Source organism: Ptychodera flava, chromosome 10 (genome assembly GCF_041260155.1).
Source record: "Ptychodera flava strain L36383 chromosome 10, AS_Pfla_20210202, whole genome shotgun sequence".
Taxonomy (NCBI): domain Eukaryota; kingdom Metazoa; phylum Hemichordata; class Enteropneusta; family Ptychoderidae; genus Ptychodera; species Ptychodera flava.
The window spans coordinates 3,556,079-4,101,089 of NC_091937.1; the positions used below are offsets into that span (position 1 = coordinate 3,556,079).

At 37.2% G+C, this 545,011-nt stretch overlaps 18 protein-coding genes, 3 long non-coding RNA genes and 3 other non-coding genes across 51 annotated transcripts; 15 read left to right on the forward strand and 9 right to left on the reverse strand.

The window, feature by feature from the left end:
• Window positions 1-10,875: 10,875 nt before the first annotated feature.
• Window positions 10,876-36,559, reverse strand: LOC139141816 (uncharacterized). The gene is made up of 11 exons (XM_070711489.1): window positions 36,152-36,559; window positions 34,417-34,602; window positions 32,663-32,725; window positions 27,184-27,383; window positions 25,974-26,475; window positions 24,013-24,086; window positions 22,280-22,363; window positions 20,522-20,654; window positions 16,724-16,843; window positions 12,995-13,125; window positions 10,876-12,529 (listed from the first exon to the last, which is right to left on the reverse strand). The coding sequence occupies exons 1-11, from the start codon at window positions 36,225-36,227 to the stop codon at window positions 12,437-12,439; spliced, it is 1,662 nt and encodes a 553-aa protein (XP_070567590.1). The 5' UTR covers window positions 36,228-36,559; the 3' UTR covers window positions 10,876-12,436.
• Window positions 36,560-44,795: 8,236 nt separating this feature from the next.
• Window positions 44,796-73,537, reverse strand: LOC139141781 (chloride intracellular channel protein 5-like). The gene is made up of 5 exons (XM_070711435.1): window positions 73,388-73,537; window positions 64,479-64,623; window positions 54,884-55,037; window positions 54,032-54,227; window positions 44,796-50,775 (listed from the first exon to the last, which is right to left on the reverse strand). Exons 1-5 carry the CDS (start codon window positions 73,433-73,435, stop codon window positions 50,638-50,640), a joined length of 681 nt encoding a protein of 226 aa, XP_070567536.1. The 5' UTR covers window positions 73,436-73,537; the 3' UTR covers window positions 44,796-50,637.
• A 4,470-nt stretch (window positions 73,538-78,007) lies between these two features.
• Window positions 78,008-86,614, reverse strand: LOC139141782 (chloride intracellular channel protein 4-like). The gene is made up of 4 exons (XM_070711436.1): window positions 86,443-86,614; window positions 81,455-81,753; window positions 80,532-80,721; window positions 78,008-79,492 (listed from the first exon to the last, which is right to left on the reverse strand). Exons 1-4 carry the CDS (start codon window positions 86,464-86,466, stop codon window positions 79,361-79,363), a joined length of 645 nt encoding a protein of 214 aa, XP_070567537.1. The 5' UTR covers window positions 86,467-86,614; the 3' UTR covers window positions 78,008-79,360.
• A 504-nt stretch (window positions 86,615-87,118) lies between these two features.
• Window positions 87,119-98,463, reverse strand: LOC139141783 (uncharacterized). Its single transcript, XM_070711437.1, has 4 exons — window positions 98,065-98,463; window positions 93,247-93,545; window positions 92,234-92,423; window positions 87,119-89,241 (listed from the first exon to the last, which is right to left on the reverse strand). Exons 1-4 carry the CDS (start codon window positions 98,098-98,100, stop codon window positions 89,089-89,091), a joined length of 678 nt encoding a protein of 225 aa, XP_070567538.1. The 5' UTR covers window positions 98,101-98,463; the 3' UTR covers window positions 87,119-89,088.
• Window positions 98,464-104,110: 5,647 nt separating this feature from the next.
• LOC139141784 (uncharacterized) lies at window positions 104,111-109,047 on the reverse strand. The gene is made up of 4 exons (XM_070711438.1): window positions 108,888-109,047; window positions 106,024-106,319; window positions 105,136-105,325; window positions 104,111-104,672 (listed from the first exon to the last, which is right to left on the reverse strand). The coding sequence occupies exons 1-4, from the start codon at window positions 109,023-109,025 to the stop codon at window positions 104,541-104,543; spliced, it is 756 nt and encodes a 251-aa protein (XP_070567539.1). The 5' UTR covers window positions 109,026-109,047; the 3' UTR covers window positions 104,111-104,540.
• A 9,315-nt stretch (window positions 109,048-118,362) lies between these two features.
• LOC139141825 (uncharacterized) lies at window positions 118,363-130,133 on the reverse strand. The gene is made up of 3 exons (XR_011554257.1): window positions 129,975-130,133; window positions 121,837-121,960; window positions 118,363-119,420 (listed from the first exon to the last, which is right to left on the reverse strand). It is a non-coding gene; the product is annotated as an uncharacterized lncRNA (long non-coding RNA).
• Window positions 122,000-133,672, forward strand: LOC139141818 (tripartite motif-containing protein 3-like). The gene is made up of 4 exons (XM_070711492.1): window positions 122,000-122,157; window positions 124,807-125,943; window positions 126,255-126,563; window positions 129,663-133,672. The coding sequence occupies exons 2-4, from the start codon at window positions 124,833-124,835 to the stop codon at window positions 130,472-130,474; spliced, it is 2,232 nt and encodes a 743-aa protein (XP_070567593.1). The 5' UTR covers window positions 122,000-122,157; window positions 124,807-124,832; the 3' UTR covers window positions 130,475-133,672.
• A 791-nt stretch (window positions 133,673-134,463) lies between these two features.
• On the reverse strand, window positions 134,464-305,487 carry LOC139141817 (uncharacterized). Of its 5 annotated transcripts, none has more exons than XM_070711490.1 (14): window positions 305,297-305,487; window positions 302,801-302,873; window positions 301,636-301,776; window positions 300,747-300,991; window positions 293,410-293,491; window positions 145,878-146,024; window positions 145,302-145,444; window positions 144,751-144,897; window positions 143,499-143,674; window positions 142,715-142,781; window positions 140,610-141,153; window positions 139,273-139,431; window positions 135,673-135,829; window positions 134,464-134,595 (listed from the first exon to the last, which is right to left on the reverse strand). In XM_070711490.1, the coding sequence occupies exons 1-14, from the start codon at window positions 305,447-305,449 to the stop codon at window positions 134,496-134,498; spliced, it is 2,334 nt and encodes a 777-aa protein (XP_070567591.1). In that variant the 5' UTR covers window positions 305,450-305,487; the 3' UTR covers window positions 134,464-134,495. The 5 variants fall into 5 exon arrangements, 2 of the variants coding, with proteins under 2 accessions (XP_070567591.1, XP_070567592.1); XM_070711491.1 differs by lacking the exons at window positions 142,715-142,781; window positions 143,499-143,674; window positions 144,751-144,897; window positions 145,302-145,444; window positions 145,878-146,024 and adding exons at window positions 244,487-244,553; window positions 245,799-245,974; window positions 248,837-248,983; window positions 253,398-253,540; window positions 253,976-254,122; XR_011554254.1 differs by lacking the exons at window positions 134,464-134,595; window positions 135,673-135,829; window positions 139,273-139,431; ... (4 more) ...; window positions 145,302-145,444; window positions 145,878-146,024 and adding exons at window positions 171,163-171,266; window positions 232,973-233,128; window positions 234,170-234,328; ... (4 more) ...; window positions 253,398-253,540; window positions 253,976-254,122.
• Window positions 151,718-166,828, forward strand: LOC139141824 (uncharacterized). Its single transcript, XM_070711511.1, has 5 exons — window positions 151,718-151,915; window positions 152,720-153,854; window positions 155,078-155,386; window positions 156,085-156,399; window positions 165,027-166,828. The coding sequence occupies exons 3-5, from the start codon at window positions 155,122-155,124 to the stop codon at window positions 165,152-165,154; spliced, it is 708 nt and encodes a 235-aa protein (XP_070567612.1). The 5' UTR covers window positions 151,718-151,915; window positions 152,720-153,854; window positions 155,078-155,121; the 3' UTR covers window positions 165,155-166,828.
• LOC139141819 (tripartite motif-containing protein 3-like) lies at window positions 190,880-198,140 on the forward strand. 2 transcript variants are annotated; one of them, XM_070711493.1, is made up of 3 exons: window positions 190,880-192,015; window positions 192,309-192,617; window positions 196,676-198,140. In XM_070711493.1, the coding sequence occupies exons 1-3, from the start codon at window positions 190,902-190,904 to the stop codon at window positions 197,440-197,442; spliced, it is 2,190 nt and encodes a 729-aa protein (XP_070567594.1). In that variant the 5' UTR covers window positions 190,880-190,901; the 3' UTR covers window positions 197,443-198,140. The 2 variants fall into 2 exon arrangements, with proteins under 2 accessions (XP_070567594.1, XP_070567595.1); XM_070711494.1 differs by lacking the exon at window positions 192,309-192,617.
• Window positions 204,088-216,735, forward strand: LOC139141823 (tripartite motif-containing protein 3-like). Its single transcript, XM_070711510.1, has 4 exons — window positions 204,088-204,376; window positions 205,104-206,238; window positions 207,001-207,293; window positions 213,534-216,735. The coding sequence occupies exons 3-4, from the start codon at window positions 207,095-207,097 to the stop codon at window positions 214,013-214,015; spliced, it is 681 nt and encodes a 226-aa protein (XP_070567611.1). The 5' UTR covers window positions 204,088-204,376; window positions 205,104-206,238; window positions 207,001-207,094; the 3' UTR covers window positions 214,016-216,735.
• Window positions 254,856-272,477, forward strand: LOC139141786 (monocarboxylate transporter 3-like). The gene is made up of 5 exons (XM_070711439.1): window positions 254,856-255,082; window positions 262,520-262,758; window positions 263,733-263,876; window positions 264,837-265,811; window positions 271,049-272,477. Exons 2-5 carry the CDS (start codon window positions 262,569-262,571, stop codon window positions 271,210-271,212), a joined length of 1,473 nt encoding a protein of 490 aa, XP_070567540.1. The 5' UTR covers window positions 254,856-255,082; window positions 262,520-262,568; the 3' UTR covers window positions 271,213-272,477.
• Window positions 277,584-292,167, forward strand: LOC139141821 (monocarboxylate transporter 3-like). 14 transcript variants are annotated; one of them, XM_070711508.1, is made up of 7 exons: window positions 277,611-277,731; window positions 278,302-278,434; window positions 279,607-279,819; window positions 282,638-282,858; window positions 284,221-284,364; window positions 285,535-286,530; window positions 290,668-292,167. In XM_070711508.1, the coding sequence occupies exons 4-6, from the start codon at window positions 282,648-282,650 to the stop codon at window positions 285,597-285,599; spliced, it is 420 nt and encodes a 139-aa protein (XP_070567609.1). In that variant the 5' UTR covers window positions 277,611-277,731; window positions 278,302-278,434; window positions 279,607-279,819; window positions 282,638-282,647; the 3' UTR covers window positions 285,600-286,530; window positions 290,668-292,167. The 14 variants fall into 14 exon arrangements, with proteins under 14 accessions (XP_070567603.1, XP_070567604.1, XP_070567599.1 ...); XM_070711507.1 differs by having other exon boundaries at window positions 277,611-277,707; window positions 279,607-279,693; window positions 290,617-292,167; XM_070711506.1 differs by having other exon boundaries at window positions 277,618-277,731; window positions 279,607-279,693; window positions 290,617-292,167.
• Window positions 305,488-305,736: 249 nt separating the features above from the next.
• LOC139141826 (uncharacterized) lies at window positions 305,737-308,910 on the forward strand. Its single transcript, XR_011554258.1, has 3 exons — window positions 305,737-305,873; window positions 308,170-308,285; window positions 308,850-308,910. It is a non-coding gene; the product is annotated as an uncharacterized lncRNA (long non-coding RNA).
• Window positions 308,911-318,253: 9,343 nt separating this feature from the next.
• On the forward strand, window positions 318,254-323,376 carry LOC139141828 (uncharacterized). Its single transcript, XR_011554259.1, has 3 exons — window positions 318,254-318,405; window positions 321,259-321,312; window positions 323,000-323,376. It is a non-coding gene; the product is annotated as an uncharacterized lncRNA (long non-coding RNA).
• A 3,251-nt stretch (window positions 323,377-326,627) lies between these two features.
• Window positions 326,628-351,273, reverse strand: LOC139141827 (mitogen-activated protein kinase kinase kinase 7-like). Of its 2 annotated transcripts, XM_070711513.1 has the most exons (18): window positions 351,103-351,273; window positions 350,822-350,932; window positions 345,355-345,608; window positions 344,645-344,769; window positions 343,588-343,716; window positions 342,753-342,810; window positions 339,220-339,292; window positions 338,797-338,854; window positions 337,567-337,703; window positions 337,097-337,226; window positions 335,859-336,101; window positions 333,981-334,340; window positions 333,478-333,530; window positions 333,122-333,181; window positions 331,438-331,493; window positions 331,134-331,227; window positions 328,815-329,439; window positions 326,628-328,579 (listed from the first exon to the last, which is right to left on the reverse strand). In XM_070711513.1, the coding sequence occupies exons 1-17, from the start codon at window positions 351,169-351,171 to the stop codon at window positions 329,350-329,352; spliced, it is 2,100 nt and encodes a 699-aa protein (XP_070567614.1). In that variant the 5' UTR covers window positions 351,172-351,273; the 3' UTR covers window positions 326,628-328,579; window positions 328,815-329,349. The 2 variants fall into 2 exon arrangements, with proteins under 2 accessions (XP_070567614.1, XP_070567615.1); XM_070711514.1 differs by lacking the exon at window positions 335,859-336,101 and having other exon boundaries at window positions 351,103-351,263.
• A 26-nt stretch (window positions 351,274-351,299) lies between these two features.
• On the forward strand, window positions 351,300-364,612 carry LOC139141787 (intraflagellar transport protein 88 homolog). 6 transcript variants are annotated; one of them, XM_070711440.1, is made up of 22 exons: window positions 351,300-351,464; window positions 351,853-351,978; window positions 353,015-353,077; window positions 353,890-353,943; window positions 354,155-354,214; window positions 354,595-354,728; window positions 355,259-355,349; window positions 355,689-355,793; window positions 356,167-356,269; window positions 356,552-356,666; window positions 357,061-357,292; window positions 357,607-357,677; window positions 357,827-358,013; window positions 358,378-358,534; window positions 358,943-359,059; window positions 359,307-359,566; window positions 360,825-360,993; window positions 361,431-361,496; window positions 361,916-362,022; window positions 362,582-362,645; window positions 363,096-363,230; window positions 363,521-364,612. In XM_070711440.1, the coding sequence occupies exons 2-22, from the start codon at window positions 351,895-351,897 to the stop codon at window positions 363,643-363,645; spliced, it is 2,499 nt and encodes an 832-aa protein (XP_070567541.1). In that variant the 5' UTR covers window positions 351,300-351,464; window positions 351,853-351,894; the 3' UTR covers window positions 363,646-364,612. The 6 variants fall into 6 exon arrangements, with proteins under 6 accessions (XP_070567541.1, XP_070567544.1, XP_070567542.1 ...); XM_070711443.1 differs by having other exon boundaries at window positions 351,307-351,464; window positions 363,102-363,230; XM_070711441.1 differs by having other exon boundaries at window positions 351,307-351,464; window positions 362,582-362,642.
• LOC139141788 (uncharacterized) lies at window positions 364,560-388,973 on the reverse strand. Of its 4 annotated transcripts, none has more exons than XM_070711448.1 (6): window positions 388,966-388,973; window positions 371,130-371,310; window positions 369,980-370,235; window positions 368,631-368,813; window positions 367,881-368,148; window positions 364,560-367,171 (listed from the first exon to the last, which is right to left on the reverse strand). In XM_070711448.1, the coding sequence occupies exons 2-6, from the start codon at window positions 371,289-371,291 to the stop codon at window positions 367,090-367,092; spliced, it is 951 nt and encodes a 316-aa protein (XP_070567549.1). In that variant the 5' UTR covers window positions 371,292-371,310; window positions 388,966-388,973; the 3' UTR covers window positions 364,560-367,089. The 4 variants fall into 4 exon arrangements, with proteins under 4 accessions (XP_070567549.1, XP_070567550.1, XP_070567547.1 ...); XM_070711449.1 differs by lacking the exon at window positions 388,966-388,973 and adding an exon at window positions 373,564-374,006 and having other exon boundaries at window positions 371,130-371,311; XM_070711446.1 differs by lacking the exon at window positions 388,966-388,973 and adding an exon at window positions 372,880-372,979 and having other exon boundaries at window positions 371,130-371,311.
• On the forward strand, window positions 381,773-394,573 carry LOC139141791 (large ribosomal subunit protein uL13-like). The gene is made up of 8 exons (XM_070711451.1): window positions 381,773-381,847; window positions 383,495-383,567; window positions 383,957-384,022; window positions 384,398-384,499; window positions 384,956-385,041; window positions 391,927-391,986; window positions 393,904-394,026; window positions 394,410-394,573. Exons 1-8 carry the CDS (start codon window positions 381,833-381,835, stop codon window positions 394,491-394,493), a joined length of 609 nt encoding a protein of 202 aa, XP_070567552.1. The 5' UTR covers window positions 381,773-381,832; the 3' UTR covers window positions 394,494-394,573.
• Window positions 383,789-383,866, forward strand: LOC139143030 (small nucleolar RNA Z195/SNORD33/SNORD32 family). Its single transcript, XR_011554502.1, has one exon. It is a non-coding gene; the product is annotated as a small nucleolar RNA Z195/SNORD33/SNORD32 family (small nucleolar RNA).
• Window positions 384,134-384,203, forward strand: LOC139143031 (small nucleolar RNA SNORD34). The gene has a single exon (XR_011554503.1). It is a non-coding gene; the product is annotated as a small nucleolar RNA SNORD34 (small nucleolar RNA).
• Window positions 384,627-384,708, forward strand: LOC139143029 (small nucleolar RNA Z195/SNORD33/SNORD32 family). The gene has a single exon (XR_011554501.1). It is a non-coding gene; the product is annotated as a small nucleolar RNA Z195/SNORD33/SNORD32 family (small nucleolar RNA).
• Window positions 394,574-396,129: 1,556 nt separating the features above from the next.
• On the forward strand, window positions 396,130-400,421 carry LOC139141790 (probable inactive peptidyl-prolyl cis-trans isomerase-like 6). The gene is made up of 7 exons (XM_070711450.1): window positions 396,130-396,254; window positions 396,561-396,845; window positions 397,366-397,428; window positions 397,944-398,094; window positions 398,591-398,647; window positions 399,281-399,416; window positions 399,888-400,421. Exons 1-7 carry the CDS (start codon window positions 396,168-396,170, stop codon window positions 399,997-399,999), a joined length of 891 nt encoding a protein of 296 aa, XP_070567551.1. The 5' UTR covers window positions 396,130-396,167; the 3' UTR covers window positions 400,000-400,421.
• A 21,247-nt stretch (window positions 400,422-421,668) lies between these two features.
• LOC139141792 (interleukin-1 receptor-associated kinase 1-binding protein 1-like) lies at window positions 421,669-432,437 on the forward strand. The gene is made up of 3 exons (XM_070711452.1): window positions 421,669-421,983; window positions 428,751-428,947; window positions 431,517-432,437. Exons 1-3 carry the CDS (start codon window positions 421,702-421,704, stop codon window positions 431,809-431,811), a joined length of 774 nt encoding a protein of 257 aa, XP_070567553.1. The 5' UTR covers window positions 421,669-421,701; the 3' UTR covers window positions 431,812-432,437.
• Window positions 432,438-545,011: the final 112,574 nt, after the last annotated feature.

Here is a 545,011-nt window from a genome sequence, read left to right on the forward strand (position 1 = left end):
ATGGACAGGTCACCAGTTATTATGTGACCAAGTGGTTTATAGCAAAAGGGGGATGACAAGCAATTGCAAGTTCTGCTGTTGTTTGGAGGAAAGTTGAAATTTTTCAAGACATTGTTATACTTTAAAAGTTTCCCACCAATGGTTTTTGTGTATGAGTAGGAAACTATAGGTGGTTCTTGAAATTTAAAATATGGAGGTATTTTTTCCACAACTTTCTTATCATGCAATATATTGCTGATGTTTATTTGGTCAATCCCTTTGTTTGCAAATTGTACATGAAAAAATAAACGCTTGTCACTGTTCAAGAGTTCTGTCCTTACTGGCTTAAACAGCCGGTAATTGCTGATATCGATTATAATTTGAACTAAACGATAATCAGGGCTGTTTTGGTTGATGTTCATCGTTTGAACTCTTGACAGTAAAGATCTCAATTTCTGCAAGGAGCAAGCAAACAAAGTAGTTCTTATTTTGTGAACTCCTAACGGTTGATTAAGAATAGACAATAGATCACTGAATTGGGAGGACTGCTGGTTTTACCATGTCTATGCGTAGAAAGACTTCTCTGGGGTATACCAATTAGTTTTGAGCTAAGTGAAACCATTCTATCAAGTGAAGTTTTGTTTTTAACAGACAGATTTTGATACCAGCAATGAATGAAAATGAGATAAGGCTTTCAATGTAAGATTTATAAAAAAGAGATAAAATTTGTCTATCAACCATGAATGAACGCAGTTTCCTTAAAAAGTACAATCTTGCTGCCCCTTCTTCAGTATAGCATCGGTGTTATGATCCCATTTCAATTTGTTGTCAAATATTGAACCAAGGTATGCATACTTCGAAACATTCTCGACTTCTTGATCGTGAACAATGGACGTAGGAGGGTTGCGTTCTCGCCTCCTAAAATCAATTATCATTTCCTTAGTTTTCTTAACATTTAAGTTTAGATACGAATTATCACACCACTCAACAACTCACTAAGAGCGGGACCATGATGACATTCTGATCCATGTAGAAGTGTAAGCAGAGCACTATCGTCAGCAAACTTAACAAGATGGCGTAACCTTCATGTGTACTTCTACAATAAAGGATGTACAACAGAGGAGACAGAACGCAACCCTGAGGAGAACCTGTATTTGTTTGAATGATACTTGACAAAATACCATTGACGAACACCCTTTGTGATCTATTTGTAAGAAAGTCAATAATCCAAAGTACAAGTTGATTGCTAAAATTAAATTTTAAGAGTTTTTCTGCAAGGATGTGGGTTGGATTGTGTTGAAAGCACTGGAGAAATCTGCGAAAAGGATTCTTGCATGAGCACCTGTTTTTTCTAAGTGTTTGTACAGTGTATTGAGAATGAAAAGCTTAGCATCTTCAACACCTTTTCCCGGTCGATATGCAAATTGTAGGGGGTCTAGTTTGTTGCCAACCTTTGTCAGAATAATGGACTTAATTATTTTCTCAAATGTTTTCATTACCAGGGAAGTAAGAGCAACAGGTCGAAAATCATTAGGTTCTTTAGGGCTAGCTTTCTTTGGGACTGGTACTGGTATTCATCATTACCATCCTCTCTCTCTCCCCCTCCTCTTCCTTCTTCTCCTCCTCCTCCACATCCTCCCCTCACTCTTCTTCATCATCATCACCATAACAATGCCCATCATCATCACCATCATCATCATCATCATCATCATCATCATCATCATCATCAGTGATAATAAAAGTAATACCCCGTTTTTTATGAAACAAGGAATTTGTTCAGCGCTCCAATCCTAATTTTTCCCTCCCTTTAAAATGATTTTATGTATTTCAAACTTCAGTTATGTCAAATCTGTCCAGACAAATTGGCATATATATTGATGAAGTAGAATGACTTGCCATGAAATGCAATTATTAGGTATTGGGTGCTTTACTTGTGTTTGATCAAGGAGAGGGGTTGACATACTTTGTGCAACCAATGTAGCTGGGTTTCAGTATTTTTCATGTATCCCGGTTTTTTGAAAACAACCCCCCCCCCCCCCACCGCCGGTGTAAATTATGTCCTGGTTCTCATCACTACAGCGCAAGACATTTTGCAGAGACAGACAATGTGATCAAAAATATTAATTTATCCTTTTCCAACAACATTTCAAACTTCATTTCTGTTTGTCATTAAAATTATTGTGTTGCATTTTAGAGGACTATGTAGTGTTTTTTCTTGAAGTTTGGTCATCGACATACAATCTCATGACCGTGTGTGAGCTTCCAATAAATACCCATACTGTAGATAAGAATTTTTGAAAAACGTTAATATTTCAAAAGATCAAATATGTTTTTAAAAACCTAGTCACCCAACGTGATGGAGGGACTCTGATGAGCATTGTTCTCTCCAAAGCCCCTTTCACCTGTCAAAGTCAAGGCCAATTTTGACCCTACACATAATGAGAGAGCGCACTTCCACGGCTGGGCACTTTTGAACAGGCCATGGAATAAATATTGGGAGGATACCGAAAGTCAGGGAGAAAGTGTGCAGTATTTTCAGATGTTATTTCATGAGAGTGTAGAGTTTCGATATTGTATAGGCGTATGTTGATGCAGTTTTGAAACTTTGGTGAAGGAAAGTGTTATTTGGTTGGTACACCGGGGCTTCTTGACAACACAAGTCGAGAAAAGCCTGATAAATACGTAGATAAGTCTGGATTTGCGGAATTATTGGTTAAGAGAGGTGGCAGTATTGAAAATCTTGGTATTTCAGCCTCGAATCAGCCACAAATCTGTCAGGAAAAACATGACAAAACAAAGCGATTGAACTCCATGTTACTTGCAGAAATGTCTAGTATAATCAATTTTGGGTTAGTAATAATAATTATTATTCTTCGTTTAAATATACGGTTCATGTCAAGGAAAAGTGCGACTGCTTTTTATTAAATAACCTTTGATAAAACATCAAGTCTTGTACAGAGAGGAAATGTTTTGGTGTAGTTCAGAATAGTGGAAACGTTTCGTAAGAGTGTAACTAAGCCAGATATTTTCTTGCCAAAATAGTGTTATTATAGTAGAGTGAGGCTAGACCATTAATAATCAGAGAGACCAAAAAAATAAATTTCTGTACGACCCACAAAACCTTGGGTAACATTTTTACATTGACTTTTAACTTAGTTTTTTCCTTCTTTTCTAGCAGTTAGTAAATCATTGCAAAGGAGATAACATCGCTTCATTGGATTAGATTCAGTCCGACATTTATCTTGACCCAGTCAGTAGGACACCTGGGTTGTACCTTAGGGAGCCGTCATTATTATTTACGGCCTGGGAGAGGGTCGCAGGAATTTCAATTGAAACTCCGAAATTTTGAGTAACCCTCCCTGTCAACCATGATGAATTCAAATAACCCCTCTCTAACACAGTAATTTTGACTGAACCCCCCCCCTCCCGCGAATTAGAAAGTTTCAATATCAATAAACATATTTGTAAAATTTATAAAAATACAGCAATAGCAAAAAACCTTTCAAATCCAGGTTTACCCTGACAGATTATCATGACGGTTGAAGAAAGTGCAACCAACGTAACAAAATGAAATTCAAAGTCACAACAAAATATATTCATAAAAGCTTACACTATACCCAATATTCAACTGTACAGTATTGTTTAATTTGGATGGGTATCACGACAAGGTTTTCACCAGGATATCTTACACGCGAAAATTGGAAGGTAGAGGGGGAGAGTGCACTGAATAAAACTGTTCGGAAATTATATCGAACACTGATATTTTTATTGCATTTTTTTCATGGTCAGTGTTTGAGTCACAATATTCAACAACTAAACGACGACAATACATTTTGTACCTAGTAAAAAACAGTTCTCACTTTACATGAGAATATCCAATGAATAAAAGAATATACATGAATGGCAAATCTGCGATTTTATTGTGTCATTTGCAGTAAAATCTTACATTTCTGCAAACGATATTAACATTATTTACTTGGATTATATATATATATATATATATATATATATATATAATGTGTGTGTGTGTGTGTGTGTGTGTGTGTGTGTGTGTGTGTGTGTGTATACATAAGATAGATGATCGCTACAGAGAGCACATGTAGCGTGAAACTCTGAGTAACGCCTAAGTCCTGCTACTTGTTATCATTTTTTACCGTATATATATACAAATATATATATAAATATAGGCCTATATATATTTATGTGTGTGTGTGTTTTCTGATGATAAAGGTTTAATTTGTATTAACAGGTTAATTTATATTCCGTGCACTAATAATAGTATCTGCAGATATCTTTCCTCCATGACCTCTTTATATTCAACATTCATAAGAATAAAATATAATTTACCAGATAATCATTTGTATGCATAGAATGCATTTTATGCGATTTATACATATAGGGTATACCGGAACTTTGTTTCTGCAATATTGTGTTTGTCAAGGGATTGCTAAAACTTGTGCCAAAGAGGGCAGAGGTAATAAACAAGGCAAAAAAATAATGTTGAGATAAAATTTATTTTTTGGTTTAGAGATACGAGAAATCACTACTCAGCTCTATTTTTGGACTATGGACACATTATTTTCTTGCAATGAAGGATGGGTTTGTGATGGAAGTCCATGTTTTGCATACTTCGTATAGAATTAGAGCTTTCTTTACACATTATCCCCGGCCAAATAATCAGTAGTACCTCATGCTTGATCAGGCAAGTATACTGATTTAGTTATCTGAAGGAAATACTGAAAAATTGCTCATTTAGTAATGATAGTCAATTTCCTTGGTATTCAGCAATATAAATTGTACCATATTTTTATAAAATTGTACCATTTTATATTCTATTGTTTTTCATTCTTTTCTACTATCTTTGTATCATTTCATTACCGCATTAAATGCTTCAGTTCATTACCAAAAATTGAGGAGGTCCCCACTTCCTCTCCACAATTTGAGCAACCCCTTGTAGCTTTCAATTTTTTGAGTGACTCCCCTCGGATTCCTCCGACCACCAAGCCGTAGATAATTACGGCCCCCTTAACGTTATAAGCTTAAGTTGCACAATCCTTGTTTTAAAACGACGCGCACTTTTGTTCTGAAAGGCCTTTCAAGTCCCGTTTTAGACATTTACGCGAGAAGTTTTGCAGATCGCCTTTTTGTGACTTTTTGGTCGACTTTTTGCCTCCGCCAAGCTAAATCGAAGCTGTTTTGACTCTGTCCTGTTACTCTTATGTGTAATTAATATGATTTCACTGATTATTGCCGCAATGTTGATGGATTAATGGAGAAATAAAGAGATATAAACCATTTTAGTGTGGACTATAAACACAAATTTATAGATTTCGATCTGGTTAAGAGGGCTTGCTAATTCAAAGGAACTGAACTGAACTGAAAAACTTTGGCAAAGTTTTTCCGGTCTAAGATCGCAAAAATACGTCATGGTTTACCATCAGTCGTCCCTTCTGACTTTTGCATTTTGAATCACTGTCTTAGCTCTTTTACACCTGTGTCTATTGATTTTGTGTCAAAACTCATTAACACCTTGCCTCCCAAGTCCTGTGGGGCCGACCCATTGCCAACCGGTTTATTGAAATCATGTTGTGAACAGGTGGTCCCGGCTATAACTCAAATAATCAACAAGTCTCTTCTTTCTGGAGAGTTCCCACTGTCTTGTAAATCTGCCACTGTTCGTCCTCTTCTCAAGAAATCGAACTTGGACCCGAATGTTCTGAAAAACTATCGCCCCGTGTCGAATTTGCCTTTCCTTTCAAAGCTTATTGAGCGCATTGTTTTCTGTCAATTGAATACGTATTTATGCCATCACAATTTGTTTGCAAAATGTCAATCAGCATATCGAACAGGCTATAGTACAGAAACTGCTCTTCTGAGAGTCCAGAACGATATTCTACGTGCTCTTGATAGACGCAAAGATGTTATATTAATTTTACTCGATTTATCTGCTGCTTTTGACACGATTGATCACGATATTTTATTACACAGGCTGTGTCATAGATTTGGTATCACGGGGACAGTGCTGAATTGGTTTAAATCCTATCTGCAGGGGCGAACGCAGTCAGTGTGTGTTGGGTCAGTCGTGTCTGAGGCACAATCTCTTGATTGTGGTGTACCCCAAGGTTCTGTTCTCGGACCAATTTTATTCAATCTGTATATACAAAGCACCCTTAGAGGATATCATTTTCAAGCATAAGTTACATTACATGATGTACGCTGATGACACGCAATCGTATATCACTTGCGAAGCAGATCAAGTCCCGACAACTTCAATTGAGTTATGTGTTAATGAAATCAGGGATGGATGCGAGACAATATGCTCGCTCTAAATGATGGTAAAGCCGAGGTCATTCATTTTTCTTCTAAATTTACAGGTGTAGGTCCGGTTCCTCGTTGTGATATTAGAATAGGTGATGTTAGTGTTCACCCATCTGACACTGTTCGCAATCTTGGTGTCACGATGGATTCTAGTGGCAGTATGTCAGCACATGTTGTCAATGTGTGTAAATCGGCCTCTCATGCTCTTTGGAAGATTGGTAAAATCCGTAATATACTCGATCAGCCTTCAACTGAGAAACTCATTCATGCTTTTATCACATCTCGCCTGGATTATTGCAACAGTTTACTTTTTGGGCTCCCTTCATTTGAAATACGCAAACTGCAAACAATTCAAAATTCGGCAGCTCGACTTGTTACCAAGAAGAGAAAATGTGATCACATTACTCCCATTCTTCGTGACCTTCATTGGCTCCCTGTTGAACAACGTATCCAATTTAAAATTCTTTGTATTACTTTCAAAGTTCTCTGTAGTCATGTACCATCTTACCTTCATGAGCTTTTGATTAGACGTAGTACTAGTCATACATTGCGTTCATTTTCAAATGGGGAAATTAAGTTACACCAACCCATCGGCCGCACAGCTTACTATGGTGATAGGGCGTTTTCAATATGTGCGCCTCGTCTGTGGAATTCTTTGCCGTCGCACCTTCGTGCATCTCAGTCACTCGATAATTTTAAAGTCGGGTTAAAAACTTACCTGTTTAAGTCATTTTATACATGAGTTTTATACCCTTTTAAGTAATTTTATACCTGAGTTTTATTTGTTGATCTATTTTAACCATTTCTTTAGTTTTAGTTTTACCAGCTGTTACTTTTATTGAACATTTAAAATTTACTGTTTTTATTTGTCACTTTTTTCTTTGTTTTTAATGTAAAGCGCATTGAGATATTTAAATATGTAATGCGCTATATAAGAAATAAAGATTATGATTATGATTATGATCAACTTATACTGGACACGGACAGGACCAGCAAAGGGCTTTTTAACGGACAAGTCAGATGTAGTTTTTGTTAGTACAGGAAACAGTTCTTTTACAACCGTTTCCTCTAACTCAGTATCGATTTATAGAAACCCTTCATGCCTAAAAATATATTGTTATATTATTCATATATTATTCAAACTGATGAGAATGGGATGAAGTTGTACATTTGTCGTATACAGCTTTTTTTTTATTATTGTCGTCCATTTGGACGAGGCATACATAATTGAATATACCTTAATTGTACGAGAAAACGTACCCTGTAAGAGAAGACATACCTTTGAAAAAGAAAACTATCTTTTGCCGTTCAGTATCATTTTCAACCTTCGATATGTGTTGCACCACCACCTGTTTCGACTAATTTGCATAGTTATTGTTTTACCGTGTATTGACTTGACCCGCCTTGGAGCAGGGTTTGAAACAAATGAATATGCATGGCATTTGTTTTGACGCGTCAAGAATTATTGACAACTAAACAAGCAATAACTCTCACACAGTTGTCAGATATATCGCGAAGTATTGGTGTGATGAACCCCTCCTTTCTACCTACTGGCAGTCGATCTATCAAAGGCCAATTTGGATCAGTTTAATCAAAATAATATATCTATTATTGAAATCGAACAAAGAGTTTCGAAGGATATGATAATATCACCAGAATTTTAAGGAGCTGGAACTTTTGATATCTTGAAATATTGATTTCATTAAAGTAATCATATGTATTAAATATCAATTGGATACACATTTGGGTTCCCTATCTGTACTAGCTTTTTGTATGTCGCCTATAAACACATACAAATCCGACTTTTCCGTACACTTTGCTGCAAAAAGTTTATAGAATGTGTAAAACTCCCAGACGACAAATATACTCCCTTATATGGGTAACGTTGTCTTATTGGCAGGGATTCACTTTTTGACCCGTCTTGGGATTTTATTGTGGTAACACTAGTGATTCGCAGTCGAAAAAACTTCAAACCGTCATTCTCGACATTATTAACTCCTTGGAAGTGCCTCATGGAAACTTTGTTCTAAAAGGCCTGCGTTCCAAGTTAAACAATAATAGATAGATACAGCGAATTCACCATCATGTTTCTTTGGTGTACATCGTAAAAACGTTTTCCCTTCATATTCAGAGCCATGAAAATAGAATTACACGCAAATTGTGTTGTGGAAAAGGCAAAATTACTTTCTCGTTATCTCGTTCTTGTTTGGTAAAGAGAGCACATCGGAGGGGGTGTCGAAAAGTCATCGGGAATTTCACCCCTCCCAGTCAGCTAGGGTCGGGAAGGGTGGCTCTTCCTTCCTTGGAATGTCCGTTCTTTCCTGACTAGCTTGGCATGTGTTTGTGGTTTGTATACGTTTTTAGCACAAATCCACCACTTGTCTAAAAATAATTAAAGCTGACACGAACGATTTGGTTGATTTAGCAGGTAGGGAGTGAAATTCAGACACATATAACCACCATCCTCGATCCTCGTTTCAATTGCATTTGGGATGAAGATTAAAATTGTAAAATCAATAAAATTTACATATCGACTGGTTGTAACTATCCATTTGTGATTCTGAGATTCAAGCATATAAATTTGGAGAACGGCAACCAGCGAAATTAAAAATTTGTTCCCGCTGACAATCGCCGTCCGGATGCCCTGGTTAACGTTATAAGTTGCACAATCCTTGCTTTCGGACGACGCCAACTTTTGTTCTATAAAAAGGCCTTTCATGACCCGTTTTAGACATTTACGCAAGAACTTTTGCATATCGCCTTATTGCGACTTTTGTTGCCGACTTTTGGCCTCCGCAAAGCTAAATCGAAGCTCTTTTGACCCTGTCCTGTTACTCTTGCTTCTAATTAATATGATTTCACTGACTATTGCCATAATCTTGATGGATTAATGGAGAAATAAACAGATACAAACCATTTTCGTGTGGACTATAAACACAAATTTATAGATTTCGTTAAGAGGGCCGGCTAATTCAAAGGAACTGATCAACTTATACTGGACACGGACAGGACCTGCAGAGGGAATTTACGGACCAGTCAAATGTTGTTTGAAATACATGCAGTTCTTTTACTTTTCCTTTCGATAAAGTTTGTGTGCGATGTGTGATAGTGAGTGTCCGAGTTCTTCATCGTGTGGAGGGGTCGCAGTCAGAAAAATTCAACAATAAAGATCAGTTATTGAACCACTCATTTTGAAAGCAGTGATTTGGCCGAGCTGTTTCTGCCCGTGGATACTGCGCTAAATGACAGGCGACCGTGTTGTGAGTTCGAACCCGATTGAAAACTCACCGTTTTCTGTAACTCAATATAATTTTTTTATAAATTTATTGACCCTTCATGCATAATGACAAATTAATCTGTTTTTCATATTTTATTTAATCTGATGAGAATGGGATGGCGTACGTTTGTCCTGTACATCTTTATTTTATTTTTGTCGATGCGTTTTCAAATAAAACAATGAAAAATATTATATTAAATGTGAAACCACAAATACGAAGACATCTAAAACAGTCATTGTATTGACTTTTTGTGAACAAGAAGCAGAAGGAAGGCCAAGAAAATTTGAATACGAAAAGTTCATCAGCATTTTCACAAATATAAGCAGTGAGTGAAGAAAGCTAAAAGCTACATTTCGAAACCATCAGACAAGTAATTTCAGAGAACATCATTGACTAAAAGTGAAAAACTTGGTCCTGAAAATTAACATGTTAATTTCATCCATTACAATGAATGTTTGAAATTTATGAAAATTATAATTATGCAGATTTTGATTATTATGAAAGCCATATCTATAAAACCCAATCAGTTCTGGATAGTCATGTGATCATCTAAACATTCATCGTTCTTAAACTGGTTGCATTTGTTTCACTTTGCTTTGACTTACATTTGTTGTCTACAATTGGATGGATGCAAACCAGAAGACAAACACAGACACACAGACAGAGTGAGTGATGACATCGGACCCTAGTGTGCCTTTGGCACTCGTGGACCAAAATTAGATGTAGCACACTGACTGGCTTAAATGGAATTTTCACCCTTTTGTTAAAAATATGAAGGATGGAAAACCTTTCAATCAAAATTTGTCCATGGAAATGTCTTTCCTAGAATACAATGTGCCCTTTGCCAAATTTTCACCAGATTTCAAGGCTATGAAACAGTAATATAATAAATATACATCAATCACAACATTTTGTTTATTATGATATACCAATACATTGAAATGACAGTGTTCACAGCCAAATGTTAATACATCATTTAGACTTACATGACAATGATTTTGTTCATCCATTATGAGCAAATCCTTTAACAATTTTTAGTTCATACTGAGATGTATTTTCATGCAACTTTGACCCTTTGTGGAGGGACATACGCTGACTGGCACGATACTATGTATAAATCAGTATTTCACAAACAAATACCAAGTAAAATACTGACTTCATGGAATGAAATTGCACTGAATGGACTTTTCTTCAACACCCTTCATGTTTATTGAGAGACAAAGGGACTTGAATAGGAAGCACTGACATTCCATGGGGTGGGGGGTTCAAGTTTCATGAAGGCATTGATGAAAAAGAGGCATTATTGACAGTTTATTCACTTTATTTTTACTGAATCCATCAAGGTCACAAGTATACAAGACTGAGAGGTAGGTATTCATGTATCAGTGTATGTAAACTTATCACAGCTTGTCATTGTCATCTTGCAAATAAGACATTCAATCTTCTTATCAGTCTGTTCAACAGAAAGATATCCACTCTGCCTGAGCTATGTGTTCTCTTGAAACCCTGTACCTTGCGGCTGACCTGCTCCATGGTTTTAGCTCCAATGTATACCTTTGAATGCTGACTGTATGAATCCTAAGGAAGACCTGTGTGATCACTGTGGTTGTCCACTATTTGAATTGAAAATTTGATTTCTACATTGATGTTGAAGGGAGAGATCGCGCCATATGTGGCTGGGCTACTTTCACTTGTTTTGTAGTTTTCTGCAGGACTTTGCAAAATAAACTTTTGGTTACGTCCTTTCATCCATGGGAAGCTGCTTTGCCGAGGTCCCCAGTTTCAATACAGCAGCCATTTTAAAATTTTGGATATTCACAGGGGATGTTGGGATATATTGTGTCTATGGGTTCCATGCCAAAAGTCACAGACAGAATTTCCTCCCTTTAATAATTGATTTTGACTATTGTGATCAGTGTTTCCGGTAAAAATTAACATACTCATATTTTTAATTCTCTATCACTTAATAAATGTATATATATGTACTCTGATAGAGGAGAATTCTGCAAAGTGTAATTTTGGTCCAGAAACACAAACTGTACAAACGATGCAACAAGGAATGGAATTACACTTACTGGAAAATCTGTCAGCATCGGAATGCTGTGGAAAACTGTAAATCTTAAAAAATAATTGGAGGTTTTGTGTACCTAAGGTTTTTGACAAAATGTGTCGTACAACCATTTTTTTTATTTTTCAAAGGGATAGATTTATAAAGATCTATGTAATCATTTTTGTTAATGACATTGATTCCTCGTCACAGTAAGAATAAAGTCTTGCATGAAGTCTGTGTATAACGTAGCAACACCACATCCTTATCTGGTAATAAGTCATAAGTGCTCTATCATTCACATATATCATTCAAAGTGTTTGACACTGTGTTCAAAAAATGTTATAAACACTGCATCACACCTCTTTTTCACTATTCTTGATGTATGAAGTCAAGCAAAAACTCCTTGTAAATAATTCTGTTACTAGCAGTACATTTTGACACAGTTCACTCTCACAGCTACAAATTCACAACTGGTTTCAAACATCAACATTGACAAGACAAGGAATGATATCTCTGTAATGTATTGCATTGTACTTTCTTGACCAAATTGGTTGAATGAACAGTCATGTTGTTTATACAAATTGTTTCTGGCCTTGTTTTACAATAACACGATTAAATACAGCATGACAGGAAGTTGTCATTTCATTAAAAAATTCTTCCCTTAATCTTTCCCAATATGCCGTTAGATTTTTGTAAAGTTTTTAAAAAATTATGTAAAATACTATAAGTTCCATATATGTAGTCTTTGATTTTCATGGATATATGTCTCAGATTGCATTGCTTCAGGGAGATGTCACTTTGGTAACGGATATCATAGGTCAACATGACTTTCACTTTCAACATCCCTAATCCACCAATATTTCACTGGATCTTTCAGTTGTTTCCATGACAATGCTAGCATAAGCTGCAGAGAGATAAGAGATAAATTGTATTTCTGAATAACAGTGCCTTCTCAGAATTTGATTTTCAACGACCAAGAGTGACTTCTGACAATACCACACTGTAAATATTGAATAGATAACAAAACTAAGCTTTCAGCTTTATTAGCAGCAACTTTAGATGTACTTTCTTTTTGTTCTGTGTATGATACATTCTCTTATCCAACCTCCATTATCTTGTTGAAATACCTACATAGGCACAAGTTGGCAACACAACCTGTATGGTCCAAAGTCATGTGCATTGATGTAAATTAAACATTATGATGAAATATCAGGGCACTTATATATATTATTCCACATGACAACAGAATTTCTTAGTAAGTTCTTGGCTTATTAACCAAAACTGTGGTATGTTTCCATAGTTAAGTCTCATGTTATGACACCTGATGACATCTACATGTAGCTTGAAGTGAAGGGTATGTAATACTTACACATATCAACGCCACCAAGCCAACAATGACACCAATATTTACATGCAACATTGTAAGTGCTCCTCCAGCCCACAATGGACCTAAGATAGTGCCAATACTAGCAATACCACGACGAATTCCCTGACTGAATCCTGGAATTAAGAAGTTGGAGGAATATTAACAACTCTACTAAAAAATGACTCAGTGGTTTTTTTATTTAAAAGAGTTCTAAACAAGCGACCTAGCGGCCGATATAGCTCCGCTGTGTTTATGTAGAGAATAACTATTTTTGACATATGTTGATGAAGAAGGTGGAAATCTTTGATAGCTCAATACAGTGGCCAGAAAAGTGGCTAAAATAGCTGCAAAATACACAATTGAAGATTTCATCATACTTTGAATATATCACATCGGATCATCCCTAAGAACATGTCAACCAAAGCTATCTGATGAGTAGTTTTTTGAGAATAAAATTTCTGACCAAAAATGGCAACAATTGCCCCCAAAAATAAAAATTGCAGATTTCATCATAATTTCAAAGATCAAATTTAGTTCATCTATAGAAACCTGTATACCAATTTCAAAGCTGTTAGACCAGTACTTTTTGAGAAACACATTTTTTGACCAAAAATGGAAAAAATTGCCCAAAAATTCAAAATTGCAGATTTCATTATAATTTCAATAAATATCATTTAGTTCATCTGTAGGAACCTGTTTACCAAATTTCAAACCTATCAGATGCGTACTTTTGTAAATACACATTTTTTGACCAAAATGGCAAAAATTGCCCCAAAAATACATAAATAACAGATTTCATCAGAAATTCAATATATATTACTTAGTTCATCTATAGAAACCTGTATACCAAATTTCAAAACTATCAGACCAGTTCTTTTTGAGAAATACATTTTTTGACCAAAAATGGCAAAAATTGCCTTAAAAAATGCAAATTTGCATATTTCTGCACAATTTGAACAAATCTGAAATAGATCATCCCTGGGGACCTATGTACCAAATATCAAAGCTATTTGACCGGTAGTTTTGAAGAAGAAGAAGATTTTTAAAGATTTTTTTACCAAAATGACAAAAATTGCCTTAAAAATACAAAAATGCAAATTTCACCAAATTTGAACAAATCTGACTGAAGTCACCCTAAGTAAACTGCACATTGAATTTCAAAGCAATCGGACGAGCGCTTTCAGAGAAGAAGATTTTTTTACCAAAAACACCAAAAATGCCCCAAAAATACAAATTTCACCACGATTTGAACAAACTTAAGTGAGGTCACCCCAAGTGAACTGCATATAAAATTTCAAAGCAATTGGACTTGCGGTTTCAGAGGAGAAGGCAATTGTTGACGGACGACGACGGACGATCGAGGAAAATCAACCTATTTGATAAGCTCCGCGTCGCTGACAGCGGAGCTAAAAAGCAACACTCCACAATTATCTTTATCGGTGAATGAAACAAGTGAGTAATATTCATTGGATCAAAGTTTACTCAAACCATTTGGTAGATTATTCATAATGACAGTTGGTTAAATCAACTCAGAGACAATGTTTGTACACTAAACATTTGCTTTGAAATATGGACACTGAGAAAACATTGTTGAAAAGATAAATCCAAATCTTGATGTGGACTTTGAGCTGTTGATAATGATATGCTAACTCTATGAATTTTACCACAATGCCATATTTTGAAATTTATAGATGGTTCAAAGTTAGTAACACTTATGACATTATCAGGGGATACATCACTTTTTATTTGAAATCTGGGTTAAACATCTTACAGAAAGTAATCACAAACAATTGTAGTGTATTTTATAGTCTCCTTGCAAGGTGCAGGTGACTATTTGACCCATGCATGGCAGGGCGAGTAGTCTCTTGCTGAAGGAATAGATATTGTAAATTCTTATTTTTAGTCAATCCTATATCTGATACATGTCTCTCAACCTGTGAAGTTTGTCGCCATTTTTTGTTTGATTTAAAATAACAATACTTTGAAAGCAAACATGCAAGAATAGTAGGTAGAATACTGAGTGTTCGGTGGCAGATGCAATTTGTATACACTGCAACAACAGTGCTCGGGTTGCACCAGTGTAAAATGTCATTGCCTTGTATTTGTAAAAATAAAGATAATTTTGGTAGAATGACCATACTAGCAGCCACCAAATATTAAATTTTATCAGGATGGAGATAATTATTTCTCAACTGTGATGAAGAGAATTTACTGAGAATGTAATTTTAAAGATTTGAAATATCACTACAGTAACATACCCTGCCTTGTACATGCAATTACTCACATTGATATAGTTTATATCATGTGCATTAATTGATGTTTTGTTTCCTTAATCTTAAAAAAATAAATTACTTGACTCTGAATATGTTCACAGAGTGTTTGATCTGATACATGCACATTTTCTCATGGAGAATCTTTGAACTCAGGTGAACTTTTAGTTCAAATATGATTTTTATGGCTTGCCACATCATCAGTTCATTTCGATTCAGTATTTTTTACTAGGGAGGTAGATGAAGATTCCCAATCATGTTACCAGGGTTTTCTTTAAGATATTAAAGAGACAAAGTCGGCCATTTTTCATGAATTTTGTTTGATACGAGACACTGTTTATATTGTTTGACATGTTGAAAGATACTGAATGAGTGGGTGACCATGCATATATTCAACCCCAGTTTTAGACACGATCAAGGAAACCATGGTGAAAATGAATTAATGGTCATGACCATTAATTCATTTTCGCAATGGTTTCATTTAATTTGTCTAAAATTGGGGTCGAATATATGCATGGTCACCCATTCACTCATTATCTTTCAAAATGTCAAACAATATAAACAGTGTCTTGTATCAAACAAAATTCATGAAAATGGCTGACTTCGTCCCTTTAATACATAACATTAGAGGAAAACTGAAATGGTACTGAGATTGAAACACCATTCTCTTACAAAAATTGAGAGAAAATACTTTCAACTGAGAACTGTACAGCATGAGTGTTTGATGTGTAAGTGGGTCACAAAGAGAAACACATAGTTTGTGACAGAGTAACAATATGACATATTGGTTATTTGTACAGTGTGTTATAACCATAGCTGGCATTGATCAATGAGCTGAGATGTCTGAATTCAGAAATCTAATAATTTACACCTGGGTTGATTTGCTGCTCTAGTACTATTTGCAGTTAGAGTATGAGTGAACTGGCACAACAATGTAATTTATAACGTATACATGTGCCAGGCTTGTGCAAGTACTAAATTGACTTTGGTGTTGGTTGGATAGAAATTCTACTGTAGGTGGGAAATGCCCTGTCTAGGCTCATGTCTTAACAACAATGAATGTTTGACCTTATTCTGTCAGGTTAAATGTCCCTCTCTGATTTTGTATCAGTCAAGTCATATACAGTAGAAGCAGACTCGCTTTTACTGTCTACATAGGTCATTAATAACATGGCCAGTAAATATAAACATGTCCAATACTTAAATGGTCTTGACCATTTCATGATCCCTGAAAATATACATAAACAGGATTTTCATTGACAGTGTACCTATACTGTTAAAATGGCAAACATGATGATTATACAAACTTGGCCTTCCTGATAATGACAGAGAAGTAAAAAGTAATGGGTTTGATTATAGTACCTTGATTTTTACACTGATTTGATCAGCCAATGGTTACCTGTACACTCTACTTTGTAAAATATCCATAAAAACTAGTGTATGATGTATCTTTAATACTTACCCTGAGTTCTTTCTGTTGTATGTTTTGAAAACATCGATATGACTGGTGCTGCCAGGAATGCTAGACCAAAAACTTGAACCACAAATATAATCAAAAACAAAAGCAAATCTATGGTACTACCTGAAAAAAGAAGAAATTCAGAAATAGGATTTTAGCAAACATGTGACATAAATCATGTGATATCCAACTTTTTCTTGTTGTTGCTTACTGTTCATTTTTATGATAGAAAATATTCATCTAATATAACCTTGTTTTGTCAGGTGACTTATAAGTTTATGCCAGCACTGCTTTAGACAAAAATTTGTGATTTTCAATCATGAATTACTCTTTTCTGTTTTGTATCACAGAACTCACAGAACAGATGTACAGTATGTACATATTTCATATTATTTGTACTCAATACAGCCATGCACAGTGTCCAGTTTTACCTTTATTGCTGGTAATATCAAAGCAAGTTATAACTTTTGTTAATCTGCAAAAATTTCTTGGTTTGTTTGAATCTTTTAATGAAACCTGGAAGAGACAGCGTGATATAATGTATACCAGTTTACTGTGCCTACAAAGTACATTGTAGTTTTGGCTCTAACTATCAAAAAATATTGACAGCTATTACACCCACGTCTTTATTACGGAAACGATCATAATTTTCTTTTAATCTTTCATAACCACGATTTGATCCAAACCCATTGTTATCAATAAGGAGGGTGGACCTGTTTATAGAGAATTGGGGTAAACAGTTTGAAGAGCTCATGAAATGCCCTTTTTATCAGCTTCTATATCTGTTTGAGTTACTTCAACTAAGTTACTTTGATGAGAATACTAACATGGCAGACAAAATCAGAGATGTTGATGACATATTCAGAGAAAGCATTTTTGCTACTGGGTGACAAAGTACAAGAGTTTATCTTAACATTAAATTGAAGGAATAAACTTCAATAAGCTCAACAGACTTGGCAAGCCATGAACTACCGCATACATTCGAGCACACATGTACATTGAAAGATTTTTCCGGTACATCTTTTTTGAATCAGAAATCAATACAAAGCTGTACACTGGTGGACCTGACACTATGATCTGTGAAAAATTTAGCTTTTGGAGATTTCCTATTTAAATTATGTTTAATTTCCCTATCACGAAAATCTACAGTAGTTTTTGCAGCTTTACTTAGTCTATGATTTGCATATTCAGGACATTTTAATTGATACTAAATGACATCTCTATGAAAACATCTTTGACTGGCTGATAGGAGCGAGGTCACAGTTGATGCTGATTTGCAAGCTATGCAACTTTTGACTCTGAATATTGGCACAGACTCCCTCTGTGGAACGGGCGGAACGTTTCTAGGTGGATGTTGCTTACGTATGTTACCACGTACGTTCATTTGATCTAAAATTATTAAAAAATTACACAAATTTTCATAAATATTAGAAAATTGATGAACAAACATTTTGTGGGAAAAATTACAGCAGTCAAAGGGTTAATATACTGCAGAGGATAGTGTATCACTTTCTTTCAAAATGAAAAATTAAAACACAATATTGTAGACCTCAGTTGATATTTTTTCACTTGTTATTCATTTAGAGCAATATTGACGTTAATGTTTCAAATCCTAAGATATCATTCTCTGTTACAAATAGATATGCTACTTCTTATGGCATTAATAAGTACCTACAAAGATATGTAACTATTATGGACCCACAAGTCCAAACAACTTAAAGTGCTGTTCAGCCAGTATTTCTCTCAGCCTACTTGTAACATGCATCTTATGTGGTACAAAAATTATGTTACAGATTTCAAAACAGTGTAATGTATTATTACATATGTACCACAGTTTACTCGCATCGAAGCGCGCGTGTACTACCGGTATTTGCACTGCAGTGCAATACCAAAAACATTATGCCATTCCTTTATGTTAATGAGTATTTACCAATTTTGACCCGGAACTATTTTTGTTTGTAAACACAAAAAATGTCGTCTACAAGATTTCATTTCACTTTGGTTCGATGCTAGTTATAGTAAAATGCATGATATTACCGATAAAAACTACGACAAAGAAAATTGCATGTACTTATTATAGTGTGATGATGATTTTTATTATCCGGAAGAGCAGTTTGTTTGTCAGCGAAGCAAAAACATTGACAACGGGCGACGTCCGTTTCTAGCTCCATGGATACACGGTGGCCGCCGTACCAAGGCGGCCATCATACATTGAAACACACGTAACTGCGGGCGCAGCGGAGCCAATTAAACAGTTAACATTTTCAGAGACGTTATTTGCCAGTATTTTCTTACCGGACATTCCCTGTTTACAATTGCATGCAGTTTATTCTGACCACGCTATTGATAACAGTCTGTGAGCGCTTGTGTGCCATGGTGAACACTGAAATTTGATCGGTCGACAAGTCACGTTTGCCGTATGTTACTCTTAAATTTCCCGTAAAAATATTCGAACTGTATTTGTATCGACCATTCAGAAGAATTTAAAGCTCAAAATATGAAAAAATCAAAAGCGTCCCATGTACAAAGTTCTCTACGTTTGGCTCTCTGTGGCTACGTGTATGTGTGAGCGATCGCAAGCAGAGTAGGAGCGCACCAACGTTCCTCTTACGTCATCCTTGATAAACAAGTAAACATAGTTTAGCCAATCAAAATAGAGGGTGTGGCGGCGTTGACCAATGAAAAGTGAAAGCTGATTCCATGCCTCATTACAGTGATGTCAATGTTATATAACTCCGCAGGGTCACCCTGAAGCTTTGACAGACAAGTAGTACGCACGACTAATCGTCGATTCTCTCGATAAATGATGCAAATAAAAGACAGAACATATGTAATAATAACAGAACCCCATGGCCTGTGAGTGCAAGCGCGCCGTACTAGCGGTATTTGCACTCGTGCTGCGGTGTATTTGGCTGTCCTTTCACTCACTTCGCTCGTGAAAGGGCTGCCGCCGAATACACCGCAGCACTCGTGCAAATACCGCTTGTACTGCACGCTTGTACTCACCGGCCATGGGGTTCTGTCATATTATGTAGCTCGTTGAGCAATATCTGTTACATTACAATATACATGTAACAATGTAAACACTGGACTGATGTGCAGTAAGTGCCATTTAATCTAAGCCAATGCAGTGTCTGTAAAAGTGGAGGGCTTTGTTTATGATTCTCTATACAGAGGAACGGAAGACGACCTATGAAGAAACTTTGGATTATGGACAATACAATCAAATCTTGAGACAACGGCCAAACAGTTTTTATGAATGAAGTCTGTCTGCATAAAATCATCATATAAGAGCATAGAGTTGTATCTGCAAAATTCTGTATTAAACAGGTTTGGCATACATAAAAATAAAAATTTTCACAAATGGTCTAACATGATATGTTCTACTTTACTTAAATTTTACCCGATGTAACCAGGTATGCTCAGTTATTTTAAGAAGAACAGTATTGTATGGAAATATTTTTATGTGTATGGAGGATAAAAATGGAACCACAAGATCTAAGTTTGTTTCTGTTAGTAAAATTCAGGGTACGTGTATGTGACTATTAAAGTAACTACCAAATGTCAAATTTTCCTTGTCTTGTATCAGCATTTAAATACAAATGATAGTGATCAGTCACACACTCAACTAAGTCTCATGTTTGATACACGAAAAATGACATTTGTGCTGATATGACACAAGAAGCTGAGATATTCGGTAATAACCTCAAAGTATTTGAAAGACATCATTTTCTCTAAATTCAACAGAATTTGGCAGAATTATGACATGGGTAACAAGTAAAGATGGCAAGATACACATACCTTGTTTGACCATTGGCATATAAACCAGAGCACCTGTGATGCTTACAAGTTCTATTATGAAACCAAAAGCCAACAGTGTTCTGTCTTCAACTTTTTTGCTTAAAAATTTGATCAGCACAAATGCAAATATAACCTGAAAGTAGAAATATATGGGTGAGTTTTATGTATGCTGATCTGACTGACAAGGATGTGGATAATTACTATTTGTTTAATATCACTATGTAAAATACTGATATTACAACTATGTTCTGACCAGCAGATGGTCTTACGGTCAAACACTTATTTTGACATGGCTCATTCCTCAAATGTCATTCTCTATACCTGTTGATAATGTTCAATTTTTAGAGAATATTCACATGAGAGCTATGGCATATGAAGCATATTAGCTTGATGAACTATGTATCATTGTCTTTAAAGGGAGGTGTTGCACTATTCCGACCGTTGTGTCAAAATTACACTCTATGCCACCTTTAATAATGAAATGCAGTTGTGTTACGTGTGTAATACTAAATTACTGTTTAGATTTTGTGACAAGATGTTTGTTTTTCAAAAACATATGGTACTAGCAGTTTAACTTTCCACAAACTTTTTCAGAAATTCATCATGTTTCTGAGAGGTTCAATTCATAAGCTACCATCAGATATTACACTCCTAAACTTTCATTAAGGGGAGGGGGTTGGTTTCATTAAGGGGAGAGGTCGGAGGTCAAAAGCAATGAGTTTTATTTGTGTTTAAATTCTACAAAGTTCAATTGCAAGCTGCTAGTCTGTAATATTTGTTGACATAGCAGCTTCTTTGAAGATCATGTCTTTAGTTTCACATCATAGAAAACAATAGAGTGTAAATATTTCTTGCACAAACAGGTTACAAGTAATCCGTCTTTGGCACATGCTTCGTTACAGCAGTTTTTGATCTAAGTTAATAAATCATGTAAAGTAAAATTTCTTTCACTGCTCAAAGAAAAGCTAAGATCACACATACATTTTCAAAATTTGTTGAATTTCCATTTTGCTCTACCAGATTGTTAATAGGCTATAGCAATGTAACAACACAGCCATATATACAGAAAAAAGCCAATATTATCAGCGCCATAAAAAGATAAAACCCCAGCAGATATTCTGTTTGTTGGTAGTAAGCTGTAATGAACACAAAATCGCTAGTTTTAGCAGATCTCTGCTGATGAAATGAAATCTTTTGATATCTGAAGATACAATGAGAGCCATCATCATAAGCATACACATTAGTCGAGGAAAAACAAAAAAGTTTGTTTCTCATCCTAGACATATTGCAAAAATGATGTGGTGACGCGGTTTTTTTCTTCTTCTCAATTTTTTTTATTCTTCAACCAACAACTAAATGCAAAAAAGATGAAAACAACATAGGACTGCACACAGAGATAAATGCACAGCAGTGTTGCTTTAGTATTTTTGTATAGCAACAGTTCTGTGGTTTGACTTTTAGTCCAGCAATGCACAGTTTTGAAAGCTTAATATAACAGTTACATATGTGTACAGTTCTGAATGGAATGTTATCAGTTATTTTGTTTACAGTTCTGTTTTATACAACACTGTATTATGCACTATAATCGCGCATTTTTGCGTTGTTTTTAAATTTTATTTCCTCATGAGCAGAAAAAAGGTTGACACGGCGGGTCTGAATTGACACACATGAGAATGTGAAACAAACTTTTTATTTTTCTTGGCCTTACTGAAAATGTTGAAAAATGTGACTCAGTGACTGTAGAACTGGTTTTCTTACCTCAAGACCTGCTCCACAGTAAAGAAGACTGTTTTGAATTTCATTGAAATTAAGATATTGGAGTGTGTATGGTGTCAGTAATGTCTGCAACAGAAAATTAAAATACAAACACATATATAAATATATAAATAAATAAACAAATAAATAAAAACAGGTAAATCGATCAATCAATCAATCAATCAATCAAAGTAAGACTTAAGTGGACACCACGTACCAAGAACAATGTATAAGAAACATTGTACGGAAGCAAAAACAGCATAAAAGGTGTTTATCCATATTTGCATATGCAACACACAAACCATGTTTACAATGTTTGAAGTAAACACAATTCATTCATCAATGTTGTACTTGTTCAAAGTTAGAGTATTCAGCTTTGATATTTGACCTAAATACAATGAGTCATATGTAGATATGCAAATGAACTAATTATGACATGTGAAACTCATCAAACTTTCAGTATGATGAAATGTCACTATGATATAAACATGTCATGTACATTACACTTTCTGCATAAGCAAATGTACGTCAAACATGTTCATGGCCTAATAACAGAAAATCATTAAATGTGTAAATAAGCTTATTATGATATGCCAATTTCCAACATGACTTAAAGTATAAATGCTGTATCATAGAAGTCTGATCAAATTCTTTAGATTCACTTTCACATACAATATTAGCTTGATTACAGAATTTCATTAAATATGCAAATAGGCTATCAATCAGTATTTCATGGTCATAAAACTTTAGGCATGAATAATATGAATAAGTCTATGTATAACCAATGTACATACATTCACTTTCGATACATGACCTTAATACAGAATTTCATTACATATGCAAATGAATTATTATGCTCATCAAACTTTTACTACAACTAACACTGGGTATGCAGAGGTCCAGTCAAAATCAGTGCTCGGCATATTGATTTAGAACCTAATTACAGAAATTCATTAAATATGCAAATGAGCCAATAATTTGACTATCATGCTCATAAAACTTACAACATAAGTAGAGCTAAGTATGATCAATATATAGCAAGGGTTCGGTAAAATCAGTGTACTAATCACTAATACAAAGTCGTATCACAGAAATTCATTAAATAAAATGCAAACGAGCTGAACATCAATAACCCACGTCAACCAAACTTTTAGCACAGTTAGATCATAGAATAGTTTGAGTACCTGCTGAGTTTCATGAAGTTCAGTGGAATAATTCTTGAGATATACCGGTAGCCTAAATAAATTTATTAATTATGCAAAATTTAGTCTGACAGAGATCTTTTTAGATGATGCCATGTACCAAATTGTATGAAATTGAGACAAAGCCCTCTGCAGATAGTTTGATGGAAACCCACAGACACACACCACACACACACAGACACGGGCACAGACAGACATTGTGGCGACCGACATAGGACACTGTTTTGGCCCACAGTATCCAGTAATTGGGTAAAAGCAGATTACTGGTACATGTATGACATGATTCAAAATGTAATCATGGTGTTATCAAATCTGTACTGTGTATACACATTTTCAAAATAACAACCTCAGAAAACGTTTCCACTCCTACTGAATCTGTCAAAAATGTTCTCATTCTGATAAGAAAGCCATGAATGAATGGTGTGATTACTCTAAATTGTCAAATACAAATAGAGACTTCGCTCAACAACACCTACATGCACATACTTCCTTTGATCATATCATTCAGTGATAATAGAATGGTACATAACTTACCTCTAAAGATGTCTGATTGAAAAGGAAGAAAAACTGGGCAGCTAGAATTACAACTACTTCTTCTCTGATGAATTCTAAATGAGAAAAGGTTGATGAAAATATCAATGGTACCAGCACTGAGTAGCAATCAACATACATAAAGAGAATGTACCAGTATGGTGTATTTGACAATCTGATACCTTATGGCTCAATTCACGATACTAATAGAATAATTAACTTATAAAACTGGCTTGTTATCATATTTAAAGCGAAAACTCACTCTGCTGATACAACATGACCATCTCTACAAGTTGGAGCCATGAAGTATTCAGCAAAACAGACTGAACAAGACTGAGATCTACATCTAAATGTGATGACTGACAACAAATACATTACTATGTACATGCAGTGTCTTTCATGAATGTTACATCAGTTTTATGTATTATATCATAAAGACAAAAGTCAGGGCTCGAAATTAGCGGTAGTCCCGCGTCCACAGACTACCAACTTTTCCCTGGGGCTACCAAAGTCCATGAAATGGTAGCCCACACGGACTACCAAAGCCTGGGACATGAAATACTTGGCGTGCGATGTCCGTCACTTTGGGACGAGCTAAATGCAGTCAACATGCAGTTTCATTTGTTTGAAGCAATTATCATTTCATCTGTGAAGAGTTTTTTTTCTGGTAACTATTAAAATTTCCATTGTTATGTTGTTGTTTTCACAAGATGCAGAGCGTTTGATACTATGCTGTTGATCGGCAGCATACAAGATGTACTTGTGTCAAGTTTTGGGGTTGTGATGCTGAAATTTCACAAAACTGTCACTTCTGTATCAAGAGATTGTGTAATCAGTTTGATTTGAAATAGTAATATAAAACACTGTGTCAGTTAAGCTTGGCTGAGTTTCGCTGTCTTTTATCTATGGTTGTCGATCAGTATCAATGTATTACGTTCTGTATAGAGAGACTCGGGTGTAACAAGGCATGCCAGTTCATAAAGATCATGAGAATATTTTTTTTCTGTTTTTCTTTACTCAAGTTACAATTTCTTTGGATGTGTAAGCCGATTTTGAAAGTGATAGAAAGTGTTAAAATGTACATAAATTGGCATAAATTAAGCGTTCGTGACACATAACATGGGGTTTCTCGAGTTGAAGCCCCTAGTTTTACTGCTATTTTGTGTTGCTGAACCGGGGCTTATACTCAGACGAGTACAGTATCCCTAAACTAAAATATTCATGGACTACCAGCCATTGTCACTGGGCTACCAACTTCAGAAAATGGTAGCCCAAGTGGACTACCAGGTTAAAAAGTTAATTTCGAGCCCTGAAAGTTATTGTTTATATGACACTTTAGGTGTACTATGTCATATAGACAATGAGATGTTATTCCCTGATATATTTCTTCATTCAGGGAAGGAAAATACAAGTAACGTAATGACTGTGTCACTACGAGTCGAAGACTCGCGGTGACATGGTCATTACGTCACGAGTATTTTCTGAGCTGAACGAAGAAAAATATTGGGGAATGACATACTTATCACATGCACAAGCAAAGAATTCGTTATATTTTGCAAAGTACAAGAAGTTTTCTATAACGATTCCACGCTTAAACTTTTGAACTACTTTATGAATAATATCAATACGCCATGGGCAAGTTGTCAATCATTTCTAGTCGTCCGTCGCGTGAACGAGGAACACAGCGTTCACTTTCGCGTAATGGAGCAAATGCCAGACATGGATCTTTCAATCTTCACGTACCTTCCGCAAAGTTATACACTCTTTCAAATATAGCATAGGCCTAGAAATTTACCTCAGACAAAGTTACGCTATTTTGCGGGAACAAAAATTTGACTGAATTTCAATGGCGTGAACACTGTATAACATTGCGCCTGACCCTGGTTACAATGCAAGAGTGCAAGGGAGAAACATAATGGAGTTCATATAGCATCTGAGAATTGATAATAAAGTTTGTGGCTTACCTTTTCTTAATGACCATTTACCAGGATACAATTCAGAACCTTCATCCATTGCATACTGCTTAGCTTCTCTCAGTTCTCTACTCTCTATGGCAACATGTCCATCATAACTTATATTGTCATCCTGATTTTCTCCAGTCTCTGGACTTGTAACATGGTTCTCAACACTACCATAGGTGCCTGACCCACTATGTGCCCCGTAATTCCCACCCTCTCTAGAAAACTGTTCTATATCTTTAGTATTGATATTTGTACTGTAATTATCAACACCAGCTGTTGATATTGCTTCTGTACTTGCATATGAATGCATTTTGTTCACTTTGCTATCATTGCTATCTGCTGCATTGACTAGAAGTGGATCACTCTCTCCTGTCACACTATTCCCTTGGTTGGCCTCCTTTGCTTCTTCCGCCAGTATTTTCTCCTGTTCTTCCAGAGGTGGAATGTCGTAGTACATGAATATTACCATTATTTCCATCAAAATCCACATGGCACACATGAAAATCTGAAAAATGTCAAAAAATTATGCAATAAGTCACTTTATCATATGACATTATTTACATGGCAAAGTTATCCTGGACCTTGTTTACAGATATGTCACCATGGCTACAAGTTACTATCTATTGACAGATGATCTAATATCCATGAAATACTGAGATTTATGTTTGCTCACATCTTACGGCTGAGGCATTGTCCGATTGTACTGTCCAGGATAACACCGGACATAAAATCCTGATATTTTGTAAATGACCCTATCACTATACACCTTTTACAATAAAACTTTAACAGCAAAATTGACAATATAGTGATTTCAGACTGAACCATTGGGGTAGAAAAATTGTCTATAATGGTGTGTAAATTTTCCCAAGGTGTGGATAAAACAGTTTTAAGGATAAAAGTCAAATACCATCTAATAACACCCAAAGTTGTGGACTGCGCATTACTATTATTGGTCTCCATGTTTTCTGATACTGAAACTTACTGTACCATTAAATGCCATAAGTTACATGTACAGGTGTTTTTGACCTTAATTCATCTGGCATTTGCAATTTTTATTGAGAGATATTAACTAGTCATTCATCTCTAATGTATATACATATATTTAAGGAAAATCTTGAGTACAGAGTGTCAGTTTTGAAAACAATTATGTAAACAATGCATATTTTAATTGGCCTACAGCTACTGGTACATGTATGTGTAAAGGCAAACTCACCCCTGGAGAGGTTAAATTGTTAACTTCCCATGGTCCAATGTATCCATTTAAATGTTCCAAAAATAGGTTCAGTCCTGGACCTAGAAGTAGACCGATTTGTCTGGATGCCATGGCGATTGAAATAGCAGCAGTTCTCTCTTTTTTAGTTGTAGTGTGAGTGATCTGTGCAAAAATGGCAGCACCAACACCACTGCCAACACCTGATGGAACATGGCATTGGTTAGTAAAGAATGGCGTACAGATATGTGTAAAGAATATTGCAGCTATCCTAAAAACATCTCAAATGATATCATACCAGTACTATATTAATGATACAATACAGCAATCATTTACTTGATTGGTTGGTTGAGATGTGAAATAACAGTGGTATGTTTGTGATATAGCATGGCTGGAACACACACAAGCTCTTAGTAGAAAAAATCCCTCTCTGATGTTTTATGCCAGATTTTCAATGGACTGTTATTGTATAACACCAATAAACCACCTCAGCAATTTTTTAATTTTTTTTTTTTTTTTTAATTTAATTTTTATTTTTTAATTTTATTCATTTCACCAGAAATTATAATACATGCGAATGTAATAAACAAATAAAAAAAAATCTTACAATAAGTAAAAAATCAGGAGATTGATAAAAAAACACCAAAGAAATGGTTTTACTTTTATGGAAAAAAGTCACACACACAAAATCTGGTGAGGACCAAGGATGTAGTTCTTCAAGAACTAATCTAGTCCTTGGCCCAGTCATCAAAGTTCAATCACAATAGACTAAAACAGTAAAAAAACATACTGAAGGTGAATAGGTAAATAAATTAAAAATATAATATAAGATGCAAATAATTTTAAATATAAAGGTAATAAAAGTACAGTCGCTCAGTAAAAAACAGTTTAGTCTCTACCGAGAAGGAAGGCTTTCAGGGCCCGCTTGAAAGAATTTCTTGACCTGCTTAGCTTTATGGAGACCGGAATATCATTCCAGCACTTTGCAACCGAATACGTAATATTATGTTTTGTTCTGTGTAAATTTACCTTTGGATACAAAAAATTTTCATTATTCACAGACCTAGTGAAATATGAGTGAGAAGCACATGAAGCGTACCGATCGATTGAATGTGCATATTGGTAATCATATAAGTCATAAATGAATGTTCATATCTGATATTTGAATAATTTATGAATATCCAGAATACCTAGTTTTTAAATAAAGGTTCACTAGGTTCACAGAACTTTGAAAATGTTAGTAAGCGCACAATCTTCTTTTGAAGTTTTAGAAGTGGGTCAATGAAAGATTTGAAGGCATTACCCCAGATTTCGATACAATAGCTCATATGAGGTAATATTAAAGAATTGTACAACAAAAGCATTACAGATTTCGGTAAAAAATATCTTAAGTATGAAAATATACCAACTTTTGGGCTAATTTTGTTGACAATCTTATTTATATGGTATTTCCATGAGAGGGAAGGATCCAGTGAAACACCAAGATACACAGCATGAGGAACATGTTCAATTTGTACATTACTAATAGACAAATCACCTTCAACGGAAATATGTTTATATGGTGATTTGAAAACCAAATAATTAGTTTTGTCTATATTTATCGTAAGTTTATTGGCTTTACACCAATCAGAAACTTTATTAATTTCGCTGGTTAAGGAATTTAAGTTGAGACGTGAAGAATTAAGTGAATGAAATAAACTTGTGTCATCAGCAAATAATCTAAATTGGAACATAGAAGAAGATTTGTGGATGTCATTAATGTAGATTAGAAAAAGAAGTGGCCCGAGTATTGAGCCTTGAGGAACTCCACATGAAATATGTCGGCTATCTGAGGAGCAACCATTCATATGTACAAACTGACGCCTGTTATGCAAATAGGATTTAAACCAGTCATGCGCAGGTCCACGAATCCCATAATGATGTAATTTGGATAATAAGATCTCATGGTTTATTGTATCAAAGGCCTTTTCAGATCAGTATCAATGAATATTCCAAGTGTAATACAGCCATGGTCGATCTGTTGTGCAATCTCATTTGTAAGGTCAGCTAAGGCAAGTTTGTACTATGTCGTTTTCGAAAACCATACTGACTGTCTACTAGAATATTGTACTTATCCAGAAAGGCACATAATTGTTTATTTACTACACTTTCATATATTTTGCTAATAATAGATAAAGAGAAATAGGTCTATAATTACAAACTTCATGAGCTGACCCTTTCTTAAAGACAGGAATAACCTTTGCAACTTTTAATTTATCGGGAAAACTACCATTAGAAAGAGAACGATTTATCAAATAGGCGAGTGGCTTTGATATATAATCAACAGCATCTTTTACAAGTTTTGGGTGAATTTCATCGTGGCCATACGCTTTTTGAGTATCTAGTTTGAGAATTATTTCCCTGACATCTTGTTCACTGATAGGACAGAAAAAGAAAGAGTTCGATAGACTATGTTCGAGGAAATCATAGAAAACTGACATCGCAGGTTATTTGTGATGACAACTTATTACCAATATCAGCAAAGTAGTTATTGAACGTGTTGGTTATATCCTTACTATGTGTGAGATATTTGTTAGGATCATGGTCTGACTTAATTTTATTAGGATACTTTCCAGAGTTAGATGACCGGTTTAAAAGTTCATTAATAATTTCCCAAGTTTTGTTTGTATTCTGTGCAGAAGCAGTAAGTTTCCTATAGTAGTAAGACCTTTTGGCATGTTTCAATAGTTTGGTTAACATATTACGATATTGTTTATACTTAGAATGCACCTGTGATTTAGGCCCAGCCCGTTTTGATTTCGAAAAAGCCTGTGTTTATGTCTAATGGAAATGGTTAAGCCCTTAGTTAGCCAAGGTTTATTTAATGACTTGGATTTTGAGCGTGTACATTTAACAGGAACATTTTTCATTATTATATCATGGAAAATCTTGTAAAAACATTCATAAGCCTCATTTGCATCAGAAGAATTAAAAACTGGTTCCCAAGAAATGTCGGCTAAGTCAGCCTTAAAAGAGGCTGAGCAGTAAGACGAAAAATCGTACTTAATAGTGGGACCTTTGTTGGTGAAAACGTGACGTAAGTTTCTTATAAATGCAAATGTAGGAAGGTGATCACTCAGATCTGTTTGAAGTGTACCAGCTTCAATGAAATAGTCATTAAAGTTCACAAGACAATGATCGATAATGGTGGAAGAATAATCTGTAATACGAGTTGGGGTATCTATGATTTGTCTGTAGTTATTGCTACTTAGAACTGTTGTATATGCAGTGTTTACACTATTGGAAACAGCTGTGTCGATATTCATATCACCGATAATTATACACCTGTCATGGTTTTCTGCAATGTTACTGAGACACGTATCAAGGCTTTCTAAGAAATCTTGAACAGGTGTATTTGGCTTACGGTAAATGATGCCGAGAGCCACTTTTTTATTTTCCAACAGAGTTTCAATAAATAATATTCGCAGTAGCTGAGAGCGGGTGGGTAATGATGGAATAGGAGAGTGATTCATGCAAATATAAACCCACGCCTCCACCTTTAGCACCTTCACGACTTTTTGAAATAAAATCATACGATGGCAGGTTGTAAATGGAGGTGTCGGAATCGTTATGTAACCACGTCTCACTTACACCTACTACTGAAAATTTGCATTTCAATTGCTGAAGGAGAATTGACAGGTCATCGAATTTGTTCTTGATGGACCTAATGTTCAAGTGAAAAACTGAAAAAGATTGTCGCAAAGAAGCGGGTGAATCGTCATTTCTGAATGAGTCTAGATCATACGACTTACAATTGCTGTAGTGAGAAAATAAATTGGCCATATATTCAGTGTCCATTGTAGATGTCACAGTATCCTAAAGAGAATCTTCAGAAAATCTTTCATTTGATGCATTGGATGTCTTGTTTGGAACGGACTGCGATAGATGTTGAAACCACGTCTTTCCTGGCGTAAATCTTACCGTTATTAGTCCATATATATTTCCATTTCGCTGCTTTCCTTTTGGCATTAGTGTCACGAAAAAGTTGTCGGGACTGTTCTGTAAGCTGCTCGTTTATATACATGCTTTGATTGGCTACCTGCAGACCAGCTATGCCCAAGTCCGACACCTTCTTGTTTTTTAAATTCTTCTTAAATTTGTACAGCTTGTTCCGGACACTTCTTCTCATGAAGCGGACTACTATCCCCGATGTTTGTTGGTTTTGTTTTACTGGGAGTCGATGACTGAAGTCAATATCGTTCTCGCTCATAGGTATTCCTGCGGCTTCTGCTACTTTTATAACGACCAGGTCTGTGTTTTCGTCTTTGGTTTGCGGTATACCATACAACTCTAAATTGTTGCAACGGGTGTAGTGGTGTAAAGACTCAATTTCTCGTTCTGCTGTATTTAGCTTCCCCAATGTTGTTTCAAGCTGACCCCGTAGCTCTTTGTTTTCTAGTTCGAGCGCTTTCATTTGTCTCCGGTAATCCTCAAAGAAAGAGTTCATATAATTCACAGATTTCTGAAGTTCATTCAAAGTAGTGGTGATATTCGGTATCTTATCGACGTTTTCACAGAGTGACGCAAGCCTCTTTTCAATACTTTCAGAAGAAAGGGTTGGTGCAGTTTGATTCTCACCTTCTGCCATCTTGGGTCCACCTGCATTGTCATTCCGCCTGGTGTTTCGAGGGAATCGTTTTCTTTCACATGTTTTGCAGAGAACCAAGTCCCCCTGGCATAATCTCACATTACTCGTTGTTTCACAGTCATTGCATATCGTCTTGAGAAGGGTTTAGTGACCAGAGGTGTATTGAAAACGGAGAAAAACCTGATAAATTTCGGAGACGATGACACCACGTGCTGTTCGTGCCGTGACAATGCAAATATGCTTATGGGTATGCAATGGGTATACAACTTTGTTTTGACAAGTTCACTCCATGTATATGCACCTGCTATGATTTATGCATAAATGTTGTGAACAGATCAAAACCTTGTGATCTACTTCTACTCCCTGGATGAAGTAAATCACTTTCATATACTACATCTATCCTATAAATATTTGAGAATACTACTACATTTCTCCTACACATAATGCATTACTAAGCACATAATATGTAACAAACAATGACTACGATAATTGAGGAACTGAACCAGTATTAATGAAGATTATGCATATTGCTCCATAATAAACAGTTTACTAAATTCACATGAATATGTAGTTTAAGAATAGCCTTGGTATATTGCTGTTTTGTTTTTTGTTTTTTTGAAAATTTTGCCTTCATATACAAAAAATTACATTACCAGTACTATATAATTCTTTCTTGCACAGTTTTATGTGAGCAGAACTGTATGCCGTCATTCATAATTTCTATGTGAACAGTACTGTAGGCTCTCATCTGTAATTCATCTCAATAATTTTGTACTGAACAATAAGAACGCAGACTTCAAAATTACAAATAGTAAATGGGACAAATTTAATGATTTTCTGAAAAAGACAACTTACCAGCCACTAATCTGCTGAGTACAATGAAGTATTTATTTATTCCAACAAAATACATGAAATTTCCTACAGAAAAAATGTGAACAACATAAACATTATTAGCAATATATAAAAATGTGTTGACAAGAAAACATGGATTTAATTCAAATTCAAATGTGTTTGAACTGTCTTGCTTAAATTTCTTGACCATACTTGCTCAAATTACTTTTATGCAGACATGAATTAGTGCTCTGTACAGTGGAAATAGGTCTAACATCATCAAGACCCAATTTTGGTTGAATGAGGAAGAAATTGTAGCTGTGATTTATTGGCCTCTGTTCCACAGCTAGGATAAAAATAACCTTTTTGTTTCAATGTTTTGATCATTGTTTGCACAGCAGGAATTCTACAATCTATTGTCATAGCAGACTTTTCACCAGATGGAAAGGAATGTCTTTTGACAAATTTACAATCGTATAATTTCTGTTTATTACTTCCTATTTGTTTCAAGATTATTTGTCAAAGGCCTAATCAGAAATTTATATTCATGATTTAGACATTGCAAATTAGCTGTCTATGCAAAATCTGCCTTGTACATATATGTATACATTTCATGTGTGTGTGTGTGTGTGTGTAAGTATGTATATATATATATATATATATATATATATATATATATATATATATATTATATTTAGATATTATTCCCTAATATTTTTCTTCGTTCAGCGAAGGAAAATACGAGTGACGTAACGACCGTGTCACCACGAGTCGAAGACAAGTGGTGACACGGTCATTACGTCACGAGTATTTTCCGAGCTGAACGAAGAAAATATTAGGGAATAATATACTTATCACATGCACAAGCCAAGAATTCGTTATTTTTTGCAAAATAAAATAAGTTTTCCATGACGATTCCGCGTTTAAACTTTTGAACTACTTTAGGAATAAACATCAGTACGCCGTGCAGAAGTTGTCAATCATTTCCAGTCGTCCGTCGTGTGCATTTGCGCTCACGTTCGTTCGTGTGTGGAGCAAATGACAGCTCTCGGTCTACATGTAGGCTACCTTCCGCAAAGTTATACTCTATTTCAAAGATAGCATAGTCCTAGAAATTTATCACAGACGAAGATACGCTATTTTTCGGGAACAAATATCGACTGAATCTCGACGGCGCGAACACTGTAAACGTCGCGCCTGACCCTGTTTGCAATGCGTACGGAACCCACGGTATACGCGACCAGCTTCGAGTTCGTTGTTTCTGCAAATTATTCACGTAATTCCTTCGGAATATACAGGCGGTACACTCTTGTGTTTACATTGTTCGGATTAGTAACGTGGTAGTCTGTGAAAATATCGATTGCATTACATGACTTTTGATCGTGGGAGAAACATCGGCCACCATGTTGTTTGTTTACATATTTACGAGCACACCGAAGATCGACAAAAAAAGGTCCGACGCACCAAAATTGATGACATAGACGCGGGTTGTCGTGACGTAGAACGACCAGAGAATAAATCCCGTATTTTTTGTTCGGAGACGACAAACTTGGCTTGTGCATGTGATAAATATATATATATATATATATATATATATAATATATATATATATATATATATATATATAGTTGGGGCTATTCAATGGATAAAAACTCTACAAGGTATCTCTGTCCAAGAACTGCCTTTTCACAACAATTCTGGGGGTATGTGTTTCCAAAATGTCAGAGCTTTTGAATGGATTAAATGAATTAAACTACACTTATCATTTAACAACTTACCAGCTATTTCCCAGACATTTCCAAACAAAATGATGACCTTGACTTTCCCAGTTTTATCATGCCACTTTCCAAATATTGGTCCGGCAAACAATGCAGACAGACTGAAGGCAGACAGTGACATACCAAGGAAGATAGGTTCTGCATCCATTGTTTTGAGATACATATTCAGAGTGGGTAATATCACAGCTGTAGACAGAAAATATTGGAAAAAAAAATTGACAAAAGGAAGGAAAGGAAGAAAAACATATTTCTCTTTCGTAGCCTTTTTAAGTGAACCATATGTAAATCACGCTAACTCTGAATTCTATCTGCATACTGAAAGTAACCGCCTTGGTCAATCTGGAAGAATGAAGTCATGTTTGCAATGAACTAATACAGGTATGGAATAATCAGAAAATGTATGAAAGGTATACAGCTGCAGAAGCTGGAGCATCAATACATCAATTACTGCAATGGGAGGGACTTGAGTGCTATTAAGGTAGTTCATACCTCGAAAATGCAAGATTTAAACATTTACTCAAACTTGACGTAAGCACAGGCAAACTTTCAACCATTCTGTCTAAAAATCAAGTACAAAATCATGAATCGCCATGCAAATGTTTGGTACTAGAGAATCAAATTACCCAATATTTACCAACATATGATATTTACAATGGCTGCAAATCCTGTGTTATCTCTATGGGTAGTCCTGAGACAACAAAATTCCCGATTTCAAGAAAATTAAGCAAACTTCAAACTGAGCCTCCACAAGTATTCGTTGGCCAAAAGAATATTGCAAAGGTTTCAGAGTTCAAATATCTGTCCCTGAGGCACACTCTACCTTAATGCCCAGTAATTCTTTTCCATTTACCACAAACTGAGAATTGCTGTAATTGCCAATGCACTATCTTAACAGCATAAACGGTAGAGTGCAAAATGAGTCAAAATTGAAAGTGTTTCACCACTGTACGTCTTTTTTCAACATTGAAAAGTCATGTATTATTATCATGTTGAGATTGTTTCAGAAAAAATTTGTTCAAAAAGTTTGAAAATCAACCGTTATTCTGCAGTCATTTTCTTTATGATCTGTAAACACACAATTAAGGTTGGCATTTAATGGCTTTCCATTGAAATCCTGAAAGCTTTCGAAAAGTTGATCTAAATTGACAATAAAATAGAGCCAAAATGATGATGAGTTACAATCTAAAGGTGAAGACACCAGAGATATGGAAATGCGCAGCAATGAGGAGAAAATTCATAGTCAGATGTGTTATTAGAAGTGCCTGTCTGGTCGGCAGCAAAGTTTCCTATCGCAACAAGTAACATGCAACACAAAGTTTATGCGAATGTATTCACCTGATCACAGTCACGGATACACTCAAACATTGACTGCCGACAAAAAGGACAAATGTTTCATATATTTTTATATTTTTGAAGATCTCATCAAAACAAACAGTGGAGTTTAGGTTTTGGGTGAATCTTCACCGTGAACATCAACAAACGATAGATCAAACGATAGATCACTTCACATTATTGACTATCTAGTCATACCATAATCGTTGTAGGATTTCACATATCAAACGTAGCACTAGGGCACTGTTAATATTTTACTAATCCGTTCATCGGATCACCCGATTCCAGATGTGTCTTCAGATTCCCACCGTTTGCAGTGCAAAGTCAGCGATGACACGCCCCCGACTCTGGCCGACATCATTATACGCTAAATGTGATTGAACAAAAATGACTCTCTCCTTACCGTATTCAATGCCTCCCATCAGAAAGAAAATGTACGTTGTGATGTTAGTCAGAATTTTCTTCGTTTTGAGCTTCATCTTGGTATCCGAAGTGGTGCGACGTATGACGATGATCGATCGTAGGTCTCTGACTAACCCTGTGTCTGGTGTAGTCACCCGTGACGATGGTGGTGAAAAGTACTAAGCACAAGGACGTACCATGATCAGTTCTATCATAGGAACTGCGTCGTATTTATAAAACAAATCCCTATCAACCGATCGACATCCGGTGCTCTCCTTTAACAGTCAAAACGAGCCTTATACAAAACATTAGTTAGTTCAAAGTGGCTTCAGATTACGGACAACTTTACCTCACCACGCTCGCTGTCAACTTTCCGCTTGTCTCTCACGTTGGGGCAAAGGTGAAAGGTCAGCGAAAATGTTTCACAACATGCATGTCGCCCTCAACGACATAGTGCTAATTTTTTTGTACGATGCTGAAGTTAGACTCGGTTTCGGATTCGGTTTCGGATTCGAGTGACTGAAGAAATTTTATATTTTCAGCCGATTTAGTCATACTGTTGAATACATGTACTTGATTTTCACTTAGAATTTATTTTCGTTACTCTTGCTGGAACTTTTTTCAGCTAAAATAAAATCCAATCAGACTAGACGAAGTGAAAATAAGACACGTGAAACAATGAAAATCTGTATTCGCCTAAAATAAATTCCAGTGAAAATAAAATGGTCCGAAGTACTTTCGTATGCAAAGATAAATACTTGTCGTCAAGAATAAGTTTTTACTGGATTTACCTGTCAGCATATGTAGTATACATTTTAAAGTATAAATTGTGTGCATGTATTCACAAGTAAAAAGATAGAAATAACAGAAAATTTCAAAGTACTTTAATTCGAAATTGAAAGGAAGTGTCGAGCAAGGAAAACAACATTTACAAAAACATTACTTTAATTTGTTTATTTGTCACAATGTGTATCAGGTTGTGTAATGCTAATGTGTTGTTTTACTTTTTTGTTTTGATTGTGTTCTGCTACATAGATTTCATTTTGAATTTAACATACTAAACTCACTGACTAAACTATCAGTTAATATGTTGTATAATAAAGATTGCATTGAATGCATTTCTTTGTATTGTGCGTAGTACTTTTAGCTTGAAATGTCCAAACTGCATAATGCCCATAATTGCTCATAAGTTGTAACTTTTGACTAATTTTTCAGCAGTTTTGTTTGGTGTATTCATGCACTATAGTTAAGCTTGCTCTACTGCCTAAATGTTTTTTTTTTTAAACTGTATAAATTATGATTATGTGCGAAACATTTATATCATGAAATACATGCTACATGTGCAGTAAGGTGATCTAGTTAAAATATCTCCTTGTGTACGACTAGTTATCATATCCTTCGAAAATATAATAACATAAGCTGGAAATATAAAACTATTCTCAGTTATTCGAATCCGAAACTGAATCCGAAACCGAATCCGAAACTGAGTCTAACTTCAGCATCGTTTTTTTTGGTGTGGTCAAAATAACCTGAAAATACCTGCAATAATGTTCAAATGCATATGAAAATGGATAAAGGTGGCATTTCATGAGCTCTAAGGCTAAGTAAAAAAAATATATGGTTCCGGTCATCCGGCCACGACTAATTTTCAATTGGCTGCCGATTTAGTAGCTTTTTCTTGGTGTATAATACCGCGTTGTCTGCTTTCTGCTACAGCAATGAGGCAGAAAACGCCTGAAGTTTTACATCAGTTGCCCTTTAACTGCTCACCGCATTGGCAATTTTTTTCTGAGATTGAATCGGGTACCGGTGTAGCCTACACAATTCAAGCTACAAAGGACAAAACTACAATTTTTAGGGGGGTGTTGAAAGTGTTCCAAAGTATCACCGGCTCTATATTTCAGCTCAGGGAATTAAGAGTGGAGCGCGGTGCAGGCGACACAAAAATATAGTGTCATCGCTAAGATCTTACCACTTTATAGTCTTAAAACCACAGCTTCAGAAAAATGAAAGTCAATAACTTGATATTACAAAATCATAAAAATACCCTCAACATAATTTGTTTTTTGAATCCCCATCCGTAAAGCTTTATTATAACAAACACTTAAAATCATTTTAGCGCACACTTCGGTCAATTATACGAATCACATATTCACGTGTAATTCATGCTTGAACATCTGTAGGCATCGCAAGGGAAGAATACAGGGAAATTTATCTCGCCACATTGATGTTTCTTTTGAAAAAAAAGAAGACCAACAAATTATTGATGATTTATTTTTAATTTATTGAGAAAAGGAAAAGCTGAAAATTCGGGATTAAACAAAAACTTTCTCGTACAACAGAGAATGCATTATACATTTTCATGTAAGTCGCCATCTTCTGAGCCCATTGATTGTGAATCAGATTCTGATCCAGATCTGGATGATGCTCTCATGTCTTCGATAACAGACCAGTCCAGAGGTGTCTGAGTACCCATGTCTCTTATGGAAAGTTCTTCTTGGCAATCCATACACTTGGGTGTTGGTTCATCCAACTTTCTTTTCCTGTCGACGTATCTGCTGATTCTGAATAATTCAAAACATAAAGAATCAGAACTGGTGAATATTAAACAGTAGGCCCTAACTACATTTGTTTATTTGATGTCGAGCTATACACAAAACATAATGCAATTCGTCTCGTAATTTCTGTCAAAATTATCAAGACCCTCTGATGGACACGTCAGTACGTCCTTGTCAGTACAAAAAGTATGTTTATATACGCAAAATATATATTGAATTTTGTACAAAATACCAATACATTGCATATTCAAGTTTATTTGGCTCTTTATCTTACATAATGATTCTACAAACCTTTCCATATCTTTGTCCAGGTTGAAATCCAGAATTACGCTCTTCTTTCTCACGAGGAAAGTTATAAATACGGATATTGTTAACAAACCGAGCATGATGGAGGTATGGCAATGTTGAAGATATTCCAAAACGGAGGAGAGAGAGAATGGCGGAAATATTCGCACGTTGTAGCGATATGTCACGCACATCAGATATAGTTTGGAAGAACTATATGTGAACATTCGACAATGTCAATGACGTCGACAATGTGTTCTTCTCGCGCACTTGACTCAACTCTCGTTGGCCGAAAGTTTCGCTGACTGTGGTGGCGCTTTAACACTCCGATAGTTTCGTGATGTCTTTCCGTAAACAATATTATGCCGTTCGTTATAAACAAAGGCAAAGCAATGTTATACAAAGTTGAAGAAACCGACAAATATAAATCATACCTTCAGTTGAAATGAAAATGTGTTGTATATTTTTCAGTTGCAGAGAAATTGACTGAATGGACATCAATTGGATTAACAGAAATGGGTACGGAAGATTCGGAAATTTAATTTTGTCATTCGGAGTGAGAGGGAGAATCATTGAAAGTTCAAAAATTTCGTGACTAAATTTTCAAGCTTTGTGAGACGCGAAGGTAAAGGATGCATCTTGAACTCTTTCATGTAACTAGGATTATTTTTTTATTTTTTTAAACTTCATGTCATTAAAACAGTTTCATTACTCTTAGAAATACAAATCTCTGTTGATCTTTATTTGTTTATTCACAGTTATTTGTATGTGGCTTTTCACACTTTAACTTACGCTGGACACATTTGCCTTAACGAAAAATATTTTCTTTAAATAAAGAGCGGTATGGGTTTCCATCAAGTGATCTTTTGAATTTCGATAAAGGAAAGGGTTTCGAACACGTACGAATGATAGTCTCACGCAAACAAAGCAAAACAAAGTTACAGTGATATCGTGGCAGTAACTGAAAGACATAAACTCTTTCACTGCATAATAGAAATGCATCCTTAAGTATTTAGTCAACAAACAGAATCCATGCAAAACGCGTCCAACGGTTTTCTTCTAACCTCACATTTAAATGCATGGGACAAGGACACCTTAGATAATTAGTCTGTAAGCCCGTTTTCTTTACATAGCTAATTATTCCAAAAAACTATAACAAAACGAGGGTACCCCTCTCACCAACGTTTTGCCATCGATTAAATAGCTTCGAACTGACTGTAAACTCGAATTTAATCAAATTATTAAAATAGTAAAGAATTTGTGGATTCTATTTCGAGCTGTCTTTTTCCTTTTGAACCTTCGCTCGTTCAATTGTTGTGAACAATAATACTTGTTTTATTGTAGTTTAAATGGGCGGGTTCGAGGCTGTGAGTGGGACGGTCTCCGGACGAGGCCACTTAATAGTTAATCAGTATTGGCTTCGACCTCAGAGCGTTAAGTTAGTTATACAAGACACGTTACAAGAATTCATGGCTACATCGCTTATGTAAACAAACAAACAAAAAAAAAAAAAAAAAAAACAAAAAAAACCACGGCAGACACAGTTCAGTTACACACAGTGAAGTTACTACTGAGTCTAACATCGACCGTCTGTACACGTTACAGGAGAAATAATTTTGACCTGTCTTTGAGAAAATAACACTACAAAGCTAGATCGAATTAAACGTTAAATGTTTATTCGTCAGCAAAGAACTGAACAGAAATCAAAATAGATAATAATTAAAAGTCATCTGTCCGAGCAAATTATGTCGTCCAACGTTTGAATCTTGTAACTATATTTAATCCCACATCAGAATCTGATTCAGAACTTGACGAAGCTTGGTCATCCCCGATGGCTGACCAGTCCGAAGGTGTCTGGGTACAAATGTCTCTGACCGACATGTCTTCTCCGACCCGGCAATTCTTACACTTGTATGTTGTTTCAACCCACTTTTCTCGATTATCTTCTATGAATCGCCTCATTCTGAATAATAGACAACACAATATGTCACAATAGATGATTAATATTGAACATGATAAGTATATCTGTACAACAGTATACACACACTAGTTACAACAAATTATATCGTGAAGTCAACCAGTCCAACTTATCCGGACGCATTGAAAGTTACAATTTTTGCCATGTCAATTTTATTCTTTTTATTGTTGCAAAAAATCACTTCACTGTAACCCTTCAAAACTAGTTTCTTTTAACTTTGTTAATATGAAAATAAATTTACACTTTGATGTATATGGTTTGTCATCTCGAACGAACCGATTCTACTAACCTTTCCACATCCCTGTCCAGTTCGATATCCATAATTACTCTCTTCTTCCTTGTCAGGAAACTGAGAAATACTGTTATCGTCAGGAAACCAAGCATGTCGGAAGTATCTTAGCGGTTTAAAAATGGAGAAAATAACAGAAATATTCGCACTACGTGACGATATGTTTGTACCAAATAATAGCGTTCGGAAACTTAAATGTAAATATTCGACAATGGCAATGACGTCAACAATATTCTCGCGCACCCTACTCAACTCTCACTGGGAAGAAATTGTTATGCACATTTACGACTGAAGGGGCGCTTTTATGGCGAAAGACTCCGGTCGCCGTGATACTAAAAATGATCTTGATTATGAGTAAGTAACATTTCACTTAAATAAAACAAAGTTTTGTCATGAAATATAAAACGAAGTAAAGTTTTCTAATTCAGCCTCACCGACGGTTACCGTCCGTCTCCGATTCTACAGACATGCAAATATTTCACAAAGCATACAGGCTGTCGACGTTGACTGAGTTATGGACAGTAATATCAATTTGTTTTCTTAGACCTAAGTAGCCCGATAAAATGTTTGTACACTGTGATGTAAACATATGACATGATAAATCATTGGATTTTTCGAAGTAAAATTGTCCGCCAACAATAAGAATGTATTTTACATAGATAGGTAGGTAGATAGATGGATAGATAGATAGAAAAATAGATGGATAGATAGATACATAGATACATAGATAGACACATACATACTGCACACATCCATCCATCCATCCATACACACACACACACATACATACATAATTCATACATACATACATACATACATACATACATACATACAGACAGACAGACAAGATTACGTCATAAGATAGTGATTCTTTCTCTTTAAATAAATTATAATTAATGAATGAATGTTTGCTGAGAGTGAAAATTAAAATGTTCGGGACAGTCTCTTGCCTTTACAGGTAACGTTTGGTACAAGTATATGTTTCAGTCTACACTGTTCTGTCATGCCTGTGCCTACAAAGGTGTGTGACCTTTACCATATATTGCCGAACACGATACATTGTTGATCAACAAAAGTATGAACAGACATACCAACTGATAGAATTACTGAACTGATCATGAAATTATGCATGAAATATAAAATCAGCAAATGTCGACTCATCTTCGGAAGTACGTAGGAGAGAAACTGTAGTAGCGATGACACCATAGCCAGACCACTTCGTTGTTTAACATATTGAGAAAGTTACTGAGCACCTTCTTTTAATCAATCTTTGGTCCTGACAGTGACTAACAACGTCATGGATGGTTTCCGAGCAATTTGATTTTTTTTTAAAGTTTTAATATTGAATCACAGAATAGATGAAACATTGACGGCTGACAAGTACACCGTAAACATTGAAAATCATGTCAATATAACTGTCAATACGTACAGCAAAGAAATATTAACAAAGGAAATGAACTACAAACACTGATGAGAATGATTTGATAACAGGAAGTAAGAGAAATAAACGAAAATTATAAAAAGTTCAATATGCATAATTACATTTAAGTTTCACTAGGATTGAAAATCCAGCCACATAATCCCCATCTTGATTCCTCACCTTGTAAAATAAAATATAAAGTATTCATCCGTAGAGACAGACATTTCAGTTGAATTATATAGGATTGAAGAGTGTTTTCAATCCCGTCAAGAACAAGTGAAAATCTATCCTTGTCTGATTCCAACTGGCAGCTTGGTGAAACAACTGCGAGTGACACACAGCGCCACCATAGGTCAAATTATTGTAGTCTATTGTTTCACCATGTGGGGGCAATGTCCTTTTTCACTGAGACTGCCAATCCACGTACTCAACCCTCTACACCATCGATAGTCATTCAGCCACACTTTTTTTTTTCTTTCTCAGCGGAGTACTTGCGTGAGTACAGTACACCTGGTATATCCAGGCAAGTATATTTGATGTAAAGGTCAGATTAGATAAAAACCGACGCACCTTGTGCATTACTTGTCATAGAGTTGAGGATTGTAGATATTTGACATTATACCTGACTTTTATCACTTTTAATACACCCGCCATGAGAATACACAGCATGCTATTCAATTTATCTTCTCGGTGGTGTCATCGTTTTCCTTTAACATCATACTACGCTGTACAATACTATTGGTTATCAAATGATCATGAATACAATTGAGTCTGTGGAACATCCATACGTGAAACTTTGCTACAGACTACTACACATTTATCAGACACACACTCCTGTCACCCTATCAAATTTGTACAGAGACACTAACATACAGCATAACAACTACAGAAATATACTACATGTATTGAACCCCATCGGTGCCGATATACATAAACTGTGAGAGTACTTTCAACCAGTATTTCTGTATCCTTTGGAAATTGGCTGTAGTACACACGCCAAAATGTCAATAACACTGAGCTCTAATTTAATCAAATTATACAAATTTGTCACACAGAGTTAAGAGCTATCAGACACCAGGTTTCTTTTGGCACTGCACATCAAATAAACTTTACCATCATTTAAGGGGGTGCTGCACCCAACACAAGCATATTTGCTCAAAATTCACTTTTTTGCAAATATTCATTCGATTTTAATGATTTGTTAACCCTAGATTAAAATATAGGTTGGGTTTACATTTTAGCTTATATGAAGCAGTCGCAGGTTGAGTGATAAAGAAGTGTTAATTTATGGAAATGTATGCAAATCACCCATTTTCCTGGCTTCTTGCGATTTCAAGATTTCTAAAGAACTTAACTCCACTCTGGCTTGGTCAAAATTTTCTTTAAATGCCATAACAAAACGACTATTTTGTTTGGCAATAAAGTTCTTACATTTTGTATAAGAGACATTTGAATTTTGCTAATCATGATTTTAATCACCTTTTTTGAGTGTCAGTTTTTCAACCCTTGCCATTTTAGAATGATAGACAATGCAAAATAAGTCTTTTTTTCTACATATACTCTTCTTTCAAGTGAAATATTACAATTCAGAAAATAGTAGTTTTTTGACCTAATTCTTATCATTAATACCAAAATTGAGGTTTTTTACCTCAAATATACACCCACTTCATCCTTCGAGTAAACTACTGCTACTATACTAAACTTTAGTGTCTCTGCTTTTTGAAATATATGGTATGACGTTTCTTTGTCATCTTTGATGAGAAATATTGCTTTGAAAAAACTGTTGGCAACATGCAGCTCCGCGTTAATCAAAATATGAAGTCACACCTTGTCACCCATAAGGCAATTTGAAAGCTGTTAGGTCAATATTTTCAAGGAAAAGATACATTGACCAAACACGAGAGAATTAGTCTTAGAAGTCTATTTATGTATGCCAGTTTAATCATCATTATTTGAACTCCGCGATTTCATCTCTGAGAAACTAAAATCACAAATAGTAAGAACACACAAACAACACCACCTACACAAGAAATACTTGCTTTGCCAATGGGCAAAGTAACAGACAAAAGAACAGTCTTATTGGAAACTTATACACACAGAAAAATGACACAAACATTATTTTTCATCGGAAATTACAAATTTTATTCAAATCCATGAAATATCACCTAAACAGATTTACAGATGTGAACATGCTTATCCCCCCAGCTTCCCCAAACAATACTGTAATCCCCACCATTTCCTATGTTCATTTGGACTATTCCAAAGGGAACTGGGGGTAAATTAAACTGTAATACCGGTACTTTAAGTCTTCACACTTTGTAATAGTGAATGAACTAACTCTAAATCACTCGAAATTCGTAAAATAATTTTAATGAATATATATATTAAAATATGACATAAATACAATTTTTTGGCAGATATTGAAAAAAATTGTCTGGATTTTGATCAGATTCAGAGATGAACTCATGACAGTGTATTGTGTATTTGTTTTGTGTTGTATTTGATAAGTATGCAGAAACAATTTTGAGATATACCTCAGTTTTTATCTACATGTAAAGAGACCAATGTTATAAAAACTTCACTGCCACAGAATTTCATACAGGGAAACACTTCTACAGTAACAGATATGTAAACCACATTCTTTGGGTTTTCATCTTTCCTTTCACCCTTTCCTCACTACACTTTGGTATTTTCTGTGGTTTTCTATGGGGTAGATGGACACACAAGGACACAGGGTGTATGGGTTACATATTGAAACCTTCATGACACACCTTTGTGACATTAAACTAAGCAGTAATAACTATCATATTTTGTCTTTATACTTTCCATGTAGCAGTGACTCACGGCTTGAGTGGCAAAAGTTGTTATGGTGTGAGAGTATATCTTGCTTCTAGCAAAATTATGAAAATCTATGCAACTCAAGTAAAAGATTATACATAATGAAAACATTACCTTTCAGCATATATTTTGAAACCACAAAATTAACATTTCAAATAACATGTCCCAAAAGTTGATTCATAACATGATAATTTCAAAGCAGGCAGGCATGTAGGCAGGTTTGCTAACAAAGAAAATATGAAATGAGTTGTTTAAAACAAATATTCCAGAATTTAGTAGCTGCATTTCTACATGTTACATCAAATAAACCTACATGTACTATGTATTGCTTTGCTTCCTGCCATACTTGACAAAGAAAGAAAACCTACTGCAAACTAACTAGCTGCTTGTGTTTAGTGAGAAAATACTTCAAGAAGAAAATTATAAAACAATTTCAGAGACAAACTGGAACCCAAGCTAAACTAACATGGTAACTTCAAGATAAACTTTTACCTAGACAGCGTTCCATCTTTTTTCAATACAGAATGGAAGAGAAAAGCAGCAAATATCTATCAAGATTGGTACTTAATGTGATAACATAGAGAATAAGGTGAATACTGTAGTCTTTAATGACTGCTAGCAATTTGACATCAACTGTCTATTTGTATTACAGACTTTAGTATGATCAAAGTTTTCATCAGTTGTGGATCAATCCACCTGTTGAAACAGATGATAATAAAGCTAATGGGTCAACTCAAATCATCCTTAGATGCTGCATAGAACTAAAGACAACAAGCAGAGTATGCTTATGACAACTTGATACCAATGCAATATTTCTACATGGGAATCCAAAGCTTCTTGACCCAAGGTTTTGAAAGTAACAGAAGTTTTAAATTTCATACCAGTATGCACTTTGATTTCAAAATGCCTATACTGTATTGAAGGAGACATAGAAGGTGTTGATCTGCAACCAAGATAGCAAAATCAATAAATGTCATGAAAAACCTGAAAAAACTGAAAGGCAAAAATACTTCAACTTGGCACCACAGATATGTATGTGTAATTAATATTAACATTTATGACACATTACCCTCAGCACACAAATGAAAATAAAGCCAATAACCAAACTATTATATGTATATCTTTGTATCGTGAAATCTAAACTTGATACATCAGTATATGTATGTTCTTTACTATTCCAGTAAGAGGTATACAAGTGGATCTTTAGTTGTAATAACAGTATTTGGATAGCAATGAGAAATAATTCAACTGTACAGTTAATTAATGTTTGACTGAATTGCTGGATATTGCTGACAAAATATTACTAATAACATCACATTAACAGTCTGGTTCTAAACTCAAAATGAAAATCTAGATCATACAGTAGTCCATGATAGTAACACCTAATAATGACTTGGAAATACCAAACTAGTCTGAAAATTCAAAAATAAATTGTTTATATTATGCAACTATGCATCTAGCACCATTTGGAACCACTATTTCTTAACATGTACAGACCACTTTGGAAAATAAACTTTTGGACAATTGATATGTCTTTGTCTCATACAATATACTTTTTGAAGGCATTTATATCACCAGCTTGGGCTACAATTTGTGCAACTATAAAACAACATATACAGTCACCTTTCATCAGAATTCTCTCTGTATACCCAACTGTACTGTTGAAACGGAAGGGTTTTATCAATATGATTGTGATATCTTTCAGCATAATGGGTGTAAAAGCAACACAGCATGTTTCCTATCACACAAATTACAGTGATATTTATCATTATTAATTGAATATTAACTAACACAGAGCTCAGAATTATCAACAGAGATTTAAAAAAGTCTTGTTTCTGAGTGAAGTCCACAGAAATCACCGGAGTTCATAACTGCTCTTGTGAGAGTCGATGATTCAGAATATCACCAGTACTACCATGGACCTTACACTGTTTTAGCACTACATGTACTGGTACACTGGTGTAACCAAAGGTCTACACCACCCCTTTACTTTACAATGGATGCTACACAGAGTGCATACATAGTGCAACTGGTACACACTGACCCACTAATTACACTGTGATAATACACCCAGCCATGCATTCCCCACCTAACAACTGAAAGGGTCATTGAAGTCATCACCAGGTATTCCGAGGTCTCTAGTGAGGCTAAGGTTGAAAAGTCCACATTTAAAGGAGATAAGTTGTTTAGTCACTTAGATCAGGTACAGATACTGGCAGTATTGCATGTAATTGCTGACTACAAAAGTTTGCGTTGCACTGTAATGGTGCATGACACCATGGAGTACCGGTATACTGGCATGAGTCTTCAAAGTACTGCTCCTCAATGACCCCTAATTTCCAACCAATTTTGGTCTAGACCTATACTTTAAGATAGTGAAGTTGGGCCTCTGTATAGTGAAGAGGGGTGTAAGAATTTATGATGCAAGGTCTACACCCTTATATGAGTTATTAAATGAAATACCGCATACAGGTAGGGTAATAGTTTCTGAGTGCTGTGTTAGTAACAGATATTTCAACTTCTTTGGTTGTAGTATTCAGCCATCTATCTTGACCGAACTCCTTGATTTTGATTGAAGACACAGTAAAGTAATGACTTGGGTGAAAACTTTGGTTTGAAGTGAACAGGTAGTCTGAACTAGACAGCTTAAAATAACTCCTGACAAACATGGTATTTTGAACGTCAAGCAAGTATCCCCAAATGTCTCCACATTTTAAGGTTTATATACAAGTTTCCAATGTTTGGGTTTATTACAGGTTACCAAAGATATATATTTAACAATTGGCTATCTATTTACTTTCAAAAAAGTAGATGAACAGTTTACACATAACTGAAATAAGAAAGGTGACAGATTTTTAAGTCTTAAACAAAAAATGAGATTTTTTGCTTTCAAGTGATTGCCACAATGATAAAGATAACACTTTCTTCTGTAAAAGGAAAATTTGAATATTCAGGCAAGAAAACATTTCATTACAAAATAAATTTTTCAGAATGGCAAACAGAAATTTTGAGAGTCTTTGAAGCAAAATCTTCACATAAAACTAAATTCAATTACTTGGACATTCCGGCTCATGAGAGTTGTCAAAAACAGAATCAAAGTTTGTAATACTCTTTACACGAAAAAAAAGTTTTTGATAGTTTTTGTATTATTTACAAGATTTATACAAATTACTTTCTGGTCAAACATCTTCTTTCCAAACACTTTTGTATCATGAATGTCCACATTACAAATACAAACGAAAACTACATCTCTTCAGGTGTATATTTCCAGTTTCCATCTCTTGAGGGCGCTGTCCATCATGCCAGTTTTTCACTTTGGTATTCAGATACAGACCCATGCAAATAATGGATTTATTTTCATCAAGAATATTTCAGACTCTCAGGAAATTGTGTTAACCATCCTGTCTAAACAATGTATGAATATCTAATGAGCAAGTTGAAATAATATTTTTACAATTAGCTTTCACCAAAATTGATAACAAAATATTCAGAAGGATATGCAGGATGGGAACAGTAGTTACAAAGATTTTACAAAATAAAATAACATAACAAATGATGTGTTACCCCGTAACCTCCATTTCTCTTGCAGATACATAGGCTTATTGTTCCACTTAACTGAAACACAAAAAAGTCTACTGTTTATTCCCAACACTAGGGTCTTGGCCCATCATATACATTCTTACAGGGTGGAAAATATGGAAAATTCCATCCATAAAATTGCCTATTTCTCTAAGTCTTGTTCAAAGACAGCTCATTTATATTGGATGTGTATATTCTAAGACATTTGTTTTCTTGTTTGCTTAATTCTGCTCTGTAGCATCCATAAATGATGGAGAATTGTAGGAAGGAGAGTGGAGGTTTTCCACATGGGTAAACTCTTGGTATGATGGCTGAGCTAGCAGAGTAACCAAAGTAACATAACAAGAACAAGTCATCGTTAATGACACAGTCCCCACTTGTTAATGGGTGCTTTGATTACAGGTCCTCAGGATAGAGTCCTCTTCATTAGGTCTGTGATAAAAATACTTTTGAATAAATTCGCTTGATACATGTCTGAGTTGTAGTTCAGGACATGAAAAAATCGTAATAAAATGGCCACATGGTGGCCATATTGGATTGAATCACAAAACACATCAATGTGCATATGTATGACATAGGTCAATGTCCTTGTACCAACTTTGATTAAAATCAGTTGAAATATGCCTGAGTTATGGCTTTGTACATGAAAAAATCATAACAAAATGGCCGCAGAGCAGCCATATTGGATCGTATCACAAAACAAATTGACGTGCATATGTATGACATAGGTCAATGTCCTTGTACCAATTTTGAATAAAATCGGTTGAGATATGCCTGAGTTATGGCTCTGTACATGAAAAAATCGTGACAAAATGGCCGCACGGCGGCCATATTGGATCGTATCACAAAAAGAATTGACATGCATATGTATGACATTGGTCAATGTCCTTGTACCAACTTTGAATAAAATCAGTTGAAACATGCCTGAATTATGGCTCTGTACATGAAAAAATCGTAATAAAATGGCCGCCTGGCAGCCATATTGGATCGTATCGCAAAACAAATCAACGTGCATCTGTATGACATATGAAGTAATCCTTGTACCAAGTTTGAATGAAATCGCTTCAGGCATCTCTGAGATATATGCGTGAACGGACGGACGGACGCACAGACGGACGCACGCACGCACGCACACACGCACGGACATGACCAAACCTATAAGTCCCCCGGACGGTGTCCGTGGGGACTAATAAAATACCATGTTTATGTATCAGAATGATGATAAAAGAAATATGATTGGATAATTTCAAAATTATGAAATGATTTGATGAGTGTTAAGACCTGTGAATTTGACAAAATATCCTAGCTGGCACCCCTTCAAACCAAACCACTTATTATGGTCTAAACCAGTCAGTATTACTGAAACTGCATTGAGAAATGGAGGTACCAGTACAGATTTCTATACTGCACACATTTGATCAATATAAAAAAAACTAAGAAAGGGAAAAGAAATAGGTAGGATGTATTCATGTTATTTCAGTATATACAAATACATGCCTGTTATTTTGTTGATTGATTTGTGTAGAAATTGTAGAGTGATTTAAACCCTTCCAAGGTGTTTGTTCCAACCATGGATTACCTCCTCATCTGGATACATTGTATCTTTGAACTCTTCTGTTTCATAGGCTGCATTAAGGTATGCCCACAAACCATCGTATTCTTCAGGCAATTCAAAATTCTGAAAGTCACAAAACAGGCACAGATGTTACTTAGCTATACAATATGCAATATTAATATTCTATTTGTGGTTAACACAAAGAAATACAAAAATTGCAATTTTTTATCCTGTGTTTTGTCTCATAAGCTAGCTGATAACTAATTGCTAAAAGAGCTCGCTGAAGAGTTCTATGCTATGGAATAAGACAGATGTAGTTTTGGATACAGCTCTCCAATCCCACGTTGCAGCCATAACATTCACTGACCCCACCCAGGTACACGCAACATATGAATGGCCTATAAATAACCTAATTATTGCCAACCATCAAATAAATAACACAAAAGATAATACCTGAAAAAGTATTAAAATGCCAAAGGATTGCAAATACATTTGAGTACTTAAAAAACAAAAGGCAGATATGTGCGGAACCTAAATCTCTATGGAAACATTGCTGTATGCATTACCAAGTAATCACTTTCCTGTGACCCAATCAGTGAAGACATGAAATTGTGGAAAAGAAGGAATTGGCCAAATATTCACAGTGGTTGAAATGAACGGATTTGGTAGGATAGGGAAATACTGGTATTTGCTCCTTTTCTCTGTATTTCACTATTTCATCAGCAATTTCTACCCATTGCATGTCAATGTATTCAGTTGCTTTACAGTGAGAGACTTTTAGGAGCACCACTGAAATACCATAAGGTAGAATGCATCCAAATGTCTCATAGAGTAAAAATTTACAACACATAATGGGTGTTTGCTGCCAAGAAAATTGGACTTTGAAAAGACTTTACACTGGTACATGGCTATTCTGTCACTGCACAATTAGTTACAATGGCATGGCTTGTCCACGGAATGCAGATAACTACTGTGGAGCGTTGATAAGCAGATATGATACTACTGATACTCAGACAACACTGGAACCTTTTGATAAGGCACAACCAGCACAGTAATTACATACTGTGTTTAATAGTGATTCTCATTTACATTTTACACATTGATTTCTCCAGTGTAGATACTGTGGTTGATTGTGGTTGATTTATTAGGCCAAAGTAATTAAATTCTTTGTTTTGCGTCCCAACCCGCTTAGGTTTTTAAGGTTTTCATAAAAAAACACACACAGTGTATTTGAATATGAAATTTTAGGACATGGCCGCTTAGCTTTTCTGAACTAAAATTTTGTTACAATTTTTTATTTGCTGCAATCAAATTACATTGTGTTAATTTTCTTGTGTGTGTTTTTCAGCCGCTTAGACGCGTACCTTTTCCCATTTAGAGTGGACGCAAAACAAAGAATTTACTTACTTTGGTATTATCGCTATTCCCTGAAGTTAACATGCAATGCCCTGAACATTTATCAGTTGCATTTTAACATTAATTTATCACACTTACTAACTTTGATACCATGGTTTATTTATCATGCTACTCTTTCAACTCATGTGACTCTAAAATGAAATACCAAGAACATTTCTCTTATCACAAATTCACCTCATTTACATGCCTTGCCAGAAACCTGGTGAAATCGTGGAATACTGTAGTCATGTTCGGCCTTAAGGTAGTATGCACCTCGAAAGTGAAAGACTTAAACTTTTGCTCTAACTTTCCTCAAGGAATCTTTCAATCATTCTCTTTCAAAATGAACAAAAAAAATAGGGGGTCATCGTGCAAATTTTGGTACTAGAGAAACAAATTACCCAAGATTTACCGATATTAGAAATTCAAAATGGCCGCCATCCCTGTGTTAACTCTATGGAGAAAAATAAAATTTTTCAAATTTCGAAAAACTAAGCAGGTGAAAATTTTTCTTTCACCAAGAGCTTTAAAATGAACCCCCACATGTGGTATATCAGAAGAGAATCGTAAAAGTTTGAGAGTCCGAATGTCTGTCCCCAAGGTGCGTTCTACCTTAATATGATACAATTACACATTATCCTGTAGCCTATGCTTTAGTCTTGCTTTCCGAGTTGGACGGTTTGATGTCATACACACATTTTACGAATGTGTATGGAACAAGTTGTATATAGGACATGAACTACAAAGTATTGACTTTCTGTAATACCAAATGGTAATATCTGTTTTCTTTTGTTTAAATTTAGATACTCTTCAAATATTCTACACAATACACACCATACTTATGAAGACTTTCATCAACCCACACCATGCAGAAAAGTACAGTTCAAAAGTCTTCTCAAGTAACTCATCATTTGCACTGTAAGCAGCATACCGGTATAATCATATTTTTGAGTATAAGCAAAATAATATTGCATTCAACCAAAGCAATTTGGAGCAAAAAATTATTTGTGTATCACTCTAAACCCTGCATGGTAAGTCAGTAAAAACCCATTTTATTAATTGTTTTGTCTGCTACATGCGTTGTACAAAACTTTAACTTTCTCACATTACACATCTCAAGATGCAATTTTTTAGTGGTATTTATGAACAACATGTATGAACATACATTTGTAATTCCTGTAGGGTAAAGCCAGATAGGACACTGGGTTCATCAAAAATTCATATTGATAAACGACAGCGAGCACTTTGCATCTGTTGCTATAATAACAGGCTACTGTACGGCTGTGGATAACAGCAAATAAATCTCAAAAATTGATAGCTAGCCTGTACCATAGCCATAAGTTTATATACATGTGTGGTGTACAATATTAGGCAAATGAATATCTTCCATTGATAACGACTTGCTCACATTTGATTTGCCTTCTCAAGCAACATTTATTCATTAATATTATTGGATAGCTTTATTGAGGAAAATAAAGCATTATACAGGTTTCCACACTACTTTGTTTGACATTTCCATAATAGTTGCTTACAACTCAAAGTAAATCATAGAAAGTTTCATGGTGACAAATGAATTTTGATGTGAATTGATTGTTTGGAATGAGAGTAAAGCTTGAGGCCTTGGCAATAACCTTGACCAGGAGTATATGTACAAAACGCCCACTTCTTGACCTGTTTGTATGCTCATTTGTTACCTGTGACCTTGAAAATATTATGATGGTACAGGAATATTTCTCTGAATATTGGATGTCAACTGCATTTTTTAGAGTAAGGGTAATTCTCAGGGTGGTATTCCTCTCAATGTTTCTCACCGCCATACAATACTGCCATTGTTTTTCAATGGTCCAGTGTACCTGCGACACAAGACACTCTCTGTACATGCATTCCTTAGAGCCTTGGCAAGTTGTCAATGATCTGAGCAAAATGGAAGGCACAAGAATGTGGAGGTCAAGGTGAATGACCTTAAACAGACTATTTCTCTTACCTTGAAGTGTTTTGATGCTACTCTGATGTGGTGTAACTTTGGTAACATGTTACAATCTAACTGTGTCATAGTATCACCATCCAGGAATTTACCAGGTGAATCCTCACTTTTCAGGAATGCATCCAAGGATGCTACCTCCTTCTGTAGACTGTTCCGAAGTATTTCATCTTTGCTGCTGTCATCATTCTTTATAAACCTGGAATACAGAGACAGAGACATGGTGATACTCATATGTCTGTGGTGTCATGTCAGCAGTTTACCAAAGGAAGATTCAGTGCAGAAAAAACATTGAATAATGTGATAGTTCTTAGCATAACACTGATTTCCAAATCAGAAAGTACATAATGTAATACAATAGTTCTTCATGAACACTGAATTCATGTGACTTATTTGGTACAAGATTCTCTATAATATCTCACTTTTCAAATTGAAACTAGCTAATACCTAATTTGTATGACTTTCATCAAAACAATGTTGTCAAAAAGATTCACAAAACAGAAAAGAACTTATCTCGTAAATATAACCAGTAATATCCTACTTTTTGAATAATTTTGTTAATCCTATAAGTTCAATGCCAATGAAAGGTTTCCTATTCATGACATCTCCAGCAATACTAGAGCTGAAAACAAACTTCATTCCGAATACTTAGTTTTTGGAATTGGAAAATGCACATCCTTTTCAAAAAACTGGTAGGTATTGAACAGATGATGTATTGAATGTTATGAACTAGTTGAGGGTTTGTTTGAACTGCAAGTACTGGTACAATTGAATACTGCACACAGTAGTTGTGAAATGCTACCTCTTGGTACAATAAAGATTAGTATTGACAAACAAAGGTATTCCAGTACATACCTGGAGAATCTTTGGAAAACATCGATTCCCGCCATCATTGCTTTCTTGTTTGTTGATCGAAGACTTGGTTCTGGAATAGTCTGTTCAAGGTAATCTGCCATTTCAGATACGTCTGTCAACACTCTCTCACCATCTACCAACACTGGAATCTTACCTACATGGAGGAGAAGTTCAAATTACTTTGTCAAATAAACTGATTTTACACAAATTTGCTGATTACAACATGATATTTCTCCTTCATCTCGTGTTCAGTAATATCATTTTAGTTCATATATGAAACTTAAATGTAAGAAAATGTGCCAAAATACAGATTAAATTCTTCTGAAAGTGCTCAAATGTCTTGTAATGTATATGTTACACTGGTGGGCTAAATATACAAAAGTAAATATAAGTTTTCTTTGGTGTATATATACACAGTGTTTTCTCTGCATGCTCACCGAAGCGGGCAATTTCTGCCCCATTCATCAAATTTGGGGGCAAACTTGACATTTGAGGGGGCAGTATTTTTAATGCTTACTAATGACATTGGGCCCAAACAACATATCCTATCAAAACATGAACATAAAATGCATGGCACTGGTATCCATGGAGACTGAAGCACAACTATGTCCTTTACTGTGTTTTCTTTTCGATGCGTACAATCCACGTTATCACGTCACGTAAATTGAATGACAGGCGATATTTTGTCTTTTCCGGGGGAATAACGGCAAATTTACAGGTCACTACACAGTGCGCTTGGGTCACCATCATACGGACGTGCGTGCTGTGTTTTGTGCGCGATTTTCGCGCAGTCAGTAACTTTCAAAGGGCAGAAAAAGGCTCGAAATGCGCAATTTGCGCAATCGCGCAGTCGAGGAGAAAACCCTGTATACATACATAAAATGTGAGCTAAAAATACAAATACAACAGCATTGCCATTTGGTGGTGACATAGCACACACAGAAAATATTTTAAGGTGGAAAATTCCTCGGGGACAGATATTCTGACTCAAATTATTACAATACTTTTTTGTTTACCACTTTGTGGGGTCTCATTTTGAAACTCTTGCGGTAAGAAAACTTTTACTCTCTTGGTTACTGTCTTGGTTTTTTTGAAAATTGAAAATTGCGTTTTTGCCAGAGTTAGCACAGGGAGATTGGCCATTTGAATTCCCAGAGTTGGTATATACAGGATAATTTGATTTGCTTCTCTCTCAACATATTTTGCACAGTGACTCCTGATTTTTATTCTTGATTTCCTAGAATGTTTGAGCAAAAATTGAAGCCTTTCAATTTCGCGGCCTGAACTACTATAAAGGGATACAGTCGTCAGAACTGCATCAAAGTATCCAAGGCGCAATGGTGATTGATGATAGTTAAAACATGTCTGTCATAATCTATCATCGTATAATTTAAATGTTGCAGCTATGATGATGAGGTGCATCTAGATATCGTGCACGAAATACATTGTTTGTAAACAAGAAACTCGCACAGGCGCAGTTCCGAGACTATATTCCTTTAACAGGCTTTGAGTCTTTCAGTGAATTTTGGAAAATCTGGGAATTTCTTAGAGTCAGTCAATCATACAAATCAGTACAAGATTGAATGAACCTAGTGATTTGAAGGATGGAATCATGAAATGTTTTTACTCAGACCTGAGAATTTGCCATGTCTCTGGTCAGAATGACTTGAGTATGGAAAATTTACTTGTGAATCATGCACTGTGGAGAACTAGCTGACTACACAGCAGACTTTTGGTGATCTAGAGGTCAGAGTACCATGGCATACTAACTAAATGTGATTGCTCACCCCTGCATTATATGTAAATTATCTTGCATCAAAGAGACCATTTGTGAGTTACAGGATCATTGTACTGGCTACGAGGGTTCATGGATTGTACAGGAATTTCATTTGCAAAGGAACACAGTCAAAAGATTGATTCGATATGGAAAACTTCATCCCTGGATTTATCAATCAGTGGAGTCAAATTCTTGCTCTGATCAATTGGAATAGATTATAAAAGTTGAAAGGAGTTGTTTTATTTTTCATTCTACCGGTACTGGACTTTTTGGTACTGCCTATTACTCACATCATAATGAAAGTTATGTTTTGTTTCACTTTCTTCGGCGTTTAGTCAGCATTGTTTCTGCTTTACTTAGATAACCTAAATATTGCTACGTCAGACTTTGGAATGGATAACACTGGTATGCAGTATTGTAATTATATTTGATATCAAGAGAGACTGAAATTCCATCCTGAGATAACAAATAAGTCTGAATGTCAAAATACCAGCACTGGATCTCGTGTACAACATATTGAGCAGAATTAACCACTAAAATGCACAGAAAATGTTTTGTGCAAATTGTTGTGTTGCCACCATACATTTTGTTCTGTCTATTTAACATTTACTTGCAGACATAAAACCATTCACAAAACCGTGAAGGTGCCAAATTTTAGGGCAATGATCAGTGAACTAGGTAAAATAACATGTACAAAGCTTTTAGCATTGATCAGCAGTTAATTTAACCTGGTTACTGATATTTTGAATTTATACAATTAGTAGACAAAAGGCTGATGTGAATCTCACAATTATCAATAATATACCTGATTATATATTATGCTATTTCAGGGTGTTAGCAGACATAGTTGACCCAATGCAAGCAAAATGGTGAACAATTTACAATCTGTAAATAAACCAGCAAGTTGCTGCTTGCTTTTCATCTAGTGGCAAGATAACATACTGGCGTGGTACAAACCAAGCCAACATTCTGCATTTCATTGCACTGTAAATTTTGTGACTGATTGTACTCTCAATAATAATACTGTATCCTTGAAGGAATTTGTTAAGTCTTCACTAATAAACTTGTTTTTCACCATGGGGAAAATTTCAATCGGGCACGACCACAATCTGGTTATGAATATAGTCCAGTCTATCACATGAGATATTTCATATATAGAGACAAAACTGCTTTTATGATATGGCTCTGGTAATCTAATGAGGAGTTGCAGCATAAAATGATTTAAAAATTTCTGTATCAATACAAATGATGCTTTGGATAATTAACATTGCCTGTTACAGCTTTTCTTTGCTTATTTTAATACCTAAACAGAATTCCCTCCTGAACCAACAGGTGTTTGGGTCTACAGTTAAAAGTTAGACATGAAAATGAGGACACACACAGGTACTAAGGCAATAATATGTATAATCACTATGATGATTTTCATTTAGACCATGTATCAAGAACTTTGTCAAGCACTAGTGGCACTACTGTCATTTTGTCTATTCACCTAATATGCATAATCTTTCTTCTTCAAAATGATAACAGGAATAAGAAGAATTTTAGTATTTCAAAATATACATTTGAGAAAATGAAACCTATTTCAGATTAGAATTGATGTGAAGTAAGTTATTTCTGGCAATGGAACACAATGTAGATGTGCACTTTTATTTTAATTTTGTAATGTAACTTTTTGTGTGTATAATTCTTGCTCTTGTTAAAGGCAGGGGGAGCCTATAAATACCCCCTATCTCCCGGGGATTCATAATCCAACATGAGTGGCACATGGTAACAACGTCAACGAATGCTCCCGAAAATCTGGATCTTTCAACAACCATGGTGTAAATTAAAGCACTGTTCCAACATATTACGTTTTGTGAATACTTGTGGCATCACCCTGTTGGCGAAATTCTCTCATTTTTTCCATTTCAAGTTGATTTTTTATGCCAAAACTGCTTCGATGCTGTGTTCGAAGCGTCCAACGAACAATAGATGAAAGCATTCAAACAGCTGCCAATCACGAGGGGACGCGCAAAGGTGCAAACGATCAAACATTTGTTGTGTACATCGGATCGATTACGATGTCAACAATGAATAAACGATTCTTACTACTGAACGAAAAAACTTGACCAAAGCTTGACCAACGGTTACTGAACACGCGCCTCAATGAATTCAGACACAAACGGACTACTTCATGGTTTCAAGCAGATTGCCTCTCCCTTTTGTTCGTTGATATGTGTACCTGTAGGCCTATGAATGGGTGATGTTTTTGTTGACCTGCAGTACGATATTTTACGATAGATCGCCTTTGGAAGTATGTTGTGGCATAGCCCTGCGTACGATGACGTGTATTCCCGGCGTTATACGGCCTCCCACCACAGCTCTGCTGATTACCATGGACAAAACCGGCAACATGGGGATCCAATTTGGACGGAGCACGAAAAACTACTTTCTAACTGTTTTCCGCCGAAATCAACTCGATTCCGATCTACATGTATGCAGCCTACCCAAACCACTCAACCGCTCACAGACTGCGAAAAAAAATGCTCTCGTGACGTCCAAAACCGTTGTTTGCTCGCGATGCACGGTCAATGGCTCATGCAGTGGACGGGCATTGGATACGTTCATGCCACGATTACATGTATACAGGTGCCCATGAGCTTCATTATTCCTGTCGGGTCGGGGCGATGAAACTAAATCGTGATTGATTCATCTCTGTCGGATTTGACCAAAAAGAGACACTTGACATAGATTATAGCATCAAATGTTGACCGTTCAGACTGAAACATGATAAAGATCTGAAGATCGCCGTGATCGGTGATGTCGTTCTTCTCTATACGTTTTTCTGAGCTAGTTTTTTACTAAATTGTTCTAGTATTAGATGACGTTTTTTTGAAAACTTAATCAACTTTTCTTTCCCAACCAGGGCACAACATTACCTTTTTTACTTTCATGGTAACCTAGGATGAATTTAATCGCAGATTAATAGACTCTTATGTTCTTCCTCGATTGTCTGTGACTGATTTTGCTATCTCCATATCGATATTGCGTTCGCACTCGGGTGTCTTGAAACTTACGTCATTCACTGAAATAGTTTTCGGGCAAACTCAAGAAATTCGACAACTACTAACGAATAGTCGGCAAAATTTACAGAGACAAGCAATAATAATTATGGTCATTTTACCGTCTTTTTTACCATTTTTGCCGTCTTTAGATAAGCGGACTCGTTTGACGGAAGCAGTATATAACGATCTGAGTTCCCATATTTTTTACCCTACCGTGTGAGTGTAGTATTCGAATGAGTGAGATCATAATCTTACGCTGTTCCGAGTGGTCTGGAGATTTTTATAATATACAATAAATTGACCTTATCAAAATTATTGTTTTACATTGCTTGGATATTGATACTTTTTCCGTACATTTTGACTGTTGATTTGAAGTCTTTTGATTCTCCATTGGCAGCAGCACATGTACGGTTACAACCGCCATGTGATGACCAGAGTGTGATTGTAAAGTTGTCGGGAAGTTGTTCAGAAAAAAAATCATTTTGTATTTAGAGGCTTCAGTTCGGGATTTTTCAAGATAAACAAATCATTATACATTTCCTACGTCTTTGAAACGGGGATTACGGTAATGTGATGAATGTGATGAAATTTTGTGAACGTCTTTGCAATGTGTTCCCACGATGAGTGTGAACTGATTCTTCGTTAGTAAAAAACGTCAGAAATGGTCCAGTGACCGTGATAAAATAAACACAGATGCAAACCATTGCGAGGAAGATAGTAAGAAATTCACATTGCAATATTTGCTGTCGTATTTCTCAGCAGGAATAATCAATTTTTACACGTTGTGTATAAGATCAGCAAGCAGGTGTTCGGCGGTCAATTGCTTCTATCATAATGATCTTGATCGCAGCTATTTGGCGAGAAGACAGCGGGTACTTATAATCTCGCAAAATTATTGATATCATGTCTTTGTGTTGAAAATTTTCGATCGGAGGCAGCTCAAATCAACAGCCGTGATATATTCGGAATCGTGTTATGTACCATCGGCGGTAACACATTGGTCGTAATCTTGTCTAATTCTGCCCCGCCGTTTGTACAGTCCAGAAATTTCAAAGCTAGATTTTTTCACCCTGACATATAATACAGCGACCTTGCACACTAATGATCATTCCACTGTTTCTGTTGGGGTTTGTTGGTTTTTTAATTTGCTCCGTGGCCCAGGTAAGATTTTTTCAATACGATACAAAGTTTGAAATTTTTTCAAGGTAAATTTAGTATATTCCCAGTTTGTGGGCTAAAGTTTTCTGGAGTGAAAGTTTGAGTTGACGCTGATAGAGTAGACGTCGAGCCCGGCACAGTTGACTGGGACCCGGTCGGTTTGGGTCGTTTAGTCCAGAAACCTGCAGCAGAGTTCTGTATGATCACCGTTCGGCATTTGGGTGATTTTTTGGTCAAGTAATGCAGTAACAATGTACGCCAGATTTTTTTTGTTTTTTTGTCACAACTGTCATGTGCGTATACGGACGGTTTTCGATTAAAAACGGTAGTAATATCCAGTGCTCGTAAATGCGTGCAAAATTTATTCAGTGACTGTTTACGCAGCAGTCGTAAATACGACTAGGATTTACCACTACGTAACAACTGTAAACACCGCATCAATAGTCCATACGAAAATTTTGTGCTGAATCGAGGGAGATAACAATTGCGGTAGAAAAGGTCAGTCCATCATCCGTCAAAGTTGTTGATCGAAAAATCTTCACTGAGCGCCAACTACATGAGTGGCTGTTATAGTTGTACACGTAGTTCTGTGGGCTTTCCGCTGTCACTTGTTACGAGCTATGTTCAAAGTGCGTCAAGCTACGAATATTTTCATGTACTGAGTTACAGACATCGGTGAAGTACCGGGTACATTGATTTTGTTCAAAACCACTGCCTGTTTGTTCCTCGTGTTGTTTTTTGTGTCCCTAACGTCGACTGGCTCTATGTGCGTACAAACATAGCAGTCGGGATTAAGATTTCCTGGATAAATAGATTTATTCCGCCTCTGACGCAAAGATACACACTGTTTTACATGTGCCACTCCTAGGCCCTGGGATCGATTTCCATACCTTTAAATACACAAAAAATATTGTTTACATGTCAAATATATCCACACCCAAAGAGTTCTGTTAACAATGTTTGAGTTCTTTCAGAATAAACACTTTACATCAGACTGGATAACTGATAAAACAGTGATGGAGAACACACACCAGCACAGCACTGCTACAAATCAACAATTAGCATACTGTCATATACTGCTAGTATGTAAAGGTCACTGGTGTTTCCTCGCTGAAATATAATTGTTGTTGCCTGGTATAAGTTACTAGTAACAGCCAGTTTAGTATTTTATGAGGCAAAATAAAATAAAAGGAATGTTTGTGGCTTTCTGTATGCTCATAAAACAATCAGCAAGTTTAGATAGGGCTGACCAATGACTAATCAAAGACATGATGGGCTCGAAATTAACGGTGGTCTTGCGTCCAAAGACCACCACTTTTTCATTTTGGACCACCAAAATTCAAATGTTGGTGGTCCAAATGGACCACCACTTACGTCAGAAATTTTTGAAGACGACGTACTTGGCCCGCACTACATTGCTTGAACGTGGTTCAATGCAGGACAAAGTAGAACATATGCACCTGCTTGCAAGTGACATTTATCATGATATTGCAACATTTTAGACTTTAGCAGACCGCAGCACTTTATGCAACATTGTATTTCATCATCACAAAACGTCATGTCAATCAGTTCTGTACAGACAATGGCACTACAGATGCAAAAAATTCGAGAATCGATCGAGTCTACGTTGTTGGTAACACAATACAGTTAATGGTCATTACGTCGCATGTTATTTGGAAAATGGTTTACGGGTGACCATTTAGACTCTGTCGGGTTGCATTCTTGAGAGGTCCCGCTGGACTTTGAACAGTATCTGCTTTTTGTTGGCCCTTTGAAAACACTAATTTCGTAGTCAGAAGGTATTTTCTTTGAACATGATCTCATTGGGCTGCTCAACGATCATATACGGGACATGCATCACGGCAGGGCATGGCAAACGTTCAGCTACACCTTGAAGCCCCCAGGTTGTTGTTTTTTGTTAATAGAGCATGCGCACTACAGGAAACCCCCAAGTTCTACAGAAAAGACTGCCCAGCTCACTTCAGATACTGATTCCTACCGTGCGCATTTTGAATACATTTCACGCAAATAAAACTCAGTTGCGTAAAATCGTACGCAAGTTTTGAAATTGTAACGGAAACCCTGCCCAGGCCCATTCGTGTTCAGGCAGTGTTCAAATCGGGTTCTGTTACTGGTTGCTATTGGTTTTTATGAGTGGAAGTATTTTGACTCTCTTTTAGTAGATAATAAAGTTCAGAAAAAATAATATTGTGAATTTCAAGTTCAATGGAGCAAATAGTGGGATTTTTGTCATCATAATTGTTAACAGCCGATACCTGGCGGAATAATTTTGAACATAAGAGTATGTGAACTGACAACTCAAAATCATCTTAAGGTAGCGTGATAGGTTAGTATGAGTATTTTCCTTCAAAACTCCGAAAAACTATCCTTTCCATGCCATTTCTTCCTAAGGACATGGCCTTTGAAGGTGGTCAGTTTTCAGTATAGTATCATCAGATATGCCGAAAAAATTATTCGCTCTTGAAAATTATGCCAACAAAGGAATGCAAACAAACTTCTTGTGTTTTTCCATTTTCTTTTCTTGCCATTTTAGCACGATTCTCTTGGTCTAAATAGTGTAAGTCGACAAGGGATGACAGGTAGTCTACCAAATTTTCACAGGTGAAAGTCGTACAGATGGTCTCCAAACCGTGTCTCAGATTTTTCCAAACACATTTAAGGATTTTAATATTCGTAGTTTAAATAAACTAAGTAATGAACAAAACATGATTCAAAACCATGACTGGTGATTGTCAAAAAACCTAAGTCGTCTTCAAAAATTTTAAGACACAGTTATGCTGACAGTATATTAAACTTTTAGATTGCTTTGTTCAAATGACAATCGGCTATGTGAGGTGATGGTTATAATTTTCATGGTGAAATATCCCAAATTCGGCCTTTTCAGATACCAAAAAAACCAAAATGTAATGGTACAGCATTAAATTCATAGAAAGAGCTTTCTGGTGATATGCACGTTTTACGTATATAACATAGTTTGGGCGAGAAGTTGTCGTTTGAATGTATGTCGTCACAAACCTATCACGCCATCTTAAACAATTGTTATATTACGGACCACTACATTTTTAATTTGGACCACCAAAATATTTGTTAGGTGGTCCACATGGACCACCACATTTGAAATTTAATTTCGAGCCCTGAAAGACATGATGACCTGTGAAATAAGAAATGTTTTTAATGATTTACCAACTGGAACTTAACCTTTTCATTGGCACATCATGGGCCCATCCCATCCCATCCCATCCCATCCCATCCCATCTCATCTCATCGCATCCCATTGCATTGCATCCCATTGCATCCCATTGCATTGCATCCATCCCATCCCATCCCATCCCATCCCATCCCATTGCATTGCATCCCATCTTATCCCGTCCCATCCCATCCCATCCCATTGTTTTACTATACTGCAAGCATCCCTCTGGACAGACACTGTGCTAAATTGATATTGCACGGCCATCTTTGACATCAGCACATTTTGCATGCTAACTGTAACAGCATGATATTTCAAGAACTCATAGATTGACCCAAAGAATTTACATAATTTGTAAGTACAATCGAAAGGTTTAAATCTCATGACAGACAATGATCTTATACTTACCACCAGGCGATATGTCCATGAATCTTTTGGGTTTCTTATTCATGTCAACTGTCGTGATATTGAAACTCACTTTCTTAAGACACAGTATGAGAAAGATTCTTTGACAAAACACACAGTCTCCCAATGACTTGCCATCTCTACCAGCCTGCAATGATTAAAAAAGAAATGTCCATTTTGTTATCAATTATTTTATTTTTTTTATATCCCATTTTGGGCACTGTGTCTTCTCAGCCATATGACAATGACACAAACTGATAAGTGTCCTGATTGATGCAAGAAAATGTTAATATGTATTGATTCAGTACTTCTGTACAGGAAATGTTCGAAATATTATGATGTTATTACGGAAATACCGCAAAGGATGCACAAGGACAATGGTGCAGCATATCATAACCACATTCTTTATAGTATTTTCATAATAACTTTACACATCTTACATCCATGACGACCATGTCAAATGGGCTGGGTATTTACCGTTTTAATGCAAGTTCAACAATGTTTCTTCCAATTTATTGCACAAGTTTGGAACGCTCTCATATATGTACTTCTGGACAGCCTGTTAACTACACATACAGAAGACAAGACATACCAGGTATTCTGGCAATTCTCCAATAGGTCACTTGAAACCGTTCAACAGTGAACACACCAATGCACCCACAGAATGCAAGTGGTTAATAGGGTCTGTTGGGGTATGCCTGGAAATGGTAAATGTTAGAGAATGGGCATTCCGTATGGCTTTTTTGGCACACATACACAATTCTATTGTTGTCAATGTTACTTATCCAAAGCTTAAATATCATGTAAAATTAACTTTATCGAGGATTTGTCAAAGACTACTACCATAACAAATTTAAGCCCTGGATAACATTTGCCTATCAACAATGACAAAGCATTTTTTTGTTGTATGTTTTGTCTCTTAAGCCACATACCAAAATACTTTACTCATACTGTACTTTAGCACAGGCAACAACACATAGACACAAAGTGACTTGTACGGAAACTTACAATAGTGATGAGATGTTAAAGCCAAATACCCTCTGAAAGGACAAGGTCATTTCCTGTCTTTGTTAAATTACCTGTAGTAGGTATGTTTGCTTCACAAAATATCCATAAAGAAGTTTATGGCCAACAGTCTTTACAATATTGCTATATCTCTGGTAAAAATACGTACTGATGACATCTTCTACCCAAAATTTTGATAAACGTACATAAAATAATTTAATTTTCCCAGGCTAGTTGTATGGTATATTGGGATTCAGGGTAGATTAGTGACATGTTTTGGAGTTTGCAAAAATGGTAGCTAACTGCTTGAATTCAACATGGTTTATGATTAGAAATCACACTTAATTTTCTGTGTCTGAACTTGAGTTAAGAATTTGCCACTGTCCATGAGTGGGAAAGTAGGCCACCACAGCAATGATTTTATTAGCTGATGTTCACAGAAATAAAGGAATTACAGAAATTGTATAGATTCAGTTCATCCATTGACTGGTTTCTTTTCTGTGTGAGTCCAAATGAGCAACACTCTCTGACACAGATAGGATGGAGAGATGGCATATGATAATGTGGTGACCTTCCATCTCCCTTTATTGTCACATACAAGATTTCTCAGGCAAATTAACACCCTTTTATTGTCACATACACACCATAATTAAAGGACATATGACATGGATGGTTAAATACAGTACACTGATGTTGTATAACAAGACTGATAACAACGCAAGAAATTAGAGCTCAGTAGGCCAAGACACGAATTGTACTCTTTGAAAATAATGAACCATCATTCATGTGAAGCCCTACACATTATGTATGACTGGTATGTCATCTATGCAAATTGATTTGGCAACCTAAAACTTGCTATATACAGTGCACACTTTGTGATTATAAACAATGGAACGTCTTTCTCCTCAGAAAAGGGATCATGGAAAGTGGAACAGCCTATGTCCTAATTATGAGATGGTGTTCTCTGTAGTGATGTGTACAGATAGCTTAGTCAGCTACAACAGGTGCTATTAATAGTAGCAAGTCAATGCATTCAAAACATAACACTTGTGTAATCACTTGATCTTTCAATTGTACCAGTGTTACTTTTCTTTTGCTCACTGCGAGTTCAAAGAATATCTGATTTGTTCTCTGCTCTTTTTTTCTTTTTAAATGAAACCTGCATAAGTATCCTGACAGTGACGTAAAGCAGCTTAACAGAGTCCCTCATTGTTGACTATAAATAGACAGTATTCAACATACCATTCTTTTGCATAGCTAGTTTTTGTCTTTTTCAATTGGCAAAATTCATACCTTTGCATTATGACAGAACCCAATGGTGAGACAGTGCAAGCGTGCCCACTGTACTTGGGGTATTTGATTGAGGGCTTGACGTATACTCTGTCCAACATGAGCTAGACATTTGTGCAGGGACAGCAGAATATACCGCAAGCTAAAGTGCAAATACCCAGAGTACAGAGCGCTTGCAGTCTTGTCATGAGGTTCTGTTATTATCACTGAAAACACACAAAAAGATGCTAAGAATGCTGTGTTTTGCCATCTGAAGTTTGGCAGAATCATCAAGTTCCCATCTTTGGTTTGATGGCAAATGATGTTATTGAATTCCATTGGCTAATTGTACCACACCCCCGGTTCTGATTGGGTTGTGTGTTGTTTACTTGTTTAGGGGTCAAAGGTTAGTGTACATGCGGAACAGTTTTTGGTGAAGTCTTTTGCTGCAGAAACGATGGGAAAGAACAACGCAAAACAGCCTATCTTTTCATTAAAGTCTCATTAGATAGCAAGCTTTGTTGCTAGCTATCATATGTCTAATCTTCCATGCCAAAAAGTTATTTCTTGCACTTGTAGACAACCAATTTCAGTTTTTCCACAAAATAATAGTTGCTCTTTACGAACAAAAATAGTCACGGTTACTTTTCTCATTATTCTACGTTTTCAGTCAGTGCAAATATCAATAGTATGCATGTGCTCTGGTGAAAGTAAATTGCCTTACATGTGTAGTAATGAGCAACACTACAAAAAGTTACATTGAGCTACTATGATTGTGTGTGTGGACTAGATATACCCCAGCCTCAATGTTATCAGTGCCATACTATTCAAATCATGAAAGTCACAGGTCACAGCTACTGTTGTTGTACTTGTGCATGCACTGAGTCCACACACAGACTTACTTTAAGTAAAATGATGAAGTGTGGACACACCAATTTCAATCTGAAATTCCCCAAAGGGCTTTTGGCGAGGTCCTATGTTGATTTTGTTCGCGCACAAGACTAAAATTTCCTGTTAAAAGTTGGCACAAAAATTAATTTAATCTGTATGAAATTATTCATGTCTGTTCAAAAAGCTCAATTTTACTCTACCATCCTTTGGGTTGCTTCCTCTAGATTTGATATCACTTCCTGATATGAGATTTTCATCTGATTCTCTTGAAATCATATCTTCCTAGCCACGTCCTTTTTGCATCTTTGATGAATATTCATAAATATCTATGCAGTAAACATTTTATTCTGATTTCAATTTTTATTGGCCTGACTTCAAATTGTCACTGTTAATTTTGTGAAGATCATTTTTAAAGCTGTGATACTTGTCTTGCTTAATTGATTACAAAATTTTCCCTCGGATTACATTATTCTATCCACAGTGTGCATTTCATGTAATTGTTGGCCATATTTCAAAGTACATCTAGTGAGACGTCGTATTTGTACAGTCTATTTCTATTACTCATTACATCATAGAAACACAGACTGTAGCCTTACATGCAAAGAAATTTGAAGGACACAACAGCAGATGGCCACTAGAAAACCTGTGTAATAACTGCCATTCTGTTAAAGCTAGAAGCACAATTGCATGCTGGATGGTAAAAATGCACCGTGCCATCGTACTCTTTATAAATTACATGTAAATGTTCTGATACAAGACTTAGATGAGGAAATGTTTGTAGGTCTTTAAACAAACATTATGAATCCAGAAATGTTAGATCTGATATGAGTATATGCTAATCAGTGTCATATTTTGGTACATGGTACAACCTGCATATGTTAAAAAAAATATGCTCTGTGAAACAAAATCAAGGCGCAATTACAAAAATGTGTGTATATTTGCTGCAACTATGGAACAAAATTATTCTTGAATTTTGAAAATCTGGGTAAGGGTTTGGGGCTAGTAGTATGTACTGTAGTATCAAAAAACTTCTATAAGATGATCAACATACATGTAAACAGGAGAATGGTTGATGAGTGAGCTAAACAGTCAGAAATGAAAACAGGGAGCTTCAATTCAAACAACTTTTCACAAAGTTGCATAGTAATGAAGCTTTATGCTTCCTGCTAAGCGCTTTAAAAGGTTGTCTGAAAATTCAATGTTCCATATCTGATGTCAGACATTTGAAAATTGTTAAAAATATACACAATATATAATATACATAATATATTTCACTGGTTCACATGGGAAAAGAGAAATTTCATCCAAATTCAGCTTGGCATCAAGGATATTGATTGATGATATATCAGGTATGATTCCATTTGGTGTTTCCTGTGAATGTTCAACAAAACTGGGAGTAGAATTTCAATCCATTGTCGATAGTAAAACATCATTTGCGTTGGACCTCAGTGCGATGCTAACCAACACTAAACCTAGTTGAATATTAACATTCATTCAATTTTTGTTTACAGACAGTGAGATAGTAATACTTCTTATCACAGCTGTTCATGTGATGTTCCTGGAAGACGTTTTGAGGACTTGCAAAATGAAAGTAATGTACAATCAAAATCACCATGAAAAGTTCACATAAATGGCATTACAATTTAGCAGGTACCACCATTCATGAGAAACAAACAAACAAATTACAGTCATTCAACCAAAGTCCTACATAATATTTCTGGAAACCTTACAAGATTTTCAAACCTGTACATGAGCATTGCCCATGTTATCACCCATCTACAAAAGCAATAAGTTAAAATGTCAGTTTACATCACCAAAGTACAGGTTCTGACCACACACATTTCAGGTAGATACTTTGAGGACAGTATTCACACTCACAACCTTAATTAAAGTCCTTGTGTTATTCATTTGAACCTATTGCCAGTTATAAAATATTTTCCAAACTGTATTTTGTATAACAGTAGTAACAGCGGTGTGACTATTTCACTGTCAAATATCTGTAAATTTAAGTAATTTAATTCTCTTATCCCAAAACTAGCCCCTGGTTGTTACTGTTGATTATGAGAGTAGATATTTTTTAGTTTCCCCCAAAAATTTTGAAGTACAGTACGTGCAGAAGTTTAGAAGCTTCATGTGCTTAACTCTACATCTATACTGTATATGGTAGACCATAGAGAGGGCACACAGTCCATGTAGCCGACAATTAGATGCAAATGATATGCAGTTAAGGTCTCCTCAACTAACTTTCAGCTGGTTGTTCACTTTCTACTATTTTTATAGTATTTTATACAAAGACACAGACTTATTCTACCTGCAACTTAAAACTGATAGTGATTTTGTAGCTCATTCTTTACAATTTTCATACTTTTCGGTAGCCGGTAACAGACCTTCGTGTTCGTGTCGGCTACATGGACGATCTGCCATAGAGAGAGACAAGACAGGTTTCAAATGCATATCTATAATACCCTATCTGTAGATTAAATATTAGGGACCAGACATTAGGGCACGTGAGGGTGCTTTCCATGAAATAGTACATGATAACAGTGACTGGGTCTGAACAATGAGAGCCAAACATGAGTCATTCTGAATTTTGCACTGTAACATGAACCTACTTGACTAAAGCGAACCTAACCTGTGAACTCTTCATACAAAACCAGTTAAAACTGGCTGGGGTTAATTGCAGCGCAAGTTGATCAGAAAGTACACGACATTTCAAGCATAGTTTTCCATTGACAAATGAGGGGAAACCCCTGCTGCAAGCAGCTCTTTGCATATTCTTTGAGTTAGGATATATTTATTCATGTTTAAAGTGACCTGTTCAGAGTTGAACAGGCCAAGTCAACTCTAGGCTGCCCTAGGCCCACTATCTTTCTTAGTATCGAAATGCTACGCACAGCATAGATTATTTGAGGACAAAGTGGACCCTCAGATGGCATATGTCTGCAAGTTGTGTGTACCCAGTAGTAAATCACCTAGATAACCCTGTACATACTGGAATACTGATGAACTCTGACCTCTAGAAACCTAGTACAATTTAATACAAGACATTGTACAAAACAGATATTTGCTCTGTTGCAAAATTAGATGTAATCTCACAGGGCTTGTTTACATGCTTTTAAAGCCTTACTTTGAATGTTAATTTGTTCAATGCCATCCAAGCCAGTTTTTTCATTCACAATGAAAAATGTTCTGCTCTCATACAAGTGACTGTAACAGGGACATGTTGACCAAAATTACAAATCTAACAAACCAAAACTGTTGCTTTGCTAAAACTTCTTTGGAGAAGGGCATTTTGGTAGGGGGAGGAGATTAAATTTCCAGTTATGAATTTGTAACATGGACACAGAGGGAAAGTGTTAAAGTAGTGATGGTTAGATGTACATTATCAATTGCCTACACTTGCCTCATTGGTTCTACAGACCGTGCTACCCTACTTTAATCTTAAAAATAAACTTGTAGGAAGAGAGGCTAGATGGTGGACTTCTCACCAAAAATATGGTAAAATCATTGTGGATAATTCATGAAAATATCCAACTGCATGATATGTCAGCATTCAGTTTCTTAGGGACTTCAGCTGCATTTTATTTTATACAGTCTTCAAAAATCCTAGCTGACCTTGAAACTACTTTCCAAATAAAATACTAAGATAAAAACGCAGAAGAACATCATTTTACCCCTTATCCTGCCAAGTTCATATGTCACAATCAGGTCAAGCTTACAGTAGTGAAGCACAACATGTATCATATGGTGCATTTGAACAAAAAATTGAACGTTTAAAGGTCCCAGAAGACAGAGATACCGTAAACAAGATTTTCATAGACTAAAGTTGCTAGAACATACCAGGCCAAGTGGGTGAAAATAAATAGGGTTTTGGCTCAATACCACTTTTTACGGACTTGGCAGATGGGGAAGTGATACTGTCTGGCAGGAAATGGGTTTTAACATTGTACCATCATTTTACATTTTACTTTGTTCTGCCATGCGTGGATAATGAACCATTTGTTTTGAAGTGAAGGCCTGCAATTTCTCAGTTTCATGCACATCTAAGGTTGCTCAGTTATGTTGAGGAGCTCCTTTCTGTGACTGATTTCAAACTTACAACAATTTGAGAGCTAAGTTTATATTACAACTAAAAGCGCAAGGTGTCATTTGACTGGTCCTTCATTCAAAAGCATTTCCTTCCCTGTGGAAATTATACTTCTCTACACCCAGGGCTATCAATTACAGACTGTTTGTTTCAGACCGCCCTCAGAGCTATGACATAATCTCAAAATTATGCTGTAAACATCTATCACCATTAATGCAGATGCCACATGACATTTTTCTATCATTTGTTTTTCTAATACAATTATAAAACTATACCACATTGATTTGCTACCTGGGTATTTGTATCTTAATACTGTCTATGAACTCTAGTTCTGAGGAACAAAACTGAAAAACAGAAAAATAATTGTGTATTTGGTACCATGAGGTGATTGACTGTAATGGCTGGCTACTGGGCACAGTTGACTGGCTGCTGACCTTACCCTGATCCATGCCCTTACATTTATCACTGACATTTACAGTGATTAATCCCCTTTTGCAGTGGAATTTTATGCTTGCAGAAGCAGTAAAAGTTGACAGTCTATCAAGCCGTACACTGTTAAAGAGTACAGAACCACAAAAGGAAAACCAAACAGTGCGGTGAGGCATGATAAGTAGAACAATGAAAATGATTTACAGTTCACAAAGAATTCTATCTCTGATATGAACAGGCATGTGCAGTGTCTTTTTTTCAAAATTTATTATGTGTAATTATTCATGCAACTGGAGTTTGGAGTTTTCTTAGTTTCCTTCAAAACATCAACTTAAAGCTAAATTACAAAGACCCTACTTCTTTGGTACTGCACAAATATACACTAGAACTTCACATGCTGCTCTTGTTAAAAAGGACCTTGGTTGGGGCCTACTGTCAGAAGATGAACACATCTGGTCTTGAGTATTTCTGGCCAATTATTAATTAACATATTACTGTCGGCAAGCTGAAAAGGTGTTAAGTATGACTGACACTTTACTGTTTACGGCAAAAACTTGAATGGTGTCTATCACTCACACTTCATACGACTTGTTGTGGGTCAAGCCTTCGACTTTCTACTTCAGAACAATATCTTAGGCTTAGCGACTCTTGACAAATACAATTGGGGAATTCATTAGCGCCGGGAATTACAAATGCTATAAGGCGTGCGGTGTCATATTTCAAAGTGCAACAAGTTGCGAGTAGCAACACATGAGCACGCGTGCACGTCGTTTCCGAATGGGGGAATTTGACATCATTTTAAGTTGGTGCGTTCTCTGATGATCTTCGAGGTAAGAAAAACAATGCCTTCGACACTTTAGTGTAAGTTCACATGTCTTGTGTATGAACATCTGAAATGCACACCGACTTGATTTTCAGGCTCAACTGGGGAGACGAAACGGCGGCCATTTTGAAATTTTTTCTTGAGAGTGAACTGAACCCAGTTTGTCTTTATATATTACATCATCTTGTCCGACCAAAGATTTGATAAAACAAAAACATCTTCAGAATGACAATGAAGATAATGACACTTAATATAAAAAAAAATTGCGGGTGCCGTCAGAAAATTGCAAACGTAGTTTAGGACAGAGTGAATCAGATCAAATGGTCACACATCGTTTTTTGGAGGGAACTTTCTCGGCATTCCGCACATTCCATTGTGGGAAAAAGTTACAATACGATGTCTACTTACCCTGACGAAGAGCTCTATAGTATCATTTGAATTATTCATGTCACCCATTTTGCAAAGCTTCGACTTGCTATCCGAGAGAAATTTGCAAGAGTGGGAGGCAGTATTTTGGAGGAATGCACTGAACACCTCACCCAGTCGTATGGGGCATGAACTACGCATGCGCGTTACTAAATTGCGCCATCTATTGGCAGTACGGTGAAGTTCAGTGGAGCGGACTTGCTGATGCTGCGAAGGACTAGGAATATTACAATACATGTAATAAAGCAGACAATGAAAGGAAATAATTAACACAATTATATGGTAAAAGTCTGTCTCAATATGAAAACTTTCGTAAAATTTGTCTGTATGGTTAGATGCTGACTATTTTTATCATACGATTGAAACTGCACGGAACTCCCGGGCGGGGCACCAATATCGTCACTTGCAGCGTTGCTTGGATAGCTTTGCTTGGTACTTTTCGCTTCAGCGAGGTTCGGCCTTCGGCCTCACACTTCGATCCCGGGCCTTCGATCGACTACAAAGCTGCAAGCACCTGCGCTACATCCAATAACGGTTACTATCTGGCAGTGAAAAGGAAAGCGCACAACATTGTCAAATATTCTGATCACCCTCTTCATGGTTACTTCCAGAATTCGAAGCTCCCGTCAGGGAGACGTTTTCGGTTTCCTCGTGCAAAGAAAACCTCTTCAAATAGTCATTTCTTCCATCAGCAATTTCAATTTTAAACTCAAACTCGATGTAGTTGTTTTAAATCTCCAGTTGGTCCTTAGTTGTTTCCGTGTGTGTTTCAATTTTTGTACCTATGTCGCTACCTTGTGTGTGTTTTAAGCATTTCAATGTGTAATAGCGTCCCTTTTTATAGAATGCTCTGCCTAGTTGTACTATTTTAATTTGTATATGATGAGCCTGAAGGCAAATTTCTACATGTATTTGTGGACAATAAAGTAATTGAATTGAATTGAATTGAATTATGACAGACAACTTGCACATTTTATTTTTTTACAAAACTATGCTATTCGTATAAATCAAGTCAAACTCGCATGAGTTCGCGACTTCAGTGGGTCAAGCGCAGTTGCACAGATTGAATACTATGACTTGCCAATCTGCGCATTGTTGCGCTCAGAATCACTTTGGACATTTGAGATGGCACACTCAAGAATTTCACTTCATGTATACACATAAACACTTTTGAACAATGTCCATAACATTGCAAAGCATTCAACTCCCTTACCATTATAAGTTGTTTGTAAAATTAGGGAGGCAAAGGTTTAAAGGTTTACATCCACACTAATCAAAAGCATGCGATTAAATTTAATGAAACTTTCGAAAACTGCCGGGAACTTTTTGACATTATCTGAAATGTGTGTGAATTCCTGACAACAGTGTATGAAGGTGATTTGACAAACAATAGGGCTTAATGTCTATAGAATTAACTACAGGACAAAGCCACTTATCAACATTTTGTTGTAGTTTCCTTTTCGTCTGTGCATATTATTTATCTGTATAATACTATTACTAGCACTCACGGCAGTGCTTTGCATATCTTCCTATGTTAATTAATGTCATTCGTTTCCATTCAACATCCAAAGTCACGTTCACAATGTACCAAGAGATATAGAAACTTCTCGAGGCAGAAATAACACTATATATTCACATCGAAAAAATATATATATATTTGAAGTTCTGCTCTTACTTTTGCTAAGCTTACGCAAACTTACTGACCGTTATCTTTCATAACGAAAGAGAAGGTCAGAGGTCACAATGTGAACCTTTGGAAATTAAGAGAAACATTGTACCTTGAGTAACCGATATTAAGTGCAAAATGAACGCCATTTATCTGAGACCGCTATGAACTTTATTGCAAATTCATTCATTGACTGAATCGTTGACAAGTACATGGGACGTGGTGAGATCTGATGAGTGAGAAGATGGAAAACGAAAATGACAGATCATAATCACTGCATAAACCCTGAACGATTCTTCTACAGGGATTAATATGTACTGTAGAGAGTGTACAATTATGGGACAGACGGCAAAATCTAGGGGTCATCTGAAAGTGGAAAACTGAAAGAGGGTTCATCTTTTTGGATACAAAACAGAGTGTATATTATTTTTAGCATTTTTTAGACTACTGTGGAGTTTAGGGGGTTTTTTAAGGGGTATTGATAGCCAATTTTGACTAAGGTATAAAAATAATTTGCCGGCCCATCCCAGCAATGATAAATGAATGCTCGCTAATATCAAAACACAGACAACACGAGTGCTTATTTTAAAAACGGCACTTCCCAGTGACACTTACAATGTCTTAAAGTTCATCATAGAAGACAGCGTAATAGAGACTTTCATTTTGTATCTTCATCAATTTTCATGTATACTCATTCAAACTCACATCTTTAAAATTAACATCTTCAAATCAAATTCATATCTTAAAAAAAATTCCCAGTTCAAAACAAATTCACATCTTTATTAATAAATGGAATAGATCAACCACGGTCCCTCAACGACGAGCATCGTCTAGTCGCTTAGATTGACCTGAAACTGTTTGCTTTACTTGATAAGATTATATATCGCTAAATTACACAGTAGAAGCATTAGCAAGATAAAGGTCAAATGAGGTCAATATTGCGGTTAATATATTAACAGATTCCGGCCCGTTTTCATGCAAGAATGGAACGCCTCGTGTCATCTTGTCTGTTGGTCTGTGTCTGTTATGCAAACGATCCGTCAAAGTTGTTGATCAGGGTGAATAACGCTGATAAATACACTGTAACTTAATTCAATAGCAGACGATCAAACATTGCAGACATACGTACTGACGATGTATTTTAAGTTGATGTTTGCGTTTTACTTTAGCTTCTTAATCCTTCACAAATAACCAGGTGGTGTCAGAAGAGCAAAAATTGAGTTTATGTCAACAAACATGCTCGTGTAGTTTACTGTCTCGCGCTCGATGCAGCGATGAAACCGCCACCACACGATGAAATCGGTTACACATGCACCTGTTGATCTTTTATCCTATATCTTTTGCTCTGTGTGTAAAATAAACTGTATTGTCCTACTCTTGAAATAACGTCGATATGCCCAATAAATATTGTCTACGCAGCCTGAGTTTTAGTCCATTTTTCAATACATTTCACATTAGGCCTATATGAATATTTTGTTGTGGGAAAATCTTATACATAGGCCTACATAGGCCTAATACTAGGTAGACATATAAAACGCTTATTTTATCGATCATAAATGTTATTTCAGTTACAACTACATGATTTGTCCCATGGTGACCTGTGGTATAAATTAAGGACTCACCTACGATCTTGACGGTTGCTTTCCATATTGTTGTAAGTTTCAAGAAATCTGCATCTTTATTCTCCGAAAGAATATCGGCAACACATATTGAGGAATATCAATTCTACTATCGGTGGTCTTAGTACAGTAATTGGTTAGCTGCTTTCAAGACACTTCTTGTTTTTTAACTCCAGCGTTCAAAAGTGAGTGAATGGATGGATGGATGGATGGATGGATGGATGGATGGATGGAAACACATCGAAAAAGAGTGGTAAAGTAATTACAACGAAATAGACCCAAAATACATCATTAATTGTGACTGAACAAAGTACAAAGAACGTTGCTGTAATTTCCTATTTCAGTTTGTTATTATTATTATACTGCACTTCATCTAAATTAGAAAGTTGGTAAATTTGGAATTCAAATTAAAATGCCGTTAGCGGAGCCTGGCTTCACCTCTGACGTCACATAAAGACATACCACAACGAGGGCTGGCAGAGCCAAAACTTTTAACAGATGATACTCCACGTCACAAGCGAGAAAATTGAATATTACTATTTGTTGGCTAATAATCATGTCATTACAGAAGTGTTCTTTCGAGTTTTTTTCTGACAAGATGTTTTTATGTAGGACTTTTCATCATCTGTGGGTAAACACTCACATACCAGAATCCACAACCGTAAATTGCTAATCTCGTCGGCAGACTTCATGAGCTTCCCCGAATTTTAAACCTGTTTTATTTCGTATGATCAATCACCTATCGCATAGATGATGAGGAATTATCTTTTGGATTATTTAAGAGTTGAACCTTATGGAAAGCACGAAATTATCTGGAAGAAGCTACCGGTATTCCATAAACATGGGAAAATAATGATCTCTGGAATAATATCAATTCGTTGATGTCGCAAAGATGAAAAAAAAACCGATACAAAACAAACATGTGAACAGGCAAAAGATTTTAGAATTAAAAAGGGCAGAGGTATGATTATCCATCGATGTTGTAATATTTGAATATAAGTCATGTGACCAACACGGCCTTACAGTGCTTTGAAGAAAATACTGTCTGAAAGTGACTTCTCTGGTGATATCGAGAACGTTAAGATCTGAAAAGAAAACGTTCTTAAGTTCAACATGTTTTTAAATGCATTCATATGGGAAACGCAAGAACTTGTTTGATTTATGATATAAAAATGATATTTTTACGCAGGAAAAGCCAATACATTGAGAACATTGAACCGCTATCAATAGTTCACTGCTAGAACATACACGTAAATGGTTGTTGATATGCCCATTTCATGATGGCTGTATTCTTATATGCGATGAAGATTCAAGGTATCCATGAATAGGCTCATTTATTCAATGATGTACGTTTCAAAAATACACTCGAATATATATTTTCTTTTCGTGATTCATTTGTGACATTCATATATCTAAATATCAGGATAGCCAAACACAGCAGTGACATCACGACCATGCCACAAGTTACATGGGCGGAAATGGCATATCCGGACAAACCTCCACAATGCAGACAACAATGTGCTAGGTGTAACAGAAAATGACACTCTAAGATTTGTTCCTGGTTTCGATACTTCTTCGGTAAAACCAAATTGATTTATTCATTACTATAATAATCCTCTGCACTGACGTTCTGTAGAGGGCGCACGGTTCATCGTTCGGACAGTGTGTATACGACTCATGTCCGATTTCGATAGAAATGTTCAATCTGTCATAAATATTGTGTTCCAAGACTTTTCAGTTACAGTCATGACGCTTTGTGGTTAACTTTAATGCAGTCATTATAAACAAGTTTAAGCCTGCATGAAATAATTCGTTACACTCTCAAATCGACTTATACTGGCTGAACAAAAATCTGATTAAACTTTTAAGATCTGAAAGACATGATTATAAGCTTGTATAGCTATGTATGCAGTCTTAGCCACAGTTTTAATAAATTTGACGAACTTATTTGATAAGGAACTGGTTAGGTAGGCAAGTTTGAGTACTGAATCTTTGAAAAATATCAGAGAAAAGTCGAACTTATGGGTGTAAATAATACAAAATTAACACCGTCTCTGTGTATTAGCATATAACAAGTCAAAAACGACTAAAATGGGCGTCTTAAGTAGTACATACATTGTGACTAGTACAATTCATTCTGTATGTCGAAGAACTTCAATTTTCTCTCTATTTCAATTTGCAGCTTAGCTGCCACTGGAATGGATAACTTTATACGTCTCTAATGAGTAATTCATTTGCCCTGCTTATAATCAAACTTAAGGCAGATTTTGTGACCAAACTTTGATAAGACCTCGAGAAAAACAAATAGTGTTTCCGGTAACATGCCTTCCAGACTGGTCTGAAACATTCTCATTTTTTAACTTGAGTAGACCATAGAAGCAGTAAAAGATCGTAAATTCGCTTAGTATGGTAAATTTTGATATAAGAGAAAAGTTTGGGGACAGCGAGTTCATGTAGGCCAGGCTACCGGAAACACATTTTTAATTCCCGAAGCGACGGTCACAATATAAGTTGATTTTTAGCATGAATGACATACATCAACTTTGCTCTTGCCTTGCTCACCGATTTCTTTGATTTCCCAACCTACTTAATATTCTGCCGCTTATCATAGTACTTTCTATTTGTAAATCTCGACAATTATCGACGATTATCGACAATTATCGACGATTATCACTGAAAATGTTTGCTCCATCCATAAATGATTTCCTCGTCATCACACTTTGTCTTTTGAAAAGCCTCGGTTTCGAATCCCTCGTCGAGGTATCGTTTCAGAGAGGGAAACTCTTCAGGCATCTCGAATTTCTAGAAAAATGAAATAAATTGAAAAGCAACTCTTAATCATAAAATTGTTCATCCTACGTGAATATTAAAACGTGTTCTCCGCATGGAAATACCGTCAAATTTCTCGTTAACCATCGAGTCACTTCTTAAAATTTGCGCCAATGGTACTGTAGCTACTATGGAATTTATTGGCACGGAAGATACACACAAGAGAATACCAGTTGGAAAGCGTAGGAAGTTTCGTTGTCGATATTCCTATGGTTGATGCATTGTTTTAGCGAATACTCACACTTGTGCCCCCCCCCCCCCCCCCCCATCGTCCGCTCGCACGGCTCGTTAGCAGCTGCCCGGAGCGGAGACCTTGGCAAGCGAAGATGCCCCCCCCCCCCCATCCCCGCCCGCATATACACACACGTACAATCATGCATACTAAATAAGACATGCTAGTCTGTGGACATACAGAGGACACACAGTCATATATTCAAAATAGATGAATCTGCATAATTCCAGGTGTGGTAAACATCCAGACGGAGCAATTTAAGGAAACAAACTAGTTGCTGTGCTGACAAGAAATCTTTATGACTGTCACATTGTAATCTGGGTCACCAGACTATTTCAACTTCCTGGCCAACGGTTCTGAAGAAAATGAGTTTTGATCAAAAATTTGTGAATTTTGACCTCATTTCCATATTTTTTGACATTGCCATAAACAGAAATAAGTCTCGCCGCATACCTATGATACATCTCCACACCAAATATCAAGTTTTAAGTACGATTCTCAAAATATCTCCATCCATCCATCCGTCCATCCACCCGTCGACCATCCGTCAATCCGGACAGACAGACAGAAATACATACAGGCAAAGAAACTGACTGACGACAACCGCAGCACAAATACAATACCACTAGCCTCTATAGACAGAGTCTATCGTAGCTAAAATGGTATTCTTCCCCAGGCAACCTGCTCCGTACCTATATATCAACAGTAATCATGACGAGATGAGAAACATCGGCAACCTATCGTATTTTCCCCTGATCAATACCATCCAATCTATCTCACCTTGTAATGTCTGGCCGCTACTTTGATGTGATATAGTTTTGGCAAGATATTGCAGTCAGGAAGTTTTAACTCATCTCCATCGATAAACATTCCCGGTGAACTGGCCAGGAATGAATCCAGTTTCTGGAGTTCATCCTTCAAGGCCCTTGCAAGTTGCTCCTGTTTATTCGGGTCTCTGTTCTTCAAAAATCTAAAATTAAACAGAAAAAAAGAAACTTCCAAATTTCATCACCAGGTAACTGGCAAGCTTAGTCGTTCATCAGGGGAACCGGTTTGCATCGTGTTTTTGTTTTTCAACTTATGCCAATTGATTTTTAAACTTAGAGTGTCAATTAGTCAACTTTAATCGTGTTTTTTTTCTACCGCGTCTGTCTCATTCATTACTATCATCATGGTAAATGTCAAAACTAGGTAAACAGTCAGTATGCATGTCTGATATTTCACAAACGATACGGGGAAATAAAAAACAATTACTTGCTGAAACGAATAATCCGTACAAGCTTGATATTTTTGAAAGAGGAAATTAAGTTTTATTAGACTTAGTTTGCATCATCGTACTGGCTGCTACTTGAATGACAACCATAAAGGCACAGTCCCTATCTTCGGAAATTATTTTTTCCAATTTACTTTTTTTAAATGACAAAAGCCGTAATTTTTGATAACATTTCATTTCATTCTATGAAACAAATATCATATTCATCTTTCTCGTCTTCCTAAAGAATGTTTAAACACAAAGTATTATACTTTAAGTAGCCCCTGCGGACCATACTGTAACGTGCGATATTCTTGTTGACGAACAAATTCTTGTCCACGGATAAAAATTTATTTGTCAATATAACGATTATACAATTTAGGCCTATATATATACAGGCCGTGTTGACGACGTTTTGAAGCAATATGTCAAAGCAAGTCTAAAAACTCACGCTGTGAATTTTTGGAAAATATCGATTCCTCCCTTTTCGGCTTGCGGCGTGTCGGCCCTCAACTTTGGTTCTGGAAAGGTGATTTCGAGATAGTCGGCAATAGCTGTGGCATCATCTAGTAATCTTTCTCCGTGGATCAAGACTGGAACTTTTCCTGATGGACTCATATCCAAGAACTCCCGGGGCTTAATTTGCATATTTATTGGGATAAGTTGATAGTCAAGTCCTTTAAGTTGTAGAATCATTTGAATACGATGCGAGAAAGGGCAGTCACCCAGCGAATTGCCATCTTTTCCGGCCTGTAAAAGAAATGTCGACATTGAATCAACTGTGAGAGAGAGAGAGAGAGAGAGAGAGAGAGAGAGAGAGAGAGAGAGAGAGAGAGAGAGAGAGAGAGAGAGAGAGAGAGGGGGAGAGAGAGAGAGGGGAGGGGGGCTCGGGAGGGAACACGTGAGAAAGGAAAAGGCTTCGACTAGTTTTTCATGCTCAACTATGCTATAAACCAGACCTCTTTTAAGTATGAAGTAAGCGCCTTGCTATCTCATAGACCAGCTGATTATGACTGCATTAACAAACACTAGGCGGTGGCTATGAACTTTAAACAGCATAACCCAACCCGACAACTTAAAATTTGATAAACCTCAACTCACACAACGCCGCGTACCGGGTTGGTCTGTCGGTGTCGAATCAGACCTCATCTTGTGGTATTTTATTGTCTTTTAATATGCCACCTTCTGTTTAAACCTGTTTCTAGTAAGGTTGATCCCAAAGTTTCAAATAAATGACCACGTTAGGTGGTTTCAAAGGTTAAAGGTTACTGCTGAGTAAGTCACCTTTTGCTACTTTGGTGCAGAAGGTATGTGAGCAACATAAATAAAAGATGAAATACTATAACTTGCCTGGGGTGGGTTGTTCCGTGCCAATTACGAGCGATACAGGAATGACTTAAGCAGGACAAAAAATCGAATTTCGTGCAGTTCAAATACAAAAGCACGTACACAACACTTACAATGCACGGGTATATAGTGCTTTTCCAGTGCGAAAGTTTAACAAACAAATACCAGTACAAAATTTGAGAGACAAAATCAAGAAACACAACCTTGAGTGATAAACAAACACAAACCGATTTGTTCCGTAAATATGTGTAAGCCTTTTCTGAGCTAAAAATAACTTAAACACTATTTGACCTGAAAAGCGGAAAATCTGAACTCGACAAGGGGACACTGTTACCCACCTAATTTCGAATTGAGGTTTTTACTCGGCTGTGCCGTGTACACGTTTCTTAAAATAGGTTTGAGATAGAGTTAACCATCAGACATATGAGAGATAAAGTTATATTTGATGATCAAACATTTCAAACTTTAACAATACATTTGGTTTAAATTGTTGTTATCCCAGACCACGCTCAGACCATCCCTGCAACACGCCATTTTGTTCCGTACAATTGTGACGTGGTCTAACTACCGAGTGAAACATGTGCATGTTTTAGCAGAGATGAGCTCTTGTCCTAGCAAATGCCATTAGAGTTTACGAGTGCAATGTATCAGAGCAATATATCTGTCAACTTAAAAAAATCTTGAAATGCTTTTGGTGTGAAGTTTGCATTGTCACACATATTGAAACTTCCAATAGGAGTGACTGTGCATTTTGCATTATCTTCAACCCAGTATACGAAACAGTGGTCCATTTCAATGAGAAATATAGAATACAGAAGTACCAATCGAGATAGACGCCTGGCCCTGAACACAGGCCCCATGCTTTTCACCTGTATTACTGTTTTGAATTCCGTTTGTGCATAGACTGGCTATTAATCAGTGAATGCTTGGCTGCCTAGTGTGTACGTCATCTTGCAAAGCTTTGTAACTTCCTAATTAACAACACAGTGTCATAACCTACGACCAAAACGTCATCAGCATCACCATGACTACAGACACGAGAGGGAAGGACACATGGTTTTAAAAGTACGTGCAAGTCTCGTAGGGGAAATGTTCAGATCAACCTTTTGTACGGAATCCGAGGAAAGAGGAACTACGGAAATATTCAACATTCAATTGCCAATAAAATGCACTCAATAGTTTTCTTTTGTTCAGTAAGAGTAAATAACGTGACGAAATGGTCGCAAAAACAGAATTTGGTGTAAAAAGAGTTCTGTTCATTCGTTTAAATATAAACTCGACCTCGTCCCAATAGCAAACTGAAGCAAGGGACGTCGGATCCGTGGTTGCAACTTGAAAACAACACGATGGACGGGGAAATTATGGGTAAATCAACTCCATACAGAAATTCGCTGATAGCAACATGGATTTAATTCTCGTTGTATGGTTTGAACCACTTCATATTTAGAAAGGTGATGATCTGATTCTATATGCAACATGTGATAAGATTAACTTACTAAGATTTGCCTACCGTGATTAGATTTAGGGCGCCCACTAACACTCTCTTCAATTGAATAAAGCACGGGAGCTGGTTTTAGTGTTTGAGTTCCTATGCTAAAAGGCTACTTAATAACTTTCCGTTATCTGTGACAGAGTTCAAGTCCAAGGTGCCAATAAACTGTTGATCAGATTGTACTGGTAGAGTAGTTACCAAATCTGATATCTTATGCCAAAGACTGGTGTGTTTACTCAGCAAATAAAATATGACAATGAAATAAGGGGTCAGATTACACTTCACATTCCTCCATACAATTGGTCGTTTGTTGAACACACCTGGGAAAAAAGCCGCGCTGTTTGAATGACTTCTGAGCAAAGGGTATGACCCGAAATTGACACTGATGGTTGAATTTTGAAATGCAAATATTACAAAAAATTTAGCACTAGATTGTGAATACTTCACACCGTTTCCTGGAGTCCCTAAATGGTTAAAATGACGTACAAGAGAGCAACGTCATGAAATTTTTGGAGACAACGCAGTTACACAGATTCAAAGTCTAAAGCTAAACGTTGACTGCGGTACGTTCCGATAGAATTTCTGAAATGTTCGGGTCAAATTTACAGATAAGAGCTGACCTAATTAGGTTCGTAGTCATCAATTTTCGTGATCAAAAAAGGATTATGTGAGGGCGTATTGATATGTGGATTGCGACGCTGTAAATTTCGCATTCTTGATCCAGGATATGGGGCCATTGACCTTTATCCACGTGAAGGAAAATATGCAAAATGATAACAATATGGTACTTCAACTTGTTACAGAAAAAAATATCTTTTGTCTCTAAAATTCTCCATGGTGACCAGAAACGTTTAGTTTATAGTCAATGATAGATATTTCCATTGTTCTTGTCATTTCTAGGTGTGACGTAATCGTTTAGCAAATGAAATGCTTCGTCGAATTTGACTTCATGAATGAGAGTAATTTCATGTGGATAAAGGTAAAGATTTTGACATTATTGCAATATTGAATTATCGATTCATAATCTCTAAGATATATTCAGTAACAAATCATACTGTATGCTGTTTAGCCAGAAACCACAACTATTACTGCACGTATTTTGCGTTTGTATGAAATTACAGTTTAGGTAGTGTGATTGTAGAAAATTTAGGGGAATTAATATTAACATTTGAATTATTTATCATAGATCAAAACCGACGAGGAATGGCTAAAATAAATAAGTAGATAAATATTAAACTAATTATCCAGCAAAGATGGTTTGTTAACATTTTCATGTTTTTTCTCAACGTTTGACCATTTAGTATGCAAAAGAGACACATGGAAATATAATTTTGTTTGGGTTCTTTAGGATGTCGAGTATCGTCATCGTTGACAGCAATGGAGAGACTAGCGGAACTTGAGTGGGAGGTATGTACTGTTGGCTTGTAAACCATCGATCATTAATTAGCAACGGAAGATAGAAAGGTCAACGGACTAATTTCCTTGGATACAATGATTTCTTCCCCTCAACTGAGGAAGGAATTGTCGCTGTCATGTACTGAAAGAGAACTTTGATCCACACCTTTGACGGACAGCTGGTGATTTCAAAAATCTCCACTAATATAGTAGTTTGCAAAGACGTTACCTTTCAAATATCTATAAATATATTGTGTTGTGTTTGCAAGGCTTATTCATCCCTTTAGGATCAAGTCAGAATTAATAAAAGTCTATTGGTGAAAACAGACTTAGCGGTGTCAGTTGACCCTACAGTTTACAATAAGGGTAACAGGAGCGGATTATTGCCATATATGGCAGCATGTGGCAATGTTATTGGCTCTCACAAATTGACTTATCTTTAACGGGGATAGATTAGTTGGAATATTAACAGAACGTTAGTGTAGATATAACGCCGACTCAGTACAAATAGCAAACTGACGGGACACGTATTAAGTGATTACAAACCATCAGCGATAAATGAAGAATAGATTATATCAGACAAGTTCACAGCTATTAACGGATTACTGCCACTGTTTTATCGTAAGATTATAATGTCTAGGTCAACAAAGGAGACGAATTATTCGGTGATATCATGCTGAAACATCGACCCCAAAATACATCACACTGTCTCACTCATAGTCATTTACCGCAGGAATTTTGGACTAAGAAAAAAGTGCCAAGATTATATTTGGACAACACATACCACTGTACCGTCGTTGTAAATTATATCAGGTGTACCAAGGTCCACTGTGTGGGTGCTATTGGGTGGGGCTGACTGTAGACCAATATAGCCACATCGTTTGAACAATATAATCGTGTATGCTTGGCTTTCTTCAAACATATTGCTCTATAATGTAACTTGACCATATGTTTTTAAAAAGTCTACAATTATACAAATATCGCACTCGAAAAAGTGTGTTTCTCCTAATGGGTCATCAGTCAACCTAGAGCCCAGTGACGGCCCTGGTTGACTCTAATTTGACCTATATAAGGTGGATCGAGTAACACGAGGCAATTACAAATTCCTACTCGTCAACGGCTCTACCCAAACAGGTGGTTGACGGTGTTTATTCTTCAATCAATTGATCACGAACAATGACAAAAATTACCGATTAGGTACTTACCTTCACGTAAAGTTCCAACGACATTTTATCTGTTTGTTTTGGCTGTGTAGACGGTAACGATCGCCTTCAGACAATTCTTACACGTGGAACAGGTAAGTGCCGATCCAAACTCAACAGCATACGGGAGTGGAGCTGTAGTCGTGCGGTAATGAGGAACGACTCGACTCCCTAGCTACGTCAGAAAAGGACTTGTTCTATGCAGACAAGTTTGTATCTCTAGATAACCGATCGCCTGAGACGGCGATGACGACTTGCTGTTGAGATGTGTACGGGATAGGGTGGAGAGAAAGTTACGGAATATTTGGAGATGGATTAGAAAGATAGCGATGGTGGAGAATGAGCCACAGTTATGATGACACCCCCCCCCCTCCAAAAAGTCCCAAACTAAACAGCGATTGGACGATAACAATGGTGATGACGACCGAGACGAAACAAATGAAACCCGCCTTCATGTAAAAACCTTTTCGTGTCGTGTTTGGCATTATGGATAATTGATATATTTACCTAGACATATCATGAAAATAAACGGGTGACGACGATAACGACGATGACATGGATGACGTAATCATAGAGTACAACAAGTAAATCACAAAACTTCTACAAACATCACTGGAAGGCTACAAATCATGCTACGATCATAAAACACAAATACAAATAAATTTTCGGCTTATATTTATTTTAATATTTCATAAATTTTCGATTTTGACGTACAAAACAAAGGCGTTACCAGAATTTTATATTCCAAGAATAAAACACGTTTGATCTAAAAAAAGATTAAAAGAAACAAAATGACCTGCAAGTGGCAGATATACTGGCGAAGTCTGTCCGGATCAACAAGCTAATATACAACCATAGTTTTGTTTATGGTGCGATAAAAATGAACATTCCAAACCACCATCGACTATTGCGTCCCGGAGACATTTTCAGGAGAGGTGTTACGTCCTCGTCATCTGAAGTCGTACGATATGACTAAATAGATGCCAATTAAAAATTATACAAAATCATAATTACCTAATTTTAAATATTTAAACTTTACAATTCCGACCTGTTGAAATGTAAGACACATTTCGACGAAGTGTCCGCCAAAAACTTTCATCTTTTAGTACTTTCAAAACGACAGCACGTTGACAGCAATTGCCCCACATTAAATGGTCCTCGTGTTCATTTCATATTCTACTCGGTCTAAATTCAGTGAATATCAGAAAATTAAATGAAACGGGCGGGGTGGATAAGACGTTTCGAAAATACCTAACACTTTACGTCTATCGTTGAATTTGTATCAGATATGGCGCCTCTGTCAGCTTTGAATGAAATTAATTGACGGGAAAATTGACATTTCACATCATAGGATAGTGAACTATGTCCCATTATTGTGCATCGGTGTCTCATGGTGAATCTTTCTGTGCTGCAATATCAGAACGCTAGAGATCATGTACGCAATAATGTAAGATGCCTCTTTGATGGGTGAAAGGTCACCCCCACTTTTTATCTGGGATACTTTCTCAGAGAAATGATGCCACTTTGCTGTCCATTAATTAAAATATGTCGTCATTTCATGCTGAATGACCACTTATACTCAGATTCGTACAACTTGGCGTGGATGAAGACAAGGCTCAATTCGTGTACCAACAAAACAAAAGCACGAAAATCACAAACACACACAAATATACATTGGTCAGCGAACATCAGGCAGTTGAATAAACAAATACCTACTTCTACAGAAACTGTTGGTAACAGGTTACTTTTGTCATATTGATATACAGAGTTCTACTCTTGATAAAGGTTCTGAACTCCGTCATTTTTGAAAAAAAAAGTTGCGTCTGTTTAGAGTTGTGAAGTTTGTACTAGAAGTATTCTGTTTACAGTTATTTATACAATAATCATCATTTCCAAGTGGAATGGGTTGTACTAACTCATGCACTGCAGCGTCAGCTAGAAATGAAACGCGATGCCCAAATGTCTACTAATTTCTGAACGTTCAAACTGTAAAAAGCTATGTCAAGCACTGTCTTCAGTGCATACTACTCCCTTTGAAAGTATTTTATATGCTTCGATCAATTCGAGTGCATATTACAATAATTTGCATAGCCATCATCTCAGGGTTGTATACACGTATACAAAATTTGATCGACGCCTTCGACATTCATTACGTAAACCGCGCCAGCTTCATATTCGAGAAACAAATAACTGAAGTGGTTAAATAATGTATCGTTGTTGTTATAACATACGTTCTAATATTTTGGAACTAAAACTGTGTTGAAACAAGGCATGCCTTGCGCGTGTAGTTGTGATTGTCCAGTCTTCCAATGCGTGTATAACACCGACGAAAGTTATATATGGTATCTGCAATCTGTGAAATACGACTACTTAACTATGGTGGGAAGATTATTAGGTCATCATCATTCATGTTAGGGATGGTTACAACCATCAATGTTCACAACAAAACAAAACAGCTGACACGAGACACAACTGAACGAAAATGGCTCATTGAATCGTTTGCACAATCAATAAGAAATTTCAACGACCCTCAAAAAATCTCTATTCTTCTAATAAATATCGACATTAAATTTGTTCTTCAAGATGGGCGCGAAAAAAATATATATAGTAATTTAAATTGATGCTGCTGTTTTTTCGAAATACTGCCACCTAGCGTCGTCGTTTGACGGGAATTCCGAGATGATCAGCCCAGCCATTGATAATTTCTGATTCTGGGTACTTGGTGATGTTAAACACTTCTGTTTCAAATGCTGTCTCCATGTATTTATTTAACTCTTCGAGTTCCTCCGGAATTTCAAAATCCTGAAAAAAGAAGACAGAAATGAATCAGTGTTTCTTCGTGAACGGATCTGCCCTGAAAAAGAAACAAAGTTGAAGGACTAAATTTTCTTTTTTTATTTTGGTATACACAGATGGATGTTAACGATATTTTATATTATCCGAAGGTAAACAAAACCATGATTTTCAAACTATTTAGTCGAGTCCGTTCAACACAGGGAGGAAAATAATTTTGAACGTTTTCTAAGACAAAATTTGAAGATTTTCCATGGTAACACGTCAAAGTATGCTGATTACTATTGAGTCAATAAAATTATCGCAGACGTTTCATGAACGAAGTAACCCTTTGAGTTCCAGGTGCTGAATTACTGCTGACCCTATGAACTTCCTTATACTCTCGAATAATCCCTTAAAGCACGATAGCGGGCGTCCTTGTCCATTTTCGTAATTCACGAACTATCGCTTGGCCTTACTGTCTATATTTTCTATTGCTATGTGGGCCGATACTGAAAAATTTAAAGATATTTGTTATTATGTTCTATTAAATATATATTTAATATTTTCTTCTGTCCGAAGACCGTTAAAATACAAAATTTTACCATTGCAAACACACTGCACTGTGGACAGTATGCTTCATTATTACTCTTTATATTTTTCAAATTTCTCAAAAGTGTTAGGTGCCCTTCAGCTGAATGTTGCAATATTACAAATTACTCATAAAATAAGTGCATAACTTGAAAAGAAAAGCAGACGAGGTAACTTTTGCGATGTAAATCGACATTATTTCACCATCTAATTATTCCAAATTAGTTCAAATCGTGTTTTTAATTGAATTCAAGTCCGGTCTGCAATTCATTTGTAACACATAACAATACACACCACACACGTGTAGGTTGTGTGGACGAATTCAAAATTCAAAGGATTTCAACATGATTTTGGAACTAGAACAAGGAACTATAATACTCAAAGAACTGATACAATCAGAATTAACGTTAGAAATGACAATCTATTAGCAATGTGTATGCTTTGTCTATTCATACAGTGACCTGTCAGTATTGTGACAATGCGACAAATTCAAATTTTCACTGCCATTATATCAGTAAAACTACCATGCTTTTCGTTTTTGTTACATAACACCTCTCTTTGTTACATAACACCTCTCGACAGTAAACGTTTGAGCAGAGCTGTTAGTGAATATACCGGTATAAAGTGCAGTTTCACATATTGTATTTGTGTTATTATTATGTCCAAAATTTCAACGAATCTGTTAATTATACCGACCATATTTACGAGGTTTCTTGTTGTAACGGAAATTCATATCAAGATTTCTCTATAAATGTTTTTGTAGCTGAAATCACCTTTACTGCATTTGAGTAGATGTCTCTCAGTGAGTATCATACGAACCACGTTCACAAAAATACCTTAAAGAAAATTGTGCCGCTACAGACTTTTACGAAAGCGGTTTTGATCGCATTTTCAGAAATTTTGACATTCCTTTACGATGTAGGACAGTCAGGTTTAGCTCTATCCCCTACAAATGTCTCGTATGTATCGCAGTTAACGCTACTCCGGTGGACGAGGAAAATTTCGGCCGGACCTGTGTCACATTGACAACAAACAGGTTAGAGGAGAATGTCTACGCGAACGGCAACTTTAAAAATAATGCCACCTCATCATTCTTCTAAGGAGAACTATAACAATAGGTTGAAATAAATCACAATAACATTGTAGGTTGTGGTAAATCATGATCGGCTGGCTAACCTCCGATTTGTAGATATTAGGGGGAAACCCATCGGCAGAATATGTATACAATGGAATTATTGTAAGCCTCTTGAAATTATATTTCATTCTTTCTCGAATATCAAATCTAGCGCTCCAAAATATGGAAGTTACATTTTACATCTAAGGGGTCAAAGTTCTGCTTATCAGATGAACTCTGTAAGTTTTGTTGACAAAATACTGCATGAGTTAGCTTTTAAAAACTAAATCATGAAATGATTTGATTAACGATCGCATGTCAAAACCATATGTGGTGAATCATTACATCTTTTTTAAAAGCAGTAAATTTTCTTTTTATACAGGAATTTAAATGGAATCAGGAAATTAATACATCAGGTTGATAAGACCGTTGTTATGAACTTTGTGGAAAAGATCAAGCGCGATACCAGCTGTGTACTTCAATTTTGAAAATCTATGTAAATTCTATAACTAACAAGCTTGGTAAAGACAATGTCAGTATGGCTTACAAGATGAATTTTGTTTATTATATTTATACGGTCGAGTAAACATGTTGAGAAGGACTAGAGAATCAGTTGCACTTGATGATGTTGTGCAGTCACTCAAATTCATGAGCGATGCGTGTCATTGTCTTCCACACAGATATTATGACAATTAAATTCATACATTATATTTTTATTCTGAAAATATGTCTGACTGTCAGTGTTGCAGTGAAGGCAATAAAGGAAGATATTGACATCACTCCCTTCTTTATCCGCTCATATCACATTACTGGGACTGACCCTATACGTCATGCACTCGGTTACATATATTTCATAATAATAGAGCCATGCCTGGTTCACAGACTTCCTTTCACAATATCAACTTACACGGACTAGGTAATTCGTTATTTTTACTTTGTAAAAGTACGAACTGTCTACTGCATACTGACAGAGACACTATGTGTTTACCTCAGAGGACTAGTTTTGCGATATGCTGGAATGCCACACGTGCCCCGGAAGTATGTCATATATATTTCTGAAGCATCATTGATCTTAAAATCAAATATTGATGACATTAATAGGTTACCCATTTCTAGGTACGAATATTATACGTCGAATAAAAAATTGGACATTGACTATTTCTTGCTAAAAACACCATGATTGTGATGAGGGGCGTTTTAACTAGACCATTGTGCACTTTGTACTTCAGACAAACTGCCATTAAAATCATTGTTCAATTGTCACAAGGCACTATGCCTGAACTTGCTATTGTTTACATGTACTGTTATATACTTTACCTTAAAATGTTTTGCGGCGACTTTAAGATGATATAATTTGGGTAAGAGATTGCAGTCTGGTAATTTAAGTGTGTCCCCATCCAGAAATATTCCAGGTGACTTGGCTAAGAAACTATTCAACTTCCTAAGTTCTCCAAGCAAGGCATTCTTCAGTCCCTCCTCTGCTGATGCGTCTCTGTTCTTCAAAACTCTGAAAAAAAGAGGAAAAATCATTTCCGTATTTTGAATATAAAGCCGTGAAGACATCATCTTTGATCAGGCGTGGCAATTAGGCGACTTCACGCATGCGTGTCCGACAGGTATCCCAGAGTTGCAATTAAAGATTCATTATGTAGTCTGCAATGCCTGTAATATAATTAAATCAGGTCTCAGCTGGACATTTTAACAAGACTACAGCAATATAACCTCGGATAAATTGTAGACTCTATTTTGGTAGATCTATTTGTTATAAAAAAACATGCGCGCCCAGATAAATATAATGCAATCAATGAGATCACAGATGGCGATTTGACCTTATTATTCTTACACGTACGTGCTGACTGGCACATTTTTGTGTGCATTACCAGTATGGCTTTACTGTAATGTTAATTCTTGAAGTCTTCAAATTTAGAATTTGAATTCGTAGAGAACACAGGGGAAATCTCAGAAGTATCATGTCACATTCCTGCATGCCTTGTGTTACGTCTTACATCAGATGAAATATATACTGGGGGAACAGTTGCCCACTTTCCTTTTTTTACAAGCAAAACGGGCGAAATGGTTTCTTTCCTTTCCTTAACAAAGTTGTTTTCATGATACTGTCAAGCAACGTTTTACCGATGAATTTTCTGTTTAAGCAGGATATTTTTTTAGAAATTTCACCGACCTTCGGAAAGATTGGAAGAATCCCGATACGATTCTCCACAGACATATTCGAAAAGGAAGTTTTTTAGACTGTCGAAGAAATGCAAGATATAATCAATAGTGAAAATGACACAGTATACTGATCTCAAGAAATCATTTACAAGACTTACGCTGCAAATTTATGGAATAATCTGTCTCCAGCGTTGTCCGCCAAGGCATTGTCTGCTCTTAACTTGGGTTCAGGAAACGTCGTCTCTAAGTACTCTGCAATGGCCGTAGAATCGTCCATTCGACCGCCATCGTGAGTCAGAACAGGAACTTTACCAGCGGGACTGATGTCTAAGAAGTCACGTGGTTTTATTTTCATGTTGACTGGAATTAGTTTATACTGGAGTCCCTTGAGGTATAAAATCATTTGTATGCGATGTGAAAACGGACAGTCGCCAAGCCCCTTGCCGTCTGTGCTAGCCTGAAACAACAAACCAAGAACTGATGAAAATTTCACTGTTCTAAATACATTTCACATGGACGAAAGGCAAAGTGGGATTTAGTAACATTTTTCGTTCGACTATTTTACGACAGGTGTCTCTCGAACAGGTGTTGATGCTGATGGTGAACTATGTGTGACCTTTGACTCTGTAATGGCGAAATAGCATTTATGGACGTGATACTATCGAAGTAAATGTGGCATGCAAGTATTTAGGTATTAAAAGTTTGAGGAATTTGAGATTAGCGCTCGCGCTGCCGTATCAAGGTGATGGTTCAATTTTTGGATGGCTAGATAATCCAATCCACGTAGAGAATCGAGAATGACTCACAAGTTACCTTTCCGTAAAATTAAAGCCATACGATTTGCGATATGACGTGACACTTGAGCTAAAATTAGTTTTTTAATCATTTTAATATAATTTGGTGCGCTAATAATCGGTCATGCGTAGTGAATAATTGAGCTTATTTATACACAACTAGGTTGAAAGAGTTCACAACAGTTCCGATGGGGTGATGTCATGGCTATGTTACGGCCTGACTGGTTCCTGTTGCTTTCTTGTTTGTTGTCCGTGGTATGTTTCCTGTCATCGTACTGTGAGGTTCAGACAAAACCTCACTGTCTACGGTGTTTTGCTTTTCCCATTGTAGGAGTTATTTTTATTTCTTCAGGGTACAATCAATTGTCATTGCATCATGCATGTTGTCGAGGCAGTCGTACTCGTAACGAAGACACCAGATATATTCAGACAAATCGTAGACTCGGGGCAAGCTAACAAAGTCGTTCGTACAAAAAGCTTTAGAAAGTGATTTCTTGCTGGGAGGGCAATTTTCCATATCAGCGGGTTGGGAGCGATAGGGCTAGTATTTTTTCCGTACCAATGGGCAGGCAGGTTTTTCGTCATTAATGAACGGCAATGTTACATTCTACTGCTCAGTGGATGGACAAACTTCAGAAGGCAATGGGCAGACAGGGTGTATGATTGGTTGATCGAAAGTTTTCCAATAAGCAGGGGGAAAGTTTGTAGCGAACAGATAGCAGTGGAAACTTCCTATTAATTGGGAGAGGGAAAGCGGGAGATTTCCTAGCCGAGAGAGGGCGGCGGGAGAGCAAAAAATTCAAGTGTAGCAAGCAAAAAAGTTAGGGAGAGCTGTTATTTCCCTATCCGAATTGCATAGTTATTGAACACGTTATGCTACATTTACATGTAAAAGCACTTTTTGTGACAATTCTGAAAGCTCTGGCTGGCTGCCCCGAGTAGACAAAGCTTTCATTGCTTGGATGACCTACTTTCACTGCAGTGTGACTGTATGAAGTATACCCCATCACTTCAAGTGCACAGAAAATTGGAATCCACGATATATATGTGAACTAAGATGGAAATCGACAACTTTAGACCCACTAATGGTCTGTAATTACAACATCACGTCAGGATATACGTTTGTGAATGTTCATTTCCTGTGGAATTTGACATTCGATCGGAACTGTTTGCTACATCTGTCTCTGAGGGTTCCTCCATCGGAGTGGATCGTGCTCCGACATACGATGCACGTTATCAGCAGAACACAAACTTGACATTCTTGACAGGGTTTGATTTTATTGATGTCCTCGGATTGGCAGTTACAGAGTCGAAATAAATTATCTGGAAATTTGATCAGCTAATTAAGGAGTGTGTGCATCAATTCATGTGATACGCAAAAAAGTCTGAACACGAAGATATATTTCTGCACACAGATTTGCTGTTGAGGGTTAAGAACGGCAGACATCGTGCAAAAGCCTAGCGACTTGCCGCCAGCCAGACATGTAGCACTGGACCCTGGGATAAAATGATCTATGATCATCTCCGACCCCAGCCTACATGATTTACGCAAGACACGTAAGCTTACAGCAGGTAAAACACAAATATCACATGTACCATCGCGTTGTCTGGGAAACCAAACCAATATTTTGACTTCTCCCGTTAGTACAGAGGTTTGACCAACAATTTCTAGCTATGTCGGCCTTTCAGTTGATTATCATAATTGCTTTACATTGCGAAAAGAAACTGTGGTACCCAAGATTTCAAAGATGTAAGAAACAAGATCAAATCACGGATCGTGGTCGAATCCAAATGCTAACGTAATGAGAACTTAAGAACAGTAATAAATACTCCAGATGGGATATGAGGCGTCAAACTACACGTTGACAATTCAAAGAGCAAAGTCGTTATCATGGGTCACTGCCTTCATCAATGTGTAATTATTTGAGAGCTACAGGTCTTCATCGTAGTTTCAAAACTTGTAAGGCGTGGTCGACAAAGGAAACCTTCAACCTTGTGTAAAGATCGAACAGATAAGAAAAACAAAGACATAATTAATTTCTGATAGCTATCAGCGAGACGCTCATCAGTAAACGCCTGCTACGACAAACTATAAGCTTACACCTCCGTTTACGGAACAGCAGTGATTGTGTATTTGGAACTTCAGCAGTTATTGTACAGTTTTCTCGAGTTCCTGGTTATTCACCAAAAAAACTCTAACATGAAGAATGGCCTTGTTCCATTAAGTGTAGGATACGCTATCCGCTAAAGTGCCATACAAGCTTCTTTGATTTTTGCTGAAGTATAACACCCCGTAAAATCCTCCTTCACTATTACACTTACAGTCAGCTGGTGGGGGTTATCAAAGTCTACACATTGCTTTCTGAGTTCAAAAATATAAGCTTAATGTCGCGAGTCCCGCTATTTAAAATGAGTGGAAGTGACGTTCCATTGTTTTGCTAATTTCCGATTTTTGTCATTGAGAGAGACACAGACTTTCGTGCCATGGAAGGAGATATCAACATTGACGGGGTCTAAAGCTGGTGTGCCTTCCTCAATTTGCTCAATGAAGAGAAACGAGATCTCCGCACCCTCGGACACTCCTTTATCGGATATTCGCATTTTTGGTTGAAAACGCGAAGTTCTCTGACCCCATACGTTTGTTCAAAATTACCGCAACTGACCGTAAAGTACCGGACAAAGGGGAAATGCGGTCAAGGTAAAACCACTGAATTCAGTCTCAGGCATGCGCAAGTCCGAGTGACCTTTTGACCCCAACATATTTGTACCTGAGGGGCGTCTTTCAAAGCGAAGCCGCTGTTGTATCAAAAACTGAACGAAAATGTGAAAATGCCAATTTTCTCAATAGCCAACGTTTTCATATTTTAAACCTCATTATTCTCATACGGCGACGAAGTGGCACAATAGCCGTAGAGAAACTAGGCCACAGCTATATATAGTATTCATTCGAAACAATCTAAATTGTTCGGTGTAACGAGCGATACAGTAGCTGCATTAACGTTACATCTGCAATCATGTAACCGCAATCTTTAATGTATATCCTCAAATTCCTTAAACATTATCACACTTGATTCTAATTTTAACCCATGAGTGAACATACAGTTGTAGCTTTTCAATCTTAGTCCGAATTCTTATGCCGTACTGACGACCTAAGCATGTGAATCCACATCATACACCTCATTATGAATTTTCAAAATGGCGACATATGTAGGCCTAGACAGCTATATAAATGTTAGTATCATTTGCCTGAACGAACGTTGTACGGCGCGAAGCGGTAGTCGCAAACGACTGCTTAAAACAAACCAAACATTTAACATACATACATATATATCCGTGGATAACGTCCTGGGAAATTTATGCATCGTTTTCATCGCATAAATTGATCAAATCCACAACATATTATTACAATTAATCACAGGAGAATAACCTGTCAAAAAGAGATTTTTTGCAAAATGTGTCGGTTTCACAGTGATCACTGAGGGTGACAAGTCTAGGTTTGACGAATTCAGCTGATTGATAGCACACCGCACTCACATACAGTGATAAGACACCGATTGCTGTGTTTTTCTTTCTGCGTAATACAGAAGCTCTTCATACGGTGATGTTGAATGATATCAGGGAAAGCATGGTCTGGATTTACGGCTTTCCGAAATGCAAACAGAAAGTGGGACCATCACGTCGCAATCGTTTTGAAAGCTAGCGACATAAACCCAATGGGTAGATTGTTTGGAGTTCCATCTGACTGAGTCGACAACCCAAAGACGTTTAAGTATGCAGGTATTCAAGGTAGAGTGGCGAATTTTATGTCAGGTACTTCTATAAAAGGCGCTGCTAGCCGTGCCATTCAAAACACATCGGTGAATAGGGCACCTATTTAATGGGTGCGGCCAGTCCGATTGAATAAATACAGAACGGTCGAGTCATCTAGCGTGGTTGCCGGTATGTATTCGCACACACTGGTCAGATTTTAGAATATTCTGGTGCGCTGGTCAATTCGAAAAAGTGAGATCGATTTCGTCTATGAGGCTGAACGACCTTCACAACACCGCACCAATAGGCGAGCGAACGCAATAACTTATCGAACACAGGAGAAGAGCAGAGGGGAGTCACCGAAATTCGACGAAAAGCAAAACACTGACGTTATATCTCGAAAAACTGACAATATGGACACGTTGCACATACCTTAACGAACAGCTCTATGTCCATTTGGTCCGACATATTGTATTGCTAAAGTAATCTATAGTTCTCACTGTGGTGGTCGGTAGCGTGTACAACGTCCGTTGGTGTAATGTGTCAATGCAACCAAACGCATCACTTGAGTCGAAGGGACACAGCAGCCTCGTTTTCGACCCCTCCTTATGAATAATTCCTTTCACTTATTTCAAAATGGCGGAGAGGTTTGAATTACGTGTCCGTCATACGAGTTGTGAATGTTGGTTTTGTTTGACTCTTCCGTTTCCCCTTTTCTATGAGTATTAGCATATACATTTGTCGTCAGTTATGCAAATGACGAATTTAGTTGAATAGTTTGAAGAACTGACATTCCATAAATTATTTTGCCGCAGCCTGTCTGTATCGGCCAACCAGTTCAGCTCACAAGTCAATGATTAAAATTAAATAAACAAAGAAAAATCTGTGATTTGCAGTTTAAACCTCACAAATTAAAGGCGGAATTGCATCAGGAATCCCTGGAATTTGAACCGTTTTTGGTTTAAATCGGATGTGAAACCCGAAAGTTTGAGTGAGTCGAGACGAAAATAACTGTTTACATAATTCAATGATGGTCTTCCCGACACATGCGACAATTCGTTTTCGGATTGAAAACAACCTTCAAATAAATGTCTGGTGTCATTCCGCTAGTCATGTTTACCATAAATTTCTTGTTTATAGAAGAACGTGTAATACACGAGTCTACACGTGGCAGATGTAGCATCCATGCCTATGCTACACCAGACACTGTGAAAGGATTCCCCTCTACGGTAGCAGTTGTTGTGGTGCTCCCAATGCTAAAAACGGTTTATTATGCACGGCCTCTTGAGTCATCGGACCAACCTATTTCAGACCTTCATTGAACCATATTGTGATTACAAACCATCGGTAAAAACGATACTGTCAGTGCAACTAAGATGCAATAAATTTATATATCGATGTAAAGGAGGTTTAAAATGTCGCCTACAGTTGCAGACTCACTATTGACGCATTGCTGGAACTTTGTTTAAGAAATCTGTACTTGATTACTATCATTACTAGCACTTGTACCTTAAGCCGAACGTAACGTTAGGAAACCTCCAGGACGAGTGAAGACGGTAAATGTGAACAAGGTGATTTCAAAACAGCAATCGTCAACGCTCTGCTTCTTTGTTTAAACTGACGGTTATTAAGGTTTTCAAGTAATTTTATCGAAGTTTTTCATCGTAAATTATTGCAATTTGACTATGAGGTTGTACTGCTACGTGCTCAAGTCATCCTTCACTGTTAAAATCTTACCGAATCACTTCTATTCTGAAAGAATTCAAATCGTTGTTTAGTCGCTACGATAGTTGGAGACAGAGGCATTCAGGATGAAAAAGTTGAATTCTAGAAAAATGACAAAAATTAGAGATAATAATGACACAGATGTAAATCTACTTCAAACTATTGTAACAAGCGAGAATAATAATGAATTTAAAGGTGAATTAAAGATTCGATTGAACTTCAGTTTCGGGAATAAAGTCGTTTTGTTACAATATCTTTCACGGTAACAGTTGAAACTCATTTAGTTTCGTTTGATGTTGAATGAACTTTGATGTTGAAATATGTAAATGATGTCTGTTTATTCCGTCCCGGGGTAAATATTAATTTTAGCGAACAAAAAATTACTTTTGATTTATGGAAATGGGTTGTCTCTCAACACTTGCATTTAAATTTATGAGCTACGAGTATCTATTGTATTGAGAGTACGGTATTATTCCACTAGCGCATACCATCCATGGATAACTTTACTGAAATTTGTGTGGCTGTGGATAGTTCTGTATATAAAGCTAGTTGTACGTACTTTTTGAGAACTCATTCGATGTTTTGAAATCCCAAGGACGACATAAATTAGAAGACTAAAGGTATGTCAAGTAGCGTCAGCTTGAATGTGTGGACAGAAATACATGCGCACAGACGTCCTGAACAAAATATAACTTGCCTACGTGACGTCAGAGAAGAATATTTATGGTGTAATCATATGTTTGTATGTTTGCCATTGAAATTTAATCAGAAGTCTTCGACGAATCTAAAACGAATGCAGATGATACTCACAAAAGACTGCCAGACATTAGCCGATACTATTGAATTTATCCCCAGTTTGGTTTGTGAGAGTCCCAGACGTCAAACACTCATTATTTGCCAGACTTCTCCATAAAATCGAAACTGTTCTTCTTTGCCCAGAAGAGCGGAAACACGAGAAAAGAACGTTAATTTTAATGATGACTGGATACAGTCAGATAACAGCTTATCGTGCATGTAAATCTCTGAAACCTAAGTGTAGAAGGACATTTGCGTGTGGGTCGATATACGGCGGCCGCCGTGGTATGCATCAGAAAAAGGGGTTTCTAAGGCATACAACGGCGACCGCCGTGTATCGAACCACACGCAACCGTGTGTAGAGGATATTGCTTACGGACTAGGGCACAATCACTATACGACGTAGAGGGCGTTTGTGTATAGGACAGGTACGTCGATCGCGGGAGGGGTCATTTCCAGGTAACCGTATCGTATTGTCCGTCTATACAGGTTGAAGGGCTTGTTGCAAGCAAGCAAAACGACACTTTCTCAGAACACTTCTTCTTGCCGAACTGGTCACATTTGAAGTCGGTTTCACTGTTCGGCAGCATCTTGAGACATGCTTCAAGTGCGTCCATTTGGTAACTTCAGAAATACACGATAGACATATATCTTTACGGAAGTTAATTTATTGACGGCTGAATCTCTTGTATTTCAATATAACTTGCGCTTAACTTACTCAGAGCTGATATTTAATATAATTGTACACAGATAATACAACTTGAGTATTTTTGAAAGTAATGGAAAGAGTCAAATATTTAAACAGTGGAAGGAAGGTTCGGACGAAAAATAAAAAAAAATGTCCGATTGACTCTGAGGGCGGGTACATTGGATCAATTTGGCTAAGAATGATTGCACTATCCAAACCTAGTATATCAGTGAGTCCCTGGACTTTGCAGGAACACACAGTGGAGCGGATAATATTTTAGAAGTTCTTTAAAACTGTAAATGACATCTATCAAGATCGTTCTGCGATCGCTGAGTACAGATATCAGGTACAAGGAAATTCGAAAACGTATTCTGTGAATGGGAACAGATTATTTGACATTGGATCGAGGCCGACAAGTTTCAATCCAATCGAACCTTCAATAAAACGATCACTTGCATCAGTCCAAAACTTAACTCAACGCTGATTACTACCGGTAATTTTCGCACTCAAGTTCCTTGTCAAGCACCTGATCGTAAGCGTATGGATGTCAATGTCAGGGTTGTCCGAGAGAATAATTCATTTTTGCAAGAAATTACTGAGAAGATAACTTTTGCAGACTTGACACCTATATAATAAATTATCAGTTCATTTTGATTTGATTTGATTTGATTCATTTTGTACGCATTGAAGTTACAAGAAAAAGACACAACATTAAATTAGTGCATGGATTACATAGAAAAGCTGGAAGACTCATTTTTTTCTGTGGTCCAAAGTGACAATTAAGGGAATGACAGGTAAGTAACAACCCAAAAACGCAACATGCAGTCACGATACGGAATATGGAACAAACAGCTGAAAGTCGGAAATCTCCATAAATTTTCTTAAATGTTGAATAGGAAAACTTTCTTATTGTTCTATGTAGGGTAGTCATTGTTTATCGTTTGGCCGAGCGAGATGGATAGAAAATTGTTATCTTTACTAGAGCAAAGGCTGCTTAAAATGTTTTGGCTGTAGAGTAGAAATTTTGAGCAACTTAAAGACAAATGGAAAGAAATTCCAGACGTGTACCTATCAGTCGAAAACATAAATTTCACGTCAGTCATTTTACTAGTTTTAATAACATTTACTATGTTATGCTCATAGCCTTGGTTTCGTTCTTTGTCGCCTGTGTATAATATATACAGTAATTAAAAAATAATTGAGTGCTATTTGTAAATTGGAGTTTATCGGAATTAAAACAGTTTGCATATATAATTTGTTTGGCGTTTGTATGCCAGATGTTACATTACCAGAGAATTTTCAATTTCTATTGTCCTGAAAAGGAGCGGCAGAGAAAATTGAGAATTACGTAAAATTATCGAGGCGTAAACTGCAATCACCGTTGACAAATAAAAGGCATGTCTCTAACAGCCGTGGTCAATTCCGACATGTGTCATATGCATGGTCACCTACTGGCAGCATAGCGACGTATCAACATTTTCCTGAACATTCTCAAAGATTTAAATCGTATGTAAGTTGGCATTGTTTGGAGATGGCGTCTGTGAAAGCAATGAGCCGAAGTCTGAAGGATGGCGCCATTTTCTAGGTTTATCGTCGGAATTGATGGTTTATCACATTTAATTTAATTCACCCGATGGCTACGTAATCTGAGAAACATTGCATTGAGAATGTCCGTGAAAACAAAGTCATTTCCGCTGATATTACACAGCTTGCTATGACCTTACAATTTGCCATATATATCAACAATAGGCTGAGCTGGTGGTCAGTTAAGCATCGTGTTTAGTTGGGACAGCGTTGCGTCCAGGAAAAGGCAATCGTTCGAAACATTTCCGATAAGGAAACTAAACAGCAATGACGCGACCTTGGCAATCCCAACGGTTGTGATGTATCGTAATCACACTTTCATTGCTGACGTCATGCAGTGCGTCGTTTTTCAAAGTTAGTTTCTTTGCCCTTTCCCAGCCAGTCTGTGGACTATTCTTGTCACCTACAGTTTACACTGCGAACAGAAAACTTATAGTTTCTGATATTGCCAGTTTGGAGAGAAGTCTTGGGGTCTTGACAATCGATAGCAACTACTAGCACGACGCATACATACTATACGGTTTCCTTGACTGTGGGAGAAAGGACACAAAGTGGATTTGTTACAAAAGTGTCAGACTTGCTCCAAATGGGTTGGCATATAAATATCAAAGCAGAATGAATTGAAGAAATAAACTTCACCGGACTGTCGCGTTAGTAGTATACCAGGCTGTCGCGTGGATATCATGGAGTGAACGCGACAGCCACTGAAACGACAGCAAGGTATAGTAACTAGTTCATTTTAACATGGAGGTACCAAAAAATAACACAACTTTTGAATATAGCTATCTTTAACCATGCGAGCCCTTCTCGATTCTTTAACAAGTGACAATGTGACGTATCTTTTGGAGGTGACCATCATTACTCTCATAGTTAGATTGGAGGGAAGAAACACTTTGCATAGCTGCATGATTTATCTACTGACTCGATGAATAGTTTGATGAGCCAGTTACCGTTGCCAAGTTACAGCTGCCGAGAAAAGCTAAGCGACTGTGGGTCAGTCTAGGTCAAAGTCGAAATCGTAGAAATGTTTATACTCTGTTACCAGCAATCATTGGAAATGAATATTCTCAGTGTCGAACTATATAGCCAAAGTACATTATAAACTCGCAACGTGTACGAGTGAGTCTACCGAAATGTTTCAGACTGACGATAAAATCGAACTCTACAAAGCTTGACAAGCAGTTACCGGGAAACAAACAGGTACGTTCCTTCCGTACACTGAGTGGAGGTACGTTCCTTCCGCATAATTGTGGAGATGCCGTGAGAGAAGCTTGTTGGATTTTAACTCTCTAGTATGGCACAATTGACTAAAAAAATTCTTAGATTTATCGTTTTTCTCTCTCCCTATTCCACGCGGGGCTGGAGATCATATCTTTATCTCTAAGCAAAAGGTAGTTTCTCGATTCGCTCATCCCTTAATAATTGAGTTCGTTTCCGTGAGTCACACGTGTGCCAAAGCCATATAAAATTGTGCTAAAAGTTCACCACTTCTGATTTACCGACGTGAAAATTTAAGTGCATATGTGATATAACAAACAGGGCAAGTTTACCGAATACAATTCCGTGCTGATCTTCTGTCGAGTTGGTAGTCTTTTACAGATATGAGGGATGAAATGATCTGAAATGGTATTTTCGCCTTGGAAGATGTTCTTCAAACTTAAATAAACCACGCATGACATTCATCCATTCACAGGTGCAAAAACATTGTTTAATTTCACAAAATCAAAATAGCTATCATGGCAAGACATTACACACTTTTTGTAGAATAGAGCTGTTGACACAACTTCAACTTGACCTTGATGTAAAGATCTATTGACAGATTCATGATCTCTGACACGTAAACGCCGGGAAGAGTTTGAGAAGAGTGGGTTAGTAAGGCACCTGGAAATATCTGAAACTGTGGTGCATAAGACTTGGCAAACATGTTGAATAGAATTCAAACGTCAGCCTTTAGAACGGCAAGATTTTACACAGATAGATTACATAAAAGAGCGTCAATACAGCTTACATAATCATGTATTTATGCCAGCAAATATGTAGACATGGTTTTTTTAAGTTGATAGAATTTGATGGTGGTGCAGTTACATAATGTGTATTGAAATTAGTATGTATGACATTATTTCATGTGCATGGACCATCCATAAATAACCTCCTCTTCTGGATACTGTGAAGCCTTGAATACGTCAGTATCAAACGCTGTTTCCATGTACTTCGTGAGGGCGCCACAATCAGCCGGCATTTCAAAATTCTGGAGGATAAAATAAATCGATGTGTTATGAATCTTTTACACTGATATTTTGACATATATGCAGACGCGCTCAAAACTACCTTCTACTTCAATTCAACATGTCTGATCGCGGGCGTAGGTTCAGACACAACACTTTGTTCATATTTAGGGTTCGTTGGTTAAGACGCAACACTGCACAACTGATATCAATTCGGCTCTTTGTTTTCATCAATGCTGTATTTTGTTGTATTGTGAATATACACAGTGACCATATATGCCAAGTGGACATTGAGGTCAAAAAGCTTCCAGACGACGCCACTGTTCAGAGTAATGAATGCCGAATATCGATGAGTCTGTCTGAAAACAGAAATATCTGAACGAGATAAAAAAGGTTCATGTAGCTCACTAGTGGAACAAAATTAGGCTATATCATAGTCCAAGCATAATTATGTTCGTATAAAGATGAAAAGCAAAGGACAATAACCTTGTAATGTTTTCCGGCAACTTTGATGTGGTATAGCTTTGGTAGCATACTGCAATCTGGATGTTTCAAAGTGTCACCCTCCACAAACTTTCCAGGCGACTTTGCCAGAATATCGTTTATTTTCTTGAGTTCTTCCACCAGCGGTTTCTTCAAGGTTTCGTCCTGACTGGCATCTTTGTTCTTCACGAAACTACAAAATGAAGACGAACCATAGTTTAATATCTATCCTCTTTTAGTCTGTTTCAAAACATGTTTCATGAAAAACACGTATTTGCTATTTTATACATGTAGGATAGACACATGAGTAGGCCTAAATCTGAATCTCAAAATTTTACACCCTACTGACACTGGAGCTCTGCAAGCGGGTTCCTAATCTTAATGCCAGGCTTCGCAGTTCTTCTAAAGATGACTATTTTGGTCAAAAGATGCACATCCTTTTAGATATTTTGCGATACACAATATGTTTGACTGACACACTGCAGATTTATCACAACTTAAGTTTTCAAAAGAAATTCATATGATTTATTATCGAAGTAGATTGAGCATAAATTTCAATGCCATCGATCGAATCATGAAATGTTACAGAGTACGTTTTGGGGTAAATGGATCGTTGATGTAAGAACAGCAAAGCTGAACTGTTCAGGGCTTCCGTCAATCAAGGGTCTTTTATATCAAGCTTTGACACGCAATGAGAGAGTTTGAAAGACCTATCAGTCCATGAGACTGGTTAAGGAGACTTAAATACGTTTAGATTAATGGCTAAAAATCATACGTCATAAAATTTGAATGTATATCTATAGGCTTTAAAACGATGTAAGTGTTTGGAATTATTAGCGTTTAAACCAATTCTGGCATAAAGGCTCGGAGAAAGCAAATCGTAAAACTTACGGGATAAACTTTGGATAAAGATTAGCGTCGATTTTACACGCTTCATCGGAGGCTTTCATGGATGGTTCTGGATGATCCTTTTCAAGTCGTTCGGCGATGATAGCAGAATCTCCAATGACTTCGCCCCCTTTCTTCAGCACTGGCACAGTACCCTTGGCGTACATGTCCAAGAACCATTTTGGTTTGTCGTAGGTGTTGACTGTTGTAATCTTGAAATCTAACCCTTTCACACGCAAAGTCATATTGGCTCGGTGAGAGAAAGGACAATCGCCAAGGCTATTTCCATCTTTTCCTGCCTGTAGTGAAAATCCAATTCATAAAAGGGGCGATTGAAAGGTATCAACATAACAACAATAAGTGAGCTGTTTCGACCCTTGGAAGCAGTGGCCGACTGGTTTTGTGTGAGGCCTGCAGCTAGGCGATGTTGCCGTGAGTGTGTGGGTTCGAATCCCGTATGGGTTATACTATGTTATAGTAGAAATTTATATTTCACAAGGCGTGCCACCCCCAGGGGGATATTCCAATAGGGGGAGTGTGCCGCAGAATTTGTAAACATACCAATTATGAGTTTACTCCATACATTGACCTGTTGTCAGGGATTTCCTCGACAAACTCTGACCAACATCATAATTAGGGACTTCGACAATGAGCAAAATGTAACCACAATTCAAAAGGTTGATAACCCGGGGTCACATCGGGTCATCGGTTCCCAGACACTTCGCACCAAAACCACTTCGCACCATACCATCTCGTCCCATACCATTTCGCACCTCAACCACTTCGCACCAAAACAACCTCGTACCAAAACCTCTTCGCCCCAAAAATCACGTCGCCCAAAGCCATTGCGACCCGAAAAAAAAAACACGACTTAACTCCCCAATTTATCGGTAACCGTTAAAAGTTGAAAATAACCAACCACTGCCAGTGAAGTTTTAATCACCTTTCTACCATCCCAGGACTGAAATCTTGAAATTGTACACATTTCGAGAAAATGACATCGCATCGTGCAATACCGCGCACGGCACCTGAAATGTACCATTTAGTAGTTTGTGTGTTTCTTTTTTCTAATATATGGTATGGTTTCATGGAAGAATAAATGGTTCGTGGTAGACAAGTTGCAGGTAAAAACAACGTTATGATACATCGTGACATCGATGTTTTAGGACGAGTTGACGGAACTATACGGTAAGCGAAGTGGTTTAGTACGAGGTGGTACTTGGGGCGAAGTGGCGTTGGACGAGGTAGTACTTGGGACGAGGTGGTTTTGGTGCGAAATGGTTTTGGGACGAAGTTGTGTGGGGCGAACTGTTTTGGTGCGAAGTGTCTGGACCCCGGGTCATCAACCTTATACAAGTTCGCAAATTGTGGATGGTGTCATGCATATTACGGCCGCGGTCTTGATATATTCGGAGGATGCATTCCGGGTCATTTACCGTTATTACTGTGCTGTCGACTGTTTAGTTTTTATTCTTTCCGATGAAAAGTCGACACGTGCTTCAGTTTCATTTCGTCAAAGTTACTCCGTTTAGGCGGCACATACAGTGATAATCGTACGCCCCTCCTCCCCGCGTGTCACCAAAATTACCTACGACTTGACGAGTCGCACGAAAACGTTTGCTCCAAAAACAGCGGCGTGTTGCTTGTAACTAGTTGATTGGTAACATAGCAACGGACGCCAACCCAGTTCATAATGAAGGATCTTGGAGGGACTATTTTCAATAAGAGTTCACAGAATCCGATCGTTTTTCAACGACCTTATTGTGGAGTGACTGTCCCTCTTTGTTGAAGGGAAGCACGCTACATACGTATAAAATTTGCCGATCGTCGGATTCAAGTTTACTGTGATGCTGACAATACAGCTGAATATCAGAAGATCGAGACAGGACGCTAGTCCTACAAGTATGTGGAAGAAGGGGGTGCGCTACCAATTATTAACACACACGTTCTTTTAGTTATTTTCAGCGAAGCAATGTACAGAGAAAATTTATTTGCATATGAAATAAAATCCTTACTCATGCAGGGGACGTAACCCCCGGAGTCGGCAAGAAGATTACTTGCTTCATTTTCTGTAATAGATCGCCCCGATGTATCGTTCTAATAGCACCAATACTTGACTTTTCAATGTCAGTCAGAAATTTAGAATATGATCGTTTGTTCAATAAAAGTGAAAGTGGTTTATTGCGAACGTTTCGTTTCCGACGTTGCTTGTTGTTTACAAAAGCTTGTCCTCCATTGCTTAGCCGTAAGCCGTAAATGGCTCTTTGTGCGGTCATGGAGTCATTTTTAGCACTGCTTTGCGGTTAACGGCATGCGCTATTTACATAAATTTGCAACGTTTATCACTCGCCCTGTTACGCGAATGTCGCTCCTCTGCGGAGTGACCGTTGAGGCAGCATCTATGCATCTGAGACGGTCCCTAATAATACAAGGTCGTCAAGAGCCCCGTCTAGAGCTTACAACTGTTCCGGGTCTGGCTGGATTGAAACACAATAAAAGTATTAACGAGAGCGTGGCCTTGAACACGTTACATGCACATGTACTAGATTGTTGCCAATGTTGGCCTTTACTGGTCACTACTATTTCAACGTCGTCGATTTTAGGAGCAGCCTGCTGAAACAAACACATTGTATATTCTTGCAAAATATGATATTTCATGACTGAAGTGATATTTGTATTGTAAGACGTCCACTGATGTGTGATGTACAACTCTCGCTAAATCATTATCAAGCAGACATTGCAGTCATGACGGGTCATTAGGCGTGGCACCTCACTCCGTTGTTGGTGAACACAGTCATGTGTTATGTTCACGTCCATTTACAAACAGTTAACTGTTCGTGTCAAATGTAATTTTTACACCGACATACCTTTACGAAAAGTTCCAGTGCCATGTTTCTGACTCCAGTAGCGGAGAGCTTCCTAACGTGTCCAGCCAGATCGTTGAGGAGTGGTCGTCGAGGGCGTGCTATAGTATACAACACAGTATGGCACACAGCGTCAGTCATACAGTTGTGTTTACGTAACAAATGAGAGACGAACAAGGTCGGATATGCTACAATTGCAAGCACGGAGAGCCTGTGTCACAGGGGAAAAGTAACCGCCTGAACTGGAGATTTGTTCAAGATTATTCGGTGTAAGAAGTAAATGAAATCTATAGATAACTGGGTACTTAACACCAGTAAATAAATAAATAAATAAATAAATAAATAACTAGTAAACTTGCCGGGATTAACCTAACTCTGATTAATAGTCGCGCCAGCGGCTTACTGACTACGCATGCGCTTATTCATAGCGAGCGCAGCGAGAGCGGCCGAAGGCCGATCGTGAAGCGAGCATTAAGACTAATGCGTGTACAAGAAATTTAGAATGGAATCTCTATATACCTACGAGTTTGAAAAGAGAGCACAGTTCGAATACAAGAGAAGTCGGCCAGTTGCGAACTCGGCCAGTTACGAACTCGGCCAGTTGGAGAAGTCGGCCAGTGGGCGAACTCGGCCAGTACAGTATGCACCCAATTAGAATATATGCTCCACTACGGTGTTTTTGGGGTTTTTTTGAAGTTTTACTAAAGTTATATGCGAAAGCGATCTAAATGTCATTCATAAGATGAGCCATAGACTTTTTCCGTTTTTAAAGTCTATGGATGAGCGTAATGTTTGCAAACTTCACAGATCACATTTCAACGCACGTAAAATTAAAGATGGCGGTGTATCGCGATCGTGGTAGCGAGTTTTGCAGCCTTCGTCATACACTTGAAGTTCGTTAAAAAGTCATAGGAGATGGTGAAGCAAATTAGTTAAGAGTCATCAAGCCATGAATTTTACTGAAGAGATGGCATAATGTTTGCCTGAACTTTAACACGGAACGCGCGCAATCTGCAGAAACACTGAGGCAGACCGTACATGTTTTGCAGGGTGGACGTGGGAGCTCTTCGACTTCGAGTTGTTTTCTGAATGTTCGTAGTAGTATTAAACCGACAAAATAACAAAAACTATGGTAGTAAAAAGTTAAAATTGTTTGGCATATTCAACCGTGAAAAGAATGCGTATGCAATCATATTGCTTTGTTGCGAGTGGCCGACTTCTCCTGGCCGACTTCTCCCACTGGCCGAGTTGGTCGGCACCGGCGCTGGCCGAGTTCGCAACTGGCCGACTTCTCCGGTTACCCACGGTTCCATGGAGAGGCGGCCATTTGAATACTTTTAAACGGATTGCGTGAAATTAAAGATATCATCTACCACAAAAACCACTCGACAATGTGTATTGCCGACAAAAGAATCTCTCTGTTCCAAAGAAAGCGTGAAATTTGTTTCAAAATGACTATTTTCGATCACTTTTGAAGGCCCGGATCGGTCATCACTAGGCGCCGCCATTTTGAAACAAGCCTACTCTCGCGAGAACGAACGGTCAACTCACGCGAGAATTAAAAATAGTGTGCTGAGAGCTAGCTACCGACGGGAATATCAAGTACGTGTTTTACATTAGACTGCCTCTGTTCCCGCCCCTGTTTAATATAATAAACTGATCGGAATCATATAATTTACCAGTTTTAAATAATTTTCGTTAGTGAACTTGGCATTTCCGAGTTAAATTGCTATAAATGTTATTCTAGAAAACAATTCACAACAATAGCAACCTCAATGGCATCATGCATCAAACACAGAAATTAGCATGCTTTTGCCTGAAAACATCAATGACGATATACCCTACGCTGCGCTCGCTCTCAGGTCAGACCTGTTACATATTAATATACTATGCGAGTAACCGGAAGTGTACCCTTCTTTCATGGGCGCCGCCATGTTTTTTTTTTGAGTACTCGTAAATAAACAAATACGAAACAAATTACTATTATATAACATGCCTTTTATAAAATATACCTCTTTTATTAGCCAGTAAATGTTATTATGCACCTTGTCGCTGATACAAGTATCGTTGATATAGATAACGGAGAAGAAAGAAAACTGTCGTGCATATGAACGGGGCCATACGCAAAGAATGCTGGGATTGGATCATAGAAGAGCGCCCCTGTGTCAATAATTAGATTAAAAAATTGCAGGTTTTTAGACGGGACGCTATAGTTTTCAGCTTGCAAGTGGAAGGTGAGCAGTGCGGTTACCATTGCAATGATAATTATTGCATAATACGTCCCTTGTATAACGCCATAGGCTGTTATCATTGTAAAAATTGCCATTTTTGTCCAAAATTTTTACACGCTACAGAAAATCTATACCTGCCCTACTGCTGCAGGGTTTGACGTCGTGTAAGTACGTGAACTGCTTTCATCAGAGGGAAACTGGGCATAGTTGTCATATAAACGTTTATGAAGTAACAATTACAGTTTATCATGAATCAATACAAATAACATTGCCAATCTTAACCCTGGCGCGACACCAAGGGCTGAGCCCTATGAGGGACCGTGGCCCTATATAATATTAGTCGCGCCAGCGGCTTACTGACTACGCATGCGCTTATTCATAATATACTATGCGAGTAACCGGAAGTGTACCCTTCTTTCATGGGCGCCGCCATGTTTTTTTTGAGTACTCGTAAATAAACAAAAACGAAACAAATTACTATTATATAACATGCCTTTTATTAAAGATACCTCTTTTATTAGCCAGTAAATGTTATTATGCACCTTGTCGCTGATACAAAATATCGTTAATATAGATAAAGGGAGAAAACTGTCGTGCATGTGAACGGGGGCATACGCAAAGAATGCTGGGATTGAATTATAGAAGAGCGCCCCCTGTGTCAATAATTAGATTCAAAATTTGCCAGTTTTTAGACGGAACGCTATAGTTTTCAGCTTGCAAGTGGAAGGTGGGCAGTGCGGTTACCATTGCAATGATAATAATTGCATAAATGTCCCTTGTTTAACGCAATAGGCTGTTATCATTGTAAAAATTGCCAATTTTTGTCCAAAATTTTTACACGCTACAGAAAATCTATACCTGCCCTGCTGCAGGGTTTGACGTCGTGTACGTACGTGAACTGCTTTCATCAGAGGGAAACTGGGCATACCGGTAGTTGTCATATAATCGTTTATGAAGTAACAATTACAGTTTATCATGAATCAATACAAATAACATTGCCGATCTTTAATAACCCCTGGCGCGACACCAAGGGCTGAGCCCTTTATAATATTAAAGACAAAATGTTTCTTTCCACTATATGAAACGGTTTGGTCATATAAAGCGGATCTTGGCCCTGTATAGATATTGTAAATAAAGTAGCGAACATGGTCTATTTGTAAATCTGGAAAAGTGACACGTTGGGGTACAGCTTTAATAGCTTACCGCTAGAAATGACTTTTAATATCAGAACAGCCAAACCAGATATCGAGCTGCACTTTCAATCTGCTGAAGGACTGAGATGTATCACATTCACTTGCGTTCTATTCCGCTCTGAGTCTATGCGCCCCATAGACGTCATATGCCTGAGAAGAAAATCTTCTCCTCGGGCATATGTACACACGTCTATGGGGCGCATAGACGCAGAGCGGAATAGACCACCAGGTGACTGTGAAAGGTATCAAGTTAACGCACAAAGGCAGTGTTGATGATATGCGATTAGGCCTAATATTGTTACTTTCGCTAAACACTTGATCAGTTTCATCGACAACAGAATCTATAATTACGCATAGAAGTCAAGTTTTTCTTTACTATAAAGATCATTAAACCGTTTTGTAAATCGGACCAACCTAGTACCGTTACCTGTACGGCGATAGAAATGAATAGAATACCTAATTGTCCAAGGAGGTTTCTCATCCCTCCCCCGAATACGCCGTCGATAATACCACTCCGACGGAGTGCGAAACGTAAATGTCTTTGTTCTGTAACGATCCCTGTCCTCTTCAAAATGAAAGTGAAACCCCTTATTTCCCTCTCTGTGCGTTAAAACGAACAAAAATAACTTATCGAATTATCGAATTAATCAAGCATTAGTTTTCCGACGGCCCCGGGCCCTAAATGAAGTAGTTATGCTACGGTAAACACGCCGTGTTCTTCCAAAATTGTACTGCGTTTCCCATGCAGTCAGAATAAGCTTATATTTGATTGACTGAAAAATGTGGGACGATGTGTGCATGGCTTCACCAGTATACAGACATTTCCAATCACAAGTCAAACCTCCGTTTTTTTGCCAAGTGCTAAATCTAGAGATTTAAAAACAATATGTTTCAATCTTTCATCTGGTAACCATGACTTGTTCGAACAAAAGCTCGGAAACAGAAACTAGAGTTCTGTAGTACACACGGAGGTTTGATATCAAATATGACTCATCTGTTTCTCAAATGATTAGTAACGGCATTCCTAGCTTAACTTAAAATAACAATCCGGTGGTTTTGCAGAATTTCACTAAATTTGTCCCTTTTGACCAATCTGGGCGGGTGTAGCATGCTCTAGCAGGGTACGCTTACCCTTTCCGGACACCTGGTACCACCAACTAAAGGAGCCGTCATGCATAATTTACGGCCTGGATGTCGGAAGAATTTCATCGGAAACTCCGAAATTTCGAGCACCCCCCCCCCCCAACGACCATGATGAATTTGAGTAACCCCCCTCTCTAACTCTGCCATTTTGACTGACCCCTTTCCCCTCTTAGAAAAGTTGAATATCAATACATGTATTTGTAAAATTTACAAATACAGCAATAGCAAAGACCTTTCAAATCCTGATGTACCCTGCTAGATTATCATCGATTATCTCATGAAGGTTGAAAAAGGTGAAACCAACAAAGTGAAATTCAAAGTCACAACAAAATAGAGATATAAAAGCTCACGCTATAACCAGTGTATAGTATATTGTGTAATTGTGATGGGTATCATGACAATGTTTTCACTAGGATATCTTACAGGGCAGAATTTGAAAGTAGGGGGGGAGAACACGCGAGAGGTTGAGGGAGAAAGTGTCAGAGGGGGCTGTCCCCCTCGCATCTAAAATTTTGAGAAATTGATGTGCAATGGTGCAATCTGAGAGGGGCTTCAATTTATTTTGCACAAAAAATTGAGTAACCTCCCCTTCTTCCCCTCCACATTTTGAGCAACACCCCTTAAAGTTTTCAATTTTTTGAGTGACCCCCTCACATTCCTCCGACCCCACAGGCCATAAATAATGACGGCTCCCTAAACAGTGGTTCAAGATGACCATATGATCCATTGTTTCTTGGACTTGGTAAATTATTTATTTACCTTGAATGATACTGATTATAGGACCCGTTTTGATGCCATATTTGAATAATTTCATGCACTGCAAACTTTTCGGCTGACAATGGGTTATGTTGAAAAATTCACGGTATTTCAAATGTAAACATTCGCTCACGTATCTTAAACGTGTACCCCGTGTAACATCAACTACATTTTGATTTTTTATGAAAAAAAATCATTGTTTGCCAACGTTCAAAGAAACTCGTTTGTCAATGAATGACCTTAAAGTATAATATTTTCGTATGGAACAAACACGTCTTTTCAAACCATAAGTTTCTCCACACATCAATGTGTAGAGATATTGTAAAATAATGAAGTATCCGGAAGAGATGCGTCAATGTTGATGCTACAAGAAATGAAGCAGTTTCTTCTTCGGTGATTTTTTCAGCAAATCATACATTCGGAGAGTGCCACAACACGACTTAGTTTTGTGTCCTCAATAAGGAAAGGGCCATTAAAATCTTCGGAGGGGAATTTCGTGTCCTCAATAAGGAATGGGCCATTAAAATCTTCGGAGGGGAATTCAGTGTCCTCAATCTCAATGAGGGGTGGGCTATCAAACTCTTTATAGCGAGTTTTGTGTCCTCAATAAGGGATGGGCCATAACAATCTTTAGAGGAGAGTTTGAGGGGGGTTTTGGGTCCTCAATAAGGGATGGGCCATAAAATCTTTGGTAGAGAGTTTTGTGTCCTCAATACAGGCGCAGCCAACGAACAATGCACTTTTAAAAGGGTGCTTGTCATTATAAGATCAATTGTACATGACAAGCAATGTGAAATGACTAATTTTAAGTCTAGAGGGTAATTATTTAGCTGTTCATAATTTGCTCTCCGACTGAAAATTTTTCGACTTACCCTCCCGCACTCAAACTTCATATTTACCCACTCCCTACATATTTTTGCCTGTTTCCCCTCCCAATTATGAATTTTTGAAGCTCCCCTGCCTGTGGGACAAAAAAAAAGCTGTCGATTTCCCTGCCCTGGAAAAATTTCACCTTAAAATTTTATTATTCCTCTGCAGATATGAAGCTCCCCTGTCTTGTGATGAAAAAGTGTAGATTTCCCCTGTCCCCGCTTTAAAAGTAACTTCCCCTCTCCTCATTTTCTCCCCAATCCCAGTCCCAAGCAAATCAATAGATATCTGCCCTGAACGACAAAAAAATCTGCTCTCCAGCCTGCTAACTAGAAATATGTCCCCTGCCTGAGCAAAATTAAAATTTCCTCTGCCTTCAAAAAATTGCTCCTAGAACAGCTTTTTTGATGAATATAGCTCCGTTGCACCTGTCAATACAGGATGGGTCGTACACATATTGGAAGAAGAATTTTGTGTCTAGCTCACTGACAATGCACTGTAAATTAATTTTCCACTGCCTTCCAAAATCACAAAATGTTATTTTACAATATAATATGTTGTAACACACGGGATCGTACAATTTTCAGCTCTTGGAAGGTATTTAGGATGACGGAAACTCATGCAGAGAACCCTATAAAGAGTCTTTGGATTTTAGACGTGGTTTGACCTACAATAGTATCCAAGAGCAAAATTATGCAGTTAAAATTCTAATCAATACCAGTAGAGGAAGTAGTTCCAACTGAAGATAGAAAGTGTCAGCGAGACAAATGAATAAATTTTCACCACATTGTATGAAAGAAAATAATGTTCATTGAAACGTCATCTCACAGTTTATCCAGCTGCATGGTTTCTGGTTTAGGTAGCATTGCATATAATGCTGTGTATTTTGCTCAAAATTACTCTTTTTTCAAAGATTCATCCAATTTTCATTAATTTGTTAACCCAAGATTAAAATGTTGACTGGGCTCACGTTTAACGTGACAAACAGTGATAAGTTGATTGAGAAAGAAGTGTAATTCATGCAAATTTCCCACTTTCCTGGCTTCCTTTCATGCAATATAACAAAACAATTTTGTTTGGCAATAAGTTCTTACATTTTGAGTAAGACTCACTCCAAGGGCCAGTAATGCTGACTTTGATGATTTTTATTCATTATTTTTGTTTTATATGCCAAAAGCAAGTTCTTATTCTACTCCCAAGAGAATGTTGAAACACCCTCTATTTTCTCAACTTAGCGTCTATATGTGTAAAATGCATGGTTATTGTTTACATCTGTTCACTTGTCAACAATAGCAAAAGTTTACAGATTTACAGACTGAGTTGATAAGCTGAATGCTGTGTGTCTCAACAAGCTTTTGGGGTATAGAACAAGAAATTATGGTTGACTTTAAAAACAAAAATAGTGAAAAATCATCGAAAGTTAGCATTACAGGCTCTTTCAGTTTTTTCCATCATGATTTCAATCACTTTTTGAATGCAAGTCTTCCAACACTTGCTATTTAAGAGTGAGAATAAATAATGCAAAACAAATTGCTTTTTTTCTACATATACCACAGTTTCCAATGAGATATTAAATTTCATGAAATCGTACCAGTATGAAGTTTTTGACTTTTTATCATTAATACCAAAATTAAGGTTTTCTACCCCAAATATATACCCCTTCATCCTATGAGTAAACTAATGCTACCATACTAAACTTTAGATTCTCTACTTTTTGAAAATTTATAGTGTGATGCAATTTTCATGTCATCTTTGATAAGAAATATTGATTTGAAAACAGCTGGAGCGTTGGATATAAGTGCAACACAGTTGAAAAATCCTTGGTATGTGCATATTTGTATCTCTGATACGATTTCAATGTTGTTGATAATTGAGTCCTTCTGGTTTGTACACTGCCATATTTACATTTCCTATAACTCTGATATTAATAGTCTCCAATCTCAAATAACAGCTACCTGCTAAGATTACTATTTCCTTTGACCTTGTTCAACCTGAGATAGTATGTATATCTATGGTTATATCTTAGTTATAAAAGACTCTTATACAACACATCCATTCCTTCCACAGGGTACCATGTCTAGGCACAGCCTAATGATATTACACATAGTAAAATGTCTTCAAGTCAATCAGAGAAGTACTGCCAATACTGGTATATGGAGTATTCTGAAATTTAATGAGGCTTGCAGTACAAATTAAGGTACTGTGTCATTTGTTTCCATTGATGTCCTTACCATAAGAGGCAGATAGTCTTTTAGGGATGATTACCAACCTGCTTACATGTACCAAGATATAGTTTATTTTTATATGAAAATAGTTGACATTTGCAGTACATGCATTTGGGGAATTTTATGTCATCTCTCTTAGTTTTGACATTGATCACACCATTGTAATCTTATCGATTGTAAAACTATACCTTTGGACACTAATGCCTTCACTTAAATGATTTTTTGACGAATATATTTTTACATATCAAAAACTGATGCATGAAGAAACAGACATGTGTAAAATAATATGTTGTCCATCTGCCAAGTTCCGCGCTACTTGAACCAATGTATTTGTGAGCTCCCTCATGTATTTTCATCTTCACAATGGCTCAGCTAGTAGTTGATACACAGGCAAAATTTCCTCATCATTTATTTGTTTGCGATGATTTCATCACCAAAATAAAAAATATTACACACTCTGTGTTTTAATTTATTAGTCTCTCTACCAATGAGATAAAAAAACACCCAGACAGCAATTTTTTGTAAAAGTTTCATTGCATTCTCCTTGACATGTGCAATGCTGCCCTCAGCAAAGTTTTAAAGAAATGTTTTTGCTATACCTCACATTCTGTATCTACCGATTCATTTCAGGGCTTGACAAATTTTCCATGATCTCTTGACCAAACAATTCTTATACAAAGCACTTATAATTAATGTTCTCAGATGACATTTGTGATATCACTTGAAAAATACATACACCACTGACCAGGAATTGTAACAATCAGTTTTTTTATTGTGATTTCAGTGACATGGTTACTCTTTCCTACTGCAATAAGCTAACACTTAACAAACCTTGAAAGTTTTATATTCTGTGAACAATATCACTGACCTATGGTTTAGGTTACAGTGAAAGATCTTGATGAGAATTAAGTGTAGGTAAATTGTATGTTTTAGATTTCACTCATACTAGTACTCACATCAACCAGTAACAGTTTCACTGATCTCAGTCAAAAACTTTGCTGAGAGCATGTAATGAATCAAACTTAATAGTACATGTCTAAACAGATTGGTGAATTAAATTTGAGAGACGTTAAACAGTTGTTTTTGTGGTTTTACTGCTTTTTTAAATTTCCAAGGGCAATCTGTAAATCTACTCCTGAAATACTGAATATATGCTACTCCTGAAATGCTGAATGTGGCACAAAAACATCAAATCATAGAGAAGAAAAACTACTGTTATGCAAGCATAGAAACTTCCCTGAGTTTTTTACCTAAATGACGTATATATTTGATGACTGTATCACCCATTATCAAACTCTGAATTCAACTACTCTAAATAACACTATCACATCAAGACCTCATGGAAAATATTTACCTGGAAGGAAAAGATGATCAGACTTTTTGTGCAATAACATCCTTCAGAGAAATAACTGACATTTCAATAACACTTTCTTGTTGAATTTTTACTCAAACTTTTCTAAAAACCAAATTTGCTCAAATCTATTGGAATAGAGTCCATGATATGAATATCTTTGCCTTGATGAAGTTTCATTTGGTCTGGTCAACAGCAACAGTTATCATTGACCCATGACCTCTTGGGTCAAAGGTTTCTTTCAGGATTACAGGGTTCCATTAAATACATCACAGGAGCTACTGCACAAAATGTGATCTGTTATGTTGTATCAACACAGCCATCAGTTTTGGAACTAAACACTTTCCCCTGAAATCAGACATTTCAAATTGTGACATTTTAATGAAAATAAGTTTGACAAACGAAGCACTTTATACAGTCTTTATGCAACAAGCATAATTAATCTTCTGTACATGTAGACAATGGACACTTATATGTTCAAACTAAATAAAATTTCTTTGTACGGGCTTGCTATCTTTCTGATGAAATTACATTTATGTAAAAATAATGGTATTTTCTTATACACTGTATGTATAAATAAGCATAAAACTATGGTGGCGCATACTTCTCTTCTTGAATTTGTTCTCTATCATTTTGTGAATGTCAAGTTTTATCTCCAAGCAGTGTCTCAATGTTTCAATTTGAGTCTCTGCCATTGTTCTATGATGACTTGGTCAAGTCTTAGACTTTGATATTCCAGGTCTGATAGTGTCTTCTCCTTGGAAGATCTGGAAATCAAACACAATGCATGCAACATGAGTAGCAGAAGCATTCAAAGTGACAATTTTGATTAAAATCAAACAAATTTTATGGTCCTGCAGGTACATGATTTAACTGAAAGATTCAGCTGTGTGTATAGGCACCATGGCACCATGGCATGGTGTAGTGGGTCAGAGGTTGCAGAGCAGACTGTAGCACCTACACATAGCTGAATCTTCCAGTCTAATCACCCGTTCATCAAACAATCACCAATCAGTCATTTCAGACAGCTGTCTACTTTGGTTAACCCACTGCGTTAATCATTTAATAACACTCTGAAAACCTACTTACATGTTGATGCAAGACAAAGAATTTAGGCTGTTCACAAAACATGGTTGGGTGGGGGGGGGGGGATGGAGGACTTGCAATTGAAATCTTATTTTTTTTCAGATCCCCTACACAATACCCTCAAAAATTTTCAAGTCCCCCCAAATTATCATATAGCTGCATATCTATTAGGAATGCACACAAAGTAAAAATAATTCTGCACGCAGATGTTCGACACTATGAGGTTATTATGAAAATACCACAAAGGATGCACGAGGACATTGGCGCTCGCGTCGGGCGATGCACGGCGCCAATGTCCGAATGCATCCTTTGTTGTATTTTCATGATAACCTTATTATTATCCATCTTACATTCGTGACTGGGGCATCAAAATGTCAGAGTAATGACCATTTTCATGCAATGTCAACAATTTTTCTTCCGATTTTATCGCACCAGTGTGGAACGCTATCTCGGACGCACTTCTGCAAGTTCTGGAGTCAGTGCACTACACACAGACGTACAGAGCGCGTGCTGGACTTGTTCTGGCACTCGTCCAAGGGGTCCCTTGAAACCGTTCTACAGTGAACGCGCAGATACAGCTGCAGGGAATGGGGCGCCTTGAAACCGTACGTGTTACGGAACGGGCGTTCCGTACGGCTTTTTAGCGAACGCAAAATTCTATTGTTCTCGATGGTATATGTATAATAACGGAATACCTCTTATCAGCAGGTTTTAGAGCCATTATTCTTAGGGCAAGTTCTTAAACTGATTCATTTTCAAATGCATCAATGGACTTTTTGGATTTATAAGTCTGAGCCAACTTTACCCAACTCTGGTTAGGTCAATGGCATCAGCTGAACAAAATGACAATCATGAGTGCAAATTGGCTACATTTTACCAAATTGTCAAAAACTGAGCACAGTGACTTAGCGAAAATATGTTTTTTTTTCAAAAGTACAAGACATATACAACTTGGATGCTACTTATAAATGTTTTACAAAATTGACAATACTGAAAGGTTAAAGTATTCTATCAAATAAATGTATTCTCAGAAATTTTGGGTGTAATGGGTGTGATAAACTACAGCAGAACCAGTATGCCAGCTATCACTGTCACTGCCAGTATGCAGTGACAGTGACACTGCCCTTAGGCAGTAGCACGGCACTAGCTGTATTAACTTTGATAATTTTGACAATATTTTTGTCCAGTTTATACAATTGCATTCTTGTCATACTTCCTGCAATATGTTGAATTGTCCAGTATTCTGAAGCTTGCAAACACAGCATACGTGTACCGTGCATTTGTATCATTGACAAATAACTTTCAGTCTGAACTCCAATTCAATTATCACCAGTATTTAGACAAATAGGCTTAATGTTGACAAACTGAATATTATGTTTTTCAGCATGGCATATCGACGTAGAGAGACACCAAGAAACTCTATTTGATACATTGCATAGAAATATTGAAAAAATTATCAACAGTTGCAACTCCTGCCCCGTTACAAGTCAACTTGTTGTTTTCACTTTTTAGAGTATTTCAAGATTAAAGTCATAAAATGCGACAAAACAGTTCTAGATTTTGTTAAATTATTGCAAACATTAGAACCATTGGACGACATCAAAATGTTGGGAGCCAAAACATTTTCAGGTCTCCCCCATAGGTAGAGCAAAACTTTCAAGTCCCCCGCCTCGACTAACCCCAGAATTTTCAAATACCCACCCTGAATTCCTCCAGCCCCCACCATTTTTTTGAATGCAGCCTTCCTTACCTTAGCCGTTATTGGAATCGTGCCAAACCTATGGAAACATTCAGTGTGTGGGTGCTACCGGTAGATAGCAATTAATGCACCCCTTCTCACTAGACTTCCACTTTGGTGCCGTAGAATAGTTTTCAAATAATTAGTCTATTATTTTGCATTTTGAAATTCAGAATGTCTGCTGGCAAATTTACCATACCATCATGATTGAAAATGGCTTATATAATGATATTCTGTTATTTGTGAAAGTCTTTAAATCAAACATTTGTCTATTTAGTCTTTAAAAAGACAGGCTGATATGAAGTACTGGTATATCTATCATAGACAACTTCAAGATTGCAAATTTCCTTAAATGTTACCTGCTCACCCCTGATTTCCTGTAAGCAGGTCCATGCTTACCATTGATAACAATAGGTTTGGGTCAAACCACTGTGGTAGAAGGGTTAGGTCAGAACACCCAGCAGTTGCCAGCTTGCTTATCTACTGTTGCCAGGGAAGTTGTCATGAAAAGAATATACAATGTAAAGGTCATTTAGGGTCATACAGGTTCTGCTGGTACATTCACGTCTGTGCCAGTCACTGCAGACTTCTGACACTGTGGAAGATTGGGCGGTCACTTGTGCTATTCCAAAACTTGGTCTTATTCATACGTAGGAGTGACTTAAATTGGAAAATACCAGGTAAATTTTGCAATATACATTATGTTCTTTGTACCCAAAGTTTAAGTTTTGGATAATAAGGTTCACTGAAGATAGAGAAAGATATTGTCTTATAAGGGTCACCTATGGGAAGACAGCATATACCGGTATAAACCCAGTTGTACGACATTCTTGCATTCGAGTCATAACTCAATCTTCCACTATAGAATAATGTATACAGAAAAGGCCACATGTGTTTTGCATTTGTCAGAGCTAAATGCCCTACTGAAGAGATCTGAAGAGACATGGGGAGAGAGGTATATAACTCTCTAATGACTATAGTCACACCTAAAGACCAAGCCAAGAAGGCTTAAACATGAAAAGACTTTCAAGAGATCTTTAACTGAACTTTCATCATGAGTGTTTTAAAGCAGAGATATGGGTAGTAAACTATATAGGATACTTTGTTGTAGGTGTGTATGCTGATTTTGCTAGGCATATTAGATACCAGGAAATAGATTGAAAAAATCTCACTAAACTGACCCATAAAGGCACGATATAGAGACATCAAACACAGAGCTTAAATTGAAAAGATTTTTAACATTTCTTGAAAGTGAAGTAACATGATTGGTTTGGCAGGACTTAAAATAGCCTAGATTCTAGTTCGTCCGCTTGCCTCCGTACCTCCGACCCACTCCCGTCTAGTCTCGTGAGCAGTATTTCGAGCTAGAGTTGTAAAAACTGCTCATTTGAATGTCAATGGTCACCAACTGAGACCATGACGTCACTAGCGTCCCTTTCAAAGTCAATCACTGACCAGATATGAACTGAAAATGCTCACGTGTTTCATTATATATTGCAGTTATGTGTAAATTTGAACCTTTGCCACATGTTTGCAACTTAATTGAAAATATTATGATCAACGTAATGAACAATAATTACCGCTGATTAGGTCATGAAGTATACAAATATGTAATTAGCTGAAATAAAAATATCAAAGTTCTTTTACTGCTGTCATGTATCACCACTTTATATAGCAAGTGTAATTACCGTTGGCCAAGTCCTTCAAGCCATATATGCCGAGCTGTGAAAGCTCATTAGACATGCAAATTATAAATTAGCTGACATGAAAATGTGAAATGACTTTTGATATTGTTTTAACCTGGTATAATCATCAATGTATATAGCATGTTTTGCCAACTTTGATCAAGTAAATCCAGTATATATCCCTAATAAGCAAAGGTCATTAAATATGTAAATTAGGAATTGGCTTTAGTAAAAATGCTTAATGATTGTCAACAATGTTGTATCATGGTATCTGCAATATATGTAGCAATAGACATCAAATCAGGTCCAATAATTGTTATCATTCAAGGTAACTAAGAAAGTTACCAGGTCCAAGGAACATATTGAAAATGACAAAGGCAATGGGGTCATCTTGAACACAAAGTAGTGGTGGTACCAGGTGAAAAGCAAGCAAAAATAAAAAGCAAAAAGCAAAAAAAGCAAGTTTTGTCAACTTTGGTCAAGTTGATTCAGCTATGACCCTCTCATGATTCTTCAGCCAATTCCGAATTTGCATATTTAATGAACTTTTCCAATTAGGGATATATAATCTGAATTAACTTGATTGTAGTTGTTGAAACTTGATATATACATCAAAGATACTGTGATATAACATTATTGAAAGTCAAAAGACATTTTTACTTCAGCCAATTCCTAATTTGCATATTAAATGAATTTTCATAATTAGGGATATTTATCTGAATTGACTTGATCAAATTTGATGAAAGTTGCTATGTACATTAAAGACACTATAATACAACATTATTGAAAGTCATCAAGCATTTTCTCTTCACCCAATTCCTAATTTGCATATTTAATGATCTTTCCTAATAAGAGATATATATCTGAATTGACTTGATCAAAGTTGACAAAATTTGCTACACATACAGATACCATGATACAACATTATTGACAATCATTAAGCATTTTTACGTAAACCAATTCCTAATTTACATATTTAATGAACTTTGCTTTTTAGGGATATAAACCGGGATTTACTTGATCAAAGTTGGCAAAACGTGCTATGTACATTAATGATTATACCCGGTACTAGGTTAAAACAATATCGAAAGTCATTTCATATTTTCATGTCAGCTAATTTATAATTTGCATATCTAATGAGCTTTCACAGCTCGGCATATATGGCTTGAAGGACTTGGCCAACGGTAATTACACTTGCTATATAAAGTGGTGATACAATAAGAGCAGTCAAATAACTTTAATATTTTTATTTCAGCTAATTACATATTGTATACTTATGACCTTTTAGAATTAATGGGCGGTGATTATTGTTCATTATGTTGATCATAATAATTTCAATGAAGTTGCAAACATGTGGCAACGGGTCAAATTTACCCACAACTTCAAAATATAATGAAACACGTGAGCATTTACAGTTCATATCTGGTAATCAGATTGATGATGCTAGGGTACAGTGACTGAACTTTTGTATCATAGGTATGCTCAGTTGATAGCCTTGCACAGCTGCTATGTGTTGGTACCTAGGAAACAAGCAGCTGAATGTTGATAGAAAAATATTTTACAGTGGCATGAAAAAATTGTTCAGCAAAATGAACTCTAAGATACTATGGTAACTTCAACATGTTTATGTTTTATTACTTCCAGTGAACTTTGACTGAATAGATCGAGTCATGGCTTCATCATCTGACTTTGGTGAAAAATTGCTGACTGACATTGATGACAAGGTATTGCTGTGTGCCATTTGTATGGAACGTTTAAAGACACCGAAAATACTGCCTTGTCAGCACACATTTTGTGAACATTGTCTCACAGAATGGGTCAAAGCAAACAACGGTCAGCTTATATGTCCAACATGCAAGAATCAATGGCCTTTACCCTCTGGAGGGGTACCAGCCATCACCAGCAATCGATTTTTGAATGACCTTTTGGAGGTTATCGGTGATGTCAGTCCTGGAAGGGTCAATGAGGCAGTCTGTGATGGGTGTAAGATAGAGGCCAAGTACTGGTGTGGTGACTGCGGAGGACAATTTTATTGTGATGCCTGCATAAAAGCTCATAGAGCAATGAGAGTGTGCCAAGATCATGAACCAATGACAATGAAAGAATACAATGAAAAGATGTCAACACAACACTTCAGAATGACCCAGCCTAGATTCTGTGTCAATCACCGTAGTTCTAAATTAGAATTCTACTGTGATACTTGTCAAGTGCCAATATGTCATAAGTGTACAGTCGTTGACCACCCATCACGAAATCATGAGATGTTGTCACTAGAGTCAGCCATGGAGAAGTATATGCCAGAAATGAAAGCATACTCAGAGAAAATTGCTCAGAAAGTCAGCGATTTAAAACTCAGGAAGGACAGAGCACGTGATCTTCGAAAAGACTTGGATGTAAACAGGTCTACAGCTGACCAACAAATTAACACACTGTGTCAAAAATTAATCAATGAAATTAAACAGCAACAAATGAAAATGCTTGGTCAAGTTGATGATATCTACATATCAAAATGTAAACAAAGTGATGCCAATATAGAACTTCTGGAACATAAAATTGCCAGTGCAGAAAGTAATCTTTCATATCTGAACCATCTCTTGACTTTTGGTGGAGCTGTGGACATCATGACGGTACAAAAACAGATGAAAGATCAACAGCAGCACTATGATGATCTGACCAATGTACCTTGCGCTGACATTGACAGTGACCTGGTTTTCAGAGAAAATTCTGAATGTTTACGGATTGATCTTGGTGTTGTCAAAGGAAAGAATCTGACTAAACCAGGTATGCTGTTAACCCTTATTCGACAAAGTTCATATTTCACCATCATGTCACGTGGGCTAAAACTTAAATGAAGCACAACATGTCTATTATGGCAAAAAAGTGAAATTTGAAGACATCTGAAAACAGAGATTTCTTTCAAAGTGTTTTTTTCTTGAATAATAAGAAATTTACGCATAAAATTATTGCCACAGGTGAACAAGGTTATATAAGCATAGTTTTAAATTGTTTAATATGACATACAAGCAGCTAAACTTTAAAGCACATCTACATGATCTGTTGTAAGAATGAATTAATTTGATGTATGTCTGCAGGTAAACCAATACAGTCTGAAGTAGAGAGGAAAGATGGAGATGGGACGCAGACAATGACACACACACAACTCCAGGTGCAGAGGAAAGAGGAAAATATGACAAAGCAGACTAGTAACACTGGGCTTGAAGTGATTGAAGGAAGTAAACTTGGTGATGTTAAAAAGAAACAGACACAGCCTGAGCCTCTGGTAGTGAAAGCCAAACAAGATAAGCCAATAAATGCAGTCCACTTAACAAAAGGAGATACTACAAAGTCTACTAAAACCAAGCAATCAAATCTCAGACCTTGTGCTATGAAACGTTCATCAGGTGAGTGAAGTGTCTTAAACAATTATTCGGTACAAGACCTAAATTTTGATACTTTGACAGGCTTTTTATATGTTGTACTTTGAAAAGGCATGTTGAATGTTCATCTCTGGGATTAATAAAGATAAAATTGAACAGACTGGAAGAAAAATGTTTCTCATCTAAAGGCCAGATCTCTGGGATGAAGTTTGTTCTGGAATTCATAAAGATAAAATTGAACAGACTGACAGAAACTGTCTCTCACTTAAAGGCCAGGTCTCTGGTATAAAGTTTGTTATTGTCTGTTAGAGAGTTATGGGTGTTATAGCTTTTTGTTTTCCATTAAAATTGTAATCTAGTCAGTAAATTTCCTGGCCAGTCAATCTGACGCCTGAACCATGCCTTTAGAGTTATGGAATTAACTTGTTACATTTGTTGTTCTGCTGTGTATATTGGTATTCTAAAATAGAAGTTGACAATACCATCACTAGCTGAAAATCTATTGTGCAGAAGTAGATTAGCTATACAGACTAAACCAAATGGCATAAAACAAGTGTAGGTTTAATTCATTTGAAGTTGATCATGACCAAAGTCAAACTGTGAAGTGGAAACTTGTACAATTAGAAACGTGTAGCAGTAAAAACAATACAAATCCTTGCATTCATATGATACGTCAATCCTAAGACATTGAGTTGGGTAAAGTTTGACATTTTTGTCCATTTTTATATACTACATAACCTCAATCTATGCAAATTTATTAAAATGCAAATCCCTATAAATCATGTGATATTTTTGATATCACACAAACTATGACCCTCAAACTGGACAAAATATTAAAATTTTTTCTCATGCAATTTATAATATATTTTGTTTCCTTCAGTGAGCTCAGTAATCTCAAATGACAATAAAATAAATATTTCTTTGTTTGTCTGAAAATCAAAGAGTTTGAACAAAAAAAAACTTCTTAACACACATTACCTCGTTTGTGAGACCTGTACAATATGCAAAATAAGGTGTTTACTTTGAAACATTTGGGTTAAAATTTGGCTCACTCATGACCCTACTTGGTACACTCAACTGTGAGAATGTCAAAACCAACTTGAAGACCCTACTGGTAACAAAACTATGAATTCTTTTCAGTAGAAATTAACATTGTCACATCCATGATTTGTTCAGTTAAGTCATATGAATATTTTACTGACATGATGATTGAATCACTGGACTCAATGATGTTTTGTGTATGTCTGATACCATTTCTATTGGGATCTATGTACAGTTAATGATTTTCAAGAGTCTGACAGAGGGACCCTAGCTAAATTTGACCCTTTGCATGCTGTAATTTTTCCCACCAAAATTTTAGTGCAACATTTTACCAATTTTTATGAATTTTTCCATATTTTTTATTATTTTGGACCAAATGGATATCACATTTCATTGCCTACAGGTTTTCATCAAAATTTTGGCAAAAATCTGAAAACATTTGGTTGGGGTACATTTTATAACGCTGACAAAAGTTGACCTTGGCACTCAAAGGGTCTATCTAGTCAAATTGAGTTGCACTTTTGGCAAGTAAACAGAGAGTATACCATAATAAATCCTTAGTAAATACTGTGGAGTACATGTACTTTATTTTCATGTGGAATTTATTTTCGCTATTTTTGCGGGGCAAGTTTTCTGTGAAAGTTCATTCCACGCTTAACATGTGGCTTCAAATCCTTTGATCTTGGGCAAGCTGTGATTTGTTTCCAATGAACTCAACGGTAAAATCTCGGGGTTTGTCAAAGTTTTCACAAAAAATTGTACCAAATTATTCACCAAGACAAACCTGCAGCAGAAATTAACACTTTATCAGCCTTGTCATCATTGTGTTTGTACCGACAAACTTGTAACCCCTGCCAACAAATACCACAAATGTTATTCACACCATATGTCTGATACCATTATTATATTTTGAAAAAAACAATGCATCAATCTCACAATTTGTTCGGTTTTACATGCACTATTACTTTGGGGAAGTCTGTTAGCTGTAGCATTGGTTGCCGAGAACAGTGCATACAAAAGAGAAGGTGATCCAAAGATTGATAGGATGCACTATGGCTTTCAAGGGGTTGACCACTGGTATCAGTGGTCATAGACAGCTATGATATGATCAATGTAAGAAAACGAACCTGTCACTTCTTTCAATTAGGCAAAAATAAATTCCAGCGGAAATAAAGTATTTCACAGTAAATCAGCTACATCGACAAACAGCTAACTGTTACAACATTTCAATTTCATACCATTATGACTTTTGACCTTTGACCTTTGCACCCCTGTGGTCAGCTGGTCAAAATTTAGTTTTGCATGTCAAGTTTAAATTCTGGAAAGAATTTAAAGAGGTGCAAAAGGTTTAGCCTTAATTCTACAATATGTCAAATGAGGTCATCCATGGTGCATGTGTTTTACAAAAATCTTTACATGTATATGAAGACCACTGAGCATTTCTATACAAAAACAATACATTTTGAAAAAAGATATTTAATAGAAATGGTAAAGGAACAATAAAATATGAAATAAATATAAAAGACTTCACTCTGATGAACTGTCATTTTGATGCACTTTGATGTTCATCAATATCTATTTCCAATTTCAAGCTACATCAGCAGACAAAGCTTCATGTTGTGTGAAAATTACACTTTACATCACTTATTAGCTTGTTTGACCTTTGACCTCTTTGACCTTGTGGTCAGTTGGATAAATTGGGTGTGTTGGGTCAAGGTCCAAATTCAGGACAAAAAAATTCCAACTGGTTTAGAGTTCCACAAAATATGGAACAAATATATCCCTAATACAAGCTATAGAACTACAGCATTTCTATTGCTAGACCAACAATACATGTTGAAAAGCAAGTTTTATGAAGCAAAATTTACAAGGTTACCATGGTAAAAGGACATTAAAATGTGAAATTACAAAAATGAAAAAAGTTGAGAATTTACTCTGATTAATTGTAATTTTGATGAAGTTTGATTGGTATCGATATCTAGTCTCAATTTCAAGCTGTGTTTGTGAGAACAACTTGTTACACGGCAAATGTATTGAAATTCCATGCTATTGATGTGCTTGTTTTAACCTTTGACCTTTCAGGAGGATGGTCAAAATTCACACTGGAGGGTCAAGGTCCTAGTCCAGGACAGAAGTTCAACAATCCATGTGGTTTAACCTTCCACAATGATAGACTTCTGGTGTGTGACAAGGACAACAACATTGTTCAGATACTGAACCAAGACTACACATGTGAAAAGGTACTTGGAACTTTCAGTGGTCAGTTTGCCAAGCCATTCAAGCCACAGTCTATAGCAGTCTCTCAGGACAACCACTACTTCATACTTGATTATAGTAATTTGCAAATTGTTGTTTGTGATCAAAATAATAAAGTTATCAGCATAATTACTTTACCTGCAGATGTAAATCCTTACTGTATAGCTCTCTTGAAAGGGTTTGTTTTGGTCACTGATGCCAAAGGTCATAGGTTACTCAAGTACACCGTGACTGGTCAATACATTGCAGAAGTTGATGGTCAAGTTGGTGGCAAAAAACGTTTTGACTTGCCCCGCTTTGTCGCTGTCAACAGTATGGATGTCATCATGGTGTCTGACTGTGGCAATCACTGCATCAAGTGTTTTGATTCTGATTTCAATTACCTGTACCAATACGGTGAGGAAGGTCACGGCGATAGTCAGCTGTACTTCCCATACAGCATTGCCGTTGATGGCGCTGACAATGTTTATGTTTGTGATCAAGTCAATGCTAGGATTTCGATTTGGAGTCGAGATGGGACTTGGTTATCTAATCTTTTCACAGATGACGTGAGCTACCCCTTGTACATTGCAGTCAGCCGAGACAGAATCTGTGTTAGAGGGAGATACGACAAACACATCACAGTATTTTCTAAGTAGACAGAAACACCAAGATGATGTGTATGTCTGCATTTCATCAAAATATTGGATTTCTGTCAAAACTTTCGGCGCGAAGTCAATTTCCGATTATCACTCAAGCGTGACGACGAACGAATCGTACCGTTTACATGTTGTTTACATTCCAAAAACCATCTTTTTCTCAAATTTAGAAAGATAGTTTTCGGAAAATATTATTCTATGTTGATGTCGCCTCATGTCTAGAGTAAACATGAACCCAAATGATGTTGTTTTTTGATAATTTTCATTCAGAAAATTTAGGAACTTTGACAAAGGGGCCTCACTAAAGTTGCAATCACGTTTGGTCCAACCAGTGGATGGCATGCAGTGAACACATCAAACGTAAAAACCAAGTTGAAAGGGTCACGTTTGAACATTTGCAAACAAAATCAGAACGATCATCACTGCAATTCTTTGACGGCAGATTTATCTTTTAGGAACAAATTTACCATAAGTGAGTTATTTTGAACAATTTCAAGTCACGAATATTTAATTTTGACAGTGTACAAATAATTTTACGCATCCTCCAACTCCACTAGACTCAGGGCGGATCATGTTTTTCTCGAGGGTCTATGGGCGGATCAACAATTGTGCGTGCGTGCGTGCAGATTGTTTAAAAAATACCTGTACATCCGATGACGTCTCTTTTGATCTGAAACATAAATATTTCCACTCAATAGATGTTGATTCCGTCATTGTAAACGATATAAAATGGGGAAACCATCACCGCTGATCCGCCTCCATCAAGGTTCACGTAGAGTGTGGCATAACAAAAGTTCATGTATTGAGGGCGCTGATCGTGGCCACTAGAACTGAACTACACCTGAGCGATGATGTCAAACTGGTTGTTTTAGAGTATTTCATTTTGCAAGTTTCAGTTAAGAGATTTCCCTTTAAACAATAGCGTAGACTCGGATGTTTGATTCAATTTCTTTCTTGACATATGAAACAAACCCTTATTCACTTTTGGTTTGTAATCAGAAGCTTACTTCGGCCCAAAGCTTACTATAGTTCGGTGAACGTTTCACCAAATTTTCTAGCCCACACCACGGTCCGTGTGTCTAGCCTTTACATATGGGCCTAATACTAATGAAGTAAAGTGCATAGCCATTCATCTGAATGACTCAATACATGGGTTTTTTTTGCGTAACGTCTTGTCAGTAGGTTCCTAGTCTAGAACTAATCTTGTTTTGAAATCTTAAGTCCGAATCCCTCTTCTGAAAGTTGTAAGATTAATTTTTGTTGAAAGCCAGAAAGTGCTCGCTTTTCTGAAAAAGTATTGTCACAATAAATAATCGATAGAAGAGATTCATACACCTATAATACTCTTACCATGCATCAGAGTAGTAAATTAGATAGAGTTTTAGAATTTGGTAAGGTGTACAATTATGGTGCAAATTTACTAAGATATCATGATGCACTCGGCTAGACCTATTACATCTTCATTTGTTTTAATCAGTGTCAATATTTTCCAGTCTTAAGGAGAAGGGCTGTTTAATTTGTTGCCTTTTATAACCGACTGAAGCTTAAACACAGAAAACGAGTTGTTAAATGCGTTATGTCTGTCCGACATGTATACTTTTCTGGGTTACAATGTCACTGGCGATCTGTCACGGTTGCATTAACATGTGTTTTTCTAATTTTGTCTGTCTTCTTGTGTTTTAGTGGCTGTCTTTTTTTATCTTTCACTGTACAGTATGTGGACGATTTGTTAAAATTAATCTACATTAAAGCAACTAGAATAATATTCATGCTCGCATTCATGAGCGTACTGCGCTGCGCGAAGTCTCAGACGCTGAAATCGTGTCAGTATTTTTTTGTGATTACCGCCCTCTAGAGTTAAGTTTTTATAACAACTTTGGTTTTGGATGAAAAGCCCTATATACAGGCTTTTTTATCAATGCCGTATTGATGATCTGCAACAATACATTGTAACGAAGCGTACTTTTCAGTTTTCGAATATTATATGGTCAGAGGGAAAATGTAGGAACAAAATTGTATCATTATGACTAGATTTGATGGACATAATGGGAAATTATAGGGTAACGAGATCAAGAGAGAGAGAGCTTTACAGTTGTTTTTTAGGCTGGATTCTACCTTTGTCATTCTATTTCAGTGTAAGTTAAGAAATTAAAATCCATGTTATGAAATGGTACTTTTTCACTGTCTTGGCATAGAGGTGTTTACTCAATGTTTGTTTACTGTTCTTCATTGCATTTTCCCCAAAAATATGTTTACAATTTATTTTAAAACAATTCTCTGATGTCAAAATGTCTTTTCCTGAACAATTGGAAATAAAAAATCAGTTTAACAAGGCATTTGAAAGAGGTTTTATCATGACCAATATCATATTTTATATTCTCACTGTTCCTTGATTATTGGGAGTTTTTGTGTGTGACATACCAGTATGTGACTTTGCTTTTTACCATAATATTTTTAGAAGTTTGCTGCTTCTTTTGGCTCAAAAATTGATGTAATAAATAAACAAATACTGATTAACAGATAAAATTTAAATTTTTTGACCTATGGACTCCAACTAAAATGTCAATTTTGTGTTCACATTAGGACTTTTAAATATGATGATATACACAGACAGACTATTTATTATGTATTATGACAGCATAAAGATTGTCTCTTAAGGGGAAGGGGTCGTCCCATCTTCAGCTGCATGACTGCCTTGTTGATAAAGATTACGTCTCCCCAGAAATTGGCGATGAATATTGAGCAAATGTGAAGGCATTCAGCAATTGATGAATGTTTGTATATGTATTTTCACATTGACACATCCCAGCCAGTAGTCGATACACAGGCAAACACCATTCATTAGTTTGTGAAAATTTCATCACCAAAATATACAATATCACACACTACTATTTTAATTCATTCTCTCCAACAATAAAATAAAATAAAATACATAAGCTTAGCAATATCTTGTAATAGTTTTCTTGCAATCTCCTTGACACATGTGCAACACTGCCCTCACTGGCCTTACATAACACTTTGTAAATAATGATAATAAAAGTTCTACAATAACTTTTTCTGACATCCATGGCAGTCTTTGAATAATTCACATGCCAGGAGTTTTTGATACGGGACTCTAACTTTCAGTAAGACCTTGACTCCTGTGATCTTGAATACTGCAATTGAACAAATACTAAATAAATAATTCTGTGTGCAACATCCTTGTGTTGTTTTGTTGAGTTTATAATATGCAATCTGACTGATCATGAAGTATGATAAACTTTGGATTTGGGTTTCATTCATTATAACCCGTCACACTATCAAGTACAATCCTTTCATTGATATATCAAAAATCAAAAATCACAAGCCTAGTGCTCATGCATCTTCAGGAATAGTAGGTAAATATTTATGCCTCAACCATGGTTACTCCACCCCACTAACCGTGCCTCAACGGAGTTTCTTTCTCTCTGTTCAATTGGCCTTGTTTCCATTGACCTTTGACATGTTTGATGGAATGTTTGATTTCACAATTCATGGTAGACTGACCCCAAGTTGCCTGGCTTTTCTCGGCAGCTGAGTTACTAGCCAAGGCATTCACCTCACGATCTGTGCAACAGCCTACCATCAGTGTGTCAGCCTGCTGATGTTTAGTCCTTCAATTTATTATACATTTTGATACTTATGTGCCCACAGACTTGGAGCGAGTCTTAATTCATGGGTTTTTCACTAACAAATAAGCCAGCTTTTGGAATTCAAACAATTTCCTATGAAAGTTGATCTTTCAAATTGAGATATTTTGATAAAAGCAAGTCTGACAGACAAAAAGTACCCTGTCTTGATTTGCCTGCCAGTTTGTTCTCACTGGTACATGTAGTAACACTGGGAACATCATTAACATTTCATTGTACATGCTTGCTATCTTTCTGATAGATTACATTTCAATTAGGAACTAATGTTACTTAAGCACACAATAATGCTTCTTGTTCTGTTCTTGACTTTATTCTCTACTTGTGAATGTCAAGTTTTATCTCCAAGCAGTGTCTCAATGCTTCAGTTTGAGTTTCTGCCATTGTTCTATAATGACTTGATCAAGTCTTAGACTTTGATATTCCAGGTCTGATAGTGTCTTCTCCTTGGAAGATCTGGAAATCAAACACAATACATGCAACATGAGTAGCAGAAAGATAAAAGACTTGGTACAAAGTGAACTTTTGATTACAATCAAACAAATCTTCTGGTCAGGTTTATTTTCACCCTGAGGATACACATATACATTGAAATTGTATTTAATATATTGAAAAGAGAGCATATGATGTAATATGAATGCTTTTAAGTTTGATGCAATAATACCATAATGAGGTAGTTGAATGAATATCTAGTAATAGCAATTATCTTTCTCTCTGAGATCAAGTGAAACTTTCAAGACATAAAGTGATGGTGAAAACAAAGCTTTTGTAGTTGTACATCAGGAGGTGAACATCACAACTTCAAAATTACCTGTGCTATCTATCCAAGTGTTAAAGTGCCACCAGTCTCTGCTTCATAGTTTAAATGAATTATTTTTCATTATCTGACAAATACATTTATGAGAGACATATGTAGTAAATATCTTTAGTACATGCCTCTTACTAGTATATTGAAAATTACATGCTCTGTAGGATTAAATGGTAACTTGTTGTTGACATAGTGGGCAACATAGTCATCATTTGACTGAAAGTGAATTTTTAGAATGGCAACTCCTGGATTTGAAAATGATAAAATTACATGTTTCACATTGGAAATCTGGTTCTCTGAAAGTTATGCATGAAAATCAGTAAACCACACAACAGTGCAATGCACCATTTGATGATACAAATCTTTCTATTTTTTAACGAATTTTCATCAAACATTGAAATAAAGCATGTAATTGTCATTTACAAATAAAGCCAAATATTTTGACTGAAAACTACCTAAGAGAGACTCCAAGGTATGTTAGACCAAACAAGGGACTATATGTACCCTTCAGGTAGGAGTCCATTTACCCAACATCAGGAGGGCAAATGGTCACCTACCCCAGGGCACATTCATATAGTCCCATGGTTGATATAACATGGTATGATTTTTACCAATCTTAGGATTTTCTGAACATTCTCTCTGCCACCTTATAAACAACTTCCACCTTTTGGAAAATGCTTTAAACAACAGGACAAACATACTATTATTTTTATTAAATCTTTTACCTCAGCATTGTCTGTTTGGTCTTGAGAAGATGACTCATTTGTATAACATCCATCTTTGTGTCAATTCTTCTAAATTGTGACCAATTCATCACTGCATCTTGAAGTCTGCCAAGTCGCAACAACAACAGTGTGTGGTTGTATATTGCCTCCTGGTTGTCTGCACTATGGAACAACAAACAATTACAATAACTTTATAAATAGATCAAACAATAGAAATAACTTTCAAAATAGATCAAAGTCAGGTGTTGAATTGGTGTTTGTATCATTGAACTATAAAACAAAATGATACAACATTCATATTTTTATCATGTATTAAAGACACATGACATATTCAAACTGTGAGCAGCTCTTCACTTGTATGACTGAACAGACTTCCAAAGTTTGGGATATGATGTAAGTTAACAATGTGTATCTTAAACAACAGTATCAGATTTTCTTTTAATATTGCAGTATTTTATTACAGGATAGAGTATTAATGTTGCAAAATGAAACAAACTGTATCCAAAATTATGTCAAACGAGGGCGATATTGCAATGCATTGATCTTGGACTGGCGAACATTCAGAATTCAGTATTCTCTTACTCAGTAGGAATAAATACAAAGCAGAAAGTTTGTGAATTCAAATTTCGTTTTCTAATGCATAAAACCATTTTTCAACAAAGTAGAGTGACGTAAGGAAGGTCAAGTCACTGCAATACAATTTAGAGGGTTTATTTAACTCTCATCCTACAAATCAAATGGTGTGGTGATGCTGTGTATTTTATTTTCATCTTTAAGTATTCGCACTTCCAGTGCATGTGCATGTTGTGGAAATTCTGACATACATATGATGACAACAATAAGGCCAAAGTAAGTAAATTCTTTGTTTTGCGTCCACTCAAAATCCTAAAAGTACGCGGGTAAGCAGCTAAAAACACACACAGAAAATTTAACACAAAATCTGTTTGCCTTTATTGGACAATTTTTCTCAAACCACATGAATACTCCTGTCACAGTGTGACACACTGTATGATCACTGTATGCATTTTCATAACAAATGGATCAAAATAAACAGTCATTCTTTGACGTTTGCTTTTCTCTTATTAGTTTTAGATTTCTTTCTTGTGCATTCAAAGTGTCCACATGTCAATACCATTGCACAGCAACTTGACAGCCTTGACAGTTTGAGGAATGGGTACACTATAACAGTATACAGTAGCGGTCTCTTGTCCTCAAGTTCTTGTACGGCGTATCTTTCAAGTTTCTTGTAATGTCTATGCTCTGATGGAATGTCATAGTTTTGCTGAAAGGTGTCTGTTTTGAAAGAAAACACCAAACAGAAATGGTAACTTGTAGCCTCTGCATTCAATTTTAGAAAGATGGGGCATCAGAGAGAAGAAGAAATTGGTGATATAATGACAAAAGTATTCCCTGTAGCTTCCTCGGGACCATCCGTAAAACCAGCACCTTTCCATCAAATAAAAGAAAGCATTTCGCAATTGTCAGTCTCCACACACAGACTCATCAGACCCAAATTTAGGTGAAAGCTTCACATCTATATTCCTTGCACTTTCAAAGTACCACACCCCAGATTGATTGAAAAGATGAAGTATCATGGCATAAATGGAAATATTCTACGGTGGGTCAAAGCATGATTGACAAATACAAAACAGCGAGTAGTCATAAATGGAGCATCATCTGAATGGAGAATACGTCACAAGTGGTGTCCCAAAGGGTTCAGTTCTTTGACCACTACTCTTTCTAATCTACATCAATCATACTGGCGGTGAAATTAGTTCTGAACTCAAAAATTTACTGACAATACCAAGACATATCACCCCTTGCTAAATTGTAGTGATCCTGAAATTCTACAAGCTGATTTGGACAAGCTACAAAAAATGAGTGAACACTGGCGGACGCATATTGGCTACAACAACCCCTTCAATAAATACTCAATGAACAATATTTCACTGGGACGTGCAACTGAAAAAATGATCTACTTCATTCTACCTTAAAACCTTCAAGCAAATGTGATAAGTTTGCAAAAAAGCAAACAGAATGTTGATCTTATCAAACGATCATTGTCGATCAAATAAAAAAAAATGTCATTCTTCGTCTTTACAAGCAGCTTGTGAGACCACAGCTCGAGCATGCAGTACAAGCTTGGTCACCATGGCTACAAAAGGACATAAAAATCTTAGCACGGCAAATAATACCTAAACTCCAACACTACAATTGTCAAAATAGACTTAAACAGCTTGGTTTAATAATACTTTAACAAAGAAGAATTCGCGGCGACATGATTCAACGCTAGAATTAGTTATCAAAGGCCATGACCTGTAACCTTTCACTTGAGTTAGCAGCCGACTCGAGAACTTGAGGACACTGTCCCAAACTTCATAAACTAACCGTTCGAGTTAACACGAGAAAGTACTTTTTCAGCAAGAGTTGTGGACACCTGGAATAAATTACCAGCCGATGTCATTAATGCAGAAAGTGTGACCTCCTTCAAGAGCAGCTACGACCGCCAACTACAAGTTTGAACTTTCACAGAGGGATTCTAATATATATTATATAAATATACTTTCCCATACCCAAACTGAACAAAAAAGTACGTAAAGGCCTTTCGTTTACAGGACTGATCACTGGTTTATTTTTTGTTTCAAGTTAAAATGGACGAATTAACCAAATTTTTGGCAAACCTAAAGGCCAATTTACTAGGATAGGCCTCAACACTTCCGATTTTCCGTCTGCCATACTCTGAGTCGTGGTACCCAAGTCCAATCGGCCGACTGAATCTCTCTCTGTTCAAGTCCCGATTGCTCGCAATGACCATGCCTTCAAGTTGCCGTGCGAAGGTTTCCTGTTTTTTAACTTCGATTATTTCCCTGCTTTCATCCATTTTTCATCGTGACGACAAAGCCACAACAGGCAAAGCCACAACAGACAGCGAGAACGTGAGGCCCCGGCGTGAGGCTGAGAGTTTCGACAGGTGTAAATGTGTAGAGAGTACTGTTTTACGTCACCGCATGGTCCATTAGTGAAATCTGACTGCCGTAAAGGAGTGTTTCGTCGCAAAGTTAAAAGCCACGACTTGTTTTTGCGACAAAATAGCGCCACCAATGGCGAAATTTTGAAAGGAAAGTTTGTGTTTTTTTTTTCCGAAAAATCTCCAAAAACCTAGGCGCGCGCGGACGCAAAACAAAGAATTTACTTACTTTGGCCTAAGTTCACTTTTCAGAACAGTTACTGTACTCTAGTGTGTGCAGACTTTGACATTTGCTGCCATTCTTAGTGTAAATTTATTTTTTTCAAGTGAACGTGGCAAGAAAGACTAACACAGCCAGTCAACATTGATGCATGAGAGGACGAGAAACAGACTGGCCCCCGGGTCTCTAGGCTTTTCTTGGTAGCAGTTTCTGGCTATATACCGTCACATTCACCCAATGATCTACAAAACAGTCTGCTAGAGTATTGCTTTAATTTCATAATCACCTCACCACTAAAGTGACAGTCTGCTGAAGTTTATTTCTTCAATTAACTCTGTTTAATACTTATAAGCCTGCAGATTTTAGGCAATGTGGGGTTGAGAAACAAAATGTTTTCTAAGTGTGACCTTACCTTGATTACACTGGACACTCAAAAGCAATGATGTCACAGCTTCTTGAAGTTTTCCCTGACCAATGTGAATCATTGCTTTGTTGTTGTAGGCCATAGATTTGATATTCAGTAAATGTTTGTCATATGGATTGGTATCAGAGTCAGTGATGACATCACCATCTGGAAAATAAAGCCATAAAAACAAACAGCTTACAGATTACTGTGTAAAATTAGATATCACATCTACTGATCTATGATTTTTAATATCTAGCACATGTAATACTGATAATTTGACATGGCTATGATGATTAGACTTAAATTTTGATATTATTAAATTCGTATATGAAAATCAATATTGCTTCTTCAAATCTTGTTCAACTCTAGAAATTGTAGTAAAATTGATGTTTAGAACAAAATAGGTGGAAGTTGTTGTGTATTGCAGACCCTCTGCATCATATGACTGTGCATGTAGGGTGATAGAGAGGTGTTCATATGGCCATCAAGTTTTGCACTAGAAATGTTGTATGGACATTACATGTTTGTTATCATACTTGGTTGAGAATAATATTTGATGCATCTTATGAGTTTATTCACAAGATATGTTCATCACCATCAAAGATAATCCAAATGTTATTGATGATTTATTTTGAGTGTGGAAATAGATGCAATAATTTTTCAAGTAAACAGCTGATGTATTTGTATACTGCTAACTAAAATATTATTTCAACATTTTGGAAAATAGGAGTTTTTATTTAAGATGACATTTTTGGTTCTCACAAGCATCTAGCAGCTTAGTACATAGCTGGTTTTGCATTGCTATGGATTGCCTAATATACTAAAAATACACCATTTGATGTGGTGCACTGTTGGTTGGAAAAGACTCATTTGGATTGTATTATAATGAGGGTACATAAACCAATGTATTTAGGCAGTAATATTTTTATTACATGTCTCTTCAGAGTTAACTCTATATGACATTTTGTTACATGCAGGACATTTTCAAACAATTTTACCATCAACCCGCATCAAACAGATTTTAACGAAAGTCAAATTAGCACTGCGTCCATGGGTATTTTTCACCTAGCGTTAGGCGTCTACTTTGACATCAAAAACATCGAAGGGCTTCATGGGACCGGGTAACTATGGAATCCGGTCAGTGAATCGTTCACACAGCCCACAAACTCCCAGATGTTCCTATTCAAATTAATACTCTGATTTGCACTCACATTAAGGCATGTAATAAAAGTTACATTGAAAAGTGACCTATTGGTGCACTTTCACAGCTGTGGACTATCAACAAGGCACAATTTAATCATAATTGCAATATTTAACCCCCCAGAAAACATTATATTCCATACCTGTATTTAATCTTCTTCGTTTATGATCCTTGCTATCAACTTTCTGTGTCACTTCATCAACACATCCTGGTATGACATCAGACAGTAAATGACATACATCATCTAGGCATCCTACTGCATCATCAAATTCCTCCATCTTCATCAGAGCTTCAGCTTGCATCATTAAAATTGACACAATGTTTGCTAACCTGATATCATTGCGCCCTCGCTCTGTATTCTCCGACATATCCTCCTCACTCCTGAAGCGTTTCCTTGACAACTGACTGGGAATTTGACCTGCATCACTTTCTTGAGTCAATCCATCATTGTCTTGAAATGTATTCTCACTGGAGTTCAACTGTGAATGGATCTCAGAATCTGACAAATCTCCTGAGTGTATCAAATTCAGTTTGTTGTTTTCTCGGTATGTCAGTTTTGGAATAATTTGTTCACACACAATCTCGACATCATCAAAGTTCTGGCTTAACAGCAATGCAGATGTCATTTCACTGTAAATTGTAGCAATGTCTGGCAGACATATTTCACTGGTAAACTCAGGGTAAATCTGTGAAAATAAAATACAATATATTAAGAGAGCTCAATCTTAGGTGTGGTTCAGTGAAATTGAAATTTGATAATAAATTTATCAAAGAGTAATTAGATGCTAAAATGCTTGGCACCTTATCCAAATATTCTGGATAAAATATTTGTCCTGAAAGGAATCACAGGACATTTCATGTTGGACATTTCATGTTGCAATATTTTAGCTGCCTGCTCCCTAAATCACAAATGTGAGAAAAAAGTAGCGTTTGGCAAGATTTCAGCTGGAATCAGTCAAACATGAGAGGCAATATATAATAAATCACAATGTCATTGATTCTGAGCTTGATGCATGGCATCTGGTAATGCATGACATCTCATGACAAACTTTAATATCGTATTATACTCATGGCCTATCTCAGTGATTATCTGTAACCAAATGTATCAGAAGTGTAACCGTTTGAAACGCCATTTTGTATGAGACACATAATGTGTAAATTTTCAACTAATAATTATAATACACAAAATCCAAGTGTTGGGTACACCTAGCTGTTTCAAGACAATTTCACTATTGTCTTAGATCATACTGAAGGTAGCTGGACTTGCATGTATGCAAAGCATAGAGAGACAAGTCATCAAAGATGACAGACTGTCACTGCCTGTTCTACGGTTCTTGATGGGATATACAGGTGGCAAAAGGGAGCAACTGTAAAGTAGACTATGATTGGTTGTTTGCAACTGTAAACTAGACTATGATTGGTTGTTTGCAACTGTAAAGTAGACTATGATTGGTTGTTTATTTAGACCAGAAAGTCTGGACAGTTAATCATTTCATAAGCCTATGGACTTGGGGTAAATCTAGCCTTTGATATATTGTGAGTCTCTTCATTGAATGTGACCCATGCAGTTTGAGGGAGTGTTAGTGGAATAGACAGCACAACTAGACTACAATGCATAAACATGTACATAGTAAATAAAATATCAGAGACAAAACAAGGGACAAGAGATAATAAGTAAAAAAATACAATGACCTTTAACATCAAACATTGTGTAGATAATTTAAATCACTGTTATGCTGTCTATCAAGTTGATAGATCTCAGTTAAAATTATCACCTTTGTGTTCACTAAATTCCTCCATGATGTATGTAGATATACTATTTCTGTATCATGGTAGTACAACCATTGCCAACAACTACAAATGTTACAGTACTCATGGTAGTACAACTATTGCCAACAACTACAAATGATACAGTACTCAGAGTCTAGAGTTGTTACTACAAGGAGAGAAGAAGATAGGGAGTCCCTTACTCATATGTGGCAATTTCAGAAAATTTTAACCATCTTTGATGCCAAAGTAAGGGTGCAAGACCCAGACCTCACATTGTCAACAACTCTTTAATTGAAGATTGCAGCATATGTCAAGCCTTAGCATCCACACAGTTAACTGCTCTTGTGATAATTTGAGTTGTTATCAATTTAGGTGCCGTACTGGTGTTAGGTGTCATGCAATTTTAGTTCCAGACAAACAGATACAGCCTAATCTGTAAGTTCCCCACAGGGTCAAAGGTCAATATCATTTGCATACCTGTATGAAAGTATTCTCCATGATGAGAGCCATCAAATCCAGATATCGTTGAGATGCAATTTCATACCTAAAAGGAAAAGAAAATAATGAATAATCAAATTCAATAGATACATGGTTAGTTTCTCTCAGCTTGCAAATGTCAACTTTTTAGGTTGTGTGAAATGGGCTAATTAAAATTAGACTCATATATCAATATTGAAAGATAAGCAATCATGCCGTCCATTATCTCTACTATTCACAGATAAGACTGACTGAAAGATTTAAAAATAGAAAAATTACATTGGACTGATTGTTATCATCATTATTGGTTTATTGATACAAATATATACTAGCATATGCATCAACCATCATGGTATAATTCTCAGTAATTTAATGTAACAGTATTAAAATGGGGTACATGAATTCTGTCAGGTCATGGTCTAAAATGTGGTCTATCGCTGTTCATTTTTAGATTATTTTATCTCAATTACATTGGTCTTACATTTCTGTCAGAACATGAATTCCTTTAATGCTGCTTGCTGGTGACTTCCTATGCGTCTTTTGCTCATATCAGTTTTTTATGTTGATGATGACATTCATAATAAAATAACATATATTTCCTGTCTCAGTCATTCTCCATTCATATTGCAGTGTGACAATCTTATACAGAAACAATCTAAAGCACAGCATACTGTTTTGAATAAATTACAATATTTCATTCAAAATTAAAAACAAAGTTATGTCAACATTTTTATTCTAAGGATGGGTGTGTTGCAGTTTGCAAGTTGATCACAAAATTCCTTACCATTTTAAATCTAGACATCTTCTAGCCATGACATATAGCTGGGTTGGCCTCTTCAACTGAGCAGCTGATCTGCAAACTTTTACTGTCCTATGATATCCACACATCAAATTGTCCTGCAGTTTTACCACCAGTTTTTGATTCCTGTCATCATTTTGGGTCTTGTTGGTTTCAAGAGTCTGACCAACCCAAAAAATCACAAAAATATCACATTCGGATTAATTCAATCTTTGTTGAGTCTTAAAACAACCACTAGGCAAAATGCTTGTACATTCTATTAGTTATTTAAATATACATGCAACACCACATAAGTAGTATACATAACGTATATCTTTTACACGGAACATATTTATACCTTTAATGTACATCGACATGTACACAGAACAAGAGTATACATAATGCAGATCTTTACAGATGAAGTGTACACTGAATTTGAGCATTTTATTTGTATAGCACAACATATTTGACAATTGTGTATAATTGTTGTACATTGCATTTCACTTAGTGAACTCATAACAGACTGGGACTCTCTTTGATTGTTAAAGCACTACTGGAAAGAAAAGTTGTGTAAGGGAAAGATTTTGTTTTCAAATCTGAACTATTAAAAAAATCCTTCAATGCATGTTACATTCCAACACAAAAACCAGTCACCCTGTTTATTTACAATTGTGAATTTACAGGTGATGAAATTTTGAACCATTAAAAGTGACATGCATATAAGCCGTCATTTCAGATGACTTGCAGTGGTTGTTTCAGAAATAACCCTTTGCGAGCGCTGTAATTTTTCCCACTAAAATTTCAGTGTAACATTTTACCAATTGTTATGAATTTTTCTGTAATTTGTTTGATAATTTTGGACCAAACGGTCATAACCTTTCAATGAGTACAATTGTGGACCAAAATTTTGTAAAAAATCTTATAAAAACTCTAGATTTGAAAAAAAGTTGCTGGCTTTGTTATATTCTATAAAGGCAACAAAAGTTGATGTTGGCACTCAAAGGTTAACAAATATAATAAATAACAGAAGACATGGAAGTATGTAAAATTGACAATTCATGGTTCTTAGATTTTGTATGGGGCAGATGAATACACGTAAAACAAGACACACAGCATACATGGAGACACACAGAAAGACAGACACAAAAAGAGACAGATGACAACTGATTCTGGCAGCTGCCTGTATGCTCTATAATACAAGAAGCGGAATGTATGAGAACTGAAAATGAAAAATAGTTGTGTAAGACAGTATACTTACTATAAGCAGTAGGTTCCATGTTTCTAACTCACCATCATACCATTTGAGAACTCTGTACTGTATGGCTATGTTGTACATGGCTGATAAGTTATTAAAGTTGTCTTGTAAAGCCTTGGAAAATTGATGGATTGCTGTCTGATTTTTGTCCTGTCAAAAATAATTAGAAAATGAACACTTGCATTATTTTAAATCAGAACACTTTATACAATATAATGTTACTTTTTATGTTGTCCATCCTTTCATCTCCATTTCCATGAATCAAAATCCAACTTTGCCATGGAAGATAAATAAGTTATACATGTACTAAAGTTTAGTAGTGAAATGTATAAATCAATAATATATAAATACTTCAAGAAAAAAGTATCACTAATAATACACACTCTTCTTAAAAATGTATCTTACAAATTTGATGAATAGAAACGATTGTCCACTATCAGCACAGTGTTAAAGCAAACATATTCAAGCACAGAATTGCTTGTTCAATGTCTGAAAGCAATGGTGAAACTGTCAATGTCTCCTGTTTGGCTGATTCAAGGTTTTTGTGTTTTTACCTGATGAGCAAGGCAGCATCCCAGTAGAGTCCTAACTATGGATGAATACTGGACAGACACATCAACTGAAGACAGTAATTCAACAATTGTTTGCAAAATGGCTGCTGCTTCATTGTATTGTCCTTCCTGATACTGTAGATATGCTGAAAGAGAAAATATGACTTTTTTATGGCAAAGTGTACAATGATATTTCTGGAATCTTACATTTTTATCTTTGACACTTATAATCCTCAAAGCATTGTTTCAACCTACAGTATCTTCTCACCGAACACAAAACCAACGAAGTACATCCCCACCACTGAAAGACATGTTTCAATAAAAGTAAGCCTTGTTGTGGCCATTGCAACCTCTCCAAATGATAATTCTAAAGATGATGAAGTTTATTTTATTCACATGACTGACACCATTCAACCATTCATCTATGATGATATGACTACTTAAACTTTGTTTTGATATTATTATTCTGTTTGGTCCACTGCTTGTTTATTTGAACATAATGTATTTATTTTTGATAAATATTAAACAAAGCAGTGTCCATCATCTATTTTTATTATGATAAATCATGTTACTACTTACCATACATGTATTGTGCAGCAAACCATGGAGACATATTTTTTTCATTTCTTGAGAAACTTGCACTCAGTCTGAGACATTTTGATGTATCCTCTTGAATGTAATAAATCCACAGTTTGATGAGCTTCAGCAGACCCAAGTGATATGTATCTGTATGAGAAGAAAACGGTATTTATATTTGATATGCACTGGATAATTTTCCAACAATTATAGATGTAACCATCATTGCTACAGCAAATTCTGTACCTTGTAGGGGTTTCTTTTCTCTTGACATTCACTTTTTTATTTCTTTGTACTATTTTTGTACTATTTTTGGTCTGACTGACATTTTATAAAACTAAAAGTATGTAAAAACATGAAACACATTGAAAGGTACAATACTACAAAAGTTATCACAACTTGGCATTCAAAAAACTTGGATGGTGGTCCTTAAAATCATAAACATCTAATTTTGTAATCGTGTGCATAAGGACAAAGAAACAAAGTACCTAAATAGGGAATTCCAGAGAAAAATTTTGCCAAGTGCAATTATGATTACAACATGAAACCGTGAAAATGAAAGCATCCCTAGGGACAAATAAGTTCGCCTAAAATGTGGAAGCATTTTGGGCCGAACCATTTTGATTGATAATACTGACTGATGGACGACTAACACTGGCAGAAATTATCCATATAGAGAGCCCTATTTCATTTTCAGATTAAACTGACAAACATCCTGACAATATAAAACAAATATCTGCTTAAAACTAACATTTGAAAAAGCATCACAAGTGCCAGAAAATAGTTTGCTCCTTATCAAGGTTTATTTCCAAACCCCCTGCATATTAGCTGGTTCATCCCTTACCAAAAAAAAGTACATAACAGTTTGATTGGTTGGCTGTCAGGTCATGGCCACACCCACTTCAGAACAGCAGACATGACCTTAGATAACCCATTTCAAGAAACAATTGGCTTATCACTGTATGTAAAACAAGTCATCGTTGATGACACAGTCCCCACTTGTTAATGGGTACTTTGATTACATGTCCTCAGAGAGGATAGAGTCCTCTTCATTAATTAGGTCTGTGATAAAATACTTTGATACAGATGGCACTCAATGGCCAAGAATGAGTTCCATGGTGATGAAAACATAAAACCAAAGTAGGCCACCATCCTAAAGTTCATAAAATGAGTCTACTAGGAATTAATCAACAGGATGTTGCAAAACATTTTTGCATACAATCCTAACACTTAACAGATTATCACTTATACAGGGATTACCCTGGCTCAAGAACGGCATGAGATAAAATCGCACATGAAAAAAAACAGTGGGAGAATTTCAAAGTCTGTGGGAACCGGACCTAACTTTCCCTGATTTTCTGCTTTTTGGTTAATTTGCATAACAATACACTCAGTGAGACAGTTTTTGGACGACCTCAGTTTTCAGACATTTAATGACATGCTGTTCGTTATATTCACTTCGCTCTGTTCTGATAGCGTTTTACAAGTCATGCTACAGCATATTAAGTCAGGTGACGATGCCGTCCCGTTTTGGATTTTTTTTGGTAAAAGCTATAATTTCGGGCGCTAGTACAAACTTGGTGAAGTTAGCCACACCGTACAATACGAGGTGTAGAACGCAACACACAGGGACAGCCTGTGTCCGATATCTAGAAGCGCTATACACGTTGAAATATAGTTGCGTCGTCCATGGATTAAACTTAACTAATTATCACGAAATATTTCCATATAGTTTTCTAAACACATCGAAATTGAAAATGTGTGGTTCGAAGTTTCAAAATATCAATATTTAACCCCTTGTCACATTCAAAATACGACGTCCGATTACTGCGATAGCAGTCCGATTACACGCACTCAACATGGGTGCAAAAATTTGGCAACTTTGACCCCCTAAATGCCACTTCTGTCGGTGTTAACAGTTTGAGGATAAACACAAAGTTTCGAAGGGCATGGTAATAAGATTTCGCTGTGCTCGTCATTTATGAAACGGCTTTGGGCGAAATTCACTACCTTGTCCGAAAACTGTCAACTGAGTGTAGTTGAAATCGGAGGCGATCGAATCCATACTTTCTAGTGCGGGAGTAACGGAAGTATGTAGTCCAGAATAGTGCATTTTCGTTTTTTCTTCGCACTACCACTCGTACTGGACACGAATACTCCTTCGAAAGCGCCATTTTGAGCGACGACAACACACTGTACATCGGCAATGAACACTTGCTGTATCGACTCAAATGATTTGTCAATGAACGCAAAACTTCCTGTTGGCAACCAATCACAAACGCTGTTGAAACGGGTAACTCTGCAACAGCTTTTTTCTGGCGTAAATATAGCACTCTCTACGGCGACACAATGAGTGGTTCTGTACTGAAAACCTGCCAAATGTTACCGATGAGATCGCGTAAAGGTATCACGTATGCGCCATTTGAATTATCGGCGCGACTTTTTTGCCCAATTGATTTTTCTGAATGCGATTTTTCTGATTTTTGAGCGTATATCGCGTTATCGCGCCCAAAAGTGATCCCTGCTTGTACCATATTTCATAAAGTTTGATGCAGTATTTACAACACTATGAGATCAACATCTGTATCAAGTTTCATCACATTTGATGTTGTATTGATTTGTGGCTATATCACCCTAATTAGGAAAGTTCATTACTTATGCAATTACAAATTAATTAAAATGACACTGATAAATGTCTTTTTCAATGTTAAAGCAATGTGAGCTTAACATCTGTACAAAGTTTCATGAATTTGATGCAGTATTTCTTGACATATCAGCCTATTTACGAAACTTCAACAATTGACATGTTACTGCTACATGACGTGAAACAAATTGAGGAGCATATGTATGAAATAGGTCAATGTCCTTGTACCAACTTTGAATGATACTGGTGGCAATATGTCTGAGTTATGGCTCTGTACATAAGAAAATTGTAACAAATTCACCGCCATGCAGCGATATTTGATCTTACTGTTTAAAAAATCAACAAGTGTATGTACGACATAAGTCAATGTACATGTACCAACTTTGAATCAGATCAGTTGAGACTTGCCAGAGTTATGGCTCTCGACATGAAACAACCATAACGAAATTGCTACCATATGGCCATATTGGACCATCTCGTGAAACTAATCGACGCACATATGTATAACATAAGTCAATGTCCTTGTACCAACTTAGAATAAATTCACTTGATACATGTCTGAGTTACGGTTCCGGACATGAAAAATCGTTAAAAATGGCCACACGGCGGCCATATTGGATTGTATCACAAAACAAATCAATGTGCATATGTATGACATAGGTCGATGTCCCTGTACTAAGTTTAAATAAAATCGGTGAATAAAATCAGTTGAGACGTGCCCAAGTTTTGGCTAAGGACACGAAAAAATTGTAACAAATATGGCTGCCATGCAGCCATATTGGATCATATCATAAAACAAATTGACGTACATATGTATGACATAAGTCAATGTCCTTGTACCAATTTTGAATAAAATCGGTTGAGATATGCCTGACTTATGGCTCTGTACATGAAAAAATCGTTAGAAAATGGCTGCCTGGCGGCCATATTGGATTGTATCACAAAACAAATTGACGTGCATATCTATGACATTGTTCAATGTCCTTGTACCAACTTTGAATAAAATTGGTTGAAACATGTCTGAGTTATGGCTCTGTACATGAAAAAATCGTTAGAAAATGGCCGCCTGGCGGCCATATTGGATCGTATCACAAAACAAATTGACGTGCATATCTATGACATTGGTCAATGTCCTTGTACTAACTTTGAATAAAATCGGTTGAAACGTGTCTGAGTTATGGCTCTGAACATGAAAAAATCATTACAAAATGGCCGCCTGGCGGCCATATTGGATCGTATCACAAAACAAATTGACGTGCATATCTATGACATTGGTCAATGTCCTTGTACCAACTTTGAATAAAATCCGTTGAAACATGTCTGAGTTATGGCTCTGTACATGAAAAAATCGTTAGAAAATGGCCGCCTGGCGGCCATATTGGATCGTATCACAAAACAAATTGACGTGCATATCAATGACATTGGTCAATGTCCTTGTATTAACTTTGAATAAAATCGGTTGAAACGTGTCTGAGTTATGGCTCTGTACATGAAAAAATCGTAATAAAATGGCTGCCTGGCGGCCATATTGGATCGTATCACAAAACAAATTGACGTGCATCTGTATGACATATGAAGTAATTCTTGTACCAAGTTTGAATGAAATCGCTCCTTGTATCTCTGAGATATCTGCGTGAACGGACGGACGCACGCACACACACACGCACGCACGCACGGACGCACACACGCACGGACACGACCAAACCTATAAGTCCCCCCGGACGGTGTCCGTGGGGACTAACAAATGGCTATGGACCCAGCTAAGGAGACCTGTGGGACTCAACTGCCATTTTCCCATGTCAGTGTCACCATGACCTGAACTCGACATCCACGCAGACCTCATGAAATTGATTAACAGAAGAATCTGGTAAGTTGTCAGCTGACCTTCCTTTGACCCCCCTGACCTTTATTACATAGGTTCACGTAGGGTGACCCTTAAAACGAAGGGAGACAGGTATATCAATCATTCACATCGCATATATATAATTCACATGTGAATACATAAGCTAAAAAAGGTGCACACACAGAAATCAGTGTAATAGCTCAACAACACTGTGTGAACCAGTTTCTTGGAGAGTGGTGGATTTGTATCATTGACAAATAACTTTCACTCTCAACTTTAATTCAATTATCACCAATGTTCAGACAAACAGGCTTTGTTGACAAACTGAATATTGTGTTTTTCAGCATGGTGTAGAAACATACCAAGAAACTGTATTTGATACATTGCATAGAAATATTGAAAAAAAATATAAACAGTTGCATGTCCTGTCCTGTTACAAGCTAACTTGTTGTTTTTATGAAAATTTAATGGCATTTATTCATTTTTTGACTTTTTCAAGATTAAAGTCTCAAGTGTGACAAAACAATTCCAGAATATATTTAATTATTACTAACATAAGAACCATTGGGTGACATCAAAATGTTGGGAGCCAAAATATTTTCAGGTCCGCCCTATAGGTAGAGCAAAACTTGCAAGTCCCCCCCCCCCGGTGCCCCCCCCCCCCCCCCCCCCCCCCCCGCCTGGACTACCCCAAGAATTTCAAATCCCCCCTGAATTCCTTCAGCCCCCCTCCCCCTCACCATTTTTTTGAATGCAGCCTTCCTTACTTTGGCTATTATTGGAATTGTGCCAAACCTATGGAAACATTCAATGGGTGGGTGCTTGATAGCAATTTATGCACCCCTTCTCACTAGACTTCCACTTTGGTGCATTGAATAGTTTTCAAATAATTAGAGTCTATTATTTTGCATTTTGAAACTCAAAATGTCAAACTTACCATACCATTATGATTGAAAATGGCTTATATAATGATATTCTGTTATTTGTGAAAGTCTTTATATCAAACATTTGTCTATTTGCTCATTAAAAAGACAGGCTGAAGTACTGGTATATCTATCATAGACAACTTCAAGATTGCAAATTTCCTTAAATGTTACCTGCTCACCCCTGATTTCCTGTAAGCAGGTCCATGCTTACCATTGATAACAATAGGTTTGGGTCAAACCATTGTGGTGTAAGGGTTAAGGATATAGCATACAGTAAGGTTAGAACAGCTGGCAGTTGCCGGCTAGCTTATCTATTGTTGCCAGGGAAGTTTAGTCTGGTTCCCTGACCCATTTTCCCCCGTAGAGGGCGTGGGAAAATATAGGGTCCTATATTTCCCACGCCCTCTTCGAGGAAAATGGGTCACTGGGAACCAGACTAAGGGAAGTTGTCATGAAAAGAATATATAATGTAAAGGTCATTTAGGGTCATACAGGTTCTGGTACATTCACATCTGTGCCAGTCACTGCAGACTTCTGACACTGCATGTGGAAGATTGGGCGGTCACTTGTGCTATTCCAAAACTTGGTCTTATTCATACGTAGGTGTGACTTAATTGGAAAAATTCAGGTAAATTTTACAATTACATTCTGTGTACATTGAATAAGGTTCACTGAAGATAGAGAAAGATATGTCTTATGGGTCACCTATGGCAAGACAGCATATAACCCAGTTGTACCAGTACGATATTCATGCATTCCAGTCAGTCTTCCACTATAGAATAACGTATACAGAAAAGGCCACATGTGTTTTGCATTTGTTAGAGCTACATGCCCTACTGAAGAGATGTTACAGTGGTGTTACATGGGGAGAGAGGTATATAACCTGTGTAATGACTATAGTCACACCTAAAGACCAAGCCAAGAACACTAAAACATGAAAAGACTTTCAACAGATCTTGAACTGAACTTTCATCATGAGTGTTTTAAAGCAGAGATATGGGTAGTAAACTATACAGGATACTTTGTTGTAGGTGTGTATGCTGATTTTGATAGACATATTAGGTACCAGGAAATAGATTGAAAAAATCTCACTAAACTGACCCGTAAATGCACGCTATAGAGACATCAAACACACAGCTTAGAAATTGGAAAGATTTTTAACATTTCTTAAAGTGAAAAACTGTAACATAATTGGTTTGGCAGGACTTAAAAGGGATAATGTTATAAAGCACATGATGCATGGTAAGTTTTGTGTAATTTATGCTCAGCTGATAGGCACAGCTGCTACAGCTGAATGTTGATAGAGAACTTGAATATTTAACAGTGGCATGAAAAAATTGTTCAGAAGAACGAAATCTAAGATACTATGGTAACTGCAACATAGTTTATATAGGATATGAAACAAATTATTTTTATGTTTTATTATTTTCAGTGAACTTTGACTGAATAAAGGCATGGCTTCATCATCTGACTTTGGTGAAAAGTTGCTGACTAACATTGATGACAAGGTATTGCTGTGTGCCATTTGTATGGAGCGTTTCAAGTCACCGAAAATACTGCCTTGTCATCACACATTTTGTGAACATTGTCTCACAGAATGGGTCAAAGCAAACAACGGTCAGCTGATATGTCCAACATGTAAGAATCAATGGCCTTTACCCTCTGGAGGGGTACCAGCTATCACCAGCAATCGATTTTTGAATGACCTTTTGGAGGTTATCGGTGATGTCAATCCTGGAAGGGTCACGTCGTGAGGCAGTCTGTGACGGGTGTAAGAAAGAGGCCAAGTATTGGTGTGGTGACTGCGGAGGACAATTTTATTGTGATGTCTGCATTAAAAGTCATAGAGCAATGAGAGTCTGTCAAGATCATGAACCAATTACAATAGAAGAATACAATGAAAAGATGTCAACACAACACTTCAGAATGACTAAAGCTAGATTCTGTCCTACACACCGCAGTACTAAATTAGAATTCTACTGTGATACTTGTCAAGTGCCAATATGTTATAAATGTACAGTGGTTGACCACCCAGCACCTGATCATAAGATGTTGTCACTGGAATCAGCCATGGAGAAGTATATGCCAGAAATGAAAGCACACTCCCAGAAAATTGCTCAGAAAGTCAGCGATTTAAAATTCAGGAAGGACAGAGCACATGATCTTCGAAAGACTTAGATGCAAACAGGTCTACAGCTGAACAACAAATTAACACACTGTGTCAAAAGTTAATTGATGAAATTAAAAAGCAACAAATGAAAATGCTGGGTCAAGTTGATGATATCTACATATCCAAATGTAAACAAAGTGATGCCAATATAGAACTTCTGGAACATAAAATTGCCAGTGCAGAAAGTATGCTTTCATATCTGAACCATCTCTTGGCTTTTGGTGGAGCTGTGGACATCGTGACGGCACAAAAACAGATGAAAGATCAACAGCAGCACTATGATAATTTGACCAATATACCTTGCACTGACATTGACAGTGACCTGGTATTTACAGAAAATGCTGAGTGTTTACGGATTGATCTCGGTGTTGTCAAAGGAAAGATCTGACTAAACCAAGTATGTTAATTGTTAACCCCTTTCGACAAAGTTCATATTTCACTAACTTTTTTCATAGGTAGTCCCATTGGCTACCGTTTTCTGAAGTTGGTAGCCCAGTGACAAAGTCTGGTAGTCCATGTATGAATGAAAAGTTTTTTGTAAAGGATATTTTATTTATATCTTGACAGTGAAAGATTTATTTTTCATGATTCTACCCAGCAAGTGAATATTCCAGTCATTGACATCAATACCTGCAGATCGTAGCTTTAGGAGAACGGTATAGCATGTGTAGTGGACGCCTCAAAGTTTGACGACCCATTCACACATACACAGAGCTTATATGCAAATTTTGATGTTCGCCATGACATCGTGACTTTTCACTCAGCACGTGTAAACATTAACTTGGCTAAAAATTGGTTCGCTATGAATTTCAGGATGACAACTTGGTACAGTCATGTTCCTAATACTTTCATGGCAATTTTGGCCATATTTCTCCACGATAATACACTATCATTGGATGATCTGGTACACTTCTGAAAGCGTAATTTGTTGATGGCCCGACAGCTTTTTCTTTGCAGTTTGAATAATTTTGTGTTTAATTGTGATTAAATAACTATGAAAATGAATGTTCCTTGGCCATCATTTCATGCATTTCCCAAGCCTGTCATCTAAGTACATCAGTTTAGATAATGATATTTTATCGAAAGTTTGTCACAATAAATTCGACTGCATGCACTGTCGCCTTTTAAGTTGCATAATAAAGTCATAGTCTGGCCTTTCTGTGTCTAGCTGGGTTGACTGTATGAGCGTCGGTCATCTCACAGCGATCAACATCATGTCGCCCACTAAGTAATTTCATGTCCCAGGCTTTGGTAGTCCGTGTGGGCTACCATTTCATGGGTTTTGGTAGCCCCAGGGAAAAGTTGGTAGTCTGTGGGCGCGGGACTACCGCTAATTTCGAGCCCTGTCATGTCACATTGGCTAAAGCTTAAATGAAGCACAACATATCCCATCTGGTATATTTTAACAAAAAGTGAAAATTTGAAGACCTCTGAAAACAGAGATTTCTTTCAAAGGTGTTTTTTTCTTGAATAATAAGAAATTTACACATGAAATTATTGCCACAGGTGAACAAGGATAAGCATAGTTTTAAATTGTTTAATATGACATACAAGCAGCTAAACTTTAAAGCACATCTACATGATCTGTTGTAAGAATGAATTCATTCAATGTGTCTGCAGGTAAACCAATACAGTCTGAAGTAAAGAGGAAAGATGGAGATAGGATGGCGACAATCACACACGCACAACTCCAGGTGCAGAGGAAAGAGGAAAACATGACAGAGCAGAGTAGTAACACTGGACTTGAAGTGATTGAAGGAAGTAAACTTGGTGATGTTGAAAAGAAACAGACACAGCCTGAGCCTCTGGTAGTGAAAGCTAAACAAGATCAGCTGACAAAAGCAGTCCAGTTGACAGAAGGAGATACTACAAAGGCTACTAATACCAAGACATCACATCTCACACCATGTGCCATTCAAGATCCGTCAGGTGAGTGAACTGTCTTAAGTACAATTATAATTTATTCAGTACATTTATTCAGACCTAAATTTTGATACTTTGATTGTACCTTGAAACAATTTGAAAGGGCCTGCTGAATATTCTTCTCTGAGATTTATAAACTAAAAATTGAACAAACTGGAAGAAAAATGTACATTGTCATTGCTTATATATTTTGATGAGTTTGTTTCCATGAAATTACATTTGTTGTTCTGCTGTGTATATGGCATTCTAAAATACAACACCATGATCACTAACTGGAAATGTATTGACGCCACTTGAATTATAATTTTCCGGGTTGAGTTAAAACAAAAAACAAGTGTACATGTATGTTTGTAACTCATTTTAAGTCCATCATCATCAAAGTTAGACTAAAAGTGAAGTGTAAACTTGTGCCTTAAGTAATGCATTAGAAACAGAGAGTAGCAGTAAAAATAACCAAAACTCTAGCATAATACACAGGCTATTGTTCAGAGTAACCATGTTTATGTTATTCACAACCTTGAATATGGTCAATGCTGACACACATAATTGGGTCAAGACATAATATGCACACTTCACCTTTAGCAAAGTGTTCTGTTCAATGTTGGACACTTTATTTAGTTTGACATTTTTGTTTATTTTTACTCCCTACATGACATCTATGCAAATTAATGAAATTCAAAACTTCCTTATAAATGTGTCTGCAGGTAAACCAATACAGTCTGAAGTAGGGAAGAAAGATGGAGATAGGACGGAGACAATCACACATACACAACTCACAGAGCAGAGGAAACTTTCAGAGGAAAACATGACAAAGCAGAGTAGTAACACTGGACTTGAAGTGATTGAAGGAAGTGAACTTGGTGATGTTGAAAAGAAACAGACACAGCTTCAGCCTCTGGTAGTGACAGCCAAACAAGATCAGCCAATAAAAGCAGTCCAGTTAACAGAAGGAGATACTACAAAGTCTACAAAAACTAAGCAATCAAATCTTAGACCATGTGCAATGAAAGATTCATCAGGTGAGTGAAATGTCTTACGTAAACAATTATTTGTTACAAGACCTAAATTTGGATACTTTGACAGGCTTTTTAATATATTGTACTTTGAAAAGGCATGTTGAATGTTCATCTCTGGGATTCATAAAGATAAAATTGAACAGACTGGAAGAAAAATGTTTCTCATCTAAAGGCCAGATCTCTGGGATGAAGTTTGTTCTGGGATTCATAAAGATACCAGATATGAACTGTAAATGCTCACGTGTTTCATTATATATTGAAGTTATGTGTAAATTTGAACCGTTGCCACATGTTTGCAACTTCATTGAAATTATTATGATCAACATAATGAACAATAATCACCGCCGATTAATTCTAAAAGGTCATGAAGTATACAAATATGTAATTAGCTGAAATAAAAATATTAAAGTTATTTGACTGCTCTTATTGTATCACCACTTTCTATAGCAAGTGTAATTACCGTTGGCCAAGTCCTTCAAGCCATATATGCCGAGCTGTGAAAGCTCATTAGATATGCAAATTATAAATTAGCTGACATGAAAATGTGAAATGACTTTCGATATTGTTTTAACCTAATACCTGGTATAATCATCAATGTACATAGGATGTTTTGCCAACTTTGATCAGGTAGATCCCGGTATATATCCCTAATAAGCAAAGTTCATTAAATATGTAAATTAGGAATTGGCTTAAGTAAAAATGCTTAATGATTGTCAATAATGTTGTATCATGGTATCTGTAATATGTGTAGCAAATTTTGTCAACTTTGGTCAAGTCAATTCAAATATATATCTCTAATTAGGAAAGATCATTAAATATGCAAATTAGGAATTGGCTGAAGAGAAAATGCTTAATGACTTTCAATAATGTTGTATTATAGTGTCTTTAATGTACATAGCAAGTTTCATCAATTTTGATCAAGTCAATTCAGATAAATATCCCTAATTATGACAATTCATTTAATATTCAAATTAGGTTTTGGCTGAAGTAAAAATGTCTTTTGACTTTCAATAATGTTATATCACAGTATCTTTGATGTATATAGCAAGTTTCAATCACTAAAATCAAGCAAATTCAGATATATATCCGTATTGGGAAAGTTCATTAAATATGCAAATTCGGAATTGGCTGAAGTAAAAATGCTTAATGACTTTCAAAAATGTTGTATCATAGTGGCTTCAATACATGTAGCAAGTTTCATCAACTTTGGTCCAGTCATTTCAAATATATATCCCTAATTAACAAAGTTCATGAAATATGCAAATTAGGAATTGGCTGAAGTTAAAACGCTTAATGACTTTCAATAATGTTAAATCATAGTATCTTTAACATACATACCAAGTTTGGTTAATTTTGATCAAGTCAAATCAGACATATATCCCTAGTTAGGAAAGTTCATTAAATATGCAAATTAGCATTTATCTTTCATGTCACCCCTTAAAGGCAACATCAAAAGTTCAATATAATAAATCTAACTTAATTGCTTAAGTTTGGCCTCAGACCCCCCCACCCCCCCCCCCTTCTAAACTTAACTGACCTAAAATTGAAAACATTGCAGACTCATACCCTGTACTAATTCTTTCAAACGACGTACAATGTACCATTGAATTATATGAAAATTGAAAACCATTATAAAGTAACACAAATTCGGGTGACTGGTTCGGTTTTAGCGTACGAAAAGCAGCCTTGAAATCGTAAAATTTGCCAAAAAGACGTTAAATCGTTTTTGACTGCCAGAAATTAATTTGGCCAAAAACCCCCACCCCAAACTTAAGCAATTAAGTTTTTTTTCAAACATCGATCTTTTGACGTTGCCCCTTAATGGTTCCCACTGCTGATATATCTTGGTGTGATCAACATTTGTACCAAATCTCATCAAATTGTGTGTAGTCGTTTTTAATGTATATCCGTTTTTTCTAAAATCATTAATTATGCAAATGTGCAAAAAGTATGCAAGCCACACCCACCAAAAACTAATCAGTTCTTGCCATTTACTAACTGAATATATGTACCAGATTTGATTCTGATCTGATGAGCCGTTTTTGAGATATCGGACCAACAGACAGACAGACAGACAGACAGACAGACGGACATTGCTGCGACATATGCTCACATGTGTAAACACGTGAGCAAAAAATTGAACAGACTGAAAGAAACTGTCTCTCACTTAAAGGCCAGGTCTCCGGGATTAAGTTTGTTCTAGTCTGTAAGAGAACTATGGGGTGTCATAGCTTTTTTTTCCATTGAAATTGTAATCCAGTAAGTAAATTTCCTGGCCAGTCGATCTGACGCCTGACACAGGCCTTTAAAGTTATGGATTAAACTCGTTACATTTGTTGTTCTGCTGTGTATATGGTATTCTCAAATAGAAGTTGACAATACCATCACTAGCTGAAAATTTAATATGCAGAAGCAGATTAGCTATACAGATTAAACCAAATGGCATAAAACAAGTGTAGGTTTAACTCATTTTAAGTTGATCATGACCAGTCAGACTGTGAAGTGGACACTTGTACAATTAGAAACGTGTAGCAGTAAAACAATACAAATCCCTGCTTCTGATATGATGCGTCAATCCTAAGACACTGAGTTGGATAAAGTTTGACATTTTTGTCCATTTTTATACACTGCATTACCTCTATCTATGCAAATTTACTAAAATGCAAATCTTCCCTGTAAATCATGTAATATTTTTGATATCACACAAACTATGACCCTCAATATCAGGGCTCGAAATTAACTTTTTTCCCTGGTAGTCCCATTGGGCTACCATTTTCTGAAGTTGGTAGCCCAGTGACAAAGTCTGGTAGCCCATGCATGAATGAAGAGTTTTTTTGTAAAGGATATATTTATATCTAGGCAATGAAAGATTTATTTTGCATGATTCTATCCAGGAAGTGAATTTTCTAGTCATTTGACATCAATGCCTGCAGATCATAGCCTTAGGAGAACGGTATAGCATGTATCACTGTACATGGTATACCGTTCTCCTAAGGCAACGGTGACGCCTCAAAGTTTGACGACCTATTCACACATACGCAGAGCTTGTATGTCAATTTTGATATTTTCCATGACTGTCACAACGACATTTCACTCAGCACGTGTAAAGATAACATTGCTAAAAATAAATTGACTATGAATTTCAGGATGACAACTTGATACAGTCATGTTCCTAATACTTTCGTGGCAGTTTTGGCTATATTTTTCCACCATAGTAAACTATCATGGAATGATCTCGTACACTTCCGAAAGCGCAATTTGTGGATGGCCCGGCAGCTTTTTCTTTGCAGTTTGAATAATTTTGTGTTTAATTGTGATTGATACATTGTGATTAAATAACTATGAAAATGAACTTTTATTGGCCATCATTTCCCGAGCCTGTCATCCAAGTACATCAGTTCAAAAAATGATATTTTATTGAAAGTTTGTCCCAACAAATTCGACTGCACTGTCGCCTTTTAATTTGCATAGCAAAGTCATTGTCTTGCCTTTCTGTGTCCAGCTGGGATGACTGTCTGAGCGTCGGTCATGTCACAGCGATCAAAATCATGTCGTTCACTAAGTAATTTCATGTCCCAAGCTTTGGTAGTCAATGTGGACTAGTTACCATTTCATGGGTTTTGGTAGCCCCAGGGAAAAGTTGGTAGTCTGTGGACGCGGGACTACTGCTAATTTCGAGCCCTGAAACTGGACAAAATAATAACATATTTTTCTCATGCAATTTATATATTTTGTTTCCCTCAGTAAGCTCAGTAAATCTCAAATGACAATAAAATAAATATTTCTTTGTTTGTCTGAAAATCAAAGAGTTTGAACAAAAAAACTTCTTAACACACATTACCTCATTTGTGAGACCTGTACAGTATGCAAAAGTAAGGTTTTTACTTTGAAACTTTGGGGTTAAAATTTGGCTCTACATGACCCCTAATTCGTACACTCAACTGTGAGAATGTCAAAACCAACTTGAAGACCCTACTGGTACCAAAACTATGAATTCTTTTCAGTAGAAATTAACATTGTCACATCCATGATTTGTTCAGTTAAGTCATATGAATATTTTACTGACATGATGATTGAATCACTGGACTCAATGATGTTTTGTGTATGTCTGATACCATTTCTATTGGGATCTATGTACAGTTAATGATTTTCAAGAGTCTGACAGAGGGACTAGCTAAAGTTAACCCTTTGCATGCTGTAATTTTTCCCACCAAAATTTTAGTGCAACATTTTACCAATTTTTATGAATTTTTCCATATTTTTTATTATTTTGGATCAAACTAACATCACATTTCATTGCCTACAGGTTTTCATCAAAATTTTGGCAAAAATCTGAAAACATTTGGCTGGGGTACATTTTATAAAGCTGACAAAAGTTGATCTTGGCACTCAAAGGGTCTATCTAGTCAAATTGAGTTGAACTTTTGGCAAGTAAACAGAAAGTATACCATAATAAATCCTTAGTAGATACTGTGGAGTACTTTATTTTCATGTGGAATTTATTTTTGCTATTTTTGCGGGGGCAAGCTTTCTGTGAAAATTCATCATCCACGCTTAACATGTGGTTTCAAATCCTTTGATCTTGGTGGCAAGGTGTGATTTGTTTCCAATGAATTCAATGGTAAAATCTTGGGGTTTATTAAAGTTTTCACAAAACATTGTACCAACTTGTTCACCAAGACAAACCTGCAGCAGAAATTATCACTTTATCAGCCTTGTCATCATTGTGTTAGTACTGACAAAACTTGTAACCCCTGCCAACAAATACCACAAATGTTATTCACACCATATTTCTGAAACCATTATTATATTTTGAAAAAAACAATGCATCAATCTCACAATTTGTTCGGTTTTACATGCACTATTACTTTGGGGAAGTCTGTTAGCTGTAGCATTGGTTGCCGAGAACAGTGCATACAAAAGAGAAGGTGATCCAAAGATTGATAGGATGCACTATGGCTTTCAAGGGGTTGACCACTGGTATCAGTGGTCATAGACAGCTATGATATGATCAATGTAAGAAAACGAACCTGTCACTTCTTTCAATTAGGCAAAAATAAATTCCAGCGGAAATAAAGTATTTCACAGTAAATCATTAGATGAACATGTTGAACTGCCACTACTCTGCTGATGTTGTGATGTTCATTATTAAAAGCAAGGTTTATTTTAGTCATGACAATGGAAGCTGATAAATTCACACTGTCAGACTATCTTGAATTTTACCAGTTTATTGACCAGCATACCAGAAAAGACTTTTTACAGAATGTTTTGAAATATTGTTCCTATTCCATTTTGTTGTTAGTGAATGCATCATCGCCATGAATCTGTTCATGAAATTCTAGTGTTTACTGTCATAAAGGTTAATAAAAGAATGAGCAAACGATGAATTATGAACTGAAATCTACAAAAGGGTTGCCATGGTAACAGCCTTCACTAAATAAAACAAATGTTTGCATAACACATGTCATGTATTTATGTGAGTATAGTTTGAAAAAACAAATGAAGTCTATAAAACCATTTCTTATGCTTTGTTAAGTTAGTTTTACTAAAGGTTTTTACTGTTGCCATGGTAAAATGACATTAAAATATCAAATCACAAAATAGCATACTTTAAAAAAATGCCCTATTGAATGGTCATTGTGTGGCTGTTTGATTTATATCAATAAATGGTCCAATTTTGAGCTAAATCGACAAACAGGTAACTGTACAACATTTTAATTTCATACCATTTATTTACTTTTGGACCTTTGACCTTTGCACCCCTGTGGTCAGCTGGTCAAAAATTTAGTTTTGCATGTCAATTAAATTCTGGAAAGAATTTAAAGAGGTGTAAAAGGTTTAGCCTTAATTCTACAACATGTCAAATGAGGTCATCCATGGTACATGTGTTTTACAAAAATCTTTACATGTATATGAGGACTGGCATTTCTATACAAAACAATACATTTTGAAAAAGACATTTAATAGAAATGGTAAAGGAGCAATAAAATATGAAATAAATATAAAAGACTTCACTCTGATGAACTGTCATTTTGATGCACTTTGATGTTCATCAATATCTATTTCCAATTTCAAGCTACATCAGCAGACAAAGCTTCATGTTGTGTGAAAATTACACTTTACATCACTTATTAGCTTGTTTGACCTTTGACCTCTTTGACCTTGTGGTCAGTTGGATAAATTGGGTGTGTTGGGTCAAGGTCCAAATTCAGGACAAAAAACTTCCAACTGGTTTAGAGTTCCACAGAATAAGGGGAGAACCATTTGATTTTTGGGGGGGTATGGAGGAAATGGGTATGGGAGCAAATTTTTTTTTCCTGTCACAGTGACAGCAATTTTTTTTTTCTACTGTCAGAGCTGCATCAATTTTTTTTTTCAAATGGAGTAGCAATGCAAATTTTTTTTCCTTTGTCATCAAGTTTGTGATGCGTTGTATATAAGGGAGCCGTCATTATTTACGGCCTGAAACTCAGAAATTTCAAGTGACACCCCCCCCCCCCCCCCGTCAACCATGATGAATTTGAGTAACTCCCCTCTCTAACTCTGAAATTTTGACTGATCCCCCCCACTTAGAAAAGTTAAATACAAATAAATGTATTTGTAAAATTTACAAAATACAGCAATTTAACAGTAAAGACCTTTGAAATCCTGATGTACTCTGCCAGACTATCATCAGTTATCTCATGATGGTTCAAAAAGGTGAACCCATCAAAATGAAATTGCAAGTCACAATAAAATAAAGATATAAAAGCTCACGCAGTATCTAACCATATAGTATATTGTTTAATTTGGATGGGTATTATGACAGGGTTTTCACTAGGATATCTGACCAGGCAGAATTTGAAAGTACAGGGGGAGAACACGTGAGAGGCTTAGGGGGAAAGTGTCACAGGGGCTTTACCCTATCTTTCATGGAAAGTTTAAGATATTGATGTGTGCAATGGTGTAGTCTGGTGCGATCTGAGAGGTGTTTTTTAATTTTTTTTTACTATGAAACTGTTAGAACACCCCAAGGGGGAGAGCACAACGGAGGGGGTTTCCCCCTCTCGTGTTGGAAATTTTGGGGAATTGATGTGTTTAATGGTGCAATCTGAGAGGAGTTTCAGGTTATTTTGCATTTGGTAAAACTGTTTGAAAATGACATTGAACACTGCAATATTTTTACATTTTATGCATGATCAGTGTTTGTGTCACAATATTCAACAACCAAACAATGACAATACATTTGTGAAAAAGAGTTCTGTTTGCCAGAGACTGAAGATAAATAAATATACAGGAACGAAAATTGTGACCTTCTTGTGTCATTTCTCCAGCTGCCAGCTTCTAATGAAAAGCATGAATATGGTATGTTTAACTGTCAAAATGGTCATTGAAGTGAGGTAATGAAAACATGTCTCTGTGATAATAAAGGATGAATTCACAACAGTTCAGTTTTGTCCTAGATCCTGTGAAAATTTTGAGAAATTGATGTGCGCCACGGTGCAGTGTAGTGCAATCCGATAGGTATTTTAAATTTGTCTTTTACCAGTAACACTGTTAGAAGAGCCAAGGGGGGTAGAGCACGAGAGGGGGTGCCCCCCTCTCGCATTGAAAATTTTGAGAAATGGATGTGTGCAATGGTGCAATCTGAGATGTGTTTCAATTTATTTCGCCAAAATAAATTGAGTAACCCGTCCCCTTTCTTCCTCTCCACATTTTGAGTAACGCCCCCTGAAGTTTTCAATTTTTTTAGTGACCCTCTCCCTTGTATTTCATTACATTTGTTGTTCCTCAATTTTTCATTGTCAACTTGTACATCTTCCTAACATATTTATATTGAGAGAATACTATATTGATTTTAACACTAGTTTATTGACTCCTGTCTTGTGTTTTAAAATTTTAACAATTTACAGAATTCAAAAAGTCCCCTTTAGATAGTGCCTATGCCATTGAGATATTGCAACAGAAATCCTGAAATATGATTTCTTGGGTCAGGAAAGGGAAGGAAAACATTGAGTGCACTGAGGTGTAAGTAGACCTATGTAGTGCATGCTTATATCTTAAGTGCTGGGAAAAAAACATAAGAATTGCTTGTGGTAAAAACATTTGCGCCGCCTATGGCGGCGCGCCGGCAAAGAATACATGAGAATAGGGTTTCCAAATTTTGCTAATTTCTGGTGCATTGTGACAATTTTTTTTTCACTTCTGTCTGTTATGACAATTTTTTTTTCTCAGGCCATGGCAGGATCAATTTTTTTTTTCTTCTATCTCACCTGGCGACAATTTTTTTTTTCTCAAAATCCTCCATACCCCCCCAGAAATCAAATGGTTTTCCCCTAAGGAACAATATATCCCTAATACAAGCTATAGAACTACAGCATTTCTATTCCTAGACCAACAATACATGTTGAAAAGCAAGTTTTATGAAACAAAATTTACAAGGTTACCATGGTAAAAGGACATTAAAATGTGAAATTACAAAAATGAAAAAAGTGTAGAATTTTCTCCGTTTAATTGTAATTTTGATGAAGTTTGATTGGTATCGATATCTAGTCTCAATTTCAAGCTGTGTTTGTGAGAAAAACTTGTTACACGGTGAATGTATTGAAATTTCATGCTATATGTGCTTGTTTTAACATTTGACCTTTCAGGTGGATGGTCAAAATTCACACTGGAGGGTCAGGGTCCTTGTCCAGGACAGAAGTTCAACAACCCACATGGTTTAACCTTCCATAATGATAGACTTTTGGTATGTGACAAAGGAAACAACATTGTTTAGATACTGAACCGAGACTACACATGTGAAAAGGTGCTTGGAACTTTCAGTGGTCAGTTTGCCAAGCCATTCCAGCCACAGTCTGTAGCAGTCTCAAAGGACAATCACTTCTTTATACTTGATGACAATAATGTGCAAATAGTTGTTTGTACTGAAGATGATACAGTTATCGAAATAATTACTTTACTTGCAGATGTAAATCCTTACTGCATAGCTCTCTTGAAAGGGTTTGTTTTGGTCACTGATGACCAAGGTCATAGGTTACTCAAGTACACCGTGACTGGTCAGCACATTGCAGAAGTTGATGGTCAAGTTGGTGGCAAAAAACGTTTTGATTCCCCCCGCTTTGTCGCTGTCAACAGTAGGGATGTCATCATGGTGTCTGACTGTGGCAATAGCTGCATCAAGTGTTTTGATTCTGATTTCAATTACCTGTACCAATACGGTGAGTACGGTCACGGCGATAGTCAGCTGTACCACCCATACAGCATTGCCGTTGATGGCGCTGACAATGTTTATGTTTGTGATTTCCACAATGCTAGGATTTCGATTTGGAGTCGAGATGGGACTTGGTTATTTAATCTTTTCACAGATGACGTGAGTCTGCCCTGGTACATTGCAGTCAGCCGAGACAGAATCTGTGTTAGAGGGTTATACGACAAACACATCACAGTATTTTCTAAGTAGACAGAAACACCAAGATGATGTGTATGTCTGCATTTCATCAAAATATTGGATTTCTGTCAAAACTTTCGGCGCGAAGTCAATTTCCAATTATCACTCAAGCGTGACGAAGAACGAATCGTACCGTTTATACGTTGTTTACATTCCAAAAACCATCTTTTTCTCAAATTTAGAGAGATAGTTTTCAGAAAATATTATTCAATGTTGATGTCGCCTCATGTCTAGAGTAAACATGAACCCAAATGAAGTTGCTTTTTGATAATTTTCATTCAGAAAATTTAGGAACTTTGACAAAGGGCCTCACTCAAGTTGCAATCACGTTTGGTCCAACCAGTGGATGGCATGCAGTGAACACATCAAACGTAAAAACCAAGTTGAAAGGGTCACGTTTGAACTTTTGCAAACAAAATCGGAACAATCATCACTGTAATTCTTTGACGGCAGATTTATCTTTTAGGAACAAATTTACCATAAGTGAGTTATTTTGAACAATTTCAAGTCATGAATATTTAATTTTGACAGTGTACAAATAATTTTACGCATCCTCCAACTCCACTAGACTCAGGGCGGATCATGTTTTTCTCGAGGGTCTATGGGCGGATCAACAATTGTGCGTGCGTGCGTGCAAAATAGATTGTTTAAAAAATACCTGTACATCCGATGACGTCTCTTTTGATCTGAGATATCAATATTTCCACTCAATAGATGTTGATTCCGTCATTGTAAACGATATAAAATGGGGAACCAGCATCACCGCCGACCCACCTCCTCCATCAAGGTTCACGTAGCGTGTGGCACACTGAGTGTGGCATAACAAAAGTTCATGTATTGAGGGCGCTCATCGTGGCCACCAGAACTGAACTACATCCACGCGCCCCGCGCCCCGGTCCTTCTACAAAGGAGGAGGGACCATGCTACACCTGAGCGATGGTGTCAATCTGGTTGTTTTAGAGTATTTCATTTTGCAAGTTTCAGTTAAGAGATTACCCTTTGAACAATAATGTAGACTCGGATGTTTGATTCAGTTTCTTTTTTGACATATGAAACAAACCCTTATTTACTTTTGGTTTGTAATCAGAAGCTTACTTCGGCCAATAGCCTACTATAGTTCGGTGAACGTTTCACCAAATTTTCTAGGCTACACCACGGTCCCTCCAGAGGGACCGTGTCTTGCCTTTACATATGGGTTTACATATGGGTTTAATCACAGTCCCTCCACCAAGGGAGGGACCGTGGTTTAATACCAATGAAGTAAAGTGCATGGCTATCCAAAGGGTCCTCAGGCTCCGATGATGATGATGTTGTTGTTTTTATTATTGTTGTTGTTGTTGTTGATAGTATTTGCAGAAAAGAACAAAGTATGCGCTGCGAAATTCAATACAGCCTAACTATACATGTGCGTTGCAGCCTAACTATACTATGCGTTGCAAATTCAATACAGCCTAACTATACATGTGCGTTGCAAATTCAATACAGCCTAACTATACATGTGCGTTGTTGCCTAACTATACATGTGCGTTGCAAATTCAATACAGCCTAATGTTAGGCTGTATTGAATTTGCAACGCACATGTATAGTTAGGCAACAACGCACATGTATAGTTAGGCTGTATTGAATTTGCAACGCACATGTATAGTTAGGCTGTATTGAATTTGCAACGCATAGTATAGTTAGGCTGCAACGCACATGTATAGTTAGGCTGTATTGAATTTCGCAGCGCATACTTTGTTCTTTTCTGCAAATACTATCAACAACAACAACAACAATAATAAAAACAACAACATCATCATCATCGGAGCCTGAGGACCCTTTGGGCTATCCATCAGAATGACTCAATACATGGTTTTTTTTGCGTAACGTCTTGTCAGTAGGTTCCTAGTCTAGAACTAATCTTGTTTCGAATCCCTCTTCTGAAAGTTGAATTTTTGTTGAAAGCCAGAAAGTGCCCGCTTTTCTGAAAAGTTTTGTCACTATAAATAATCGATAGAAGAGATTCATACACCTATAATACTCTTACCATGCATCAGAGTAGTAAATTAGATAGAGTTTTAGAATTTGGTAAGGTGTACAATGGTGCAAATTTACTAATTAAGATATCATGATGCACTCGGCTAGACCCACAGGCTCTTGAGTCAATGCAGGCGAACCGCTAGCCGTCACTGATACAATAAAATTTTATTGTATCAGTGACGGCTAGCGGTTCGCCTGCATTGCCTCTAGAGCCTGTGGCTAGACCTATTACATCTTCATTTGTTTTAATCAGTGTCAATATTTTCCAGTCTTCAGGAGAAGGGCTGTTTGTTGCCTTTTATAAACGACTGAAGCTTAAACACAGAAAACGAGTTGTTAAATGCGTTATGTGTGTCCGACATGTACTTTTCTGGGTTACAATGTCACTGGCGATCTGTCACGGTTGCATTACATGTGTTTTTCTAATTTTGTATTTTTCTAATTTTGTCTGTCTTCTTGTGTTTTAGTGGCTGTCTTTTTTTATCTTTCACTGTACAGTATGTGGACGATTTGTTAAAATTAATCTACAGTAAAGCAACTAGAATAATATTCATGCTCGCATTCATGAGCGTACTGCGCGAAGTCTCAGACACTGAAAGCACTTAAGCACCAGCGTGTCAGTATTTTTTGTGATTACCGCCCTCTAGAGTTAAGTTTTTATAACTACTTTCGTTTTGGATGCAAAGCCCTATAGACAGGCTTTTTTATCAATGCCGTATTGATAATCTGCAATAATACATTGTAACGAAGCGTCTTTTTCAGTTTTCGAATATTACATAGTCAGAGGGAAAATGTAGGAACAAAATTGTATCATTACGACTAGATTTGATGGATATAATGGGAAATTATAGGACAAGGAGATAAAGAGAGAGATAGCTTTTACAGTTGTTTTTTAGGCTGGATTTTACCTTGGTCATTCTATTTCAGTGCAAGTTAAGATATCAAAATCCATGCAGGTTTCAATGTTATAAAATAGTACTTTTTTGCTGTCTTGGCATAGAGGTGTTTACTCAATGTTTGTTTACTGTTCTTCATTGCATTTTCCCAAAAATATATTTACAATTTATTTTAAAACAATTTTCAGATGTCAAAATGTCTTTTGCCTGAATAATTGGAAATGCTGATCAGTTTAACAAGGCATCTGAAATAGGCTTTATCATGACCAATATCATATTTTACATTCTCACTGTTCCTTGATTATTGGGAGTTTTGGTGTGTGACATACTGGTATGTGACTTTGCTTTTTACCATAAAATTTTTAGAAGTTTGCCACTTCTATTGGCCTCAAAAATTGATGTCATAAATATATTAATAAATAAATACTGATTATCAAATAAAATTTAAATTTTTTGACCTATGGACACCAACTAAAATGTCACTTTTGTGTTCACATTAGGACTTTTAAATATGATGATATACATAGACAGACTATTTATGTATCATGACAGTAGAAAGATTCTCTTAAGGGGGTCATCCCATCTTCAGCTGCAGGACTTCCTTGTTGATAAAGATTGCCTCTCCCAAGAAATTGGCGATGAATGTTGAGCAAGTGTGAAGGAATTCAGCAATTGATGAAGGTTTGTACACGTATTTTCACATTGACACATTCCATGACTCAGCCAGTGGTCGATACACAGGCAAACACCATTCATTAGTTTGTGAAAATTTTATCACCACAATATACAATATCACACACTAGTTTTTTTTATTTATTCTCTCCAATAATAAAATAAAATAAAATAAAATAGCAATATTTTGTAATAGCTTTATTGCAATCTCCTTTACACGTGTGCACTGTGACACTGCCCTCACTGGCCTTACATAACACTTTGTATTTGATGACGATAAAAGTTCTATAATAACTTTTCTGATATCCATGGCAATCTTTTTAAATGCCAGGAGTTTTTGATACGCGACTGTTACTTTCAGTAAAACATGACTCCTGTGATCTTGAATACTGCATCGAACAAAGTCTACATGAACAATGAAAGTTTCATATTCGATCATCCTTGTGTTTGTTTTTGAATTTATGCAATCTGACTGAGCATGAAGTATGATACACTTTGGATTTGGATTTCACTCATTACAACCAGTCACACTATACAAGTACAATCCTTTCATTGATCTATCAAAACAAAAATTGAAGCCTTAGTGCTCATGCATCCTCGGGAATAGTATGTAATTTTTATGCCTCAATGGAGTTTCCTTCAGTCTATCTAATAGCCCTTGTTTCCATTGACCTATGACCTGTTTGGTGGAATATTTGATTTCACAATTCCTGGAAGACTGGCCCCTAGTCGCATGACTTTTGTCGGCAGCTGAGTTACTGGCCAAGGCGTTCACCCCACGATCAATGCAACGTTAACCTACCATCAGTGCGACAGTCTGCTGATGTTTAGTCCTTCAATTTATTATATGTTTTGATACTTGTATGCCCACAGACTTGGAGCAAGTCTAGATTCATTGCTTCTTCACTAACAAATAAGCCAGCTTTTGGAATTCAAACATTTCCTATCAAAGTTGACCTTTCAAATTGAGATATATTTTAATAAAAGCAAGTCTGACGGACAAAAAGTACCCTGTCTTGATTTGCCTGCCAGTTTATTCTCACTGGTACATGTAGTAACACTGGGAACATCATTAACATTTCATTGTACATGCTTGCTATCTTTCTGATAGATTACATTTCAATTGGGAACTAATGTCATTTTCCTATACTTAAAGGCACATGAGCTGCAACTTTTGGCATTATTTTCATGATTTTATATTTAGATTAAAATTAGTTCATAGAAATGTTCTTACTCAGAGATGTTTACTCAAGTATAATTATCCACTGAGTGGGACTGCATTGGGAGGTTTCAGTAAGACAAATAATAAACGGGTGCCGCACCCAAATATGGCTGCCTCCATACAACTACATGATAAACAGCGTAAATGGTGCATGTACACATTTGAATCTTTACAAATACAACATGGTGCAACCCACTGAAAGGACAGGAAAGGGATTCACTCCACTTTGACAAAAAATTCTCCATTTTTCACATAACATGGCAAGATTTTGAAAATGGCAGGAAATTTAAAATTAACAAAAATCTGTTCAATTTCTTGCCTATTCTGCCACAAGCAAACGTTGTTGAGGCATAGTTAATGACTATATCATTCAATTTGCAGATTGCAATATCTGAGGAAATTGGAGGTACCTTGAGGTTGGACAAATTTCGCAGAGTTGCAGCTGGAGTGCCTTTAAGCACACAATAATGCTTTTTGTTGTGTTCTTGATTGTATTCTCCATTTGTGAAAGTCATGTTGAATCTCCAAAGAAGTGTCTCAATGCTTCAGTTTCTGCCATTGTTCTATAATGACTTGATCAAGTCTTAGACTTTGATATTCCAGGTCTGATAGTGTCTTCTCCTTGGAAGATCTGGAAATCAAACACAATACATGCAACATGAGTAGCAGAAAGATAATTGGTTCAAAGTGAAATTTTGATTACAATCAAACAAATCTTATGGTCAGGTTTATTTTCACCCTGAGGATACACATATACATTGAAATTGTATTTAAAATATTGAAAAAGAACATATGATGTAATATGAACGCTCTTAATTTTAATGTAATAATACCATGATGACACAGTTGAATGTTTTTCAGTTGAATGAATATTTAGTGGTACTATTATCTTTCTCTCTGAGATCAAGTGAAACTTTCAAGACATAAAGTGATGCATGTTGGAAAGAAAGCTCTTGTGCTTGTACATATGGAGTTGAACATCACAACTTAAAAATAACCTGTCCAAGTGTTTAAGTGCCACCGGTCTCTAAATAAATTATTTATCATTATCTGACAAATACATTTATGAGAGACATATGTTGTAAATATCTTTAGTACATGCCTCTTACTAGTATATTGAAAATTACATGCTCCGTAGAAAATGGTAACTTGTTGTTGACGTCATTGGACACACAGTCATCATTTGACTGAAAATGGCATTCCAGCAAGGCAACTTCTGGATTTGAAAATGATCAAAGTACATGTTTCACATTGGAAGTCTGGATTTTTGAAAATTATGCATAAAAATCAATAAACAACAAAACTGTACAGTGATTTAAATATATCAATGCACCATTTGATGATAAAAATCTTTCTGTTTTTTGATGAATTTTCATCCAACATCTAAATAAAGCATGTGATTGTCATTTGCAAATAAAGCCAAAAATTTAGAGTGAAAACTACTTAAGAGCCTCCTTGGCATGTAGATCAAACAAGGGACTATGTACCTTGGGGCAGGTGACCATTTACCCAACATCAGGAGGGCATATGGTCACCTATCCCAAGGCACATAGATATAGTCCCATGATTGGTATAACATGGTATGATTTTTACAATCTTAGGATCTAGGACTTTCTGAAGAATCTCTCTGCCACCTAATAAACAACTTCCACCTTTTGGAAAATGCTTTAAACAACAGGACAAACATACTATTATTTTTATTAAATCTTTTACCTCAGCATTGTCTGTTTGGTCTTGAGAAGATGACTCATTTGTATAACATCCATCTTTGTGTCAATTCTTCTAAATTGTGACCAATTCATCACTGCATCTTGAAGTCTGCCAAGTCGCAACAACAACAGTGTGTGGTTGTATATTGCCTCCTGGTTGTCTGCACAATGGAAAAACAGACAATAGAAACAACTTTAAAAATAGCTCAAATGATATAAATAGCTAATACAAAATAGATCAAAGTCAGGTGTTGAATTGGTGTTTGTATTATTGAACTATTTTTATATTAAAACAAAATAATACAACATTCATATTTTTAATATAAAAATAGTTCAATAACTATTCAATTCAATATTCAAACTATTCAATAACTATTTTTATATTAAAACAAAATAATACAACATTCATATTTTTATCATGTATTAAAGTCACATGACATATTCAAACGGTAAGCAGCTGTTCACTTGTATGACTGAACAGAGTTCCAAAGTTTTGGATGTGATGTAAGTTAACAATGTGTATCTTAAACAACAGTATCAGATTTTCTTGTAATATTGCTGTATTTTATAACAGGATAGAGTATTAATGTTGCAAAATGAAACAAACTGTAACCAAATTATGTCAAATGAGGGCGATATTGCCATGCATTGATCTTGGACTCAGGCTAACATTCAGAATTCAGTATTCTCTCACTCAGTAGGAATAAATGCAAGCTGAAAGTTTGTGCATTCAAATTTAATTTTTTTAATGCATAAAACCATTTTTCAACAAAGTAGAGTGACTTAAGGAAGGTCAAGTCACTGCGATACAATTTATAGGGATTAACTCTCATCCTACAAATCAAATGGTGTAATGATGCTGTTAATTTTATTTTCATCTTTAAGTATTCGCACTTCTGGTGCATGTGCATGTTGTGGAAATTCTGACGTACATAATGATTACAACAATAAGTTCACTTTTCAGAACAGTTACTGTACTCTAGTGTGTGTGGACTTGACATTTGCTGCCATTCTTAGTGTAAATTTAATTCTTTCAAGTGAACGTGACAAGAAAGACTAACACAGCGAGTCAACATTGATGCATGAGAGGACGAGAAATAGACTGGCCCCAGTCTCTAGGCTTTTCTATATGCCATCACATTGACCCCACGATCTACACAGTAGCCTGTAAGAGTACTATATATAATTTCATAATCACCACACCACTTCAGTGACAGTTTGTTGAAGTTTATTTCTTCAATTAACTCTGTTTTAATACTTATAAGCCTACAGATTTTAGGCAATGTAGGGTTGAGAAACAAAATGTTTTCTTAGTGCGTCCTTACCTTGGTTACACTGGACACTCAAAAGCAATGATGTCACAGCTTCTTGAAGTTTACCCTGACTGATGTGAATCATTGCCTTGTTGTTGTAGGCCATAGATTTGATATTCAGTAAATGTTTGTCACATGGATTAGTATCAGAATCAGTGATGACATCACCATCTGGAAAATAAAGCCATGACAACAAACAGCTTACAGATTGGTGTGTAAAATTAGATATCACATCTACTGATCTATGATTTTTTAATATCTAGCACATGTAATACTGATAATTTGACATGGCTATGATGATTAGACTTAAATTTTGATATTGTTAAATTATTGTATGGATATCAACATTGCTTCTTCAAACCTTGTTGAACTGCAGAAATTGAAGTAAAATTGATGTTTAGAACAAAATAGGTGGAAGTTGTTGTGTATTGCAGACCCTCTGCATCATATGACTGTGCATATAGGGTGATAGATGTTCATTATCATGGCCATGAAGTTTTGCACTAGAAATGTTGTAAGGACATTTCATGTTTGTTATCATACTTGGTTGAAAATAATATTTGATGCATCTTATGAGTTTATTCATAAGATATTTTCATCAACCATCAAAGATAATCCAAATGTTATTGATGATTTATTTTGAGTGTGGAAATAGGTGCAATTTTTTTCAAGTCAACAGCTGATGTATTTGTATACTGCTAACTAAAATATTATTTCAACATTTTGGAAAATAGGAATTATTTATTTAGGATGACATTTTGGGTTCTCACAACAATCTAGCAGCTCAGTACATAGCTGGTTTTGCATTGCTATGGATTGCCTAATATACTAAAAATACACCATTTAATGTGGTGCACTGTTTGTTGGAAAAGACTCATTTGGATTGTATTATATTATTGCCTGAATACACGGGTTTATGTGTGCAAAGAGCAGGTGACAAGTTGCCAGATGCCAGGAGGGCAAATTGTCTCCTGCTGTGAGGCACAGTACAATAAATTACCCAAAATGCTGTTTGATTTGTACCAACAATGTTAGTTTTTTTATCACTTTTTCAGTTCTGCAGAAAAGCAATAATGTGAAGTCTCAAGATAATTGATTTATTATATTTGTTATATTTGTACGTTGAAATATTGAAGTATAAATTTCAAAGAAACCGTTAAATAACCATAAAAGTCACATTCTGCAGATACTACAAATGTCACAGTTTTGGGAAGCAAGTTATTACCAACTGAAGGGGTCATTCTCTGAAAAAAAGCTAGCATTTACATTTCTTTTGTTCTTTCTATTTGGAAAAAAATCAATATCCTTTTGTTTCATACAACAGGTGCAACTAGTCTCCCTACTTTCCATCACATTATTCAGTATGGCTGAGGACACAATCAGTGGAAAATTTACAAAAATGCTATCTCCTCTCTCAATCAAGCACAATTTTCTTAATCCTTTAAAATGGGAATTGAGAAGAAAGGGGTCCTTAAAAGTACGTCCTCAGAATTTTTACAACTAGTCCAGGAATTTATCTACACATGGGAGACATGGTAGACTTCACAGGGGAATCTACGTTGGTACAAATCATAATGTATTATGGGAAATCTCTTGTGCTGTGCGAGGGCACATAAACCCATGTGTTCAGGCAATAATATTTTTATTACATGCCTTTTCACAGTTAATGCTATATAACATTTAGTTACATGCAGGGCATTTTCAAACAATTTTACCATCAAAAAGATTTTAACGAAAGTCAAAATAGCACTGCGTCCATGGGTATTTTTCATCTAGCGTTAGGCTTCTACTTTGACATCAAAAACATCGAAGGGCTTCACAGGACCGGGTAACTATGGAATCCAGTCAGTAAATCGTTCACCAGCCTGCTAACTCCGCAGATGCTCCTATTCAAATCAATACTCTGATTTGCACTCATATCAAGGCATGTAATGAAAGTTGCATTGAAAAGTGATCTATTGGTGCACTTTCACAGCTGTGGATTATCAACAAGGCACAATTTAATCATAATTGTAATATTTCATCCACTAGAAAACATTTTATTCCATACCTGTATTTAATCTTCTTTGTTTATGATCCTTGCTATCAACTTTCTGTGTCACTTCATCAACACATCCTGGTATCACATCAGAGAGTAAATGACACACATCATCTAGGCATCTTACAGCATCATCAAATTTCTCCATCTTCATCAGAGCTTCAGCTTGCATCATCAAAATTGACACAATGTTTGCTAACCTGATATCATAGCGCCCTCGCTCTGTATTCTCAGACACATCCTCCTCACTCCTGAAGCGTTTCCTTGACAACTGACTGGGAATTTGACCTGCATCACTTTCTTGAGTCAATCCATCATTGTCTTGAAATGTATTCTCACTGGAGTTCAACTGTGAATGGATCTCAGAATCTGACAAATCTCCTGAACATATCAAATTCAGTTGTTATCTCTGTATGTCAGTTTGGGAATGATTTGTTCACACACAATCTCGACATCATCAAAGTTCTGGCTTAACAGCAATGCAGATGTCATTTCACTGTAAATTGTGGCAACGTTTGGCAGACGTATTTCACTGGTAAACTCTGGGTAAATCTGTGAAAATAAAAGACAATGTGTTAAGAGAGCTCAATCTTAGGTTTGATTCAGTGAAATTTTTGAGCAATTAGATGCTAAAATGCTTGGCACCTTTATCCAAATATTCTGGAAGAAATTTTTTGTCCTGAAAGGAAATTCATAAAACTTAGGAGTTTTGAGCTGTGACATCACTGTAATCAATCAATTATTGGCTATGTCACACAGTGGCCTAGTTTGTTTACTCATTGCAGTGACCAATGTCGAAACAAATCGTAAAAGTATTCAGTTTGTTTGCACTTTGCATTGACCAATCAGAGGCCATTTCATTAAGTGGTCTGGTTTGTTTGTGCAGTGCATCGACTAATCATAGGCAAGCTTATAGTTTGCTTGCACATTAACTAATCACAGAACTTTTCATGTTGCAATGTTTCAGCTGCCTGCTCCCCAAATCGCAAATAGGAGAAAAAAGAAGTGTTCAGTAAAATTTCAGCTGAAACCGGGCAAACATGAGAAGCCAAATATAATAAATCACAATGTCATCGATTCTGAGCTTGATGCATGGCATCTGGTAATGCATGTACATATATGACAAACTGTTATATCGTATTATACTCATGATCTGTCTCAGTGATTATCTGTGACCCAATGCATCACAAGCATTCTACTCTTTGAAACATCATTTTGTATGAGACACATAATGAGTAAATTTGCAACTAATAATTGTAATACGCAAAAACCAAGTGTTGCGCACACCTAGCTGTTTCAAGACAATTTTACTATTTTCTCAAATCATACTGAAGGTAGCTGGACTTGCATGTATGCAAAGCATAGAGAGACAAGTCATCAAAGATGACACAGTCCCGCCTGTTCTACGGTTCTTGATGGGATATGCAGGTGGCAAAAGAGCAACTATAAAGTACGGTAGACTATGATTGGTTGTTTATTTCGACCAGAAAGTCTGGGACATGGAATCATTTCATAAGCCTATGGACTTGGGGCAAATCTAACCTGTATGATATATTGTGAGTCTCTTCATCGAATGTGAACAATGCAGTTTGAGGGAGTGATGGAATAGACAGCACAACAGACTACAATGCATAAACATGTACAAATAAAATATCAGTGACAAAACAAGAGACAATATTGACCTTGAACATCAAACATTGTGTTGATAATTTAAATCATTGTTATGCTCTCTATCAAGTAGATAGATATCAATTGAGATCACCTTTGTGTCCACTAAATTCCTCCATGATGTATGTAGATAGACTATTTCTGTATCTATTTCTGTATCATGACAGTACCACGATTGTCAATAACTACAAATGTTGTACTCAGAGTCTAGAGTTCTTACTCCAAGGAGAGAAGATAGGGTGTCCCTTACTCATATGTGGCAATTTCAGAAAATTTTAACCATCTTTGATGCCAAAGTAAGGGTGCAAGACCCAGACCTCACATTGTCAACAACTCTTTAATTGAAGATTGCAGCATATGTCAAGCCTTAGCATCCACACAGTTAACTGCTCTTGTGATAATTTGAGTTGTTATCAATTTAGGTGCCGTACTGGTGTTAGGTGTCATGCAATTTTAGTTCCAGACAAACAGATACAGCCTAATCTGTAAGTTCCCCACAGGGTCAAAGGTCAATATCATTTGCATACCTGTATGAAAGTATTCTCCATGATGAGAGCCATCAAATCCAGATATCGTTGAGATGCAATTTCATACCTAAAAGGAAAAGAAAATAATGAATAATCGAACTCAATAGATAGATGGTTAGTTTCTCTTAGCTCGCAAATTTCAACTTTTTAGAATATTTTATCTCAATTACATTGGTCTTACATTTCTATCAGAACTTGAATTCCTTTCATGCTGCTTGATGGTGACTTGCTATGCATCTTTTGCTCATATCAGTTTTTTATGTTGATGATGACATTCATTATAAAATACTAGATCATATTTCCTGTCTCAGGCATTCTCCGTTCATATTGCAGTGTGACAACCTAATATACAGAAACAATCTAAAGCACGGCATACTTTTTGAATAAATTACAATATTTTATGGTATTCTTCAGCATGCTCTGTATTTTTTCAAAGGTCCAATAGCAGTATCTTTCAGCATTTTCTTCATGATTTTACTTCAACTAAAACAAGCTGGTGGGAATGTACTTATTGAAGGGCGTTTATGCAAGTATAATAAACTGTCCGCAGGGACTGCATGTGCAGTTTTGAGCAAGATAAATAATCAGCGTTTGCCAAAACATAAAATGGCGCCCTCATGCAAATAAAAAGAAACAACACTGTACAACATGCATATATGCTTGGAATCTACACAGAAACAACAGAGTAGTACAATATAATGCATAGTGTTGAATGTTTTTCACTGGGACATCATATGCTATGTTTTCTTTGTAATATTACCATTTTTTAAAAATAGCGTCAATGACACTGTAGCTCCCATCCTGGACTATTTAGTGTTTGTTCTCTGGTCAGATATTTGAACATGTGTGAAAGGGATAAAGTGCATGAAGTGAAATACTTAAATGAAATGTACTGGAGACAGTGAAATATGTTTAATGTAATTATTCAGAATATAAAATGGAAAAATACAGAATTAGATATATCGAATACTGTGATACAACCATTAACTCAACAAATCATTTACAATGACATAGTCCCCACTTGTAATAGGAGTATTAGTCTTGATGGGGCAGGAAAATGTGGTCATTAATAGAAGTATCACTGGAGTGTATATGTTGAGATCTATGGGCACATAGGTCTATGTCGTTGTTCCCAATTTGAAACACATGAGGCATGTCTAAGTTATGGTTCTAAATCGGGAAAAAGATCAGACCTCTAGCAGTATTGGCCAGCCAAGAAATACATATGTGCATTATAAATGAGGTACAAGATGTGACATCTTAAGGTCTAATATCCTATCAAAATTGGAGGGTATAGAACTTGTGGTTACTGAAATATGCATATATATGTATAATCAAGGTCAAAGGTCATTGAGGTCACATGACATTTTGAAAAAAAATATATTGCTAATTAATCCCTATATGCCAAAAAATCAGATCTCTAGCTCTATTCGCTTGCCCAGAATTAGATGTGTACATAATTAATGAGGTAAAGCGTGTGTTGTCATAAGGTCTCCCATCCTACTAAATACAAAGGACATAGCACTTGTGGTTACTTATTTATTGACATAAACATATATTTTAGGTAAAAGGTCATCGAGATCACATGACATTTTGTCAAAAAATTTCTCTCCTATAGTTATCCCTATATACCAAAAATCAGACATCCAGCTCTATTGGCTCGCTCAGAATGAGATATGCGCATAATTATTGAGGTACAGTATGTGGCGTCATAAGGTGTCCAATCATACCAAACATGAAGGGTGTAGCACTTGTGGTTACCGAGTTATGGAAAAATATGTATATTTGAGGTCAAAGGTCACCGAGGTCACGTGACATTTTGTCAAAAAAATTGTTTTGCTAAGTTATCCCTATATACCAAAAATCAGACCTCTAGCTCTATTGGCTCGCTCAAAATTAGATATGCGCATAATTAATGAGGTACAATATGTGGCGTCATAAGGTGTCTCATCATACCATGCATGAAGGCTGTAGCACTTGTGGTTACTGAGTTATGGACAAATATGTATATTTGAGGTCAAAGGTCACCGAGGTCACGTGACATTTTGTCAAAAAAATTGTATTGCTAAGTTATCCCTATATACCAAAAATCAGACCTCTAGCTCTATTGGCTCGCTCAAATTAGATATGCGCATAAGTAATGAGGTACAATATGTGGCGTCATGAGGTGTCCCATCATACCATACATGAAAGCTGTAGCACTTGTGGTTACTGAGTTATGGACAAATATGTATATTTGAGGTCAAAGGTCACCGAGGTCACATGACATTTTATCAAAAAATTGTTTTGCTAAGTTATCCCTATATACCAAAAATCAGACCTCTAGCTCTATTGGCTCGCTCAAAATTAGATATGCGCATAATTAATGAGGTACAATATGTGGCGTCATAAGGTGTCCCATCATACCATACATGAAGGGTGTAGCACTTGTGGTTACTGAGTTATGGACAAATATGTATATTTGAGGTCAAAGGTCACCGAGGTCACATGACATTTTGTCAAAAAAAATTGTTTTGCTCAGTTATCCCTATATACCAAAAATCAGACCTCTAGCTCTATTGGCTCGCTCAAAATTAGATATGTGCATAATTAATGAGGTACAATATGTGGCGTCATAAGCTGTCCCATCATACCATACATGAAGGGAGTAGCACTTGTGGTTACTGAGTTATGGACAAATATGTACATTTGAGGTCAAAGGTCACCGAGGTCACGTGACATTTTGTCAAAAAAATTGTTTTGCTAAGTTATCCCTATATACCAAAAATCAGACCTCTAGCTCTATTGGCTCGCTCAAAATTAGATATGCGCATAATTAATGAGGTACAATATGTGGCGTCATAAGGTGTCCCATCATACCATACAGTCTGCACGATGACCGGGCTTTTCCGGTACCATTGCATGACGGGTAATATAGGCAAGAATGGCGTCTTTCAGTGGCGTCATTGAAAGTAAACAAAAGCCAGCAATATCGCCCAAATAAAGACGCGGTTTCTCATAAACTGAGATATATTTTCACCGTTTTTGAGATGGTAAGTGTCGGCCATAGGTCTGAAGAATATTGTCGACAAATGTTTTGGCAATATACATATTTTAAAATATAATTTCATCACTTTTCAATCGGATAGCTAAAATGACTTGATTTTGAACGAACTCAACTTTCAAAATTTGTAATTTTTGGTCTAAAGACACAATCGCAAAACTATGCCGATTAAACGTACCCCATTGTCAATGTAAACGTAAAATAAAGTCATCTGGTTCACTACGCACGCGATCGTCGGCAGAAATGGAGCGAATTCACGTGTGTGAATATACGGCAAAATATGAAAATTTTGTCAATTTTGTGGCATAATCCTGCTGTTGAGGACGACGCTGCTTGAAAAAGGCTACAAGTGTCACTTTTAGCATAGCTTCCACAATACAGTAAACGGGTGCTAAAGTCCCGCCCGCTCGGCTGGTGACCTCACTGCACGCAGAAATGGAAGGTACATTTTCTATGGGGTTGACAGGACCTCTCTTTGAAACTTTGTAATTTTTGGTCTAAAAATCATGTAGACAATTTAGTATGAAAAGTAAGGCCTTTAGGTATTACTAATTGTTTAAAAATGATTAATCATACTGTGGTTCATCAAAATGTGTTCTAAGCACTGTTAACTTTTGAGCGAAACAATGAAAAACCCTAAAATTTTCAAGCCGATTATGTTCCACCTAAGTACCGTCAGACTAATGCAAACCTCTCCAATCGGCAATGGTTTACTCCTGGCAACATACAGCTTCATATTACTCATCGGGGGCTTGCCCCCTCGTCGGTAATTGCTCTGATTGACACGATTTCGAGTAACTTGCAGTGAAAACCATTGATTGACACATGTCAAATCCAAGTCGTAAGGGCGCGAAGCGCGGTACTAGCCATCCCTTACCATTTTCTTGAATGCAGCTTAGCTGATTATTATTGCCCTCAAAGTATGACTCATCAGCTATGCCTTAATAAGGTAAAATAGGCGTAGATAATCAAGAAAACCCAGGCTAACGACGTGGCGGGAAAATCGCATATGTTGTAAACAAATGCTCATGAATATTATCACATGACATCTCAAAGCTGCGCCTATTGGTTAAATGGCTAGACATAATGAGGTCATGCATAATGAGCTGTCGTGTATTACTCGCTTGTGCGTGCTCATTCCACCGGCGAGCCACTCGAAATGCACGAAACTTGCACAATACGGAATAACTCGCCGGCGTATGAGTACATTTTCTGTAGTAGAGGTGCTAATTACAACTGCATTCAGAGGTAACTTTTGGTAGCCCGTATTTGTTGAAAAGATCCAGACAACTAAAATTTCTGTCGATCTCACAACTGGTCTACGTCTGCGATCGCAGGCAGTGTTGCAAGTGTTCGATCAAAGGGTCGACATACTGCTGCCCGTCACTGCCCGACAGGCAATTTACCTTCCAATGTGTGTAATTAGTCGATATCTCTGTACCACAGCCCATTACTCTCTGTAAAACCAAACAAAATAATAGTCCTAGCGGTCGATTTTCCAGCGAGTGTCAACGATCATATCTGTGGTATGCCCATGCAACGATGATCGTATCCCGGTATCCACACACTGCCCGTCAGGAAATTATATTGATGACAGCTTTGAGACAGGATTCAGTCATTGTGAGTAAAAACAGACGCATATAGTTTGTGTAGCTTTCTATAGATGTGGCAGTACTCTTTGGGGACTGGTACACATCAGCAGGGGCTAAACAGCAGCTCTTTGGTGTTTAGACATCGAATCTTGACAGCAGTACGGCATGCAGTCGACGGGTAGTTGGACCGGTCGGGAAGTTCATGTGATCGCTATATTTAGACCTTTCAATCTAGGTTCGTTCCAGCAAAGCCATTTTTGTACCTATCTTAAATTCTTCTCTAGAAAGATAATTAGCTTTAAATTTGATCCGTAACTTTAAGAACCGTGTGAGTTTCTTGTTCTAATGTTTTGATGTTATAGCATCGACAGCGGTCAACTCTCGTCGAAGTGTCAACCATTTATGCGCAGGGTGGGAAATTTAACTGTCATAGAACACATGCATACTGAGGTTCTCAACGTCTTCAAATCATCAAGAAAATAGTTATTTTAATTTAATAAATTACAAATAATATCAAATTATTGTAAAATATCTTCATGTGATAACAAATATCAATTGTTATTTATACCTTAGTGATTGAACCCACCCATTAAAGAAAATGGTTTCTGACATGATGTTACACATGCCAATCACCCTACAATACCCAATCAAATCACTGGTACCGGCCACACCTCAAAAGCCGGGTTATCGTGCAGACTGATACATGAAGGCTGTAAGCATTTGTGGTTACTGAGTTATGGACAAATATGTATATTTGAGGTCAAAATTCACGGAGGTCACATGACATTTTGTCAAAAAAATTGTATTGCTAAGTTATCCCTATATACCAAAAATCAGACCTCTAGCTCTATTGGTTTGCTCAAAATTAGATATGCACATAATTAATGAGGTACAATTTGTGGCATCATAAGCTGTCCCATCATACCATATATGAAGGGTGGTAGCACTTGTGGTTACTGAGTTATGGACAAATATGTATATTTGAGATCAAAGGTCATCGAGGTCACATGACATTTTGTCAAAATATCCGAAATATCTGCGTGAACGGATGGACTCACGCATGGATGAAAGACGGACATGACCCAATCTATAAGCCTAATGGACTTCATCCGTGGGGACTAAAAATTGTGTCACTGCATCCTTTTTGCAATATGAATACGATGAGAAACTAAATTTTTATTTTTTGTGGCCTTATACATGGGAGTCTATGGAGATCTGCCTTATACATGGGAGTCTATGGACGTGTAAACTAAAAATATGCAAATTTCACCACGATTTGCCCAAATTTGGGAAAGGTCACTCCTATGCACTTCCATACCAAGTTTCAAATCAATCGGACTTGTGGTTTCAGAGCAGGAGATTTTTTGACCAAAAATGGGAGAAAATTACAAAAAAATTCATGAAAAATAGCAAGTCCAAGATACTGACCCAAGATGCGCACAATCATTTCATGTCAGCCCAAAGTACTTACATGCTAATTTTCCATGTAATCTGCTCAGTGGTTATTGAGTTTTTTCAATTTTGACTGTTTTTACATTTTTTCACTTAATTTGCATATTTTTGGCAATGACAACTTCATTTGAACAAAATCTCATCTACAGCCCATCATCCATGTACACACCAAATATCAAGATGAAATGTACAGCGGTTTTGGAGTTTTTGATGTTGACATACAGACATACAGACATACAGACATACGGACATACAGACATACAGACATACATACATACAGACATTTTCCTAGCCTATAAGAATAGCTTCCATTGCCATATATACATATGGCTATGGGAGCTAAAAATGGTAGGAAATCAAAATAACAGTTAAAATTTAAATTTACCCCTCCAATTTTTCAGTAGTAAATGACTATATCCTTTAGAAAGCCTTTCTCAGGTCAACAATTTCAAGAGTTACAGCTACAAGGGCTTTAATGTTTCAATCTCCAGGCAAGTTGACATTCAAAATTAAAATCAAAATTATGTCAACATTTTTATTCTAAGGATGGGTGTGTTGTACCGGTAGTGTGCAATGTGATCAGAAAATTCCTTACCATTTTAAATCTAGACATCTTCTAGCCATGACATATAGCTGGGTTGGCCTCTTCAACTGAGCAGCTGATCTGCAAACTTTTACTGTCCTATGATATCCACACATCGAATTGTCAGGCAGTTTTACCACCAGTTTTTGATTCCTGTCATCATTTTGGGTCTTGTTGGTTTCAAGAGTCTGACCAATCCAAAAAGTCACAAAATATCACATTCGGATTAATTCAATCTTTGTTGAGTCTTAAAACAACCACTAGGCAAAATGCTCGTACATTCTATTACTTATTTGAATATGCATGGACCACCACATAAGTGGTATACATAATGTATATCTTTTTATATGGAACATATTTACCTATATGTAATGTACATCGACATGTACACAGAACAAGAGTATACATAATGCCAATCTTTACAGATAAAGTGCGCACTGAACTTGAGCATTTTACTTGTATACAAATGTGTATACTCAACATATTTAACATTTGTGTATAATTGTTATACATTGCATTTCACTTAGTGAACTCATAACAGACTGGGACTCTCTTTGATTGTTAAAGCACTACTGGAAAGAAAAGTTGTGTAAGGGAAAGATTTTGTTTTCAAATCTGAACTATTAAAAAAATCCTTCAATGCATGTTACATTCCAACACAAAAACCAGTCACCCTGTTTATTTACAATTGTGAATTTACAGGTGATGAAATTTTGAACCATTAAAAGTGACATGCATATAAGCCGTCATTTCAGATGACTTGCAGTGGTTGTTTCAGAAATAACCCTTTGCGAGCGCTGTAATTTTTCCCACTAAAATTTCAGTGTAACATTTTACCAATTGTTATGAATTTTTCTGTAATTTGTTTGATAATTTTGGACCAAACGGTCATAACCTTTCAATGAGTAAATTGTGGACCAAAATTTTGTAAAAAATCTTATAAAAACTCTAGATTTGAAAAAAAGTTGCTGGCTTTGTTATATTCTATAAAGGCAACAAAAGTTGATGTTGGCACTCAAAGGTTAACAAATATAATAAATAACAGAAGACATGGAAGTATGTATCACTACGGTATTATGAAATTTCATTATTATCACTTTGTCATCCCATGTTGTCCATGACGCATCTTCGCCAAACTGACAATTCAATGGTTCTGAGATTTTGTATGGGGCAGATGAATACACGTAAAACAAGACACACAGCATACATGGAGACACACAGAAAGACAGACACAAAAAGAGACAGATGACAACTGATTCTGGCAGCTGCCTGTATGCTCTATAATACAAGAAGCGGAATGTATGAGAACTGAAAATGAAAAATAGTTGTGTAAGACAGTATACTTACTATAAGCAGTAGGTTCCATGTTTCTAACTCACCATCATACCATTTGAGAACTCTGTACTGTATGGCTATGTTGTACATGGCTGATAAGTTATTAAAGTTGTCTTGTAAAGCCTTGGAAAATTGATGGATTGCTGTCTGATTTTTGTCCTGTCAAAAATAATTAGAAAATGAACACTTGCATTATTTTAAATCAGAACACTTTATACAATATAATGTTACTTTTTATGTTGTCCATCCTTTCATCTCCATTTCCATGAATCAAAATCCAACTTTGCCATGGAAGATAAATAAGTTATACATATACTACAATTTAGTAGTCAAATGTATAAATCAAAAATATATATTCAAGAAAAAAAGTATCACTAATAATACACACTCTTCTTAAAAATGTATCTTACAAATTTGATGAATAGAAACGATTGTCCACTATCAGCACAGTGTTAAAGCAAACATATTCAAGCACAGAATTGCTTGTTCAATGTCTGAAAGCAATGGTGAAACTGTCAATGTCTCCTGTTTGGCTGATTCAAGGTTTTTGTGTTTTTACCTGATGAGCAAGGCAGCATCCCAGTAGAGTCCTAACTATGGATGAATACTGGACAGACACATCAACTGAAGACAGTAATTCAACAATTGTTTGCAAAATGGCTGTTGCTTCATTGTATTGTCCTTTCTGATACTGTAAATATGCTGAAAGTGCAAATATGACTTTTTTATGGCAAATTGTAAATTGATATTTCTGGAATCTTACATTTTTGTCTTTGACACTTATAATCCTCGAAGCATTGTTTTACAGATTCAAACTTTCAACCAACAGTATCTTCTCACCAACACAAAAACCAATGAGGTACATCCCCACCACTGAAAGTACATGGTTCAATAAAAGTAAGCCTTGTTGTGGCCATTGCAACCTCTCCAAATGATAATTCTAAAGATGATGAAGTTTATTTTATTCACATGACTGACACCATTCAACCATTCATCTATGATGATATGACTACTTAAACTTTGTTTTGATATTATTATTCTGTTTGGTCCACTGCTTGTTTATTTGAACATAATGTATTTATTTTTGATACATATTAAACAAAGCAGAGTGTCCATCATCTATTTTTATTATGATAATAGACATCAAATCAGGTCCAATAATCGTTATCATTCAAGGTAAACTATGAAATTTACCAGGTCCAAGGAACATATAGATGATGACAAAGGCAATGGGGTCATCTTGAAACACGAAATAGTGGTGGTACCAGGTGTCCGAAATGGGTAAGCGTACCCTGCCAGCTAGACACACCCGTCAAGATTGACCCAAAGCGACAAATTCATAATTATTTGGTGAATTCACCAAATTACTTTTGTGATTCAAAATTTGGTATGCTGTCACTCATCATTTGAGAAACAGACAGGTCATATTTTGATACAACATCTCCGTATCTATCGTAATCATGTTACTACTTACCATACATGTATTGTGCAGCAAACCATAGAGACATATTTTTTTCATTTTTTGAGAAACTTGCACTCAGTCTGAGACATCTTGATGTGTCGTCTTGAATGTAATAAATCCACAGTTTGATGAGCTTCAGCAGACCCAAGTGATATGTATCTGTATGAGAAGAAAACGGTATTTATATTTGATATGCACTGGATAATTTTCCAACAATTATAGATGTAACCATCATTGCTACAGCAAATTCTGTACCTTGTAGGGGTTTCTTTTCTCTTGACATTCACTTTTTTATTTCTTTGTACTATTTTTGTACTATTTTTGGTCTGACTGACATTTTATAAAACTAAAAGTATGTAAAAACATGAAACACATTTAAAGGTACAATACTACAGAAATTATCACAACTTGCCATTCAAACAGCTGGGATGGTGGTAAACATACTACTTTTGCAATCATGTGCAAAAGTACAAAGAAACAAAACTGTAAAGCTAAACAGGCAATTCCAGAGAAAAATTTTGCCAAAATGAAAGCATCCTTAGGGACAAATCAGTATGTCTAAAATGTGGAAGCATTTTGGGCCGAACCATTTTGATTGGTAACACTGACTGATGGACGACTAACACTGGCAGAAATTATCCATATACCGGTAGAGAGCTCTATTTCATTTTCAGATTAAACTGAAAAACATCCTGACTATACAAAACAAATATCTGCTTAAAACTAACATTTGAAAAAGCATCACAAGCACCAGGAAATAGTTTGCTCCTTATCAAGATTTATTTCCAAACCCCCTTCATATTAGATGGTTCATCCCTTACCAAACCAAAGTACATAACAGTTTGATTGGTTGGCTGTCAGGTCATGGCCACACCCACTTCAGAACTGCAGATGCGACCTTAAATAACCCATTTCAAGAAACAATTGGCTTATCACTGTAAGTAAACACGAAGGCCATGGACCCAGCTGGGGTGACCCATGGGACTCAACGGCCATTTTCCCAATGGTAGCGTCACTGTGACCTCAACTTGAAATCCACGCAGAGCTTATGAAATTGATTAACAGAAGAATCTGGTAAGTTGTCAGGTGACCTTTCTATGACCCCTGACCTTTTTTACATAGGGTCACGCGGGGTGACCCTAAAACAAAGGGAGAAGGGGATATCTATCATCACATCGTACCGCAGATATAGTTAAGATGTGAATACACGTGTTAAAAAGGTGTGCACACACACAAATCAACAGTGTGACATTAGCTCAAGAACAATGTGACACTGTGAACATGTGAGCTAAAAGGTGCTTGTCACCAGTTTCTTGGAGAGTGGTGCATTTGTATCATTGACAAATAACTTTCAGTCTGAACTCTTATACATTTAACACCAATATTCAGACAAACAGGCTTTGTTGACAAACTGTTGAATATCGTGTTTTTCACCATGCTGTAGAGAGACACCAAAAAACTTGATTTGATACACTGCATAGAAATATTGAAAAAAATTATAAACACTTGCAGGTCTTGTCGTGTTACAAGCCAACTTGTGTTTTGATGAGAATTTACTGGCATTTATTCATTATTTTGAATTTTTCAAGATTATAAAGTCTCAAAGTGCGACAAAACAGTTTCAAAATTTATTTGATTATTACTAACATTAGAACCATTGGACAACTTCAAAATGTTGGAGCCAAATATTTTCAGGTCCCCCTATAGGTAGTGCAAAACTTTCAAGTCCCCGCCTTGAATACCCCATAAATTTTCGAAATCTCCCCCTGAATTCCTCCAGCCCCCACCATGGATTTTTTTGAATGCAGCCTTACTTACTTTGGCCATTATTGGAATTGTGCCAAACCTATGGAAACATTCAGTGGGTGGGTGCTAGACAGCAATTAATGCACCCCTTCTCACTAGACTTCCACTTTGGTGACATAGAATAGTTTTCAAATAATTAGAGTCTATATTTTGCATTTTGAAACTCAGATTGTCTGCCGGCAAACTTACCATACCATCACGATTGAAAATGGCTTATACAATGATATTCTGTTATTTGTGGGAAGTCTTTATATCAAACATTTGTCTACTTGCTCATTAAAGGGACAGGCTGAAGTACTGGTATATCTATCATAGACAACTTCAAGATTGCGAATTTCCTTAAATGTTAAAATGTACCTGCTCACCCCTGATTTCCAGTAAGCAGGTCCATGCTTACCATTGATAACAATAGGTTTGGGTCAAACCACTGTGGTAGAAGGGTTAGGATATAGCATACACTACAGGTCAGAGCACCTAGCCATTGGCGGCTTGCTTATCTATTGTTGCAAGGAAAGTTGTCATGAAAAGAATATACAATGTAAAGGTCATTTAGGGTCATACAGGTTCTGCTGGTACATTCACGTCTGTGGCTGGGTCACTGCAGACTTCTGACACCGTGGAAGACTGGGCGGTCACTTGTGCTATTCCAAAACTTGGTCTTATTCATAGTAGGAGTGACTTAAATTGGAAAATACCAGGTAAATTTTGCAATATACATTATGTTCTTTGTACCCAAAGTTTAAGTTTTGGATAATAAGGTTCACTGAAGATAGAGAAAGATATTGTCTTATAAGGGTCACCTATGGGAAGACAGCATATACCGGTATAAACCCAGTTGTACGACATTCTTGCATTCGAGTCATAACTCAATCTTCCACTATAGAATAATGTATACAGAAAAGGCCACATGTGTTTTGCATTTGTCAGAGCTAAATGCCCTACTGAAGAGATGTTACATGTAAGGTGGTGTTACATGGGGAGAGAGGTTAACCTGTGTAATGACTATAGTCACACGTAAAGACGAAGCCATAGAACACTAAAACATGAAAAGACTTTCAACAGATCTTGAACTGAACTTTCATCAAGAGTGTTTTAAAGCAGAGATCTATGGATAGTAAAGTATACAGGATACTTTGTTGTAGGTGTGTATACCAACTTTGCTAGGCATAGTACCAGGAAATAGATTGAAAAAATCTCACTAAACAGACCAGTAAATGCATGCTATAGAGACATCAAACACAGAGCTTAAATTGAGAAGATTTTTAACATTTCTTGAAAGTGAAGTAACATGATTGGTTTGGCAGGACTTAAAAGGGATAATCTTAAAATGCACATGATGTAGGCAGTCTGATTAAAATCAGATGTCGAGTACGGCAACGTCTTTACTTAGGGGGTCCTGCTACTGAGGCAGTGACAGCAAGAGAATGCCACGCAAGTACAGACGTCGCCGTACTCTGCATCTGATTTTAATCAGATCAATGATGCAGGGTACAGTGACTGAAGTTTTGTATCATAAGTATGCTGAGTTGATAGCCTGGCACAGCTGCTATGTGTTGGTACCTAGGAAAAACGCAGCTGAATGTTGATAGAGAAATTTAGCAGTACAAGTGGCATGAAAAAATTGTTCAGCAAAACAAACTCTTAGATATAATGGTAAATGCAACATAGTTTATATATGATATGAAACAAATTATTTTTATGTTTTATTACTTTCAGTGAACTTTGACTGAATAGAGGCATGGCTTCATCATCAGACTTTGGTGAAAAACTGCTGACAGACATTGATGACAAGGTATTGCTGTGTGCCATTTGTATGGAGCGTTTCAAGTCACCGAAAATACTGCCTTGTCATCACACATTTTGTGAACATTGTCTCACAAAATGGGTCAAAGCAAACAACAGTCAGCTGATATGTCCAACATGCAAGAATCAATGGCCTTTACCCTCTGGAGGGGTACCAGCTATCACCAGCAATCGATTTTTGAATGACCTTTTGGAGGTTATCGGTGATGTCAATCCTGGAAGGGTCAATGAGGCGGTCTGTGATGGGTGTAAGAAAGAGGCAAAGTACTGGTGTGGTGACTGCGGAGGACAATTTTATTGTGATGCCTGCATGAAGGCTCATAGAGCCATGAGAATATGTCAAGATCATGAGCCGATAACAATGGAAGAATACAATGAAAAGATGTCAACACAACACTTCAGAATGACTAAAGCTAGATTCTGTCCTACACACCGTACTACTAAATTAGAATTCTACTGTGATACTTGTCAAGTGCCAATATGTCATAAATGTATAGTGGTTGATCACCCACCTGGATCTGATCATAAGATGTTGTCACTGGAATCAGCCATGGAGAAGTATATGCCAGAAATGAAAGCACACTCCCAGAAAATTGCTCAGAAAGTCAGCGATTTAAAACTCAGGAAGGACAGAGCACATGATCTTAGAAAAGACTTGGATGCAAACAAGTCTACAGCTGACCAACAAATTAACACACTGTGTCAAAAGTTAATTGATGAAATTAAACAGCAACAAATCAAAATGCAGTGTCAAGTTGATGATATCTACATTTCAAAATGTAAACAAAGCGATGCCACAATAGAACTTCTGGAACATAAAATTGCCAGTGCAGAAAGTATGCTTTCATATCTGAACCATCTCTTGACTTTTGGAGGAGCCGTGGACATCATGTCAGTTCAAAAACAGATGAAAGATCAACAGCAGCACTATGATGATCTGACCAATGTACCTTGCACTGACATTGACAGCGACCTGGTTTTCAGAGAAAATTCTGAGTGCTTACGGATTGATCTTGGTGTTGTCAAAGGAAAGAATCTGACTAAACCAGGTATGCTGTTAACCCTTATTCGACAAAGTTCATATTTCACCGTCACGCCACGTTGGCTAAAACTTAAATGAAGCACAACATGTCTATTATGGCAAAAAAGTGAAAATTTGAAGACCTCTGAAAACAGAGATTTCTTTCAAAGGTGTTTTTTTCTTGAGTAATAAGAAATTTACACATAAAATTATTGCCACAGGTGAACAAGGTTAAGCATAGTTTTAAATTGTTTAACTAAACTTTAAAGCACATCTACATGATCAGTTGTAAGAATGAATTAATTCGATGTATGTCTGCAGGTAAACCAATACAGTCTGAAGTAAAGAGGAAAGATGGAGATAGGATGGAGACAATGACACACACACAACTCCAGGTGGAGAGGAAAGAGGAAAATATGATAAAGCAGACTAGTAACACTGGACTTGAAGTGATTGAAGGAAATGAACTTGGTGATGTTGAAAAGAAACAGACAAAGCCTGAGCCTCTGGTAGTGAAAGCCAAACAAGATCAGCTGAGGAAAGCAGTCCAGTTAACAAAAGGAGATACTACAAAGTCTACTAAAACCAAGCAATCAAATCTCAGACCTTGTGCTATGAAACGTTCATCAGGTGAGTGAAGTGTCTTAAACAATTATTCGGTACAAGACCTAAATTTTGATACTTTGACAGGCTTTTTATATGTTGTACTTTGAAAAGGCATGTTGAATGTTCATCTCTGGGATTCATAAAGATAAAATTGAACAGACTGGAAGAAAAATGTTTCTCATCTAAAGGCCAGATCTCTGGGATGAAGTTTGTTCTGGAATTCATAAAGATAAAATTGAACAGACTGAAAGAAACTGTCTCTCACTTAAAGGCCAGGTCTCCGGTATAAAGTTTGTTCTTGTCTGTTAGAGAGTTATGGGGTGTTATAGCTTTTTGTTTTCCATTAAAATTGTAATCTAGTAAGTAAATTTCCTGGCCAGTCAATCTGACGCCTGACACAGGCCTTTAAAGTTATGGAATTAACTTGTTACATTTGTTGTTCTGCTGTGTATATGGTATTCTAAAATAGAAATTGACAATACCATCACTAGCTGAAAAGTTATTGTGCAGAAGCAGATTAGCTATACAGATTAAACCAAATGGCATAAAACAAGTGTAGGTTTAATTCATTTTAAGTTGATCATGACCAAAGTCAGACTGTGAAGTGGAAACTTGTACAATTAGAAACGTGTAGCAGCAAAAACAATCCAAATCCTTACATTCATATGATACGTCAATCCTAAGACACTGAGTTGGATAAAGTTTGACATTTTTGTCCATTTTTATATACTACATTACCTCTATCTATGCAAAGTTACTAAAATGCAAATCTTCCCTATAAATCATGTAATATTTTTGATATCACACAAACTATGACCCTCAAACTGGACAAAATATCAAAATTTTTTCTCATGCAATTTATATATTTTGTTTCCTTCAGTAAGCTCAGTAAATCTCAAATGACAATAAAATAAATATTTCTTTGTTTGTCTGAAAATCAAAGAGTTTGAACAAAAAAACTACTTAACACACATTACCTCATTTGTGAGACCTGTACAGTATGCAAAAGTAAGGTTTTTACTTTGAAACTTTGGGGTTAAAATTTGGCTCTACATGACCCCTACTTGGTACACTCAACGGTGAGAATGTCAAAACCAACTTGAAGACCCTACTGGTAACAAAACTATGAATTCTTTTCAGTAGAAATTAACATTGTCACATCCATGATTTGTTCAGTTAAGTCATATGAATATTTTACTGACATGATGATTGAATCACTGGACTCAATGATGTTTTGTGAATATCTGATCTGATACCATTTAATAATAATAATAATAATATTTGGTTCTTATATAGCGCACATATCCACAAGTAGATGTGATCAAGGCGCTTTACAATTATTATTACCCCTGGTCACTGGACCTAATATGATACCACTCAACTCCCTGGGGAGCAGACAACAGCTCACATGTGCAGCCAATAAGCGCAGCAGAGCTAAACGCACACATAACAACCTCTGTCCTACCAGGTACCCATCACTCCTGGGTGGGGAGAAGCAATGAGGAATAAAGTGCCTTGCCCAAGGACACAACACCACAGCCATGCCGGGGCTCGAACTCACCATCCTTTGATCGTGAGTCCACTGCTCTAGCCACTGGTCCAAAAATATTTCTATTGGGATCTATGTACAGTTAATGATTTTCAAGAGTCTGACAGAGGGACTAGCTAAAGTTAACCCTTTGCATGCTGTAATTTTTCCCACCAAAATTTTAGTGCAACATTTTACCAATTTTTATGAATTTTTCCATATTTTTTATTATTTTGGATCAAACTAACATCACATTTCATTGCCTACAGGTTTTCATCAAAATTTTGGCAAAAATCTGAAAACATTTGGCTGGGGTACATTTTATAAAGCTGACAAAAGTTGATCTTGGCACTCAAAGGGTCTATCTAGTCAAATTGAGTTGAACTTTTGGCAAGTAAACAGAAAGTATACCATAATAAATCCTTAGTAGATACTGTGGAGTACTTTATTTTCATGTGGAATTTATTTTTGCTATTTTTGCGGGGGCAAGCTTTCTGTGAAAATTCATCATCCACGCTTAACAATAGGCTTCAAATCCTTTGATCTTGGTCGCAAGCTGTGATTTGTTTCCAATGAATTCAATGGTAAAATCTTGGGCTTTATTATAGTTTTCACAAAACATTGTACCAAATTGTTCAGCAAGACAAACCTACAGCAGAAATTAACACTTTATCAGCTTTGTCATCATTGTGTTTGTACCGACAAACTTGTAACCCCTGCAAAAAAATACCACAAATGTTATTCACACCATATGTCTGATACCATTATTATATTTTGAAAAAAACAATGCATCAATCTCACAATTTGTTCGGTTTTACATGCACTATTACTTTGGGGAAGTCTGTTAGCTGTAGCATTGGTTGCCGAGAACAGTGCATACAAAAGAGAAGGTGATCCAAAGATTGATAGGATGCACTATGGCTTTCAAGGGGTTGACCACTGGTATCAGTGGTCATAGACAGCTATGATATGATCAATGTAAGAAAACGAACCTGTCACTTCTTTCAATTAGGCAAAAATAAATTCCAGCGGAAATAAAGTATTTCACAGTAAATCATTAGATGAACATGTTGAACTGCCACTACTCTGTTGGTGTTGTGATGCTGATTATTCAAAGAAAGGTTTATTTTATTCATGACAATAAAAGCTGATAAATTCACATTGTCACACTACCATATCTTGAATTTTTACCAGTTTATTGACCAGCATACCAGAAAAGACATTTTTACAGAATGTTTTGAAATATTGTTCCTATCCCATTTTGTTGTTAGCAAATGCATGAATCTGTTCATGAAATCCAGTGTTTGCTGCCATTCATAAAGGTTTATGAAAGAATTTTGACTTGATCACTGCAAACGAGAGAAATATGAGCAAACTATGAATTTTGAATGGAAATCTACAAAAGTGTTGCCATGGTAACAGCCTTCACTAAATTAAACAATTGTTCGCATAACACATGTATTTATGTTAGTATAGTTTAAAAAAACAAATGAAGTCTAAAACCATTTCTTATGCTTTGTAAAGTTAGTTTTACTGAAGATTTTACTGTTGCCATGGTAAAATGACATTAAAATATCAAAATTACAAAAATGCATACTTTTAAAAAATGCCCCATTGAATCGTCATTGTGTGGCTGTTTGATTTTTATCAATAACTTTTCTCAATTTTGAGCTACATCGACGAACAGCTAACTGTTACATTTCAATTTCATACCATTTATTTACTTTGACCTTTGACCTTTGCACCCCTGTGGTCAGCTGGTCAAAATTTAGTTTTGCATGTCAAGTTTAAATTCTGGAAAGAATTTAAAGAGGTGCAAAAGGTTTAGCCTTAATTCTACAATATGTCAAATGAGGTCATCCATGGTGCATGTGTTTTACAAAAATCTTTACATATACCGGTACATGAAGACTGGCATTTCTATACCAAAACACGACATTTTGAAAAAAACATATTTAATAGAAATGGTAAAGGAACAATAAAATATGAAATAAATATAAAAGACTTCACATTGATGAACTGTCATTTTGATGCACTTTGATCTTCATCAATATCTATTTCCAATTTCAAGCTATATCAGCAGACATAGCTTCATGTTGTGTGAAAATTACACTTTAAATCACTTATTTGCTTGTTTGACCTTTGACCTCTTTGACTTGTGGTCAGTTGGATAAATTGGGTTTGTTGGGTCAAGGTCCAAATTCAGGACAAAAAAATTCCAACTGGTTTAGAGTTCCACAAAATATGGAACAAATATATCCCTAATACAAGAACTACGGCATTTCTATTCCTAGACCAACAATACATGTTGAAAAGCAAGTTTTATGAAGCGAAATTTACAAGGTTACCATGGTAAAAAGACATTGAAATGTGAAATTACAAAAATGAAAAAAGTGTAGAATTGTCTCTGTTTAATTGTAATTTTGATTAAGTTTGATTGGTAGCGATATCTAGTCTCAATTTCAAGCTGTGTTTGTGAGAACAACTTGTTACATGGTCAATGTATTGAAATTTCATGCTATTGATGTGCTTGTTTTAACCTTTGACCTTTCAGGTGGATGGTCAAAATTCATACTGGAGGGTCAAGGTCCTAGTCCAGGACAGAAGTTCAAGGATCCATGTGGTTTAACCTTCCACAATGATCGACTTCTGGTGTGTGACAAGAACAACAACATTGTTCAGATACTGAACCAAGACTACACATGTGAAAAGGTGCTAGGAAGTTTCAGCGGTCAGTTTGCCAAGCCATTCAAGCCACAGTCCGTAGCTGTCTCTAAGGACAACCATTACTTCATACTTGATGACAATAATAAACAAATTATTGTTTGTGATCAAAATAATAAAGTTATCAGAATAATTACTTTACCTGCAGATGTAAATCCCTACTGCATAGCTCTCTTGAAAGGGTTTGTTTTGGTCACTGATGTCAAAGGTCATAGGTTACTCAAGTACACCGTGACTGGTCAATACATTGCAGAAGTTGATGGTCAAGTTGGTGGCAAAAAACGTTTTGACTCCCCCCGCTTTGTCGCTGTCAACAGTAGGGATGTCATCATGGTGTCTGACTGTCACAATCACTGCATCAAGTGTTTTGATTCTGATTTCAATTACCTGTACCAATACGGTGAGTACGGTCACGGCGATAGTCAGCTGTACTTCCCAGCCAGCATTGCCGTTGATGGCGCTGACAATGTTTATGTTTGTGACGGCAATGATAGGATTTCGATTTGGAGTCGAGATGGGACTTGGTTATTTAATCTTTTCACATACAGTGAGCAGACCCTGGTACATTGCAGTCAGCCGAGACAGAATCTGTGTTAGAGGGTATAACGACAAACACATCACAGTATTTTCTAAGTAGACAGAAACACCAAGATGATGTGTATGTCTGCATTTCATCAAAATATTGGATTTTTGTCAAAACTTTCGGCGCGAACTCAATTTCCGATTATCACTCAAGCGTGACGACGAACGAATCGTACCGTTTACATGTTGTTTACATTCCAAAAACCATCTTTTTCTCAAATTTAGAAAGATAGTTTTCGGAAAATATTATTCTATGTTGATGTCGCCTCATGTCTAGAGTAAACATGAACCCAAATGATGTTGTTTTTTGATAATTTTCATTCAGAAAATTTAGGAACTTTGACAAAGGGGCCTCACTCAAGTTGCAATCACGTTAGGTCCAGCCAGTGGATGGCGTGCAGTGAAAACGTCAAACGTAACTAAAAACCTAGTTGAAAGGGTCACGTTTGAACTTTTGCAAACAAAATCGGAACGATCATCACTGTAATTCTTTAACGGCAGATTTATCTGTTAGGAACAAATTTACCATAAGTGAGTTATTTTGAACAATTTCAAGTCATGAATATTTAATTTTGACAGTGTACAAATAATTTTACGCATCCTCCAACTCCACTAGACTCAGGGCGGATCATGTTTTTCTCGAGGGTCTATGGGCGGATCAACAATTGTGCGTGCGTGCGTGCAAAATGGATTGTTTAAAAAATACCTGTACATCCGATGACGTCTCTTTTGATCTGAGATATCAATATTTCCACTCAATAGATGTTGATTCCGTCATTGTAAACGATATAAAATGGGAGAACCATCACCACTGATCCGCCTCCATCAAGGTTCACGTGGAGTGTGGCATAACAAAAGTTCATGTATTGAGGGCGCTGATCGTGGCCACTAGAACTGAACTACACCCACGGTCCCTCCACAAAGGAGGAGGGACCGTGCTACACCTGAGCGATGATGTCAATCTGGTACAGGTTGTTTAGAGTATTTCATTTTGCAAGTTTCAGTTACGAGAGTTCCCTTTAAACAATAGCGTAGACTCTGATGTTTGATTCAATTTCTTTCTTGACATATGAAACAAACCCTTATTCACTTTTGGTTTGTAATCAGAAGCTTTGTGAACGTTTCGCCAAATTTTCTAGCCCACGCCACGGTCCCTCCAGAGGGACCGTGTCTAGCCTTTACATATGGGCCTAATACTAATGAAGTAAAGTGCATAGCCATCCATCTGAATGTGTTTTTTTGCGTAACGTCTTGTCAGTAGGTTCCTAGTCTAGAACTAATCTTGTTTAAGTCCGAATCCCTCTTCTGAAAGTTGTAAGATGAATTTTTGTTGAAAGCCAGAAAGTGCCCGCTTTTCTAAAAAAAAATATTGTCACAATAAATAATCGATAGAAGAGATCCATACACCTATAATTTTCTTATTATGCATCAGAATAGTAAATTAGACAGAGTTTTAAAATTTGGTAAGGTGTACAATATATGGTGCAAATTTACTAAGATATCATGATGCACTCGGCAGACTGTTAGGGCGGGTTTTCACGAATTATGAGTAGGCCTAGACCTATTGCATCTTTATTTGTTTTAATCAGTGTCAATATTTTCAAGTCTTAAGAAGAGGGCTGTTTGTTGCCTTTTTAATCGACTGAAGCTGAAATACAGAAAACGATTTGTTGAATGCGTAATGTGTGCCCGACATTTAGCCTACTTTTCTGGGTTAGGCCATGGATGTAAATTCTATTTTTTACATCCATGGTTAGGCTAGGCCTACAATGTCACTGGCGATCTGTCACGGTTGCATTATATGTGTTTTTCTAATTTTGCCTGTCTTCTTGTGTTTTAGTGGCTGTCTTTGTTTGTCTCTCACTGTACAGAATATAGACGATTTGTTAAAATTAATCTGAGTAAAGCAACTAGAATAGTATTCATGCTCGCATTCATGAGCGTACTGCGCGAAGTCTCAGACACCGAAAGGGCGTCAGTATTTTTTGTGATTGGCGCCCTCTAAAGTTAAGTTTTTATAACTACTTTCGTTTTGGATGAAAAGCCTATATACAGGCTTTTTTTATCAATGCCGTATTGATAATCTGCAACAATACATTGTAAAGAAGCTTACTTTTCGGTTTTCGAATATTATATGGTCAGAGGGAAAATGCAGGAACAAAACTGTATCATTATGACTAGATTTGCTGGATATAATGGGAAATTATGGGACAAGGAGATCAAGAGAGAGGCTTTTACAGTTGTTTTTTAGGCTGGATGCATTTCTACCTTTGTCATCCATGCAATTTTATCAAATGGTACCTTTTTGCTGTCTTGGCATAGAGGTGTTTACTCAATGTTTGTTTACTGTTCTTCATTGGATTTTCCCTAAATATATTTACATTTATTTTAAAACAATTCTCAGATGTCAAAACGTCTTTTGCCTTGACAATTGGAAATGCAGATCAGTTTAACAAGGCATTTGAAAGAGGTTTTATCATGACCAATATCATATTTTATATTCTCACTGTTTCTTTATTATAGGGAGTTTTGGTGTGACATACTGGCATGTGACTTTGCTTTTACCATAAAAGTTTTATAAGTTTGACGCTTGTATTGGCCTAAAAAATTGATGTCATAAATCAATAAATCAATAAATAAATACTGATTACCCGATAAATTTAAAGTTTTTGACCTATAGACAGAAACAAAAATGCCACTTTTGTGTTCACATGAGAACTTTTGATTATGATGATAAACATATACAGCTATATGTATATTATGACGGCACAAAGATTGTCTCTTAGAGGAAGGGTTTGTCCAGACTGCGGTTGCACAACTTTCTTGTCAATAATCATCGCCTCAATAAACATTCCAGAAATTGGCAATGAATGTAGTGGTGCAAATGTGAAGGCATTCAGCATTTGATGAATGTTTGTACAAGTATTTTCACAGTAGTCGATACACAGGCAAACATTCATTAGTTTGTGAAAATTTCATCACCAAAATATAAAATATCACACACTATTTTAATTTATTCTCTCCAATAATAAAATAAAATAAAATAAAATACATCAGCATAGCAATATTTTATAAAAGTTTTATTGTAATATCCTTGACATGTGCAACACTGCCCTCACTGGCCTTACAAAACACTTTGTAAATAATGACGATAAAAGTTCTATGATAACTTTTCAGAACCCCCGTACATTATACATTTTCTGAAAGCCTAGATATATGGGAAGATTTTGGTAATCAGTGTCACCATTGTTTACATAACTATCACGTGACAGGTAATTTGCATAACCTTTCAAAAATCGGTTTTCCCTATGTTTTGTCTCAATACCTCAAAATATCTGACTCAAACTTGCTGGAATGCAAGCTGTCTCAACGCTCTTCAAAGTGTGTCTCAGATTTTTTATATCTTGCTTAGTTTTTATTTGAGCACAATTTTAAAGAAATCAACTAGGGTTAAATTCACCGCTCTGGACATTTTTCAGGCATAAAAATTGTTTGAGAAGGTTTAAAAAAATTCTGAGACACACTTTGAAAGATCCTTAGGACAGCTTGCACTCACACAAATTTCAGCCACATATCTCAAAGCATTGTAACAAAACATAGGGAAAACCGATTTTTGAAAGGTTATGCAAATTACCTGTCACATGATAGTTATGTAAACAATGGTGACACTATGGTGACCAAAATGTTCCCCTATATCTAGGCTTTTCGAAAATATATAATTTACGGGGGTTCTGAGCTTATTAACCACTAGAGAATTGTTAGCTTAAAAGGTCAATTTCTTGTCTTGGAACCTTAACAACGTTTCTTACATTCTGCACAAATGCTCTTGTTTCCACTGACCTTTGACCTGTTTGGTGGAATGTTTGATTTTACAATTCATGGATTCTTCACTAACAAGACAGCCCAGCTTTTGGAATTCAAACACTATGAGAGTTGACTTTCAAAATCAGATGTTTTCAGAATACCTTTCAGATTGAGATATCTTAATAAAAGTAAATCTGACAGACAAACGTACCCAGTCTTGGTTTGCAAGTCAATTTGTTCTCACTGGTAAAAGAAGCAACACTGAGGGCCTACATCATTAACATTTCATTGTACATGCTTGCTATCTTTCTGATAAATTACATTTCAATTGGGAACTAATGTTATTTTCCTATACTTAAGCACACTAGTATGCTTCTCCTTCTCTTCTTTAATTTATTCTCTTTTTTTTGTGAATGTCAAGTTTTATCTCCAAGCAGTGTCTCAATGCTTCAGTTTCAGCCATTGTTCTATAATGACTTGATCAGGTCTTAGACTTTGATATTCCAGGTCTGATAGTGTACACGTCTTCTCCTTGGAAAATCTGGAAATCAAAGACAATACATGCAACATGAGTAGCAGAAAGGTTCAAAGTGACATTTCGATTACAATCAAACAAATTTTATGGTTATGCAGGTACATGATTTATTTGACTGAAAGATTCAGTGGTGTGTATGCACCCTGGCACTCAAGTACTCTGATGTTCTTTATACACCCTGTACATGTACATGTATGTAGTGTAGTGGGTCAGAGGTTGCAGAGCAGACTGGAGTGGCTGCACACAGCTGAATTTCCAGTCCAGTTTAATGATTAATCCTTCATCAAACAATCACCAATCAGTCATTTCAGACAGCTGCCTACTTTGGTTAACACACTGCATTAATCATTTAATAATACTATGAAAACTTACATACATGTTGATGCAAAACAAAGAATTTACTTTGGCTTTATTGGAATTTTGCCAGACCTATGGAAAATGTACTCCTTCTCACTAAACTTCCACTTTGGTGCCATAGAATAGTTTTCAAATAATTAGAGTCTTTATAATTTTGCATTTTGAAACCCAGAATGTCTGCAGGCAAACTTACCATACCATCATGATTGAAAATGGCTTATGTAATGATATTCTGATATTATGAAAATATTATATCAAACATTTGTCTACTTGCTCATTAAAAAGACAGGCTGAAGTATATCATAGACAACTTGAAGATTGCAAGTTTCCTTAAATGTTACCAGCATGCTCACCCCTGATTCCCTGTAAACAGGTCCATGCTTACAATGGGTGTTTGTAAATCCAGTAACTAGACATAACGACCAGTAACGACCAGAAACAAGCAGTAACTAACAATAACGACCTAGAACTAGACAGAACGAGCCAATAACGATCCATAACAAGCCAAAACAAAATTGATCTGTCCCTATTAACTACAAGTGCAGTTCCCGCCAAGCCTAGAAATCACACCCTCTACGACATTACCACATACCTCTACAACAGTGTTCGTAGAGTAAGCAATAATGAGCTAGATATAGAAAGAACAAGCCGATAAAGAGCAAAATAAAAATGAGCTGCCCATAAATTGAACTAAAACCACGTAAGAGTAACAGCGTAAGAGTGAAACCAGATAAACACTATTCCAATAACAAGAAAAATTCACATTTTATGTATTGTTGATATAAAAAGACAGAAAAGTCACTTCTCAGTGAGCTTTAAACTCACCATGCGTGGTATCCTTTTTGCATTCATGGAATCACATGGTAAGAAACTGGAGATAAATTATAAGGCAAGGATCCCATATTAAAAATGAAATCAAACACACGGGAGTCTGTTAAGCAAACTATTGATAATTTCCCCAAGAAAACAAGTGATATCCCTACATTTATATATGTTGAGAACTGATATACTGGTTTGTACTTTATTGGAATTGGAAGGTAAGAAGTACAAGTGTGTGCATGAAATTTGATTTTTCTCTTATTTTTACTCAAACTCTTGAATTACTGTATGGCAGTCTATGAGAAAGGCATGAATTCTTTTTGCGATACAATACTGACTATATCTTGGCATTTGTAAATGATTAGAATGTGGTGTTGGAAATGAAGATATGAGATTTAAAATTTGATAAGTGAATTTAAGGCAAAAACTATAACCTCACTTCACATGGTAATCCAGGGATAAACTATAAAATTTTTTCCCGTACAAAACTTGCCATATCCATGCACTTATATGTTTATTATGTTAGTATATGGCCGTAATAAGTTTCCAGACATTGATTGTATTCTCTGTAAAATTACAAGCCAAATATAGATGACAGTGAACGTTACAGCCATTGCCCCTTTCAATTTTGAATAGCCAAATGCACTGCAGGTAGTTGACAGAATTATTATTGTGACATGTGATCTCTATTATGGTGGCATGTGATCTCTTATTATTTGAATTACGTTACATGATGTGATTATTTTTAAAGGATAAAAGTATTCTTTGAAAAGTTCACCGCATGCTTTTTGAGCATGTAAATTGATGTACATCACTATTTTTCATGGAAACACTTTTGAAGGTTCACTATTCACTGTTTTTTTCCTCAGCGTCATGTTGACAAATCAGCCTTCTCACCTTATAATTTCTTTTATGTCCCTTAGCATGATAAACCATTGGAGGAAAAGATCACATTTTTTGGCTCTTTACTGCTCATTTGGCTCGTTCTATCTTGTTCTGGCCCAGCTCCTTACTGCTTGTTTCTGGTCGTTACTGGTCGATATGGCTAGTTACTGGCCGTAATCGGCCATAATTGCTATTCTGCAGCTCGTTACTGGTACAGGCTGCACCATGTCAAAACATGCCGTAGAGGGCGGGATTTCCAGGATTGGCAGGAACTCAGCTTGTAGATTAATTTATGGACAGATCATATTTTTTGGCTGGTTATGGCCGGCTAGCTTATCTATTGTTGCCAGGGAAGTTGTCATGAATATAATATATATGTTGTAAAGGTCAGTTAGGGTCATACTGGTTCTACATTCTACATTCACGTCTAGTGCCAGTCACTGCAGACTACTAACACTGTGCATGATTGGGCAGTCACTTGTGCTTTTCCCAAGCTTGGTCTTTTTTTGATACATTGGAGCTGTTGGGACTTGCATTGGAAGAGTTCAGGTAAATTTTACAACATAAATTACATACTTTGTATCTAAAGTTTAAGTTTTGAATATGGTTCACTTAAGATAGAGAAAAACATTATCTTACAAGGCCACCTGTCAGCAGACAGCATACATATCATTTTCAAACCTTGCTGTGTACAACATTACTTGCATTCCAGGTGTTTACTCAATCCTCCATTATTAGAGTGTAATTATACACAGGAAAGGCCACATGTGTTTTACATTTGTCAGATCTACACACTCACTAAAGACACATAGATATATGTAGTAATTTTGTTTCCACATTTCAGTGCTGTTATATGGGTTGAGAGATATACCTAAATTATCATAGCCAAGCATATATAAATCAAGCAAATATAGAACACAAAAATATGAGAAGATTTTTGATATATCTTGTACTGAACTTTTATCATGATTGTGTTAAAGCACAGATATGAGTAGTATACTATACAGTATACTTTGTTGTAGGTATGTAGACCAATTTTTTACAGGCAGAGAGGTACCAGAAAATATATTGAAAAAAATCTCACTAAGCTGACCAGTAAATGCAATGTTATAGAGATATCAAACACAAAGACGGAGCTGAAATTGAAAAGACTTTTAACATCTCTTGAAAGTGAAGTAGTATAAGGTTGGTTTGGCTGAACTTAAGGGATAATGTTAAAAAGCACACAGTTTGTTTAAAATATGAAACACATCATTTGTACAATTACTATTTGCAGTGAACTGTGACTGAATAAAGGCATGGCTTCATCAGGAGACGTGAGAGGAAAACTGCTGACTGACATTGATGACAAGGTATTGCTGTGTACCATTTGCATGGAGCGTTTCAGTCACCGAAAATACTGCCTTGTCATCACACATTTTGTGAACATTGTCTCACAGAATGGGTCAAAGCAAACAATGGTCAGCTGATATGTCCAACATGCAAGAATCAATGGCCTTTACCCTCTGGAGGGGTACCAGCTATCACCAGCAATCGATTTTTGAATGACCTTTTGGAGGTTATCAGTGATGTCATTCTGGAAGGGTCAATGAAGCAGTCTGTGACGGGTGTAAAGAAAGAGGCCAAGTACTGGTGTGGTGACTGCGGAGGACAATTTTATTGTGATGCCTGCATAAAAACTCATAGAGCAATGAAAGTCTGCCAAGATCATGAACCAATGACAATGAAAGAATACAATGAAAAGATGTCAACACAACACTTCAGAATGACTAAAGCTAGATTCTGTCCTGCACATCGTACTACTAAATTAGAATTCTACTGTGATACTTGTCAAGTGCCAATATGTCATAAATGTATAGTGGTTGACCATCCACCTGGATCTGATCATAAGATGTTGTCACTAGAGTCAGCATTGGAGAAGTATATGCCAGAAATGAAAGCACACTCCCAGAAAATTGCTCAGAAAGTCAGCGATTTAAAACTAAGAAAGGACAGAGCACATGATGTTCGAAAAGACTTGGATGCAAACAGGTCTACAGCTGACCAACAAATTAACACACTGTGTCAAAAGTTAATTGATGAAATAAAACAGCAACAAATAAAAATGCTGGGTCAAGTTGATGATATCTACATATCAAAATGTAAACAAAGTGATGCCAATATAGAACTTCTGGAACATAAACTTGCCAGTGCAGAAAGTATGCTTTCATATCTGAACCATCTCTTGACTTTTGGTGGAGCTGTGGACATCATGACAGCACAAAAACAGATGAAAGATCAACAGCAGCACTATGATGATCTGACCAATGTACCTTGTGGTGACATTGACTGTGACCTGGTTTTCAGAGAAAATCCTGAGTGTTTAAGGATTGATCTTGGTGTTGTCAAAGGAGATAATCTGACCGAACCAGGTATCTTATACCCTGCCAAGTTCATATTTCACCATCTCACATTTGCTGCAACTGTGGTGAAAAACATGTCCCTTATGGTGTGTTTTAACAACAAAATGAATATTTCAAGCCCCCTGAAAACATAGATACTGTAAACATGATTTATACTGACAAGAGCTGCTATATAACAGCTGTGTGTAGACGAAGCTGAAGTTGATGAAAATACGTAATACGGTTTTGGCATTTATATTTTCTAATGGCAGATAGAGAAGTGATATTCAGAAGGTACATATTTTGAAAAAAACAATTTGGAGCACTTGTTCTACCCTTTGTGAAATGTACTAGATTACATAACACTTGGTAATGATTGGGGTAGGTGCCAGCCTTTGAAATTTCCAAGCAATGTAAGGAATGGGACACTGATGTTGGTTCTTGCATACTACTTTGCACTTGAGGTTATACCATTGTTTGTATAACACTCTCCTTAATTGAGCAGTGCTACATCATATAAACAGACATCTATACTTGAATATATCAAATCACTAAATTTCCCACCAATTAATGTTGAAGGAAACTTTAAAACATTAGTGCTTCTTTCCTTTGACAGAATCAGATTCTTTCAAAGGTGTGTTTCTTGAATAATAACAGATTTGTGCATAAAATTATTGCCACAGGTGAACATGGCTCAAAAAGCGTTATATATAAGTTTGATTGTTTAATATGACATGCAAGCAGCTAAACTTTGATCTGTTGTAAGAATGAATTAATTTAATGTGTCTGCAGGTAAACCAATAGAGTCTGAAGTAGACAGGAAAGATGGAGGTAGGATGGAGACAATCGCACACACACAACTCCAGGTGGAGAGGAATCAGGAAACATGATAAATCTGACTAGTAACACTGGACTTGAAGTGATTGAAGGAAGTGAACTTGGTGATGTTGAAAAGGAACAGACACTGTCTGAGCCTCCAGTAAAGAGAGCCAAACAAGATCAGCCGACAAAAGACGTCCAGTTAAGAAAAGTAGATAGTAAAACCAGGCAATCAAATCTTAGACCATGTGCCCTTAAAGATTCAGGTGAGTGAACTATGCAGTTCAATTGAAGACTTACATTTTGATATTGTGGTTTTTTATAGGTTGCACTTTGAAAGGGCCTGCTGAATGCTCATTCTGGGATTCATAAAGATAACATTGAACACACTGAAGAAAAATAGTGTCAATGACATAATGCTCCCATTTTACAGAAATGATAACAACTAGAACACTGTTGACATTGCATTCCTACAGAATGATTACTACGAAAATTCTACTGCAAGTGCAAATCAATCTTTTACCCAAGGAATATAAAACACTTGGTATATATATAGGTTGTTTATATTGACTTGAGTTAACTTTGTTAAAATTGTGATGAAATTTTTGTACTTGTATTTTGTTGGCAATTTATCCTGTTTTTGGTCAAAAAATCTTTCTGAAAGCACTTGTCCCATTACCTTGAAACTTGGTATTCATAATCCAGTGCTTGAAGAATGCAGACGTGCATTGCATGATCAAACTTTATCTCTGACTAACCAGTCAGAGAGACCAACATCTTATTCATCTGAACAGGCCAACATCTTTGCATAAGCCTCAGCAGCATCAAATATGATTTTAACTATATAGTTCCAGTTTATATTGCATGGCTCATGACCAAACTTGAACAGCAGCCAAAGTTTATCGTTTGCGATGTTTAGGTCTCCAGTTATTATGTGCCCTTAAAACCCGGCGTAAAAGGCCCGGGATGGGGATTAACTATGGTGTTAAGAAGATAATGTGATACGTGTTTCAGTCTTTTGTTCTCCTTTGAAATTCGTTATATAAATATATTGCTAAACTGGGCTCTAAGGTTTGTAACAAAAGGAAGCTGACATGCAATCACAAGAAGGGTCATGGAAAAACTCCAGGTCCACATCCTTCAAGACTCTTTGGTAATTAAAAAGTTCCTTCCTATAGTTCTTGTGTATGTGTAGGAAACTGTAGGGCCTCAGGGTCATGAAATTTAGAATATGGTGGAACTATTACTATGATATCTTTGTTGTGTAAAATATTACTGATGTTAATATACTGTCAATACCTTTGCTAGCTGGGTTATTGAACCAATCTTTTTGAGATTGGGGATTTGGCCGAGCGATTTAGTCCATGGCTTCTCTGCTAGGTGACTAGGTAAAGTACGTTGTGAGTTTGAACCCAGTGAAACCTCCATATTTTCTACCCTTGGTTGGTAGCTCTGCTGGTGGACAGAATTGTCCCTGAGGTTATCTTTCGCCCAGTGTAAGCAATGTATTCATTGCTTCGCTTCGATAAAGTTTGTGAATACACCACCACTAAGTTGAGGGAAAAAGAGGAGGGTTTATTGCAAAAAGAAGAACGGAAACACCGACAAAGTATAGAATAAAGCACAAAATGAAACGGCAAATATAAAGCAGTAAAGCAGTAAAGGGCATAGAACTAGTGCCCTCGCAGTAATCTAAGTACTACCAAAACTTTCAATACAAACAGTCAAAATAGAAGTAGCAAACTAACCTACGAAAATTATGAGCAAAATATATGGGAGAGGGCCCCTTCAGTAAAGCAACAGAGCAAAGGTCATTGGTGACCTTGGGGTCAAGGTCTGAATGACCTTGATGATGAATCCATCCTGAGAGGCCGAAATGTGGGAAAGGAGTGGAATTCCCGAGAAATGGGGTCAGGATGGAATCCGAAGGAAGTATGACTGAAGTGACCCCGAAGGAGGGAAGGAATTGAGAATGATGTTAGTAAAGGGGTTCTCACACCCAGGGGATCACCACCGTGGTGATACGGCCTGGGGGGAGGGGGTCCTTGGGGACAGGAAAACTGTAAAAGCCCAGGTGGAAACATGATGAAACGAAGACGAGGTTCTCACACCCAAGGGATCACTGCGGTGGTGATACAGCTTGGGGGAGGGGGTCCCGGGGGACAGGTAAACTGTGCGAGCCCGGGTGGAAACATGGAACGAAGACAGGGTTCTCGCGCCCAAGGGATCACCGGGGTGATGATACGGCTTGGGGGGGGGGGGTCCTGGGGACAGGTAAACTGTGACGAGCCCAGGTGGGAACAATATACATGTAGGAACGCTAGGTGACAGAACACAGACATGAAACACGACAAGACATGTAGTGTGCGAGTCATAATGCAATAAAATGAGGCTGACTTGCAGTGATGAAATAGACAGCCGTTAAAAAGTGAAGGAACTACATTATGTAGTGTTCACACCGTGAGCCCAGAATTAAACAGGGTGGCGCCATGAGAATTAGGAGGCTAGCCGTTGAAAAGCATGACGCAAGGAAGTTTCTGATGTTCTTATGTAAAGTCGGTAGCAGTTGCTGGACCATCTGCCAATGTCTGGATCAGGTGGTCTGGATTTGGATGCTGCGGCTGAAGTGGCTGCCCCAATGCGGAAGGAATGGCCGGCGAAGAAATCCGGTCGAAGGCTGATCCGTGAGGTATGTAAGAGTGCCTTCAACAGCATACTCTGAGTTCCAAAACCGAGTCGGACTTACAAGTCCGAGTACTCGGATTTGCATACTCCGAATAAAACTGCTAGCTTACTCGGACTTGTATACTCCTAGTACATGACCTACTCGGACTTGAATACGTCGAGTTACACTTGCTTATAGAAAAAACAATGCTGGAAAAAACACAGGAAAATATTCGATCTTGTGATAAAAATTTGCAAACAGCGTATACACTGCAGTGCATTTCCAGTCACTCAGAGAAAAGAGTTGTTAAAGGTATTCGGTCAGCTGTTTTTTATAGCCAATCACAGATTTTACGTAGGTGGCCGCTTTTTAAAAGGGCGCCCCCGCATGACTAGCCATGGGATACTTAGCAGCATCGTCTGCATGTCCTTTGACATATTAAATATGGAGGACTGACAGCTACAGGTGTTACGGGATGGTACGCTAAGCCCCGCCCTTTACCATATATGGAATATGCAATTTACAGTGACTGTGTACCTTTAACGCGATCTGTCTGACCTCTGACGCGCCGTAAGTTATTAGAACATGGACGCCATAATTGAATGACCTGTCGACCTGTGACGTCATGGCCGTGGTTTAAGCATGGCGAGGCCATGATAGACTTGTCCAAGCATTTTAGGTATATTTATGTCTTGATAAAATGATTAAACTAATAATTTTTCAAAATAAAATGAGCACAGTGCGCTCATGTGTGGTATGAACCGAGTATGAGTGACCACTTGGTCGTAAATAATGACCTGACTTGACCTGTGATGTCATGCATTAATTTCGCTGGACCGATTGTTCGATATCGAACTGAGTACTGACTGGACTTGCCTGAAATTTATTGGTTTTTACTGTAAATGTTACGTCTAAGTCAAAAACTTTGCCGCCGGCCGTGGCAGTAGCTTTCTTCTGAGGGTAAAATCACGGTCCCGGTCCCTCCTTGTGGAGGGACCGTGGTTAAATACATTGCGCAACTGATTACAAGACATTGTGAAAATGAATTTTTTTTCAAAAGAGCAGATTTTCGACATATCGATCCGCGCTAGCTGTAAACTCTGTGAGTAATAAAATACTTTTTTTGACAGATCGTTTCTTGTCCGGCATGGCAAAATATGCATTTATAGAAACACGTATTACTCGGCATATTCAAGTCCGAGTAAGTAGGCCATGTACTCCGAGTATACAAGTCCGAGTAAGCAGTGTTACTCGGAGTATGCAAGTCCGAGTACTCGACTTGCAAGTCCGACTCGGTTTTGGAACTCGGATTGTATAGTTTGAGATACTCCTACATACCTGGATACATGATAAAGCAGTCCGCAGGAATGCTGTGAACATGTTGCGGTCTAATGGTGCTCTTTCTGGCAGGAGGAATAAAGGTTGGGATGCACTGGGAGACATAGCTTGACGGACAGACATGAAATGGAGTAGTACAGAAACAGGACAGATAACGGTACCCATGGGGAAGAGTTGCAGGTTGAAGCTGCGGCGAAATTGGTCAGTTTTTGATGACTTCATCAGTCGTACTGAAAGACAGGAGACCCGTCCGTCCCCACCGAAGCAGAGGTTACACTGAGGGCCAAACTTATGGGTCTGTGTTCGCGCTGCCCATGCGCCACGTTCGCAAATGCGAATTGAAATCAGCAGTGGCGAAGAAAAATCGATCATAATTCACCACAGTGGCGAAAGTGATTTTTGTTGAAAAAATCCGCAAAATAAGCAAAAACGTGGGTTTTTTAGTCTTTTGTTGATGAGCGCTTCTCTTTCGGCGATTCGCGAAAAAACTATATCTACTTCCGTATTGTTCTCTCCGACGTACGCAATTGCAATCGAGCCAAGTCTCGCGAGAGATTTGACGTCAATTTGTATAGTGTACAGCATGCACATAAATGACTATCGCGAGAATTGAAAATGCAGGCAGACGCAATCGAGCCCTAGTCTCACGATAAATTTGACGTCATTTTGTCTAGTGTACAGCAAGCAAAGCGAACACTCGCGAGAATTGAAACTTTTGCTACAGCAGACATACGCATTTTAATCGTGGTCACAACGTTCGGTGTTGAAATTTATTTGCATCGTGGTCTAGACGTTCCGTGTTGCGCATTTTAATCGAGGTCTTATTTTAATGGTGGTCGATTTGCATCGCAGTCCTCATGGTCCCGTATTGATGTTCATTAAAATCGCCATCCCAACGACGCATTCCGTGTTGTTGTCGATTTGCATCGCGGTCTCGACGTTCCGTGTTGTTGTTCATTAGAGAGGTTATAATCTAATTACGTGTACGTCTGAAGGCACACAGTGGCGTACGCGTATCCATGCTCAGTTGTGATTTTTTTGGTTGATTTTGCAGTATTGTTTTTTCAGAAACATACGAAATTCGTCTAAGTTTTAAGAAACAATTAATTTCTCTATGCGAGGACTATTCAAGCTCGTTGTATCCTCATATTAATTTACCGATTTTCTGTAATACAGTTATTTATGTGGTTTAGGGAAATCTTTGTGACAGCTTCAGGTAAAAAGTTGAATTAGACGACAACATTTCATTTATGTCAGGAAATCATAGCACGTATGTCTTGTACAGGTGAACTCTACGGAATTTTCTGATATCAAAGATGTTTGCTAATTTACAATGATACTCATACTTAACGAGATTTCCTGTCTAAATTCCCGCAAATCACCAAGAAAATCTACTTTGCAGGGGGCTGGATCCACGTGACCGTCATTTGCCTGAGGCCTATTAGAAGGATAATGTAAGTAATACGTGTAGTACCACGGACATGCTCCGTATTCGCAGTTAGAGTATCCATCTACTACCTCCATGGAGTATCCAACGTTGCACTTGCAGTGGAGCGAGACAGGGATCGAGTGGCCGGTCTTGTGTTAGGCTGCGCGCAGGGTCTTGAAGCTGGTTGAGCATTCGGAAGCTGAGATTTTTTGGCTGTCTTTGGACGTCCTTGGGCTGGCATAGTTGTTCGACGGCAGGGATCGTAACTGTATCCGGACATAGAGTAATTGGCCGTGCTGTGGCATGAACCCAGCGGCTGAATGAATGAATGAATGAATGGGAGTGATGAGACAAAGGCTTGATTATGTAGTGTCGTGTGCAAACGTGGCTGATTGGCTGGGAAGGAGGATTGATTACAGTCATGGGTAGAAGAGCCGATTGGCTAAGGGGACGACAGTGAAGATGTAAGGAAGGCAGATAGCTAGGTGTAATCACAAAACACATCTGTGATAAAACACAGATTCCACTTTTTGTTTGATAGTGAGCGTACGAGCGTGAGTGTTTCATAGGTTCTACAGCATGTGGAGGGGTCACAGTCCGAAAAATTGTTACATCTTTGCTTGGTTATTGAACCAATCTTTTGTGAGATTGGGGATTAGGCCAAGCAGTTTAGTCTGTGGCTTCTCTGCTAGGTGACTTAGGTACCGGTACCGTAGGTTGTGAGTTCAAACCCATTGCAACCACCATATTAACAAACCTTACAGGGAAAAAGAACCTTTGCTGACTGCTGATGCATAGAACTAAAGGCATTTCTATTCCTCTACCAACAATATGTGTTGAAAGGCAAGTTTACAAAACAAAATATTCTATGATTACCATTATATAGTAAAAGGACATTAAAATGTGAAACAAAAGAGGTACAGTTCAGAATTTACCTTGTTCAATTGTAATTGTGATGCATTATTGTACCATTTGCTCAAGCTGTGAAATTTTTGACAACAGTCTGTTATGCAAATACACTGAAATTTTACTCATTGACAATTGATGTGCCTGTTTTAATCTTTGACCTTTCAGATGGCTGGTTCAAATATACACTGGAGGGTCAAAATTCAAGTCCAGGACAGAAGTTCAACAATCCACAAGGTATAACCTTCCACAATGATAGACTTCTGGTGTGTGACCAAGGCAACAACATCGTTCAGATACTGAATCAAGACTACACATGTGAAAAGGTGCTGGGAAATTTCAGCGGTCAGTTTGCCAAGCCATTCAGGCCACAGTCTGTAGCGGTCTCTCAAGATAACCACTACTTCATACTTGATGACAGTAATTTGCAAATTATTGTTTGTGATCAAAATGATAAAGTTATCAGAATAATTACTTTACCTACAGATGTAAATCCCTGGTGTATAGCTCTCTTGGAAGGGTTTGTTTTGGTCACTGATGTCAAAGGTCATAGGTTACTCAAATACACCAAGAATGGTCAGTATGTTGCAGAGGTTGGTGGTCGAGGTAATGGCAAACACAATTCATCAACCCCCGCTTTGTTGCTGTAAACAGTAGAAATGTCATTTTGGTGTCTGATTGTTGGAATAGCTGCATCAAGTGTTTTGATACTGAGTTTAATTACCTGTACCAATATGGTCAGCAAGGTTATGGCAAGGGTCGGCTGGACAACCCATTCAGCATTGCTGTTGATGGTGATGATGATGTTTATGTTTGTGATCAACGCAACACAAGGATTTCGATTTGGAGTAAAAATAGAAAGTGGATAGGTCATCTGTTTGAATGTTCCCAGGGCACTCTATCACCTTATATCAAACATGCAGTGAGAAACCCCAAGTACATAGCAGTCAGCCGAAACACAATCTGTGTTATAGACAGACACGACAACTACATCACAGTTTTTTCTAGAGTAGACAGAAGCAAAAGATGACATGTATGTCTGCATTTCATCAAAAATAATGGATTTTTGTCAAAACTTTCAGAGTAAAGTCATTTCCAAATTATCACTTAAAGCATGACAACGAACAAATTGTACCATTTACATTATGTTTACATTCCAAAAACCATCTGTTTTTGAGATTTAGCTTTCGTAAAAGTATTATTCTAGGTTGATGTCACCTCATGTCTATAGTTATGATAAACCCAAATGATATGTGTTTTGATAATATCAGGATCATACCTATCCATAATCCAACAACAATAAGTCAAAAATCGTTATTACATGGTCAATTGCTACAAAGACAGACACAAAACAGCACAGAATAGACAGCAAAGTACCAGTACACAAAACAAAGTCACATCCGCGAGAGAAAGATATTATGCACCTCTGGCAAAAGCAAGAAGTGATGTCAGGTGTTTCAAAAATAGTAAGCACATCCTACGCCTCAATTCCATTCAGAATATTTAGGACCTTTGACAAAGGGGTGCCTTACAAGTTACAATAAAGTTAAGGCCGTCAGACATGTTTATCTATAGACCCACGGTACAACATGATGACATTCAGTGAGGATGATACCAAGTTGAAAGGGTCACTTTTGAACATTTGAAAACAAACATTGAACAATCATTGTACATAATTGGACAGTCACTTTGTCTTTTGGGTACAAATTTCCAATAAGTGAGTTTTAAGTCACAAATATATAATTTTGACTGTACCGTACACTGCAATAATTATGCATCCTACATATTATCATCTCCACTAGACTAGGCAGATCAATAGTTGTGTATGATTTCAAGAAAAAATGATTTTTGACCAAAAATGCGAAAAATTGCCCCACAAATACAAAAAGTTCACCTCAATTTTACAAAAATCTGACAGAGGACAACCCTAGGATCAAGAGTTTCAACTTTGAAAGCAACACAGCAAGTACCGTAGTTTTGGAGAAAATTATTTTTTGACCAAAAATGGGAAAATTTGCCCCAAAATACAAATATGAAAATTTCACAGTTGGAACAAATGTGAGGGGCAAACCCTAGGATCATACATACCAAGAGTCAAAGCAAATGGGAAAGCACTTTCAGAGATTTTTTGACCAAAATGGAAAAATTGCCCCAAAAATACAACTATCAAAATTTCACTACAATTTGAACAAATCTAACTAAAGTTACCATAAAGAACCTGCAGACCAAGTTTCAACCAAATCTGGCCTGTGGTTACAGAGTTTTAGTAATTTGCTGGATTTTCCCTTATTTTTAACCTCATTTGCATAATTTTGACACTGACATGTTCATTTGAACAAATTCACATCTCCACCCCTGGGTGCACCTGTACACCAAATACTAAGATGGTAGGTGCTGCGGTTTGGGAGTTTTTGAAGTGGACGGACATACATCTGCACATACATACATGTATACATACATACATAAGTAAAGACATACAGACGCCACAGACTTACCATATAAGCTCTTTTGGTATATATCAAATGTAAGCTAAAAATACCTTTACATCTGATGATGTCTCTTTCGATTTGAGATATCAATTTTATTCCACTCAATATGTGTTGATTTGGCATAGTGAACGACATACATGAGGAAACCATCAATACTGGTCCGTCTCCATCAAGGTTCATGTAGTGTGTGGTGTCATGAGTTTATGTGTTGAGGGAACTGATCATGACCTCTGGACTGAACGACAACGATGATGAGTGATGTCAGTCCTTGAAGCTTGTTTTAGAGAATTTCAGTTCATAAATTTCAGTTAACATTTCCCTTTAAACAATAGCGTAGATGTTTGATTCAATTTCTCTCTTGATATATGAAACAAACCCTTATTCACTATAGACTATTTTTGTTTACAACTTGAAGCTTCCTTTCGCCTTTAGTCCAGTGAATGTTTCGCTAAATTTCCTAGTGTTTTTATATAGGACTATCACTAATGAAGTAAATGACAAAGCTGTATATCTGAATGACTCGATACATGTGATTTTTTACGTAACTTGTCAGTAACTATCTTCTAATATATAATATTGATTAACGAATAAAATTTAATGTTGACAGCAACCAAAAATATCACTTTTCAGTGTGATGACACTAATATTTCTGCATTATGCCTGCAAAAATATTATCTCTTAAAAGAAGGGTTGTTCTGTCTTCACTCACCCATTTTATGAGTCCCATACCAAAACAACAGGGGGACAACCCCTTCCTTTAATTGAAATGGAAAACTGATTTGCTGGGCCCCTGGGTGCCAGTGCTCTGTGTCTTTACAGTTTTGTCCTGTAATTTGTTTGTTACGAATATAAAAAAATAAATATTCTTATGTCTTAACAATTATTTCAGAATTCTATTTCTGGTGTATAAACTTTATTAATGATTTCATCAAGACCTTGGTATGTTGATGTTCAGTTTGGTTTCACATGCTCATCTAGCATTTGTATAGCAAAGAAGAAAGTTCTGATGAAACTGGAATTTTAATACTAAAGTAGCAAGTGCCTATTGCATTTTGCTGATATACCGGTATACACACAGTAAATGTGTGACGTGATCACCATCCTTGAGTAAACAATACTACCTAAGATACAAAGTAAATCAATTGTTCCAGAAGGAGGAAAATACAAATCAACCTGTCAATGAACACATCTTTAAAATAATTAAAAAATATAGCTCCAAAGCATTGATGAAGAGTTTCAAGAAGTCAGCCACTTTTCACATAGTCATCGAAATGTCATCTAAACAAGTCATTGACAATGACATAGTCCCCACTTGTAATAGGAGTATTAGTCTTGATGGGGCAGGGAAATGTGGTCATTAAGAAGTATCACTGGAGTGTATATGTTGATATCTATGGGTACATAGGTCTATGTCGTTGTTCCCAATTTGAAACACATGAGGCATGTGTAAGTTACGGTTCTAAATCGGGAAAAAAGATCAGACCTCTAGCTGTATTGGCCAGCCATGAAATATGTGCGCATAATAAATGAGGTACAAGATGTGACATCTTAAGGTCTAATATCCAATCAAAATTGGGGGTATAGAACTTGTGGTTACAGAGTTATGCATATATATGTATAATCAAGGTCAAAGGTCATCGAGGTCACATGACATTTTGAAAAAAAAAATTGTATATCTAAATAATCCCTATATGCCAAAAATCAGACCTCTAGCTCTATTCGCTTGCCCAGAATTAGATATGTGCATAATTAATGAGGTAAAGCGTGTATTGTCATAAGGTCTCCCATCCTACTAAATATAAAGGACATAGGACTTGTGGTTACTTATTTATTGACATAAACGTATATTTTAGGTAAAAGGTCATCGAGGTCACATGACATTTTGTCAAAAAAATTCTATCCTATAGTTATCCCTATATACCAAAAATCAGACATCCAGCTCTATTGGCTTGCTCAGAATTAGATATGTGCATAATTAATGAAGTACAGTATGTGGCGTAATAAGATCTCCATCATACCAAATATGAAGGGTGTACCACTTGTGGTTACTGAGTTATGGACAAATATGTATATTTGAGGTCAAAGGTCACCAAGGTCACGTGACATTTTGTCAAAAAAATTGTATTGCTAAGTTATCCCTATATACCAAAAATCTGACCTCTAGCTCTATTGGCTCGCTCAAAATTAGATATGCACGTAATTAATGAGGTACAATATGTGGCGTCATAAGGTGTCCCATCATACCAAATATGAAGGGTGTACCACTTGTGGTTACTGAGTTATGGACAAATATGTATATTTGAGGTCAAAGGTCATTGAGGTCACGTGACATTTTGTCAAAAAACTTGTATTGTGTATTGCTAAGTTATCCCTATATACCAAAAGTCACCTCGAGCTCTATTGGCTCGCTCAAAATTAGATATGCGCATAATTAATAAGGTACAATATGTTGCATCATAAGGTGTCCCATCATACCATATATGAAGGGTGTAGCACTTGTGGTTACTGAGTTATGGACAAATATGTATATTTGAGGTCAAAGGTCATTGAGGTCACTGACATTTTGTCAAAAAATTGTATTGCTAAGTTATCCCTACATACCAAAAATCAGACCACTAGGTGTGTTGGCTTGCCCAAAATTAGATATGTGCATAATTAATGAGGTACAATATGTGGCGTCATAAGGTGTCCCATCATACCATATATGAAGGGTGTAGCACTTGTTGTTACTGAGTTATGGACAAATATGTATATTTGAGGTCAAAGGTCACTGAGGTCACATGACATTTTGTCAAAATATCTGAGATATCTGCGTGAACTGATGGACCAACGGATGGACGAACGGACAGACATGACCCAATCTATAAGCCCCCTGGACTTCATCCATAGGGACTAAAAACTGTCACTGCATCCTTTTTGCAATATGAATACGATGAGAAACTAAATTTTTATTTTGCTTGGCCTTATACATGGGAGTCTATGGAGGTGTAAACTAAAAGTTCTCTAACACGGCCAAATTTGATCGCATTGTGAAACAAATCGACGTACACCTGTATGGGGTAGGGTACTATCCTTGTGCAAAGTTTGAAAGAAATTGACCAGGGCATGTCTGAGATATCTGCGTGAACGGACGGACGCACGCACGCACGCACACACGCACGCACGCACGCACGGACATGACCAAACCTATAAGTCCCCCCGGACGGTGTCCGTGGGGACTAATAATGACACTTTGCTCACATTTGGTTATATGGGGTAAGCAGAGTAGGTGTATACATGATGTGTTAATAGCTTCTATGGACCTTAGCTGGTGATAGTCATAGTCAAGTGCATTTGAACAAATTTTGATGTGCTGCACAGTAAGTGGGGCTACTCACAATACTCTATGATCTGTACGTACACATGGAGATCACTCACTGAAACAAAGCAAATTTCTTCTGTGCACAGAACAACTTGGTCCATATTTCAAAATTCTGACAACATAGTTCTGATAATCATAATTTTCTGATTTCTCACTGTGAATAATGAGAAGCAACCCTTTTTCATCGGAGGAGATAGCAATTTTGTAATTTTATTGACATAGATTTTTGACAGCCATGCACAATATTTACAAGGAAACTAAGGGAATAAGTTGCATCTGTGTTGGCAAAAGAATAGGTATTGATTTTTTTAATGCTTGTAACAAAGGAAATTTGCATGTCTGACAGGTGGTATGAGACCATCTTAGTTGCTGATGACTCTATCTTGACAAATGTACAATTTTTAGCACCTCCAAACATCGATTTCTCATTCAATTTACTCTTGAATTTTAAACATAACCTATAATTTTGGAACATAGTTTTAAAAATAATCCTGAAGATAAAAATTGTTAAGAAGCTGATAAAATTGAAGAAGCCTTTAGCAAAAAATGTCTGAGTGAACAAATCAAGGGGAATTGTGGGTAGCCTTACTTACTGAGCTGTCCATTGAAGTATGAAGTGGTTGGCAACTGTTGCAAACGTTGATCACACACACTTCCACAATACCCAGTGTTGTCCCTAGAAGCCGGGTGCTGGGTAAATAACCAACCTGTTTTGCGGTTTTTCCCGGCTACTTTTAACGTAATTCAATTATTTTTATAGACCTATTAATTTTGGGATCGCATGTGCACTGCTAGGTATGTTAGACGGCACACATACAATTAGCAGTTTCGCCACCCCTTCCCCACTTGGAACTGGACAAACATAAAACAGTTTCTAAATACCCATTTGTGGCTTTTTGAGCCTGATCTTTTACTTGTTAATAGTGTGATGGGCTGATGGACGGGCCTATGGTGTTGGCTTTGATCGAGCAGCGTGATTGGTTTGATTAGTATGAAGGTCATCTTAGGTCATCTTTAATGATGGCGTCAAAAAAAAAATGTGGCGTCGCCCACTGGCACCTTGCCGATGGAATATTTTTTCCTGAAGAAAGCCTGTATAAAGGTATACTTGATTCAAAATATGTATGAAAAACTTCAATTTCGCTGAATTAATGAGAGAAAAGCACCGAAAAGATGTAATGCTGATCTACAATTTGAAGTTCAAGAGACTGGCAAGCTAGTTTTCCGCTGCTGCGCTGGCTGCCAACGTCACTACAAGTATGATAATCTTCTCAACAAATCAAGTTATTCTCAGAGGCATTTCCTAGATTTTAAAACTATGAGCTAGAATTGAAATTTATTTTAGAACCAACTGTTTATTTGAATGGTATTTTATTTCTATTGATTATCTTTACGTACCAGAATCCAAGGTCACAGGCATAAGTGTTGCTGATCGTTAATTACACAGTCACAGGCAGTTGTGTTTACGACCGTTTTACACTGTTCTCTCTGACAGACATACTATATGACGGACATACTATACATACACACATACATATATATACATACATACATACATATTGACGTCACAGACTTCAGCTTATATGATAACGTCACATTGGTATACCAAATGTGAGCTAAAAATTGCAGATTTCACACTAATTTCTATGTTTCTATGTTTCTAATTGTCTATGTTTACAACTACTGTCTTACAAATTTTGACCTAGTGTTATTGGATTATGGATTGGTATGATTGCGATTATTTCAATATCCCTTTTCCTGCCAAGCTCATATTTCACCATCAGATCAAGTTCCTTAAAACTAGTGAAGCCCAATATGTCCCACTTGGCTCATTTTAACAAAAAATTCAAAATCTGAAGGCCCCTGAAATCATATATACTTTAAACGTGATTTGTTATGGACTCAAGCTGTTGGAACAGACCAAGCCAATTGTATGGAAATACTTATTGTTTTGGCTCTGAGTAACCGCTTTTACACTGAGTGGGTTAATGGCGAAGTGATACTGTCTGGCAGGGAAGGGTTAAATCATATTAAGACCTACAAACCTGTATATAAAATATCAAGGTATCCTACGAGTAGTTTTTGAGAATTAAATGTTTGACTAAATATGCCAAAAATTGCCCAAAAATTACAAAATTGCAGATTGCATTAGACTTAGAATACATCACATTTCAAACAACGTTATGAACCTGTATACCAGTATCGAATCTACAGTATCATGTAAATGGCTTGTGGAGAAAGAATTTTGACTAAAACTTTGGAAAATTGCCTTAAATGACAAAATTTTATATGAAAATTCACTACAACTTGTACTTATACTTGACTGAGGGCATCCTGAGGAACATGGATACCAGCTTTCAAAGCAATAACACATTGTTGGTAAATCCCAAAAAATGGACGGTAAACATTTTTGTCATTTCATGATATGCAGGGCAAAGGAGCTTTTTATGGCCACTTATAATTGTAACTCTGAAATTTTTTGTTATATCATTCATTAAATGACCACAGTCCATTGTATTCTTTACTATCGATCATGTAACCTGGACAAGCGATGCACGGCATTGTTGTTACCAAGTGACGGGCAAAACAACATGTGACACCAGATGCTGACAGATTGACTAGCCTTTTTTCACCCTGTAGTCTTGATTTTTCACCCTTGTGTACAACTTTCTCCAATGTCCTAAATAATATCTTTCCAACTTCTGTATTTGATCAATTATTACAGCTATATACATAATATGTATCAGGCATGATGACTGCTGAACATGTCACATGACTCATCATAGCATTGTCGACTGCACTGTAGTATAGTATTCTGCATGTAGAATGCGCACGTTGCCCGTCAGCTGTTCAGCTGGAAATTCGAAATTTGGGCTTGACGTCATTTGATAGTATAGAATTGTTCCTGCAATGTGTGATAAACATGTCAGACTGTATATGTCTTAGTAAGTAAGAATACATGTATGTACCAGTATGTGGGGGCGGAACATGGAAAAAACACAGGAAATATGAGGGGGCCATAGATTTCTTCATAATTTACCAGGTGGGGGGTCCATGGAAAAAATCACCAGTAAAATAGAAAATCTTCCAGCCCCCCCCCTCTCTGAAAGTAAATTCTGAACGCTCCCTAATTTCAATATATCACATTTAGTTCAGCTGTACGAACATGTAACATGTACACCAAATATAAAAGCTATCAGATGAGTAGTTTTTGAGAAACACATTTTTTGACCAAAAATGGCAAAAATAGTGTCAATGACACTGTGCTCCCATTTTACAGAAATAATACGTACTAGTACACACATAGCATTGCATTCTTACAGGTTGATTACTGAGAAAATTCCATTGCAAGTCCAAATTACTTATACCCCAGCAATATGAAATGTTCCATCTCATGACTTTTACACATCTGACAGAAAACAACCCTAGGATCAAGACTATCATGTTTTTAAGCAATCCAAGAAATACTTTCAGAGAAAATAATTTTTTGACAAAAAATGGGAAAAATTGCCCCAAAAATACAAATATGAAAATTTCACCACAATTTGAATGAATCTGACAAAGGCAAACCTGGGATCATACATACAAGTTTTCAAGGCAATGGGATGAGCGCTTTCAGAAAATAAGATTTTTTGACCAAAAACGGGAAAATCACCCCAAAAACAACTTCCAACATTTCACCACAATTTGAAGAAATGTAAATAAAGTCACTATAAAGAGCCTGCATACCAAGTTTCAACCAAATCTGGTCAGTGGTTACAGAGTTTTAGCAATTTGCAGGATTTTTCCTTTTTATTCCCCCACATTTGCATATTTTTGACTTTGGCATATTCATTTGAACAAATTCACATCTCAACCCCTGGGTGCACCTGTCCACCAAATACTAAGATGGTAGGTGCTGCGGTTTAGGAGTTTTTAATGTGGATGGACATACATCCGCACATACATACCATACATACATACATACATACATACATACCGGTGCAGACAGACAGACAGACAGACAGACAGATAGACATGCATACATACATACATTTATTTTTACAGCTTTTAACCTCCAACAGCCGACCAACCTATCAATCAATATCAGCTTGTTCAACTTGATACTACTGCTTATAATAATATAAACAAGAGTTAATTACATTCTAATTAAAGTAAACATGCCTTGCTTATCAAGATTATGTCATAAACAAAACAGCATCAGCTGGTTATATTTATCAGTATTTTCATCCTATTAACCAAGCACATTTTAACTCTCAATTAACATTGCAAGTGAGTTCTGTTGAATAAGTCCAGACTGTACGTACTCAGAGAAAGCACACTGAAGAGACAAATGTTTGCAACTTAAGAAGTTCAGGTCATCAAAAGCATAGGAATCATGTAACTCTTTCATTGCACTGTTTACACAAATTGCATAATTGCTATAAATAGAACATGAGGAATCTTATAACCCAGCTTTACCATAAAAACCCTATCACTTTGACCACTCTTTTAATTGACCACTCTATTTTTTCCTCAAAGACCACAACTGGAAATCAGAACTTTCTCTATCTCTCTTTATATGGCCAACCTATCATGACAAACTATTATGAGCATACAGAGAACAATACATGATGGTACAGAATATGTCAAAGTTGGGATTCAGGAAAATTGCCTTTACATGTATTAATCATCAAAGATGGTAAACATTTCACTATGACCTGTCAAAAATGTTGAACTTTCTAATAATTCTACACTAAATTATTTTGGCTTTGTTGATTTCCTAATTAATTCAATTATTTAAAATCATATTAATTATTTTTTTCTGGGTGAATTGATAGGGTTTATACAGTACAAGAGTTACATACAATGTAAGTCAAATTCAGTGAAATATCAATCACAGTCTAACATTGCATCACACCTCAGTCTGGAACAGCACAATCATAATCTGCTCATTTACACAGGCAGTACTTGACTTTGAATGAATGACCTACTACATTTCACCTATGTACCAAATTTGAAAGCATGGCAAAAAGTACCACAAATTTGCAAATTTTGCCTTTAGTTCACTGAGTCACCTTCAGGTCACTCCTGGGAACCTGCACACCCAATTAGAAAGTAATGGCATACACAGTTTCAAAGAAGATTTTTTTGACCATACATGGCAAAAATTGCCCTAAAATACAAATATGCAAATTTTGCCATAATTTCGATGAATTCTATTTTGAGTTATCACAAGGCACCTGCACGCAACATTTTACAGCGATCCGACCATTGGTTTTTAAAAAGATTTTTTACTAAAATGGCAAAAAAATAGAAATAAAATTCATTAAAAATTGAAAGCATCAAATATTGACATCAAATCTATATGTTTAAATGAGTTTGGCTCATGGTACCTAAAAACCAAATATGACAATGATCAGATGAATAGTTCCTGAGTTATCGATTTTTGACCATTTCTGCCCTTTTTTTCTACCTCATTTGCATATCCATGAGACTAACAAGTTTATTTTGACAACGGCACATCCAGACCATATATGGCATCACTACAACCAAAATCAGCTTAATACGTGCAGCTGTATGAAACCAGTGTTGGAAACTGGGCAAAATATTTGCCAGACATCAGGACTGGTAACTTTTAAAACTTGCCTGTCCTGCCAGAAAGTTGCCTGTCCTGCATTTTTGACAAATCCATTCATTCAAAAAACACAAAACCATTATGTACTTCAAACTGTAAACAACTTTATTTTCAACATGAGTATTAACTGTGATCTTACAAACAAACTGTTCTGAATTCCACTGTTTGAAATGAATTCTAATCCGGACTTGAATACAAAATTTCTACAATAACAATGCTGATAACACTCTGATTAATTAATTAGTTAATTCAAACACACTTTGCCCATATCGCTCAAACAGTTAAAAGGTTTCACGATAGCGGTTTTAACAACGGGGAAACAATTTTTTTTTTAATTTGTCTCCATTTTATGCCACTTTATCGTATAAAACCAAGATGCAATCTGTCATCGAATTGGTACTACAATCAACCAAACTGAAAAGATTGCTGAGCAATACAGAAAACATCATCTGGCAAAGAAAATCAAAAACTGAGAGAGCTGCCATATAAGTAATCAAAGTTGGCGGCATGAATTAATAAACCAATACTCTCCTCAGACCAAACCGATTTCAAAGGCCGTTTACAGCAAATATTGTTAAGGAAACTATGAAACCTGGGAATAGCTAAACAAAGAGAAACAAGATTTAATTTTATTTCTCGAAGCAGCCCTTCACAACATGCTTTTTAAACACCGGAAAGCAGGCACCACTATCGACCCGAAATCTATTACATTATAAAGTCCACGAAAATTGACACAAATCTAAAAGTTCGGAAAATCGATTTAAATGCCTAAAACAAACTAATCGTTGACAGATTAGTACAACATTTACTGTTAACATAACGAGCACTAGCAATGCTCAAAATATGCCCTAAAACAAAAATCCTTATAAGCATCCAGAAACTCCGGTCGATGCTGGGTCATGTTAATTATAATATGACACCAAAACCGGATCGAGTCAGTCAATAGTGGCTAACTCTCTCAATAACGAATCTGGCTTCTCCTCCTCGAGGACGAAGATGACTTCATCACACAACCAAGCGGAGGGGATACAAAACAAGAGAGCGACTGATGAAGGAACCCCATTTTTGGTTCCGAAACACCGTTAAGACGAATCACTCAATCAACAAACCGGTTTACCGGGGACCCAGATCACATGACTAGGGTCAAAGCACTATCGATTCACCGATGTCTCGCCATGTATTCCACACAAAATAAATGCAATGATCCTTTTATTCACCATATCGTAATACTAATTTAAAACAATCTTGGTAGAGCCAATGTGTAGAGTTGCCCTCATTTTCCTTTATATCCTTTATATCTTCTTTCCTTTATATCTTTATATTTATAGCACTGGCTGATATCACGCAGTATGAGCGACTTCCTGTTTACCCGTGTTTACATGTCTCACTTCCATTGCGTTCTGGCATCACACAGTTGCACAGTTTCAGTAGTATAAGCGCGTCGAAGTCGGACGTATTGGTATACTACATTTCGTTTATTATACACAACATCTAGAAGTAGCTGATCGATGACATTACTGGGTATGCCGTATGGGCTACTATCGAGAGCCCGACACACGGACGTGGAAGTACAATTTTCCTCCCGTCCGACTGAAAAGTTAACCCGTCTCGGACGGGAGGACGGGCGGTAGTTTCCAACACTGCTTTGTGAGTTTTTGCGTTGGAGTGCAGACAGACATCCCCACATACATACATACATGCATATATCATACATACATACAGACACCTCACATACAGACTTTTATCAACCATATAACCTCCCAATTGCCATATATGTATGGCAAATGGAAGCTTAAAATTGCTCCCAAAATACAAAATTGCAGATTTCATCATTATTCCAGTACATCATAAATAAGATAACCCCTAGGAAGTATGTACCAAATATCAAAGCTACCAGATAAGCAGTTTTTGAGATACAAATTTTTTTGACGAAAATGGCAAACATGCCCAGAAAATACAAAATTGCAGATCACAGTTTCAGTTAATGCAAAATCCTGCATATTTTACACAAAATTGTTTGAAATACATAAAAATAAATCACATCTGCATAAACTAATATGCATTGAGAAATGCCGCCCCATGACATAGATACACTTGGCGCACACTACATCATCTGAACGTGGGTCAATGCAGGACAAAAAAGACATATGAACCTGCTTGTAAGTAACATTTATTATGATACTGCAACATTTTTTACTTTAATGGACCGCAACTCTTCATGAAACATTGTATCTCATCATCAGAAATCATCATGTCAATCAGTTCTGTACAGACAATGACTCTACAGAGGCAAAAAATTCACACATTGAACAAGTCAACGTTGATGGTAACACAATACAATTGATGGTCATTATGTTGCAATGTGGATCGTGTTTACTTATGACGATTTAGATTCTGTAGGTGGCATTCTTGAAGTTCCGCTGAACTTTGACCATCATCTGCTGTTTGTTGACCCCTTTGAATACACTAGGTCCGTAGTCAGAAATTATTTTCTTTGAACATGAAGTCATTACGCTGTTCAAAGAACATGTATGAATCTTGCATCATGATCATGGCATGGAAAGTGCTTGTGCTATGGCAGATATTGGTCAGCTCAGTGACTTTTATATCAAAGTCCCCCAGCCTGTTGTTTTTAGTCAATGAAGCATGCGCATTAAAGAAAATCCTTCCCCAAGTTCTACATAAAAGACCGTCGAACTCACTTCATATACCGAATCCTAGATACTTAATAATCATAGTAACATAAGCTTTTTTGTTACGTTTTACACAAATAAAAACTCACTTGCGTACAATCATATGCAAGTTTAAAAATTAATCAGAAACACTGGCAGATGTCATCATTATTTCAATATACAATATATAGATCATCTGTAGGAACCTGTATACCAAATATCAAAGCTATCAGACAAGTACTTTTTTGACCAAAAATGGCAAACATTGCCCCACAATTACGAACTTGTAGATATCATCATAATTTATATATATCACATTTTGCTCATCCCTATGAACCATTACACCAAGTATCAAAGCTGTCAGACAAGCGGTTTGATGAAACACATTTTTTGACTAAATATGACAAAAAATACAAATTTCTATATTTCTGCACAATTTGAACGAATCTGATATGTGTCATCCTTAGGGACCTTTATACCAAATATAAATGCTATTTGACCTGGTTTTGAAGATTTTTATAGATTTTTGACCAAAAATGGCAAAAATTGCCTCAAAAGTACATGTACAAATATGCAAATTTTACCATAATTTGAACAAATGTAACTGAGGTCACCCAAAGTAAATGTTATATCAAATTTCAAAGCAATAGGACATGAGGTTTCAGAGAAGATTTTAACCAAAAACAGAAAAAAATGCCCTAAAATTACAAATATGCAATTTTTATCACGAATTAAAGAAACTGAAATGAGGTCACCCCAAGTCAACTGCATATTCAAATTTCAAAGCAATCTCACTAGTGGTTTCAGAGGAGAAGTCAATTCTTGATGGACAACGGATAAGCTCCGCGTCGCTGACTGTGGAGATAAAAAGTGAGTCTGACAGATGAAATATTCAGGTCTTGATTTGCGAGCTGGTTTGTTCTCAATGATACATGTAGTAACACTGGGAATGTCATGAATAATTCATTGTATACGCTCACTATCTTGCTGATAAATTACATTTCACTTTTTCCTATACTTAAACACACAATCATCCTTTTTGTTCTATTCTTAAAGGTAGCTTTCCACCTTTATCGAGGTATTTTATGTCAAAACACGAAAATTTGTTTTTCCCTGAGAATTAATCCAGTAATATTGATCTTCAAGTGTGAAGAATATCTTGGTCTGAAAGTTTTTGTTTCTAGCTAAGGTTTTGCGATAAAAATTTAAAAGAAGAACAGACGCACGTTTTTGCATTTTGAGACTATCATTTAGTCTTGATTGACAAGGGATTAAAGTGGCACTCCCACTTGGTAACATAACGGTCGATATTTGACGTGGCGACTGTGCGTGGATCACGAAATATACTAGCTGTGGAAACGCAGCTATCTGTTGGCAGGGCTGCGTGCGTCTTTGTGTGGGTCAAAGGTCAACCCTGCCACGGATAGCTGCGGGCCAACTGAGAGCGAAAGTGGGTCTATTACGACGACACAACATGTATCGGAACTTTGAACAGTAAAATAAACCAAAGTGAGCGTAATTCAATAAAATGACCTATACCTGCCTAAACTCTGATTATTGCTCATTCCCTAACTCCTTTTGTGATCAAAATTTCTGGTTCGTTTACGTAATTTCGGCTGATTTCCAAGGAGTACTCAAGATTTTCACTCCTGCAGCGAACTTTGACTTCTATTGATATGCTAATAAGGATCTGACCGAACGAGCGACGTCTGTAAGAGATCAGACCTCTAGCAGTATTGGCCAGCCAAGAAATACTATGCGCATAATAAATGAGGTACAATATGTGACATCTTAAGGTCTAATATTCTATCAAAATTGGAGGGTATAGAACTTGTGGTTACTGAGATATGCATATATATGTATAATCAAGGTCAAGGTCATCGAGGTCACATGACATTTTGAAAAAAAAATTATATTGCTAATTAATCCCTATATGCCAAAAATCAGACCTCTAGCTCTATTCGCTTGCCCAGAATTAGATGTGTGCAAAATTAATGAGGTAAAGCGTGTGTGTGTCATAAGGTCTCCCATCCTACTAAATACAAAGGACATAGCACTTGTGGTTACTTATTTATTGACATAAACATATATTTTAGGTAAAAGGTCATCGAGGTCACATGACATTTGGTCAAAAAATTTCTCTCCTATAGTTTTCCCTATATACCAAAAATCAGACATCCAGCTCTATTGGCTTGCTCAGAATTAGATATGTGCATAATCAATGAGGTACAGTATGTGATGTCATAAGGTGTCCAATCATACCAAATATGAAGGGTGTAGCACTTGTGGTTACTGAGTTATGGACAAATATGTATATTTGAGGTCAAAGGTCATCGAGGTCACATGACATTTTGTCAAATATCCGAACGGATGGACTCACGGATGGACGAACAGACGGACATGACCCAATCTATAAGCCCACTGGACTTCATCCTTGGGGACTAAAAATTGTGTCACTGCATCCTTTTTGCAATATGAATACGATGAGAAACTAAATTTTTATTTTTCGTGCCCTTATACATGGGAGTCTATGGACATGTAAACTAAAAATATGCAAATTTCACCACGATTTGCCCAAATTGGGAAAGGTCACTCCTATGCACTTCCATACCAAGTTTTAAATCAATCGGACTTGTGGTTTCAGAGAAGAAGATTTTTTGACCAAAAATGGAGAAATTTACAAAAAAATTTATGAAAAATAGCAAGTCCAAGATACTGACCCAAGATGTGCACAATCATTTCAGGTCAGCCCAAAGTACTTACATGCTAATTTTTCATGAATCTGCTCAGTGGTTATTGAGTTTTTTCAATTTTGACTGTTTTCACATTTTTCACTTAATTTGCATATTTTTGGCAATGACAACTTCATTTGAACAAAATCTCATCTACAGCCATCATCCATGTACTCATCAAATATCAAGATGAAATGTGCAGCGGTTTTCGAGTTTTGATGTTGACGGACAGACATACAGACACACAGACATACAGACATACATACATACAGACAGTTCCCTAGCCTATAAGAATAGCTTCCATTGCCATATATCCATATGGCTATGGGAGCTAAAAATCACTGGCCCTGAAGGATATCAACCCAGGTCCGATCCTTAGGTCAAATCCAAACATGATGCAGGTTTTTTACCCGTGCTCAGTATACATGTAGCGGCCAAGAACATGCAACTGAAAAAAGGAAAAGACACCACAACAACATCCTAACAACAAAGTGTTTTTTGTGCCTATCAAAGGAAAACAATGAAGATGACTATTAAAACCAAAAGTTTGGTCAACTAATCTCAGTGCCAAAAAACACAAAATCAGTTAAAGGTTAAGTATAAACACATAGAATGTTTTTATTTCCTAAAACAGCCATTCACAACAAATATTTCTAACATTGAGAAAACGAGCACAAGCATGGGCTTGCAATATATGCCAACAAGGAAAAGCTAAATCTGGCTCTGACTTTGATACAAGACGATACTATACTTGTCAATCGCGGGTAAATATTCCCGGAGATCATTACCTTACAGATCTAGCCCGTGATCTGGCCAAGCCTGACTTCTGACTCTAACTGAAATTATACGATACTAGACTTGTTAAAAAGGTGAGAAAATATCTTATAACAGAGATTTCATCACCTCACATATCTGACCAAACAATTTTAATTTCAATATTGTGCTGTCTAGTAGCTGTAAATATCTGACATCATATAAAAGTGCAATGTTGCGGTGTCCTTGAAATCCAGTTTATCCTCTGAGTCGACACATGCGATATGGTCGATACGCATCACAATGACTCTTTTAAGACCACAATGAGATCTCAAACCTAACACATGCTTAACAAATGGGGAGCATATTGAATAGCGTTACTACTCTAGCGAGAAAACGTGAGGTAAGATCTTTTGCTTTGATGCAGTACCAATCAGTCTGTTCACATCATATTTGCAAATTTCACATTTTGCAAATTTCTTGAAAGAATAATTTTGTATCTTTGAATAAGTTTGTCAGGTACAGCTTTAACCCCTTGACTACCAAGGTCAATGTATTCCTATATACCAGGCACCTTAAAATATTGATAAAATCTGGGGTGTGGTCATTGCAACAACACTGCATAGAATAAAAATTAAGTAAGTACCAATAAACCATATATTTTCTGAATCAGCATGAGATTTCCCACTGTCTCAAACATACATTTAGTATTTTCAGGTCGCGTGACTGGTCACATGACTCATCATGTGACCAGAGTTGGCAAAGAATATGCTGGGAAAGAATATTTGAAGCATCAGGACGTGTTTTGAATCCATAAAATGACTCAAATTTGAATACAGTTGCAATTTTCATGGCATTGTCTTTACATATATGTAATAATAACTACCCTTTACTTTATTTATAGGTGTACCTGTTTAAGAATTTTCTCACAAAGGCAGAGTAAATAACCACAAACATCAGCATCTGACATAATTCTGTATATTTGAAAATCAACACATTTTATTTTTAAATACCTTCTTTATGTCTTCCTTGCAGAAACATGCATCTAAAATGGTTATGCTTTATCAAAAACTAATTGACAATATTTAAAATACATTTTAGGGAACAACATATTACATGACCAATTACATGACCAGTCATGTGGCCAGTCATATTGACAGTATGGCTACTATAAAATTTCACTGGGTTATAGTAAAAATTATATTTCCTCCAGTTTCATTAACAGAATATTGCTGTTAATAGAACATATTTACATATTAATCATTTGTTTTCAATAAATAAACATTTCATTTCATTAAAAAAAAACAAACATAAACATCTTGCATGTAGATGACATCAACCAGCTTCTGAAAAAAGTAAACAATCAGTATGACGCTTCTGTGATCAGTTTGACCTTTTAGGGTCAAGGTCATGGGTCACGACCTTTGCTTCCGGATTTTGGCCGTACTCGCACTTACAGGGGTGCAATCACATTCAGGCCAGGTCGGAATACATTTATCTTGGTCGCACTGTGTGTCGATGCCGAAATTACGGGATTTTAGGGACAACACGAAGCAAATACGCCTATTTAACTGTGCCGGATATTTCCAGCACTAAAGGTATATGGTAATTCAAAATGACGCGGATATATCCGGCGTTCAAGGTAGTCAAGGGGTTAATAGCAAAACATATTAATATTCTGGTAAACTTGTGTAGGAAAGTTACTGGCCCACGTCTTTAGGAATAGCAGGACATCAGTTACTGGTCTGGCATGAAAACTGCTGGTCTCGGGCCATAGGGTTGGTGTGAATTTCTCACACTGGGGAGGGGTTGACACCAAAACTAATAAGGAATTATGTTTCTAATGCATCAGCTTTTGTGATCGATGACCCCTCTGGATTTTCTGAAGAATCTCTCTGCCACCCTATTAACAACTCACTTGCACCTTTTTGGAAAAATGTTTAAACAACAACACAATCATACCATTTTTATTAAATCTTTTACCTCAGTAGTGTCTGTTTGGTCTTGAGAAGATGACTCATTTGTATAACGTCCATTTTTGTGTCAATTCTTCTAAACTGTGACCAATTCATCACTGCGTCTTGAAGTCTGCCAAGTCGTAACAACAACAGTGTGTGGTTGTAATTGCTTCCTGGTTGTCTGCATGATGGAAAAACAAACGATAAAAATGACTTTAAAAACAGATCAAAGTTAGGAGTTGAATTGGTGTTTGTATTATTGAACTATTTTATATTAAAACAAAATGATACAACATTTTATCATGTATTTAAGTCACATAACAGATTCAAACGATGAGCAGCTGTTCACTTGTATGACTGAACAGAGTTCCAAAGGTTGGGATGTGATGTAAGTTAACAATGACAATATGTACGTAACCAACAGTATCAGATTTTCTTGTAATATTGCAGTATTTATAACAGGATAGAGTATTAATAATGTTGCAGAATGAAACAAACTGTAACCAAAATTATTTCAATGAGGGCAATATTGCCATGCAATGATCTTAGACTGGCTAACATTCAGAATTCAGTATTCTCTTACTCAATAGGAATAAAATGCAAAGCTGAAAGTTTGTGAATTCAAATTTGATTTTCAAATGCATAAAACCATGTTTCAACTAAGTGGAGCGAATTAGGGAAGGTCAAGTCACTGCAATACAATTTAGAGGGTTTATTTAACTCTCATCCTACGAATCAAATGGTGTTTGTGGTGATGCTGTGTATTTTATTTTTATCTTTAAGTATTCACACTGGAGGAGGTGTGCATGTTGTGGAAATTCTGACATGCAAAATGATGACAACAATAAGTTCACTTTTCAGAACAGTTACTGTACTCTAGTGTGTGCAGACTTTGACATTTGCTGCCATTCTTAGTGTAAATTTATTTTTTTCAAGTGAACGTGGCAAGAAAGACTAACACAGCCAGTCAACATTGATGCATGAGAGGACGAGAAACAGACTGGCCCCCGGGTCTCTAGGCTTTTCTTGGTAGCAGTTTCTGGCTATATACCGTCACATTCACCCAATGATCTACAAAACAGCCTGCAGAAGTATATTACTTTAATTTGTGACAGTCTGCTGAAGTTTATTTCTTCAATTAATTCTGTTTAATACTTATAAGCCTGCAGATTTTAGGCAATGTGGGGTTGAGAAACAAAATGTTTTCTAAGTGTGACCTTACCTTGATTACACTGGACACTCAAAAGCAATGATGTCACAGCTTCTTGAAGTTTTCCCTGACCAATGTGAATCATTGCTTTGTTGTTGTAGGCCATAGATTTGATATTCAGTAAATGTTTGTCATATGGATTGGTATCAGAGTCAGTGATGACATCACCATCTGGAAAATAAAGCCATAAAAACAAACAGCTTACAGATTACTGTGTAAAATTAGATATCACATCTACTGACCTATGATTTTTTAATATCTAGCACACTGAATGTAAAACTGATACTTTGACATGGTGACATGGCTATGATGATTACACTTAAATTTTGATATTGTTAAATTCTTATATGAAAATCAATATTGCTTCTTCAAATCTTGTTGAACTATAGAAATTGTAGTATGTTAAAAATACCGTCAATGACGCTGTACCTTCTCTAATGTGTGGCCAGGTCAGGTAATTGGTTGTTGGCATGGAGTTGTTGGTAAATAGTTGATGATGTAGGGGCATGAGGTGGGATATGGACCCAAAGAACCCAAAAGATGATTAAATACATCAATCAAAAAAATTCTAAGCTACAGTATAAACTGCCTAAAGATAGTTCAAAGTGTAAAAAAGTTAAACAATTCAGAAATAAGAATTAACAGTCCAAAATAGTAATGACGCACTTCCTTACTGACCTGAGTGTATGTGAAATACACAACCTGGCATCTGTAAATTAAATGTATACCAAGTGATCATTTCCAGTCACTTTTAACTGTTTTTAATGGATTTTCCAAAAGTCCTGTGGAAATGATGAAAAACGCTTATCTGGTCTTGTGTTTGTATAACCTCATGGCTGATAATTGTCATAGTATTGAAAATAAAAATAGCGTCAATGACACTGTAGCTCCCATCCTGGACTATTTAGTGTTTGTTCTCTGGTCAGATATTTGAACATGTGTGAAAGGGATAAAGTGCATGAAGTGAAAATACTTAAATGAAATGTACTGGAGACAGTGAAATATGTTTAATGTAATTATTCAGAATATAAAATGGAAAAAATACAGAATTAGATATATCGAATACTGTGATACAACCATTAACTCAACAAGTCATTTACAATGACATAGTCCCCACTTGTAATAGGAGTATTAGTCTTGATGGGGCAGGAAAATGTGGTCATTAAGAAGTATCACTGGGGTGTATATGTTGAGATCTATGGGCACATAGGTCTATGTTGTTGTTCCCAATTTGAAACACATGAGGCATGTCTAAGTTATGGTTCTAAATCGGGAAAAAAGATCAGACCTCTAGCAGTATTGGCCAGCCAAGAAATACATATGCGCATTATAAATGAGGTACAAGATGTGACATCTTAAGGTCTAATATCCTATCAAAATTGGAGGGTATAGAACTTGTGGTTACTGAAATATGCATATATATGTATAATCAAAGTCAAAGGTCATCGAGGTCACATGACATTTTGAAAAAAAAAATTATATTGCTAATTAATCCCTATATGCCAAAAAATCAGATCTCTAGCTCTATTCACTTGCCCAGAATTAGATGTGTACATAATTAATGAGGTAAAGCGTGTGTTGTCATAAGGTCTCCCATTCTACTAAATACAAAGGACATAGCACTTGTGGTTACTTATTTATTGACATAAACATATATTTTAGGGAAAAGGTCATCGAGGTCCCATGACATTTGGTCAAAAAATTTCTCTCCTATAGTTATCCCTATATACCAAAAATCAGACATCCAGCTCTTTTGGCTCGCTCAGAATGAGATATGCGCATAATTATTGAGGTACAGTATGTGGCGTCATAAGGTGTCCCATCATACCAAACATGAAGGGTGTAGCACTTGTGGTTACCGAGTTATGGAAAAATATGTATATTTGAGGTCAAAGGTCACCGAGGTCACGTGACATTTTGTCAAAAAAATTGTTTTGCTAAGTTATCCCTATATACCAAAAATCAGACCTCTAGCTCTATTGGCTCGCTCAAAATTAGATATGTGCATAATTAATGAGGTACAATATGTGGCGTCATAAGGTGTCCCATCATACCATACATGAAGGCTGTAGCACTTGTGGTTACTGAGTTATGGACAAATATGTATATTTGAGGTCAAGGTCACCGAGGTCACGTGACATTTTGTCAAAAAAATGTATTGCTAAGTTATCCCTATATACCAAAAATCAGACCTCTAGCTCTATTGGCTCGCTCAAAATTAGATATGCACATAATTAATGAGGTACAATATGTGGCGTCATAAGGTGTCCCATCATACCATACATGAAGGCTGTAGCACTTGTGGTTACTGAGTTATGGACAAATATGTATATTTGAGGTCAAAGGTCACCGAGGTCACGTGACATTTTGTCAAAAAAATGTGGGAAAGGTCACTCCTATGCACTTCCATACCAAGTTTCAAATCAATCGGACTTGTGGTTTCAGAGCAGGAGATTTTTTGACCAAAAATGGGAGAAAATTACAAAAAAATTCATGAAAAATAGCAAGTCCAAGATACTGACCCAAGATGTGCACAATCATTTCATGTCAGCCCAAAGTACTTACATGCTAATTTTTCATGTAATCTGCTCAGTGGTTATTGAGTTTTTTCAATTTTGACTGTTTTTACATTTTTTCACTTAATTTGCATATTTTTGGCAATGACAACTTCATTTGAACAAAATCTCATCTACAGCCCATCATCCATGTACACACCAAATATCAAGATGAAATGTACAGCGGTTTTGGAGTTTTTGATGTTGACGGACAGACATACAGACATACAGACATACAGACATACAGACATACATACATACAGACATTTCCCTAGCCTATAAGAATAGCTTCCATTGCCATATATACATATGGCTATGGGAGCTAAAAAATTGAAAGTGAAGAAATTACTGTTTTTAATAGGCATATTTTCCTTGAAATACATGACCGTGTAAAGAATATATGCTAAAAGTGTTTAAGAGTAAATTTCTTTTCAAAAAATAATTTAATTTGTGACCAAAGGATTTTTATTCTTTGAGTTTACAAATTCAAACATTGCAATTTGTTCAATCATCTTGTGCAGTGCAAAATTTATAAAATGACTGAAAAACAAAAAAAAAATGGCAGAATTACAGTCTTTGTGATGTAAAATTATGGGTTGACATCACGATAACTGTTAATCTGTTTGAAGTACTAATATACTATAATTTAAAAAAGAAAAATTCATGCAGAAACGGTAAAATATATTGTCAGCAATGTAGTGTTAATTTTGACTTTACATCAAAATATGCCTTTGCTGGATACCAAATATATAGAGCGAAATATCAGCCATGTTCAGCAAAATCCACACCACAGCATTGATGGTTTTCTAATTTGATTTGATTTGCTTATGTTATCCTTGTATGACAGTCAGTACAATATGGAACTTGAACACAACACAGTGAATAAGTATGCTGTAAATGAAATGGTGTGGCTGCATCCACATGCAGCAATAGGAGAGCCTTTGTCTCTCACCCCTCATTTCCAACCTGTCCCATCCCTGAAAAAATAGTTTGGTCTTATATTTATAATGTTAATAATTTCTGTATTTGTTAAAATGTGCGCATCTCCAAAACTTTTGATCATAAACATTTTAATTGTTTTTTATAGCTGACCAATCAGTTAACCTGTTTATTTTGAATATTTGCGCATTTTTCCTCAGTATTTGACATTTTCTGAATACCTTCTTATTCAGTTTGTCATTTTCTAAAAGTTTAAATGCTCCATTGTGTGGTCAAGCTTTCCACAAGCATCAAATGTGGTACTTCATATAGGAGGGTCTGCCTCTAGAGGGCGGGCATCATGAACACTCCTGTGTTTGTTGGTTAATTCCTCCACGTAAACTTCTGATTGTACTGTAAACATTGAACATGGCCGACGTCCGATTTTCCTGTCCAAAACTTTCACTCATTTTTGTTCATATGACTCTGAAACTCCAGGAAACGATTGGGAAGAAAGGGTTATCTTGAAATATTGAGGTACTCGCCGATATTTTGCAAAATTAAATGAGAAAAAATGCAAGGAAAATGCCGACAGGCTTACACAATGGCAGTTTTCAGACTCGGAGGCATATGATCATCTCTGCAGATTATGCAACAGGCCCAGATCACGTGAGGCCATGAGGGGATATCCACGCAACTCAGTACCAAACACTAGCGCTCACAGAGTGAGCAAACACAAAGTGAGTACCCCTAACGTCAGCTCAGTAGTCTGTAATAGATTGTAGTCAACTAAGAAACCTTGGAGAAAGACTAACACTGTGGCTATGCCGCTAAGTCCCTTTTGATTTTTGTCATAGCTCAAAATCGTTCTCCCACACCTCAACCTGAGCCATGAACACCCCCACCAGTTTATGATATGACCCATCACAATGGCATGACGTCAACGGATCTTGACAGACCGAAGTCTTGACAGACGGAAGTTCTTGACAGCAGCATATTGGTTTTCAACTCTAATACCTTCTCTGTCTATAAATAGACACGAGAAGTTAAAAATTGATGTTAAGAATAAAATGGGTGGAAGATGTTGTGTTGCAGACCCTCTACATCATGACTGTGCATGTAGGGTGATAGATGTTCATATGGCCACTAGAACTAGAAATGTTGTAAGGACATTTTATGTTTGTTATCTTACTTTACTCGGTTGAAAATAATGTTTGATGTATCTTATGAGTTTGTTCACAAGATATTTTCATCAACCATCACAGATAATCCAAATGTTATTGATGATTCATTAATAAGTGTAGGTAGGTGCAATAGGTGCAATAATTTTTAGCTCACATTTGGTTATACTGATGTTAGGTTATCATATAAGCTGAAGTCGATGGCGTATGTATATATGTATGTATGTACAGTGCTCGAAATTAACTTTTTACCCTGGTAGTCTGCTTGGGCTACCATTTTCTGAAGTTGGTAGCCCAGTGACAGTGGCTGGGTAGTCCATGAATATTTAACTTAGGGATACTTTACTCGTCCTAGTATAAGCCCCCGGTTCAGCAACACAAAATAGCAGTAAAACTAGGGGCTTCAACTCAAGAAATGCCATGTTATGTGTCACGAACGCTTAATTTATGCTAATTTATGTACATTTTAACACTTTCTATTACTTTCGAAATCGGCTTACACATCCAAAGAAATTGTAACTTGAAGTAAAGAAAAACAGAAAAAAAAATATTCTCATGATCTTTATGAACTGGCATGCCTTGTTACACCTGAGTCTCTCTATACAGAACGTAATACATTGATACTGATTGACAACCGTAGATAAGAGACAGCGAAACTCAGCCAAGCTTAACTGACACAGTGTTTTATATTACTATTTCAAATTAAACTGATTACACAATCTCTTGATACAGGAGTGACAGTTTTGTGAAAATTCAGCATCAAAACCTAAAAACTTGACATAAGTACGTCTTGTATGCTGCCGATCAACAGCATAGTGTGAACTGGCATGCAAAGACTGCACACGTACATGGAAAAGCAATTGTTACTCAACGTTCTCGTATAAAACTCTCTGCATCTTGTGAAAACAACAACTAGCTGTGAAAATTGTAATAGTCACCAGAAAAAACTCTTCAAGATGAAAAGGATAATTGCTTTGAACAAATGAAACTGCATGCTGACTGCATTTAGTTCTTCCGAAAGTGACGGACATTGCACGCCAAGTATTTCATGTCCCAGGCCTTGATAGTCTGTGTGGACTACCATGTCCCGGAGTTTGGTAGCCCCAGGGAAAAGTTAGTAGTCTGTGGATGCAGGACTACCGCTAATTTCGAGCCCTGATGTATGTATGTATGTATGTATGTATATATATAGTATGTCCGTCAACTTCAAAAACTCACAAACCGCTGCTCTTTTTAGCGCGGTATTTGGTCTGTTGATGCATCCTGGGTTGTAGATTGGATTTTGTTCAAATGAAGTTTGCAGTGCCCAAATTATGCAAATGACTTAAAAAAAGTGAAAATGGTCAAAAATCAATGACTCAAGAACCACTGGTTTGATCGCTTTGATTCATTAGTATGCAAGTACCTTAGGTTGACCTTATACAGTTTTATGCATATCGTGAAGATATCTTGAATTTTGTATTTTTGCTGAATTTTGTGGTTATTTTCCTCATTTTAAGTAAAAATTATTCTTCCCTGAAACCACCAGCCCAGTTTCTCTCAAATTTGGGTTGGATGTTTGCAAGGGTGTTACCCTTCTAATTTGTTGAAATTACGACAAAATTGGAAAAATTACTATTTTAGGGCAATTTTTATCATTTTTGGTCAAACAATCGTAAAAAATATTTTCTTTTTAAAGCCTCTGGACTGACAGCTTTTATATTTGGTGTACAGATGTCCAGGGATGACAATAGTTAGATATGTGGAAATTGTCCTGAAATATACAAATTTGTATTTTTAAGACAATTTTGTCATTTTTGGTCAAGAAAACTTGTTCTCAAAATTACTTGTCTGGTAGCTTTGTAATTTGGTACAAAAGTCCCAAGGGATGTTACTAGATAAATTTTCTGCTCGAAGTGTTGGGAAACCCCCAAATTTGTATATTTTAGGTAATTTTCTCAGTTTGTGACCTTAAATGACCTACACCAACCCAGGATATGTTGTGAGACAGTTTTGAAGGCTGTGAACATAATTTTGTCATATTTAATATCAATTTGCAGTAAAATTTGATCCAGAAAATAAAGCTGAGGTAAATGTTTTCATTGCAAACCAATTTTTTGCAACTTTTGCATGAAAGACACACAAGAACTGATCAGAAATTTGGATCCAGGATAATTCCATATGTCGTAATCACCTCTAATAATGGAAGGCATTTCACTATCTGTAACTAACTAAAGTGCTGTTTACATTCAAATCATAGCACTCATAGCATTAATTAAAAAATCCCCAAGGTTGTAAATATATTTCCTGCCATCTGGCCTTATGTAAACATGATCAACAAAGGGATGGAACATTTGATATTCAGGAGGGGGTAGGGTCCAGAAGATTGATGAGTTAGCATTACTTTTTACCAGATCCCTTGTCCATTTTTCCCACTCTTTATTTTTTCCCTACTCTTCTAACCTTTTCTTTTTGTCAAGCTTCTCTGGCTAATTTTTTTGTTGACTTTTGCTTTATGTATGTAGGAACTGCTTCTCCCATTGCTATAGAAGTTGATATGCATGTTCCTAAAGATGACCTCCAGTACCTAAGTTGCAGACCTTATTTGCTTTTGTCGTTCTTGTTTTTCTGGTTTAAATATTTCTTGAATGGACCAATTCAAACTGAATGTGAGCACACTGTCCTTGACGGTATTTTTCAAGTATACAGCTGAGGTATTTGTATATTACTAACTAAAATATTATTTCAACATTTTTAAAAATAGGAATTAATTGTTTAGAATGACATATGGGTTCTCACAACCATCTAGCAGCTTAGTGCATAGCTGGTTTTGCGTTGCGATGGCTTACTTATTATATACTAAAAAATACACCATTTGATGATGTGGTGCACTGTTGGTTGGAGACTCTTTTGGAAAGTCACCTATTGGTGCTCTTTCACATCTGTGGATCATCAACAAAGCACACAATTTGATCATAATTGCAATATTTAACCAAACCCCCTGAGAAAATATTATATTTCATACCTGTATTTAATCTTCTTCGTTTATGATCCTTGCTATCAACTTTCTGTGTCACTTCATCAACACATCCTGGTATCACATCAGAGAGTAAATGACACACATCATCTAGGCATCTTACAGCATCATCAAATTTCTCCATCTTCATCAGAGCTTCAGCTTGCATCATCAAAATTGACACAATGTTTGCTAACCTGATATCATAGCGCCCTCGCTCTGTATTCTCAGACACATCCTCCTCACTCCTGAAGCGTTTCCTTGACAACTGACTGGGAATTTGACCTGCATCATTGTCTTGAAATGTATTCTCACTGGAGTTCAACTGTGAATGGATCTCAGAATCTGACAAATCTCCTGAACATATCAAATTCAGTTTGTTGTTTTCTCGGTATGTCAGTTTTGGAATAATTTGTTCACACACAATCTCGACATCATCAAAGTTCTGGCTTAACAGCAATGCAGATGTCATTTCACTGTAAATTGTGGCAACGTTTGGCAGACGTATTTCACTGGTAAACTCTGGGTAAATCTGTGAAAATAAAAGACAATGTGTTAAGAGAGCTCAATCTTAGGTGTGGTTCAGTGAAAGAAAAATTTGATAATACATTTATCAAAGAGTAATTAGATGCTAAAATGCTTGGCATCTTTATCCAAATATTCTGGAAGAAATATTTTGTCCTGAAAGGAAATCACAGGACATTTCATGTTGCAATATATCAGCTGCCTGCTCCCCAATCACAAATGTGAGAAAAAAGTAGTGTTCAGTAAGATTTCAGCTGAAATCGGGCAAACATGAGAAGCAAAATATAATAAATCACAATGTCATCGTTTCTGAGCTTGATGCATGGCATCTGGTAATGCATGACATCTCATGACAAACCGTAATATCGTATTATACTCAGACCTATCTCAGTGATTATCTGTAACCAAATGTATCAGTAGTCTGGTTCCCTGACCCATTTCCCGGTAGAGGGCGTGGGGAAATATAGGGTCAGGTACCGGCTAATGTAAACATGGACGCTATGGGTTAAAATAAAACAAGCTGTGATTGGGTGAAAGTAACACTTGTAACTTTTCTCATCTTTCTTTGGTTTCGCACTTTCAGGCTCACTTGACACCAACTTCTTGTTTGTACCACAAAGCCGTGGAGGTATAAGAAAGACTTTCTACCTCCATGATTTAGCCACTGTGATTTAGCACACCTCTTAATACTTTTAGAACGTCGACATGATGCCTGGCATTTTTCACGAAATCGGACACAATTCTATCCATCGAAATCAATCGTCATTCACAGTTCCAACAAAGTTTGATTTCAATTAGCTGTGATATCGCAGCAGTACTTGTGGCGTGTATCGGGTCATTGGGGTCACGCCACAGTCGGCGATGACCTCAATGACCCTAGCGCGTTCGATACATGCAACAAGTACTGCTGCGATATCACAGTCAGCCTTCGATCATCTCTATTTCCCCGTACTTCTGGATTAATCCTTTCAGTTTATGTTTCCCGTCTCGAATTTTGACCGGCGTTTTCATGGCAGCAGCCATATTTATGGTAGCATGTTCTGTCAGTTGACTAACCTCCGCCATCTTGAACAAAATTCTGTTCAAGATGGCTACCCGGTACCTGACCCTATATTTCCCACGCCCTCTACCGGGGAAATGGTCAGGGAACCAGACTAATGTATCAGAAGTGTAACCGTTTGAAACGCCATTTTGTATGAGACACATAATGTGTAAATTTTCAACTAATAATTATAATACACAAAATCCAAGTGTTGGGTACACCTAGCTGTTTCAAGACAATTTCACTATTGTCTTAGATCATACTGAAGGTAGCTGGACTTGCATGTATGCAAAGCATAGAGAGACAAGTCATCAAAGATGACACAGTCCCCGCCTGTTCTACGGTTCTTGATGGGATATACAGGTGGCAAAAGAGCAACTGTAAAGTAGACTATGATTGGTTGTTTATTTAGACCAGAAAGTCTGGGACATGTAATCATTTCATAAACCTATATGGACTTGCGGTAAATCTAGCCTTTGAGTCTCTTCATTGAATGTGAATAATGCAGTTTGAGGGAGTGTTGATGGAATAGACAGCACAACGGACTGCAATGCATGAACATGTACATAGTAAATAAAATATCAGTGACAAAACAGACAATATTGACCTTGAATATCAAACATTGTGTTGATAATTTAAATTACTGTTATGCTGTATATCAAATAGATAGATATCAATTGAGATCACCTTTGTGTCCACTAAATTCCTCCATGATGTATGTAGATAGACTATTTCTGTATCTATTTCTGTATCATGACAGTACCACGATTGTCAATAACTACAAATGTTGTACTCAGAGTCTAGAGTTCTTACTCCAAGGAGAGAAGATAGGGTGTCCCTTACTCATATGTGGCAATTTCAGAAAATTTTAACCATCTTTGATGCCAAAGTAAGGGTGCAAGACCCAGACCTCACATTGTCAACAACTCTTTAATGAAGATTGCAGCATATGTCAAGCCTACACAGTTTACTGCTCGATATCTTGTGATAATTTGAGTTGTTATCAATTTAGGTGCTGTATTGGTGTTAGGCGTCATGCAATTTTAGTTCCAGACAAACAGAGCCTAATCTGTAAGTCCCCCACAGGGTCAAAAGTCAATATCATTTGCATACCTGTATGAAAGTATTCTCCACGATGAGAGCCATCAAATCCAGATATCGTTGAGATGCGATATCATACCTAAAAGGAAAAGAAAATAATGAATAATCAAATTCAATAGATACATGGTTAGTTTCTCTCAGCTTGCAAATGTCAACTTTTTAGGTTGTGTGAAATGGGCTAATTAAAATTAGACTCATATATCAATATTGAAAGATAAGCAATCATGCCGTCCATTATCTCTACTATTCACAGATAAGACTGACTGAAAGATTTAAAAATAGAAAAATTACATTGGACTGATTGTTATCATCATTATTGGTTTATTGATACAAATATATACTAGCATATGCATCAACCATCATGGTATAATTCTCAGTAATTTAATGTAACAGTATTAAAATGGGGTACATGAATTCTGTCAGGTCATGGTCTAAAATGTGGCCTATTGCTATAATAGAATATTTTATCTCAATTACATTGGTCTTATATTTCTGTCAGAACTTGAATTCCTTTCATGGTGCTCGCTGGTGACTTCCTATGCATCTTTTGCTCATATCAGTTTTTTTATGTTGATGATGACATTCATAATAAAATACTAGATCATATTTCCTGTCTCAGGCATTCTCCATTTCATATTGCAGTGTGACAGCCTTAATATACAGAAACATCTAAAGAACGGCATACTTTTTGAATAAATTACAATATTTTATGGTATTCTTCAGCATGCTCTGTATTTTTTCAGAGGTCCAATAGCGGTATCTTTTAGCATTTTTTGTGATTTACTTCCAAACTAAAACAAGTTCGTGTGAATGTACTCATTGAGGGTGTTTATACAAGCATGATAAACTGTCCATTGGGACTGCATGTGCAATTTTGAGCAAGATAAGTAATAATAAATAAAAAAAAAAACACTGTACAACGTGCATATATGCATTTGAATCTTCACAGAAACGACAGAGTAGTTCAATATAATGCATAGTGTTGAATGTTTTTCACTGGGACATCATATACTATGTTTTCTTTGTAATATTACCAGTTTTTAACAATGGCAGGAAATCAAAATAACAGTTAAAATTTAAATTTACTTCTCCAATTTTTCAGCAGTAAAAGACTATATCCTTTAAATCTGTAGAATTTAAAGAAAACCAGAGAAAATAGAAAGCCTTTTTCAGGTCAACAATTTCAAGAGTTACAGCTACAAGGGCTTTAATGTTTCAATCTCCAGGCAAGTTGACATTCAAAATTAAAAACAAAGTTATGTCAACATTTTTATTCTAAGGATGGGTGTGTTGCAGTTTGCAAGTTGATCACAAAATTCCTTACCATTTTAAATCTAGACATCTTCTAGCCATGACATATAGCTGGGTTGGCCTCTTCAACTGAGCAGCTGATCTGCAAACTTTTACTGTCCTATGATATCCACACATCAAATTGTCCTGCAGTTTTACCACCAGTTTTTGATTCCTGTCATCATTTTGGGTCTTGTTGGTTTCAAGAGTCTGACCAACCCAAAAAATCACAAAAATATCACATTCGGATTAATTCAATCTTTGTTGAGTCTTAAAACAACCACTAGGCAAAATGCTTGTACATTCTATTACTTATTTGAATATGCATGGACCACCACATAAGTGGTATACATAATGTATATCTTTTTATATGGAACATATTTATACCTTTAATGTACATCGACATGTACACAGAACAAGAGTATACATAATGCAGATCTTTACAGATGAAGTGTACACTGAATTTGAGCATTTTATTTGTATAGCACAACATATTTGACAATTGTGTATAATTGTTGTACATTGCATTTCACTTAGTGAACTCATAACAGACTGGGACTCTCTTTGATTGTTAAAGCACTACTGGAAAGAAAAGTTGTGTAAGGGAAAGATTTTGTTTTCAAATCTGAACTATTAAAAAAATCCTTCAATGCATGTTACATTCCAACACAAAAACCAGTCACCCTGTTTATTTACAATTGTGAATTTACAGGTGATGAAATTTTGAACCATTAAAAGTGACATGCATATAAGCCGTCATTTCAGATGACTTGCAGTAGCTGTTTTCAAATTAACCCTTTGCGAGCGCTGTAATTTTTCCCACTAAAATTTCAGTGTAACATTTTACCAATTGTTATGAATTTTTCTGTAATTTGTTTGATAATTTTGGACCAAACGGTCATAACCTTTCAATGAGTACAATTGTGGACCAAAATTTTGTAAAAAATCTTATAAAAACTCTAGATTGAAAAAAAAGTTGCTGGCTTTGTTATATTCTATAAAGGCAACAAAAGTTGATGTTGGCACTCAAAGGTTAACAAATATAATAAATAACAGAAGACATGGAAGTATGTATCACTACGGTATTATGAAATTTCATTACAGTGTTCTCCCCAGGATTTTTTTAGAAGAGGGCGAAGACGTGGTGCGAAGCACCACAAGCGACCGCTTTAGCGGTCGCGGGGGGAGGTCAGGAGGGGGGTGTCCCCCCTCCTGCCCTTGGAGCTTTTGAAAAACAGAGATTAAAATGGTGTTATTTGGTGGCACTTGGGGAGTATTTTTTTCAGATTTTTTTCGTATAAAAAGTTTTTAAAACTCTTAAGGAAAGGAGATCTGAGACAGGGTTTCATAACTTTTATTACAGTTCACTGATTTCAATTATGAAGATTACATTTTTTGAAAACGAAAACATAGCGAGAGACATACATTTATTCATCGATGTCAAAATTATCACGGTGACCATAAAACTCAGGCTTGCGGAGCATTTTTTTTTTCGTATAAAAAACTCAAAGGAAAAGAGATCTGAAACAGTGTTCCATAACTTTTATTACAGTTCACGGATTTCAATGAAGATTACATTTTTTGAAAACGAAAACATAGCGAGTCTAGAGACATACATTTATTCATCGATGTCAAAATTATCACCGTAACACTCACGTGTTCTCATCCTCATACACGTCCGACCGAGCCTAACATTAGGTTGTTTTGCTTTGGGAAGGAATACACAAACGAAATTCTAACCACCTATAAAACTTCAGTGGACTCTGCTGTCCTTGGTTACCCTCAAGCTCCTTGCCATGTTTACTCAGCTAAGCCGGTTACCTAATGCACGGTCCCTATGGAGTGACCGTGGCCGTGGCTAACGTAACGTTGCGGACTGAGCCATGCAGATATGGCTGCCTTCGATGGGCTTATGATCTCGGATGACATCACAAACTCGCGAGATTTGCAAGATCGATGAGAATTACGTTTGCAGTCTGCAGGATCGAGGCTCACGCTCGCATTGTCAACTTTTTTCCCGTACATTTTATTGTTTTATGTTTCAAAAAAGATAAATCTTTTTCATTTCTGGCAAGGGGCGCTCGGAATTTACAAGAGGGCGCCACGCCCCTGTTACCTTATTCAGGGAGAACACTGCATTATTATCACTTTGTCATCCCATGTTGTCCGTGATGCATCTTTGCCAAAATTAAACTGACAAATCAATGGTTCTCATATTTCGTATCATGCAGATGAATACACAGAAAGCAAGACACACAGTGTACAAGGAGACACACAGACAGACAGACACAAAAAGAGACAGATGACAATGATTTTGTAACACACCTCATCCGCAGTCTGTGTTCTAATTCGCCAATTGATAGTCACGTGGGATGCGTTCTTTTTGTGCTGATCCACGTAAACAACGTCATCAGGCATCATTTGTCGGAACTGTTGCCTGCCAGCATCAGTTCCGAAAATGATGCCCGCTGACGTCAAAAAACATTTGCGCATGCGCGAACTGGAATGTAAACAAAGATGTCGTCTGCGGCCGAGCGAAATGATAGTCGAGAAATTTCTCGGTTTATCCTACTTTCTGAAGAAGAACTGAATGCTCTGGTTTCAAACAAGGACTCGAAACGAACGAAGACGATAATCAAAGGTGCATTGAACGTTTTGCAGAAGTATTGCGACCCTGTCGGGAAAAACTTTTTCTTGCTGAACCACTCCAACATATTACATCATAAGCTTACATGCGACAACTTTTGTGTATGGTACGTTCTTATGTATGACTACGGATGAGGTGTGTTACAAAACACATATTGACTGGCCATTAGGGCAACAGCATACGTCTTTAACCCCTCGGGCCTGTGAGTCACCCCCAAAAACAGACTGTTTCCCTCGGCCTACGGCCTCGGGAAACAGTCTGTTTTTGGGGTGACTCACAGTCCCTCGGGGTACAGACGTATGCTGTTGCCCTCATGGCCAGTCAATATGTGTATACTGACAGCTGCCTGTATGCTTTATAATACAAGAAGCGGAATGTATGAGAAACTGAAAATGAAAAATAGTTGTGTAAGACAGTGTACTTACTATAAGCAGTAGGTTCCATGTTTCTAGCTCACCATCATACCATTGGAGAACTCTGTACTGTATGGCTATGTTGTACATGGCTGATAAGTTATTAAAGTCGTCTTGTAAAGCCTTGGAAAATTGATGGATTGCTGTCTGATTTTTGTCCTGTCAAAAATAATTAGAAAATCAACACTTGCATTATTTTAAATCAGAACAACTTACCGTAAAAACCCGATCAATTCGACCAGAAAAAAATAATTACGATTTCAAAATCGTCGATTTAATAGGAAATTAAAACTGTCAAAATAATTTAGTGGTCGAATTAATTGGAACGACGAGGATGAAGTTTACGCGAGACATGTTTGCCATGTTGAGACTGCTTCAAAGCATGGACTGTGAAATTTTGTGAGGTCGACAAATTAGGTAACAAAAAACCTCAAACGCACCTGGGTGTCACATCAAAATCAAAGTGGCCGCGATTACAGACGGAGCGATCTGTGACACTGCCACCGGCCGCTCGACGGACGACGCGTAAGTTGACATCGTGTGCCAGCCCTTGGAAATATATTGTAACTCCCTGACAGGCAGATGAGATAGTCTAATGGCGTTTGATGCATTGAAAGTTTGTAAAAATAATAAAAAATGACATCACCGATCATAAGAAACGTGGTGTTGAAGATAATATTTTTTAAGAGAAGACTATGACGACCATATTCCTGTAAGTATTGTCTAACTTTGGAAAACCAACATCTGAAGATTTACTTCAACCAACACTTTTATATTTATTCTACTCTTATTATAAGATTAGTCGAATTTCTGGAAAGTAGGTTTACATTTTCGATGTCTGTGTGTCGTCTATACCGAAGTCATATCCCAAACAGTATAATCAGATCGCGACAGCGTAAACCTCTCTCTCTCCGGCATTTCGATATTTTATATTGTCGACATTTAAAGTCTGAAGTTTCAGGTCACTGCTCAATGCAAGTAGTTGATGTCAATTTTCCGTATCGGGCATGGTCTCTATCGTCACTCAAATCGTTAGTTTTTTCCTGTTATATTCAATATCAGACTCAAAACACAACGTGAACAATGCTGATAATATATTGCATATTTCGTAATGAAAACCGGTAAAGTTCGTAACTGGTGACATGTCGCGGCCTGGAGAAAGTTCATCACCATCGATCGAATGTCCGTGATGCTTTTGCTGCCAAATAGACATATTGACATAAGACATTGCACAGGGAACTTCGCGGTATGGCATATTATGAATTTTACCGTGAAGAAAATCTGTGACTTTAAACTGGCCGTACAATCAACAGTAAACATGGCGGAGCAATGATACCGACTTCAGAGACTTCGATTTTTTTTCATTGCGATCGCTGGTGAGAGCGAGTCGTCCAGTCGAATTTTTTCCCGATGGCTATTTGGCTTTGAATTTTCAATTGCCTCATGTGCTAAATACAAGACGGGCGTTCTCTGTGAATCAATAAGTCTTTGAATATGAAAAAATCGGACATCTGAACCTCAACTCGCAGCTTGAAAGTTGTTCTCCGAATCAGGACAGGGACATCGGTGAGGCCGGATTTTATGTAGTAGCTATGGAAACCGACGGCTCGTTCGGTGTAAGAAAGCATGCGATGTACGTCTACGTTATTTTTACTGGTTTTGAGAACTTCTAAAATAACTTGTAATCTGTATATCTTCGCACATCGAGCCGATATTGTATACCTATCACCGTCAAAGTTTATGTCTTTCACTGTAGAGTTCTTTTTATCCAAAACACATATCCAGAAGAGTCCCACAGAGCAGTCAAATGAAAGGATAATTGCTTCAAACGAATGAAATTGCACGAAAGAATGAAAATCAACAGCACATCCTGGACGTGATTTAAAACAATAGCGCTTGTGAATAGGACTATTCTATTTGAGTAACGGGGATGGAAAGCACAGAACTGTAAAAGTACTGGAAAAACGTGCCGTTTTTCTCGCAATTTTAGCAACTGTAACGACCCTTTATTCTTTACTAATACCTTTCCATAATTGAATTAAACTAGGTTTAGGGCTTATACACACAGTGTACACTGATGTACAGAAGTACTCTGCTGGGAACGAGCAGGGGTTTACACGCTAATGGGCGCAGTAAAACAATGGTCACGTCCATAGGTTCAAGGACGTTCACGGGGAGACACGGTGGCAAAGAGTGCAGTGTCGTAAAATTGCTTAGACTAGTTTTAAGAACATACAATCTGGTCATCGGTGTACTGCTACCTGTGAATCGAAACGACAAGTGTAGGCCTATAGCTTCGAAATTTTATGGGAGAGACATCACGACTGAGACCGACAGTAGCACAACAAACTATTCCGAATTGTGCGTCCGTGTTTAATACAGACATCTCTGTAGGTGATTCTGGTTTCTCAATCGAATCAAAAGTCCGACATTGACAAAATTGACATAAAATAAGTCCGAAAACTTTTGTTTTATTCAACCAACTGATTCATCTCCTTTGATATCCCCTAAGCTACATGTAAACAGTCCGGAAAGACTGACATCGATGTCTCCCGGGCCCCCATGCATACAGTATGGCCGTACGTGTTCAAATATTTCAGTGTTATACATTTTCTTGTCCTTCTCTTTCTTCTGAGCCAGTGTCATTATTGTGAACACGGCTAATAAATAAATAATATTTCTTCACCTTTTTGCAAAATATCTCGTCAACCGGGCGCATGGGCAACGTCTTTGTACGTTGGCCAAAACTAATGACACTGTAGGTCAGGATATAACATCGGTCAAAGTAAGATTGAATAAGGAAGCCAGACGAAAATGCTTTCGTCGATTGACAAAAATGAGAAGGAACGAGTCAGTAAATATCGAACCATAAAGAGGAGATCGAGACTGCCATCCCCCATGATTAATCAACTGGAAACAAAATATATATTTCGATCGACAGACTTACACAACCAGTGACAGCATTTTATTCAGCTTTAAAATAAGTCACCGCCTTTCCTTTAATAACACCCGTTTGCGTTTCGATCTACTCTGCTCTGTCCCCAATCGGTATGGCCGTCCGGGTTTCGCCTACCGTCAGCGTACTGACTATACATGGTTATTTCTTCAGCTATCTTTTCATCGTTTGGCATAAAATACAGCATCTCTTTTGGTGCACAAGGCAAATGAACGTTTAGAAGGAAAGTCACAGGAGGTTAGGATATTATATAGGTGAAATTAGAATGGAATATTGAAGATGAAAAGACTTTTATCGGTCGACAAAAATTGCCACAAAACCGAGAATTGAGATTGTCTGTGATTTATTAATTGGGTACAAAAATATTCGATTGAGTCATTAAAACAGCCAGAAAGACATTTTCTTCAGCTTGAAAAAATAAGTCGTCGTCTTACTCTTTCCTTGACACTGTCCCCATTTGCGTTTGAAAATATTAGTCTGTTCCCAGTTGGTAAGAACGTACGCACGCTGCGCGGCGGCGGCGGCGGCCGTATTTACCGACATGTAACATCGATTTTTCCTCAGCAATTTTTTCAGCGTTCGCAAAAGATTTCGCAAACTCGTTCTTTTAGTGCACGGGGCACATCTGTCTATGTGTTTTAGGAACAAGCAACATGTGGCTCAGAACATAATATCTGTCAAATTAGGAAGCGATATTGATTCACACACAGAAAGAGTCTGTAAATTTCAATCGACACGGGATGGTAAGAATTCGGAAAAGACAATGAGAAACGGAGAAAGTAGGTAAATTATTCTTACTTTCTTCCATATTAAGGTGAGAAAATAGTTACAAAACCAGAGACTAGAGGGTGTACTTCACACATGCTGAAACTTCACGCATATTTCGAAAGCGGCAACTGAGATCCAGCTCACTAAATCACTGAGGTTTCCTACTCAGCGAAAATAATCATGTGACCCAATGAAAACCAATCTGAAAGCCGTTTACAAAGCCCTTTGTTGTTCTCAATTCTGCCTTTTTGTCTGACCCGTGGTTCATCGTATTCGTAACGGTGGTTTTCGATGTCTTGAAATATCGTTCATTCACCAACTGAAGGAAGTTTTTGAAGGGTATGTAATTCGGTCGAATTAATAGAGATCGAGAAAGTCCCAATTTTAGTCGGTGGTCGATTTGAAAGGGCCCAAATAAAATTATGTTTTGTGAAAAAAATAGGGTGGTCGAATTAATAGGGTGGTCGAATTGATCGGGTTTTTACGGTATACAATATAATGTTACTTTTTATGTTGTCCATTCTTTCATCTCCATTTCCATGAATCAAAATCCAACTTTGCCATGGAAGATAAATAAGGTTATACATGTACTACAATTTAGAAGTGAAATGTATAAATCAATAAAAATATAAATACTTCAAGAATAAAGTATCACTAATAATACACACTCTTCTTAAATATGTATCTTACAAATTTGATGAATAGAAACGATTGTAAAGGATGTCAACTATCAGCACAGTGTTAAAGCAAACATATTAAAACACATAATTGCTTGTCAAATGGTCGAAAGCAATGGTGGAAAATGTCAATGTTTCCTGTTTGGCTGATTCAAGGTTTTTGTGTCTTTACCTGACGAGCAAGGCAGCATCCCAGCAGAGTCCTCACTATGGATGAATACTGGACAGACACATCAAATGAAGACAGTAATTCAACAATTGTTTGCAAAATGGCTGTTGCTTCATTGTATTGTCCTTCCTGATACTGTAGATATGCTGAAAGAGAAAATATGACTTTTTTATGGCAAAGTGTACAATGATATTTCTGGAATCTTACATTTTTATCTTTGACACTTATAATCCTCAAAGCATTGTTTCAACCTACAGTATCTTCTCACCGAACACAAAACCAACGAAGTACATCCCCACCACTGAAAGACATGTTTCAATAAAAGTAAGCCTTGTTGTGGCCATTGCAACCTCTCCAAATGATAATTCTAAAGATGATGAAGTTTATTTTATTCACATGACTGACACCATTCAACCATTCATCTATGATGATATGACTACTTAAACTTTGTTTTGATATTATTATTCTGTTTGGTCCACTGCTTGTTTATTTGAACATAATGTATTTATTTTTGATACATATTAAACAAAGCAGAGTGTCCATCATCTATTTTTATTATGATAAATCATGTTACTACTTACCATACATGTATTGTGCAGCAAACCATAGAGACATATTTTTTTCATTTCTTGAGAAACTTGCACTCAATCTGAGACATCTTGATGTGTCATCTTGAATGAAATAAATCCACAGTTTGATGAGCTTCAGCAGACCCAAGTGATATGTATCTGTAATGAGAAGAAAACAATATTTATATTGGTATACCCTGGACAATTTTCCAACAATTTTTGATGTAACCATCATTGCTACAGCAAATTGTGTACCTTGTAGGGGTTTCTTTTCTCTTGACATTCACTTTTTTGTTTCTTTGTACTATTTTTGTACTATTTATGTACCAATTTTGGCCTGACTGACATTCTGTAAAACTAAAAGTATGTAAAAACATGAAACACATTGAAAGGTACAATACTACAGAAATAATCACAACTTGCCATTCAAACAGCTGGGATGGAGGTCCTTAAAGTCACAAACATCAAATTTTGTAATCATGTAAGGACCAAGAAACAAAGTATAAACTAAACAGGTAATTCCAGAGAAAAATTTTGCAAAGTGCAATTGTGATTACACCATAAAACAAACAAAATGAAAGCATCACTAGGGACAAATCAGTACTGTATGTCCAAAATGTGGAAGCATTTTGGAACCAACCATTTTGATTGATAATACCGACTGATGGACAACTAACACTGGCATAAATTATCCACATAAAGAGCTCTATTTCATTTTCAGATTAAACTGACAAACATCCTGACAATACAAAACAGTATCTGCTTAAAACTAACATTTGAAAAAGCATCACAAGTGCCAGAAAATAGTTTGCTCCTTATCAAGGTTTATTTCCAAACCCCTTCATATTAGATGGTTCATCCCTTACCAAACCAAAGTACATAACAGTTTGATTGGTTGGCTGTCAGGTCATGGCCACACCCACTTCAGAACTGCAGATGCGACCTTAAATAACCCATTTCAAGAAACAATTGGCTTATCACTGTAAGTAAACACGAAGGCCATGGACCCAGCTGGGGTGACCCATGGGACTCAACGGCCATTTTCCCAATGGTAGCGTCACTGTGACCTCAACTTGAAATCCACGCAGAGCTTATGAAATTGATTAACAGAAGAATCTGGTAAGTTGTCAGGTGACCTTTCTTTGACCCTGACCTTTTTTACATAGGGTCACATTCAGTGACCCTAAAATGAAGGCAAAAGGGTATAGCCATCCTTCACATCGCATATATGTTGTTCACATGTGTGAATAAATGTGAGCTTAAAAGGTGCTTGTCACCGGTTCCGTGGAGAGTGGTGGGGGAAGGATAGGCATCAAAATTGCATTCTTTGGCAAAACACACAACTTGTTACAGAATGCCATACAGTGTTGGTTAAGGTGGTTGGAAAGGCTAGAGCGTCAGTTATAAATTTCAACAAAACTATTAAAATATAAAAGTAGTCAACATTCTCTGTGGAATAAAAAAACTAGACTTGTGGGCACAAAGGCATTGCAGAGTTATAGCCTGTTAAAACTTCTGAAAAACTGACCAAATAAGAAGAAGTTGGGGAGTCCTTAGTGTATTAACTATGGTAGAGGTCCCCTAGCTTTTAATAAAATGTTTGAAAAGGGAAAGTCATTATTTGCTGTTTTTCAGGAAAGTTTGACAAGGTGGTGCTGGCATTCAGAGTGAGTGACTGCTATTGTAAATGCATTTTTAGATTCTTTGAGTGTCAAAGAGGTGTCAAAAGTGAGATTAACCAAAAAAAACTGCTCTATGACTTCAAAAGAGGGGTGCAAATATGGCTTGTTTTCAACATTTTTGACAGAATAACAGTTTTCCTACATAATTGTATACCAATTTAATCCAACTTTGAAATGAGATATGGACATGGAATTTTTACAGCCTATTAACAGGGTTACAGATAAGATTTGTACGGCACAATTTTCCTGTATTTGAAGTACTTTTTGAAAAATCACATTTTGAAATTTGAAAGAATTTTTAATAATTTTTTGATATATAAACCCATGTAAAATCATAAAAACAAATTTTATTTACAAATCCTGCCGTACAAATCTTATAATAAATAGTGTCAACATATTTATAACTAATTTGGTAATATTAATACTATCCAATTATTATGAAATTCAAATATGTAAAAAAAATATGAAAAATTAAATTTTAATATTTACAGGTGTCATATTTCAAAATCATGGCTGCAAATATACAATTTTTATATTCTTTGGAGAAAATATTAACTGAGGGAGTTATCCTGAAATTTGAACTAAATATCTTGATTCTAACACTTGAAACTTGACATTAACTCTGAGAAAAGAATTGGTGCAAAAATAGCCTTTCCAACCACCTTAAGCAGGAAGCAGATTTGTTGTTTGCAGGTGTTTGAAGATCGGAAGGCAAACTAATTTGGTGGAGAGTTTTTGTAGAGGAAAGATGGCAGTGAACAGCTTTCATAATGATTATAGGCAGAGCATCTTTGCGGTGGGGAGAGATATGTGAATGGAATATTCTGGTTGTGGGAAGACAGCTTTTATTCTCCCCTGGAAAATCTTGATTTCTTAAAATTTTGTTACAATAGTATATCTATAAGTACATGTACAACTACGTCAGGTTATATAAATTAAGTGAGTTGGCTGTCCCAGATATGTACATGGTGGATCCTTGGTTTTGTGAACTCTGTGTATAGTCTCCCTGTGTTTGTCACATGCAATGTTTATCAATTAATAATGGCTACTATGAACATTTGGCAGTCTACAGCAGAACTCATGGTAGAGATTTGCTGGGTCTCTGTGTTGCAGCTATGACCTTCTGATGTTTACATGGGTGAATTACAGTTAGATAACAATGTCAACTTGAGGCAGCATTGGTTCTGGGCACGGTCCCTCCACAAAACGGTCAAGAAACGCCACCAGTTTCTTTTGTTATAGTCCGGGTTTCGATTGGGCTTTCTGTTGATTTTACTGATGGGGATAATCCCGGATTATCACCGTGCGGCGGGAGGTGTTAACAGTTACATGCATAAAATTATCGTAAGCAGAAACTTAATTCTCCCAGAATGCATTCTGATTATTGTCTGCGCATGCGTCTAAAGGCCAAAGTTTGTTTACATCTGCCTGCCGTGGAGTCACGCAGCGTGAACTGTTCCCTGACCCATTTCCCGGTAGAGGGCGTGGGGAAATATAGTAGCCCTCTACCGGGGAAATGGGTCAGGGAACCAGACTACGTGAACTATGTACAAGTTCGGAGACGATTTCGTCAATTTTGACGACTCCCATGTTGATTGGGACTTCATTTTGGAAGACAAAAATCCTGCGTCGACACGTACTGCTGCAAAACCCAAGCCTTGCGTGGTCTTCCAATGTCCACAGTGTAGCAACCGATACAATCAGTTTGTAAAGTAAAAAGTAAAGTAAGCCTTATTGAAATCGTATCCCAGTTGGGATCTTGATCATAAAGTACAATAAAGGTTTTGCAAAAAACAACAATGAAAGAGTATATATAATCATCGTCGTACACCACGCCCTCTTCGGCGAGTCTTATCACCCAACGCCGAAAAGGCCGTGGTATCACTGGCCACGTTTAGCGTTCACGCATTGCTGCAAGGCTCTATGATAGTCGAGGAAAAACCTACGAGCCAATCAGATTGCCCGTTACAGAGCTGATCTTGGTGCTTACCACCACACAGCGTTCACTGTCGACGAAGAGCGCGCAATGTGTAAATGTTTAATGTTTTTGGACTCAACCGCTCTATTCACACCAAAAAGACGCCATTGATAATTATTTTACAAGGAAAAGATGGGTTTCTTTGCACAAGGACCAGCGGTGGCAAGTCTGTATGCTACCAGGCATGGCAGGCCGTCCGGCCCATCGTGTTTCACGGGCGTCATATCGAAGGGCATCGCATAACTGGAGCAGCTGGCCCACGCCTCGCTATGCACAGTGTCCGACCCAGACGTAGAACAACACCGCTGTGTAAAACCCGTTGGTCAAAACTATTGATCATAATTTACTGTACCAGAAGTTATGTATAAACGTTTATCAAACTTTATGTATCGATCTCTTCATTAAGGTTCACACTGAAAGCTTTCTTATCGTGCTGTGGGTATACATGGAGCATGGAGGTAGGAAGTTCCTGCCTCCATGCATGGAGCTAGAAACGTATGAATGGTATATTGGGCCCTTTCATTCGAGCTGGTGCTCCGCGATACAAATCACAAATGTACGCTAGGCTCCCGATCGTCTCAACACTGCCGAAATCACAAATCTCGGGAAATTGCGTAGTTGTTCAAGTCCGATTATGTTTCATTAATTCATCACAAAAGTTACGCTTACATTTTACAACGGAATCAAACCAAGAGAGGTTTAGTCTGTTCCATGGGTTTTGTTTTTCAGCGGGGTACGAACACGTATAAGCTTATGCGTACACTCGCTCAGTGTGACCTGGTGACAATTTTCGGACAGGGTATAGTGAATTTCGCCCAAAGCCGTTTCACAAATAACGAGCAGTACGAAATCTTATTACCATACCCTTCGAAACTTTATTGTGTTTATCCTAAAACTGTTAACAGGACGGAAGTGGTATTTGGGGGTCAAAGTTGCCAAATTGTTGACTCCATAGTGAGTGCGTAGTAATCGGACGTCGTATTTGGAATGTGATTATAGGGGCTAAATATTGATATTTTGAAACTTCAAACCCTCGATTTTCAATTTCGATGTGTTGAGAAAACTGTTTGTAAAAATTTTGTGATAAATTAGTTACGTTCAACCCATGGACGACGCAACTATATTTCGACGTGTATGGTGCTTACATCGGATATGGGCTGTCTCTGTGTGTTGCTTTAGATCGTACGGTGTGTTAACTTCGCGAAGTTTTATAGCGCCCGAAATACCTTCTACCGAAAAAAACTAACTATTCAAAACGGGACAGCAGCGTCACCTGACTTAATATGCGGTATCATGAATTGTAAAACGCTATCAATACGGAGCACAGTGAGTACAACGAACAGCATGTCTTTGAACCGAGATCGTCCGAAAATAGTCACACTGAGTGTACGGGGACGACCTTGCAGTGGGACCGGGTAGGGTTCGTTGATGACCGTAGTCTGTGTACCTATCGAAGCCATAGTATTCACATGGTGTCGCCGTTGCTCTCGATCATGACAGAAAAACGGTCAAAATTTTGAAAGCTGTCGGATTTAATGCAACATATATCGGAAGAGGTGCAACAGAACCAGAGGATCTCAGGCCCTGAAAGCTCGATTGTGTACACACAGACAATGAGGAGCTTACGACCCGACATGACTTTGTAAAACGTATTCGTGATTGGCTAATTCTGATGATATGTTCTCATGAATAATTAATTAACCCCCATTCATACTTCCGCAGTTTCCCGGCGTAATCTGCCAGAGCTTGATTTTTGCGTAGGTCAGCGGAGCGGAAATTATTGCTCTGGCCTGCGAGAATGATATATACATATATATATAAAATATAAATATCTATACATGAGGTCAAGATATTAAAGGTTCATAAATAGTTTACTTTGTCTTTTTAGTCCCCACGGACACCGTCCGGGGGGGACTTATAGGTTTGGTCATGTCCGTGCGTGCGTGCGTGCGTGCGTGCGTGCGTGCGTGCGTCCGTTCACGCAGATATCTCTGAGATGCCTGGAGCGATTTCATTCAAACTTGGTACAAGGATTACTTCATATGTCATACAGATGCACGTCAATTTGTTTTGTGATACAATCCAATATGGCCGCCAGGCGGCCATTTTATTACGATTTTTTCATGTACAGAGCCATAACTCAGGCATGCTCCAACCGATTTTATTCAAAGTGTGGGTACAAGGACATCGACCAATGTCATAGATATGCACGTCAATTTGTTTTGTGATACGATCCAATATGGCCGCCAGGCGGCCATTTTATTACGATTTTTTCATGTACAGAGCCATAACTCAGGTATGTTCCAACCGATTTTATTCAAAGTTGGTACAAGGACATCGACCAATGTCATAGATATGCACGTCAATTTGTTTTGTGATACAATCCAATATGGCCGCCAGGCGGTCATTTTATTACGATTTTTTCATGTACAGAGCCATTACTCAGGCATGTTTCGACCGATTTTATTCAGAGTTGGTTCAAGGACATTGACCAATGTCATAGATATGCACGTCAATTTGTTTTGTGATACGATCCAATATGGCCGCCAGGCGGCCATTTTATTACGATTTTTTCATGTAAAGAGCCATTACTCAGGCACGTTTCAACCGATTTTATTCAAAGTTGGTACAAGCTTATTGACAAATGTCATAGCTGTGCACGGCAATTTGTTTTGTGATACGATCCAAAATGGCCGCTGTGCGGCCATTTTATTACGATTTTTTCATGTACAGAGCCATAACTCAGGCATATCTCAACCGATTTTATTCAAAGTTGGTACAAGGACATTGACCTATGTCATAGCTATGCACATCAATTTGTTTTGTGATGCGATCCAATATGGCCACTGTGCGACCATTTTGTTACGATTTTTTCATGTCCTGAACCATAACTCAGACATGTATCAAGCCAATTCATTCAAAAGTATTTTTATCACAGACCTAATGAAGAGGACTCTATCCTCTCTGAGGACCTGTAATCAAAATACCGATTAACAAGTGGGGACTGTGTCATCAACGATGACTTGTTCATTTTGTTTTGTCTGAGTTTAAAACATGTATGTATGTATTTTCCCAATTCACATAGTGATGCTTTATCTGTCCTTGAAAAGATGCTTACAAGGTTGTGTGCCTCTGAATGCATTTTTACAAATGTTTAGTTTACTGAAAAAATCATGTCTATTAAATGTCTGTGTATCCTTTGCAATGAAAAAGAAAATGTATCTCATCTTCTACTTGTTTGTTTTGGCAAATTGCGCATGCTCTGTCTATGACATCAAGGTTTCTATATCTACCTGTTTCTATGTGTAGTAAATGTGCACTAATGCGTAACTTTTTGTATATATAAATACCCATCGATGGATTGACCACGGTCTCTCGTGGGTAACATACGAAACCCATACACGACATGATTTGTATCTCACTTGATCCTCAATCAGGAAAATCCATGGCAGAGAGTTTGGCACCCAGGCTTGGGGAGGTCATGTCACCAAAATGTCGCGACGCTTGTAGGGTTTCTTGATTCTCTAAATTTGGCGGTCTGAGAATTCGAAAGGTCGACAAAATCAAAACATTGGGTTCGGCAGTAACTTGTGTCTTTAAGAAAGAACAGATTCCGTCATGAACCTGATTGCCTACTTTTGAGAAGACTGAACGATCGGTAGGGACGCACTTGACACCTCTGAACGATCGATAAAGGAGAAAAAAAGGGGGAAAAAACGTTGCACTATTACCATAACGCCAACTCTCAATGGGTCGACGCACGGTCGACGGGAGCACCTTGCAAAAACAAGGTCATCGTAAGAGTTCCTTGATTTCGTGCATTGAATTTTGTTGAAAACGATTGAAAATTTCAAATCGAACTCTCAAAGTTGGAACTGAGGAATTATCATGTTAAATCGATACCAAAAGGGAGTTTAGGATTTTCCCATGTAATGCACAACTCGTCGATCCCAAGCGACGCCATTTTGTTTTCAGTTGAAAATATAAACGCGGCAAAAAAGACTAGTTTTCTTGTCGAATTAGGTTTCAAAATAACAACACAACACGATTCCCTATTTTTCGAAGTCTTTGCCTTGTTAGGAGGTGCATGACTTACTTTTTAAATTTTAATGAAAGGTGAAAAAACAAACGGGGGAGTAAATTTCACAGTGTTTCCGAAATGCATGGCGTCGGTCAAGATCACAGTTACGAGTGGAGTGATACGTACCGGCCGCCGCCGTACTATGCATATACCCCTTCTTATATGCATAGTACGCGGCGGCCGGTACGTATCACTCCACTCGTAACTGTGGTCAAGATCACCTCATGGCTGAACTCAGCCATAAAATATCATCCAAGATTTCTCGATAGTGACCTAGATCTTTAAGAAACTGTTTTACTCATCTTCTCACCAGTCTTCAAATACATGCGAAACAGTGCAGAAAGGTGAAAATAAAGTAGCATGATTGACTGAAAATCGTAGGATACCGGAGCGGGACCGTGTCACAAGACGCCACTGAAACAAAACGCTAACTTGCCTATGACGTCATTCGCTTCCTGCGTCCACCGCAACGCGGACTGTTGCAACTGTGTAGGTGATTAGCACCTTTGAACAAAAGCGTTTCTTGACCGTTTGTGGAGGGACCGTGTTCTGGGTCACTAGCTCTTTTACATCAGCAGTGTACAAATTTACTTATCAAATTCATGATATTGCCTTGATAATGCGCTTAAGTTGGGGTTGTGATAGAATTGTATTATACATAATGCAACTACTCTGCTTAATCTAATTGTTTACTGTCTAAGATCTTGCCTTGCCTCTTGTGGGCAATAAAGTTGATTAGGTGAGCAGCATCAAGTTTGCATAAAGTTGTTTTGAAATTTTTTTAAGCAGTGTTTGAACTCCACAATATATGACAGGTTTTAGCCAGACATCATCTACCAAACTGGGCCTCTTTGACTTGACAACATGGTGAAGGAAGAACTCAACTTTCACAGTTTTATCACTGTCATATCATGCCTTGTGGTTCAGGCATTGGCCATAGGAAGTATGCTTTCCATGGGTGTTTTCTACATGGAATACAGGGATTACTTCCAGGAAAGTGCCAGCACTACCACCTGGATCAATGCTGTATGTATGGGAGTAACCTTCTTCACAGGTAAGCATTAAAATCTGGACACTCTAGGTGACTGAATATTTGAAACCTGATAGCAAAATCCATGTGAAAATGTTGCTCTACTTGGTGTTTCTGAGTCGTGATAAATTATTTAGCATTTTATGTTTGAAGTGGAACAAAAACACAATCCTAACAGCATCAAGTTTGTCCCACAATCCAGTCCATATTATGCTTTTAACCTTGAAACTTCATCTAGATTGACCAGGGTGCACTACGTCAGAAATTTAACATTCCTACAGCCAAACAATTTTTTGTGGGAAAGGGAGATGTTTAAACTTCCAAACCATAATGTAAGCGATTAAAGTGAGTGTTCTCCTCGTCATGTTTATTAAATAATTCCTCATTTTTGACAAGATGAGGTTCGTCATAAATGTTCCCTTAAACCACATGCATTTTTAGGGTTATGTCGTTATGATTTATTTCTCTGGGTTTGTTCTATCATCTATCATTCACCTTTGGACCCTATAGATTTATTCATGTTGTAAAGCATAGTTTAATCACTGAGTCCCACAGTGGAGGACTGTAGGTTAATAAACCAGACACAAACTGATTATTCCTTTGTTTTGAAAGGAAGTAAAATTGTTGTCATGGTTACAAGCTATGGTAAGGGCTGGTGCACCTCTCAGCCAATTTGGAGTTTAAGTCAAGAGTGCTATATTTGAATCAGGACAATTACATGTTATAATTGGTATAGGCTGGACTTAAGAGAGATTTCAAAACTTTCCTAAAATCAAAGAATGTTACTCGTCTTTAGATTAATATATTGAATATTAAATATGTAACATATTAATAGCCAGAATTCACTGTACAAAAGCTAATTAACTGACAGTTGCAGGTCTGTCAATATTAATGTGTTTCGTAAATAACAGCTCACCGTTCAATAAAAGAAAAATGCTAAGTGACTAGACTGCAAAGTAAATTCATTTTCTCAATATTTTTTGTTTGTTTTTTCATAGGACCGATAGCAAGTGCACTTGTTGATAAATTTGGAGTGAGGACTGTTGTGGTCGCTGGTGGAGTTGTAGTGTTCAGTGGTTCCATTTTAAGTATGTTTGCCACCAGTATCATGATACTATATTTTACCTCTGGCCTACTAACAGGTAATAAACTTTAATATTAACTGGTATTAATATTGATATCTTTGTAGTTACAGATATACCAAGATGAATATAGATACTGTTTAGGACATAAATGCTGCCAAAACTTCCAAGCCTGTGCATTATGGTTCAACTGCATCATCACTTTCAGTACTATTTGCCAATTACTACTTGTTAATTAAGGGAGCTGGTGATGGTGTACGATAGGGGTTAAAGATTAGCAATCCCGAAGGTCATTATTAATGATTGTACAGAAAAGCTTAATCAGTGTCACAGTTAAGAGGGTATTTATCGGCATGATGAGCTTTCTAGTCAAAGAACTGCTGGCTTACGCTACCTTTTATCATTATGCAAATATAGAATAGTGTACTGAGTAGCATCGCAGAGACAGATATTCTGACTCAAATTTTTATAATACTTTTGTAGGCTGCCACTTTTGTAGCCTGCCACTTTTGTAGCCTGCCACTTTTGTAGGGTCATTTTGAAGCTCTTAGAGAAATGGAAGTTTTGTCTTATTTTTGTACAAATTGAAAATTCCATGTTTTTTTTGAAAGGGTTAAACACTGCAATGGCAGCTATTTTGAATTCAAATTTCTGTAAATGTTGGGTACTTTGTTTTGCTACTGCCAAAATTTGCTCTGTGATCCCCCATTTTAATCCTTCATTTTGAAAGAGAACGGTCAAAATTTTTCTGGAGGAAAATTTTCAGCGAAAGTTTAAGTGTGTCAGTTATGAAGTTTGTATTTCCTACAGATGTTGCTTCAGGTGTAAATATAAGAATAGAATTTCATAACACTGAAGGAGCTTCCAATTAAGATATTTTTTAAAAGAGAGGAATTAAATCAGTAAATATAGGATACATGTAGGATAATTGGATTTTATATGTATTTCAGGAAAAACTCATTAAAAATTAACTGACTGCAATATTAATAAAAATTCTGAAATTCAACATTTTTTGTGAAGGTGCAGGAAATGGTCTAGCGTATGGACCAAGTTTGGTTATGCTTGGCCTGAACTTCAAGAAGTACTACACTATTGCCAATGGATTTGCAGCAGCTGGAGTTTCTGTTGGAATGATGGCATTTCCACCGCTGTACCAGATTCTGATTGACAGCTATGGATGGAGAGGAGCCTTCTTGATTATAGCTGGCATGAACTCAAATGTTATTGTCTGTGGTCTCCTGATGAGTGGGAATAAACCAAAAGATCAACGTCACTTGCAAGGCAACCAAACTCTCAAAGAGAATCAAACTCAAGAAGAGCATGGAGAAAATCTTGAAACCTTTTCATTCCTCTTGGACAACTTAGATGTTCCAGAAAATGCTGAAACTGTTCCTTCCATGGAAACCATAAGAGCTTTAAAAAACAAAGATAGTGGTTACACTGCAACACCAGAGGAAACTAAATCTAGATCAGAGAGTAACAAGGAAGGTCAAATGAGTGAAGAAACTGATACTCCTACTTGTAGTTTCCTTGGTTTAAAATTATTCTGCTCTCCATTTTTCCTGTTGATGTGCTGTGCAACATTGATCACTGGCATTTCTTTCACTATTCCTATAGTGTTTTACATAGCCAAGGCTGTGTCAGCTGGACTGACACGACTCAATGCATCATTTCTATTTACAGTAATGGGGATTTGTTCATTGGTTGGCAGACTATTGCATGGCAGTATAGTGGACCTTGTCAAACTTTCACCATTGCTGGTCTGTTTTAGCCACATGTATATTGCTGGAATAGCACTGGCATTGGTCCCTCATGCCAAGACTTATGCAGTCTTTGCCATATTGATTGGAATGTTTGGTTACTCTTTTGGAGTTTATTTTCCACTGTTTACTGTCAGTTTGAAGTATGTGCTTGGCAGTAAGAAGTTTACAAGTGCTGTAGGTTGGGTGTTATTGTCCATAGGTGTTGGAAACCTCATAGGACCACCGTTTGCTGGTAAGTTAAAGCCACACTCTGATCTCCAGATTATATATATATCCACATTGCTGGCTTTAGCCCTTTCACCACCATGGTTTGTCCCAAATCCATTGTTTTCTATGGTAAAGTTGGACCTGTATACAGGGAACTGGGGGTGAAAGGGTTAAGGTAGAATATGCTTCATAGACAGATATTCAGACTCAAATTTCTACAATTCTTTTCTGATCTACCACTTATTGGGGCTCATTTTACAGCTCTTGGAGAAAGAAAACTTTCACCGTCTTAATTTTTTGAAAATTAAACATTTCATTTACCCCATAGTTAACACAGGGATGTGGCCATTTTGAATTTTAAATATCACAATATGTTGGGCACTTTGTTTCGCTATGATGACCCCTAATTTGTATTGTTGATTTGGTAAGAGAATGGTTGAAAGTTTCATTTACGTAAGTTTGAGCAAAAGTTTAAGTTTTTCACTTTCAAAGCACGTACTACCTTTAGGCACTTGTGCTTCTATTTTACCTGCAGAGTTATTGTCCTGTGGAATAATAACACCTCACTTGGTTACACTGAAAATGTGTCTTGTTATAAATTTTAAATAATTTAGCTTTGAATGTCAGTAGGTTCTGCCTGAACAGATATCATTTAAATTCTGCAGAAGAACAATGTGCAACATGACATATGGAAAAATAGCGTCAATGACACTGTAGCTCCCATCCTGGACTATTTAGTGTTTGTTCTCTGGTCAGATATTTGAACATGTGTGAAAGGGATAAAGTGCATGAAGTGAAAATACTTAAATGAAATGTACTGGAGACAGTGAAATATGTTTAATGTAATTATTCAGAATATAAATGGAAAAAATACAGAATTAGATATATCGAATACTGTGATACAACCATTAACTCAACAAGTCATTTACAATGACATAGTCCCCACTTGTAATAGGAGTATTAGTCTTGATGGGGCAGGAAAATGTGGTCATTAAGAAGTATCACTGGGGTGTATATGTTGAGATCTATGGGCACATAGGTCTATGTTGTTGTTCCCAATTTGAAACACATGAGGCATGTCTAAGTTATGGTTCTAAATCGGGAAAAAAGATCAGACCTCTAGCAGTATTGGCCAGCCAAGAAATACATATGCGCATTATAAATGAGGTACAAGATGTGACATCTTAAGGTCTAATATCCTATCAAAATTGGAGGGTATAGAACTTGTGGTTACTGAAATATGCATATATATGTATAATCAAAGTCAAAGGTCATGGAGGTCACATGACATTTTGAAAAAAAAAAATTATATTGCTAATTAATCCCTATATGCCAAAAAATCAGATCTCTAGCTCTATTCGCTTGCCCAGAATTAGATGTGTACATAATTAATGAGGTAAAGCGTGTGTTGTCATAAGGTCTCCCATCCTACTAAATACAAAGGACATAGCACTTGTGGTTACTTATTTATTGACATAAACATATATTTTAGGGAAAAGGTCATCGAGGTCACATGACATTTGGTCAAAAAATTTCTCTCCTATAGTTATCCCTATATACCAAAAATCAGACATCCAGCTCTATTGGCTCGCTCAGAATGAGATATGCGCATAATTATTGAGGTACAGTATGTGGCGTCATAAGGTGTCCAATCATACCAAACATGAAGGGTGTAGCACTTGTGGTTACCGAGTTATGGAAAAATATGTATATTTGAGGTCAAAGGTCACCGAGGTCGCGTGACATTTTGTCAAAAAAATTGTTTTGCTAAGTTATCCCTATATACCAAAAATCAGACCTCTAGCTCTATTGGCTCGCTCAAAATTAGATATGCACATAATTAATGAGGTACAATATGTGGCGTCATAAGGTGTCCCATCATACCATACATGAAGGCTGTAGCACTTGTTGTTACTGAGTTATGGACAAATATGTATATTTGAGGTCAAAGGTCACCGAGGTCACGTGACATTTTGTCAAAAAAATTGTTTTGCTAAGTTATCCCCATATACCAAAAATCAGACCTCTAGCTCTATTGGCTCACTCAAAATTAGATATGCACATAATTAATGAGGTACAATATGTGGCGTCATAAGGTGTCCCATCATACCATACATGAAGGCTGTAGCACTTGTGGTTACTGATTTATGGACAAATATGTATATTTGAGGTCAAAGGTCACCAAGGTCACGTGACATTTTGTCAAAAAAATTGTTTTGCAAAGTTATCCCTATATACCAAAAATCAGACCTCTAGCTCTATTGGCTCGCTCAAAATTAGATATGTGCATAATTAATGAGGTACAATATGTGGCGTCACAAGCTGTCCCATCATACCATATATGAAGGGTGGTAGCACTTGTGGTTACTGAGTTATGGACAAATATGTATATTTGAGATCAAAGGTCATCAAGGTCACATGACATTTTGTCAAAATATCCAAGATATCTGCGTGAACGGATGGACTCACGGATGGACGAACAGACGGACATGACCCAATCTATAAGCTCTGTGCTCTCCCTGGCCTTTCAAAATTGTTAGTAAATTTACGAATTGGGTTCAAAAAATATTAGTAAGCACAAATTATGTAATGCTGAGCCCGCCAATTTTCAACGAGCACTTCTGGTACTCAATGAATAACTTTAAGGGGATAGAAAAGATGACTGATTTCATGAGAGACAGAGGCAAATGAAAAATTCCTTTTTAGTTTTTTGTGACAATTAACACTCACTTTTTGATACGCATTTCAAAAGATCCATCGCATAACACAGTACATCATAGGTCATAAATGCTTGTAACATTGAAATTTCTTCCTTGTCTCAATAAAGTGTGTCATTTTGGTCAACCGGCCCATGAATGTTATTCAATTAATCGATCTTTATTATTATTTTATTTCTCAGTGGTTGATTATTATATATATTAATATATTAAGTGGTCATTAATATTATCAGTGTTTGCACAAGTTTTAGATGCTAGAAAATCTGTCCCCTGTTTTTCATATTTGGAAAGCTCTGTTACCTTGAAAGTATGGATGTCATCCATAGGTACTAGGTGGTGCCTCTATAAGCTGCAGTCATTATGCCATGTTCAGCTCTAAAATTCTTTTAAGACAACCACTGATCAGAACATTTGGCAGTCTGTAACTGCAAATTTACGTCCGCAAACTGAAACTGGTGATCCTGCTAATGTTTTCATTGAGACAGTCACATTTTTAAAACGCTGCAGATGATCATTATTTTTTTTGTCTGGATAAACTTTCGTCGTACGGTGCAACTGTGCACAGCATTGTCTCTGGAGCATTAGAGAAAACTATCAGTATTCAAAACACTTGCTCAGACAGTTTCTTTAAAATATTTGAAGGAAACCTATTAAAATTGGAAATTTCAAAGAAAAATTCAATCTGAATATCATCAAATGACAAATCTATGACAATAAGATTTCTGGCTAAGATTTCCGGCTCGCTTTTGCCTCCATGCATAGACAAACACTTTGCGGTACGTCGTTCAACCATGCGTGGCCCGGACTGCAGTTCGACACTCTTTCAGGCTGACTGTTCTTGATTTCTCTCGGTGGTTTGATTGTTTCCAATTTTTTCATATCAGTTGCCGTTTTTATCCCTAACTTTCTTTCCCAGCTGAGGATACTATCCATCTAAAGCATTTGTAACTGCCCGCTTCCCTCGATCTGCTTCAACCGTCCATTCGGAAAGTTGACAGCGTGTGAGTGTTTGGGTGTCTCGAAACTACCGTAATGCATGGCACACCAGTATGAGAGTACACGACCTGGGGATCTTGAAACCTTTTTGCGCATACTCATGTTAGCACAGGTCAAAGTCCAAAGCTATGCGCCGATGTTAGGGGCAGAGTAGTTTTTGAAAGACGAGATATGGCAGTATTTCCCCGGTATTCATAATCTTAGCCGAAAATCAGGCTTCAAAAATAACAAAATTATTCGTAAATGGCCGATCGGGCATCTATTTTTTTTCGTAAATTTTCATTTTTGTTCGTAATTTACGAACGTTACTAGCGACAGCGAGAGCACAGAAGCTCACTGGACTTCATCCGTGGGGACTAAAAATTGTGTCACTGCATCCTTTTTGCAATATGAATACGATGAGAAACTAAATTTTTATTTTTCGTGGCCTTATACATGGGAGTCTATGGAGATCTGCCTTATACATGGGAGTCTATGGACGTGTAAACTAAAAATATGCAAATTTCACCACGATTTGCCCAAATTTGGGAAAGGTCACTCCTATGCACTTCCATACCAAGTTTCAAATCAATCGGACTTGTGGTTTCAGAGCAGGAGATTTTTTGACCAAAAATGGGGAGAAAATTACAAAAAAAATCATGAAAAATAGCAAGTCCAAGATACTGACCCAAGATGTGCACAATCATTTCATGTCAGCCCAAAGTACTTACATGCTAATTTTTCATGTAATCTGCTCAGTGGTTATTGAGTTTTTTCAATTTTGACTGTTTTTACATTTTTTCACTTAATTTCATATTTTTGGCAATGACAACTTCATTTGAACAAAATCTCATCTACAGCCCATCATCCATGTACACACCAAATATCAAGATGAAATGTACAGCGGTTTTGGAGTTTTTGATGTTGACGGACAGACATACAGACATACAGACATACAGACATACAGACACACAGACATACAGACATACAGACATACATACATACAGACATTTCCCTAGCCTATAAGAATAGCTTCCATTGCCATATATACTTATGGCTATGGGAGCTAAAAATGTTTCACAATTATGGTTCAAATATGGCCACTTAGCCCGTTGTGTTATGAAATTTTCATTTCAAGAGTTACAAAGACTTGCTCTATGAGATTTTTTCAAAGTTGGCACAAGGACAGTATCTTAAGACATACGTTGATGTTGTTATAAAAACCATGGGGGGAATAAAATTCTCTGTGTAGATTTGTCATTAAACGATATCTTAGAGAAAGAAACCAAAACGAAAAAATGAACACTTGACTTTGAGAAAACGGTCACTCCCTGACTTTTACATGTCAATTATTTATTGACTTCACACACATGAAAATTGAAATGAATGTATTTCATAACCATTGTATGAAGATCGATTTTCAACTTTGGCAATATTCATCCACACAATAAGGGGAATACAAATACACTGTGGTGTAAATGATGCAGAAAAACTTGTTTAGCTATTTTGATCTATCAAATCATGCACTCCTCTCATTAATAGTCACATACATGTCCTTTTTTCATTTCAGGCTGGACATATGATGTGCTAGAAAACTATAATGTCTGTTTCTACATAGCTGGTGCTATATACTTTGTCAGTGCAACATGTTTATTGATGTTCTATGGATATGTAAGATGCATTTCTGAGAGAAAAGAATTGCGGAGACATTCTAAAACAGATGAGCAGGGATGAATTCTCCACGCTGTTATTCCTGAAAACAAGACAAAGGACTGTGGAAGACTCAGCTACTTCATTCCATTCAGAATTCAGAGTGACCCCGATAAAACATAAAATAAGAACTTGAAACATCTACAGGCATTGGCTGTCAATGTTCAGTTAAGGTAGTGTGCACCTCGAAAGTGAAAGACTTAAACTTTTCCTCGAAATTTCCTCAAGGAATATCTCAACCACTCTCTTTCAAAAGTAAGGATAAAAATCAGGGGTCGCCATGCAAATTTTGGTAATAGAGGAATGAATTACTGACCAACATCTAACGATATTTGAAACTCAAAATGGCCACTGTCCCTGTGGTAACTTTAAGGAGAAGAATAAAATTTTGGATTTTTGAAAAAAAACTTAGACGGTGAAAAGTTTTCTTCATCAAGCGCTTTAAAATGTGCCTCAACAAGTGGTAGATCAGAAAAAAATTGTACAACTTTGACAGTCCGAATATCTGTCCTGGAGGTGCATTCTACCTTAACATGTACATTGACCAATCTCTGAACACGTCTTAAGATTGGTGGAGACACAACAGTTCAAAAACTGATGATAGCTGTCTGATCATAGTGAGATGTGGCAGGAGTATTGCAGGCGTCAAAATTTTATAACAATCACTTGACTATTGAACACAATGACTTGCTGAGCAGGTGAAGTATTCAATAATGATGTGCCTAAAGCCTGTAATATGGGTTAATTGATATGAAAGTAAATACTTAATTCAAAATCTTTCAGCATGTCGAAAGAACATAATTATGTTTATTTGCTCAGGGACACAGGAAGTCACTTTTCAATTCTGTCATCCTAGACATATTATAGGAAACTACTATCACAACTAAATAGACCTCTACCCTTTTCACTATTTCATCCAAATTATATTTTTCATTATTCCATAGTGGGAACTACTGTCTACAGGATTACTACATTGTGTGTCAACCTCACAGGCTTCATGAGCTATAATCCCATCATGGACAGTACAACAAGATCAAATGTATCCCAAGTTGCTTATTAGCATCCACTAATCTACCTAATCTGTGGGCATGAGTGATGGATTAAGTTGATAAAGTTGATCCAGGGCATACAAGTATTCAAACAATCAACACCACTTGTACTGCTATGCTAACAGTTGACATTATCAACTTCATCCACTCATCATGTCTATTTTATAGACTATTGTATAGCTTGTATAGTAGATTAGCAACTGATAAAAGGCAAGGTGTACGGTTGTTAGAGAATACATAATATATCAATGTTCCACCCTGAGTTATATATCCCAGATATTTCGAAGGGACTAAGCCCTTCTTCTTCATTGGGTCCACTACAGCATGGAGGTAGCAGCTACCTCCATGACTACAGTAACTGATCTAGAACTGCCACTGTCAAGTTTAGAACTCCTTGCATGACAAAAGAGTAATTATGTAACAATTATGTAACAGTTTCTGGTGCATGTCCATGCCCTCTGGTGGGGGTGGCAGCCTATTTTTTTTCTGTTGATTCCGTTGTTTATTGTGTCCAGTTTCCTAATCCAAAATGATTCTTTTGATTGCCAGTAAATTTTGTCTTTTGATGATTTTTTCTACCTTTCACTCGAAATTATTTATTGTATGGTGCTTCTCATGACAGTGTATCCGTACAGGTTCAGTTCCCACCAGAGGGCATGGACATGCACCAGAAACTGTTACATAATTGTTACATAATTACTCTTTTGTAATGCAAGGAGTTCTGAACTTGACAGTGGCAGTTCTAGATCAGTGACTGTAGTGGACCCAATGAAGAAGAAGGGCTTTGTCCCTTCGAAATATCTGGGATTTACAAGCTCAGAGTGGAACATTGATTTACATAATATATGCAATACAGAAAACAATTTAGAAATATCCTTTATCCCTTTTCCTGCCAAGTCCATATTTCACCACCAGGTCAAGATGGTTAAAATAATGAAACACAATGTATTCCATATGATGTATTTTAACATAATACTGTACATTTGAAGGCTGTTGAAAACATAATACTGTAAAGTTTTTTTTTTTTTTTCACAAAAGATGCTATAACATAGCAAGCCAAGTGGGTGAAAATACGTCATGTTTTGGCTCAATACCGCTTTTTACTGACTTGGCTAATGGGAAATGATACAGTTATTACTGTCTGGCAGGAAAAGGGTTATTTGGATGAAATAGTGACAAGGGAGTCAGGCTGGGAAATGGAGGTCAATAGTACAGTGTCTTGATAGCATTTCTGAATTGGTCAAGGATGACATAATTCACAACAGAATGTCAATTGGGTGTTGTGTAATAAACAAAGCTGTTGCAGTACAGTGCTAAGATTACAACAACTTTGCAAAAATTCACACACATACCATGACATCACAGTCCCTCTGTGATGGAAGGACTGTTTGTGCAATACCTATCATTATATTATAGCTTTGTCAATACCAGTGAATTTTGTGACGTCATATCCATACATTATTACTGATAATGTATTCCATTATTCAGCATTGCGGCCCCACAGCGAGCAAGTTTTTTTTTTTTGAAAACGGAAAAAGGACTGCGCATTTAAAAGGAGGGGAAATATCGGATAAACCGTGTAATACACAAAACTATAAATCTTGACAATGGTTCACAATATTGATAATAATGTCTTACTGTACGATTTATTACATTTTTTGAGTCCTCACGCACGCACTTGCCGTCTGTCTGGCTGGCGCTCAGCATGCAGTCCCCGTCCGATACGCTGGTTGTACTACCACGTTTGTTTACAACATGGTTCGCTTCGTTGCCGTATAGGTGAAACAGAACTCAGTACGTTTGCAAACTCCTAGACGATACTGGATTTGACACATGGCATATTATGTATGTCAGTGGCCATGTAAACGATGCAAGCGTGAAAGGCTACTCGAACCAGCCGTAAACGGGCCAACAACGGCAGCTTGCTGTCAATGTCATCAACCTTGACCGGAAGAATCTACGGAAATTACTACGGAGCCATTCAAAGTCTCGGTCCAAGGTCAGCTACTACCAACAATCATGACGACCGTGGACTCTCCGTTGATCTAACATCTCGGCCACCTAATTCTGATGCACTGACTGTAATCCGAGACAACTTTCATTCATCGTTTTTTTCTCCATGTCTGTGGTTTTACCTTGCCTTGTTCTCGATATCGCAACGGTAACGAAACCCTCTAGTATAGTATGTTTGTCAACTGTACCTTTCAAGCACCAGTTTACGTCAAGTTCTGTCGTTCGCCGAAATAAAATAGCTCTTCTCAAGGAGCCATCGAAAATTAAATTTATAGACACAATTATTATTGAAATATAAACATTTGAATAACAATGTTAAACTCTGTTGTTATCGTTTGCAATGAATGCTGTACTACTAGCGACATAATAATGATCGTATTGATCAGCTGATACCATGGCATGCAGCTCGCTGATCATACTGATGTCGATGCATGAACATTCCGTTTTCTTCATCTCTGGCATTTCACCGTGTCGATTTTTTGAATGGCATGATATTTAAAGGTGATGTTTCAAGTTTGATATAGACGGTAGGGACACAGTTACTTTTCATTTCCTTCGAAAATACATCGTTTTTCAATTCAAAATGAACCGTGAAAGTGCTGGTCATTTTTTGTGCTGAACGTGCGTGTTCAGTGCAGTGCACTGTGCAGTGTGGAGTGCATGTAATGTACAGAGTCGGGGCCGATCATGCTGGACGACGCTCACTGGCTTCAAACTCAGATAAAATTTCTTTTTTTATTCGTTTTCTACGACTACAAATTCACTGGCATTGCCAAAACTATAAAATAATAGCAATACCTATCAATATTGAATAGAGAAACTGCCAGTAAATAACTTTAATGTACGATGTGTTTATTTGGTGCAAGTTTACCATTTTTCCCCACTCAGACATATAACAATACTTCATGTACATAATACCAAACTGGGCAGGTTGAAAATCTACCCTATTCTATTGTGACAGTTTGAGTACTCAGTGTACAACTGTGTAATTCAAAAATGATCCAACATTCAATTTTCTTTGTCCAAATAAACATGGTTTCATATAATGTATTTCTAGCCGTTTATATCTCTATTTCCCTCTCTCTCTCTCTCTCTCTCTCTCTCTCTCTCTCTCTCTCTCTCTGTATACATGTAGGTGTAGTTTTGTTATATTTATTCCATGTAGATTCAGTCCAACCTGACAATCGAATACAAAATATCATAACATTGAGACACTTGATGCATTTTTATTGAATAGCAAAATATTCAAGATAGCATGACACATACGTGTATGACATAGATTGTTTTAAATATCTGCCAAAGATCAAAAACCTTCACTCAAACTTTCCTCAATGAAACTTTCAATCATTCGCTTACCAAATCATGAATAAAAATCACGATTCACCGCACACAGTTTGGTGGTGGAGAAACAAATAACCTTACATTTACTGACATTTGACATTGACAAAATGATTGCCATCCCTGTGTTAACCCTATTGGGAAATATATAGTTTTTAATTTTAGAAAAACTGAGATGGTGAACATTTTTCTTACTCCAAGAGCTTTACAATGAGCCTTTACAAGTGTACAACAGAAGAGAAATTGTAAAAGTTTGAGAATTTTGAATATTTGTCCCCAGGGTGCATTGCACCTTAAGTGGTTAACACTCACAAACCAACAAAATATTTTAAAGTTAGTGTACATTACAAAAGCTCATAAACTCTTTGTTGTGATTTCTCAAATTACTCAAAATCAAAGGGTGTTTGATAAACCTTTTACAACAAATGAGAATAGAGTTATATTTCATGTGGGACAGTTTAGTCTAAAAGTGACATCACATTGTCTGACCACTATTTTGTTCAAAGTTAAAATCCTCATCTCAAAAAACCATCAAAATTCAAATTGCTGGTTGATTCAGTGATGAGTGCTGCAACACTTTGGCACAGTTGGCTAACAAATCCATGGTATCAGTATCTGTATCATTGCAATATTTTGTCCCTAAATTTACAGTGAAATATCTTTAACCCTTTTCCTGCCAGACAGTATACTTCCCAATTGGCTAAGTCAGTAAATAAAATGTATACTTCATATTATTTAAAAAGTGAAATATATACTTCATATATACTTAATAAGTGAAATGTATACTTCATATATACTTAATAAGTGAAATGTATACTTCATATATATTTAACAAGTGAAATGTAATAGCAAGAAAGACTTGAAAGATAGTATATTATAAAATAGTCGATTTTTTAAAATTTATATTTACATCTGTGCCATTTTTAATTTTTGTGAAATTACTGAAAACTACAGCTGACATCATGTAACAGTCCTACAAACATCCGAATAAAGTGACTTATATTTATGTTTGATGTGTCATTTCTTCAGGATTACTCGTAATTAACCTGGATAAAATGCCTTTTCAAAAATAATGACACATCCTGTGGATTTGCCTTGAGAGCACAGATTGCATGTGTTTGTCTGGCAGGTTAGTTCAAATCACTTGGTCATCGTCCCACACATTACCATCATCCCACACATGACCATTGGGTATAAAGCTGACCAATTTGCTAGAATGGCATCATTGTTTACTTGATACTGAAATGCAAAAAGTGAAGGACTGGGAGCTGACTGAATTTGAATACCAAGACAATGGAAGGTTAGTGACTTGAGAAGTTTAATACCACATAACAATAATAATGGCTACTCAAGCCCAGGAAGGGGGTGTCACTTCCATTACTTGCCAATGTGTATAATTTATACTATAAAAGTGCCGCCCTTTTGGGTGGGGTTCTTAGTCATGTGGTCTAAAATAGGGTATAATCCTCAGTGCGACGAGGGTCTAAAACGGGTATGATTTCACCACAGTCCCTCCACAGAGGGACTATGATTTCACCAATCCAAATTTAACTTATTAAAGTCAAGCATATGTTCTTTTACCAAATTTTTAGATTTTCCCTATAATTGTTTTAAGTAAAATTTTTAGATTTTTTCTGTTTCAGCAAATCATGACTTAGCATAGGGCAACAGATTTGCAGAAAGGCTTTGCTAATGCCCCAGCTGTAAAAGAGCTTACTTTTACCCCACAATACTTCGTAAATTTTGACTGTATGGCTTTTTACTAAGTAAAAGTTTATAGAGGTCTAAAATGGGGTCCTAAAATGACGAGATTTTGAGTCAAAAATGGGGTATGGGGTTTTTATGCGAGGCCCAATACCCCTACCGTTTCTTCAAACAGCACCACCCCTGACACTCAGCAAAGCTAGCCAAACTATACATTCAACAGCTTGACAAAAACATGGTGAACTGTGCAGTCTCATAAATAAAGCTCCCCAACTTAGTCAAAGTTATAACAAGAGGTCATCATTGTGTTCATTTGGCCTGAAAGACAACTAGTTGCCTGAGAAATGACCATAGGCAGTCACGTTTCTGCTGTCAATGACCAATGACCCTGACGAAGACTGAAGATGGGTTCAAGGTAGCTAACTGTATGTAGTCTGCAGTGAGGGCTTCTTCCATTATTTGCATAGCATTGTCATGTTGTCTTCTTGAAACTTTCACAACAGACTCTGTGCAGCAGGAAGCCGTTTTGAAAAATGTATTCAAAAAGTAGTGTGACCATACTAGATTGGAGATTCAATAGCAAATTTGTTTTGTTCTGAAAAAGAGAACCTTCATAAAATTACTAACTTGCCAGTCTCTCTCAACGTTTGTAATAAATGTATCCTGTGCAGTGTCATTGCTGTGCCTGCAGCTTGTCAATGTCTTCATAGATCTAAAAGCCTGTAAAGCAATGTTTCAGAAATCTACACTGACAGGAAAGAATAATCATGCTTTGGTTGTAATCAGCACCTTAGTTCTTTAAAGACTGAAATTGAGCAAAGATCTGGGTTGCCAACTTGACCTACATATGAGTAAACATGAGTGCTTGTGCCTCACAGGCATTGGATGTTGACATGACAGTGTATTGATGAACACTCACAGACCAATTGACTGTAATCAGATGTCTTCAATTTCTGTACATGTCTATGTATGTTTATACACAGCAAACTTTAAGTTGCTTGCTTTGCAGGTATGTTTATACCTCGCTCACTTTCTCATGATTTCAAGGTTTTAGTTTGATACTTGGTGATTTAATGTGTCTGACAGACAGCTACGACACCATGCTACTTTTCACGTCTGTGGCAGTAGAATTAACTTAAAAGGTAACGTTGTACTAAATTAACACACTTTTTCCAAAGCAATATTTCTTATCAAAGACAACATAAAACCCCCCACATATTAATATTTCAAAAAAAAACAGAGAATCTTAAGTTTAGTATGGTAGCAATATTTTACTCAAAGGATGAAGGGGTACATATTTGGGGTAGGAAACCTCAATTTTTGTATTAATAAAACAAATTCATGAATTCAAAAACTTGATACTACTTTAGAAAATTTATTATCTCATTTAAAACTAGACTACATTTAGAAAAAATGACAATTTTCTTTTGCTTTTGCTTTTTCTCTTCTAATTCTTTAATGGCAGGGGTTGAAAGACTGACATTTAAATAAATGATAAGTCGTCGTTTCGAGTGCGGTACAATTGCTTTTTTGTATCGATAAGCATTGCACCAAAGTGTCCCTTTATTTGCATTCTCACGATTTGGTCGTGCAACGCCCTCTACACTAGATCTCATTTTTTTTAAATAAATGATTAAAGTCATGATAAGAAAAATTGAAATAACTCTTAATCAAAATGTAAGAACTTTATTGCCAAACAAAAGTGGTATTTTGTTATATTGAATTTAAAGAACATAATTTTAAAATTTTAGAAAAGTTGACCCAGCCAGAGTTAATTTTTTTTAAATGCTGAACGAGGGAGAAAAAGAAGCCAGGAAATCAGGTGATTTGAATTAAGTTACACTTCTTGGTCACACAATTTACGACTGCTTGTTACGTCAAAAGGTGAACCCAACCAATATTTTGAACTTGAATTAACAAATTCACAAAAATTGAGTGAATCTTTGCAAAAATGTTATTTTGAAGAAAATATACTGTGTTTTGTGCAATGCCATGACAAGCAGTTCTAATGACGTCTGCAAAGCAGACTCACTCATTTGTCCAGTTCAGCTGCTACCTGTAGTAGACTAGTCTGTTAAGCCTGCTTTTGACTTTTTCTGTGTTTGTATATTCTTATTCTTTTTGTGAATGTTGCCGATTTTTCCCTCGTTGATTTGCTTTACTTTGATTTTGTTATTTGTTTACTTTATCTTTTTGTATAGTTGATTTTGCAGTGCTTGTAAATGGGCTTATGGCCTTTTTGCATTACCGAAATAAAGAAATAAATTGCCTGACATAAAAATCAACACTTTGATACTTCATTCTTGGATTTCAGATGAATGGTTTCAATACAAGTGATTAAGCAATCATCTATCACCAGTAATTGAAGTAATGGATGTGTCCTGATTCTAAACTCTTGAAGGTTTGACTTTAGCCTCTCTCACAGCCCCTCCATGGCTTTACCTCAGACCATACAAGTACCCTCATACAAGGACCCTCAGCGTGTTGGTGAAGCCAAGTTCCGCAACGTGTTAATCTGGCAGGCTTGGTGAGTCTCGCTTGCTAGAAAGACTATTGAAGGTGCATCACCATATGGTTGAGGATAGAGATATGTAGCCAATGAGAGTCTGTTTAATAGAGAGTCTAGTTAAATATAGTTCAGTCTTTGGACTACCTGTAGATTCTTGTTTACATAGGTTATCAAGACCAGATTATCCTCATGATAAAAGTGTTATATGATAATGTGTTGTGTCAAATTTTATGAATTTACCGATTCAGCAACTGTATGTTTATCAGTGATTAGCATACTTTGTGTCATGAACTATTCTAATCAGGATAGAAAAAAGCCACTTTCCTGATTTTTTGGTGTTTCTTTGCTGATCCCACACACTGGCTGTCATTGTTATTGTCAAGGTTTGTATATCTGTGAGAGTACATGTATCTATGCTGTGATATCATCAACACAACATTTGTGTCAATCCTTTAAAAAGCGTTTCTGTCTGTTTGCTGTCAAATTTTATATCGACTTTAGTATAGTTCTGATATGTATACGTTACACTCCTTAGAAGAGATCAAGAGGTGTTTTTCCAATACTGTCCTTTTGGATAGATCAAAGCCATGTGCTTGCAATTACCTAACGGTTGTTACCACCCCTTTGCAAAATTGAAACAGTTACATATACCTACTTGAAGATCATGTAAGGTAAATTACTTATAATGCACCAATTAGTCATGCAAAGATTACAGTGATATCAGTAATTGACATTTCAAGGCTCTTGCTATTTGAATGGAACCTTGTAAGGAAGTTATCATTGTCACACTCGTGCACTCTTAACCCTTTCACCACCATGGTTTGTCCCAAATCCATTATTTTCTATGGTAAAGTTGGACCTGTACACAGGGAACTGGGGGTGAAAGGGTTAAGCAAATGATTTCAGTCAAGGTGTGGGTAGTGTTTACCAACCGTAATATGAGGTTGTAAACACAAAGGTCACATTGAGGTGTTACAGTTGAGCTACATCTTTTAATTCTAAATTTTATGTGTCAATAATGTATTCCTAACACATAATTGCCAATCTGACCAAATTTTCAAACGCTAATACTTGATAATAGTGGGGGTTCTTGATAACTTTTGATAATTTAAAGCAATCTAGGCAATGAATGTGTCACTAATATGCATTGCTATTTTTGTGTTTTCTCACTACCTACCCCTACTAATCAAAGAGCATACTTTCACAACAGTGAATATAATAACATTTCATTCTGTCAGAAAAACACAGTTTGAAGTGTACAATAAATATAGAGAAGCAATACATTTCCTTTAATCACAATTTTTCAAGGCTTTGAAAGTTAGCAATAAACTAAGCCACTGTGTGTCAAAGGGCAAGTAGCTGTAAATTTTGATGGTATTTTTCACCACACTGTTAAGTATTTTGGCATATACAGTATTTAGCTTGTCAACTCAGCTTTTACATGTACAGAATACATTGCATATCCTTGACAAGTGAATTTCACACATACTGCATTGACCGATCAAATAGTGGGCGTTTCAACATGCTACATGTGGGAAGCAGAACAAAAGCTTGCAGTTGACATATAAAAATAAAAAGGTAAAAAACCATCAAAAGTTACAGCTGCTGGCCAAAACAGTAAGTATCTTTGATAGCACTTAAAGGTATACTATCACCTGTTCCAATTTTGCCACAGTTACCATGGAAAGAGAAAATCTAACCAATCAGAGAGTTTACGCGGGTGGCCGCTTTTAAAATAGCACCCTCAAATGGGCATTTTGAATACCAAGGAACGCCCCTTTGACCATATATGGGCATATTAAGATTACAGGTGTCTGTATACCCTTGAGTCATTCTTTGATGTCATCTTTAAACTCTCAACTGTCAGTTTTCTTCTGATATTTTTATTATATTATAACTAAAAGTACCAATCTGATTTTCTAGGAAATAAATCATGTCAGTGGACATATACTAGTAAATACATGTACCGATTTACATTTTGCTGTTTTGTCATTTCTCACAATGGAACTCTTAAGGGGGCAGCATATTTTGCTCAAAATCACTTTTTTTTGCAAATATTCATTCAATTTTAATTAATTTGTTACCCCAAGATTCAAATATTGGTTGGGTTTACTTTTTATCTTGTCAAGCAGTAGTAAGTTGTGTTATAAAGAAGTCTTAATTTATGCAAACATATGCAAATCACCCATTTTCCTGGCTTCTTTTTCCTCCCAATTTCAAGATTTCTAAAGAATTTAACTCCACTCTGGCTTGGTCAAATTTTCTGAAATATTTACATTATCTTCTTTAAATGCTATATAACAAACCAATATTTTGTTTTGCAATAAAGTTCTTACATTTTGAATAAGAGGCATTTTAATTTTGCTAATATTAAAATCACTGTTTTTTTAGTGTCATTCTTTCAACCCATGCCATTAAATGATAGAAAAGTCTGTCATTGTCTTCTACATAAACTCTTGTTTCAAGTGAAATATAATTTACATTTCAGAAAACAGTATCAAGTTTTGACTTAAATTAATTTCTATCACTAATACTAAAATTGAGGTTTTTACCCCAAATATACACCCCCTTCATCCATCAAGTAAACTATTGCTACTGTAGTAAACTTTAGATTCTCTGCTTTTTGAAAATATACCGGTATGGTACGAGGGGGTTTCCTTGTCATCTTTGATGAGAATTATTCCTTTGAAAAAAACTATTGGCAAGGATCTATTTCCAAAAAATCAGATTGGTACTTTTAGTTATTATGTAATGAAAATATCAGAAATGTCAGGGGAACAAATACTATTGAATACCTATTTACAGTATCGCTTTTTTGTCATTTCTCACACTGTAGAGATTTCAATATGATCAGCTATGAAGACAAAATGAAGGAGAAAGAGCTAAGTCTGCACAGCTTTATCATTGCTATAGCCTGCCTTGTAGTTCAACTGCTATCAGTTGGAAGTATGCTTTCAGTCAGTGTGTTTTACATTGAGTTCATGGACTACTTCAGGGACAGTGCAAGCTCTACTGCCTGGATTAACTCTGTTTGCATTGGAACAACCTTCCTGACAGGTACAGTTAAAGGGACATAAGCTGTAACATGTGGCAAATTTTTCAGTATTCTGTTTCTGTATATCAACAACGGTGTCTGACCCTAATCCGTTTGTCATGCTGAAATTTCGAGTATTCTTTTTGTCAACACAGCTTGTATGTGTGTGGTGATCATTGTTTATTGTTTACAAATGAATTCTAGTCCGGACTTGAATACCATGTTCAACAATAACAATGTAGATTATACTCATATAGGTTGTGTTGATATGCTAAATACTTGGCATTAAATTACAGTCTAGGGATTCAATGCAGAAAGTGTAGGGAAACCACAAAACAAAAATTCTGAAAAAATAGCCAAAAGATACAGCTTAGGGAGCTTTAAACTGGTGATGTGAGATATTCATATCAATTGGAGATTTCAAGTTGGTATATTTCAAATTTACTGTAAATCTGTCGTCAAAACTAAGACATTTTATAGACTAGCTCATCTCAGCAAAAATATCTTGCATTGGTTCGCAAATGTATTAAAAATAGGCACATGTTAGCTCTGTTTTTAGTGATGTTTGCAGCTCAACAATTTGCTGGCATATCTTCGTATCTTTTTGTATAACTTTCTTCCTCTTGGTAAATATTAAGTTTTAATTTTTCTTCAGCTTGATAAACAAAACTATTGATTAAAAAACATGAATTTATGTGCTACAACACAATACAAAAATATTTGCCGTCCTAAATACAAGCACTTATTTTTGTTACAAGACACAGTAATTATTTTCTTTTTTTTTGATTAAGTTTTTTTATTTTAATTTTTGTACAAGATAGTGTGATCCCAGCTGTAGTTATTTCAAATGAACCATATTTTTCACTGTAGTTGTGAAGACTTGGATACAGTAACTGTAATCAGTTTTGAGATGCCAAAGCATGAGTAGCTATATTCATGGCTTGAGCAGTTGTTATAATTTCTTTGACAACAGTCGGAGAAGTTATTTTTAAAATACATGATTCAGTGTGACCTGAATTTTTATCACATTTGTTTCTGTATGAAATATTATGACTATAAATATAACACTCTGTGTAGACATATTTTTTGGTTAGAAAATGTCACTTTTTTGTCTATTCGTGTAGGTAGGGCAACATCAGTCACATCATAATTTTGTGGCTATCTTCATTATTGAAAAAACTGAACACACTGGAGGGCAACTGTGTAAGATGACACTAATATTGTACAGATATGACATTAATATTGTACAGGTACATTCCAAATTGCAAATAATTTCGTTTTATGTTCATGACTCTGCAAATATAGTAAATTAATGAATCACCAAACCAACTTCAAAGATAATGAAATATGACAATGACATATTTCTTATGTTACTTTTCAAACAGGACCAATAGCAAGTACACTTGTGAACAGATTTGGCGTGAGATCTGTTGTTATTGTTGGAGCCCTGTTTATAACCACTGGTTTTATCCTCAGTATTTTTGCCAAGACACTTACAATGCTGTATTTTTCCTATGGATTGCTTACAGGTATGCATTGTGTTTTTATGACCAGGTTTTGCCAATGCATCTTCTTACACACCACCATTAACTAAGAAAGTAGTGGTATGGCAGTATGAAATAAAGAAAAACTGACATAAATTGAAAATTTAATTTCAAGAGTGTTTCAAAGTGTTTGTATTCAGTGAAAAGAACTTCATTTTGATGTCATCATATTGAATATTTAAAACCAGCATACTAATGACATGATAATGGGTACATTAAAAATCTAGATATCACTTATTACATCTACCGTATACATGTAGTAGAGTTTTTCAATTCATTTTCAGAACAAGCATCATAGTCAATTATGTGACTTATTCAACAAGTTAACAAGATAACATACGTATACAGAAACTTCATTATCAACCAACAGAACAGTGTGTTGTTCTCCTTACTCCCCATTAACTTAAAGCTTATGACAATATTTTCATCGCTCTTTTCTTCTGATCATTAATTTTGCAATATTTTGGTGTACTACATCCAGCTGGCAAAATATCTAGTATTCAGCTTGACTGTGAAAATTGTACATAACCATTGACAGTGGAATTCAAACTTAATTCATTTTTGACATACCTCATGTCACTCACCAACATGGTATGTGTTGACAAGCCAAATTCTGGGTATTTCAACATATTCTGTATTGAACAGCCCCAGAAACAAGTGATTACATAAAATGCTGAAAAATTTATTAAAAGGTACAGTTAGCAAGGTGTTAAGTTGTACACTATAAAGAGTTTAATGCATCAGATCTGAGAAGACATACCCCAGTAATGTTCAAAACCTACAACCTGAAGACAAATATCTGAGCACATTTATCTACAAAAGCTGTTCAGCAGAAAGTCAAAAGCCGGTCGAGATGAGATTAATGCAGTACATTTAATATCAACTTGATAGAAAGACAACAGTGTGCATTAAAACGTCCTGTTTACTTCAAGCCTTTTTAGCTTATTTAGTTAGGGTCAAAAATTCAAGATGCAGCTAATTCAAAAACCTTCCCTGCTTAAACAATGATCAAAGTGTGTTAGCTAAATTAAAAACACACTCATTCAAATAAATTTCCATTTACCTTAAAAACATATTGCTATGAATTCAAAGTGTATTACAGGATTTTCTTTGACTGCTGACAAACCTGAATTTCTGATTTTCATTGTGATGAAGGTATTGGAAATGGATTCAGTTTTGGACCAAGTATTATCTATGTGGGATTGAGCTTCAAGAAGTAGTACTCTATTGCCAATGGGTTTGTTGCATGTGGAGTGGCCATCTCTCTGATGGCATTTCCACCGCTGTACCAGATTCTGATTGACAGCTATGGATGGAGAGGAGCCTTCTTGATCATAGCTGGTATGAACTCAAATATTATTGTTTGTGGTCTCCTGATGCGAGATGGCAGACCACGCTTTCACCGAGACAAAGAGCAAAACAATCAAGACCAGAGGCTAAATAAAAGCCAAGAATTGCCGGAGCAATATGATGAGCGATGTGAAACTTCTTTTGCCTTACTGAACCAAGATACGGTGTCAGAAATTAAGGAGTCCACATCAGACACACACACAGATGTTGATACAAGTAAAGATTTCAGTTTGACTGAGAATACCAGTAGCAGAGCGGCTGAAAGGAACACAACCTCACAAACAATGTGGTTGCATCGACTTACAAGAAACTGTTGGGTTCACACCCTTGGAAACTTAGGTTTTCATTTATTTCATTCTTCATTCTTTGTGCTGATGTGGATTTTAAGTTTTTTCCTGGGAATTGCTTACTTCACCGCCATGGTATTTCTCATGGCAAAGGTTGTATCCGCTGGAGTGACAAGATTGGATGCATCGTTCTTAATGATAATAAGTGGAATATGCTCATTGGTTGGAAGACTATTACATGGTAGTATGGTGGACCTTGCTAAAGTATCACCACTGTTGGTCTATGGCTCCCATGTATTTATTGGAGGGCTAACCCTGATATTGATTCCACTCGGCAGAAGTTATGCAGTTTTTGCAGTGTTAATTGGAATATTTGGTTACAGCTACGGAGTCTATTATCCAGTTTCAATTGTTTGTTTAAAGCACAAGCTGGGTGTACAGAATTTATCCAGTGCCTTGGGATGGATATTCTTCATTACTGGCATTGGTACTCTTATTGGACCTCCTGTTGCTGGTAAGTTGAAATTTTGCACATCCTTCATTCTAGGAAACTTTAACCCTTTCACTGTTGTAATTTGGCCCAAGCCCATCGCTATCTGGAGTGAATGTGGACCATTTTACCCTGAATTAGGGGTGAGCAGGTTACTCTTTCATGATCAAGGGTAATCAGGGGCCACTGTCCAAATATAGCTGAAGCACTCACATGTACTGCCATCATTCTCTCTTGATTTTTTGATTTTTAGTCCCCGCGGACGAAGTCCGGCGGGGACTTATAGATTGGGTCCCGTCCGTGTGCGTCCGTCCGTCCGTCCGTCCGTCCGTCCGTCATCAACAGTTTCTCAGACACTGCTGAACCAATTTTGTTCAAACTTGGCACAAAGGCATAGCACTATGACCTACAGATGCACATCGATTTATTTTGCAATACGATCCAATATGGCCGCCAGACGGCCATTTTATTACGATTTTTTCATGTACAGAGCCATAACTCAGGCATGTTTCAACTGAGTGTATTCAAAGTTGGTACAAGGACAATGACCAATGTCATTTATATGTATGTCGATTTTTTTTTGATACGATCCAATATGGCCGCCAGGCGGCCATTTTGTTTTGATTTTTTCATGTACAGAGCCATAACTCAGGCATATCTCAACCGATTTTATTCAAAGTTGGTACAAGGACATTGACCTATGTCATATATATGCACTTCGATTTGTTTTGTGATACGATCCAATATGGCCGCCAGGCGGCCATTTTGTTTCGATTTTCCATGTACAGAGCCATAAGTCAGGCATATCTCAACCAATTTTATTCAAAGTTCGTACAAGGACATTGACCTATGTCATATATATGCGTCAATTTGTTTTGTGATACGATCCAATATGGCTGCCAGGCGGCCATTTTGTTTCAATTTTTTCATGTACAGAGCCATAACTCAGGCATATCTCAACCGATTTTATTCAAAGTTGGTACAAGGACATTGACCTATGTCATATATATGCACATTGATTTGTTTTGTGATGCGATCCAATATGGCTGCTGTGCAGCCATTTTGTTATGATTTTTTCGTGTACAGAGCCATAATTCAGGCATATCTCAACCGATTTTATTCAAAGTTGGTACAAGGACATTGACCTATGTCATACATATGCACATTGATTTGTTTTGTGATACGATCCAATATGGCCGCCTTGTGGCCATTTTTTTTACGATTTTCCATGTCCTGAACCATAACTCAGACATGTATCAAGCAAATTTATTTAAAGTTGGTACAAGGACTGTTGACTTATACCGTAGTATACATATGTACTTCAATATAAATATGTACTTTGATTTGTTTCTCGATATGGTCCGATATGGCCACATGGTGGCAATTTTGTTATGTTTTTTTTTATGTCGAGAGCCATGACTCTGGCAAGTCTCAACTGATTTTATTCAAAGTTTGTAACTGGACATTGACTTATGTCATACATATACATGTTGATTTTTTAAACAGTAAGATCAAATATTGCTGCGTGGCGGCGATCTTGTTACGATTTTCTCATATACTGAGCCATAACTCAGACATATTTCCACCAGTATCATTCAAAGTTGGTACAAGGACATTGACATATTTCATACATGCTCGTCAATTTGTTTCATGTCATGTAGCAGTATCATGTCAATTATTGAACTTTCATAATTAGGCTGATATGTCAAGAAATACTGCATCAAATTTCATGAAACTTTGTACACATGTTAAGCTCACATTGCTTTAACAGTGAAAAAGACATTTATCAGTGTCATTTTAATTAATTTGTAATTGCATATGTAATGAACTTTCCTAATTAGAGTGATATATCCACAAATACAACGTCAAATTTGATGAAACTTGATACAGATGTTGATCTCATAGTGTTGTAAATACTGCATTAAACTTTATGAAATATGGTACCGGTGATAATCTATTAGTGTTAGGATAGTATGAAAAAATGTTTTGCAACATCCTGTCAACTAATTCCCAGTTGACTCATTGAATGACCTTTAGGATAGTGGCCTACATTTGTTTTATGTTTTCATCACCATGGAACTCATTCTTGGCCATTGAGTGCCATCTGTATCAAAGTATTTTTATCACAGGACCTGTAATCAAAGTACCCATTAGCAAGCGGGGACTGTGTCATCAACGATGACTTGTACCACAAATAACAAGAGAAGAAAAATTGACTTTCCTCCATACTCCATACATTAAAAAGTGAATCCACTTAAGCTGTAGATAGCTAAGACTGTGGAATTTTGAGATTCAAAATGTGAATCCCAAGGTAATTTGTGCATTACTGTGATTTCTCCTAACTATTTTTCCAGATTTGAAAACTCTGCAAATATTCTCTCACTTTTACTTTCACACTGGTATACACATGTATTTCAGCATGTATGTCTATGAGAGCCAACCCATTCTATAAGTCAATTAATAAATGAATCAATGCTTAGACCAGACAAACAAATTTCCCCAACAATTGTTGTAGGTTTAACATCACACTCAACCTCAATACCCTTTCCTGATTTAAAACCCTTAAAGGCAGGGGAATTGATCCCAGGGATCAAGTTTGTTCTAGTCTGTAAGAGGATTATGAAGGTGTCATAGCCTTTTGTTTTCCATTGAAATTGTAATCTAGTAAGTAAATTTCCTGGCAAGACAATCTGATGCCTGAGCCATGCCTTTAAAGGTATCTCTTAACCCTTTGAGCACCAAAGTAAATTTTTGTTGCCTATATATTTTATAAAGGCAACAAAAATTTATATAATATATATCCTTGTAAATTTTTTTGAGATTTTAGCTAAATTTGATAAAAAAGTGAAGCCCATGAAATGTAATATACATTTGGTAAAAAATTATCAAAAAACTTTCAGAAAAATCCATAACATTTAGTAAAATGTTGCACTAAAATTTTGGTGCTGGGAAAAATTACAGCACTCAAAGGGTTAACACTCATGTTTCTTGTTCTCACTGCCTTTCATCCTGCGATAGAGAATCAAAGATGTAAATCTGACACATGACCGACCACCCTTGCTCTTAAAGGTAGAATGTGCCTCGGGGACAGATATGCAGATTCTAAAACTTTGACAATACCTTTTATGTCTCCTACTTGTGGGGGCTCGTTTTGAAGCTAATGAAGTAAACAAAGTTTTCATGGGTTTAGTTTCATAAAAATCAAAAATTAGATTTTTCCCATATAGTTAATATATGGATGGCAACCATTTTGAATTTCAAGTATTGGTAAATATTGGGTAATTTGTTTCTCTTATTTTCGTGAGCCACAGTATGATTTCTGCTCCGTGGACCCACACGAAACTCAAAGCTGTTGCGACAATGGCGTCACTACAACCAAAGTTTGCATTGTGACCCAATTTTTATTCGTAATTTCGAAAGGAAATAGTTCAAAGTTCTCCAAGTTTGAGCAGAAGTTTCACCCTTTCAATTTCGCAGTACATACAGTGCCATACTACCTTAGCCCCAATAGCTGCGAATGTGTAATAAACCCATCTCAAAATATCCTCAGCTCTCCAAGAGTTTTGAATAAGGCCAATTAAAGACTGATAGAGTGTAACACTGCCATAAGTGTCGAAAGTGGCATGTACATTCAAACATTTTAAACATCATTTTAGATTTCCCGTCATTTTTAAAAACTAATCATGTGCCAGAGAAAGTAAAGATTACAACAACAAAATGTTGGCCATCGTGTGTTGTACATTCAAATAAGTGGTATCCAGTTTGTTTCCTTTATGATCACAATGGGTATATGCAGGAAATACTGCATTTCTTGTACTTCTCTGTGGGGGCGCCATTTTGTGAGTGGCGGCACCTGTTTATTATTTAGCCTGTTAAAACATGTAGGCATGGCCCAAATCAGCGAGCAGCTATATTTCTATACATATTCTTAAGTTAGCACATATACACAAACCATGGTTTGAAAATAAAATCATGAAAACAATGCATAAAATTCACAGCTATTGGGGCTTCAAAGATGCTCTTGTGTAGACTTTCTTGAACTAATATTATGATCAGTAAATTTATCCTCTTGAACATATCATCTTATATTTATACACTTTTTTCTTTCAGGCCAGCTGTATGATTCCTTCCACAACTATAATCTGTGTTTTTACATGTCAGGTACAGTATACCTTTGTGTTGCTGTGGCCATACTTTTCTATTATGCATACGAAAAAATCACATTGAAGACCAAACGGCAGGCAGAAAAACAGGACACAGATGAGCGAGAGTGACATTTCTAAGAGTAGGACAAAACTCACAGGAATTGCGTCGTGCAAGAGCAAAGGCTGGGGACCAGGACAACTTGCTGTAAAAGGAGAATCAATCATGGTGAATGATTAAACTTGAAAAGAAAGGACAGGGTAACTAGCACTTTTTGCGTGGACTTTCCACTTGATATATACTGCAATGCCACACGTCTGACTGTGGCCATCGTATTCAGTTTGGTTTGCTGTAAACAGACAGGTATGCCATAGTTGAATATTTTAAGTATGAAATGAGAGCTACGATATCAAGATCATCTGTCAGGAAGAATTTTGTAGGCTGTTACCAATGCTGTAATGCAAATTACTAAACAATTGCCATTGTAGTATATCAAATTATTATTGACAGGAATGGTGGTGTAGGTCTTTCAGTGGAGTTTCAGCAGGGTTATCAGTAATATTTCATAGTGAAAAAATGTCAAAAGTTGTAAGCGATGAATATGGTTTGACACTCCTATGGTTGGATAAAGTTTAACCAAAGTCAATCGAACCCGATAAGAAAATGAACTATACAAGTGGGTGGGTTTTGAAGTGTTAGAATAGAACAATTTAAAACATCAATGCCATAGACCATCCTATACAGTATTTTACAGCAGAGATGCATCACAGTGTGTTCTGTTGTGTGTATCACTGACCTATTTGAAAACACAAACAGAAGTTTAGTGATAAAATATGAATTTTCATCAGCTACCCCTCTGTCTTGCTTGCACATTATCACCTATTTGCACAGTCTGGTTCAATACTTTATGACCTCTCTTGTCAGTCATAAATCATGATTGCTGATAGTGTTTTCCTCATACAGACTGCTGACTGCTTGTAAATGATAGATTATTGTTTCAGGAGCATTATATACCAAAGTATACACGTATGTGTATTTCTCTTTGTTTTAAATTTGGTATTTGGTCCAAGAACAAAATTATGGCTTTGTTTCGTATCCTAAGTTACTTGCAAATTGATGCTGTGATGTTTTCATCCAATAATTGACATGGAAATAAATAATATGGGAATGTCTTTATTTTTTTGACCATCAGTGGTAAATTCTGTTAGAAAATGACTATGATAAGTTTACAGTTCAGAACTGTCCAACTACAGTACCATGAACATGTGATCCTACAATTATTGCTGAGCATAGCACACCCTGATCATTTGTTATACGTTTTCTGCGCAAATGTGATAAGAAAGCTCTCAAAGCTAATGAAGGTCAATGCTCATAATTTTAGAAATCAAAATCTGTTTTGGTTTTTTTTTTTGGCAACTTTGTTTGTTACTTTATAATTGCAATTTAATGTTATGGCAATGTACTGCTTGAATTATGTAAAGTTTGTTTCATGTTGAATTAAAAATATTTTAGAATGGATGGTACACAGTCACAGTGTAATAACTGATCAAACACGATAGATTACCAAACACTTCACACACTACTATCAACAAAAGTCAAGTGGTTATACAGTCTAGTTTGCTAGGACTGTACCGGGACACTTTCTTAATCATACACACTGTCCCTCCACTCAGGTTGTCATACACAAGTGCATAAAAATCCACCAGTCCATTAGAACACAAGAACACAGGAATTGCAAATCTGATGGTCAGAGAAAAAAAACTTTCGTGGCTCTGGAATGGCAACCTCTTGATCTGCCTGTCTATAATAGTGTAAAAGTGGCCAAAAGTTTCTGATTTGACTATCCTCTAAACTTTGCATTCTTTCCAACCTTCAATTCTGTGATATACTGTAGATGGTAATCAAACATACTCTGAAACACAAACCTCGTGGTATTTCCTCAAAGTCAAAAACACAATTAATGTGAACAAACTGCCTTCTGGTTCATGGGGTACATGTATTGCATGGCACAATAAACTGCAAGGTAGTACAAGCACTTTTCTGTAGAGGGCGCTATTCTCTATTGGCTTGTCTGAGGCCTAGTGGATTAAATAAAGAAGTATGTATCTCAGATATAATTACATTTCTTACGCTACTTGAATTTAAAAGTATGGGATACATGAAATGTCAAATACAGAAATCATTAAAAAAATGAGTCAACTTTTCAGGTAAGACCAAATATAAAATTTTAAAGATGGAAAAGACTTTACAATTGTGAAAGGTGAGATAAAATATTATCAACCTCAACCGGAACACTGAGCATATGCACACTAGATCAGCAGTATTGCTAAGATTGCCAATGTTGACAAAGAGATGTATGGGAGAATTATTTTATATTACTAAAGACCAGAGATCAAGGAACGGGTGAAAATATAAATGGTTAACATGCACTATTCTTGAAAGTTCAAGTGTACTTGGTTGTACCTGCCTGGCACTCCTTGGGAAGACTATGAAGTCTGAGATGTTTAGTCATAACCCTGACATTCATCGTTCTAGCCGGCAAAATGCAATACTCTTCAAATCCTTTGTGTTGTGAAGACCACCACCAGTTACAAAAAATGTAAACAACCATATCACCAAAATCATTATGCTATCTGTTTTTCATCCAAAACCAGTGATACCTATTGGTATATCACAGTACCTGTATATTAAAATTCACCATTAGTGCCCTGAACTTCCACTTTTTCACACTGATTTCTGAATTAATAATAGTCGACATACCTTGGTCAGACTCATTTTCTGTCGCCAACAGAATTGGTTGACTTCCATTCAAGGGTACCATCACTCCTATTGGGTCTTGTATCTAGAGACAGAATGACAGAGTCAGTGAAACTACACCAACTGTGATGTGTTGCCTTACACTTGAACGTATACAGTGACTGTAAATATCATAATTTTTTTCGGTATTTTTGTATAATGTATCAACAACAGTTGTTTAGCCTACATATCTAACATTTTGAAACATTAGGACTTTGGACTATCAATGCAATCTGTTAGTTTATGATGTGAATTGTTAGTATTGACCACTGAATTGATATCTATATCTCAAGGCCATGGGGATTAGAATATCACTGTCCTCATATAAGTGTATAATGAGCATTTTTCATTAGCACCCTCAAACAACAGAGCAAAAATGCAGCAACAACATGCTGGCTTACACCAGCTGGTAGCCTTGCTGTCTCTTTGAAGGTGCCACTGAGTTTAAAAAGGCTGATGTAATCCAGTAAGGACTGTGAGAGAGTCATCACTGGTATCAACACTAACAATGTTTGGGACACATATAAAATAAATGTGAGACTTGAGTGGACACCGTGGGTCACCAGTATGTATTAGGGAGATGGTGCAGTGGCAAAGAATGTGAAATTTTCAGAAGAGTTACTTTCAGAATGTGCTTAGGAATACAATTCAGAATAACATTCAGACACTCACTATGTGAGATAATATTCTGTATATTCCAGAAGAGTCCTTTCAGAATGTGCTTTGGAATACAATTCAGAATAATATTAAGACACTCACTATGTGAGATAATATTCTGTATAGAAGTAACAAGTCATTGACATTGACATAGTCCCCACTTGTAATAGGAGTATTAGTCTTGATGGGGCAGGGAAATGAGGTCATTAAGAAGTATCACTGAAGTGTATATGTTTAGATCTATGAAGTTATGCATATATATGCATATTCAAGGTCAAAGGTCATCAAGGTCACGTGACATTTTGAAAAAAAACCCATTGTATTGCTAATTAATCCATATATGCCAAAATTCAGACCTCTAGCTCTATTGGCTTGCCCACAATTATATATGGGCATAATTAACGAGGTAAAGCATGTGTTGTCATAAGGTCTCCCATCCTACTAAATATAAAGGACATAGCACTTGTGGTTACTTATTTATTGACATAATCGTGTATTTTACGTAAAAGGTTATCAAGGTCACATGACATTTTGTCGAAAAATTTCTATCCTATAGTCTGTCCCTATACACTAAAAATAGTGACAATAATCACTGTTCGCTCCCATACAGTTATCAAAACAAACCAACAATTGTATGAAACATGGACATACACATACAGACAGACTGACATTCACAGACTGGCACAGAGTGATGACATTGCCCCCAAGTGTGCCTTGGCCCATGAAGAGTGATAAAGATATAACAAAAAGCTGAATGTAATGATAAAATAGTTAAGTATAGGCCTACAGACACTGAGGGTGAATATGTTACAGCAATTTGATTAGTTTCTTTTCGTTTTCTACTTCTGTGATAATTTTTAAGACAATCAAACTGCAAGGCAGTTTTAATATGTATTGACAAACATGTTATCTTTTACAAGCACACAGTAAACTGTTCATGATTTTTCATTTACAATATTTGACATAGACTGAAATACATAACATGCAACCAGTATTTACATTTTGCCCATGCACCAGATACATGGAGAGATTTCAACATATAATCATCAACTCAGAAACCCTAAAGGGAAAAGTAAACATTGTTTTCTTCCAGAACAGCTGGTACATCCACATCTGGAGCAACATACAAACTTAACCAATTACACAAGGATGATGACACAAGAGATAAAGTTAAGAAATTTAACTGTGGTGAACTTGACTATTCCTTTCAAATCCTTACCTAACTTGATTGACATCTTAAACTAAAATACACTGCATGGTTAATTGCACACAGAAATACATCAGGGTGTACCATTTGATAAAAGGGAGTTGTCTGGAAGATTGATGAGGAACATTATCTTTTTTATCCGATACATTGTACATTCTTTTTTCCCACTATCCCACCTTTTCTTTTTGACAAACCTTCTGTGGCTGATTTTTTTATTGACATTTGTTTGGATTTTTTTTCAAAATCTGCCAGGACTCTTTAACATTGAAAAAACTTTGAATATATTTGTTGGAAACCAAACCTGCTGAAATCACCTTAGCTATGTTTTCTCATATTTTTTACCGCATTTCAACACCAAATACAGTTTACCATTTCAAATGCTTACTGAATCACCGCATTATCTTGAACATAGGGCCAATGTCCCTGAAGCTACTATAGACATGGATACAAAATTAAGTATTTCCTGACTGTATGAAATCATCTCACTAAGGTCATCCTAGGGACCTGTTAGCCAAATATTAAAGCTGTCTGACCAGCGGTTTGAAAAAAACAAGCGACCCAATAGTCGACGTCGACAGAGCTCTGCTGTGTTATGTAGAGAGCAACTTTTCGTGACATGTATTGATGAAGAAGGTTGAGATCTTTGATAGCTCATTGCAGGATGCCTGACCTAAAATGGCAAAATTAGCTGCAAAAATACAAAATTGATGATTTCATCATAATTATGTATAAAAATGTATACCGAATATCAAAGCTATCACATGACTAACTTTTGAGAAACAAATATTTTGACCAAAAACGGCAAAAATTGACTCAAAAATACAAAAATTGAAGATTTCATCAAATTTCACTATATCACACTAAGAGAACCCCTAGGAACCTGTATACCAAATATCAAAGGCATCAGACAAGAAGTTTTTTGAGAAACACATTTTTTGACCAAAAACGGCAAAATTGCACCAAAAATACAAAATTGCAGATTTCATCATATATTCTATATATCATATTAAGTTTATCTGTAGGAACCTGTATACCAAATATCAAGCTGTCAGACGAGCGGTTTTGATGAAATAAATTTTTGACCAAAAATGACAAAAAATTCCTTAAAAATACAGATTTGCATATTTCATCACAATTTGAAGAAATCCAAATTGGGTTATCCCTAGGGATCTGTATACCAATATCAAAGCTGTCTGACCAGCGGTTATGAAGAAAAAGATTTTTTACCAAAAACGCCTTTTTTGGCACTAATTTGCATATTTTTGGCAATGACAACTTCATTTGAACAAAATCTCATCTACAGCCCATCATCCATGTACACACCAAATATCAAGATGAAATGTGCAGCGGTTTTGGAGTTTTTGATGTTGACGGACAGACATACAGACATACAGACATACAGACACACAGACATACAGACATACAGACATACAGACATACATACATACAGACATTTCCCTAGCCTATAAGAATAGCTTCCATTGCCATATATACATATGGCTATGGGAGCTAAAAATCATACATTTACCTCTATTGGCTTGCTCAAAATTAGATATGCACATAATTAATGAGGTACAATATGTGGCGTCATAAGGTGTCCCATCATACCAAATATGAAGGGTGTAGCACTTGTGGTTCCTGAGTTATGGACAAATATGTATATTTGAGGTCAAAGGTCATTGAGGTCACGTGACATTTTTTCAAAAAATTGTATTGCTAAGTTATCCCTACATACCAAAAATCAGACCTCTTGCTCTATTAGCTCGCTCAAAATTAGATATGTGCATAATTAATGAGGTACAATATGTGGCCTCATAAGGTGTCCCATCATACCAAATATGAAGGGTGTAGCACTTGTGGTTACTGAGTTTTGGACAAATATGTATATTTGAGGTCAAAGGTCACCGAGGTCACGTGACATTTTGTCAAAATAATTGTATTGCTAAGTTATCCCTATATACCAAAAATCAGACCTCTAGCTCTATTGGCTCGCTCAAAATTAGATATGTGCATAATTAATGAGGTACAATATGTGGCGTCATAAGGTGTCCCATCATACCAAATATGAAGGGTGTACCACTTGTGGTTACTGAGTTATGGACAAATATGTATATTTGAGGTCAAAGGTCACCGAGGTCACATGACATTTTGTCAAAATAATTGTATTGCTAAGTTATTCCTATATACCAAAAATCAGACCTCTAGCTCTATTGGCTCGCTCAAAATTAGATATGTGCATAATTAATGAGGTACAATATGTGGCGTCATAAGGTGTCCTATCATACCAAATATGAAGGGTGTAGCACTTGTGGTTACTGAGTTATGGACAAATATGTATATTTGAGGTCAAAGGTCACCGAGGTCACGTGACATTTTGTCAAAAAAATTGTATTGCTAAGTTATCCATATATACCAAAAATCAGACCTCTAGCTCTATTGGCTTGCTCAAAATTAGATATGCACATAATTAATGAGGTACAATATGTGGCATCATAGGGTGTCCCATCATACCATATATGAAAGGTTTAGCACTTGTGGTTACCGAGTTATGGACAAATATGTATATTTGAGGTCAAACGTCACGTGACATTTTGTGAAAGCGTCTGAGATATCTGCGTGAACGGATGGACTCACATGGATGGACTGACGGACTGACATGACCCAATCTATGAGCCCCCTGGACTTTATCTGTGGGACTAAAAACTGTGTCACTGCATCCTTTTTGCAATATGAATACGATGAGAAACTAAATTTTTATTTTTCTTGGCCTTATACATGGGAGTCTATGGACTGCCTTATACATGGGAGTCTATGGACTGTCTTATACATGGGAGTCTATGGACTGCCTTATACATGGGAGTCTATGGACTGCCTTATACATGGGAGTCTATGGACTTCCTTATACATGGGAGTCTATGGACTGCCTTATACATGGGAGTCTATGGACTGCCCTTAACATGGGAGTCTATGATTGCCTTATACATGGGAGTCTATGGATTGCCTTATACATGGGAGTCTATGGACTTCCTTATACATGGGAGTCTACGGACTGCCTTATACATGGGAGTCTATGGACTGCCTTAAACATGGGAGTCTATGGATTGCCTTATACATGGGAGTCTATGGATTGCCTTATACATGGGAGTCTATGGATTGCCTTATACGGGAGTCTATGGAGGCGAAAACTAAAAAGTCCTCTAACACGGCCAAATTTGATCGCATTGTGAAACAAATCAACGTGCATATGTATGAGGTAGAGTACTATCCTTTTACCAAGTTTGAACGAAATCGCTCCAGGCGTCTCTGAGATATCTGCGTGAACGAAAAAAGTCATAAAATATGCAAATGAGCAATTAATTAATAAGCCACACCCACCAAAATCTAATCAGATCTAAGTCTCATCATGATAATACCAAATACCAAATTGCATGACATTGGACCTAAGGGTTCTTAAGTTATGAGTGGAACAAAATCTGTCTACGGACGGACGGACAGACGGACGGACAGACGGACGGACGGACGGACGGATGGACGGACGACACACACACAGACATTGTGGCGACATAGGACACCTTTGGTGCTTCGCACCATGGTGTCCAATAAAAGTTGACGAGCTTATTACTGGGTATGGCAACATACTTTGAAAGTAGAACACAAAACTCCAGGTGATACATGAAAGAAAGAGAAATGTTTAAACTTACCAGAAGAAAGTTTGAGTAAAAACTGAAAATTTTCTGTATTGAGGTATGCATTTGGTGATACAGTGATATTTATTGCAGAATTAACCCCTACAGTAGTATCATGGCTAAATACAACTAGAACACTTTCCGAGCACTACAACATCACTTCACAACAACTAAAGTTTCATTGTTTTTGCGCAAGTAGCTTGGGATGTTGTAATATATTCCTGCTTGATTAGCCAACTATATTTCAAAGTCACTGTTTCCCTATTTAAGTCCTGCAAACCAGGGATTAAAGTATTTTGTATCTTTTGTATTTTCACATTATTTGTATAGCAACTAAAAACTTCAAATGACTCATTCTTTCCTCTGTATCTGCTTTCACTAGATGATGCTTCCTAAACCAATGAAAACATGCACCCTTTCTCGTTAAAAAACTGATGATGTAATCTTTTGATTAATCAACGAATGTTTGATGATTCAAGATATTAAAACATGTATTCCTGATGGTGAGATAGTTTCATTGGCTAAATGCTGCTACGGTGAATTCTCTTTTTATGTTGCATACAATACAATGACTATGCAAGGATAGATAGATAGTAAATGCAATTTCCGATCAATTCAGAATTCATTTGTGTGTGTAGTTCTATCTGCATACCGGTACGTCACAAGTTTAAAGATTGTTCCGACTGTAATCTCAATACACCAATGTTATCACACTTTCAATTGGTGGAGCCACTATTTCCAATGCAGGAACTGTGTGTAAAATTTTTATCGTGTCTCCAGCAGAGCTTTTGTGAACCATCAAAATTAAAAAATTAATTGTATTCAAAATACTCTGACTGAACATCAGTGTTCTGAAATGTCATCAGAGAAAATACTAAATCTGAGTATCTTGTGAGTGTCTTAATTTGTCTGTGAATGATATCAGTTGTGACATCACAACATCATATCAGCAGTCTGCATGGAACTATTACTCACAAATACCATTAGTAGCTGGAATGCAAATGTACTTATCATGTTTGACTGGTTTCTAACACTGTCAATGCCCTGTGCACTGCTTTAAGCACTGCGCTGCCAACATGTAAAGTATCCCTCACATCAGTATTTACAGCAAATAAACTGGATTATTGTATACATATTGCTGTAACCTATAGTGTTCTATTTTCCTGCAACATTTCTGTATACACTGTCCTTATACAGAACACAAGTTTGTTTCTCCATACACTTGACAAGCAAATACTAATGCAGTACGTGAACATAACAGATCTGCATAACATGTACATTCTTATACATACAATACTTATCCAGACCATTTTGGAAAAGTTTAAATGTGGCTCTACTGTAAATAGAAGTAACTCCTGTCACTAGAAACTCAAGAATCAAATGATATCTGACAAACATTTAACAATGGAAGGAGTACAGTATAATAACAGAATAACAAGACATGGCTGTGTACATGTTAGAGGAGTTAGTGACTTGCCACATCAACTTTTACAGTGCCCAGGCCCCTATTGATCAAGCCATTGCCATATTTTGTGAAAACTTGTATAACATGGAAACCATAGGTCAATTGAAAGATACTGAGCTTATGTGATTTAGTGGTTTCATTAAAATATTTTTCAACATCTATCTGTTTTCCATTGAAATTGTAATCTTGTAAGTAAATTTCCTGGCATGACAATCTGACATCTAACATAGACCTTTAATAATACTTATATTTCATTAAGATAATATGCATCATCACATCACATTACCTTGCTTTGATTGCCATGGCAACCAAGGTCATTCATTGACCTTTCAATATTAGACAACAACTTCACACTGTCTTCAATTCTGCTGTTCAACATCCAGTGTAAACTCGATATTGCAAATAATCCAAAGCATATTTCCAAACAGAATGGATTATTTGAAGCCAACCATTGTACAATACTTGAGATGTCGTCTTGCCAAGAAGTGCATATGTCATCATCTTTTTTCTGTTTTCCACACAGGGTCATGACTGAAGGGAAGAAAATTGAAAAAAATTGAAATATTTTATTGACAATAAAGTTGTTGCAAGGCCTCTCCTATGCAATGAAAGGCATCACAGACCAAACCACTGCTCTCTGAGAAATCTAATTTCGGATTAGGTTTTGATGGTTATTCGAAAAAACAGCTGCATTATATTTAAGATGCAAGATCATGCAGCTGGTTGCTATGGTTGCAGGCTGATGACAGTTAAAAAGCCAGTTCATCAAAATCACACACATGACACAAGTAACAGATGCATGGCCACTTGTACCATAGATGAGAGTGAAGGGAAGATCTTCTTACAAATCCATGTCTACAAAAGCAATTTTTACAGTGATTCTGTTTTTGAAAGAACAATTCTGTTGTAATGTGTATGCCAAAAATTTCTAATTGCATCATCTTACTTAGCTACGATGTGTATAAATATCAAGCCTTGTGTATTTAAATAGTACCAAATTGTGCAATTCCCTGATGTTTGACCAATAGAAGTTACTGCACTGTTAAAGCAGTTCAATATTTGGATGGTAAAAATATTCACATTATGACATGAATCATCAAGTCATTCTCTCCAGGGCATAGCTGTCTTTGTAACTAACTTATCCATATGGTCATTGCATTTCATGTCAGACCTACCTCTCAAAAAGCTTCTGTCTATGTGTTGCTCAAGTAGCTCTGCAGCATTGATTTGTTGGCACTGTGCAAGCAGTAAGCACACAGCATAGTTGTAGTTTATTACCAATTCATTGTGCACAGTGTGAACATTGATGGGTAACCCTGTGATTGGTTGAAAAGAGAAAGATATTTTGACATCAGTCATCAAGGAACACCAAAGAATATGTTTTAGTTTATTGTTCTGAATACGACCAAGCAGTTTACAAACTTGCCAGAGATCCGGATTACAGTTTTCAAAATAATATTTATGAAATGGACCAAAATCCAGGATAGGTATATCTTTAATTCAACTACCATACAATCACATAATCTTCAATTGCTGTAGTTTAAATCAACATTGAGACGTTGCTTGATTCCTAACCATACCAGTTTGGCTTCAAAGGAACTATAAATGGAGTGAAGCAGGGTCAAGACTTATCCCCAACATTCAGCATTTTTGTTGATCATTTGAGTTATAGATGAATTAACTCAAATGTTAATGTCAGTTATTACATTAATGGTACTTTGGAAACAATGTATAAAGAATTAGATGATGATATCTGTTTGACATGGCCCTGTGGTCAGGGGGACCATAGAAACTGGTTGACATTCTCTGGCCTTTGATCTTTAACAATTGTGCTGTTCATGCAGTTGTCATCAAAATCTTTGACAATATTCAAACTTTATAACATCAGAATATTTGGAAACAAAGTTGATGGAATCAGCCCAACTCTGAATGAGCTCCTAATCCAACACAGGAAATATATTTGCATTAACTGGCTATATAATTTGATTGCACTAAACAGATTATTATTAGTGATAGAAGCCCAAGATTGCCGCAATGGATGTACATGGGTTTATTTATCAGAATTGAAGTCTGGTTACAATCAGAACCCAATGACAGAGGATGGCAATGACTCATCTGCCTTCATGTGCCTCTATAACAGTGTAAGTTCTATCAATTGAAATGCATGCCCTAGAGAAGCAATGAACACCTGCCAAAGTACACTCTGAAATGACAAGAGGTGAAATACGGGACAGCAGAATCATTTTGAATACATTGTAGAGTACTAGAATGTTTGGAATGTAGACAAGTAAAACAAACATCGCACATATCAACATATATTCCCATATAAAAGTAACTCACCTATGACTTTGTTGACCAGATTTCTCAGCTCCCCAATATGTTTGAACTTCACTTTGCCCAAGCTTTGCATATCCTGATCCCGTTTGAAAATTGCAAGAGAACCATGGTTAGGATCTGAAAAACCTCACATGTTGATATCAGCATTTAATTTTTTGTGCTTCCCCTGTTTTTGTACTACAGTGAAAATAAATACCCAAACAAATCAAATAAACTATTACTTCTGTCTCTGATCAATGCAGATAGCCAGGGAAAGAGGTTGCATATATTGTGAAAGTATTTTAGTGTGTACACCTTCAAGGTACCAATCTAAATATTGTGTCAGGAAGACATTATGTACTTGTTTAAGTGATCGTTATTCCCTTCAGAAATGCTTTTGTGATTCAAGATAGCATTTGGGACCAGGAAGACTTCCTTGAGGACCCACGATCATCTAGAGTCAAGCATTTTTCTAATGGAGAATGTGGTCTAATTTTGATTACAGATACCAAAATTAATACTAACCTTAAACCACATCAAACTGGGATTTGATGTGATTCCTGAGAGGGATGAGCCCCCCCCCCCCCCCCCCCCCCCCCCCAAAAAAGACGAAATTTATTTCAGGTCGGGGAGAAAGGTGAAAAGGTAAAAACCATTTGATTTCTTTGATTCTATTTGCGAAATATGGTAATGATTGTCATTTTTTTATCATTATTCGTTATATAAATTATCCTTTTTACCTCCCAAGTGGTATCAAAGTTCTTCATCTACAGATTTCCATAAAACATCAGCGTTCTTAATTTAAAGCATAACATTATGAGTGTTTTATCCAGGATGGCATCAACAAGGGGGATTTTCCCCCTTTACCAGAAAATTTCGCGGGGCATTTCACCAGTTCAAGTGTTCTACTTGTACCTCTACGGTGTGCTGGCACAATTTCATGGAAGGTGGGGAGTGGCCCTTGACAAATTAAGTGGGGGTACCAACATTTCAAAAGCGGGGGAATCCCCTATCCCCCTGTCCAGAGGTAACACTGTATAATATCATCTACATATAAAATTTATAACATTAATAATAGTGAATTATTATAGTTTACCTCCTAAAAGCATAGAGGCTCTAAAGACTTGTTTTCTTTGTTCAAATTATCGTCAACATTACCACATTTTATCATTTTTCATTATGAATTATCATATTTAGGCCTAATCTCTCAGGAAAATGGCTTTTATGATATGAACACAAATTGCCCTGGAATATGCTGACAATTCTCCTGAAAATATTAGAAATTCAAGTGACTGTAAGCTGTAAAAAGTAAATTTTAGCTCATTTTTCAGGGTTTCCGGCCTTCGGCTGGGAGGGGGAACACCCCCTCCCAGACCCTCCCGACAACGACTGCTTTGTGGTCATGGCAGCTGCAAGCCGCCTACTTTTCCATTCTAGCCGCCCTACTTCAAAAGTTAATGAAACCCCTGAATGATAGATCCTGAAAAAACATTTCAGAGTTTAATTTATGATGAAATAGCATTGACAAAACCAATGTTTAAAGGGAGGTAGTCATCAGAACTGTGCGTGAGCGACTATATTGTTTACAAACAATGTATTTCACGCATGATATCTAGATGCATCAAGTCGACATAGCTGCAACATTTAAGTTTCACGATATCCATTGTTAACAAACATGTTTTAACTTTCATCAATCACCAATTACCCTAGATACCGTGTTTACATCAGTCTTAGGGTCCCTGACATCCTTTGAGCAGAGTTCTGATGACTGCCTCCCTTTAACTTACACAGTCCCTCTATCCACGTGGATAGAGGGACTGTGCTTTGACTTACATAAAGGGGTTCACCTATGTGACTTCCTGATCATGTAAATAGTGGAAATTAAAAACGCATGAAAGGATTAAAAAGCTGCTTTTAAAAGCGATGTGTTACTATGTAAATGCTTCAACATATTAAAATGGGTCATACTTTGCATGCAAGTTATTTGGAGGTACAGTTGTGAACAAGTGTTATGTATACATGTATATGCATAGAACGAACTGTATGTTACAAATCTGTTAACAAAGAGAAAAACATGCATTGTCTCTGGATACTGAAAAATAATATGATACCGGAGTGATATAAAGGAATAAAAAGAGAATAAAAAATTGCTGTCACAGCAACGGAGAAAATATTTGCTGCCATGGCATACCCATTTGCTCTGCCCCTCCCCGAGCTGCGAATCCGTAGCCTCTGCCACTCGGGTAGCTTGATCATCGGAGTGGTAGGCAGAACACGTCAAGGAGTGGCAGGGCTCGTTTTTCGCAGCAACCCCTCCCCGAAATCAAATGGTTCTCCCCTCAGGCTAAAGTGAAGGAAGTCTATTCACAAATGCTTCGATCGTCGTTTCGCGGAACTCCTATGATGATGCAACAAGTTGTACTACATGTACTTGCAAGTTGCTGTATCATAACTTAGGGTCACTTTTCGCGAAGCGACGATCGGGGCGCCTGTGGCTCGAACAAGTTCAAAGGTATTCACCTGTATAACTTCGCAGACAACACGACTGTTTTCTCTCACAAAGTCATCCATGGCAAACTTCTCCGACGTTGTTGTCGCCAAAATTGTTTTCGCTTTCCTGAACTGCCTGTGAAGAATATATTGAATGCTTTGATTCATTGAAATTTCGGTCATTGCTGCAACAGTTGCTGTTTCGCTTGTTGTTCGAACGCTCCGCCAGTCTGCAGTAGGTCAAAGGTCAAGGGTCGTATGAAACTGTTGCTGTACTGTGGGATTTTGCGGTATTCCATGATCTTTATGAAATTTCAACATTTCTTAAGAGCAAATGCTAAAATTGTTGGGCCTAGAGTTGAAAATTTTTCCTCTGGAAACGGCGAAAATTACCAAGAATAAATCTGTTCCCGCCTTAGGAGGTCAATTTGAAAACGAGGCTGGAGGGAATCCCCAAAACATACATACAGCTGCATGCTGTTTGATATTCCCGTTCTTCAATCCTTGCATGTCGATGCCGATCTTTTGATGGAAAGTACTCACTCTTGTCACACAGGGAATACATACAACTTACGCACAAAAACTTTATTGGCCTGCAAATGAAAAGGTAATGAATTGGTACTTTGTTTCGAGAAGTAGCTCTGCGTAGCATAGCTGCAGTACAGTAGCTCGAGGTTTTGCCTGGGTATTTGGGTCGGACGGCAAAACCATTGCCGTCCGACCCAAATACCCAGGCAAAACCTCGAGCTACTGTTCTGCAGCTAGGCTGTGTGTTACCGGCGTTATACGGCCTCCCACTACATAACGCCGGTAACACACAGCCCTGCCATGCAGAGCTAAGGCGTTTTTGGACCGGGTAGTTTGTAAAAGTGTAGTTTATGCTGTGAGTTTATGCTACGTTCCGACGTACTGAACAGTAGCCTTACCATAAGGTGATACGACCATGGATGTCTATTTTTTACATCCATGATAAGACCATGGAGGTACCTACTACCTCCATGATAAGACTAAGTAACAGAACGTCGGATCGTAACATTAACTCATTGCTTAAACTGCACTTTTACAAACTACCCAGTCCACATAACGCCTATGGTCTTAGTTCTGTACCTCGAGGTTTTGCCAGGGTATTTGGGTAACTGTTGCAACTGGACCCAGCGTCAGCTGGACCCCGGTCAACTGCACCCCTTACCCAAGTTAACTGGACTCTAAAATATTTTTTGCCGAAGCACCATGGCCTTAATCAATTTAATTCAAAGGTACATGTATTTTTTACGTTATGATCCATTAGCAGTAAAATTCTGGAGTTGAGAATTTTTCCTCTGGAAAAGGCGAAAATTACTAAGAATAAATCTGTTCCCGCCTTAGGAGGTCAATTTTAAAATGAGGCTGGAGGGAATCCAGAACGTGGGATCGTAACATAAACTCATTGCATAAACTGCACTTTTACAAACTACCCAGTCCACATAACGCCTATGGTCTTAGTTCTGTACCTCGAGGTTTTGCCAGGGTATTTGGGTAACTGTTGCAACTGGACCCAGCGTCAGCTGGACCCCGGTCAACTGCACCCCTTACCCAAGTTAACTGGACTCTAAAATATTTTTTGCCGAAGCACCATGGCCTTAATCAATTTAATTCAAAGGTACATGTATTTTTTACGTTATGATCCATTAGCAGTAACATTCTGGGATGTGATGAACACAAATAAAAAACAAATCCCTTAGATCTCTTGATTTTCATCGCACAGGCGAATGAAAAGTCAGTGAAACTTGCAAAAGTAAATCCTAAAGTATGGATAGCTTGCGCTTTGTACCCAAACTAGTGTGATATATGTATTACCGGGGGTATACCGGTATATAGGTTCTGATTCAGAAACCAAGCAGTGCAGTTACAGACAATTGTGTTGTAGACTAATACATGTACTACAAATGTGGGTCCACACACATATTATAAGAAGAAATGGAATAAATCTCAACACAAGTGGGTATTAATGATCAAAAGATGATGTGAACAGATAAAATGTTCAGAAGGTAGAGTTGTTCAGGGTACGGTTCAGGTAGATTAACGGTGCTCGGGTCGAGTTAACTTAGGGTCCAGTTGACTGGGGTCCAGTCGGTTTGCCATGGGGTCCAGTCGTCCAGAAACCTTGGGTCGGACAGCAAAACCAGACGTCCGAGCCAATACAATGCAAAACCTTGAGCTACAATTCTGCCACTACATTTACCCTAGCCCTGCGTACAGTGCTGTGTGTTCCTAGCGGAGTGTCATAATACTCCATTTTCAGCTTCATTAGACTTGAATTCAGTCGCCGTTAAGTATGAAAGAGGTTATACATGCACAGGTACACAGAAGAATTAATTGCTGATAGCGGTGTTTTGGTAGGAACTGATATACATGTATGATTTAATACAATATAAAGATGGCCAATAAATTTAAAATGCAATGATTCATAATGTATTTATGAAACATACCTTGATTGCTTCCTGTGCCAAGCAAACAAAGTGATAACCAATACTAAATAATACCTCATATAGTGTTGTCTTCTGCAATGGAGAGAAAAGTGATGAATGATAATGTTCTTGATTGTTAAGTGAGGAATGGATAAATACATATTCACTACTTATAGCCCTTAGCCATGTACAGGATACATTTATTTCTCTTTTGGCCAGTGAGTTATCCCCAAACAGTAACAAAACAGACTGTTTCACATTGACACACTGTTCCTCAGCCCCATGAAAATATAATTACCTATAAGCCTATAACCTCCATGGCCATTTAACACTCAACCTATCATGATTATTACGGCAGAATAAAATAAAAAGCTTTCCACATGAAATAAATGATCAGACCAATATCAACTGGTTATTGTGCGCTTCAGACATGTCTCAAAATTCTTTTTTTTGCAGTGTACTTTGTAACAAAGATAATTCAACAGATATTTCTGGTTGCACTTATTGGACGAATGAAATGAGCAGGTTAGGTTTTACATCAGCTGAAAGTCGATCAAACCCTTGACCCTCGGGTGAGATCTTGCTCTAGGGTTTATGGCTTATCAAGCATTCACCAATTTTTGTCTACTATTGAATCACTAAAATCATGATATTTTTATAAGTTTATCACAACTGTGACTGATTTGTCTCTTCCCAGATCCGGAAAAGACAAATATTCAGTGTTGTATGTTCAGAGGTTTTATAACTTGTAAAAAACCAGACAATAGTGTCTACTTCATGATGTATGCCTTCATCATTGAGTCACAAATTCCCAGGTGAAAATGAAATGGGTGCTTAGCCCATGAAGTGTCTCAAGTTAATGTCATTCTCTTGTAAAAGAAACCCACAATTTGAACAGAAGTAACTATTGCACAAGGCTCTTTATGGAAAAGAAACATTGAAGAAGTTGCCACCATGAACACAGCTAGTGTCTTGACCGTTAAGCTAATCAAAATTACTTGTTGAGATGACAAGACACTGTTACTGTTTTAGCTATATTTACAGAAGTGGGTGAAAAGGTTTTCCAGTTTTTATTCAACTTCCACCAAGCCTTATCTGTTTGTAAATTTTCATGTTTTAATTTCTGCCATTGCCAGATGAATCAATGCTGTTCATGGTGAGATCTTCAAAGCTGGTACTGCAGTCATAAAATGTCTCTTCGGGAACGTTTCCACTCTGAAAACACTTTGGTTTGCTTGCTTCAAGCTCTGACTGGCAGATCTACAACTGTTGAACTGAGAAATGAGAGCACAGTAACTGGAACATTGCACAGTGTTGATGCTTATATGAACATAAGGATGTCCGGCGTAGAGTTTGTTGACCCTCAGGACAATGTTACAAATCTAGATGACTTCTTTGTCCAAGGCAAGATGATACGGTTTGTGCAGATACCGGATGATATCAATATCACTGATGCCATAAAGAGACAGATCTGGGGTTGGCAAGATGTACGATCTGTTAAAGGAAGAAAAGTTAAACCCAAAAAGAAGTAGTTTGAAGTGTTATGCTCCGTGCGTATTGAACAACTATAGAATTCATAAGGTCTTGAATGAGAAATTATTCATGAAACCGTATCTTGCCATGAGTGAGCACAAACTAGTTTTCACAACTGTGGAGAGTTAAACCATTGCCTTTCTTTGCTGATGATGAAGTGGTGATAAAATGTTCCTGATAATGTTACAAAAAATTGACATATTAAACCAATACCAGCACCACATAAATTGCTGGAAAAATCTTAGTAAATATAATTTTGAAGAAGGAAACATACAAGTTGCATTTGTGTAGTTGGCACTTTTAAACAAGTGAATGCCCACAAATATTCAATATTCCAAAATCCAGACTGAGAAATAAGAATACATAATGAGAAGTAGTTAACTGCAATGTTCCGAGTATTTATATCACTTAACTTCCTCAAGGCTTAATTGGACATACAGATAATTTCAGGTAAAATTTGACTGCTAAAATAAATCAATATTTTATGTTGAAGTCATGTCAAGTGTTCACTACAAATATTACCCTATATTTATCTAGCTATCTGTCTACTTTTTAGCTACTATAGACTATAGTCTATAGAAGCTATTGGGATGGGTATCCGTCCGGCGTCCGGCGTCAGTCTGTATGTATGTATGTATGTATGTATGTATGTCCGTTTGTGAGGCGTCCGTCCACTCAAATATCTTGAGAACCGCAGTACTTACTGATTTGATATTTGTTATGTAGATGAAAATATGATTTTGAGAAACTATTTTTTTTAATTTTTTGATATTGTTGAAAATAGGCAAATTAATGCCAAAAAAGGTGTTTTGGTAAAAATCTTCTTCTTCATAACCGCTGGTCAGACAGCTTTGTTATTTGGTATACAGGTCCCTAGGGATAACCACAACTTAGATTTGTTCAAATTGTGATGAAATATGCAAATGTGTATTTTTAAGGAATTTTTTTGTCATTTTTGGTCAAAATTTGACTTACATTGTATGTAATTCTTGTACTGTATAAACCCTATCAATTCACCCAGAAAAAATAATTAATAAGATTTTAAATAATTGAATTAATTAGGAAATCATCAAAGCCAAAATAATTTTAGTGTAGAATTATCAGAAAGTTCAACTTTTTTGACAGTTCATAGTGAAATGCTTACCATCTTGGAGGATTAAAACATGTAAAGGCAACTTTCCTGAATCCCAACTTTGATATTCTGAACCACTATTTATGTTATCTAAAAGAAATTGCTCATAATAGTTTGTCATAATAGGGTGGTCAAATAAATAGAGATAGAGAAAGTTTTAATTTCCATTTATGGTTGACTTGGTAAGGATAAAATAAGATTACTTTTTGAGGAAAAAAATAGAGTGGTCAATTAAAAGAGTGGTCAAAGTGATAGGTTTTTATGGTAAAGCTGGGCTGTAAGATGCTATTTATAGCAATTATGCAATCTGTGTAAACAGTGCAATGAAAGTGTAACATGATTCCTTATAATGCTTTTGATGACCTTGAACTTCTTAAGTTTCAAACATTTGTCTTCAGTGTGCTTTCTCTGAGTACCTACAGTCTCAACTTATTCAACAGAACTTACTGGTTTACAAGTCCCTAGGATGACCTTAGTGAGATAATTTCATACAGTCAGGAAATACTTAATTTTGTATCCATGTCTATAGTAGCTTCAGGGACATTGGCCCTATGTTTAATTGAACCAATCATAGACTCTGAAGTGGTTCATTTGGCCTAATATTGTGAGACTGTGAAGTGGTTCAATTGGCCAAATATTGTGATATTGACTGTGAAGTTGTTCAATTGACCAAATATTGTGATATTGACTGTGAAGTGGTTCAATAGGCCAAATATTGTGATTGGTTCAATTGGCCAAATATAGTGATATTGACATGTAGAAGCCATAGTTTTATTGCAAATTAATATTGATAGTGAGGTTTGTCCGTGAAGGACATGCTTACCAATGGCAAAAGTGCCCGCAACAAACTGGTAAAATCTTTATCACATAACTTTATTCTTGATATTGACAGAGTTTTGGAATATGAAGAATAGTACTTGCATTGTGGTTAATCATGAAAACAATGATATGAATCAAAATGAATATTCAATCTCATGTTAAATCAAAATATTGCTAAAGTGTTCCTGTAATGTTTATGTAATCATAAATGAATCACATGGTTGTCTCCAACAATATCATGAAGCATGAATTTAGATAGATAGATTTAATTAACTGTTCTGTTTATATACCTGGTACTCTGATAATGTATTGTTGATAACTCTTGAAGTGAATAAAGTTCCCCATGAAGATATTCATACCTCTTGCACTTTGTATGCATTAATTATCTTGTATGTTTTTTGTGTAAATATAGAAGTACATGTACTGCCTCTGTTGATCTGTTTGTTTGTTTGTTTGTTTTTTGTTTGTTTGTTTGTTTGTTTGTTTATATAGAGAGTCATCATGTCTACAATCCTTATTCAACCACAGTCCCTTTACCCACCCAGGGACTGATTCAACCAACATCTTGAAGCTGGAACAATTTCTTAGTAGGGAGCCATCCTGTCCCATCATTCCTTGCTACCAAAAAAAACCATAAGTGTACACAACTCATATAACATACCAAGTTGCTCAGTCATTTGGCTTGTATTATTTATTTGTGTACAATGTAGAAACGCATCTACCTCCGTCAATAAGCTGTGATAAAGAACTTTTCACTCGGGCTCCTAGTTCAAAAGTTAGACCAGATTTGATCCAATTCCGATGACTTAAGTCCCAACTGCATGGATTGAAGTAATAAATATCAGCGAAAGGTGACACCAACAACAATGATCCCATTAATTTAGCTCAGTCCCTGCACCACCAGCTCCTAACCTGTACACCCCAACAAGATGACTATGTTGTTTTAATACCGTAATTTTTGTAATTTACACGAAATATGACTAATTAAGTTCATGATCTTTACGAGATAGCACTTTACTGCAAGTCTAATCATCTAATAGTTACTATTAACTTTGGTAGAAACATACATGCCTGTCTGCAGTCATAACTGTTAAATCACAGACAGTAGAGTTCTACATGTCTGAGTTTTAATGTCTGCAGTAGTGGATGGGGGCATGGATCAATAGTATACTAGGAATACAAAGTATAACGTTTATGTAACATAGTAACAAAAGTGTCATTAAAAGGTTAATAACCCATTAGGTACAGTGTTGTTTTGTTTATCTTCGTTTCAAAGCATCTACCAGCTGCGCTGCGAGTTTAATTCATCGAGGACATACGCACCTGCAAATGCAAAAAGCAATTTGGGAGGCCAACCAGTATTTGTATTTAACCATGTGTTTACCAGGTCTCTATGACCAGTTTTACCTTTTAAAGAGACAACTAGACTTGGTTCAAGTCGGTGAATTTGAAAAAATAAAATTATTTACAATCGTTTCTCTTGTGTCTCTCCTATTTCGTACAAACCTATTCGGAATTTGGTAGCCCAGGCCAGGTTTTCCCATTGAATGCGTTACCTTTGAGTCTGCGCAGTACAGTGAGTTAGTTTCTGCCAGATTCACGGGTGAAACTCCCCGGTATAGCGTTCACCCAAATCATCGCGTCCGCTCCACTCACGCACACGTTTCACATGAAAGCAAAATACAAATCAATGCGTTCACTCCACTCAAACATTCAAAATCACAAACTTGAACCAAGGCTAAGTGACAACGAGCACTTAGCAGAATCAAGCATTGATTTCAAATGACATGTATACATATTTTGTTGATCGAATATCATTGCTGCTATAGATTTCATCCACAGTCATGGTCTTGCTGTAGGACGAGTTGCAAACGGTTGGATTCACCAATCTGTGTAATACCACTTCCTCATCATTTGGTGTATAATGTTTCAGTGAACGTTCCTCGTGGTGATTTAACATTTTGCGATGTCGACAGTTGAATCCATACCCCTTTGTTATTGTTTTTCGATCTTGCATTGTTTCTCTAGTAATGTCTCTAAGTTACACATTCACCAAGGTACCTTGTCGGAGTCAGGGAAGTTAGTTTTCTCTCACACCGTCCACAACACGAAAGTAAAACACATATTTGCTCAAACTTTCCGCAATGAAATTTTCAACCATTCTCTCACCAAATCACGAAATAAAAATCAGGGATCGCCGAACAGATTAGTACAAAACACAAAATACCTACATATACCGATATTTGAAATTTATAATGGCCACAATCCCTGTCTTTACTCTGTGTGAAAAAAAAATCGAAAAACGAAGGCGGTGAAAATTTCTCTTACTTCGAAAGATTTAAAATGAGTCACCACAAGTGGTAGATCAGAAAAGAATTGTGGAAATTTTAGAGTCTGGATATCTGTTTAGAGTCTGGATATCTGTTTCCGAGACGAAAGGGTATTCAGCTTGACTTATCAATTTTAAACTTTACATATAAGTTTTGCACATTTCAAGCTATTCATCAAACATTCCCGGTACTGAAGCTTTTGTCTTCTCAAGATTCTATCAAAAATTTTGGAATTTCATCAAAAAAACGCCCGAGCATGTGATACGCGAAGCGGGGATGTGCTTCAATAGACTTCCTATATCGTATCTCTGTTGGAATTTGAATGATGATAATATCGTCTTTCCTACTTTCCTATTTCCAATATGCCAGATGACGTACATGGAGAACCACAATGTTATCTTTGTTGTCGTCTCACTGTTTTATCTATGCTCCAGTTTGCGCATGTGTGATCATAGACCATCAAACGACCTTCAAATCAGTGTTGTAAAATGTAATTTCAACATTATAAAGTTCTCAAATTATTACTTCTTCAGGTGAATAATTATAAAAGAGCAACATCGAGTGTAAGTTTAATCAATATTCAAGTTAGGAACGATAATTAACAATAGACTGTGTTATAAACAGCCTATTGTAGCACTATATTGTGCAATCTTGTGTCACTAGGATATATTTCAACTGGTTCTGACTTGCCTAGTACTCCAGACCATTGATCCGTAATTTACGATAAGTTTTTAGTCAAGAACCCAAATGGAAGCGTTAAGTATACCTCTGGCTACTTTCTGGTCAGTTCCCCGAAAAACCTGCAGTTCTTTGCTACAAACCGTATCAAAACTACGCATGAGAAATAACATCCTCGCGAATACCAGCATTTTTCTATTCTGGTTCGATTATGGAAGTAAAGTTCACGTACGGCATGGTACAAGTCCCATTAATTCAACATCTGGAGAGTTAATAATTTCAGGATATTGAATATTTGCTGTGGGTGTACTGCCAAATTATCAAATTTTGAAGTAGAAGTGCATAATTTTGACGAACCATTTCACCTTAATTCGAGATTTCAGTGGCAAGATCGACATATCTGACGTCATAATTTCAACGAGTATGTGATACTATCCACACTCGTAGGTGCATTGAGAAGGTAACGACCGCAGGTACTTAGGGCCCGGGGTATACTTTTAGTGCAAATATTGTAAGATTGAGAAGATAAAGACTAGAGCCCAAGGTACTAGTTTACTTTAGTGCAAACATGTATAAGACTCGGCGGTCACCATTAGAATATATTCGGTCAAGGACCATGCGATTATGCAAAAGAGACTTTTTGTGCTCACTGAGACGCCGCAATTTCAATTCGAGGACATTTTCACTTTTTTTTTTAGTTTCTTCTTGTTCTTCTCCCAAAAGTGATTTGAAATACTGTTAAATTTGCCAACTCTGCCTGTACATGTATAGACTGCATTGTTAGCAATTAACAAGTAAATTCAGGTCCGGACAAGAATATAAATGTAATCACTAGATAGGTTTAGTTACGTGTAATTGCGTTCCATCAATGCGCGTGACGTCATCGGTAACATTTTCTGGGTTTTCGAAAGATGTTCTGTGATTTTAGGCGGGCAACTTCCTAAGGTGTCACGTTAAATTGGCAAACATCCTTTATATAGGAGTATTTCTTACAGTTTGTATCAGTACAAGAAGTACTCGCTATGAAACGTTGTAAGTCTCACTCACAGTCCCTCCACACGTGAGAGGAGGGGCCCGTATCTCACTCCACTTCATATATATCTTCATATATATCTGCATCAAAGAAATCGGCAGATTTAATTCAGAGTGGTATGAGCTCTACCAACAGCCGTCAAGTAAGGATTTCAGTTCATAGAAGGCCAGTCGTTTGTTATAATTGTTGGCTAGTTTCGCAAGTTTGCAGCAAAATTATCGGGAACGCACGACTGAACCGAAAATTCACACGTTAGACGATACGCCATAAGCTGCCGTGGAGCTAAACCTCTATAGAACTGTGCATTGTACAGGTTTAATCGTTGTGCTGAAATGCTTTACATTGTTTCAACATGGCTTTCAGAGTTGAACCAAAATAATTGCAATCGACGTACCAAACAAAAATATATATCATTAAAAGTTACAGCGACAGATCCTTTCAATTGTTTGATATAGTAGAAAGAATGCCAGTTGTTTGTTATAATTGTTGGCCGACAATTGAACGAATATTTTGACAATATTAAAGGTATACTGTCACCTGTTCCAATTTTGCCACAGTTACCATGGAAAGAGAAAATCTAACCAATCACAGATTTTAAGCGGGTGGCTGCATTTTAAAAACAGTGCCCTCACATTGGCATTTTGAATACCAAGGAACACCCCTTGACCATATATGGGCATATTTAGGTTACAGGTGACTGTATACCTTAACTTCTTTTTATGTTGAAAATAAAAAACGTCATTGTAACTCGTGTATTGTTCTTGAGTTTTGCACAAGTATGTAATTTTGACTTAATCAAAATATCTTTTTATCGTGCGGTTAAAGAACCGTAAAGAACTGTTTAACACCATGTTCATTGTTGCCAAACGGCGAGTAGACACGAAGAGTGAGATATATAAATATTAGTATAAATGGCAGTGTTTTTCAGTTTGCCAGTAAAGTTATGATATGTTTTACGCAAAAATGGCGTGTCTTTTACTCACTTTTTAGGGCTTCGATACTTAAAAGTTGAATCATAGTGAATTATGAAAATTTTCGATTCAATTGTTCGGTGTAACTCCAAGATTTTTTCATGTTTTTTTCATAGCTGGTTCCGCGCCTCGAATTAAAGATCTATAAAATGTACTGTAACCATTCCATTTGGAAATCAAGAATTAAAATTAGGGGTCACCGTACAAAGTAGGTACCAGAGAAACAAATTCTCTAATATTTACCCTTTCTCTAAATTAAAATGACTGCCGTACCTGTGTCGACTCTATAGAGAAAAAATTATTAAATTTTCAATTTTCACAGAATAAGCCGTCGAAAACATCACTTACTCCATTAGCTTCAAAGCCTCTACAAGTGGTAGACACAATATATGTCCCCGAGGCGACTCGGAGTTCTGCCCTTTCATAAGCATGAGTACATTCAATAAACCTGATGCAGTGGGTCCTAGTTTATAAATTTATTCTGGATTTACTTTATTACCTTCATTAGCGATAACATTGCCATCAAGATACAATTTATGCAAATGTTCTTAAAGCCAATGTTGATCATAAATAAAAACTGAAGAGTGACCAGAAAAATAATCTATTTTTAGAAGTCTGTGCATGCTTAGTGTTAGGTAGTTTATCTGACACAAGGTTAATACAACAGGCGGTCATCAGCACCAATGACATTAATAAAACAACACGACCACAACTATTATAAATCGATTTGCATACAATGCGGACACGGACAATATTGGCGGCACACGCACAATTATGTGAAGTCTGGATGAAAACAAGAATATATTTGAATAATATCGAGAATAATGAAGGTAGTCAACACTTAATGAAGGAGCACGAGAATTTCACGTGATTGGTTTGTAACGTGTCATAGTGACTTTTAATATTAATTATGACATGTAAACTGAAGACCAAGAGCTGCATTGTTTATGATTGGATGTATTGTTTTGTCTTTACTATCTTGTGATTCTTAAAGAATACGGATTGAGGAATACAAAGGACAGTTCAGGAGGGTAGAACGACCACCGAATAACCCAAGACATTTAGACAATGGGAGAAGCGTTTCTTTGGCATTGGTACTTTACTTGTCTAAAGTCTATGTAGTACAAACGAAGTCTAAACGTCCCGTGTAGTCAATACTTTGAAGATTCCTTGCACCATTTAGCAGGCCAGGATGATTTAACAAGTAAATCATCCAACAAGCACGAAAAAACGAATAGCAATATTAGTTGCTGTATCATTTGCGCATTAACCCCCATTCAAGGTGAAATTTATCTAAACCGATTATATGCTGACATCATCTGGCATACATGTTTAATAAGTTTGGTTACTATATATCGGTGCATTTTTATGAGTAAAACAAGCTTCGTGTCAGGAGACTTTCGTACGTTGTACGTTTCGGACATTGGCAGTCAACTACTGGTTGTTAGGACCTTACTGCATAGACTTTGTCAGAGGAAATGTGAAATAAACATATGCCTATACTTTGTTCAAGTTGGTGATTGTGTGAAATAAAATCAGTTCAACAAATCTTTACTTTTATATTTGAAATGTTTTGTCTGCAGATACTCCGCAATAGGATCCCACACCATCGTATTCACGCTTGTGTAAGGTGAACACTGTGGGTAGCTGATGTGAGCTTGCATGGAGTGAAAGAAGCAAGTTTCTCCGAGAATCGCGATAACTCCACTGCATTGTGGTTAGAAATAATAGTCGCGATTACTAGTACTATATCGCATTCTGTAAATTAGTTTTCATTCACAGACTAGACCGAGTCTAATCCAAGCCATAAAGCGTCATCGATCTGTGCATCCCTTTCCTGAAAAATATCAGTAAACCGCCAGTAAATAAAATGACAAATCCTTTTTACATGCCAAAACGGATAAAATGTTATTCTACGTCATATATTTCAGATAGTTATCTATTCCATCGGCCGTTTTACCTGTCCCTTTACACTACGTCAAAGCAACTATTGTTGCCGAAACCCCTGGGTCGCTGTTAACGAGTTTATTTGTCTATGCCAATCAGATAGCGGCGTTGTAATTTCCGTAGGTGCCTCCACCATCAGTATCATCAGAAATCGGAACACAGATAGGAAGCCAGAAAACGTATATAAGCACAACGTCAGAGACACATTTCAAGCTTTCCTTGGAAGCAGAATTGTGAATCCCTTGAGAGGTAAGTCAGCTGTTACTTAAACTCAACTTAGTCTTGTAGAGAACCACCCTTCGCTGCAGGGTAGTTCATGTACCAAAACCTGGCAGTTCAACAGTAGACCAATACACTGTATGTCAACTGATTCGCACTGAGGTCACGTATTTCATCATCAGTAGAGCACTTTCGCTACTTACATCATCAATGTGTTTTGATGGTAAACTAAATATTGTACCCTATTGTACCATATTGTGTCTACAAGACATTTAATGACAAAAAAATTTCATTTACAGAAATTTGTTTCCATCCGTGCTATTTTTGCTGTTCACATACCATACTACGATCACAGAAGTTGTGCCAAATTCAAGTTTGATCAACTATGCAGAGTTGATGCGATTTGCGTGACATCAAAATTAATAGGCACGGCACCGTTAGATTTTGCGTGTAACTTTGAATGCCACGTTGCATGCATTGAATACATAGAATTTAAAATGCAGAATCGACGACTGGAAAACACATGCCATGCATCCTTTCCTACCTGAGCAGACGGTCAACACAAGGAAATAGTACTGAAATTACAAATTTCCCTGACTTGGTGTGTACATTCATAGACATGTCAGCTGTTAGGTTTTGCCAGACCTGCTTTCCTCGGCAGTTTATGTGCTACATCTTCAAACACAAATGCAGTCATACTGGAGAGTTTAAAGACAGCAAAGTGCTCGTGTGTTGTCGACTTCAAATACGTGATTTACTTCTAACGCAAAGCTGAGTGGTTAGCTGTTACTATCAACATTTAACACTTTTGGCACGATTTCATAAGTAAGACCGATGTGACATGATGGTATTTGCTGTTGCTATGGGGTGGCCACCATGTTTTTATAAGTTTAAATGAGGGGAAGGATCAGCCAGGTTTTGTTTTTTCCATAGGGACAACCAAGTTTTTGATGTCCTTAAAAAAATCCACAGCACCCCCGTAGAAACTGACCAGTCCATTACGTCGCGAACTTTTTGCTGGTTTCATAATGGTGTCGACGGTTTATTCATTTGGCGATTCTTGCAAATTGCCCGTACTGTTTTCAATGCTTTGCGACTAAAGGGGGGACTCTAAGAACAGATCGCAGAAAGCAGAGTTGGCCTTCTAGATCAACCAAATCAATAACTAAAGGGGTTGTTCAAGGTAGATACGTTTGGACGGCTCCAGTGTCGCACATCCACTCACCATTCAGCCATTTGTCGTAAAATTAGTGATGTACAGGGGTGAAAAGAAACATAAATACAGTGATTGTAGACAAACTTTACAATGTCGGCTACAAGATACCCCTTTATGTACGCGTAATGCATTCAACGTGCCTCCTCTCTATTACCATCGATCAACATGTGGCCATCTGCTTCCATATTGTAATTCTTTACTTTTACGGAAGACTCCACTGTCTATGCTTTTATATCAATAACGTGGGTAGATAAGTAATGTAAACTCTTGAATGGCTGTGATGTAATGGTGCGTAATGTAAACAATTTCGTCATCAAAATCCGAATCAAACTAAGGTGAAGTGAATCGTTTCTAAAACAGATTCGTTCTCCATTCACGGAGTGTACGAGACAACCTTCCGCTGTCCATATTTCTCACTTTAAATCAGATATTGACGACGTAATAAGGCTGTGTATATTCCTTACATTAAGTGTTGGCCGTGGAAGCTATTAAGCTCAAAGCTATAATTCTGTAGAAACGTTTATCGTCATATATTCTCTTTGTAGAATTGACAAGTGTTACCTTCATCACAAATGTCAAATTGACGGAACATACTAGTATATTATGGTATTAACAATTTAATGTTGCTTCAAATTTCGTTTGCGAAATGCTAATCACTTGTTTCTTTAACTAATGGGATACTGCTACCACTACCAGAGGAATCCATCGTGTTTCACAAAATAAAGCAAGTATATATATCTTACAATGGCAACTTAATCGGCAAAAAGGTGACGGCCCGGTAACTCGCTGTGATGTATAGATTGGTGATGTCACCATACAGCCTTCAAACACAGTTCGTAATCTTGGTGTTACCATGGAGATAGTCTGTTGTATGTCGGCCCACGTTGTTAATATTTGTTAGTCAGCCTCCCATGCGTTCTGGAAGATAGGGAAAATTCGAAACATCTTGGATCAGAGCAATACGGTCCACGCTTTCTTTACGTCTCGTTACTAGTAAGATTATTGTAATAGTTTGCTTTTTAGCCTGCCTACTTATGAAATTCAAAAGCTTCCAACAATTCAGTATTCTGCCGCTCGTTTTGTTACTAGAACAAGAAAAACCGATCATATCACACCTTGTCTCATAGATTACATTGGCTTCCAGTGAAGCAAAGGAAAGAATTCAAAATGTTTAGCATCACTTTAAAGATTGTATAGCTCCAAAGTAGTTGGGTGAATTGCTCACAGTCCGTGACATTCGGCGCACACTTCGCTCTCATTCCAATGTTGTAAATTTATATCAGCCAATTGGAAATACGTGTATTACGGTGATAGGGCTTCCGCAATTTTTGCACCTCGCTTATGGAATTCTCTGCCATTACATATTCGAGCGGTTCAATCATTGGATGTTTTTAAAAGTAAACTGAAAACTCACCTTTTCACGTCTTTTTATTCGTAATTTTCGTAGTTTTTACGATGACGTTTTATAACATGTTGCTTATTTCCTTTGCTTTTTTACTGTAAGTAAAACAATTTTATGTTTCATCCTTCTCTTTGTTGATTTTAAGTGTAAAGCGCATTGCGATTATTTTTAATGTAATGCGCTGTATCAGAAATAAAGATTAAAGATTCAAAATGACGTCCCTCTAAGACACTGATATCAAATCAATCTTGTGGTTTGATTACAGGTTCTCGCTGACGTCACTTTTTGTTGCAGACATCAGTCAATTTGAAGAATAAAGGTATGTATGGCCCATTTGTTCTGTTTGTATACAAAAGAAACCCGCCGCAAGTTTAAGTGTGTTTGGTCGACATGGCGAGTTTTCAAAGAGGTTCCATTTTTGTGACTGATCTTGGACACATTTGGGGCGGTGAACTATAGTCTTTTAGGGAACGAGCACAATCAATGGCAGGGGAGAGGCAAGAAGAGAAGACATACTGTCATTTTTTTTCAATGCCCCGCATTATAGAGGGGGAGATATCGATGCCCGCACAAGGTGAGCCAACATTTTTAGAGCCCCTCTCTGTTCAGATCCAATAGTTGTAACTTTGGTAATTTTTTTATTTTGTTTCTGCGTATCATCTTCAGTGTCTGGTTCATGGAGAAATTCGTAATATTTAGCTCATAAATATACCTTATATGAGTATAATCTGCATTGTTATTGATTAAATTTTGTATTCAGGTCCGGACTAGAATACAATTATCAACAATAACAATGGTCATTTCACATATACAGGCTGTGTTGGCAAGCAAGACACCGGGCATTGGTCATGATGATCGGATTATAGTGAAATTCTGTAGTTGATACATTGAAACAGAGTAGTGAAAAATTAGTCCACAGTCAGCTAATGTCCCTTTAAGTAATGTAAAATGACGACGCTTTTCCCCTCATCACGTGAAATTCAGTTAATGACCGAGAAACAAAGATATAACCCACAGAAAAAATGATTGGCAAAATTGCTCAGAATATTAAATTATTTTATCTCCAGAACTTTACAGAATATTTTTATCTTAACTATTTATCATTGCATAAGGTATATGATATAAAACCTTTACGGCCTTGATACGGGTTTTGCGGACCTCTGTCGCGTACTAACAGCGATATGGGCCCTCGCACGCTCAGGCCTATCCGCCGTACAACCTCCGTCCGCAAACATGTGTCAGGGCCGTAAAGGCATGGCAGCGTACAGCTGGCCAATGGGAAAGTAAGGCACTACTTCTGCTAGCTAACTATTACATGATGCTCTGACAAAGGCAGTCGGTATGCTTTGTCTATCTCAATCTTGGCAATGACTGAAAGGAGAGATTTGACTTTCAAGAGCTCGTCAGATTTTATGGAGGAGTTATGTAAAGTGGATCCAAGGCATCGGTCGGTTGGCTGGGAAGCATACTGTAATTGAACATGAAAGTGCGTGGCTGGAAGGGTAAAGGTTTTTGTTTAGTGTCGTACTGCATGTAAAATGATTTATTTGCGCTCACAGGCAATGAATCCTGTGCAGATACGGGCCAATTCGGCAATATTTCTGAGTTGATTTTTCATATTGTAAATTGTATATACTTGTATATTTTTGCATAGATCATGAACTAAATTAGGGTTTCCAGAGGGTTGTTTACGTAAGCAGATTATAATCATAATCGTAATTTATAACTAATCATAATAATAACACTAAAAGGGTTTCCAGAAGGTATTTACACAAAATCCACATTGTTTGTAAATAACAGTAACATTCACATTAGTAATTTATCAATGTTCAAAATCGATGTTTGCTCATAACACTAACAGGAAAAATCAACATAAATGATGCCTAATTGGCCTGCAGATAGCTTGACAATGGGAAATCCTGGAAAATTTATGCCAAGACGCAGATATTGTACTGCAATTGTATTTAAAGTATAGTAAAATGACATTTTCTCCCTTCTTTGTACAGATGAGGGCAGTCATTTTGGCACTTTTAGTAGCGTGTTTGGTTGGCGCTGCAATTGGACAATTCGGCTGTGCAGAGCAGTGTACTTACTGTGAAGACGCAGGCGCATTGTCACCTGAAACAATCACCCAATGCGCGGAATTGTGTGCCATTGGAACAGAAGAACTGTGTAGTGGGTACATTCAAGAAGTGCTTAATGGCTGAAGTGTGACACCGAAAAGAAGCGTACGCCAAGGTCTGCATCATGATCGCCAAAACATCGAACCGTTCGAATTATGAACTTTCATTCTCAGACAGACTTTATGTAGATGTAACTTATATATTGTTCTGTCTTTCATAATTTCGTAAATTGCTTTAATAGAACACAGTCTTCCAACGCATATTGGTTCTGTTGTTATTTTATATCCACACATATAAATAACCAAACCTTTTCTGTTTTAGGCTGCATTCGCTAACATTGAGGGTGGGAAGGGGTGAATGGCAATTGAAATATGATTTGTTTTTGATTCCCCAGCCCTCAATACCCTCAAAACATTCAAAAGCCCACCCCTCCATATGATCAAAAAATGTCCAAATCCCTACATTGTTAGTCAAACATTTATTATTCCATGAATAGTAAACAAAAATTTAGATATCTTTTTCGGTATTCTTTCTTTTACAGCGTATTAACTATGATCTCTTGTTTGACACCCTATAGCCTAATGTTGAAAGATTGATCGAGAATTAAGCTTATCAACACAGCACATATATGAGTACAGTATTGTATCATTGACAAGTGAATTTCAGTCGGGAATCTACTCAATCATAAATACTATATACATACGCTTTGCTGACAAGTATAATATTGTGTGTTTCAGCATACTGTAGGAGATAGCAAGAAACCAAAGTCGATAGATTGAATGGAAGTATTGAAATACAACTTCTGCCCCCTGTTACAAGGTCTACTTGTTGCTTTTCTTATGCAAATTCAATGGCATTCATACTAATTTTAGACTTGTTCAAGCTATACAGTCATGAAATGCTAAAAATGATTATAGAATAATTTGTTTAGATAATTAAAGCTATAGCCATTGGATGACATTAAAACATTTATTGAATTACCTCCCAAAGTCTGGAATCTGAAAACTTAAAAAATATATAAGGAATCAAAAAGTTCTTAGATCCGCCATGCCTAGTGCAAACTTCATATAATCCTCTCTACTACCCCTGGAATTTTCCTCCAATCCACCTCCCCAGTATTTGTGAATGCAGTCTTGTAATGATGTGAATGTTGCCTTATGATATGAATGTTGCCTTATGATAACATACTGTCCTACGAAAGTCATGCACATTGAATAATTGAATAATAACAAAATAATCCTACACTTGTGATCAAATAATGACATAAAATGACCAAATATGCAAATTATGGCATAATAATAATGACATGAGCTTAAAATATTGAGATAATGCTAATTTTGGCAGTTCTCATCCCGTACTACAAGTTGGGGACCCACTATGCAAGCCTAGTATGGTTAATCTAAGTTGTGACCCTATTCGCCGCTAAGTTGCTGATACAAATACCTCATTTGTTAACTTAAATCGCTCATTTCCTAGACAACAATGTTTCTTCAGAACTTATTCTTTGTCTACAGTACAGTGCTAGACTGAAATAACATTTCCAGAAGCATTTGGTACTTGTAACAGTTTCTACAAATCGGAAAGCCTAATCACAAGAAACCATAAAGAGCATTGCTTCTCAGTTGCCGAGAAGAATGCTAGTTTAAGCAATAATGCTACCTCTCAGGGTCCATAATGGACAAAAGCAAACACTGCATAACAATGTCAGAGGCGAAGCCAAGTACATCGTGGAGTGCAAAGTTTTGGCTATGTTGTGAACTTGATGGTAGAAAACATCTGGAGCCACATTGCTGGATAAATACATCTTGGAGATGATGTCACAAAATTTACTGGTAGTGACAAAGCTATAATATTACAAGGAATATCAGACAAAGCTAAGAGGGTTGACATTATATAATGGAGAACTATACACAGTAAACCCACACTATTTTTTGTTTCTCAATTACCGGTAGTTTTTGCTGAGTCATCATTGTAAGAATTTGATTTAATAAAGAAGACAAAATAAAAAAAAAATGCTGCCTCAGCATACATCAAGAAAAGTAAATGTACTAGTATGTCCAATTATTACATGATAATTTTTTCTTTTCTTAATTGAATCTTACTGGTAAATGATTCAGCAAAAACTAAACAAAACCTGAAATAGATGAACAGGTGTTACAGAAAGACCATACTGTGATCACAGGCTGGGTTGGGAGCATTCCATTGTAGTATAGGAAGAGAAAATAACACTAAAACAGAACATGTTTGTTGGCCGAAAATCTACCCAGCGACAGTCAGGGTAAATTCAGGGAAAAGCCATGAAGAACCTCAGATGTGAACAAAATTCTCTAACTTACGAATTGTAAAAAATATAAAAGTATTTCTGATGTTTTTTTTGAATCTTTTAGATCTTTCTATCTGACAGGGCTGATCTAGCAACATACCAGCTGTGGAATACATCCCTTTTTTATGCAAAGGAATAATAGATGAAATGGCATCATCCTCGTGATTCACAATTTCAAATTTGTGAAAAACTATTTTTTATTTTCTCCATCTTAAACTTTATTTTCACTTTCTGGAAACCATCCCAGCTGACTGAATTTCTCCTTGGACCATTTTGTCATGTTAATCATTTCTGTATATTGAAGTTAGGAATCTGAAGGAACTGCTGAAACTGCAACTGAAAGCTGCAATTCCTGGCTGCTAACGATGCATTTTATGCCATTATGGGCCGGTGTCTTACAATCAAAAACATATCAATATCCAGGTCGAGCATTTCCAAAACATAGTGACCCCTATCACCAAAATCAAAAATAGGGTGATACCCTCCCCCTTCAGAGAAAAAAAAACTGACTAGTCCCTTGAACAGAAATATGTTCAATTAACAGGATGGCTACAATCTACATTGTCTCTCAATACAATCTTTGAATCTTTCTCAATTTTTCTACTGTGGACAGGGCTTTCATTAAATTTTTGATCAATAGGCGAAAAGGAAATATCAACAGGCTGGTGTTGCGATGACCTACAGTTACTTTGTCTGATGACCAAAGGTCATGCAGGAATAAGAGGTCATGAGGGGTCACATCCCTCTTGAAAGGGCTCCTTGAGATTTTTAGAGGCTATTTTGAGCCCTTCTGTACACTTTTTGAAACTTTTAAGGAATTCCTAAGTAAGTCTTTGTTAGATTTTAGAGTAATTTTGAAGCTTTCTGATTGGTGGCAAGTTTTAGAAGCTACCTTAACTGTAAAAGTAGTATGATCAAAAAACTCCATAGTTGAAATAACTCTGTTTGTAAAATCAGTGCAGTTGCTCTTGCTGTGTGATTGCAATACAGATTACATTGATTTTAATATTCAGCCAGCCACACATTACACACACTGGACCCAGACGAAAAGATATATACTCAGACAAAGAGAAGGACATTCCATTATCTCCAATTCCATCACACAAATATGGCAAACAACATCTGAACATATGAGCAAGAGAGAATACTCTACAATTCCTAGACGATAACACACTGCATATTCAGAACTTTATGAAGTACAAATCTTTTATTATTATTTATTTTAAACATCAAACAAACATGCATGACATGTTCATATTCAATAAACTGTAACTACATCACTAAAGTGCTTTGTACCGGCCAAAAAGACATTTTTATTGAAAATATTGCAATGGGAACAAGTTATTTTATAACTCTGCATTGGAAAACTTTAACCCATTGAGTGCTGTAATTTTTCCCAACAAAATTTTGTGCAATACTGTTCCAATTTTTCCAAATTTTCTGTGATTTTTGTGATAATTTTGGACCAATCAACACAATTTTTCATTGGCTATAGGTTTTGATCAAAATTTTGGGAAAAATTTTAAAGAAAGATGTCCGGAGCTGAAATTGAAATTTATATCTGGATTATATTTAATAATGGGGACAAAACTTGCCTTTGGCACACAGAGGGTTAACCCTTTTCCTGCCATACAGTATCACTTGAATACTTCCCCATCAGCAAAGTCAGTAATAAGTGGTATTGAGCCACAGCCAAGATTATTTTCACCCACTTGGCTTCATCTCTTACAGCAGTGTTTGTTCGTAAAAATCATGTACATGGTACCTATGTTTTCTGGGGTCTTGAAATGTTCAATTGTTTCTCAAAATGCACCATATGAGAGACAGGTTGTAATGCACCGGTTTTCACCAACTTGACCTGATGGTGAAATATGAACATGGCAGGATAGGGGTTTAGAAATTGCAAAATAGTATGAAACTCTACATTTTCTACAATACTCTCACTTTTATTACATTGCTTTGACTTTCCTTTCACAATCTAATGCATATATTTTAGTAATTCTTTCAATGTAAAAGAGCAAGTATTTAATGTCATAATCTTGACAGAGTTGCACAAAATATGCCTTTTTTTAAATGTACAATGAATATTATGTCTGAAAGGGCTGTATCATAATGTAACAGAGTATTTTATTTGGCTTATATAAAAACATAGTTCAAGTAGTAAGTTTAGTGTTACCACAATCATCCTGGCATGAACCAAGATATTACATGGACGTTCCTTACATCCTTGCATGCGCCAAGACAATTGATAATCTAAAAGTGAACATGTTGCTTGACGCTAAGTAAGGGACACTTCCACCTTCTACTTTCTTTTTGACCACTATGGTTTGGCCTTTTTGACCACTATGGTTTGGCCCTTTTTGATCACTATGGTTTGGCCCTTTTTGATCACTATGGTTTGGCCCTTTTTGACCACTATGGTTTGGCCCAAACCCATTGTTATCAATAGTGAGAGTGGGCCTCTTTACAGGGAATCAGGATGAACATGTTAAGTATCAACTACTTGGATAAATCCAAATAGAAAATCATGAGTTGGTTGTAACAAAGATTCAATTTCCTTCCCAATACAACTTGTTTTGAATGCTTTAATTTTAGATAATCTTGACTTTGACATTGAGTCCTGGTACTCTCATTTTCTTTCACTTCATTAAGCTGATTTCTGAAATTCAATTATCCTCTTATGTTGTTTATGGAACACCTTATACATTGCAAATTCATCTACATGTACATACAAACTATTAAATCTGATGATGCTTCAGTACATGGGATTAATACCCACAAACCACCATCCCTTATCATCAAAATACTAGTACTTAAGAAGGCATTTGGCTGCAGTCACATATTTTCTGAAATAAACATTATAATAGCGATGATCGCGATTTCCGGTTTTTTACTAAATATAGCTGCACGTGTGCGACTTTCGGACAAATATGCTGAAATTCGGACAAAATTTGTTGTTGTATGCGCGGCTGTTGTTGCAGCTTGTAGTCTCAGTCATCAATTCATACGAATAAGTGTGACGCTAAATAGCCATTCTAACACTCCCAGGTTTTATTTTTGTCGTCTATGCGGAAAATGCGGACAAATATTTATTTATGCATATTAATGAGAGAGAACAGTGACGTCATTTGCGATCAGCGCTATTCCAGGAAAGGTTAGAAATGGCATCACTGCACAAACTTCTAGGGTACACAATGTTTACAACAAAAAGGGTTATCCTGAAGTCATGCAGTGAACTGAGATGTTGTAAGTAAACTCATATGAGAGTGAAATTTTGCTTTTGTCAAAATTAAATAAAAGCATGAAACAGTTTTCCCAAATAATGGTCAAACTTGACTGTGGCCGGACACAGGATGATGGTAGTAGTAATTCTACGACACAGCATAAGTAGAGACTCTCTTACTCTCTGAGATGGAGACCATTGGCGTCATGATGTGATCAGGCAAGTTCCTCATTTGTGAATTTCCATAAAAATGGTGATATCAAAAGCCATGATTTAAAATTATGTCCCTGTATTACATATCATTAGTGTATATAAGGTAGAATGCACTGCAGATCATATACTCGGATCTCAAAATTTTACAGTATCTTTAATTTACCTATCATGTGGCGTATTTTGAAGCCCCTGGAGTAAATAAGGTTTACAACAGCTCGGTTTTGTGAAAATTGGAAATGTCATTTTGCTCCATAGAGTTACCAAAGGATGACAACCATTTCATGCATCGGTAATGGGAAATATGTTTCCCTTGTACCAAATTCTGCACAGTGACCTCTAACTTTTCTTCTTTATTTTGAAAGGGAATGGTTTCCTACTGAAAGTTTGTGCAAATGCTCCTGCAAACTACCATAATGTCTTTGTGGTAAACTGAAACATACATAACAGAAACAAAGTTGACACGACCACGTTTCATCATCTCTTGGACACAGAACCTTGTCTTCGTTGTTGTCTTGTCAGATCCAACTGTGCCTTCATTTCTTTATGAATTTGCAGAAGACTTTCCTGATGATGTAGACAAAGACAAATATACGATAGTGATGAATATTTGAATCATTTTCAAAATACCTTTTTGGATATTGTAAACAGAAATTGATAAATAATTGAAACTTGAATTTTGTGACTATGACACTGCATAAAATTAGGCCAGAATAAATCAATTCTTTGGTTTGCGCCTACTCAAAATTCTGGAAGGTTGTTGAAGAAGCAGTTAAAAAAGCAGAGTCAAAATGCTGAACACAAAATATGCCATTTTGAGAGAGTTTTCTCATACATTTTGCTTATTCCTGTAACTATATGTCATGAGATATATTCTCTTACTTGTTGATTGGTTCAATTATATTGTTACTTGTTGATTGGTTCAGTTATATTGTGTTACTTGTTGATTTGTTCAATTGTAACTATGCTCATTGTTACAATACCCACATGACCTTAAAAGCCAAGTGAGAAAAATTGAACTCACTTTGATGATGTAGGTATCATTGATATCAGGATTTGATGATGTAGGCATCATTGATATCAGGATTTGATGATGTAGGTATCATTGATATCAGGATTTGATGATGTAGGTATCATTGATATCAGGATTTGATGATGTAGGTATCATTGATATCAGGATTTGATGATGTAGGTATCATTGATATCAGGATTTGATGATGTAGGTATCATTGATATCAGGATTTGATGATGTAGGTATCATTGATATCAGGATTTGATGATGTAGGTATCATTGATATCAGGATTTGATGATGTAGGTATCATTGATATCAGGATTTGATGATGTAGGTATCATTGATATCAGGATTTGATGATGTAGTATCATTGATATCAGGATTTGATGATGTAGGTATCATTGATATCGGGATTTGATGATGTAGGTATCATTGATATCGGGATTTGATGATGTAGGTATCATTGATATCGGGATTTGATGATGTAGGTATCATTGATATCAGGATTTGATGATGTAGGTATCATTGATATCAGGATTTGATGATGTAGGTATCATTGATATCAGGATTTGATGATGTAGGTATCATTGATATCAGGATTTGATGATGTAGGTATCATTGATATCAGGATTTGATGATGTAGGTATTATTGATATCAGGATTTGATGATGTAGGTATCATTGATATCAGAATTTGATGATGTAGGTATTATTGATATCAGGATTTGATGATGTAGGTATCATTGATATCAGGGTTTTGCAGACATTTCTGATCAATACTTAATGCAGCTGATCAAAAACCTTGAAAACTCAACTACCTTAAAATTTTGATCTTTTCTTTTCTGTCCGTAAAAATACAATTTCTTGCCCTACTTCAAAAATTCTTTGAAATGTCTATAACGTGTCAATTGTCAGTATAGCCTGTGTGTTCTGCCAGTGTAATTGATGACAACTTAATTTTAGTCCACATTAGACTTCATTATAAACACTAACACTGCATGTTCAACACAAGGCATTGTATTTTCAAGGCAAACAATGTGTGTTTCCTCATACTTTCATATGAAGAAACAGAAATGTACTTGTTTGCTTGGGTAAAAATATTGAAAGTTTCATAACAAGTTACAGCTATAATCAATTTCAGAGGAAAGACCACAGTCTTGCTTTTTTTCCAAATAAAAAAAATTACAGCCTTGAACGAGATAAATATTACATCTTGAATTTTTTTTTCTGCAAAGGATGTCTTTCTTACCCTTTCTTCCATTAGAAATGTATACTCTTCAAGAATTTTTGAACTGTTTTGTTGATCTTTCCAGTCCTGATCCAGCTCATTTGCCAATTCTCTCCTGAAATTACACCGGTGAAAATCATTCTGAATAATAAAATTCAGCGTTACTTCCAACAGCAAATAAATCACATATTTCATCCACTGTTGGTTGGATCCATGGAATTCTCTCAAAGCAAATAAGACTGTACACAGCTTGACACGCCAGGAAATCACCAAGGAATTATTTAAATTTTACGATAACAAAAGGTTATGATACCAAGTAACTTACTTTCTCTTGTGCAGTAAAGCCAACTCTGTTTGAACTCTGAGATATTCCTGCGCAGTCTTCAATGGCCAATCATTATGAAATTGTAAATAAGAAAGCAATAAGAACAAGTTACAAAGAGATGAAACATAAACTGTGACAATATAAATTATTGCCCAAAAGGGACTATGTGGGCAGGTGACCATTTGCCTGACCTCAGGAGGACAAATGGTCTCATACCTTGAGTGTACATAGTCCCCCTTGTTTGGGCTATGTTTTTATTACGTGCTTCTCTTAAATAGTTTTCACTTTTTTTTTATTTGCAAATGACAATCATATGCTTTATTCCCACATTAGTTGAAAATCCGCAAAAAACAGCAATTTACATCATCAAACGGCTAATTATTGTGTGGTTAATTGAATTTTCTGTGCATAATTTGTAAAAAAAAAACCGATTTTCTATGCAAAAGTATACCATAATTTGACCATTTTTAAATCCCTAAGTGGTCAAGTTGAAAATAGTTCTGGGTCACTTCCAGTCAACTGATGACTTTGCAGCCCACTATTATCAGCAAGTCACCATTGAATCCCATGGGAAGCACAACATTCGATATGTGATATGTGTCAAAAAGCCTACAGAGGGCAGTACCATGCCGAAGAATTTGCATGCTTAACCCTCTCAGCCCTATGTAGAGGTGTGATTTGGTTATGTTACCAGGTGTCAGGTCTGAAAGGGTTAAAGCTCCATTAGCTGTAACTTTTCATGAATTTTTGAGTTTTCCTTCTCTTTGTACACATTTTCTTGTTTCTACTCATAACAAGGTCACCATGTTGAAACACTTAGTCTTCAACTTATCAACAAAACACGTACATGTATTTAACCCTTTGAGCGCTGCAATTTTTCCCACCAAAACTATAGTGTGCAACATTTTATCAATTTTGTAAATTTTTCTGTAATTTATTTGACAATTTTGGACCAAATGAACATCACATTTTATTGGCTTCGGATTTTTATCAAAATTTTAACAAAAATCAGACAAAAATTGACTGGTGCATATTTTGATTTTGGCAACAAATATTAACTTTGGCTATCAAAGGGTTAATATCCACTCTTATCGACTGAAATTCAGTCAAGACTAATGTGCATATTCATATTGTTCACCATGTTATACCTTGGCAAGCTAATGTGTTTTTATTTAAACAAACTGTAAAGAGAAGAATATGCAAATGTAGTTGTGTGTTTGGAACAAAACTAATGAACACATTATCAAAGTTACAACTGTTGTCATACATATACGATGTTAATCTATCCTGTTGCCAATTTATCTTCCCATATTCACCATACAAAAATACATTGTAGCAAAAGAATGGAAAATTTGAACTTGACTGTCTGTCTGTCACACGATAGCATTCTTCTCACTGACTTCATCAGTTACATAAATAAATAGTTGAGAACTGGGGATATTATTTTAGGGATTAAAGTACTTTTTTTCAAATTGCATCCAAAGCAATATACAAAGTACCTATGTAATATATACATGTACAATCAATGCATAGGTTATTGTAACGCCTTACATCCTGTTTGACTGCCAATCTTCACGTAATGTCATAGGTTACAGGGCCGGGGGTTCAGGGTTCAAAGGAGTCATGCCTTGTACGTATGGTTAGTGAACAATAAATAAAAATATAGACTAGTGATGTTCCATACCTTACAGTGCATATCAAAGACTGCCATTGACTCTGGTGAAGACATACATGGAGGCAATGGCTGAAACAAGAAGATATCAAGCTGAGTAAATAATAACATTCCTTGGCAAGTAGAGTACAGTATGTTTGAGAACAAACTTGCCTGTGTGTGAAGTCAGAGGTATATATACATGTACATGTATGTGTGGATACCTTCCCCTCTCTCTCCCTCTCTCTCTCTCTCTCTCTCTCTCTCAGACATCCAGTGGCTTTTAAAATCACTGAATTCTGTTCACAAAAATTTCACAATTTCTCTCTCTTAATATTTACTTGTTTTTGTCAGGATTCCATCTTGAGAAATATAAAGCACATACAAACCTGTAAATGATGATCCAGGGTAAGATATGCCATTGGAATATACTCCTCAGCCGCTATACAACACAGAAATTCAACATTTATTCAACAGTGTTGCTTTGTGTATAACTGCATTTTAAAATTATGATAGTTTCACAGCTGTAATGTTTACGGACTACATTACAAACTGAGCCATTTTTTGACCACACACAGTCATCAAAATTACTTCACATACAAAAACAAAGATGTCAAGACTGAGAAGCTGCCATATTGTCAACATTCAAACTGCATTTGTTCCTCAGACTGTTTTGAATGATAGTGTCACACCATCAAAGCTAATTATGCTGCATTTAAAAGACACAAGTTTGCAATTATCCCTCAGGGTTTGCAAAACGACAAAAGCAGCGTATCAACCAGTGTTTTTTTTTTCGTCAAAAGAAGAGTAGGTCAATGGACAACATACGCCATTTCCTTTTTTGCTAAGTTCCACGTTTCTGAGAGCAACAGAGAAAGGAATGATTACTTACTCTGGGCAGGTGGTTCCCAGGACAAACTGCGGACTGGTTTAATTGTATTTGCAGCTGCCTGTTGTTCAACTAGACTCCCTGGTGCAGTCATGGCATGGGTGAGTGATAAACCTGGTGCACTAGCGTTAGACTCTAAACTCTCTGTACTGCTATGTGACTGTAACATTGATTGGTCAGTTTTGGGACGACCCATGTGATTCACTGAAGTTGTTGCTACAGTGGTTATACTGTCACCTGTGGTTGTTGTTGTTGTCGTTGCAGTGGTAGATGTTTCGGTAGAAGCTGTCGTGGCATTCATGTATGCCTGTGGTGGAATGTTTCCATGGGAATTGCTTCTACGGTGAGTTTGCACATTGCTACCTATATTCAACACAAAAATACTCAGTTTTCATATGCACAGTATATTCAATTCTAACATCAAAATATTGGTAATTTAATTCTGTCAAACCTAAAGTAGGTTGCGGGTTCAGCAAAATCATGTACTTCTGTGTGGACAATACTTTTCTATTGTGCGGTGATTTACTAAAGATTTTCCATTTAAAACAATTGTAATGAAACTTTTATATGGTTAAAGTTTTGACTGTCAAACACAGAGAGGGATATGACGAGTGTAAGATAGATACAGACTGAATTTGTTGATGAACAAGTATTAATCTGAAGAATAGTTTTGTGAATTCCCTAAAAGGTCGAAGTGAATGGAAATTTTGTTATTCTTTTGGAAGCTGTGTTTGTGCTATCAATAGTGTACTTTCACTGATTTCATACAAACACATCGAGAAATGCTTCACAAATTTCCAACAATAAGAGGACTTTTTGAAGTAGTGTCCTTCTATGACATGACAGATACCGTACAGTGGCAAAAGTTGCCATATCTGAAAGAGGGTTGGATGGCTCTTGCAATAATTCAGTTAGTTGTAACATTGAAACAATCTACATTGAAAATACAAAAGACAGTTGTTTTGCTGGTACTTTTCACAACAAACACAAATAACAATGCCTTCAAACTCTTTCTTACAAGGGACTGTTGATGATAAAAGCTGAAAAGTGAAAAACACAAATTCTTTGTTCAGGGGAAAGGGAATCATGTCATTTTTATCTTTTGTGTCAAACAGAAAGGAGAACACATTGTCTAATGAAATCAGTTCACTGGTATGATATGTTTTATTTGGAAGGGGTGGGAAAGTAACAGAATGGCATGAAACAACAAGATATTAAATTTGGTATGGTATATGTAAGCTTTTATAATCAACAACCCCTTAACATAAACAACATCTACTGGAAAAGAAAAGACACTTTGGGTATAACCTGGAAAAACAAAAATCTGTTGGGGTAAATTTATTTGGACTTGACAGATGAGGATGCATGAAAGGATGTAAAGAACAGACAAACACAAAGACTGCATGTGTGATAGAGATGGAAGTCAAAGTACATCAAGCAGCACAGGGATTCTTTGAAAATGTAAATTTGAATTTTTTTCCTCATGAAGCATTTTTCATTAAATGTTTACTAGTTTATGTCAACAGGTCAGTTTCTTGATTGATTATATTTCAATCATTATGACTCATCTACATTTACTACTGTAGGTATAGCATTTGTCAGTGACTGGTATACGAAGTGACCGGTATACCTTTCAAATACCCATTCCTTGTGGTCTACAATGGTGTGAATTTATACCAGAATTACAACATAAGGTGTGCTGAACCTAGTTGAGTGATTCTTCAGTAATTTATGTGACACTGGACGTACATAATTTTGAATTCTGTCGCTACCTGAGATGTATCTTTTACTGTGCACGTAAGTAGATTAAGGAGGTGCTGAATAAAAGGTGCATGGTATGAGTGGAAACACAGATATGTGAAGACAGTTAAAGACAGTCACCTGAGTACCAGTTTTGTGAAGAGATTGGCATGAATGAAAAACTAGCTGGGTTAGTGTAGCTGCTAGGGTGACTGTTTTCATGAATATTAATGTATGGGATAGACTGGGCATGTGTAAGACCAGGCCTCTGATGTTTCTTTTGACGATAGCTGCTTGGCAATGTACTACTGTAGCCATGCGGGAATGCTCGCCGAGGGACATTACCATGTGATCGACATCGCCGATGAGTTTGAATAGCCGGCCCTGTCACACAAGCAAAGTTAAGTTCTGAGATGCAGTGCTATTGCCATGGATACTCTAAAAAGGTGAGTAATGGCACAGATGTTAAGAAATAGCTGAAAGAAACATCAAGACATTTACATCAATGCTTACTTGGTATACAGATCCCTTTTTCACAAGTAGAGATTGAAAGTTTCACAAAAATCACAACTTTGGGACAAACACTTCAAACTGCGTAAGGACAACACACTGGCAGAAAGAGGAATGTCCATATCTGACAAAGCACTCAATGGCGATATAAAGTTATTGAGTGAGTCAATTTGGAAGACAGTGGACTGACCTCAAACACTTAATATTTTCACATTAGGTAATTTTTATGATCCACTTGTATGTATTCTCATTTAACAAATTCCAGTGTTGGTATATATTTATGAATCAAAGCAGAGCACTATGGCTTCATATTGTGTTGCAAGAAATAAGTTGCAATGCAATTTGGAAATATCTTTCACGTGAAAAGACAAGTTATGTAAGTTGCACTTTGATGATTGTTGTAAGCAAGACAGAGTAGTGAATGCAGTTATGTCATGTTGAGACATGACTGAAAAGATGTTGATGTGCGATGGATTTCTGATGAATACGCTCATGGCACAATACAGCATTAGTAGAGATGTACGGTTTAAGAAGTTGGAAAGAAATAAGTTCTACAATTTTTTTGAAAAACAGATCTCATGTACACACATGTGAATTCACACAGATTGTTTTCCTATCATTTTGTGTGATATTTTTTGAAAAACAGATAATTCATATTTTCCTATAACTTTGTAACTCTACAGAGTCAGGAAGTATTATATCAGATAAGAATATTTGATGTTGAAACACAAGTACTTTTGATCCACTATTGTACATCTATAGGCTATGATACAGTAACCATAGCAATCAGCTGTTGAATAACGTTTAAGGATGGATAGGGTGTGTCACCAATCAAGACTTGGTGCTTGGCTAGCTACGATGGCACTTACTTGTTTGTTGTGACTGTGATTGTGACATGAATTCTAGGAGATCAGCTGAGTGTCTCTTTGGATCATGTTTACCTTTACCAGACTCTCTGCCACTGTCACGTCGGATGATGCCAGCTGGTTGAGTTTGATACTGTGTCAAAACAAAGAACAATAACACATTTCTAAATATCATTATCACCTAAATTATCATATTTTTAAGTAAAACTGGGAGATTCATGAGATACTGTGATTTGCTTAATAATTCAACTGTTGCACTGGACATAACAAAAGTAAAGGTGTCCTCTTGTAATATTGTATCGCATTGAATAAATATAAACAACAGTGGGTGATTAATTTGATTAGATTTCTTGAATTGCTGGTCTATTTCACATCACTTGACTTTGTCATTGTCAGTGATTCAATGTTTATCAAATCTGTAAATTAATCATGCAGCTTGGTTTCCGAGGCAAAACATTCTGCAAAATGCTTACCTTGGATGGTGCAATTTGAGTTGGTTGCTTTTTAATCACTGTGTCTGATAGAGTACTTGCTCTTGACTCAGCAGTACTGTGGTTTGGTGGTGATGTCAAATCTATTAAATTACTCTCTGTTTCAGTTCCATATTCACCTGAAAATAAAATAAAATAATATGCATGAAGAAAATGGCAAGGAATTTCATCATCATGCAACATGCTGCTCTACCTACTTTGTTGACCACTCCAAATTTCATTTCACCATATCACCTTCTTAACCCTTTGAGCCCAAAAGTAAATTTTTGTCACCTTTACAAAATATACCCCCCTCAAATTTTTTCAGATTTTTGCCAAAATTTTGAAAAAAAACTTTAGTTAATTAAATGTGATGTCCATTTGCTCCAAAATTATCAAAACAAATACAGAAAAAATTCATAAAAATTGGTAAAATGTTGCGCTAAAATTTTGGTGGGAAAAATTACAGCACTCAAAGGATTAATCTCCTTCTCTGGACTCTTCAGCCTGTTTTTTGCTACATTTTTGATTCTCAGTAATACATTAACGGGTATTAAATTGTCTAAGCACAGCAGCACTCAAAGGAGTAATTTAGCATAGCTTGCTGGCGATGTCATCTTGCAAAACCAAGATATGCTTGGTTAAATAAACTACATGAATAGTGACAGAGGAGCTTTTGAATAGTCTATCCCCTTGCGTGTACATTGTCACCATAACACGCTGGGAACAATAAAAATTTACCACAATAATGACCCACATAACGAAATCTGAAGAACTTAGTATGATTACGATTAATCACAGCTTACTGATTCTGAGAGCAAATAAACAACATGAAGTGATAGAACAACATGCTATACTGTCACAGAGAATGTACATCATCAATAAGAAAGAACACTGGATATCTGATGTCTGCAATGACTAGTATTGATTTTGAAAGATGAATTGAATGCAGTAACACTGCTTTATGGTACATGAAATTATTTCACTGAGCATAAAAATCTTTATTGTCTGTTGACATAAAGATAAATATCTGTGCTAAAATATTCCACATCACAACATCATGAAGAAAACTTGGCAAAGTTACTCGGAAATTTCTTGACAGAACTTTTTAAACTTTTCTTTCAATCAAGACAAGTAAAACACTTCTTTGTAACTGTGATTTCAAATGCAATGTAAATCCAGATAAGTGATTTAAAAATTCACAAATTTTAGAGACATGACTGTTCTACATACTTTCTTCATTTTCTTTTTCGTGTGGATACACCAATGGTTCATCAGCACCATGGAAGAACTGCAAATAAAAATGGAAAAAAAGGAGATATACTTGATTCACTACCATAATAAAACTTATGCATAATGAAGAAGTGTACATAGAAGAACAACATCATAACAATATAGCAAAACATTCTATGAGAAATTGATTGCAGTTTGAAGCAGGAAGTTCTCAATGTGGTTTAGAAGCTGTCAATGTTGTCAGAAGACTCAGGGAATAATTGGTAATATTAGAATTTCTTTGCGTAGGACATTATACAATCATGCTATAACGATAGCTCTGCCATAAAATGCCAAATTGAAGCCAAATCCTCAATGGACCACTTTTCTGATCTGATTTTAGATCATTTTACATTCGACAGAATTTGTGACAATGATTTCTACCTGCATGAGATTTGACATAACCCTAAGTACTTCTTCCATTGATGGCCTTTGACCTGCTTCTTTGGCCCAGCATCTAAAAGCAATGAAGATAATCTCAAATTTTACAATGTCCAGTAGATAGATGTTACTGATATTCCATCACACTGTCTTTGGTGATGTTTGTTTCATGGTTTCAACATTTCAGGTGATAATGGGATACATATTTCATATAGTGTTGCATTCAGATAAAACCAGACACTCATATGAACTGAAAATGCTCACGTGTTTCATACAGTTATGTGTAAATTTGAACCTTTGCCACATGTTTGCAACTTCATTGAAAGTATTATGATCAACATAATGAACAATAATCACCGCTGATTAATTCTCAAAGGTCATGAAGTATACAAATATGTAATTAGCTGAAATAAAAATATTAAAGTTCTTTGACTGCTGTCATTTATATAGCAAGTGTAATTAGCGTTGGCCAAGTCCTTCAAGCCATATATGCCGAGCTGTGAAAGCTCATTAGATATGCAAATTGTAAATTAGCTGACATGAAATGTGAAATGACTTTCGATATTGTTTTAACCAGGTATAATCATCAATGTTGTCATGTTTTGCCAACTTTGATCAAGTAAATCCCAGTATATATCCCTAATAAGCAAAGTTCATTAAATATGTAAATTAGGAATTGACTTAAGTAAAAATGCTTAATGATTGTCAATAATGTTGTATCATGGTATCTGCAATATATGTAGCAAGTTTTGTCAACTTTGGTCACGTCAATTCAGATATATATCTCTAATTAGGAAAGTTCATTAAACATGCAAATTAGGAATTTGCTGAAGAGAAAATGATTAATGACTTTCAATAATATTGTATTACAGTGTCTGAAATGTACATAGCAAGTTACATCAATTTTGATCAAGTCAATTCAGATGAATATCCCTAAGTATGAAAATTCATTTAATATGCAAATTAGGAATTGGCTGAAGTAAAAATAGCGTCAATGACACTGTAGCTCCCATCCTGGCTATTTAGTGTTTGTTCTCTGGTCAGATATTTGAACATGTGTGAAAGGGATAAAGTGCATGAAGTGAAAATACTTAAATGAAATGTACTGGAGACAGTGAAATATGTTTAATGTAATTATTCAGAATATAAAATGGAAAAAATACAGAATTAGATATATCGAATACTGTGATACAACCATTAACTCAACAAGTCATTTACAATGACATAGTCCCCACTGTAATAGGAGTACTAGTCTTGATGGGGCAGGAAAATGTGGTCATTAAGAAGTATCATTGGAGTGTATATGTTGAGATCTATGGGCACATAGGTCTATGTCGTTGTTCCCAATTTGAAACACATGAGGCATGTCTAAGTTACGGTTCTAAATGGGAAAAAAAGATCAGACCTCTAGCAGTATTGGCCAGCCAAGAAATACATATGCGCATTATAAATGAGGTACAAGATGTGACATCTTAAGGTCTAACATCCTATCAAAATTGGAGGGTATAGAACTTGTGGTTACTGAAATATGCATATATATGTATAATCAAGGTCAAAGGTCATCAAGGTCACATGACATTTTCAAAAAAAAAATTATATTCCTAATTAATCCCTATATGCCAAAAAATCAGATCTCTAGCTCTATTCGCTTGCCCAGAATTAGATGTGTACATAATTAATGAGGTAAAGCGTGTGTTGTCATAAGGTCTTCCATCCTACTAAATACAAAGGACATAGCACTTGTGGTTACTTATTTATTGACATAAACATATATTTTAGGTAAAAGGTCATCGAGGTCACATGACATTTGGTCAAAAAATTTCTCTCCTATAGTTATCCCTATAAACCAAAAATCAGACATCCAGCTCTATTGCTGCGCTTAATTATTGAGGTACAGTATGTGGCGTCATAACGTGTCCCATCATACCAAACATGAAGGGTGTAGCACTTGTGGTTACCGAGTTATGGAAAAATATGTATATTGGAGGTCAAAGGTCACCGAGGTCACGTGACATTTTGTCAAAAAAATTGTATTGCTAAGTTATCCCTATATACCAAAAATCAGACCTCTAGCTCTATTGGCTCGCTCAAAATTTGATATGCGCATAATTAATGAGGTACAATATGTGGCGTCATAAGGTGTTTCATCATACCATACATGAAGGCTGTAGCACTTGTGGTTACTGAGTTATGGACAAATATGTATATTTGAGGTCAAAGGTCACCGAGGTCATGTGACATTTTGTCAAAAAAATTGTATTGCTAAGTTATCCCTATATACCAAAAATCAGACCTCTAGCTCTATTGGCTCGCTCAAAATTAGATATGCGCATAATTGATGAGGTGCAATATGTGCGTCATAAGCTGTCCCATCATACCATACATGAAGGCTGTAGCACTTGTGGTTACGAGTTATGGACAAATATGTATATTTGAGGTCAAAGGTCACGAGGTCACGTGACATTTTGTCAAAAAAATTGTATTGCTAAGTTATCCCTATATACCAAAAATCAGACCTCTAGCTCTATTTGCTGGCTCAGAATTAGATATGCACATAATTAATAAGGTACAGGATGTGATGTCATAAGGTCTCCCATCATACCAAATATGAAGGGTGTAGCACTTGTGGTTACTGAGTTATGGACATATACTCATATTTAAGGTCAAAGGTCATCGAGATCACATGACATTTTGTCAAAAAATTGTATTGCTAAGTTATCCCTATATACTTATTTTCACTTTGTTTAGTGTGATTAGATATTATTTTAGCTGAAAAAAGGGTCCAGGGAAAGTAAGGAAAATCCAGTATTCCACAGTGTAACAAGTTAATTGGCTGAAAATATATAATTTCTTGCAGTCTCTAGAATCCGAAACCGAATCCGAAACCGAATCCGAAACCGAGTCTAATTTCAGCATCGTCTAGCCAGAGTGTAACGTGGGGATAGCGCCCTCAAACCACAGATACCGGCTTCCCATAGACTACCATGTATCAGAAAAATTAAAACTGTGATAACTTCATTAATATGCAAGCCACGCCCACCAAAACCATTTCAGTTCTAGCCATTTGAATTCTGAAGATGTCTACCAAATTTGACTGAAATACGTTCAGCCGTTTTTGAGAAAATGGACCAACAGACAGACAGACAGACACACAGACGGACAGACAGACAGACATCGCTGCGACATATGGCCACGTGTGTAAACACGTGAGCAAAGCAGACACTCATATTCACAGTAACTTACACAATAATGGACTGGTGAAATGTAGGTTAACTGTGAACTACTTGAGAACAACTCCTTGCTAAATGTACAAACCCTGTCTTCAGCACTTGTCTTATTTTTACTATAGATGTAAAAGGACAGTAAATATGATCTGTAGTCAGTCTATACAAATTTCAAAGCTTACAAAGCACATTTGCTATTTTTTTCACAAATCTCAAATAATGGTTATGTACAATAAACTGTCAAAAATACTGAAACAAAGTTGGGTTCTTGATTGTCTTACTGTATTTCAGTGAAAATATACCAGCACATACCTTGTCATTAATATTTCTAGTGGCTTGGGAATATTCTTTATCAGTGGAGGTCTTGTACCTTGAAAGACAGAGAAGCAGCAAGCAAAGAAACATTACACACCCTGTATATGACAAAATGTTTTGCAGTACATGGTATGTTTCATGAAGGATGAACAGCTGTGTCTTGCCAGAATGAAGTGTTTCAAACATGCAGTGTTTGAAAAGAGACTATCTGGTACACATCAATGAAAAGCTTTCTTGGGTAAGAACTAAGCAGAGTATCTGTAGCCACATTTGGGTACAATTCAACAGTACATAATCATTCCGATATGTTGCCGTTGAAAACTGTCTAAGATTCTTTATCATTTAAGGTAGCATGTGCTTGGAAAGTGAAAGACTTCAATTCTACTCAAATTTTCCTTAATGAACTTGAACCTTTCACTCACCAAATCAACAATATGAATCTGGGGTCACTGGCCAAAGTTTGGTACTGGAGAAAAACATCCAAAATTTACCAATACATTTATTTGAAACTCAAAATAGCTGCTGTCCATGTGTAAAGTCTATGAAGAAATATTAAATTTTGAATTTTTTGTGAATCTATGACGGGGAAAATTTTCCTAACTCCAAGACCTTTAAAGTGAGCCCCCGAGAAGGCTTCATGTAGTTCAGAATAGAATTTTTAAAGTTTGAGTCTCAATATCTGTCCCCTAGGCACTACCTTTATAACATATTTTACGGTGGGACACCGAGCAGATGAGTTGGAATAGACAAGGCAGAATGGTTTGAAAACGTTTGCATTTCTCTCCAGTCAAGGTAATGGTATCAGAATAAGCCCCAGTCCTCAATGACTTACCATTGTGTACTGCCCACATGATTCTGAATGCTGGACCCCCTATCTCATCAAATGGTTTCCTCCTTGAAATGACTTCCCACAGAATAATTCCCCAGCTAAAGACATCACATTTCTCACTGTAGTAACTACCTGAAAGGTTCAAAATACAGAAATCAAACTTTCTGTAACAGAAAAGGTAGTAGATAGCTTTGTTGTTAATGATTACATTCAGCCATTATCCTGTGCACTATTCATATAAGTCAAACCTGTGTACAGTGGTCACACGGGGACCAAGAAAAAGTAACCACTATGTGGAGATGTTTTTCTAAAGAGGGTGTAGGGGCCTTACTTTCAGTTAAGTGTTATGCTGAGTGGTGAATTTAGGAACAGATAATAGTAAAAATAAAATTCAGTATTATAAATCTCAGGCTACGTGCATTTAATTTTTGAAACAATTGTGATGCAGTTATAAAATTGGTCAAAACAGACTTGTTTTTGCTGTAAGTCCAAACGTTTTTTGACAGAGGTCATTTAGGGTCAAATATGCTTACCAAAAGTTTTTGTACAGAATTGGAGAAATTATGTGAGGCCACTGACCACATCAAAAAGGTTGCTGTTCTATGGAGGACTTTAATGTGTAAAATGTTACAGGACTGCCACAAGGTGACCACTATCAAAGGTGACTGCTCTGTAGGAGTGACAACTACACTTTGTGGTATTAACAACACTGAGACGGCAGTTCTGCATAAATATCTTAACAATAATTGATTGATATTAAAAAGAGAACAAATGAAAGAAGCAGCAGCAACACTACAAAATAACAACAGAGTTTAGATATTGTATTATATTTTCTACACCAGATTACATATCATGATCACAGTCTACTCATGTGATATGATATTTACTTATTCTCAAAACTAATGACTTCCTGTTGCTTGGCAAACCACATCCTTTGATGTAATAATGCTATTGAAAATTGACTGGTGGTACCATGGTCCTTGTATCATTTCTCTTTTTACCAATTTAATATTATACCAGAGGGAATAATATTGATACAGCTATTGGCATCTATTCTCACCTTCAAACACCTCAGGTGCCATCCAAGCAGCACTGCCTTTGTTATTTGTCATGTATGTCTGTATATCACAAGCTGTACCAAAATCACAGATCTTCAAAATTGTTCCTCCTGCTACAAGTAGTAAACTGTAAAGTGAAATGTTTAAACACAGACATGACTCTTAATGTTCCCTGAACCACATAAACTTCTGTGTACTACAACAGTCCTCCATCATGGAAAGACCATGGGCATACCAACAAGTTTGTATAATCTCTATACTTCTTTAATCGTAGATTCTAAAATGACATTTGCTAAATTCCAAAGTAAGTCCCTAATTTGACCATCTATCCCAAAACAAATCAGGCTACAACTGGTACATCTATCAAACGGCAGTCTATGAATTTTATATTCAATGAACCAAGTGAAACTTAGAAAAAATATTTCAGGGTGCTGAAATTTGAGATTCACTGATTGAAAAGCTTGTTTCAACAACATCCTTTCTAATAGTTTTGAGCAACACTTGGAGGTAGTATATCGGGAGAACCATCAGGATCACAGGTCTTCCATTTTGATATCACTAAATCAGTAAAGAATACTTCTGGGTTATATCTCAAATTTGTGGGATGAAAGGGGAGCATTGTATCAACAACATGGCAAAGACAGTGCATGTACTAATCTAATGAGATATTGGTGGTGAACTGATTGAAATTCGAAGATAGAATTCAACTTACTTGGCTGGTTTGAGATCTCTGTGTATAAGTGCCTTTGGTTTCATACCATGTAGGTAAGTGACACCCTTTGCACATTGTAAGGCCCAACTCATTGCATGAGCAGCTGTGTATTCTGGTATAGGTGGATTGTTGTGTAGTACATTATATAGAGATCCTCCATCAGCATATTCCATTACCAAACACACTGGTTTCTCAGTGCATGCTCCGTAAACTTTGACAATATTTGGGTGATTGACTCTTGACAATTGCCGAACCTAATAAGACAACATGGGAGTGTTAGACAATTCTTCTATCAAGCATAGATATAATTACTTGATGATGTGTGTTTCTATAGTTTAAAAAAGATATCTTCTGCGTTTTCAACTGAAGAGTTGCAGTGTGTTTTTCCATTTCAAAGAATTTTCTGTTATACAACTAACATCTAACATGCCTTAACACAATACAATACATGTATCTGGAAGCAATAAGTCTTCTGTGCAGTGGCACAAACTTTTGGAATAGGATTTCGTATCTCATGCTTGAAGATAACCAAATAACACAGAAAATGTAGTCATTGTTATTGCACTTCACAAATAAAATAATAAGACTGATCTACAGAATAATATTATTTAATCTGCAATGACTGACCCACTGAGGGAGAAAGGTTTAGTCCCTTTGAAATACTTGGTATATTACAAGCTTGAAATATTTGGGATATTACAAGCTTAGAGTGGAAATTTCATTTACATCATGGTCCGTCTGCAACCGGTCACGTATCGAAACCTGGCTCTTTTGTTATAGGGCTAGTTTAATCCAGTTGTTTGTTGATTTTGCTAATGGATATAATCCGTGCATATCTCCGTATGAAGCAGAGTGTTAACAGTTATGTATGTGAAAATTGCCTAAAATTCACATGTGTTGTCAACATTTTCCCCCAAATGCTTTTTGATCACTCTGTGGGCATACATCGTCAAAAGATGAAAATAACAGACAGATTGATTGGAAGGAATTGTGACAAACACGGCACACATTGCTGAAATAGGATGCTGTTAACACCCTCCACCCAGCAAAATGTGATCTACTGCAATCATGTAGGTGATTTGCACCTTGATTGCAATGCCTGGCCATTAGTGGAGGGACCATGTTTACATGTATACTCTATTTACAAAATTGCAACTTAGAATATTGCTAAATCATCTGATGTTATCTTTTTAAGGTAAGTGGATTTTATCTCATTATATACCTGGCCACTAAATATGGCAGTATACCAGTTGATAGTAATTTTCTCTGATGTTGATAGCCTGACAATTCGTAAATCATTTACTGAGTTGACTATCTACTGTAAAAGGTTAAAAGTAGAAAACTACTTATTTCAGGGATTGGCTCCTCTCTACTATCACTATCTTTGCACCTTTACTATATTTTATATTCCTTCAAAGCATAGACCCTCGAGAAAAAATGGGTAATTTCTGATTGCAGGGAATTTTGGACGGTCGTAGCTGCAATATCGCTGTGGTACTTGTGGCACAAACGTAAGGTTGACCTCATCCTCATCCTTGGCCTCAGGTGACCTTTCTAGCTGATGCTGAAAATGACGCTACTCAGCGTCAGCTTCAGCGTCGTATCCGAAGATTACCAAAGTGACGCTGCCCAAGGACGGATAAGTGATAAAATTCGCCCACAACTTAAGAAAATAACAACTCCTTTCTTCACATTTTCTTTTGAATCGTAAAACTGATTCGCACGTTACATTTTATCATTAGAATATCTCATAAAGACTACTTTTTTTGTAGCGTTCGTAATTTTCAGTCCATGGATCCGTGGATGTGTTTGTTGGTGTCCTGTCTACTCTTGCGTTAACATTTTTCCAAAATTGGCGCAAAAACGGCATACATGGTCCAAAATGTGTAAAAACCACAACCATGAGAGGCAATATGAAAACCCTAATTATTTAGAGTACATATGAAATAGTTAGCTTGTATAACTATGACAGGAGGCCTGAAAAGTAACATATTAAAGGCCAGGGACTTGATACCCGGGATCAAGTTAATCCCGTTCACCTTTGACATTCACGGGCGGGATCGAATGTTTATGTCTTTGTAAATTACGGTCACCATTAGTGTGCACAGGAGGTTGTACACAGGCCAATGTGTTGACATGCAAACAACAGATTATACGTGACTGAATATAACGGCGAGACCAGTACACTGAGCAGACTGAGAAACATTTCATGAAGCGGCCCGCGATGCTTGTAGCAATAACAGGGGTACTTCAACAGTAATGACAAAGGTACAGCACGACGCCGCTGCAACTGATGGCTTTATTACGTTCCGAATTAGGCCTACCCGGGCTGCAACTGTACAATCGCTGCAGCTAAATAAAATGATAGTACAGACGTCGTGCCATTGCCAAGATACTCTGCTATTACCGATCGTTTCGTCTACAGAACTACTAAAAGCCCTCTCACTCAAAAAAATAATTACGGTTTGGAAACGTTGAATTAATCTGAAATTAACACCGTGGTGCATTAATCTATAAAAGATTATTAACAGAAAAAATAAAATGTAACATCACCGATCATAAGAAACGTGGTGTTGAAGAACATATTTCTTTGAAGAGAAGACTGTAGCCACTATTTTCTGTAAGTATAATATGACTTTAGCAAACTTGCGAATCAAGCATCTGAAGAGTATCTTCAACACTTTTGGTTTTGTTCTACTCTTGTTATAAAATAAGTAAAATTTCGGGAAAGTATCTGTACATTTTCGATATCTGTGCAGCGCAAATGTGTAAACCGACACAGCATCCATCCATCCTATAGACCATGATCAGTTCGCGAGTGCATAAACCACACCTCTCTCTCTCTCTCTCTCTCTCTCTCTCTCTCTCTCTCTCTCTCTCTCGTCTAGCCATTTGATGTTTTATTTTGCCGACATTTATTTAACGCTTCACGATCACCGCTCAATGTTAATGTCGATTTCGATTTACGAAGTTTAGGCCTACCGGATAAACTTCGGAACTGGAGACATGTCACGACATGGAGCTAGTTATCACCATCGAAAGTCTGTAAACGTTTCTGCTCCCGAATGGACGTATTTAAATGCACAGGTGACTTCGTGCGTAAAATATTGAATTGCAATATGAATTTCACAGTTGAGAAAGTCTATGACTTTCAAACTAGACGTACAAACAACAATAAACATGGCGGATCAATGATATCGACGCATATTTTCCTCGCGACCGCTGGTGAGAGCGACTCGCAGAAATTTTCCAACCTGGTAAGTATGCTGGGTATATACATGTAAACTAATAACAAAAGTTTAGCATTTTCTGTAAATCGATAAGCCTTTCGAACACGAAAGATTAGGATATCTGAACCTCAACAGTAGCTACGCAGCTCGAAAGTTATCCTACGACAGGACAGGAACATTGGTCAAAGCCGGATTTCGCATGGTAGCTATAGCAACACGCTGTTCATTCTTAGAAAGCATGCAATGTACTGCGTACTGCTGATACTCCCATGGTCCGTGGACTGTGGCCGTCCCTACACACCGTCAGTTGCCTAACATTCACAGGATTCAATCACGTGTGTCTTCAAATTTTGATACATGAATCCTACCAATCATCAACCACGGAACACATAAAAAAACAATGGTCGCGGGTACGGGTTCAAGGACGTTCACGAAGAGACACCATCATTGTCGCAGAATTGTTTTGACTAGTTTTAGGAGAATATGGGCGATCTGTGTACGGTCGCACATCAAACCGACAAGTGTACGCTTTTAATAGTTAAAAATATGATGTCCGAAATTTTTTTATTCAACTATATACAGAGTCATCGCCTTTGTTATCGCCTAAACATCCCGGGTTTTTTTCGGAGAGACTGCAACATGAATATCCCCTAATGCATAGAGTACGGCTGTTCATCCAATATATTTATTCACTGTTTCGCAAAACATCTCGTCAGATATGTGCTTTGGCGAACGGACCAAGTTTTGTACGTTGGTCAAAAATAAATGACAATATGTTTGGATATTACATCTGTCATATTAGGACAGAGTATTGAAGATGAAATTACTTTCATCGATCGACAAAGAAGAGAAAGAATGAGTCAGTGAATATCGATTCATAGACGGGGGATCGAGACAGTCCACTGTCTATAGTTTACTCAATTGTGAACAAAAGTATTTCGATGAATTGACTAATGCAAACAGAAAGGAAATTATATTCAACTTGAAAAAAATCACCGCTTTTCCTTGACATCGGATTCCATGGCAATGGAGCAACACACGATGTCGTTCAGGTCCTCAAAAATCTTTTAATACGGCAAGACGATAATAATAATACTTTTCACCGTACGACAGCAAAATCTAAAAGAACTTGAATCTGAACTTTACATGACAGTTCGATTGGAAATAGCGGCGTGTCGTGGTACGGCGTCTACGCAAGAACGCGCTATGGCTTGAGTGGCATACTAGCGGGCACAGGCGCTCGAGCCGGGTAGTCTGCTAAATAGATCGCTTTTCGGCTCGGTCTGTCGATCCCGTAGTCGACATGCCCGCACTGCAACCTAAATGAATGTTTAGGTTGCAGTCGTGGGCATATCGACTACGGGATCGATAGATCGAGCCAAATATCGATCTATTAGCAGACTCCCAAGCTACATAGCGCCTGTGCTTGCGGGTCTGCACTGCGGTCGCTCCATCTAATTACAATGCTGTGCCGTATCTAACATGTTGACATCGCAAACGTTTACCGCTTCACACCTGTATCGCGTCCTTTTTTGAGTGACAGCTTGCAGACCTTTGTTACGGCCGCTTGCCATGCTAGTTGAAGACAAAGAGAAATACCTTCATCGATCAAAATCAGCTTTATTTATGCTCAAATCATAAAATTTTATCGATACATTAAATCACTAGACATTCATAGTTAGGTATAGGTGCATGGACGCCTAAATTTCTTCGCCTGTGACCATTTTGGCATGGTTTTTACGGAGCGATCGAGCGTGACGCCACCCAAGCCACGCTTTGCATGAACTAACTCCAACGGGGGCAGCTAGCTATTTATACCCGGCCCTGCCCTTTAAACATACCGGTACAGCATTCAAATTCTAAGGACTGAGAATGTTGTGTTGTAACTACATCGTAAGAAACAGTTACTAAGAGGAGAGGCTACTAAATATTATGAAATACAAACTCTACTGTGTTTTGATTAACATTTGAAGTGATGTGAAACTTGGAGCACATTTTTACAATCGTTTTTAACACTTATCATTCCATCAGACGCAGTCGAGAATAATCGGATCTTATGACGATGAAGCTGACGCTGTAGTGTCATCCTCATCCTCATTTACGCGTGACCCTGAGCTGAGGATGACACCAACTTTACGCTCGTGCCCCAAGTACCGCTGTGATATCACAGTTGGGACGGACGGGGTGATTTCTCATTGTACCACACAAGAATATTATTTACATTGTGTGCAACTTACTTCAACTAGAAAGGCTTTGATCTCTGCCTCTGTCTCTATCATTTTCACTGCGACGGTCAGGTCTTTCCATTTTGCCTGACTGACAACTCCGAAACTTCCTCTTCCGACAACCTGCTCTCAGAAAGCACGGAAAACAGAGAAATATTCATAAGTCTAGCATAATTTCGTATATACCACAGTAGCGACTGGTGTTTAATAGACGACAATCAATCATGTATACAAACGATGATGTTGACGAAATTTTGCACGATCGTGCCGTCTAAAATGGGGTCAAACATTACCTTCTCGAAGAGTAAGTCTGAATACTGTACTTCTTCAACAAATTGGGTCGCTGCGCCTGCGGTGGACATTTTCGAATGATGTATTTAAACGTCCCCAGGGAAGACTATTCTTGTCATCTTCGCCGTGTGATCACTTCCTGAATGTTGTTGTAGCTGTGTTTCGTATTTCTTTCCTCTAAACCGGAAATCGTAAACCTAAGGTGTATGATGGGTAAAAATTCCTTACAAGCGGCACTGTACAGTTCATCAGCGCAGTCCAGGCAACATGCACTAAAGCTGTGTTTACTGGTTGGAGAAATAGAGGGCATCTGTGTAAATCTAACCCTTTTTACAACTAATTAGCGAGACAGTTCGGAAATAGTGTAAGTCTATGGATGAGACAATTCAGTTTCCAACCATTCTATGAATGTTTTAACCGTTGCCTACTTGGTTGATAAGGACGCTGATACTGACAGCCGCTGCCGTTGATATGAAGATAACCGTGCCCCGAAAGACGTATTTTAATCATTTCTGTTTCACACACATGACAAGATCCTGCTTAATAACCTAGGGACAATGTACTTCTACTTTTGATTAACGTTTTATCCTCTAAATGTGCTAAACATTGAAAAAAGTTTGTACGACGATATAGAAGATTGATTTTATGCTATCCCTTTATCTACCTGTTTGAGACTTCACTTTTCCATCATTTTTCGACATAAGATTTATCATTTGTATGATAATGATGATGGCACATCTCTTTGCTTGCAGTATTTTATCTAAATTTTGGTTTCCCAACAACAAACTGGTAAAATGCAGAACGTTCATCTGGCACCAGAAGACAATGATGATCTGTATTCTGGTTACAATGATTACAATCCATCATTTGATACAGAGGTAAGACACCACAGTTATTTCAGTTTTGAAATTTACAAAAGTATAAATACAGATTGAAAAGCATTCAGCACTATCAGTAATACCATAATGATAATTTCTAAGAAGCTATTTGTAGAGGTTTATATAATAATACATGTAATTTATTTGTCCATACCATTGCATGTGAAATGACAGATTATCTTTATGTACCGTATTAGCGAGAACAATTTAGCAAAATGTGCGTGAACACAGTCCCCCTTCAGCGGACTTTTGTGTGAAGTTTGAATTCATGGTGAACCGTTCGTGTTTGTTTGAGAGTTTTAGCCAAACTGTTTAATGGTTACAGAGTTATGTTTTTGCCAGATAGAATCACTAACTGTAAAGGCATGTAGTTGCATGACATGGGAATTTCAAGTTTCTTTGAATTTGAAAAAAAATTTACCTTTTGCGTACACATTCAGTTTGCAATATATATCAACTCATATCCTGCCTAATTCAGCTGGTACTGATGTTAGATTTTTAGTCATTTTAATATTTATTTATTTATTTATTTATTTATTATTGCATCTGATCTATATTAATATGACCAGCATTAAAAATCAGCAACTCTTATATCAGTCTAAAAGGCACTTTGGCTACATGTGATAACAGTAAAACTAATGCCTATGACGTCAATCCAAAGCACCAAACTTTGCAGAGTGGATAAGCAGTCATAACATTTCCAATAACATTGCATAAATATCATGCTGTCCTTGCTCATGACTTGGATTTATTGCTACTTGTCCCATCAAATGTGTGGAAGCTCTTTCTGTAGGCTGCAGAAAGGTTCTTCACTGACTCAATCAAGCTTTGAACACAAAATGATGTTATTTGTAGTTGCAATCATTTCATGTTCATTACTATGCAGCAGCATAGACATCCTTTTCCTACCATATCTGGTTATAGAGATGTTATCAACTAAGCTGACCAGTCTGTTTCAAGAATTTACTCTTGTCCTCTAAGTATTCATTTTTTCTGGTATTTGATCAATTTCTTCTTTCTTTTCTTACACTTTTAGACATTAGAACAGGATGAAGCTTTCCAGCAAGCAGTAAAAACCAGCTATGGCAGACGGCCACCAGTAAGTTGTTATACATAACTACATGTATTTATCCAACCGTTACAGGCCAGGGCAATGAAAAGTGGCTACATGTGTCTGAAATATGTAAAGAAGGAATTTGTAATAGCCCTCAGTCAATGTTTATCATATAGTACTGAATTTCTATCAGTACAAATCAGAAGAACAGACAGTGTAGTTTTTATAAGGCCATATATGATACCTTGTGTGTGACAATATTGAAGTTTGAATCTGGCAAATTTGAAATTGAAATTCATCAGTGATGTTTTGCATGCAGTTGGACAGGTTTTAAGATAAGTGCAGTGTACTTTTCTGCCAGTAGGTATGTATTGGATGTTAGTGTTTATCACCAACAGTTCTAGTGATGAGAAAAAGCACGATTTCTGCATCATACAGGAGACAATAAAAATTATACTGTGTTTGTATCTTTTATTTACTTTTTATTTACCTTTTATTTATGTACTTTTCTTCTTCTTCATATTGCCTTTGAAACTGACAAAGTTTGTATGTATGTGGTACCACAGTCTGAACACAGTGAAAATAAATAGATTTCTTAAAATTTCATGTTGTATCATCAATTACCATGTGATGCAGCTTACCTATATTGAGCCCTTTACATATTACATTCAGAGTATTCATGTTGTCAACTAAACTTTAATAGCATGTCTTTTCAGGTGCTTTGTATGACAAATGATAAAAATTGTAATATTCAAACTATTTAACATAAGATGTACGATATTACAATATGAAATTTATAGTTAAAGTATTAATGATATAATGAGTTTCTGAAAATTTAATTCTTGACATTTTTACAGATGACAGGAAGGGCTCCAACTACTGCTGCCAAAGGCAGACTAACAACAGCCATGGTAAGTTAGTAATTATTAGTCTGAAGTAGCTTGTTGACATTTTATCTGAAACATAGAAAATGACTGTATCAAGCTGTTTCTATCGTATATCATCAGATTATAAATCCGTTTAGAACAGATGTGATAAAGTTGAAAATGGAGATGATAGTTTCTATAGAAATTACAAGACTATAGAGTGCTATAACAGTATGAATTCTTTCGTTTTTGATAGCGTGGAAGAGCTGGCATGCCATCATCTATGGGTAGACCAACTACTGGGGCTGTAGCAGCAGTAAGATATTTCAAATAAATATTGATAAGACTCTTAAGAGTTCATGTGAAATTTTGAAACTATCAGTGAAGCTGTTCGGAGGACATTATATAAATGTTTACCAAAGACATGGATAACATTTATTGTGACATGAGTGACTGATTTGTCTGTGTGTGTATTATGGGATTTGGTTGACAGTGAACAATTTTGAAGACTTTGTACATGAAAAATATGATACTATCTACGGAAAACTTAATTGATCAAATTAGCATAATAGCTTGATGAAAGTGTTATCTATTAGGTTGCAGATTTCATTACATTCACGACAAATCTTAACCGTCTCCAAACGAAGCCTTTCACATTGTTACTTGAACAAAAGATCATTCATTCATGATTGACAGGATGGTGGTGTGGCTCGTCCAATGACAGCAGTTAGAGCGGCAGGATATTCATCAGCTGGTAACAGAGGTGCCTCATTTGATCCATTGAATCAACGTGGTCCAGCGCCACCACTTGAAACAAAAAATGAAGACACGTAAGTACTCACTGTCATCCTTATTGGTCAATGACCTTGCAAATTTATCGATGTATTGTTTGTGTTTATTAAATTGGGTGGGCTCAAATATATGATTAAAAAAAACAGAGTCACCACTGTGTTTTCTTATGAGATCCATTAATGACAATGACAGCAAAAAATTCACCTCAGTTGCATGACATGTAGCAACTGATTTACATTTATTTTGAAGATGGCAGGTGTAAACATTGCAAATGTATGATTCGTTTTATCAATAGGTGCTATGCCATATCAATATGCAGAAATAAAGTAGATTTGTACTCATGTGTGTGCTAACAGGATATGGGTGCCAAATGGCGGAAATTTACTGAAGTACATGTAATTGCGGCCTCTTTGTACATGTAATCAGTGAGTATTGGAGATGGTATTGGAGATGGTATGCATATAGGGTGGTATGAATGAATGAGAGTATAGAAGCACACATTTGACTAAATTCCCACACAGTTGTAATATGAGGTGTTAACAATCCATGGTGCGTTGTTTAATTTCAGACCTGAAGAGAAGATCAAACAATTGGAAAAGAAGGTCAATGAGTTGATTGAGGAAAGTTGTTTTGCAGCTAGTAGACAAGAGCTGAACTTGGTAAGTCATTGAATTTCAGCATACCAGTACTTCATGGTATGGATGATTTAGCAAATAGCACCCAAGTATTGGTGTATTATCCCATTTGTGTAGCAACTAATGTAACTGATGTTCATTGCAATTGATGGTTGTATATGCAATTATCAATCTACTTATTATGTACCGGTACATTGCCTTGTTATGAAACAAATCGAGATATTTCTATGTTATTGCATCCAGTGAGGGACAAAATGCTCTGGAAATTTGCAATGCCATAAGTTTCCATCATAATTTATGAACTGATAGAGTTCTATCTGCAGTAACACTTTGTAATGTAGAAATATTATTTTATCTTGCCAGGCACTTGAGAAAGCCAAAGAAGCTGGTCGTAAGGAAAGAGTACTTGTGAGACAAAGAGAGCAGATGGCTGTCAATGATCAGATTAACCTTGATCTAACTTATTCTGTAAGTACAGGTGAAAACTCTTCAGAAGTTTTGGAACAAAAATTGTTGTTAAGAATGACCTATCTGTTAAACCGGTGAGAAACTCAAATGCTGCATGGTCCAGGATTAACAATTATTATTGCTCTTGATCAGACAATATATCATTAGTATAGCTGAACAAACCTTGATATGTTAAGGGATGTTGTACAACTACTGTACTGAGCAAACGTCCATATAACTTATTAGAATGTTAGTCCTAAATTCATTCTCCCAAGACAGATCACAAACGTGATGGCCTTTAAGTGTTCATGTCACACTGATTTCGCTAACATCTACAAATCTTTAAAAAGTTTGTTGTGAAACTTACACCACATGTTTTTATCCCCTACACTAGGTGTTGTTTAATCTTGCAAACATGTATGAAGCTAATGAAATGTTCTCAGAAGCTCTGAATACCTACCAAGTTATTGTGAAAAATAAAATGTTCTCCAATGCAGGTAGGTTTGTCTACAGCATACATTTTACACCACCATTTACAACCTCTATATTCAATACTTGGATTCATTTATCAATGTGTATAACAGTAGTCAGATGACAGTTTTATTGAATTTTGAAAGATTATTGATGTGTGCACAACCGTAGAATAACTGCAAACAAGGAAAAATATAGAAATTGTTATTTCCTTTGCACAATTTGCATATTTGAAGTTATACAGTCCTGTGTTAAACAACTCCGAAGTGAACCCAAGGTAATTAACAATGTCTTTCTGCCTTTTTCAGGTCGTCTCAAAGTCAATATGGGTAACATTTACTTCAAGCAAAGGAACTATCCCAAAGCTATCAAGTTCTACAGAATGGCATTGGATCAAGTTCCAAACACACACAAAGATATGAGGTAGGATGACAGTACTTCATCAAGCAGCCTTGTCCTATTATTTTGTTTATCTTTCCATCGAAGACAATTGAGCTACTATATTGTAGGTGTATAAGGTATTTGACAGGAAGATCTGTATCTTGACGTAGTCTCTTTTGTAAAGAGGATGCAAGGAGAATAATACCCCTGAGTGACAGGTCTTACAGTGGTATGAGACATGTACTCAAAAAATATATATACAAAAATATTTTGATAGGGAAACTTTTGATACCAGGTTACTGGTTAATATACTTAGAAACAACACAATCATAAATTGTCTTGAAAATTATCTTCATGTATTAAAAATGATTGCCAGTAATGCAACATAAACTTGGGCTGATCTTCTGTTGTCTCTCTTTTGCAATTTCCTCTGCAGGATCAAAATCATGCAGAATATTGGGATTGTGTTTGTTAAGATGGGACAGTACACTGATGCCATCACTTCCTTCAGTCACATCATGAGTGAGAAACCAGATTACCAGACTGCATTCAATCTATTGTTGTGTTACTTTGGTACTGGAGATCGGGATAAAATGAAAAGAAGTTTTCAACAATTACTGCAAGTTGATTTGCATATTGATGATGAAGACAAGTACCTTCCACATCCAGTAAGTTCTCATAAATTGAAAAGTTTTACCCAGAAATTGCTGTCAATTGTGTTTTGTATTTTAAATGTGAATAACTCCATTATTAAAATTTATAACTGATCACCTATGGTACCATGTATCTTCAATTTATAAGTCAAACTCTTAAAATTCTTTCCAAAGTAAGGATATATATTTGTTTGATAAATGTTCTATCAAATGAATTCAAAACCTTACTGTCATCTCTCCCAAAAATTGTTAATTATGCCTCTTTGAGGAGGTTTTGTAAGTCCTCCATTCTAATGCTGTGAAATGTCACATTTGGTTCAACTCTGCAGGATGACCAGCATGCCAATTTGGTGTTGGAAGCCATCAAAAATGATACTCTCAGAGTCAAGGAGAAAGAAACGTAAGTATCCCAGTGATAAATCCATCTATATAACATTTTCTGGCACTTCTATTTCTGCTTTCCAGGAGATAATTATACCTGCCGAACATTAAAGTCATAACCCTTCACACATACACATCTTATAACCAGTATTTTATTTGTGTCAACAGAAAGAGTAACATGGAACGCTATGTGATGGCAGGAGCTAAGATAATAGCCCCGGCTATTGAACCTTCATTTGCTGCAGGCTATGATTGGTGTGTTGATTGTGTCAAATCATCCATGTACAATGAGTTAGCAAATGATCTGGAAATCAACAAGGCTGTCATGTACTTGAAACAGAAAGATACAACACAGGTAATAATACCAACCTTTTCATGTAAATCATCTGGTATATTAAAAGTCAAAGTAAGATCAAGTATATTGCCATTTTCAATAAGGATCAAAGTATTGTCTATGTTTATTTTTTGATTTTATTTCAACAAAATAATGTTGGAAATACTGCCAAATTTATTGATAAAGCATTTCTTTATAGAAAATATAGTTTGTATAAATGCGCTTAGCATATTAGCTTTTTTCAATATTGTCTTACCTTTTCTGATGTGGATTGTATTTCCTTTGTTTCTTTTTCTGTTTTCAAAGTGACATAAAAATCCATAAATAAGATGTGTAGCTATGTTTTTCCTGTAGGAATGATATTGATGTATTTTACTCATTTCAGGCTATAGAGACTCTGAAAGGCTTTGAGAAGAAGGAATCTAAATGTGCCAGTGCTGCAGCAACTAATTTATCATTCCTGTATTTTCTACAAAATGAATACCAATCAGCTGACAAGTATGCTGAGATGGCAATGCAGGCTGATAGATACAACCCCTTTGGTGAGTTCAATGCTGTGCCCAGCATTTCTGTGACAATATTCGCTGTCACTAAAATGCCGATATAAGTACATTTGTGAGAGTCCATTTCATAGTCAAGCTATGATTTCTGAGAGTCATGTAAAAATTTATCCTCAGACATTTCCTGGCGTGTTGACTTGGGTTCACAAAAGTTGTGGATCAATGACTGATGGTTTTATCAGCAAATTGTGCATTTAGAAGCTTTGTAAACTGTGTGAAGTGTTTGTTGTAATTAAATATTGGAACAAATGTATCCTTTTTTCAAGGCAAACTTTTGCCTTTTTGGAAAAAATGAGTTGAACCTCGAAAAGTTGGCTGACATATCAAACATTAGATAGGAATAACTGTCTTGAATAGCAAAAGTGAAATGTACTGTATCTTGTATTTCAGGTATGGTCAACAAAGGTAACTGTCTGTATGTCCAGGGAGATTATGAGAAGGCTAGGGAGTTCTATCAAGAAGCCTACAGAACAGATTCATCTTGTACTGAGGCTCTGTACAATTTAGGTGAGTGTAGACATACCTTTATCCACAACGGTTTGTCCCAATGCTATTGTTTTTCTATGGTTAAGATGGATCTCTATATGGGAAAATGGGTATCAGAAGGTTGATGTAGGTTGTTATGATTAGACCACTCAGTATTCAATCAGTGTAGGAAATTTTCCAAGCTGGTTGATGGATATACCGGTATACATTAAATTTAGTAAAGACATTGTGAGCACCATGAGATTAAAGACAACAATTTCCTGTACAGGATTGACGTTCAAGAAACTTGGCCAGTATGACGACACATTGGACTGTTTCTTGAAACTGCACGCCATACTGCGCAACAGTCCCCAGGTACTGTATCAGATAGCCAACTGTTATGAAATGATGGAAGACACAACTCAGGCAGCAGAGTGGTATCTACAACTGATTGGAGTGGTCACTACAGATCCTGGTATCTTATCCAGACTTGGTGAAATGTATGATAATGAAGGTGATAAGTCTCAGGCATTCCAATATCACTATGAAGTAAGTCTTAGCTGTATTATGTATAGTAAGCTTATTAATGCTTTGCCTTCCACATGTTGGTAGAATCATATTGTTTTCAGTTGTTACAGTCAAGAGTTTATTACATGCCTCAATGTGATTGCAAATCAGTGCATTGCTTAGAATAGGAACATCTGGGGAGTTAGCGGGCCAGTGACCGATGTACCGACTGGTTTCCATGGTTACCCTGTCCAGTGAAGCCCTTGGACGTTTTCGATGTCAAAGTAGACACTTAACACTATATACAAAATATCCATGTTTACACTGCTATTTTGACTTTCATAAAAATCTGTTTGATGCTGGTCGATAATGGTAAAATTGTTTGGAAATGCCCTGCATGTAACTAAATGTCATATAGCATTAACTGTAAAGAGGCATGTAATAAAGATATTATTGCCTGAATACATGGGTTTATGTGCCCTCGCAGCAGGAGACAATTTGCCCTCCAGGCGTCAAGCAAATTGTCACCTGCTCTCGGACACATAAACCCATGTATTAAGGCAATAATATACATTATTCTATGCATGGTGTGGAATCTGTCCTATTGACTTAGAGATGATATTAAAATAGTGTCAGTGACATATAATTATACACATGCTTTTGTAACTTCTGGAATTTCAATCTGTAATAAGTTTTGATATCAGAGTACACAGAATTTCATAACATTAATGTACACTCCAGTAACATTTGATATTATTAGATATTATTTGAATTTATTGCTGTCTGACATGAAAAACCAAGAAGGCCTGGTATGATCATATCATTTTTACAAAAACATATCTCACAATAATTAAGTGACAACATGAATGAAGGCAGTCCAAAAACAATGATGTTATGTTAATTAAATAATCCTGATTACATTCATTCATTCATTGCATTGAGTTGAATTTTCATGTACAACATTCATGTAGCACTATCCTTTCTAATTTGCTCACATCACAAAAAGGATATTTAAAAAATACTAAGATTTCTGTCAGAGTGCATTGTTCTCTTTACTATCATCCAAGTGACACATACCTCTGTTTTAAGCTGTACTGTGACATGAATCCCAGTATTATACCTAGTATGTGAATAACCGTATATATGATAGTGATCATAATAAGACATCACTCTCTGTGATAAATGAGTCTTAATAAACATACTTTGTCATAAAGGGGCAATCCTCACCCTTTGAAATAAATTTCATGTACATGTATGATGGTAACACTGTTACTGATTTGTACACACTGTATTATTTCAGTCTTACAGATATTTTCCATCCAACATTGACATCATTGAATGGCTTGGAGCATACTACATTGATTCACAGTTCTGTGAGAAGGCTATCCATTACTTTGAAAGAGCGGCTGTAATTCAACCAAACCAAGTGAAATGGCAGCTGATGATAGCCAGCTGTCACAGACGTAGTGGTAAGTCTTTGCATAATCAATGAATCAGATAATCAACAATCAAGGAATTCAGAGTGTCAATGCTGGCATATTCAGTGGAAGTCAACCAAATATAATGTTTTGCTGAAATTTGAAAATTACCTGGACTAGCATAGTTCCGTAATTCTCTGGGCAACTGAGTTAATTAATGGCTGATGAAGCCCACTACACCACTAGTAACCATCCATAATCTACCAATCCTGGTTCCTCATGATTTTAGAAAAATTTGAAGCTTGAAGCAAACCAGTCATTGTTTAGCAGATCTCAAGATTAAGTGATAACACAAGACTGGCATGTTCATGCGTAGTAAACATATTCTTGTGAGGAAACCATTTTGTTCTTAATGACAAATACCCATTGCAAGGCAAGTAATGTTACATGATTCTCAAGATATTGTACTGATTATTTTACCTATGTAGGAAACTATCAACAAGCACTAGAGACCTACAAAGCCATTCACAAGAGATTCCCTGAAAACATAGAATGTAAGTATAAGAACTCAATGATAAATGTGAATTTACTTCGGTAAATGCTCAGAATTAGAAGTACACAAATTTTTTTTTCAAAGTGCATGCAATTCAACTCTTATACTATTTGTAAATGCCAAAATCACCAATTGTATTTGATTTTATAAATCTTTCAGTATCTTAAAATTACCAACAATCTAACATGTTCAGTGTTAACAATAATGTACTGAGGGTGATGCAAAAATGTTTTAGTTTCAATGATTTCAATTACACAGGCCATGAATTGTTATTTTCATGGTAAACATGGCTTTCAAAACTTACCAGCAAAGTTTATGAATATTTCTTGGTTTGTTTTGTTGAAGCTTAGTTTACATTTTCCAATATCTTCAGAGTAATTCTTTCCAGATGTCACAATTTAATTGTTCAATGTCTACCAGGTTTGAAATTCTTGGTGCGTCTGTGTACTGATATGGGATTGAAGGAAGTACAGGAGTATGCAACTAAACTGAAAAAAGCTGAGAAAGCCAAGGAACAGAGAGAACAGGTAAGACAGTCTCTGTCAGCAAACTATTGCCTTTAAATATCAGTCTCCTAATTCTACTTTGCCGTGCCAAGCTTAAGAATTCTTTGCCAAATTTTCTTTTCTTTACCAAATAATGCCCCACTCCATGACAGTGTGTTAATCTTACTACTCTACCGGTACATTCTCCTTCATCTTTATGGCAGGAAAACATATTGGTTTTCAACTTTCCCATAACTTTCAAAACTACCAGTGAAATTGTCGGCAGAAAGGCAAATTGACAAAATTAATAAAAGATGTATTACAGTGAAACTTTTCAAAACCAAACCCTGTCCAAACTTGAAACCTATCTAAACTGAACCCTTTCCAAGTCCCATTCCAATAGAACTCTATGTTAAAAGGACCTCTATAAACCAAACACCTTTCCAAACCGAACAGTTTGCTCAGTCCGTGAATAGTTCAGTTCAGTCAGGTTTTACTATATTTGACTGGATGTTCAATCAAACTGGTTATAAATTGCTAGATATTCTATGAAACTTTGCATTTACCACATCATCACTCTGTGTTGTGCCATTTGTTTCAGAGAGCAACCAGTGGAACTCGGCGTGGGAGTGGACGTGGGCCCCGTGGTGGCAGTGCAGGTAGTGGTATGTGTGCAGTGCTTGATACTAACTATCCTACACATTCCCTCCTCCTTATCTTTTTGTTTTGTTTTGTTTTTGTGCTTTGCTTCATGCTTTACAGATTGAAAATTAATCCCAGGAATGTGTTAGGTTTTGTGTGGAAATGTATAGAAATCTTTCAAATAAAATTGTAATGTATGTCATCTTGCACACTCAATAAAAGTCATTGTGATTGGCATCTGAAGATCAATAACCATACATCGATATTCATACAATGCAATAAGAATGCAGTTTGTAGTATCTGGTTTGTTGCTTTCATTTTTCATCGGCATCGGCTTGTGTTTGAAGACTGCTGTCAGTGCAGTGTACAAATGTGCTTTTAGGGAGGTAATCTTCCACTTCAATACACACATTAGTGAAACACTTGTATGTGCAACATTTCTACTGCATCTTTTAATTTTCTGCTTTTGCTAGATTCAGGTCGCGCAGGTAGTGGTGGTAGCGGAGGAAGTCGTTCCAGTGCTAGGGGAAGTCGATCAACCAGTGGTCGTAGACGAGGACTACCAGAAACTGATGACCCATATGAAGCAGATGAACCACAGGAAATTGGTACAAAATTTTTTTTTTCATCAAAACCTACCAATATATCTGTACTTCTTGCTTTTTTGAAATGAGCCAAACATTTTCTAGGAGCTTACAATTGGCGTCCTGTATGTTCACCAGGATTTAGTGTGAAATTTGTTGAGTGACTTATTATGTAACTTTTCATACTCTCTGTAGCCATGCTCTGTATTACCCAGATATCAAGGTTTGGTTTTCACATTACGAATAAAAACGCCAGTCTGCCCAGCACAGTTTACATGTATTCTGATCTTAATTCATTCTTAATTCCTTTTCAGATGCATCATATGTTGATCCACTTGGACCTAGTGTAGAACGACCCAAAACAGCAGCAAGATCAAGAGATAAAACTGAGGATGAATTTGCTGACGAAGAACTCGGAGAAGACTTGTTGCCAGAGTAACCAAGCTCTGAAGATGATACTTAAATGATTATTTACAGAAACTTAATATCTTTTGTCTTTAAGTCATAACCATAATTAGCTTAATGTTAACAAGAGTAAGAACTGTAGTATATGCATAATACAACAGAACAGAAAAATGAAAGTATAATCTGAAACAAATGAATGCAACCAACAACAGCTATTTTGTGAAATGTTTGAAGTTACTGAGATCTACTCATATTTGATTTACATTGTTGAAAACTTAATATGTTTTGAGTCTTTTCAAATTCATAAGTTCAAAGTCAAATGTTTGGATTATGTTTAACTTTTCATGTCCACAACAGAGAGATAGACAAGGCTTTCATGATATTGCCAAACCGGGTCAAAGTTCACATAGGGTATCACCAAAGTCTGGAACACAATCTGACGACACAGCCATCATAGCATGACACTTTTGTCTGTGTCAATGAATTATACCCAGGCAGTCACATTTGTGAAGGTTTAAAACTCTAAGAAAGCAAGAGTGATGTTAATCAAGGTCTTTTCGACAACTCTTCATAATTCTTCTGAGCTGCACAGTGCTGTGTTGGCTGTACTTACGAACAATGAAAGATTTCAGAAAACGAGAAGAAAACGAGAAGATATTTATTTTGAACACAACCGGTTTTTCAGAAGAATTGGAACACTTGAAACTACTTAAAAATTCTCTGGAATTCACAAACTGCCCCAGCTCCAATTGCAGTGTTGTTGTTTTGGCTTTGTAACATTTGTCTATTTGAAGTTGCTCATATTCATGCGACCTATCTTTCAATGCCTTGTTAAAAGCAGACATATCTGGTTTCATGTTCAGGCTACTCTGACTCTTGATAACTGTCCACCCCTCCATTTTAATGGACTGGACCACATAACAGTGACATGATTTAAAACAACGCAAGGAAAGCAATGTACATTTATTTGTCAGTGTAAATAAAATAATCTTTGCAAGAAATAGTGATTGTGATAGTTTTTGATTTTATTAACAAACTACATATATGTAAAAAGCTTACAAATATATACACATTAAAACTTCAAAATTTATTATGGATATTGAACTTCTTAATCGATTGACATCCAGATCCAATAGATGATCACACAAAAATGTATACAGAGAAAATTTGTGTCATTATCTGAATTATCTTTACATCATAAAGTTTGAATAAATCCTTGGTTTTTCAAGACTATGAACAGACCAATGAAGTGACATGTTGATATTAATGTTTCTGAAAATTTAGAAATAATAGTATCAATATTCAAAAAAACCCTGAACATACAAAACAATAAACCTACCCTATCATCAGACTGCAACACACGTGGTTTGAAAGTTTGCTCGACGAAAGTTTAAGCATGGTCTCTCTGAGGGGCCGCGATTTTAGCAAAACTTTAAATCTTTCAATTTCAAGACAACCAAAGCAATAGTTGTACCTTTCAGCATTATTTTTGTGATTCTACTTCTAAATAAAACAAGTTCGTGGGAATGTACTCACTGAGGGGTGTTTATACAAGTGTAATAAACTGATCACTGGGATTGCATGTGCAAATTGAGCAAGATGAATATTAGAAACATTTGCCCAAATGTAAAATGATGCCCTCATGCGAATAAAGCAAAAACACAGTACGCAGTGCATATATGCATTGGAATCTTCACAGAAACAACAGAGTAGTCCAATGTAATGGACACAGTGCTGAATGTTTTAAAATTGGGACATCATATGCTTTGTTATCTTTGTAATATTACCAGTTTTTAATAATGGCGGGAAATCAAATTAGCGGTTAAAATTTAAATTTATGTGTCCAATTTTTCAGTTGTAAAAACTATATCCTTTTAAGTTTGTAGAATTTAAAGAAAATTAGAAAGAATAGAAAGCCTTTTTCAGGTAAACAAATTTCAAGAGTTACAGCTGCAGGAGCTATATGAAGAGATCCCCAAAGTACAATTTTTCTTCATGATAGTTGTTTATTGTTCACATCCACATGTGGACTCAAATTTACAGTTGTATCTATCAAAATTTCATAATAAATTAGATATACTGTTTGCTTTGGAATTATTTTCTCAGTTTAAGTACCTGGTTCTTTTCTTAAATGATTTCTTGGCTGTACATTACTATGACAACAAATGCAAGTTTATGTTTATCAGTCACATTTGACAATCAATGTTTTTCTATTGTTTTGATAAGTAGTAAATGGTTTGGGAACCGCAGAGGATTGCATTCACACTGAGGAACGCCAATGACATGACTTTGAAACCTCTGTAAAATTTACAGGAATACCAGCTTTCACATAAACACTTCATCAGTTACAAAATAAAAGTGTAAGTATGTTAACATTTATACCAGGGAACTGGTTGCACTGGAGATGCACTATGGACAATTTGACAACCAGTTCTCTCAGCTACTGGTTTGATTCTATGACCCAGAAGAACAACAGTATGGTGTATACTATTATTAAGGTAGAACAACATGCCTAGGGGACAGATATTCAGACTCTAATTTCCACAATTCTTTTCTGATCTACCACTTGTGGCGGCTCATTTTAAAGCTCTTTGAGAAGAAGCCTTTGAAAATCCAAATTTTTATTTTTACCCTATGGAGGTAACAGTGGGATGGCGTCCATTTAGAGTTTCAAATATCCCAAAAGTTGTTTTCCTAGTTCAAAACTTTGCACAGTGACCCCATATTTTTTTATTGATGATTTGGTAAGAGAATGGTTTAAAGTTTCATTTAGGAAAGTTTGAGCAAAAATTTAAGTCTTTCACTTTCGAGGTGCATACTAGATCATCATGCAAGGTGAGCTGTTCCATGTCACATGGGCAAGCTATCTGAATCCTGTCTGATACCATGTGTTGTAAAGAGTTGCATGTTTTTCAGATGACCAAAACACAAATAGTGGATGAACGATAGAGGCTTCTTGGTATTCTAGTAAATACCATCGTCATATGTTATGAAAAATACAATTACACTGCTATCTGTTGACTGGTACAACAAATCATAAGTTGTGTTGTGATTGCCTGTTTGAAATAGATATGGAAACACCTATGCATATCGAAAATGAGCAATCAGGGAGCTTTTCCCTGAACACTCCATTCATGTAACGAAACTCATTACACAAAATTTTCTACTTGATGATTGCGGTTGTAAATGTAATCACACATTTGGTAATTGTAAGAGTACATATATTAATGTGCCTGCAATTAGCCATCCTAAACTGAATTAGTTAGATTGCAGTCAATTCTGTTAGCTTTTAGGGTTGCATCACAAATTCACAGTTGGTTTTCCTGTCTCAAAAAGCCAATCACAAAGCTACTTCTAGTTTGGCTGTCATATGGCTCAGCATGACCCCAGTAGTCTTCAGTCAGTGATACAGGAGATATTGTCTAAAATCAAAAAGCTTGGAAAGAGAAAACTGGTGACAGGGAAGTCTGTCCCTTCATCATGAAGCAAACGCTAAAAGTCCAGCATCGACCAACTTTTGAATCTTCTGTTTCATCTCTGAATCAGCTGTCCTAATTATCCTGAAACAAAATAGACAGATTTAAGGTTGATTAAAATCACCTCTGAAACTGGCTATATAGTTTTGGAGATTTTAATACACAACTGGAAATATTTGAAATCACTTTAGGAAGTTCATGATAACAGCCTGTTTTCATGACAGTGTGGAAAGAGTGAAATGGCATGTAACGATGGAAATAATTTGCATTTCTACAAATTTGAAAATTTCAATGATACCGCTTGTTTGTACTATCAGGCTCATTTCCAAAATTTCTGATTTCTTAAGCGAAAGTGAGATAGAATTTTATTTTCAAGCATATACTACAAAACTTGAAAGAGTACATAAAACCCACTTTAGATGTTCTCAACACGTGGATTTGAGGTAAAGTATCGATAATCTGAAGCAAATATGAGTAATAGTAATACTAATAGTACTTGACTTGTAATGACAGTTGCTGTGTTTTTGTTCAGAGTTAAGGATCCAGCCGTGTTGCTTGGGTTTGCATTGTACAGCAAAGTAATCATGTGAAGGGATGCAGAAAGTTGATGGAGTTCAGAAATTAATTACCTTTATTCCACTTCAGAGTTTAATAGGGAAAACACTGGATTAATTCAACAAGTGCTCTCTAATTTTAATTATAAGGCTGTACTAGACTCTATTCTCAGTGGTAAATTGCCCTCTCCAGTTAGGTAAAACGGTATAAAATTTCATATTGTAAATTATGAATGTACCTCTGTGCATCATCTGGCCGTGTTCTCAGCAGTTCAATTAAATTTTGTATCTTAGGGTCTTGTAATGCTGCTTGAATGTCAGGTTTACTCAATATATCTTGCATTTGTTTCATATCATCCGCACTGGGTTCTGGATGATCTCTTTGTTCTTTGATATCAGCTCCTGCCCCTTCACGTGTTCTGATGTCACCTGGACGGACTTGATCACCGGAAGGTTGCTGTGATGGTTTTACTAAATCTTCATATGCTAACTTTGTGAAATGTTCTCCTAAAAAACATTGTCAACAGAAAGATTGCCGATTATGTTTACATACTTGTTTTGTTAAGTGGCAAATACATGTACCTTTACAGAGAAAAATAGTCATGCAAGTACCACACTGCAACAAGGTTTATATGCAACATGCCTGTGTTGTTGACATTTATGGTTTCAACAACTATGAAAAAATAGTACTAGAAGTGAGTTTTGTAACATTCTGTTAGGGTTATCTTGTGTTACAAGCATATTTGCTTGTTTGACAGAATTAAGTTTGGAATTAAAATCTCTACTTAATGTTTAGGCAAGGCAATGACAGGTATATGGTACTTTTACATTAGTCACACAAGGCTAATAGACTGTGATACCACAACATGAGAGGTCAAATGTCACTTCAAATTACTGAAAATTATGTCAGACCTAAATAGAATACTATGGTAATAATTTTAAATGGTAATGAGTATGGAAAATAATGAAGGGTGTTGAGAGTGACTCACCCAATATCCCGGAGAAATCAGTTAAAAATTTCTGCACTTCTGTATTGCTTTCATACTCTCTGGAAGCAAGCTGTGGATTGGCTTGAAACTTTGCAAGAGCTTCTGAAAACTTTGGATCAGCAAGTTTTCTCATCAAATCTGGTCTTTTCTCTATCGTTGATAGTAATTCATCGGTTATCCAACCTAGAATAGTAAAATGGTATCATGATATTCATTTATGATTAACATTGTTGATTAATGTCTGAAATATAACCATGATATCACCATAAAATAGTGATGGTGAACTTTTGACCTTTAGCAACTATTATAATATGCTTAGCTTGAATCCGGCAATCTGATTGGCTGGAGCTGGGGTTTATATTCTCAACAAGAAGACCTGCACGCCGTGTAACATTTTTGAGCTCGCGCAAATTTCGAACGCCCACTTGAGAGCTCAACGTGCCATAATGTCGAACAAGTCTATGGCTTCAGGTTGATTTGATCGTTAAATTTTAGTCTAATGCAGCTTGACGAACCAACAAATGAAGAGTTTCTGTAAGGAGCGGAGGCTTTGTAACAACAACATGATTTTTTAAAGTTTTTTGAGCGTTTTTAAGTAAAATTCTTCAAGTTCGATGTCTAATCGCAATATGGATGTGTTGCGTAACGTATTTTATGAATTCAACTGTGCACGCGCGCGCGTTCTGAAACGTTCTTTTTAGAGTTTGTATGAGGCTGGGCGCTTCTGAACTCTCGTTCCGACTTCGGCCCTAAATAACGAAATTGCTTACTTGTTTTTAACTTTAGCATATTAAATGAGGTTATAAACGGTACGCTCGGGTATTTGGTTGCGGATATAAGACCTCTGGGGTGAAAATTAGCATATTTGGGTGAAATAATCACGAGCGAAGCGAGGTGATTATTTCCCGCCAAATATGCTAATTTTCACCCCAGAGGTCTTATATCCGCAACCAAATACCCTCGCTTGCCGTTTATAACCTCTAACTAAACTCTGTGTAAGAAGTGACAGGTGTGAAATTACGCTTGTACAGCAAACTTCACCATTGGTATGAATGGGTTAACTTTTGTCATTGAATGATGCTGGCCTATCATCTTATAAAATGGTTTTGCAAAAGTGCTTTTCTTCTTGATTCATTACTATATACATGTATCAAGGAACTACATCTTGTGTGAAATGATTCATATCTGTACAGTTGATGTAGAAATGCCTGATTAAAAGTAATTCTATAGCCCAGTGACATAGTGGAGCAATAACCACCAGGAAGTCACATGAACAAGTATTCAAATTCACAGGAGACATTCAGTAGAGTCAATGAGTGAAATAAGGTACTGTATAGATGCCCATATACCTTTACTCTGTAACAATGGATTGCTAGATCTAAGTGCTTCTTGTACTTCTGGTATGGGTTGTGCTTTTGATGTACCACCAACAGATACATCTTTAGCTTTGATGAAGGGGATATCATCCTCGGCTTTGGCAGCAGATGTTGACTTTGCTTGACTTTTTGGCTTTGGTTTTGTACCTGATCCAGAACCAAACAGAAATCCCTTCTTCATGCCAGCAAATGTAGAGGGGCCTTGCTTTTGTTTGCTTTTAGGATCTACCTGGGGATTGTGAAGGAGACATACCAGTGAATGGCAAAACAACATTTCACAACAATTTTCAAGTACCAACAGGTGGTAAAGACAAAGTTGAGGGTTCAGTATAGCCATCATTGACGATGGCTTGTTCTAATACAATCCAAATGCATAGGTTTTTCCAAGATGCTTCATTTATCACTCATACTAATCTGCGTATGTCCATTTCACCTGAAACAGACTGAGGATTCATTAAAAGTCATATTTTTTTCCAAGTTTAACTTTATGTGAAACATTTCAATGGTAGATTTGATATATCAAATATATCAAATATTTCTGATGGAAAATTGTCAACAATGCAGTTGACTGTGTACGGTATTCATTATTGGGGTAAAAATGGCTAAATTGGTCTCTCTTGAAAACACAACTGGTTGACATTGACTTGACTTTAATGTCAGTGGAAGAGTGTAAATTTAATGCTAGCTTTGTGCATGCTTGCCAGAATGATAATGCTGGATGCAAAACACTCTAGTAATGCAAGCTCACAATCTCTTTTCATAAAATTATTTTCTGGTCATTTAACAACTTTGAAGTACATAGTACGAAAGACTCAAAAGTACTGTATGATGAGTTTAAACTTTCATCCATTGCTTTCCAAGCTGAAATGTTCATTTATCTCATGAATTGGCATGAAGTAGCAAATATTGACAAAATATCCCGATATTGATGTGGCCATTGAAATAGTAACACTTGCTTACATATTGTTTTTGTTCACATGATTAGATTATGGCATGTGAACAAACTCTCTTTACATTTTCTACCCTTCAAATAAAAGTGCAGCGTTATTTTAAGCACTTCCAAAAATGTATTCAATGGTAATGAAAGAAAGGGTTTCATTGATTTTGATATACTTTGTCCTACCTTGTCTTTCTGTGGTAAATCATTTCCTTTACCAATGTTATCCCCATCACCACCCCTAACATTGAAATGTTTTGAACTTGCATCAGTTCTGGAGACTTCATCTGTAATGCTTCCCACTTTGATTTTTTGCAATCTTTCTGCCTGCTGAATAACTTCTGTCATATCCTCCAGAGGAGGTATTTCTGTCAAGGCAATGAACATAAATTTTGTTGATGAATATCAAGTATGGCAAATAATGTACAGAATATAATCACAAAACCCTGACAATGTCTATGATAATTCCTCCAAGCATACATCCCTGACTTTTTTTATTTTTTTATTTTTACTAGTTCAGTCGGTCAATCTGCTTTCTAATCATATGTACTTGACACATGACATGTGTGAGGAAGGAGTAGTTTGTATAAAGCACTTAAATTTCTCCATTATGGATTTCCACTCAAATGAAAGGAAAAAAATCCTGTCAATTACACTGTCGCTGCAATATGGTTTACAATAAAAGCTTAAATACACATGAAAATGGTTAAAATTCTAAAATCCAAAACTTGCTTGTCCTGTGCGATGGGCAAGTCTCACACACACTGTATATTTTATCACAAGTTGCACATATCTTAACTATAACATCACTTGAGACTTGCTTGAAAAAGTTTAAAGATATCTAAGAAGTAGTTTTGAATGATAAGATTTTTTGACCAAAATCAGCAGACATTTGCTTTAAAAAATGAATACTTCCAGATTTCATCACAATTTGAAGACATTTGAAACTAGGCTATCCCAAGAGACTTACATGCCACATTCCAAAGCTGTACATTTGGAGATTATAATTTTTTGGCTGAAAATCACAAAAACACACTAAATATTGCATGGCAGATTTCACCACAATTTGCAGGCATCTCAACTAGGCAATCCCTAGGAACAATTATATCAATATGAAAAGCTATTTGATGAGTTGTTATGAAGGACGTATTATTTTGACCAAAAATCACAAAATTACCTTTAAAAATACTACATTGCAGATTTCACGACAATTTACACACATCTATCAAACTAGGTCATTCCTAGAACTATTGTAACAGATTTCAAAGCTGTTGAATGGGTATAGTGAGATTTTTTTAAGTGAGATTTTTTAATCAAAAATGCCTTGAAATACTGCACTGCAGATTAAATTTTCTAACACATCAACTAGATCCACCCTAGGAACCAGTAAACCAAATTTCAAAGCACAACTTTCATTTATATCAATTTGAAACATAAAATGTATTTCAGCAAGTTACATCAGCCATGGTTACTCTACCTTGCATCAGCTAGTTATTATTCAGAAATGAGTTGTAAAATATTTAATGTGAACCAAAATGTTTTATTATTTTGATCTACAAAGGCATTGTACGTATCCAAATCCTTTGCTGTTGCAATGGCCGTTTAAGCCAGTAGATTACACATCCACTTTAGTATTTCAGTATCCCTGGACTGGACTGTGCGGCAAACTGGCCCAATGCCCCTACTACTACTACTACTACTACTAGCATCAGAGCATAGCATGTGCTTCTCCCCGGAGAGCAAGCTGCTACCATCCATCGTTGGTTGCTGTTGCATGTGATTGTAGCTCTGAAGGGCAGGGCTGTGTGTTACCGGCTACGCCTCGGGGATGTACACGTCACATACAGCCCTGCCATGCAGACTTACATTTAATTAATTTACACTGACTGTGCCAGTCCAGGTAATGTAGGGCCGTATATTCGGAATATTCACCTACCATCGTCGTCGTCTGCCATAGTAAAATGCTAGCTATCAAGGAATGCTGGGAACAAAGAATAATTTCAACTTTGACTCATGCTCTTTGAACTGAGTTTCATAATGAAAGTTCTAACTTAATATTATTCCGCTAAAGAAAAATAATACCACGAACAAACACATTGTTGCAATCGCAAATTTGAAATTCACATTACATGATTCTTCCGCCTTATGATATAATGTTCCTTTTAGTAAAAGGATTACCTTTACTTTATTTTACAACATAAAGCGCCGCATTGTGTTTTTGACTGACGTCGCGTATTGATTTCTGTGCCTGGGCCTTCTTTGTGATATAACGAGTGCTTCCACCAATGCCCTGAACACTGAGGTTATATATCGTCACGCGGAACGAAACAGTCGAGTCGTAATAGTGTTCATAAATGTACGATTAAGCCACATTTCCCAACCCTTTACAGTCATGGCAATGCTTAGGCAGGCTGGACAGTCTTTAAGAACTGCTGTTACTATAAGGGCTGCTGTACCGATCGCAAGTTATCACGAAAAGGTGAGTTATTGGTATTTCTGATGAACAACGTGGATTTGTTTCGACGTCGAGATTACATGTGACATTGTTAGGCACTGTACAGTGGTCAGGTCTTCCTCGGTCAAGCGCACAGCTATGGCCTCGGTCGATCGCTTAACATACCTGCGTTTACAGTATGTTTACCGGATGCACACGCGGAACTCCTTCATCATAGGGCAGGTTAAGTTAATGACTGCTTGCGATTACAACTGATGTGTGCGAGGATAGAATATCCAGAACGATTGTCAAATGCTAGGCTAGTTACTGCATCATGCATGCATACGGTGTATCACTTCGACACTTGATGCTGTCGTCTCACTGTACACTGGTTCATCGACTGCGTTATCGTCAACTCAGTGTCTGGATCTTCAAGAAATCTGCTCGACTTATTGCATTTTTGTAACATTTTAGCTATTTTTGAATCGATGTGAAGAGCCTCTGATAGTAAACTACGGACCTATTCGACGCTCAAGATATTGAAAATAGGGAGAGAGCTATTCAGTCGAAATGAGTGCTTCTGCTGCACTGCAGTAACTATCACATCGTGTCTTTCTAGTTCTGTATATACAAAATTGGAATTGTTCCAACTTTTATCTTGTTTTGACAATAAATTTGCCCTTTGTCCATGACTTGCTCCGTTTTTTTTTGACGTCAGTTGTCAACATCATGCGTGTATGTGTGTTTACATAGCGTAAGGTGTTTTGTTTTATTTACATCATATTTATCTTATTTATCACATTCGAAAGAGATGTTGCCATTTCTTTCGCAATCACCATCACAAAAATATCAATTAGTCTTGAGTTAGATATACAAAACTAGCACTTGACCGGTTCTGCTCTTATACTTCAATATGTTCTCAGAAGCTAAAATTGGAAATCAAACATGTCAGGAAACAAGATTACTCAGAATAAATTGGCAAAACTTCCAATCTTCTATATACATGCAAGACACAGAATTGAAGTTACCTCTTTTCTGACATTATACACTGCCCATATTTTATAAAGAAATTGTTAGAAATCAATTGAGTGTATCAGTAATAATAAGGAAAATTGAATTCAATGTCGTATTATGTTCCCCTCCCATCTGCCCTTGCTCAACATTCAGTGTCACTCACAGACACAGATTTCTGTTTAACCCTTTTCCTGCCGAGCGCCCTTGTCCGTTATTCTCCCAAGTCAGTAGAAAACCGCCCCATAATATGTGCCTGCAAAAGATTGGCTCTCCTGCATGTTATCCTGCCAGGCATTTTGGCAGAAATCGCCCATTTTCAGAGTAGTTTTAGCCGTACTTATACGTGTTAGACTTCGATAATTTCTACATGCCCGTAGACAGGGGAAGGAGCTCAAGGGTTGCTGCAGAAAAAAATTGAGGTCACCGGCTTTGTTTGCCCCTGGAAGTGCGTCATTTTATTGCCGTTTCATGTTTATTTTTTCGGAAATAAACTCCTTCAGTATTACGCACGTCCGCTAGGCACAAACATCACCTCACTCGTCTGTTAGTCAGAGACCCTGAGGGTCGTGCTAGGGGTGCAGAAGCACCGTCAAACCTGTCCTGTTTCCCCAGGTAGGGTCAATTGAATACGTACCTTAAACGACTTGGCAGTGTAGCACAAAAACTACGTTTTTGGCCGTTGTATTAACGACATGGCTGAGCCATTGAAGCACAGCTCAACGTAGTTTAGCCAGCTCAGTTGGGAGTTGGCTTACGAGTGTTACCGTTCATTACTGACTTAATCGAGTGGTCCTCAGTCAGGTACGGGTTTGTACCGACATGGCTTGGGCTGCAGCTAACCAGTGATAACCAGTCACTACCCCCAAGTCTTCAGTTCACTTTTGCGATGCACGGGTGCAACGCAATATGCTTCCATTGTTCTAGCCATCGACGTGTCCACATGCCTGGCAGCCATATTGTACTGCTAGCTGTTTGCATAACAAAAGCAGTCCCTGCTAACTGCAGGCGGTATCCCCGTAGCATATTGACCTTATGTCACCTTTTGAATTCTCTGTACGCAAACAGCGTACGTAGTTACTAATGCGTCGGCAAGAGGATACGTTTGCCTGCAAACCAGAGCCAATACTTCGGACGATGGAATAAATAAAAATCCAAAGCTACGTCCATTGAATGGCACGGCCAAGGCGGTGAAGGACGTTGCCTGGCTTGAACTTGCAGAGCTGAAGCCCAGCTTAGTACGTCGGACACCAGTTTGTAATGGTATTTCCGAGTCGTTCATATCCGTTCCATCGGAGGAACAAGTCGAGCCGTCCCGTCAAAAATACGTTCTCATTTTCAGTCACGCACAACTGAATAAGTGACTTTCGTCTCGCACCATCGGCATATCTGCCAAGTCGTTTGCAAGAGGTAGCCTTCTAGATTAGCATTGCCGAGTTGGTCAAGTTCGGCAGCAATCTCTATAGTGCCAGGCAGCCAAGTACGTCCAACTCCGCCAGAAAACGTCACCATGCTATCCTGCCAAGTCCGCTAAAAAGCGGTAAAAAAAAACCAGCCCCCCTCGGGTGTGGGGGACTGGCAGACAGGTTTCTGCACCTTTCCCTGTCTATAGACTCCCTGCGAACCCATTTCGAGGGGAAAAGGCGTTCCTTGTCAGAAAACCTCTCCTCGGATGACCCCTAAACGCACAGGGGATAGCAAAACGTAGTGCCGTCGACTTGGCAGGAAAGGGGGTACCCAAAAAGGGCCCGATTTCCACCGGGTTGGGAGAATAACGGTCACCAGTGCTTAGATTCTGGCTACACCGAATTTCAAGCGGATTTTCACCGACTTGGCAGGAAAAGGGTTAAAGTATTATACTTTGCTTGTAAAAACTGAACGCATAGTAAAAGTAGTCACAGCTCATGTTGACAGCGAATCACTTTGTGAACTATTCAGTTTGTGTACCATAGTTCATCTAAGTCATACAACTGACAGATCCCATCATCCCCTTTCAGTAGTGGGAAAATTCTATACAATTTTGCAAGTCCTGTGTTGTTCCTGTAAAATTAGCTGTAAACACTAGGTGACTGGCATCATAGACCCAAGTCAGGTTGTGCAGTCAGATGATTTTCTGTTTCTTCTTGTAATTTTACCCTTTCGGACAGAAAATACGCCTGTCATTCAGCTATATCTCTCAATTTGAGAGTGTAAATGCTTGAACAAACTGAAAACCAGTCCAATGGTGTGTGGTTTAGTTTGCAGAAAGACCAATAGTGATTTGGTAGCGGTGAAATTGAATGCAGAACATGCAATATTGCAACTATGTCAGATAACTTGAAAATTTTCAAAGGTTTTCATCAAGCAGAGTTGCACTGGAATGCAAACGTGTCAGTTTTATGGTTTCAAAACACTGAAATTTGTAGCCTCTTGCATTTGAATTGGTCTTAAATTTCACCTTTTTATTAGCATGCAGAACATACTCCAAACCAGTTAAATTGTGAATGTTATCAGATTCTCTTGAACCACACACTTAGATTAGGTATTTTAGACAACTCCCTAGTAATGTTTAACCAAGTGGGTGTAGGTATTTATGGCAGTCTACAAGTAATAGTTGAATGTTCCTGTCACTACTGTACATCAGTGAACAGTGATCTGTGTTATAGTTACACTGGTAGATGTACAACAGAGGTAGTACATGTTGCTTCCAACTGTTTTGGATTAAGTGTACTGAATGATATGTAATGACCTTGTGATCATTTGATTTGTTTACAGGTAATTGACCACTATGAAAACCCAAGGAATGTAGGGTCACTGGACAAAAAAGATCAAAAAGTTGGGACAGGGCTTGTTGGGGCACCTGCATGTGGTGATGTCATGAAACTGCAAGTAAGTAGTCAAATTTATAAAAAATGCTTTCAAATATTATTTTACTAGTACATATTCAGTTATCGTGATAGACCTAATTTATTCAGGGATAATAACTTTCCATCTTTATAATCAATCAGAAAGAAATTCAAATAAGGAGAAACAAAATTTTCATGAAAGAGGAAGTTGTAGACAAGCATTAAAAAGTAATCCTTCATATTGTGTTTAATCTTGTGTCACTTTTGTGGTCATATCTCAAATAGTTTATAAATTTAACCCTTTCACCACCATGGATTCACCCAAACTCACTGTTATGAACGGTCATTGTGGCCCTAAATACAGGGAACTTTGGATTAACAGGTTAAATTCAAATTATAAGCAGATTGTAAGTGTTGTTTCAATATTTCAATAAAATCAACATGAAGACTATATTGTCGTCATTGAAGAGGTGACTTATAAAAGTGAAAATGTTATCTTGAAGTTAGCTTGATCTGCATTCCATCAAGAATTAAAACAACGTTGAAGTTAAAGTCCAGTGGGAGAAGATTATATATCAAGTAACAATGCCAAGTACATAATCCCAGTAGATTACCTAGCATGAACTGTCTGCCAAGCTGTTACTAGTGTAGTTGATAAACACTGGAAGTCTGCATGTTATAGAATGTCAGTCTAAAATACCAAGTCATTCAACAATAACTAGCTGTTTGATAAAGATTGAGTTTGTCCTTATAAAGTTCTATCCCTTCACATTCACTTTGTAGATAAAAGTAGATGAAGATGGCAAGATTATTGATGCCAAGTTCAAAACCTTTGGATGTGGCTCAGCAATTGCATCAAGTTCTCTTGCAACAGAGTGGATCAAAGGAAAAACAGTAAGTTTTTATCAAAGAAGCCACTGTTACAGAATGTTCTGTGCATGTATATAGTTACTATTCATCAGTACAGGCATTGAATATTCACCTTCATTGAACTTTGTCAACTGCATTTGTTGTTATGCATGATCAAAATCATCGACATATTCATTTCTTGCATAATTCATAACTCCATTTTCTTCTTCTTTTTTCTTTAGCTCGATGAAGCATCTAGAATCAAGAATACACAAATTGCCAAAGAACTTTGTCTCCCACCAGTCAAACTTCATTGCTCAAGTAAGTGTGAAATTTCACAGACGTAAATGTATTGAATGGCAAAATTTATCAGACAAAATCGGGACTAAGTGTGTCTTTCAGGCTTATCCTTGTTCTAGTATTCTTGTCAACTTGCTTTTGCGGTAATTGTGCAAATGTCAGACCATTTAGTATTGTTATGATGAAATCAGAAAATGTTTTGTAAAATTTAATCACTTCAGTAAATTTACAAGAAAAAATGGTATGGAGTGAATGAACATGAGTTAGCTAAAAATCAAAACTGTTTTTTCAAACCATAATATCATCTCTGTACGCTTGATATCAAAATAGTAGTCTGCAGGATATTTCACAATATTTCTCTATGTAAAGCGTCTCTCACCTAGGCATCTTCCTTATCTAGGGATGTACCTATATATAGATAAGGTAATGACTCTGTGTTGAAATGCCAAATCTGAGAAAATATGCAAGTCATCATCAAACCCCTTAGGTCTATAATAAATTACAAACAACGCAGGTCCATGATAAAGTGCATGCATCCCTTGAGGAAGTCTCATGTATTGTTTCACTTTCTCTGTGTCAAAGGTTGATAACACTTACATCAAGGTATCCTGCATACAGATCTCAAGGTAATGACTGGGCCGTTAATGATTCAATGCAATTGTTCTTTCAGTGCTTGCAGAAGACGCCATAAAAGCAGCTTTAAATGATTTCAAAGTGAAACAAGAATCAGTAGACTCGGCCAGAACACAGGCATCCAACTAATTGAATTCAAATGCAGATCAGATATGTATACGTATGCAGATACGCACAATTTAGTCAGCAGTGTGAATGTAAATACATGTAGGAGTCTTTTATATGAAATTCTTTCATGCCAGAGAGCAAGTTGTGGAATTTTTGAAAGATGTTAGAAAGAAAGAGATCTAACATTTTCTGTTCAGTTCTTATGCAAACAAAATAGACAGGCAATAGCTGTACTGATTGGTGAGTGTGTTGTGATCAGTGGAGAGAAGCCGATGGAGTTTATAGATTGTGTGATTTTCCCTATGTCAAATGACAACTACCTATATGTCAGCGTAACACTTTTATGCTCTGGTATGATTAAAGGCTCCTTAAAGTTATAATTAAGTTATGAGTGATCTTGTTAGTTCATCCACACAAAAGTCAAAGAAGTTAACAGGACTTTGCTATTTTGACCCTAACTTAACATGATCTCTACCATCTATCATAGCTATCCAGGAAAATCTGTTTCAGTTTATTTAATTACAAGACTTGTGTTACTTTTTCTGTACCTTCTACAAACATTTTGTTATTTATTGCCTCATATGGTAATGAAAATATTCAGCTCTATTTAATATTTTTTGACAAGTGTCTGTTTTGACAAGGCAGTTTTTTCAAAGTTAATGATTGGCAGTCATAAATGTATCTCTGTTCGGACAAACCAGAGAACAGAAATTGATGGCTGAATGATAAGTAATTATCAAATATTGTTGTAGTCTGACACTTTGAATTTGTCTGTTGAATTGGTTTGTGAAGGAGATAGATGGTTTTTTCATTATTTACAACAGAATTACAGATTCTCTGACTTCCTTTTATGAAACTTGAAAGTAAACATATGTAAATATATCCTTTTAAAAATACAAATGTGTTAAATTTACCAGTGTTGACCATGTGAAGAAATTTTGAAAAATTGAAGCACTTGTGTGTTATTTTGTGTGAATCAACATTATTATATTATTATATTGTTGTCATTGTCACCATCACACTTAGAATTATTAGATGCAGATGTGTTTTGCAGTGAGAATTTATCTTTGGATAAAATGGTGTTATTTCAAGGCAACTAAAAAGCCAAAGATCAGGAAATGTGACAATGAGATCTTGGTTTTGAAAGGTGTGTATTCAGTAAAAGGAAGAGTTGGGGTTATTAGGGGTCACTTTGAATGATTGTATTCCTGTAATGTTTAGTTCTGTTGTGGATATGATACCTCCCTGCACATTGTTCACCATACTAGTAAGAGTTACTGTATATTAATATCTTGGTCAGTTTATTGTCATTTTCACCTATGCTTATGGGATACACACATGTGTATGGGGTTTTTAAGTTAGAGAAAATAAAGAAACAGTTTAAGCACAGATTTAGTACACCGTCCTTTTATTATTGTGTGTTGAGTCATAGACAGACGAACGACTGTCTATGGTTGAGTGGAACAGAGGATCAAGTTGTGTGTTTTCCTATTCCTTGTTATTTTGTGCATGAACTTATTATTTATTCATTTATTACACAGATCAAAGCAAACTCATTTACACTAATACAGATCTGGAAATATCACAAATACAAGGCAGGCACATAGACACACATACAAATAAATTATGGATCTTGATCAAAATATCCAGATAAAGTTGACTTAAAAGTGAAAGTGAAACATTATCTATATCAGATTGAAGATGAATTTTATGAAAAATGTGCATGTTGGAAAACTCCAAACTTCCATTTGCAATAGAAAACAGTACATAATATTTGAAATAATTTGGAGAATTTAGTGTGAGTTGATGATTTTGTATAATCAGCACGTCAAGGGCTGACCGGTAGGACGCCAAAGGAATGTTCAACATTCTACTGTAAATATGTGAAACTGGGAATAGAAATGAACAATGGTACAAACAAGCCCATGAGGGCTAACATGCATAGAAATGTATTGCCATACATGCTTTGTACACATGGGTCTGCTTGCACTGCCATAGCGTGATCTTTTGGGCTTACTGAGTCAGTGGAGCACATAGCCCTGTTTATTCTGGAGCAGAACCTTTTGGATAACTATATCAATGGTATTGTGCAGTGTATGAAGGGATGATGTGGAATGCTCCGAATGAATATTGGTATATAATGTTTGAAAAAGCGAATGAATATTGGTATATAATGTTTGAAAAAAGATCACATTGAACAGTCCTTAAATAAGAAGCGCACAGGTATTTTTTAGAGTCCTATCAATGGCTGTCAAGTCTGGTAATTCCTGAATCATCTTATAACACTAGCACACAATTCAGCAGACGGTGCCATGGTTCGGTTTTTGCAAAAGTCACGTACCCATACTCGGTGTGGTTTATCAAACAAACGCAATGCGCAATATACAAGTAGACGCCTATAGTACGCCCTCTAGTGTTCGAAGTAACGTGACCAGATCGTGACCTTTGGACGAATAATTCCTTTGCCTAGGGAGCCCATCTTGAACCTCGTATCCGCTATGTTCTTTAATCGGGCTTATAACGCGCCAAAGATTTGTGTGTAAGGTGTATATTTCCATTAAAAGCTAATGAAGAATTAATAAATAGTAAAATATTATAGAATTAATTCTTCTATGCGTCTGTTTTGCTTTTGAGAAATAAGAAGTATGTTTTCGCTACGCTGAGGATGAACCATTTCCTTCTTTTCACTTTGGGAAACCCCTCCATTCAGACGACCTTTTTCTGCAATCATGGCTCTGGGAAAGGTTCGTAGAAGTATTGCCACTCAATACAAACCGGCATTTGTTGGATATATTCATCGTTGAATTAAATCACAATGAAACCGTGCGTCCACTTTGCCACTCCAAATTAGTACACACTGTTACAGAGTACAATAAGTCACCAAAAGACTTATTATTCGCAGCAACTTTCTTCTGAAGTAAAGTGTTGCTTGTTCCAAAATGGCGGCCACCATGCACATTGGAGTATCATCCACCATGCGGTCTGAAGGCCCACGTGTTTATCGAATTTATTTTCTTATAGTACCAGAAATAAGATTTTGGTACACGCAACGGGCAGAATGAACGATTAACGACCCCCTTGTTTTCGTGTGATTCAATTTTGTCTGTGAAAAGCTATTGGAGTAGGTTGACTATCTTTATCAATTATTCATCTCCATGATACTTGATAGTTAATAGCAATAACATCAATATGCTCGAACGAGTATTTTCACTATTTGTTCTGAAGGGCATATTCTTAACGTGGTACAGTCAGTTATCGTTCTACATGTGACCCATCCAGACACCTTACAAACTTGTTTTCCATCAACTGTTAATTTTTTTGAAATCTCGTGAGAAGAAAGGTATGCTGTACTGCAGCAGTCAAATGGCAAAGTTTCCTCACCCTAGGGTATTGATTGACAATGACACATACTGCGTGGCAGCAAGTTACAAGAATAAACCAAGGGGCTTCCAATGATAACAAGCAAAGGGTGGGCACACAGTCCATGTAGCCGACAATGAGATGCAAATGATATGCGGTTAGGTCTCCTCAAATAACTTTCAGCTGGTTCTTCACTTTCTACTATTTTTATAGTATTTTTACAAAGGCACAGACTTATTCTACCTGCAACTTAAAACTGATAGTGATTTTGTAGCTCATTCTTTACTATTTTTCATAGTTTTTGGTAGCCGGTAACAGACACTTCGTGTTCGTGTCGGCTACATGGACGATCTGCCAAAGGTGACCTGTAATGTCGTACTTTTTGACGCCTCGTTTATTGTGACTCGCTCTTCAGGTCAATGGTTAGTGCTAGGGGAAGAGGTAGCTGCAAAATTGTAGCGCTACGGTGAGGTGGTCGGTGATTTTTGGTTTTTACAACTTCGCTCACCAGTAGCGCTACAATGCCGATGGCCCTGTAGAGGTGAAAATAAGTGCACCTCATTGGACAAGGCGTGTTGATGTGATTACCAACTTCCAGTAATGGCGGCTCCGAGAAACACCGATGCCCAACGCACGCCCAATGTTTATGGAACGCGATCAACGTGTTTGAACAAATTCCAAACCCAACAAAAGACAAGATTAGTATTGTATAGTATTGAGTCTTCAGTAGTGATAAATCAGTACGACCAAATGCAGTAAATATGTAGCATTTCACATCAGCACGCCTTGTCCAGTGGAGTGCGCTTATTTTCACCTCTACAGGGCCATCGACATTGTAGCGCTACTGGTGAGCGAAGTCGCAAAAACCAAAAATCACCAACCGCCTCACTGCACAGTAGCGCTACAATTTTGCAGCTAGTGGAAGAGGGTAACAGACTACAGCAGTTCCAAAATGTAACAGGTCTCAGCTCAATTCTCGGGCAAACAATGTTATCACATAGATGATAAACTGTAACATCTTTCTATTTCAGCCATTGCTAATTGATGGGCGAGGCCACCTTTTGGGTAGGCTGGCTTCCATTGTAGCCAAAACTCTTCTGCAAGGTAAGTTATCGTAAGTTGCTGTCTGTGTTGACAATAAAAATAACAAAATTTGACACTTCCTAGTGTATTCCAGTGAAAGTTATATGTAGACTTTGGTTACCAAGTTGGTGTGTATTTGTTTTCTTGTTATAAAAGTTTCTTGAAGATCTCTCAAATGACGTTTGCAATTCATGTTGTTGTGTCATTGAAATTTGGCTTTCACAATTGAAATATGCTGTGGTACTGTTGATGATGATAATTTGACCACCCTGTTTGATACATTGTGAAATCACTTTCCATGCATCACCATCTGAAACAGCAATCACAGAAGCTTCACTCTTTAAATATTGTACAACCATCAAATAAATCTAAGACTAAGTATTAAAGATGATCTTCATATTTTGTTACAGGGCAACGTATTGTAGTTGTAAGATGTGAAGGAATAGTCATTTCTGGAAGTTTGTACAGAAACAAATGTAAGTATATATTTGTTACATTTGTCAACAGTTTTGTAAAGAAGGAGCCTAAAGACTTTAATAAAGAGGACAGAGTTGATAGTCTTGCAATATGCTGTATACTTCCTGTGAACTTGTCAATGATGTTTATACCTACATTGTTTGAGAATGATGAGATTAAAATTACATTACTGAGATAAGTACATATCACAGGAATCCAGTGTGTCTTTGACCATGAAAGGCATTTGCCTCTTGAAGCAGTCTCAATTCAAGCACATTTCATATCTCAAGTGATAGATATTGTCAATGATCAAGAGCCCTGTATGACAGTAAAGTGTGGACATTGCCCCAATCATTTGGGTACCAATTGTCTCTTATTCTTTCCAATTTTTATAGTGAAATATCTGCAGTATCTGCGTAAGAGAACAAATACCAAACCTTCACGAGGTCCCTTTCACTTCAGAGCACCAAGCAGAATGCTATGGAGGGTTATCAGAGGCAAGTTAATACAGTGAACATCTTATGAAGCAATGCTATGATGGGTCACCTTGTATGTTTTTTTCTTCAGTAGCAGTGCAAATAAAGACTGTTAGATAACACCCTAGACTGCTACCTGATTATTCCATCTGTCAATGATGATATGTTTACCACCATCTTATATGATTTTTCATGAAATCATCAATACATGCATCACCATCTGAGACAGAAAAATGGGAAAGGGAACTCTAACATGACAATAATTTTTCATATTAAGATGTGCAGTGTACCCTTATACACATCTTTGAAGTCACTGTTCTCTAAGGTGTTCAGAGAAAAGACAAGACTCCATGATCTACTTGTTATCTATCCTGTGTTCTGTGAGTGTTTATTGTCACATCATACAGTCATGGGGACAAGACTACCACACATAGGAAATCTGTTGTGTTCATTAATGGTTAATGCTGTTTTGTACAGGAATGTTGCCACATAAGTTGAAGCGTGGTGCTGATGCGCTTGAGAGACTCAAGGTATATGAAGGAGTACCACCACCTTATGACAAGGTAAGGAATGCTACTTGTAACTATAATGCATGAAGCAAGCTATTATATTGTGACTTAGTAGAAACATGCAAGTGGTAAATAATTCCAAAGCAGGTCTTTCCCTGATTCCATAGTGATATCATGAATGGAAACAGGAGAGATAGGATAGGAAACAGGTCTTCCTTTGTACTGGCTAGTTTGGAATAAATTAAGTTTGTTTGCCGGGCAGTCTCCAACAAGACAACTTTAGACTTGCATGTAATTTACTGATTTGGATACCATGTTTGCAGTGTCACATATTATGTGATTTTTGACATTGTGTATATGTACAGTCTGCATTTGTGTACAGTCTTCATTGTTTTAAAATGAAGAGTGTCCTTGATGTCCAGTAATGACAAAGATTTTTGGCATCTTTTTTTTATCAACTGTGGTGATTTGTCAGATAACCATGAAAATAACAGTTTGATTCCAGCCACCAGGTGGTAAAAACTATGTACATTTGACCATAGATCCTTGAGAAATCTCCTGCTAGGGAGACACCCAAAGTTCACATACCAGAAAACTCTGATAAGCACATACTGTGACAAGTTAGACAAGTCTACACATCCCCTTTCTTGAGAAACAAGGATTTAACCTTATTTTTTCTGTCATGCAAAATTTAACAACAAACAGGATTACAAAAAAATGAGTATTGTAGCTTAAGTATGTGGATGTTGATGTTTTGTGTAGCCTTAACAAACAAAAACTGTGAAGTGTTACTCAAGTATGCACTCCCGTATTGCTAGGAAAAACATTTAACATATCCTTTCACTCTGTGTGTAAGGCAAATCTGTGCAATAGATGGAGACACAATGATGGGTGCCAGAGTCAGAAGCAGTACAATAGACAAGCTAGACACTCGCTCACATGCTTTCCATGCATACTTGGCGATTCAGTTTTCAAACAACTACATTAACCCTTTTCCTGCCGAGCGCCCCTGTCCGTTATCCTGCCAAGTCGTCAAAACCGGCCCCCTTTCCGTGTCTACAGAAGATAGGCTCTCCTGCACGCTTTCCTGCCAGGCATTTGGCGGAAAATACCGCATTTTCGGGGTACGATTACCGACCATATACGTGTTAGACTTCAAAAATTTTTGCATGCCCGTATAGAGGGGCAACCGCTGATGAGGTTGTGTCCAGAAAATGACGAGGTCACGGGCGTTGTTTGCCCCGGGGGACGTGCACTTTTATGCCCTTTTCTAGCTTACTTTCGCGGAAGTAAAGCTCGTTCGCCGGCACGCACGGCCACACCGGGAAAACGTCACCTCTCTCGTGGGTTAGTAGAAGACCCAGGGGTTAGTGCTATGGGTGCGGGAGCACCCTCAAACCTGTCCTGTTTCCCCTGGGTTGTGTCACTTGGCCACGTACTTTGAACGACTTGGAAGAGTCGCACATTGCAGTCTGCTTTGACGTAGTGTCAACGACATAGTTCCGCCATTGAAGGAAGGCGTGTACGTAGTTTGGCCAGTTCAGTGAACACTTAGCTCGTTAGTGTTACCGTTTCCTAACAGGTTAGTTGTGCAGTTGTTACTAAGGTGCAGTTTTGTACCACCTTAGCTCTGGACAGTGCAACTGCTCTATGCACTAACCCCAACGACAGATGGTTGGTACAACGTCTACGTCGCACGAGCACAGCCTCCGTTGGGCTGTGCCCCTCCCACGTGATACAACGCACGTTCATCCATTACTATAGCGTCCTTACGGATCTGCCAAAAACGAAAGTGGGGGTAAAAACAAAACAAACGAAAATATGCGATCATAGATAGTATTTTATTCGGGAATAATTTACATTATGCCGAACAATAAATCTCGGAGTCTGTCTCGACGTCCGAGTGCATGGTCCGTGTTTCAAAAATTACAATCGGGGTGGCAGATCCGTGTTTCAAAAATTATAATAGGGGGAATTGTACAAAATAATCCGTCTAAACAAAACAAAACGAAAATGCGATCCATAGATAGTATTTTATTCGGGAATAATTTACATTATGCCGAATAATAAATCTCAGAGTCTGTCTCGACGTCCGAGTGCATGGTCCGTGTTACAAAGATTACAATCGGGGATTGTACAAAATAATCCGTGTTTCAATTTACAATCAGCGGGATCGTAAAGCACAAACAAACGGCACAACCGTGCTCAAAATGTGATCATGGTCCGTGTTCAGAATACAGTCAAGCCACTGTTAGGCGAAGCTGTCCCCTGTCCGTTATTTACGTCGGGTTCTCTTGCTGATGGGTGTCGTCGGGGCTGTGTGAGTAGAGGTCTGCACGCCAATGCTCCTCTTACCTCGTAGCATCATGCGATGATGAAAAGCCGCAAAACACTCGCCCTCGTGAAGATGAACCCCGCACAGACTACATCCTTTGGACGTCTCAGACAGTCGTCGCTCGCAGTGGTCTTACCCTCTCTGCTGCATACTTTACAGCATTTCTGCCGCCCCTCCAAACGGCTGACAACGTGCATCGGCTGATTTTGTGGATTGATGTACGAGGCAAGAGAAACAGTGGCCTCGACCTCTCTCACACTGGGCTGCGATCGCCCACAATAACCGCCAATGAGTTGTTTCCCGACACGCAGATGAAACATCTTATGGGTCAGCTTACTATCAGGGTGTACATGCTTGAAGCATATATATGCATTTACCAGGGCAACATCAATCAGGTAACATGCCAGATATGTCCACCATCTGTGGTTCTTGCGCCCAGTGTGAAAGTACTTGCGCTTCTGTTGGCTCGGTCGACGCCTCCCATGTACCGGCGATAATTATACAACGACAGAGGCACTTGTCGCCGCTCGTCTCCCTCCCCCACTGGCACGCACTCCAAGGGTGGATAGACCGTATTCAAGATCAGCACCTGAGCGTTACTATCCTGATAAGCAGTGATGTTAAGACGAGAGTCCGTTCTGGTCGTGGCTTTCATATCCCCAACAGACAGAGGAAGGCGCTTCCTCTTACCCGGCGGAATTAATTGAGGGGGCATGGTGCGACGATTACGGCGGTTAAACTCCCGACCATGTAGATCCCGGTCTCCATCAGCTCTCTAGCAGTAACGACCGTGCTAAACAGGCTATCACAGAATAGGCTGTGATTATATCCACAGAATGGCTGGACCAGCTCCATCGTAATTCTTTTCACCACACCTCGCTCCTGCCGTCTCCCATCAGTCCGATCCGATATTTCACACCTAGGTACGGTGCAAAGTTAGCGATGTATGCAGTGGTGGAGTTGCACAGCTGCCATATCTTGAAACCGTCTCGATCAGGCTTATGCGGTAATCTCTGCTTAAATTTAGAACGGCCCTTAAATCGCACCATGCCCTCGTCGATGGAGATCTCTCTACCCATCTTATAATTATTTACGCACCGGTCAACTATGGGCTCCATCCATGGATTGATTTTATACAGGGGATCCTCCTGACACCGACGTCGGCGGCGTGCCTCATCAGGATCACGACGTGGATCGTTCTCTGGGTCTGCCAGATGAAAGTATCGCATAAGCTGCTGAAAGCGACTGCGGGTAATCACAGTAGAAATACCCTGGTTTCTCAGAAAGGGATCGCTAGACCAATAATCCTCCACTGATGATTTACGGTCGATACCCATACAGACTAAGACGCCAATGAACGCCTGCACCTCTCGGTAGTCAGCGTTACGCCAGTATTTATCTATTTTCCTAGCGATATGTCGCTGGTGGAATTTGGCGTATTTATTAGTCTCGTCCTTGGCCAATCTGATCAGTGTAGCTGGAATAAACTTAAAAAAGTAATCGAGCTCACGGGCGTGGCTGGGCAAGGTGAAAGTCGGTCCTCTCTCATGGTCAAAATCGGTCTCCTCAAATATATTAGCATCGGTAGTCTCCGACATACGCCAGACAGGAGGGTGTCGTCCTCCGCCAACACAGCAGCAACGTCATCATCGTCGTCAGAGCTTGCCTCACCTACATACTGCCTGTCATAAAAGTCATCGTCCTCTGCCGCATCCTCGTCAACCTCCGAGTCGGACTCAGCGGTGATATCACCGTCGTCTGGGCGTCTGGGCCTGAACTCGCCCGTAGCGGCATCAAGGATCATATCTGGCTCAAAATCAGGTGGGCTATCCTGATAACGAACCCTCCGCACTATCTTTTCGGCGGGGACATCGCAGCACACGAAACTATGGCAGGAGCGGGCTCGGCAGCCTCTGCTGATGACGAGGACTCAAGCTCTTTCGCACTGGGCACAGGAACCTCTCCTGACGCAGGATGAGGGCTCATAGTAGCAACAGGTGGTGTCTCTCCCGGAGCAGCCGGGGGAGAACCAATGGCATCAGCCGTCTCATTACTCACTGTCTCACTAGCAGCAGCAGACGTAGTCTGTGCAGGTGAAGTATCTCCCACAAGAGCAGATGTAGTCTCTGCAGGTGAAGTAGTCTCTCCCGGAGCAGCCGGGTGAGAACCACTGGCAACCGGTGACCCGTCATCATCCTCATCGGCAGAACGATCGCTCTTACGTTTACGCTTACCACTGGGTTTTTCAGCCGGAGATGGCTTCGCCTTACGGGAGCGTTTCTTGCCCGACTTCTTAGAACGTTTACTAGGGACATCACAACGATCGCTACCACTACCGCCCGGAGACTCTGCATCTTTGAGCTTCAGTCGTCTGCTCGCCTTCAGAAAACTTTTGCGGTCCGTCAAGCTCATGTCTGGAACAGTGTCGACAGACTAGCAGGTCCCTCCCTTTTAAAGCCACAGGGAAACAAAGCCCTGGACATGATTGGACGCAGGGGTGTTAATATATGCATCCACCTGTTATTATAATGGACCTACGGCAATCAGTCCACCAACCGGCGCTGACATTCCTACCCGTCATGTAAATTGCCTGTCCGCACCATTTGATATGCTAATAATACTCATTTGCGATGCAAATCCCTCGAGCACTTAGCATAACATAGTCAATGTCATTAGCATCTCAACTTGACATTCCGTCCAGCTGGGTACGTGGCATGCGCACCTGCCACCCAAGGACGTTGGCCCAAGCCCATGTTTAGTACGGGTGGGAAACCCGTATCTTTAACCTCATGTCCCTTCTAAGTACGCCTGCGCAGGGCGTATTGTCATCCAAGTCGGTGACAAGCCAACCCGACAGATCGCCCATTAAGCAGTAATGGACTGGCCGTCTCGTTCTTGTACGGCAACGAACAGTGCTTCAGCGGCTTGTTTAGGTCATAACCGTCGCCTGCCGAGCGGCTTACCCAACTAAGGCGGTCAAAGATGAAGGATGCCAAAATTGTCAACGGCTGTCTCGGCCTCGTCCGTTGGGCAAACATGGCTCCTTCAAATAACGTGGCCAGCACGTCTACGTCATCAGCGGTGATGACGACCCGTCATTGACGCCCGAGTGCGTAAAACTCGGAATATACCGACAGGTACCTCTACCTGAGTCGGTCATACTACGGTATAAACCAAACACAGGTCTGCCAACTCCCGTTAGACTCGGCCGTTAGCCGAACTTCACAGGGACAACATAGGTGTAACAAGTCGGTGAACAACGGTTCACGCACCTAACCGCAGCCGCCAAGTCGGTGAACAATGGTATCAAATTTTGAGGCCATGTTCCTGAATGGCAAGGCTGAGGCGGTGTGTTTCGTTGCACGGCTTGAACGTCTAGAGCCAAGTGCAGCCGACAACGTCCGACATCTGAGTGGGTAGTCTTTTCGAGAAGGTAACAAGTCGGTTAAAAGCGGTGGTTACCCTTCACAAATGTCGCTCAAGTCCGTTCGGATCAGTTCCATGTCAGGGACTAATCAAGCCGAGTCCGTCAAATCCGTCCGCACTTCCCGTCAATCAGGACCAAGTCCGTGATTTTCGTCTCGCACCATTGGCAAAAAATTGCACCGCCAGCTGAGGCGGTCTTAGGCGGTTGCCTTAGAGAAAGCCGAGTCCGTCAAATCCGTCCGCACTTCCCGTCAATCAGGACCAAGTCCGTGATTTTCGTCTCGCACCATTGGCAAAAAATTGCACCGCCAGCTGAGGCGGTCTTAGGCGGTTGCCTTACAGATTAGCGTTGCCGAGACGGTCAATTTCGGCCGCAATCTATGTAGTGCCTCAGAGCCAAGTTAACCCAAACTCCGCTAGAATACGTCAACGTGCTAACCTGCCAAGTACACTACTCGTCCCCCCAAAAAAAACCAGTCCCCCACGGGGTGGGGGACTGGCTGGGTAGCTTCCGCACCTTTCCCTGTCGTTGGACTCTCTGTGAACCCATTTCGAGAGCAAACGCCGTTCCTCGCCCAAAACCTGTCCTCGAACGACCCCTAGCGCGAGCAAGGGTTTGCTACACGTAGTTCCGTCGACTAGGCAGGAAAGGGGGTACCAAAAAGTAGCCCGATTTCCACCGCCTTGGCAGGATACGGCCGTGGCTGCTCAGATTCTAGCTACACCGAATTTCAAGCAGATTTTCACCGACTTGGCAGGAAAGGGTTAAAGTATTAAGTGTACATACTTAACCATGGAGCACACCTAGTACACGTCTTATTCTGATGGTTAAAATTGCAAAACTAGGGAGAGAGTATGGTGATACATAGAGGATCTAAACTAATAGTTCTACTGGTATAACTTTTAATATGTAAACTTCATTTCCTAAATCCTGCATACAGTGTCATGTCCAGAATCTAACCTGATGTTGTGCAGTCAATCATCTCCAGGTTTATGTCATCCCTGAGCCATTATCTTTTCATTATTCAACTTTGGTTATTTTCCACTACTTCAAAATCCCTGTGATCTTTACTGCTGTTTCGTATCCTATTTTTCTAACATCTATGCAGTAACATATGTTTGAGCAAAAATGGCAAGATAGTAATCCACAATAACTCTGATTTATCTTTCTTTTCCAGCAAAAGCGATTTGTTGTCCCATCAGCTTTGAAAGTTCTAAGGCTAAAACCACATAGAAAGGTAAGCTATAGCTCTCCACAACCTTTCTGCTGTCAGAATTGCGATACAAATATCATTGTTTGTTTTCAATTCAATACGTCGGTTTCGAGTTGTCAGAAAATGCACGAATTTTTAACAACGGTCGCATGGGGGCGCTCGAGATTTTTCAAAAGTGAGGGCTAAAATTTTAGTCATGGAGGGAAGTCGCAACATCACGTGTGAAGACGTCCGCAAAATGAACATGAAAGAGCTACGAGAATTTTTAAAAGCAAGGAAGATTCCCCTTTCCAAAGCTAAAAAGGCTGAGTTGGTAGAGCTTGCTGAGAAATCCATTGACCTTGGATTAGAAACTAATGTAAAACATGTGAAAGAGGCTCCCCACCATACTATCCAAAATGGTTTTTTTTTTGTGTCGAGTTTGTGTTTGATTCGTTTTGAATATGTGTTCCTACATTCTTATCCGATTGTTTGTGTTAATAAAAGTGTTTTGTTCGTTTCGGATATTTGTAGGGAAGTTTGGATTTGTGTGTACGGTAATGTTTTGTTCGTGTGGGGAAAGCTTATGGCGAGACGCAGCCGGGCCTATGATGGTGTGAAAAGTTAATAGAGTGGCACTTCATGCTTGCGATTCAAAACCTGAGCGTAGTTTCTCATCAGTCGCAGTGTAGATTCTTTCCTTAGTTTTGGTTTGTGAAAATTTATTTTAATGCATTTTAATGATCTTGCTCTGCGAGTAGCGAGGCAAGTTCCCGTTTTACATGCGTTGGCAAGACGCCAGCATCGAGACTGTTGCCGTTTCATTTAGTATTATAAGAATCATCGCCCTCGAATAAGGTCGAATAATGTCGCTCAAGCTTATGTTTTGGCGATGTGTCCGTCGAATTCGGCAGAAAATCACACGAAACAAGAGATTTTGAAGCAAATTAAGTACGAGGTATGAATTTTGAGAATGATAGGGAACGATCGACGGTTACATGATAGATGAACTTGCTACTTTTCACAGTAAAATCAAACGTCGAAGATGACATGGTGGCATAATCCCTATATATAGGAAATATACCGGTAGTCATTTGGTTTCCTGACATACTTTTCTCAGGCATATGTACACACGTCTATGGGGCGCATAGTCAGAGAGCGGAATAGATCACAAACATGTGGAAACTGTTAGGTACCCAGCTAAGTTCACGTCGTATCATCCTAATCCATTTCGATCTCAGGCGTTTCTTAACATCGGGGAAACGGTGGAAGGTCATGCTATTCATCCATTGGTATTTGTCGAGTTTGCCGACTTTGCAGTAAAAGTTTGGCATAGTCAAACGCTTACGGTGACAACAGAGCAGATGAAAGTAGACTAAACTTAGGTTACGAATACGGAGTCTGTGTTATCGCAATGTACGCAGACCAGAGTCCAGAAAGTAGCCCTCACTTCCGGTCAAAGGAAGAGCGCCCCTAGTGGCGAAAGCTTAAAATCCTTGAATTACCGCATGGTCTTATGGTAACTCGAAACCGACGTATTGAATCACTAATTGAATATTTAGTACATACAGTATATTTTGGTAAGTGTGTCTTCAATTGAAATATCTGAAGTGGCTGGGAGGTTTCTGTCAGTGATGTGAAAATTCAGCGGTGCGAGTCAATGACGTTGAAGAGAGTATGCTTTCTGAGACAGAAACCTTCAAGTGCCATCATCTTTGACTGTGTCTTGATTTCTCACTGTTCATGATTTTCGTGCTTGAAATATGATGTAGACTTACATTCAAAGTATGTGTCCGTTGTGGTCCTTAAAAATAGAATACGTTTACACCTTTGAACTGGCAAGTCCATAGATTATTTCAACACAAAGTCAAAGATTGGAAATTTTTTCATATCTTGGTTGTATCTATCAGTGACAGGTTCATAGATTAGGATTTTAATCAATGTTCATTGTGTTTCTAACAGTTTTGTCAACTCGGCCGTCTGGCATCAGAGGTTGGATGGAAATATGCTAAAGTCATTGATGTTCTTGAAGCAAAGAGAAAAGCTAGATCACAGCTGCATTATCAGAAAAAGAAGAAAGAAAAGGTAAACAAAATTGATTGAATTATCCAAGTTGGCTGTCAAAACTTTTTTAGCTTGCTGTAGTAAAATGGTCAAGTGATTTCATGCTAGTTGATTTGTGTTCGATGTAACATCATAAGTGAACAGCTGAGTTGGGACACCAATATGCTGACCATTATAACAGTATAGCATGCTGAAGTATTTATTATCTGGAGTGTGCTAAGCAGCTTAGTACATAAATGGTAAGAAACAATTTTGACTTTGTAATTGTATCCCCACTTAAGGTGATTGCCCTACCCATTTTGCTGCAAAATGACACAAAAAATAAATACAGTAAATAAAGTAAATTGCAGCATTCAATATCAACATACAATATTTTTGACAATGTTTTCTCTTTACTCCTACAGCAACTTTGGGAAAAGGCCATGGTTGAAGTAGCTGATAAAATCGCTCAGTATCAGGAGGTCATCGAAGGATATGGACACCGATAAATTGATAAATTTATTATTGCTGCCTGACACCTGTATTTCATAAAGATGAGAATAAAATGTGGCAACATTTACTGTGAAAATGTGCTGTGTCTTCTTTCAATCATGCAGAATCTGCTTATTTGCTTGTCAGTAACAACTTACTGCACATAATGGAATCAGTAGAAATTCTCTGACAGTGTATTTCCCCCTTTGAATTTGTTCTTATTGTTACCAAAAGTGATGCTCAATTATGGCTAAATTACGGGGATGTATCATTCATTCTTGTATTCTGTAACTAGTGGCAGCTGCTTTTGAATTTGACATGACCAAAGACTGATTTTACAATCTATGATCAAAAGTGCTCATGTGGCTGGCTCACAGTAAAGTGAGGCTGCCCACAATTCCCCTTGATTTGTTCACTCAGAAATTTTTTTCTAAAGGCTTTTTCAATTTTATCAGTTTCTTAACAATTTTTGACTTACAATTTAAGTTCAGGATTATTGTTAAAACTACGTTCCAAAATAATTAATGATGTTTAAAATTCATGAGTAAATTGAATGAGAAGTCTATGTTTGGAGGTGCTAAAAATTGCACACTGGTCAAGATAAAGTTATCAGCAACTAAGATGGTCTCATCATGCCACCTGTCAGACATGCAAATTTCCTTTGTTACGAACATTAAAAAAAATCAACATCCTTTCTTTTACCAACACAGATGCAACTTATTCCCGTATAGTTTCCTTGGAAATATTGTGTATGGCTCAGGCTATCAAAAATCTATGTTGACAAAATTACAAAATTGCTAACTCCTCGTGGAAAAAGGGGTTGATCTTCTCATTCACGATGAGAAACCAGAAAATTATGATTATCAGAACTATGTTGCCAGAATTTTGAAATATAGACCGAGCTGTTCTGTGTACAGAAGAAATTTGCTTCAGTTCAGTGGGTGATCTCCGTGTGGACAGATGAAGAATTGTGGGTAGCCTCACTGTGTGGCTATCATGACATCTCATATGTATGTGAATGATGCAAATAAATATTGTGTGTGTAAATGTTGATGATTCAATGGCATATTCTGTATGTGAATAAAATCAATCGTAGTGTTTAGTACTTTCCCCTGCACCACTCCAGTAACATATGCTTTTCAAATAACAAGACAAGGTTGTAATGTTGAACGATTTGGAACAGGAAATTCCAACCTATTCTGCTGAATTGAGGATCCAGCTCATAAAACCTAGACTGGATGTATTTCCCAGTATGTGCCATTGAATTCAATTATACACAGTGCTATCATTTTAAAAATTACCGGTCTGCTTGATATGTACCATCATACAGTCAAATAACCATGAGTGTCCTACATATTGAATGTCAGACCCAGCAATTTTGGCTGGCTATGAACGGCCAATAGTTAATTTTCTGCAAGGAGTTAATATGCAAATAATTCTTGTGTCCATATCAAACTGTCGAACTTCACTCGCAGTGCAAAAAACCACCAGAAACTTTGATGGTAATGCTATCACAAATATACAGGAACCTAAATATATACAGTGGTTCAAGCAAGTGGAAACCCTTCAATTTCGATACCTTCATACACCGGTGGCAGGCAAGTGCAATGAGTGCATGCGCCACGCAGTGGTCGGACTTGAAGGTATGACGCTTGGTGGCGCCCTCTGTTACCAGAGGCAACCAAAACAAAATGGCTGACGGACAACCACAGTTTCAACTTCTTGTCGTGGGTTTACTGCGTGATGAAACTTTCCATCAGGCAAAATGTTGTGCGGAGGTAAGAATAGTGCACCTATACACCAAGTGGAGATTTTGACGCTATGTATTTTGTCATTACCCACTGTGACATCCAGAAAACTAGGCGATCTGTAATCGATGCATATGCTGTTCACAAATGCATGTACAAGACAGTCACTTGTGGTTCGATACGTATGTATACACAGCGAAGACATCCGTAAGCATTGGTCCCTGCAAACTCGGCTGATGCTTAAAGGGACCTTCTTTACACGATAGAATTATTGTACCAAATTAAAAGACTGTAAAACAGAATTCATAGATTCTCCCTCGTTTTCTGTACACTCAGGGGCTGTATCAGAAATACCCAGACAAATTTGCAACACCACAGACTCAAGGCCTGCTAGAGTTTGCATGGGAGACTTACATTGATGGAAAGAGACATGAAGTGAGAGGGGAGACTTGGGCGTTTAATGAAAAGGCAATATGCTTCCTGAATGGTCAACTCATTGGTGGCGTTCAGGATTTCATGAAGTGGGCTGTTGATGAATGGCAATATGAAGATTTCAGACCAACACCTCTTTACTTTGCACTGGCAGAAGAAGCCTACAAAAGCTATTTAACAGAAACTGGAGTAAGTTGAACAAAATGCAATATCAGTCCTTTCACCATCCATATCCCTTCTTCAAATACTCATACCTGATGTAACCAAATATCTATCTGTACATCAGTTCAGACAGTGCTGTCATGGATGTCTTGATGCATATGTGTCTTGGAACATTCACCTTATAATGCGTCATTTCTGAATGTTTGATTCTGACTGTGTCATGAAAAGCAAGTATGTATTTGAATCAAACCTTGATGCTTGAAGGGATGACTGAGTTGTCTGTTTGTATAAGTTTAATTACTTTTATAGAAATCTTATTGTCACAAATAACAAAGTTTTAACCATTCTCTAATTTTTTAGAGCCTACCGAAGTATTTACTCTCCACACTGCTTCCATGCGTCTTAAAAACATTCATTTTTTAATACATAGACGTAGAATTTAAGTTAAAGAATAGTTTCTTGTGTTGAAACTGGTAAATAGTAAGATAGAGGAAAGCACAGACAGTTCAAGTCAATGATATTTTATCGATTCGTATTTGTTTTGCAGCACACCTTCATATTCATGGATATTGCCATAGGAGATGAAGCTGCAGGCAGATTTCTTTTTGAGGTAATTCAACTCTTTCAAAAAGTAGAATGCATTGTACTATTCAGAACCTCTGATGATAAACATGAACAGTTTTAAAAAAAAAACAAATATCTTGGTCCGTGCTCTAATGCCATATGTCACTATTTCATCACTTTCATGTTTTATTCAGTTGGTAGAAGTTGCTCCCTTGCAGTTTAACTCATGTAAATTAACAAATTTTGTCAGGATTTTAATTTGTGAATAGCTGACTTTGACATTCCATTTTGTCCTACTTCCCCGGAAAGCTAAATTTTCTATGGAGCAAATGAAAGACAAGATTCACATGCCAAATGGACAGGTTTGTTTCTATCTTTTCATATTCACAAAACTACATTTCTAACACCTAGTTTGATGGAAACCTGTGTAATGATAGAAAAAATATGCTTCATTATCAGTAGTGTAAACATTTGTTTGCCCATAGACTGAATTATTTATCAATGATCTAGGAATGACAATTTATAAATGTATGTTCTAACAGATTTCTTCCTTGGCCATAGCTCTTTACAGATAAGTGTCCCAAGACATGTGAGAATTTCCGTGCCCTATCTACTGGCGAAAATGGACAGTCAAAAGAAACACTTGTAGATCTACATTATAAAAAATCAATTTTCCATCGAATTGTACCAAATGGTTGGATACAAGGTGGAGGTAAGCAAGGTTTAACTTAACATAGTTATATTTGTGTGAATTGTTAATAAATGATACTTAGGAAATATTATACTTTTGTAGTGTTTGTGTCCTTTCAAAATTTATATTTTTTCACAGATAAGTGTGTTCAATGTTCAAAACATCTGGATGAGGAAATAAGTTCAGTATTCAAATGTACCAATAACGTTGTTTTCCTTATAACAATGGAACAATTTCCTCCCCACCATCAGATATCATTTCTTAATTTTTCCGTAAATTCTGATTATGAATGTATAACTGTCAATGTTTCATTCAGAACTCTGTATAAGGTGTATCTTAATCTGTTAAAGTATTTTTTTCGAATAAAGTTTTGAGAGAAAATTGCAAATTAATCATGAATATAAAGACACCTTGCAACCAGAGCCAGAACATGAAATATCAGCCATGTAAATGTCAACTTGTAATGACACAGATTGTCGACACTTATACCAAATCATGTACACTTGTTTACTTCTAGATATTGAAGCTGGTAGAGGTACTGGAGGAGAATCAATATATGGCCCAGTATTTGAAGGTAAATATTCAATAGCGTTGATTGCAATCTCAGGTTTGTTACTAAATATAGCTGCAGGCGTGCTACTTTCGGACAAATATGCCTGAAATTTGGACAAATTTCGTCGTTGCATGCGCGGCTGTTAATGCATCTTGTTAGTCTGAGCCATCAATTCATAAATAAGTGTAACGTTTAGTTGCCATTGTATTACTAGCAGGTTTTATTGTCGTCGTTTATGCGGGAAATGCAGATGAATATTTATTTATGCATATTAATGAGAGAAAAACACGACGTCATTTGCGATCTGTGCTATTGCTATCAGTCACACTGTGTATTGCACCAAACAATTAAAGAAGTTGCCTTTGATAACTTATCAGTTACAGAAGATTTTTACTGCAAACACTTTTTGTAGATATTTTGAGGGAGTTCATGGTGATTATCATTTTCCTAGATGGGAATGGTTTTGTTTAGAATAATTTGGCAATCTTGTTTGATGACTGACATATCATTACACCTAACAGGACATCAATGTAGTTCACTGATATACTGATCATTATGATCTGATTGGTAGAGTTATAATCATTGTATAACCTAACCAACGCTGATGTAAAGTCAATGCTTGCCGTTAATTTCTGGCTCTTCCATTCTCCGTAGATGAAAACTTTGCCATTTCTCATGATAAGCGTGGTGTGATAGGAATGGCCAACAAAGGTAGACATACAAATGGATCTCAGTTCTACATCACTTTCCAACCAGCAAAGTGGATGGATACTAAATACGTAGCATTTGGGTGAGTTTATACAATATGCATGTAATTCAATGTCTTTGCAGTTAACTGCTATCTTTGTATATTATTATTTCAGTACAATGGTGATTTCTATTTTCCCTTGGTTCATACTGGTGCATGGATAATCCCATTCACTCATAATGTTTTGTGTTTCTAAACTATGGAATGCAAATTTTTGTCAAGAGGCTTTTATTCATTTTGTTAAAGGATATCAGAAGGTGAAATCCACTGATTTGTACACCTATGTATCGCTTGTCAATAGTGTCAGTGTCATGGATTAATTCAAGTTTGTCATCACCAAAGTTTGGCACAAAGCAACTGTATGTAATGACAAAGGTAGACGAAATACAGAGTGAATGCCTAGGTGTATATGATCACTGTGTGTTCACCACTAGTTACTTTAGTAACCTTGCCTTCTTTCACAGAGGTTTCGAAATCTGTCTAATCTACAAATTGCTGATCACTATTTTGCAGGCAAGTCGTAGAGGGTACAGAAGTACTGAAAAAACTTGAGGAACAGGAAACGTACAATGAGAGACCCAAGAAAGATTGCAAAGTGACAGATTGTGGAATTTTCAACCCTTAGGACATATTTATATACATCATGATGATGAGTTGTTTTAATGGACTGTATATCTATTGTTGTTCTAAAGACTGTGTTAATATGTTTCTGTTAGAACTACTTTCATACATTCTTAAGGGACTTTATTTCAAAACATATCAATTCCGTTTTTCAGTTTCATTATTTCGTCATGTTTATATGGACAGAGGAGATAACCAGAATTCAAATATTTTATCTTTTACAGTGTAGAATATGAACTCTTCCTTTTCATTGACCATGTTTATAAAATGAGAGAGAATCAGTTTGTAAATATTTGAAAACCAGATTGATTGTTATTGAAAATGTAAATTTGGCTTTGTATGTACACGTATTGTTGGATTTTATTTGGTTCACCAATACTTATTTTTAAAATAAAAGAGGAAATTATGAAGTATTATTTGCCATCATATTATTTGTTTTGCGTCATTGACAGCTTGGCTATTTGCATTAAATTTATTCAATCTAGTTCACTATAGTGGTGTGACACTTGTACAAATTATCCTGGACATTAACTACCACTACTCCATTGGTTGTTGTTGGATCAGACTTCAAATTTGAGCTCATAACCATGAGTGTAAATGTATAACACCAGCCCTGGTCCAAGTTGAAGGCCTGAATGTCGTCGCACTATTCAAATCACTGAGGTCAGAGGTCACAACCACTATAACCATGGTAACTATGTTGCCCTGAGCCCCACACTGACTACAAATGATTATATGGACATACACACTCAATCTAAAATTCCCAAAGAAAGGTATTTTTAAGCCCTTGCTAGGTTCTAGTGCATATGAACAAGACTAAATGTCTGAGAGTTGATTAGGAAGGAGAAACAAGACCAAAGTAAATGTCTATACCTCATAATACTCCACCAAAACCATAGCCTGATACTAAAAATATTATTGATAAACTAATTATTTCAGTCCAGGGTTTCCCGTACAGTTACAAAGCTCATTTTTGCATTGGACCAGTGAGTTTCAGGAGTTTGCTAATTTAGTAGCCTTGCAAAAGTTTTGCTGGTCCACTTTGTGTGAGCATAGTGAGTGCTGCTACCAGCGTAAATTTATGATATCCAATTATATCTTTCCATCATTGTGGAAGATCGTGTTTATTTTGTCTTTTCATCCACAAAGGCAGAATCCTTATATATATTTTTTTAGTTTAATTTCCATGACAGGAGCTGTTATGCCCCAATTGTTTTCTGATGATTTGTTGATGTTTCAAGCTCCAGTCAGTTGATGAGTAGACATTTTACGTCATAGCAAAGGCTGATTAGGCACTAGATCATCTTTGAAGAATATATATTCCGTGAGATATGCTGTAGACGGCTTAGGAAATCTTAAGAGGAGCATATATCGCCATGATACAAGACACCCATTACACGGTCTCTGGGCGCGGTCTCTCTCAAAAATCACTTTTTCGATGAAGGAGATGATTAATGACGTCATGAAAAATACCCCATGTCGTCTTTCATTCCTGTTAAGAGTTTGAATGACGTCATCACGGGATGAATTTTGCAGCTATGACGTCATTTCTTACTGCAATATTTCAAATGTAATGATGTAGATTACTTCGCTAATCTCAGATCAATTTTGGTTTCGCTTTTAACCTTGGCGTTGGCGTTGATTAAATTAAGTAGAGTTTCACGAACGTGGGGTGAGGTGTCAATCCCCACCGGTAATACGTCATCCAGTCATCTGAACCGAGGATCACGAAACTGGAGAGGACGTCAAACGTCCCAAGAGAATATTGCACTTGAATTTACACCAATCACTTGCATAGCTTTGCTCTCACAATAATTGTTGGTGACAAGGAAAATGAAATTATGTTGAAAAGCCAGGTATTTAATATTCTAAAAAATAGTGCGTGGTTTTTATGAGAAGATAAATATCTCAAGAACAGTATACAAATGCTCGACAAGAAATTTTTAAAAGCTTTGTGTACATATTGTCTATGCAATGGTGGCTACACTCCCTTGGTCACCGATAAACTGCTCCGATGAACTGTCAAGTTCTTGTTCTTTATACTGTATCTATTCTTTTTCTCATCAGTTGTTACTTTGTCCTGCAATTAAACTATAATCGACCGCAAAATATAAGAAAAGTTGGCCTGCAAACAAATGAATGGTAGTTGCTTTTGGAATTCCTGCTTTCACTTTGTTAGTCTCTTCTCCTCGACAGAGTGATCAAAGTGTGTTATCTTGTAGGTTCGTAAAGAATTCGTATAGCTTTGGACTAAAAATCTCGATCTTAATGATTGTTGACTGTGACGTATTTTTATAAGTTCATTTTTGTTAGGGTTAAAGTGGTATGCACCTCGACATTGGAAGACTTAAACTTTTTTGATTCAAACTTTCATTAACGAAACTTTAAACCTGTCTTTTTCGAAATAAATAATAATAATCGGTTGTCACCGTGCAATTTTTGGCAATCTGTAAACACATCAAATATTGACCAATATTTGAAATTCAAAGCGGCCGTCATCCTTATGTTAAATTCTGTGGGGGAAACGAGATTGTCGATTTTCACAAAAATCAACAAGTTAAAATTGTAGTCACTCTATGAGCTTCAAAATGAGTCCCCCGAAGTGGTGTACAAAAAACTAGTATTAAAATTTTGAGCGTCCGTCCGAATATGAGTCACCGAGGCTCAATCTACCTTAACAGGTATATGAAAGTGTTGTTTATTTTTGACGTACCCGCATCTGATGATGTCTGCCGGTTGTTTTTTGAAGTTGCCCGCTGTGAAAAACAGAACAAAGAAAATTTCCCCCGCCCACTGACACAAAAAAGATGCCCTCTCCCCCGCCTGTTGATGGAATAAAATAAATGCCTTCCAGTCACAGAACCACTTGCAAACACCGTTTCACACGAAAAGCTTCATCGGCTGCCCTTCACGTTAAGTTTATCCTTTTCAAACAAAATGAAACGAACGGTACAGATAATCTACCCTGCCTTCTAGTCATTCAGTTTTTAACAGAGAAAATGATGGGCACGTCCACACTTGGCTGATATGCCATCCAAATCGGATTCGACTGTTACCACTTGTACCACGGTAACTCAGGACATATCTTTGATGTAAGGTTTGCGTATAGCTAGGAAGGAGCATTTCATAATCACACAACTCCGGATGTTGGTAGCGGGTGAACCATTTGATATCCTGCGGGGGGGGGGGGGGGGGGGGGGTTCTGGAGGATTAAAAAAATTCCAAGAGGCTGCATTTGGCAAAATATATGGGATGACAGAAAAGAGAAAGAAATATTGCCAGCAGATATGAAGTAAAAGTGAGGCACAGACATATACTTTCAGTCATTACCTTTCATTTGCACCCTTCGTCGCCCCATTTTCATAACATATCTCCTTTTTTAGCGAACCCTTCGGTCACCACATTTTCATAATATCTGACTACAGTTAATTAAAGCCCCGTTAGGATTGATATTTTAACTAACACTCATGCTGTTGTTTTACATGTACTGAATTTTGTATTATATATTAACATCTGGCATTTAAAGGGATATAGTCGTCGGAACTGCGCTCAAAGGTCGTATTGGACCCATACGACCCATGGCAACAATGTATCCATGGCACAATGGTGACTGATGACAGTTAAAACATGTCTGTCATAATCTATCATCGTATAATTTAAATGTTGCAGCTATGATGATGAGGTGCATCTTGATATCGTGCACGGAATACATTGTTTGTAAACAAGAAACTCGCACAGGCGCAGTTCCGACGACTGTATTCCTTTAAACGTGTGTATGCGCGCGCGAACATGGTTCCTCTGGTAGGGAAAGTGAAAAAAGTTCAAGATTTGGCACAGTTAATAAAAAAAGCCGAATGAAACAGGGACAAAAAAAGAATGCTCCAAAGTCAATCTTCCACACAACTCAAATGGTTCAACCCTCTAACCTTAGGAAACCCTTGATACGGATTTTACCAACGACTTTATCCTATAATCAAGTAATTTAGGAAGTTGATTTATGCTTCGTGCTAAGTATTTCATTATGAGATAGTGCAAACATGACTTGATCCCATCCAGGTACAAACGCATATATACAAGTAATCATTATAAAGCATCAAACTTCAGCAAAACTACAAGAACACGTTGTGTAGACATCACCATTATCTGTACCATGCCTTTTATTTATAGTGTGTCCATGATAAAAAGGTGAATTATTGAAAAAGTACACACCGTGATGCAGACATGGATGTTGCTTGGCAGGTATGGACAAAAACACAAGTAATCGGAAAACATAAAGATTAACCGTTTCAAGCTTCGTGTCCGACAAACATTTCCTTTTGCTACGGTAAAGTAGATGCTCCATACTGTGACAGAAAATTTGCACTTCTTCACCCTCATTACATCATGAACAGCATTTGAGATGAAAACTTGTATGACAATTTACCTGGCGGCAGCAATATGGTTTATTTTGAAATTGTTCTGTGACAAAAATAATGGAGTTGTGCTGCAAGATGTTAGAACAAAAGAAAAAGAAGTTAGGCGTCATGAAATTTCGCGAAAGAAACAGTATCCCTACAAATTTGAATCAACTTTCGTTCCACATGATATCTTCCCCGTCTTCAACATTGAGTGGCGATTGTGAACGGTATGCACTCTAAGCATGGTTGTAGATGGTGAGCGGTGTAAATGTTCCGCCGATGCCGCAGTCTACGAATTTCCTTCGGATTTCTCCGTCATTCGTTGTCTTCAGCCAGTTCAGTAAGATTTGCTACCTAATAAATTGGCATCTAAGCGTACAAACAACATCTTGCCCCCCCCCCCCCCCAGCTGTAATAACTGTAGCTTTGGTTGACCGTGGGGCTATGGGGCTTCTGTCGTGCGGCTCGCGCGATGCCCCAACCAAAGACACAGTACCCCCCTCACTCCAGGGATGTTAATCTCGGGGGAATGAGGAAATGAAGGTGTGAATCAACTTCGCTAGCCAGAGGTGCTCATTTCGACAGGGACCCTCCCTGTCAAACAAATAGAAAAATTGTCAGAGTACGCAACCTTGTGACTTCAGTTACCCCAAATTTATCGATGAAAAGTCATGCTATGCTAACCAAGTCTCAAAAAAGACGAACTACAGTCAACACAATTTACATACTAGTATATGTGTTAATGTGAATACATGAGTCAAGAGTCATTACGTCAGGTTCTTAAATAATTATGAAGTGTGAACTATAGAGGGCAGGAAAACAGAGTGACACAACGCGCGACAATTATGTTTTAAAGTTTTATTTGATACATGTGCTAGTAATTTGACATTATGCGTGCAGCGTACCAAAAAGTAGAAATAGCAAGATAAGAAAACATATTTCGTTGTACATAAAAAGTTACATATCTGCTTTCTCTTGAAGAAATTTATAAACTTTAAACGATTAAAAAAGAACACGATTTTTTGACCAATGAATAAGGGAAATCTCGTTCCAATATCGTAGTACTGTTAAAGAATAATGAGACTGAAATTCAAGTTCATGCTTAATGTACTTAATCGTGACTGCCTCGATTTGTATACTTTGAAATATTTGATATTTTGATTATCACATGCAAACAAGTAAGTGTTAACAATAAAGGCAAAGATGTGAAATTCATGTCGGTGTCGTATCATGTGTTTCTAATTCTGTCGTGAATCCAGACATGCGTCATAGACTGATTTGGACAGGCGTGACCTCGGATCAAATATATGTCAGAGAAACTAGACACAAATATCTGAGGAAACGGCTGGTGGCTAGCATTTCCACGATAATGCTACTCACGTGCTTATGCCAGACATTATAGTAGGTCATTTTGTCAGTGTCCCCAAGGTGCGGGGAAAGTCAGTTCAAATAGTTTGTCCATTATCTGTTATGTACAATTTTGTTGACTTATATATTCTGTTTTATTTGGCAAGAATCGATACATTATCGTTATGCACAATACAGGTGACGTGTTGCTTGTTATCATTGCATAAATCGACGACCGGCCTATAAAAAACGGTCGCCGGGTCAACAGACACAGAATCTTAATTTCCTACATTAAAATTTCATGACTGTGAATGTTTGAGGCATATTAAGTGATCGCTAGTTGTTAGATTTTATGTTCGAAAAACTAATCGTCGGACAAAAGAATACTAGACGATTTAATTTGACCTGACCGGTGACTTCATTTGGCTATTTTTGAGAGACTTAGTTATCGAAATTATTGCTGAGAAAATAAATTATGGTTTCTCCCTGCTAAAAATTAAATGGAATACCGGACAGAATTACATTTAATACGATGAAAGCCCTTGGGTCAGTTCCTGGAAGAACTTATCGACTATATAACACATGTTCATAGACTGTTGGTGTTAATCACATGACTTCCTATAGGATATGATGACATATTTCGCAAGCGTAAGGTTAAACGAAATGTTTGACTATATCAACTTGAATATGGCCATGACCACAAACACAACATGGATAATTCAGAGTGATGACGTGTAAAACACATACTTGTGACAGATATCATGACTAGTATATATAATGAAAATGTGAAAATCTTGCATATAAGATAGGTCGTGCATAGGAATGGCATACGGCTTGAAAACGCCGAGCAATGTAGAAAGACTCGATTACTTATTGCACCTTCGCAATTATGCAGATAATATGCTTGGCATCTCATATCAGTCATTGCATAAACGGGTCAATTTACGTTATCGTCAGTAGAAAGACATCCAAAGAATGATCGTGTCAAATTAAAAATACAATACAGACATATTTTACGAATATTGTGAGTCAAACATGTACAATCATTGATATAAATGAAAATGGAGATGAAAATAAAGTGACATTTGGAGTCCACACCTTACTTCGACCACGCCCATTACTGTCATCCAGTGCATCTGATTCATGATATGCAGATATTGCAGAGTGTGTCGCAAGTTGCAATATTAATCGCAGTATATTCATCTGCCGTCGATTGCTTCAAAAATGGCGTATAAAAATTGCATACTTCAAGGAAGAGTTTCACTTTCTTCTACCATGTATCTCTAAATAATCCAGGCAGTCAAAAATTCCCGAAAGGCTCCTGCAAAAGCGAGTATTCTTACATCACACGCCCATCATTTCACAATAAAATGAGAATTGTTTTCACAGTGCATATAATGTATGTTCGGCAGGGCGCAGCGTCTGCGTAGAAACCTGGGGCTGCATGCGTACTGCAATAACTGTTCGTCGAATGTTTCCTGCTCGGGAGTGTTGACATATTGAAGCGCAGCTGAATGGTAGACGGATTTCAGTCTAGCTTTGTCAGTCTCGTCTAAATCTTGCAGAACATTAGGCACAGCGTTCCTTCGCGTATGAAGTTTTCCAGTCAGGGTCGGTGCAAATCGTGACTTTGAACCCATGTCGAGGTCAGACTGGGATGTCCATCAATATATTTACACAGCATAAAATGTCTACGTTCCACAGCAGTGCGGCAATGACGGTCTTTGCTGCTGTCAGGTTTTAGCCCGGAAAAGCTTGTGTTGGTCCGTCTGTGACGTGTGTCAGAGATAAAGTAAATGTCACGTACGTACTGCTGAAAATAATCAGCGCACTTTAAGATAAAGACTCGATATAACGCGTTGCATCCACACTATAGATTGTTCGATGGAACGCTTTTCAGTGCTCGTCTGTAGTTTGTGCCGGATTGATGCGTTTCAAATATGATAATTGTTATCCTGGTTCGTCTCGGTGCGATGGTGAAAGTAACCTACACGTCCGGATATTGCTGCAGACAGTTTAAGTTCCATATGGTAACCTTCACTCGCAGCCCTAGGAATATAGATGGCAGGAATGATCTCATTAGAATACGGGCAGGGACAAAATTCCCCGCCACGTTACTCACAATACAGAAGCAGAATAGATGATATATCATGCGTGTCAATTCTTTGACGTCACACATGCTTTCGTGACGTCACTTTATTGTCAGAGATATAGGTCACATAGATTTTTTACTTTGTTCTCCACTGCTCTGTGTACATATGAATCATGGCACTTTATATCTCCGACAAAGCAACTTTTCACTCAGTTGTTTCCTCAAGTGGTCAAACACAAATTAAAACATAGAGGACGAGGGGCTGATTTGTTTTGTTAGGGGTCTACAGAATTTCAAACGACGTGTTGCACTTTAACGGCACCACTGGGGGCGTTCAAAATGTCACATATCGAGGCTGTCCGGGTTACCTCTCCGCCATACGGGTGCTATATTGTTCCTCATCTGACAAAGATGCTATGCAAGCATTATGAAACACGACATGACGAAATCGGCGACCACTTCTATGAATCATACAATATGAAGGTTCTTAAGTCTTGTTTGCAGAAATAACGGCACACATTATGATATAGTTGGGGTAGGGATTCCGAATTTGCTTCAGGAGAGGTAGTTTTGAAATATTCAGAAACAGTTTTCAGGGATTGTATATATTTGGGTATTCCGTAAAATCTAGAAACGTATTTCCTGTTACATATCCTGTTTCGCGAGTTTTCTGTCATTTCGCCACGTCAGGTAAAGATAGCTAAATCATGAGGCCTAACAGAGAATCTAGCAGAATTGTGACAATTAATGTGAAATGGCATTCATCGCCAAAGAATCGAGGGAAAGAATCGAAAGTCAGATTAGTAAGATGCAATTCAATTCAATAATTACTGGAAAATAATGACCAAGTGGGAAGTAATTGTGCAAAAGTGTTACCTGAAAGCGGTAAGTGTGTGAACACATGCATGTGTGTGCAATGTGTGAGTGGAGAGAGGTGAGAGGGAGTGTAGAGCGTCAAACGATTTACTAGAGACAGGCATAAACTAACAAGGGAGCTAGAAGAACGGATAGAGAAAAGAAACAGCTGAATGGATTGTGCGTATGGGTCGATTTCCCTCCATCAATGTCGTGCGTATGAACAGAAGGCCTCCTGTGCAGACACCTGGGTCAGATACTGACAGATGGTAAGGCAGCCATCGGGACAAACGGGTTCGCTCCTGACAGCAATTGACTGTATGATGAAATACAACTGCTTGTGGTTCCAAACACGAAGGCCGTTACTTTAATACCACACAGCGGCCGTCGTGTCTCGATGATAATCACATGCAGGGACGGCTATACAACGTGATTCTCACAAGTTCAAGAAATTCATGCACGAGGGATGGTGACTAATATATGAAATGTACAGGTAAAAAAATGGTGTACCTACTGTTTAGGTGGTATATTTCTGTATCTTGACCGGTATATTGAAGTTCTGGAGTGAATAGTTTTTTCTCTGATTGAGAGTTTGCGCTTGTTCCAACCGTGCTATATCGCGAAGTTTGCACCATTATTTCCACACGTAAGCAGATCGCTGTATTTACTCAGTCAATATACTGGTGTGATTTAATAAGTTATACATTTTGCGCCTGCTCACCTCAACAATATGCGCAGATACCGCACCTTGCATCTCTCAGCAACGGAGACATTCAATTATGGGCTTGTATATACTGGTACCATACCCTTAATATATTCAACTGATTGCCTTTTGGATGTCTTTTATTTACAATACGATTATACATCCTCTCTAAAAAGACGCTACTAAACGTTTGGACTACCAGCATAAAACTTTCAAACCGGATAAGTCCACATCTGGTTCAAACAAACACCGGTGAACGAGGTGGTGAAAAGTTCCGACACCATGTGTTGTTTTTATAGTTTCGAAACGAAAGAAACTTTAGGGGATTTGTATCGCGTTTGCCTGATGTATGTATGTATGTATGTATGTATGTATGTATGTATGTATGTATGTATGTATGTATGTATGTGTTTCATGCATGCATGCACATGTATGTATGTATGTATGTATGTATGTATGTATGTATGTATGTATGTATGTATTGTTATGTAGGTCATTCCCCCACACACTCATCATGACCTGAGTTCAATTAGTCTAGAACATTCTCAAGGTCACTGCCCTTGATGACCTCACAACCTTGAATTCAATTAGTCATGTTTGAATGTTCTGGAAAGTTGATTAGTTGTGTAAGGGAGATAATTTTAGAACAGTAATTAGCATGTCAATAAAAGTTCTAGATTGTTCTTATATGCCTTTATAAAAGGGACGTGCACAGCTTCCAGTGAGACTTTTTGGGATCGTGTCTCTTGTGTGTTACTAAACTCCAGCAGTAGTCATTCTCAAGACTTTTCAAGACCTTCACTGTCAACGCTGGATTTATACTGTGGACTTTGTGCAGCTTCAAGCCTGCAAGCCAAAGGACTGTTCATTCATCCAACTGACTGTTACAACTCTGAGACTGGAGCTTTGCCGTCCCAGCTGAGATAAGTAGTCTGTACACTTTTAAAGCTTGTACTCTATCCCTGACTTAGTTTTATTTTTGTAATAAATTTTGTTTAAACGTTAACTGCTGAGTTCACCCTTTTGTTCGTTTTCTCTGCACGTAACAAATTGGGGGCTCGTCCGGGATACGAATATTTTGAGCCGTTTGACAACATTTTGCCTACCTTTTCAAACTACTTTACACTGTGAACTCAGCGAAATTTCAATCATGGCGGAATTCAAGCCAGACGAATTTATGGATGACCTTGATCAGGACACATTTAATTCCCTCAGAAAAGACAACCTCATAGCACTGGCCAATTTCCTTAAAGTAGATGTCAAAAGATCTATGCGCAAGCGAGAAATACAGTTCAAGATTGCAAAACATTTAGTTAATTCTGGCCATTTTGAGGAGTCTGCCTTAAAAGATTATGAGCCTGAGTCTTCCTTCGAACTCAAAAAATTGGAATTAGAAATACAGGCAGATTTCGAGCTAAAAAAATTGGCATTAGAAAAAGAAAAAGAATTACAAATGAAAGAAAAAGAATTACAAATGGAAAAGGAGAGACAGGCATTAGAAAAAGAAAAAATACAAATGCAGTTAGAAATGGAAGAAAGACAGAAAGAGAGGGAATTGGAAATGAAAGAAAAGAATTGCAAATGGAAGAAAGACAAAGGGAGAAAGAAAGAGAGGAAAAAGAAAAGGAAAGAGATTAGCAGAACACCGACTGCAGTTAGAAATGAGACGTTTAGAGCTTGGACAGTCAGGAAAATTCTTCCCTTCAGACAAGTTTGACATCACTAAGCATTTCAGGTTAGTTCCCCCTTTCCAAGAAAAGGATGTTGATAAATATTTCCTTCATTTTGAGAAAATTGCTCAGAGTCTGAACTGGCCTAAGGAGTCCTGGTCTATGCTTTTGCAGAGTGCTTTGGTGGGTAAAGCCAGAGAAATTTACATTCAGTTGTCAGTAGAGCAGGCTTCAGATTATGATTCTGTAAAGGAATTAATTCTCAAGGGCTATGAGTTGGTGCCTGAAGCGTACCGTCAGAAATTCAGGGATTGTGAGAAGGTGAAAGATCAAACTTACGTTGAATTTGCTCGAACAAAAGAACAACTGTTTGATCGTTGGTGTTCTTCTGAAAAGGTCAGTCAGAATTATGACAAATTACGACAACTTGTTTTGATTGAGGAATTTAAAAGGTGCATTCGGAGTGACATCAAGACATTTATCAATGAACAAAAGGCAGATACATTAGAGGTTGCTGCACGTTTGGCCGATGATTATTCATTGACCCACAAATCTTCATTTCTCAGCAAACCATCCCAGTCCTTTTCATACAGAAACAATGCAGGTAAATTTAACTCGTCCTTTTCATCCAAGAATTTCTCAAAGGAGAGTAGGAAATCAAATGACAACAGTTCACAGAGTTCAAGTAACACTCCCACATCATCAGATCCCAAGTCTCAATCTCCTTCTGACAAACAGTTCGGTACACTTTCTTGTAATTATTGTAAGAAAGACGGCCATTTAATGTCAGAGTGTTTCAAATTGAAAAGAAAACGTGAAGGTCAAAGTGGTCAAAGTGGATCTAAGCCCACCGGCTTTATTTCTTCATCAACTCGATTAGAGTCTAATAATGTGTGCAACACATTTTCTGAGGTTAAACCCCTCTCATCCCCAATTAATGAGGTCCAGGTCAATTCTTCTCAAGATAGCATTATGGGTATTTTCGAACCATTTATTCATGATGGTTTTATATCACTTTCTAGTGATTTTTCTTCCGCTACCCCTGTCAAAATTTTAAGAGATACCGGGGCTTCCCAGTCTCTTTTGTTGGCAGATACCCTGCCGTTTTCTGAAAAGTCATTTTCAGGTTCTAAAGTTCTTATTAAGGGGGTAGATTGTAATGACTACATTCCTGTTCCTCTCCATAATGTCTATTTGTCTTCGGACTTTGTTTCTGGACCTGTGGCTTTAGGTATTAGGCCTTTTTTGCCTTTTGAAGGGATTCACCTTCTTCTTGGAAACGACCTTGCTGGGGACAAGGTCATCACTAATCCACTTGTGACTGATAATCCTAGTTTAGATCAGGATCCAGAGCCAATTGAACAAGAGATACCCGATTTATTTCCTTCATGTGCCATTACTCGAGCCATGTCAAAGAAAACTTCCGAGAATCAAAATACTCTCAAGAATAATGTCACAGATGTTGACTTAAATGACACCTTTCTCAGTCAGGTGTTTGACACGGATCATTCCGTTATCCCTCGTGGATTTGAAACTTCCAGTAAAACTTCTGCTGACCAAAGTCAGACATTTTCTAGATCAAATCTCATTGCAGAACACACAAAAGACCCAGATATTTTGTCTTTGTTTGACAGGGTAGATGATGAAGGTAAAACTTCAGATAGCTCTGTTTCCTATTATACAAAATCTGGTATTCTCATGCGTAAATGGAGACCTCCAGATGTTTTGGTTGATGACGATTGGGCTATAAAACATCAAATTGTGGTTCCAAAGCCCTATCGTGCTGAAATATTGCGTCTGGCCCATGAAACGCCCTGGGCTGGTCATTTGGGAGTAAGGAAAACTTATCACAAAATTCTCAGTCACTTTTATTGGCCTAATCTCAGGCAGGATGTAGCACATTTCTGTAAAACTTGTCACACATGTCAAATGGTAGGAAAGCCAAATCAGACCATTCCAAAGGCCCCTTTACAGCCAATTCCTGCATTTCAAGAACCATTTAGTAGGATACTAATAGACTGTGTTGGGCCCCTACCAAAAACAAGATCAGGAAATGAGTACATGTTGACAATTATGTGTACATCAACTCGGTTCCCAGAAGCCATACCACTGAGAAACATAAAGACAAAGACTATAGTGAGAGCTTTAGTCAAATTTTTCACTTTATTTGGCCTCCCTAAATGTGTCCAGTCCGATCAAGGCTCCAACTTTATGTCTGGTATTTTTCAACAAGTAATGGATCAGCTAGGCATTAAACAGTATAGGTCATCCGCCTATCATCCAGAAAGTCAGGGTGCTCTTGAGAGATTTCATCAAACTTTGAAAAACATGATTAGGACCTACTGTTTTGACACAGAGAAGCAGTGGGATGAAGGAATTCATTTTTTGCTCTTTGCTGTTAGAGAGTCAATTCAAGAGTCTCTTGGTTTTAGCCCATTTGAGCTTGTATTTGGACATACAGTCCGTGGCCCACTTAAGCTCGTTAAAGAGAAATTCCTATCAGACGATGATGATTGTCTGAATATTTTGCAATATGTGTCAGATTTTCGTACAAAACTCTCTAAAGCATGTGAATTAGCCAGAGAAAATCTTGAGTCATCTCAGCAGTCAATGAAAACCAAATATGATAAAAACACCTCAAAACGGAAGTTTGAACCAGGTCAAAAAGTTCTTGTTCTACTTCCAATTCCTGGCAAACCACTCCATGCTCGTTACTTTGGGCCATACCTAATTGATAAGAAATTGAGTGATTTAAATTACATCATAATAACACCTGACAGGCGAAAACAAAAACAGCTATGTCACATAAATATGCTTAAGCCATATTTGGATAGGGATAATCCTACTATAACTCAGCCTGTCAGTGCAGTCAGTTCAAACCATTATGAAGATAGTGATACTGAAACTGACTTGAGTGAAAATACTCTAAACTCAAAGCTGGGCTCGGTCAAGCTTCAGAACTCAGAAATCCTGGAGAAGCTGGAGTCTACAAAGTTGGCACACCTCCAGCCAGAACAACAACAACAGGTGAAAGAACTGCTCCACGAATATAAACACCTGTTTCAAGATGTTCCAACGAGGACAAACGTCATCTATCACGACGTTGATGTTGGGGACAGTAAGCCTGTAAAACAGCATCCATACAGACTGAATCCAACAAAAGCGAAATATCTCCAGGAAGAAGTCAAATACCTGCTGGACAATGACTTTATTGAACGCAGTAAAAGTAACTGGAGTTCGCCGTGCATACTTGTTCCCAAATCAGATCACAGTTATCGTATGTGCACAGACTTTAGGAAGGTCAACACTTTAACAAAGACAGACACTTTCCCAATCCCGAGGATTGATGACTGCATCGACCGAGTGGGAAAAGCCAAGTATGTGACAAAATTTGACCTACTGAAGGGATTTTGGCAAGTCCCTCTGACGGATCGTGCTCGTGAAATATCCGCCTTTGTTACACCAGACGGATTGTTCCAGTACAAGGTGATGCCATTCGGAATGAAGAACTCTCCGGCAACGTTCCAACGGATGATCAACGACGTCATATCCGGGCTAGATGGGTGTGCAGCTTACGTTGACGACGTAGTCCTGTATAGTGACACCTGGGAGGAACACATCAAGCTCATGCGGAAGTTCTTTGAGAGACTGAGCAAAGCAATGTTGACTGTCAACCTTGCCAAATCTGAGTTTGGTTGGGCTAGGGTAACTTACCTCGGACATACTGTAGGACAGGGTGAGGTAAAACCTGTTGATGCCAAAATCAGTGCCATTTCAAGTTTTCCCATACCAAACTGCAAACGACAACTGATGCGCTTTCTCGGTATGGCTGGTTACTACAGAAAATTCTGTCCAAATTTCTCCACAATTACTGAGCCTTTGACTAACTTACTTAAAAAGAAAGTAAAGTTTGTTTGGTCAGAGCAATGCCAACAGGCATTTGATACACTTAAAGCCATACTGCAAAGTGCCCCAGTGTTGTCTGCACCAGATTTCACTTTGCCATTCAAATTAGCTGTAGATGCTAGTGATACGGCTGCTGGTGCTGTTTTATTGCAAGAGGATAGTCATGGGGTAGATCATCCTGTTTGCTATTTTTCACGCAAATTTAACAAATCCCAGAGAAACTACTCTACAATTGAAAAAGAGTGTTTATCTTTGATATTAGCTTTACAGCATTTTGAAGTTTATGTTACTTCTTCAAATCAGCCAATAGTGGTTCATATTGATCACAACCCTCTTGTTTTTCTGCAGAAATTTAAAGGCAAAAATCAGAGATTGCTAAGATGGAGTTTAATGTTACAGGAGTTTAATCTTGACATTAGACATATCAAAGGCAGAGACAATTTAATTGCAGACTGTCTCTCTCGTATTTAGAGTTTATTGTTGTTCACTTTCAAGAAATTTTATTGTTGTTCACTTTCAAGAAACTTTACTTTAGAGTAAAACAAAATTTGAGTACTTAAATCCTTTTCAAGATTACATTTGTAAAAGAAAGATTTTTCTTTGAAAAATTTTCTTTTTTTGAAGAGGGGGTGTGTTATGTAGGTCATTCCCCCCACACACTCATCATGACCTGAGTTCAATTAGTCTAGAACATTCTCAAGGTCACTGCCCTTGATGACCTCACAACCTTGAATTCAATTAGTCATGTTTGGAATGTTCTGGAAAGTTGATTAGTTGTGTAAGGGAGATAATTTTAGAACAGTAATTAGCATGTCAATAAAAGTTCTAGATTGTTCTTATATGCCTTTATAAAAGGGACGTGCACAGCTTCCAGTGAGACTTGTGGGATCGTGTCTCTTGTGTGTTACTAAACTCCAGCAGTAGTCATTCTCAAGACTTTTCAAGACCTTCACTGTCAACGCTGATTTATACTGTGGACTTTGTGCAGCTTCAAGCCTGCAAGCCAAAGGACTGTTCATTCATCCAACTGACTGTTACAACTCTGAGACTGGAGCTTTGCCGTCCCGGCTGAGATAAGTAGTCTGTACACTTTTAAAGCTTGTACTCTATCCCTGACTTAGTTTTATTTTTGTAATAAATTTTGTTTAAACGTTAACTGCTGAGTTCACCTTTTGTTCGTTTTCTCTGCACGTAACAGTATGTATGTGTGTGTGTATGTATGTATATATGTATGTATGTGTATGTGTGTGTTTCAACTGCATGTGTTCTTGGTGAGCGAGACAACAGATTGGGAGAAACTAGCTGAAACATGCCCATCATACTGTACAGACTGTGGCGTTATGTTGACACGTCTTTCAGTTTCATCGCATCGATTCAAAACAGTTTCACGTAAAATGAAAATAGACTCATATCAATTTTAGTCGACGTCATCGAATTTGATATGAATTGCTACCAAACTAAAGCGTGCGTGGACAGAAAACAATTGAAGGAGACACAAATGAAAAAGAGAGCATGGAGAGGGGCGGGGGAGAGGGTTGCGGAAAAGAGAAAGTTACATGCCGCGTTTCACGTACTACAACAAGAGATGAACAGCAAGCATACCGATTAGACTGATTATTCAGGTTCGTATGGTGAGAGCATTGAATCCTTTAGTGAAGTGTGTTTCGGAACGTATTACCACGGGGTACAGCAAACAATACATTGGTCTAGAAGTTATGATAAATATAATGTATTAAACATTTTTATTATACAAACAAGATGGTTATAATTTCTGGATCAATGTTTGCTGTTCCCTGTGACATACTAGCCATCGGAGTAGTTAAAGCTGTTCGATAGGTGTTCACGTGCAGTTTATTGCCATGCGGGCAACTTCTCTATTATTCATAGACAGAAAAATATTATTCTTGGTTTTCCAAACACATTCAAGGGCACAGACAGGGAGACGTATTTGCTTTTTCGGTTGTTTAGGGAGGCATGTGGCGGTCAGGGAAGGCAAAAGTTTTCCTGGTTTAGGAGGGTAGTTTAGAGGGTAGTTGCGAACAGCTTTCATTTTTTTTCCGAATTGTTATTTTGATTAAATAACCCTATAAAAATAGTATGTTTCTTCTTAAAAGAGGCCTGGTTACAATTTCTTGAAACTGGTCGATTGCCCTCGACTTGTCCAGAATCTAAAGACTATTTACATGCACATGCATACAATAAATGGGTTAGAGGAAAATTACCGTCACTTAAAATGTCGGACATATCCGAGACATCATTGTCAGCATGCAACCAAGGCGTTCGCGTTTCATTGCACATTCGACTATCATTCCTCCCAGACACTTAACGTCTGTCTTTCGTCCGTAGTGCATTATATCACAGCAGACTTCAACTGTCTGTGGTCGTAGGAGGGCCTTTTATTACATGTCAACTTTTGACCTCGTATTGAAGCGTTGTCTGAGACTTTTGAATGTCGCACACTACCTACACGTCAATATTTCAGCTGTGATCGCACACATATTGATTTATGTATCACTACAATGCCAGACGACAGTGGGACTTTTCTAAGTACGTCAGTCGACATTCACGTCTATATTCATTACATGTACATGTACTTTTCAGATCGTGAAAGAATTTTACAAGGGGTCAGTTTAACCTGAATACACTAATTTTGGTATGACGTATGCCGTAAGATCCAACTGTACAGTTTTCATGGGTGACTCACAGGCGGAATAAACTTTTTAATGTACAGACCTGACGTTTGAGTTCTATCGGGAACCAGGGTATGTCCTCGACCTACGTAAGGTCAAATGAAAAGTAGCTCACCTGGTGTAGTGGATTGTAAAACGAGAAGTTATTAAATTTACACTTTTAAGTTATGGAAACAATTTCTATTTCAACTTTGAGAGCGCATGTGCACACTTCCATCTCGACACGTTTGATAACTATGCATGGCATTGTGATACTTTTTTAGGGAAGCAAACTTTCAGATGTTCACTGATTGATAAAGACGTTTGAAAGATTCAGAGCTGACTCGCAGCTCATCTACAAACATCATACTATTGATTATAAAAATTATACAGCTGTTCAACAAATTCACAGGTTTGTCCAGCAATGAAACGTGCAGTTGACCAATCATGGACGACCTTGCTCCGGGCTAACAAAGGGTCTGTTTTATAATCTACGAAGTACTGGTTCATGTTAAAATCTACGAAGTACTCTTCAGAGACTTTTTGTGTGAAAGAATTTTTTATGTTCCCGTTGTCATAACATAAGCGCCTGCTCAATATCAAAGCTGTTCAAGAATGGGACTACCGAACAATCCACGTGCACACAGGCTGCGTGTCGCACAGGGTTCAACAATGCAAAGGTTACAATTGAAATAGGTCTACCGGGTATGACGCACGGCAATACAAGACGATGACGCAGGAAAGGTTTGATAGTGTTAGAGATGGACTGGAGTTTGGTTGGTTTTTCATCCTAAACCAGATTCGCTCTGTTTTTTTTGCTGAAAGTGCCTGGACATACGTGTAGGAGTTTGTACAAGAGTCCTAGGCAAGCAAGCAAAAAGGTACCCGTGAAAAATAGTGTTACTGACAGAGGGTCGTTGTTTCCTGGTATCGGCGGGCTGGGAAGTTGTGGACTGAATTTTCCTCCATCACGGCGGGAACATTTGTTCTTTTCCTCATTGCAACAACTTGGAAAAGCCTAATGGGAGGGTGTAAAAGTGCGTGGTAAAAACTAAAGAAAATGACCCCATTTTATCATATGTAAGGAATACAGCCCAACATTAACTTTGGACGTGTAAAAGTTAGACTTTCCTTTCGAGATTTGAATATGAATTTATCAAAATGTAACTGTCAAGATGTGAAATTTCATTTTTCGACTCAGTTCCGCTATCTGCGTCATCGATCATTCTGAGGTCCCATACGGTGACCCAGATAATGAAATAGGCCACGTCTAAAATGCGATCTAACGTTTACGCTACGTAGCCTACATGGGGAATTTCCAAAAAACACTTTGACGACATAAAGGGGCGTTTTCTATGTGCCTTATGTCTAAAGAAAACACTTCAACATCATTACTATTACATGAATTATTGATCTCATGTATATACACATTGATTTATCAGCGACAGGAATGTAGGGCGATAGAGTTTAAATTTCCTGTAACATGGCTTCGAAAAAAAGTAGTGCAGCAACACGCATTTCACTTTGCTTCCTGTGATCCAAAGAAAACAGAAAAATAGTGGTTAATCCAGAGTTACTCAAAATGCTAAAATGGTTTTAAGCCTAAAATAGCCAAGAGTATGTCGGGCTACCCATGGCAAACGCATATATTTCTTTGCCGAACAGATCGAAATAAATGTATTCATGGATAAGTGTTGAAGAGATTTTGACGATGTCAACTTTTCATCCGAGGGCTTTCTCTCATGAATCTGAACGTCCCAAATAAAACACAGAACCAGGTATGAGTCACAATTATTTCAAAACAGTCTACCATTTCAAGTATCGACTAATGACTCGGAAACTTTGAACTATGGACCATACTGTAACTTTAATTGATGTTTCAGTTCAACTCTGGGTACGTTCAATTTTGGAAAAGTTTTCAATCTGAAAATTTTATACTATATTTTATAATTACAGTGACACTTACCTTGCTTCGTGTTATACTTTCGGTCTATAATATTATTACCTTGAAATAACTTGTCTTTAAGGATTTTAAAATATTGTCCATCGTTCAGTTCCCCATTTTTACTAAAAAAAGAGAGCTCACCCTAAAATGTTACACTTTCAAACACCTGTGGTAGGCCTAATCTACTTTGTTTTCTGTTAGGGTAACAAATATGCAGAGTTTCCATATTAAGATCAAGTATTCTCATCTCAGAGTGTGTTTAGGCCTGATATGCGCCGAACTTGAGCACGACAATGAAGCCGAAATGATACTGACTGATATCGTACTTCGTATCTTTTGTTTTCCCTACAATTTCATCTTCACAGCACCAGCAAAAAAACAGACTATTATGAAGCATGGAGTACGTTTTGAGTTCGTATGTGAAGATCGGCAGAATCCTAAACTTTTGAGCAAAGTGGCAGATACAAGTTTATTGACTTTTGAAATAGAAGCGTTGATAATCATGGCACAATTAATGGCATGACCAGGAATGGAGTGTATTGAATCTCCCGTAACTGTGAAGCCAAGCTGTTCGTGTCAATGAGGGCAGTGTCCAAAGAGTCGTCGTGGGGCAGTCGTCGTTGGGTCACCTGTAAAGCTTCAAGTTCCTCAGCTATATCGCCTGATGCACGGTGACAGCTGTGGAGAGGCAAGGGGATATTGTTCATGTCACACACATGATGAACTTTAGTGTGGACATGACTTCGAATGCTTGCAGGAGAAAATATATAATATTGCCATCTGTCAACAATAATGATATGACATTTGCACAATGCAAATACATGAATGCACATAGGGCCTAGTCCAACCATGGTACCATGGTTCTAACTATCAAGAAATTTCAATGGGGTCAGACCGTCTTTGCTCTTTTTACGTCAATTTACCGTACAGTGATGTGAATTATCTTGCTTGTGAGAACTGGTACTCAAAAAGCTGTACAGCTAAGACCTATCGCTGCCCAAGCCTGAAGCCTGGGCAATGGTAGCCCTACGAGTATGGCGAGAGTGTCCGGCTTTGGCTACGCCGCCTCCCACCTCCGGGGGCGGCGTAGCCAAAGCCGGACACTCTCGCCATACTCGTAGGGCTAGGGCAATGGATGCGTGTCAGGACATGAGCAAGTTTTAGGCGGCAGATGCAGCAGATGTCATCGAACAAAGCACGTACACCAAGTACCATGCTGCAGTTCTGTAGCCCTAAACTTTCCTGAGTGATTTTTGGTAGCTGGTCTTTCCCACGTCCACCACCTAAAGATCGCCGAGCAAAGTTGGGGGCTATGCTTTTCCAACCACCGAAAATTGCCGAGTCGACCGGTCGTGCAAGGCTGAGGGCATTGTAACAGAACACAGTCCCTCCACCGTGAACAGAACTGAAGCAATCAAGTAATAGCACAGGCGACCCAAGTATTACTGAGTTTTTCACACTGTTTTCTCTATCATTTTCTCTTCTTTCTTCATGCTCTGAATGATCGGAATAAATAAAATAAATGGTTTATATAACCTAACCTAACCTAACCTGTGACTCTTTATTTATTTTACACTCCATTACAAGGACGTACATCTCTCATACACACATGCTGTAATTGATTAGTCAACACAACTAATTATGCTAATCCGTGGACTTATCAGGGATTTTACGGGTTGGTCAACATCGCGAAAGATAGGAATGGTTACTAAAACGGGAAATTAACATCACTATCTTTCCGATGTTGACCAACCTCTGATAAGTCCACGGATTAGCATAATTTGTGTTGACTAATCAATTACAGCATGCGTGTATGAGAGATATACGTCCTTGTAATGGAGTGTAAAATAAATAAAGAGTCACAGGTTAGGTTAGGCATGGAGGTAGTAGAGACTACCTCCATGGGTTAGGTTAGGTTAGGTTAGGTTATATAAACCATTTATTTTATTTATTCCGATCATTGAGAGCATGAAGAAAGAAGAGAAAATGATAGAGAAAACAGTGTGAAAAACTCAGTAATACTTGGGTCGCCTGTGGTAATAGTTTACGCCGCTTGTTGGCTTGGGTACTTGTTTTCAGGAAGCTAAGGGGCTTTAAAACGCGCGGCACTTTAGAAACAAAAATGGCGACCACATACCGACCTGCCCAAGTGTTTGCGTCGTTCACAACTTCTCCGCCGAAGTACAAACCAAGCAAACCGATCGAAACGGAGGAGAAGCCGAAAAACCAAAAAACAGAACGTGAAATTCAAGTTTCGGCAACAGGGGAGGCTTTTTTAGCGCCGGACAGAGCAAAAGTTACCGTGTCGGTGACCAGTACCAAAGAGAATGTCGCGGACGCTAAGAACAGTGTGACGCGTCGACTTGACTACATTTTACAAAGTCTCCACACTCACGGCGTCAAAGTAAGTTAGCTTAAACACTGTCTATGGTTAGCTTTGGCACCATTTACAAGTGGTATAGCCACAAACTGATGACGTCAAAGATGTGCGTACTTAGGTTAGGGAAATGAGGTCAAAGGTTACGTTCTAAAAGGGGGCGATAAATTATTTTGGGGGTAAGAGTTAGGAATGGGGCTTGGAAACTTAGGGGAAATGATTGAAAGAAGGGTCCCAATTTTTTGCTATCTTCACTCCATTCCCTCATTTTGTAGTATCCTATTACTCTATCCACGTCTTCTTTAGCCAGCCTGATACCTATGTGGAAGCAACGGTTGATTAATGACCAGGGAGAGAAGTGTTATTTTTTTAGTTACGTTTTTTTACACAACAACTATTATCGCTGCCGGGGGTCGAACCCAGCACCTCCAGCATGTGAAGCACTACCTATAACCTGTACTCCACGAGAACAAGTTGCGAGATAGGGATGCAGTGTTTTATATAAACGTTAGGATGATAATGCTAAGCAGGAACTGATTAATTTATAATGCTCACTTGTAATGATTTGAAAGTCTTTTACGCATTTTCCTTCTTTTATTGAATTTATGCCTCTGCATTGATTGCTTTATTGCCTGTCTTTATTTTTTTTCTCTGCATTGTCGTGTTTGTTGTATGTGCAGATTTGTTATTGCTTGAATATTTTTCATATTATTTGTTGTATTTGCACAGTTAAAGTATAAAATTGTCACTTGTTTAGGATGTTTTATATGTTGAAAACTTTGTGTTTGACATTTATTATTGAATTTGTCATTTGCTGCCTTTTTTACAGTACGAAAGGTGTGTGTTTCGTTTTTGACAGGATACACTTTTATATAAAAGTGGTTCATCACTCAACATGTATGAAATGCAATATTTCATTGCTATCGTAGATGAAAACGTGAACAACAATTCGTTGAATATGCCACTGAAATAACATAAAATTCCACCCATCGACGAAGTGAATTAAGTACAGAAGCAAACGAAATTCGCTGCAAATATAATAATTTAAGGTCCATACACTGTCACAAGCACAAACTTCGTCTGGTTTGTGCATTCCCAGTATCACACATCAGCGGCAGTGGCCTCCTGAGTTGTAAACTTAGGCGTGATATTAGTTTTTAGACCGTCTCAAAACATTTGGCATAATATGGTGTTATGTGCAGAGTTGCAATGAATCGATGAAGGGGACTGTAAACTTGACGGACAGAGAATTGAAATATGTTGAACAAGTAAAATCCACGCCTTAGCTTTATCGCCGAAACGCCTCCGCCCCATGAACTTATAAAGATAAGTTGGAAATAAGTCTGAAGATGTGAAGCCAATCCAAGTTCGCATGGCATGCATCCACATGCCTTCAAAGGTGTTGGTGTGGGCGAAGGTTTTAGGATCCACAAAATGAAGACAATGATTAGCGGTGAAATGAGAGAACTGAGGAGTCTTGGACAACGAAGAATAGGGCCCCTGTCACTCATCAGAATAATACTGTAACCTGGAGGAACAATTCGATAAAGCATTGGCATTACGTACGGCGGTCAACGGAAATTAAAAAGCAAGCACAAATATCGCGACCAATGACTCCAATCACCAAATGTCTGTAACTGTGTCGGCTCAAGCTGTATTTGAACTTCCGGAACTTGAATTTATTACAGAGTTTATTTTTACATTCGTGTATTCATAAATTTCCATAATACAGCCTGGCTAAAAATCTATTGGGAGGCATGATGGCAAAGATAAAGGAAAAAAAATTGTGGACAAAAAATTAAACCAATCAATAACCGAGTTTGAACTAATGTACAGGTGTGATTTTCAGTCTGTAGAAGAAGTAATGCAAATGAAAACATACACAGATTTTTTGACCGTCACATTGATTATTATTTGCATTTGAATGAACTCTGAATTCTGTTATGTAACTGTGTGCCGTCTTTGGCAACGCTATATTGAAAAGGGGTCAATATGGCCATTGCCGTCGGGGTCAGTTTGTAGATGACAACAAATTTGATGAATAAAACGTGAGAGGGGACATATTGAACCGGAATAAGACGGAATTATTGCCTCGATCACATGAACTAACTAACCCTAACCCTAAAAATCTGTGATGGTCTTCATTTGCTTGATTTTGTGTCGGGTGAAGCACAGTGGGAGCCAGAAATTGGGGTTAGCTGACCAAATTGTCGGAACTCCGCTCGCTTCGCTCGCTCCGTTCCGACAATTTGGTCAGCTAACCCCAATTCCTGGCCCCCACTGTACTTCACCCAATACAAAAACTAAGCAGTCGGAAATTGTGACAGTGATTTGAAGAAAGTGCAAATTTATATTATTTTAACCTTATTAGTTAGTCAGTGCCGCAATTACGGGGCGTCTGTGTTTTGTGTACGGCGATTTTGACGTCATCAGTTTGTGGCTATACCACTTGTAAAATGTTGCCTTAGCTTTCTTTAAAGACTCAATTACTTTTGGTGACGCACTGTGCAATATATGTACACTCTGGATACAGTGTTGAAATAGCGATGAATACGTGCGTGTTGTTGGTACTCGCGTTGCTACGATCCGTACGTAGCTCTCCGTATCCGGGGGTTCCAAACCCAAACCGACTGGGCCATAATAGACTGGACCACAAACCCTAAACAACTCTACCTCTTAAACAGTTTATCGCTTCAAATCAATTGCCATGAATACCCACTTGTGTTGAGAGTTGTTCCGTTGCTTCGTGTAATATATCTACGGATCCACATTCATGGAAAGAGTTTCCTGCCCCTCCTCCCCCCAATTCTTTCCTTAGGTACGATATACATTTTTAAGTGTGATAACCCTAAAAATAACCCTAATTCTAAATCCCTCCAAAAGTTGAATTTGGTGTGCTTCTTTCAAGGAAAAGTTTACGATGAAAGTGATTTCGGGGGGGGGGGAAGGAACTCTTGCCACATGCGTTACTTTCAGGGTGTGGAAAATTTTACATGCGGCAAAAATAAAAGTATATGCGGTTACAACTTACAAGTGGTGTGTGAGCGCACAAAGTTTGTGCAAAATGTCATGGTTTTTTACTGAAATTAAATTTTCACAGCTGGCAAATTTTAGCTACAGCCAGTTGTTTTCGCCGGCTGCCGGCTACATCCCTTACCTTCCAAATCTGCATGTGTAAGCATTAAACAGATGCTTACAGAGGTTCCCAGAAACTTCGCCCCAAAACCAATTCCCACCATACCATCTCATCCCGTACCATTTTGTATCAAAACCACTTTGCACCAAAACAACCTCATACCAAAACCTCTTTGCCCCAGAAGTCATGTTGCCCCAAACCATTTCACCCCAAAAACAACGCCACTTCCTTGTCATCCAAAACTATCACTTACAAGTAAAGCTGAAAATAACCTATGTAAAAAAATACTGTCTGGTTTTCAAACCTAGATGATACTAAACAATACTATCCATAGTATCAATGACAGTAGAGGGGAAGATTTTCTCCATTTTCTGTCTATGACAGTATCCATACTATCAGATATTTTGTAGATGTGACATTGTAGGGATTAAGCAGAGGATGGAGAAAATACCGTCTAGATTTAAAACTTACATGATACTCGATGACCTAAAACCTAGTATTGATCTCTAGTATTGACAATAGATGATATGTATCCAATATCACTTAAATTTGCAATGTCGCACTGTCTTTCCTCAGGGAGTAATTGCAATGATACAACTCGTAAAGTCTGGTGGTGGGACACACAGATCATGACTAGGTCCAATGTGTGTTCCGCAAAATTTCAAAATGCCTTAATGCCCCTTATCTGAGATTTTTAAACAAACAAATACACCCTTGTTTGAGAAATATGGGAGAAAGTTAATCCAAATTTTGAAAAAACCTGCTTATTTACAAAATATAGCAGAGGGAGAGATAATTTCAAATACAGTTATAAATATCAATCAATATCAGTCAATCTTTGTTTTGTTTAACACATACTAACAGTGTGGTGTGGTAAACAGTATGGTATGCAGCAATTTGATTAATGTTGTCTGTTGCTGTTGTCTGTTACCTTCACTACAGTCTGAACTTAAAGCGCAGTGGTCGTCGCGCTGCGCATCCTCCTGAGGGGGTCCCCCTCTGTTGTAAACAAATCCAAGAACGCCGCACATGTTACGGGTTGATTATTGTTAAATGTTTGCGATATTGCCGCTTGTAAAAATGGCAGCTGATCTGTCACAAGCATACCAACTAACCAAATGTAACACGCAATAAAAGGTCAATTAATCTAAGTTAAATATCTGCTGAATATTGAACAATAATTGCACGCTGGATTGAGATCACATTTGCTCATGATTTTCTTGAATCAGTTGAATGGGGCTCGGCTACTGTTATCGCTCAAGCCATAGAGCTAGACGTACGCATGTACGCATGTATACGCCAACAGATTATCAATGACCGGGCTCTAGTTTTCAACATCGCTAGCAAGGACGAGAGCTTTCATTTCAAGAGGCCCGACAGGAGTACAAAGACAACCCAAACTACAGAAATCTACAGCTCCCAGAGCAATGCCCGCTGTAGCAAGAAGCATCTCTGCATCTGTTCCGTTCCGTGCTCTGTATGAACGTCCGTGTCAAACCGGGTATATGGCGCGCTACACTCTGCTGTGGAGAATCCAACTCAACTACAAACTTTACTCCGTTTGGGGGTGCAAACGAGAATTCCGAGTACAGGTATCAAGTCAAGCGAAGGACCTTTCATAGGTCTTCTTGTTATGTGGGGGTTATCTCACTTGAAAGAGGATTCAGACCTACCCGGTAATCAGGAGGTACAACAACGAAGTTTGCCCAGCACCGGTAGGCTTACACCAGCTAGCGGTTGGATCACTGCCATGACCGTGCACAGGACCGGGGCACAGGATCTCTCGATACGTCTATGCACGGTGTATAGCCGTGCAATTTTCCTGCCAAATGCCGCGAAAACCCGCTCGTTTTGTCTATTGTTTCCTGTCATTTTACTATTTCTTACCACGTAATACTAGGAGAAGTAAGACATGGTGATCAACAGTTGGTTGTGGGCCAAGTCGTCGCGGGCCGGTACGTGTGGGACCGGATTTCTATATCCGTTTACGTCAACGAGGTGACCGTCTCCCAACAACATCTCCCGTGTCCTGCTCTGGCTTGCCGATCATGGTCTTGAGTGTAATTTTTGTGTTAGGCATTGTGCTTGTTGCTGGTCTACATATATAGGCAATGTTGATCATTTTAGTTATGCATTTTCACTGTACTGTACATAGCATTGTGTACAACCAGCGTGATCGCGCGCGATCAAACCTTTTTGTTCACTGTGTCTGCGTGCAGTAAACTCAGCGACATAATGTGCTGAGTGTAGTGTCCCAATGTTCGTAGCTCTACACGAGTTTATAGATAGAAATACACCACTTAAGTTCGTTTCCGATCTCAATATTTTACTATTGCATGATGTTGAGTCTTACAAAGGTGTTAACAAAATGGGGGACTGCTCCCATCTCACTCCTATTGAAGTTGAGAAGACTTATGTTTACAAAAATTTATGTTTATCAACAAAAAAATCACGCACGCGCAGCGCGACGACCACTGCGCTTTAAGTAACACAATAATTTTTGGAAAAAGTGTACTTGTACATGAAGATGATGTTATTATTTAAAACAATTTATATTTAATTTGGCACTGGCGTGGCTGTAAATTTGAGAAAATAATTTCCAAGGTTTCAAGCGAGTCTTCTTATCCTGTCAAGGTCCAGCATTTGGAGAAGAAGTACCCATTTTCTTGTTTTCACGGACTGAACACATTGTCTTTATTGTGATTTTGGGAACACAGCATGGGTACCCATTTTCCGTGAGGGTGCCACCACCACTGGGCATGCACCATATTCAATCACTATGTGCGCTTTGATACATTCAGCCAAGAGTTGTTCATAGAGACAAACAAAACAGATTGTAACACACCTCATCCGCAGTCTGTATTCTAATTCGCCAGTTGATAGTCACGTGGGATGCATTCTTTTTGTGCTGATCCACGTAAACAACGTCATCAGGCATCATTTGTTGGAACTCTTGCCTGCCAGGCATCAGTTCCGAAAAATGATGCCCGCTGACGTCACAAACGACATTGACGCGTGCGCGGACCGGAATGTAAACAAAGATGTCGTCTGCGGCCGATCGAAACGATAGTCGAGAATGTTTTTGGTTTATCCTACATCCTGAAGAAGAATTGAATGCTTTAGTTTCCAACAAGGACTCGAAACGGACGGAAACTATAATCAAAGGCGCATTGAATGTTTTGCAGAAATATTGCGATCCTGTTAGGAAAACGTTTTCTTACTGAACCACTCCAACATATTACATCATAGGCCTACATGAGACAAGTTTTGTGTATAGTACGTTCTTATGCATGGCTACGGATGAGATGTGTTACAAAACACATATTGACTGGCCATGAGGGCAACAGCATACGTCTTTAACCCCTCGGGCCTGTGAGTCACCCCCAAAAACAGACTGTTTCCCTCGGCCTACGGCCTCGGGAAACAGTCTGTTTTTGGGGGTGACTCACAGTTCCTCGGGGAACAGACGTATGCTGTTGCCCTCATGGCCAGTCAATATGTGTATACTGATAACTTTTGCCATCGGAGAATATAGATTACTATTCTTCCTCGGAAAAAGTAAAACTTTTTTAAGCACAGATATTTATATAAAATGTCTATCACCATTAACAACCATACTTACTGATTCAATGTACATCTAATCTTTTTTTTTTTCAAGGAGGGTGATGTTGACATTTACAAAAACATTCAACGAATAGACGGCCTGTATGAGATGAAAGCTGAAGTAACAGTTCTGTTTGTGGATTTCAACAAATGCCAAGCTACTTGCAACTTTCTGGTAGAAAAGTTAGACAACACTGTGACTGTATCACAACCACAGTTGTTCCATAGCCACCAACGCCTTGAAATGCTCAGGTAGGGAACGCAGCAAACATTTATACTTCCTCTCACTGGCATACATGTAGCTTCAGTGCACTAATGCAATGTTGCTAAACCATGTTTTGTGCTTATCTATTTAGGTTTCATAGGCTTATTGTCATAGTTGGTGACGTACTGAAGTTTCAAGATATACCATCCATTCAGAAAGCCATTTTCCAAACACAAAAGTGGTTTTGACTCAAATAGTCTTGTTCATTTGTGATGAATAATATTTTACCACTGTTGAGCTTCATAATACACCAGTGTGTCTTTCATAACCTAGTCTTTGGGGAATGTAAATATAAATACCATTGCATTGCGCATACCTGGGATAAAAACAGTATTTTCCCACAGCATAAAAATCTTACAAAATCAACAACAAGCAAGTGTACAAATAGTGTAAAGGCAGTAGTACAACTCTCTAAAAGCTATAATTTATCACCAATTACATTCCGATGCCAGAGTATGCATCATTAATTTTTCCTTCCTTTGATTTTCCCTGAATTGCTAGACTTGTACAAACCATGGTTTTCCCACAACTGCTAGACTTGTTTAAAAAAATTGTGATTTTTGTAAATAAGTTGTTACACATTAGTGTTACTTTAAATGCTTTGACCAGAATCATGGTCTCCTCACTGTAAAGGGACTGTGTCTAATATTCAATTATTTGCTGCCTCCGCCAAGCTGCATGATTGCGTGGCATCTGTTCATGTGTGGGCTGAATGTAAATGATAAGTTTCACCTGTAAATCTTGTGTTAACTCCTTTACATTGTATGTCTTGATTTTAACTCTATATCAGCCTGTTCACCACAATAGTTACAATAACTCTACAGTCTCTACGACATGCAACATCACTTTCAAAAACTTTGTATAAATATATAGACTTGCATGTATACCAAGATTACATAATTGCTACTGTTGATGGCATGCAAGAAAAATTGAAAATTTACTTTTTGTACATATCTCTTGGGGCTTGACACTCGAGCAAAATTATCCTCCAGTTCAAATTACCAGTATTTTTTGTAGTGGTCCTTAACAAAACTTGGTTTTCCTGACCAAGCATTGTGAGCAAACAACAATTAAAGCTCCATTAACTGTAAGGTACTTACCAGAAAGCACAAAAATTTACTTCACATCTGTATTGTTCTTCATAATGAGCATGATTGTATAACCGGAATTAGTGAGCTTTTGAAAATAGGGAGGGTAGTTTCCCACAGCATGTGCTTATGACAATCTAATAATTATTCATTTCATGAACATATTGCTTATTACTTCGAATTTGACAATACCTTTTTGTGCATATTTTTTTGAACACTGGAAAGATCAAAATTTATAATTAGACTAGCAGAAATAAATATTCAGTTGTGCTAAGTAAAGTTTAGAGGGAATTTCCTGTGGAGTTTTAGTTAACATAAAGCTCTACTCCAAGGTAGACAGGAAATGTTTCAATTTAGAGTCACTCTGGTTATCTATATCATGGCGCTTTGTTCTGAAATGAGGTAATCCTGCACCTTTGATTCAACACTCAACAATAATAATGGTCAAACACAGAGAGGCCATGTTGACTAGCAGAAGGAACCTTGTCTGTACATTGTCCAATATGGTGACTTCTATGAACACTACGGTGAGCGCAGTCATAGGAAATGTACCAGAGCAAGACTGCTTGCAGTTTTGCAGGAACTCTCTCTACAATAGTAGTGAGTATTAGAGCTGGATTATGAGCATCTGTAGTGTCACACTTGCTATCAGCTGGGTCTACAGCAACAGTAATAGATGCATGTGTGACACTATTGATGCACAAAATCTAGCACAAATACTCAGAGTTCATGATGATAGCAAATTCCAGAAGCTCCATGGCAAATACCGTGGCGGCAAATTTACAAATACAGAGTTAAATAATATACTGTTTCAGTTTTGCAGAAAATCTCTGTATACAGTGAGAGTAATATTTCTGGCTCTGGATGCAAGGAATCAAACACAGACATCAGTACTGATAGCTCATGGTGACAACAATTTCTATATACATCGCATTGCATTGCTCTTCGAAAGCAAGTTCCGGTCGATGAGTAGAGCACTCTACCCCTATCATAAATGGTCAACCAGCTGTAAATTTTGTGACAACTCCTTTCTTGCCCATCCATTGCCGGTACACTTCAGCTTTCCTTTATGGACTATCTGTTTGTCCATCAGAAATTATGGATATGAATCTGGCAGTTTTAACCAATTCTTTACTTATTCTTTTGATAACATTCACAAATGCCTGACTTCTTGTGTTATTAATATAAGTGTTTCTAATGGTCAGCCCTTTAGCCTCATTAAGTTCCCAAAACCAAGCAAAATCTGAGTACAGCATGGCTACACTGTACAGTAGTTACATTTTTGGAGTGTTTTGGCAGTTTTGAACAGTATCATGACATGGTTGAGTTTTTGCCCCGTTTTTTTTATCTTGATTAACATTATTTAACAATATGTTTGAGACATATATGGAGACTGGAGTACTTGATAAGTTAAAGCCTGTCTAAACAGTATTTAATGTGAGGATAACATCTTTGTCATTGTATACAGACGCCAAGCATGTCTGACTGCTGTCAGAAATGCTAAACAGAAGGGAATAGAAGTTGCAAGATTATTACGTCAGTCACTTGGTCGACCCTTGATGATTAGAGAAGACTACAGCCATGAGTGGGAGGGTCCGGCTGCCAATGAAGTACCCCAAGATAATGAGGTGCCAGTTAGTTTTCAACAGAGAATTGCCAATGCCACCATCACTGTCAGTGTCAAAGTGTTTGCTGCATTTGAACTCAAACCAAAAGAGAAAGGTAAACAGTTGGAAAGTACGTTACTTGAAGCCAATGCATAGATATGTGAGATATTCAGTGACAAGTCAGTGGTTTATCTTTTTATGTACTATTTGTAAACTATTATGATGTAAAATTATGTAAAGAAGACTTTGCCATAAAACTTACAATGGGATACAAATGTAAATGATCTTTATAAGTTGTGTAAAATTATGATAAGACATTTAGCTTTCACTTGCCAATTGTATATTGTTATCTCATCAATGCAGAGGAACGATCACTTCTCCTTTATGTTTATTTGCTTTATTGAAATACAGCCGGAAACAGATGAACACAATACTTTTAGGAACATGCACTTCTCCCAGAAAAGAACCGGGGCGTGAAAATCAGGCTTTTATGATTGATATTTTGTCAACGACAGATCCCTGTGATTGCATTAAAAGTGATTCATATTATTATTAAATTATTGTTTTATGGTGAATGATTTTACACTGTAATACAACACTTTGTCATCAAGACTTTTGTTTTAGAGTCTTGTTTTCAGTCTACCGGTACATGTAGCTGTTGTTTACATTTGTATGAACACTGTCTTCCTTATCTTGTAATTGGAATTGAGAACAACTAGTACTACAACATAGACATACCAGCTGTATTTTTTAATCTAAAAATAATATGACAGAACCCCATGGCGAGAGAGTGCAAGCGCGCCGTACCAGCGGTATTTGCATGAGTGTTTGCGGGGGATCCGGCGGTCGTGCTTTCACTAGCGCAGCGAGTGAAAGGACAGCCGGATTCAACGCAAACACGAGTGCAAATACCCCAGGTGCGGCAAGCTTGCTCGCTCGCCATGGGGTTCTGTTATTATTACACATGTTTCCCCCTGTTTATTTTATCGAGAACACAAAGGAACCAAAAACACAAGCGAACACATTTTAAATAGTTTACGCGACACACATTGAAAGACAAGGATCACGCGCTGTTCTATTCATTTGCATGCAGGTATGGAATAATGTTTTTGGTATTTGCACTGCAGTGCAAATACCGGTAGTAGGCGCACGCTTCGATGCAAGTAAACTGTTGTACATATGTAATAATATAGTGTCAATGTCAAGTAATGTTTTTGTGAAGAATGTATTTGTAAAGTTTTTCTGTTGTCACATTTCTTCCACAAGGGGCCTCCTATCTTTTTACTTATTCTCGCAAGGACATTAGCTGTAATTAACTTTTAAATAGAGTTGTATACCCATTATTTTCCTTTTTAAAAATGAATACACATTCTTAATCGTCTCCATAGAGTGTATGTAAATACCAAGTATTGCCCTGTAGTCACAATGCATTGTCTACAATATGCAGTGTTATCATTGACAAGTGTATTCACAGTCAAAATTCAGTTGTAAACATAACATTAGAAGTTATACACATTTGGTCTGTGTAGGTGAACAGAAGCATTTTGACATGATTTTTAAAATACTGCAAGAAATTGTTGATCTGGACTAGAATTCACAAGTAAACAATAACAGTGCATTTTACATTTATAGTCTCTGCAATGGCAAGCTAAGTAGTTGTGTTTAATATGCTTTGGGAGTGGAACAAGAAATTACGATTGACATAAAACTGGCCCTTAAATTTAAGAGACTCATGACAACATGGAATGTTCATGATAATATGTGTTGTTTTCTCTTTCACAAAGGAACTCAAAATAATTATTGAAATCAGATGCATTCACAGACAAACACTTTGAAAATGTTGATGTAGGGTTGGGACAAATGAAATATTTTTCAAGATTTCCAAAGTGTTACATGTGTGTCTCTCAGTAGCTTCTGTTACTAAAATACACCAACAGTACTTACTTTCATGCTAGTACAGTGCAATGCTGTATATAATACACCCCTGCAGTTTAGATTATTCTTTTTGTTGTTCAAAATTAATGTTTTAATGGCAACAGTATTTCCATGTTGTTAAACATTGACGTGTTAATGTATTTTCCTATGATGAAATTATTCATCAAGTCTATAGTAATTGATCTGGTCTGAGATAATTCATTTAGTCTAAGATGATTCATCTAGTCTGCCAAAGGATGGGCACTTGAATACAGGTTAGTTTCTAGGCATCGGGCTGCCTTGGAATTTTGTACAATACAGTACTGGGTTGTAAAAAATGTTTTATAATTTAGGTATTTTGAGATGTTTTGGTAACACTGGCTGGGTATATGATAAAAAATGAACTCCATAGATTTATTTTTTACTGAAATATGAAACAGGAAGAGTTGAATTGCTGTAAAACAAAACTTGAAAAAATTGTGAACTTTTAATTCTGCTCAGTAATTTTCAGGACAATATCCTACATATCACATGTCTAATGACTGGCAAAATCAAGAGATCAGAATAATTACTTTCAGCTCTATCAACTCTTTTGAATTTTCTAAAATTGTACTGAAATAATTTTCTTGATCAAGCTGTATGTAAGTAACTGTTTATTAAAGAATTTGATGATATTGTCTTTTGACCAATGATGTAGTTATGGTAATTGTCATGTTAATTGAACAAAGTCTTCACTGAGCAGTATATGTATAAATGTAATTATATTTTGTGGCAAGTTTAAATAAAGTACTTACGGTTACCTATTCTCTAACTCTTTCTTGCCTGTGGTGAGTTTTTTCAATGACATTCATTCCTGGATTTTAGCACAGGGGCTCACAAGTGGCTATATAAGTCAATATTACAGCGTTTTTCTTTCTTTTTCAATGTTACAAATAAACTAGCTGAGCCTGAAGTGAAGAGCACAACACTTGTGTAGCTGTCTTTTGTGTAGCTTGTATTGGCATGTATAGTGCGCCCTCAATAGGGAGTGTGATCATATGTAAATACGACCTTTGGTTCCGTGACCTCTAGCCATGCCTACTTCCCTGATGTGGCCGGCCATGCGTACAGACGTCACTGTGTTTACTGACGTATTTGTGTTTACTGTACTAATTTAGTAAGCATAGCGAGGACAGGAAGTAGGAATGGCTAGAGGTCACGGAACTAAAGGTCGCATTTACATATGATCACACTCCCTATTGAGGGCGCACTATACATGCCAATACAAGCTACACAAAAGACAGCTACACAAGTGTTGTGCTCTTCAGGCTCAGCTAGTTTATTTGTAACATTGAAAAAGAAAGAAAAACGCTGTAATATTGACTTATATAGCCAATTGTGAGCCCCTGTGGTTTAAGTAGCCTTGTTCTGTGCCAGTGTCCAGAGACACAAATCAAAACTCAGTACACTATGTGTTTGATTACAATCCAGTATTTGAAAACAGCTCAATGGATTTCGATTTACTGTTCCTATGTAACTGACAGCTGGTATTTAATAAATTGTAAATGCATTTTAACACTTTCACTGCATAATTAATTTCTTTACATGCATTCTTGTGCATAGTTTTCTATTGAAATATGGTGTTATAAATATTGATTTACATGCATGAGCTGTATCTTTTTTATTATAAGAGCATTCAGGACAATTTTTTCAGTGAGTATTGCAATGTGACAGAGCATCATAAAAATGCACAAAAGTCACACGACACATGTAGGTCACAGGATCATGGCGGCCATATTGGATTTTACACAAAAAATTCAAAAAATGTTGAACTTATTTTTTCAATATATAAATGTATTTCTTTTCAGCGCAACACTCTTAAAAATACTACATAAGTTTTATTAACTCAAATTCAGTAGACTGAACACATACACTAAAACATATTCCACATAAATGAGGTTAATATGCATATTTATTGCAAGTTCATTTTCTTACAACAGCGAACAGGTATCATCTGACATTCAAAAGAGAGCTATATATATAAGCTTATATACTGGTAGCAAGTCCGATGTGTAATTGTCATTGATAGATTGATGTCGTACAACATCAACAGGATACCCCATCATCGTTGTGACGTCGGTCACCAGCCCTTTGTTGCACTCTTCTCACAGCATGATCAGCTGGCCTACCTTCCTGTCTTCCTTGCAATCTCTGTCTTTGCTCGACTGGTTCGGGAACATATTCAAGTTCAGTATTAGAGTTGTTTTCGGGTGAAATTTGACTTCCACAAGTCTTTGGTCCCATTTAATGCGTGTGGGACAGCTGTGGTGTTGACTCAATCACTTAATCCACTGATACCGACAGCGGATAAGCAAGTTGGTAACGTTTTCGGAGCAATTACAGTGGAGTATACACAAGTTGGAGAGGAGATAAGGACTTGTCGGTAATATCACAGTCCCTCTATCCACGTGGATAGAGGGACTGTGGTAATATATAAAGCAGTCAGACGGTTTTGAGTTTAACTCTTTATTTGAAATATCACAGACAAAATTAATAAAATCAAATATGGTAAACCGTTGCACCAAAAAACCTCCCCACCCCAGGGTCCTTTCATCTGTTCCCTGTGAAGGCTTCTGTTAAAACACACCAGCAAGGTATAACAGACGGCCTTGATGGTGGAAGTTTCAGAAAGTCTCGTACTGCTCTTGAACCATGGAAACAAATATTTAAAGAACGAGGTGTAAGTTTGATATATGTGAGTTCGGGAATCCTAAAGGTTTTGCAATGTCGTCCCATAAAAGTGGCATGGACGCGAAAATCGACCTGCACCGATACAGAACCAACAATACTTACTCCGTAGTCAAAAGTACGTGGTTTTTGATGGCTGCCAGCCGGCAGCAGGCTACAAGTGTGCCTTGTAAACTGCCGAGAACATTCCGTACGCAAAGTACGTGGGTTGGGGTGGCTGCCAGCCGGCATCAGGAAAAAGGTGTGCCCGGTAAACAGCCGAGAACATTCCGTACGCAAAGTGCATGGATTTGGATGGCTGCCAGCCGGCAGCAGGCGACAAATATGCCCGGTAAACAGCCGAGAACATTCCGTACGCAAAGTGCATGGATTTGGATGGCTGCCAGCCGGCAGCAGGCGACAAATTTTTCCCCGTAAACACCCGAGAATATTCCGTAGGCAAAGTACGTGGATTGGGATGCCTGCCAGCCAGTAGCAGGAGACAAATATGCCCGGTAGGCTAAATACCCGAGCATATTCCGTACGCAAAGTGCGTGGATTGGGATGGCTGTCATGACGTCAGTCAGCAACAGGCGACAGGTGTGCCCGATAAACAGCCGAAAATATTCCGTATAGGTAAAGTGCGTCAATTGTGATGGCTGCCAGCCGGCAGCAGGCGACAAATTTGCCCGATAAACAACTGAGAACATTCCGTACGCAAAGTGCGTGGATTGGGATGGCTGTCAGTCAGCAACAGGCGACAGGTGTGCCCGATAAACAGCCGAAAACATTCCCTAGGCAAAGAGCGTCAATTGGGATGGCTTCCGGCCGGCAACAGGCGACAAATATGCCCGATAAACAGCCGATAACATTCCGTACGCAAAGTGCGTGGATTGGGATGGCTGCCAGTCAGCAGTAGGCGACAGTTGTGCCCGATAAACAGCCGAAAATATTCCGTACGCAAAGTGCGAGGATTGGGATGGCTGCCAGCCGGTAGCAGGGGACAGGTGTGCCCGATAAACAGCCGACAACATTCCGTAGGCAATATGCGCGGATTGGGATGGCTGCCAGCCGGCAGCAGGCGACAAATATGCCCGGTAAACACCCGAGAACATTCCGTACGCAAAGTACGTGGATTGGGGTGGCTACCAGCCGGCATCAGGAAAAAGGTGTGCCCGGTAAACAGCCGAAAATATTCCCTCGGCAAAGTGCGTCAATTGGGATGGCTGCCAGCCGGCAACAAGCGACAAATATGCCCGATAAACAGCCGATAACATTCCGTACGCAAAGTGCGTGGATTGGGATGGCTGCCAGCCAGCAGCAGGCGACAAATATGCCCGGTAAACACCCGAGAATATTCCGTACGCAAAGTGCGAGGATTGGGATGGCTGCCAGCCGGCAGCAGGCGACAAATATGCCCGGTAAACACCCGAGAACATTCCGTACGCAAAGTACGTGGATTGGGGTGGCTGCCAGCCGGCATCAGGAAAAAGGTGTGCCCGATAAACAGCCGAAAATATTCCCTAGGCAAAGTGCGTCAATTGGGATGGCTGCCAGCCGGCAACAAGCGACAAATATGCCCGATAAACAGCCGATAACATTCCGTACGCAAAGTGCGTGGATTGGGATGGCTGCCAGCCAGCAGCAGGCGACAAATATGCCCGGTAAATACCCGAGAATATTCCGTACGCAAAGTGCGAGGATTGGGATGGCTGCCAGCCGGCAGCAGGCGACAGATATGCCCGGTAAACACCCGAGAACATTCCGTACGCAAAGTACGTGGATTGGGGTGGCTGCCAGCCGGCATCAGGAAAAAGGTGTGCCCGGAACATTCCGTAGGCAAAGTACGTCAATTGGGATAGCTGCCAGCCGGCAGCAGGCGACAAATATGCCCGGTAAATACCCGAGAATATTCCGTACACAAAGTGCGTGGATTAGGATGGCTTTCAGTCAGCAGTAGGCGACAGGTGTGCCCGATAAACAGCCGAAAATATTCCGTAGGCAAAGTGCGTGGATTGGGATTGCTGCAAGCCGGCAGAAGGCGACAGAAGTGCCCGATAAACAGCCAACAATATTCCGTACATGTCAAGTCTTCGATTTTTGCAGAGTCATCTTAGTCAAAATATGCTTTAAATACAGACAAAAATATATCATTTTTTTCAGCGCCTATATCTGTCGCAGATTGACAAATCTACACCTGCCTAACATCAATTTACATATGTTTTCTTTTTAAAACGAACTTAAGCATTCAATGAGTCAGCAAAAATTAACAGGCTGATTGCCTTAGAGATGTGTAAGTGTGGTGCTATACTACGGGGGTTTTAATGTGCGGCCTCAGGCAGAAGTTGACGGCGTCGATGAAGGCAGTTTCAGAAAGTCTCGTGCTGCTCTTGAACCATGGAAATTAAAGAACGAGGTGTAAGTTTGATATAAGTGTGTTGGAGAATCCTAAAGGTTTTGCAATGCCGTGCGTTAACAGTGGAGTGGACTTGAAAGTCAGTACCACCAGTGTACCGATGAAGAGCCGAAAATACTCCGTACGCAAAGTGGGTGTATGGGGATGGGGATTTTATCCATTAACGAGTATAATTTATCGTTGTGTCGTTTTTCCCTATGTCGGCACGCGTAGAATAGACCATCATTCTGTGACGCGTGCCGCGCATCCCATAAACATGTCAATCATGACAAGGTAAGCCATCGTCAAGTGTGACTATCTTTTGTTACGTTATCAGGGTGTACATGACAAAATTTCTCTCCGGGAGGTTCCTTGTGTTGATCAACTCGTTCTCACCTTTGGCTGTAATCCAGCAAACGGCGGTTTATCACCGCCATTTGGGGGTTTACAGGCAAAGGTGAGAATGAGTGAACCTACAACGTTTGTGCAGGCTTGGTTTGGCATGTTTATATTTTTTGTACTGTATTGTAATGTTGTCGGTAATATCGTATGTTAATTGTCCATTGACATCCCTAGTTTCTTATTCGGTTTTAGTTTCGCAGGGATGTCTCGGAAATTTGTGTGCGTCTAGTGAGTAGATTTGTCTATCAGCCGACCAACTTCTCCAGTCAAGTTTTTATTTTGGCAGAGACTCTCCGAGCTAACCAAGCTGTGCCGAAGTGGACGATGGTCGTCGACCTTGAACCCAGTCAGCTAGTTGTTTAGGGGCTGCCTGACCATGACTTTTGGCTAAAGTATGCTTCTTCTGTCTGTAATTCAAGTTGTGTGTTCCATTTCTGCTTGCCACCTTGCCTGTCGGTTCATACGTATCGTTACCACCTTTTATGCCCGCTTTCTCCATTCCGCGTCACCTCTGTCCGTCTTCATTCGACTTTCTTGCTATCGATCAGAATATTATTTATTTACATATTACCACAAAAAGGCGAAGGAGAAGTCACCGCTGCACAAAAGATACGTCCAAACTGCGATGTCTTCAACAATATTTCCGATATTCTTTGAAACTGTGACAACACTATTTCAGCGCAGCCTATTTTGGTCAACGAATGTGGCTGTCAAGGAATAGAGAGACATCACATTCGTCATTCCTGAGAAACCCAGGTTATTGCCGTTTGATATTGAATCACGCCGTGACTGTCACCTTAAAAGCCAAACTTATCTTTAGAATTGAACATTGTACTCGCAATCCGAGTTTTATCAACACAGATTCGATGGTTGCGTGATTACAGTGGCATGGCAACTCTACTTCAGCAGCCAATGAGATTCTAATATTCATTATAGATCACTTTTAAACCAAGTATAGATCACTCTTAACTGAAATCTTCCAGAGATCTCTGAATTTGCTACACCTCTGAACACTGTCTGGTAAGTTAAAGTTTTTTAAAGTTTAATGTTCCTTACGGTGCACGTTTTCCAACAATATAACAGTTTAACAGGTTTGATTTGTGTCAAACTGTTTGACAGTATCCCCCAATGCTTAAAAATGTTTGGGAATCTCAATTTGTCGCATAATAGCATACTTGACTTGTTGTGTGCCTCAAAACAGATATAGTATAGTTGCATCATTTGCGTAAACTTCGCTATAAAGGTACTCTATACCATCCTCTTTCACAGTGATAATAAAACTTAGGATTCGCCCTCAAAATTATGTTATTACAGAAATAGGTTACGTCTAAAATGTACGATATTCTACATTACAACGGTCGCAATACCTCGTCTTATCCCTGAAGGAGAAAACTGAATTTTCGATGTTCTGTAAACATGACACTGAAAACTTCATGGTTTCTACGTTTCAAAATGAATCTATAAAAGTAAAAAAAAAGCGACGTAGGCCCGAAAAGTTGTCCAAGACTAGACGAGTATTATACGCCAAGGTGGCAATCAGATTCATTTTAAACGGTCAATGTCGTATTGTTTCTACATATAATGCCATAGGTGTAGGATGTAAAGAAACTGATTTAGGGGGATTAATGTTCATAACCATACAGCTCTACCTTTATAATTTTCTGAAATAATTAAACCGGGGTAAAAGGTAAGGCTTAAGTAACGCACACTATAAAATTTGTAGCCTGATAGTAGGTCTCGTCAGGTCATACTGCGATAAACCATCGAATCTTAAATATGACAAAAGGTTGTCCAAAAAAGCCAAAATAGAAAAAAGTCTGCGACAAAACAGCTTATCGGTTTGTATGTGCTATGGTATTCAAAACCGCCATTGAGCGTTTTATGTGGAATGTGACGCCGCGATCGTTCGACGGACGCTGTTGCCCAAGAATGGATGTCTCATGAAATTACTGTGAAATTCAGTTGACTTTTTTCGCTTGATTGTGTGTGAGAAAACAATCTGCAAAGTCAGCGTTTTAGGATTGCACCGTGATCACTGTGAACCATATCCCAACAGTTGCTTTGATGAATCAACCAATTGCAATGTCGACAGAGAAAGTGGTACTATAATTGAATAGGATGACAATCAAATGCGCAACACGGTGTTCACCCAAACATAAATTGCTTTTAATCCAATTGCGTTCAGAGCCATGGCGCATGGTAATGATATGTTTCTGCTGATCACCAAAAGGTTTACATGTATCAGAACGAGGCTGTCAAAATGCTAATCTTTAACAGTGACAAGTTTGTTGAACTTGCCCACTGAAGAAACTCCTACATGACTGTTCCACTTCATTGCGTGCAAAATTCGTCTAAGATTAATACTCTGGATGTAGGGAGGTCTCAGCAGGAAGATGATGTCACGTATCTGTAATATAAATGATGGTGTCATCACAGGAAGTGCAAAGTACAAATATATTTTTTACGACACCGGACAAACATCCATTCAAAGTCCATAGTATTGTTTTCAACCGTTACTCGGTGAAGACTAGTTTGAAAAATTTCTAGAGAAGCCAATGTGAACTACTAATATAATCGTCAAAGTGACGTGCTGTACCGATGTTATTTTTCTTTTAAAAGTATACCTTTCTTTGAAATCAATCGTTTTGTTCATAACATATTCAAATCAAACTGAAATGTCCTGTTGTAGCAACGTCACAGACAAACTAGTCTCATCAAAACAATCGTTGACGGTCAATGAAAACAACTGATAGAGAAGCATTTTACGTCTTCGACATTTAGTTTATAATGCTCATTTCATGTCTTTGACATCAACATAATGATGGGTTTGTGAAGTGTTACAACGTATAGACAGCAGGCTGTGGCAGGCAGTGGTGAATCAGACATTAATTATACAAGCTATCATAATAATATTGAAATGAGTCACAGTTGATGTTTAATTTTGTATTGCAACATCTACTTAAATGACTCTAAAACCACATTATATCAAACCGAACATTTTATTTGATTATGTAAAGATGCATACAAGATCGAGACTCGGTCATCCCTCTTCACCGGGCTTTGGCGTCTATAAGCTAATGTAAAATTGCGCAGCACAAAGAATTTGGATGACGGCCTCGTGCCGTACTGCAAAAGGGGAATACCCTCCTCTATGTGCGCTGATAAGGTTTCACAGCACTCGAATGTAATTGAATTTTTATCTGCTGTTTTGATTTACCTACCACCTATTACCTACCTAATAGTATTCAGTATGGGCTAACGTAAAAGAATGTGTACTACATTGGCAACCCTAAATGCCTGTGGTCTCAACCACTAGCGTTAAGTTCAATTTCGACACATTGGTTCGATGCGATATGCAGTTATACGGTGACACGTAAAGTTCATAAGGACATGTAGAAAGGTGCTACAACTGGTTTTACGCTGTAGGAATTGTTCAATGTCAGCTGCATTCAGTATTCTAATCGACAGATCATATGGTATCTGAATTTACCTGTGAGCCAATTCTTTCGTTGACCCGATACGGTGCTGCACGATAACCGGGAGTACCATCTTGTTGTCATGGAAAACTGCAGGACAAAATTTTTATCAAGGGCATCCTATTATCATCTTGGAGATAGATTCAGAGAAGATGTGCAGTGCCTCTAATTGTATCGTGTATGTCTATCGTAGCAAATGTTTGAATATTTAATTGCGTTGAACGGACACAATTATCACGAGACAAAAGTTGTTACGCGCTATTCGTTCATATCGGTACTATGTACAAAGGTAACATTTTTCTAAAAGTAAGCCATCTATTGTGTTATCAGTTGAGTGTGAGTGGGCAAGCCTGATAGATTATTTGTGGTATAAGTTGGGGTAATCATGGCCTTATTTACGACATACTTGATCTGATGAACAAAGCTATATAGGGATGCAGATACAACCATTTTCAGTAATAGAGCGCGAAGCCACTGCAGTGAACTGCAATAAAACTGCTCACACTAATTAGTTTCAGCTGTAGCCAGCTGGCAAAGTCGACAACATTGTATGTCGCATGCAGACAGTTTGTCTTGGGAAGTTGAAATAAAAAAGATTTGTACATGGACCAGTGCATGATAATGTTACATTGTATCTTAATCTTGAACACAGGGTGCCAATCGTAAACTCTCATTTAAAACCCGAGCCTCAGACAGAGCTAGTTTTGCCTTTGTACAAGCAGACTTTTGGTCTTTATCAAGTAGCCTTGTTCAACACCAAAGTGGCCACGGCTACAGCTGAAACTAATTAGTGTAAGCAGTTTTACTGCAGTTCACTGCAGTGGCTTAGCGCTCTATTACTGCAAATGGTAGTAATAATACTGCACATGAATCGGTAGCATCCTGCAGGTAAATTCAGGATGAATGTACTCTGTGACAGAAAGAACCATCGAATTATGAAAACATTCGACTATCGCTGTACACATGAACTCTCAGGTACCCGGGTATGTCTTTCAAAAGCTACAGTCAAATGCAACGTGTATTGTATTGTTATTGTATTTTTGACACCTTTTATAGATGATTCGGGAATTGACTGTCGGAGATATGCGGGGTTCGTAAGCTTTGAGAGCAATACGGTAGACATTATACAGCCTTCAATAAAACATCCAACCACAGAAAAAATAACGGCGATAAAAGAAACTCTAAGAAACGAGTGATAAAAAGAAGTAAGCCAGTCAGTCGGTAACCCTAACTGTAGGCATTATAATTTCTGACCTACAAACCATTCGTCTTAAAATCTAAAGACATGGTACTGGTATTTTCAGTCTAAATCAAGCTCAAAATACTTAAAACAGCAAACTTTGCATGTCATCTTTAATCAAAACCTTACTAAACACACATCACTTCTTGTTCGGCGTAATTTCCCTTCTGATAAAGACAGACTTATTACTGACGATCGATTATTCATTTCTGTTTCTCACTGCTAAACGCTAGACAATTTCGTCTCCTATTGAACTAATTAATTAAACTCACCTTACCTCAATCATCTGGCAAGATTAATCTCCCATCGTTAATAAATTAGCAAAGTAGAAAGAAGTATGCATAATTTTGGCTCGATGGCGCTGTCGAAACACCACTGGTGTCTACACAACATCAAATGCACTGACGTTAATTTATCCAAATGTACATCATTGGAAACTTTGCTTCTCTTTTACCACGTACTTAATACGGTATTACTTTTGCTTGAAATAGTGAAAATCTGAATTAACACGCCCTTGGACGACCATCACCATGGCCTAGGGGGAAAGTTTTGACCTACATTCATCTTAACAGATGTTCCACGAGGAAATCAATGGGCCAGGCAGTTACTTGATTATGGAGAAAAAAAACTTATACGCATGTGAGAGGATCGGAGAGTACCCCGCAGAAACTGTGAATTCTCTCCGAGAAAAGAATATTATCAATTTTGGATGGTTTTACGACATAGAAATTCGGCGGCTATTTCAATCTTTAAACACATTAAAACGCCTACTGTAAATACATATCGATGCCACAAGTGAACAAACGCAATCAGTTGGAGTAGATATCCTATTGGAGGACTTTAACATTTGTAATCACGCTCTTGACATCAGCATCAATGAGTATAACCACGAGATATAAATTATCTTTGTCGATTTAAACCTTGATGATTACACAAACTGACGGCCATATCAGTAATGGGCGTCTGAACGTTGTTCGGTAGCTCTGCCGACTGAAATAGAATGATGGAATTAAGTGGTTTGACTAGTTAATGTGATTAGAGCAATGTTTTCGTTGCCAGGGAACGACTTTACTTTGGCGATAACAGAATCGTAAACCGGGGGGTGTTTCTATTGTTTGTTTTCTTTTTGTTAAACTTTGATGTTTCACTAGCGATTAATCTGATACTGCGCCACGTCTTCAGAATAATTCGAACCTGCGTCTCAATAAAAATAATCCGTCATTGACTCATAGTACAACTTCAAGCAACAATTTAACAGCATATTTTCACCAAAAGTTCTCTCCTATACCAACTCAGTGCAGTGGACTTAAGTAAATTAAATTGTCACCGATGTATTGGTCAGATGATTCAATATTGTCTATAAGTCTACTATTTTCTTCCTTTGATTACAAAAAAACCCCGAAACATACGCCCTAAGTGCCGCATCAATATTAGAGAATGAAATCTTTCTTAAATGGTAAAGCATTGCAAGTTGGCTAAAGCAACGGAAGATGGTCAAAATCAAAGCCTTGCGACGTAGTGGCAGCAAATTGTTTTGGTATTTAGTCTGTTGGTAAATTTGGTAAATTTTCTTCATATCAGCATGTTTTGTTTTTTCGGTGTTTTTTTTTCTATCACACCACTCATCCAATCACCGTGACTTTTAATCTTCAAGATCGTTTTCCAGGTAACCATGTATGATCTCATTCCAATCATTTAACGCTATGACAAAAGTAATGGTGTTGGATTACTCTTTGCTTTGTCGGTTTGACCATATATCATAAGTGATAGTCTTCAACAGATTGAATTGAGCTTTGAATTATGTATGCTATTAAAATATTTTCAAATTATGAAAAAATAGTAAAGTCATAAATCGTTAGGATATTAAATTGTTGGTTGGTCGATTTGTTTTGAAGTTTGGCTGCGAGGTTTACAGGGAACTAGTTTAGACTGGTTAAGTATTGATGAGCTAATTAACATGATGTTTTTGGCGATAATTTTTGTCATTTTCAATGACGACATCTTTTGAGAGACTTCTCAGTTTGGTTGTCTTCAAATTTAGTTTGTGACGGAAGTCATTGAAGTGTGTTTCAATTACTACAAAATCGTTAAATATTTAGAAGACCTTGATATTTTGTACAAACTGACGGTTTGTCCCGGTAGAGCTAACTTCAATGTTTTGCGACTTTCTGTATGTTTTCTTTAGATCAAGGGCATATTTGTAGTGTTGACACCCATTTGGAAAATGCATTACTCTCATGGTACCTTCAATTCCTGACATCCTCTGACAATGCATCATACGAGGACGAGTAAACCCATGTAAATGTGAAAAAAATGTATTTTATTAAAGCCTGGGATGTGAAAGATCACGAGTTTTCATTCAGCATTAAACGGGAGGTTAGACGTGGTTCAAATCGGCGAATTTTAAAAAATGTAATCATTTATAACTTTTTCTATAGTGCCTCTTCTGTTTCATACAAACCTTTTTGGGATTTGGCAGCCAGCGTCAGGTTTTCCTGACGATCGAACGTGTTACCTTTGAATCTGCACTGTAGTGAGTTGCTTTGTGCCGGATTCACCTGTGAAAACTCCCCTGTATCGCGTTCACCACACTCATCACGTTCAACCCATTCACACGTTTCACATGAAAAGAGATCACTTACTATAGAAATAGAGGGCGACGCCCTGATCATTAATGGTTAAACACAGTCAGGAACTGATAATGACTTTACAGTCTTTCTTCTTATGATCTACAGATATAGACGAATGCCAGGCAAACAATGGTGGTTGTGATCAGATCTGTAGCAATACTGAAGGAAGCTACTATTGTGAATGCAACACTGGATTCCAACTGGAAAACGATCATTCATGCGTCGGTGTGGATAGAAAGTATTATGTGGTTAAATCGTAAAGTATCGACAGCACAGACACTAATGGCTGTAAATTGGTATTAGAGTGAAATGTGTTCATTCGAATAACCTTTCGCATATTGCGGAATACCTATACGGGCTTATTGAAAGCTTCCCTTCCCCTTCCCCTTTCCTTTCATTTTCTTCTAAAAAGTTAAACAAGAACTAAGAAAAGTTGAAAAGTTACAGAAATACAAATTTCCAACAGCTTCATGTAAACTAATAATACACACCAGTACCATATTTGTAATCGAACCAGTGGCTGGCTCTGCCATCTCAAACAAACAGGACAACTACTTGACAACATTTAATATTTTGCTGAGACGTTAAGATTAATTTTACTCCTCAGAAAAGTAGAGGACATATCGTAAGTAACTTAATGCTCGCCATTCAGAAGTACAAGGAGGCAGTTGTACTTCAAATCTGAACTATATTTAGAAAATCACGACGAGGTGATCACAGAGTTTTGGAAGTACTTAAAATTGTTTGTTTTTTCAGATATTGATGAATGTTCTACAGACAATGGAGGCTGTGACCAAGTATGTACAAATAATGTCGGAAGCTATGAATGTTCATGTCACGATGGATATTTACTGGGAGATAACGGACATCAATGTTTAGGTATGTTGTAATACAAACATCCGGGTAATATAATATTTCTGCTGGGGAGAGATTGGATTAGAAGGTGTATAGGCAAAAGAACAGACTGAGGTTGAAGCACACAGGATATATTCCAAACCGGAGACAAACACGCAGGTTTCAGATAAATAAAGACAGAAAGACAAAGAGTTTATCAGACTATTTGGTGCGCATTCACCATATCCTCGATGAAATAAAAGCATCAAATAGTTGCAATGATAAAAAATAAGACTATTTAAGGGCATTTTTCATTATTGTGAACTATCGTATTAATTGTAGTTCGAAATGTAAATCAAAGCGAAAGATTAGCATGCATTACGGCTGGTCTATAAACAAAATCGTCTGATCAAAACTCAAAATTATTTTATCTGCTAGATATCAACGAATGTGAAACTGACAATGGTGGATGTGATCAACACTGTACTAATTCGCCTGGAAGTTACCAGTGTTCATGTGATGATGGTTACTTTCTCGCTGAAACGAACATGACTGCATAGGTAAACTTAATTAAGCTTACACCAACACGTTCCATCAGTCTGTTCTATAGTTTAAAGGACGGGGTCGTGTAAATGTTACGCAAATTCAGCATTTGAAGCATTTTCACATTTCACCAGTTTTGTAGCTTTCGAATCACTGCAAGACTTTGCGAAATATATTGCGCTGCATCACCTTCGCTTATATGAAGCTGCTTCGACCACAGTCATTAGTTTCGATACAGTCGCTATTTTAAAATTTCCTTGGGCCTTTAAGTTACTTAAATTACTTCTTAGGTTATTAGATTTGATCTCCCCGTCGTTCGTATTTGAAAAGCTGGTTAAATGCTCCCGACCCAATCTTCACCCAAACGAAGCCCCAACACCCAAATCACCCATGCAAGATTTTTGTTTACATGAAACCGCTGAGAAATTGTGCCAAACCTTGGCGTAAACAGGATAAATATTTTTATCTATCCTTTAATAAGTTAAATTTTAAACACATTAATGATTTTCACACGCCAAGTGAACCAGTGAAACCAAAAGTAGTAGAGTAAGCGTGGACAACTGGGATGAAGTAAGAATTTTTACACCCATTTTATTCATTTATCTACATGAAGCGAAGGAAAAATTAACCATCCATGTAACTAAAGTATAACCCTGACCTATATACGAACTCACGCATGCGCAACAGCTGGCAGCTTGCGCAACAGTGCATTGTCCTGAACTAAGCAGGGAAATTCCCTTCTGAGTCACACACAACATGTTTATACACGTTCCGAAGGTGTACGGGAAATTCCGTGTGAGTCAACCGGGTCATCAAACTAGCCTATATAAAGGAGCTTTTTTTACCTGTGTTGTCAGTCCGGCCGGCCGGTCGCGGAGTCTAGCTGATGTTGAACACGGAGTTCCTATCGGTGCGAACTAAATTTCATATCCATTCAATCCATAATGTCTTAAATATCTTTCCAGCGGCGGACTAAATCCTTCTTGTTTTTGTATTTCTAGCGCCTGATGAAATATGTCCTGAATAAGTTCTGACTCCGGAGCCTCCTCGTTCCGAAGGGTTGCAGCCTTTTCTTGTATTTGTGTAAGCAGCTGTTTATATTGAACATAATAATGTTTATATTTCTCTCGTCTCTTTGCTACACCAGTTTTCCCTTGTATCACATCAATAACAACACCGGTATAGGAGTTAAGGCTAACAGTACCGGAACTGTTGGAATTGCTGCTATTACAGCAGAGCTTACAAGAATTCCCTTAGTAATATTAAGAGCCATATCAATTCGACCCATTAATTTATAACTTCGTCGATATGCAGCACTTGTTCTTTCTATGTAATCAGCCAATTGTTCAACGCTTTCAACAACTGAGATGTGCATTTTTTACTGTATATGTAAGGGATGATAAAAAATAATTGTAGTAATATAGAAATAAATATGGCAGAAGGAGGAGAAGATATACCACTCCAGGATTTCGATGATGCAAATTTGAATGACGATGATGCTGATATTACTGAAACATCCTTATAGAAGATGATAATGCCCCTGCAGAAGACAATCCTTTCCTTGCTAGCCCAAAGGTCGATCGTTTGACTGAACTTAAAGCAAATGAAAAATTAAGAATGGTTAATAAATTCTTAGATGATAATAAAATTACTGATCCGGATGCACTAAATGTATTGGTTATGGAATCTGAGATTAGGGATGGAAAGCTGTATTATAAAAACCTCAAGCTGTCTAAAGATAGAGGAGGTGGATTTTATAAGATAGCCACATTAAGGAGTGAAAAAGGAGGAAATGCATTTATTAGAGAAGTATTAGGAGGTCTCTCTAGCGCAGAGCCCGAAAATGTGAGTCATACATCACATTCTAAAGATGTGATAGCTGATAAAATACCGGCTGAGAAGATGACGCCAAAAGGCATGGGTATATACAAAGATAAACTGACAGAGTTACGGCAAGATGCTTCTGGTAATGCAGATAAAATACAAGCTTTTGAAAATAAAATCGAACAATGGAACAATCTAAACCCTGAATATAGAGCTTTTGTTGATGAATTAAAGATGGCAAATATGCGTCTTGATGAGCTTTACAGTGAAAAAGATAAAATTATGTCAGAGCAGACAGAACTTACACCTGAACTCAGAACAAGACTAGCTAAAATTAATAATCGAATTGAAGTACAACATGATATGATCAGTGGGGCACGTGAAAGACTGGCGTCGACTAGGTCTCTTCGTGATGTAATTTCTGATCCAGAATTATCACTCAGGCTGAAGCTAACAGAGTTATTTAAACGAAATGGTATAACAATCGCTGCAATACTGACTGCCCTTGGAATGACAATATCAACAATTGCCCTGGCTGTGACTAGAGGAGGAGGGGGAGGAGGGGGAGCAGGGGGAGGAGGAGCAAACACAGGAGGTTCAGGTCCGCCCAAAGTATATACAAAAGCGAAAGAAATTGTAAAGCAATTTGGCGAATGGTTAAAAACCTTGGCCGCAAAAAGTGCTGCTGCAATACCAGGTTTAATCGGCTCCTCGTCAGTTTTCTATTAAAAACAGCAGGATCGGTGGTCGGATTTGTTGGAGAACAGCTATGGATATTTTTAACTGGTTTAACATTAGTCATTATAAATAAAATTATGTATTAATATATCACACTCCCTACGGCATCAACATGTTTGGTGAAAAGAATATTGCAAAGTTTCTTTCTAAAAATAAAGACCTGTTTGGTTTCTCTGTCGAATTGGAATGGTGCAAACTCCGACGAGTAAATCGACATATACTTCGAGCAAATCCAGGTGTCCGACTCAAAGATGATAATCTTTATCATAACATTTTAGCTTTCGTGAAGGAATGTCAAAAGACTAACTTCTTTAAGCGACTAGAATTCATAGCTGTATTCCAGGATACTGAGGATGACCAAGAGGCTCATCATCTCCAAGAATATTGGGTCCTTCGATTGATTCGCGACACAGGCAATCGATTTATCTTTCAGGCAGACGGAAATATTTATGTAAAGATGTGATTTTTTCTTCTAAGTCATTATATATACGAAGTGAAACTTAATTTTCTTTTTAACTGTAATTTCTTTTTTTCTTCACTACTATATACATTACACGAAAAATGGGGTACGATAGAACATTATCACCGACTTTCACCAACCGAATACCGAAGGGAACGAAGTCAGAAAGAACTCATCATGTGATTGCTCATAATCCAAGTGAGGCAGATCCAGGCCAGACACTTATCATACGATGTCCAAAGTTAGAAAGCGGAGTAGTCCTAGTTCCAGATACTTTCGACCTGGTTTTTGATCTCGAAGTAACGGGAGATGAATATAACCGAGTAGTACAAAATGTTGCAAAAAATTTGGTGGAGCGTATGAAACTCACATTGAGGGTCAGACACTTTTCGATTTGAATAAATATAACTCATTGAATGTTATCGCGATCTCTTCAAACATAAAAAGGAGAGATCGAACATGACACTGTACGGAATTCAGAACGAAAATCTAAGAAAATTAAGAAGCGGTTCGACCGATGGAGATGCCACCGTCATGGGCGATAAGTTACTTTTCGACACATATAAAACAAAATATGCTATTCGTCTCACTCATCCCCTCATAACAGGCCATGGAGTTGCATATCCATCAGCGTTAGGGAGTCATATTGAATGGGAAATTACGCTTGCACCCATCTTACAATTACTTATCGCTTATAATAATATTTTTACAGCCAATTATAAATTAAAAAACATTCAAATGGAATACGAAACAATTTCTGACCCCGAACTCGCGAGGTCAACTGCTGGTTATTACAACGGTGGAAAAAGTTACCTTTACGAGCATATACATTATTTTAGAAAAATCCCATTCAAAGAATCGGACACGGTTATCAATGAAAATATAAATGTACCACGACGTAGCATTAGAGGTATCGCAATACTCTTCACTAAAAATCAGTATCATGCAGAACTGAACAGTGAATTTTTCTTTAACCCCTACATTGAATCTGTGTCTGTATCAATCGAAGGCATTGCAAATAAAGTGTACGCTCAGAAGATGATACCAAGACAATTTTGGCGAGAGGTGCGACGGTATTTTGCTGAAGATAAAGATTGGTGTGAAATTGATATAGATGAGGTCGATATTTGAAGAATAAATTCTGTCTGTTTATCGATCTGCGTAGTTTTAAAGATATTGAGTTTCATGGAAATGGTTTAAAAGTAATGAACACAAAGGACGGAATTCAACTTGAAATTCTGAAGAAAGACACCTCAATTAAGGTTGGCGATGACGCTCACGATGTCAATATATTTGCTCACATTTATGTTATCAGTGATGCCCTAGTCTCTATTGAAAATAGTAGATTAAAGTCTTTACAATTTTAACTCCGTTTCTATTCCGAAGGGAGGTCATTCCTATCGGCCATGTTTCTGCCAGCCATTCGCCCGTGTCTGGATTATATAACTGCACACGTTTGATATCATTTGCGCCATCATGATTTTACTACGCTTTTCACTACGGATTTCTCCAGCCTTTTTCCGTACAAACTGTACAAACTGTGCCGGCTCCGGCTTCTTCCCAGTTTCAAATAGATCTTTATAATCTTCAAAGTTTAAATGTTTTCTAACACAAACATCTTTCACCCCTTTATTTTTTTTCGTCTCCGAAGTTGGAGTTCGAAAAGCATACACTTTCGAGCGTATGCCGACAAAATCAAGAATAGGTTCACCATTCAACTCATCTTTAAATTTACCTATCACTTTTTTATTAATCTTCGGAAAGTTGGGGGCTATTGCGGAGCTCATCCCACTAGTATCATATATAGACTTCTCACCATTCTTTTCCACATCTTCCCGAACTATATCATTGAAAGTGCTGACGCGTGAGCCGTCCGGATCCGGGGAGGCGTCGGGATCGGCACACTGTAAACAAAACTGTCAGTATCCATGTAGGCTAATCGTATTCCAGGGAACTTGACCCGAAAGTAATTGTAATGCGTCTCATACATAAGCAGCTTAGAAAGTTCCAGTACTGCGGCGCCGATGAAAACTGGTTTTACATATCTATGCTCATCCGTTTTCAGTTCCAGTAGGGCACTGTCGCAGGAATCGCCATCCTCTTCGGAAGTTATGAAAGTTATATGTTTCATCTTTGGATTATACTTCTGAATCTTTTTACGTCCACTATCCGTGCCGTTCCAGTCCGAAACAAATTTAAAGTCTCTGTACTTTCGAACATCTTCTATTGTCTTACCGAACATTGCATTATTCATCAGCTTATAGAAATTCTTTTCGAAATCTGTCTTCCCGTTTGTCCTCATTTTAGTGTTAAAGTCATATATTTCGCGAGACATGGAGCTTCATCGAAAGCAAGCACCCGATAAATCTTTTTCAATCTCATTCCCATCCGAAGATAGAATTCCAGCAACTTGTAGTGTAAGACATAGGACTCTCTATCCATCACACTTGTAATCAGTCGACCGCCCTGCCTCGGAAATTCATAGTGATGCGGTGCTAATGGCAAATCGCTGTGTTCTTCATGTAATTCGGCTGGGTATTCTAAGTCTACTTCTAGAAAACTTGGTGGAAAGGTGGAACCAGGTCCCCACGCTCTGCCAGCTCCGCCCGCTCGGCCCCCCGTTCGGCCCCCCGCTCCGCCTCGGCCCCCGCCGGCTCCCCCCTCGGCGGCCCATTCCTCCCACTCTTCCATCGTCATCCAATGAAGTCCGCCCGTAGGCATTGCCTGACTCATTGCCCAGCCGTAGAGATTGTTTGCATCGAGATATTTTATTTCGGTCACGGCTTCTCTGGATCGTAACTAACGTAAGTATTCCGCCGGCGGCGTAAGCCGGATGATTTGTCTGTAAATAATGAATATTACACTGGCTGATGCCGCCTCGAATTCCCCGTTGTACGAAAGTCATCTGCTCAGCATCTTGAATGAGCCCAAATTATTACCCTGTAAAGTAACATAGCATCCCATGTCAAGCCAGGCGCCGACATATAGTGGGCTGGATCTAACTTATATGCTTCTAAACATGTGTCACGGAAATTTTCGAATATATTAGCAAGAAGGAGAACATCCGTCTCACAATAGAATTCCATATAATCACGAATCGTCTTACATCCAACTTCGTCCCATACTCTTAATGCATGTTCGTAATCAGACTCCGAAATCCCCTCTTCCGTCAATTCGCTATAAAATTCCCTCCTCTCCGGGAGCTGGTCTCTCCCAGTCTGTCAACCGAGTCTAAATATTCGTAGGGGAAGAAACCTTTCGCTCTTTGAATGTCCGGGTACGTAAGTGGTACTGCCGTCCATCCGTGGTCCGGCACAGTTTTTGCCAACTTCGCCAATGACCCCATCATCAGCTGAGCACTGTCCATAAACTTTATAGAAAAGAAACGTTTCTTTATCTCCCTCTTCCCTCCGGCAACAACAATTGAGGCGTGAAAAATAAATGTTTTCGAGAGACCCATAATTCCTCCATTGCTCGTCTTAGCTATGATTTTAGGCTCTGGTCCCCCTCCGGCGTCGATTTCATGTAATTCTTTCAAAATAAAAGAACCATCGTATCCCTTGAGGTTGTGAAAGTAGATAGGAATGGTTCTCGACGGCCGGCATCCTTCGCAATAGAAGGTCGCCTCCTCCTTCACTACTCGGTATCCTGCCGGCTCTCCACATGCAATACAGACTGGATCACATCCGTCGCGCCGGTAATTAGAAGGATCCCTCATCGGTATTATTTTCCAATAATACGATTTAGAATAATACTCGGCCCGTTCTTTCATATCCTTTAGAAAGTCTGTAACACAGGAGAGACCTGTGAATGTTCTTTTACCATAAACAGTGGGTCGGCCTCGTTCCGAAGAGGCCCACCCCCGTTCCACCATAACATACGAAAGACAAATTGGAATGTGCCGGCCGGTCCCCTTCTCAATAATTGCCTCAGTATCTGCATAGACGACGTAGGGAGAAGGAACCTTCTTCCGATGTCCTTCAAATTGACACACTTCCTTAGGAAAATCTGGCTGGGCAGTGTCTGTTCCACAGTATACCTGATGTTTTTCTAATTCTTCTGTTGACTTAAAACCTCTTTTACAAACCGGGCAAATACACTTCCGTCTGCGCTCATTCTTTCGATTAGTACGAGAATTACGAAGGCGATTTTCCGCAGTAATTGGTACGAAGTGAGAACGGCCGCCGTCTTCGCCAACTATCAGTAAGATATTTGCTATTTGATTCCTATCACCTTCGGAACGGGCTCCGCCTTCCCTATCGGAACGGTTCCGTCAGGGGCTCCGCTATATATAACACATTTATTCGGACGGATCGGGATCATTTTCGTAGATCTGAAATACTTGAAGTTTGATGCCTGGATTTTGCTGCTCGAAGCGCCTGAATACAGTCAGATCGGCGGGCGGTGGGGTGGGAATACCTTCCCAACAGTAGTCAGCCATAAATGGGGCGTACGTATTCCATTTTCTCCTTACCTGACCACATTTCTTTTCACGAAACTCGGGGTCGGCCAACTTTAAACTTGCTACGATGGCGTATTGAAAACAGTTCTCGCTGCCCGAAGGTAGCACCAGATCGCTAACACAATGCTTATTTTTTAACCATCCGGGAAGTTGGACTCGTTCCGTTCCCGTAGGAGCCCCAGCCCCGAGTAAAACTTCTACTAGAATTACTTCAAAATTAAGTATCTCCTCGAGAACGAGACCAGAACCCTCAACATTTTCAATTGTATCAAGCATACGATCGTAGCGATCTATTAATTGTTGCCCCACATCCGATCCCGATCCTCTTACATCTTTTGTGTATGTATCTTTTAATTTAACAGGCAATGTACGATTTTGTGTATTACCAGTTTCGGATCCGATAATTTGACTTCCATTTCGGTATAAACAGAGTACATCTTTCGTTCCGTTTCTTGACCATACCTTCAATATCCACCAGCTCCCCGATATCCTTGACTCGCTTGACTTCAGGAAATTTTTTTCGTAAAACTGCTCCCTTGAATGCTGTATGTAATCGACGGGCCATAATAATCTTTATGATATATACTATCCTAAAAATTTTTAAAATGAAAAATAATTATTCTATGATAGGTCATCAAAATCCACTATAATATTTTTGTCAGCATTTATTTGTTTATATATCTCACCTAATCTTTCTAAGTCGACTAGTTCTTCCACATCTTGAATTTCTGGTTTATTAGGCGCAGCACAAAATATTAATCTCTCAACAGTGAAAGAAAGGCCACGCTTACTTAAGCGCGGTTTAAATGCTAAGAATTCTATCTTACTACCTTTCCTGATATTACGAGGTACAATAGCAGGATTTTCTCGGACTGGTAGTAACGGACTCACTGTTTTAAAACCGCAGTCAATTTCTTGAACCATATCAATACATGTCAGCGCTTTTAAACTGAAATTTAAAATACCTCATGCCCGGCTGTGCCTCGCTCCCTCGCTTCTGATACACTTTAGATGGATTGTAAAATCCAGTAGTATTCTTGGAGTGAGCGGCCAGGCTTGCAGCATAACTTTTAGCAGTGCTTGCATCGAAACTTTCACCTAGGGTACGGAATACTATTAAATCGGTAAACTTTTGAAGACTCAGTTGCCAACTGACACACACCCCATCGCATGTAGCAGGATCTCCTCCCGAACCGTACTTAAGTCCGATGTTGAAAACTACTTCTAGCTCACTGTCTACGTATATGAAAGGATCTACATATTCACCAAATACTAATTTGCCTCCATCATCAATTTTGATGTTTTCTCCGGTTTCAAGTATTTTTATGCATCTGAAATAGAAAGGATTGTCATTGTCTTATCGTATATATCTTAATAAAAAAAAATTTTTTCTATGATATAGTATCCCCAAAATGTCATACATATTCATAAATGGACCAACTGGAAGTGGTAAGAGTTACGATGCAGTAAATTTGGCGGAGGGAGTGCTACGGTGTACTCACGTACCAGAATTTGACACTAGTTTTTCAGCAACATTGCCGACTTTTATAATGGGCGTGTCACCCCGTTTCGATTGCCGATTTCAGAATCAGTTTATAGAACATACTCTTAGTTTACAATGTCAGGCTGGGAGGGCCTCTCCTTCGGAACGCTACATTATTTGTGACTCTTCCATAATTCAACATCTAACTTTTTCTAGAATCCGGGGCGTTTCCACGGAGTCGGAAGAAAAAAGATTGTTTCTAGAGCATTTGACCATTTGCATAGTTTCATTATCATATTCAAAGATATGCCTTGGGATTATTGCAGGCGGAATGTGTTGACTCGAGCCAGGTCGTACGAAATAACCGGTACCGCCTTAAAAGAACTAGAAGAGATTCACAACAAGTTCAAACAGACTTTCTTAGAAATTGTAATGACTACAGTCTTCCATGTTTGGTAATTAGTCAGCTCACTTACGCCTGAAGTTCTCAAGAATATACTTAATCCAACAATTGATACAGAGACAGTCGGACCAGTAGATTTTCCACAAGCTTTTGACTTTGGAATTGCATGGGGCAGCCCTCGGCACGCGATAGCGGCAGCCAGGGATTTTTAATAGACGGTTTCGAGGAGGAGGAACTTGAAAAAGCGTACTTCCCACCTGGTCAAGAACAACTAGAACAACGTCGAGTCTCACTCAAGAACCTACACAAACTTCTTAATGCTTGTGAAACAGTGTGTGCTTATAATGCTCCGTTTGACTTACGAGCACTTGATATGATGAAAAGGGTGGACTTTGGAGTTACTTGTCTATGGTTCATGTCAGTTGTGTACATTATACTTCAGCCAGAACTTATTGATAAAGCTGAAAAAGGGGCGCCTCGAAAGAACGGACCGTGGCAACATGAGAAGTCGCTTTGAAGATCTTGCAAACTTAATATGTTCAGGAACTGAGGGGGTACCACCTCATCCACATACGGCCGAAAAAGATGCAGTAAGTGAACATTACTTACGACAGTACATGATAAATACTTGGCCAGGTGGGTGGAAGCGAGGTGGTAAACTGACACTTTCGGCTTTCAAGAAATTAAGACTTTTTCCATGGTACTTATTGAATAACTTCGTAAATACTTACGTTAGTACTTACGTAGTACTTGACAGTACATACGAACTTACGTAGTACTTGACAAGTACCATGGACAGGAACTTACGTAGTACTTGACAAGTACCATGGACAGGAACTTACGAAGTTCTAATAACATTTTCCTCCGGCTCCCAACTATTGAAACTTCTGGATAACCTTTCCATTTATCAGATAATATTTCTTTCCTCTAATTTTTTTCGTCTTCAAAATTCGTTCTACTCTGTACAGCTCGTCGCGTTCTGAAGGTGCGCTCTGAAGTTCATCGGAGTAGAAAGTGCCAAGTATTTCCTCTCCATTCAGATCTTTTATTTTGTAAACTGGTGGCGTTCCCAAGCCAGCCGCATACACCACTTTTGAAACTACGAAAATCTCCTCTGTCCAATTTGGTAAATATCCTTTCTTGAAAGTGGTCTTGTATTTTGTAATTCGGACCCGTCTCCCGGCTTGAATTCAGGGTAACTCCCCCGGCTGCCAACTCAGGACCGAATAGTGTATAAAATGCCTGCCAATCGTTCTCCTCTGTTACGTCCCTGGGTTTCATTTTGATACTTCCGTGAACGGTGTTATTGTAATTCTCGAGAAGTTCTGGTAGAATAGAAAGCCAGGAACGTGTCTGTTTATATGTAAAGTATTTCCACATCATCGTCTTAAGAGTCCGATTAAAACGTTCAACGACGCTAGCTTTTTTGTCACTGTAGGTGTGAAACCAGTGAATTCCCACCTCCTCCAACCACCCCTGCATTTTTCGGTTAGTAAATTCCCGCCCCTCATCTGTCTGAAGTTTGTCGGGCCTTCTCCCGGATTTCTTAATCACGTCTTGTAGCGCCTGTAACGTATCATCAGCCGTTTTTGACTGTATCGGCCTGGCCCATGCATATTTGCTGAGCACATCTATTACTGTTAGCATGTATCGAATGTTACGATTCTCTTTTGCGAACGGGGGAGGGAATTCCACGAGATCAGCCTGCCATAGAGTCGTCACCGATGTTACAAAAACGCGCCGGCCCCTTCGGAACGCGCCACGAGTACGAGGGACCGGTTTATGTAGATTATAAGTTAGCTGAGTTTTTAACCAGTCCTGCACCTCTTTCTTAGTGACGTGGAGTCCGCTGGCCCGTGCTGCGTCATACAATTTTTGTACACCTCCAAAACCAGTTTTCGGGTTGTAATATAATTCTCTAAGAGTGCCTTCGGTGTTGTCACCTTCGGCTTCAGCTTCCATAATTGCTATATTATACGAAAAATTTTATGTCGTACGGATGCCGTAAATGAAATACTAGTTTACTGAATGGCTTACTTTTCAATTGTCTGACCAGGTCCGTGGCCTCCGTTCTGACACCTCCATTCCATATTCTTTAATAATAGTCTTGTTATCTGTCTTGCTCGGTGTGTAAAAAAGTACTAACATCTGTATGTTTTCCCTAAATGGTTTACTAATACTAGTATATTGCTGAGTCAGAACCCAGACAGATAGTCCGTCGTGTCTTGCGCTGAAACCAAGTTTGACTAAAACGTCACTGCGCTTCTTCATATCTTTGGACGCAGCGCAGTCGTCGAGGATTATTAAAGTGTTCGTGCCAGCCCATTTTTATGCACGAAGGCTAGTGTATCATCACAGCATCGAGTCCGACTGGAAATACAAACACGTTGTCATCGGTGAAAATGAATCTTTTATTATACGTTTTATTGTTCATGAATGTCGGACAAATGAAAACTATATATTCGAATTTTCCTAGGTACGGACCGGTGAGGAGATCCATTACATATTCCGTTTTGCCAGAATTTGTCGGTCCAGTTACAATCATGTTGAATGGTACAGTTGCATACATCGGATCTATATACTGTACATTAATGTAATGAATATTGCTAAAGATAACAACCAATTTTACCATATTCATGAATAGGGTCTGCGCCGGTCACTGCTGCTGCCCGTTCCGAAGCCCTGCCGGAACGGTTCCGAAGGGCCTTCGGGGACCGAGTCGTGTCATTGTGAGGTGGTGGTCCTCCGGGCTCGTCCTGCCACTTCACAGGATCCCTCCCTCCTCCCTCCTTCCATCTCGTGTACAGCACTTTCTCGAACTTCCGTGTTTATATCACCGTTCACCCCGAAGGACATAGATTCTGTTGCGTATTGCAATTCATTATTATAACCCGAGATCGCCGGGCCCGAAAGGATGACCATCTCAGACGGTAAGAGAAGTAAATTTGGTGAGACTGCCATATCAAGTTTGACACCAGTATTCATTATTGTGTCTTGATATCGCCTATAACTGATTACTTTGTCGGTATTACGAATTTCATCTTCGAGGAGAACGCCGAATTCTTTTCGGACTTGCTGTGCACTGCCAGTATCACCCACAATGGTACTGCGAATATTTGCTTGTGCACCGAGTATGCAATATACGTAGGCTTCAAGGCTTTCATTGAGGCGAGCGAGACCGGCCTTTGTTAGTCCCGAGTCTCCCTTCAGAGGGATGAAACTATTGTATTGTCCCTCCGATCCATCATTTCGAAAGAAATAGTAGTGTGGTCGGTCTTTGTCGGACAGTACATGTTTTTTCTTTCCAAAAATGGTATGTGTATAGAAAACGCCTCCGTCGGCGGAGAGGAAAAAGTCATGACCGTTGTATATCGCTTTTGGCTGTCGAACGGGACCACGATTAGTGTAATATTCATAACCATAACCAAGACCTTTATTTTGACCTTTTCGATAACGAAAGTCGGACTTCGTTGGACTTATATTTCCAAATTCAGTACATAGAAGTTCATATTGGACGAGATTGTACGGATTGTCGCCCGCTTTGAAGGTGGGGGTATCGTCTGGAAGTGCAACGCCCATTTCGTGAAGGATACGACGTATTGTAAAATATACATGGAAACGGCAGAATGATCGTATTTGTGGTGGAAAATCCCCCCCTTCGGAACCAAAGAGATGGGCGAATGATATACCACAACCAGTAGTGCTGCACCATACGGCGAAATTTAATTGCTGGTCCCAGTATTTCATCTTTGGGCCGCCCAGCCAGACATTACTTTCTTTAGCTGTTCGATGAGTGATTACGTTATCTTTAAATATATCCCGTGGATGAAAAGTAAATTTATCTGTCGGCGTTACATATATTTCTAAGTCCATGAGAATAGGTTTTATTCCCCCGTCCGGTTTGGAAGGGGGGGTATCAGCATGCTGTACTGTCGGTACGCTCGTCTTATTCAATTGAAATTGAAAAGCAACTGGGAATAAGTCTGTACTCATTATTCGTGTTTCTATATACATATAGATTTAAATGGAGGAGAATTTTCCCGAATCCCTGTCGGAATCCCTATCGGTACGGTTCTGTTAGGGGTACTAACATTCCAGACTATGTTAATACTTATTTCGGATTCAGGTTTAAACGAATTTTTATTTTTTACTAAGAATAGATAACATACTGCAAACAATGGAGAATTAATAAAGTCATCGGCAGCGGCAAATACGCGTTCCGAAGGGTCTCGGACTACCTTCAGACGCTCGATCCATAATAGAGACAAACGTGAAAAAATACTCTGTGTCATCGCAAGTGGTCAAAGTAAGTTATTTTTTGGTAAGGAGATTTCAGTTGCTGACGTAGAAAAATGGGGAGATGAAACGGTGAATAAAGCATTTAAAGTTTATGAAGCGAAATACAGTTCTCTTATAAGTGATACCATCACAAAGTTTCATAGATCTAGGAGCCCGTGCAATAAGTCAGGTAGTTCCAATCGATGATCGAGATAACTATGCCACTGATCTTAAAAAGGATTTTATTCTAAACAGTGAAATAAAACGATTATCAGGACGGATAGGGTACACGTGGGGCCCCTGATTGCTCTAATTTCCACCGGTTTAATTACGGGTAAACATTTAAATTTTAAAAAAAATCGGGTTTAATATAGTACCTGAAATAAATGGATTCAACTTCGCCGACTCAGCAAACGGCTCCGCCAGGGACTCCGTCAGAAGCCCGCCGACGGAGCCCACACCGCAAACGACTCCGTCAGGGACGACCTTCCCGACTCCGTCACAGCGCAACATAGAGAAAGTTACAATGCCGCCGAAGCATCCAGGGAGAGTTGCTGCGGGCAAGAGATTAGCGGAATGGAACAGGCAAAACAAGGAGAAGAAACTAAAAGCAATGGAGGGGGAGGGAGGGGGGGAGGGGGGATGATAGGATGCGGTAGCGACAAACTGTATAAGCCTACCGCCTACAATGAAAGAACAGTGTGATAATAATTCACGCATAGCTAGTGTATAATAAATGTTATCTTGTTTTAGGAATTGTGGGAGTTTCATTGACTGCATTAGGGACTATATTGGGGGCGTGCTCGACATACCCCCTGTCCCGTTAATCGATCGAGTCCAGATCGGAAAGATCCTCCACAGAAAGCGAAAAAAACAGAGCATGTAGCAGCTCCCTCCGGAACAGTTTCGACAGGAGGGGGGGGGAGGGGGGGGAGAGAGGGAGAGGGGGACCCAGCTCCTCTACATTGTATGAGATGGATTAACTCCCCATATTTTTTATTTTTATTTTTTATTTTATATACTAGTCAGCAATCATGGATATTAAAACAGTTGTAAACACAATGTACGATGGTATTGTAATCGCAGGACTTGCGATGGGATATCTTATGATCTCCAGCAAATTTCTGAAAATAGAGGTTGGCGATCCAAGTCGTCCAAATTTGACTCGATTGGCAAAATTAGGCGGTGGCGACTGCTGCCGCGGTAGCAACCAAAGATCTCCTTGAACAGAAAAATATTATTCCTGCAGAACCTTATACTTCGTAATGGGCACCTTCGGAATATTATTCATCGAACATTTATACTTAGTAATATATACAGCGCACAACAATGATCATTTGGATTGAAAGCCAAACAGGTGAACCAGTCACTGTTAATTTTACCCTTGCATTGACACGACACAGTTTACGAAGATAAGACTGCTAGAGTGCGGACTATATAATTCATGGCATAACATAACATCGACGAATAATGTAATAAAATATCAAGAAGGTGACCAACCGAAGAAGACTAAATCAATACGTCCAGGTAACTACAATATCGATACGTTAAACAAAGCAATCGGGTTGAAGCAAAAAATTAATTTTGAAAAACATCTGCCGACAAACCACGTTTTCTAACTTTGGCTAAAGATGTTAAAGTTTATTTCAATGCCACAGGTAGCTTTGCCAACGTAGTTGGTTTTTCAGATAAACCTGAGGACAACCCAGTTATAAAAAGTACTATGAGTCCGAAGAAAGTGGATTTCTTAACAGTCACTAAATATATAGTTCATTCAGATGTAGTCGATGTTACTGGAAATTATGTTTCATTTGGTTCGGGTGCCTCCGGAGGATACATACAGGGGAAAGTATCGAACTGTTTACAAATACTTCCCATCCGGGATACGAGAGAAATAAGTGAAAAGGTACTTACGATTTTAAAAACGGAGCAATTTCTATGCCATTGAGAAAAGGGGGAGATTACATGAATTCAATGCGTATCTGGATAACAGATCAGGATGGGAACATGATCGATTTCAATAACTGGCCAATTAGCTTTTGTATTGAATTGCTGTATTAGTCCCGAAGCGGGCCCCTACCGGTGCGTTCCCCTATCGGAAGATAAACCATCCCACGACCAATCCTCCAGCAATATAGATCATCTCATATTTCTTTTGCTCAGGACTGGGTTGATAATAATCTGAGAATTGCGCTAACGCTTGCGCTGGACTTGACGTAGAGTTGCTTTGCACCGCTTCTGCTTCTTCCAGGATTTCTGCATCTGTATCTCTTAATTCTGCCGCAGCATGTGCGTCCTTTGCCTGATTTTCTCTTCCCAGTCAGCCTGTAGTAATCTTTTTTCTGACCAGACGTTGCGATCATGTTCAAATTTTTCTAATGCTTTATCATGTCGGACCTTTTCTTCAATAAGAGCGTCACCATTCCCAGAAAGCTTTTGTCCGATAATATTTCCTCCTGTGAATGCCGTTGCATTTAATACAGCACCGAGAACTGTCATTCCTATAGCTGAAGCCATGACTGTGTATTGTATATTACAAGGTATTATTTTAATTTTCACTGTATATAGGTCCCTACGGAGTATGTCTGATCCAAGTGGCTTCGGTCTAGGTACAATTCGTATGCAAAATCTTGAGCTTGAAGATCTGAGTGATGTTAAAGTTAACAATAATACTAAGATGGCTGCTAATCATAATAAGGATTACGTCCTTCGTTATAAAGACCGCGAAAAATATTTCGTTTTAGCCAATGCCGCGGCGCCACCCCACGAACATGCTGTAGAATTTTCCGAACTTAAAGACATTGATGAAACTGTAATTGACGCCACAAAGGCTTCGAATGATTCTACTCCTTTTGCTCTGACATGGGATTCGGCTAGTCAGAAATTCATGCCTTATAATGTGCCGCGTAACATCTTAGATATATTGGATAGTGAAATTAGAGGTGGGTTGCTGAACCACCAGGAACTCCGAATGTTATTTATTTTGATAGCAATGTAAACAAATACAAGTTGCTAGATTTCGTAGTTGGCTTACTCCTACAAATCCATACATTGCACTTCTTGGTATACCGATTCACCTTAAAATTAGTCCTCTTAATACAATAATGAAGGCAGATAATACACTAAGAAGGTGGATAAACGAGGGGGAGAATTATTGCTCGTATACAGCTAGCGGAGTTCCAGTTAGATTATTTTGGGACACAACTTTAAAGAAACTGGGTCTTTAAAAGTGTCGGTGATGAGGCAGCTGAATTAACTTTACAGACAGTAAATCAACAGATGACTGATAATATGAAAATACTTCAACATGGTACAGTTTCTCATTAGATGTGTAAAGTTAGCTACTGGAGATGAATTTGACGATTTGGTTGGATATTATGCTATGAAAACAGATAACAGAACAACTTGTGATATTATCATAAGTATTGATAAAGATCGGGGAGGGGAAATGAGTATTGAATGTTTTGTTGGTGGGAATAGAATAGAGAACGACTTAGGAACTACATTTGTACGTAGAGATAAAAGAGTGAACACTTTAGATATCAGTACCATTCATCTGAAACGACTCATTTTTTTGAAGTAATGGTCTTCCGTCATATTTTAAGTTCAGAGGAAATTACTAAAATTTTATCTATCGGGTGAACAAGTTCGCACCGATAGGAACTTCGTGTTCAACATCAGCTAGACTCGCCCGGCCGGACTGACAACGGGGGTCCTTTATATAGGCTAGTTTGATGACCCGGTGACTCACACGGAATTTCCCGTACACTTCGGAACGTGTATAAACATGTGGTGTGACTCAGAAGGGAATTTCCCTGCTTAGTTCAGGACAATGCACTGTGCGCAAGCTGCCCTGTTGCGCATGCGTGAGTTCGTATATAGGTCAGGGTTATACTTTAGTTACATGGATGGTTAATTTTTCCTTCGCTTCATGTAGATAAATGAATAAAATGGGTGTAAAATTCTTACTTCATCCACAGTTGTCCACGCTTACTCTACTACTCAAACTTATAGTTCATTCACTATATGACAGTTTGGATTTTAAGATTTTAGTACATATTCCAATGGGCCCACAATTCTGAGAACCTCTTCTTTTTGAAGACGCGGCAGGCTGTGGTCAGATTTGTACAAACACTCAAGGAAGTTATGAGTGTTCTTGTGTTGATGGCTATGAATTAGCAGACGACGAACATGCATGTCAAGGTGACGTATTACAACACGATATATGCACGTTTAAAGAATGTTTTCTGCTCGTTTTTAAGATGTCTTGATTGCAAATAGGTGTTCGCAAATTTATGAGCCGAAGACAATATCGTTGTTCTTCTTTTCCTAAAATATGTGCCTACCTTTGATGTTGAAGATGCGTATGATATATACTTACGTATGTACGTATGTATATTAGTTTTGTCGTCCTCCATCTAGATACTTATAGGCCGTTTTTCTCAGTTCAGGCTATTTTAGTAACAACAGTGATGCCAAATGCAAATACACTGATACGGAAGTAATTAAGATGCTACACTTCCTAATTGACAACATATATGTCTCATTTGCCGGTATGACATTCAGGCAAACTATAGGCATTCCTATGGGTACAAACTGTGCACCACTTCTTGCTGATTTATTTTTGTATTCATATGAAGCTGAGTTCATGCAGACTCTTCATAGTTCAGGATCTAAAAGAGTTGCAAAGTCCTTTAATAATACCTATAGATATATTGATGATCTCATCAGTTTGAACAATCCTGGAATTTCTAATTACCTCCATCACATATATCCAGATGAATTAGAAATTAAAGAAACAACGGAGAGCATGAACTCAGCATCGTATCTTGATCTATTTATTGAAATTAGACACAATGCAATACACACCAAGTTGTATGATAAAAGGGATGATTTTAATTTTGAAATCATTAACTTTCCCTACTTGACCAGTAATATTCCGTCGAGTCCAGCTTATGGTGTGTACATTTCACAACTACTGAGATACTGTAGAGCTTGTGATTCATATGGAGAGATTTTCAAGAGAGACACAGCTTATTAGTCTTAAAGCTGGTGAGACAAGGATTTTCACAAAGTAGGTTGGTTAGATCTTTTAAGAAGTTCTATGGTAGATATGGAGATCTTATATCTAAATATGGCAAATCTGTCACTCAGATGATGAAAGACAGTATTCCCGACTTTGACTCAGAACAGTAATTTAGCAGATAGCTGAATTACCGTACAATAACTTTGTCACACTAGTTCAATCTTGACGGGTGTAGCATGCTAGCAGGGTACGCTTACCCATTCCGGACACCTGGTACCACCACTTATATAGTGGTTCAAGATTGTACTACCGATTTTGTCAGTGATCTTATGTTTCTTTGTGTGTTTGTTTTTACTGTTTATTGGACCTGGTAATTTATTTGCCTTGAATGATAATGATTGCTGGAATCGATTTGATGTCATATTCTCAACGTTACAGATATCAACGAGTGTGACAATGAAGGATGTGATCAAATCTGTATCAATGCTATTGGAAGTTTTGTGTGTCTCTGTAACGACGGTTACATTCTGATGAAGGTGGCACCACATGTTCTGGTAAACGATGTTTTAATCTCTTTTTTACTCCAATAGAAAAATAAGTGGCCTTTCACTCTAGTTCGACCATGAAAAGTATTTAATTTGAATTTACGGAAGTACACAACTTGATCTGAATTTTATTTGAAATATTAACCTTTGTATCACCCCAATATGTAATAATTAACCCAATATGTAATACTAACCCAATATGTAATAACACTTAACCCAATATGTAATACTAACCCAATATGTATAACACTTAACCCAATATGTAATACTAACCCAATATGTAATAACACTTAACCCAATATGTAATACTAACCCAATATGTAATAACACTTAACCCAATATGTAATACTAACCCAATATGTAATAACACTTAACCCTATATGTAATAAAAAATGAATTTGGGATATAATACTGACCAAAATAAGACTAAAATATGCATAGCAACCATGATCACGCCCCTTCACAACCTGCAGCATTTCTAAAATTTGTTAATTTTAAAAAATTTTTTTTTGTGTTTTGTTTTACCCAATGTGTAATACTAACCATGTAAGAACATTTCACCCAATAAGTAATAATATTCGATCCAATTTGTAATACAAAACGAATAGGTAATAAAATTCTAACCAATATATAATCCTAGCCCAGTACGTAATAGCATTTAGCCAATACGTACATTCGCATACAAAATCACTTCAACGTCCAATCCTCAGGACATTTCTTCACAATCTTCAAATTAAATTCTCACCTTCAAGTGCTTGTGACATATCAATGGAGTATGTTTTCAAAGTACATAACATTAATTAATTAGGTACTATGGAATCGATAGAGACCGTGAAGTTGATATACTGAAGATACACTGTGGTAAGCTTAAGTCTGGCTGTTTCGCACCTGAGACGACTAATTTTGGCATGCGAAAGCCAACAAATGTGTCTGCAAACAATGAGTACAATATGACAAAATGAAACGTTCTGCAGAAACATAGAATAACCAATGAACATAGAGTACTAGTGGCAATAATATAAATGCCAGCTTTTATATTTCCATTTTATTTGTTTAGTTTAATTTTTATATAACATTTGAAGAGCTGTAACATTTGCAACAGTTAGTTCAACTTCAAAACTTTATTGTGAACCAAGTAAACTCGGTTTCATTCCATCGATAAAAAATCCAGTAGCCAGTCATCCGCCAGAGTCTGTGGTGTTTTACGTAAACACTTTGTCATCTGTATCATGCATGGTGATCACTTCAAGTCAAATGCAATGTAGTTTTTCTTCATGAAATGTAATAGGAAATCGTAATGTAATAAATGTAATAAAATTTCCATGCATTCTCTATGGGACTTTATTGCATATTGGGTTAACCCAATATGTAATAAAACTTCCATGCATTCTCTATGGGGATTTTATTACATATTGGGTTAACCCAATATGTAATAAAATTTCAATGCATTCTCCTTAGTGGACTTTATTACATATTGGGTTAACCCAATATGTAATAAATCTTCCATGCATTCTCCTTGGGGACTTAATTACATGGAAGGTTTATTACATATTTGGTTTATCCAAAATAGATCGTTAATGACATATTGAGTTAACCAAAAAATATTGTGTGGGGCACATATTTTGAGAGAATACCAAAAATAGATAAGTGAATATTTCTTTCTACCCCATAAAGTAAGCCTTATAAACGAAAGGCCAGTATTATCATTCAATCGAAGTTGGTCACTTCAGCCTTTCAGAGCTATCATGTATAGTTTCTTCTCTTTATTAATCTGTTGAAACATTTATGTCTGGATAATATTCCCGTTTATTTTGCCCATAATGTTGTGATATTACACATCATATTAATATATCCGGTCGCTTTCATATTTACCATAAATTGTGTTTGGTTTTATGAATGTTGACAGCCATAAGCGTTCTGCATGTAAACAAACAAGCGAAAAAATTTTAACCATTGCTGTCATTTTCTGATTGTTGTAAGGTCAGGAACTAGCAATATTGGTGAAACTTTTCTTTCCGTATTGCTAAATGATTATAAGAAATGTGTGTGTTTTCAGGTATTTCCGCTGTATGAAAATTAAGGAACAATTAAAATTAAAATTTAAATGCTCGACGACGGCTTGATTAGGGTACCTGGGCGTTCTTAGCTTTTTTGCAAGTTTATTGATCTCAATAATTGCCTCCACTTTTATCAAAAGTTTGAAGTGTTTGGCTACACAGGGACGTGTTGATGGTTGTTAGGCATTTTTGTATTATTTTGCTTAGTATTATATCCCAAGTTTAGTTTTATTACATATTGGGTTAAGTGTTATTACATATTGGGTTAGTATTACATATTGGGTTAAGTGTTATTACATATTGGGTTAGTATTACATATTGGGTTAAGTGTTATTACATATTGGGTTAGTATTACATATTGGGTTGATTATTACATATTGGGGTGATACAAACCTTCACTGCTGATGTCGATAACACTACATTTTTTGAAATAAGTCTTTGAACCATTTAAGGTATGATACGTGCCTTCAAAATGTGCACGTCATTTCATTTTCAGACATCAATGAATGTGAGACTGAAAATGGTGGTTGCCATCACACGTGTACAAACACAGAGGGCGGTTTCCAATGTTCATGTTATCCAGGGTACGAGTCAGACAGGGACGGATTTACTTGTAAAGGTAAAACGTTTATATTGAGATACGCCCTTTTAAAAAAAAACAACTCGACTGCAAAACCAATCTGATTAAAATTTGATGTAGAGATGACGACGTTGACGGTCGGTCACTCGCTCTTTGCCGTTCTCGTTGGCTGCAAAGAAAACATTTTAATTGTGTCACACATACGATCATATCATTCACAATATGTAAAGGATAAAGATGTCAACTGCTCACATTTTGTTCTAACGCAGATATTGACGAATGCGCCGTTGACAATGCTGGATACATGGTTGTACAAATCTTGAAGGCAGCTACGAATGCTACTGCAATAAACCATATCATCTTGACAGCAATGGACATACTTGCTCAGGTGAGAGTAAGTTTTTATTCTCATTGCAACGCCAAACTTTTATTAAACAAAAAAAAACATATCATTTTGTGAATGCATTATGAAAAGTTACTCCATATATTTTACTTTCGTGTAGGGGTTATATTTCTGTAACTGATGAAATATGACACATGTATGACTAATCCGGCAAGTTCAATACACATAAGATGGAACTTTAGTCCCGCCCTTGCTTTGCACAGCAGTGCTGGGACAAAGAAGGGAGTAAAGAGACAATGTGAATCTTAAAAGGACCAGTTAGGTCAGTCCATTTATGTAGAGGGATATAAGCTTGTCAGGGGCAGTAATGTTCACACGCATTCCTAAGTAATTGTTTTAATTTATTCTTTAATTCGAGGACTTGCTTATAAATCAAAGGAAAAAGACACAAACATACTCAACAGAAAATAACAAGCTCGACATACTCTTCACTTAGAAAACAAGTACGGAAAGTTTAAAAACAATCTGAAAAAATCTTGCGCCAAAAGTTGCTGTGTCGAATTATATCAAAGGATAAAGCTGCTTCAATCAGATGATTTTCGGTCCCCATCAAACGAAGGTAGAAATTAGAACGGACCATCCGTTGTTTACTTTGAAATGTCATAATGCAACGACTGACGAAAGTTCCTGATATACTCCGTCGGTGTTTAATACCCAACATTATTATACATCTACCATCGAGAACAATAGAATTTAGCGTGCGCTAAAAAAGCCGTACGGAACTCGCGTCCGTTCCGTACGGCACGGTTTCAAGGCGCCCCATTCCCTGCGGCTGTATCTGCCCGTTCACTGTTGAACGGTTTCAAGGGACCCATTGGACGAGTGCCAGAACAAGTCTCGCGCGCGCTCTGTACGTACGTGTGTAGTGCACACACTCTAAAGCTTGCAGAAGTGCGTCCGAGATTGCGTTCCACACTGGCGCGATAAAATAGGAAGAAAAATTGTTGACATTGCACGAAAACGGTCACTACTCTGACAATTTGATGCCCCGGTCAGGAATGTTAAATGTATAATAATAAGGTTATTATGAAAATACCGCAAAGGATGCACTCGGACATTGGCGCGTCGTATCGCCCGACGCGGACGCTGCGCCAATGTCCTCGTGCATCCTTTGCGGTATTTTCGTAATAACCTCATAGTATACACTCATACATACCGCCGTTTTGACCGCTTTTTCGCCCCGTATAGACTTTTGACGAAAGAAATGTGGATAAAATGTAGTGTTAACTACAAAAGTCGCAGAGGGACATCGTACTTCCCACTTGTCAATTCTACTTCACACTTCTTCAAAACTTGAACTCCACTTCTCACTTCTTTTTTCACCTCCAGAAAGATTCTAGCCCATCATTTGGTAGAAAATGTGCAGGTCTTACGCCTATGTTTTGCCCAAAATGTTGACTTTTGACACCCGATTTGAAGGAAAATTGTCAAGTTTGTGCTTTGAACTGTCTTTCTATGCTATAGGAATTCATGTTTATTATTTTCCTTTATTGTCATTTCAAATTAAAGGTGAATTAAAGCATGCATATTTGGGTGTGTGTTTCGTGCACGTCCTCCGTGGTTAAAGTATTTTTTGTCTTACGAGCAGTCGCGATGGGTTAAATTTGGAGAGAAAAATCTGTGATACTTGTCTCCTCCTGGAGTACCCATGAGTGTTCCCGAAATAACGATGCGACATCGTCAATATTCAAATACGTTTGCTGTTAGATAAGTATTTGGGACAGAAAACTCGTACATGCACACAATGCTTGCATAGTACAATGTAGCTATATATGAAAAGTTTCTGATCGGGGCTTCAGAGAAGTGTAAAGTTGACTGAAGGCGACGATAACAATCATCTTCGCGTCGCTGCGACCTTTAAAACAAACTAGTTATACTCAACAAAGAGGATATATGTAGTTGCACACATATTACACATAAAAACAGGTAGATATAGAAACCTTAATGTTATAGACAGAGCATGCCCAATTTGCCAAAACAAACAAATATAAGACTTTTTGAGATACATTTCTTTTTCATTGCAAAGGTTACACAGACATTAGACATGATTTTTTCAGTAAACTAAACATTTATGAAAATGCATTCAGAGGCACACAAGACCTTATAAGCATCTTTTCAAGAACAGATGTTTTAAACTCAGATAGTAAAAAATGGAAAAAAAAAAAAATAAAATATTTATGAACCTGTAATATATATATATATATATATATATATATATAATATATATATATATATATTATATATATATATTGATTTCGTAAAACCTTTATTGTACTCTATGATCAAGATCCCAACTGGATACGATTTCAATAAAGGCTTACTTTACTTACTTTACTTACTCAATCTTCCCCGATAACTTTGCCGTTAACGTTGGCACAATAAAAATGTGATGCTGTGTAGATTTGATTTTGATTTGATTTGATTTGATTTGTAGCACACTTTCCTTTATGACAAAAATGAGTTTCCTAATGTGACGACTCAAGTGGGTTACTGATCATGTAGACAAGACGATATACTCCACATTTGTGTATTACAATTCATAAAGCGACAAAAACTACATTTCTAAAAACTACGTTGATGTATATCAGTGACAAAGGCAAATATTTCTGACTGAATAACATATAAATTTGATGCTGAAAGTAGAATTTTGGTTTTACAGTTTTATTTTGACTGCAGTTAGAGCGCATCTCTATCCGCATGTGTAACATTCTCACTGAAAAAAAATACTAGCCAATCATCTCTCTCTCTCTCTCTCTCTCTCTCTCTCTCTCTCTCTCTCTCTCTCTCTCACCTTGGCATGATTGACCATTGATTTTCAACACATAACCAACAGTACAACTACAGACAGGTTCGTTGCTGACCGTTTCACAGATTTGGTCGCATTTTTCTTTGATACATGCATCGGTATCTGTAGAATGAAACATCAAATACATTATTGAAAGGTCTTTCAACTCAATTTGAAATCTATGATACCCTATGTTCTGTCTGGTTCGGGAATTGAGTATCCCAGTCTAGTTGTATTGTTTGTAGGATTCATTACTGTTTGATATTATTGATAGAGTAAATCATTGGACTCTGTTTCGTAAGTTACTCGACAGGAGTGTTCGTCTGTAAATTGTTAGAATCTTAATATGTTGATACCAAAACCAAGAACTTCGTGTCAGTTTTGGCTCTGTCAGCTCTGAAAACGTTCATGTTTACATTATCCCATCATTCATTTTATATCTACATGGATAATTTAAGCATCTTGCTATTTAAAACTAAAATAGGTTGTCACATTGCGGGACATTGTCTCAACCATTTGATTTATGCTAACGATATAATCCTTATTTGTCCCTCTGGGTAAGATCTGAATAGACTTTTAAAAAAACTTGTAGAAATTATGCATCTTCACACGATATTGTCTTTAATGCAAATAAGTCAAAGTGTATATTTGTAATGCCAAAGCAATGCAGAATCACTCGCATTCCTCATGTGTATTTAAATGACTCAGCACTTACTTTTGTAAAGAAACATTTGTACCTTGAGGTTATGTTAAATAATTTAGGAAATGACGTTGATGATATTAAGCGACAAATGAGAAGTTTCTATGTACGTGCCAACTCTTTGGTGCGAACTTTTTGTAAATGTTCTCGTTCATTTAAAATATGCCCTTGTAGGCCTAAGGCACATTGTTCTGCTCTGTATTGTTCCCATCTTTGGAGTACTTGCACTGAGAAATGTATCAATGATGTCAGAGTTTCATACAATAACGTTTGTAGAATATTATAGGGTTATACAGGGCCGTATTTTGTGTATAACCCTATTATAATATGCACCTCCTCCATTAATCGTCCGGATAAACTAATTCTATGGTAAATTTTGAGGGATGCGGCACGCGCGATATGAGTGGAACGCGCGCGATTGTTGAAAAAAATTGCTACAAACCCTGAAAATTGCGCGTCGCGCGTCTCCCGTATTCGGGACTCCGCGTACTATACAAAATACGGAAAGTTATTGAACGGTCAAACTCCATAGGTTACGGCAGTAGTGTATAATAATTTTCCTTAGGCAGTGTCCCAAAGTATAACGAGGAACTAGAAAGGCGCCTATATTGGCAACTACGGGCATGAAGCAATGAGAAAAGCAGTGCAGTGTTTCGATGGCTTTAGGCCGAGTTCACGAAAACCTGGGGGGGGGGCTGGAGGAAGTCACGAGGATTCGAAAATTTTGGGGTTAGTAGAGGGAGGAGGACTTGAAAGTTTTGCACTACCTTTAGGGGGGACCTGAGAATTTTTGTTTCACTTTTTCTTTTTATATTTTCCGATTGCAAAGTTTGGCAGGTAATTCAATGAAAATTTAATAAAATTTTAATGTCGTCCAATTGTTCTGATGTTAGTAATAATTAAACAAATTCTAGAAAGTTTTTGTCACATTTATGACCTCTATCTCGGAAAAGTCTAAACATGTATGATTAAATGTATCAAATACAGTTTCTTGCTGTCTCCCTACAGTATGCTGAAATACACAATATTAAGTTTGTCGACAAAGCCTGTGTATATAAATATGTATCGGATGATAATTAGAGTCCAGACTGCAAGTCATTTGTCAACGATACAAATGCACGGCCTATTACACATAAGCTTACACAGGCTGTGTTGGCAAGCCGAATACTAGACAGTTCAACATGCTGTAGGGAGTTGAACAAGAACGCAGCTGTATAAACCGAACAAAAAATAATGTCAAAATTATCAAAAGTACAATAATACAGCTACTGCCCTGATACAGCAGTGTCACAGTCGCTGCATATCGGACAGTGACAGAGATAGCTCTGACTCTGGTACAGTTGAAGAAGAGTGGGTCAAATGACGCTCATTACAGTGAAATAGATCAGACCAGGGAGCAACATAGTTATGGAAGACTAGGAGACTTGAAAGTTATCAGGGATTTTTGAAGTCTGGCATATGAGAATAATCAAATGTTAAAGAAAAAAAGATGAGGTCACCATGCTTGATTTTCTAAATGCACATTCTCATCGTAAAATAACACGAAATTAAAACTTTGAACGGTGAAGACTCTCAGGCTAATATAAATGAAACAGATGAAATAAATGTGTGACTATGAAATTATTTATTTTCTACCAAATTTGCCATTATTACACACAAAATTCCAGAGATTAAAACATTTTTTATGGAATATTTTAACCTTCCAGTATTATCAAATTTGAGCAGCATCTAAGTCATAAATGTTTCGTACTTTAGAAAAAATATGTTTTGATAGGTCACTGTGATCAGGTTTTCCCAATTTGGCAAAATGTAGCCAGGAATTCACAATTTGCATACTCTCTCATGATCGTCATTTTGTGTGCTCTTCAGCACGTGTCATTGACCTGGCTGGAGTTGGATGAAGTCGGCTTAGACTCATAAATCAAAAAGTGCGATGATGTGTTTTAAAATGAATCAATTTAAGAACTTGCTTTATAGGAATATGGCTCTACAAACTGCTAATAACAGGTAGTGTTGAACATCTGCGGGCAGAACTGCCCAGTTCATGTTTATTTTTTCTTTGCATGCATCCCTAACAAATATGCGACTATATGATATGGTATACGACCGTTCGACCATCTGCATTGTCAAGAACCCGCATCTAGAACCTCTCAGGAGTTGGTACCCAAAAGAAATTTGTGTGTATGATAACATAACTGAGGAGAGTTTCTAGACAAGCCAGCATGAAGTTTTTTAATCGAGAATTTGTCGTCAGACGGTTGGAAAAAGGGAAACACGTTAAAACTACATTTGACAGTATTCTTGGAAACGACGAGCGCCAGTTTTAAATGTACAAGATCCCTTTTCCCAAATATTTAAAATATTTACAATTTACAGCTTTCACGACCATAATCCTTATGGGCGTGATGTAGCATTTCTAATTGCGGGCTGGTTACGTGGATGCGGAGGATTGCATGCAGGGAATTTTCGCCTAGGCCTATATTATGAGTCAAATGCAGTAAGCCGCGTTCAAAAAAGTGGTGAGGGGGGGGGGGCTGGAGGAATTCAGGGGGGATTCGAAATTTTTGGGGTAGTGGAGGGGGGGACTGAAAGTTTTGCTCTGCCTATAGGGGGGGGGGACCTGAAAATATTTTGACTCCCAACATTTTGATGTCGTCCAATGGTTCTAATGTTAGTAATAATTAAACAAAATCCCAGAACCGCTTTGTCTCATTTTATGTCTTTAATCTCGAAAAAGTCTAAAAATGTATGAATGTCATTAAATTTTCGTTAGAACAAGTTGGCCTTGTAATGGGGCAGGAGCTACAACTGTTGATAATTTTTCAATATTTCTATGCAATTTATCAAACACAGTTTCTTGGTGTCTCTCTACAGCATGCTGCTGAAAAACACAATATTCAGTTTTTCAACAAAGCCCGTTTGTCTAAATATTGGTGATAATTGAATGATGCAAATGCACGGTACATGTAGGCTGTGTTGGCAAGCTGAATACTGGATAGCTCAACATTCTGTAGGGAGTAGAACAAGAACACAATTGTATAAACTGAACAAAAATATTGTCAAAATAAAAAGTTAATACAACTACTGCCCTGCTACTACATACTGGCAGTGACAGTGATACATGTAGCTCTGACTCTGATGTAGTTTAAGAAGAGTTTCGGTCATAGGACACTCAATTGACAGTGAAACATACATCTACTTGTACACAAGATCCAGCCAGAGAGCAACACATAGGGGACTAACAGTTACCATGGATTTTTGAATTCTGGCATATGAGAACAATCAAATATTAGAGAAAAAAGATGGGGTCACCATACTTGATCTTATACAAATGTATGATGAAAAGTTTTTCTAAAATCACTTAAAATCAATATATAAAACCGTTCATGCAGTGAATGAAATTTTCACATCTCATTGTACCAATAACACAAAAGTAAAACTTTAAACAGTAAAGACTCTAATTTAAAGGGAAAAAAATGTGTGACTAAATGGAATCTTTTATTTTTTATCAATTTGCCATTATTACACCCAAAATTTCTGAGATTAAAACATTAATTTCATGGAATATTTTAACCTTCCAGTATTGTCAATTTCGTAAAACATTAATTTCATGGAATATTTTAACCTTCCAGTATTGTCAATTTCGTAAAACATTTTATAAGTGGCATCTAAGTTGTATGTCTTGTACTTTTGAAAAAAAATTTTCAGTAGGTCACTGTGCTCATTTTTTCACAATTTGGTTAAACGTAGCAAGAATACACAATTTTCATACTCCCTCATGATTGTCATTTTGTGTGCTTTTCAGCTGGTGCCATTGAACTGGCCACAGTTGGATAAACTTAAGTCGGCTTAGACTGAGAAATCCAAAAAGTTCACTGATGCATTTAAAAATGAATCAATTTAAGAACTTGCCATAGGTATATGGCTCTACAACCTGCTGATAAGAGGTAGTGTTGAACATTTGCGTGCAGAACGACACATTACATATTTTTTTACTCTGCGTGCATTCCTAATATATATGCGCTATATGGTAATTTGGGGGGGGGGGACTTGAAAATTTTTGAGGGTATTGAGGGGGGGGACTTGAAATTTTTGAGGGTATCGAGGGGGGATCTGAAAAAAATAAGATTTCAATCGCGATTCCTCCAGCCCCCCTAACCATTTTTTTGAACGGGCCTAATACTACAGTAAGCTTAAAGATTTGAACTTTTGAAGATACCGACCGCCGCATTGGATTTTGTTTTCGTGGATTGATATGTTCTTTCGAGGGTTGTTTTTGATGTCGAGACCTTTCCGTCTTAATGAATGGTACTCGGTCTCAATTGGGCTTTAGAGGGGCTTTAGACCACTATCCAAGCAACGCTGCCAACACCTGTAGGTGTGTCTACCCTTTCTATTCCTTTGTTGAACCGTAAAGGTAGTTTCGTTAGCACACCCATGTTTACTATAGTAGACCGACCCTTATAATTTTGATTTGCACCTTTATAGAGCATGAATGTGTCGAACTTGAAACAGTTGAGGGCTTACCAAAGAGCCGAGCACCTGTGGTAGTTTTGGGAACATCGCCGGTGAACTCAGGTCATGAGGACATGTGATTGGAGGATTAACATATTGCGTCACAGATGTGCGCCAGCCGCCAGATTCAATATGGCGTGGAGTATGTGAAAGTCCAGTACACAGATAGGTTGTGGTCACTTTGCTCAACGAACTGAAGACATGAATTTTCCAGGAATGCCCTCGGTAAGTGAAAGGAAAGTCATAATTAGCACAATATTTATCAGAGTTGACGTCAATATTCAGTTAAAGGTGATTGCTGCGAATCCGTAGCCTCTGCTACACAGGCGCTTGGCACATTGCTGGGATAATAATCGTATTTAATATGTAAAATGTCTATATACGACTTGATTATTCAGTAAAAGAATCACCGTACATGAGATATAAGTGTAGGCCTATAGGCCTACATATTGACTGGCATTATACCGAGTGGTTATGGCTGCCTGGCTCAGGCCAGGCGAACGCACTGCATAATCATCAATGTGTAGAATGTCTACATGACTTGATTATTTAATAAAGAATAACGGTACGTGATATTACTGTACATGTCGGAGTGGCTGTAGCTGCGGGGCTTTGGCCCGGCTTGGGCCCGTTGTCCACTGCTGCACAGACATAAACTCAAGGCGTGAAAGCTTTTCACGCCCAATTTCATAAATCAGCGAAATTCAGCATCTCTGAGCGTTTTCGGTGATAAAAACTGGTCACGGTCAGGTGGTTGCATAAACAATCGATCGACTGGCCTTTTGCCTAAAATCATACCTTACCCTATGCTACTGGCGAGAAATCGTCCTGAAATCGGCTGGGCACACCAACCCAGCGCCGGCCATTTTGAATGAGCTGCATGCAATGTATGCGCCTGTGCATTACAACCCTTGGCAGATGACGTATTGTCTTTCAATTGCTCTTCTTTCATTGGACGCGTGCGTTGCAGGAAGCTTATTCAAAATGGCCGGTGCTGGGTTGGTGTGCCCAGCTGATTTCAGGACGATTTCTTGCCAGTAGCATAGGTTAAGGTATGATTTTAGGCAAAAGGGCCAGTCGATCGATTGTTTATGCAACCACCTGACCGATGACCAGTTTTTATCACCGAAAACGCTCAGAGATGCTGAATTTCGCTGATTTATGAAATCGGGCGGTGAAAAGCTTTCACGCCTTGAGTTTATGTCTGTGCAGCAGTGGACAACGGGCCCAAGCCGGGCCAAAGCCCCGCAGCTACAGCCACTCCCGACATGTACAGTAATATCACGTACCGTTATTCTTTATTAAATAATCAAGTCATGTAGACATTCTACACATTGATGATTATGCAGTGCGTTCGCCTGGCCTGAGCCAGGCAGCCATAACCACTCGGTATAATGCCAGTCAATATGTAGGCCTATAGGCCTACACTTATATCTCATGTACGGTGATTCTTTTACTGAATAATCAAGTCGTATATAGACATTTTACATATTAAATACGATTATTATCCCAGCAATGTGCCAAGCGCCTGTGGCCTCTGCCACTCGGGTAGCTTGGTCATTGGCACTCCCAGCAGAACACGTCAAGGAGTGGCAGGGCTCGTTTTCGCAGCAATAAGGTGAGTGTTTTCGACCGCAATGCCCACACGTTTATTCTTCAAGCAGACCTCAACGTATGGAGGTGCAAGCATGTGTGGTTTTGCTGCAGTACAGTAGCTCGAGGTTTTGCCTGGGTATTTGGGTCTGGTTTTGCCGTCCGACCCAAATACCCAGGCAAAACCTCGAGCTACTGTACTGCAGCAAGTGTGGTTCAACTTCAAGAATTAGTGGCTAATGCTGCCTGTAACGCGAATAAGCAAAAAGACTGAGCTAAATAAATGTGAAAAGTCATGTTTTCTGTCCAATGTTGGCGTTCTCCCTACTCAAATAGGGGAAAATAGGCTGCCTTTTCGAAGCCGTGGAGCAATAGGCCCTAAAATAGTTAGGGAAGAACCGTTTGATTTCCGGGGGGGGGTCCGAAGAAGTGGATAGTGGATATGGCAGCAATTTTTTCGTCTTAAGCCCTTTATTAAGTTATTTTTCCATAGTATGCAGAAACATTTTTCAGGGTATAAGATTCTTGTAATGGTAGATACTTATCCCTGGTTCAAAACTGCATATTAGGGGATAATAATTATGTTGACGCCCTAAAATGTCTGTTTACATTAACTACAAGTTGCTGATATCTGTTCATAATTTATGATGTTCTTAATTTCCACGCTGTTAATTTTTTTTTCCAAATCTCAGCTGGTGAAAACTTGGGCACAGCAGGCAAATTTTGCAACATTCACAAGTAGATATATTTTATGCAAGTATAATCACAATGCACCGTAGGCTGCAGTTTCAGTGGCCACATAACCAGTCAGACTCCGAGAGGATTGTGTGCTTCACGGCAAATTTTATGCCCCACAGTTTAACAATTTTTTTTCAGACTACTATTAAAACTTTTTTTCACATTTAGCCAGAAACAATTTTGTTTCCAAAATCCACCAGTCCCCCTCTCCCATGTCAAATGGTATACCCTTTGGGTTATTCTGGGTGACCAAACTTTAAATTATTGACTGCAGTTGTACACTCAGTATGACAGTCTTTGGACAGGGTAGTGAATTTTTCCCAAAGCCGTTTCATAAATGACAAACAATATGAAAACTTATTATCATACCTTTCGAAACTTTATTGTGTTGATCCTAAAAGTGTTAACACGACGGAAGTGGTATTTAGGGGGTCAAAGTTGCAAAATATTTTACCCTATGTTGAAGAGCATAGTAATTGGACTCCTATCGCAGTAATAAGACGTTGTATTTGGAATATGATTATAGGGGCTAAATATTGATATTTTGAAATTTCCAACCCCGATTTTCAATTTCAATGTGTTTAGAAAACTGTGTATAAATATTTTGTGATAAATTAGTTGCGTTTAATCCATGGACGACACAACTATATTTTGAAGTGTATGGCGCTTACATATCGGACATGGGCTGTCTCTGTGTTTTGCTTTCGACATCTTGTATTGTACCAGTACAGCGTGGCTAACTTCGCCAAGTTTTTAGCGCCCGAAATAGCTCCTACCAAAAAAAAAAAAAAAAATCTAAAACGGGGCAGCAGCATCACCTGCTGTCACATGACTTGTAAAACGCTATCAATACAGAGCGAAGTGAGTACAACGAACAGCATGTCATTAAATGTCTGAAAACTGAGGTCATCCGAAAACTGTCACACTGAGTGTACGTTGTTTGTTAACTTATTGTATTTTGTTGTATAAGGATGATGATTTGAGAAGCTTTTGATTCAATCTGTTCAGGTGTGTTTTCCATCAACTGTTGGTAAAATTGTTAGACAAACACAGTTTAAGATATCTTACATCTTTTGTAAACTTTCAAAATTCTTTGGTTCTTATAAGCAATAGAATGGTCATAAAAAGTTCACATAATTCACATTTTTGCCATCTGAACAGGCTATAAGGGACTGATCAGTTTCGTCGGTCTGGTGGGGGGGGGGTGAATTATTTTTTGCAGACATCAAAAAGTGACTGACCCCCCCATTTCCAAATTTTGAAAATGGGGTGACCCCCTATTCTAAATTTCGAAAACAGGGTGACCCCCGACGGCTATATCTATATATATATATATATATATATATATATATATATATATATATATATATATATATATATATATATATATATATATATAATATATATATATATATATATATATATATAGAATAGAATAAAATTTATCTTTATTGAACTGTATGCCACTGGCATATTAGCATATAATATATATAATATTATATAATATATAATAATATACATATATAATATATAATATATATATATATATATATATATAATATTGTACCGGTGATAATCTGTTAGTGTTGGGATAGGATGCAAAAATGTTTGGCAATTTCCTGTCGTTTAATTACTAATTGACTCATTTAATGACCTTTTGTAATTAGGATGGCGCCCTGCATTGGTTTTATGTTTTCACCACCATGGAACTCAGCGTCATTCTTGGCTATAGAGCCCCATCTGTATCGCAGTATTTTTATCACAGACTCTATCCTCTCCAAGGACTTGTAATTAAAGTACCCATTAACAATTGGGGACTGTGTCATCAAAAGAGACTTGTTATCCAAAAATGTTGTCATCCCTTGTCCAAAAATCGTAGAAGTATTTTGATGGTAGTAGTTATTGAACTTGATAAGCTGACATACAAAGCAAGCTATATTTTCAGAGGTCGGGCAAATGGTCACCTACCCTCAGGCACATAGTCCCTTGTTTGGTTTGTAATATATATGATGGGCCCGCTACTTTCACTGTCACAATGTTTGAATTGCAAGCTTCCTAAAGATAGTAAAAAGGGAAAATTTATTTAATTTCTCCCTAATATTTATGGTATTTTTATATGTCATTCAACTAGAAGCTGGCTGTTATGTAATGGAGGTATTTTTATCGATAATGAAATTGCAGATAAACAATTTTTCAATGTTCACTTGCAGATTGGAATCCATCTATACCAGGGGATTAGAAAACAAGATTTACATCTGGGGAGTATCTTTCTAGTTCTTTCGATTTTCTATCTATCTTTTGTTGATGTTGATCGTCAACTCGTGCTAGCAGGGAAATTTTTTTTTCATCATTGATTGGAAGTATGTTTGGTCTATTAATCCAAATTGTCATGGCAACACTGCTTTCATTTCATGTTTGGTCTATATCCAAATAATCTAAATTACCAAGGCTGCAGGGCTTTCATTTTTATGTTTGGTCAATATCAATAATCTAAATTGCCAAGGCTACAGTGTTGTTTCGTGATGCTCAGTTATGCTGGTAAATTGTGTATTACAAAACATGCTGCCTTTGGCCTCTCAAAGTAATTGTCTAATTCTGAAGCCTGCTGACCTTCCTCTTGCACAAATTTCACCAGTTTTCACTTTTATAAGTAGATGTTTTTGATTCACTCATTTACGCGCTGTTTTTTCCCATTTCTTGCAGGTACATAGAGAAAATACAACCAGGTATGTTCATATATTTTTCTCCCTTGTTGCAGTCTTTAAGGTAGTATGCACCTCGAAAGTGAAAGACTTAAACTTTTGCTCTAACTTTCCTCAAGGAATCTTTCAATCATTCTCTTTCAAAATCAAGAATAAAAATAGGGGGTCACCGTGCAAATTTTGGTACTAGAGAAAGAAATTACCCAAGATTTACCGATATTTGAAATTCAAAATGGCCGCCATCCCTGTGTTAACTCTATGGAGAAAAATAAAATTTTTTGACTTTCGAAAAAGTATGCCGGTGAAAAGTTTTCTTTCACCAAGAGCTTTAAAATGAACCCCCATATGTGGTATATCAGAAGAGAATTGTAAAAGTTTGAGAGTCCGAATGTCTGTCCCCGAGGTGGGTTCTACCTTAATGTCTGTAAAAAAAGACCTTGAGGTTAGGCTCTTATAGGATCCATCACATTTTCCTTCAGGCCTGATCCATGATCCTATAAGATTTATGAAGGTGTAAATTGTTGAACAACAGAAACTTATGAGGAATTTTCGTCACTCTTTAATCTGATATCATGGCCATAGGTCAATATTAATCCTTCTTGGGCATGTTAAAGATTTTGAGGTATGATGACCACTATTATCCAAGCAGAAATTACCAATCAAATTGTTGCCACTGATTCTGTTAAAAGCAGAATGTGTGCCATGTCCTGGATGTTATTTGTCATAACACGTATTTGGCTTACATGGAAAGTACATGTACTAATTTTTTGCTTTTGTAACTATTTATTTGATAATTTATATTACAAACCTAAGCCTGAACATCTTTGTCTTGAAATGCTGCCAACGTATTTGAGAGAAAGTACAGACAATGTTTGTCATTCTGTTGATGTTGACATCACTACAGTTGGTCAATTCTAATATCTCTTTTAAAAATATGTTGACTTTCAGTTTGAAGCAGAAACCATTGAAGACCCATTGGGTAATGAGAAGATGTCAGCAGAAGAAGATTTGCAGCAGGGGAGTATATCTCTTTAAGTCACTTTATCTGTTCAGTGGTATTTCTTGCCCACTGGATGTCACGAAGGGAGTTTGGTGAATCATTTGTGTTGGTGCAATGTTTTCTACTGTAATGATCCAAAAGCCATGACTATCATAATTTTCATTTGGCCTCCAAAAAAAGTTAAATTTCAAAAACCACATGGCTTGAAATTCATGTACTGTTAACTTCAAAATTCCAAATTGCAAAGGATACAGCGTTGTTCTGTAATGCTGAATTATGCTGGCTAATTTTGTATTACAAAACATGCTGCCTGTTGCTTCTTTAAAATAACCTTGTGCATCCGATCACTATGGGTAAGTATTTGATATGTATTTTGCTTACTTTTACCTCTGATAGTTTAATATTTATGATACAATTGCCCACAGTCTGTTTTTTTTCTCATTTTTGTAGGAAGAGTGACCAAATATCTTCACCTGTCCACCAAGTATGTTGTAGTTGAAAATATCTGGAAGGTTAGCACTAATATAATCTGATTGACAAGTTCCTTGCACTTTGCATGCAGTTATTAACATGTTACTTTGATCCGCAATGGAAATATACAAAAGAGATATCTCCTCATCCTTTAGCCAGGGATAAATATTATTAACTAATTACGTAATCTTCGGTACATCATTTTGCAGTGTTTCATGATGCAATCAGAAAGAACACTTGATCTATTACACTAACTCTTGGCAGAATGTGTGAAAGTAATTAATGTCAGTCAGAAAGTACCTTTATTCTGGTATATATGTCTGTTTGACCATGTTATTTTGTAAAACTGCTAACAACTGATAAATTATAGTGCAAACTGATGTCTGTACTCTTGAATCATCACTGAAACCACAAATGGCATATTGTATTGTACTCACTCCATCACTCTGTAGATATTGTTGCCTTTGTTGTAAAATCTTTTCTGTTATTGACTTGCAGGCTGGAAGACCATTGTACTGAGGAGAGAAGAAGTTACCGGAAGATTCCCACCGGAGAGAAGAAACTTGAAGAGGATTTACTGCCGGGAAGTTTCTATTTCTTTTTATAAATTTTTGCCCTCTAGATAATTATACAGGACTCTTGGGCTGATTTGTTGCAATTCAAGTTTGATCAACTTCAACAATTAAATTGCCCATGCTATAATGATATCTCTGATGTTGAATTATGATGAAAAACTCTGTTAATTCAAAATTTAAGCTTTGTATGGTCTCTAAAAGTAAACATATCAAATTGCTGATCCTTGAATTAATTTAACTGATTTCAATTTTGATAGCCACTCATTGATACAGCTCTTTAACATCTGTCCATTTCATCTTTTACAGGAAGAAGATACAACCAGTCCAGTGAAGAAGACGATGAACAATGATGCTGAGAATCCTGAGAGGTAAATTAATTTAATTATTTACTTGATAATGCCTAGAAGCATGACCCTATACTACCCTATAATTCTGTTTGCTCATGCCTGCAAGCTTTTTTAATTGTTAGCAATAACATTGGAAGTACTCTCTAAAACTGTACAGTAATTACATAAACTGTCGTCACGTGTGACTGCTTCAGACAGTGCAAAGGTAATTTTTCAATGACAAGAGTAATGTTTTCTTTGCTTTGATAGTTGTAGCAGTTGTATTTATCGTCCTTACTAGATAGATATTGTACAATACTTGTTCAGACATGACCAGGATACCAGTGCAATATTCATACAATGCAGTATTCATAAACTTTGTAGACTCATTTCAGAAAGCTTGAGCTCTTACTTACTCATGATTTGCAAATGGCTGATGTGTGCCACATGCAAGCATGACAGCTGCAATAATCATTGATAACTCCACAAATGGAACAGTGGTGTGCATGTGTCATGGTGTCACCATACCTCCAAAATTCAACCCACTGATCTTAGCATCAGTGCATTATTATACCGTTATCAACAGGAAACAAATGTTTTTATGGCAAATGTAGAGTAACGTAATTAAAGCATCCCAACTTAAAACAATAAATGCCACACCATAGCTCAATCTACAGTGAAGATTTCACTTCATTTTTCCCATGTATCATGTCTTTCATAACAATTACATGTGTTTTTAGTCCCCATGGATGAAGTCTGGCGAGACTTATAGATTCGGTCATGTCCGTCCATGCGTCCGTTCACGCAGATATCTCAGACATGCCCTGGTCAATTTCTTTCTAACTTTACACCTCCATAGACTCCCATGTATAAGGCAGTTCTCCATAGACTCCCTGTATAAGTCAGTTCTCCATAGTCTCCCATGTATAAGGCCAAGAAAAATAAAAATTTAGTTTCTCATCGTATTCATATTGCAAAAAGGATGCAGTGACACAGTTTTGAGTCCTCACGGATGAAGTCCAGGGGGCTTATAGATTGGGTCATGTCCGTTCGTCCATCTGTGAGTCCATCCGTTCACGCATATATCTCAGACATTTTGACAAAATGTCATGTGACCTCAGTGACCTTTGACCTGAAATATACATATTTGTACATAACTCAGTAACCACAAGTGCTACAACCTTCAGATAATGGTATGATGGGACACCTTCTGACGCCACATATTGTACCTGATTAATTATGTGCATATCTAATTTTGAGCGAGCCAATAGAGCTAGAGGTCTGATTTTTGGTATATAGGGAAAACTTAGCCATTCAATTTTTTTGACAAAATGTCACATGACCTCAGTCACCTTTGACCTCAAATATACATATCTGTCCATAACTCAGTAACCACAAGTGTTACACCCTTCATATTTGCTATGATGGAAGACCTTATGACGCCACATACTGCACCTCATTAATTGTGTGCATATCTAATTCTGAGCAAGCCAATAGAGCTGGATGTCTGATTTTTGGTATATAGGGATAACTATAGGATAGAAATTTTTTGACAAAATGTCATGTGACCTCGATGACCTTTTACCTAAAATATATGTTTACGTCAATAAATAAGTAACCACAAGTGTTATGTCCTTTATATTTAGTAGGAACGGAGACCTTGTGACAACACACGCTTTACCTCATTAATTATGCACATATCTAATTCTCGGCAAGCGAATAGAGCCAGGGCTCGAACTTAATTTTTTTACCTACTTGCCCTGCGGGCAAGTTTCCAGAAATTTTACTTGCCCGAGGAACAAACTTACTTGCCGATTTTTTTGTCTGTTTGCATTGTTTGGGCAGAGATCACGAGACCAAGCAATCTCAAAATGTGGCTGACGGCATCATATCAATGCAGGTTCCGTTTGTCTGTATTGATAATCGTGTTAATTTTACGATCCATTAGTGTTGGTCTTCGTGATCTCTGCCCACTCGTCCACCAATATTCTAGTGCAGGATTGGGGTCATACAGTTGAAGGGTGGCCCATCAATCGATATTCGCATCAGCAAATCTTTTTCCAGAAGTTTTGAAACTTCCGTTGTCATTTCCTTTCAAAGTTTCATATATGTCGCACTTCTGCTTCTTCACTAACTTTCCACTGAACTCGATGCTGCGACTGCGCTATAGCTTTATCACCGTCGATTTCTGAGTGGCCGGCCGGTCGGTTGAACGTGTATTGTATCCCCTGACACAGATCCTGTTCCGGAATCTGTGACTTTGTCAGGCGTAGATTTCAAAAAATTACATGAAAACAGGGTAGTTGCTTCGCTATGACGTACAGTCTGCGTTGTCTCAGTCAGGTCACCGCGTGCAAAGTGGCTGTTGAAATTACTGACCAACACCCCCTTGGAGTCAATAGCGACAAGCAAGTGAGATTAGACTTCCCGAGGGAGGAAAGACAACAGCTGAATATCACTCGCTGAATGTTGACGTCCAGCTTGTCGGTTGTGATACCCGCTTCAGTGACTTGAAACAGCGAACATTGTTTAACAAAATTTCTTGAGTTTTTTATTCCCAGAACATGTAAATTTTATCAAAGTCTATCACTTGCCCGACCGGGCAAGTGTAATTTATTTTTACCAGCCCGATGTCAGGTTTTACTTGCCCCGGGCAAGCGGGCAACCGTTAAGTTCGAGCCCTGCAATAGAGCTAGAGGTCTGATTTTTTGTATATAGGGATAACTTAGCAATACAATTTTTTTTCAAAATGGCACGTGACCTCGATGACCTTTGACCTTGATTATACATATATATGCATAACTCAGTAACCACAAGTTCTATACCCTTCAATTTTGATAGGATATTAGACCTTAAGATATCACATCTTGTACCTCATTTATTATGCGCATATGTATTTCTTGGCTGGCCAATACAGCTAGAGGTCTGATCTTCTTTCCCGATTTAGAACCCTAACTTAGATATGCCTCATGTGTTTCAAATTGGGAACAACGACATAGACATATGTGCCCATAGATCTCAACATATACATTCCTGTGATACTTCTTAATGACCACATTTCCCTGCCTCATCAGACTAATATTCCTATTACAAGTGGGGACTATGTCATTGTCAATGACTTGTTAAATATATACATCAAAAGTTGCCAAGACTATAGACCTGTGTAATATGATCTTTTCCAAGAACCAAAACCTCATTATTATAGACTCATTTTACTGCTAATTTCTATATAGCAGAAGAACAAGCAACAGAAGATCAACCTAGAAGAAACCATGAATTCCTTCGGAAGAAGAATTTGAAGTATTGCAGGCAATATGTAAGGTGATGGCATTCCTTGTATTTGTACTGGACACCACTACTTTTGATATGGTATCGATCACTGAAAAGGGGTTGGTTCACAGCATGCGTGCCAAAAAGACCTCAAAAAATTATACTTCCTTAGCGAAATGGTGGATCATAGTATCATTGCTTCATATCTTAGTGTCATCGTTGGACTGCCTAGTCTTTTCCTCCTGGATGTCCGGTAAGCAGTATGATTCCCTTCCTTGCTTGAATGGTTCTGAAACACTCTTCAAAGCCAACTGGACCCTGGGACCTGATTCCTAGTCTTCCGGGATGGCTCCGGCTCCGTTGACTAAAATTGGGGCCACCCAGGTTAACAATTCATCAGACAATGGCAAGACATCTTTCATAATATTTAATTATTTTTACAGTTTTGTCATATATTTGAGTAGGGAAACACTTCCACATCACACTATATCACAACCATTACATAAACTTCAATATTCCTGTTATATGTCACTGTTCGACTGGTAAGTGTCTTGGTAATGTATCAGTAATGGGCAGGTCCTGTAACTTACAACTATGGATGCCATGCAAATAAATACCGCAGTGTGGAACAACTTCTGCAGTACACTTGGGGACACGTCACATAAACTGTTGTTGCCGATGATGTTATTGCCCGATGACTGTAGTGTGTATTGATTGATTACTTGGATCGTCATCAATGTGAAAAGCATATTTCAGCTTAGTAGAAGATCTTGCAACCCTGCAAATGGAACATTCACCTGACAAAATACAACCAGACTCTTGATATTACCACTTGGCTACATCACAACCAGACTCCTGACAACCAGCACTACGTGATATCACCAGCTACACTCATGAGGTTACATCTATATCTCCTCAACAATATGGTCAGACTTCGTGTTGCAATCAGTGGAAAATTGACATTTTGCAAGACAATCAACAAGTAAACAACCGTTACATTAGCGGTGATACATGTACATATCAAACTATAACAAATTAAATGACCTTACTGATTTAGCATGCATCCAGTGGACACTCTCCTGATATGTGAACTTTGTGAACAGCAGTATGAGTTTATTTGTGAGTAACAAGCAATGACAATAGGTATGACTCACAGAAGTACTGTACTACGTATACATGGCCTCCATGACCATTGTTCCCAATTGGATTTCACCGATTTGTTCCATTGAAGTGATCGGATGTATCTAAAGAAGACTGGACTTACTGAGACTTCTTCCAAGTGATTATCCAAACAAGACTGAATAAATGTGACTACAGGTGACACTTATGTCATATTACATCTTCAAAACTCTTAGAGATATGAAAATCAATTTGTTCAATAAGGTTTACATCATTGAAATCATACAGACTGAGAGTCAGATTATGACTGAATTCCCATTACCACATCAGCAGATCATCTACCAAGGACATATGTTTGAGTTTTCCAAACTGGACAGCACCGAAATATGTATGTTCATTAGTTGATCTGCAATGACACTGGATGCCCACCATTGTTTCACGTAGGCTTCAGGACCTCGGCAGACAGATCTGCCTAAACAGTTATTTTTTGCCCAAAAGACTGATTAAGACACGTTGTGGTACAGTGACAATAATTATACAGGGTTGTAATCATGCTCAGCTTAATATACAGTATTGCTTACCCATCTATTCCCTTGAAAACTATTCAATTTTCAATAAGTGATCTCAAAGGTATTGTTTCTGTCCTTGTGCCCACTCAGTCAACTTAAGAATTACAAGTCAAGTTTAAAAAAAAAAAAAAAAAAAAAAAAAAAAATAATATATATATATATATATATATATATATATATATATATATATATATATATATATATATATATATATATATATATTTCTGTTCTTGTACCCACTCAGTCAACTTAAAATTACAGGTTATGCTTGAAAAAAAAAGTTCATTTATTTATTTATTTCTGTCCTTGTGCCCACTCAGTCAACTTAAAAATTACAGAATTACAGGTTATGCTTGAAAAAAAAAATTATTTATTTATTTATTTCTGTTCTTGTGCCCACTCAGTCAACTTAAAAATTACAGAATTACAGGTTATGCTTGAAAAAAAAAATTATTTATTTATTTATTTCTGTTCTTGTGCCCACTCAGTCAACTTAAAAATTACAGAATTACAGGTTATGCTTGAAAAAAAAATTTATTTATTTATTTATTTCTGTTCTTGTGCCCACTCAGTCAACTTAAAAATTACAGAATTACAGGTTATGCTTGAAAAAAAAAAATTAATATTTTCTTATTTATGCATTTCTGTTCTTGTGCCCACTCAGTCAACTTAAAATTTACAGAATTACAGGTTATGCTTGAAAAAAAAATATTGATTTATTTCTGTTCTAGTTCCCACTCAGTCAACTTAAAATTACAGGTTATGCTTGAAAAAGAAATGTTTATTTATTTATTTATTTATTTCTGTTCTTTTGCCCACTCAGTGAACTTAAAAATTACAGAATTACAGGTTATGCTTGAAAAAAAATTATTTATTTATTTATTTCTGTTCTTGTGTGCCCGCTCAGTCAACTTAAAATTTACAGAATTACAGGTTATGCTTAAAAAAAATGTTTATTTATTAATTTATTTATTTCTGTTCTTTTGCCCACTCAATCAACTTAAAAATTACAGAATTACAGGTTATGCTTGAAAAAAAAAATATTGATTTATTTCTGTTCTAGTGCCCACTTAGTCAACTTAAAATTACAGGTTATGCTTGAAAAAAAAAAGTTTATTTATTTATTTATTTATTTCTGTTCTTGTGCCCACTCAGTCAACTTAAAAATTACAGAATTACAGGTTATGCTTGAAAAACAAAATTATTTATTTATTTATTTTTGTTCTTGTATTACAGAGTTACAGGTTATGCTTGAAAAAAAAATATTGATATTTTTTTATTTATGCATTTCTGGGCTTGTGCCCACTCACTCAAATTTAAAAAGTACAGAATTATGAAAAAAAAAATTATTTAATTATTTATTTCTGTTCTTGTGCCCACTCAGTCAACTTAAAATTACAGGTTATGCTTAAAAAAAATTTATTTATTTATTTATTTATTTCTGTTCTTGTGCCCACTCAGTCAACTTGAAAATTACAGAATTACAGGTCATGCTTGAAAAAAAAAATTAATATTTTCGTATTTATGCATTTTTGGGCTTGTGCCCCTCAGTCAAATTTAAAAAGTACAGAATTATGAAAAAAAAATTATTTAATTATTTATTTCTGTTCTTGTGCCCACTCAGTCAACTTAAAATTTACAGAATTACAGGTTATGCTTAAAAAAAATGTTTATTTATTAATTTATTTATTTCTGTTCTTTTGCCCACTCAATCAACTTAAAAATTACAGAATTACAGGTTATGCTTGAAAAAAAAAATATTGATTTATTTCTGTTCTAGTGCCCACTCAGTCAACTTAAAATTACAGGTTATGCTTGAAAAAAAATGATTATTTATTTATTTATTTCTGTTCTTGTGCCCACTCAGTCAACTTAAAAATTACAGAATTACAGGTTATGCTTGAAAAAAAATTATTTATTTATTTCTGTTCTAGTGCCCACTCAGTCAACTTAAAATTACAGGTTATGCTTGAAAAAAATGATTATTTATTTATTTATTTCTGTTCTTGTGCCCACTCAGTCAACTTAAAAATTACAGAATTACAGGTTATGCTTGAAAAAAAAATTATTTATTTATTTATTTCTGTTCTTGTGCCCACTCAGTCAACTTTAAAATTACAGAATTACAGGTTATGCTTGAAAAAAAAAATTAATATTTTCTTATTTATGCATTTCTTAGCTTGTGCCCACTCAGTCAAATTTTAAAAGTACAGAATTATGAAAAAGAAATTATTTAATAATTTATTTCTGTTCTTGTGCCCACTCAGTCAACTTAAAATTTACAGAATTACAGGTTATGCTTAAAAAAATGTTTATTTATTTATTTATTTATTTATTTATTTCTGTTCTTTTGCCCACTCAATCAACTTAAAAATTACAGAATTACAGGTTATGCTTAAAAAAAAAATATTGATTTATTTCTGTTCTAGTGCCCACTCAGTCAACTTAAAATTACAGGTTATGCTTAAAAAATTATTTATTTATTTCTGTTCTTGTGCCCACTCAGTCAACTTAAAAATTACAGAATTAAAGGTTATGCTTGAAAAACAAAATTATTTATTTTTTCTGTCCTTGTGCCTACTCAGTCAATTAAGAATTACAAGTCAAGTTTAAAAAAAAAAAAATATATATTTATATATATATATAAATATATATATATATATATATATATATATATATATATATATATATATATATATATACATATATATATATATTAAAAATTAAATATGTAACATATATATATTTCTGCTCTTGTGCTCACTCAGTCAACTTAAAATTACAGGTTAAGCTTGAAAAAAAAATGTTTATTAATTTATTTATTTATTTATTTATTTATTTATTTCTGTTCTTTTGCCCACTCAATCAACTTAAAAATTACAGAATTACAGGTTATGCTTGAAAAAAAAATATTGATTTATTTCTGTTCTAGTGCCCACTCAGTCAACTTAAATTACAGGTTATGCTTGAAAAAAAATGTTTATTTATTTATTTATTTATTTATTTATTTATTTCTGTTCTAGTGCCCACTCAGTCAACTTAAAATTACAGGTTATGCTTGAAAAAAAATGTTTATTTATTTATTTATTTATTTATGTATTTCTGTTCTTGTGCCCTCTCAGTCAACTTAAAAATTAAAGAATTACAGGTTATGCTTGAAAAATAATAATATTAATATTATTTATGCATTTCTAGGCTTGTGCCCACTCACTCAAATTTAAAAAGTACAGAATTATGAAAAAAAAATTATTTAATTATTTATTTCTGTTCTTGTGCCCACTCAGTCAACTTAAAATTACAGGTTATGCTTAAAAAATATTTATTTATTTATTTATTTATTTCTGTTCTTGTGCCCACTCAGTCAACTTAAAAATTACAGAATTACAGGTTATGCTTGAAAAACAAAATTATTTATTTATTTATTTATTTATTTATTTCTGTCCTTGTGCCAACTCAGTCAACTTAAAAACTACAGAATTACAGGTTATGCTTGAAAAAAAAAATTGATTTATTTCTGTTCTTGTGCTTACTCAGTCAACTTAAAATTACAGGTTATGCTTGAAAAAAAAATGTTTATTTATTTATTTATTTATTTATTTATTTCTGTTCTTGTGCCCACTCAGTCAACTGAAAAATTACAGAATTACAGGTTATGCTTGAAAAAAAAAATATTTATTTATTTCTGTTCTAGTGCCCACTTAGTCAACTTAAAATTACAGGTTATGCTTGAAAAAAAATGTTTATTTATTTATTAATTTCTATTCTTGTGCCCACTCAGTCAACTTAAAATTACAGCTTATGCTTATAAAAAAAGTCTGTTCTTGTGCCCAATCAGTCAACTTAAAATTACAGCTTATGCTTTAAAAAAAAGGTTATGCTTGAAAAAAAAATATTGATTTATTTCTGTTCTAGTGCCCACTTAGTCAACTTAAAATTACAGGTTATGCTTGAAAAAAAATGATTATTTATTTATTTATTTCTGTTCTTGTGCCCACTCAGTCAACTTAAAAATTACAGAATTACAGGTTATGCTTGAAAAAAATTATTTATTTATTTCTGTTCTTGTGCCCACTCAGTCAACTTAAAATTACAGGTTATGCTTTAAAAAAAGTTTATTTATTTATTTATTTCTGTTCTTGTGCCCACTCAGTCAACTTAAAAATTACAGAATTACAGGTTATGCTTGAAAAAAAAATTATTTATTTATTTATTTCTGTTCTTGTGCCCACTCAGTCAACTTTAAAATTACAGAATTACAGGTTATGCTTGAAAAAAAAATTAATATTTTCTTATTTATGCATTTCTTAGCTTGTGCCCACTCAGTCAAATTTTAAAAGTACAGAATTATGAAAAAGAAATTATTTAATAATTTATTGCTGTTCTTGTTCCCACTCAGTCAACTTAAAATTTACAGAATTACAGGTTATGCTTAAAAAATGTTTATTTATTTATTTATTAATTTATTTATTTCTGTTCTTTTGCCCACTCAATCAACTTAAAAATTACAGAATTACAGGTTATGCTTGGAAAAAAAAAATATTGATTTATTTCTGTTCTAGTGCCCACTTAGTCAACTTAAAATTACAGGTTATGCTTAAAAAATTATTTATTTATTTCTGTTCTTGTGCCCACTCAGTCAACTTAAAAATTACAGAATTAAAGGTTATGCTTGAAAAACAAAATTATTTATTTTTTTCTGTCCTTGTGCCTACTCAGTCAACTTAAGAATTACAAGTCAAGTTTAAAAAAAAAAAAATATATATTATATATATATATAATTATATATATATATATATATATAATATATATATATATATATATATATATATACATATATATATATATTAAAAATATTAAATATGTAACATATATATATTTCTGCTCTTGTGCTCACTCAGTCAACTTAAATTACAGGTTAAGCTTGAAAAAAAAATGTTTATTGATTTATTGATTTATTTATTTATTTATTTCTGTTCTTTTGCCCACTCAATCAACTGAAAAATTACAGAATTACAGGTTATGCTTGAAAAAAAATATTGATTTATTTCTGTTCTAGTGCCCACTCAGTCAACTTAAAATTACAGGTTATGCTTGAAAAAAAAATGTTTATTTATTTATTTATTTATTTATTTATTTATTTCTGTTCTAGTGCCCACTCAGTCAACTTAAAATTACAGGTTATGCTTGAAAAAAAATGTTTATTTATTTATTTATTTATTTCTGTTCTTGTGCCCACTCAGTCAACTTAAAAATTAAAGAATTACAGGTTATGCTTGAAAAAAAATAATATTAATATTATTTATGCATTTCTAGGCTTGTGCCCACTTACTCAAATTGAAAAAGTACAGAATTATGAAAAAAAAATTATTTAATTATTTATTTCTGTTCTTGTGCCCACTCAGTCAACTTAAAATTACAGGTTATGCTTTAAAAAAAATTTATTTATTTATTTATTTATTTCTGTTCTTGTGCCCACTCAGTCAACTTAAAAATTACAAAATTACAGGTTATGCTTGAAAAACAAAATTGTTCATTTATTTATTTATTTATTTATTTCTGTCCTTGTGCCAACTCAGTCAACTTAAAAACTACAGAATTACAGGTTATGCTTGAAAAAAAAAATTGATTTATTTCTGTTCTTGTGCTTACTCAGTCAACTTAAAATTACAGGTTATGCTTGAAAAAAATGTTTATTCATTTATTTATTTATTTATTTATTTCTGTTCTTGTGCCCATTCAGTCAACTGAAAAATTACAGAATTACAGGTTATGCTTGTAAAAAAAATATTTATTTCTGTTCTAGTTTCCACTCAGTCAACTTAAAATTACATGTTATGCTTGAAAAAAAAAATGTTTATTTATTTATTAATTTCTATTCTTGTGCCCACTCAGTCAACTTAAAATTACAGCTTATGCTTATAAAAAAAAAGTCTGTTCTTGTGCCCACTCAGTCAACTTAAAATTACAGCTTATGCTTTAAAAAAAAATTATGTTCTTGTGCTCATTCAGTCAACTTAAAACTTACAGATTAAGCTTTACCAAAAAAAAAAACAAACAAAAAAAACAGTCCCCTGTGAACCAGCCATATGCAACTCTAACATCAAAGCAGCCAAGGAAAAAAGATAAAAAAATATATTTGCTGCTGCAGAGCTTATAAGATAGAGTAGGTGAATGTCAGTTGTTGTCTGTATCATTTGTATGATACATCAGTGTTCATTAAATAGATGTCTGTCAATTTTCACCTGTATGCATTGTTAGATGCATCAGAATTAAAAGGTAAAAAGTCTTTCATAAGGCAGTCCTGTGTGGACCAACCATATGCAACTTTAACATCAAAACAGCCAACAAAAAGAGAAAAATTACAAAGATAAAAAAGAATATTTCGTAGGCAGTCCTGTGTCGACCAACCATATGCAACTTTAATATCAAAACAGGCAATGAAAAGAGATAAAATATAAATATATACTACACAGTCTATTTGCTGCTGTAGAGTTTACAACATAGGTGAATGTCAGTGTTATCCATATCAATTTATTAATGTCATTATTTACTGATGTTGTGGGTATTGGAATGAGGGGTGGGTTCACTTTTGTTGTGGGTATTGGAACCAGGGGCTGGCAGAGGGGTGGGTTCACTTTTGTTGTGGGTATTGGAACCAGGGGTTGGCAGAGGGTTGGCCACACTTTTGTTGTGGGTATTGGAACCAGGGGTTGGCAGAGGGGTGGGTTCACTTTGTTTTGGGTATTGGAACCAGGGGTTGGCAGAGGGGTGGGTTCACTTTTGTTGTGGGTATTGGAACCAGGGGTTGGCAGAGGGGTGGGTTCACTTTTGTTGTGGGTATTGGAACCAGGGGTTGGCAGAGGGTTGGCCACACTTTTGTTGTGGGTATTGGAACCAGGGTTGGCAGAGGGGTGGGTTCACTTTTGTTGTGGGTATTGGAACCAGGGGTTGGCAGAGGGGTGGGTTCACTTTTGTTGTGGGTATTGGAACCAGGGGTTGGCAGAGGGGTGGGTTCACTTTTGTTGTGGGTATTGGAACCAGGGGTGGCAGAGGGGTGGGTTCACTTTTGTTGTGGGTATTGGAACCAGGGGTTGGCAGAGGGGTGGTTTCACTTTTGTTGTGGGTATTGGAACCAGGGGTTGGCAGAGGGGTGGGTTCACTTTTGTTGTGGGTATTGGAACCAGGGGTTGGCAGAGGGGTGGTTTCACTTTTGTTGTGGGTATTGGAACCAGGGGTTGGCAGAGGGGTGGGTTCACTTTTGTTGTGGGTATTGGAACCAGGGTTGGCAGAGGGGTGGGTTCACTTTTGTTGTGGGTATTGGAACCAGGGGTTGGCAGAGGGTTGGCCACACTTTTGTTGTGGGTATTGGAACCAGGGGTTGGCAGAGGTTGGCCACACTTTTGTTGTGGGTATTGGAACCAGGGGTTGGCAGAGGGTTGGCCACACTTTTGTTGTGGGTATTGGAACCAGGGGTTGGCAGAGGGTTGGCCACACTTTTGTTGTGGGTATTGGAACCAGGGTTGGCAGAGGGTTGGCCACACTTTGTTGTGGGTATTGGAACCAGGGGTTGGCAGAGGGTTAGCCACACTTTTGTTGTGGGTATTGGAACCAGGGGTTGGCAGAGGGTTGGCCACACTTTTGTTGTGGGTATTGGAACCAGGGGTTGGCAGAGGGTTGGCCACATTTTTTTGTGGGTATTGGAACCAGGGGTTGGCAGAGGGTTGGCCACACTTTTGTTGTGGGTATTGGAACCAGGGGTTGGCAGAGGGTTAGCCACACTTTTGTTGTGGGTATTGGAACTAGGGGTTGGCAGAGGGATCAGCACACTTTTGTTGTGGGTATTGGAACCAGTTTGTAGGGGTTAATTGAGGGGATGGATACTCAATTGAGTAATGTGATAATCATTACAAATACAGTCACATGTGCATATCATAATCCTGGTGCAAAAATGAACAAGCTGCTAGAGGCACAGTTCATCCAGGGCATTTTGTTGTCCTTTGAAATCTTAATGCATGACAGTCAGCAACATGTGTAGGGCTTCACATGGTCCTGAACAAACAAACAAACAAACAAAAAAAGAGAATTTACTTATAGATAACTTTTTTCCCAAAACATTTGAAGTGTTGCATCATGTCACAATGCAGATGTAACAACAGCAAACAACAGTCAACAAACAAGTAAGCCTTTCAAAATATAGCCACCTATGACAAACTTCATTGATTTTGCAATGAAAACAAGTGGTATATTTTGAATGGGTGCACAAGGACAGAGAAAATACCTTTACCCTGGATAACAGGAATACTATTGGTTGTGTTATAATGTGATGTAGTTGTATTCCACTGCTCAGAAGAATATGTGTAATTTATTTGTTCAAAAATAAGATGTCTTGCTATTGTACATTTTGACTTGTTGTCCAGAGTAGCTCCAATGGATGCCCATGGTGCTAGAGACATCCCTGAAGACAAAGGAATCTTGTCCTTTGGTCCAGTTGGCTTTGAAGATGTGACGGAGCTGTTCAAGGAGGGAAGTAATCATATTGTTGCCACGTGGATGTTCAGTTCTTGGAAATTATCACGTGGTGGAGCTTTAACACCCAGGATATGCGGCAGTGATGCTAAGGTACATTGTTTTGTAACGGAAGATCTTTTGGCTTTCACATATTTCGTCAAAAAATTTTGCTTTCTCTCACCATGGTGAACTCAAAATGCTGTGTTTCACGCAATGCTTGTTGAACCAGGGAGTTTTGGCCTTGTTTCACCAAATTTCCTGGTGGAAAGTACATGTGCCAGGGATGCTAGCGCCAAGATCCAGGTGTAAAACCACCTGTGTAAAAAGAATGCCATCATCATGTGAACAAAGCGGACTCCTTGTAGTCAAGGATGATAAACTGGAATAATTTGACATTGTTTGGCAGTGAAATTAATGAAATTTTGATATTTTTACATTTAGATTGGCAATTTACCATATTTTTGAAATTTGGATTTTCGACAAATTTATGATATTTCTATGTTAAAAACTGTTTGTCCAAGACATCAAGTACTTCACTTTGTTTTGTAGGGCAAATTGAACAAACCCATGTCTCAGGCAAGAGGGACTTAAGATTGTCAAGATTTTAGAGCACAACAAAAAGAAATTGAAAAGCCTATTGTCATTTCAGTGGTTGAAAATTTTGTATTTCTTCATTACCTTGCTATGTATATTTTTGTTCCAAATTATCACAAAAAAGCCTGATTTTTGGTAAATGCATAAAAGGTAGAAAAAACACTGTTTACACCAAAAATGAGATACATCCCTCTCCCGCTGAGCCATGGAATTGTTAATGTTATACTTTCTTGCGCATCTTAACCTAACATTGATGAAATCGACTTCAAATTTCTATTTTAGGCAATATATGATGAAAGTTTATTTTCATGACCTCCTTTGGTCATATGGACAGCCTAACTTCCCATTGTACTTTCCAATACACAAAGAGGATCTTCCCTTTGTCAAGGAGCTGATGAATTTTGTATCTCAGCCCCCTCTGCTCTAGGAGCAGTTGTGTGACATTACGGGTCCTCCTGGTCAATTGGCTGTTTGTTTATTTTAAACTCAGTCCTGATTTTCCTCAGCTTCTTGTACATTTCAGGCTTTCAGTTTACATGCTGTCCTTTTCATTTTGAACAGAAGGGTCATTCATAATTCTTTGCAAAAATAGGCATGCATGTTCCCTTGTATTTAATGTTTCTCTTGAATTTACTGTGTGTACCAGTATGCAAATACTTGTGTGCATTAATTTCCCCAAGTCCATTCTCAGCATCAACTCAGTCTAAGTTAATTCAGGTGCTGGACAGATAAATGTATTATGATCAAAACTGAAATTCAAGTATGGGAAAGGTTAAAATGCTGTACAAGTGACAAACTATAATTGTTAATGTTTTAGATAGGTTACTTGAAGTCAAGGGCAAAAAACAAGCTGATGATCTTTAGTTTGGCTTTAGTAAAATTATGAAATTGTAAAATTATAAATGGTTTTCATATGACTTTATTGAAACTATATGTAATGGATCATTTTAACCTTTGGCTTCAAGTCTCCTCACACTATATGGAGATGGCATTCTTTCTGTAGTAAATCTGAAGATTGTAAATTTTTGTTAGATAGTCAGGCAGATTGAAAGTCTGGAAAAAATGATGAAAATACATTGTGATTTAGATTTTTTGATATCAAAATATTACAAAATTATTGTTTCCAATCAAGTCAACCTCATTTTGCTCTCAAGTGTACCTTTTGACATTGAAAATTTTGGCCTGCACGTATTCAAATTGATTACCAAATTCTATCAATAAACTTTGTTGATCAAATTACATTGTCCAAATTCTAAAATGAAGAGGTTAGCAAGGTAGCAATATTGTAACTTAGATTGTAAAAGTCCTTGCACCCAGAGTTTTTCGTCCCCAAGAGGTTTTATCTCTGAGCAAGGCTTGAGGAGTTCAGAAATGAAATAAAGTACTTTAAATGGATATGCTGCGTTTCCTTTCATTATTATGGCCCCATTGATCTACAGATGTAGGGAATGGGAGAATGTGTACTGTCTTTCCATTGATCTACAGATGTAGGGAATGGGAGAATGTGTACTGTCTGTCAAGATGTGAGGGATGTGATGAAGTGTACTGTGTGTAAATTCATTTATGTGAGTTTTGTTTGGAGTTCCCACTCAGCCAAGCTATAACTAAAGTCATTCAGGTGTTGGTTGTTAAAAAGCAGAAAGAGTACAAATACTTATGCTCAGCAAACTGTTTGGAATGTAGTAAATTGAACCAAAGACAATTTTGGCGGCCATTTTGTCAGGCAAGTGTAGTGCACAGTCAACTGTGAAGCGTAATTTTATTTGCTCACGTGTTCACACACGTGAGCATATGGTTTAGCCATGTCTGTCTGTGTGTGTGTGTGTGTGTGTGTCTGTGTGTGTGTCCGTGTGTCTGTATCCCCATTATCTCAAAAACGGCTGAACGTATTTCAGTCAAATTTGGTAGACATCTTCAGAATTCAAATGGCTAGAACTGAAAAGGTTTTGGTGGGCGTGGCTTGCATACTTTTTGTTAATTTGCATAATTAATGATTTTAGAGAAAACAGATATACATTAAAACAACTGCACACAATTTGATGAGATTTGCTACAAATGTTGATCACACCTATATATATCAGCAGTGGGAACCATTAAGGGGTGACGTGAAAGATAGTTGCTAATTTGCATATTTAATGAACTTTCCTAATTAGGGATATATATCTGATTTGACACGATCAAAATTGACCAACTTGCTACATGTATTGAAGATACTATGATACAATATTATTGAAAGTCATTTAGCATTTTCTCTTCAGGTAATTCCTAATTTGCATATTTAATGAACTTTCCTAATTAGGGATATATATCTGATTTGACATGATCGAAATTGACCAAACTTTCTACATGTATTGAAGATACTATGATACAATATTATTGAAAGTCATTTAGCATTTTCTCTTCAGACAATTCCTAATTTGCATATTTAATGAACTTTGCTAATTAGGGATATATATCTGAATTGACTTGACCAAAGTTGACAAAACTTGCTACATGTATTGGAGATATTATAATACAACATTATTGAAAATCATAAAGCATTTTTACTTCAGTTAATTCCTATTTACATATTTGATGAACTTTGCTAATTAGGGATGTATTGATTATATCTGAATTGACTGGTCCAAAATTTATGAAACTTGCTATATACATTAAAGACACTATGATACAACATTATTGAAAGTCATTTAACAGTTTTACTTCAGCCAATTCAGAATTTGCATATTTAATGAATTTTCATAATTTGGGATATTTATCTATATTGACTTGATGAAACTTGCTACGTACATTAAAGACAGTCATTAAGCATTTTCTCTTCAGGTAATTCCTAATTTGCATATTTAATGAACTTTCCTAATTAGGGATATATATCTGAATCGACTTGACCAAAGTTGACAAAACTTGCTACTTTTATTGCATATACCATGATACAACATTATTGAAAATCATTAAGCATTTTTACTTAAGCCAATTCCTAATTTACATATTTAATGAACTTTGCTTATTAGGGATATATACTGGGATTTACTTGATCAAAGTTGGCAAAACATGCTATGTACATTGATGATTATACCAGGTTAAAACAATATCAAAAGTCATTTCACATTTTCATGTCAGCTCATTTATAATTTGCATGTCTAATGAGCTTTCACAGCTCGGCATATATGGCTTGAAGGACTTGGCCAAGGTAATTACACTTGCTATATAAGTGGTGATACAATGACAGCAGTCAAAGAACTTTAATATTTTTATTTCAGCTAATTACATATTTTTATTTCAGCTTATTACATATTTGTATACTTCATGACCTAATCGGCAGTGATTATTGTTCATTATGTTGATCATAATACTTTCAATGAAGTTGTAAACATGTGGCAAAGGTTCAATTTTACACAACTGCAATATATAATGAAACACGTGAGCATTTTCAGTTCATATCTGGTTCAACTTGGCTTGAGTGCAATGTGGAATATAAATCATAACATCGTCACTATGTGTGTTAATGTGATCCTCTATGGCACTCAAATGGCTTAACTTTGTGCAAATTTTCATGTTGACAAAAATCAAAGAGACATGGCCGGACAACAGATTTAAACTTTTCATATAGAGAATATACCACATTTATTATACTTCTATTATAGAGAACAGTAGAATTTGGCCTGCACTAAAGAGCCATTTGGAACACCTATTCTGCAACAGTTACCATTTCCAGGCGCCCCACCCTCCTGCCTCTGCATCTGTGCATTCACTTTTGAACGATTTCAAGGGACCCATCGGACAAGAGTCAGGGTATGTCTTGTGCTCTGTATACATGTTAGTGCACAGGCTATCAAGAAGCATGCCAAAGATGGCTTGCCATGTTAGCATAAACTGGAAGAAAGTTGACATTGTACGAAAATGGTCAATGCTCAGACAATGTGATACTCCGGTTAATCACAAAAGTACTGCAAAGGAAGCACTCAAACATTGATACCGTGCATCGCCCTCCACTTTGCGTCAGATGATATGCTGCACCAATGTCGTGTTGCATCCTTCGGTATTTTTGCAATAACCTCATTATGTCCATACAGATATCATTTGCAAAATTTTAGAATATACTGACCAACTGGTGGCCATTTTATCAAGAAAGTTCTATCTTAAGCCATAACACAGACATGTCTCTATTTATACATATGTAAAATGTGCACAAGTTAGATTTATGGTAAATGTACATTCACTTATCTATTTATTTTGATGTAAATCATAACACAGGCATGCAGTTTAGTTACTGGTTTGACAATATCCAGAGAAGTCAGACTTGACTGAGAGACCTAGTACACACCAACTTCCTGTCCATTTCAGATATCTGTCAATCATGCACTTCAACAAGAAAGCAAAATCAATTAGGCCACGGTAGTTCTCAAATTTGGCATAGTTGGGTCTTTAAAAACAATTTAAATCTAAGCTTCAGTCACTTGTGTTCTTCTAATAACAGTATGTAAACAACTACCAAGGATCCATTTACAGAGGGCAATTGGAAGACCTTTCTCTGGGGCTGCTGTTGGAGAGTGTAACTGTTATCTCATTGTGAAACTGGTCATCAATAATTATGGTACATTTTGGCTTTACAATACTATGCCAAGATTTTTAAATAATCAGATAACATAAGCATAAATTAAAGCTGCATGCACCGTTACCAGGCATGGGCAGATGTAGCTGGAGACGACTCCACTTTCACAACCTTTAATCCTTTTATAATTTGAATATGCATCACCATGCTAAATTTGCCAAAATGTTTTGGTTTTCCAGTTGCTGTAGGAATGGTATGCAGTTCTCAGGGATAGTTGGATAAATTTCCATTGTTTTACTGTACATGTGCACCTCACCAAGTTGTTAGTTTTGTTAGAAAAACAATAGTTTTCTTGTTGCTCTGGGAGTTATCATGGTTACTGGAGAAATCTAGACACATTCCTTAAGGTACAACCCGCCTCGGGGATAGATATTCAGACTCTGCAATTTCTAAAATTCTTTTCTGATCTACCACCTGTGGGCTCATTTTAAAGCTCTTGGAGAAATAAAAACTTTCACTCTAAGTTTTTCGAAATCCAAAATTTTATTTTTACCCCATAGAGTTAACACAGGAATGGCGGCCATTTTGAATTTCAAATATCACAAAATGTTCAGTAAAACTTTGCACGGTGACCCCTGATTTTTATTGTGAAATTGGTAAGAGAATAGTTGAAAGTTTCATTTAAGAAAGTTTGAGCAAAATTTAAGTCTTTCACTTTCGAGGTGTGTTGACAACCTTAAATGGAGTGCCAAATTTATTAGTCTGACAAAGGGGGGGTCATCATTTTTTTTCGCGAAAAATGCAGAGGGGGGGTCTATATTTTTTTGAACACCGGCGACAAGATTTTGCCGCCCCCCCCCCCCAGGCCGTAAAAACTGAACGGTCCCTCATTGCTGGTGTCAGCAATGAGCTTTTCAAATAGGTTGATTCTTCATCTGTGTCCATCATCTGTCATCCATTGTCTGCCGTCACTGGTCTGACAGCTTTAAAATCTGATAAAGCTTTTCACGAATGCTCTAATTTAGATGAGTGAGCATTAGCTGAACAACCAAAAAAACTTTTTAAAATTTTGTTTATAGACCTGCAAACAAACAACAAAAAGAAAATAACAAACACTGTTCTTTATTCACAAACATGTACACAAGTAAAACTCTTTATTTGTTATTTATTGTATATGAAAGCAATCATGCTGACAAATAACAAACACGCATAAACAAACAAACAAAGGCGTCAGAGTTCACTGAGGTAGTGGATATTTTACAGACCAAGCTTGTATTCGTATTTCTGAGGGTAAGCAGCCAAAAATCTCGAACATCGAAAAAAATTGTACTAGTGAATTATTTGTAGCTTTAAGGTAATGTTATTGTGCTTTGAGATGTCATACAGCAAAATGCTTTTTTCAGTTAAATGCTCAGAGGATTGATGTTGAAACACTTCAGTTTCTATGTTATCCTTCTTTATAAAAGGTCCGTTTATTGGCCAATGATCCCAATAATGAGCCAATTAGAATAGGTCTCTTACTGTGCAGTTGGACATTGGCCGCAGTCTGCTCGCATTGTCAAGAGGTTTGGAGAGCATAATCTTCGCCCTAAACTGCCTTGGAGTCGGCAATGTTGACATTGCTTGGCAACTAGGATCACGGATAGTTCTTAGGAAACCAGGTAAACATTCTAATCGACTTGGGATTCACGGCATCATTGCCTAACGCCGGTGAACTACGCGATACCAAATCAGGAAACTATGCGTCGACCATCAGACATTGGGTCGGGAAAGATTGTGAATTAGTGTCCAGATAAATGGCCGATACTTCGATTACAAATTCTGAAGTTCTGTAAATGTGTTGATGCATGAATTGTTCATCGACGAAGTGCGCTGTTGTAAACTGTTGTGGCGATGATGGGACATGTTGCATGTATGGAGCTCAAAGAACACAGACACTCACATAGCTTCGCGAGCCCGTGTACGTCCCTGTACGTAATAAGAAAGGCTCAAGACGATGCATGTAGGTGTAACTGGTAGACAAGTCAAGTTCATGATGTTATTCGATTGTTTCCTTCATGTCCATGTTTATCATCGTAAGATATTTCTTGGCGAAAATATCATGCCACTGCCTAAATCGCAGCACTGTCCCCAGAGGGACTATGATCGCAGAGAGGAGTTGCCATCTCAAGCATAAATACTGTTAGACCCGTACGCTAGACCAAAAGGGGGATTCTCTCACAAGCGGGAGAAATTCTTCCGATCGGGAGACTTGCTAGAAATGTTACATGTATCTAATAGATACAGCTACTTGATGACAGTTTTTTTCTCAAAAATGACAGAAATCTCCCGATCGGGAGACTTTGTCCAAATGTGTAACAGTTTCAAAATGTTAATGAATGAATTCCGGGACGTGACTGCATCGACGTTAAAAAGTACAAGTGGAGTTGATCCACACTTCAGAAATACATTTTTCATTAAAAGTGACAATTTGCTATTATTCCTTTGCTACAGAGGTATCACTATATTGAATAAATGTGAAATATTCATAGAAAGCAATGGTAAACTTTCTTCGGAACAATATTAATGGTAAACCCACCCTCAAATTTTATAATGAACATACTTTTCTAAATGCATATTGCCATATATCTATTAACAGTCAACTGTAAACTGTGCAGATTTACTCTATCAAAAAAATTCTCCGTATCGAGAGAAATTTTCCTTATCAGGAGGTCGTCAAGTTTTCTCCCGATTGGGAGATTGCCTCCCGATAGGGAGAAAAATCCCCTTTTGGTCTAGTGTACCTTGCTGTTAAAGGTGCTTGGTTCAGTCTGCAAAGAGCTACAATGGAAGCAAGGCAACAGTATAATTTGAACAATAATACAGATGAAAATGATCTAGAAATTATTAATATCAGCAGAGCTGTGACGTATTAGAATAGCAGTATGAATGATGAAAATGCCATTTTCTTGTCTGGACCAAGTACTTTAAGTGCTTAAAGTTATATAATCTACAGTAATAGCTGAGTGAATCAGATATTAAAATCAGACGAGCTGAAACCTTGCATTTTGTATAGAGAGACATTTCGTCTGTTAACTATACAGATCTGGCCAATTGGAAAAAGCTACCTCCATGGTCATATGTAGATGTTAAACAAATACAAACCCTTAGATCTGTCCCAGAATTTAAATTGATATTGATATTAGACAGTGCTTAAAATAGGCCAGTATTCTGGCCGATTAGTTGCCATCTATACTCCTTTTTTTTATATTTGCATATTGTACAATTGTTATGCAGATAAATATTCAATGTATAGTCTGCTCTGCAGATGGATTATAGATGGCTGGTGTAGTTCTCATCTGTATTACTTTGCCATATACCCTGTTGCCAATTTGCCATCTACACTCCATTGCCATCTATACTCCCTTACTATTTATACTCAAGTGCCATCTATATTCCATTGCCACCTATGTTGCATTGCCACCTGTAGTCCATTTTCTATTTACATATCATTGCCATCTATACCCGTTACCTTGAAGAGAAAGAGAGAAGTTTAGAAGTACACAATTGGTTCTGAAAGGAATTCATTTGTTTTAAGTCCAGTTGCAAACATAAATTTGATGTCTTACTTTTATTCTAAACCTAAGTCAAAATAATAATCAAAAAGCAACAAAGACTTGAGAAAATAATTGAGAATGGGGTTTTTGTGGCCTATATGTACTGTATATTTTGAGGGAAAGTTTTTTGCATTTTAGGTCATTTTTTTCAATTTATATATCGTAGTAAGATGGACAATGGCATGACAAATTGTTTTGGGCTAGCAAAGTTTATGACCCATAGAAATGGTTGCAATGAGTGTAGCTGTCAATGGATATTAATATAGGTGACAGCTGTAATTGCCATGACGCATTCCGGTAAGACCATGTGTAAATTCTGTAAATCAATACCGGTACATTACAGAGACAAAGACGATAAGAACATTATAAATCAATATAGACAAAACTAGCAAAACAGAGACCTTCTTAAGTAATCTGAATTTTTTAATTCTCTCTATGCTCCTTTCTACATGGATACCACTCTGACAATTTGTTTTGTTTCTATTTCCTCATCTGGTGTCAACTTATCTCTTCCATTTAAAAAAGGCGGGATATTAAGGTCCACAGCCCTTTCTGCAAGTGTCTCTTTGATGGTGAAACCTCAATCAGCAAGTACTAGGTCACCCCTCTTTAATTTGTCAAGCAAGCCAGATCGTTCAACAATATCTACGTCTGATATCGATCCTTCATATGCATCTGATACAAATGTTATAGCACCACTGGGAACAATTCAAATAAAATTTTGTATGTAGTGTGACACTTATATGATGAATACAGATTACCCTGCCTTTCAAAGTTTGAAGGACTTTCTACAAAAAATTCTGAACAATCTCGTATTACTTTAATCCCTTTAAAAGGCTTGAAGCAGGCCGGCAAATTCTTTTCAATAATATCTCCAGTTGGAAACATAACTTTTTGTAAGGTTGAAAATCGTTTAAGAAGAAATTGAAACCATGTGATCAAAATTTTTGAAACAGAGCTTTGAGCAATACCCAATCTGTATGCCAAGTCTGTATGTAAAACATCTGTTTTACATACAGACTTGGCATACCACCTGTTCGAAGTCTGATTAATGTTAAGAATAACTGATTCATGGGGTCTAACTTTCACTTTACTCCTGGCCTCTTTCTTTGCGACTCATTACACGGTTTTAGAGGACACCACCAGTATGAAAGTTTTTCCCTGGCTGATCCAAGAAAGTTCCACAAACAGAGAAATTGTAGCCAAGTCAAACCAGTTTAAAACTTACATTTTTTATCATAATCCTTCACATCATCAATTCTGAAATGTTTATCATTTGTGAGAACTGAATTATTTTTATACTTTAAGTCAGCTATCTCACTTTTTAAAACCATATTTTCTATTTTGAGATGCATGTATGATAGCTCACCGTCCCTCACCCATGGACGGTGGATAGCTCCATGTCATGTTCAGTCTGTGTAGCCTTATCAATCAATACTGGTCTTTTATCTGATTCAGTTTTCAATACATCTGGCGATGATGTGAACAAAGACGAATCTGACTCAGAGATGCTGTGAACTTCAACTTTTCCATCCACTGTAAACAGAAGTTAGAAATGTATTCAAATTAAAGCAAATTACAAAGATGTCCATCGATTATTCATGACAAGTGAATAAATTTACTTAACAGTACGAGTAGTCCTTGTCAAAAATATATACTTACAAATAATTGTAAAATAAATATGTTTTACTCAGGCAAAACAAACTTGTTGAATGAACCAATACTTTAATCATCAGATCAATATTTTATCCATTTGTAGAAACATTTTGACTTTTCAATTTTGTTTCTTGACATGGTTTATCATATTTTAGCCACTGGATAGAAACTACATTATGAAACTCGGAGACAATTTGGGACAAAAAGATACTTAACATGACCATAAGATGGGTCAAGCGGGCCTGTTGAACATATATTTAAATTTGCCTGATTTTCACTGTTTAAAATTTTGTCATCAGTAACAATTATCTGCAACAAGAGATCTCCTGCATTCAATCACTTAACTTTCAAAAATAAAGCATAGCCAAAGAAAACTGAGTAAACTAACAATCACCAGTGGTACATATACATGGCTGATAATTTTGAATAGAAAAACACAATCACCCATGTCTAGTAGGCAAACTCATACGGACAAGAATTATTGACAGTATCATTACCAATATGAAACATAAATGAACTAACCTGATGACAACTGTATAAGTACCATATAGCAGCCTCTTCAACATCATACTTCAGCTTTTTCTTACTTATGTAAATCTCACTTCTATGTGTTGGTGGTTTTTGCCTTTTTGACAATTTCTCAGCCTAAAAATATGGACACAGTGTGATCAAAAACTGCAGTCAGAATATGAATATGGACATATTAAATCATTAATCGGTTTGTAGAAATCCAATAGCGCTGCATCGCTGAGCTGTGCTATGTGATTGTTACATGACCAAAACCCAGGGAGCAGACTCAAGATTGTAGTTTTCAGACGCTCATATACAATCACAGGCGCTCCTTAGCTGGGTTGTCTGCGAAGTAAATCGATTTTCGATTCGATCTATCAATCCCATAGTCGATATGCCCACCACTGCGAGTATTTAGTTAGCAGTGGCGGGCATATTGACTACGAGATCGATAGATTGAGCTGAAAATTGATTTACTTAGCAGACTACCCAGCTAAGGAGCGCCTGTGTATGCAATTGTTCAGATCGCGTCGTACGGTTATGCACTCACCTGATCAGGAGTGACTGCGGCAGGAATGGGATCTGGATGGTCATCTGTGGGTCAATTTCCTCCGACAAAGTACTAGTGTAGCGAGCACATATATGTATCTTTCATTACATTTTCTGTCTGAAAATATTCTTCTCTACATGATTGAATCCATCATCTGCACTTTTGCAAGTCATTGGCTGGCTTTGGAAAAGGTATGAAAAATACGTTTTTCATGTGATGGCAATCACTATATCTGGAATCGCTCTTACAAACCCCATAACAGCAGTGTTTAGTGGCTACCATGATGATGGAAAACGGTCAATTAGCACAATTTTGACGATTGTACGATTAGTAGGCCTAGTGCATTGCTCGTACGTGTGTACAGTGCGACACGACTTTGTTGTTTGTCCTAATTTCAATATGGCGCCAGACGTGCGCAGTTTCGATATCTAAATTTAGTAACAAACAATTGCGATCAACACTATTATATTGTAGTAGTATACATGTAGTTCATTCTCAGCTTGCATTGAGTGTAATATTTTGTACGTACCTTAGAACTTTGTAGAATAATATTTGCTTTACAAAACTAAAAATAATATCAATTTTATCAAAGGCAGCTATTGTGAAATCATGATTTTTTTTATCCACAACCAAACAAATTGTAAAATTGCTATCCACTGTTCTGTGAACTTTACAGAAAATGACTTCTTATCACAGCATTTTACTTCTATGGTTAAGTCAAAACCCATTGTTTTTAATGGTGGCCATTGAACCTGTGTGTAGAGAGTTATAACAGTTAAAAGTCACTTATCTCTGAATACAACATTTCACTTCATAAAGTTCACAGTGTTAACCCTTTGAGTGCTGTAATTTTCCGACCAAAATTTCAGCGCAACATTTTACCAATTTTTATTAATTTGTCCTAATTTTTTTCATAAGTTTGGACCAAATGAACATCACATTTCATTGCCTACAGTTTTCTTATCAAAATTGTTGCAAAAATCTGACAAAAAATTAACTAGGCTATATGTTATAAAGGTGATAAAAATTGACTTTGGTGCACAAAGAGTTAATATAACAGTTCTATGGCATTGTAGATTCTGTTTGCAGAATCAAGTCACCAAATGCTTGCTGTCCAGACTGATGTACATTCTGTTTGCAGAATCAAGTCACCAAATGCTTGCTGTCCAGACTGATGTACATTCTGTTTGCAGAATCAAGTCACCAAATGCTTGCTGTCCAGACTGATGTACATTCTGTTTGCAGAATCAAGTCACCAAATGCTTGCTGTCCAGACTGATGTACATTCTGTTTGCAGAATCAAGTCACCAAATGCTTGCTGTCCAGACTGATGTACATTCTGTTTGCAGAATCAAGTCACCAAATGCTTGCTGTCCAGACTGATGTACATTCTGTTTGCAGAATCAAGTCACCAAATGCTTGCTGTCCAGACTGATGTACATTCTGTTTGCAGAATCAAGTCACCAAATGCTTGCTGTCCAGACTGATGTACATTCTGTTTGCAGAATCAAGTCACCAAATGCTTGCTGTCCAGACTGATGTACATTCTGTTTGCAGAATCAAGTCACCAAATGCTTGCTGTCCAGACTGATGTACATTCTGTTTGCAGAATCAAGTCACCAAATGCTTGCTGTCCAGACTGATGTACATTCTGTTTGCAGAATCAAGTCACCAATGCTTGCTGTCCAGACTGATGTACATTCTGCTTGCAGAATCAAGTCACCAAATGCTTGCTGTCCAGACTGATGTACATTCTGTTTGCAGAATCAAGTCACCAAATGCTTGCTGTCAAGACTGATGTACATTCTGTTTGCAGAATCAAGTCACCAAATGCTTGCTGTCCAGACTGATGTACATTCTGTTTGCAGAATCAAGTCACCAAATGCTTGCTGTCCAGACTGATGTACATTCTGTTTGCCGAATCAAGTCACCAAATGCTTATTGTCCAGACTGATGTACATTCTGTTTGCAGAATCAAGTCACCAAATTCTTGCTGTCCAGACTGATGTACATTTTTTTGCAGAATTAAGTCACCAAATGCTTGCTGTCCAGACTGATGTACATTCTGTTTGCAGAATCAAGTCACCAAATGCTTGCTGTCCAGACTGATGTACATTCTGTTTGCAGAATCAAGTCACCAAATGCTTGCTGTCCAGACTGATGTACATTCTGTTTGCAGAATCAAGTCACCAAATGCTTGCTGTCCAGACTGATGTACATTCTGTTTGCAGAATCAAGTCACCAAATGCTTGCTGTCCAGACTGATGTACATTCTGTTTGCAGAATCAAGTCACCAAATGCTTGCTGTCCAGACTGATGTACATTCTGTTTGCAGAATCAAGTCACCAAATGCTTGCTGTCCAGACTGATGTACATTCTGTTTGCAGAATCAAGTCACCAAATGCTTGCTGTCCAGACTGATGTACATTCTGTTTGCAGAATCAAGTCACCAAATGCTTGCTGTCCAGACTGATGTACATTCTGTTTGCAGAATCAAGTCACCAAATGCTTGCTGTCCAGACTGATGTACATTCTGTTTGTAGAATCAAGTCACACAATTGCTTGCTGTCCAGACTGATGTACATTCTGTTTGCAGAATCAAGTAACCAAATGCTTGCTGTCCAGACTGATGTACATTCTGTTTGCCGAATCAAGTCACCAAATGCTTATTGTCCAGACTGATGTACATTCTGTTTGCAGAATCAAGTCACCAAATGCTTGCTTTCCAGACTGATGTACATTCTGTTTGCAGAATCAAGTCACCAAATGCTTGCTGTCCAGACTGATGTACATTCTGTTTGCAGAATCAAGTCACCAAATGCTTGCTGTCCAGACTGATGTACATTTTGTTTGCAGAATTAACTCACCAAATGCTTGCTGTCCAGACTGATGTACATTCTGTTTGCAGAATTAACTCACCAAATGCTTGCTGTCCAGACTGATATACATTCTGTTTGCAGAATTAACTCACCAAATGCTTGCTGTCCAGACTGATGTACATTCTGTTTGCAGAATTAAGTCACCAAATGCTTGCTGTCCAGACTGATGTACATTCTGTTTGCAGAATCAAGTCACCAAATGCTTGCTGTCCAGACTGATGTACATTCTGTTTGGAGAATTAACTCACCAAATGCTTGCTGTCCAGACTGATGTACATTCTGTTTGCAGAATTAACTCACCAAATGCTTGCTGTCCAGACTGATGTACATTCTGTTTGCAGAATTAAGTCACCAATGCTTGCTGTCCAGACTGATGTACATTCTGTTTGCAGAATCAAGTCACCAAATGCTTGCTGTCCAGACTGATGTACATTCTGTTTGCAGAATCAAGTCACCAAATGCTTGCTGTCCAGACTGATGTACATTCTGTTTGCAGAATCAAGTCACCAAATGCTTGCTGTCCAGACTGATGTACATTCTGTTTGCAGAATCAAGTCACCAATGCTTGCTGTCCAGACTGATGTACATTCTGTTTGCAGAATCAAGTCACAAATGCTTGCTGTCCAGACTGATGTACATTCTGTTTGCAGAATCAAGTCACCAAATGCTTGCTGTCCAGACTGATGTACATTCTGTTTGCAGAATCAAGTCACCAAATGCTTGCTGTCCAGACTGATGTACATTCTGTTTGCAGAATCAAGTCACCAAATGCTTGCTGTCCAGACTGATGTACATTCTGCTTGCAGAATCAAGTCACCAAATGCTTGCTGTCCAGACTGATGTACATTCTGTTTGCAGAATCAAGTCACCAATGCTTGCTGTCAAGACTGATGTACATTCTGTTTGCAGAATCAAGTCACCAAATGCTTGCTGTCCAGACTGATGTACATTCTGTTTGCAGAATCAAGTCACCAAATGCTTGCTGTCCAGACTGATGTACATTCTGTTTGCCGAATCAAGTCACCAAATGCTTATTGTCCAGACTGATGTACATTCTGTTTGTAGAATCAAGTCACCAAATGCTTGCTGTCCAGACTGATGTACATTTTGTATGCAGAATCAAGTCACCAAATGCTTGCTGTCCAGACTGATGTACATTCTGTTTGCAGAATCAAGTCACCAAATGCTTGCTGTCCAGACTGATGTACATTCTGTTTGCAGAATCAAGTCACCAAATGCTTGCTGTCCGGACTGATATACATTCTGTTTTGCAGAATCAAGTCACCAAATGCTTGCTGTCCAGACTGATGTACATTCTGTTTGCAGAATCAAGTCACCAAATGCTTGCTGTCCAGACTGATGTACATTCTGTTTGCAGAATCAAGTCACCAAATGCTTGCTGTCCAGACTGATGTACATTCTGTTTGCAGAATCAAGTCACCAAATGCTTGCTGTCCAGACTGATGTACATTCTGTTTGCAGAATCAAGTCACCAAATGCTTGCTGTCCAGACTGATGTACATTCTGTTTGCAGAATCAAGTCACCAAATGCTTGCTGTCCAGACTGATGTACATTCTGTTTGCAGAATCAAGTCACCAAATGCTTGCTGTCCAGACTGATGTACATTCTGTTTGCCGAATCAAGTCACCAGATGCTTTTGTCCAGACTGATGTACATTCTGTTTGCAGAATCAAGTCACCAAATGCTTGCTGTCCAGACTGATGTACATTCTGTTTGCAGAATCAAGTCACCAAATGCTTGCTGTCCAGACTGATGTACATTCTGTTTGCAGATCAAGTCACCAAATGCTTGCTGTCCAGACTGATGTACATTTTGTTTGCAGAATTAACTCACCAAATGCTTGCTGTCCAGACTGATGTACATTCTGTTTTGCAGAATTAACTCACCAAATGCTTGCTGTCCAGACTGATATACATTCTGTTTGCAGAATTCACTCACCAAATGCTTGCTGTCCAGACTGATGTACATTCTGTTTGCAGAATTAAGTCACCAAATGCTTGCTGTCCAGACTGATGTACATTCTGTTTGCAGAATCAAGTCACCAAATGCTTGCTGTCCAGACTGATGTACATTCTGTTTGGAGAATTAACTCACCAAATGCTTGCTGTCCAGACTGATATACATTCTGTTTGCAGAATTAACTCACCAAATGCTTGCTGTCCAGACTGATGTACATTCTGTTTGCAGAATTAAGTCACCAAATGCTTGCTGTCCAGACTGATGTACATTCTGTTTGCAGAATCAGTCACCAAATGCCTGCTGTCCAGACTGATGTACATTCTGTTTGCCGAATCAAGTCACCAAATGCTTGCTGTCCAGACTGATGTACATTCTGTTTGCAGAATCAGTCACCAAATGCTTGCTGTCCAGACTGATGTACATTCTGTTTGCAGAATCAGTCACCAAATGCTTGCTGTCCAGACTGATGTACATTCTGTTTGCAGAATCAGTCACCAATGCTTGCTGTCCAGACTGATGTACATTCTGTTTGCAGAATCAAGTCACCAAATGCTTGCTGTCCAGACTGATGTACATTCTGTTTGCAGAATCAAGTCACCAAATGCTTGCTGTCCAGACTGATGTACATTCTGTTTGCAGAATCAAGTCACCAAATGCTTGCTGTCCAGACTGATGTACATTCTGTTTGCAGAATCAAGTCACCAAATGCTTGCTGTCCAGACTGATGTACATTCTGTATGCAGAATCAAGTCACCAAATGCTTGCTGTCCAGACTGATGTACATTCTGTTTGCAGAATCAAGTCACCAAATGCTTGCTGTCCAGACTGATGTACATTCTGTTTGCAGAATCAAGTCACCAAATGCTTGCTGTCCAGACTGATGTACATTCTGTTTGCAGAATCAAGTCACCAAATGCTTGCTGTCCAGACTGATGTACATTCTGTTTGCAGAATCAAGTCACCAAATGCTTGCTGTCCAGACTGATTACATTCTGTATGTAGAATCAAGTCACCAAATGCTTGCTGTCCAGACTGATGTACATTCTGTTTGCAGAATCAAGTCACCAAATGCTTGCTGTCCAGACTGATGTACATTCTGTTTGCAGAATCAAGTCACCAAATGCTTGCTGTCCAGACTGATGTACATTCTGTATGTAGAATCAAGTCACCAAATGCTTGCTGTCCAGACTGATGTACATTCTGTTTGCAGAATCAAGTCACCAAATGCTTGCTGTCCAGACTGATGTACATTCTGTTTGCAGAATCAAGTCACCAAATGCTTTGCTGTCCAGACTGATGTACATTCTGTTTGCAGAATCAAGTCACCAAATGCTTGCTGTCCAGACTGATGTACATTCTGTTTGCAGAATCAAGTCACCAAATGCTTGCTGTCCAGACTGATGTACATTCTGTTTGCAGAATCAAGTCACCAAATGCTTGTTGTCCAGACTGATGTACATTCTGTTTGCAGAATCAAGTCACCAAATGCTTGCTGTCCAGACTGATATACATTCTGTTTGCAGAATCAAGTCACCAAATGCTTGCTGTCCAGAATTAAGTAACAGTTGTGACTGTCTCTTTGGTACTGCCCATGCAATGTTGAAAAGATTATTTATCATCATAATCATCATAATCATAGTTAATTCGCTAATGTATGTTTAAAAATAAAATACACCAGAAATCTCATTGGCTCGTGCTCTAAACCACGAAGAATACAATTAAAACATTTACAATATAAAAACAGGATCAGCAAACACCGATAAGATACAACACTCAATAAAAAAGTTACGAACATCTGGCTAAGGGTCCATCCCATTCAGTTGACGGACTGCTGAAGGGTAAAACTTTTCCTATGACGTTCTGATTTTGCTGCAATAGAGCGGTAACGTTTCCCTGATTGCAAAAGCGAAAACTGATCAAATGCAGGATGGGAAGAATCGGATAGTATAGAATTTGTTTTCTTTTGCATCCTAGATCTGTAAAGGTCATCTAATTGAGGCAGATTTACACCAATAATGCGCTCGGCAGAATGTATCACTCTGTTTAATAGGCGACGATCCGCAACAGTAGAACTCCCGTACCAGACAACAATGGAGACTGTCAACACACTCTCGACAACTGCCCGATAAAATTTTATCAGGAGATCCCTGCTAAGACCGAAGCCCGCCAGCCTTCGTAAAAAGAACAATCGTCGCTGAGCTTTCTGAACACAATGCTCGACGTGCGCGTGCCAGGTTAAATCACTGGAGATGCGGATGCTGAGGAATTTAAAGGTGTCAACTATCTCGACATCTGTGCCATTGATAGACAATGGTGTGAGAGGAGTCTTATTCCTTCGAAAATCAATAATGACCTCTTTTGTCTTGCTAACATTTAATTCTAAGTTATTAGCGGTACACCACATCACCAATTCATCAACCTGGCTGCGATAATTGATCTCATTTTCGTCAATCAGCCCAGCAACAGTTGTATCATCTGCAAATTATGTTGGTGTTACTTGGCTTAATTCTCCATGACAACATTCCGTTCATAGAGTGGTTTAATAATCTTTCCTGTTTGTGTAACTCGTATCATTTGCTTCCTACTGCCCTCTATCATGGAACAGAAATGTTTTTCATATAATATAGGGATTTCAAATCATTTGACCTACAATTATGAATGTGTACACTCTTGTCAAAAATATTTATCCCACATTTGATTCTTGCAGATTTTGCTGCAAATTAATAGAAATATGAATGTGATTCATTGTGATCCATGGGAGCCCATATGCCATTCTTTACAAATTATTGCTCTATAAGTGTGAGATGATACAGATGAATGGAAACAAGTACCGGTACCTCCAAACAGTTCATCAGTTTGACTGATGTCATTCAGATTTCATTTAATACTTTACTTTCAACAGATAATGCTGTCTACCTGAAAATGATACAGTGAGTAATCAGATGTCAAAGCTGGTCCATGATGACTATCCACACAGCAAATACTGTCCACAGGGTGCTGGTCTGATCCAGCAGCCTTGTCCAGCTGGTAACTATAGCAACCTGAAGACTCCAAGCTCAAGGTACTTTACATCTTCACAGATGTTTTTTTATCTATTATTAGAAGTAACTGTGATGTCTTCCAGGACTCATCATTTTGTTTTTTGGTGTTTCCTATACCACATAGTCATTTTGCAAACAATGTCAGGCTCTGGCCATTAAGAGTTTACAGTGTAAAATGCTCATGGTATCATATAGGATCTAATTCCTTGATAAGAAGTCATTTTACAAAATGTATTAAGTGAGTGTCCAAATTCCAAGGTAATGGTTTGTCGATGGAGAAAAGTAATGTGCACTCCATGACTTGATTGAATCATCATCAGGCCTGCTAGCTGAAGTTTATAGTGTGTGTTTTTGTATTTTTCAACTTGGTTAGTATGTTGTGTTGCTAACTACTTTCTGAACCACTACAACTCACAGAGAGGCTCGCACAAACTGATATGTGACAGCGATGTATTCAACAGATTACTGTACAGTCTTAACTTTGGCGTAAACAAACTCAATAGAGCCAATGCAAACGCCAATTTCACGTTATTCAAATTTCAAGCCACATACTTGTTCATTGCTTTGGAGAACACAGTGAGTGGAAATTCACTGGAAAGCAATGAAAAAAATTAAAAAATACTTGCAATTAAGTATGTTTTTTATCACTGGTTAAATTTGTGAGAAAAGTTATTACCAGGTAACTTTACTTAAGCTGGTAACTCAATTGTAAGTGAATCAACAGACGTTAGCAAAGGTTAATACACTAGAATTCGTAATTAATACATCAAATGAGATATCCTGTAAAACTAGTCAGATATGTACTGATATGCTGTTTTGCAGGTGTTGTGCTGGTTTCCCATGAGCGTTACTTCTCCCCTCTTGTAATACTAATGGACAGGGTTTCTTAAGAGGCTAACCAGAATCAAGAAGGTGTCTGTGCTGTGTATTTTAAAGGTGAGGAATTTCCCATCGCTGTAATGAATTTATATTCATTCTGTAAATTCATCCCCCATATGCCTATAAACACGACTGCCTAAATTTGTTTGTAAACACTGCGTTCTTTCCCTGTAAACATAATTCTTATGCCTGATTTAAGCATTACCTCCTTGTCTGTGAAAAGCACGCATTGCAATATGAACACTACCTCCTTTGCTTGTAAACACTATATCTCCATGGCCTTTTAACTCACTGTCTTTCATGTGGACACTTAGCCTTCTTCCAAAAATGAATTCTGATATTTGCTCATCTACTTTTAAAATGTTACCAAGAAATCTAAAAGGTAAATTCCAATTATTTGCAAAAGCATTAAAAATTGAATTGCCAACCCCTTTGTAATTTTTATCTACTAAATGTTGTGACTTGTAACTCATGTGTGCAGTTGCAGTTTGATTAATGTCAAAAGCATGTGCAATTCTTAAAAAAGTTGGCAAGTATTAAAGGTCAAGTTTTGATATTCAAAAGATCAAAATTTCATTTAAAAACCATCAAATTGTGACCAAGTAATTTTGCAAACTTTTACCCACAAACTGCAATTTACTTTTAGGTTATGTAGTGTGAGGAAAATGCTGCAATGTATCTGGACAGCTGATGTACAGTTGGGCACTTCTGTCCCATGGTAATGCAATGTTGGCTAACATTGATAGATGAAGGCCTGCACTTCTTCAATCATCTAGAGAGCCTGACCAATGCAATGACATTTCATGTGTGTAGATGGAGGAAATGAAGTACAAATAACACGCAGCAGGTAATTAGTTAGATCAGACAGATGATTCAACTATTGACAATTTATTCACAAACAAATCTTGTTAACCTGAGAGACAGAACATACATGTATACATATAGGGCTGAGTTTGAAAAGTTGCCAACGTTGACACTTTGAAACTGACTTCTCACCAATGTAGGATGTCCTGTTTCAGTCATTACCAGATTAGAATCTATGAGATTTCTACAAGATAATGTCTTTTTGATTGTAATCTTTCAATTCAGATATTTGTCAATTGTTCTATACATGTTGTTTGCAATCTTCCATTTAAAACCAGATGGCGTGAATTTTAGACATTTCATTCATCAAAAGAAGTAAAGACGGGTGGAAAATTTAATCTTGCTTACAGATTAAAGTTTCTTCTTTTGTAAATGTTTCCATAATTAATTTACAACAGCTTGATATGATTCTGTTTCACATCAGTAGGATGATAACAGACAGTGAATTCAGCCCCATACTGAACATTAAACATATACATTTGGCATACTGTCCAGGAATGCCAGTATTATCCTACAGCATGTGATGGTAGCATGTGTGCGGTTAGCAGTGCTAAATGTTAAATGTAACCAGGGTAAGTTTGAATTGATATACAAAGCTGTATTCACCATGGGAGTACCAATCAGCTTCTTATAAACATAGATTCTACCCAAAGTGATCAGTGTTAGCTGCATAAACCTGCATGTTTCACAGGTGTTTTCAAGCTCAACAAGTATATCTCACTTGATTGGCATTGGAGGGATGAAAAATATATGCTTTCTTAACATTCAGATTACAATTGTAAAATCTACATGATGGAACAAACAAACAAACAAACATACAAATAGATTTCTTTTGCTTCTCAGAATTTGACTTTCAATAATGACTTTTAGATAGAAAATTTCAACAAATATAATCGATCTTAGTATTTTAATCAAGCATCAGTCTGCAAAAATGATGAATCTTTATAATTTAATGGCAGCTGATATCCATTGTGGAGACAACAAGTACTACAATTAAGTTTGAAGTGAGATATGTGCAATGAAGGCCAAAATATGCTCCTGTCTGTTCACAGAAGACTTTCAGTCTCAAGAAATGTAAAATATGAAGAATGTCCGTTGTCTAACTGCATGACTCCTAAAACAGATTATAATGCCACATTTGCAGCATTTGTTGACTATCAAACAGACCACTCAACTGGAAACATGGACCTCTCTGAATCAAATAATATGGTCCCTTGAATGTAAATGTGTATTGTCAAAATAGAATTGCATTACTTTGCATGTTAACAGACAGACACACTCAGCCATTGTGCTATTACTTGAGAAAGACTTTAATGGAGAAAAGAGGTCAGGAAATGTAGAGAGAAAAACTACTTGAAAAGATGTTTTACATTCTTTTGACTAGGACAAAGTTGATATTTTTTTTGTCAACATCAGGTGACTTTGTCAATGCTGACTTTGACAACAGAAATTTCATTGTCATTCCTCTTAATTCAATAGGTTGCTTATTGCCTCACAAGTGCTGGTATTGCCAACTTCATCATGTGACCAAGTGATAAGCTCTACCCTCTTGTTAGTGTAACACTACTGGATTATCTACATGGTAAATGTCAATTACCGATATGAAGACTGCAAAGTGTCCCTCTTGTCCTGAAGGTGAGAAAACTTCAATTGAACAATTAAATATTTGTAAATCTTCTGACAAGAAAGGCTGAACATGAAGACAGCTTCAATGGTGTTAACACTACTAAAAAGACCAATTTTAGGCCATCTCAGTTGACAATTGCCACAGTGAAGTTGTACTGGTACATGTAGGTAGGATAAGACACAGCAGGTATAAAGACAGAATATTATAGAAACTCTACCATTAAAATCCACATGATACATTCATCATTCAAAATAATTACAACTCCACAGCACTGTAAAGACATTTATATCCCTAATACCGGGTATTTGTATGGCCTTCAGGTATTTTGTGAGAAAGCTCTATGTTACTTGGAAACAACAACTTTCATGACTTTAAACAGTACATCCTACAACTGTCTGGAAATCAGATAATCTATTGACTTTATAAAGGATATTTGCAAAGATTTTTTTCAAGAACATTGTTTCCCTAAATCAAAGCTTAGTTTGTAAAGTTGTCACATGTATGAAATGACTATTAAACAGGTGAGAGAGCTATGGATGCTGATGCCAGTATTTTTCTTGCTTGTCCATTTAGATGAGTAGCCAAGATGTGGAGGAAACGCCTTGGCACAGTAAATGTTAAACAGTATAATGACAGCTACTGTATCTGATTAGACGAGAGATTAGTCACTCAGATTGTGTTTTGATTGTCATGTGTTGCACTCAAAATATAGACATCCAGTTAAAATAGAGAAAATTATTATGAGTTAACCTAGAAAATTCAATATAGCAAAGCTCAAATTCATAGCGTCATGGTTATTGGTGACTGGTATACTGATATCAACAGTAATTCTATCTTTGCAAATGAAATTACTAGCTTCTGCAATGATAGTACTTGTACTAATGTCAGTCTTCTTGGTATACTAATCAGCATAACTTTATATACTACCAGGTATGGTGAAGATCACCATAATCTACGTGGTGGCTTCAGGTGCAGCCAACGAGTAATGCACTTTTTAAGGGGTCCTTACTATGACAAGATATATTGTGCATGACAAGTAATGTGAAGTGATTAATTTTAAGTCATGAGGGTTATTAATTAGTTGTTCATAATTTGCCCTCCCACAGAAAATTTTTCGATTTACCCTCCCGCACTCAAACTTCATTATACCCACTCCCTACTTATTTTTGCCTGTTTCCCCTCCACTGTCAATTTTTGAAGCTCCCCTGCCCTGTGGTGAAAAAAACTTGATTTCCCCTGCCCTGGAAAAAATTCCCCTCAATATTTGTCGTTCAATTTCCCCCTGCAGACATGAAGCTACCCTACCCTGTGATGAAAAAACCTGTCTATTTTCCCCTGCCCTGTGATAAAATTTCCCCTGAAAATTAACATTCCCATGCAGACACATACTGCAGTGGACTTCTAATGAAAACACCATGGCTCAACTTCCCCTGTCCCCGTTTTAACATTTGCTTCCTTTCTCTCCTCGTTTTTCGCCAAGCCCTGTACCCAGGACAATCAACCGATATCTGCCCTGCCCAACAAAAACACCCTTAAATGTGCTCCCCTGCCATCTAAAAATATGTCCCTTGTCCAAACAAAATTAAAATTTCCCCTGCTCTCAAAAATTGCTCCCGGAATAGCTTTTTCAATGAATAGCTCTGTTGGCTGCACCTGTGGCTTGACCACTATACTGTCGATCTTCGGCTATTGACAAAGGTTGAGACGACCCAAACTAGCCAAAATTAGCCAAACCACCATAAACCACCATAAACGACCCATATCATCAAGTAAACGACCTAAAATAAGCACAGGGATGAAATATGTCTCAGATTTCTGGAGAAACCGCCCCAAAAACGGCGAGAACCAGCCGGCATTTTCGATCATTGCAAATTCCTATACATGCCATCAACGAGTTAAGGGGTTCGGTTTGTTTCTTCAATAGAGGGCGCTGTGCAAGATTGTTACTGCTTTTACAACGTAAAGTGTAGCACAGGGAATTTCCCCGTTGTCGTGTTTAGTGGCTTACCAAGGAATAAGATCAAAGTTTTTAGTTTATTACATTTTTACAGCTCATTCACATTTTTTTTGATACCAACATTAATTTATTTGAATAAATTCTACAAACCAATATTAAGATAACATGTGCCGTGGCCCTGGTTCCATACATGTACATACACATACCTGCATATATGTGCATGCATGCATGCATGCACACAAACATATATATGCGTGCATGCAGGTTACCATGGAAAGTTGAAGATCTAGCAAATAACAGATTAAGTGGGTGGTCGCTTTAAAAAAACAGCGCCCTCACATGGCCATATTGATACAAGGGCATATTACAGGAAACATGCATGTCTACATTTATATGTGGAGACACACACACATACATACATACATACATACATACATACATACATACATACATACACATATACATGCATGCATGCATATACACACACATACATACATACATACATACATACACATACACACACATACATACATACATATACACACTACATACATACATACATACATACATACATACATACATACATACATACATACACATACATAGGCGAAAATTCGTCAATTATGCCCCACTAGCACTGCACTGCACAAAGTTTGAAAAAGCGCCCTCCTTCGGTGAGCCCAGTTACGATGCTGAAGTTATTTTCGTTTTCAGTTGTGTCATCGAAATGAGCCCCACAACTTGGTAATTGATAGTACCAACAACATGGCTGCCCGCAATTCTGTCGACGGTTTCTCCAGAAGGTGGAGTTTTATTGTATCCCTGAATACCTAGAATGTTTGTTTAGGTCGTTTACTTGATGATATGGGTCGTTTTTGGTGGTTTATGCTGGTTTGGCTAATTTTGGCTCGTTTGGGTCGTCTCAACCTTTGTCAATAGCCGTCGATCTTCACCTACACTGACATTTGTCAAGTTACTGTCAATATCCGTATCTGTTTCTTCATCATCCTTCCATATTGACTGTCTTTGTTTTTTCTTATAAAGGAAAGTATGGAACGCTGTGCTTTATTTTCCCCTCTGCTTTCAAAGACTGAGTTGTTGTAGATGGCTCACCTGATTTGCGTGTTGATTGCGTTCTCTTCGGTATTTCATTCAATTGTTTACTGCTTGCGCCATCTGCATTAGAGATCCCATTTGTTTGAAGTCGTGATTGTGATTCAGCATTGTCAACCAATTTGTTACATTCTCTTGTTATATGTCTGTTTCTTTGACATCTTCTGCATTTTATTGGTTTTGAACAAGCTTGCGCTGTTTGTCAATTTCCAAACATTTACTGCAGGTAAATTGGGTATTTCCAGTTTGCAATTGCTTGCATATGCCTTGCTGAAAAAGACCCAAGTTTAATAAAGTTTGATGGGGTTCAGACTTTGGCTCTTCTATGTAGACAACTCTATCTCCATTGAAAATGTTGCTCAACTTGCCATTAATGCGCCATTTGAGTCTATTTACGTCCGTTTTAATTTTGTATCCAACACTCTCTAATGTGTCTACTATCACTCGGTCATCGACAGAAAGTTGTACATCTTTGATGGTTAATTTGACCCAATCTTCATTTATTTCTCTACAAAATGGATTCTTACCCCTCAACTCAACTGCCTTGCCTCTCAGAGTCAGACCATGTTGGAGAAGTATTGTTCTGTCAGCTTTGTCATTCAAGTAAATTCTCCACAGTCCTCTTATTCGCTGTAAACCTTCAAGACTGTTCATGGTTATAACTTTTGAAATGGCTGTTAAAATTTCTTCTAATCACCGGTTAGCCATCTCTTGTTATCCCAGGGTATGACATCGGACTGTTTGAGAAAAACTGATAAAACAGGAGGCTCACCATCATTTCGTTTGTTGGCATTCCATTCATTGGTCATCACCTGTGCATATGTAGCATGCTCAGTCGCCATTGCTATCGCCATACTGACTTCTGTATATTTGGAAAACATAACAAAATCTCTTCTTTCTTGAGTTGTACACACGATTTCTGCCTATCTTTCACGGCTTACTAACTTTGTTTGTGTATACCAGTATTTTTTGTTGTAAAAGTCTTCACCTTTCGGCAAAAATACTGAAAAAATCAAACTGCTTCCATTGATCACAGGATAGTGCACCCTCTCTCCACCTTGGTCAAAGTTTGAACTGAGGTTTAAGTCTATTTTTGAAGCGCATACTACCTTAGGGAAATATCTGTGTAAGAAAATTAGTTTTTACTGAAAATATGTACAATGAATTGCAGTGAGAATACCAGCAAAACAAACAAATAAATCTAGAAGGCTAACATTTACTGATAGTCTATTATTCAGGCAGCAGTCCTGGAAAAAATGTTCAGTACTTGTCACAAAACAAAATATAGTTACCATTAAGTAGATTTCTGTAAACTTTTTCACCTCAGGACTTTTGCGAAAACTTTGTCCAGTAAATTGCAACTAAGTGATTGATACATCTGTTAAAAGTGTAAACACAAGTAGAATGCTGCTTGTGTTTTCCCTCTCTCATGAAAACAGGAATTCAATAGAATAATGCTGAGTTTTGCTTGCTAATCAAAACATAAAACATCTGTCCTAATACTAACTTGTACAATTGCAGATTGCCTTTCTAATGACTTTTTCTATTTTTAATTTTAATGTAACTTGGAAAAAGAAGTAACCTTTTCATCATAATTTTTAAAATTAAAATTGTAACCACATAGTGTTACAGCAATCAAGCTCTGTAGGTCCTGTTTTTCAAAGGCAAGTTATAACCAACTAGGGTGGTCATATTCTCTGGTGAACAGTATACATGTATATTTGTCATGTCCATTGGAAAACATCAATACTTGTTTTGCTATACCATATGTGACCAATTGCCATTTTTCCCAGTGGAGATATTCTGTATGACTGGATGTATCATAATTTAAACTGTAAAAACATTGCAGTCTCTGCTGTCAATCATTATTTTCTAAATAATTCAAAGTTGGAAATGAGAAGAAGACTTATGCTTGTGTTATTAGAGTTCACCCAAAAATTAAGTTGGAGAGTTTCTGCACACGTATGGGAGACATGCATTCATGCCTATAGTTTTATTCAAATCTCTGATGGTTCAAAAGTTTTGTATTGTGAGATCCAGTGCCATGCAGCAGTGGAACTGGGAATCTTCCAAAGTACTGTTACAGTAGCAATCTCTGAGACTTCAAGGCAAGTTTTGCCTTTTTCTGCATTGAAGTAGCAATGGTGTTATGTAGTTGGATGTTGGTTGGTGTTGGACTAGACGATGGGTGTTGTTGTTAGACCAGATGATGAGGATGACAGTACCATTTTCATGTCAACATCAAATCTGGATGATAATCTTCAAAATAAATCTTCCATACAAATAACAGTATATTATTATATAAAAACTGCAAAACCAAAATCTTTACTCTCAATTAGTACTTGACATTGGAATCCTCCTCTTATATAAGTGGCAATAAAACTGATGGAAACACAATTTCTGCTCCATGATTGGGGCAAAAGAGTTAAAATGTTCAGTCTTGAAAACTTATTCTTTCATGCACAGTGTAATTACAGAATCAGACAAACACTTTATGCAAGTATTGACTGAAGTGTACTTCATTGTTCCTTGGTCTCCTCAGCTGCATCTGCATTTCATCAAATTCCAGGGCTGTAATGATCTCGGACTTTGTATATAAACTGTATAGTGTTTCATGGTTTTTTTCCAGGAGATAATTGATGAGATGTTGTATTCCCGCCACATTTGGAAAAGGAGAAGATCCTGCTGAGATTGAAGGACATCAGTATCTGGAAGTAAAGGAGTTTATATCAGTACATTTGACATCCATGGATCAAACTTGCTAACAATGCACAGACTAAGAAGTTAGAGTTCTTATTGCATAGTGGTTTGACAGTTTTCAGTAATGTTTGCCTTACCACACTTCCTTGGTGTTATTGTGCGATAAAATAAATAATGTCAGTGCAAAATAAATGTGACAGTATGCTGAATTTCAACATGGAATTTGTCAAATATTCATTGGAACAGTGTAGGCGTGTATAGGCTTAAAATATTTGCAGACAAAAAAGTCCACAGCATTGACATACACTATTTTGGCAAAAACTGAAGAATATTGCCAAATGTGAAGCTGAACTCCAATTCAACATTATCCAAGGTGATCCGTCTTTATTTGTTCACCATGAAAGGTACCTCAGACAAACACTGATCCACATTGAGTACTTTATTTGGTTTGGTTTTAGAGGTCTCAAATTTCTCGAAGACTGATAGAGAATATTAGCTACAGCAAAATACCACAGTATGTAATTCTTAGTTTATAGTTGCTCTACATGCAACCATAGCTTGTTATCATCTCCTGTAAGACTTTGCTGTTCCTTTCATCAGTGACCTTTTCAATCACATATAATTTGTCAATAGACAGGGAATGTATTGGTCTTTAATTTATCAAGACTTTGAAGTACAAGGACAACCATGACATTGATCAATGATTTGATAAGCACTGCTAAAAATTCTCCTTTTTATTGTTGTCAATTATGACAAGCATATGCATATAAAGTTTCAGTAGATCTGTAGCTTAGCAATCATTTCAAATCAACAATTCCTACCCATGTGTGTTTATCATTGTATCACAGCACTGTAAACATGATCATTCTAATTGACACATTCCAGGCTACCACTTTCTAGTTCTTGTATTCGGTATTGAAAGCCATGACTGACTTAAGTGGTCTAATATCATGTTGTGCTGGGCATCACAACATATCAAATGCCCAACACAACATATCAAATGCCCAGCACAATATATTGAATGCCCAGCACAACATATGATATCAGACCTCTTAAGTCAGTCATGGCTTTCCATAATTTGGAGTATCCATTGCAGACTTCCACTGCCCCATATGCCAAATCGTATTTACACAAAATTATACATTACAGTTGGCAAGTAGATCTACCAGATGTTAGCCATGTTAACAATGAAATACTTGTGGCATACCAGTAACATTGTTAAAATGCAGCTGACAGCTTTCTCCAAACTTGGCACAACTGTGATTTTAAATTTGTGTGATATTACATTTTGTTACTGTGTATTTAATGTAAATAAAATGAATGTCCAGTTTGTATAGCCCATTAATTTTATGTCTCACCAATCTGAGAGAAGTTTTATCAAATTTATAACTTATAGCCACAGCTGTAGCTTAAAATTGATAATCTGAGTAGATTAATAATAGTCCATATTGAAAGACCATCTTTTTGCGATGAGTAGTGAGAAATGCTTTTAAACACATTTTAAAGAGACTATATCAGAGTCTATCATTGGTTTTGTGAGTAACTTTTGTTGTCTGCCAGCAAGATTGTCAGAAAACCATGTATCCTAGCTATCAATCAGTAAAAACTTAACAAAGGATTGCATCTTATTTCAACATGTTTCAGCAATGTGTTGCCTTCTACAATTTTACACTGTCTTTGGAATGTATATTTCTTGAAGATTTTTTGTTCAGTTTTATAGTATATGATGAAATATCATTACCATGTCAGTATTAAACAACCAAATGGTTCAGCCTAAACTGTAATGTATTAATTGTGTTCTTGATTTATTGAATGTGTCTGTGTGTACAATGTGTCATTGTGAATTGTCTTAGCATGAGACATGATGACATGAGTGGAAGATGTAATCTTCTAAATTGGTCATTTTATTGGTATTGTTTAATATAAATATGAATCATTAAAATGAAATAAATTCAGATAGGGCAAGCAACTTCAGATCATATAATCACACTTCTGAAAGCAAATTTGCAGAAATCATTAAAGAAATAAAGAACGACGCGCTGATCATTAACATTTATTTATAGGCAAGGGCAAGAGGAAAGCCTAAAATTAATGGGCGAAGCTTTCCTCAAGTCTGTTAATTTTGGCTTTCCTCGAGCCTGCGCCCATATATAAATGTAAATAGTCAGCGCGTAGTCTGTTGTTTCCATTATATTATCAACGAACCCAAGAAAACCGTCAAAATTTATGAAAATTTTCCATGTGAATGACAACGTGGCCCCAAAACTTGTCAGTGAGGAGTGCACTCACTGCAAAAATTTTGCCAATCTTGAGCTTTTAAAAAAGTGTCTCAACTTGGCTAACAAGTGCTCAATTTTATTTTATGATTGATTATGATCTTTGTACTAATCACAATTTACGTTAAAAGTTGTACAGTTACTATGTTTACGATATTATTCATATTCACGGGCCTGTAAACAGAACATTACTGTGTATTTGTGGGCAGTCACGTGGTTCAGTTCGACCAATTAAAATGCGATGGACAGGGCCATGGTATTATAATGGTATATGATACCTTGGCATCATTGATCTGGAATCTGCAAAGACTATTTATCAGTTACTGTTTAAGTCTCACATGTTAATTTATCAGATTGATAAATTGTCTGCATATCTTGTCATAGTCAAATCATACACCACATGACATCACTAAATTTTTCATGACTTGTATTTCCTGAAAGATTGACTCATTAGATTTGGCAAATCCACCAAGTACAGGCACTGCATTGAAATGACTGTTATGACAGTGAAAAATACAGGATATAGACGTATATCAGATAGTTTGATTTGACCATTAACAAAAAGTATCTCTGGTCAATAAACTTGCTGAAATTATTTTTAGGAGAATTACCCAGTGTGTGTGTTTGTGTAATTAGCGTGCCACTTTGTTATCTTAGTAGTTGACACTTTTTTCATTGCAGTAACCTGCTGACATTCCATACACTTGCATGGAAGCGGGGGGATGGGGTGTTGCTATAAAACCTATGTGTACCAATAATGCGGTGCAGGGGTGTCTGCATGTTACTACCGCGAATTCAAAATGGCTAAAGAGAGTACTTATATTACACTACTTGGTAATAAGGTAACTTTTCAAGTCACAGGTGTGGTTTTATTTACTGCTACTCATTTCATCATTACAATAAGCAAATGCATGTTTGTAATTATGAAGTTTATAAAAATTCTGAATGTGTTACATAGAACTCATAATACCGTTCAATCTTTATTATATTTAATGAGAATTTTTTCTCATGTAGTTTCAGGGAATCAATATGCATGAACAAAATAAGGATTTTATTGAAATGACCTTTGACCTTTCGTTCTTGTCTGGCATTGTGACACTTGAATGGAAATATTGGCATATGAATTGTTTCACCGGCTAATATGACTGACCTTCAATGGAAACGATTCAGTTTTAAGGGTGATCGAGCCACTAAATTTTTTACCAGCAATTTTCGTTTATTTTCTCAGACAGTAAGATTTATATGTGAGGATGAGATTACGACAAAAAAATCAATATGTCACCAGATTAATTTAGCAGCTAGAAGGATTTGAAATACACCAACCTTTAATTCCATTCGAATGACAGACTATGAATCTCCTGCAAGCATTGCCCAACCTGATATATTTACATTCAGTTCCTTTCTTGAAATGCTGCACTTGTTTACATTTGAACCACAATGAATAACAAATGAAAGTTTTAGCTATTTTTCCGCTGAAAATGTGCATAAGAATTTAAATTATCATTTCTCAGGCCTCCCAAAACAACAGTTAAAGCTGTTGCAAACTTAAATGTAATGACCACGCCTTATCCATTATTATTTAGATTTCCAATCCAACAATTTTGTTTATTTTCACATAAATTATTGTTCAGATATTGCACATTATATGCATCAAAAATAAAAATATGGGGTCACCAGCCTATTTACAATGCTACATCACTTAACATCATCCCCTCCCCATATGTGAAATGGGAAAAATCACAATTTGATGAGAAATATGTCCTTTTCAAATTATTTTGTTGGGATTTTTAAATACTTTGTAAATATATCGACATTCAAACATTTAAAACTTACAACTCGAAGATAATATAATGATCATTCAATCATCACTAACAACGTCCGCTTTCATGCTAAAAGCTCTGACAATAAGTTGTATGAAGATAGGTTTCCATCAAAACCACGGTGTAATTTTTACAGTGAGCACGGTCCCGTACAGTGGACGCGCGCGTCGTAGAGCGCGTTCTATTGTTTGCAGCTATGATGACGTAGCAGGTGACTCTGACTCGATCAACCTTAAAGGTATACTGTCACATGTTCCAATTTGCCACAGTTACCATGGAGAGAGGAAATCTAATCAATCAGAGATTTTAAGCGGGTGGCCACTTTTTAAAAACAGCGCCCTAACATGGGCATTTGAATACCAAGGAACGCCCCTTTGACCATATATGGGCATATTTATATTACAGGTGACTGTATACCTTTACTTTTTTTTTTATCTTCGTTAACACTGAGGAGCTCAGTACCCACTAGTATACAGGGCTATACCTGAAGGTATTTGTCCGGGCAGAGTGAGAGTTCAGGTAGAGCGTGTGTACCTTTCAGGCTTTCATTTTACATTTTACAATTTATTTATTGCTTTTAATATTTAAAACAAACATACATCTTCATGTTCCAGCTATGTTTTTATTTACTGTATGTATTTGTAAACAAACAAAGAGACAACAAGAAATCATCGGAGATTGAGCCTCTATATTAACACTTTGTTAAAGGGAAACAGTCGTCGGAACTGCGCCTGTGCGAGTTTCTTTTTTACAAACAATGTATTTCGTGCACGATATCTAGTTGCACCTCATCATCATACCTGCAACATTTAAATTATTCGATGTAGATTATGACAGACATGTTTTAACTTTCATTAATCACCATCGCATCTTGGACACACTGTTTACATTGGTCATATGGGTTCCATACGACCTTCGAGCGCAGTTCCGACGACTGTATCCCTTTGAGTAGCTATTACTATCAGGAAACATCGGTAATCGATACGCCAAATTTTCCTTCGTTGAGTTCCGATCGGACAAATTTAAAGTTGAGTAGATAAAATTTACAAGATTCGGACAAAAAATATTAATATCACTATGATTCATTGTCGAATATTATGATAACATTTCTAAATTGAACAGAAAGATCTATTATCATAATTGCCATGATACACGAACGTGCATGTTGCTGTGAATCGACTTTGAATCCCTGACTTCAAGGCTGAAGTTACAGCAGTCGATGGGTTTTTTGAAAAATGAAACTGACAGCATAACGCCGCTTGACGTCAATGTATATTATAAAGAACTAAAGAACTAAAAATGTGGTATATGTTAAGATTCTGCATCGATATCGAAGCAATGCCTGCACTCAGGGAACAGTATTACAAGGTTAGTTAACCGTAACCATACTCCACGGTTAATAGTATATTACACATCTGAAGTGAATTATTTCTACATTTGACTAAACGCTTTATCTATGCATTACAAGGGCACCCGGATTCTATTTACGGAGAGTAGTCTGAAATCTCCTATGCACGATTTACGGGGCCTATAGATGAACTAAAAAACAGCAGGCCCATTTTTCCAAGATGCGCATGCACCTCCTGTTTGATTGCTGATGTGAAGTGGCTCGGAAGGTTGTATCTGATAGGTAGATTGTCATTAGGAGTTCGGAAATAATAGAGGATCAGACGATGACACTGGGGTAGATCTTGCCGAAATATGAAAACAGATTATAGCGAAACAGATTATGATCATTCTTTGGATCACTTCAACTAAAACGATAAGAGCAGGTCTGTCGGGTAGCACCATTGAAAATTTTGAAATAAATGTATTGAATTGAAGAAGAGGACGCACGTACAAAAGGCCGATTTTCTCTTCCCTTCCCTCTGAAATGAAACAAATAGGCTATATGTCTATCACAGAAGAAAACTTCGAATAACAACATCGCCTGTAAGATTGAGCATTTCAGCAATCTGTTGTGTCGATGTTATCAGTATCGTCAAAATCAGATATGATTTTTTAATTTTAATACTGACAGGTTAACTTCGCTGCGTTATATTTTACAACCACAATATTTATATCATTTTTCCATGCCTTGAATGGGTTTCTAAAATTCAAATCTGAACTCATGTAGTGTAAATCAGCCATATATGGTTGCCAACCATGTCAAGGTTAAAACAAGGTTAAACATTCTAGTCTGCGATGCCAGTCGTCACACAATCACTTCAGAGTTTGTAACATCTTTACCTAATTGACTTTCAGAAATTTTCTGTGCCATATTGCATCACTATATACCTTGAGTGGTACGAAATCCCACCTGGTTCGTATACGCATTCACATCGTATTTTAGTATTCGGGAAAACATTAACGATTGTAGTCACCGGGTACAGATATTTTCTAACAAATACCAGGTGAGTGATTTTATGTTTTTCTCCGCCAACTACATTACTAAATTAACAGAAGATGCCGAGAAAATCCGTGACGACATAGACCCTGGTCGAAATGGAAAAGATGACAGACGTACTGTGTAAAGTAGCTTGGCTCTTGCAACTCACAGCATATTGAACCGGTAACAACGATATAAGTTTAATAACATAATTCAGGGCTCGAAATTAACTTTTCTCCCTGGTAGTCCGATTGGGCTACCATTTTCTGAAGTTGGTAGTCCAGCGACAAGGTCTGGTAGCCCATGCATGAATGAAGAGGTTTCTTTTTGTAAAGGATACTTTTATTTATATCTAGACAATGAACGATTTATCTTGCATAATTCTATCCAGGAAGTGAATTTTCTAGTCATTTGACATCAATACCTGCAGATCATAGCCTTAGGAGAACGGTATACCGTGTGCAGTGGACAACGGTGACGCCACAAAGTTTCACGAATTATTCACACATACGCAGAGCTTATACGCAAATTTTGATGTTGGCAATGACAACGACTTTTCTTGAACTTTTAGGAGTCTCTGTATTGTGAAACTTTCTATGTTTAGATTACAAAGTTTCCAGTAGCAACTTGCAAGTGAGGAGTGACAGTGTTTGCCATTATTTTATGAAAATAACAAATCTCATACGATAGCTTTTTAGGCCATTGCTTACTTGAATAACGTAATAAAGGTACTTTTCCAGACTGTAGGGAGCGATTAACGGTTTATGTACAGAATTAAATTATTCAAGCATTTCTTCAGCAAGGCTGTGGGAAGGGGATCAAGGCAGCTTGTTTGACTGTATGATGAGAGATAGTTCTTCGGCTCTGGTCGAATGGAAAAACAAGAAACTGAATTTACCAACGATATGAATATTTAAGAACTAAGAATCTAGTCTATAGCCTACAAGGATTTATATTTATCTTTCTTGCACACTACAAAGATGGAGGTACAAGCGAGATTATTGTATTTTCTGGTTGGGAGTTTCACTTTTCGTCGTTGTTTGCTCATTTTAACACCTCCTTTGCTGCGTTTCGCACCTCCAGCACCTTTTTGTTCTCCTGTGTACATACCTTTTTACAGTGAATAATTATGTGGGTACGTTTGTTTTGGGCCAGAGTCCTGTGATTCAGTTTTTGCACGGTTACTCTACCCAAACATGCATGGGGATACAAGCAAGATGGTCTTTGCTTAGATTTCTAGTTTTCGAAAACTGATACTATATACCACTGATCGAATTTAGGAATACAACCTATTGCTGTAATGTTTACCATTGAAGATCGAAACGGTGGCTACTGTCTTGCAACACCGACTCTGATAGTTGCAAAGGCGCCTGATATATTCATGAAAGCAATAATATATTACATTTTGTGCAACAACTTCTCTTAGGCTAAATGTATTCAGCTTGAATTGTGATAAATCAAAGACTTTTCCATCATCATACCGTATGGTTGCAATAGTGGAATCAAATGTAAGCATTAATTTGTCAAAATTGGTTAAATTGTGAATGATCAAGGGTGGAGGTGGGCTGAACCATTGTGGCGCAGAGTAGAGTCCAAGCCCTTGGAACCATAGTCACTAGAAGTCAGGCCGAATGAACAGAGTTCAATACCCGCACAGGCCTTAGGGTTTCCCTGGTTGATATAGTGTATTTTTTTTCTTTATAAAAACATAACTTTGATAAAAACCTTTGCTTTTATTCTTTGGAGGTAGTAAGTTATAATATAAACTTTGTTCTGCTTTCATGACCCGTTATCATTATCACTTTGAAAATGTGATGGAATAAATGTGTGCAAAAGTTGGAACAACCAGGAAAACTCTTTCCATGTAGGATATCTCTAGCTATAGGCTAGCTATTGATTAGGCAAGAAAGTACCATTACTGACATCAAAGATATTTTTTAAAAAAAAGCAACGTTTGAAAATATGACCAAAAAATAAACCAACATCACTGTTATGTAAATCATAGTCTTGAAATGTAACAAATAAGTCTACTTCTGTGACTTCAACAGGACTGTCTGTACATTAATTGCCGTGCCTGTTAACTGCACTAAAAGCGAGATATGTGGAGAGTGAAAACATTTCATTATACAAGATATTAGGGCTACAGTTCAACTTGGGAAAAAGTCTCTGCGATAGTGTAGTCCAGGCATGCAGTGAAACAGAAAGTGTGACACTTTGATATATTCAATTACATCATATGCCATCATCAGTTCGTATAGAACTTGAAGATGAATTCCAACCTATGATTAGGTTGGCCCTGTTACCATGTCCTAATATCTATCCAACAGTAGTAACAAAAATGAATAAAGATAGAAACATCAAAGTAAGACTAAATTAAGCTTCATTAAACCAAGGTAAGTTTACTTCAAGTTGAGATCGATGCGGTCGTTGAAAGTAATGCTTGAGTCAAGGACGATGTTAAAATCCTGATAAGTTAAGCGTCTAATTTTCGTTGTCATTTCTGTTAATTGCCCTCCCTGATCCCCTTCATTAATTTGTCCTACCGATCACCGATGCGGGGGCATATAGCCTTGACCAAATAACTCGTTAGCAGCTCTTATGATATGCTGACGAGATATTTGGTCAGGGCGATAAGCCCCCGCGTTAATGAAGGAGAACAGGAAGGATATAAACTGTTTTCTTTGAATACTATGACGAGTTAGCGATGGTAAAGTAATAGGTACACACGTGACACAGGTAAGGCTTATATAATGAAAAAAGGTCAAATACACGACATTTATTGATCATATTCATGACTTCTAGACGAATAATGCCTGCAGTACCCTGTGGTCTATGTGAGTGTTTTGCTTACGCCACTGGCGTACGTGAGGGAATCATACACAAGTAAACTTAGTTTGACTTTTGACCATATGTTGATCATTTATGTAAGGGTATGGAGGTCGTACACTGTACTAGCTCCATGGGTAGCTACATATCTTACACCGCAAACTTGATAGACTTGGGATTGGTCCCATTGCATTTCTTAGATGTAAGTGTAACCTTTCTGAAAGAACATAGTGCAACTAAATATTCTTGTTAAAAGTGTTTGCACTGTGACCAAAAGGTGATAAGCAATACTTAATGACTTCGCCTTCCTCGGTCAGTCTGCACAATTCAGCGTCCGACGGCGTGAATGACGCCTCCAACGACGTGTAAAAGTTGACGTCATTTGTCAGCCGTCGCAAGTGACGCTTTGATAGGGATTCAGGAACGATATCCATGACACGTATAGTGCAACATGTATAAAATAAAAGTAACATTAACGATCGTAATACGTTGTTTCAAAATATTATTTTTACAAAATACTATTCACTGCGATATTTTTTCCATGGATGAACCTACTATACCAGTAGGTAAGTTCATACTTTAGATTAAAACTTGCAGACCTGACATCAGAACAATAACTGAACACTTTTGATTTTGATCAGGGTATGTCAAAAAAACATAAGTCAACTTCTCATTTGCAATCAATTTCAAAACTGTATGATGATATTGTTGGAGCTTTGAAGGATGCTGGTTTGCAAAGCATTCCTTCTAATATCCAGTGTAATAATGGGGCTAAATCAATTCCAGGTTGGAATCAACATGTTAAAGATTATCATGACATTGCTCGTGATGCTTTCCTGTTGTGGCGAGACTCTGGCAGTCTCAGACAAGGTCCGATTTTTGATCTCATGAGAACATCACGTGCTAAGTTTAAGTATGTTTTTAAGATCTGTAAAAATAGTGAGTCTTAAATGAGAGCTAACGCCTTAGCGGACAACCTCTGTAATAATAATAACAAGCGGTTTTGGAAGCGTGTTAAAAGTAAAAAGTAGTCACCTTATATCATCAACCATTGATGGCTGTAATGGGCAACGTGACATTGCTAATTTGTGACGTGACCACTTTGCAAGTCTGCTTTCCTCTGTCACCAACAACAGTAATGAGTGTTTTGTGAAAGATATTATTTCGATTCTTTCATTCGATGAGGATATGATTGTCACTCAAACTGCCATTAGAAATTCCATTGCAAAATTGGCCAGTGTTAAATCTGCTGGTCCAGATGGCATTACAGCTGAGCATCTAAAGTTTGCGCATTCACGCCTGCATGTTCTTCTCTCAGTGATGTTTACTGCAGCGCATATTCATGGTTACTTGCCATCTCGACTGGAACGAGAAAGTGACGCTTTCTCGCAATTAGTGAGAATCTCTTGTCATTGACTGCAGTGAGAAATGCACTTATTGGTGAGAATGGAAATTCTCACCAAGCACTGTGAGATTGGTGATTTTCATGGTGAGAATATATGAATTCACCGGTGAGAATCAACCAGACTCGTTGGTTTCAAAATCAGTTCGGAAAGTAGGCCCTACTTTCACATTTACTTTGGTGATTCTGAAAAAAATTTCAGCCAACAGAATGATGTGCTCGGAACATGCTCTCGTCTTTTTGTATGCGAAGTGTGAGCAGTTGTCTGAAAAATGACATTTGGTATTTTAAGACGTTTTATTTTCACAAGGATACTCATAGTCATAATTATATTTTTGCGTCAGACAAATCTGTATATGTGTAACAAGTGTGTCATTCCAAACTTGTGTATTGTCAAAGAGCTGTGGGTCAGTCCATGTAACGTCGTTTGTAGTGTTGGTTCATACTAATGTCAACCTCTTGGGCACCATTTTACTACTGGTATAGCCACAAACTGATGACGTCAAAATCGCCGTACACAAAACACAGACGCCCCGTATTTGCGGCACTGACTAACTAATAAGATTAAAATAATATAAATGTGCACTTTCTTCAAATCACTGTCACAATTTCCGACTGCTTAGTTTTTTGTATCGGGTGAAGTACAGTGGGGGCCAGGAATTGGGGTTAGCTGACCAAATTGTCGGAACGGAGCGAGCGAAGCGAGCGGAGTTCCGACAATTTGGTCAGCTAACCCCAATTCCTGGCTCCCACTGTGCTTCACCCGACACAAAATCAAGCAAATGAAGACCATCACAGACTTTTTAGGGTTAGGGTAAGTTAGTTCATGTGATCGCGGCAATAATTCCGTCTCATTCCAGGTACAATATGTCCTCTCTCACGTTTTATTCAGCAAATTTCTTATCATGTACAAACTGACCCCGACGGCAATGGCCATATTGACCCCTTTTCAATACCGCACTTGCCAAAGACGGCATCATCTTACGTAACAGAAACCAGCGTACATTGAAATGCAAATAGCAATCGATATGACGGCCCCCAAAAACTTAGTCTGGTTCCCTGACCCATTTCCCCGGTAGAGGGCGTGGGAAATATAGGGTCAGGTACCGGCTAATGTAAACATGGACGCTATTGGGTTAAAATAAAACAAGCTGTGATTGGATGAAAGTAACACTTGTAACTTTTTCTCATCTTTCTTGGGTTTCGCACTTTCAGGCTCACTTGACACCAACTTCTTGTTTGTACCACAAAGCCGTGGAAGTAGAAAGAAATCTTTCTACCTCCATGATTTAGCCACTGTTAGCACACCTCTTAATACTTTTAGAACGTCGACATGATGCCTGGCATTTTTCACGAAATTCGGACACCATTCTATCCATCGAAATCAATCGTCGTTCACAGTTCCAACAAAGTTTGCTTTCAATTAGCTGTGATATCGCAGCAGTACTTGTGTCGTGTATCGAACGTGCTCGGGTCATTGGGTCACGCCACAGTCGGCGATGACCTCAATGACCCTAGCGCGTTCGATACACGCAACAAGTAGGCCTACTGCTGCGATATCACAGCCAGCCTTCAATCACCTCTATTTCCCGTACTTCTGGAATAATCCTTTCAGTTTATGTTTCCCGTCTCGTGTGCCAATGTTTTTGGTTCGGATACCAGTGTTCGAACATATTCTGATCCAGTCGAATTTTGACCGGCGTTTTCATTGTAGCAGCCATATTTGTTGTAGCAGGTGACTGTCAGGTGACTAACCTCCGCCATCTTGAACAAAATTCTGTTCAAGATGGCTACCCGGTACCTGACCCCATATTTCCCCACGCCCTCTACGGGGAAATGGGTCAGGGAACCAGACTACCAAAAACTTTCTCTGCTTTCATTTGCATACTTTTCTGACACACTAAAATTCACACCTGCATTGTTTCACCGTACACTATAAAAAGCCGGCATAGGCTGCACACTGTCTCTTGCTGGCTGCTTTGCTGCTATCAGAAATATTAGACGAACCTGATAGCTTTCACTATATTTTCACTATAATTTCAAAGGCATACAATATACGTAAGTCAAACAGTAATAATATTCGTCACCAGGATTTCTGTTTTATACTCAATAATGCACTCCTGGCGCTGTAATGTTTCATGCATTCCTATCTTTTCTCTTTTAGATACACCATGGCACAGCGTGCAGTGTTGGGAGCAATTGGTTGTTCTTTTCCGTTAACTCTTCGTGATTTATTTCTTCAAGTCACGCCGGATGAACAAACCGCTGTAGAATGGTGTCAAAAGAATGCCTGTTACACAAGAGGCGCAACTGTCAGTGCGGCAGAGATATGAGGTTGCGTCGCCGGAGTGGCCGGGATACATACCATTGGTGCTGTCCCGACCGCTCTTGCGGCGCGGCTATTTCAGTCCGCACTGACAGTTGGTTTCATTTATGCCATTTACCTTTTGTCACCATTCTACAGTTGATGTATTTTTGGTGTTTTAAGTTTTCAGTTACTGATACTTCTTTTCAGTTGTCCATCTCTTCAAAATCTGTTGTGGATTGGTTTAATTTCTGTCGTGAGATTTTTCTTTATCTTCGCGATCATGCCTCCGAACAGGTTGGTGGCCCCGGCTGTATTGTGGAAATTGATGAATCTAAGTTCGGAAAGTCCAAATACAGTCGGGGTCGACACCGTGATGGACACTGGGTCTTTGGAGGCATCGATCGCGATTCTTCAGCTTGCTTTCTCATTTCTGTTGACCGGCGTGATGCGAATACCTTAATTCCTTTGATTTATCGATTTGTTCGTCCAGGTTCTACTATTATTTCTGATGAATGGAGGGCTTATTCTTCGTTGTCCAGGTCTCCTCAGTTCTCTCATTTGACCGTTAATCATTTTTGTGGATCCTCAAACCTTCGCCCACACCAACACCGTGGAAGGCATGTGGATGCATGCCAAGCGAAGGGTGGGGTACACATCTTCAGATTTATTTCCAACTTATCTTTATGAGTTTATGTGGCGGAAGCGTTTCGGCGATAAAGCTCACGCGTGGATGTCACTTGTTCAACATATTTCAGTTCTTTATCCTTTCAGTTAACAGCCCCTTCATCGACCCAACACTGCACTTTAAACAGCTAGCGTATTGTGCCAAAGTTTTCAGATGGTGTCAAAACTAAAACGACAAAGTCAACAGTTCAGGAGGCCACTAACGTGGATGTGATGTGTGACACTGGTAATGCACAAACCACATGAAGAAATGAGTTCATACTACTGACAATATGGACGCTACATCATATGGTAGCGGATTTTGTCTACTTCTGTACTTCATGCACTTCGTCAATTGGTAGAAAACCGAAGTAACAAGCCCCTGATAGTGACTGTATGGACCGTGCATTGTGACATTGACAGCCAATTTATTTTTCGCTTCAGTACTGAATTGACTTCGTCATTTAGCGGAATTTTATAATGTAATTGTCGTAGTATGTTTCACGAATTGTTCTTCACATTTTCATCCACAGTAGGAATGAAATATTGCATTTCACATATGCTAACTGATGAACATCTTTTATATAAAGTATATTATGTCAAAAATGGAACACATATCTTTTATATTGTAAAAAAAAGGCAGCAAACAATTCAACAATAAATATCAAACACACATGTAACAATAAATAAAGTATCTTAAAGAAGCTACAGTTTTTCAATAACTGTGTGAATACACCAAATAATATGGGAAAAAAATCACAAAATTATGTTCACAACAAAGACGAAAATAAAAAAAATCAACACAAACAATAAAGAAACGAATACACAACCATGAATTCAATAAAAGAAAGAAAATACGTAAATGAATTTAAATGTGCATTAAATGTGAACATTATAAATGACATAGATAGAGTTGAGATAGTAGTAGAATTAGAGAGAGCATAGACAGCAATAGTGAAAATTGGGACCCTTCTTTTCAATCATTTCCCCCTAAGTTTCCAAGCCCCCATTCCTAATTCTTACCCCCAAATAATTTATCGCCCCTTTTAGAACGTAACCTTTGACCTCATTTCCATAAGTACGCACATCTTTGACGTCATCAGTTTGTGGCTATACCAGTTGTAAAATTGTGCCACGTCTTGTTCCAACCACAAAAGGAAAGGTTATTTGTGCGTAGGTTATGAAGAAGTGTTTCTCAAATGGAACCGAAGCGATTTTAAACATGTTAGGAAGAACAATTTTACGATAGTTTAAGAAAAAGACTGTACTCTACAGAGAGTGCTATGGACGACAGTCACTCTTTCAACATTTGAAATTTACTTAAAAGGTTTTGCACAGATTTAACAATAATTTTAAGTAAAAATTAAACAAGCATTACCCTTTTGTATCAAAGGAAAGCGCTCCAGGGAGTACTATGTCCAGAATACTGTAAAGATACTAAGTGAATCGTGGAGTTATTACATGGATGTAGAAAAAAATCGCCTCCATGGTTTTAACTATAAAGCCAAATTTTCCGTCAAATGGGTAGGAGGGAGTGGGGGGGGGTGGTCGCTAGAGTATACATTTTTAGCGGAATACATGCGTCGAAATTCAACATTTTCTATAAAAAAGGTATGATGTCAAAATATATATTTAAGGTAAAATGTTGTGCCAGAGTCAAAATCAGGTCGAAAATCTTAAATTCGTTCAACATGTTGTTTGTCACAAGTCTTCATGAAGCAAAAACAGGGAGGGGTCAAAAGAGCGGTAAACATTATATGTACATGGTGCACCAATGGGGTATGTATCAGCAATTATCATACGTTCTGTTGTGAGCCATTTCCTCAACTTGAAGGCGTGTTGAAGGTTGCTACCGGTTTGCCCACATGATTGACCAAGAACACCATCTCTCCTCATCTCCAAAATATAGACTGCTGTACAACGGGGGTTCTGAGCTCAGGAGCCCCGGAGATCTGTCTCAGACCTCCGGAGCAATGCCGGTGGGGGAGGGGAGGTCGGAAAAATTGCCTCGGACGTTCCAGAATTTTGAGTAGCCCCCTTCCTCACGAGAGAATTTTCAATAATCACCCTGAGGACTCGAAATAATTCTGCGACCCCGCTGCCATAATAACACATACAGGAACGTGCGCAAGCACACCTCTCTAACATATGCAGAAATATACCCACACACCCATAGAATATAAGCGTGTGAATATATATATATATATATATATAGAGAGAGAGAGAGAGAGAGAGAGAGAGAGAGAGAGAGAGAGAGAGAGAGAGAGAGAGAGAGAGGGGGGGGGAGAGAGAACATATAGTTGAGTAGTAACTCATCTTATAGATAATTTTTTCATTGTTGATTTCAAAATATTCTCAGGAATCGTTCATCTGATTTCCTTAAATTTTCTGTTTTCCTTGTGTCTCATTCAGGATAATTGACATTATAATACAATATGGATAACTTTGTTACATATTCATTAGTCACTGTTATATCGAATACTTCAGATGGCTTTTGGAATCGACTCATATTCTAACAAATATTACTGTACGACCTGACCTTGAACACAGTGTCAATAAAGAAACTGTAACTCTATCTTGCGATGATTTTTTTAAAAATATCCCTGTCGTGTATTTCAATTGCAAGGTGCTGTTCTACTCTCCAAGGCATGTATAAACAGCGACTGTTTAGCTTGTCAACACGGCGTCTCTACGTGTAAAGTGCTCATCGTCAGTTGTTGTTTTCAGTTTATTTATAGGTCCGACCAAGATTCACTTGAGAAAAGGGTCTAGGGTCGAGGGTCTATGGTCCGACCAAGATTCAATTGTCAACAATAACAATGAAGTATACACAAATACAGACTGAGTTGACAAGTGATTACTTTGTATCTCTTCAAGGTTTACGGAGTAGAACAAGAAACTGGAGCTGACATTAAAAACAGAAATAGTGAAAATAAGATCAAAATGTTCAGCGACTAGCGTTATGAGTGAATGAAATTTCTGGTAACTTGACTAAATTTGCAGAGGCTGCAGCTGGTTAAAGTGATCTTCCCCTCAAGTGTGTATTGTGATGTCAACCCTGGAACAGATTGTATTACATGTATTCGATAAATCTCGTCTTATGATTTCAAAGATTTAGATACCAATCATTTCTTATCAAGTAAGGGACCGTTCAGTTTTTACGGCCGGGGGGGGGGGGGCCGGCAAAATCTTGTCGCCGGTGTTCAAAAAATGATGACCCCCCCTGCATTTTTCGCGAAAAAATGATGACCCCCCCTTTGTCAGACGAAAAAATTTGATGACACCCCCCCCCCACCCCCCCCCCCAGCCCCCCCCCCCCCCCCCCCCCCCCCCCCCCCCCCCCCCCCCCCCCCCCCACCCCCCCCCGCTGAAAAATAACCAAAAACCCATATGTCAAATTTACCCGCACGGTTTGGATTTGAACTCCGGTACGCGGCGCACTTTATTCGTGTAGCAGAGATGCCAGTGTACAAACTTCTCAGCCACATCCATGCAAACGTCTGTTAATTAGGACGACTGTAGGGCAATTTTTAACTTCATTTCCATAGACAACTTATGTCCATGGACATTGTATAAAGTAAACTTTATTGGAGTGGTTCGCCAAAGGCAGCCCTCTGGTTAAGAGGGTCATGGACCATTACGTAAAGTCAACTTTATTCTAGTGGGCAACCAAAGGTGGCCCACTTTGTAAAAGAGGGTCGATCATGGCCATTGCATGAAGTAAACTTTACTGAACAGGGATGCTGAAGACGTCCGGCCGTTAAGATGGTCATGGGGTATTACAATTCAATTTATTGTAGTGGGCCGCCGCAGGCGGCCCGCCGGTAAAGAGGGTCGATCATGGCCATTGCATGAAGTAAACCTAATTGGAGTGGGCCGCCAAAGGCGTCTGCCCGCTAAGAGGGTCATGGGTAATACATAATGTAT

What these genes read in the sequence shown, in the direction of transcription:
- LOC139141824 (XM_070711511.1), top strand. Translation starts at nt 155,122, where the DNA reads ATGGCGACAATCACACACGCACAACTCCAGGTGCAGAGGAAAGAGGAA. An exon ending in TGCCATTCAAGATCCGTCAG is followed by an intron (nt 155,387 to 156,084) that starts GTGAGTGAACTG and finishes ATGTGTCTGCAG; the next exon opens with GTAAACCAATACAGTCTGAA. An exon ending in TGCAATGAAAGATTCATCAG is followed by an intron (nt 156,400 to 165,026) that starts GTGAGTGAAATG and finishes TTGACCTTTCAG; the next exon opens with GTGGATGGTCAAAATTCACA.
- LOC139141791 (XM_070711451.1), top strand. An exon ending in AAGTTTGTACAGAAACAAAT is followed by an intron (nt 384,023 to 384,397) that starts GTAAGTATATAT and finishes CAATTTTTATAG; the next exon opens with TGAAATATCTGCAGTATCTG. An exon ending in AGAAAAAGAAGAAAGAAAAG is followed by an intron (nt 394,027 to 394,409) that starts GTAAACAAAATT and finishes TTACTCCTACAG; the next exon opens with CAACTTTGGGAAAAGGCCAT.
- LOC139141823 (XM_070711510.1), top strand. Translation starts at nt 207,095, where the DNA reads ATGATAAATCTGACTAGTAACACTGGACTTGAAGTGATTGAAGGAAGT. An exon ending in ATGTGCCCTTAAAGATTCAG is followed by an intron (nt 207,294 to 213,533) that starts GTGAGTGAACTA and finishes TTGACCTTTCAG; the next exon opens with ATGGCTGGTTCAAATATACA.
- LOC139141819 (XM_070711493.1), top strand. Translation starts at nt 190,902, where the DNA reads ATGGCTTCATCATCAGACTTTGGTGAAAAACTGCTGACAGACATTGAT. An exon ending in AAAGAATCTGACTAAACCAG is followed by an intron (nt 192,016 to 192,308) that starts GTATGCTGTTAA and finishes GTATGTCTGCAG; the next exon opens with GTAAACCAATACAGTCTGAA. An exon ending in TGCTATGAAACGTTCATCAG is followed by an intron (nt 192,618 to 196,675) that starts GTGAGTGAAGTG and finishes TTGACCTTTCAG; the next exon opens with GTGGATGGTCAAAATTCATA.
- LOC139141790 (XM_070711450.1), top strand. Translation starts at nt 396,168, where the DNA reads ATGGCTGACGGACAACCACAGTTTCAACTTCTTGTCGTGGGTTTACTG. An exon ending in CAGGCAGATTTCTTTTTGAG is followed by an intron (nt 397,429 to 397,943) that starts GTAATTCAACTC and finishes CCTTGGCCATAG; the next exon opens with CTCTTTACAGATAAGTGTCC. An exon ending in ATATGGCCCAGTATTTGAAG is followed by an intron (nt 398,648 to 399,280) that starts GTAAATATTCAA and finishes CATTCTCCGTAG; the next exon opens with ATGAAAACTTTGCCATTTCT.
- LOC139141792 (XM_070711452.1), top strand. Translation starts at nt 421,702, where the DNA reads ATGGCGACCACATACCGACCTGCCCAAGTGTTTGCGTCGTTCACAACT. An exon ending in TCCACACTCACGGCGTCAAA is followed by an intron (nt 421,984 to 428,750) that starts GTAAGTTAGCTT and finishes TTTTTTTTCAAG; the next exon opens with GAGGGTGATGTTGACATTTA. An exon ending in CAACGCCTTGAAATGCTCAG is followed by an intron (nt 428,948 to 431,516) that starts GTAGGGAACGCA and finishes CATTGTATACAG; the next exon opens with ACGCCAAGCATGTCTGACTG.
- LOC139141786 (XM_070711439.1), top strand. Translation starts at nt 262,569, where the DNA reads ATGGTGAAGGAAGAACTCAACTTTCACAGTTTTATCACTGTCATATCA. An exon ending in GGGAGTAACCTTCTTCACAG is followed by an intron (nt 262,759 to 263,732) that starts GTAAGCATTAAA and finishes GTTTTTTCATAG; the next exon opens with GACCGATAGCAAGTGCACTT. An exon ending in TACCTCTGGCCTACTAACAG is followed by an intron (nt 263,877 to 264,836) that starts GTAATAAACTTT and finishes TTTTTTGTGAAG; the next exon opens with GTGCAGGAAATGGTCTAGCG.
- LOC139141817 (XM_070711490.1), bottom strand. Translation starts at nt 305,449, where the DNA reads ATGACCGAAATTTCAATGAATCAAAGCATTCAATATATTCTTCACAGG. An exon ending in AGACAGAAGCTTTTTGAGAG is followed by an intron (nt 300,992 to 301,635) that starts GTAGGTCTGACA and finishes TCTTCCCTTCAG; the next exon opens with TCATGACCCTGTGTGGAAAA. An exon ending in GATGCTGCCTTGCTCATCAG is followed by an intron (nt 144,898 to 145,301) that starts GTAAAAACACAA and finishes TATTTTTGACAG; the next exon opens with GACAAAAATCAGACAGCAAT.
- LOC139141783 (XM_070711437.1), bottom strand. Translation starts at nt 98,100, where the DNA reads ATGTCGGACCAAATGGACATAGAGCTGTTCGTTAAG. An exon ending in TTATTCCATAAATTTGCAGC is followed by an intron (nt 92,424 to 93,246) that starts GTAAGTCTTGTA and finishes TCTTTTTTTCAG; the next exon opens with AGTTTTGAAGAACAGAGACG. An exon ending in TCGCCGCAAAACATTTTAAG is followed by an intron (nt 89,242 to 92,233) that starts GTAAAGTATATA and finishes TTCTTTTTTCAG; the next exon opens with GATTTTGAAATTCCGGAGGA.
- LOC139141784 (XM_070711438.1), bottom strand. Translation starts at nt 109,025, where the DNA reads ATGACTGACGCTGTGTGCCATACTGTGTTGTATACTATAGCACGCCCT. An exon ending in CACTGGAACTTTTCGTAAAG is followed by an intron (nt 106,320 to 108,887) that starts GTATGTCGGTGT and finishes TTTTCACTACAG; the next exon opens with GCAGGAAAAGATGGAAATAG. An exon ending in TTGCCGGAAAACATTACAAG is followed by an intron (nt 104,673 to 105,135) that starts GTTATTGTCCTT and finishes TTTATCCTCCAG; the next exon opens with AATTTTGAAATGCCGGCTGA.
- LOC139141827 (XM_070711513.1), bottom strand. Translation starts at nt 351,171, where the DNA reads ATGTCCACCGCAGGCGCAGCGACCCAATTTGTTGAAGAAGTACAGTAT. An exon ending in CAGACTTACTCTTCGAGAAG is followed by an intron (nt 350,933 to 351,102) that starts GTAATGTTTGAC and finishes TTCTGAGAGCAG; the next exon opens with GTTGTCGGAAGAGGAAGTTT. An exon ending in TCTTTGATATGCACTGTAAG is followed by an intron (nt 331,494 to 333,121) that starts GTATGGAACATC and finishes TGGCCATTGAAG; the next exon opens with ACTGCGCAGGAATATCTCAG.
- LOC139141787 (XM_070711440.1), top strand. Translation starts at nt 351,895, where the DNA reads ATGCAGAACGTTCATCTGGCACCAGAAGACAATGATGATCTGTATTCT. An exon ending in ATCCATCATTTGATACAGAG is followed by an intron (nt 351,979 to 353,014) that starts GTAAGACACCAC and finishes TTACACTTTTAG; the next exon opens with ACATTAGAACAGGATGAAGC. An exon ending in ACAAGTACCTTCCACATCCA is followed by an intron (nt 357,293 to 357,606) that starts GTAAGTTCTCAT and finishes TCAACTCTGCAG; the next exon opens with GATGACCAGCATGCCAATTT.
- LOC139141816 (XM_070711489.1), bottom strand. Translation starts at nt 36,227, where the DNA reads ATGAAGCTCAAAACGAAGAAAATTCTGACTAACATCACAACGTACATT. An exon ending in AAATGTCTGGGAAATAGCTG is followed by an intron (nt 32,726 to 34,416) that starts GTAAGTTGTTAA and finishes TTTTTTCTGTAG; the next exon opens with GAAATTTCATGTATTTTGTT. An exon ending in TATGCCAATGGTCAAACAAG is followed by an intron (nt 16,844 to 20,521) that starts GTATGTGTATCT and finishes TTCTTTTTTCAG; the next exon opens with GTAGTACCATAGATTTGCTT.
- LOC139141821 (XM_070711495.1), top strand. Translation starts at nt 285,648, where the DNA reads ATGGCATTTCCACCGCTGTACCAGATTCTGATTGACAGCTATGGATGG. An exon ending in TATTGGACCTCCTGTTGCTG is followed by an intron (nt 286,531 to 290,616) that starts GTAAGTTGAAAT and finishes TTTTTCTTTCAG; the next exon opens with GCCAGCTGTATGATTCCTTC.
- LOC139141818 (XM_070711492.1), top strand. Translation starts at nt 124,833, where the DNA reads ATGGCTTCATCATCTGACTTTGGTGAAAAATTGCTGACTGACATTGAT. An exon ending in AAAGAATCTGACTAAACCAG is followed by an intron (nt 125,944 to 126,254) that starts GTATGCTGTTAA and finishes GTATGTCTGCAG; the next exon opens with GTAAACCAATACAGTCTGAA. An exon ending in TGCTATGAAACGTTCATCAG is followed by an intron (nt 126,564 to 129,662) that starts GTGAGTGAAGTG and finishes TTGACCTTTCAG; the next exon opens with GAGGATGGTCAAAATTCACA.
- LOC139141782 (XM_070711436.1), bottom strand. Translation starts at nt 86,466, where the DNA reads ATGTCGTTGGAACTTTACGTGAAG. An exon ending in CGTTGGAACTTTACGTGAAG is followed by an intron (nt 81,754 to 86,442) that starts GTAAGTACCTAA and finishes TTTCTTTTACAG; the next exon opens with GCCGGAAAAGATGGCAATTC. An exon ending in ATTTTCCAAAAATTCACAGC is followed by an intron (nt 80,722 to 81,454) that starts GTGAGTTTTTAG and finishes GTTTAATTTTAG; the next exon opens with ATTTTTGAAGAACAGAGACC.
- LOC139141781 (XM_070711435.1), bottom strand. Translation starts at nt 73,435, where the DNA reads ATGGGTGACATGAATAATTCAAATGATACTATAGAGCTCTTCGTCAGG. An exon ending in CTATAGAGCTCTTCGTCAGG is followed by an intron (nt 64,624 to 73,387) that starts GTAAGTAGACAT and finishes TAATCATTGCAG; the next exon opens with GCTGGTAGAGATGGCAAGTC. An exon ending in CATGGACATATCGCCTGGTG is followed by an intron (nt 55,038 to 64,478) that starts GTAAGTATAAGA and finishes TCCTCCATGTAG; the next exon opens with GTAAGATTCCAGTGTTGGTA.
- LOC139141788 (XM_070711446.1), bottom strand. An exon ending in ATTTACCACAGAAAGACAAG is followed by an intron (nt 370,236 to 371,129) that starts GTAGGACAAAGT and finishes CACAATCCCCAG; the next exon opens with GTAGATCCTAAAAGCAAACA. An exon ending in TCCATTGTTACAGAGTAAAG is followed by an intron (nt 368,814 to 369,979) that starts GTATATGGGCAT and finishes TTACTATTCTAG; the next exon opens with GTTGGATAACCGATGAATTA.